At 37.2% G+C, this 481,875-nt stretch overlaps 5 protein-coding genes and 1 pseudogene across 11 annotated transcripts; 2 read left to right on the plus strand and 4 right to left on the minus strand.

Moving 5' to 3' along the window:
• Positions 1–51,637: 51,637 nt before the first annotated feature.
• Positions 51,638–53,260, minus strand: LOC105087997 (sprouty-related, EVH1 domain-containing protein 2-like; annotated as a pseudogene).
• A 46,332-nt stretch (positions 53,261–99,592) lies between these two features.
• On the plus strand, positions 99,593–104,862 carry SLC7A3 (solute carrier family 7 member 3). 2 transcript variants are annotated; one of them, XM_010978750.3, is made up of 12 exons: positions 99,593–99,712; positions 100,714–101,117; positions 101,449–101,607; positions 101,798–101,975; positions 102,169–102,281; positions 102,406–102,628; positions 102,803–102,942; positions 103,035–103,137; positions 103,387–103,553; positions 103,724–103,890; positions 104,234–104,342; positions 104,479–104,862. In XM_010978750.3, exons 2-12 carry the CDS (start codon positions 100,748–100,750, stop codon positions 104,607–104,609), a joined length of 1,860 nt encoding a protein of 619 aa, XP_010977052.1. In that variant the 5' UTR covers positions 99,593–99,712; positions 100,714–100,747; the 3' UTR covers positions 104,610–104,862. The 2 variants fall into 2 exon arrangements, with proteins under 2 accessions (XP_010977052.1, XP_064339143.1); XM_064483073.1 differs by lacking the exon at positions 99,593–99,712 and having other exon boundaries at positions 100,603–101,117.
• Positions 104,863–112,893: 8,031 nt separating this feature from the next.
• On the plus strand, positions 112,894–396,821 carry TEX11 (testis expressed 11). Its single transcript, XM_064483187.1, has 31 exons — positions 112,894–112,989; positions 113,371–113,502; positions 114,204–114,261; positions 126,037–126,185; positions 140,692–140,776; positions 145,587–145,666; positions 152,272–152,352; positions 152,680–152,799; positions 163,301–163,381; positions 193,696–193,781; positions 215,459–215,513; positions 218,765–218,860; positions 239,623–239,704; positions 242,353–242,431; positions 280,162–280,313; positions 282,482–282,567; positions 286,634–286,771; positions 306,495–306,597; positions 312,610–312,734; positions 317,983–318,068; positions 320,714–320,770; positions 323,395–323,435; positions 324,733–324,819; positions 326,241–326,311; positions 329,698–329,819; positions 341,415–341,482; positions 363,332–363,481; positions 364,601–364,709; positions 365,655–365,775; positions 395,794–395,958; positions 396,628–396,821. Exons 1-31 carry the CDS (start codon positions 112,894–112,896, stop codon positions 396,697–396,699), a joined length of 3,033 nt encoding a protein of 1,010 aa, XP_064339257.1. The 3' UTR covers positions 396,700–396,821.
• Positions 396,822–409,382: 12,561 nt separating this feature from the next.
• DLG3 (discs large MAGUK scaffold protein 3) lies at positions 409,383–460,938 on the minus strand. 6 transcript variants are annotated; one of them, XM_064483075.1, is made up of 20 exons: positions 460,539–460,930; positions 457,150–457,200; positions 456,609–456,733; positions 456,242–456,411; positions 455,824–455,960; positions 455,335–455,479; positions 454,523–454,682; positions 452,770–452,926; positions 452,233–452,335; positions 433,614–433,728; positions 421,407–421,583; positions 421,085–421,160; positions 418,254–418,299; positions 416,489–416,530; positions 415,107–415,157; positions 414,420–414,521; positions 413,659–413,831; positions 413,160–413,269; positions 412,728–412,819; positions 409,383–411,656 (listed from the first exon to the last, which is right to left on the minus strand). In XM_064483075.1, exons 1-20 carry the CDS (start codon positions 460,893–460,895, stop codon positions 411,550–411,552), a joined length of 2,496 nt encoding a protein of 831 aa, XP_064339145.1. In that variant the 5' UTR covers positions 460,896–460,930; the 3' UTR covers positions 409,383–411,549. The 6 variants fall into 6 exon arrangements, with proteins under 6 accessions (XP_064339145.1, XP_031302304.2, XP_064339146.1 ...); XM_031446444.2 differs by lacking the exon at positions 418,254–418,299 and adding an exon at positions 420,159–420,258; XM_064483076.1 differs by lacking the exon at positions 416,489–416,530 and having other exon boundaries at positions 460,539–460,938.
• A 2,921-nt stretch (positions 460,939–463,859) lies between these two features.
• Positions 463,860–470,727, minus strand: LOC116151000 (uncharacterized). The gene is made up of 5 exons (XM_031446621.2): positions 470,602–470,727; positions 469,669–470,133; positions 469,254–469,364; positions 468,531–468,613; positions 463,860–467,416 (listed from the first exon to the last, which is right to left on the minus strand). The coding sequence occupies exons 1-5, from the start codon at positions 470,725–470,727 to the stop codon at positions 467,413–467,415; spliced, it is 789 nt and encodes a 262-aa protein (XP_031302481.1). The 3' UTR covers positions 463,860–467,412.
• Positions 470,728–470,873: 146 nt separating this feature from the next.
• GDPD2 (glycerophosphodiester phosphodiesterase domain containing 2) lies at positions 470,874–478,536 on the minus strand. The gene is made up of 15 exons (XM_010978748.3): positions 478,378–478,536; positions 478,009–478,112; positions 477,634–477,727; positions 477,400–477,459; positions 477,059–477,157; positions 476,788–476,881; positions 476,497–476,642; positions 476,297–476,379; positions 476,030–476,180; positions 474,185–474,406; positions 473,829–473,977; positions 472,171–472,318; positions 471,921–472,003; positions 471,653–471,681; positions 470,874–471,564 (listed from the first exon to the last, which is right to left on the minus strand). The coding sequence occupies exons 1-15, from the start codon at positions 478,480–478,482 to the stop codon at positions 471,512–471,514; spliced, it is 1,620 nt and encodes a 539-aa protein (XP_010977050.1). The 5' UTR covers positions 478,483–478,536; the 3' UTR covers positions 470,874–471,511.
• Between the last annotated feature and the right edge of the window lie 3,339 nt (positions 478,537–481,875).

Consider the following 481,875-nt stretch of genomic DNA (forward strand, 5'->3'; position numbering starts at 1 on the left):
CCAATTAGGAACTTTTCAAGAAAAAAGAACTTTGCAAGGCAAACAGAATTTGGGAAACTTGAGTTAAGGAGAGGAGACAGAGGCTGAATGGATGAGCAAGACCAAAAGCAAGAAGATTTTTAAAAATGGTGGATAGTTCATGTTTTTGGTTAAGCATAGGTGTAATTAGGAGTGTGTTAGAAGATAGCATTGGAATCTGTGCAGTCAGTTTGAATCTAGAATATAACTAGAGTTTTTGTTAAAATATTATTAGATGGTACACTAAGGAAATTTTTGAAATTATTTTGTTTAGATCTTAGGGAAATTTTGGAACTAGTCTTGGTAGCTGGGAAGCAATTTGACAGCTTTGGAATACTTTAACTATGACAAATGTGAAATTGGTGTATGTTTGATAACTTATTAATGCCACATTGAAATTGAAGGTGACTATAAATCATGATTTTGATAGGAATGCATCCAGTAGACTAATGAATTTTGGTCTTTTTATGATTAGAAAATTGGAGCTTTAAAAATGTAATGACCCACAGGGAACTATATTCAATACCTTGTAATAGCCTATAATGAAAAAGAATATGAAAAGGAATATCTCTATCTATATACAACTGAATCACTATTTTATACACCATAAATTACCACAACATTGTAAATCGACTATACTTCAGTTAAAAAAATGTAATGAGTTTTTGGAATAATCTTCTATTCTTCTCCAGAATCATCTGCAATCCACTATATATTGAGTACTGTGTAGGATCTGCTTTTGTGTGAGGGTTTTGATCTCAATTACCCTGACTGACTCTATTTGATATGATTGTGTCTATGTATAAGTAAGAAACATAGAATTGTATGAGAATAGAAAATGTAAGGCAAAAATGAAACTGAATTGAAGATGTAGAGCTCCAGTTATGAAAACCTTAAGAAGATTAACTGCTATGACGGTAATCTGGCACATTTTCAATTCTAGCTACCATTTGTTAAGAACTGAAAGAACATTGAAATAATTGGATACTGAGGTGCATAATTGCTGGCAATGAGATGGAGGAGAGGAGTTGGTTAGCTGGCAAGAAGCCTTATAGCTGTTTTTATATTAATACAGTATATTTGGTATTGGTTGATAATAGCAGAAAATTTATTTATGATTATGCTGGGGACTTATTACATTGACTTCTACAGTATAATAATATGAAAAAGTTTAATGGTTACTCTTATAGATGCAATATTTCTCTTTTTTGTCATTCTAGCAGCCATCAGAAAAGAGATCACAAAAAAGCGATTGCCTGTACAGTCCTCTTCATCATTTGTGACCTGGGATGTTGAGCTCTTGGGCTGTCAAAATTCCAGTTCATGAGGCAATCTGTGTTATTCTGGTTGAGCCAGGTGAGTAGTCCCTATGGACTAATTTCTTGTTCTCTAGAAAAGAACAAGAAAAAAAAAGTAAAGAGGGGAGTATGGAAAAATATAGATATGAATCTTAGGCCCTAGAGGAGAAGTTAAGGCTTGGGCCATAAGCAGCCAAACAGGTGGAGATGACCGTGGGGGTTATGTACAAGTTCACTAGAGTGGTATTCATGGAAAAAACACTGGGAGAACTGAGTCTGTTTTGAGACCTGGCTTGACTTCAAGAATGAAGAAACTTAGATTGAACTGCAATAAAAATACCTATGAAGGCAAGGTTAGATAGGAAGGAAGTATGCTTTGAAGTTAAAATGGATAGAAGTTTAATTGCAATGAAGTGTCTTTTTCTAAAGAAATAGGAGCTATATAGAGATGATAATCATATTTTAAAGATTTCTTTAATATTTAATAGTTAAGAGAATGAATCCCAGCTCTTTCACTTACTAGCTGTGTGATCATGGGAAAATTAGTTACCTTCTCCAAAGTTCAGTTTCTTTACCTATCAAATAAACTAATGATACTTATACGGTTATTGTAAGAATTAAATGAAAAAAATGAAGTGTATAACATGGCGCCAAACACATACCTAGAGCTGAATATACAGTCATTAATATTAGGCATTGGAAGGGAGAGCTAATGAGATGGAAGTTCAATAATGTGATGAATTATTCTTCACAGATAGGTATGCAGTTAGTTATTTCTTGTCAGAACAGTTTGCAGCAAGAAGTTTCAGGGTCAGAACCTCTTGGAGATCAGGCTACAATGGGTGCTAATTAGGCCATTTTGAAGGATGGTAGCTTCCTTTGTTTCCTGAGTTTGTAACAAATTAGGTCTTCTATACACTTTCTTTCCAGAATAGTACTTTTAAAATTAGCATTTTTAGTTAGATTTATCATTACTGTTTTTAATATTTTTGTTTGTTTGACTTGGCTCTTGAATTTTGGGGAAGATGGCAAAATGATGGACAGATCAGGTAGAAAGACCATGCTAGTTGAAAACAGAGATAGTAAGAGTATAAAAGGTAAAGATTTCTTCATAGTTAGTGCAGATCACCTTTTGGATTTAATTCATTAGGTCACTTGTCGGGGTAGATTCTGAAGCAGAATACCTGGAGTTGAAGTGTCACAGGGACTGTGAAACAGAGGTCCTAATGAGGCTCTGTCCAGCCTATTCAAGTTAAGGAGAAGGTAGGCTTCTCAGTCTGGATAGGAAAGGACGACATTAACTGTGCTGTTTTTGGACCTAGTTTTGCTAGGTTTAAAAAGAAGCCATGGAAGAGAAAATATAAAGGTACAGGGTTTTTAAAAATTGAAGTATAGTTGATTTACAGTGTTGTGTTAGTTTTGGGTGTACAGCAAAGTGATTCAGATATAGACACATACACACACACACACACACACATGCACTCACACACAATTTTTCAGATTCTTTTCCATCATAGATTATTACAAGGTACTGAATATAATTTCCTGTGCTATAGAGTAGGTCCTTGTTTGTCTGTTTTACATATAGTAATGTGTATATGTTAATCCCAAACTCCTAATTTATCCTTCTCCCAACCCCTTTCTCCTTTGGTAACCATGGTTTGTTTTCTATGTCAGGGTACAGGATTTTTTGTTGTTATTTCACATTCTATTTGAAGAGTCCCTGATTTAAAATTTTTTCTCTTTTTAAATAGACTATTTTTTAGAGCAGTTTTATGTTCACAACAAAATTGAGCTCAAAGTACAGAGAGTTGCTATATATGCCCTGACGCCACACATGCACAGCCTCCCCCACAGTCAACATCCTGCACTAGGATGGTGCATTTCTTATAATCAATGAATCTACATTGGTACATCATTATCATCCAAAGTCTGTAGTTTATATTAGGGTTCATTCTTGGTGTTGTATATTCAATAGCTTTTGACAAATACATGATGACATACAGCCACCATTATAGTGTCATACAGAATTTTTCAGCACCCTAAAAATCTTGTGTGTTCTGTCTATTTATCCCTTTCTCCTCCCTAAGCCCTGGCAACCACTAATCTTTTTACTGGTTCTATAGTTTTGACCTGATTTTTAAAAATAGCTTTATTGAAGTAATTCACACACTACATAATTTACCCATTTAAAGTGTACAGTCCAATCGTATAACTCAATATATTGATCTTTTCAAAGAACCAGCTTTTGGTTTCATTGATTTTTCTCTATTGATTCCTATTTTCAGCTTCATTGATTTCTGCTCTAATTCATACTACTTCTTTTCTTCTGCTTACATAAAATTTAATTTGCTCTTCTTTTTCTAGTTTCCTAAGGTGGAAACTTAGATTATTGATTTTTAGATCTTTCTTCCTTTCTAATACATGCATTCAATGCTATGAATTTCCCTCTAAATACTGCTTTTTGAGGTATCCCACACATTTTGATAAGTTATGTTTTCATTTTCATCTAGTCAAATATTTTAAAATTTCTCTTGAGATTTCTCCTTTGACCTATGTGTTGTTTAATCTTCATATATTTTGGGATTTTCCAATTATCTTTCTGTTATTGATTTCTGATTTAATTCCATTGTGCCTTGACAGTAGAAATTGTATGATATCTATTCTTTTAAATTCTGTTCTTTAAATTGTCATGGTATGTTTTATGGCCTAGAATGTGATCTATTCTGATTAGTGTCCCATGTGAGCTTGAGAAGAATGTGTATTCTGCTGTTGTTGAATGAAGTCGTCTATAGAAGTCAATTATATGTAGTTGATCAATGGTATTGTTAAGTTCAACTATATCCTTACTGACTTTGTGACTGTCAGATATGTCCATTTCTGATAGAAGGATCTTGAAGTCTCCAGCCAAGATACTGGATTCATCTATTTCTCTTTGCAATGCTGTTAGTTTTTGCCTCACATAATTTGATGCTCTGTTGCTAGGCGTATACACACTAAGGATTGTTACGTCTTCCTGGAGAAGTGACCCTTTTATCTTTTATCACTATGTAATACTCTTCTTTAAAACTTTTTTGGGGAGGAGGTCATTATGCCTATTTATTTATTATTGGGATTTTAACTTTTTTTTTGGCAGAAGTACTGGGGATCCAACCCAGGACCTCATGCATGCTAAGCACGTGCTCTACCATTTTACCTATACCCTCCCCGCCTATAATGCTCTTCTTTATCCCTGAAAGCATTCCTTGCTTCAAAGTCTGCTCTGTATGAAATTAATATAGCTAATCCTGCTTTTTTGGGGTTGTGGTTAGTGTTAGCATATAGAATATTTTCTTCCATTCATTTTCTTTTAATCTGTATGTGTCTTTATATTTAAAGTGGGCTTATTGCAGACAACATATAGCTGAGTCTTGACTTTTGATCCACTATGACAATGTCTATCTTTTAATTGGTACATTTAGACCACCAACATTCAAGTGATAATATTTGTTATATTCATTAATGTTTTGTATTTGTTGCTTTGTTCTTTGTTCCTAGTTTTGTCTTCCATTCTTTTTCTGTCTTTTATGTTTTTTCCCACCCTTTTGTGCTTTTAAATGAACATTTATATCATTCTATTTTATCTCCCTTCTTAGTGTATCAATCATATTTTTAATTTTTTTCTTTTTTTAGTGGTTGCCCTAGAGTTTTCAAGACACATTTATAGCTAATCCAAGTCCACTTTTCAAATAACACTACAGTTGACCTTTGAACAACATGGTTTGAGCTGCATGGGTCTACTTATACATGGATTTTTAAACAATAAATATACAGTTGACCCTCCATTTTGTGGGTTTCACATCTATGAATTCAACCAACTGCATATTGAAATTTCCATCTATGGTTGATTGAATCCATGCATGTGAATCCCACAGATGTGGAGAGGCAACTGTACTATGCCATTTTATATAAGGTGCTGGAGCATCCGCAGACTGGGGGCTCCTGGAACCAATCCCCTGTGGTTACCTAGGGACAACTGTATACTACTTCACAGATAGCGTGAGTGCCTTATAATAACAAAATAATCATAATTCCTCCCTCCCATACTCTGTATCATTGCTGTCATTCATTTCACTTGTTAAAAACACACACACACAAGCATATATAATTGAATACACTATTGGTATTTGAGCAAAATGATGTCTGTTAGATCAGTTTAGATAAGAAAAATTTCTTCTGTTCCTTTTTCTATTTCTTCTCTTTCCAGTATTCCCATTATGCATATATTACACTTTTTTTTATTTATTCGCAGTTCTTAAATATTCTATTCTCTCTTTTTTAAAAGTCTTTTTCACTTTGTTTATTTCTGGAAGGTTCTATTGATATATCAAGGTCAGAAATTCCTGCCTCAGCTATGTCCAATCTACTAATGAGCCTGTCAAAGGCATCTTAATGTCTGTTACAGTGTTTTTGATCTCTAGCAGTCCTTTTTGATTCTGTCTTAGAATTTCTATCTCTCTGCTTAAATTACTCATCTGTTCTTGCATGTTATCTCCTTTTCCCATTAGAGCCCGTAGCATATTTATCATAGTTGTTTTAAATTCATGGTCTGATAATTCTAGCATCTGGCATGTCTGCGTCTGGTTCTGATGTTTGCTATGTCACTTCAAACTGTATTTTTCCTTTTGGTATGCCGTGTACTTTTTCGCTGGAATCCAGACATAGTGTATGAGGTAAAAGGAACTCTGGTAAATAGGACTGTAGTAATGTACTGGTGAGATGTGACGGGAAGGGAAATGTTTTATAATCCTGTGATTAAGTGTCATCTTTTAGTGAGACTTACCCCTGAGCTGTGAACTTTATGTGCCTCTCGGTTTTTTCCTGCCCCTCTTAAGTGGTACAGTGTATCTAGATGGGGCAAGAGTTGGGTTTTTCCCTTCCCCCAGGTTGGTTAGGTTCTGATAAGACCCCAATAGATTAGGCTCTGGTAAAATAGTTTCTCTTATGGGTAGACAGAAAGGCCTAGCATATTTCAAAATGATTATTTTCCCCTCTTCCTCCTAGAATCCTGAGATTTTTCATCAGTCTTCCCTGTGAAAACCTGGAGGTAAAACTCACAAAAGAGTAGGGGCTCTCTATGACAGGGTCTCCCTGGATTTTTTAATCTCTCAGGCTGTCCACTCTGAGACCCCAGCATTTTATCAATTACAGTTCAGGATTTTCAACCCCAGTACTGTTTCCCACAGAGGTTTCTGCTCATGGGTTTCTGCTCTGGCAAGTTGTGATTCTCTGTATCTGCCTGTTTGTCCCTCTAATTTTGGGGGCAATGTTCTCCTTGTTACCTCACTGACAGATCTAGAAGAGTTGTTGATTTTTCAGTTTGTTCAGCTTTTTACTTGTTAGGATGGAGTAGTGACTTCTCCTTATATGCCAGACTAGAAACTGGAAGTCTCCTTTACCAATTATTAATTGGATTATTTGTTTCGGTATTAAGTTGAAAGAATTTCTATATTTTAGATACAAGTCCCTTAACATACATATGATTTGCAAATATTTTCTTCCATTCTATGAATTGTCTTTCCTCTTTCTTTCTTTCTTTCTTTCTTTTGTTTCTTTCTTTCTCTCTCTTTCTTTCTTTTTCTTTCTCTTTCTTTCTCTCTCTTTCTTTTTCTTTCTTTCTCTCTTTCTTTCTTTCTCTCTCTTTCTTTCTCTCTCGCTTTCTTTTTCTTCCTCTTTCTTTCTGTCTTCCTCTCTTTCTTTCTTTCTCTCTTTCTTTCTTTCTTCCTCTCTCTTTCTCTCTCTCTTTCTTTTTCTTTCTTTCTTTCTCTCTCTTTCTCTCTCTCTCGCTCTTTCTCTTTCTTCCTCTTTCTTTCTGTCTTCCTCTCTCTTTCTTTCTCTCCTTCTTTCTTTCTCTCTCTTTCTTTCTCTTTTTCTTTCTTTCTTTCTTTCTCTTTTTCTTTCTTTCTTTCTTTCTTTCTTTCTTTCTTTCTTTCTTTCTTTCTTTCCCTCTTTCTCTCTCTTTCTTCCTCTCTCTCTTTCTTTCTTCCTCTCTTTCTTTCTTCCTCTCTTTCTTTCTCTCTCTCTTTCTTCCTCTCTCTCTTTCTTTCTCTCTCTCTTTCTTTCTCTCTCTCTCTTTCTTTCTTTCTCTCTTTCTTTCTTTCTTTCTTTTTCTTTTCTTTTCTTTTCTTTTCTTTCTTTTCTTTTCTTTTCTTTTCTTTTCTTTTCTTTTCTTTTCTTTTCTTTTCTTTTCTTTTCTTTTCTTTTCTTTTCTTTTCTTTTCTTTTCTTTTCTTTTCTTTTCTTTTCCCATTACTCCCTGGAAATCTTGTATCTTCTTTCCTCATTGTCCTGGAGAACCTCAATCCTCTCCTTCAAATCTGAGTCATTTCCCTCCCAGATATTTTAACCACTTTCTATTCCAATACATTTTTATGAGCCACTATCTCTTAAACAAGATCTGAGGGCAGGAACTGGGGATTTTTGTCTCTCATGTGTTTGTAAACTTCTTATTTCAGGTTCTGTCACATAACGAGTCATTAAGGTCCTTGGCTTAGGGAGCCTAGATTCTGGACACAGTAGTGTGGCCACTGATTTAGAATGGGTAGGTCTAATACCTCTCATTTTTAATGTTTTACATCATGAAGAATAAAATGCAAATTATTGTCTAAATAAATCATCCTCTGAATTCTCTTCCCCAAGTAAATTTTTGTACTTTAAAAATAGTTTCCCCCCAGTGTTGTCTTTTTATAAGTGTACTTCTGCATCTCAGGTATCTGTGCATCTGCTTTCTCTAAGCAGTTATTCTCATAAGTGTATCTCAGATATGTTTTATATTATCTCTGAGCATTCTAAAATTTGGGTATGTGAGATTACCTTCAAGAATGAAGTTAAATAAGTTGATAGCGTTTGGAGAGATCTTCATAATCCTGGATGTCTTATACTTTAAAACTATAAGAAAATTAATTTAGATGCAGTTTATAGCTATGACCTCTTTATTTCCCTTGTCCAAGCTCTTCAGCCCCTGGTTATATTTGGGCATCTCATTTCTTATCCTTCTGGGATCTGACATGGACTATCATGGATCCTTTTATTGATGGAGAGTCTTTTTACTTTTTTGATATGCCCTTTGAAATACCAAAGTTTAAAATTTGGTTAGTCTGGTATATGTATTTTTTTCTTTGATTACTTGTGTCTTTGGTGTCATACCTAAGAATCCATTGCCCAATTCAAAGTAACAAAGATTTACATTTGTGTTACATTTAGGTCTTTTTTTTTTTTTTTTTTTTTTACATTTAGGTCTGATCAATTTGAGTTCATTTAGTATATAATGTGAGATAAGGGTCTAACTTCATCTTTTAAATGTAGCTATCCAGTGTTCCCAGCACCATTCATTGAAAAGACAGTTTTTTTCCCTATTGAATGTACTTGGCACCCTTTTCAGAAGTCAATTGACCACAGATACATGGGTTATTTCTGGACTCTAAATTCTATTCCAGTGATCTACATGTCTGTCTTTATTCCAGACCACACTGTCTTGATTACTGTAGCTATGTTTAGTAAGTTTTGAAATTAGGAAATTTGATTCCTCTAGCTTTGTTTTTGTTTTTTCAACACTGTTTTGACTATTCTGGGTACCTTGAATGTCCATATGAATTTTAGATTCAACTTATAAATTTCTGTGAAGAAAAAAGCTGGAGATTTGATGGGGATTGAATTGAATCTATAGATCAATTTAGGAGTATTGACATTTTAACAATATTATTATGTCTAATATTGTTAAAATATCTAACAATATTATGTCTAATATTGTTAAAATGTCATCCATGAAATGGGATGTCTTTCTATTTATTTAGGTCTTATTCAAGTTCTTTTAATAATGTTTTATAGTTTTCAGAGTATACATTTTACACTTCTTTTGATAAATTTATTCATAATTCTTTTATTCTTTTTAATGCTGTTGTAAATGATATTGTTTCATTAATTTCAGTTTTAGATTGTTCTTTGCAAGTGTATAAAACACCACCAATTTTTGTGTATTTATCACATATTTGGAACCCTGCTGAATTCATTTATTAATTCTAATTATTTTCTAGTGGGTTTCTTAGGATTTTCTATATACAAGACTATGTCATCTACAAATAGAGATGGTTTTACTTCATTTTTTTATAGTCTGGAAGCTTTGTATTTCATTTTTTGCCTAATTGCCCTGGCTATATTCTCCAATACAGTGTTGATTACAAGTGGCAAGAGTAGACACACTTGTCTTGCTGCTGAACTTAGGGAAAAACATTCAGTCTTTCACCATTAACTATTATGTTAACTGTGGGTTTTTCATACACGCCCTTTACCAGGTTGAAGAAGTTCCCTATTTTCCTACTTTATTGAATGTTTTTTTTTTAATCATGAAGTGTTTTTGAAGTTTGTTGGTTTTCTGTGTCTACTGAGATGATAATGTGGTTTTTGTCCCTTGTTCTATTAATATGGTGTTTTACACTAATTGATTTTTGAGTATTAAACCAACCTTACATTCTTGGGATAAATCCTACTTGGGCATGGTTAATAATCATTTTTATGTATTGCTGGATTCTTGTTGCTTGTGTGTGTGTGTGTGTGTGTGTGTGTGTGTGTGTGTGTGTGTGTGTCTATAGTCGTAAGAGATACTGTAATTTTCTTTTGTTTCTGGTTTTGGTATCAGGGTAATACTGACCTTATAGAATGAGTTGGGAAGTGGTCACCTCTCTTTTATTTTGGGGGGGAGGAGTTTGTGAAGAATTGGTATTAACTCTTCCTTAAATGTTTGGTAGAATTCACTAGTGGAGCCATCTGTTGTCTGGGCTTTACCTTGTGGGAATTGTTTTGATTACCATTTCAACCTTTTTACTTATTTAGATCTATTCAGATTTTCTATTTCTTCTTGAGTAATTTTAGTTATTTTGTGTCTTTCAAGGAATTTGTCTATTTCATCTAGGTTATCTAATTAGTTACCATAGAAGTTTTCATAGTATTCCCTAATAATCTTTTTTATATTTCTAATGTGAGTAATAAAGTCTTCACTTTCATTTCTTTTTTTTAAATTGAAGTACAGTCAGTTTACAATGTTGTGTCAATTTCTGGTGTACAGTATGTTTCAGTCATAAATGTACATACATATATTCCTTTTTATATTTTTTTCATTATAGGTTACTACAAGATATTGAATGTGGTTCCCTATGCTATACAGTATAAACTTGGTAGAGCACATGCTTAGCCAGTATGAGGTCCTGGGTTCAATCCCCAGTACTTCCATTAAAAAAAAGAAAGAAAGAAAGAAAAAAGATTCACTTTCATTTCTGATTTTAGTAATTTGAGTCTTTTTTCTTCATCAGTCTAGCTAAATATTTGGCAGTTTTGTTGATCTTTTCAAAGAATCAACCTTTTAATTTCATTGATTTTTTCTGTTATTTTTCTAGTCTCTATTTAATTAGTTTATATTCTAATACATATTATTTCCTTTCTTCTGTTTCCTTTAGGATTAGTTTGCTATTTTTTCAGTATATCTACATGTGGGGCAGTTCTCACTGAAGACAAACTGGAGACTGGCAGAAAGGTTCTTCTACAACCAAGGCTGTAAAGAAAGATCTACAGAGAGCCAGTTAGGAAGGGAGGACCTGTGCCCCTAGGAGAGGACGCAGAAAAGGAGGGGGATATCACATCTCGGAGGTCCTCCCTGGGGAGTGAGAGGGTCGAACCACATATTGGGCACCCCAACCTTGGGGTTCGACACTAGGAAGGCAAGTCCCCTTAGCTGGTTTGAAAACCAGTGGGACTTACAGGAGGGCTATAAGAAACCCAGATTCCACTTGTGAAGAGTGGGGACATGATCTCTTACTCCTGGGAACAAGGTAGAGGAAGCAGATTGAAACTGCCTGGGGCTTTGGCAGGTTTCCTGTGACCGTCCCAGGGCACTCCCTAACCCCTCTAGCTCAGGTGCAGCTCCCAGCTAGGATGAAGGCTGCTGCTGCTGAGGAGAGTGCACACTTAGTAGGGAGAGAGCCAGCTCAGAATCAGCACTGCTTCTAAATGGGGCAAGGGCAGCTATTACTGTTTATTCGTGGAGTTGACAGATCAGAAGTGGTCTGGAGCTCTGACTGATGTGCCAGGACTATCCCGCTGTGCACTGGCTCCTGCCGAGTACTCACTCTGGCTTCACCAGCTCCTCCGGCACTACATCTGAATGGGGCAAGGGCAGCCTGACTGGCGCTCACAGAGGCAGCAGTCGGGAGCAGTCTGTAACTCTGACTGATGTGCGAGGACAATCACAGTGTATGCCATGGCCCTCACTGCGGGGAGCCTGGTTTGGCACCTCTTTCTCCAGCACTATTCCTCCCTGGGGTGAAGGTACTCTTGCCAGGAGAAGGGAAAGCACACACTTAGAGGGAAGAGAACCAGCTTGGAACCGGCCCTCAGGACTTCTACTCCAGTTCCTGGGACCCAACCCTGCCCCTGATAGAGCAATGATGGCCACTGAGCATAGGAGAAGCCCTGGCTCTGGCTCTAGCCTCTCCATCTCTAGTCCCACCTCCTACCAAGGTGATAACTGCCAGTACACCCTGGGGGAAGACATGACCCGAGCTCACTTCAGATCTAGCTCTGTAGGAGGGTTCACCCTCTCTAGCATTTATCATTTGTGGACTTTTTAGTGATGGCCATTCTGATTGGTGTGTCTTCTACTTCAAAGAACATACTGGTTATCAAGTGAGGACTTTTCTCTCTGTACTTCCAAGCTGACTAGTGGTGACACCCATCTTTACCTTCTTCAGACTCAGGCTTTCTCATGTAATGCTAACTCTTTCACCTATTTTTTTTCTTTTTTAAAGTAATGAATTTGCTGGTTTCCCCTAAATGATACATGTTTATTTTAAAAAGTTAAACAGTGAGAGAAGTAGAGAAAAGCATTCTCTATTTTTGTTCTTTTTAAAAAAATTGAAGTAAAGTCGATTAACAATTGTGTTAATTTCTGGGGTACAGCATAGTGATTCATTTATACACACACACATATATATGTTCCTTTTCATATTCTTTTTCATTATAGGTTACTATAAGATATTGAATATAGTTCCCTGTGCTATACAGTAGGACTTTGTTTTTATCTATTTTATATATAGTAGAGAATATCTACAAATCCCAAACTCCCAATTTATCCCTCTCTACCCCCTTCCCTCCCTTGTAACCATAAGTTTGTTTTCTATGTCTGTGATCCAGTCTCTGTTTTGTAAATAAGTTCATTTTTGTCCTTTTTTATTTTTATTTTTAAATAATCCACATATAAGTGATAGCATATAGTATTTTTCTTTCTCTTTCTGGCTTGCTTCACTTAGTATGACTTCATTTAGTATTTTTTGCTCTTGATGATCCCCTCCCTGCTTCTCCATGACCTTGCTCAATCAGCTAGCCTCCTCTCTCTTGCATCTTCATTCTCTTCCTCTCCATTCTTCTTCTGCTTCCTTCCTCCTTATCTACAAATATACTCAAAACCCTCAATCCAGGAAGAAATAGTCTGCCTCTTCTCAATGGATTATTTCCTTCTTTCTTTTCACTTTCATTTTTGGGATAAATTTGTCAAGGCACTGGCACCAGGTATCTGCGTTTGTCCTTCCTCATTTCCCATTCTCAGTCTCTTCTCAACAACTGCAAGGTATCGTCTACCTCTCTTACTCTAACAAGGGAGACTTAAAGTAGGTTAATATTGCTGGTTAATTCTCTACTTTGATGAACTTTGGACAACACTGAGAAGTAGCAAGTGGTCAGTGGCTGAAGATGAGGATAAACAGAGGCTAGGACTGCTGGGGACTGCTAACCCTATCGGTGCTGTAGTTTTTTTTTTTAAATTTCTGTTGAAGTGCACTTGATTCACAATGTTAGTTTCAGATGTACAGTAAAGTGATTCAGTTATACATATACATACATATATTTTTTTCTTTTCATATTCTTTTCCATTATGTTATTATAAAAAATTAAATATATGTAGTTCTCTATGCTATACAGTAGGTCTTTGTTGTTTATCTATTTTATATATAATAATGTGTGTCTGTTAATCCCCAACCCCTAATTTATCTCTCCCTTCCCTCTCCCCTTTAGTCACCATAGTTTGTTTTCTATGTCTGTGAGTCTGTTTTTGGTTTGTAAATAGAATTTGTAACATTTTTAAAGAGTCCATATGTAAATGATATCATATGATATTTGTCTTTCACTGTTTGACTTACTTCACTCAATATGATAATCTCTAGATCCATCCATGTTGCTGAAATGGCATTATTTCATTTTTATAGCTGAGTAATATTCCAGTGTGTGTGTGTGTGTGTGTGTGTGTACAACAACTTCTTTATCCAGTCATCTGTTGATGGACATTTAGGTTGTTTCCATGTCTTGGCTATTGTAAATAGTGCTGCTATGAACATTGGGGTGCATGTATCTTTTTGAATTATCATTTCCTCCAGGTACATGCCTGGCAGTGGGATTGCAGGATCATATGGTAAGTCTAGTTTTAGTTTTTTTTTCTTTTTAAACGTTTTTTTTTATTGAGTTATAGTCATTTTACAATGTTGTGTCAAATTCCAGTGTAGAGCACAATTTTTCATTTATACATGAACATACATGTATTCATTGTCACATTCTTTCTCGCTGTGAGCTACCACAAGATCTTGTATATATTTCCCTGGGCTATACAGTATAATCTTGTTTATCTATTCTACATATGCCTGTCAGTATCTACAAATTTTGAAATCCCAGTCTATCCCTTCCCACCCCTCTCCCCCTTGGCAACCACAAATTTGTATTCTATGTCTTTGAGTCTGTTTCTGTTTTGTATTTATGTTCTTTTTTTTTTTTTTAGATTCCACATATGAGCGATCTCATATGGTATTTTTCTTTCTCTTTCTGGCTTACTTCACTTAGAATGACATTCTCCAGGAACATCCATGTTGCTGCAAATGGCATTGTGTTGTCGGTTTTTATGACTGAATAGTATTCCATTGTATAAATATACCACCACTTCTTTATCCAGTGATGTTGATGGACATTTAGGCTATTTCCATGTCTTGGCTATTGTAAATAGTGCTGCTATGATTATTGGGGTGCATGTGTCTTTTTGAATTATGATTTCCTCCAGGTACATGCCTGGGAGTGGGATTGCAGGATCATACGGTAAGTCTAGTTTTAGTTTTTAAAGGAACCTCCATACTATCCTTCATAGTGATTGCAGTACTGTCGATTTTGGGAAAGAGCTCTGTAGGGCTCCAAGTAGTTTTTAAGAAAATATAACAGAGTTGAATTTTAAATGGATAATTATGATGGCTGTGTGGTGGATGGGAATGAAATAGTTAATGATCAAGATCCAAAGCTTGGAGAACAGTGAGGATACAATTGTTATACCATGTACAAGATGTTGAGGGCCTGAACTAGGGCAATTGCAGAGTTGGAAAGGATGGATACTAGAGATCTTTAGAAGAATAGAGTACAACCTTAGTGAGAACTAAGATGTGCATATGTTGGTGGTGGCACTGTTGAATAAGAGAATGACTTCTAGGTTTCTGGCTTGACTTAAGGAGGAAAATGGTACAACCAATTGAGACAAGGAATATAGGAGGAACAAGTTTGGTTGTCAGGGTGACAATATGTTCAGTTTTAAACATATTTAGGGCATTCAAGAAGAAGCAATAATCAGGCAATGGGATAAAAGAATTTGAAGTTCAGGGGAGAGATGAAGACAGGAAGCAGAGATTTAAGAACTATCCACACTTAGCTAATGGGTAAAAGCATAGGAATATATGAAATTGCTTAGGGAGATTATAACAAAAGGAGTGGGCTGAGGTTAGTACCCAAGGGCATGTTTAGAGAATAGATTAAGGAGTAGCCCAGAAAGAAGATTTCTCCCTTTCTTTCTTCCTTCTTTTCTTTTCCTTTCTTTTCTTTTCTATTCTTTTCTTTTCTTCTTTTCTTCCTTTCTTCCTGCCTTCCTTTCTTCCTTTCTTCCTTCCTTTCTTCCTTCCTTCCTTTCTTTCTTCATTTCTTCCTTTTCTTTTCTTTTCTTTTCTTTTCTTTTTTCTTTCTTCCTTCCTTCCTTCCTTTCTTCCTTCCTTCCTTTCTTCCTTTCTTCCTTCCTTTCTTCCTTCCTTCCTTTCTTTCTTCATTTCTTCCTTTTCTTTTCTTTTCTTTTCTTTTCTTTTCTTTTCTTTTCTTTTCTTTTCTTTTCTTTCTTCCTTCCTTCCTTCCTTCCTTCCTTCCTTCCTTCCTTCCTTCCTTCCTTCCTTCCTTCCTTCCTCCCTTCCCTCCCTCCCTCCCTCCTTCCTTCCTTCCTTCCTTCCTTCCTTCCTTCCTTCCTTCCTTCCTGTCTGTCTATCTTTCTTTGTCTTTCTTACACATTCTCTGTGAGAAATCTTATCTGCACCAATGGCTTTAAATACTTTTTTTCAAAATTCAGTTTAGTATTTCTAACTGTGTACGGGACTCTTCTTCCCTGAATATTTCAGACTTAGCATCTAAGACTTAGATTTTTCTCCTCAAATAACATCATCATCATCAACAATAACAGGCCATCCTTTCTGGAGGGGTAGGCATAACTGGAGATGTCATCTCACTATGTATTCTCACTGAGCATCTCTGCACACTTACCCTGTTACATTCTGGGTACTCCTGAGTGGAATACATAGAAATCAAGAGATGGAGATGAACAAAAGGCTGCAAGCTACTCAAAAACCCTCCCACAGAAGGATGGATAAAAGACTAAGGGGTGACTGAACTACATTGTCAGGGCAGTGGAACAGGGACCACAGCCCTGACATCACCATGGAATCTTCTCAAACAGTGTGGCATAAATACAAGGTTTGGAAGTTCTTGCAATATGATGCCATTTTTATAAAGCTCTACCCTGACTATATATTCGGTGGGATTCATACATATGTGCTATAATTATGAAGGAAAGCAAGGGAATCAACACAATGGCCACAATGCTTCCCTGTGGGGATGGCAAAGGAGTGTGTTTTGGGGAGAGTGAAAAGTGTTGGTGACATTCTCATCCTCAAGGGGAATGGTGGCTTCATGGGTTTTCACCTTATGCTTTATATGTTATATATTCTTATGTATGTACCAAATATTATGCAATTTAAGAAACAAAAAGCCAGCTAGACTTAACAGCCATGTACAGAACACTCCACCCAACAACAGTAGAGTACACATTCTTTTCCAGTGTGTGTGGGGCATTCTCCAGGAGAGATCACATGTTTGGTCACAAAATAAGTCTTAATAAATTAAAAAGATCGAAATCATTAAAAAATAACAAATAATAGTAGGTGATATTTATTGAACACTTACCTCATACCCAGTACTATTCTAAGTGCTTTATGTATTTTAACTTATTTTATTTCTCACCACACCTTGATGAAGTGACATATTATCTCCATTTTTCAGATGAGGAAATTGACACGTGGAAAGGTAAGTAAACTGTCCAAGGTCATGTAGCTAGTAAGTGGCTATGCCTGAATTTAAACCTAAGCTGTCTGGTTCCAGAGCCAATAATTTTTAAAAATTTTTATTGAAGTATAATTGATTTATAATGTTATGTTAGTTTCTGGTGTACAGCATCATGATTTGGTTATACATATATGTGTATATATATATTCTTCAGATTCTTTTCCATTATAAATTATTATAAGAAATTGAATATAGTTTCCTGTGCTATATAGTAGGTCTTTGTTGTTTATCTATTTTAAATATATTAGTGTGTATCTGTTAATCCCAAACTCCCAATTTATCTCTCCCCTCTCCCTTTCCCCTTTGGTAACCGTAAGATTGTTTTCTATGTCTATGAGTCTGTTTCTGTTTCGTAAATGGGTTCATTTGTATAATTTTTTTTCATTCCACAAATAAGTGATATCATATGGTATTTGTTTTTCTGTGTCTGACTTACTTCACTTAGTATGATGATCACTAGTTCCATCCATGTTGCTGCAAGTGGCATTATTTTATCATTTTTTTAAATTATTGAGTAGTGTTCCATTGTATAAATATACCACACCTTCTTTATCTAGTCATCTGTCAATGGACATTTAGGTTGCTTGCATGTCTTGGCTATTGTAAATAGTGCTGCTATGAACACTGACGTACCAGAGACAATAATCTTAGCTACTGTGCTCTACTACCTTTCTTAAATTTCTTCCCCATCCTGTGTTCTCAGTTTTAGTTAATATCATCATCCTGGTTTTTTAAGCTAGCAAATTCATTGTCATCCTCTTGACTTATCCCTGTTCCTTATCCTGAACATTATACACACTGTTATTTTGCCTTTTCTCTAGCTTCTTTTAAATTTAAACCCTTACCTACTCTTATCAGACTATTACAGTAGTCACACCTTTGGTCTTCCTGCTTCCCATCTTTTTCCCATTCCAGCTTTCTTCTACACTTTGTGATAGTTAGTATCCTCCTGATCATTTCTTTGCTTAAAAGTCTCTGTTAGGACTCCTCAAAAAGTTAAACATAGAATTACCGTATGACTTGGCAGTTCTATCCCTAGGTATATACCAAAGAGAATTGAAAACAGGTTTTTAAATGCAAACTTGTACATGAATGTTCATAACAGCAATATTCATCATAGACAAAAAGTGAAAACAACTCAAATGTACATCAGCTGGTGAATAGATAACCAAAATGTGGTATATCCATACAATGCAATACTATTGAGCAAAAAAAAAAAAAAAAAGGAAAAAATGAATGAAGTACTGATACATGCTACAACTTGGATGAACTGACTATAATCCTAAGTGAAAGAAGCCAAACTGGAAAAACCTCATATTGTATGATTCCATTTATATGAAATATCTAAAATAGGCAAATTCTTAGGGACAGAAAGCAGATTAGTGATTGCCAGGGGCTTGGTGGGTAAGGGGACAATGGGGAGTGATTGCTGAATAGGCACATGGTTTTTTTTTTTTTGAGTGATGATGGGTTCTGGAATTAGATAGTGGTGATGGTTGCACAACAATGTGAATGTGTTGGAAGCCACTGAATTGTACACCTTAATGGTCAAACTGGTGACTTCTATGTTAGGAGAATTTTACCTCGATTAAAAAAAATTGTTATTTCTCTACTTACAGGATAAAGTTCAAATTCTTTAACTTGGCACACAACATCTCTGGTTTAATAATACATATGCACTTCCCTCACAAATATTCTAAACATACTGAATGTAAAACTTCCCTTTTGTGCCTGTGTCTTTACATATTCTGTTCCCTCTGCTTAGAATATTAATATTTTTCTATTCCACCTGGCAAACTTATACTCATTTTAGAAGATCCTGCTAAAATGTTACCTTCATGTGAAGCTTTTCCTAGCTACCGTAGGCACACTTAGTTGCTCTCTGGTCTATATTCCCACAGCACTTTATTTGTATTTCTCCTAGCACTTAGCTTAATTGTTTTGTAACTTGTCAGTTAACATGTGTTTCACATTTAATCAGTGAGTTTTAAACTTTTGGGGAGGTCATAGATGATATAAACTATGAATTCTTTCTAGAAAAATGCACACACATGTATATATTTACACAGTTTTCATATAATTTCATGGACTTCATGAACCTCCCAAAGGGCATGTACAGACCCACTCATCTGCATTAGAATCACTGAGAATGCTTGTTTAAAAAGCCAATTCCCAGGTCCCACTCCCAGTTACTGAATCAGGATCTTTGGAGGTGGGCCCCAAAGATTTTGAACAATCCCCCTAGGTGATACTTTTATTCACTAGACTTTGAGAACCACTGTCCTAGGTTAAGGACCCTCACAGTAGACACAGAGTTCTTAAGGGCAAAGAGTAGATCTCATTGATCTTTGAATCTTCTTGATTCTAAAATCTCACAATATAACAGAGAACAGGACAAGGAAGGGATAATTTCCAGCCATGGTGATCAGAAAAGGTAACATTAGGTGATGAGAGGATGATCTGGCCCTTGGCAAATAGGTAGATTTTCAGTAGGCTGAGATGAGGTGGTGGAAAACATTGCAGGCACAGAGATTGGTGGAAGCATGGGAGAGAGGCTAGAAAGTGCAATGTGTATTCATAGAATTGGTAGGATAGTAGGAAATATGGCTGAAGAAGAGGTTTATTTAGTCATTAAATAGGTTTTGCCCTCTTACTATGCACTAGACACTATGTGACACATTGAGAATAAAAATACACATAAGATGTGGCTTTTGCTCTTAAGGAATGAAGACACACTAGTCGTAGGGAGAACATAAATAGAAAGTTAACAACGTAACAGTGGAAAGTGAGATTAGATAATCTTCACAGAGAAGATGATTAAATAGAGATAGAATGAATTACCATTTACTAAGTGCGCAAAGTAAGGAAGGGCATTTCAGGAAGAAATTAAATTGCCCAGGCATGATATGATAAAACAGCATGGCCCATTCTTGTAACATATAATAAACTGGTATAGCAGAGCTATAGGTATAGAATAAGGAATTGACAGAAGATAAAGTTGGATAGGTGAACAAGGGTCAGAGCACAAAAGGGCCTGTATACCAAACTGTGTTGTATAATTGGTAGCCATTGGAGAATTGTGAAGGGGAAAATGAACTGTATTTTAGACAGCTGGTTACAGTGTGAAGAATAGACTGGGAAAGGCCAGAGGGAGAGAGATTAGTTTAGAAGGCTATTGGAATTGTCTCCAGGGAGAAATAAGGTCCTGAACAAAAGAGAGGAAGTGATTGATTTAAAGAGGTATTTCTGAAAAAGAACCAATAGGCCTTTGCTGACTAAGTGAATATGGGGAGAAAGAGAGGAGTTAAGAAGGGCTTAACACCTTTAAATGGCATTAAAATGGCTTAAAGCCTTAACGGGCCCTGGTTTAGGAGCCTAGGTCATTGGTGAGACCTTTAACTAAGAATGGAACTGTTTGCCAAAGCAATGCTGAAGAAAAAGGAAGAGGCTGGAGGAATAACTCTCCCAGACTTCAGACAATACTATAGAGCTACAGTCATCAAGACAGTATGGTATTGGTTCAAAAACAGACATATAGACCAATGGAACAGAATAGAGAGCCCAGAAATGAACCCACAAACTTTTGGTCAGCTCATCTTCGACAAAGAGAGGCAAGAATATACAATGGAATAAAGACAGTCTCTTCAGCAAATGGTGTTGGGAAAACTGGACAGCAGCATGTCAATCAATGAAGCTAGAACACTCCCTTACACCATACACAAAAATAAACTCAAAATGGATCAAAGACTTAAACATAGGACAAGATACAATAAACCTCCTAGAAGAAAATATAGGCAAAACATTATTTATCTCACATACATCTCAAAAATGTTCTCTTAAGGCAGTCTACCTAAGCAATAGAAATAGAAGCAAGAATAAACAAATGGGACCTAATTAAACTTACAAGCTTCTGCACTGCAAAGGAAACCATAAGTAAAACAAAATGACAACCTACGGAACGGGAGAAAATTTTTGCAAAAGATGAAACCGACAAAGGCTTGATCTCCAGAATATATAAGCAGCTCATACAACTTAATAAGAAAAAAACAAACAACTCAATCCGAAAATGGGCAGAAGACATAAACAAGCAATTTTCCAAGGAAGAAATACAAATGATCAATAGGCACATGAAAAAATGCTCAATATCACTAATTACCAGAGAAATGCAAATCAAAACTACTATGAGGTATAACCTCACACCAGTCAGAATGTCCATCATTCAAAAGTCCACAAATGACAAATGCTGGAGAGGCTGTGGAGAAAAGGGAACCCTTCTACACTGCTGGTGGGAATGCAGTTTGGTGCAGCCACTGTGGAAAACAGTATGGAGATTCCTCAAAAGACTAGGAATAGACTTACCATTTGACCCAGGAATCCCGCTCCTGGGCATATATCCAGAAGGAACCCTACTTCAAAAAGACACCTGCACCTCAATGTTCATAGCAGCACTATTTACAATAGCCAAGACATGGAAATAGCCTAAATGTCCATCGACAGATGACTGGATAAAGAAGAAGTGGTATATTTATACAATGGAATACTATTCAGTCATAAAAAAACAACATAATGCCATTTGCAGCAACATGGATGTCCCTGGAGAATGTCATTCTAAGTGAAGTAAGCCAGAAAGAGAAAGAAAAATACCATATGAGATTGCTCATATGTGGAATCTAAAAAAAGAAAGAAAGAAAGAAAAAAGAACATAAATACAAAACAGAAACAGACTCATAGACATAGAATACAAACTTGTGGTTGCCAAGGGGGAGGTGGGTGGAAAGGGGCAGACTGAGAGTTCGAAATTTGTAGATATTGACAGGTATATGTAGAATAGATAAGCAAGATTATACTGTATAGCCCAGGGAAATATATACAAGATCTTGTGGTAGCTCACAGTGAGAAAGAATGTGACAATGAATATATGTATGTTCATGTATAAATGAAAAATTGTGCTCTACACTGGAAATTGACACAACATTGTAAACTGATTATCACTCAATAAAAAATGTTAAAAAAAGTGCATTTCAATAAAGAAACACAAACATAAAAGATTTCTATAGACACACACACACAAAAGAATGGAACTGTTGTCAGTAAAACAAGTTTGGAGAGTTGGGACTGTGATATAATAATTGCTAGCACTTACTGAGAGCCCTTTATGTGGTAGACACTGTACTAAGTGCTTTATATGTACTTATTCATTTATTTCTCACAACCTTAAATGAGGTATTACTGTAATCCCCATTATTTAATGGAAATTTTTCTATTATCTATTAAAAAAGAATTTTAATTATTTTTTGCTGTTGTTTTCTTTTTTTTAATTGAAGTATAGCTGATTTACAATGTTGTGTTCATTTCTGGTGTACAGCATAATTATTCAGTTATATATGTATACATATATTCCTTTTCAGATTCTTTTCCACTATAGGTTATGACAAGATATTGAATATAGTTCCCTGTGCTATACAGTAAGACCTTGTTGTTTATCTATTTTGTATACAGTAGTTTGTATCTGCTAATCCCAAACTCCTAATTTATCCCTCCCCACTTTCCCCTTTGGTAACCATAAGTTGGTTTTCTATGTCTGTGAGTCTGTTTCTATAAATAAGTTCATTTGTGTCTATTTTAGATTCCATATATAAATGATATCATATGATATTTGTCTTTCTCTGTCTGACTTAACTTAGTATGATAACCTCTAGGTCCACTCTAATCCCCACTTTTATAATATTATTTAAGAAGTGCAAAGAGAATGAGGAGCCAGTAAAGGAGTTTGAGATTATGTTCATTCAATATTATGAATTTAGTTCTTGTTAATTTATATGCTCATCAGTTTGGGAAGGTGTTTATTTGGGTTCCTTATGCCCAGTGCTTTGCTAAGTGCTTTGGAAGCTATCTATAGTCTGAGATACCTTGTGTTCTCAAGGTTATAGTAATTGAAAAAATTATCACTGAAAAGATGGGACTAGGGTTGTTCATTAAACAAGAGGAGAATTTAGACACAGACAGAGGTAATGGGAAGACGTTCTAAGAAGAGGCAACAGTATGAAGAAAAGGTATGGAGATGGGAATGTACCTGGTGTGATCTAGGAAGAGTGAGGAAGAAATCGGCATAACTGTAGTGGCAGTTACGAATGTGAGAGTAACAGGAAATAAGATAATGTATTGGTAGAAGGAGAGCAAATAATGGAAGACTGAAAACCAAGCTGAAGAGTTTTTGACTTGATGCAGCTTAGAGAGCTGTTGAGGTCCCTGAGCAAGAGAGTGGCATGATAAAATCTGTGCTTTAGGAAGATTTTCCCAAGACCTGTGTGTAAGATATACTGGGACACAGTACAGGGAGACCAGCTAGGAATCTGTCATCATAATCTGGGTGTGAAGCAATGACATCCTGAATGGTAGTGGTCCCAAAAGCATTCAAAAAGGATGTGTAAATGAGACACATTGTAATGGAATAAATGAGAGATCTGTTTTTGAACTCTATATCGAAAGATGAGGCTGAGACTTTTACCTAAAAAACTGGAAGAATTGTGATACCACTAACAGAAATTGGATATTTGAGAAGGGGAGCCAAGTGTTTGGGTAAATAATCTATTCTAGATTATTAAAAATTCAAAATAGCTGTGGCTTGATATAAGATGCTTATTTTCTGAACTTATTATCTTCCTGAGCTACAATCAGGAACTAGAAAATGTTAGAACTGTATATATATTTTTGTATAACATTTTTTGTATAAATAACATCATTTATTTGTTTACCCAACACCTATTTATTTGTAGTCTGGTGAGATTAGAGTATGAGAGTTTGTCAGGGTAGAGGTCCAGTTGTAGACAGGCTAGAAATAAAGAAATTCATTAAAGAGGGCCTTGCATGATGTACTAAGGAGTTTTGGCTTTATATTGTAAGTAACAGGGAGCCATCAAAAAGCTTTTGAGCCAATAGGGTAACATAATCAGATGTTTTTTCAGCACTAGATTATTAGTTTCTTATCGACAGTGACTCTGTACTATTTATCTTTGAGATAGTCACTGGAGGTTAACATATTGCCTTTTGTTTATTAAACATCTACAGTGGGCCAGGTACTATGTTAAAGGTTTATGGGTAAGCAATAAACCAACTTACTACTCTCAAACAACAAACAGAAATGCACACAGGATCTATTTTTCTCCATCTCCACCACTACCCACCTAGATGATCATAGTATCACCTGGATTATTGTGATAGCTTAGTCTTCCTGCTTCCACTTTTGCCCTCTATAATTCACTTTTTCAGAGTAGATACAGTGATCTTTTCAAAAGGGTAAAGACTTATGCTTCTGGTCATGATGCAGTAACAAGAACTGGATTTACCCTTTGGCCATAAATAACTAGACAACTAGACAAAATATATGAAACAACAGTTTGGAGAGAGGGAGCCTGGCTGGAGTCTAGCTGTCTCTCCGAGTTTAGAGGCAGAGTTGAGAATTCAGGGAGGCTGAAGTGGCTACAATTTGTAGAGCACACTACCAAAGAGGAGAGACCTGTGCAGAGAGAGAGATAAAGAGAAAGATACAAAGACACAAAGGGAGAAAGAGAAAGAAAGGGAAGAGTATTGCCTCAGTAGTGAGGACCAATTAGCTCTAGACCAAATGTTGCTCTGCTTCTGCCTAACAAAATTTAACAGTAAGCCTTGAAGGGGATTAAACTGTTTCTGAGTAACAAAATATTTAAAGGAGAAGTAAAGAAAAAAATCCAGCACCCAAGAACATAAAATCCACAATGCCTTGTACCCAGTAACAAATAATGAGGTATACAAAGCAGAAAAATATGAGCAAAATCAATCAACAGGGACATTAAAATGGTTAATATGAATATACTCTCTTTGTTCAGTAAGATAAAGGGAAACATCATGTGATCATGTTGAGGAGAGATATGGAGGATATAAAAAGACTAAACTTCTAGAGATGATAAATAAAATGTCTGAGAAAAAGATACTTAATTGGATTAGCAGGTTAGACACTACCAAAGAAAAATTAGTGAACTTGAAGACATAGCAATAGAAACTATCCAAAATGAAACGCACAGAGAAAAAAAATGACTAGAAGAAAAGATTAACAGAGCGTCAGTGTGTTGTGGGACAACTTCCAGTGGTCTGAACTTGGGAGAGATATTAAAAGCAGAGACAGAGATATGCTAGTCTCAATTATAATAGGTGGTATTTGAAGCCATAAGACTGGATGCCATTGCAGAGGGAAAAAATAGAGGGAAAACAGAAGAGGACCAATGACAGAATGTTGGGAGAATGGCTTGTGTCAGTAAGGGATCCCTTTCTAGCAGTGCTTGTTAGAAAGCAGACTCCAGAATCTCTGATTTCAAAATTTGTAGCTGACAAAATTGATGCAATCATTTGGCGAGATTTTGGATAATGAGACAAGAAGAGAATTGAGGATAAGACCTAGAAGAACACAGACATTTAAGAGGGGCAGGGGTGAGGCAGAGAAAATAGAGAAGGAAAACTAAAAGAAGGGTTGGCCAGAGAATTAAGAGAAAGGCTAGGGCTAGCACAAGATGACCACCCAGTCCTTCAGGACAGTACTTCTCAGAGTCTTTTGTCCCACACATCACCATAAAAAAACCTCTGTATATTAGAAGCAGAGACTTCTTTTCTCTTTGAAAGACAAGTATATGTTTACAGCATTCTGTTACATTTCATTTTTCCATTAAAGATATTTATTTATTTATTCATTTTTACTTTTCAAATTGTGAAATATAGAGAATGTTCATATAACATGTATTTACAATTTAACAAATAATTATAAATAAAATAAATTACTGTATAACCACTACTGAGATCAAGAAATAAAATATTAGTGACACTCATATGATATCACTTATATGTGGAATCTTAAAAAAAGGACACAAATGTACTTATCTACAAAACAGAAACAAACTCACAGACATAGAACAAACTTATGGTTACCAGGAGTTAAAGGGGGTGGGAAGGGGTAAATTGGGAATTTGAAAATTGTACCTCTTGGGGAATGATGGAAATGTTAGTTATCTTGATTGTAGTAGTGGTTTCATTTGTGTATACATCTATCAAAATTCGTCAAATTTTGCATCTGAATATGTGTAGTTTACTGTACAGGAACCATACCACAATGAAGGTGTTAAAAATAAAAGTAAAAAAATTTTACTGGCGCTTCAGAAGCTCACTCTATGCTCTCCCCCTCCCCCATCTAATAACTTACAGTAAGTTTTTTTTTAAGTTTTATTTTTTCCCCTAACTTTATTGAGATAGAATTGACATAAAGCACTGTATGGGTTTAAGGTATACAGCATAATGATTTGAATTACATATATTGTGAAATGATTACTACAGTAAGTTCAGTTAATACCTATGCTCTCATACAGATACAAAAAAAAAAAGGAAAAAAACTTTTTTTACTTGTGATGAGAACTCTTAGGGTTTACTCTCTTAACTTTCAGATATAACATACAGCAGTGTTAACTACAGTCATCATATGGTACATTTATAACTGGAGGTCTGTATCTTTTGACCACTTTCATCCAATTCCCCCGTCCCCCACCCCCTGCTTCTGGTAACCACAAATCTGGTCTCTTTCTATGAATTTAGTTTTTTGTTTTCTTTAGTTAGATTCAACATATAAGTGATATCATCTGTGTTGCCACGTATAGCAGGATTTTCTTCTTTTTATGGCTGAATGATACTCATATATGGCTGAATTTTATGTGTATATATATATATGTATATATATACATATATATAAGTTTCATATATATATGTCTCTCACAATTTTTTTATCCATTAATTCGTCGGTAAACACTTAGGTTGTTTCCATATCTTGGCTATTGTAAATAATGGTGCAATGAATATGGGGATGCACATATCTTTTGTTTTTTCAGATATCTTTTTGCGTTAGAATTTTTGTTTTCTTTGGGTATATTCCCAGAAGTGGAATTGCTGGATGATATGGTAGTTCTATTTTTAATTTTTTGAGGAAACTCCATATTGTTTTTCATAGTGGCTGTACCAATTTACATTGACACCAACAGTGCACAAGTGTTCCCTTTTCTCTACATCCTCATCAATACTTGTTATCTCTTGTCTTTTTTGATGATGGCCATTCTAACAGGTGTGAGGTGATATTTCATTGTGGTTTTTTTAATTTGCATTTCCTTAATGCAAAGATGTTGAGCATCTTTTCATGTACCTGTTATCCAGTTGTAGATGTTCTTTGGAAAAATATCTATTTGCCATTTTGAAATTGGATTATTTGGGGTTTTGCTATTGAGTTGTAGGAGTTCTTTATACATTTTTGGCATTAACCCTTTATCGGAAATGTGATTTCAAATATTTTTGCCCATTCCACAGGTTGTCTTTTCACTTTGTTGATGGTTTCTTTTGCTGTACAGAAGCACTTTTTAGTTTGATGAGGTCCCAGTTTATTTTTTATTTTGTTGCTTATACTTTAGGTGTAATTTCCAAAAATTCATTACCAAGACCCATGTCAGGGAGCTTTTTTCCTTGTTTTCGTCTAGGAATTTTATTGTTTCAGGTCTTATATTTAAGTCTTTAATCCATTTCGAGTTAATTTTTGTGAGTGATGTAAGATAGGGGTCCAGTGCTGTTTGAACATGCAGGTGTAGATATCTCTTTGACATAGTGAACACTTTTTTATTTTGAAATATTTCAGACTTACAGAAAAGTTGTAAAGGTAGTATATGTAATTACTTTATATTTTCACCTGATTCCCTAATGTAAGTATTTTACCACATATTTTTTTTGCGAGTGTAGATAATTAGGTTTACTTACTTACTTATTTATTTTCGATGGAGGTACTGGGGATTAAACCCAGGACCTTGTGCAGGCAAGGCATTTGCTCTACCACTAAGCTATACCCTCTCCCAATACCATGTTTTCTTTGTCATTTCCCCTTGCTCCCTTCTCCTTCTCCACTTTCTCCTCTTCTCTCCTCCCCTTCTCTCTATTTGTTTCTGAATCACACAAATTGTAGACATAGTGCCCCTCAACCCCTAAATATTTCAAAGTGTTTTCCCTAAAAGTAAGAACATTGTCTTATATAATGATCAAAATAAGTAAATTAACATCAGGGCAATACTACTATCTAATCTACAGACTTTGTTCAGATTTTACCAATTATCCCACTAATGTCCTTTATTGCAAAAGAAAAAAAAAAGGTTAATTCAAGATATAATCCAGGATAACTGGTGGCATTGAGTTATCATGTCTCTTTTAGTTTCTGTTCTTTAAACTGAGGTGAAATTCACATAACACTGTTTTAAAGTGAACAATCTAGTGGCATTCAGTAAATCCACAGTGCCGTGTAACCACCTCCTCTATCAAATTCCAAAACACTTTCATTACTCCTCAGTAAAACCCTATGTATGTAAAGCAGTGTTTTCCCATTTGTCTTTCTTCCCCCAACCAACACCCAGCCGCTGGCAACCAACAGTCTGCTTTCTGTCTCTGTGGATTTACTTATTCTGGACATTTCATACAAATGGAATCATACAATATGTGACCTTTTGTGTCTAGCTTCTTTCACTCAGCATGATGTTTTTCAGTTCATCCACATTGTAGCATGTTTCAGTACTTTGTTCCTTTTTATGGCTGAATAATAATCCATTGTTTGGATATACCACATTTTGTTTCTCCGTTCATCTGTTGATGGACATTTAGATTATTTTCACCTTCTAGCAATTGTGAATAGTGCTGCTATGAACATGTATGTTCAAGGCTTTATTTGAGCACCTGTTTTTAGTTCTTTTGAATATGTACTTGGGAGTGGAGTTGCTGGATCAGGTGGTAATTCTATGTTAAACTTTTTGAGGATCCACTAAATTGAGTTTCTTTTAATCTGGCACAGCTATTAGACTTTGTTTTTCATTCATGACATTGGTATTTTTTTTAGTACAGAATGATTTTGTAGAGTGCCCCTCATTTTGGATTTTTCTGAAATTTCCAATAATTAGATTCAACTATGCATTTTGGATGGGAATACCACAGAATTTGTATTCTTCTCAGTGCATAATATCAGAAGATACATGATACCTCCTTGTTCCATTACTGGTGAATTGAGGTGAAATAAAGTCTGCCAGTTTTCTCCATTGTAAAGTTACTGTTCTTCCCTTTGTAACTAATAAGTGATTTATAGAGGGGTATTTTAAAATGTTTTGTTTCTCATCAGGCTTTTACCCATAGTTTTAGCATTCATTGATGATTTTTGTCTAAAATAATTATTACTATGGTGTCTGCAAAATATTGCACAATAAGGGTTTTGTCCCTTCAGTCTCTGACTTTTATTTCATGCATTATGAATACTATGACTGAGTTTACCTTCTTAAGGAGATACACCTCAATCAGTAGCTAACTATATGCTATCCTAAGGGACACATAGGGATGTAGAGAGGAAAAAAAAGTAACAATTAGCATAGGGGGAAACAGATACATAATATATCTACTAAATGCTTTGGCATTAATGTCACATCACTGTTGTATAGAATCCATTTGGAAATTGCTCAACATTTTTGTACAGTAAGTTTTTAATGATATATCGCACTTACTACACATAAGACGATTACACAGTTGGACATAAGGGAGCATGGTTCTTGGTAATTTTTACTAAAACTCTGAATCCCACTGCATACTGCCGTATGCCACTAATGGTGTATAGCCTACTAGTTGAGAGGGAGATTCAGAGTGATAAGAAGGAGATAATGGTGTCAAAGAAGCTAAGGGACATGAAATTTCTAAGGCAGGAAAGATCAATAATATCAAATGCTGCAGAGGTCAAATACTTAGATTTGGCTTTTCAGAGATAGTTGGTGATCTTATTGAGCATTTTTTTAGAGTGGTATGGTTCAGAAGCCAATTTACAGTGGGTTGAATAGTAAGGTAAAGCACAAGCATAAATGAAATGATGTATATCCTTGTCTACATTAAAATAATAAAAAACTTAAATAATGGAAAAATACCAAAATACAACAAACAAAGTGAAAAATGCCAAACATGAAAAATACTTCTGGTTTTCAGAGATTTCTAGATTTCAAAATTGTAGATAGGGGATTAAGGACCTGTACAACCTCTTTGGAAAGTAATTTGGCACTATATGGTAAAGCTGAAGATGTCTTCAACTTTCAATCAAGTAATTTTACTCCTAGTGCAAAAAGGCTCATATAAGAAAGCTCATTGCAATATTGCTTATAGTAGTGAGAAACTGGAAACACAAATGTCCATTAGTAAGTGAATGGATAAATAAATTGTAGTCTACTTACATGAAGGAATTCTTTACTAAATTAGTTAAAATGAATAAACTACAACTATATATATAAACATGGAAAAATTTTGATATGAAGAAGCAAAAAGGCAATTGTGATATGTGCTTGTGATATGCCATGTATAATATGATACCACTAATATAAAGCTAAACCACCTCAAAACTTAGTCACTTAAAACAACATTTATTTTATTTGCTCAAAATTCTGTGGACAGTTTGGACTGGACTTAGCTGGGCATTTCGTCTGCAGGTCTTGCCTGGGCTCACTCGTGCTGTGGCAGTCAGCTGACCACTAGGTAGGTAGTAGGTACAGCAAACCTACTCCTGGGTATATATCCAAAGGAAATGAAATCAGGATCTGAAAGAGATATCTATACTCTTATGTTACTTGTAGGATTATTCACAGTAGCCAATATATGGAAATAACGTAAGTGTCCATCAACAGATGAATGGATAATGGAGATGGGGTATGTGTATACACACACACACACACACACACACACACACACACACACACAATGAAATATTATTCAGTCATGATAAAGGTGATCCTGACACCATTTGTAACATTAGGCTAACTGAAATAATCCAGACAAGGAATGACCAATACTGCATGATCTCACTTATATGTGGAATCAAAACAAACAAACAAACAAACAAACAAACAAACAAACAAACAAACAAACAAAAAGGTTGAACTCATAGAAACAGAGAGTAGAATGGTAGTTACTGGGGATTGGGAGGTGAGGAAGATGGAGAGATGTTGGTCAAAGAGTACAAGCCTTCATTTATAAGATGGATAATGCCTGAGAATCCAACATATGGCATGGTGACTATATTAATAATAACATAGTGTATACTTGAAATTTGGTAGGAGAGTAGATCTTAAACATTCTCACCACATAGAAAAAATATAATTATATGAAGTAATGGATGTGTTAATTAACCTGATTGTGGTAATTATTTCACAAAGTATACATTTATCAAATCATCACGTTGTATACTTTAACTATATACAATTTTCTTTGTCAGTCATGTTTCAATAAAGCTAGATAAAAAAGAATAATTTAGTAAGAATATAAAAATGAATATATGTATATTCATGTATGACTGAAGAATTGTGCTGTACACCAGAAATTCACACATTGTAAACTAACTATAACTCAATAAAAAAAGTTTTTTTAAAGAATAATTTAGTAAGATTTCACCTTAAAATAAAAAATCTAAACTGTTCAAACATTTCAAATTAGTTACAAAGCTGTCATTCTACCAAAACAAATCCACCCTCTGGTGACAAATATATAAAACATCAAAGATGCAAAGCCATCTTTTTTAACACAAAAATATTCATATAATGGGTCTCTGAAATATTTCTGTGCTTTATTCTGAAGCTTCCCAAGTTAAAAGACATTTACTCATCTAAGAAGGCAGTTACCATGCCAGTTAAGTGGAGCTATTTACTAGCAGATACTGTTGCTGGAAGGCCGAGAATCTTGTTTGAGATCCTAATAGGGAACACTGAACTCTATATATGATTATGTTAATGATTCCGTAACTTCAAGATGGGAGGATAACTGGGTGAAGTGATATGATGTCTGAGATTTGCTTTAAAATTCTCCAGACAAAAAAGTTTATGCCTAAATACTATAGTTTGAATACATAAATAGGATGTGATCACCTAGATGACTTCCCTGAGTTCACTTTTTGTGTTACCTTTTTTTCCCTCCCTAAAGTCTGCAGTTCCTACCTAAGTTGATCAATTTATTGAGTTTTGAAAATTTAAGATTATATAAATGTATACATGTTGAGATATGTAAATATCTTTGAATAAAATAAATATATGTAGAGTGCTCTGGAGACAAACTTGATGTTCCATAGTAATGTCTTTTGCATTTAAGTTTAAGACATAATACCTGATGGAATTAAGCATTTTTTATATTCATAGGAATAAATAGCTCTTAAGGACCCTTAAAATTAGATCCAATTGGATTTTGGATATTTCATATGGCTTCTTCTGACTCAAGGTCAGAACTTAAAAGGTTCATTCTACTAATATTCCCCTTGAGTCAGAAAATGTCTCCTAACTGCTATCTTGAACACTTTCTATATTCTTCATGATACCAATAAGAGAGTTAATATCAACATGATTAACAAGCTCAACAGTAATGATTAACAGTGCCTAAATTCTTAATTCTGTGATTGTATTTCCTTTTCTTTTATACTGAAAAACTTGATTCTTGAAATAGAACACATCATCGCTACTACATTTATTTGCATCAAATACAAGAAGGTGTTTTAAAAACACACTGTTACCATGATCAATAATGCTACAGAATCAAGTCCAAAAATAAATGAAGAAACATTCCTGATCCTTTCCTCTGTTGATCATTTCAGACAAATTCACTTGGTATATGAAAGGTGATCTTTATTAAACACTACCAAGTTGTTGGCATCCAATGCTTGTAGTTGAATGAATATTGAAAGGATACAGCAAGAAGGAAAGCAAGGCAGCAACCAGAAGGCTGCTGCCAGGGAGAGGTTTTGGAATTCATTTATACAGTGCACATTTATTGAGCACTTATAATGTGCTAAACACACTGGGGACACAAAGATTAGTGGGACTTTGTTGCTATCACTATGTCTCTTACAGTCTAATGAAGATGATACTGTGTAAACAGAAATATTACATTCTAGTGTAGTAACCGCCATTACAGAGAGGTGAGCAGAGTGCTACGGGAACATAGAGGGCAGTGCAATCTTTTGTGTGTAATACACATTGTCTGAAACACACTGGTTAAAGATTCAGCTTTTGAAGACCTGTATTTAAATCCCACAATTTACAAGATGAAAACTTATTTAACTCCTCTAAATCTCAGGGGTTTTTTTCTGTAAAATGATGATAATAATACTTACCTCACAGTATTGACTGAGGATTAAAATAAGCTAATGAACATAAATTTCTTAGCAAAACTGCTCAATAAATGATAGCTAGTTTGTATTTCCTGAGAAGACACATACACATTTTTTCCCCTGAGAGTTAGAAGGTTACAGCATGTATAAATACATAGAGGTAAGAGCAGGTATGCGGAGACTGAAATTCTACGTGGCTGAAGATGAAGTGTTAGGTTGAGGCATCAAATCTGTCATTCAGTCATGCTATCAGTATTTATTGTGGACCATCTACATGTCAGACCTATGGAGGATGCTGTAGGGAAGAAAGCAAATTCCCCTTCTCAGACATTCAGGATTTTGTCAGGTGAGAAAGAAACAGAAGGACATTCTAAGAGAGAATACAATTTGTAAAGACATGGAAACATAAAATGGCCTGGTGTGTTTGTGGGATGGTGAGACGCTTCATAGCAGGAGTTGGTAGTGGGGTAGAAAGTGAGGCTTGTAAGGTAGACTGGATCCTAATGTACTAGACCAAGGCATTTGGATTTTATCCTGTAGGCACAGGGAAGTCGAAAGAGTGGGTTTGGTTTGGTTTTGTAAAGATCATTTTGAAAGCAGTGTGGAAGCTGAACTGGTCTGGAGTGGGGAGGGAAAAGGTGAGAGGACTAGTTAGCAGGTATTGTACTAAGTAGTCCAATCTGATATTATAAGGGTGTGAACCCAGATTGTGGCAGTGCAGGCCAGGTTTGACAGAATGATGTTTATGAGGTAGAATCAATAGAGTTGTGTGCTGACTGGTTAAATATGCACAGTTAGAGAGAAGAGGTGGTTAGGGCAAAAGCAAAAGTTTGTAGCTTGGGAACCTGGTTTGTGACTGAGAATGAGACTATAATTAAGGAATCCAATATATTGTGGCAAATTGGGGCAGCAGAGAACAGAAGTCTAATTTTAGACCAGTGGAGCTTAAGGTACCCTTATAGTCTATAGGTAGAGATGTTTGAAAGTAATTTGGAAAGCTCAAGCAGAAATTTGGGGCTAGTATTAACAATTTGGGGATCTATCGCTGTATATAGATGATAGTTTAAGCTGTGTAAGTAGATGAACTTTTTCCCATGTGGTATGAGAATATAAGAGAGGCAGTATGAATACAAGCCAGTGAATTCAGCAACCAGGAAGCCTTCCTTTATAGTTTCATGGAATCATAGCAGAAGCCAGACTGTAGTGAATTGAGTGAATGGAGAAGAGGAAAGTGGATATAGACTAATCCTTCCAGAAATCTGGCTGTGAATGGAGGGAGGGAGAAAGGATGGGGTTTTGTTATGAGATAAGGTGGATATAGGTGTTTTTAGTTTGTTAAGAGTGGAGAAAGTTAAATATGTCTGTAGGTAGACAAGAGAATAGAGGTGAAAGGGAATAATTGGTAGAGCTGGAGTCTAGAGAGACAGTCTTCCTTATAGAATCTCCTGGTGACCACCACATATAAGTTGGCTTAGATGCTCAGAGTGTGGAACAAAACCAGAGAAGAGGAGGGTGGAGGGTATAGCTCAGTGGTAGAGCCCATGCTTAGCATGCACAAGGACCTGGGTTCAATCCCCAGTACCTCCATTAAATAAATGGATAAATAAACCTAATTACCCCTCAAAACAAAACAAAGCAAAAAACCAGAGAAGAGGAGAGGGGGAGAAAGATGAGAACAAAAACTTGGACTCCTGTTCACAACTTCCTTTTATATTCTAGAGAATACTTATCATAGAGTACAATCAGTCTCTCTCTAAGTCTGATCTATCCTGTTACGTTGTCCTAGAAGATTTTGTTCACTTCCGTGGTTGAAAAGACTACTAGAAAATGCAACTCAGCTCAATTACTATTAAATGAACCACCTCTCTGATAACTTTTTTCTCCAGCTTTATTGAGATATAATTGACATATAACATTATGTAAGTTTAATGTGTAAAATGCATTGATTATATACACATATATTGCAAAACAATTACCAGCCACATAATTACCATTTTTTCTTGTGGTGAGAATATTTAAGATCTACTCTTAGCAACTCTCAAGTATATAATACAGTATTATTAATTATAATCAAAGTGTTGTTCATTAAATACCCAGAAGTTATTGATTTTATAACTGGAAGTATGTACCCTTTGGACACCTCTCCATTTCCTCCACTCCCCAACTGGAAACCACCACTCTGTCCTTTGTTTCTATGAGCTCAGCTTTTTTTTTTTTTTTTGTATATCTATATATTTATTGAAGTATAGTCAGTTTACAGTGTTGTGTCATTTTCTGGTGTACAGCATAAGGCTTCAGTCATACATGAACATACATATATTTGTTTTCATATTCTTTTTCACCATAAATTACTACAAGATATTGACTAGAGTTCCCTGTGCTATACAGTATAAACTTATTGTTTATCTATTATATATATATATATAAGTTAGTATCTGCAAATCTCAAACTCCCAATTTATCTCTTCCCATCTCCTTTCCCCACTGGTAACCATAAATTTGTTTTCTATGACTGTGAGTCTGCTTCTGTTTTGTAAATAAGTTCATTTGTCTTTTTTTAGATTCCACATATAAGTGATATCATATGGTATTTTTCTTCCTCTTTCTGGCTTACTTCACCTAGAATGACATTATCCAGGAACATCCATGTTGCTGCAAATGGCATTATTTTATTCTTTTTATGGCTGAGTAGTATTCCATTGTATAATTATACCACTTCTTCATCCAGTCATCTGTCGATGGACTTTAAGTTGCTTCCATGTCTTGGCTATTGTATATAGTGCTGCTGTGAACATTGGAGTGCCTGTATCTTTTTGAATTAGAGTTCCCTCCAGATATATACCCAGAAGTGGTTTTGCTCGATTATACAGTAAGTTTATTTTTAGTTCTTTGAGGAATCTCCATACTGTGTTCCATAATGGCTGCACCAAACTACTTTCCCACCAGCAGTGTAGAACAGTTCCCTTTTCTCCACACCCTCTCCAGCATTTATTGTTCATGGATTTTGAATGATGGCCATTCTGACTGGTGTGAGGTGATACCTCATTTTAGCTTTGGTTTGCAATTCTCTGATAATTAGCAATATGGAGCATTTTTTCTTTTCTTTTCATTTTACATTTTTATTGAGTAATAGTCATTTTACAATGTTGTGTCAAATTCCAGTGTAGAGCACAATTTTTCAGTTATACATGAACATATATATATTCATTGTCACATTTTTTTTTCGCTATGAGCTACCACAAGATCTTGTATATATTTCCCTGTGCTATACAGTATAATCTTGTTTATCTATTTTGCATTTTAAAATCCCAGTCTGTCCCTTCCCACCCCCTACTCCCTTGGCAACCACAAGTTTGTATTCTATGTCTATGAGTCTGTTTCTGTTTTGTATTTCTGTTTTTTTTTTTTTTAGATTCCTCATATGAGCAATCTCATATGGTATTTTTCTTTCTCTTTCTGACTCACTTCACTTAGAATATGGAGCATTTTTTCATGTGCCTATTGGGCATTTGTATGGAGAATTGCTTGTTTAGGTCTTCTGCCCATTTTTGGATTGGGTTGTTTATTTATTTTTTTGTTATTAAGTTATTGAGGTATTTATATATTCTGGAAATTAAGCCCTTGTCAGTCTCATTTCTTGCAAGTATTTTCTCCCATTCCATAGGTTGTCTATTTGTTTTCCTTATGGTTTTCTTTGCTGTGCAAAAGCTTATGAGTTTAATTAGGTCCCATTTGTTTATTTTTGCTCTCATTTCTATTGCCTGGGTAGACTGCCTGGGAGAACATTGCTAAGATTTATGTCAGAGAATGTTTTGCTTAAGTTTTCTTCTAGGAGGTTTATAGTGTCTTATCTTATGTTTAAGTCTTTAAGCCATTTTGAGTTGATTTTTGTATATGGTGTAAGGGAGTGTTCTAGCTTCATTGTTTTACATGCTGCTGTCCAGTTTTCCCAACACCATTTGCTGAAGAGACTGTCTTTACTCCACTGTATATTCTTGCCTCCTTTGTCGAGTATTAATTGACCATATGTCTGTGGGTTTATTTCTGGGTTCTCTATTCTGTTCCATGGATCCATATGTCTGTTTTTGTACTAATACCATGCTGTTTTGATTACTTTAGCTCTGTAGTATTGCCTGAAGTCTGGGAGGGTTACTCCTCCAGCTTCATTCTTTTTCTTCAGTATTGCTTTGGAAATTCTGGGTCTTTTGTAATTCTGTATAAATTTTAGGATTATTTGTTCTAGTTTGCTGAAAAATGTCCTGGGTAATTTGATAAGAATCACATTAAATCTGTAGATTGCTTTGGTAGTATGGCCATTTTAACAATATTAATTCTTCTAATCCAAGGGCATGGAATATTTTTCCATTTGTTTAATTCATCTTTAATTTCCTTAGTCAATGTTTTGTAGTTCTTCACGTATAAGTCTTTCACTTCTTTGGTCAGATTTATTCCTAAGTATTTTTTAATGCAATTTAAAAAAGGGATTGTTTCTTTACTTTCCTTTTCTGATATTTCATTGTTAGTGTAAAGAAATATAACTGATTTCTGCATGTTAATCTTGTATCCTGCTACCTTGCCTAATCCCTTTATCAGCTCTAATAGTTTTTGTGTGGTGCTTTTCGGATTTTCTATATATGGTATCATGTCATCCGCATATAGTGACAATTTTACCTCTTCTCTTCCAATGTGGATCCCTTTTATTTCTTTTTCTTGTTTGATTGCTATGGCTAGGACTTCTAAGACTATATTGAATAGAAGTGGTGAGAGTGGGCATCCTTGTCTTGTTCTGGATTTTAGTGGGAAGGCTTTCAACTTTTCACCATTGAGAATTATGATGGCTGTAGGTTTGTCATAAATAGGTTTTATAATGTTGAGATATGTTCCCTCTATACCCACTTTGGCGAGAGTTTTTATCATAAATGGGTGTTGAATTTTATCAAATGCTTTTTCTGCATCTATTGAGATGATCATGTGGTTTTTGTCCTTTCTCTTGTTAATGTGGTGTATCACGTTGATTGATTTGCATATGTTGAACCAGCCTTTTGTCCTTGGAATAAACCCAACATGATCATGGTATATAATCTTTTTAATGTGTTGTTGGATTCTGTTTGCTAATATTTTGTTGAGGATTTTTTCATCTATGTTCAGCAATGATACTGGCCTATAGTTTTCTTTTTTGGTAGTGTCTTTGTCTGGCTTTGGTATCACAGTGATGGTGGCTTCACAGAATGAGTTTGGGAGTAGTCCCTAGAACAATTATTTTTAATTCTTTATCAGAATTTATTTTTAATTCTTGGATCTCCATTTCTTTGGGGCTAGTTACTGGAGGCTTACTGTATTCCTTTGGTAGAATTGTGGTTCCTTGATTCTTTGTGATCCCTGTAGACTTTGTATAGGTGCCTGGGCATTTGAAGAAGCAGTTACCTCTTCCAGACTTTATGTACTGTCTTTGGTAAGGGAAGCCTTTCAGCTGGTGGTGGGGACTCTTTGGTCATGCTGTCACCCCAAGTCTAGTGGCATAGGATGCCATGTGTGGGGAATGTAATAGCACTGGGTCCATGAGGGGTGTGAGGTCTCTTTAGCTCAGGCTTCTAGGTTCCACAGCATTGACAATTCTGTGGTCCTTGGTTATCACTGCAGGGGTTCCACTGTGGCTGCAAGGGCTGTTAAGGTCCTCAGCACACCTTCTGGTACTGTAGCTAGGGACCCAGGGCAGGTTGTGGTGGTGACTGGAGCTAGTGGTATGCACACTTTTAGCTACAGGGGTCAGCTGCAGGTGCCTTTGTAGTTATAGGGGCCAGATACAGACACATATGTAATGGTGGGGGCCAGGGCATGCAACAAAGGCTGGGGCCAACTATGGACTCACTGGCAACTGCAGGGTCCCTGGCTATTGGCATGCTCTCCCATGGCTGAATGGTTCCCCCTCCCCCATCTCCAGGTGTGTGCACTGTAGTGGAAGCCAGTGGTGGACATCAGGCCAGCAGCAGTCATGTACACAGGTGGAGGGGCTAGCCCCAAGTGCACACGTAGTAGCTGAGGTCAGCTATGGAGGTCTAAGCTGACCTCTTGCATTGGTGTAGCCACAGAGGCCTGGGCTGGCTTCCAGTGAGTTTTCCAGGCTCTGGTGTTTATGGAGAGAGACTCAGGTGGCTAGCGTCAGCAAATGCGAATACCTGCAAGACAAAGATGGTGAAATCTTTATGGGGTCTGCAGTGGCTGGGTTGGCCATTAGTTTCTTCAGTGGTGCAACCTGAGTTTGTCTACAGAGAAGGTCACAGTTCACAGTGCAGTGCAATGCAATGACTGCATTGGTAGCCCTTGTTTTTCTTCCTTATTCCTAGCCATCTCTGTATGTCTTAGTTTTGCTGGTCTGGGTGGAGTAAAACTGAAGTGGGACCTTCATGTGATGCCCCAAAGGCTGAAAGCTAGTCACTCATTCCACTTTTCCTTTCCTGTTGAGGAGACCTCTCTAGATGGGAGGTTCCCTCTTGGTGCTGAGCAATGCTTGCCTGGGGGATGTGATGATGTAGGCAAAATGAAGCTGTCTTTTTTTTTTCTCTCTCTCTTTTTGTGCAGATATGCTCAGGTTTTGTTCTTCTACCGTGTTGCCAAAGTTTCTTAAGTGGACTCCAGAGCTGTTTCTGTTCATGGATAGCTGTTTGATTGTTAATCTTTGTTAGGGGATGGAGGCCAAGGTCTCCTATATTACCATTTTAGTGACGTCCTTGATAAACTTTATTGTTTGGATTTTTCCTATTATAGTAGTTAACATATTTAGTTTAGCAACTTCAAGAAATACAGATAAACAAAAAAGAAAAGAGAACTGGTAACCCTATTCCCCAGAGATAATCAATATTAAGATTTTGGTATATGCTCTTCTGGTCTTTTTTTTTTTTTTTCCTGTGTGTAGTAGCTGTGCATATAGCCAACCTCCATCTAATCACTTCCACAAGTCTTTCATCTGTCAGATTCCAAATGGTCCCAGTACAGTTTCTAAGTACTTATTTGATAAGCCACACGATGCATTATGTTAATGTTATTTCCTCTGGGAATCACCAAGGAGTCCCATTTTCATTTTCCATACATCCTAGATTTGAAAACATATCACTAACCATCTGTTTCAGGGATTCTTTTTTTTTCTTTCTTTCTTGCTCCTGGACATGAATGTCTTATAATTCTCACTGTGAATTGATTAGCATATGGATATTTTCAGGTAAAATGATTAGTGTTATAATGAGTATGGTGGAAGCTAAAAGCTTAGAAAAAGAATTACTCACTGAAATTTTAATAAGAATTGTCATCTAAGAGGTGAGATTAACCATCTGTGGAAGTGATTTACAAGTGTGTTAGTGATAGAAACATAGGAAACAATCTAATTAGTCAAGATGTAACTTTAGAACTGGGAGGTAACTAAAGAAAGCATCTCTGAATGTCACCAGGGAAAATTAATGTGGCCTCATAACAACAGTTTGACATTTTTCTTCTTTTGCTATTTTTTGGTTCAATTTGTATAAACTAGGGATTAGCACTGTTCCTTGAAGATTTGGTAGGAATTACCTATGTACTTTTCCTTGCTAAGACTTTTAAGAGAGAAAATTTTCAATTAATAATATGGTATATTTAGTGGCTATACAAGCTGCTTTTTAAAAACAACCTGTCACTACATTTTTACACTGTCCATTTAATTCAGCTTTCTAATGTACTGTTAAATTATTATTTACAAGATAATTTGTTAAATTATTATTTACAACATAATTATGATTTACAACATATTATTTTCAAAAAACGAAAGCATTTCTGCATTTTTATAGGCTTTTAAGATTACTACAGTATTTCTACGTCTTTTAGGTTTTTTTTTACAATAGAAAGTGTGTAGAGATATTTCCATGTCCATATGACAGATACGTCTCATTTTTTCTTTTTTTATTATGGTAAAATGTACATAGCCTAAAATTTACTCTTTTAATCATTTTTTCAGTGTATAGTTCAGTGGCATTAAGTACATTCACATTTTTGTATAGCCGTCATCTCTATTCATCTCCAAAACTTTTTTATCATCCCAAACTGAAACTCTGTACCCATTAAACCATAACTCCCTATTCCTCCCTCGACCCCTGGAAACCACCACTAGTCTACTTTCTGTCTCTATCAATTTAACAACCTCACGTAAGTGGAATCATACAACATTCGTCCTTTTGCATCTGGCTTATTTTACTTAGCATAATGTCTTCAAGGTTCACCCATGTTGTAGCATGTATCAGAATTTCCTTCCTTTTTAAGTCTAAATGATAGTCCATTGTATGTATGTACTACATTTTGTCTATCCATTCACCTGTTGATGGTTATTTGTGTTGTTTTCACCTTTTGGCTATTGTAAATAGTGCTGCTATGAACATGGGTATACAAATGTGTGTTCAAACTCCTGTTTTCAGTTCTTTGGGGTATATATCTTGATGTGGGATTGGTGGTTCATATGGTAATTCTATGTTTAATTTTTTGTGAAATCTCCATACTGCATCATTTTACATTTCCACCAGCAATATACAAGTGTTCCAGTTTCTCCACATCCTCACTAACACTTGTTATTATCTTTTGATTTTTTAAAATAATAGCCATACTAATATCCTAACGGGTGTGAAGTGGTATCTCACTGTGGTTTTGATTTGCATTTCCCTGATGATTAGTGACATTGAGCATTCTTTTCATGTGCTTGTTGGCCATTTGTATGTCTTCTTTGGAGAAATGTCTATTCAAGTCTTTTGCCCATCTTTAAATTATTTTGTTTTTGTTGTTGATCTCCTTCATTTTTGAAGGATACTTTTACTGAACACATAATTGTAGGCTGGGTTTTTTTTCTTTCAACACTAAATATTTCACTGCACTCTCTTCTTGCTTGCATGGTTTTTGAAGAGAAGTCTAATGTAATTCTTATCCTTGTACCTCTCTAGGTAAGGTGTTTTTAAACACTGACTTCTTTAAAGATCTTGTCGTTGTCTTTGATTTTCTGTAATTTGAATATCATATGCCTATGTGTAGATTTTTTTTTAAAATCCTGCTTGATGTTCTCTGAGGTTCCTGGATCTGTGGTTTGTTATCTGTCACTAATTTTGGAAAATTCTTGGCCATTATTAGTTCAAATATATCCTCTGTTCCTTTCTTTCTTTCTTCTCTTTCTGGTATTCCCATTATGCATTTTTACACTGTTTGCAATTGTCTCACAATTATTGGATATTATGTTCTATCTTTTCCATTTTTTTGTATTCCATTTTTAGAAGTTTTTATTTATATATCTTCAGACTCACTGATTCTTTCCTCTTTTATGGGCTTATCTACTGATATTCTCCATTTCTGTTGTAGTGTTTTTTATTTCTATCATTTTCTTTTGGTTCGTTCTTAGTGTTTCCATCTCTGCTTACATATCCATCTATTCTTGTAGGTTGTCCAGTTTTTCCCATAGAGCCCTTAGCATATAGTTATTTTACATTCCTCTTCTGGTAATTCTAAAGTCTCTGCCATATCTTAGTCTGGTTCTGATGCTTGCTTGCTCTGCCTCTTTATACTGTGTTTTTTGCCTTTTAGTATGCATAGTAATATGTTGTTGAAAGCTAGACATATGATGTGCTGAGTAGAAGGAATGCATAAAAATTGACATTTAGTGTGAGATTGTATGTTTATTTGGCTAGGAGTTTAAGCTGGGTTTACTACCTACTATAGCTGTGTCAGAGGTAAAATTTCCTCTGGTGTCTGGTTTTGTTTTTTTTGTTTGTTTGTTTTTTTGTTTTTTTGGGGTTTTTTTTTGGTCTCTCCTGTTATCTTTGAGTTTCCCTGGAGAGTTCTTATTCAATAAGGTCTGAGATGTGCAGTTCTTTCCATTGTAATTCCCTGTTTTTATACCAGAGTCTCACTGATGTGGTGCTATGGTGTCAGAAAATGGAAAGGATTCTATATTCATATTTCCTGGGCTGTGATCTTTGTAAGTGCTTTTAATTCCACAACCCTCCTCCCCTTCTTAGGTGAAACAGAAAGGCTAGAGGGGGCTGGAGTTAAATATTTCTCTTCCTCTATATCAGCTAGGCTCTGGTAAAACCCAAGGTTGAATCTGATCATCTGCAGTGATGGACTCCAACTTTAGGAATAATGAATACTCAATTTAGAAATGAGATTCCCTATCTTTTTTCACTTTGTTACCTTCCTGAATGAATTTCAGAGTTGGAAGAAGCATTAGAAGTCAATAAGTATAATCCTTGGAGTTTAATCTCTGGAACATAAGCAGCATTTAGTAAATGTTAGCTGTTGTTACTTGTATCTACTAACCAGGTTCCCCTCTCCATGGCTAGCATTAGACACACCCTGACATAGTCTTTTCCTGCTCCATTTCTGCCTAGATGTCATACAGAACTTCCTTTCTATTAATATATCATTTTCCTGCAGGTAGATTACAATATACTTCATTAGGTCATAGCATTCTTTAGTTACATCATACTAACTCATTGTAAATTTAGTACAAATTGATGTAAAAATATTAAGTTCCCAATAGCTAAATGGTCAAAGGACATATTTTGTGAATATATCATCTACTCATTTCTCTAGCAGTCGGGGAATTCAGGGAAGTGTTTTCTACAATATCTTCCCTTAGTGTAGACCCCCTACCACCATATCCTTACCTCCTGGGCAGAGCGCTGACATATGTATCCCTATAGTACTGTATACATACTTCTAGTAAGCATGTATTCTATTTTATTACAGTGTATAGCCTGTGAGTTTCTCAAAAACAAAGACTATATTTTAATTCATCTTTCTATCCCAGATCTTTAGCATGGTTTCAGTTCACAGTAAGAAGGCATTGTTTCCTGAATTACTAACAACTTAAGTTTTGAACATGTTGAGTTTGAGGTGCTGGCAAGGCACACAGTATCTTGCCAAGTAGTTATAAACTTGGCTCTGAAACACAGAGAGGTTCAGGGTAGAAATAAATATTCAGGAGTTATTCATATGAAACTGTGATATTAGTGGGTAAGATTGCTAAAGGAAGAAAAGGCAGAATAAGAAGAAATTCAGAATCACTAGTCCATATACTAAGAAAGACGTCTTACCCTTAGACCCAAGTTCTCAAAGTGTGGACCCTTTGCATAACCTGGTATGCTTATTTAAAATACAGATTCCCAGACCTACGTAATCCATTTCTTGGGTTGGAATCTAGGAATATGCATGATTACAATTCTGTTTTTGTTCATTAAAACTTCCCATGAGTTTATGTGCATTAATGTTTGAGGGAGCCTGCTGTAGAGACTGAATGTAAACAGAATCACCTGGAGGACTCCATTTTCCATATTTTCTATAATAAATGTGTATCTTTTAAAATGATAAACATCTATTAAAATATTAGCTATTAATACGTAGTGAGCTCTTAGGTTCATAGTTTGTATGATGCCAAATACCTTCATTTTTGCCTTTTCTATAGTGAGCCATTCTCTACACTCCAAGCCTTGTCCACACATCTGCCTTATTCTGTCTGGCATTCAGAATCAAGTGGCTAAAGGAAGAAAAGCTTAGTAAGGGGACTTAGGGTCCCTTTTTATCTACTGCTTCTTTATTGGCACCATTTTCCACTCCCCAAACAATAACTAAAACAACAAAAACTAATTGTTAATATAAACCCTTTTATATTAACAGTTTCATGGTAGGTCAATGCTATATTGCCTATTCTTGGATTGTAGGGACAGTATCTATGGGGTTTCCCAAGACAAAGAGCCCCTAGAAAGCTGGAAACATCAACCCTTATGCACTTATTCCTTTGTCAAGGTGCTATAACCAAAGACCACACAGAAGTAGTAAAAATAAAGGTTGTATTTAAGAAGAAGGGAAGAACGGGCATATAGCTCCAAGTCTGTTACTTCAGGAACCTGCAACCTTTTTCCAATTCTCTCTGCCTGCTCAGTCAGTATTCCTGTAGGAAGTGGAGCTATAGTCAGGGCTGACCTTAAGTGAGATTGCTTAAGTGTTTTCTGTGTGAGGTTTGTATGATGATAGTCAGTCTTAGTTCTCTCTCTCTTTTCTCACGTATATCTCTGTTACCCACCACCACTAACAAATTTTAGAACTACTGCGCTTTATCTAGAAATGAAATACCAATCCAGAGAGCTCCAAATGCCAATATGGAAATGAAACCTCAGCAGAGCAAAGTCCATTCTGTTACTTCCTGCCCAGGGCACTTTTTGCCGATCCCCAAGTTGACTGAGGCTGTAATTCTTGGTGGGTTTAACTCACTGAAGATAGTCAGAAACCAGGTAACAGGGAGGATGTGAAGGAAGGCTTGGTCCACAGAGACTGAAATGACGTGACAGAACACTCAACTTAGTGCCAATTGAGGGCAGGTTGGCCTCACCTTTAACCCTTGTAAACTCTTCTGTTCCCATCCCTGAAACTTTTATGACTCTGGCCTTTGTGTCTTTTTCCAGGTGACCGCAGTGATGTCTAAAAGAAGACAGGAAGCTGTAGTAACATGCAGAGCAGATTTGCTTTTAGGGGATGTTCTCCTTGGCTCCAGATTCCAGACTTCAATCTTTTCATTCAACTTACATTTTATGAGTACTTATTTATGCCAGGTATTTGTTGAGACTTTGAGATAAAAAGTTGGGGAAGATTTAGTCTTTGCCCAGGAAGAGTTCATAGTTTGATTGGGAACACAAAAGCAGGAACAAATAGTTAGCATATTATAAAGCGCAAGAACTAGAATAGATGTGCTATGGGGAACGCTGTCAGAAAAAAGGCCTCAGCCCAACTGGCTTCTGGGCCGGTCCCGGTTGACTCCTACCAGTTTCTGGACCCAATCAGGAAAAAGAAACAGGTGGAGTCTGACAGTTCATACTGCAAAGGCGGCGGAGCTGGAATGGGATAGTGACTTGCCCACCGCCTCCGCAGGCAGCAAGGAAGGCGGAGGCTCGAGGGGCTCAGCGGATGCCTTCACTGCTCCCAGGAGCCATCAGGGGTCTCCTTCATTTCCCTCTCCTGACACCAGAGCTGTTGGAAGATAAGCCAAAGCATATTAAAATTTGGGGAAAATTGAGTAAAAATCAGTTTGAGTTGGGCAGCAGCAAAGTGGAGGTACTTGGGGGCGCTCCACCTACAGGAGCTCTGAGGAGAGACTTTGGTGGAGAAAAGGCAGAGGCAAGGTAAGGAAAATACTGCGTGGCTATCACTGAGAGCCCAGTTGGCTGTTTGTGATTGGTTGTTCCTATTGTTGTGATTTTTGAACCCTCAAGGCATTTGCAGGCTTAGATTGCTTCTATAGGCCACCATGGCATTAGAGCCACCTCAGTCTATGGGCCCCCTTGTTTAATTAATTTACCAACATATATATAAATATTTATAAATGTATCTGTATTAAGCTAAACATGAGTTCATACTAGTGTCTGCAGTTCATGTCCATTACCCTGTGGATTATTTTAGCTTCTTGCCATTGCTGATCTGCACCGTTTCTACACCAACAGTGGGGAAAGTGACTCCCACAGGCCACCACGCAGTTCCTTAATTGTTCAGCTGCAGTACACGCGTATAGTGGTTTCAGAGTTGCTAGCCCATACCCTCAGGAGAAACAACTTTATCAACTAGAAAGGCGTGCTTATGTATGGCCCTTTATGCCTCTAATCTTAGACATCACTCAATTACAAAGTTACTTAAGTTTGCGCATTTGCCCCCACCCACTTCAGTAAGGTTCTTTCACATATTTGTAATACAGTTAGATTCTTAGTTCACATTTGGCATTCTGACCTTGTAGCTCTTGACCTCCTAAATGATTTTTTGTTTTGGTCGCACACATTAGGTTTCACTCTTTGTGCTATAAAGTTCTATGGGTTTTGAAAGCCGTGTAAATGTCCACCATTATGGTATCATAGAGAATAATTTCACTGTCCTGAAATATTCCCTCGTGCTTCACCTGTTCAATCCTCCTCCTCTTCCCCCAATTCCTGGAAACCTGTGATATTTTTACTGTCACTATAGTTTGGCCTCTTCTAGAATGTCACATAAATGAAAATATACAGTATGTAATCTTTTCAGACTGATGCCTTTCACATGGAAATACATGTTTATGACTCATCCATGTTTTTGCATAGGTTAGTAACCCATTCCCTTTCATCACTCAATAGTATCCCATTGTTTGGATGTAACGTGGTCTTTTTATCTATTCAGTTACTGGAGGACATCTTCGTTGCCTCCGGTTTTTAGTAATTATGAATAAAGCTTCTGTAAACATTCACATCCAAAAAAAAAAAAAAAAAAGGATCCTCACAGAATAAATATTTGAGCTGAATATTGAAGGAAAAGGAGGAGTTTACTAGGTCGAATGAGTGAGCACAGCATGAAGAAGGGCAGAGAGGGATGAAAGAACATGGCATGTTTGAGGGCCATCAGAAAGTTTTCTCTAATTGCAATGGTACACTTATGATGACAAGGATGGAAAGAAAGGATGGGACTAGATCATAAAGACTCATGGAGTTTGGCTTTATCCTTGTAGATCAATGTTTTCCGACTTCACTTACTCATATTCTACCATCTTCATTTTAATTTCTTAAATTTAGGCAATAATATCTTTGAAATCATGAGTTTAATAGATTTTTCTTATGAATAGTAAAATAAAAGTATGCTTAATAAAATAAAAATATATTCAGTTGTTTCCCAAAAGTGGTACACTATAAATGTTTAAAAAGATAATTCTGTGAGTGTTGTATGAGAGAGATTGGGTGGGGGAGTAGAACAGGGGATTATTTTAAGAGCTATTGAAATACTGAGAAATGATGAAGTCCTGACTAAAAAAAGCCTTATTGGCAGGGATGGTAAAGAGGGGAAGGGATTTAAAAGAGATTTAGGAACTAGAATAGACAGGACTAATTAATTAGAGGAAGGTAGGGATATTTATGAACTAAAACCTGGATTTGGTGACTAATTAAGTGGAAGGGTGGAAGATTACAGAAAAGGAAGAATCTAAGTTAGTTGCAGGTCTCTTGTCTTTCCCTCAAAAATATAATTTGATGAAATTTTCTTTTAAATTATAAATACAATATGTTCTTACTGTAACAAGTGAAATAATTTAAAAAGTACAAGATAATTAAAAATCTCTCCCCTTTCATATCCCCCTCCCCTCCCCTTATAACATTGAGGGTAGCAATTTGTGTAGCTTTTCACATGTTCTTCATGTGTATGTGTTTATGCACACACATGCATAATTTTGATGAGTATTTTTTATACAATGAGGTCATACTGCATATATATATGCATAAATATATATATATATATATATATATATATATATTTATATTTACATTTCCCTGCAACTTGGTTTGCTCAATAATATTTCAGCAGATATGCAGATATACACCTAGGTCAATATATATCAATCTAACTCATGCTTTTAAAATTTATGTTTTGTGGTTTATCTTCTTATATCCTTTTACTTAATCTACCTCTGTCCTTGTGTTTCAAGTGACTTTCTTGTAGACAGCATATACTCAGATTATATTTTTTTAACCCACTCTACCAATCCCTGTCTTTCAATTTGGTATTTTTAGACGATTTTCATTGGAGGTAATCATGCTGTAACAAACTAACATAAGGTGGGTAGCTTAAAGCAATAGAAAATTAATCCCTCACAGTTCTGAAGGCTAGAAGTCTGAAATCAAGATGTTAGCAGGGCTCTGATCCCTCTGAAGCCTCTAGAGGAGGATCCTTCTTTACCTCTTCCAATCTCATTGCCTCACGCATTCCTTGGCTTGTAGCAACGCCACTTCAGTCTCTTCCTTTGTCTTCAAATGGCCCTCTTCCTCTGTGTCTGTGTATATGTGTCATGTGATGACATGTGTTCTCCTTTCTCTGTGTGTCTGTGTCCATATTTCCCTTTTCTTTTTCTTTTTCTTTTTTTTGAGAGAATATGTTTATATTTACATGGTACATTTTAAAGCAATAGCTACATTGGTCATACCTACTAGAAACCATAAAAAAGTTAAGAACTAAAATGTACATCATACACTTGTGTCTGTCTGTCTGTCTGTCTATCTATCTATCTATCTATCTATCCACACATGGATAGATAGATATTTTACACAGAGATTTTAAAAAGGCTTATTATTAAAGAATCAGTACAACAGGGTTTTCAGTGTACAGGTAAAGAATGAATTATGCTTCAAGTACTTTAATTTGTTAATGTGAGCAGTTTGGAGAGAGGGTCAAGGGACACTTCCAAACAGAAAATCCTTTGATTAATGTTTTGTTAACACAGATACAAAAATAAAATCTAAATAATTTCCCTCAGATGGTTGACTTCAGTATGGCAAAGGTGACTGGAAATATACTTACACACTGTTGAGCTGCAGTGTGGCAAGTAGAGAGAGACATATCTACATCAATGTCCCCATGGCTGTCCTTGTGCCCTCAACCTTCACAAAACAAAAAGTACGTGCAGAGTAAAATTCACTAGCATAACTCTTCAAAGGGGTAGAAAAGGAGAAGAGGTAAAGGAAGATAGAAACAGATAATGACCAAGTAGAGAAGACAAACAAAAAGTGGCCAGGGGCCAGGGGAGGGTATAGCTCAAGTGGTAGAGTGTATGCTTAGCATACGTGAGGTTCTGGATTCAATCGCCAGTATGTCCTCTAGAAACAAATAAACCTAATTACCTCCCTCCCCCCTGCCAAAAAAACCCCAAAAAACAAAGACAAAACATAAGCAGCCAGGATATATGTATTCTGACTAAGATAAATAGGAGCACTTGAACTGCGGGTTGTGCTTTATAGAGACTGAAGGCTGGCTGAAAGTTTTCTAGATGTTCTTCAGGCAGGGAAGTGACTCTGTTTTCTTGTATCACTGGATTGACAGCTCTCTGCTCCTTCCCCAAACTAGAAAGCCCGATCCAGTCACTCTATCAAATGAGAATGTCTTCCAAGGAACACATAGGCACACTGGGTATTTACAGTGATGAGCTGATAGAGGAATGCAATGGGCTCCCAGAGGAGCTGAAAAGATTCCCATGAAGGTAAGTGTGCTAGCACTTTCGCAGTGGCAGACTGGAGAAAAGTCCCTTTCCTCAAAGACTGATGTCCTGTGTGCAGTAGAGAAGGGATGGGGGAAGTGGGAAGAGAGGGATCAGGCCATGCCCTCAGCTGGCAATTACCACAAGAAGATCCTGATGGGAAGAACAGCCAATGTTGACAAGCCTGTCCCCTGTGGTATCCACAACATTCTGATTGTACTATGCCAGGTACAGGTAATCACTCTTCACTTTTCTTTCTGTGTTAAGATTTGGCTGTTCCTTACAATATATTAGAAAAATACTCTTTTCCAGCTAATTAGGAGCCTCCTACAATATAGCAATGCAACAAGTGGACCCAGCCTATTGGGTCCCATCTCTGCACCCGAAGCGGCAAGTCTGAGTTTGGAGTTGCAGGAGAAAGATGCTTAGGCGTTGGAAGGGTTTTACGTATGGCCTTGTTTCTTCCCAAGCACAAATGAAGAATTTGATGACATGAAATTGAGTCCAAAATGAACACAAAAACACAAACCCATGAACAAAATGCAACCCACCACTCTTCAAATTGATGACATTTAAAATTTCCCACAATTAATAGAAAATAGCCAATGAGGGGGAAAAAGTTCCTATAGTTTTATTTACCACAACTTTAGTGTTTCTCAACTGGAACACTGCTTTGTGGTTAAATGCACTATTTGGTTTGCAGAACAATGAGCAAAATTTCTTACTTCATTAGCATTTTCTTCTCATATTGCTACGTTTTTAAAAGTGGTGGTGACACAACTTTAAAAAGTTCTACTTGAGGGGTAACTGAGGAGGCTCAAAGAAACCTGAAATCCCCTTTCTAGCCCTGGTCCCAGAAGTGGCGATGCAGTTTAAAGAATTGTCCTGATTCTCACAAATTAACCTGAAGTAAAGGCTCAATTCTTAGTCATTTTACAAGTGAATGTTTTGCATCAGTGAATAACTGATAGATTTTTTTTTTTTTGGTAGAGGTGACAGAAGATAATGATGGATTCAAGAGACAAACTGCAGCTTACATGGGATTTGGCTTTATAAAAATTAAAGCGATGTTATTTTATGGTAGAAGCTTGTTTGTTAACTAGCTCACCTCCTATACATAATAACTGACTTTGAAATAATAGGTTAAAATACTTCCGGTCGAGTTTCATCATTCTGACATCCCATTTCCACAGGAATCCGAGGAAGCTCGTTGTCAACAGGCAAGCCAAACCAAGAGAAAGGTAGTCTTTGGTGTTCTTGGAAAAACCAGCGACAAAAATCACCAAAAATCAGCAGTTCCAACTGCAGGCAGCTTTGAACTGGAAGAGGTGGGCAGGAAGGGCATGCAATCAACACATGTGTAAGATAGCTTGATTACAGAGTATTCATAGTACATGAGCATTCATGCAGAGGTTCCTTTCCTTAGAAAACTGCATGCGTGCGTGTTTCCAGTGGGGGTGGCACGGGGTGCAGAGTCCACCAGGCAGCTTCCTCAGGCCGGAATGGCACCTCAGGTACCCAGGAGCAGGGGAGAAGATGAGAGCATGTAGGAGACACGTTCCCTTGGGGCTGTGGATGGAGGAGGGGGAGGGAGGGAAACTGAGTCACACAGCTGCTTTGTGCTTCCTTTAGCAGCACCTGCATATCACTCTGCAGTGGTATCAGGCCCAAAGGGGCAGGTAATAGCAAATACAGGGGACCAAGAAAGACAAGTCAATAAGCCATCTACTGGAGGCAAAACTTCTCATCGCCAGTACGGCATGAGCACAGGTCTGTGCAGTCTCCCTCCGGGTCTGACATACAGTGATGGAGTATGCTGTCCGCACCACAAACAGCTCACAAGTTGGATCCAAGTTCTCACGGAGTCAGGCGCATCCTGAAGGTGGCCCCTCTGGTTTTCCTCGTGGTTGAACATGTCCTAGCAATACACACACTGGGAATGCTCTCTGTCCTCCTTCCACTACCAAGATTTGCCCTGGAAGGGCTATGTCCTGATCACACTGCCCTCCCTGCCCCCACCCCCTGCACAGATGCCAAAGTCTGGGTCCACAAAGGGGTAATTGTAGTCATGCTTAGGGATCTCGCCCTTGGCGAAGGGCATGTAGTAGTCTGCGTCCTCCAAGGAATCCAGGTATTTGCTCCTTGCCCGTGCTGGTGGGTAATCCTCGTAGCGTGCCATCCAGATCTTCTCCCTGGGATTGATACACACAGTCTCCTCCTTGTCATCCTCCCAGGAGCTTACCTGGCAGTATGGCCTTGGCATTAGGCTGTTCAAGGTGATACTGGCCTGCGGGGTGTGGGTCATGGAGGTGGCCCAGGGTGTAAATCCTCTGGTACTCAGAGGATAGGGGGAAGGAGATTGTCCAAAGAGTTTGTTCCCTCTTCTGAGACAAAGTAGAAGAACTGACTGCAGCTGTTGTAAAAACATCGTCATCACCATCACTTCATTATGGATGGTGGGAGATGCTGCTGCTGAGCTTTCTGTAAGGTCTTTGATTGCTTTCCTCACTCAAGGCTTTGGACATTAAATCCAAACTTCCTGTTGCCGACCTTCCAATGATGCAAGGTTGGGTTGGCTTTGGTGTAGACCAAGTTCTTTCTTCAATAGCATTCCAATACTACCAGTTTGTCTTTCTGTCATTCACTGTGGATGAGAAAGCCGCTTTGTCCATTGCCATCAGGGTTCATGACCTTACAGATTCCGCTCTCCTTCCTGTGGGAACGATCCCCTACTGGAGTCATATCAGGTCATAACCGCAGCCTTAACATGCACAATATAGCTGTCCTCCTCCTGGTGTTTCTTCAGTCATTTTCCTTTTCAGCTACATGCCTGTCCCGCAGCAGTGGACAGCTTTGCTCCCTTGTCTTCCTGTCTGCTCACCCCCTCCTTCTTCATATCTTTGGAGACCACTTGATTTGGTTGGGGGGGGGGGGGAGGGTGGCTAGAGACAAAGGGGCTGCCCCATAAGGCAGAAGGGGAAGAGGGCTACCAGAGTGTGGAGTGCGGGGGCAGGGGCATAGACAAGCTCGGGGTAGAGGTTGGGGGCAATATAATCGCCTGCCCAGGGGTGAAGCACACTGGGGCTGGGGAGTGGGCAGAAGGGAGAAGGGAGAGATTTGGACAGAACAAGTGTGGTGCTGAGCAGCAGGGACTGTGAGAGCAGGAGAGGAGGCCTGGCTGCTGGAAGGGTCTCAGTCTCCAGTTGCCCCAGGGCCAGGCCAGTCATGGTTTTGAGGAAGCAAAGGGAGTCTTACCTATCTAGACTCCACCGATTTACTCCATTTTGGATTCTTACTGCCAACAAGAGGAGCTGCCCTCTTCTTATAAGGACACCAGTCATATTATATTAGGGTCCACCCTAATGACCTCAACTTAACTTGAGTACAACTGCAAAGACACTTGCTGTAGATTGAATGTTCCTGTTCCCCCCAATTTCATATTTGAAACCTAATTTCTAATATGATGGTATTTGGAGGTGAGAGCTTTGGGAGGTGATTAAATCATGCGGGTGGAGCCTTCATGAATGAGGATTAGTGCCCTTTCAAAAGAGGCCCCAGAGAACTCCCTTTGCCTTTTCTGCCATGTGAGAATGCAAGAAAGCAACAGCCTGCAGACTGAAAGAGGGCTCTCACCAGAATTCAACCATGCTGGCACCCTGATCCAAAACTCCCAGCAGCTAGAACTGTAAGAAATAAATTTCTGTTGTTTATAAGCCACCCACTCTGTAGTGCTTTGTTACAGTAGCCTGAACTTAAGACCGCTCTATTTCCAAGTGTCACATTCACAAGTAAGTTGTGTTAGGACTCCAATATATCTTTAGTTTTGTTTTTTGTCTTTTTTTGGGGGGGGAGATAATTAGGTTTTATTGGTTTACTAATTATTTAATGGAGTTACCGCAGATTGAACCCAGGACATCCAGCATGCTAATAAGCATGGGCTCTACCATTGAGCTATACCCTCCCCCCAATATATCTTTTTATGGGATACCTTTCAACCTATGATAGTAATTATTGATGTGTTAAGGCCTGAGTCTGCCATTTTATTATTTCTTCTATGTTTGTTTCCTCTGTGTCCTGCTTTTCTGTTTCTCTTTTCCTGCTTTCCTGTGCTTGCTGGAACATTTTTTTTTTATGTATGTATGTATTTATGTATTTATTTATGTATTTATTATTGAAGTACAGTCAATTACAGTGTGTCTTTCTCTGGTGTACAGCACAATGTCCCAGTCATGCATATACATACATATATTTATTTTCATTTTTTTCCATTAAAGGTTATTACAAGATGCTGAATATAGTTCCCTGTGTTATACAAAAGAAACTTTTTAAAAATCTATTTGTAGACATTCTAGAGAACGTGATGAAAGAGGAACTCTGTGTGAACACATTTTGATTTTGCTGTTTTTTCAAACATCATAAAATCATTCATTTATTTTCTTATATATTGGCTATCTTCTTTATCTAGAATGTAAGCTATATAAGTGCAGAGAACATGGTGTCCAGTTTATTGTAATATTGAACAGTGTCTAGCATATAGTTATCACTCAGCAAAATTCGTTGAATAAACTAAAGTCATATATTTAAAAAATCTATTTTTATATATAGTAGCTAACATTTGTAAATCTCAAACTTCCAAGGTTATCCCCTTCCACCCCCTTTCCCTGGTATCCATAAGATTGTTTACTAAATCTGTGAGTCTGTTTTTGTTTTGTAGATGAGTTCATAGTGTCCCCCTTTTTTTTTCATAGATACCACATAGGGGTGATATCGTATGATGTTTTTCTTTCTCTTTTTGGCTTACTTCGCTTAGAATGACAATCTCCAGGTCCATCTATGTTGCTGCAAATGGCATTATTTTATTCTTTTTTATGGTAGAGTAGTATGCCATTGTATAAATATATCACAACTTCTTTATCCAGTTATCTGTCGATGGACATTTAGGTTGCTTCCATGTCTTGGCTATTGTATATAGTGCTGCTATGAACACTGGGGTGCATGTATCCTTTTGCTTTAGAGTTCCCTCAGGATATATACCCAGAAGTGGGATTGTTGGATAATTTGGTAAGTCAATTTTTAGTTTTTTGAGAGATCTCCATGTTTTCCATAATGGCTGCACCAATCTACACTCTTACCAACAGTATAGGAGGGTTCCCTTTTCTCTACACCCTCTCCAGAATTTATCGTTCTTGAACTTTTGGATGATGTCCATTCTGACTGGTGTGAGGTGATACCTCACTGTAGTTTTGATTTGCATTTCTCTGATAATTAGTGATATTGAGCATTTTTTCATATGTCTAGTGACCTTTTGTATGTCTTCATTAGAGAAATACTTTTTTAGGTCTTCTGCCCATTTTTGGATTGGGTTGTTTGTTTTTTTATTATTAAGTTGTGTGAGCTGTTTATATATTCTGGAATTAAGTCTTTGTCAGTCACATCATTTGCAAATATTTTCTCCCATTCTGTTGGTTGTCATTTTGTTTTTCTTATGTTTTCCTTTGCTATGAAAAAGCTTATGAGTTTAATTAAGTCCCATTTGTTTATTTTTACTCTCATTTCATTGCCTGGGTAGACTGCTCTAGGAGAACATTGCTAAGGTTTCTGTCAGAAAATGTTTTGCCTATGTTTTCTTCTATGAGATTTATTGTGTCTTGTCTTATATCTAAGTCTTTAAGCCATTTTGAGTTTATTTTTGTGTATGGTGTGAGGGAGTGTTCTAACTTCATTGATTTACATGCTGCTATCCAGTTTACCCAACACCACTTGCTGAAGAGACTGTCCGTTGTATATTCTTGCCTCCTTTGTTGAAGATTAATTTACCATAGGTCTGTGGATTTATTTCTGGGTTCTTTATGCTGTTCCATTGATCTGTATGTCTGTTTTTATGCCAATACCATGCTGTTTTGATTACTGTAGATCTGTAGTATTGTCTGAAGCCTGGGAGGGTTATTCCTCCAGCTTCGTTCTTTTTCTTCAATATTGCTTTGGCAATTTGGGGTCTTTTGTGATTCCATATAAATCTTAGGATCATTTGTTCAGTTCTGTAAAAAATGTTCTGAGTAATTTGATAGGGATCCCATTAAATCTGTAGATTGCCTTGGGCAGTATAGCCATTTTAACGATATTGGTTCTTCCAATCCAAGAGCATGGGATATCTTTCCATTGAACATTTTATTTTATTTATTTATTTTAACATTTTTTATTGAGTAATAGTCATTTTACAATGTTGTGTCAAATTCCAGTGTAGAGCACAATTTTTCAGTTATACACGAATGTACATATATTCATTGTCACATTTTTTTTTTCACTGTGAGGTACCACGAGATCTTGTATATATTTCCCTGGGCTATACAGTATAATCTTGTTTATCTATTCTACATTTTGAAATCCCAGTCTGTCCCTTCCCACCCCCCACCCCCCTGGCAACCGCAAGTTTGTATTCTATGTCTATGAATCTGTTTCTGTTTTGTATTTATGTTTTGTTTCTTTTTTTTTTTTTAGATTCCACATATGAGTGATCTCATATGGTATTTTTGTTTCTCTTTCTGGCTTACTTTACTTAGAATGACATTCTCCAGGAACATCCATGTTGCTGCAAATGGCGTTATGTTGTCGGTTTTTATGGATGAATAGTATTCCATTGTATAAATATACCATCACTTCTTTATCCAGACGTCTGTCGATGGACATTTAGGCTATTTCCATGTCTTGGCTATTGTAAATAATGCTGCTATGAACATTGGGGTGCAGGTGTCTTTTTGAAGTAGGCTTCCTTCTGGATATATGCCCAGGAGCGGGATTCCTGGGTCACATGGTAAGTCTATTCCTAGTCTTTTGAGAAATCTCCATACTGTTCTCCACAGTGGCTGCACCAAACTGCATTCCCACCAGCAGTGTAGGAGGATTCCCTTTTCTCCACAGTCTCTCCAGCATCTGTCCATTGAACATTTTAAATGATTCTATCTTGATTTATTTATAGTGTTTTTGAGCACACTGGTTTATATAGTTTTTTTAGTTGTTGCTCTAGATATTACAAGGTAAATATGTAACTTATTGCAGTTCACTGATATCGGTGTGTGACTATGTCAAGTGAAGTACAGAGACCTAACTTTCATGTAGATCCCTTTACCATCCCCACTTTAAAAGTATATAATTGTCTTAAGTATTTCCTCTACGTATATTGAGCCACCACATCAAAGCTGTTATAATTTTAGTTATATAATTTAATCTATAATTTAACCATCAAACATGATTTAAGAAACTCATGAGGAGGATAGCATACCACTATTTTTGCCCATTCTGATGTTCTTTTCTAAAGTTTCAGGCCTTCTTTTATCATTTCCTTTCTGTTTAGAGACCTTCCTCTAGCCGTTCTTTAAGGGCAGCTTTGCTAGAAACAAATTCTCTCTGTTTTCCTTTCTGTGAAGGATAGTTTTCCCAGATATGCAATTTGTTGTTGACAGTTTTTTTAAGCTAATCTTTATTTTTTAGAACAGTTTTAGGTTTACAGAAAAATTGAGAAGGTAGTACAAAGAGTTCCCATATACCCCACGTTCAGTTTTCCCTATTGTTAACATCTTACATTAGTACATCAGTATGGTACATTTGTTATAATTAATGAAGCAATATTGATACCTTATTATTGAAGTCCATACTTTATTCAAATTTCCTTAGTTTTTACCTAATGTCCTTTGTCTGTTCCAGAACCAGCCAGGATACCACATTACGTTTAGTCATCATGTCTTCTTAGGCTTCTCTTGGCTGTGATAGTTTCTCAGATTTGTGTTCCTTTGATGACCTTGATCATTTGGGGGAGCACTGGACAGCTATTTTATAGCATATCCTCTACTTGAATTTGTCTGATGCATGATAAAACTGGGGTTATGGCTTTGGGAGAGAAAGACCACAGAGGTAAAGTACCATTTTCATTGCATCATATCGAGGGTACAGACTATCAAAATGACATCACATTTGATGTTCACCTTGAACACCTGGCCGAGGTAGTGTTTGCCATGTTTCTCCACAGTAAATTTCCTCTTCTATCCCCCTTCCCATATTGTACTCTTGGAAGTCACTGCTTTGACCATTGGGAGCTCTTTTAGTTGACTCCTGGGTCCCTTTGACATACCCCTATCATTGGGGTTTTTTTTCTTCCTTTTGAGCACTTTCTTACCTTCTGGCATTACAAGATGTTTTAGGCTCATCTTATGTATTTCCTGCCTTAATCTGACAGTTCTTTTCTTTCTACACTTGAAAAATGTTGTGCCACTATCTTCTGGCCTGCATGGTTTCAGATGAGGAATCTGTTATCATTCAAATTGATGTTCTCTTATAAGTAAAGCATCTTTTCTTTTCAGCTGACTTCAAGATTTTCAGAAGTTTATGATGTGTCTTGGCATGGATTTCTCTGAAACTCATCCTTTCCAATAACTGCATACTATTCTATATGTGGAGATATAATTAAAATATGTGATACAGACGTAGAATTACTAATACAAAAACATACATAAAAAGAATATTTATTGCAGCATTATTGTTGATGGCAAAAAAATTGGGACTAGACTGTAGGGTCAAAGAGAATGTGTCATTAATTGGGGGGAAGTCCTCAGTGCTATGGGTTGAGTGAATCATATTCCTCACTTTATAGCATATTATTATCACTGGCCCATGCAAGATTCCTCCCTTGTTTGTTTGTATATTTTCTTTTAGCCCCATTCCCCAATCCCATGCCCTCTTCACCCTACAGGCAGCCATTCCTTAATGTATATCCTTTTCTTTGAATGTATTCTTATAAAATGCAGTTTGTTATTTTATGTGTGTATTATTTTAATTTACATAAAGCATATTGTGTTAGATAATCCAATGTGTTTTTCTAAATTGAAGTGCAGTCAGTTTACACTGTTGTGTCACTTTCTGGTGTACAGCTTAATCTCTCAGTCATACAGATACATACATATATTCGTTTCAATGGTTTTTTTTTCCACTCAGCATTCTGTTATAAGAGCCACTTCTGTTGCTACCTACATACATCTAAGGTATTCCTTCTAACTTCTGTGTAGTGCTCCAAGGCACTGTCTACCAAATTTTCCCGATCGCTTCTCCAGTGATGGGCAAGCAGATTACATCCAACTTCCTGTTAACACAAACAACAATGTGATAAGTACACTCGTACCTGCACCCTGTGTACCTGTGTGGCAATTTCTTTGGCATATAAGGGGCATCTACATGTTTGATACTTTAATAGATATTGCCAGATTACTTTCCTGAAAGGTTATAGTAAGCCACACTTCTAAGAGCAGTGTATGAGAGTCCCTCCCTGTCTTTCCTAATCTTTACCAAGACTGCGTGTTATCATGCTCATTAATTTTTGCCAGCCTTTGTGAGAAATATTGCACTTATTGCTTTAATTTGCATTTTCCTGGTTACTAGGTAAGATTGGAGATCTTCTCATATGTTTTTGGCAACTTGAATTTCTTCTGTAAACTGCCTTGTTTAGAATTGAATCCTAAATGTGTTGAATTTGAGACATCTAGGAACATCTAGATGACCTGTCTAGAAGGCAATGCAAAATGTGAGCCTGTAGTTCCAAAGAGAATTAAGAGTTGGGAGACAGCAAATTGGGAGCTGACAGTATTATAGCCCAAATCATCTCAATGGGATCTGAATGATTGGATCATCCTTGAACACAGTATACAGTGAGAAAAGAGCTGAACAGAGCCCCTGCACAGTCAACATTTAAGCAGCTGATAGAGGAGGAGTCAGGAGGAATGCAAGAAGGAAAAGTCACAGAGGAGGAAGAGAAGCAGGAGAGAATGATGCCAGGGAAGTGAAGGGAAGAGAGATTTTTCAAAGAGGAGGCTGTGATCAGCCATATCAAAGGCGACAGAGAGGTCCAGTGAAGTTAGGACTGAAAAGTATCTGTTAAATTTGGCAATTAAGGCACCATTTGTCACCTTAGTGAGTGTAGGTCCAATAATTACACTGAGGGCAGAAACCAGATTAGAGGGGGTCAAGAAGAGACTCACAGCAGTAGGATATAGCTCAAGTGGTAGAGCGCATGCTTAGCATGCATCAGGTCCTGGGTTCAATCCCCAGTACTTCCTGTAAAAAACAAATAAACTTAAATACACACCACTCCCCCACCCCCAAAAAAGAAGAGACTCGCAGGTAAGGAAGCAGATATAGTGAGAAATAGAAGATCCTTTAGAGCAGTTTGGACCCAAAGGGAAGGAGAGAGGGCAACAGTTAGAAGGGTTATAAGGTTTGGGAAGGATTTCATTTGTTTTGAGAAAAGAGACTTGATCATTTGTACAAGCTGAGAGAAGTAAACGTTAGAGAGAAGAGGAAGAGAGTTTATTTTTTTAAATCTCCAAAGTGGAATTTCTGATTTCCGTTCCAAACTTGCTTCCCAAAACTTTCCAATCTCACTCAGTGGCACGAATGTCACTTAGTTGCTCAACCTCCAAACATGGATATGACCCTTGGGTCCTCCCTTTCATCCCTTTCTCTCATTCCACTTCATGAACAAGTGGGAATGCTGGGAGAGCACCTAAATTTTCTAATATTCCAGTCACCTTACCTTGCTCAGTGAAGCCCTTCCAGAGCAGGATGTAGGAGCCGTGCAGGTCAGGGTCAGGAAGAGGGTGAGCTTGCTTTTTCTTTCCTGACCATGTTCAAGGATAGCAGTCAATTTTCAGAACAGAGCAGATGCTAGCCTTAAATAGTTAACTGAGCCTCTTTTTGATTATTAAGAACAAAACATTCGTTTCAATGCTGTGTTTAGAATTAATGATGAGAATATCAGCAAAATAGCACAAGCCGGTGATGTACCTCCTCTTCATAACAGGCATTAATTCTGCTCTTCCTTCCAGTTCTCTGGTAAGGAAGAGAGGATTAGGCCCCTGTCTAATAATGAAAAGGAAGGACATGGATCAGGGCTGAGTGTGAAGGAAATTAGCCTTTTTGAAAATCTACTCTGGGCATTAAAACTCACTAGAGTTAAATCCTTAACAGCAAGGACTGTGTCTGTACCCTCCACACCTGGCACATAGTGCAGGTGCGCAATAAATGTTTGAAGTCAAACTTTTAAGTGACCTCATTTAATCCCCGCAATAACCCTGTGAGGGCAATAATTTTACCCACATTGTATAGATTAGGATACCAAAGCTTAGAGAATTTGATAGCTTGCTGAAATTCAGACTCACCGTAATGTGCATGTATAAAATGTCTGTGGTGCAGTGCAAATGCAGGTTGATGGTTTGGGGTATGGGGTGAGGCTGTGGCAAAGAGGGTAGCTCTTCTTCTGCACTGACCTGCTTTGGAGCAGGATTTCTCAACCTTGAAATTTGATACCCACAGCTGAGTAAGTACATCTGGAGCAGGGTAAGTACAGCTGGGTAAGATACAGCTGGTGCAGTTGTGGGGGCTGTCCTGTGCACGTAAGATGTTTACCAGTATTTCTGGCCTCTACCCACTAGATGTCAGTAACAGCCTCCCACCCCACCACACAGTGACCATCACAAAGATTCTCCAGATATTGCCCAGGGTTCCAGTCACCCCTGCGTGAGAACCACTGCTTTAAAGGCCCACAGAATAGGGCTGGTGCAGCCCAGGAGCCTCTTTATACTCAAAGAGAGGGACTCTTCCCCAGTCTTTTCTCCTTCCAAAGTCAGTGGTAGAGAACCTAATATGAACACAAATTGACCGTAGCCAATTCTAAGTCATAGCCCTTTTCTGTGCCCTTTATTCCCCTTCTTCTATGTTGTAGATTTCTGTTTTTCCCTTCCTTGGATCCCCACCCCCACCCCAGCCCTTTCTCCCATTTAGGCTAAAGTTATACTTTGTATGAGAACCGTACCCCATGGGCACTAGACTAGCAGTCGCTCAGAGCGTTTTTGATATTTCTGGTAAAATCCAGGCCCTTTCTGCTACCAAACTTTACTCTAGGCTGATTGGCTGTCTCCTCCGTGGTCTCCTTTGTCACATCAAGATGCCAGTCATATTTGTGAGATTCCATCCATTATTAACAAAATGATAGAGGCAGATCCATCTGAATCCAAGGCCCATGCTCTTCCCTTTACCCCAGTGGTTTTCAAACTTTGCCATGGATCAGAATCACTTGGTAGTGAAAATTCCAGATTTTGAAAAAATAAAAACCAACCAAGCGAACAAAAACAAGCTGCCCAGTTACATTTCAACTTGAATATAAGTATGTACTTTTAAAATTTTTTTAATTTATTTTTTTATTTTTTGAACAGTGACAGTTATTTATTTAGGTTTCTTTGTGGAGGGAAGTAATTAGGTTAATTTCTTTATTCTTGAGGTACTGGGGATTGAACCTAGGACCTTGTGCATGCTAAGCATGTGCTCTACCACTGAGCTATACCCTCTCCCCTTAAGTATGTACATTTTAATTTGAATATTGCTAATATTTATAGTAAAAAATTATGTGTTGTTTATTTGAAATTCAAAATTAACTGGACCATTTTGTATTTTATCTGGCAACTTTGCCTAGAGGGCTTATTAAGACACAAATTGCTGGGTCCCACTTCCCAGAGATTCTGATTCTGTAGGTCTGGATGGGGCCTGAGAATTTGCTCATGCTGGTTTGGAGATCACCTTTGGCATATAGGTTAAATGTTGAAGGATAAGAATGTTTCTGTGAAGTTTTCCCTTCTGATCCTCACATCCCACTGAAGAAGGGAGGAAAATGACTAAAACTTAAAGCAGGAATCTACTTCTTTTTAAAGTACTGAACCACTTCGTCAGAAATCCATTTGTGAGATTATATGAATTTTTATTGATATAATAGCCTGCTATGCATTTAAAACTATGAATTTTGAACAGTAATATAAAAAAGCATTGAAAAGTAAGTTTCGGGAATTTTATTCATACCATTTACCAAAGCCTGGTGTTAGTCATTGCTCAATTTTGATGACGTCAATGAGAATGTTTCGTTTTATAAACTGATTCTTGAGAACTATGTGATTATCACAGTTTAAATTTTTTCTTTAATCACTGTTTTCACTAATCGCAAAAGTAATACATGCTCATTAAACTTTAAACAAACAACCTGGAAACTTGTGACTTGGCAAGAAAAATTCTCTATAATCCTAATCCTAAGAGATAAACTGTTAACTATTTGCTGTACATTTATAGAGGTTCTTTGCATAGTGCTGATATGCATAGTTTTATTTTTTAACAAAAATTAAATAATTATGAACTCATGGATTTGAATATTTTTGATATCTCAGACTCACCTTGTTCATTTCCTGCCCCAAACCTGGAATCAGCCACTTCTGCAAAAAGCCCTGGTTTCTTTTTTGCGGGAAATGGTATTTCAAGGCCACAGTCTAGATTGTTTCTAAGCCTTTTAAGAGAAAAATGCCTCATGAGTCCACACTGATACTTTATTTCAAAGTCAGGCCTACAGGGTTTTACTGAACTCTTACGTTATATCTGAATCTCCTTTCTTTCAAACTTGAAAATCTCGATTCCCAAAAGTGGAGGGAATAATAGATTATCACATAATTATTCATTTGCTTTATCCCACTAGCATGCACAATTGTCTCAGAACAGCGATAGCAATACCACCACCACCAATATGATTACAATTAAACATGTTTTTTTCTGCATATCACCTTTCCATTTTCCCCCCTTTTGTAGCAATTATATACTATACTCTCTTACTTAGAACCTTCACTGAACCTTAGTTCTACAAGTATGTGTGTGTTTATTATATTTAACGCTTACTACCAGTCCCTATGCCAATGCCTTTCTAGTTACTTTGGTTAAAGTTGATTCTCTAGTAGCTTCCTCAGGTAGGGGTCACGAGACCAATCTTTTCTGAATGATTGCATGTTGATAATAGTTTGCAGCCTCTGATCTAGAAAGTCAGTGTATTTGTTTGTTAGGGCTGCCATTAATAAAATATCAGAGACTGGGTGACTTAAACAACAGAAATTTATTTTCTCACAGTTCTGGAGGCCAGAAGTCCCAAATCAAGGTGTTGGCAGGTTTGGTTCCTTCTCAGGCCTCTCTCTTTGGCTTGCAGATGGCCAAATTCTCACTATGTCCTTGCACAGTCTTTTCATCGTGTGTGCACATCCCTGGTATCTCTCTGTGTGTCCAAATTTCCTTTTATAAGAACAGTTAGATTGGATTAGGGCCCACCCTTATGGTCCCATTTTACCTTAATCACCTTTGAAAGTCCTGTCTTCAAATATGGGTCACATTCTGAGGTACTGGGCTTCAACATAAGAATACTGGGGGGACACAGATCAGCCTACATCAGTCAGTTTGGCTGGATATAAAATCTTTGGCTCACATTTTCTTTCCATGTATGTCTTGAATATGTAAATTTCTTTTCTTCTGGCATAAGCCATTGCTGTCATTACATCTGATGACTAGTTGCTTTCCTTTCCCTTGTTCTCTTTACCTGGATACATGATTTTTTTCCTTTAAAGTCCAGTAACTTTACTATGATATGATCATTTTGGGTTAATTTTCCGTTACACAAATTCCCTTCTTAAATGTTGTTTCAAATCTGTTAAAAGTTATTTCAGGAAAACTTTCTTATAGTTTTCATTATTCATTCTGTTCCATTGCTTTGGTTTTCTTCTATGTATGTTGGATTTTCTTTAACTGTCTTCTAAATATTTTACTTTTTCTCAAATCTTCTTATCTCTTTCTTTTTTCTTTTTGGTTTCAAAAAATTGCCTTCTCTTCATTTTCGTTTTCTCTTATGGTGTTAAGTGTTGAGTTGATTCATTCTTGGGGGCCTTCTAGTTTAGAATTTATTTCTGATCTTTTATTTTATTTCCAATTCTCTCCTTAGTTCTATTACCTAACTTTTGAGTTTTTCTAATGCTGATTTATGTTGGTCTTTTGTATCTTGTGTCATTTTCTTAATGTCTTTTTACTCGTTTTAAAATAGTAAGTTACAGTTTTCATGTTTTGTAGTGTTATATATCTGCCATGTTTTGTTGTCAAGGGATGTCATTAGCCTTTATTATTTTTTATTATAATAAATGTAACCTTGATCCTTTTCTGTTGCTCATTTTTACATGAAATGTCTTTTTAAAAAAATTTTACAGGAAGGCTTGATTTAGAGTACGTCTTCTAATTTCATGGCTTTTGAGCTCCCTCTTCTGTTACTTTTGTGTAATATTAAAGAGTGCTATCCTGGTGCTGCTCCCCTCACCTCTTTTCATCTGGACCTTCTCTTGCTGCACTGCCTAGTCTTTTTTTTTTTAATTGAAGTAGAGCTGATTTACAATGTTGGGTTAATTTCTGGTGTACAGCATAGTGATTCAGTTATATATATATGTATCTATTCCTTTTCAGATTCTTTTTTATTATAGGTTATTACAAGCTATTGAATACAGTTCCCTGTGCTATACAGTAGGACCCTGTTGTTTATCTATTATATATATAATATATATAATATTAATATAATATAATATATATTATATAATAATATAATAATAATATATAATATATATATCATATATATATATATTATATATATATATGAACTGCCTAGTTTTGATTCCCTTCCCAGAAGTTTCTCCTCAGTGTGGGCTTTGTCCTAGAATGGAGCTTTAGCTGGTTAGTTTTGAGAGTTCAAGGGGCTCACACTACTCCAGGCCCAGACTGTTTCAGCCTCCTTAGGTCTTATAACTGCCCTGATATCCGCTTGAGCAAACCCTCTCCCAGTTTTAGCTGCTGTCCTTAAATTGGCCCTCTGAGCTTTTTAATGCATAACTTTGGGTATTTGGGGATTCCCTGGTCTGTTATATGCCCCAACGCTTCCCTCTGCTTTCTTTTGCGGAAACCCATACATGTCTTAAAGCTGCTGATAATTTGTTCCCTTTCCTCATATTTTGGGGGTCATGGGATATCTTGTTATCTAGTATTGTTGCAGCTATTGTCCATGGGTGTTGATCTCCTGGGTTCTCTGTTTTTATACAGGAACTTGGGGCAACTGAAAAACTATGCAACCTCACCCCCTTCCAAGAATCATCCTGTCCATTAAGTTTTAATTGCAATTATTACATTTCTCATTTTTATAAGTTTTTAAAAGTTTTAAATAAACTTGAACTATTATTTTCATATAATAAAATACAATAAGATGTACCTATTTTATATGTACAATTTAATGAGTTTTGGCAAATGACTACACCTGTGCAGCCACCACCACCATCAAAAGAGAACATTTTTATCAACCCAGAAGTTTCCCTTGTACTCCTTTCCAGTCAGTCCTCCCCAGGTATGACACCAGGCATAATTTCTTTGCTTCCTGTTATAGTTTTGTCTTTTCCGGAATGGCATATAAATGGAATCAACAGTATGTACTTTTTTTGTGTCTGGCTTCTTTTGCTCAATGTAATGTTTTTGAGATTAGTTCATGTTGTTATCTGTATCAGTAGTTTATTCCTTGTTTTTTTCTGGGGGGGGGGGTAATTAGGTATTTATTCTTAATGGAAGTACTGGGGATTGAGCCAGGACCTTGGCACATCCTAAGCATGCTCTCTACCACTGAGCTATACCTGCCCCCCAAGTTCCTTGTTAATGCTAAGTGTATTCCTTTGTATGGGCATGCTACCATTTATTCATTTATTCTCCTGTTGATGGATTTTTTACTGTTTGACTGTTATAGATAAACCTGCTACAAATATTCCTATACTTGTCTTCTGGTGGATATATGCATGAATTTCTGTTGAATGTTCACCTAGGAAGTAGAATTGCTGAGTCACAGAGGAAATGTATGTTTAGCTTTATTAGACACTGCCAAATACTTTTCCAAAGTGGTTATACCAATTTATGCTGCCATTTGTAGTTACCAGTGTTCAGATGGATCCACACTCTTGTCAAAATTGTTGTTTTCAATATTAAAAAAACAATCTTTCTGGTTAGAGAGAAGTATGCTTTACTAATTTTTGACAGTGAGCTGCTCATTTTCCTTAGGAAGTTATTGGTGGGAATTTTTTGAGGCGTAAGGTAAAAGAACATTCTTTCAGAAAGTTTTTGTGTTTACTTCTGGTAAGCCCTTAGGGGCAATGATCTGGGACTGTGTAAACTAAATCAAGTTTTCTGACCACCAGGTGGTGTGAATTTGAACTATAAAGCTGAGCAAGGACCAGCTTATTGTTCAGTTTCTCGAGGACATGATTCTCCCCTCTATTAAGTTCAGAGCCAAGGCAACCTTTTTTTCAGTCCCCTGGAGCTGGGGAAGGAGAGCTTGGTGAAGTTACTTTCTAGTTTGTCCTTCCTTAAGGTTGTAGCCCCTTCAGGACCCAGCTAAAAACCCAGGGGTATTGGAGGAGGTTCTTTAGACTCCCCACCTTGGAGTCTAAGAGTTCACAAATATTTTAGCTGACGTTCACCAGGTTTTGCAAATGCTCCCAGGGCAAAAGCAACTTCAGTGCATCACATATCTAAACGGGTTCCCTTTTATTTTATCTTATTAATTTCTTTTTATTTTACCAGTTCTTTGATGCTTATTATAAGGTGCTTTCTGTTTATCCAGTCTCTTAAGTAGTTTTCTGTGGCAGGGTTAGTTCATATACCTAGTCCACCATATAAACAGGAATGGAAATTTTGCTTCATATTTCTGTCATTATTTTCTTGTATAGTTTTTGTTTGTTTTCCCTGGAGTTTCTAATTGCCTTTTATATTTTCTTTTTGAGGAAAGAGGTATCACTTTTTCAAAATATTTTCCAGCTTATTAACCTATCCATCACTTGGAATAGATTTCATTCTTAAAAGATATTCTTTCGGTAGTACCCTGGTTTTTTATTCTAAATTGGACTGATTGCTTTCTAGGCCTACTTCACAGTTGTCATGGAGGGGTTTTGTCACTGGATTCATGAGTTAAGTCTACTATTTTTATTTCCCATGTCTTTTTCTTTCTGGGATTTACCCTGGTTTTGTTGAAGTGTATCTTTAAGTAACACGCTAAGAAAGGCTGTGCAGGAGGTATTCTTTTTTTTTTTTTAACATTTTTTATTGAGTTATAGTCAATTTACAATGTTGTGTCAGTTTCCAGTGTAGAGCACAATTTTTCAGTTATACATGAACATACCTATATTCATTGTCACATTTTTTTTTTTGCTGTGAGCTACCACAAGATCTTGTATATATTTCCCTGTGCTATACAGTATAATCTCGTTTATCTATTCTGCATATGCCTGTCAGTATCTAACAAATTTTGAACTCCCAGTCTATCCCTTCCCGCCCACCTCCCCCTTAGCAACCACAAGTTTGTATTCTATGTCTGAGCCTGTTTCTGTTTTGTATTTATGTTATTTTTTCTTTCTTTCTTTCTTTTTTTAGATTCCACATATGGGTGATCTTGTATGGTATTTTTCTTTCTCTCTCTGGCTTACTTCACTTAGAATGACATTCTCCAGGGACATCCATGTTGCTGCAAATGGTATTATGTTGTTTTTTATGACTGAATAGTATTCCATTGTATAAATATACCACTTCTTCTTTATCCAGTCTTCTGTTGCTGGACATTTAGGCTGTTTCCATGTCTTAGCTATTGTAAATAGTGCTGCTATGAACATTGGTATGCAGATGTGTTTTTGAAGTAGGGGTCCTTCTGGATATATGCCCAGGAGTGGGATTCCTGGGTCCTATGGTAAGTCTATTCCTAGTCTTTTGAGGAATCTCCATACTGTTTTCCACAGTGGCTGCACCAAACTGCATTCCCACCAGCACTATAGGAGGGTTCCCTTTCTCCACAGCCTCTCCAGCATTTGTCATTTGTGGACTTTTGAATAAAGGCCATTCTGACTGGTATGAGGTGATACCTCATTGTAGTTTTGATTTGCATTTCTCTGGGAATTAGTAATATTGAGCATTTTTTCATGTGCCTATTGATCATTTGTATTTCTTCCTTGGAAAATTGCTTGTTTATGTCTTCTGCCCATTTTCGGATTGAGTTGTTTGTTTTTTTCTTACTAAGTTGTGTGAGCTGCTTATATATTCTGGAGATAAAGCCTTTGTCGGTTTCATCTTTTGTAAAAATTTTCTCCCATTCCGTAGGTTGTCATTTTGTTTTACTTATAGCAGGAGGTATTCTTTTGAGTGTTTACATTTCTGAAAATATCTTTGTACTCATACTTTACTGATGATTTGGCTAGGTTTTAAATTTTAGGTTCAGAATAATTTACCCTCAGAATTTTAGAGTGTTATTCTAGCATCCAGTGTTGTTGATGAGAAACCTGATTTTTGTTTCTTTATGGGTAATCTGCTTTTTCTTTCTGGAAGCATTTACAATTTTTCTGTTTCTTATAGTGTAAAATTATATAGTATCTAAGTATGGCTTTTTTTCCCTTTCGTCTTAGTAGGCCCTTAAAATAACTCTCTTCTCTGAATTATCTGTTTCCTATGGGGTTTATTTTGCTTGCTCAGCTTGGCCTTTATTTTCATAATGCTGTTTTTCTTCATATTTCTGATGATCTTTGATTGCCTCTTCATATTTAAAAAGAAAAGAATAGGTAGTTGATATACTTTACTTCTACTTTATGTATATAGAACCATTTTCTCACTAGCTCTCTCCTCTGAAAATGGATTGAACTAGACGTCTCTATAACTGGTCAGGGCTTGTGCCTAGCAGCCTTCTCTTTAGACTTGGGTCTTAGAGTGGCCTTTAGGCTGGAGGACCCCAAATGCTAGATTAAGAAGAGTTTTCATCTGCTCTGGGGCATCAGCACCTATCCTACTCTTTAGTTTTCTCCAGGTGTTCATTCTATTTCTATTGAGTCCGCATCTTCTTTTCTTTTTTTTTAAAATTAAAGTATAGTCAGTTACAATGTGTCAATTTCTGGTGCACAGCATAATGTTTCAGTCATACATACACATCCATGTATTCATTTTCATATTCTTTTTCATTATAGGTTACTACAAGATAATGAATGTAGTTCCCTGTGTCTTTTTTTCTTTACATTTCTTTTTTTCTTTCTTTTTTTGCTGGGAGGCAAAGATTGGGTTAACTATGCTGAGTGGAAGGATGATGGGTGGGGAGATCATGGGGAGCCAATGGGGACATTTGTTTCATAGACAGGCTTTCAATTCACCCCCTAGTTTTCAGACTCCCTTCTTATTTTGACCTTGAATACTTGCCAGCTCTGAAATGGGAGCCTTTCTGGGATTCTGCCAGGTACATTGGCTTGTTCTATTCTGTTTCATCAGTTGACACATTTCCAATCTTCCAGAAATTTGTTAAGCCTGTTGTTTTTTTTTTTTTGTTTTGTTTTGTTTTTTTGTTTTTTTTACTGTCAGGGACTTATTCTTTTATTACCGTTTTAATGGATGTCAAAAGGGAAGAGATAAGCACATATCTTTAGTCAGACATCTTCAATTAGAACTCTCTTATCTTTATAATGGCTTCATGGTAGACCTTTGTGTGGATGTTAATATAGTTTATTAAATGTCCAATTGATGGACATTTGGGTTCTTTCCAGTTTTTCACTATTCAGACAATGCTGCAGTAGACATCCTTTGTATGTATATCTTTGGGCACCTGTGCAAGTATTTCTGTACAATAAATTCATAGAAGTAAATTTGGTAGATAGTGCCAAATTGTGCTCTTAAAATATTGACATCATGCTCCAACTAGCATTGAATGAAAGTGTCTCCTCCTCACATTCTCAAAACATTATTTAAACACTATTTGTCATTAATCTTTTTCCATCTTTGCCACTCAAATGGGCAGAGGTCTGCTCTCTCATTGCTTTAATTTGTATTTCTTAAATATGAGTGAGGTTGAACTTTTTTTCAGATGCATTAGTCATTAACCAATTTCTTCTGTGAATTGCCTGTTGATGTCCTTTGCTCATGTTATTTGTCTTGTTCAAAATTTTCAAGTTGATTTGTAGGAGTTCTTTTTATATTATGCATCACAATTCTGAGTCTAGGTTTACAAAATTAGTAAGTTTGGGATGTGCAGGGTGAAACAAAATTAATGAAGTTTCTTTTTCTCAGGATTTTAAAAAGACTTTAGTGTGATAATGTACATTGTAAAGAAGTGAATTTACTATGCAACATTTCTTAAACTAATCTGATAACAGAACTATTTTTTTTTCTTAGAGTACCTTGAGGAACTAATTTTGAGGGACCAGTTTGGGAAGTGCTGTCTTATATAGTAACTAAGCTCACCGTCTGTCTTATTCACCATTGTATATCCAACATCTGGTGCCTGGCATGCGCTAAGCTCTAAGTAAATATTTCTTGACTAAATGAATGAATTCATTTGTTAATGCCCTATAAATGAGCATTTTGAGCAGGGAGGTAATTCGGTTATTTATTTATTTATTTTTAATGAAGTTATGGAAATTGAACCCAAGATCTCGTGCATGCTAAGCATGCACTTTACTACTGAGCTATACCCTACCCCTGAAAATGAGCATTTTTTTGCGCCTACTAGTATGGTACTCTGATAGGTACTGTTCTTTTTGGGGGGGAGGTTATTTAGGTTTATTTTAATGGAGGTACCAGGGATTGAACCCAGGACCTTGTACATGCTAAGCATGCACTCTACCACTGAACTATACCCTCCCCGCTGATAGGTTCTGTTCAAGATATAGAATTACTGTATTACATCTAATCTGAAACATCATTCACTATAAAATATACCTTTGTTTTATGTACCACTAAGAAAGAAAAAAAATACTGCCAATTAAAATGCAATACTATTTTAGCTTTTATAATTTATATTTTATAATTAATGAGAATGTTCTTTTAAGACTTATTTAGAAATGGAATTTCATTAGATATAACTCGTGTATGTATGTTACAAAGAACACTGAAATGAAATAAATTGGCTAAGGTATTTCTGAAACATCTTCACACTTGGAATCTGACTCTTCTGAACTACTTTTTGGCTCAGTCAACATGTTCTGAATGTTCCACACAATATTGTTCTCTTTGTCATTAAGAACACTGGTGATGCAATATTTCTGGGGGGTGAAAAAAGTGTTCTGCTTTTGTCCCAAGTTTTCTTCCAAGTTGCTGACAACCATTCTGCAAGTTTTGATGCTGGTGCTTTCCTGGTCTTACCAGAAGGTGTCAGGCAATGACAGTTACATCACAACTGCTGCCTGGCCAGCAGCAGTTGTAAGATTCCATTCATTATAAACTGCATCCTAATTTTAGAAATGTTAAAAACATGAAGAAATGTGTGGTTTTGAATCAATGAAATGCTATTAGAGATTATCACTGTGCCCTTCCTGAATTATGCCTTTCTCTTTAGCTAAATTCATTCTTCTCTTTTCCTTCATATCCCGCCTTTTAAAAGAGCAGCCTGTATTTACTGTCTCCATTTCCTCTCCCTTTCATTCAGTCCTTAATCCGCTGCATTCTAACCCCCATCACTCCAGTAGTGGTCTGTTTTCAGTCTTTGTACAGATTCGTCCACCAGCCAGACAATAGCTTATTTCCTATTTGGAAGGATAACAATAAGAAGGAGTAAATCACAGAATCTTAGAGCTAGAATCTCTTAATTCTGCCCTTTTTTATGTGGCAAACCATCACATATTTGACTATTGTCTGTGGCTCCTTTCCCATCCGCCCATTTTAGGTTCAGTTTATATAAATTCAGTAGTTCTAGCTTCTTCAGCCAGTCCTCATGTGACAAGATTTCCAGAAAACTTCCTATCTGGGTTGCCTTGACCCAAACTTACACTGTAGTTGGCAGTGGCCCTCTCCCGATGTGGAGCCCCAGGTGAAATGTACAATGTCCCCAGTGGACCCACAATGACCCAACGGTCCTTTTACTAGCTAGCTTTTGCTCCCATCCCTGGAGATGCTGTTTCAATCCCTCCCTCACCTTTCTTCTCAGGTTGCCTGCTGCATCCCTGTTCCCTCCCATTCTGAAGATGTTCTTGCCTCCCCTTTTTAAAGAAAATTGATACCAGTTCCTCTACTTCAAAATTTAGTGCTCAGCCTTTCCTGTTTACCTCCTTTTGTGAAAACTAATCTGCCTGTGCTCAGAGTCCTCTATCTTCCCAGCTCTACATGGTCCTGGCTTGGCCAATGTTATTCCTTCTCTTTCTTTAAAACCTTTTTATCTTCACAGATTCTTGCCCTCAGCTAGTAAACATGCTTTAGAATCTACTGTATTGTGAGAAATACGCACACTTCATTAATTCTAGACCCAGCTTTAGTTAAATTTATTTTCTTCCTTTTTTCATAGATAAACTTTATTGAGCATTTTTATTAATATTTCTTCTTTGGTTCAAAATTCAAAAGTTATAAAAGGCCATACCAGAGGGGGAAGGGTATAGCTCAGTGGTAGAGTGCATGCCTAGCATGCACGAGGTCTTGGGTTCAAATCCCAGTACCACGATTAAAAAAAAATAAACCTAATTACAACCCCCCAAAAACATAAAAATAAAAAATAAAAGGAAAAAATTTCCCTCCCATTCCTAACCCTGTGGGAACCAGGGTTTTCAGTTTCTGTGTATCCATTTGCAGCCGAGCCCTAATGCCTTAAGACATCCATTGTGTGTAAGGAATAAACTTATCACCGGTGCATATAGAATGGCATTAATTAAGTACAGTTTTTGGACAAATTAACAAAGTAGTCATACAAGTAATTTTCTATCCGGCTTTAATCTTTGAACCCTGATTAAGAAAAGCTGTAGAGATGAACTATGTATATACAAGCATTTATGCGCATATATATATTATTTGTCTTCTTTTTTGGAGATGTGGCGCAATCTTGCATATTGTATTGCATCTTTATCCACTTAATCATATGTAATGGAGATCTATATATGTATCTATATCTATTCTTTCAATCTATCTCATATATATAGATATAGATGTTTGCATACATTCACAAACCTAAAGTACTCCCTCATTTAAAAAAAAATTCACCTGTATCTTTAAAAATTAAAAAAAGCTTACACAATGTTGTAACCTGACTATTCTTCAATAAAAAAGCACAAAAAAGCACCAAAACCCAGCTTTATTGAGGTATAATTCACATACTATACAATTCACCTATTTAAATGGGTTTTAGTTTATTCAGAGTTGTACAACCATCACAAGCATCAGTTTTAGAACATTTTTGTCACCTCAAAAAGAAAGCCTCTACCCGTTAGCAGTCATTCCGGATTTCCTCTCAACCTGCCCAGCCCCTGGCAGCCGCTAGTCTACTTTCTGAAGCTATAGGTGTGTCTGTTCTAGGTATTTCATATAAATGGAATCATACAGTGTGGTCTTTTGCGACTGGCTTTTTTCACTTAGCATAGCTTTCAAGGTTCATGTTATGGCATGTATCCGTACTTCATTTCTTTATATTGATGAATAATATTCGATTGTATGGACATACTACATTTTATTTTTCCACTCACCAATTGATGGATATTTGTCGGGGTTTTTTTGGCTATTATAAATAATGCTGCTATCAATATTTGTGTACAAATTTTTTTGTGGACATATGTTTTCATTTCTCTTGGGTATATATCTAGGTGTAGATTTGCTGCATCATATAGGAATTCAATGTTTAACCTTTGGAGGAATTGCCAGACTGTTTTCCACAAAGGCTGCACCATTTTACATTCCCACCAGCAGTGCGTGAGGGTCCCAATTAATCTACATCTTCACCAATACTTGTTATTATCTGTCTGTTTGATCATAGCCTAGTGGGTATGAAGTAGTATCTTACTATGGTTTTGACTTGCATTTTCCTAATGGCTAGTGATGTTGAACATCCTTTCATGTTCTTTTTGACTGTTTGCTTATCTTCATTGGAGAAACGTCTACTCAGATCCTTTGCCGATTTTAAAATTGAGTTATTTATCTTATTTTTTACTGTGGGAAAATATACATAACATAAAATTTACCATTTTTGCCATTTTAAAGTGTACAGTTTTGAGGCAGTAAGTACATTCATGTTGTTGTGCAACCATCACCACCATCCGTTTCCAGAACTTTTTCATCTTCCCCAGGTGAAACTCTGTACCTAATAATACTAACTCTCCATTCCCACCTCTCCCCGGCCCCTAGAAACCACCATGACTTTCTGTCTCTATGCATTTTACAACTTTAAGAACCTCATATAAATGGAATCACATAATATTTGTTCTTTTGAGATTGACATTTCCTCCAGCATAATGTCTTCAAGGTTCATCTATGTTGTAGCATATGTCAATATTTCCTTCTTTTTTAATTTTTTGTGTGTGCATAATTCAGATTTTATTGCTTATTAATTATGTCATTCCATATAACTTGAAGTAAATAGGCTTTGAGAAAATATACTGGGAGTATTAAACAGATGATGAAATATTGATGAAAACATTCAGATGTTTGACAGAAAGTAGTAAGAGGCACCACTGCCACCCTCACTCCCCAAAATTCATACATTTCCTATAAAAGGGTAAAAATAGTTTATTTGCCTTCTTTTTAACGGCTGAATAATATTCCATTATATGTATATACCACATTCTATTTATCCATTCATCTGTTAATGGGCACTTGAATTGTTTCACCTTTTGGCTATTGTGAATAATACTGCTATGAACATACATTGTAAGAATAACTGTTCAAGTCCCTATTTTCAGTTCTTTTGGGTATATACTCAGAAGTGGAATTGCTGGATCATATAATAATTCTATGTTTAATTTTTTTTAGGAATCACCAGTTTTCCACAGCAGTTGCACCATTTTACATTCCCACCAGCAATACACAAGGTTTCCAATTTCTCCATATTCTTACTAACACTTGTTATTTTCTGGGTTTTTTAAAATAATAGTTGCCCTAGTGGATGTGAAGTGGTTATCTTTTTATTATTGAATTGTAAGACTTCCTTATGTATTAGATACAAGTCTTCTATCGAATAAATGATTTGCAAATATTTCCCCCTATTTTATGGGTTGTTTTTTCACTTTCTTGATGGTGTCATTTGAAGAGTAAAAGTTTGTTTTTGTTGATGGGTGGGGGGAGGTAATTGTTTCTTTGTTTATTTATTTATTTATTAATGGCAGTACTAAGGATTGAACCCAGGACCTCATACATGCTAAGCACACACTCTACCATAGAACTATACCCTCCCCTCAAAAGTTTTTAATTTTAATGAAATCCAATTTATCTATTATTAATTCTGTTGTTTGTGCTTTTGGTGCCATATCTAAAATCCATTGCTAACTCCAAGATCATAAAGATTTACACCTATGTTTTCTTTTTTTAAACAGTTTTATTAAGATATAATTCACATATGTATCATATAACTCACCCTCTTTAACTGTACAATTCAGTAGTCTCTTTATTCACTGAGATGTACATCTATGTTTTCTTATGAGAATTTTATATTTTTGGCTTCAACATTTGGGTCTTTGATCCATTCCAAGTTAATTTCTGTATAAGGTGTGAGATAGGAGTCCAAAGTCATTCTTTTGCATGTGGCTACTTAGTTGTCCCAGCACAATTTATTGGAAAGATTATTCTGTCTCCCATTGATTTATCTGTGCAAATCAATTGACCATAAATGTGAAGGTATATTTCTGGACTCTCAATTCTATTCCATTGTGCTGTCTGTCCTTGTGCTGTTATCACACTGTCTTGATTACTGTGGCTTTATAGTAAGTTTTGAAATGGGGAAGTGTGAATCTACTAACTTTGTTCTTTTTTCAAGATTACTTTTACTGTTCTGGGCCTCTTGAGTTTCCATATGAGTTTTAGAATCAGCTTGTCAATTTCTGCAAAGAAGCCCACTGGAATTTTGATGAGTATTGCCTTATATCCATAGATCGAGTTGGAGAATATTGCCATCTTAATGTTAAATTTTCTGATCCACGAGCATAGGATGCCTTTCCATTTTTAAAGGTCTACTTCAATGTCTGTAGTATTTTGTAGATTTCTGAGTGTAAGTTTTGTGCTTCCTTTGATTTTTTTTTTTAGCAAAGGTAGATTTATTTAGAGAGATACATACTACATAGAGTGTAGGCTGTTCCAAAAGGCAAGAGAAAGGCCACAAGCTGTGGGGGTTGCGTACTCAGGTTAGAGTAGAAGTAGGTACACACTCCATAGACGGAGTGCAGGCCGTCTCCAAAGATGAGAGAGTGAGAAAGGCAACCACGAGGTATGGTGTTGCCAGTTTTTATGGGCTCGGTAGCTTCACATGCCAACAAGTGGGAGGACCATTCCAACTACCCTGGGGAAGGGGCTAGGATTCCCAGGAATTGGGCCACTGCCCACTCTTTGACCTTTTATGGTCAGCTCGAAGCTGTCATGGCATCTGTGACAGTATCATTTACCATGTTAATACTACAGTGAGTGTATAATGAAGCTCAAGATCTACTAGAAGTCAAATCTCCCCAGATCTTGATCCTCAAGGCCTACTGGGAATTGAATCTTCCACCATTTTTGTGTTAAATTGCTGTCATTCCTTGAATGGCTGTGCCCTGCTCCCTTCCCTCCTGTCTCATTCCCCTCTCAGAGATTTTACTCCCATAATTTTATGGGGGTGCAGAGGGGTGACGGCCTGTCTTCCAAAACTACTTCCAGGCTGAGTAGGGGAATTGACCCTGCCTATCAGGGAGTAAAAATCTGTGAATGACTAATCTAGGGGCCCCAGGGGCAGGACAGCCCTTTGTTTTTGTGTCAGAGAGCTGTATGGGCTGGAATCCTCGCATAGCCATCGTCTGATGTGGGACTGTTGTAACTCACTGTTTTCATAACAATAAATCGTTTTAAAGATGAAGCACCTTTGTAACAGCATTCAATTGTCTATGATGACAAAAGACTTAAAAGGCATGGTTAAATACCTATAATTGATAAAGAGAGACTTGTTTACAATTACTAGAATTATGACTGATTATGTTTAACTTAACATACTAAAAAATCCTAGTTAATTTAATACCTAAATGCCTCAGTGTTCCTTTAAAGCATCTCAAAGTTATCTGGAGCTACAAAGAACTTTTAGAATTTGTTAAATACTTAAAATCCTGATTATGCATGAAACTCTTTTCTCAGTATTCCTTCTTCACAAACCTTTTACTGAAAACACACATCTTATTTTCCCACTGTATACGGAGATGTTTCCCTTATTATTTTAGTAGCTTTATTTACATATATTATAATTTTAACCCTTAAAAGCCTTAAATCTCTGGCAAAAAAAGAAACAAACAAAACAAGAAGCAAGGAATTGTGAATTGGTTGTCATATCAGCATTTCCTGATTGGAAATGTATGCTGTAGTTTTTTTCCTAAGAAGGCAAAGGTAGGTAAACTTAGACCTGCCCAGCAATTAATGTGTTAACATTTTATAAATGAAATAATAAGTGAGTTTTCTTTATTTAACTTAATTTCAAGTTTTAAGTTTCAAGCACCAAAATTTGAAGAGACAATTTGGATAGACATTTCCAAAACATGATTATTCTTACAGAGTTTATCCAAAAGCTCTTATTTTGTTTACATTTACTTTTCTTGAAAGTGTTCCTACATGAGTTAGTTTTCTTGTTGACAAATTTGTAACAGATATAATAAAGTCTTATTTGCCCTCTAGTAAGCCTAGATACAACAGAAGTATTATACTTAACATTGATGACTCTAAAGACATGTTTATATTAATTAAACCAAAAAGCTTAAGCTAACTTCAATACCAATACCAGGACTGAATACTTTTTAGATAACATGAACCTGAAATTAATTTTGACTAGTTTTCCTTGTATTTTTGATTATTTATATAAGCACTTAATTTCCTCTAAGCCAATTAAATAGAGCTCTTTCACCGTTTAATTTTGCCAATATCATACATCTATGACATACATACATACAAAACAGAGACCTTATAATTTTCATTTCAAAATTTTAGCCCTAAGTCAGATATAACAATGTAAAACCCATTTGTTACAAAAGAGGTTGGATTTAAATTGGGTTTCTGGCAGATAGAACAAATCAAAATTGCCCATCTTGATGGCTAAACTGTTTTACTAATATTTATGAAAAAGATACAAAATTTCTATTTGTCCTTAAGAAGTTAAGTTCCAAATTATTTATTCTCCCCTTTTTTGAAATTTGCATTTTAAAAAGTTGGTGAGATCAGAGTTCCTGGAGAAGACAAGGTAGAATATTTGTATCTCAAATGCATAGGAAAGCAAGTTTCTCCTAGAAAGACTTTGTTCCCTTAAGGCTAGCACCAAAAATCTTTCCTCAATACTTGTAAGTTTCTTAAGATAAGTAGGAGAGGTTTTGGGAGTGATAAAACGATTGATGGCCTTTGTATAATTTCTGGAGCCACACCTCTGGTCCTGTAAAGACTACATTTGTAAAACAAAGACAGTTTTGTTTTTCCTCACTTAGCTTAGGGGAGAAGGCTTCCCCCCAAAATTTCTATCAGGTTCTGAATATCAGCTATGGTCAGTTTAGTCTGACCACTGGCCTCCCATTTGGCAATCTATTTACAAACACTTTTGAGAATCCTTTTTGGGTTTGAGAAGTTTTTAAATTATGGCTCTTGGTTCGGCTTTTGATCTGAAGAGGCTTTCCTATAGCCTCACGTGTTCCCATTTCTAATGATAGCCTGACAATAGCAGCTCTATCAGGGACCTCAATTTCCCAGACAGAAGGGTTCAGTTGAGAAACAATATGGAGTGGAAGGGAGCCCTCCTCTGGCCTGGGACTGAGGCAGGCTCCTATAGCCAAGAGTATTCATCTTTCTTCGTGAGTGTCTTTCATGTAAGGGTCTCTGAATTGGATTATTGCCTGGAATTTAGTGAGCAAGTCCCTTCCCAACCAAGGGGATGGGGCATTCAGGCACCAGCAGGAACTGATGTGCAAAAGTAAATTTCCTAATAAGTACTTGGTTTGGGGCCTTCTATTGATCCCCATTATTATACAGAATTAGGAGGACAAGGATCCAAGGAAATCGGGCAACACAGAGTAAGTGGCCCCTGTATTTACTAAGAAAATAACTTTTTTGTCTGCCATGTCAAGGGTCGCCCCAGGCTCCTTTGGAAAAGTGACTGGGTGTCTTTGGGAGTACAATTGATTTTTATATATTGATTTTGTACCCTGCAACCCAGGTGAACTCACTTATTAGTTCTATTGGTTTTTAGTAGATTTCCTGGGATTTTTTTATACACAAGATCATGTCATCTGCAAATACAGATTGTTTACTTCTTCCTTTCCAATCTGGATGTATCTTATTTATTTTCTTTGCCCAATTGCTCTGGCTCGAGCTTCCAATGTTGAATATAAGTGGTGAAAATAGACAGTCTTGTCTTGTTCCTGATTATAGGGAGAAAACATTCAGTTTTTCACCATTAAGTATGATGTTACCTGTGGATTTTTTTTTTTTTTTATAGCTCTTGAGAACTGCCTCTCCTATGCTAAATCTCTTAGCGTCTACTCTGGAGATCAGGTCAGGGACAGTGGCCTCTTGGAGTGACACTCCTGTTTTATGAACAGGGCACTGGAAAGGGCTGGTGGGCTCTGGTCTTCTTGGCTTGCCAGTGTGGAACCTCTGCCCACAAGCTAGCTGGGCAAGGGATGCAGTAATTTTGTCCTGCTCCACCTGCGTAAAGCCTCTGTTCTGTGACTGGAGGCTGGATGGAGGAAGGGAGCCCTTGAACTCTTGGCCTCAATCACCAGGAATTTTGCCTCTGCCACTGTAGCTAGAGGTGGTTGAGAAATCCTGGAGGGCTGCTCCTCCTGGGGAGATTCTATAATCCTTAACTGGGACCTGGGAGGAGAGGACATCCTGTTTTCTTGGCCACATCTGCTGGAAGTGGAGCTTCAGGCGTGCTGAACTGGGAGGTTGTGGATGATTGCTCAAGTGTCACAGACTCTTATTCTTTTCATTGAGATTTAGATTTTCTTGAATAAATTTTTTTATTTGCTCTATGCCCTTAGGAAAATTTCCAGAGAGTTGAAATCATTGTGAGTGTGTTTTAAAAAATAATTTTCACTGGTTATGGGTGTTTCATTTGGGAGTAGATCTGCAGAGCTCCTCACATTGCCATTGGGAAGTAGAACCTCCTTCATCTTTAAAATAACTACATTGTATTCCATTGAAGAGACCATACTTTATTTAACCAGTCCCATACTGATTGACATTTAGATTATTTAAAATAAAACCAATAAAAATAATGCTGCAATTAATAACCCCTTATATATGCTAATAATGTTCATAAGATAAATTTCAATTGCTGAGTCAAATAGTATGAATATAAACAGCTTTGATAGATGTTGCCAAGTTGTCCTCTGTTAAGGGCTTATACCAGTAATACGAGGGACTATCTATTTCTTCATAGTACTCTGGTCATCATAGTATATTAACAAATTTTTAGTCTTTGCTAGCCTTATTATGTAAAAAATGATTTTAGATATAGTTTTAATTAATATTTTTCCTGTTATGCATGGAGTTAAGAATCTTTTCAAATGCTTATGAGCCATGCATTTCCATTTCTGTGCTCTATATCTTTTGTTCATTTTAGAATTGGAATGATGGTCTTTTTCTTATTGATTTGTAGGAGTTTTTTATATAGTAGGAAAATTAGCCCTTTGCCATATGAATTGCAAATTGTTTCCTTCGGTATGTCCTGTGTTTAAATTTGGTTCTTTTGGGTTTTGTTATTTAGAGTTTCTTTTATTTTGATGTGGTCAAATTTATCAATCTTTTCTTTTTTTATTTTTTGGGGGGGTAATTAGGTTTGTTTGTTTGTTTATTTAAATAGAGGTACCGGGGATTGAACCCAGTACCTTGTCCATGCTAAGCAGGCACTCTACCACCCTTCCTCCTCCCTAGTCAATCTTTTCTTATGTAATTTCTAAGTTTGAGTCATACTTAGAAGGGCATCTCCCCTCCCTGCTCCGAGGAAAAAACTTTTTTTTCTATGGTTCTTCCTAGAACTGTTATGGTTAGTTACGGTTTCATTTTTATATTTAAGGTTTTTTTTTTTTAACCTATATGGAATTTATTTTGGTGTATTTTGGTGTAAGATGTATCTATGAATCCAACTTATTTATTTCTAGATAGCTACCTATTTGTCTTCAAGGATAAGAATGATGTTTTCTTCATCTCTGATCCTCTAGTGCATAACATAGTTCCCTGCCCATTGTAGGTTGTCTGTAAATGTTGTTTGAACAAACAATATGGATACCCTGCTTCTCTTATAATATTTAGTACCTGCTTTACTGCAGTGGGCATACACTTAAAATAACCTCCAATTTGTCACACCCTGTTTAATCCTGTCCCCTTGAGTGCAGGTAGAACCTGTGACTTGCTTCTAATCCATAGATTATGGCAAAGGTGATGGTAGATGGCTCTCGTGATTACATTAGGTTACTATCATAAGACTCTATCTCAGTAAACTAGAATGAAAGAAAGTCTCCTGCTAGCTTTGAAGAAACAAAGTGCTAGGAAATAAACTGCTCATGGAGAGGGCCATGTAGCAGGGACCTGCCTGTGGCCTCTAGGAGCCGAGAGACTCACTCCCATAACCACAAGCAACTGAATTCTGCCAACAACTACGTGAATTTGGAAGAGCATCTTAAGCTCCAAATGAGAGCCCTACCTTGGCTTATACCTTGATTTTAGTATGCTGGGATCCTAAGCGGAGACCTAGCCAATCTGTGCTAGGACTCTTGACCCACAGAAACTATGAGATAGTAAATGGGATTATTTTAAGCTGCTCAATTTGTGGTGATTTGTTACACAGCAGTAGAAAATGAATATACTCAAATTGTTGACCCATTTAGAGCTTCCAAGTTTTCTTCGTATCATTTGAAGTCAGTTCACTCCACCTTATTCCTTTGAAGTCAAGATTTAAAATTGAATATATGACTTTTAAGTATTTATTACCACTAAATCCCACCTTCTTGGTTTGGAATCAGTGTTCTAGCATGTAGATTATTTGATAGGTTTTATCTCTTCCACAAGTTCTTCCTGGATGGCTTTTCCCTGCCCTCTCCTCTAATACTGTGGCTTGATCTTTCTTTTGAAATTTAACAGCATTATCACACTGCATTGTAATTATCTGCTCACATGCTCATCTTCCCCACTAGACTGTGAACCCCTCAAAGACAGGGACCTTGACTTTTCACATCTTCGTGCAGTGCCTGACATGCAATCAAAGCTCAGTAATTCTTTTTGTTGTATGAATAAAATGAAAGAAGAGGCGATCAATAACAGGAAATGCTTCATAGGACTTAAACAAAAGAGGTCAAAGGAAAATATAATTTGAGGTCTCCATGAAAAATTCAAGCCCCCTCTAAGGTGAATTCTCCCCTTGTTCTCTCACTTAGTGATAGTTGTGATCAAAGGCCTCCCTGTGTCATTGCAGCTTGCGGTGGCCCCTTTCCTGGCCTAGCTGTGCTTGGCAGGTACATTTAGTTCAAGACTAAATTCTGGAAGGTGCCAAGATGGCAAAGTAGAGAGACTCATAGCTTGCCCTCTCTGACAAATACACTAAGAATTACATCTACACACCCACTGAATCACACAGAACACCTACTGAACTCTGGCAGAGTGTCTATCACTTTGAAATACAGGAGGATTCTCACAAAATCCAATAAACAAGTTCATACTGTATAGCACAGGGAACTATACTCAATATCTTGTAGTAACCCATGGTGAAAAAGAATATGAAAATGAATACATGTATGTTCATGTATGACTGAAGCTGTATTATTATGCTGTACACCAGAAATTGATACAACATTGTAAACTGATTATACTTCAATTATATATGTATGTATATAATATATATACACCAAAAAAAAAAACTATAATTCTGTACCCAATTACAACATGTGTGAGATTTTTCCCCACAACACCAAGCAGTTCTCAGACACCTGATGGGTTATCATTTAACACAATTTTTTTTTTCTGAGAGTTTTTTTTTAATTAATAGACTTAATTTTTTTAGAGCAGTTTCAGGTTCACAGCAGAATTGAGCAGAAAATACACAGAGTTCACACATAGCCCTCCCCACCCGCACACATATACTCCCCTACTCTCAGCATCCCTCACCAGTGTAGCATATTTGGTACAACTGATGAACCAACATGGACACATTATTATCAACCAAAGTCCATAGTTTACATTAGGGTTTACTCTTGATGTACCTTCTAGGGGTTTTGACAAATGCATAATGACATGTAGCCACCACTATAGTATCATACAGAGTAATTTCACTGCCCTAAAAATCCCTTGTGCTCCATCTATTCATTCCTCTCTCCCTCCTTCTCCCCAAACCCCTGGAAACCATGATCTTTTTATTGTTTCTGTAGCTGTGCCTTTTCCAGAATGTCATTTGGTTGGAATCGTACAGTTTGTAGCCTTTTCAGACTGGCTTCTTTCATTTAGTAATATGTCTTTTAAGTTTCTTCCATGTCTTTCATGGCTTGATAGCTCATTTCTTTTTTTTTTTTTACTGCACCTATATTTTTAAATTTACATATATGTACTTTTCATTGTTTCTAAGAACATTTAGAGCTTTAGCTTTTTAAACTTACATAGTTATCAAAGGAGTAAAGCCAACCACAAAATAAGAATTAATTCAAAAAGATACATACACCCTGCTATTAACAGCAACGTTATTTATAATTGCCAAGATATGGAAGCATCCTAAGTGCACATCAACAGTTGTCATTCAACACAATTCTGACACTGCATACCTCGAGACAGCATCAGATCCCACAGGTTCAGTCCTGCAAGACTGCCCCTGCTCCAACTTCAGACATCAATTCCTAGTCTCGGTTGTCACCTGTGCTTCTGACCTGCCAGCTATAGAGTGGAAGTTCCAAGAAACCCCTCCTTGGGTTTAATTACTTGCTAGAGTAGTTCACAGAACTCAGAGAAATATTTTACTTACTAGATTACCAGTTTGTTATAAAAGGCTATAACTCAGGAACAGCCAGATGAGATGCATAAGGTAGGAGAAAAAGGCATAGAGATTCCATGACCTCTCTGAGTGAACCACTTTCTCCAAATCTCCCTGTGTTCATCAACACAGAAGCTCTCAGAACCCTGTCTTTTCTGGTTTTTATGGCAGGTTCAGTACATAGACATGGTCGATTCAATCACTGACCACGGGTGATTGATTCACCCTCCAGACCCTTCTCCCCCCAACCCCAGGTCAGAAGGTGGGGGTGGGACTGAAAGTTCCAACCCTCTAATCACATGGTTGGTTCTCCTGGCAACCAGCCCCCATTCTTAGGCGCAGTCTAAAAGTCACTCATTAACGTAACAAAAGACGTTATGTTGATTACTCTCCTCTTTTAGGAAATTCCAAGGATTTTAGGATCTCTGTGCCAGAAAGGAGGTGAAGACCAAATCACAGTATCACAAAGACTCTCCCATGGCAGAAACTAATGGAGCCTGAGTACCTGAGTCACAGGTATAATAGGCTAAATACACTTCGTGGGGTAGGGAATTGTTGCCAGCTCCTCCTCTTTCTCATATGTATACCAGTACTTATTTCCTGCTTTGTGATAGTGAACCCCGAAGATTTGGTTGGGTACAGAATCAAGAAATGACACCCTCTGAGCCTAGTGTATTATTTATGAGACAAGGACATTCTGTGTGTGTGTGTGTGTGTGTGTGTGTTTTATTAAAGTGTAGTTGGTTTACAATGTCAGTTTCAGGTGTACAGCAAAGCGATTCAGTTATACATATACATACATTTTTTTTTCAGATTCTTTTCCATTATATGTTATTACAGGAAATTGCATATAGTTTACTGTGCTATACAGTAGGTCCTTGTTATTTATGTATTTTATAAATAGCAATGTGTATCTGTTAATCCCAAACTCCTAATTTATCTCTCCGCTGCCTTTTGCCTTTTCCCAGGTTCTTATCAAGGAAACCCGAATATCTTCTCTAATCCAAGGAAGAGCTCAGAGTAATTCTCAGATTTAACAGAGGGGACCAGGGCTAATCCTTACATGTGAAATGTTACTGATGTAAAGAAAACAAATTCACTTAATCGTATTATAATCTGTTTGAAGTTACCAGAAAGTTAGTGTTCTATGAGAAAAATAAAAATAATGGAATCTAAAGTGAGAATTTGTAAGTATATCGCCAGTCTTGATGTTGAGAGCAGATATAAATTTCTTCAGCATATAGTAGAGGAGTTAATCCAACTATTCTTATTTGATGAAAAATATATATAAGAATATCCAATTTCCTATTCATTGAAGCATTATTTATAACTGAAAATTTGAGAACAACATAAATTTACTGTAATAGTTATTTTAGAATACTTCAGAGGGATATTACAGTAGATTTTGAAGAATGTTCTATGGTAAGTGTAATGGTTTACTAGAGCTGCCATAACAAAATATCACAGATTGGGCAGCTTAAGCAATAAAAATTTATTTTCTCATAGTTCTGGAGCCTAGAAGTCCAAAATCAAGATGTTGGCAGGTTTGGTTTCTTCTGAGGCCTCTCTCCTTGGCTTGCAGATGACTACCTTCTCTCTGTGTCCTCTATTGATTTTTTTTTTCAGTGTGCGTCCATCCCTGGTGTCTCTCTGGTCATCCAAATTTCGGTTTTTTTTTCTCTTTGTTTGTGGGGTTGAGGGGTAGGTAATTAAATTTATTTATTTAATGGAAGTACTGAGAATTGAACCCAGGACTTCGTGCATGCTAAGCACCCACTCTACCACTGAGCCATACCCTCCCCTCCCCAAATTTCCTTTTATAAAGCCACCAGTGAGATTGGATTAGGACCCACCTTGATGCCTCATTTTAACTTCATCTCCCCTTTGAAGGCCCTATCTCTAAATAAAGTCACATTCTGAGGTCCTGGGAGTTAGGGCTTCAACATATGAATTTTGGAGGAACTCAGTTCCATACAAGAAGGGGAGTATTTTACAGCATGAATAAGAAAATCAGGATATAGTGTTTAGTGTGACTCTAATTGTATAAATATATGCAGAAAAAGACTGGAAGGAAATACTCAAAAATATTAATAATGGTTTTCTTAAGGCTTGGGAGTTACGAATAATTAAAAATTATTTTCCCTACACATTTCTTTATTTTCCAATTTTTTTTCACAATGAACTTGTATTCTATAATGAAAAAAATGCAAAAAAAATTACATTGAAAATTCAATTTTTCCCTTAATTCTGTGACTAAATCAGCTTGCCTTCAAGAACGGAAGATAAGAAGAGATAAGTGTGGCAGAATAATTGGTATCAATTGTTAAATTATAAGTGGCGTTCTGTTATAAGTCAAGTACTACTGAGGCTGATTATGTTGATTAAATCTCCTTTGAGTAGAATGATTAAAAATAAGTTATTTTGAGGGGAGGGCATAGCTCAGTGGTACAGTGCATGCTTAGCATGCCTGAGGTACTGGGTTCAATCCCAGTAACTCCATTAAAACAAACAAACAAACAAATAAACCTAATTACCAACCCCAGCCAAAAAAAAAAAAAGAAAGTTAATGTGAGATTGAGACTGGTAAAAGGTACTTAATAAAAAAATTTTTAAATGACTTATTTTAGCACAACATTGCAGATCAGCTACACTTCAATTGAAAAATTTTTTTTAAAAAACTGAGTTTGTTTTTATGTGTGAAAGGGGTCAAAAGGTACAAACTTCCAGTTATAAAATGAGTAAGTCATGAGGATGTAATATACAGCATGGTGACTATAGTTAATAATAATGTATTGCATATTTGAAAGTAGGAGAGTGGATTTTGAAAGTTCTCATCACAAGAAAAAAAATTTTGTAACTATTATAGTTACAGATGTTACCTGGACTTATTGGGGTGATCATTTTGTAATACATACAAATATTGTATCATTACGTTGTATACCTGAAACTAATGTAATGTCAATTATATACCTCAATTAAAAATTTTTTTAAACTTGTTTTTTTTTTAACCCAAAAACCTAGGGATTCATTTCTGGACTGCAATAACACCACCATCCACTACCCTACAGTGAAGCCCTTCTAGAACCTTTCATCTGGTCCCTCCTTTGTCATCTAACTATAAATTTCCATCCTGAGAAGACGTTTAAATTAAAGCATCCATATCATGTACTTTAGACTACATTTTTGTCTTTCTATGGGACCAGGCTATAAGGGATGATAAAGTAGGAAACTTGAATTGCTGTGATCCTCCCTGTTTGCCCAACTATGACATTGTATCTTAACATTTGAGCACACAGCTACCAAGCAACTGTTTCCAGATACCTTTATGACTTCCAGTTTTATGTTTTAGTATATTTATGCCTCCTTATTGCTTCCTTTCTGGGCTCTTCCCACACAGATCACAGCTCAGAAACTTGCATACTTTTCCCCCTTCTCCTGAAGAGCTGGTTCATCCAACTCTAGTATCCACCCTTGGGTGCATTTTCTCTTATCTAGTTCAAAGTTCCTTAGATCATACTGGTCCGTTCCATGAGGCAAACTTGCAGAACCTGTAATTAGGGAGACATAATCTAGATGAAGGGCAACACAGTTCTCATTAGAGAGTTAGCATTCCTAATATTAAGAGTTTATTAAAAAGCTAATAAGTAGGCATATAGATGAGCTACTAGTGGATGGAATCTAATTAAACTTTGAAAAACTTTTTGAGGAGCATTTATTTCAAAGGTAATTAAAAATGAAATATCCTTGTTTTCCTTATAAAGGCCAGCAACTTAGCAAGATACTAGATGCTGGGATTAGAAGAGGAATAAAATGATCTCTGCGTTTGAGAAGGTCTACCTGGTGGTAGGGTAAAAAAATATGAACACAATTTTTTTTTTATGTCAGAAGTGTTATGTGAGCTATATAAACTGAAGAACAAGAGATGAGCATTACCTGAGGAGTAGGAGGAATGACTTCAAAGTGATGTTTGAGATGGGACTTTGTAGTGGATGTTAAGGTTTTAAGGCGTCAACACATAATGCTTCCTTTTCCCCCTTCGTAATTTCTAACCAACTGAGAAATAAAAGCACAAGAGATAAGTAAACGGAGATCAAAATGTCAGCATTCTTACCGATGAAACTGTTGAGCGGACATAGCTTTAGATCTGTAGCCAAGTGGGCCTTTTAATTCTCTTTAATTCTCTGCCCTGAATTAGAGAGACTTACTCACCTGGTTGGGCAACCTAGGCCACCCTCACAGAGAGCAAATCAGAATACACCCTCTCTGCAGGCAGGATGGCTTCAAAAGTAGGGACTCAGGAAGAGCTGAGCCGTACATACCCAGTATCTTCTCTCAAAGTCATTAGTCCCTTCATCAGTTTTCTTCCTAGAGAGGAGTAGTGAGGAAGTGGAAAGAGAAAAGAGGTTCGCTCTCTGCAACAGCAGACATCTGCCTCCCCTGACCTGTGGAGACCCGCCCCTCTGTCACATATAGTTAGTTCTCTTGGGACTGTGTAGAAGAGTTTCACTCGGCTCCTGAGTGCAGAGGTGGCCACATGACCCAGGCTTGACCGTTCATGGTAGCCCATAAGCCTGGGGTGGGCCCAGGTCTCAAGTAGGGTCAGCCGGAGTCCTCAGAGGAGACTGGTATGTGGACAAAGACACTGGGTCTTGAGACTCTTCCTTGGATCAGAAGTTGTAAAGATATACTCTACCTCCAACTCCACCTCCACCTCTAGCTCTAGCTCTCTGTATATCTCACAAGCTGCCACACGCGGGAACCTGCGGCGAGAGACAAACAGAACAACAGGGCCTAGGGAGAGGAAACCTGATGGCATTCTTTGAACCCTGTTCCTAAAAGTGAGACCCGTTCTTGCACTTCCCAGTTGTGTGAGTCAATATATTCCCTTTTTTGTTTAAACTAGTTTAAGTTGAATTTCTGTGTTAAAAAAAAGGCCTGTGTAATACAGCCTTGAAACATGAGTAGGCATTTTTAAGTTAAGGAGGGGAGGCATTTCAGATAAGAGACACAGCAAAGGCAAAAGCCTAGAGGTTTGAAATGCTCAGTTGTGGCTAACATAATGCAAAACTTTTGAAATAATTGAAAATGAAAGGAAACGTCTTATGTAGAACAATGTTGGAAATATCTCTTCCTTATAAAAAAAGTTTAAAGATAAAATGCCATATGAGATCGCTCATATGTGGAATCTAAAAAAAAAAAAAAGCATAAATACAAAACAGAAACAGACTCATAGACATAGAATATAAACTTGTGGTTGCCAAGGGGGCGGGGGGTGGGAAGGGACAGACTGGGATTTCAAAATTGTAGGCTAGATAAACAAGATTATACTGTATAGCACAGGGAAATATATACAAGATCTTATGGTAGCTCACAGAGAAAAAAATGTGAAAATGAATGTATATATGTTCATGTATAACTGAAAAATTGTGCTCTACACTGGAATTTGACACAACATTGTAAAATGATTATAAATCAATAAAAAATGTGAAAAAAAAAGAAATAGAAGAACATTTTGGGTGGGGGAGGTAATTAGGTTTTTATTTATTTATTTTAATTAACGTACTGGGGATTGAACCCAGGACCTCATGCATGCTAGGCACGCAGCTCTACCACCGAGCTATACCCTCCCCCTAGAACATTTTCTTAATGTGGTAAAGGAAATTCCAAACCAACAGTCACCATACTTACTCCCTTGTAAATTGAAAATAAAACAAGGATGCCTGTTATTGCCATAATTATTTAATATTGTCTTGAGTGTTCTGGCTAGTGCAATAAGATCTGAAACAGAAATAAGAGGAATCAATATTTGAAAAGAAGAGACAAAAATATTACTTGCAGATGATGTGGTTACATGCCTAAGTATTCCCCAGATAAGAGAAATATACAAAAATCAGTAGCAATCTTGTACATCATAAATAACCAGTTAGAAAATACAATGAAAGAGATCTCATGCATGATAGTAAGAAGTATACATATAATATTTTAAAATAAACTCAATGAAAGATATGTATGACCCAAGAAAAACTACAAAACTTAATTGAGAAATATAAAATGACTTGAATATAAAGAGACATCTTTTGTTTCTGGATGCAAAAATTAAATATATAAGAATATTCCCTTAAAATGGATTTATGAATTTACTATGATTCCATTCAGAACCTCAATAAATTTTTTTTTGAAACTCAATGCAGTCAGTTCCGCTATAGGCAACCTACACTTTTCTAAAAATCATCCAACTATGAGAAATTGTGCAATAAAAGCCACATGGCTTATGAGTAAGATGGGGTTAGAAGCACAACACTACAGATCTTTGCCAGTGACATAAAAAAGATAGGAAATCAATAAATGTGGTGTCACAGTTTTACACGTGTTAAATGATAAGAAATAAGTGAATACTACAATAAATAATGGCACTTTACCTCGAAAAAGACCTACAGTTTGCTTGTGGAAGTGGGCATTGAATGGCTTTACCCTGTGAATTACTGTGAAGTGGTAGAACGAGAGTTACCTGCAATTTGAAAGTTGTTAACACCCGATGAGGGTGGGTGGGACTCACACACGTGGTGAACTGAGGTAGCTGACTGCAGAGTATGCACGTGAGGTAGCTGTCTGCAGAGTACGCATGTGTCCTTTATGTGTATTCCTGCCTGGCTTGGTTTATCTGGGTGCAGTTTTCTGCATTCATTTACTGTTTCCCACGACAAAATTGCACATAAGTAAAGGTGAAATTCACATTCTGCTCAAATTGTTGCCTGATCTATCAATCGCTTTGGAACAAATTCTCATTTTCCAAACAAGCAAGATAGCAGAAATGACTGTGAAATGACTGTTTCGCTTTGAAAAATAAACTGCTTGGAGTACTTTGTAAAAGGAGCAAGTCTTGCCTTAACAAATGTTAAAATATGGTAAAGCACCCATTATTTAAAATGTGCTGGGAAAAGAAACTAGAAACCACATAAATGTGCATAAATAGGGGGCTGGTTAAATAAATTATGGACCACCCATACTGTGGAACACTAGACAGCCATTTTAAAAAGTGAGGGGGGGCCATGAATACTGATCTGGAAAGCAGTCTGAAATATATTTTTAATAAAAACAAATAAAGAGCAGAAGAACATGTATACTATTTGTGTTTTAAAAGGCTGTATGTGTTTAAATTAAGCATATATTTTCTTGTATAGGCATGGAGTCTAGAAGAAAGCGAAAGAAACTTAACAGTGGGGATATTGCAGTGGGAGGAAATGGATTTTTACTTTCTCTCTCTCTCTCTAACATGTTTTGCTTTTGCAATTTTTTTAAGCTTTTTTTTTTTTATTGAGCTATAGTCAGTTTACAATGTTGTGTCAATTTCCAGTGTAGAGCACAATTTTTCAGTTACACATGAACATACATATATTCATTGTTGCATTCTTTTTTGTTGTGAGCTACCACAGGATCTTGTATATATTTCCCTGGGCTATACAGTATAATTTTGTTTATCTATTCTACATATGCCTGTCAGTATCTACAAACTTCGAACTCCCAGTCTGTCCCTTCCCACCCCGCTCCCCGCTGGCATCTCAGAAAAAAACAAAAACAAAAACACAGATGCTTTTGCAACTTTTAAATTAAAAACTAAATTTAATATACTGGCATAAAAGTAGACATAGACCAATGAAAATAGAAAATCCAAACTATGTGATAATATAATACTACATGATAAAGTAGGCATAATCAGTTAAGAAAAAAATGACTAATGAATTATATTAGGCTGACTGACTTGTATTTGGAGAAAAATTCAAATTATTTATATACATAATATATAACTAGTATTATATCTAATATATATCACATTTCATACACCAAAGTAAATTCCCAATGGATTATAGGGTTAAGTAGAAAAAGTGAGATTTCATGTATAAGAGGATCATTTTAAACTTAAAAAAATTATTATTTTATTTATTTATCTTTTTAAATAAAACCAATTTTATGGCTGGAAGTGACAAATGGGTTAGGAAACTTAGAGACAGTGTTTTTTTTTGATGGAGGAACTGGGGACTGAATCCAGGACCTCCTGTATGCTAAGCACGTGCTCTACCACTGAGCCATTACCCTCCTCCTTAAAGTTTTAATTAAAAAAAATTCAAACCTATGCATAATTTTAGTAGTATAATGAATACCTATATACTGTTCACCCGGATTCACCAGTTGTCAATATGTGCCAGATTTGTTTTCTCTTTCTCCCTCTACACACACTACTCTCATGTGCATGCACGTGCATACACACATATGCACATAATCTTTGCTGAACTGTTTCTAACACTTCACCTCTAAATACTCAGTGTACATCTCCTAAGAACAAGGACATTCACCTACATAACCTCAATACCATTATCATGCACAAGAAATTAGTACTGATATGCTATCATCATCTAACACATACTCCACATTCAATTTCCCCAATAGCTCCAATAATGTCCTTAATAGCTATTTTTTAAAAAAATATCAAAGTTCCAATTGAGAAATACGTACTTATAATGTCATGTCTTCCCCCCTACCCAGGCACTACACTCCTTGTCCCAATTCTTTTTTAAAATTGAAGTAGTGTTGATTTACAATGTTGTGTTAGTTTCTGGTATACAGTGCAGCGATTCAGTTATACATATATATATTCTTTTCATTTTCTTTTTCATTATAGAGTATTACAACCTATTGAATTTAGTTTCCAGTGCCATACAGTAGAACCTTGTTGTTTGTCTATAATGTCATGTCTCTTTAATCTAAAAGTATCCCCCTGCTTTTTTTTTTTTTTCTTTTGTAGACGATCTCACAATCTGGATTGTCTGATTATTTCCTCATGACTAGATTCAGGTGCAAAATTTTTGGCAAAAATATGTCACAGATGATATGTACTTCTCATTACATCACATCTAGAGGATCATAATGTCAATTTGTCCCATTATTTGTGATGCTAAGTTTGATTATTTGGTTATGGTAGTTCCCCCAGATCTCTCCACTGTAAAGGTTCTGTTGTAGGCAGAATTTTAGCCCCCATGACCTTCTCTCCCTGTGAATGCATTACATTACAAGGCAGAATGACTTTGTAAATATAATTAAGGTTACTAATCCTTAATCCAAATTAAAGTTATCAATCCAAAAGGAGGGAGATTGTTTTGGATTACCTCAGTGAGCCCAGTGTAATGACAGGAGCCCTTAAAAGTAGAAGAGGGGAAGTCAGAGAGATTCAAAGCAGAAGGATTTGATGCATTGGGCTTGGAAATGGAGAAGATCACATATTAAGGAAATGGGGACCTCAGTCCTACAACTGTATGGAATGAAATTCTGCCAACGGCTTGAATGAGCTTGGAAGTGAATTATTCCCCGGAGTATCTAAAAAGAAATGCAGATCATTTGATTTTATCCCTGTGAGACCCTCAGCAAAGACTCTAGCCATGCAGTGCTGGACTTCTGACCTATATAAAGTGTGGAATAATAAATTTATGTTGTTGTAAGCCAATAAATTTGCAGTAATTTGTTATAGCAGAAATAGAAAACGAATATAGTTACCTTTCCCTTTGTCTGAGTCAGTTATTACTTTGGTGTGTACAAAATGGTGAGTTTTGAATTCTAGCATTTCTTATAGATTTATTAGCTGGTACTCTTCTATAAAGAAGAGCTCCCCATTTTAACATATCACTATGAACTTCTGAATTCTCTTAAAATTCAGTGTATTATCTAATACTATTAATGTTCTTTTGAAATCAAGTTTGATAACTTCGAACATAAAATTTCAAAAATTGAACATTCTATGAGTCAGCAAATCCACTGCTAGGTTTATACCCAGTAGGAACATGCATGTGTGTTCAGCAAATGATATGTATTAGAATGTTCATAGCAGCACTACTTGTAGTAGCTAAAACCTGGAAACTAACCAAAAGTTGATTAAAAAGGTAGAAGGAATAAATTGTGATATATTCCCACAAAGGAAAACTATACAGCCGAGAATGAATGATCTACACTGATGCACAACAGTATGGATGAATCTCAAAAAGTTAATGTTGAATGAACTTCCCTCAGTCTGGTAAAGGGCATATACAAAACCCCCACAGCTAATATCATAATAAATGGTAAAAACCTTAATGCTTTCATGCTATGATTAGGAATAAGGCAAGGATGTCTATTCTTATCACTTTTACTCAACATCATACTCGAAGTCTGAACTAGAGCAATTAGGCAAGGAAAAGAAATAAAGGGCAGCCAGGTGGGAAATGAAGAAGTGAAATTATCTCTGTTTGCAGATGACATGATCTTGTATATAGAAAGTCCTAAGGAATCCATTAAAACACTATTAGAACTTCAAAGTTCAACCAGATTGCAAGGTACAAGACCAATATGCAGATATGAATTATATTTATTTATTTTCTTTTTTAAAAATTGAAGTATAGTCATTTTTTATTGAAGTATAGTCACTTTTTAGATTGAAGTATAGTGAACAATTACATTTCTATAGGAGCAATGAACAAACTGAAAACAAAATTAAGGAAAAAATTTCATTTACAATAACATCAAAAAGAATAATATATTTTAGAATATATTTATCAAAAGAAGTACAAAACGTACACTCTAAAAACTACAAAATATTGTTGACAGAAATTAAAGAAGACCTTAAAAAATAGAAAGCATCCCATATTCACAGTTCAGGAGACTTGATATTGTTAAGATGGCAATAATTTCCAAATCGATCTATGGATATAAGGCAATATCCATCAAAATTCCAGCTGTCCTCTTCACAGAAATTGGCAAGCAGGTCCTAAATTTCATATGGAAATTCAGGGTAACAAGAATGGTCAAAAGAATCTTGAAAAAGAAGAACAAAATTAAAGGACTCATATTTCCAATTTCAAAACTTATTACAAAGCTACACTAATCAAGACAGAGTGGGACTGGCATAAGGACATACATATAGATCAATGGAATAGAATTGAGAGTCCAGAAACAAACCTTTACCTTTGTGGTCAATTGATTTCTGACAAGGGTGCCAAAACAATTCAGAGGGGGAAAGAATAGTCTTTGCAACAAATGATATTGAGATACTTGATATCCACAAGCAAAAGAATGAATTTGGACCTCTATCTCACCTTGTACAAAAATTAACTCAAAAATGGGTCAAAGACCTAAATATGAAGTTAAACCGTGAAACTCTTAGAAAAAAACATAGGTCTAAATCTTTGTGACCATGAATTAGGCAGTACTTTCTGACATACAGCATTTAAAGCAGAAGCAATTGAAGAAAAAATAGATAAATCGGACTTTGTCAAAGCTGAAAACTTTTGTGTATCAAAAGACACTATGAAGAAAGTGAAAAGACACCCCATAGATGGGCAAAAGTATTAGCAAATCTCATATCTGATAAGGTCTATTGTCTAGACTGTAGAAAGAATTCTTAAAACTCAACAATAAAAAGACAACCCAATTAAAAATGGACAAAGGATTTGAATAGATTTTTTCCCCCAAAGGAGACAGCCAAATGGCCAATAAGCACATGAGAAGATGCTCAGTATCATTAGTCATTAGGGAAATGCAAATCAAATCCACAATAAAACACCTCTTCACACTTACTAGGATAGCTATGATAAAAAAAGATGGATTACAACAAGTGTTGATAAGAATGTGAAGTAAATGGAACACTTACACGCTGCTGGTGGGAATATAAAGTGGTGCAGCCTTTGTGGAAAACAGTCTGGCAGTTCCTCAAGGGGTTAAACATAGAGTTACCATGTGACCCAGCAATTCCACTCCTAGTTAAGTACTCAAAAGAATATAGCACATATATCCACAGAAAAACTTGTATACAAATGTCCATAGCAGCATTGTTCATAATAGCAAAAAAAAAAAGAAAGAAAGAAAAAAGAGAGTACTCAAATGTCCATTGGCTGATTAATGGATAAATAAAATGTGGTATTTCCATATAATAGAACATTACTTGGCAATAAAAAGGAATGAGGTCCATACTTATACATGGTATAAGATGGAAGAACCTTAAAAAATAATATGCTAAATGAAAGAAGCTGAGTCACCAAAGACTGTGTACTATCTTCTTCCATTTTTGTGAAATGTCCAGAATAGGCAAATGGATCGTGGTAAAGTTGGTTTACTATAACATGCCTGATAGCACTATAAATTGATAAAAATCCTTTGGGAAAGCACTGTAACAAGTATCAAAGTTTATAAATATGTTCATTATCTTTGATTCAATAATCCCACTCCTGGGAATGAAGCCTAAGAAAGTAACTCAACTAAATAGAGACGCTGAATTAATGAAGGTGTTTCTTAGAATAAAGGAAAACTGGAAACAACCTGAATAGATATTTAAATGGTTAAATAATGATACATCAGTGCTATGGAATATTATGCAACCACTAACAATGATTATTTTGAATATTAGTAGTAATTTGAAAAATATTTGATCATGGAAAAAAAGAGAATGCAAAATTATATGACAATATAATTTATATATGGACAAAGACCATCACAGAGCTTGCACAGACACAAATAGATGGTTTGTTACAGATTATGGGTCATTGTTTTTGCAGTTTTCCTCAAACTGTTTTCTAATAAAGGCAAACAAAAATTCAATGTTTTGCACCTGGCCATTATACAACAAAGAAGAGATAATGAGGTTGGAGAAAGTTCATAATGTTGGAGGACACCATGCAACTTCTGGAAAAATAAAAGCTGAGGAAAATGTGATTGAATTCGACAAATTCATGAAAGGGATAGATAGGTATATAAGAATAGTTGCACAAAATCTTGGAATGCTAGAATTGGAGCAACTCCTGATGCTTCTAATTAATTAGCTGACCAAGTTTTTATTGAATAAGTGAGTGCCTTTTAAGTCCACTGTTAGTGTTAAGTCCATTATTAGCCTGCATGTACTAGGCTGGTCTCTACATGGGCACCTGACTTACTTCATGTCCCAACCCCTTACAAACTAAGAGGCCTTCTTCATATATTCTAGTCTGTACCAATAACTTCTTTCCCTGAATATTTACAACCCCAACTTGTCAGTTGAGCTCATAGTTGAATCAATTACCTAATCTAAGTAACCAAATAAGTATCATACACACTAAAATATTATTCTGAATATGTATCAAGTTTTTATTGAATACTTCCCATGTGCCAGGCAGAAAGAGTTGACTTCATAATCTCATCTAAGCAGCACAATAACCCTGTGAAATGTGTGTATTATATCTAGAAACTGAGGCTCAGATATTACATGATTTGCTCAAGGCCACAGTGTCTGAGATGAGAATTTAACCTAGGTCTAACTTCAAAGACTGCACTCCTAACCCCTGTGTAATACTGTTTCAGTTGTATTGTGGGTGTTTTCTTCCCTAACTAGATTTTTAAGAATAGGAGGGCAAGGATTTCTTTTTTTTGTTTGTTTCTGTTTCCTTTGTAGTCTCTTCATTTCTATGCTAGTTGCTATACGCATAGTCAGTGCTCGATGAATACTTAAGGAAAGCCAAAACAGAGCTGTAGTAGCTGAAAATACCAGTTACTTCAGAAAAGATTTATATTTTGGACAGATTAATGGGTGACCTATTCATAATGGATTCTTTAAAGGAAACACGGATATTTAGGCCCATCCTTAATCCCCAAGACGTCTTGACGGAAGAAAGCCACACCTTCACAACCCTTGTTGCTCCGTTCTCATTAAGAACTAATCAGGCTGGATGGGGTTATGGGTCTGACACTCACTGTGGTCTTTCTTTGATTGTCCTGCTCCTTTTATGTTTCCCAGAAACTCCTAGCTTAAAAGGGCCTGTCTCCCTGTTTGGCTTTGCTTGCTGCCACACCTCCTTTTCTTGTGCATTTAAATGAGGGATGGTACCTATGGAGGCAGGCATTGAAGTTCAATATGCCAGGTTTATTAGTAAGGTGGTCAACCAGTAATTATGGTGTGATCTCAGGCAAGTTATGCCTCTGAGCCTCAGCTTACCCATCAGTAAAATGGAGTTCAATAATCTCCCTCCTTTAATATTTCAATATTGTCAAAATTTCATATTTACTATTTAGTTTAACATTTATAGGCAGCTGGAGATACCCTATGGAGAAACAGGGGCCTAGAAACCTAGACGGGATTAACTATCTGTGTACAGGTGGTAGTTGAGATCATCTGATTCTCTTGCAGACTGCCTTAGGAAAACGCCCAGTTGAGGGTGAAGGCTGTCCGTAACCGGTATGGTCCTTGGGAAAGATTTCAGGGATGAGGTAACCTCATGTATTAAAGAAAGCTAAGGAAGGATGAGGGTTGAGTTGGAGACTGCCTTGTGCTGTTTTCTCCTCCACCTCTCACTCCTCCCCCACCCCTGCCAATCACTGATTCTGACTATCAAGGCACAAAGGTAGAAAATCCCCTGGGGTCTCAGGACAGGAAGCTTCTTATTGTCCTGCTCTGACGCTAAACGACAAGAATGGGAGAAGGATGCCCTCCCCCTTTCTCGCTCCCTGCCACGCTGGTCTTGCTATTGCAAGTGGGACGCAACCTCAGGCCCCACGCAATCCCTTTTGCAAAGCTGGGGAGAGAGAGAGAAAGAGAAGCAGGGAGGGAGGGAGAGAGAGAAAGGGGTGTGTGTGTGTGTGTGTGTTGTGTAGGGAGGAGGATTGGGGGTGGGATTCCATGACGTTACCGGCTCCGCCTCCCGGTGTATATAAGGGGCGCTTGGCGCGCAACGACCCCAAGCAGCAGCTTTGAAGCCTGAGCCACCGAACTCGGCAGCCCCAACCCAACTCGGCTTAACTCAGCCTCACCGAACCCTATCCGAGACTCTTCGTGCCCTGGGCTTGCAAGAGCTCCCCGGTAAGCCTCGGGGGCCGACACGTGTGTCGGAGGGGGCCAGCGAGGGTCTGGGCATACCTAGGATTCTCTGGCAACCATGGCATGCAGTTGCATCAATGCAGCCGTGACCTGTTGCTGGCGAGACCCCAGCCCTGGGAGCCAAGACTCCCATCTCCACCTCAGCCCGAGACCGTTTCTAGATGGGGGCATAAGAAACTGGGTGCTGAGTCGGGGGGCATAAAGCGAAACCCTTCCTCTTGGGTGCGAGCAATTTCGGGCTGCTCAGGGGCCCCTCTCGGGGCGCGTCTCCAAATCTTTAGATGTCGAAGCCCCGCCTCACTGTTGATGCTAGCAGGTCAGCCTAGCGGGGCGGGAGGAAGTGGGGGAACATTTGCTTACTCCCCAGGGCGACAGCAGCGCCAGTTACACTGTGTGGGCTTGGTGGGGAGGGATGGAATTGAGTCGGTGCTCACTTTTGATCTGTAGCCGAGATCGGTTCCCCCTCCCTCCGGGCGATCTAGGAACCTTGCTTATTCGAAGCCCTGGGGGCGAGCGCCGAAAAGGAATGTGGCTGTGGAGTGTGAGAAGGGGGTTCTCCCTGGAGTTGCTGGCCCCTCCTGGGTTGAGTTCCGTTTAATTCCCAAAGAGCCACAAGCCAGGGAACGGACTCAAATGAGCTTCCCTGGCTCCTGGGCTGGGGTCTAGGATAAACCCCACGGTATCCCCGGCAAAGAAAAGACTAATATTGATTGAGCACCTACTAGGTTCCAGGCCCTGAACTATAGGGAGCTTTCACATGTGTTTCTGAAATTAATCATTTCACAAACCTGTGAGGTATGGTTATTCTTACTTGCATAGGAAGAAACTGAGGTTAGAGAAAAAGTGACTTGCCTTTGTCCCTTCAACATCCTCCTCCCATCCCCCAACAGCTCCTTTACTTGGTGGAGTGGGTATTGTAATTCACTTTTCGAGCTTAGGGATAATGAGCCCTATTGAAGGTCTTTTGTCTTGTTTTTCACCAGATCCTTCCTAGCATCCTCTTCAATTCCAGCTAGAATGCTGTGGCAGGCGCTTTGCAGATTTGGTCAAAAGCTGGTACGCAGACGTACACTGGAGCCAGGCATGGCTGAGACCCGCTTTGCCAGATGCCTGAGCACTCTGGATTTAGTGGCCCTAGGTGTGGGCAGCACATTGGGTGCAGGCGTGTATGTCCTGGCTGGCGAGGTGGCCAAAGATAAAGCAGGACCATCCATTGTGATCTGCTTTTTGGTGGCCGCCCTATCTTCTATGTTGGCTGGGCTGTGCTATGCGGAGTTTGGTGCCCGGGTTCCCCGTTCTGGTTCTGCATATCTCTACAGCTATGTCACTGTGGGTGAACTCTGGGCCTTCACCACTGGCTGGAACCTCATCCTCTCCTATGTCATCGGTGAGATGGTGGGGCATGGGGGAACGACACTGCCCAATGAAGGGGCTTTGAGTCAGGAAATCTGGGTGGAATGGTGAAATGAGGTATTCATCATTCGCAGGACTTAAATATCCGGAAATGCGTGTGTTTGTTGGGGGGGTTGGGAGGGTTGAAGGCGTGGAGAAATTGTTCATTCTACTTATCTCGGTCCTGGTTTCCTTAAATGACTGGTTTTGTTGCTTAAAAGGTAAGAATAGGTGAAAATCCACAGGGGTTCTTGTGAGAGCGGTATGGGGGAGGGAGGAGAGGAGAGAGGAAGTTTGACCCCATGTTTCTCCCTCTACTCCACCAGGTACAGCCAGTGTGGCCCGGGCCTGGAGCTCAGCTTTTGACAACCTGATTGGGAACCACATCTCTCAGACCCTGCAGGGGAGCATCTCGCTGCATGTTCCCCACGTCCTTGCAGAATATCCAGACTTTTTTGCTATGGGCCTTGTGTTGTTGCTCACTGGTGAGGCAAGGGACAGGGACAGTCATGGGGGTGGGGCGAGGAGGCACTAGGCCTGAGAGAGCTTGGTAGAGGTGATAGCGGTGAGAAAGAAAAGAAGGGAAGGAAAGGTCTGCACCTAGAGGAGGGAAACAAAGCTTGGACTGAGGCCTTTTGTTCTTTCTCAAGAGTCCTGATTGCCTCTTTCCCACAGGATTGCTGGCCCTGGGGGCTAGTGAGTCAGCCCTGGTTACCAAAGTGTTCACGGTGGTGAACCTTTTGGTTCTCGGTTTTGTCATCATCTCTGGCTTCATTAAGGGAGATCTGCACAACTGGAAGCTCACAGAAGAGGACTACAAACTGGCCGTGGCCGGACTCAATGACACCTATAGGTTAGGAGATTCAGGAGATGCCGAGTTGGGCACATGATGGGGGGAGCCGCGCTGAGGGATTCTGGACTGGGAGTGGGGAAGAATGGGAGCCTTGGCCTTGAAGACCCAGCTAAGTAGTTAAGCATTAGAGAAAAGGAACAGAGTTGGCTGCACACACCCTTACCTACCTTTTCTATCCCTTCTTTCACTCTAGCTTGGGCCCTCTGGGCTCTGGAGGATTTGTGCCTTTTGGCTTCGAGGGGATTCTTCGAGGAGCTGCTACCTGTTTCTATGCATTTGTTGGTTTCGATTGTATTGCTACCACTGGTAACACAGTCATTTCCTTCACTCCGGGGCTTGGGCACGTGTGTGCCCAGGGTGCGTGTAGGCTGGGGGTGGTAGAGGAGCAAGGTGGCTTCTCTGACTCAGAACCTTGTGCCTCTTCCTGCAGGGGAAGAAGCCCAGAATCCCCAGCGTTCCATCCCCACGGGCATTGTGATTTCACTGTTCGTCTGCTTTTTGGCCTATTTTGGCGTCTCTTCGGCACTCACGCTCATGATGCCTTACTACCAGCTTCAGCCCGAGAGCCCCTTGCCTGAGGCCTTTCTCTATACAGGATGGGCCCCTGCCCGCTACGTTGTAGCTGTTGGATCCCTCTGTGCTCTTTCTACCAGGTCAGTGTCAAATGCCTGTTCTCCTCCGCTGTCAGAGTCTCATGTTATAGCATTCCACACCAGGGAATATCCCTTCGAAGGGTGGTGAAGAGAAGGTGAAGACTCCTTAACCTCAGAGCCTTGAGGAGAGAGATCACGGTCAACTCATGCCAGTCTGGGCACTCTTCTCTCCAGCCTCTTGGGCTCTATGTTCCCCATGCCTCGGGTAATCTACGCAATGGCAGAGGATGGTCTCCTGTTTCGTGTCCTTGCCCGGATCCACACTGGCACACACACCCCCATTGTGGCCACTGTGTTCTCTGGCATCATCGCAGGTGAAAAATCATCTTTGCCCTTCCCCTGTTTTCACCAAACTCCCTTAACTTTATTCTTGCCTTTGCTCACGTTTTCTGCCCATCCATTTCAGCATTCATGGCATTCCTCTTTGAACTCACTGATCTTGTGGACCTCATGTCAATTGGGACCCTGCTTGCTTACTCCCTGGTGGCTATTTGTGTTCTCATCCTCAGGTGAGATTCCCTTCTTCCACAGATTGTGGTTTGGGTTTTTATTCTTAGATGAGGAACAGTGGGGCTCTGCTTCACCTTCCCCCTTTGCCTTCATCATCCCTACTCTCCTGGAGGAATGTGGATCTCCCTCTCTGCCAAAGAGAGCTAGCTGTTCCCCTTAATAGTGACAAGGAAGATGGCGCTGCCTGGGCGAAGATGGTACAGTGGTTCAGGGTTGTTCTTAATACTACCTTCTTACTCTTGCCTCAGGTATCAGCCTGACCAGGAGATGAGGAATGTGGAAGGTGAAGTGGAGTTGCAGGAGGAGAAGATCCCTGAAGCAGAGAAGCTGACCCTTCAGGGACTCTTTTGTCCACTCAACTCCATCCCCACTCCACTCTCTGGCCAAGTTGTCTATGTTTGTTCCTCACTGCTTGGTGAGCAGTGGAATTTTTCTCTTGGGTCAGCATGATGGGGGCAGGGGCAGTGTGTGGCATTTGGAGGAGGAACTAGAGAGGGGCTGACGTTCCTTGGCATGGGATGCCTCGTGTCTTAACGGGTCGGTCTCAAGAGTTGGTTTTGGTGTTTGTCCACTTGACTCTTGAAGCTCTGCTGCTGAGTGTCCTTTGCCTGGTGCTGGCCCAGTGGTCCACTCCACTGCTTTCTGGAGACCCAGTGTGGCTCACAGTGGTCGTGCTGCTCCTGATGCTCATTACTGGGATCACTGGTGTCATCTGGAGACAGCCACAGAGTTCCACTCCCCTTCACTTTAAGGTAATTGACCTCTCTCTTTCCTCCCCCGACCAACCCATCTTGGAAGAATAGGCTCCAGATACCATGCAATCTCGTCCAGATTCTTTAATTGTACAAGAAGGGAAGGATACAGGAGACACTCAGGCCAAAGACATCTTCTCTGACCCTTCTTAGTTCCTTTCCTGTTCCATTTCCCCAAACTGCATATTCCAGGAGTGCCATGTGAGGTGCACGAAATGAGTGGGCAGTGAAATACACAGCCCGAGTAAGAGTCAGACTCTCCCTTTCCTGGCCTGAGTCGGTTCAGTATCTCCTTCTATGTCACCTTGTGGTCTATACAAAGGAGATTTTGCTTTGTTCCCAGGTACCTGCTTTGCCTCTCCTCCCACTAATGAGCATCTTTGTGAATGTTTACCTTATGATGCAGATGACAGCTGGCACCTGGGCCCGATTTGGGGTCTGGATGCTCATTGGTAGGTATCCACTTGGGAAGAGTAGCCCTCTTGTGTGTCCTATCCCAACTGTTTTCCCTCTGGGTCTCGAGTAGGAGACCTGTTAAGCCTTTACAGGTCACTGTCTCCCCACCTGACGACTACCTTTCCCCACCAGGGTTTGCCATCTACTTCGGCTATGGGATGCAGCACAGCCTGGAAGAGGTTAAGAGTGACCAACCCTCACTCAAGTCTAGGGCCAAAACTGTAGACTTTGATCTCAGCAGTGCCTGTACACATTCAATTTGACACCATCACATCTGAATGCTGTCTGGTCTCACTGCACAATAGTGGAGAGTACTCCTGACCACACGGAGAGCTAGGCTTCCCATGGGATGATGGTAGCTGAACACTAACAGAGCTCTGTATTTATTGTGGAATTAAGGGTGTGTCTTTGCTGTTTCTTACCTTTTTTTTTTTTCACTTGTCTACTTTTTAATTGTATCTCTAGCTGCTTACTGGCTTTTAAAAAATTATTATTAAAAGAAACTAGAAAAAGAAACTATGTCTTGTTCCTTGCTTGCTAGAGATGATATGGTACCTGACTTTTAGTGTGGAGAGCTTCAGAGAATTGTCCTTTGTTTGCTCTGGTCACCACAGAAGTATCTGTTATGCCTGTGTGTGCTTCTTGTTGGCAGGGTGTTTGAGTAGGGTGGGGTAAGTAGCCATCAAATCTAGTCACACTTCAGGGAATGATCTTGAGATATGCTTTCCCCTTGCTACACTGAAAGTTAGGTTCTGAATAAGTAGACAGCAACACTCGTCTCTGGGATTTGGGGATGGACTCTGATCTCAACACTGGCATTGGTCAGGGCCTACACTGAGACCATTGTCTTCTGTCCCACCCCTACTAATTGGACCAGTCTGAGACTCCTGTGACTGCCTGGACAAAAGAAGTTTTGGCTGGGGTATTTGGTACTGCTAGGAGGAGGGGTGGACAATAGGCGAGGTTTGGTAAAGGACTGTCTAGGTACTGATTGCTACAGAAGTAGTGAGGGAACAGTGGTTAGGGCTCTGCTCAGACCAAAACTTCATTCATCCATTTATTTGACAAAACAGATGGGCTCCTATAAAATGTTAGGCCCTGTGCTGGGTGCTGGGGGTTTAAGCATAAAACATAGTCCCCAAAGGGGGGAGGGATAAATCAGACATTTGGGATTAGCAGATACAAACTACTATATATAACATAGATAAACAACAAGGTCCTACTGTATAGCACAGGGAACTATGTTCAATCTTGTAATTGGCTATAATGAAAAAGAATATGAAAAAAAATGTGTGTACATATATATATGACTAAATCACTATGCTATACACCAGAAACTAACAATACTGTAAATTTACTATGCTTCAAAAAAAAAATAGTCCCTGCCCTCAAGGAACTCACAATCTAGTTGGGGGACAGGCAGTTAAACATGAAACAATGTGATTTGTACCAGGGCAGGGGTAAGTGCTGAGTGCTACAAAAGGACGAAGAACATGCTTGACCTGAGTCTTGGGTAGATGTTTTTTGAAGTGGACTGAGGGGAGGGCTTGCCTGTCAGTGAACAGTGTGCACAAAGCCATAGAAGTGTGAATAAGCATATTGTATTTGGGGGTATGACATAGTTTTATGTGGCTGGAGGGTAGCATATATGGGGTTGTGGTAAAAGATAACAGACCACACAAATGGTCTTGTATGCCCTAAAACGGAATTCAGATATGCTGTCTTCAAATGCTCTGTGTATGTGGAGGGGACGGTGGGGAGGCAGGTTTGTCTCTGAGTAATTCCAAGCAAAACAGATGCTTGGATATGTTGGTCTAGCAGCAAGGAGGAAGGCTTGGAAGAGGGTAGGGGAAGTTAGAACGTGAGATACTAGCTGCCATTTATTGAGTATTATATGCCAGACACTGCATACAATCTTTTAGTTCTTGCAGTAACCCAATGAAGTGGATGTTATGATAATTAGTTTTTACAGATGAGGGAACAGGTTTTGGGTAAGAAATATGCTCTAGGTCACATAACTTGGTTCTGTTTTTATGTTTTTTTTTTCTTTTCTCTTTTTCCCTTCTTAAAGTTTTTTTTTGGAGGGAGTGTAATTTGTTTTATTTATTTAATTTTTTTGGTAGGGGGAGGTAATTAGGTCTATTCACTCTTAGAGAAGGTACTGGGGATTTAACCCAGAACCTCATGCATGCTAAGCATGCACTCTACCATTTGAGCTATATACCCTCCCACCTCTAAATTTTTTTTAATGGAGTACTGGTGATTGAATCCAGGATCTTGTGCATGCTAAGCACACACTGTACCACTGAGCTATACCTTCCCCGCAAGGTCACATAACTTAGAATGGTCAGGGCTGGGCTACAAATACAGTTCTGTTTGACACTGCAGCTTGTGCTTTTTAACCACTGTGCAACATTGCTAGTAGTAATTAGTTAGGAGAGCACTGTAGTCATTTGGGCAAAATATGTCAGGGTTTTTGGTCATTTGGATGTAGGAGGTAAGAAAGAAGTGGACGACTTAGATTTCTGAGTGAAAGATCAAATTATTGGCCAAGATGGAGAGCACAAGAAGAGCATATTGGGGAAAAGATGAATTCAGTTCCAGATATACTGAGTATATAAACATATGTGAGATTAGCTTCATATATGTGAAGCTATATGATCATCAATTGGAACTTGGAGCTAGGTTAGAGGTCTAGGCTAGAGTTATAGATTTAGGAATGATCAACTCAGAGGGCAAATGAGTATGTAATAGAAGCTGTGTGTGGGGCTAAAGATTGCAAAATACAAGAAAAAAATTTTGCAGCACAAATTATATAATTTTCTTTATATATAAAGAGCTCTTGCAAATCAAGAGATAAGAGAAAAATGAGTAGAGGATATAGTTTTCACAAAATACAAATACCAGTAAATATAGAAAGAGATACTCAAAGTCATTTATCAAAGAAATGCAAATTAAAACCATGAGCATTCAGTTCTTACTTACAGACTGCTGAAACAAATCTCAATGATGAGGCATTGGCAAAAGTGAGGGTATGAGGGGAGGGTATAGCTCAATGATAGAGTGCGTGCCTAGCATGCACAATGTCCCAGGTTCAATCGCTGGTACCTCCACTAAAAGTAATAAACATAAACCTAATCACCTCCATCCCCCCCAAAATTAAAAAAAAATAGTGAAGGTAAGCAGTCAGTCTTATGTATAATGGGGATATACATTCCTGTAAATTTTGTGGAGGGTAATTTGATAATACAAGAATTAAAAATATATTCCTTTTGATCTGACAATTCCACTTATATGAATTAATTTTCCATATATAAGGATATTTACTGTGACATAATTCATAATAGCATAAAACTTGTAAGCTACTGAATGTGCATCAGCCGGGAACTAAAGTTACAATACATTAATTCAGTGGAATACTTACACAGCCATTAAAAAAATGAGATAGAATTATATGTGCCAAGAGGCATTAAGGAAGGATCTCCAAGATACACTTTAAGTAGAGACAAAATAAAATGGAACAAAAGCCCTACAGAGACTATTTATGTGAAAGTACAAAAGAGGATGCATTTACACATACTTTTTTTTTTCTGGAAAAATTAACCAGAAACCCCTGGTTTCTCTTCTGTGCTTTTTCAGTTTTTTTTTTTTTAACCAGGTACAGACACTACTTTGAAAATTCCTTTTATAATCATCATAATGGTAGAAGATTAGGGGAACGCTAACATTTAAGGGATAGCAGAGGAGGACACAGTGCAGGAGACGGAGAATGGATGGCTGAAGAGACAGGAGATTGATGTGGAAGTCTAGGGAGGAAGGAACTTTTTAGGAGCAGTCAACAATGCCAAATGCTACCTAGAGAGCAGAGTTAAATAAGATAAAGACAGAAAGGGTTCATTGGTTTTGTCAGTTAGTAGGTAATTGATCATTTCAAGAGCAGTTTCTGTCAAATGGTTGGGTGGATTGCAGTGGACTGAGTGGAGGGTGAGGAAGTGGACATGGGCTATTGGCAAGCATTTCAGGGCAACAGCTGAAAGGAGTTGAGGAAGATTTTTTTTTTTTTAAGACAAGCGATTCTTGTATTTATATGCTTAAAGGAGATTGTCAATGGAGAGAGCAATAAATCCTGGTACTGTTTAAATAAACTGTGAAGGAGGGAGTAGCTCTGTGATTTGATTCCCTAGTCTTTTTTTCATCCAGGGCAATGTTTCTCAGACCTCGGTCAGGTAAATATGACCTTCATGAAGTTTCTCTATTTGTGTAATTCCTGTACTATTGTTCTAAAAATCCTTTTATTAAGCTTAAACATATTTATTTAAAAAAGGAAACATTTTACCACTATCATAAGTGCAAAAGTATTTTCCTAATACACATTAAAACATCCAACTCATTCACTAATTCAAACATCAAGTTCTCTGTCTACATCTTCCCAAAGTTCTCCAGCTCATTTGCTTAAGTAACCACACTGCAACAATTCTTTGACCTCATGAATCCTCCAATTCACTACCCTCCCTCCACCCCCTGCTCCCAGATACACTTTCTTTTTATCTGTTTCCTCCAATCTTTACTTGCCCCTTTTCCACTTAAATTTCTGAATTTATTAGCATTGTCACTCTTGCAAATATCTTCACCTCATTAGGCAATACTCCAGCAGACTCCCCACTCCCCCCAGAGGAATCCAAACATCTTCGCCATACTTTCACCGGTGTAGTTCAGGATTGTTGGCAATCACAGAACTGGGCAGGTTAACAGATCATCAACTTCAGCTAGGCCCTCAAACCTGCTGGAAATCCTCCTTCTCTCTCTGATTCCCCTGCTCTCTGAAACAACCGTTTCTTACCTTATTCACACTCTTCAGATCTCTCCCGCCTACTCTCTGCTGTTGACTTTGCCGCATACTTGATTGCAAAAACACATGCCCATCAGATAAAAGCTCCCTCATCTTCCTGTGGATTTTTTTTTTATGAAAATAGCTTCTCTTTTTTCCCCTAATGATAAAGATGTGTTCATTGTAGGACATTGAAAAACTGAAAAGTATAAAGAAGAAAGTACATGTTTTCCCAAATCCCACTACTCAAAGATAAAACATTGTTAACATTTTGGTAAATACTCTTCCAGACATTTTTGTTCAAATATACATACATAATTGTATACCTTTTCTGTAAACTCTTTTCCTTTTCTCCCCCCCCCTTTCTTTTCTTTTCGATTTATATATTAGTAGGATTGGTTGGTCCTGTAGCCACTGATGTCTCTTTCCATTCATACCCAGGTGGAAACCATCCCAATATTTTTTTTAATTGAAATATAGTTGATTTACAATATTTAGTTGTATTAGTTTCAGGTGTACAGCATAGTGATTCAGTTTTGTTGCAGATTATATTCCATTAAAGATAGGGTACAGGTTAGATGGATGGTTTCTAACTAGCAAGATGTGGCCATTGAGTCAACACCTTGTACCGTGGCCCTGAGGCAGTGATTTTGAACTGTGGAGCTGAGTCTCTGGTGAAGGAAAATGGGCAAAGGCACGGTTTTAGGACTTGGATGAAATAGGGGGAGTGGTGTGAGGCCACTGAAAGCAGGAAGTAGTAGTTACTGTAGTTGGGATGTGAAGGACCTAAATTCTGTTGAAACCAGATGGTTGGTGACCATTGAGGTGGAGTGGGGGGGAGCTGAGGTGCTAGCTGGGTCTGCATGAGCATACCAAATGCTGTGAGAGCACTTCCAGATAGGATATAATATACATAGATTACATTCCATATAAGATATTGGGTGTAATTCCCTCTGCTGTATGGTAAATCCTTGTAGCTTATCTATTTCATGTATAGTAGTTTTTTAGTCACTCAAATCTGTATAATTACACCTTTTTGAGCAGTTGGTAACTTTATTGTTTTTTTTAAACTCAACGATAATATGTAGGGATTTCCCTACTTTTATACCTTTAGGTTGTTTTCACGGCAATGTTTTTAAAGGCTGTGTAAGTATTCCACAATATGGTACTAATGTACACTAGGTTGTATAACTAGTCCACATTTAACTATTTAAGAAGTTTACAATGCATCAGTGAACATTTCTGTTAATCTATCTTAACAAAATTTCCCATTTCTTCTTTAGGAATATTCCTAGAAGAGGAATTGTTGGGGAACAGGGTACACACATTTAAGATTTTGATACACATTGCCAAACTGCCCTCCAGATTATTTGCAGTAATTTGTACTCCTACCAACAGTGCACAATAGTGCCTGTTTTGTACATCTTGCCAGTTTGAGGTTTTTGTTATTCTTTTTAACCTTTGCCAATCTGATAAATGAAAAAAAATTTACCTTGCTTTATTTGCATCTCTTTGATTACTGGTGAGGTTGAATATCTTTTCATGTGTTTATTGGCTATTTATATTTCTCCCTGTGTAAATTGTCTGATCATGTCCTTTGCTGATTTGTTTGCTAGAGTATTTGTCTTTAATTTTAATGTTAGATATGCCTTTTATGTTAGATATGCTAACTCTTTATCTGTTACATATGTTGAAAAAATCTTTTTCTAATCTGTGGTTTGTCTTTCAACCTTGCTTATAGTGCCATTCAGAAGGTTTTAATTTTTATGTGGTAAAACTTATCATTATTTTTCCTTTTTGATTCTGGTTTTCAGACCATGTTTAGATCTTGTCTTTGTGTTTACAAAATACTCACCCAAATTTCCTTTAGAAATTTTATGATTCAATTTAATCTCTGATTAATCCAGAATTTATTCTGGTATATGAATTAAGGCAGGGATCCGGTTTTCTTTTTTAAAATGGCTATCCAGTTGTTTCAATACATTTTCCTGATTAACTCTTTCCCCTACTGATTTGAAACATTTCTATATGTATTTGCATCTGTTTCTGGACTCAATTTTGTTTCATTTTTCTGTCTGCATCAGTACCATACAATTTTATTTACGGTAGTTTTAATATCTGGTAGAACAAGCCCCTCTTCCTTACTTCGTTATTACTTTTGTTTTTAGAATTTTCCTGACTATAATTGCATATTTATTCTGAAAGTGTTTTTCTTCTTTTAATAAGGTGCAATGCTACTTTATTAACTGATCTGCATTCTCAGTTGCTTACTCTCTTTTAATCCACTCTATTAATGAGAGTCTTAATAAGCTCTCATTAGAGTCCAAGCTGTTCACCTGCCTATGTACTGCCTATTTCACCATTTCTGCACCAGTTTGTTAAAGGGTAGGAGTGGAAAATCTGGAGTCTATGCTAAGGTAAGGGAAAATAATTTACAGCATGTTGAGTGCCACTTAATGGTATTTTACTACTCACTCTGGCATGTCCTCCTCAATATGCACCTGCTTCTTTTATTATCTCCTTTCCTCTTCTTTCTTTAACTTTTTTTCCGTCTCTTAATTCACACTTGTAACATCTAGGGATGCCATCTAGATCAAACACAAAAACATGGGAGACACCTATACAGCATCCTTTCTGCATATTTTCCTTTATTCACTGGCCCTTTCAATGCAGTGGTGTCAGCTCAGTATGTAGTCCTGACTTTGGAGTCATATTTACAGTCAGTTTTAATCAACAGAGTCATTTGATTCCTGTATGCCTTATATAATCGTGAATAATATAATATCCATTCTACTGAAGACATTATTAATCACTAAGAGTTCTAAGATGCTTGTGAAAAGACTGCTAGAGGCTTGAAAGCTGAGGTCTAATTATCGCCCTGTCTGTTCATCTGTTCATCCACGAACAAAGAAGATATGGTAGAGCCAAGAGCCTGGGTGGGATGATGGAAGTTGGGAGCCCTTAATTGCCAACCACGAAATAGGTAGTGATAATGGGAGCTAACATTTGTTGTGTCTACTATATGCCAACCACTGTTCTAGATGCTTTATGTACATGATTCCATTGAACCAGAAGCCTAGAATTACTTGTATTCCCATCTTACAGATGAGGAAATTGAGGTGCTGAGATTCTAAGAAGCTAGCACCATGTCACACAGTATATAGTGCATGGGGATTTGGTCAGTTAAGGGATATTCTACTGCCCTTTTCCACCAGAATTCTTCCTCTAATTTAGCAATCTCGTGCTGTGAAATGAATACCAAATTGCAGTATTTGAGGAGGAGCCAAAAGAAAAGGATTTAATAGCAATACTTTGTTTCCCCTTTTATTCTTCACTGTCCTATATGGTCTAGATGCAGAAAATTTTGAAGAGGGAAAGAAATTATTTTTAGAAATCTCATCTTTTCCATGATAAATGACAACTGACTCTGAGACTTTCAGGTCAGCAAGGAACTCTGCTAGTGTTCCCAGATCTGAAGGCACAATCTCTTCTTTTCATTCTGTTAGCCAGCTCCCTCCACATCTGGCTTGAGTGAGGTGCACAAGGCTTAAAAGAGGGGTATGTGAGGGAGGAAGTGGGAGGCTTGTTCATGTTTTGATTTGAGGCATCTCCAAATTTTGAGGCATTATGCCTTAACACTGCTGTCTCTGAGTGGAGATTTCAGTAGAGGCCAGCTCCTTGGTTGCAAGCATCACCCATAGATTTAGCTGGATTCAAACATGTCCACTTATACATTCCACACCATCCCTAAAACCGTTTGTTTAGAGTTGAGTGGGACCCCTGTCCTTGCTGCGAGCCTGCAGGGGAGTCACTGGGTAAGTTTTCTTCTGATTTGACAAAGGCATGGCAGCAGAAATATGTCCTGTAACTACAGGGTCTTTCAGTCTCCTCAACTTCTGATATTTCTGACCTTTGCCACTCTTGAATAATCAGTGGGCAACAATGTTGACTTTCTTTTCCTTCCTTCCTTCCGTCCTCCCTTCCTCCCTCACTTTTCTTTCCTTCAAAGCCCTGCTCTCCTCTTTCCTGAAACCCTCTCCATCTAAACTCTTCCCGCAATAATTGTAGTGTGTTCCAGTATTGCACCGTACTCCCTCACACTCAGTGAGTGATTCTCACCCCAGCCCTCGAACCGCATCCCCAGCATTACCCGCCTAGACAGATAGTCAGCACCCCCAGCAAAGGCTCGGCGATAGAGAGTAAAAGCCAGTTGGGCGGGGCTTCTGATCGACGTCATTGTGGGGGAGGAACTTTCCAAGCGTCGTCGACTGGCATTGCGGGCGCGCTTCGCGGAGAGGGTACTGTGCAAGTCGGCGGTGCTGGCTGAGGTGAGTGATTTTCTAAGTAGCAAGGGCTAGAGGAGGTCAGGTACAGGCTAGTTGGGTGGTTTCTAATTAGCAAGAAGATGCGGCCATTAGGTTAACACCTTGTAGAGTGGCCCTGAGGCAATGATTTTGAACTACGGTGCTGACTCTCAGGTGAAGGAAAATGGGCAAAAGCAGGCTTTTGGGACTTGGATGAAGTATGGGGAGCGGAGTGGGGCCTCTGAAAGTGGGGAATAGTAGTTATTGTAGTTCTGATGCTAAGGACCTAAATTTGATTGAAGCCAGATGGTTGGTGACCGTTGGGGGAGGGGAGCTGAGGCTCTAGCTGGGTCTGCGAGAGTGGGAAAAAGGGCTGTAAGTGATTGGATGCTTTGAAGGTATCGGGGTGGGGGAGGGGTATTTTGAACCAATTAGGGGGAGGCAGCGAGTACCAGGCAGACCAATCACAGTGTATCCTTGGGCCCTGGTTGCGTGTTGCGGGGCGGATTGTCGGAAGAAAAGAAGGCCTGAAAATTTTCTCCAGGTTCGGTTTGCGTCGCAGGACAGCAGGGCCCTACCCCTCTTTTAAGTACTTTTTCTCGGTTTTAAAATGTTCTCATCATTTTTTCTTTTGAATAAGAAGTAATAGGAAAAATTTGAAAAGAAGTTTATTGAGTAACTGGAGGATAAAGAGCAGAATATTAAAATATTTTCTTGTTTCATAGGCCCGAGCCAGAGACTTAAAAATGGGCGATGTTGGTTTTCGTTTCATGGACTTCAAAGGTATATAACTTTACATGGTAGTAAGGAAAATGTCAAACTGTTTGCTGGCTTATCTAAGATCTTCTAAATGTATTTTGTTTCCTAATTTTATCTCTTCAGATTATCTGTAGCTCCAAGTTCTCTCATTTAGGTACCAGAAAAACAACGTTGATGTTTAAGACTGAAACCCTTTTATAAGCTAGTGTAGGGAAATAGAGTTATTTTCTCAGGATTTTTATGGTGTGCAAAATAACACTGGTTTAATCTGAAATAGAAATCTACTGCTTTAAAAGTACATTTACTGTTTTCCACAGTGGCTAAAAAATTACTGCAAGATCCTGAAGTGCCTTTCCAAAATCATCAGTGAAAAATAAATTATATCCTGTGTAGCTTTAGGTTTGAGTGCATTTTATCGTGTCTTAATTCTTTTGAAATTTGATAATCCGTGTATGATATTTGTGGGAATTCTTGGTAAACAAAAGAAGTTTGACTGAATAGAACACCAGATTCCTCAATTATGCCAGATATGGGAGAGTTTACCATATTTTTTTCTGGGAACATGATTAGACTTGTGGTACGTTCACATTCATATAATAATGAAATATGTTGTAACCAGAGTAGTTACTGATCTATGATTTTTAAAAAGTTTAGATCAATATTTTGTTAATGCTTGTTATTTTAAAACAACAACAACAAAGCCGACTACCACCTACCTTAAGTTTTAATTTAGGATATAGTATCTTAAAGATATAAACAAAGATACAAACTTTCAAGTATTTGGTATTTGAGACCTTGTATTTACATAAATACTTGAAGCACACAGAAAAGGAGAATAATGTAATGAACACCTGTGTAACTACTTACCACTATCTTTTGTTGAATCTGAAGTTTGCCATATGCTTCAGATATTTCATTGTTTCAAAGAACTAAAAGGTTAATGTGCTTGTTTTTCATCTTATAAATTTTTGCATAAATTGTATCATTTTGTATGATTTTTTTCTTGCAACTTGTGTTTTTTTTGCTCAGTATTATGCTTTGGATACTTACTCATATGGATGTTTTAGCTCTAGTTTATTTATTTACATTGCTGATTAGTACCATTATATTGAATATAGGTGTACCACAATTTATTTGTCCAATCTCCTTTGTGTATGAGTGTTTCAAATATTTGCTACTGCAAACAACAGCATTACAACGAACATTGTGTTTTGGAGAGTTTATCAGGAGCTTTCAAACATTTTTGACCATCACCTATGTCAAAGAAATATATTTTATATCACCTCCCAAGATATGCACACTGTATCAAAAGTTTACTGAAATTGTTTTCCTCTTATTACATGCAATACACTGATATTTTCTATTCTATGCTTTTTCATTTAAAAAATGTTGTTTATGACTCACTAAATTAATTTCTTTCTTCAGCACTAGAGGGTAAGGCTCTAGGGCAGTGCTGTTCAGTTGAAACAGTGCAAACATAAATAATTTAATATTTTCTAGTAGCCATATTAAAAAAAAGTTAAACAGATTAAATTAATTTTAACAATACAAATTATTTAGCTTAGTATATTAAAAATGTTATCATTTCAACATGTAATCAATATAAAAATTATTAATGAGATATTTTATATTCTTTTTTTTCCACACAAGGTCTTTGAAGTTGGTATGTATTTTATACTTAAAGCATATCTCATTTTGGACTTCCCACATTTCAAGTACTCAATAGTCACATGTGATTAGTGGCTACCCCATAGTGGCAGTGCTGTTCTGGGCTATACATAGAAGTTGAACTGCTTGGTCAAAGCTATAAGCATCTTTAACTTAACAAATACTGCCACATTGTTGTCCAAAGTAGTTTTTAACAATTTATACTCCCTCTTCCTTTCTCTTTTTCCCATATTCTTGATAGTGTTTGGTATCATGAGACTTAAAACATTTTGGCAGGTCTGAAGGGTGGTGTTGTTTTTAATTAGCATTTTATTTTGGGATAATTTTAGATTTACAGAAAAGATACAAAGATAGTGCAGAGAGTTCCCATATACAACCTCAGCCAGTTTCATTTTCCTTAATGTTATCATCTTACATGGGTATTTTAATTTGCATTTCCCTGATAACTAGTGAAGTTAGGTATATATATATATATATATGTATATTTAGAATAGAAACGGAGTTTATCGGATTATGCTGCCATAGACAACAGCAGGCCACACAGAGGAGAGGTGCCTCTGTGAGCTGGTATATTTTTTAATAGATTTATTGGCCATTTGAATTTTCTCGTCTGTGTACATAACCTTTTTAGTCAAGTTTTGTAAAAATGAACCACAAAAAGGCATATGATGACTTAGCTTATTTTCTTCTCAGGGAGAATTGACATACCATCTATCTTTTTGAAACAACAATTCCAATCAATTTCAAGGCCAAGAAGGAATAGAAATTGGTCTAAGTTATACCCACTGGGGCTCAATAAGTGTAACTCCTTTTCTGCATGTCAGCTCTTCAAATATTTGAAGATACTTATGTCCTCTGGGAAGTCTTTTCAGTTCTTTTAGTCATTCTTCATATTACATGGTTTCTAGTCCTCTCATCATGTTGTGTGCTGTCCTCTGAACATGCTTGTTCTTTTCGTGTTATTCCTTAAAGTATGATACCCAGAATAGAACACAATTCTCTACGTTCGATATAATCAGCTCAGAATAATCTTTCTCTTTAGATTTAAGAGTGATCATCATTCTCTTTAGATACTTATGTAGCTAAGATTGATTTTTTTTCTTTTTTGAGTAGTGGCAGTCACACCACACTAATGAATCATTTTGAGCTTTTGGTCCCTTGTAAGACCCTCAGTCTTTTTTAATAAATGCTTCTATTAAGCTGCATCTTGCTGTCATATATTGGTGTGTTTTGTTTTGAGGCTTAAATGCAGGACTTTAGTTCTTTTATGTTAATTTCATTGCTATAACTGGAGATTTAATTTTTGTTCCTGGATATATCTTCTATCTTATTTGTTATCTGCTTTTCTCTCAGCTTCTTTATTCACATCATTGATAAAATTGTTAAATAGGATAGAGCCAAGGACAGAATGTTATGCCATTAAAAATTTCACTTCAGATTGATACCAGTTCATTAAGCAGCATGCTTTGACTATGCTTCTTCAACCTGCCTGATTGCTCTTGTCACCAAAGTCTGGCAACTGTCTTGTTCTATATTTGGCTTTATCCTTAGATTTAGAATTTTGGTTCATCTCTTTGAAGTGCTCTCTGTGTATGTACTTCTGTTACCGACTCCTGTTCTCCTTTTTTCTCTATCTTTGTTGTGATACAACTGATCTATAATATTGTGTAAGCTTAAGGTGTACAGCGATAGTGATTTTATATATGTATATATTGCAAAATGATTACCACAATAAGGTTAGTTAAGACATCCATCACCTCACATAGTTAGCAGGTTTTTAGGAGGAGAATAGGGAAAGTGGGTGAGGGTGGTCAAACGGGACAAACTTCCTGTTCACCTTTGAGGCTGCCTTCTTGATATTGAACAAAGTTTCATGCCACACTATGCTATCCTGTTTCTGAGCTACAGCCTCCAGGGATTTCGGCTCTGTAGTACTTTTTTCTTTCTTTCTCTCTCCTCTCCTTCCTTCCTTTTTCTTTTCTTATTTTTCTTTCTTAGAAATTAACTTTATTGAGGTATAATTTACATACAGTAAAATTCACACATTTTAAGTGTATGGGTTGATGCCTTTTTTGGGACAAACGTAGCACGTATAACCACAATTCCAATCAAGAAATAGAGCATTTTTTCATACCAGAGAATTCTGTCATACCCCTTTGCTGTCAGTCTACTCCCCACCCTCTACCCCAGGCAACCACTGTTCTGATTTCTATCACTGCAGATTAGTTTATAAACGAAATCATTCAGTATGTACTTTCCTTTCCTATAGTGTCTTTCACTAAGCATAATCATTTTGAAAGTCATCCATATTGTTGTATATGTGAGTAGTTAATTCCTTTTTATTGCTTAGTTGCATTCCACTGACTGGATATATCACAGTTTGTTTATTCATTCATCAGTTGATGAACATTTTTGGCTATCATGAATAAAGTTGCTATGAATATTCATGTAAAAGTTTTAAGTAATTTAGGTTTTTATTTCTCTTGGAGGAAAATATCTAGGAGTGGATTTGCTGAGATGTGAAGTGCTTTTGTAATCAGTTTCAACATATTTTCTAGAGTATTTCCTTTCTGGAAGACAGGTTTTGTAAGGCCCAAATTCTTAATTTAAGAAACAATGGCAGCTGGGCTGAGGGGTTTCCTTAAACTGTTCTGCTTGATTCAGAAAGAAAAAATCCCTCATCTTGACAAGTACCCAGGACCATACAAAATAGAAGGCAACTTAACATGGGTATAGCAAAAAGTTGAGTGTTGCTGAAAGAATATCCGTACCAAGATAATAATGTAGCCCAGTTGTCCTTGTCAACATTAAGGTTATTTCTTCTTAAAGAATAGCAACTGTTTATTAAGGTTTGGAACTCCCTTTCCTATGTTTAATTTGGAGACAATTCTCCTTTTTCTGGATTTCTAATGTCTTTGTATTTGCTGTTATAAACATTCTTATAGTCTATTAAAATATCCAAGTTTTACTTTATTTTTTCCGTTAAATCTATGATGACTGTTAGGGCAGTAGATATTAACTAATTTGTATCATCAAATCTTCAGAAGTCGATGACAATATATACTCTAGACCTGCCCTGTTCAATAGAAATATAATGTGAGCTACAAATATAGTTTTAAAATTTCTAGTTGCCACATTTAAAAAGCAGAGAGAAACAGGTACAATTTTTAAATAATAATGATAATTTTGATACTATATTTTTAGCCCTACATACCCAAAATAATATTTCAACATGTAATCAGTATACAAAATTACTGAGATATTTTACATTCTTTTTTCTTACTAAATCTTTGAAATCTGGTGTATTTTTTTTTACAATTATACTCCATCTCAGTTTGGACTAACTACATTTCAAGTGCTCAATAGTCTCATGTGGCTGCCATATTAGACTACAGATCTAGACTAAAACTTTTAGTAGGAAAACTCACTTAAGATAATTAACTTTCATTGAATCTCAAATGCCTTCATTTGAAAGCCTCCCTGAACTTTTCCCCCATTCCTTTAAATGCCACAATAGGATCCCCGGATTAGGAATGGCAGAATTATCAAGAAATGTCCCAAGAGAGGGTCACATAGTTCAGAGTCATGAGCACAGCTTGTATATGGCCAGGGCAGAAATCTCGTTGATGTATTTGTTGGAGCCACCTGGTAAGCACATATTAAGTAGAAGTAATGTAGTTTATGAAATAAAGAGATGGTATAACCAACAGAATTGAACTTTGTTAGTATACCATACAATGTTTCAAGCTCTGACCCCTATGTACCTTTCTAATGGTGTTTCCTGTAACCTTCCTTTACCCTTTTCTCCAGCCATACATAACTGCTTATGGTTATTTGAACCCATTGTGCTTTTCACACCGGTATACTTCTTCGTCTGTTTGGTATGTTGCCTGGCAATCTCTAAGTGATTCCTCAAGACCCACCTCAAGTAGCACCTTAGTGAAGCCTGTCCTTCTATCCCTTAATCTCAACTTTCAAATGGGCAGTTATTCAGTTCTTCCTTTGTGTTCATGTAGCATCTTTCACTCACAGCACTTATTACATTATATTATAAGTTTTTTTCATTTTAATTTATCTTAATAGTGTGATCCACTTGATGACATAGACTGCCTCACTCATCTTTGTATTCCTAGCAAGATGCTTAATATCTGCCTAGTATCAAGCATTCAATAAATGTTTATTGTGTTAAATTTTACAAGGAGAACTGTAGATGTGAGCTGAGCAGAATACTTAATTATCATTAAATGTTTATTGAATGAATGAAGTAACTCTTGTTTATTTCATTCATATTTCCCACAAGGAAAGCAACACTGTCACCAGGGGTGACCCTATATATTTCTGATGATGAGTTGGAAATGCACATGGGCACAGATCAAGTTTTCCTGTGTTATTCCATTCACCATCAAAAGCAATTCATAGGAGTATAGCACAGGGAAATATATGCAAGATCTTGTGGTAGCTCACAGCGAAAAAAAAAGTGACAATGAATATATGTATGTTCATGTATAACTGAAAAAATTGTGCTCTACCCTGGAATTTGACACAACATTGTAAAGTGACTATAACTCAATAAAAAAAATGTAAAAAAAATAAATAAAATAGTTGGTAAAAGAAAAAAAAAAGAAGGGAATTTAGTAGAAGTGAAGCAATGAGAAGTTTGCACTTTGGGGTCATAAAACATCAACCCCCATGTTCCACCAGAAATTCCATTTCATCTCACTACTCCAACCATAGTAAAACTCTATCCATAATAATAATAAAAAAGCAATTCATAGGATAGTTGTTTATGACATTTTGCTTAGCAGTCCTCTAAATAACTAGTGCATTCTGTTAAGAATGGAAAGGCTAAAGATATCTTGTGCGGAAAATTAGCCAGCATTCTTTCGATTTTTATTAAATGTTTGACCTCTTTGCAAGCAAGTTTTATTTTATATGTATTATGTGTAGTTTACAATAGTATAGAGATAAGAAACCACAAAGACAGTTGAATCAACTTAGACTTCTTTCTTCCTTCAAAGACCTCTTTGGTAAGAGTTTCCATAATGTACTCAGCCTAGCAAATCTACTTTAGCCTTCCAAGTTGTTATAGTTTACTGCATTCCCAGCCTTTCCACGTGTTGTTTCTAGTCTGATTTAGATGTGAATCTACTGGGCAGGTGTCTTGAATAAGTCTGTCTTCAGTGCCTAGTGCATTGTTAACACTCTATAAACTGAAGTCATAATTAAGTTGTTTAAATAGAAATAGCATTTGGTAACAACAACAAACTATAAGCTGAATAGAAGATTCTCAGTCAAGAACAGCAAGACTCAGCTACAATGGGTAACAGCATGTAATAAGAATAAAAGAGTAATATATACAGATACTTTGTAAAAATATACAGATGCTTAGGGGTAGGATTGGATGAATTGGCAAGTTGAGTTTGGTTATTGACCTTGCATTTATAGGAGTGTGAAAGAAATAAGATACCAAATTCACTGCAACATTTACACAATGTACATTTGGTTGAGAGGACTGAGTTATGGCTCTTTTGAGATATTCCTTCTAATGGTATAGTTTGTTCAGTGTAAGTATAATTCTACCCTTTAGTCTTTAAAGTTTAGTGCTCTGTATGTGACTGGATGTGCTTCCTTACCGGAATCAGGCTGGAAATTCCTTTTTGGTTAGCATGATATAGTCAGTTCTTGCCTTTTTACCGCTGCACCCCCCCACCCCAGCCCTTAACTCAGGTATTTGCCCTCCAAAATTTTACAGAGCTTTATCTCTTGATGAGCCCAGGCTTAGTTTTGCTCCAGTCCCTAAGCCAGTTCTGTCCAGGGCAAGAAAGAATTGTGCAGTAGGGAAGAGGTTGGTTTGGAATGAAGTCATACTGGCCATCAGATTTGAGATTTAATATGCTAGTGACATACTCTAGGCACCTGTTGAGCTTTGGAACTGTATCATTTCTGATTGTCATGATTTTCATGGCATTAGCCTGCCCTGTATCCTTTCCTAGTTGCTCTCTAGGATCAAGATGCTGCTCAGAACTACAGTACACTGTTGTGAATAATTTTTTTGGAACTATGGTGCATGTAGTTCCATCTGACTTCTGCATTATGATTTGCTGCTTGGATTCTCTTGTGCCATACCCAGTTTGTCAGTTGGATTCTCCTGGAACATTGTATAAGAAAAATGATTATCTCTCTGATCATGGATAGAAAGTATGATTTACAGTGTGATTTTGTCTATCACTAAACCTGTTTGTCTTGAGTTTGCTTGAGTATTTTGCTTTGCCCTTTGACACTGTTTTGGACATTTTGGCTGTCTTCATTCAGACTAACTTCTGCTGGAATAGTTTTTCTTAGCCCACAATCAAAATTTTAGTGTAGCACTCTGAATGATGTTGGCTCATCTCTTCTCTCCCTGCTGTTTTTTAGTTGTCTCAGAGTCTTGGCAAGTCACTTCTTTGAGGCCCTTCCTAGTAGAAATAGTATAGCGCAAAGTACAGGATTTCAAATTAGAAAGCCTGATTTCAAGTCCTAGTTTGCTACTTTCTCTTTGTGTCACCTTTGAGAAGTCACTACACTTTGTTAAATCTTTGTTCCCACATCTTAGAAAATAAAAATATCTCCTTTACAGAGTAGATAGATTAATGAGAGTAGAGTAGGTTAATTAGGGTAGATTAAATGAGAATGCATATGAAAACACATTGAGAGTGTAAAGCCCTATGCAAATGTTAATTTTATTGTCATTTTTGGTTCTTTTCTCACTAAAGAAGTTTCAGATAATTGTGATTTGGAGTAAAATCTTGAAATGACCCTGGCAGGTCTTTGAGCTGCTTTTGCCTTTGAATGACTGGTTGAGTTGATAGAGGTCACAGGAAGAGACTTGGCAGGACTGTTGATAGATTTTTTTCCATGTTGTAACATAAGCTCCCTTCCTCAAGGACAGGGAAGAAGTTTATTTTCTATTATACTGTACCTAGAATGCTGTCTACCTAATCAGAATTAATTGGTACTGATTAACGTGGCTGCCTCAATAGAGTGACTCCCGAGTTTTAACTAGGATGAATCTCATTTAAATTAAATTGACTGAAATCATGTTGTAAATCATAGTTTATTTCAGTAGCCAGGAAGATAATTTAATCATTTCTTTCAAAATGTACAATCTTGCTTGATATAACCTTAATACAGTATATTGTCTTCACATCTCAGGAATAGGCTGTGTTTACAAAAGTTCTTTGCTGAGCTTCTCCCAGAAGCAAGTCTTCTTCTTCATAGAGTAACTCTCAACCATTCAGCTATGTGATCGCTACTACTTACCAGCTTTGCTGACTGCATTTTATCCTAAAGAAGTACAGTGCTGTCATTGCCTCAGCTGGTGTCAATCAAGTTGCTCAACTGAGTGGCACTGAAAATATGTTTTGAAAGGACCAGAATTATTTTGACAGAGTGAATTATATAAAACATTAAGGGAACATTCACAAATCAAAATTAATGTCTTCACAGTCTCGTATAATATGTAACCAAAAGTTATAATTGATGTTCTACTAAAATATGTTTGTATTTTTTAAAAAAGAAATTCAAATAAAAAGAATTATATTTGGTTTTTGTTTTCTTTTCAAAAACATTTCAAGAAATCTGTTTTTAAACAATATTTGGATTTTTAAAAATATCATTTAAAAACTTTCCTAATTATTTTTATTGAGGTATAATTGACATACATTATATTAGTTTCAGGTATAAAACATAATGATTCAATATTTGTGTATATTGCAGAATGATCACAATAAGTCTAGTTAACATCCATCACCAAACATAGTTACAAAAATTTTTTTCTTGTAATGAGAACCTTTAAAATTTATTCTCTTAGCAATTTTCAAATATGCAATATAGTATTAACTGTAGTTGCCATGCTGTACATTAACGTCCCTATGACTTACTTATTTTATAACTGGAAGTTTGTACCTTTTGACTTCCTTTACCCATTTTGTCCATCTTCCATGCCCTGCTTGTGGCAACCACCAACCTGCTCTCTGTATCTATGAACTTGCTTTTCTTTTTTTATTGATTCCACGTATAGTGAGATTATACGGTCAGTGTTTGTCTTTCTCTGGCTGACTTATTTCACTTAGCATAATGCCTTCAAGGTCCATCCATGTTGCAAATGGCAAGATTGCACTCTTTTTTACAGCTGAATAACATTCCATTGTATATATTTACCACATTTTCTTTATGCATTCATCCATCGATGGACACTTAGACTCTTTCCATGTCTTGGTTATTGTAAATAAGGCTGTAATGAACATGGGGGTGCATATGTCTTTTCAAGATAGTCTTTGCATTTTCTTCAGATAAGTACCCAGAGTTGGCATTGCTGGATCATATGGTAGTTCTGTTTTTAATTTTTTGAGGAACCTCCTTACAGTTTCCCATTGTGGTTGCACCAATTTACATTGCCACCAGCAGTGCTCTAGTGTTCCCCTTTCTTCACATCCTAGCCAACACTTGTTATCACTTGTCTTTTTTTTAAGGGGGGAGGGGGAAGATAATGAAGTTTATTTATGTATTTGTTTTAATGGAGGTACTGGGGATTGAATCTAGGACTTCATGCATGCTAAGCATGCACTCTACCACTGAGCTATATACTCTCCCCCATCACTTGTCTTTTTGATGATGGCCTTTGTAACGGGTGTGAGGTGATATGTCATTGTGGTTTTGATTTTCATTTCTGTGATGATTAGTGATGTTGAGCATCTTTTCATCTACCTGTTGGCCTTCACTATGTTTTCTTTGGAAAAATGTCTATTCAGATCCCCTGCCCATTTTTAAATTGGATTTTTTTGGCTATTGAGTTATATGATTTCTTTATATATTTTGGATATTAAACCCTTATCAGATATATGATTTGCAAATGTTTTCTTCCATTCTGAACTTTCCTAATTCTGTTATCAATATTATGAGCAAGGCCTGTTTTATACACACACACACACACACAAATACATATTTATATATACACACACACATACACCTCTTAGCCTAATACTTACCTAATCTTAGAAGAATCAAGATATTTAATATTAGTCTTTCCATTAACTAATTTATGGGAGTAAGGAAGCTAGAGGTTTTTCTTTTCATATATATCTTATAACCTGAGGTGTATGAAATATGTATGGTATATTTTCCCTAATACCTCTGATTATGCCATGGGTACTAAAGATTCCATGAACTTTAAAAATATATTTGAATATATTTGAAAATAATTTGTTTTGTAAAGTCTTTATGTGAATCTGTTTTCTGACATTTAACTGAAATTTTTTCATTTAGCAGATTTATTGCTTATTGTAGCAGGTTAAAAATCTGTTTATTGTAGCAGTTTAAAAATTTTTCTGTAAGTGCTCTGATAGTATTGTTATGAATATTAACAATACTCTTGCTAGTTAGTGCTCAGAAACGTTGCAAGAAATTAGAGACATGTGCGTTACAGAGACCTCTATTATATGAGTTTGGAAAAACCTCAATTTTGATAATATGAAAGGCATCAATTTTGGTTCTATATCATGTAAAACCTTTGAGTTTTAAGGAATTCTATGGCCTAGTATGATTCAGCTATATTGAGTCTGGAGCTCAGACTGTTTAGAAAATGGTGACATCATTTGTACAGATTCAATAACTGGTTAATGTTGTCACTAATTAGGCATGTCATTTTTTTCTCACAAAGTAAGATCAGGACTTCAGAGGCAGCATAAGTTAGCTACGTCTGTCCAATGCTTGAAAGTATTAATAGACATTTTAGTTTTATAGTGCACATATCTGTCTCTCTTCAGAATTTCTACATTTTCTGGTTTTGAAGACATTGTTAATTTCAATTTTTATAGTTTTAAGGTGACCTACAATAATATTACTATTTGTGAAATCAATACATTTCACTTTGAGAATGAGTGTTGATGATTGAGATGTAAACAAATGACTCCTAGGGAATACAAATTTTATTTTAAAATTGTTCTTTGCTTTTAACTAAAGGAAACTTTATCTCCAGTTTGGTTTTACTCTAAGGATCATTCAGGTTTCTTCATGCTGTATTCATTTGATGAAAGCTCCAGGAACAGATTTCAAAATGATTTGCTACTTTCAGCCAATGGTGTTAGTTCACAGCACTTTTATCATTTATTGTTATTTCAGAAATTATTGAAAATCTGATTGTAAAAGATAATTCACCTGACATACCTGAGGTGATTGATAGACTCTTCACGGACATAGTAAATATCAACAGGGAGTCTATGGCTGACATACAGGATGCTCAGGTTGGTATAAAAATAATTTTGTTTATGGTAAGTTTGATTATTCACCATTTTAATTAATGTGTAAGTAAAATAATGTTCTTCATGATTAACATGAAATCTAAATACATACAAATCAACTTTAATGGCACATTTAGGGAAAATAGTGTTTTAGAAAGCAATGGAAAAATATGTCCTTAAATTTGGTATTTAATATTTAACCTTTCTAGGTTTCAGTTTTCTCTCACCTGTTAAAAGAGGATAATAAAACCCACCTCCCAGTGTTGGTGTGAATAGTAACAAAATAACATATTTAAGTCCTGGGTACATAGTAGTTGACTAAATAAATAATAGTTCTCTTTTTCCTTCCTTTTGCAGCAGAATAAGAAACTACCTGGTAGTGGGGAACTCAATTGAATATATGACATTGAAGATCTGTTACTTAATTTGGAAATTGCCTTGAGGTTCTGAAATACTTTTGGGAATGTTTACCTTGGGCAAATCCTTCCATTTTGGTGACTGCACATATGGAAAGATGAGAAGAAAGATTATTGTAAATATCTCATATGTATGTATATATATATGTATATATGTATGTATATATATATATAAAACTTTATATATAATCCACATGCCATAAAATTCACCCATCTCAAGTGTATAATTAAATGATTTTTATTATTTCACAGAGTTGTGCACCCATCACCAGATTTAATTTTAGAACATTCTCATCACCCCAGGAAGAAACCTTGCACCCTTTCACAGACACTCCATTTCCTCCTCTCTCCCCCAGCTCTAGATAACCTCTAAAATGCTTTCTGTCTCTATGGATTTGTCTATTTTGGACATTTTATATAAATGGAACCATACAATATGTGGTCTTTTGGGACTGAATTCTTTCACTTAGCATAATGTTTTCAAGGTTCTTCCATGTTGTAGTGTGTATCTGTACTGCATTACTTTTTATGATTGAATACTTCCATTCTTTGAATATACCACATTTTGTATATCCATTCATCTGTTGTTGAACATTTGGGTTGTTTACACCTTTTGGCTATTATGAGTAATGCTGCTATGAACATTCATGTACACATTATTGTGTTTTTATTTCTTTTAGGTGTATACCCAGGAGTGAAATTGCTGGGTCATATGGTAACTCTGTTTAACCTTTGAGGAACTCCCAGATTGTTTTCCAAAGTGATTACCATTTTACATTCCTACCAGCAGTGTATAGAGGGGTCCATTTTTTCCACTCATCACCAATACTTATTATTACCTGCCTTTTTTATTACAGCCATCCTAGTGAATATGAAGTAGTATCTCATGGTGTTTGTTTTAGTTTTAATTGTGGTAAAGTATATATAGCATAAAGTTAACTATTTTTAAATGTTAAATTCAGAGTGTTAAGTGTATTCACATTGTTGTGCAACCAATCTCTAGAACTCTTTTCATCTTACAAAACTGAAGTTCTATACTCATTAAACAACAGCTCCACATTTTCCCTTTCCCCAGACCCTAGCAACCGCCATTCTACTTCTGTCTCTATAAATTTGACTGCTCTTGGTACCTCATATAAGTAGAATCATACAGTATTTGTCTTTATGTGATTGGCATATTTTATTCAGTATAATGTCCTTGGATTCATCCATGTTGTAGCATGTGTCAAAATTCTGTCTTTTTTAAGTCTTCATAATATTCCATTATGTGGTGTATATACATACCACATTTGTTTATTCATCATTCCATAGTAACTTGAGTTGCTTCTGCCTTTTGGCTTTTGTGAATAATGTAGCTGTGACCTTGGGTATAAAAATATCTGTTCAAGTCCCTGCTTTCAATTATTTCGGTTATGTACACAAAAGTGGAATTACTGGATCATATGGTAATTCTATTTTTTATTTTTTTGAGGAACCACCATACTGTTTTCATAGTGGATGTACCATTTTATATTCCCATCAACAGTGTACAAGAGTTCCAACTTTTCCACATCCTTACCAACACTCATTATTTCTGTTCGTTTGGTGGTAGTTATTCTAATGAGTGTGAGGTGGGATCTCATTGTGGTTTGATTTGTGTTTCCCTGATGGCTAATGATGTTGAGCATCTTCTCATGTGCTTATTGGTCACTTGCATATTTTCTTTGGAGAAATGTCTATTAAGATCCTTTGCCAATTTTTTAAAACATTTTTTATTGAGTTATAGTCATTTTATAATGTTGTATCAGTTTCCAGTGTAGAGCACAATTTTTCAGTTATACATGAACATACCTATATGCATTGTCACATTTTTTTTTCCACTGTGAGCTACCACAAGATCTTGTATATATTTCCCTGTGCTATACCGTATAATCTTGTTTATCTATTCTATATATGCCTGTCAATATCTACAAATTTTGAACTCCCAGTCTATCCCTTCCTACCCCCACCCTTGGCAACCACAAGTTTGTATTCTAGGTCTATGAGTCTGTTTCTGTTTTGTATTTATGTTCTTTTTTATTTTCATTCCACATAGGCGCGATCTCATATGGTATTTTTCTTTCTCTTTCTGGCTTACCTCACTTAGAATGACACTCTCCAGGAACATCCATGTTGCTGCAAATGGCGTTATGTTGTCAGTTTTTATGGCTGAATAGTATTCCATTGTATAAATATACCAGTTCTTCTTTATCCAGTCATCTGTCGATGGCCATTTAGGCTGTTTCCATGTCTTGGCTATTGTAAATAGTGTTGCTATGAACACTGGGCTGCAGGTGTCTTTTTGAAGTAGGGTTCCTTCTGGATATATGCCCAGGAGCGGGATTCCTGGGTCAAATGGTAAGTCTATTCCTAGTCTCTTGAGGAATCTCCATACTGTTTTCCACAGTGGCTGCACCAAACTGCATTCCCACCAGCAGTGTAGGAGGGTTCCCCTTTCTCCACAGCCTCTCCAGCATTTGTCATTTGTGGATTTTTGAATGACGGCCATTCTGACTGGTGTGAGGTGATACCTCATTGTAGTTTTGATTTGCATTTCTCTGGTAATTAGTGATATTGAGCATTTTTTCATGTCCCTATCGATCATTTGTATTTCTTCCTTGGAGAATTGTTTGTTTAGGTCTTCTGCCCATGTTTGGATTAGGTTGTTAATTTTTTTCTTATTAAGTCATATGAGCTACTTATATATTCTGGAGATCAAGCCTTAGTCAGTTTCATCATTAGCAAAAATTTTCTCCCATTCCGTAAGTTGTCGTTTTGTTTTACTTATGGTTTCCTTTGCCATGCAGAAGCTTGTAAGTTTCATTAGGTCCCATTTGTTTCTTCTTGCTTTTATTTCTGTTGCTTAGGTAGACTGCCCTAAGAGCACAGTTTTGAGATGTATGTGAGATAATGTTATACCTATATTTTCTTCTAGGTGGTTTATTGTATCTTGTCTTATGTTTAAGTCTTTGATCCATTTTGAGTTGATTTTTGTGTATGGTGTAAGGGAGTGTTCTAGCTTCACTGATTTACATGTTGCTGTCCAGTTTTCCCAACACCATTTGCTGAAGAGACTGTCTTTATTTCATTGTATATTTTTGCCTCCTTTGTTGAAGATTAGTTGACCAAAATTTTTTGGGTTCATTTCTGGGCTCTCTATTCTGTTCCATGGGTCCATATGTCTGTTTTTGTACCGATACCATGCTGTCTTGATGACTGTAGCTCTATAGTATTGTCTGAAGTCTGGGAGAGTTATTCCTGCAGCCTCTTTCTTTTTCTTGAGTAATGTTTTGGCAATTCTAGGTCTTTTGTGGTTCCATATAAATTTTATTATGATTTGTTCTAGTTCTGTGAAATATGTCCTGGGTAACTTGATAGGGATTGCATTAAATCTGTAGATTGCCTTGGGCAGTCTGATCATTTTAACAATATTGATTCTTCCAATCCAGGAGCATGGGATAGCTTTCCATTTTTTAAAGTTTTCTTTAATTTCCTTAGTCAATGTTTTGTAGTTCTCCATGTTTAAGTCTTTCACTTCCTTGGTCAGATTTATTCCTAGGTATTTTATTACTTTGGGTGCTATTTTAAAGGGGATTGTTTCTTTACTTTCTTTTCCTGTTGATTCATTGTTAGTGTAAAGAAATACAACTGATTTTTGTACGTTAATGTGGTAACCTGCTACCTTGCTGAATTCTTCAATTAGTTCTAGTAGTTTTTGTGTGGACCTTTCAGGGTTTTCTATATATAGTATCATGTCATCTGCAAATAGTGACACTTTTACCTCTTCTTTTCCAATTTGGATCCCTTTTATTTCTCTCTCTTGCCTGATTGCTGTGGCTAGGACACCTAAGACTATGTTGAATAGGAGTGGTGATAGTGGGCAGCCTTGTCTTGTCCCAGATTTTAGTGGGAAGGTTTTGAGGTTTTCATCATTGAGTACTATACTGGCTGTAGGTTTGTCATGTATAGCTTTTATTATGTTGAGAGATGTTCCATCTATGCCCACTTTGGTGAGAGTTTTGATCATAAATGGGTGTTGAATTTTATCAAATGCTTTTTCTGCATCTATTGAGATGATCATGTGGTTTTTGTCCTTTCTCTTGCTGATGTGATGTATTACATTGATTGATTTGCATATGTGAACCACCCTTGTGTCCCTGGGATGAACCCCACTTGATCATAAATGTATAATCTTTTTTATGTGCTGTTGGATTCAATTTGCTAATATTTTGGTAAGGATTTTTGCATCTATGTTCAGCAGTAATATTGGTCTGTAATTCTCTTTTTTGGTGGTGTCTTTGCCTGGTTTTGGTATCAGGGTGATGATGTCTTCATAGAATGAGTTTGGGAGTATTCCCTCCTTTTCAATCGTCTGAAAGAGTTTGAGAAGGGCTGGTATGAGTTCTTTGTATGTTTGGTAGAATTCCCCAGTGAAGCCTTCTGGTCCTGGACTTTTATTTGCAGGGAGATTTTTTTTTTTTATCACTTATTCGATTTCATTTCTAGTGATTGGTTTGTTCAAGTGGTCAGTTTCTTCTTGATTCAGTCTTGGTGGACTGTATGTTTCCAGAAACCTGTCCATCTCCTCTAGGTTATCCATTTTGCTTCCATATAGTTTTTCATAATATTCTGATATGATATTATGTATTTCTATGTTATTCATTGTAATTTCTCCGTTTTCCTTTCTTATTTTGCTTATTTGTGCTCTCTCTTTTTTTCTTCTTTGTGAGTTTGGCCAGAGGATTGTCGATTTTATTTACTCTTTCAGAAAACCAGCTTTTGCTTTGATTTATTTTTTTCTGTTGTTTTTTAAATCTCTATTTTATTTATTTCTTCCCTCCCTGATGTTTATTATTTTCTTCCTTCTGCTGCCTCTTAGGGTTTTTTGCTCTTCTTTTTCGAATTGTTTTAGCTGGTGGGTTAGATTGTTTATTTGAGATTGTTCTTCTTTTTTGAGGAAGGCCTGTATTGCTGTAAACTTCCCTCTTAGCACTGCTGTTGCTGCATCCCATAAATTTTGTGTGGCTGTATTTTCATTTTCATTTGTCTCAAGGTATTTTTTAATTTCAGCTTTGATTTCATCATTGGACCATTGGTTATTTTAGTAGTATGTTGATTAATCTCCATGCTTTCCTTTTTTTTTTCTCCTTTGTTTTTCTGTAGTTGATTTCTAGTTTCATGGCACTGTGGTCAGTAAAGATACTTAAGATAATTTGTTTTCTTAGAATTGTTGAGGCTTCTTTTGTGCCCAAGTACATGATCAGTCCTAGAAAATGTTCCATGTGCACTTGAAAAGAATGTATATTCTACTTCTTGAGAGTGTATGCTCTGAAAATATCTACCATGTCTAATATTTCTTTTATATTGTTTAATTTCTCTGTTGCCTTATTTATTTTCTGTCTAGAAGATCTGTCTAGTGATGTTAATGTGGTGTTAAAATCTCCTACAATGATTGTATTCCCATCAGTATCCCCTTTTATATCTGTTACTAATTGTTTTATGTATTTAGGTGCTCCTCTATTGGGTGCATTTATATTAAGGAGTGTAATATTCTCATCTTTTATTTCTCCTTTAATCATTATAAAATGTCCTTCTTTATCTTTCTTTATGGCCTTTGTTTTAAAGTCTATTTTGTCTGAAATCAGTACTGCTACACCTGCTTTTTTTGCTTTTCCATTTGCATGGACTATCCTTTTCCATCCTTTCACTTTCAATCTATATGTGTCTTTCTCATTAAAGTGGGTCTCTTGTATGCAGCATATTGGAGTTTCTTGCTTTATTATCCAGTCTGACACTCTGTGTCTTTTGATTGGAGCATTTAGTCCATTAACATTTACAGTAATTAATGATAGATGTGTGTTTTACCATTTTAAACTTATTTTTGCAGTTGATTCGGTATTTCCTCTTTGTTCCTTTCTTCTTCCTTTTGTGGCTTAGTAATTTTCCTTTGTATTAACCTGGATTTTATTTAGTTTTTGTGACTCACTTGTAAATTTTTGGCTTGTGGTTACCCTTTTTTGTAAGTCTATTAACCCATTACTATAACTGTTTATATTAAATAGATAGCAATATAAGCTCAAACCCATCCTACTGAGAACAAAAAATTTAAAAAGGAAAAAAATACTCTAATTTTCTTGCTTCCCTCTCCCACTCTTAATGATTTAGATGTCTTGTTTTACAGTCTGTGTTTATTCTATTTGTAATTCATGGTAGTTATCACCTTTCCAGTTACGAGTTTCTCATTTCTATAGCATCCTGCTTCTTTTCTATTTAGAGTAGACCTGTCAATATTTCTTTTAGCATGGGTTTAGTGTTGCTACACTCTTCTAGTTTTTGCTTGTCTGTGAAATTCTTTATCTCTCCTTCTATTCTAGAGGATAGCCTTGCTGGATAAAGTATCCTAGGCTACATGTTTTTTTTCATTCAGGACTTTGAATATATCTTGCCACTCCCTTCAGGCCTGTAGTGTTTGTGTAGAGAAATCAGCTGAGAGCCTTATGAGGGTTCCCTTGTAACTCACGCTTTGTTTTTCTCTTGCTGCCTTTAGGATCATTTCTTTATCCTTGACTCTGGCCATCTTGATTAGGATATGCTTGGTGTGTGTCTGTTTGGGTTCTTCCTGGTTGGGGCCGTCTGAGCCTCCTGTACTTGGATATCTGATTCCTTTTTAGGTTTGGGAAGTTTTCAGGCATGATTTCTTCCAATACCTTTTCAATCCCCTTTGATCTTTCTTCCCCTTCTAGGATCCATATTATGTGAAGATTGGGACGCTTTATATTATCCCATAGGTCCCTTATGCTATTTTCACTTGTTTTTATTTGTTTATCTTGTAGCTGTTCTGATTGGGTGCTTTCTGTTGTCTTGTCTTTTAGGTCACTAATTCGTTCCTCTACATTATCTAGTCTGTTTTGCACAGCCTTTAGATCATTTCTCATCTTAGCCAATGAGTTTACCAATTCTACTTGGCTCTTCTTTATAGCTTCCATTTCATTTTTGACATATTTTATATCTCTAAACACTGTCTCTTTTAGTTACTTCAGTACTTTGATCACTCCTTTTTTGAAATCTTGATCTAGTAGGCCGTCAATGTCTATTTCATTGATTGTTCTTTCAGGGGATTTCTCTTGCTCTTTTAATTGGGAGTGGTTCCTCTGCTTCTTCATCTTGCTCATATCTCTCTGGCACTGTGGCTTATGGAGTAGCAGGTATCTATTGTGGTCCTTAAGGAATTTATTTATTTATCTATCTAAAGCCTATGCAGGAATAAAACTTAACAAAAAAAGAGAGAATTTTAAAAGAAGGGAGAAAACAAAGGTTTGAAAATAGTGTATAATCAATAATAGAACAGCAAGTTGATTCAGAATAGCAATCGAGTTGAGACGTCTTTTAAAAACCTTAAAAAAAGGAGAAAAGATCAAAAAACAATATTTGAAACCTGTGTATAATCAATGACAGGAAATCAAAACCAAGAGAAATAAAAATGAAATGAAGTGGATTTTTAAAAATAATAATAATAAAAATATTTTAAAAGAAAAATTTAAAAGTGATTAAAACTGTAGACATACAATTGTTTACAAAGTAAAAATTAAAAATGTAATAGAAAATAGAACATATAATAAAAGATAAAGAGAATTTTAAAAGAAGGGAGAAAAAAAGGTTTGAAAACAGTGTATAGTCAATAATAGAAGAGCATGTTGAAGCAGAATAGCAATCGAGTTGAGACATCTTTTAAAAATCTTTAAAAAAAAAGGAGAAAAGGACAAAAAAGATATTTGAAACCTGTGTATAATCAATAATAGGACATCAAAACCAAGAGAAGTAAAAATGAAATGAGGTGGATTTTTGAAAATAATAAAGATATTTTAAAAGAAAAATTTAAAGGGATTAAAACTGGAAGCATATGCAATTGTTTAAAAAGTAAAAATTAAAAAGTTAGTAGAAAATACAACAGATTAAAAAAAGATGAAAAAAAGGGATGTGTTCTCATGGAGACTGTGCACTCTTAATGATTTTATTGAGAGGTCTTTCTGTCTTCACCGTGTTTCACAAACTCAGCTTGCTGCTTCTAGAGACCCTCTGTTGGTGCCCCTGACTGTGCTGCTCCCAGTGCCTGTCAGCAAGAAGATTGTGCCCCCTCCCCACACTGGGTCAGTTGCCGCGCTCTTGCCAGGAAGGCCGGTGGTCCCCAGCCCTCTCCCGGCGCTGGTCGCTCCGCTGCTCTGTGCAGCTGCCCGCTCCGCCCCGGGTGGGCGCTCCATAGGCGGGCTCGGGGAAGACTGCGGGACAGCCCCATCCCCGCTCCGCGCCAAAACTCAGCTCCTTGTTTGTCTTGGCCAGGCAAGTTCTCTGAGGTACCAAGGCAGAAAGATCCTATCTGCCTCCGGCTGTAAACAAGTCTTAATCCTGCGTAGGAGGTTGCGGAGCCCCGGGGTGCGGATTCAGGTCTCGGCCTAGCCCCCGCCCAGGCGCTGCGCACAGGAGGAGATGGTGGCTGTGGCTGCGCCCCGCCTCTCTTCTCACAAGAAGCGCCAGTAATGGCGCCGTGGGTCTGAGGAGACAAAGGCTACGGCGCCCCTCCCCCCAGGGCACACCAGCAGTGTTGCTTTGCTTTTTTTTTTTCATAATTTATGGGGGACCCAGGTTGTTGTGCTCTGTATCCCCTCCCAGCCACGGCGCGCAGCCCCCTGCAGTCTCCCGGGGCTGCCTTAGTGCAGCCGCCCCAGTTCTCCGCCCGGCTCGGGCCGCCTGCCCTGGCCCCAGCTGCCGGCTTGCATCTCGGGCTGGGTGTCGCAGGGACCCTTTGTGCCCGTTTAACTTAGTTCTGTTGGTCAACGGCTGCTCGGTACAGATCCGAGCCTTGGAGGCTCCCCCTCTGTCCCGCTGGCCTCTCCGTTGGAGAGGGGGAGATTCAGCAAAGGAGCGCTATTCCTCCTTTGCTGCTCCCTCCCCGCGGGACTAGTCCCGCACTGTTTTGCTTTTTCTTCTTTCTTTTTTCCTTTTCTCCTACCAGATTCATGGAGTCTTTGTCTTTTGAAGAGGGAGATGTTTGTCTGAGTTCAGCAGGTGCTCTGGTTGGCTGGGTGAGTCCGTGAATGGGAGTTTTGGTGTATTTGTGGGAGAGGGTGAGCTACCAGCCTCCTTCTACTCTGCCATCTTGGCCCCTATCCTTTTGCCAATTTTTAAATTGAGTTGTGTTTTTATTATGAGTAGTAGTTCTTTATATAGTCTAGATATAAGTCACTTATCAGATACATGACTTGCAAAGTATTTTCTCCTTTTCTATGGGTTGTCTTTTCACTTGATTGTATCTTCTGAAGCAAAAAACGTTTAAAAGTTTGATGATGTTCAATTTATAAATTCTTTCTTTTATTGCTTGTGCTTTTGGTGTGATATCTAAGGAGGTTTTTTCTAACCCAAGGTCATGAAAGCTTATTCTTATATTTTCTTTTGAGAGTTTTATAATTTTAGTTCTTACCTTTAGGTGTATGATCTATTTTGAGTTTATTTTTGCATATGGTATGAGGAAGGGATTCCATTGCATTCTTCAGCTTGTAGGTATCAAGTTGTCCCAGTATGTGTTTTGAAAAGACTGCTCTTTCTCCATTAAATTTGTGTTAGTGTACTTGTCAAAAATCAGTTGACCTTAAACATGAAAGTTTGTTTCTCGACTCTCATTTCTGTTCTATTAATCTATACATCTGTCCTTATGCCAGTACCACACTCATGATTATTGTAGCTTTGTAGTAAGTTTTGAAATTGGGAAGTGTGAATCCTCCAAGTTTATTCTTGTTTTTCAAGGTTTTTTGGACTAGTCTGGGTCCCTTGAATTTCCACTTGAGTTTTAGAGTCAGCTTTTTATTTTTTGCAAAAAAGCTAGCTGGAATTTTGATGAGTATTACCCAAATCTGTAGATCAGTTTAAAGAGTATTGCCATCTTAACAATATTAAGTCTTATAACCATAAAATAGTATGTCTTTCCATTTATTAAGTTTTCTTTAATTTTTTTCAATGATATTTCTAGTTTTTGGAGTGTAAGTTTTGCGCTTTTTTGTTAAATTTATTACTATGTATTTTATTTCTTTTGATGTTATTGTAGATGGAATTGTTTTCTTAATTTAATTTTCAGATTAGTCATTGCTAATGTATAGAAATACAGTTGACTTTTGTGTATTGATTTTGTATCCTGCAGCCTTGTTGATCTTGTTAATTAGTTCTAAAGTTGTTAGTGTATTTTTTTATATGTAAGTCCCTTTTTAGATTATAACCTCTTTTATTGTGTATAGTTATCACTGAAAAGAGATAATGAAGTTCAGGGCAAGAGTCTGGTCTTATTTTGCAAGAAGGTCTGTTTGGTTTTGAAAGTGCCTTGACTTGGTTTTCTTTGTGGAAAGCCTAATCTTCATATTATTTACTTCTATTTGCTGCATATATTTATTATGTTTGTCATTACACATTTATATAAACCTAGCACAAATCTTGCCACATATCAGGTGCTCATTACATATTTGCTGAATAAATCTGCCTTTTGTGAATATAAGATATTTATAGTCAGAGTTAATCTTATCCTTTTCTTTCTAACACAGTATGGAAAGTACAAAAATTATTTATAACATATGTAATATAACTTTACATAAAGTTTGAAAATGGAGGGAAAAAATTACCCATAATCACATCACTCCAGTACTCCTACACTCATTTTACTATATTTTCTTTAACAATTTCCATATTTAAAATTTATATAGCTATAATTGTAGTATATGTGTAATATTTTTGGCATAATAAAAAGCAATTTCTTCTCTTTTCTTAACATTTTTATTGTACACATTTTCAAACAGGAAAAAACCAAAGAATTTTGTATTGGACACCAATATGAAAGTTACTTAGATTCTACAATTGTTAACATTTTACTATATTTGCTTTATCACATATCCATCACTCTGTCAACCAATCCTATTTTTTGGGTGCATTTCAAAGTGAGTTGCAGAAATCAGTACACTTGACCCCTAAATGCTGTAGCATGCATATCATTAACTAAAATCCAATATTTTATTATAGCTCTTTTTTGAGGTAAAATTTATGTATGTAAAACTTTTTGTACATACAATTTTGTATCTTTTTTTACCCTACACATAATAAATATTTTCCTATGCAAAATAGTTTCTGTGACCACTATTTATTTGTATTATTTTTTAGATTCCACATATAAGTGGTATCATATAGTATTTGTCTTTCTCTGAGTTACTTCACTAAATATAATATTCTTTAGGTACATCTAAGTTGCTGCAAATGGCAATTTTCATTCTTTTATGGCTCAATAATATTCCATTTTATATATATGTACCACATCTTCTTTAGCCAATCATCCGTTGATGGGCATTAGGTTTATTTCCATGTCTAAATAGTGCTGCTATGAACATTGGGGTGCAGCTATCTTTTTGAGTTAGTTTTCTTTTTTTTCTGGTTATAAACCCAGGAGCGGGATTGGTGGATCATATGGTAGTTCTATTTTCAGTTTTTAAAGGAACCTTCTTACTGTTTTCCACAGTGGCTGTACCAATTTACATTCCCACCAATAGTGTAGGAGGGTTCCCCTTTTCCACACCATGTCCAGCATTTATTATTTGTAAACTTTTTCATAATAGCCATTCTGACCAGTGATACCTTACTGTGGTTTTGATTTATATTTCTCTAATAATTAGCAATGTTGAGCATCTTTTCATGTGCTTGTTGTCCATCTGTATGCCTTCTTTGGAAAAATGTCTGTTTAGGTCTCTGCCCATTTTTTGATTGGGTTGTTTGTTTTTTCAATATTGAGTTGCATGAGTAGTTTGTAGATTTTGGAAATTAAGCACTTGTTGATTGCATTATTTGCAAATATTTTCTCCCATTCCATAGGCTGTATTTTCGTTTTGTTGATGGTTTCCTTTGCTGTGCAAAAGCTTTTTAAGTTTGATAAGGTCCCATTTGTTTATTTTTGCTTTTGTTTCTTTTGCCTTGGGAGACTTATCTAAGAAAGTATTGCAATGATTTATGTCTGAGAATGTTTTTCCTACGTTCTCTTCTAGGAGTTTTATGGTGTCATGTTTTATATTTAGGTCTATAAACCATTTTGAGTTTATTTTTGTATATAGTATGAAGGAGTGTTCTAACTTCATTGATTTACATGTAGCTGTCCAGCTTTCCCAACACTGCTTGCTGAAGAGACTGTCTTTTCTCCATTGTATATTCTTTCCTCCTTTGTCATAGAGTAACTGACCGTAGGTGTATGGATTTATTTCTGAGCTTTCTTCTGTTCTCTTGAACTATATGTCTGTTTTTGTGCCAATGTGACCACTATTTTAAATGAGTGAATAATATTCCATCTAGTGAATTTATCATAATTTATCTATGTATTTTTAAAATTGAATTTGATTTGCAATGTTGTATTAGTTTCTGGTGTATATGTTTCTTTATTATTGAATATTTATATTGTTCCTAATTTTTCACTATTGTAAATAATGACATGAAGAACACTATTATTAAGTGCGGAGATTATCCCCTCCACATTTTGGATTGTTTCCAAAGGATAGAGTCTCAGAAAAGCAATTAGTGTGTCAAAAGATATGAACGTTTTTGGCTCTTTTTACATATTCTCAAATTGCTTTCCAAAATACCAAAAATGGCAGCTTCTTTAAGCTGTTTTACTCTGAATGTTTATTTTTTACCCTAAATACCATTTGTTCCTCTGGGAAATTTGGAGTCAAATATTAACTCCATGTGCTTTTGATGAAACAAATCAAATAATACATCATGTGAAAGTCATCACTAGGTCAACTGTGGCATAGGGGTACTATATAAGAGAGATGGAGATGAACATGAGAATTAGCTGCAGATTAGTGAAATGACAGCCATGCTAAATAAACAATCTGTTTAAAGGGAAGCTCATCAGAGAAATGTGGAATTGTAGATGAAATAGTACTGGAGAAAATAGTTAAAACTAAAACATAATTGTGCAGCATTACTGTACATAAACTGAGTTTTCTTAATATTTATCTAGTTAGTATTCCTCCTAGTCATATTGCTACCAATATGTTTATTATAAGATCATAGTCACCATAGTATCCTGGGAGATTTAAGCTGGAACTGTGTCATATTGGTCTCAGGCAATAGTACCACCCAGGAACAATTATTGCCTTCAGAGTTCTTGCCAGAAACCAACTTATCCCAAATTACACATTTTATTCTTGAGACCCTATGAGCTCTATTTATTTTTCCATCTAGTTGACTAGTTGCCACTTGATAGGAAGATAAAACCCAAAACAAACAACTAGAATCTTTGCCCCTAGTCCATAGGACAAAGCATAATAAAACAATAGATCTTATTATTTGAATATGTATTCTTTTATTTTTTAAAATTTATTTATTTATTTTTATTTTTTGGGGGAGAGGTACTTTTTTTTACTTACTTATTTTTAATGGAGGTGCTGGGGTTTAAACCTAGGACCTTGTGCATGCTAGGCACGCACTCTACCCCTGAGCTATACCCTTGAATATGTCCCTCCTTGAATATGTATTCTTTATTTAGCACTTTGGTGGACACTATCAGTGCTATATAAATTGAGTAAGATATGATCTTTGATATCAAGGAGCCTAGTTGGAAAATAAGAATAACAGCTAAAACAAAGAAAATACTATATGAAGTAGCATAATTAATTGCTCAGTTATGTGAAACTTAGTGAATATAGGAACTCAAAGAAGAGATCATACTATACTATAGTGCTTGCTGAAAACTTCATGGATGTTCTTGGTGAGGCTGAACTGGATTTGAGTTACATAAAGACAGTGGGAGGAGGTATATCAGGTGAAGCCAACAGGAAGAATAAAGGTACACAGGAATGAACAAGTTGTGTTCATGGGATGGTGGGACAATCATTCTAACGGTAAGTTTTTGGGAGGAAAGGTAAAATGGAACTAGATTTTGGAGTACCTGTAAATGACCCACAGTTGTCACATAAACATGAAACATGGAAGAAAGAAAAATATCATTGGAGATGGACAGTATTTTAACTGGCTAAGAAAATGTTTCTCTTGTCCAGATTGAAGAAATGGCAGTAAACCTGTGGAACTGGGCAGTTACCAAGAGAGTAGATTTCGTTATAACTGAAGAGCAGAAAGCTAAATGTACGTATACATTTTGTGACTCATATTATGAGGAATATACTTATTACATATTAGGTTTTGTTCCTGCAGTTTAAATAATATTTGACAAGTTCTTAGATGGAGATTTGTTAAAAGAAAGCTAAACAAAACAGCCTGTAAGCAGTGGTTTCTCAAGCAAACAGTCTGCCTGTTTTATGATTTTTCAGAGGTTAGCTCCTTATTAATAAAAGTTGAAAACACGACTGCAAGAAATACTCTGGTGGTGAACAACAAATATAATTAAAGGATGGGAAAATGAGAACTTTAAGAAATGTTAAAGGACATGGATTATTTCCCTGGAGAAGAGACGATTAGAATCTTCAGGATTCTGAAGGACCATCAAATAGTAGCTTCCCCTCTCCATTAATAAAATACTGAAAAATATTGCCATGTGAGGAATTTAAATTTAAAAATCTATAAAGAATAGTTTCCTCATAAAGTGGGTTGATGACCATTGAACTGAATTATTGAGAACATGATAGAAGTTTTTTTGTTTTGTTTTGTTTTGTTTTGTTTTTTTGTGAGAGCAAACAACAAGAATAACAATAGCACAAGAAAGACCCAAAACTAAACTTACCTGCTTGGATGCATTAAATGTGATCCACTGGCTGGCAGCGTTCTAGTGCTTTAGCTAAATGGACAGGGTCTAGCAAGCTGATAGTTACTGATTTCCAACAAGGATAGTGACAGTTAATGTGTTCATGGAAAGTATATTGCCCCATTATAAAGGATACATTCAGGCAACAAACCAAAAGTGAATCTCTGGAGTGCTTGGTTTTGTAAAGACAAATGTACTTTGTATGCGACAAATAGAATTTATTACTAAATGTTCATTTTTATGAATATAAACCGAACTGTATACAACTGTATACTGTAGGTATAAGGTAATTAATGGTTAATATAGTCAATAATATACTTGCTTATTAGCACGCTCCTCTGTTAGGCTGTTTAGAGAACAGTTCTGTCTCTTTAACTCTCAGATAAATGTTGATATCATTGCTCCTAGGAGCCTTAGATCCTATAGTAGTGAGGTGGGAAGAGTTAGAAATTCATCTGTGGGAGAAACTCAGAAGATAGATGAACTGTACAATGTTAAAATGCGTTAATTTTAAACTCCTCCCATCCTGCATATCAGGGAACATCGCTCTGGGTGTTTCTCACTGCTTGTCAGATAGTGGGAATTTGGTAGATGAAGTGGGAGCTGCAGCCCTAGGATCTTTCCTAATGTACTGACTCTGGATGTAGCTGTTCTTAATCAGATATTTGGGTGCTTATTATGTGCCTAGTACTTTTAAGATACAGTGGAAAACAGGATGTAGTGCAGGAACCTCTGATATAAAAGAGTTTTATCCCCCAAATCTGCTGATTGGAAGATGTTTTGTCTCAAAAACAAATTCAGTGTTTCTAGATTATGTTATGTGATGAAAAAAAGTCTTTAAGATTTATTTGCTACAATTTTTTATTTTAGGGAAGAATTATGGAACAATGAACAGAAATAGGAAAGCCAGAAATAGAAGAATGACTTATAAATTTTAGTGTTAGACCTACTGTATTTGAGGTGACAGTAAGGTTGGAGATGTGAGACTGGGGCTTCTGAGAAAGGTCAGGCTGCCTTTAGATTTGATAGTTATTCACTTGGAGGTGATTGTTGAAGCCACAAGAGTTGTTAAGTTCTCTGAGGGAGAAATTAAAGAGCAGTGGTTCTTAAATATTGGTATAAATGAGAATCACCTGTGGAGCCTTAAAAAATACAGATCCCCAGGCTTCATCATTGGAGATTTTGATTTTCTGAGTTTAGGATGAAACCTGGGTATGTCTATAATTTGAAAAAATTCCTCAGGAATTCTCATGTGCACCAGATTTTAAGAACCAATGGTGTTGAGGGAACAAAGTAGTGAGATTTTTACCTTGACTCTTCTAATTAAAGACTGGGAAGAAAAAGAGCAAGGATGGGAGACCGAAAGGAGCAGTTAAAATATTTTAGAGGAGACTCATTACCCACTTATTGAGTACAACTCCTTTATAGGGCTGTCATACCATGTTATGGCAGGCAGTAGGTGAAAGGGACAAGGTAAGACTCCAGAACAAAAATACCAGGCATACGTTATGCTTAAGGATTTAGGAAGGAATGAGTTAAAGCTAAATAAACAATAAAAATAAAGAATTCACAAATGCCAGAGGATGCATATCTATGTGTTGTCTAAAGTCAATTCAAATATCAAGCTGTGGGCACTGATGGAGCAGAGTAAGGCAGATGCAAAGAGTCAGTTAGCAAGCACCTAACCAAGATGTTTATAGTATGGAGGGGCCAAGGACAAGCTGATGAGAAGACAAGGGCAGAGCAATAGCAACAAAGAAAACATCTTTATACTGAAGTAGCATTCTGTCTTGACTTCAGCTGCCTTTGGTGGAAGGGCTTATTGGTGGTAACTATAAATAGGATCAAGAATGCGGGAATAGAGCAAAGTTCTTAGACTAAGACATTTCCCACAGAGGGACACTGCTCAATGCTGAACCAGGGTAGTGTGAGGCCTAGGAAGTAATGTTTTTCAGAAAAGTTATGATCATTGTGAAATGTTGCTGTGAAGTCGGGAAAGGTAATCTTTGGGAGTGCAGCTTTAGTAAATGGTAAGGATGCAAGACAGATTTCAAGGCCATAAGGAGATGAGGGTAGTAGCAAGAAAATAGGGATAGTACATCATTCAGTTCAAGAAATTTGGCAATGAAAGGAAGAAGAGAAACGAGATGGACGCTAGAAGCATAGTGGGGTTAATTGATTTTTTCAAGAAAGGAAGATGGATATATTTGAAGGTAGAGGGGAAGGAGTAAATTGAGAAGGAGGTACTGAAGATATCTTTGGAGAAGGGAAATAACTGAGAAATCAGGGTCCCTGAGAATACTGAAGAATTAGTAATCTTTGGGAAAAAAGGAAACAGTTTCAAAACTAGAAATGCAAGACAATGTAAATATATGTTCAGAAATTATTTTACTGACAGTTTTTTTCCAGAAACAAATTAACTTTGTTGAGAGATGAATAAATTTTACATTTCATGATGGGTAATGAAAATATGACTACTTCCATTTCTCTGTAATTTAAGCTGGGCACATCTCTTTTTCACTGGACTATTAATAAAAATGGTATTAGCATAGGTAGAATGGCTGCTAAGATAACATTAAGGCAACTAGTTCAGTTATATGTGAAATCATCTTAAAAAATCAGATATGTTTGATAAACATATGTTTTATAGAAGAAACCACATAATTAGAGGTTTCAGTTATTTAAACTTTCTTATTTTCAGGGTAAATGAATTGTATAATTAAGATATCTGTATTTTCTAAGTTATACTTCAAGACCTTTTACCTCATCTACAGAAAATAATATAATTAAGGAGGGAAGGGATAGCTTAAGTGGTAGAGTGCATGCATAGCATGCACAAAGTCCTGGGTTCAATCCCTAAATCTTTTGAAAATAAATAAACAAACAATATCACTAATTGTCAGAGAAATGCAAATCAAAACTACAATGTGGTATCACCTCACACCAGTCAGAATGGCTGTCATTCAAAAATCCACAAATGACAAATGCTGGAGAGGCTGTGGAGAAAGGGGAACCCTCCTACACTGCTGGTGGGAATGCAGTTTGGTGCAGCCACTATGGAAAACAGTATGGAGATTCCTCAAGAGACTAGGAATAGACTTACCATATGACCCAGGAATCCTGCTCCTGGGCATATATCCAGAAGGAACCCTACTTCAGGATGACACCTGCACCCCAATGTTCATAGCAGGACTATTTACAATAGCCAAAACATGGAAACAGCCTAAATGTCCATCAACAGGTGACTGGATAAAGAAGAGGTGGTATATTTATACAATGGAATACTATTCAGCCATAAAAATCGACAACATAACACCATTTGCAGCAACATGGATGCTCCTGGAGAATGTCATTCTAAGTGAAGTAAGCCAGAAAGAGAAAGAAAAATGCTATATGAGATTGCTCATATGTGGAATCTAAAAAACAACAACAACAAAAAAAGCATAAATACAAAACAGAAATAGACTCACAGACATAAAATACAAACTTGTGGTTGCCAAGGGGGTGGAGGGTGGGAAGGGATAGATGGGATTTTAAAATTGTAGAATAGATAAACAAGATTATACTGTAAAGCACAGGGAAATATTCACAAGATCTTATGGTAGCTCACAGAGAAAAAAATGTGACAATGAATATATGTATGTTCATGTATAACTGAAAAATTGTGCTCTACACTGGAATTTGACAAAACACTGTAAAATGATTATAAATCAATAAAAATGTTTAAAAAAACCAAACAAACCTAATTACTGCCCCTCAAAAATATTTAAAAAAAAATATATTTAGAAAGTTTCACATTTTCGGAGAATAATCTAAAACTATTCTGATCAGAAATTTTGTCAGATGTTGAATAGCTTTTGATTACAATTCTACTTAGAATTATTTTGCTGCCAGCATGATACATACAAGAATATCATGTGGAATTATATATCTTCAGTGAGTCTTTATGATTTAAGACCTGCAGAAATGAAAATTTGAAAATCAGATATCTGTCTGACTGGAGCATTAAGCAAATGATTCATTTGATAATTTTCAGGTCATTTATTTTTGATAATTGATTTTTTAAAAAAGGCTTTACAATTTTTATTTTTAACAACAAACTGGTTTTACTTCACTCCTCTTTTCTCTTTATTGGTGTATATGAAAGGAGAATGAATGTTTTGTGTTTATGGGTGTCTAATTACTGTTTTGCAGTACGGCACGTTGCTTGCAAGTTGGTGCATATGTGTGAAGGCTCAGCTGCTTCAGAAGAAGCTATTCGAAGACAGATTTTTGTAAGTCCTAATTAAATCTAGAGAAAGTGCAGATGCAATGAGATAGTCATTACTACTCTGAAGATGGTTAAAATTAGTGTAAACATGTAAGGGGGTTATATCCTTTAGTGCTGTCCATGTTACCTTTATAATAATTATATCTATTACAATTAAGTTCTCAGAAGTACTATAGTTGTTATTACAGTGATTCAGTGGACTAAATACTGAACTTAAAATTCAGGATTTATGAAAAGTAATGAAAGTACTAAAAAGTAACAGTTTCCTGTTCCATCCTTTCCTACCCCCATCTTACTCCATAGAGGCAAGTTATTTTTTTTTAGTGGAAAATATTTTTCCCAGCGTTTTAAAACAATATTTATTGAAAGCTCAAATGTACACACAAAATAGAAAAAATAGCATGATGCCCCTATTTACCTGTTACTCAGCTAGAGTAATCATCAACTTATGACCGCTCTTGTTTCTTCTAGATTTCCTCCAACAGCAAATGCCCGGCCCCATGGATTATTTTGAAACAAATCCAAAATATATTATTTTGCCCATAAATAATGTCTCTAATAAATGTGTCTCTAAAAGATCTTTTTTATTCAATCAAACCCAATACCGATTATCACATCTGATAAAATTTAATAAAGATTTTCTAAAATCATCAAATATCCAGTCTTTCCTCCCCCCAACCCCTCCTGCTTACCCTCCTCACTGTTTTCTCTCTCTAGTTCATTTCTTAGAATCAGGATTAAACAAAGTCCACACCTTGTATTTTGTTAATATGTTCTATAGTTTCCTAAATTCTGGATTCTAACTGCATCCTCATGGTGTCATTTAATATAGTACTCTGTCCTTAGTTTTTCCTGTAAACTGGTAGTTAGATTTGGGAGCTTGATCTAATTCAGGTTCAATTCTGTGAAAAATAATTCGTAAGCAGTCTGGTGTACTTCCATCAGGAGGCACTAATGTCTGCTTATCTCTTTTCTGCTGTGTTAGTGCCCTTTGATGACTATTGTCCCCAGATCCATTATTTCTGTAAGGGTTTGCATATTTTAATTCTTTATTCCTTGTTTATTGGAATAGAGAGAAACTTTCCCTCATCAACTATTTGGTTACCCTGAAGTATATTTTGTATAAGCAAGTCTTGACTCTTCCTTTAACAGTTTTCAGAATAATGAGTTGGCCCTCTAACATCCTTTAATGACGACCAAATAGGTTTTTTAAAAAGGAAAGTATCATTGTGAACTCATGGATTGTAACATATTTAATGACTTTCAATCCATTGTAGTTACTATTTTTATTGAAGCACAGTATCCTATTTTTGGCCAGTAAGAACCTCTTTCAGTGATTCTGAATCCTTTTGGTATGACCCAAGCAGTCTTTAATAGTTTTATTTGATTTCTGATATAAGATATCCAGGCTTATCTTACATAGTTCCTGCCCTAGACCTGAATTCAGCCATTCTTCCAATGAGCCCTGTGGAGAATGTTATTTAGATACTGCAGTCTGAAAGTTACAAGTGCTCATCGCTATTGCAATGGTCATTATTTCTAGACCTTTTTAGTGGACAGAGCTATGAAATTCATATTTTAAAGAGAAAATATCAATATTCATATTGATATTTAGGATTATAGGGTTTTACTTAGCTTCTTGATTTTATATTTGTGTCTTTGGTGCTAAAAATCTTTTTTTGGGGGGAGTAATTTGGTTTATCTGGTTATATATATATACATATGTATTTTTAATGGAGGTGCTGGGGATTGAACCCAGGATCTCGTGCATGCTAAGCATGCACTCTACCACGGAGCTATATGCTCCTCTGGTGCTAAAAATCTTGGTGCCTAACATTAATGTAATGAACAACTTGTTTTATCCTAGAAAATATATATTTATAACAGTTTCAGAATATAGCAATATCAATATTATTACTAAGAATTATTTCTAAAAATAGTTTAGGAATTTTTTGTACCTTTTTTCTTAGGCTGTATCCTACTAGAGATGTACAGTCAAAATATTGTTTTAATATTATTAAAATATTGTTTTAAAATTACTTGAAATAATTCCTTTCATAGAGAGTAAATATTTGACTTGATACATAGTTAGGTTTATTAATTACTATTTGCTTTTTTATGTTTTAGTGATTGCTTCTCCCCATTTCGATTGAATTTTGTTTTATAATTGTGTAAGATATTGACATGGTTCTGAAGTAAAATCTACTAAAGGAAGTATATTCAGATAAGTCTAGCTTCTTTTTTTTAACATTTTTTATTGATTTATAATCATTTTACAATGTTGTGTTAAATTCCAGTGTTCAGCACAATTTTTCAGTCATTCAGGGACATATACCCACTCATTGTCACATTTTTTTCTCTGTGAGTTATCATAACATTGTGTATATTTCCCTGTGCTATACAGTATAATCTTGTTTATCTATTCTACAATTTTGAAATCCCAGTCTATCCCTTCCCACCCTCCAACCCCCTGGTAACCACAAGTCTGTATTCTCTGTCTGTGAGTCTATTTCTGTCCTGTATTTATGCTTTGTTTTTGTTTGTTTGTTTGTTTGTTTTTGTTTTTTTTAGATTCCACATATGAGCCATCTCATGTGGTATTTTTCTTTCTCTTTCTGGCTTACTTCACTTAGAATGACATTCTCCAGGAGCATCCATGTTGCTGCAAATGGCATTATGTTGTTGGTTTTTATGGCTGAGTAGTATTCCATTGTATAAATATACCACTTCTTTATCCAGTCACCTTTTGATGGACATTTAGGCTGTTTCCATGTTTTGGCTATTGTAAATAGTCCTGCTATGAACATTGGGGTGCAGGTGTCATCCTGAAGTAGGGTTCCTTCTGGATACAAGCCCAGGAGTGGGATTCCTGGGTCATATGGTAAGTCTATTCCTAGTCTTTTGAGGAATCTCCATACTGTTTTCCATAGTGGCTGCACCAAACTGCATTCCCACCAGCAGTGTAGGAGGGTTCCCCTTTCTCCACAGCCTCTCCAGCATTTGTCATTTGTGGATTTTTGAATGATGGCCATTCTGACTGGTGTGAGGTGATACCTCATTGTAGTTTTGATTTGCATTTCTCTGATAATTAGTGATATTGAGCATTTTTTCATGTGCCTTTTGATCATTTGTATGTCTTCCTTGGAGAACTGCTTGTTTAGGTCTTCTGCCCATTTTTGGATTGGGTTGTTTATTTTTTTCTTATTGAGTGGTATGAGCTGCTTATATATTCTGGAGATCAAGCCTTTGTCGGTTTCATTTGCAAAAATTTTCTCCCATTCCGTAGGTTGTCTTCTTGTTTTACTTCTGGTTTCCTTTGCTGTGCAGAAGCTTGTAAGTTTCATTAGGTCCCATTTGTTTATTCTTGCTTTTATTTCTTCTAGGCGAAAATTTTTGAAATGTATGTCAGATAATGTTTTGCCTATGTTTTCTTCTAGGAGGTTTATTGTATCTTGTCTTATGTTTAAGTCTTTAATCCATTTTGAGTTGATTTTTGTGTATGGTGTAAGGGAGTGTTCTAGCTTCATTGTTTTACATGCTGCTGTCCAGTTTTCCCAACACCACTTGCTGAAGAGACTGTCTTTATTCCATTGTATATTCTTGCTTCCTTTGTCGAAGATTAGTTAACCAACAGATAAGTCTAGCTTCTATCTCTGTCATCTTCACCCTGTTTCCTCCCTTCCCTTGTAGATAACTATTTTGCTTATTTCATTGTTTTTCCTTTTGGTATGCATGTATGTATGCATTTATTTTATTGAAGTATAGTTAATTTATAATATTATGTTAGTTTCATGTGTACAACATAGTGATTCAATGCTTTTGTAGATTATACTCCATTTAAAGTTATTATAAAATAATGGCTATGTTTCCCTGTGCTGTACATCATATCCTTGTTGCTTATTTATTTTATACATAGTAGTTTGTATCTGTTAATCCCCTTCTCCTATCTTGTCCTTCCTTCCTTCTCTCTCCCCACTGGTAACCACTAGTTTGTTCTCTATATCTGTGAGTCTGTCTCTGTTTTATTATATACTTTTGTTTGTTTTATTTTTTAGATTCCATATATAAATGATAACATAGAGTGTCTTTCTCTCCTTTTGGTTTTTAAACATAAGCAATCACGTATGTATTTGTATCTTCCCCACTCCCAGGGTTCTTAAATAATTGGTAGCATTCCATATAGATACTTCATCTTGGTTTTTTTTTACCCCATTTAACATTATATCCTAGAGATCACTCCATAGCAGTATATAGAGATATTCCTCATTTTTTATAGCTACACAGTCTTCAGTTGGTACATGTACCTTATTGTACTCAACCAGCCCTCTTTGATGGACATTTGGGTGCTGCAATGAACTGCCTTGTGTGTATGTCTTTTCCTTTTTTAAGGCTATTACTTGTAACCATTTTTGTTTTTATTTCTCAGGTTTATTTCCATGTATCTTAATCATGTGCTTATATCACTATATTAGTTTGCTAGGGTTTCCATAACAAAATACCTTAGTTTGGGTGGTCTAAACAGTAGAAATTTATTCTCACAATTCTGTCCAAGATCAAGATCCAAGATCAAGGTGTTGGCAGGTTTGTTTACTTCTGAGGCCTCTCTCCTTGGCTTGCAGATGGCTGCCTTCTTGCTATGTTCTAATATGGCATTTCCTCTATGTGTGCACATCCCTGGTGTCCTTTTATGTATCCAGATTTCCTCTTATAAGGACACTAGTCAGATTGGATTAGAGCCCACCCTAATGATTTAATTTTAACTTCATCATCTTGTTAAAGGCCCTATCTCCAAATATAGTCACATTCTGATGTACTGGTAGTTAGGGCTTCAACATATGAATTTGGGGGATAGAGGCAACACAATTCAGCCTATAATTATATCTTGATGTATCAGCTTTATATATGATCGATTTCTTTTTGCTATGATAGGTGAAGATTTATCTCATGCTATCTATCATTTGTTACCTCCCACTACTCCTTTCAGTTTTTGTTAGTTATACTGTTTTCAGTTTATCTGATGGTTATCTTTTAAAACTTTAAATAATAAATTTAAATTTTTATTTCTTTCTCCATCAGTTTTGGAGAGTGTATCTTTACTTTCAACTCTGTGAGTGTATTAGTATCTTTACCATTCTCTCTCCCTTTCATCACCTTTGACCTTCCAACTTCTGTCACCTCTAATATTTGCATTTTTGGCTTTATTGATTTCAAAGAATGAAAACTAAGAGGAGCATTTTATTGATTGTGACCATAATTCTGTGGATAAAAGTGGTATTTCTCTTTATTTTTCCATCTACTAGCTGTCTTAATTCTGTTTCCTCAGGTATTCTGTTTAAGTGTGATGTCCCTACATAGTATTGGTTTCCCTCAAACGTTTGGTGATTCTTGCTCATATTTGATTTCAGATTCCTTGATAGTCTTATGTGAATACTGTGTCGCACTATTTACTATAATCTGAATCCAGTGACAGATGGAGAGGTAGGACCAGAGGTTTTGCATTGACCTTTGCTGTCAGCTGTCTGGAACTCTACTTTCCTCTAGTCTAAGTGACTATATTCTTTGTTCCTTCCTGGGGAGGAGGGGAAAAGTTACCTCTTGAGGGGGAAGCCTATTGCCTGTTACTCCTACTGTTCACATCCAGAATGTTTCCACATTTTGCATTTTTGTGCTTTTTAGGTTGTGGGTTTTTGCCTCATTCTATTTGATGTCTATTTTTCAGAGGTTCCTTATAATTTTAGATCAACTGAAAAATGTACCTTATTTTCTAGGACTATTGTTAATGTGAAAATATGTATATATTTTCTTTTATTTCTAGAAAATATATATAAAATCCCAAGAAATAATGTATATATAATATGATATGTATCATAATATTTATTTATATGATATTGCATGTATCATTTCTAGGAATTTATAGTATAAAAAATTCATAGTATATTTATATACTATATATAAACTTATAGTATAAAATTTATAGTATATTATAATATATTATATATATATACATAATTTCTAGGAATTTATAATAGAAGGAGTGGCTGTAGTGTGTGCTTAGTCCTCCATCTTGATTCAGTCCTTGTTTGCTTCCACAGCATTTGTGCATATTACATATCAACTATTTATTTAGATGTCTGTCAGTTATTATATTGTGAGCTTCTTCATGGTTCCTGGTATGTAAAGGATACGTGATAAGCATTTGCTAGATTAATAAAAATTTATTAGAAATATAATTAAATAGAGCCCAGGTGTGTTGGCTTACAGTCTAATGCTTATCATATAACTTTCTTCAAATATGTGAAGCATTAATTTTTTAGAACTTACTCTTCCTATCTAAATTATCCCAAGGTTTTCTTTTAATATTTCCTTATAAGATGTGTTTTCAAGGCTATTAATTTTTTACCATTGCTTTTCTTAAGAACATTTCTCTTAATTTTGGAGTTCCATGTAGAACACAGAACTCTAATAAATGCTGACTATTATGTTTTTGTTTTCTGTGGATTATGCTACTGAATATGGACAGAGGATTATATATTTTCCCCAGTACCATCCTCAACCAGTTTGGAGGAGGGATGAATTTTTAAAAATTATTTTCTAATTTCTTTCTTCCAGATGAATATGAGAACTGGAAAAGGGTGGGTAGATGTTGGAAATGCTATTGTCGCTGATGAATTTTTTCAAGCTGCCATGGCTGTAAGTTACCATTGATTTTTTTTTAGTGGGTGAAACACAGTCATTTTATTTTGCATTTCTTTGATCTCTAATTAGGTTACACTTTTTCATGTTTATTTGTTGCTTTCATTTCTCTTATTTTTGCCTCATTTTGTGATTTACTTATTTTTCTTGAGTTGTACAATAATTTTTTATTATTAAAAACTTTAATCATTTGTCTGTCATAAACATTGCAAATATTTACTCAAATTCACTAATACCTTTTTAAGTGACTACTGATTTTTACTTGTGGCAATTAATAGTTGTGGTTATTCTCATCATTCCATTGTATTATGGTTTATTTTCTAGGGTCTGGAGCAATTATATGTCAAATTAATGCAGAGAAGCTCCACTGAGGCCCATGCAACTATGCCGAAGATTGCTGTGGAAAGGGACCTTTTTAAAGTGCTTTCTTACCAGGCAGAGTCAGTAGGTATCACACAATGGGGCATTTTTTATATGTAAATGCAAAAGTGATGAGATGTGACCTATTAGAATAAACTGTCATTAGCCTTTTATAGGATATTATATTTAACCTTTTTAATCTTTTATATCTGAAAGTAACATTACTAATGGTGATTGGTATCTGTTGGGGTGAATGAGATTGAAAAGATTGATAACTAATCATAATTAGTCATCATTTTCAGCCATTGCATGTAATATCTATCATTTATTTATGGCATTGTCCCTACTTGAAACACCTGTCTCTGTTTGTGACTCTCTTACATTCAAACAGTTTACCTAAAATATTTGCCCGAAAAGAGCTTTCACATTTGCAATTATTCTCAGTGGTTTCCTGATGTTTTTAAAAAGTCTGCTGATGTGACTGTTCAAAGTTGTACTTTACCTCTGTTTGACTTGTGGGTTTCCTCCTTTTGTCACCATGCAGTTAGATGTGCATTTTCAGTTGACAAAATGTAAGCTGTGATGACTTTACTGTATATAATTATATAATTCTAAAAATGAAAGAGACGTGAAAAATCTATTTTTATTTTTTAATATCTTCATTGAGATACAATTTATATACTATAAAATTCACACACTTAACATGTACAATTCAGTGGTTTTGGTATATTCACAGACTTGTACAACCTTCACCACAATCTTAAGTTTAAAACATTTTCATTACCCAAAAAGAACCCCTCCCATCCATGAGCAGTCACTCCCTATTCCTCCTGATCCCAGCCCTAGCAACCCTAATCTACTTTCTGTCTTTATAGATTTACCTATTCAGGCCATTTTACATAAATGAAATCATACAACAATTGGTCTTTTGTGATTTGCTTCTTTCACTTAGCATGTTTTCAAGGTTTATCCATGTTGTAGCATATATCAATATTTTTATTACCAAATAATGTTTCACTGTATGGATATACCATGTTTTGTTTATCCATTCATCTGTTGATGAATGTTTGGATTGTTTCCAATTTGGGGCCATTATGAATAATTCTGCTGTGAACATTCATGTACAGATCTTTGTATGCACATGGTTTTATTTCTCTTGGATGTATACCTAGGAATAGAATTGCTGAATAACATGATAACTATGTTTAGCCTTTTGTGAAACATCAGATGGTTTTTCACAATGGATGTACCATTTTACACTCCCACCACTGGTGTATGAGGGTTCCAATTTCTACATATCTAAGAATTTTATAGATTTATAGCGTTTACCTTTAGATCTGTGATCTATTTCAAGGTATGGCATGAAGTGGGGGTCAAACTTCATTCTTTTGCATGTAGCTATCCAGTTGTCCCAGTACCATTTGTTGAAAAGACTATTCTTTTCCCACTGAATGCTTGGAACCATTGTCAAAAATTAATTGATCATAAATGTGAGGGTCTATTTCTGGACTCTTGATTCTATTCCATTGATCTATATGTTTATCCTTATGCCAATGCCACGGTAGCTATTTAATCAGTTTTTAAATCAGGAAATGTGAGTCTTCCAGCTTTGTTGTTTTTCAAGATCATTGAGTACGGTAGCTATTTAATCAGTTTTTAAATCAGGAAATATGAGTCTTCCAGCTTTGTTGTTTTTCAAGATCATTTGAGTATTCTGGGTCTCTTGCATTTCCATATGAATTTTAGGAAAAGTTTGTCAATTTATGCAGCAAAACCAGCTGGGATTTTGATGGGGATAGCATTGAATCTGTAGATCAGTTTGAGGAGTATTGCTATCTTAAAAATGTTAAGTGTCTGATCCATGAATATGGGATGTCTTCACATTTTTTTTAGGTTTTGTTTAATTCCTTCTTATTTTTTAAATAATGAAATTGAGGTTCAGAGAGAGGATGTGAGTTAGTTGAAGATCTATGACCAGAACCAAGATTTTGACTTTTAGCCTAATGCTCCCTACCCTACAAATTAGATTAACTATATAAAAGAGAACACCTTGTGATAATTTTGTCTTGCCTTTTAATGTTAATATCCTTTGTTGGTTACATTAATGCAACTACTGAAAAACTGATATGAAGTCCAGCAGGTCTTGGTCTTATATCTTAACTCTTCTACCAGCTTGCTCTGTGACCTTGGGCTTTCACTTAGCCTCCTTGAACCTATAAAAATCCAAAATTTAAGAGATCAACTCTCTATATAATACATTGTGGAGGGGTATATTTGACTTGATAGTAGTTCATGTGAAAAAGACCTATGTGTTTTATTTATTTTATTTTTTAATTGGAGTATAGTTGATGTACAATATTATATATTTCAGGTGTACAATATAGTGATTCAAAATTTTTAAAGATTATACTCCATTTATAGTTATTAAAATGTTGGCTATATCCCCTGTGTTGTACAATATATTCTTGTAGCTTATTTTATGCATAATAGTTTGTACTTCTTAATCCCTTACCCCTATATTGCCCCTACCACCTTCCTTCTCCCAACTGGTGACTGCTGGTTTGTTCTGTATATCTGTGAGTTTGTTTCCTTTTTGTTATATTCATTAGTTTGTTCTATATTTTAGATTCCACATATAAATGATAACATAGAGTATCTTTCTCTTTCTGTTTCACTTAGCATAATACCCTCCAGGTCCATCCATGCTGTTGCAAATGGCAAAATTTCATTCCTTTTTATGTCTGAGTAGTATTCCATTGTATATATACATACCACATCTTTACCCATTCATCTGTTGATGGACACTTAGGTTGCTCCCATACTTTAGCTATTGTAAATAATTCTGTTACAAACATTGGAGTGCATGTATCTTTTTGAATTAGTGGGTTTCTTTTCTTTTTTTTTTTTTGGATATATACCCAGGAGTAGAATTGCTGGGTCATATGGTAGTTCTATTTTTAGTTTTTTGAGAAACCTCCATACTGTTTTCCACAATGATTGCACCAATTTACATTCCTAACCAACAGTGTGCAAGGGTTTCCTTTTCTCCACACCCTTGCCAGCATTTGTTATTTGTGTTCTTTTTTGATAGCCATTCTGACAGGTGTGATACCTCAGTGTGGTTTTAATTTGCATTTCCCTGATGATTAGCAGTGTTGAGCATCTTATTATGTGCCTGTTGGCCATCTACATGTCCTCCTTGGAAAAAATGTCTATTGAGGTCTTCTGCCCATTTTAAATCGGGTTGTTTGTATTTTTGATGTTAAGTTGTATGAGCTTTTTATATATTTTGGATTATTAACCCCTTATTGATCATATCATTTGCAAATACTTTTTAGCATTCTGTATGCTGTATTTTCATTTTGTCAGTGGGTTCCTTTGCTGTGCAAGAGTTTAATCAGGTCCCATTTGTTTATTTTTGCTTCTGTTTCCTTTTGCTTCAAAAAAATATTGCTGTGATTTATGTCAAAGAGTGTTCTTCCCAAAGGAAACCATAAGTAAAACAAAACAACAACCTACGAAATGGGAGAAAATTTTTGCAAATGAAACTGACAAAGGCTTGATCTCCAGAATATATAAGCAGCTCATACGACTCAATAAGAAAAAAATAAACAAACAACCCAATCCAAAAATGGGCAGAAGACCTAAACAAGCAGTTCTCCAAGGAAGACATACAAATGATCAAAAGGCACATGAAAAAATGCTCAATAAAACTAATTATCAGAGAAACGCAAATCAAAACTACAATGAGGTATCACCTCACACCAGTCAGAATGGCCATCATTCAAAAATCCACAAATGACAAATGCTGGAGAGGCTGTGGAGAAAGGGGAACCCTCCTACACTGCTGGTGGGAATGCAGTTTGGTGCAGCCACTATGGAAAACAGTATGGAGACTCCTCAAAAGACTAGGAATAGACTTACCATATGACCCAGGAATCCCACTCCTGGGCTTGTATCCAGAAGGAACCCTACTTCAGGATGACACCTGCACCCCAATGTTCATAGCAGGACTATTTACAATAGCCAAAACATGGAAACAGCCTAAATGTCCATCAAAAGGTGACTGGATAAAGAAGTGGTATATTTATACAATGGAATACTACTCAGCCATAAAAACCGACAACATAATGCCATTTGCAGCAACATGGATGCCCCTGGAGAATGTCATTCTAAGTGAAGTAAGCCAGAAAGAGAAAGAAAAATACCATATGAGATTGCTCATACATGGAATCTAAAACAAAACAAAACAACACTTAAATACAAAACAGAAACAGATTCATAGACATAGAATACAAACTTGTGGTTGCCAAGGGGACGGGGGTGGGAAGGTACAGACTGGGATTTCAAAATGTAGAATAGATAAACAAGATTATACTGTATAGCCCAGGAAAATATATACAAGATCTTATGATAGCTCACAGCAAAAAAAAATGTGACAATACATATTTGTATGTTCATGTATAACTGAAAAATTGTGCTGAACACTGGAATTTGACACAACATTGTAAAATGACTATAACTCAATTTAAAAATGTTTAAAAAAAGAGTGTTCTGCCTATGCTTTCCTCTAGGAGTTTTATAGTATCTGGTCTTACATTTAGGTTTTTAATCCATTTTGAGTTTATTTTTGTATATGGTATTAGAGAATGTTCTAATTTCATTCTTTTACATGTAGCTGTTAAGTTTTCCCAGCACCACTTATTGAAGAGACTGTGTTTTCTCTGTTGTATATTCTTGCCCCCTTTGTTGTAGATTAATTGATCATAAGTGTGTGGGTTTTTTCCTGGGCTCTCTATTCTGTTGCATTGATCTATGTGTCTGTTTTGATGTCTATAGCTTTGTAGTACAGACTGAAGTCAGGTAGCATGATTCTTGAGCTTTGTTCTTCTTTCTCAAGCCTGTTTGGCCATTTTGGGTCTTTTGTGTTCCCATACAAATTTTAAAATTATTTGTCCTAGTTCTGTGAAAAATGTCATTGGTATTTTGATAGGGATTGCATTGAATCTGTAGATTACTTTGGGTAGTATGGTTATTTTAACAATATTAATTCTTCCAATCCAAGAACATGGTATATCTTTCCATCTGTTTGTTTCATCTTCATTTTATTTCATCAGTGTCTTGTTGTTTTCTGAGTACAGGTCTTTTACCTCTTTAGGTAGGTTTATTGCTGAGACCTATGTGCTTTAATTGTCCACAGTTTGGTGAAATAAGTTGGACCAAGTTGAGAAGGCCCAAATATATGTCTTTGAAAAATATTTTGATATTTTCCTAAAGGCAATGGAGTGGTTGAAGGTTTTTGGGAATAGTTAAGGTGGCACCAAATGAAAAGTAACCTGGCAGTAGTGCTTAGGGTGGATTGAAAAAGTGAAAAGAATGGAGGCATAATGTAAGCATAAAGTGACTAGAGCCTGGAGTATAGTAGTAGCAATGAGAATGGGAAGAAAGGAGGCAGATAAAGGAAGCAATCATTTGTGCTCAACGAGAAGGACTGAACCACTCAGTCTTTGAAGGCAGGAAAAAGGGGATAATAATTTCACAAACATTTACATTTTGGAGGGGGAATGTAGCAAAAAGTAGTGGAAACAGAAAAGTTGGATGACATGCCAGAGATGAGGAGGACTAGAACAGTGAGTCATATATGAGAAGAAAAGAAAATTTCAGGGAAAAGAGGATGATTAGCAGTGGCTAGTGCTTCAGAAAATGAGATTGGAGAAAAGGCTATTGGACCTAGCATTTAGGAAGATGACAGAGATCCTAGAAAGCAGTTTTAGTAGCAAGGTAAAAGTGGAAGACAAATGGTAGGAGTTTAATGGCTGGGTGGATGATGAGGCAATGGAAGAAGTTAGTATAGTGGGAGGGTCTGTAGGTCAGAAGTATTTTCATAATAATTCTAAGACATTATTGCTTTTTTTAAAACTGTGTTGGCATTTATACTTGTGGTGCAAAAAGAATGGTGGGAAAAACTGCTGACCCTTTAACAGGAATCAAGACAGTGGTATAACGTTTATTTGTAGTCATTGTATTCTTCACTGCTACACACTTGGAGTTAAAAGAATGTCGGTTTTACTTAAAAATGCACTTGGTGAAACAATGAAACTGATTAATTTTTTATTAAATCTTGACCTTTGAGTATCTGGTGTTTTAATATTCTATGTAATGAAAAGGGAAGTACCCATAGAGTACTTCTGCTGTATATCGAAGTGTGATGATTGTCTTGAGGAAAGGCCCTGATGTGATTGGTTTGTGAGCTGAATTAGCTACTTCTGTTTTCACAGAACATCATTTTTACTGGAAAGAATGACTCATAGATAAATTTTGTTAATTTGGACTTGGGTATTTAGCAGACATTTTCATAAAAATGAATGAAGTGAGAATGCAACTTCTAGGAAAGCAACTGACAATATTTGTTGCCAGGGATAAAATTTAAATGTTTAAGTAAAAATTAGAATCTTAGAAAAATTGTACCTCCACCATGAGCTTGACAGCTTCTGGATACTTAGACTTTTCTGATCAAATTACTGGTGATATTAACTAATGTGATAAAAAAAACTTTTATTTGAAATAATTATAGATTCATAGGAAGTTGCAAAAATAGTAGAGAGTTCTAGCATACATTTCACCTAATTTTCCTCCTGGGTAACATCTTGCATAAATATAGTACATAGTACTTTATAAAACCAGGAAGCTGGTGTTGGTACAATCCATAAACCTTATTCATATTTTACAGGTTTTACATGAGCTTGTGTGTGTCTACTATTCTATACAGTTTTATCACATGGGTAGATTTGGGTAACCACTATCACCACCCAGAAAAGTTCCATCACCACAAAGGTCCCTTGTGCTTCCCTTTGTGGTCATACTCATTCCCCCATCCCCAGTCCCAGGCAACCAATAACCTATTCTCTACCTCTATAATTTTGTCATTTGGGAGTGGTATATAAATGGAATCATATAATATGTAACTTTTTGATAATTGCTTTTTCCACTTAGCCTAATTCCGTTGACATCCATCCGAGTTTTGTGTATCAATAGTTTGTTCTTTATTTGCAAGTAGTATTCTGTGATATGGGTGTACCACAGTTTGTTTAGCCATTCACTATTGAAGGAATTTGGGTTGTTTACAATTTTTGGCTGTTGCAAGTAAAGTTGGCATGAATAGTTGTGTATAAGTTTTTGTGTGGACGTAAAATTTTATTTCTATCAGATAAATACCCAGGAGTGCAATTGCTGGGTCAAATGGTTAGTGTATGTTTAGTTGTTTATTTTAAAGAAACTGCAAAACTGTTTTCTAGGGTGGCTGTGTCATTTTAATTCCCACCAGCAATATATTAGAGATCCCATTCTCTGCATCCTTGCCAGCGTTTAGTATTGTGACTAATTTATTTTAGCTGTTCTAGTAGATGTGTAGTGATATCTCATTGGTTTTAATTTGCTATGGCTATGATGTTGAACTTTTTTTCATGTACTTATTTGCCATTTGTATATTCTGTTAAGTGAAGTGTCTATTCATGTCTCTTGGCCATTTTCTATTTGGATTGTTTGATTTTTTTTTAATGTTGAATTTTGAGAATTATATATTCTAGATTTGAGTCCTTTGTCAAAAATGTTTTGCAGGTATTTTCTCCTAATCTGTAGCTTGTCTGTTCATCCTTTTAATAGAGTCAGAGAGCAAAAGTAATTTCAATGAAGTCCAATTTTTTTTTCTATTGTAGATTATTCTTTTGGTGTCATGTCTCAAAACTCTTCAGCAAGCCCTAGATCTGAAAGATTTTCTCTTAAAAGTTTTATGGATTTACCTTTTACATTTAAATCTATGATTGATTTTGAGTTAATTTTTGTGTAAGGTGTGAGGTTTAGGTTGAGGTTCCTTCTTTGTTTATGAATATCCAGTTGCTCTAGCACCTTTAGTTGGAAAGACTATCCCTCTACCATTGAATTGCTTTCACACATTTGTCAAATATCAGTTGGCTATACTTATGTGAGTAGATCTATTTCTGGAGTCTCTGTGCTTTCCTTTTTTTTAAATTAAAAAAAATTTTTTTGTGGGAGAGTAATTAGGTTTATTTATTTATTATAATGGAGGTACTGGGGATTGAATCCAGCACCTCCTGCATGCTAAGCACTCACTCTACCACTGAGCTATACCTCTCCCCCCCATGCTTTCCTTTTGATCTATGGGTCTGTCCTTCTTTTAGTACCACACTGTCTTGATTGCTGTAGCTATAAAGTCTTGAAATTGGGTAGAGTGATTCTCTCCATTTTATTATTGTTTCAGAATTGCTTTAGCTATTCTAATTCTTTTTTCTTTACATATAAATTTTAGAATAATATTGTCTACATTTACAAGAAATTTTAACTGGAATTTTGATTGGAATTGTGTTCAGCCTATATATCAATTTGAAGAAGATTGACGTCTATTATTTTCATTTGTTGTTTGTGCTTAGTTGTCATATTTGAGAAACCATTGCCTAACCCAAGATCATGAAGATTTACTCCTATATTTTAGTGTAAGAATTTAATAGCTTTTAGCTTTTACATTTGTGCCTTTGATCCACTTTGAGTCAGTTTTTCATATGGCATGAGGTAGGTATCCAACTTCATTGTTTTGCATTGGATATCCAGTCCTAGCACCAATTTTTAAAAAAGACTTTTTTACTCATTGAATTGTCTTTGCACCCTTATCAAAAACCAGTTGGCCCTAAATGTAAAGATTTATTTCTGGACTCTTAGTTTTATTAAATTAATTTATATGTGTATTCTTATGTCAATACCATACCCTGGACTACTGTAGCTTTGTAGTAATTTTTGAAATAGGAAAGTGTGAGCCCTGTGACTTTGTTTTTCTTTTTCAAAATGATTTTTCCTATTTTGAGTCCCTTAAATTTTTATGAGTCTTAGGATCAGTGTCTCAGTGTCTGCAAAAAAGCCAACTAGAATTTTGATGGGAATTGCATTGAATCTGTAGTTCAATTTGGGGAGCATTACCGTCTTAAAGGTTATTAAGTCTTCTGATCTGTGAACATGGGATATCTTTCCATTTATTTGGAACTTCTTTAACTTCTTCAACAATGTTGTATAATTTTAGTGTATAAGTCTTGCAGTTCTTTTGTTGAATTTTTTCCTAATTTGTAATTTTTTGTTGTCAATTTAATGGAATTGATTTCTTAATTTCATTTTTGGTTTACTCATTGTTAGTGAATAGAAATACAATAGATTTTTGTGTGTTGCACTCTGTAACCTGGCTGAACTTGTTTATTAGTTCTAATAGTTTGTGTGTGTGTGTGTGTGTGTGTGTGTGTATTTCTAGGGATATTCTACATACAGGATCATGCCATTTGAGAATAGAGATAATTTTCTTTAGGAATTATACTTAGGAATAAATTTAACAAAAGAAGTGAAATACTGGTACACTGAAAACTATAAAATATTGTTGAAAGAAATTAAGAAAATCAGAATAATTGGAAAGATATTCTATATTCATGGATTGAAAGACTTAATGTTGTTAAGATGGCAATATTACCTGAAATTGATCTACACATTCAGTTTAATCCCTATCAAAATTCCAACTTCCTTGTTTTTTGCAGATATTAATAAGCTGATCCTAAAATTCATATCGGCATTCATAAGACCCAAAATAGGCAAAAGGATCTTGAAAAAGAACAAAGTTGGAAGACTCACATTTCTTAATTTCAAAACTTACTACAAAATTATAGTATCAAGACAGTGTGCTGCTGGCATGAGACAAACATAGATCAATTGAAAAGAATTGAGAGTCCAGAAAAATACCCCATATTTATGGTCAAATGCCGAAAAGTAAGAACTAAGAATATAAAACTCTTAGAATAAAACATAATCCAAGGTTACAAAGATTTATACCTATATGCCCATTTTTAAATAGGCCTTATCAGCTAAATTCTCAAACAAGCCTCTTCTACAAGTGTCTAAGTAACGTATGATAGATGTTTTCATTCACTTGAGTGTCAGTCATAGAATAGTATAGCTGAAAGGAATCTTAGAGATAATCTAGTACAGTATCATTTTATAGATGAGGAAGTTAAAGCCACAAGAGCATAAGGTTCAGGGTTATAGTAATAAATAATCAAAGTAGCTCTTCTAGCTCTAAGATGGAATTGCACTAAACTGCCTTTTATAGCAGATGTTCACACCAGTTCAGACAATAAGGTTATTGTGAGCCTGTTTTAAGACTTTAAGGCAAAAGACTGCTGTTTAACATAAAAATTCTTTTAGTGTGGAGATAAATATGAGAGCTATTCAAGCTGGGGAAGCATCTATCAGACATGGCATTACATCATAATATAATAAGATTGTACACCAGTTTGGGCATTTCCAGAAAAACTAAATGACTCCCAGTCATTCAGTGTCAACTCTGTGTGTACCCAAGATTCTCTGTATTTTGAGCTGGCTATTATGTTTAGCTGGACCAGCTAGTGTTGCTAATAAAATTAGAAAACAAATTAAGACTTTTTGATGCCAGTTAAAATATATTAAAATTGATTTATATATAAATAGCTTGTTATTTCACTTTAAACAATTGTTGACATATTTTTTTTTGCTTTCCCAGGCAATTGCTCAAGAGGATTTTCAAAGAGCATCTACATGTGTACTGCGCTGTAAAGATATGTTGATGAGAGTCCCCAGAATGGTGAGTGAAATCTCTGCATTTATTCTCCAAGAGTTTGAAAATATGCTATATCAAGTTCTAGGAAGAATCATTACTACTTCATGTCCTCCTTTAGAGATTATATTTGAGATCAGTTCTACTTACTTACTGAGTCTTGAAATACTTTACTTCCTTTGTTTTTTTATTAGAAAAGTTGTTTAAAAAAGTGATATGGGTTGTTTCTTAACATTTCTTTGCTTTCCCTTTTACTGTCAAACCATTTTGATAATATTTCCCCTATATTTCATGCTATGTGATGAAAGAAAGAAAAAATGAGTTTATTTCCCTGCCGACAAAGTCGACAGCAGTTAATCATATCATTGCCATAGTAATTTTCTATATTGGAATTTGGAGGTATGAATGATTTGATAGGATAAATAAAGCCAATTTCACAGACTGCATCTCATCAGGATTCCAGAGTAGATTTTTAATTTTTCCACTTTACCTCCCTTTTCATTCTTTCATCCCTGTTTCAGTGCCTATGCCTACTTCAGCCTTTATATCACAGGGAATTGATAACAAAGATACATTTGGATGTTATGGAGAATGTTCCCAGGACTCCATCAATTGTACCTACTTGTGAGATTGGTCTTACTTTTCTAATTCTGTGTTGTAATGTAGAACTTAATTTGGTAAATATTTATATATTGTCAGTATTCCAGTATTATGTGAGGTACTCTTCTAGGCTTTAAAAAAATTTAAAGCAATTTCATATTTACAGAAATGTTGTAAGAATAGTACAAAGAACTTCTGTATACTCTTTGCCCAGAGACCCCATTCAAGTTCCCTAATTCTATTCTTTACAAAGAATGAATTCAATCTAGGATTTCACGTAGTATCTAGTCTCTTTTCTCAGGAATACTTCCTCACTCTTACCTTGAATTTCATGACTTTGACAGTTTTATAGATTACAGAACAGTCACAGTGGTAGAATGTGGCTTAATTTGTTTTTTAAAAGTTGAAAAAATTTTATTCAGATATAATTGACATATAACATAGTGTAAGTTTGAGGTATATGACATGTTGATTTGATACATTTACATATTACAATATTATTACTGTAGTAGCATTAGCAAACACCTTTATTATGTCACATAAGTATCATTTTTTGTGTTGAGAACAGTTAAGACCTAGTCTTTTAGCGGTTTTAAAATTTATAATACAGTATTGTTGACCGTAATCATGCTGTTGTACATTAGATCTCCAGAATTTATCTATTAGTTGCAAGTTTGTACCCTTAAACAACATCTCCCCAATTTCCCCACCCTAACCAAATTAGGGTTTGTTCCGAGTTTTCTCATGATTAGACAAGGTTATGAAATTGGGGCCAGAAAGATCAAGGAAGTGATTCTATGCTTTCCTCATGGCTTCCTATTGGGTGGCATACAGAATCAATTTATTCTATTGCTGGTGGTGCTAACTTTGATTAAAATTGTGTCTTCCATGTTTCTCCATTGTAAATTTATGTTTTTCCCTTTGTTATTCATAAGTGTTTTGTGGGGTGATGCTTTGGGACTATGTAAAATCCAGTTTCTCATCCCACTTTCACCATCCAATTGAGATTTCTTGCCTAAATTAGTGCTATGATGGTTGACAACTGGCTATTTTTCTAATTCTGTCCTTCTGTATTTACTAGCTGGCATTCTACTGTAATAAATTTTTTATTGTGGTAAAAATAAATATCATAACATTTGCCATTTTAACCATTTTAAAATGTAAAATTCAGTGGCATTAAGTACACTCAGTGTTCAACCATCACCACTATCAATTTTCAAAATTTTTTTGTCACTCTAAATAGAAACTCTACCCATTACACAATAACTCCTCATTACCACCTCCCCACAGCACCTGGTAACCTCTAATCTACTTTTTGTCCCTATGAATTTGCTTGCTCTAGATATTTCAGGAAAGTGGAATCATACAATATTTATCCTTTTTTGTTTGGCTTATTTCATTTAGCATTAATATTTTCAAGGCTTATCCGCGTTGTAGCATGTATCAGAGCTATATTTCTTTCTATGGCTGAATAATATTTCATTGTATGTATATACCATATACCACATTTTGTTTACCCATTCATCAATTGATGGGTACTTGAGTTATTTCCACCTTTTGGTTATTGTAAACAATGCTGCTGTGAACATTGATGAACAAGTATCTGTTTGAATCCCTGTTTTTAATTCTTTTAGATATACATCTAGGACTAGAATTGGTTGGTAATATGGTAATTTTATTTTTAACTTTCTGAAGAACCACCAAGCTGCTTTCCATAGTGGCTGCACCATTTTACATTCGCATCAGCAATAAATGAAAATTCTAATTTCTCCATATTTTCACCAACACTTGTTACTTTCTGGGCTTTAAAAAAATTATTGTTATCCTAGTAGGTGTGAAGTGGTTTCTCATTGTGCCTTTGATTTACATTTCCCTAATAACTAATGACACTGAGCATCTTTTCATATGCTTATTTTCCATTTGCATATATTTTTTGGAGAAATGTCTATTCAAATCCTTTGCCTCTTTATTTAAACGAGGTTGTTTTTCTTTTGGTTATTGATTTGGAAAAGTTCTTTATATAGTCTGGATATTAAATCTTTATATGATTTGCAAATATTTTTGCCCATTCTGCCATTCTGTGGGTTTTCTTTTTACTCTCTTGATAGTGTCCTTCGATGCACAAAAATTTTTCATTTTGATGAAGTCCCATTTATCTGTTTTTTTCATTCCCTATGCTTTTGGTGTCATGTTTAAGAAACTATGCCCAAATCCAAGGTCATGAAGATTTTCCATTATTGTAGCTTTGTTTTACTGTACATTTGAAATAGGGAACTGTGAGACCTCCAACTTTGTTCTTCTTTTCCAAGATTAATTTGGCTCTTCTTGGTCCCTTGGGAATCTATATGAATTTTAGGATGGGTATTTTTCATTTCCTCAAAAAAGGCTGTTGGGATTTTGATAGGTATGACATTGAATCTATATATCTCTTTGGGTAGTGTTGTCATTTTAACAATACTGTCTTCCAATCCATGAACATGGGATGACTTCCCATTTATTTAAGTCTTTAATTTCTTTAAGCAGTGTTTTATAGTTTTTAGTATACAAGTCTATACCTCATTGATTAAGTTTATTCCTAAGTATTTTATTCTTTTTGATGATATTGTAAATGGAATTGTTTTCTTAATTTCCTTAGTTGATTGTTCATTTCATAGTGTATAGAAATGCAACTGAGTTTTGTGTATTGGTTTTGTAACCTGTAACTTTGCTGAATTCACTTATTAGCTCTACATTTTTTTTAAGGTTCTTTAGGATTCTCTACATATAAGATCATGCCACCTGTGAATAGAGATAGTTTTACTTCTTCCTTTCCAATGTGGATGCCTTTTATTTCTTTTTCTTGTTTAATTACTCTGACTAGAACTTCCAGTACTGTGCTGAATAGAGGTGATGAAAACTGGCATTCATGTCTTGTTCTTGATTTTAGAGGGTAAGCTTTCAGTCTTTCAACATGAAGTATGATGTCAACTATGGGTTTTTCATATACAGCTTTTTATCATGTTGAGGAAGTTACCTTCTATTTCTAGTTTGAGTGTTTTTATTGTGAAATGTTGGATTTTGTAAAATGCTTTTTATAGTCAGTTGATATTTTCATGTGTTTTTTGTATAATTTTTGATACAACATATTATTTTATTTTTTGAGAGAAGATTGCATTCATCATGAAGCTTTACTGCTTAATACTTCAGTGTATATTTCTTAAGTATAGAATATTCTCTCCTTTATAAATATGGTACAGTGATCAAATTAAAGGAATTTAACATTCACAAGTTCTTTAATTTACAATCCATATTCTAATTTTGTTAATTGTACTTTATAGCATTTGCTTTTCCCCTCCAGTCCACGATCCAGTTCAGGATTATGCTTTGCATTTAGTTATCCTGTCTATTTAGTATCCTTAGTAATCTGCCTTTTTCTTTCATGAAATTGGCATTTTCAAAACAGCTTTATTGAGATATAGTAAATCACATACATTTAAATTGTACAGTTTGACAAGTTTTGGCATATGTATGCACCGATGTAACCGTCATCACAATCAAGATTATGAACTTTTCACAGTCAAGTTGTAACAATTCTAATAAAACTGAAAAATGAAAAAATTATGACTCTTTCCAGAACCCCCCAAAATTTCCTTTTGTTTTTCCTCTTCCTCATTGTCTGCCCCCTCCATACACAGGCAACACTCACTAGTTTTCTGACTTCATAAAGTTATTTGCATTTTCTTGAATTTTTATGTAAATAGAATCATATCTTACATACTTTTTAAAAACTCTGGCTTCTTTTACTCAGTATACTGATTTTGAGATTCATCCATGTGTTTTTTCATATTAATAATTCTTTTTTAATTGCAGAGTAAGATTCCATTATATGGATATATCACAATTTGTTTATCCATTCACCCCTTGATGGATAATTCAGATTACTTCCAGTTTTTAGCTGTTTTTTAATCTAATACAAATAAAACTGCTCTAAATATTCATGTACAAATTTTTGTGTGGATCTGTTTTTATTTCTCTTGGGTACTCTAGAATAGAATGACTAAGTCATGTGCTAGATGTATGTTTAATTTTGTAAGAAACTACTACAGTGTTTTCCAGAGAGACTGAACCATTTTATACTCCCACCAGCAGCATATGGGAGTGCTGGTTGCTTTGCATCCTTGCCAACACTTGGCATGGTCATTCCTTTTAATTTTAGCCATAAGAGTTGGGATATAGTGGTATCATTGTCCTCTTGTAAGAATTGCATTGTTTTTCTATTTGCTTTCATGATTATCCTTTTGTCTTTAGTTTTTAGCAGTTTGATTATGATGTGTCTGGACATGATTTTTTTTTGGACTTATCCTCCTAGGGATTTGCTGAGCTTCATTTTTTAAAAACAACTTTATTGAGGTATGATTGACAAACCAAAAACTGTACATAATTAATGTATACAATTTGGTGAGCTTAGAGATAAGTATACACCTGAGAATCCACCATAATCTGTGCCATAAACATATTCATCACCTCCAAAAGTTTCTTACCACCATCTTATAAGAACACAACATAAGATATACACATTTAGAAAAATTTTAAGTATACACTACAGTATTGTTAATTACAGGTAATATGCCATTGGGTGCTCTAGGACTTACTCATCTTGCATAACTGAAACTTTGTACTTTTTGACTAATACCTCCCCCTTTTCTCCTTCTTCTGTCTCTGGAAACCACCATTTTACTTTGTGTCTGTGAGTTGAACTATTTTAGATTACTCCTACAATTTGGATCATGTAATATTTGTCCTTTTTCATCTGACTTTTTTTGTGTAGCATGATGTCCTCCAGGTTCATCCATGTTGTCACAAATGGCAGTTTTTCCTTCCTTTTTATGGCTGAATGATATTCCACTGTATGCATATACCTTATTTTATTTATCCATTCTTCCATCAATGGATAATTAAGTTGCTTCTGTGTCTTAGCCATTGTGAATAACGCTGCAGTGAACGTGAGAGTGCAAATACTAATTTGAGATTACGATTTCAGTTCCTTTGGCTATATATCCAGAAGTAGAATTGCTGGATCATATGGTCGTTATGTTTTTAATTTTTTTGAAGATCCCACAGTGTTTTCTGTAAAGGCTGTACCAATTTACATTACATTATAAGGATTCCCTTTTCTCCACATCCTTGGTAGCATTTGTTATCTCTTGTCTTTTTCATAGTAGCCATTCTAACAGATGTGAGGTAATATCTCACTGTAATTGTGATTAGCATTTTCCTGATGATTAGTAATGTTGAGTACCTTTTCATGTACCTATTGGCCTAAGTGTCTGAAATACCAATGATTTGAAATTTAGGGGTTTTGTTTATAGTCCCATAGATACTTGATGCTCTGTTCTTTTATTCTCAATCTTCTTTCCTCTCTGTTATTCAGACTGGATATTTTATACTGATCTATTCTCAAGTTTACTGTCTCTTTCCTTTTTCATTTCCATTCTGCTCTAGAGTCCATCCAGTGAGGTGTTGTTTTTTTTTTTTTTAATTTTACTTATTGTACTTTTCAGTTCAAACATTTCCATTTGGTTCTTTTTATCTTCTATTATAGTGATTAGCAAATTTAGCAAACTTTCTGTAAAGGACAAGATACATTTTTGATTTCATGGATCACATACAGCCTATGTTGCATAATCTTTTTTTCCCCCAATAATCCTTTAAAAATGTAAAAACAATTTTTAGCTCACAGTCTGTGTTGGCCTGCAGGTTATAGTTTGCTGATCTCATTCTGTTTCTTTGCTGAGACTTTCTATTTTTCTGTTTGTTTTGAGAGAGTTCATAATTGCATGTTAAAACACTTTTATAATGGCTGCTTTAAAGTCCTTATTAGGCAATTTCAAATTCTGTCATCTTATTGTCAACTTCTGTTGTTTGTCTTTTTTCATGTAATTGGGATTTTTAAGGGTCTTCATAGATTAATTTTTTATTGTGTCTAGACATTTTTAGTATTATGTTAGGAGCCTCTGGGTCTTATTTAAATTTTATGGAAATGTTGATTTTTTATTTTAGCTGGCAATCAACATGGTTAAATTCACATCATAGTTTTCAAATTGTCTTCTGGAGGCTGTGGTTCCAATATCAGTTTAGTTTTCAAAGCCTTTGCAGTGTTATTCAGATTTGTCCTGCATGTGTAACACTCATTGGTCAGTCTGGTACCTGGTGGATGTCTAAGTCTTTGTCATGCTAATTAGGATCAGATCCATGCTTGCTAAAGTTGTGAGATGAACCCAGGTTTATAAACAACTTGATGGTGTTGCTTTTCTGGACTCCTTTCTCCATCATCTTTCTAGTAGTTTCTGGTTCCCTTGAGCTACCCTTTTCAGTCCTCCAGACAGTAATTGTCCATTTCTATAGTTGAACTGCATCTGGGGTAAACTAATGGGAAGGCAGAGACAGAAAAAAGCAATGGGGATTTTCCCCATTCTCTCAGACTGCAGCCCCCTGAATGGAGAGAAAGGTTTCCCTCCTCAAGGTTTCAATTCTTGTGGTTTCCCCTAGCTGCAGTGCTGTTGACACCATGGAGTTGCCTAGGGACTGAGTCACAAGAGAACGGAGGAAAGAAAAAATAAAAACCAAAACAGAATTTCTGCATTCTCTTTGAGTAACTCAAGCCAGAACTAGAGATGCTTTCTCAGTCTAAAGCACAATGCTCACTGTTTAGTTTCTGGCTGTGCATTAATTTAGGCAAGGATATACCAGAGGAAAAAAATGATAATTTCACTACCAGCTTGATGTTACTTTGAATTCTAGTATTCTTCCCCTATCTGCCTTCTGCTCTTTTCAGAGACCTCGAATAGCTCCATGCAGTCAATTCAGGTTTTATAGTTAACATTCAGTGGGAGAGAAAGGGTGGCATGTACTTATTACATCTTACCCAGAACTGGAACTCTATTTATTTTGATGCTCAACTTTTCCCAGATTTGTCCACTTGGAATTCCTTTAAGCTGACTTCTGTGTCTTTTTAACATATTGCCATCACTTGTGAACACTTCTTTCCTTTCTGGCCCCAGTAAAATGTCCCAGGTTCACCCTGTACTCTCCTGCACAAGCTATGGAATTAGCTCTTTTTCTCTTAGGAGTCTTGATTCCTATCGTTGGAAAATGTTCTTCAGAAGCCATAATCTGGGTACTAGGTGTGCTTACTGCTTTTGGGGTGTCACTGCTCTCAGACTCTCTGAGTAAACACAGCCTACACACACACACACACACACACACACACACACACTCTTACACATTTGTTTATATACATATATTTATATATAATGTATTTATAATATATACATATATGTTCACATTAATTTCCATCCATTTTTATCTCTATCTATCTAATCAACTGAAAACCATGATACCTTCAATTCTAGTCTAACACTAAAGTATTCATCTTAGTGTTTTCCCTTTCCCTTTCCATATTTCTAATTCTCTTCTCCTGTAGTGAGGAACATAGCTTCTATTATCCTTAATATGTTTGCTTATTTAATCAATACCCTTGCATGTAACCAATCTTCCATCTCCTCTGCCACCTTCTCCCCTCCCTGTTTATTTTCTGATTCTTTATTCTGGGCCTGTTTCTTAGCTGCACACCCTCCTGACCCTGCCGCAACTCCTTATGCTTGGCCATTACTCCATGTAGATGCTGTGTTACCCTACTTGGGCTCTGACTCCCTATGCTCATCCCCTAGGTGGATGAACAATACATTCTTGGATAGTACTAGAATTGTATCTAGGAAACAACTCAATCCTCATAGTCTCTGTACCACTGGAAAATTATAGAACTATACAAATAAATTTCTAAAATCCCTGTAATTCAAGTGGCTACTGTTACAGAGATAAGAAAGTACACAAACACTGGATACTAGGCATGGCTGACTTGATATCAAGATGTCTCTAGTGCTTAGAGAAGGATTTTATGAAATTCTAAAAAACCAAAACCCAAAACACCTACTCTAAAGCAAGTTAAACTTAATTAGCTTCTATTTTAAACTAAATGGTGGGGGCAGAGGGTATAGCTCAGTGGTAGAATGCATGCTTATAAGCATACACAAGGTCCTGGCTTTAATCCCCAGTACCGCCATTAAAAAATGTAAAAAACAAACAAGTAAATAAATAAGCCTAATCAACCCCCCCCCCAAAAAAAAAACCTTAAAAAATAAAGTAAATGTATGCCATACAACACTTCTAGGAGTGTGACGGAAGTATTGTGAGATCAAATAATGAAATGATTGGAAACAATTGGTTTGGTGTCAAGCTTCTATAGGTACATAGTGAAACACCAACTAACTGGAATATTTGGGACATGATGATATGTTGTTTAACTGAACTTTGTTTTGTTAGACTTAGAAAATTCTATGAATTTAAGCATTTTTAAATAAATGTATATTCTAACCTATCTTGGTAAGTAGAACATAGAGATACTTTCTTTGATATTTGAGACCCTTGTAATTACTCAAAACAAGGTTCATTATGTACAGCATTATAGAAGAAGCTACTTATTAGGGTGAAAATTATTGTCCTCATCTGTAAAATGAGTGCATGACAACAAGGTTTCAGATGTCCCTTCAGTACAAAAATTCCTACGTTTCACTTCTTGATTTAGAGAAGTCTGGGGACAGAGCCCAGAGTGTATGTATCTATGTGTGCATTGTTTTGTAGCAAAAATCTCTCTTACCAGATTGTTTACTTATTTCTTTAACTACTTATCCTCAAAATTTGAAACTTTAATCAGAATTTTATTTTTATTAGTTGATTTGTGTGTTTGGCTTGCTTTTATCTTTCATTTCTATTTTTAGCTTGCTCTAGAATTTATTTTCAGTGTAGAGTTTTATTTCATTGTGAAACTTTCATTTATACAAGGAACATGGCCAATGGGTCTCAAACCCTTTGAAGAAATTAACTCAAGATTCAGCTAGATTTCGTTCCTGCTCTGTAGGGGCACAAAACTTCTAAATGAAGTCTAGGCTGCCTGGACTTTATTACCATGATTTTATTATCTTTTTTTTTTTAAGCTCCTTCCTTTGAAAAACATAAGGTATAGTTTTTTTCTTAAATAGACTTTATTTTTTTAGAGCAGTTTCAGGTTTACAGCAGAATTGAGCAGAAAATACAGAGTTCCCACATAGCCCTCCCCACCCACACATATATACACCCCTATTCCCTACATCCCTCATCAGTGTGGCATATTTGGTAAAATCGATGAACCAACATGGGCACATTACTATCAACCAAAGTGCATAGTTTACACTAGGGTTCACTCTTGATGTTGTACATTCTATGGGCTTTGACAAATGCATGATATGTAGCCATCAATATAATACATACAGAATAATTTCATCACCCTAAAAAATCCCTTGTGCTCCATCTATTCATCCCTCCCTCTCTCCCTCTTCCCAAACCTCTGGAAACCACGATCTTTTTATTGTTTCCATAGCTGTGCCTTTTCCAGAATGTCATTTGGTTGAAATCGTGCCATTTGCAGCCTTTTCAGACTGGCTTCTTTCATTTAGTAATATGTCTTTTAAGTTTCTTCCATGTCTTTCATGGCTTGATAGCTCATTTTTTTTTCACTACTCATATATTTTTAAATTTACATATATGTACTCTTCATTATTTATAAGAACGTTTAGAGCTTCAGCTTTTTAAACTTACATAGTTATCAAAGGAATAAAGCCAATCACAAAATAAAAATTAATTCAAAAAGATACATACACCTTGCTATTAACAGCAATCTTATTTATAATTGCCAAGATATGGAAGCATCCTAAGTGCACATCAATAGTTGAATAGATAGACTGGGATTTCAAAATTGTAGAATAGATAAACAAGATTATACTGTATAGCACAGGGAAATATACACAAAATCTTATGGTAGCTCACAGAGAAAAAAATGTGACAATGAATATGTGTATGTTCATGTATAACTGAAAAATTGTGCTCTACACTGGAATTTGACACAACATTGTAAAATGATTATAAATCAATAAAAAATGTTAAAATTAAAAAAAGATAGTTGAATAGATAATGAAGATGCAGCATACATATATGTAATGGAATACAACTCACCCATAAGAGAGAAGGATACTTTGCCATTTGAGGCCCTTCATTCACTTTTTTTTCACTTCAAAAGCCAGAATTTTATAACCAGCATAAACATTTCCATTACATCAAAAAACAACAAAATACCTAAAAATAAACTTAACCAAGGAGGTTACTTATACTCTGAAAACTGAAATGACACAAAGAAATGGAAAGATTTCTTGTGCTCTTGAGTTGGAAGAAATCAACACTATCAAAATGGCCACACTACCCAAAGCATAGATGTAACGCACCCCCCGTCAAAATACTCATGACATTCCTCACAGAACTAGAACAAACAATCCCAAAACTTACAGGGAACCACAAAAGACCCTGAACAACCAAAAGAGTCTTTTGTAGGTCTCTTTTTTTTTCCTTTCTTTTTGTTCTCTTTTCTTATGATTTGATGACTAGAGAAGGTCCTTTATCATTTGTTATAAATCTAGTTTGGTGGTGCTGAATTCTTTTAGCTTTTGTTTATCTGTGAACGTTTTGAGTTCTCCATCAAGTCTGAATGAGAGCCTTGCTGGATAAAGTATTCTTGGTTGTAAGTTTCCCCCTTGCATCACTATAGATATATTATGCCACTCCCTTCTGGCCTGTAGAGTTTCTGCTGAAAAATCAGCTGATAACCTTATGGGAGTTCCCTTGTATGTTATTCGTTGCTTTTCTTTCGCTAATTTTAATATTTTCTCCTTATTCTTAATTGTTGTCAATTTGATGACTGTGTGCCTTGGTGTGTTCCTCTTTGGGTTGATCCTGTGTGGTACTCTCTGTGCTCCCTGGACTTGGGTGACTGTTTCCTTTCCCAATTTGGGGAAGTTTTCAGTGATTATCTCTCCAAAAATTTTCTCAGGTCTTTTCTCTCTCTCTTCTCTTTCTGGGACCCCTATAATGCGATATTAGAGCACTTCATGTTGTCCCAGAGTTCTCTTAAACGGTCCTCATTCCTTTTTATTCTTTTTTCTGTTTTCTGTTCTGCAGTAGTGATTTCCACTAATCTGTCTTCTAGCTCACTGATCCGTTCTTCTGCCTCATTTAGTCTATTCTTGGTTCCTTCTAGTGTGCTATTCACTTCAGTGATTTTGTTCTTCAACTCTGGGTTTTCTTTATATTTTCCAATTCTTTGCTAAAAACTTCATTTTGTCCATCTATACTCCTCTTGAGTTCTCTGAACATCTTCACCATCATTACTTTAAACTCTTTCTCAGATAAATTAACTATCTCCTCATCACTTATTTCTTCTTCTGGGATTTTATCTTGTGCCTTGGCCTGGGAGATATTCCTTTGCCGCCTCATATCGTCTATCTTTCTATGTGTTTGTGGATTCCTTCCACAGGCTTTGGGATTGTTGTTTTCTTATTTCTAGTATCTGCCCCTGGTGGATGAGGCTGGACTAGAGGCTTATGCAGGGTTCCTGGCAGGAGGAGCTGGTGCCTGCCCACTGCTGGGTGAAGCTTGGTCCTGGACCTCTGGTGAGTAGGGCTGTGTCTAGAGTCCTTTGTGGCTTAGGAAGTCTGCTGATGGGTGGGGCTGTGTTCCCACCCAGTATGTTACTTGGCCTGAGGCTTCCTTATATAGGCTGTTCGGTGGAGCTAGGTCTTGGTGCTAATGATCCAATCAAGACGTCAGCCTCCAGGAAAGCCCATGTAGGTGAACACTCCCAGAGTGTCCACCATCAGCTTTTATGTCCCCTGGGTAAGCTGTAGCCATCCCCCAAATCCCCTGAAGACACTCCAAATCCAGCAGGCAAGCCAGGCCCAGGTTGCTATGAAATCACTGCCTCTGCCCTTGGACCTAGCGCACATGAGATTCTGTGTATGCTGCCCAAGCGAATGGAGTCTTTGTTTCCCCCAGTTCTGTGAGGCTCTAGGCACCAAGCCCCATGGCCTTTGAAACGAGATGTCCTGGGGTCTCCTTCACTTCCCAATGCCGGAACCGGTGCTAGGGAGCCTGACGTGGGGCTTAGAGCTCTCACTCCTGTGGGAGGGCCTCTGCAACTTTATTCTTCAGCTTGTGGGTCGCCCACCCAGGGGATATGGGGCCCAATTATATCACGAGCACACCTCTCCTACTGTCTTGCTGTGGTTCTCTCTTTATGCTTTCAGTTTCAGAAGATCTTTTTTGCTAGGTTCCATTCTTTTTTTCCTGATGGTTGTTTAGAGTTCAGTTGTGGAATTTTTGTAATCATGAGAAGAGGTGAGCTCGTGGTCCTACTGCTCCGTCATCTTGACCCCATGATTTTATTATCTTTTGCCTATTTAAACTTACCATTTTGTAGCCAAGTATTTGAAACATATATGTTAAGATTTTGTACATCTCTCCTATAATAAAATCTAATCTCATAGCATACAAATGAATTACACCTCTGGAAGTAAGACTGAGTTTTCTTCCTGTTGTGGCTAGTGGGATATGACCCTTTCCACACACTGCTTTGTATGTCTGGGAGAGTGTTAACTCACTTGAGGTTGTCAACTTTGATTCCAAACTCAGAATCATTTGAGACTTAAAAATGACTCATTAAATTTTAAATGAGTTATCTATGCATAGCATATGGAAAGCCTGGTCAGACTTGTTTGTGTTCTTGGCTGCAGTGAGGCTCTTTATGTAGCCATTAGAACATTAATGTTTCTGATAAATAGCAACATTTATTTTTAGTTCAGGCTATCATTGTTATTTTTAAATGTATGTAGTTTACTTTTTAAAAAAATTTTTATTGGTGGGGGAGGTAATTAGGTTTATGTATTTACTATTTTAGTGGAAGTAGTGGAGATTGAACCCAGGACCTTGTGCATGCTAGGCATGCACTCTACCACTGAGCTATACCCTCCTCTCCTGTAGTTTGCTTTTTATGCTTACCTTTTATAGGCACATAGTTTAAGGAGAAAAATATTTCTACAATTCTTGTTACAAAATCACAAGTCCCACACCCTTCCTCTTTTAGTATATTAAAGACTTTAGCTACCATCACTTCTAATTCTAAAACATTTTCATTACCCCAAAGTAAAACCTCATACCATTAGAAACACCAATCTACTTTCTATATCTATGGGTTTAACTTTTTTTTTTTGGATTTAACTTTTTGTGACTGAATGATATTCCATTGTATGGATGGAATATACCACAATTCTTTATTCATCATTGGTTGATGGACATTTGGATTGTTTCTACCTTTTAACCATTGTGAATATTGCAGTTATGAACATTTGAGTACAAGTATTTGAGTGCCTGTTTTCAATTCTTTAAAAAATTTTAAAAAACTTTTTATACAATTTTAAAGGTTACTTTCCATTTATAGTTATTACAGAACGTTGGTTGTATTCACTGTGTTGTACAATACATCCTTGAATCTATCTTATACCCAATAGTTTGTTCTTCCCACTCCCCTACCTCTATATTGCTCCTCCTTCCCTCCTCACTGGTAACCACTAGTTCCTTCTCTATATCTGTGAGTCTGCTTCTTTTATGTTATGTTTACTAGTTTGCTGTACTTTTCAGATTTCACATAAAAGTGATGGCATGAGTATTTGTCTTTCTCTATCTGACTTATTTCACTTAGCATAATGCCCTCCAAGTCCATCTATGCTGCTAAAAATGGTAAAATTTCATTCTTTTTTATGGCCAAGTAGTATTCCAATGTGTATATATGTATATACATATATACACACCAAATCTTCTTCATCCATTCATCTGTTGATGGACACTTAGGTTGTTTCCATATCTTGGCAATTGTAAACAATGCTGGTGAACATTGGGTTGAGTGTATCTTTTTGAATTAGTGGTCTTTTTTTTTTTTTTTTTTTTTTTTTTGGATTTTTACCCAGGAGTGGAATTGCTGGGTCATAGGATAGTTCTTGTTTTTAGTTTTTTGAGAGACCTCCATACTGTTTTGCATAATGGCTGTACCAATTTACATCCTCACCAGCATTTGTTATTTGTGTTCTTTTTGATGATAGCCATTCTGACAGGTGTAAGGTGATATCTTATTGTGGTTTTGATTTGCATTTCCCTGATTAGTGACGTTGAGCATCTTTTTATGTGCCTGTTGGTTATCTGCATGTCCTCTTTGGAAAACTATCTGTTCAGGTGTTCTGTCCATTTTTAAACCGGGTTTTTTTTTTTTGATATTACATTGTATGTGCTGGTTTTTTTATGTTGGATATTAATCCCTTATTGGTCATATCATTTGCAAATATTTTCTCCCATTCAGTAAGTTGTCTTTTCATTTTACTTATGGTTTCCTTTGCTGTAAAAAAGCTTATAACTTTAATTTGGTCCCATTTGTTAATTTTGGCTTCTGTTTCCTTAACTTTAGGAGATGGATCCAAAAAATACTGCTGCAATTTATGTCAAAGAGTGTTATGCCTATGTTTCCCACTAGGAGTTTTATAGTATCTAGTTTTACATTTAGGATTTTTTAGGGGGGTGGATGGGGGAGGACAATTAGTTTTTTAATTTATTTTTAGAGATAGTACCTGGGGATTGAACCCACGACCCTGTGCATGCTGAGTATGTGCTCTACCACTTGAGCTATATCCTCCATCCTGTTTTCAATTATTTTAAATATATACCTAAGACTGGAATTGCTGGGTCATATGATAATTCTATGTTCAACTTTTTGATGAAATGTCAAATTGTTTTCTACATTGGCTGTATCACTATACATTACTATTGGCAATGTGTGAGGGTTCCAGTTTCTCCATATCCTCACCAATGCTTCTTATTTTCCAATTTTAAAAAATTAAAGCAATCCTAGCGGGTGTTAAGTTATATCTTCTGGTTTTGATTTACATTTCCTTAATGACTGATGATGTTGAACATCTTTTCAGGTACTTGTTCACCATTTGTATGGCCAATTTCTGTTCTTAGGACAAACGTGTGTTCAGGAGTCTTTTGCCCATTTTTAAGTTGGATTGCCTTTTGGTGATTGAGTTCTAGTATTTTGGATACTACACCCATATCAGATATGTGCATATGATTTGCAAATATTTTCTTCATTCTCTATGTTTTATATTCACTACCTTGATAGTATACTTTCATGTATAAGTCTTAAATTCTTGTGAAGTCCAATATATTTACTTTTTCTTCTGTTCCTTGTGCTTTAAGTGTCAGATCTAAGAATCCACTGCCAAATCCAAGGTTACGATAATTTACCCATGTATTTTCCTCTAAGGGTTTTATAACTTTAGCAGTTAAAATGACAAAAATCTTTGACTATTTTTGACTTAATTTTTATCGTGTTAGATAGTGGTACAAATTTATGTAGAAACCCAGTTTATCATTGGTTAAAGAGAGTATTCTTTCTCTGTTGAATGGTTTTGGCACTTTTGTCAAAATAGGTATCACACTTTATTTCTGTGTTCTCAGTTCTATTCCACTGGTCTGTATGTCTGTCTGTATGTCAGTCCTATAATATTTTCATTATTCTAGCTTTGTTGTACAGTATATCTGAAATATGGATGTTTGAGACTTCCAATTTCCTTTTCAAGATTATTTTGGCTATTCAGGGCCCCTTGCAATTCCATCTAGAGGATTGGCCTTTCCATTTCTGCAAAAAAGGCTGTTGCCTTTTAGAAGGAGATTGCATTGAATCTATAGATCACTTTGGGGAATATTACCATCTTAACGATGTTAATTTTCCCATTCCGTGAATATGAGATGTCCTTACCTTTATTTATGTTTTCTTTAATTTCTTTCAGCAACATTTTATAGTTTTCAGGGTAAAAGTCATATACCTTCTTGATTAAATTTATTCCTAAGTATTTTATTCTTTTTGATGATGGTGTAAATGGAATTTTTTAAAACATTCCTTTTCAGGTTTTTCATTACTAATATATAGAAACATAACTGATTTTTCTATGTTGATTTTGTATCCTGCAACTTTGCTAAATTCATTTATTGGTTCTAGTAACTGTGTGTGTGTGTATTCCTTAGGTTTTCTATATTTTAACTCATGTCACCTGTGACTAGAAATAGTTTTATGTCTTCCTTTCCAATCTGGATGCTTTTTATTTCTTTTTCTTGTCCAGTACCTCCAGCTAAAACTTCTAGTACAATGTTGAATGAAATTGTAAAGGCAGGCATCCTTGTCTTGATCTTAGGGGGACATTTTTCAGTGTTTTATCATTGATTATGATGTTAGGTGAAGGTTTTTCATAAATATCTTTTATCAGGTTGATAAAGTTCTCTTTTATTTCTAGTTTATTGAGAACTTTTCTCATGAAAGAGTGTTGAGTTATTGTTAAATGCATTTTTTTCAAATCAGTTGAGCTATCACTTTTTTTTTCTTTCATCCTGTTAATGTACTGTGGTACATTGATTTATTTTCTTATGTTGGGCCACCCTTGTATTCCTGGGATAACTTCCAATTAAACATAATATATAAATTAATCCTTTTTGTATATTCGTGGATTCTTTTAGCTAGTATTTTGTTGAGGATTTTACATCTATATTCATAAAGGACATTGTATTTTTCTTATTTTGTGATATTTTTGTCTGTCTTTGTCTGGCTTCGGGGTAATGTTGGCTCCACAGCATGAGTCAGGAAGTGTTTCCTCATACTCTATTTTTCGCAAGAGTTTTAGAAAGATTGGTGTTAAATCTTCTTTAATTGATTGGTAGAATTTACCAGTGAATCCATTTGGTCCTGGACTTTTTTCAGAGGAATTTTTTGATTCCCGATTCAATCTCTTGTTATAAATCTGTTCAGATTTTTTATTTCTTCTTGAGTTAGTTTTAGTAGGTTATGTATTTCTGGGAGTTGTCCATCTAGATTATCTTACTTGTTGGCATAGTGTGTTCACAGTAATTTCTTATAATTCTTTTTATTTCTGTATGGTCCATAGAAATGTTTCCACTTTTATTTATGATTTTAGTAATTTGAAACTTCTTTTTTCTCTTAGTTTAGCTCTGTCAATTTTATTGATCTTTCTAATAACAAATGTTTGGTTTCTGTATTTCTATTGGATTTTCTTTTCTCTACTTCATTTATCTCTAATTTTTATTATTTCCTTCCTTCTGCAAACTTTTGGTTTAGTTTGCTCTTCCTTTTCTAGGTTATTGATTTGAGATATTTTTAAATGTAAGTATGTATGGCTATAAGTTTCTTTCTGAGCGTTGCCTTTGCTGAATCCCATAAGTTTTAGTATGCTGTGTTTTTATTTGCATTCATCGATAAGCATTTTCTGGTTTCTTTTGTGATTTCTTCTTTGACCCATTGATTGTTTAAAAATGTGTTGTTTAATTGCCACATACTTGTGAATTTCTCAGTTTTCAAGTTTCATTCCGTTGTGATAGGAAAATATGCTTTGTATGATTTCAGTGTTTTAAAATTTGAGACTTATTCTGTGCCATAGCATATGGCCTACCCTGGAAACTGTTTCATGTGTACCTGAGAAGAGTGTGTATTGTGCTGGTTTTGGATAGAGTGTTCTATATATGTTTATTAAGTCTAGGTTGTTTATAGTATTGTTCAAGTCTTCTATTTCCTTTTTGGTTTTTTGGCTGCTTGTTATACCCATGATAGAAAGTGGGGTGTTGATATCTCCAACTGGAATTGTAGAATTATTTGTCTTTTCAATTGTGTCAATTTTAGTTGCACATGTTTTTGGAGTCTGTTGTTAGCTGTATATGTTTATAATTGTTATATTTTCTTGATAAATTTACTGTTTTATCAATATAACATTCTTCTTTGTCTCTTGTAACATTTTTGACTCAAAGTATGTTTTGTTTGATATATATATAGGTACTCAGCTCTCTTTTGGTTCCTTATTTGCTTAGAATATATTTTTTTTATTTTTTTTTTACTTTCAATTTATTTTTGCCTTTGGATATAAACTGAGATTTTGTAACCAGAATATAGTTGGATTATGGTTGTTTTCTTAAAAAATTTATCCAGTCTGCCATTCTCTGCCTTTTAATTGGAGAGTTAAATTGCACGTAAAGTAATTACTGATAAGAAAGGACTTCTGCCATTTTCCTGTTTGTTTTCTATATATGTATATGCCATATTGTTTGTTACTCATTCCCTCCATTACTATCCTTTTTTGTTTAATTGGCTATTATCTTGTGTCCCATTTTGATTTCCTTCTCATATCCTTTTTTATTTATTATTTTTATTTTATTTTATTTTATTGAAGTACTGTCAGTTACAATGTGTCAATTTCTGGTGCACAACACAATGTCCCAATTGTGCATGTACATACATATATTCATTTTCATATTATTTTTCATTAAAGGTTATTACAAGATATTGAACATAGTTCCCAGTGCTATACAGCAGAAACATTTTTAAAAATCTATTTTTATATATAGTGTCTAACATTTGTAAATCTCAAACTCCCAAATTTATCCCTTCCCACACCATTTCCCCAGTAACCATAAGATTGTTTACTGTGTCTACAAGTCTGTTTCTGTTTTGTAGATGAGTTCATAGTGTCCTTTTTTTCTTTCCTTTTTTTTAGACTCCACATATGAGTGATATCATATGGTATTTTTCTTTCTCTTTCTGGCATACTTCACTTAGAATTATGATCTCTAGGTCCATCCATGTTGCTGCAAATGGCATTATTTTAGTCTTTTTTATGGCTGAGTAGTATTCCATTGTATAAATATACCACACCTTCTTTATCCAGTCATCTGTCGATGGAGTTTTAGGTTTCTTCCAAGTCTTAGCTATTGTATATAGTGCTATGAACATTGGGGTGCATGTATCTTTTCGAATTAGAGTTCTCTCCAGATATATACCCAGAAGTAGGATTGCTGGATCATATGGTAAGTCTATTTTTAGTTTTTTGAGAAATCTCCATACTATTTTCCATAATGGCTGTACCAAACTACATTTCCACCAACAGTGTAGGAGGGTTCCCTTTTTCTCCATAGCCTCTCCAGAATTTATCATTCATGGACTTTTGAATGATGGCCATTCTGACTGGTGTGAGGTAATACCTTATTGTAGTTTTGATTTGCATTTCTCTGGTAATTAGTGATACTGAACATTTTTTCACGTGCCTGTTGGGCATTCATATGTCTTCATTGGAGAATTGCTTGTTTAGGTCTTCTGCCCTTTTTTGGATTAGGTTGTTTTTTTTTTTTCTTATCAAGTTGTATGAGCTGTTTATGTATTCTGGAAATTAAGCTTTTGACAGTCACATCATTTGCAAAAATTTTCTCCCATTCCATAGGTTGTCCTTTTGTTTTGCTTATGGTTTCTTTTGCTGTGCATAAGCTTATACATTTAATTAGGTCCCATTTGTTTATTTTTGCTTTTATTTCTATTGCCTGGGTAGACTGCCCTAGGAGAAATTGCTAAGATTTATGTCAGAGAATGTTTTGCCTATGTTTTCTTCTAGGAAATTTATCATGTCTTATGTTATATTTAAGTCCTTAAGCCATTTGAGTTTACTTTTGTGTATGGTGTGAGGGAGTGTTCTAACTTCATTGCTATCCAGTTTTCCCAACACCACTTGCTGAAGAGACTGTCTTTTCTCCCTTGTATATTCTTGCCTCCTTTGTTGAAGATTAATTGACCAAAAATGTGTGGGTTTATTTCTGGGTTCTCTATTCTGTTCCATTGATCCATATGTCTGTTTTTGTACCAATACCATGCTGTTTTGATTACTGTAGCTTTGTATTATAGCCTGAAGTCTGGGAGGGTTATTCCTCCAGCTTAGTTCTTTTTCTGCAGTATTGATTTGGCAATTCTGGGTCTTTTGTAATTCCATATAAATTTTAGGATTGTTTGTTCCAGTTCTGTGAAAAATGTCCTGGGTAATTTGATAGGGATTGCATTAAATCTGTAGATTGCCTTAGGCACTATGTCCATTTTAATGATATTGATTCTTCCAATCCAAGAGCATAGGATATCTTTCCATTTCTTTGAGCCATCTTTAATTTCCTTAATCAGTGTTTTGTAGTTCTCCATGTCTAAGTCTTTCACCTCCTTGGTCAGATTTATTCCTAAGTATTTATTGTTTTGGGTGTGATTTTAAAAGGGATTGTTTCTTTACTTTCTTTTCCTGCTAATTCATTGTTAGTGTAAATAAATGCAACTGTTTTTGTATGTTAATCTTGTATCCCACTATCTTGCCAAATTTTTATCAGCCCTAGTAGTTTTTGTGTGGAGCTTTTAAGAGTTTCTACATATAGTATCATGTCATCCACATATGGTGACAATTTTACCTCTTCTCTTCCTATTTAGATCCCTTTTATATCTTATTCTTGTCTGATTGATGTGGCTAGAACTTCCAAGACTGTGTTGAGTAGAAGTGGTGAGAGTGGGCATCCTTGTCTTGTTCCAGATTTTAGTGGGAAGGCTTACAGTTTTTCACTGTTGAGTATTATGCTGGCTGTAGGTTTGTCATAAATAGCTTTTATTATGTTGAGATATGTCTATGCCCACTTTGATGAGTTTTTATCATAAATGGGTGTTGAATTTTATCAAATGCTTTTTCTGCATCTATTGAGATGATCATGTGGTTTTTCTCCTTTCTTTTGTTGATGTGGTGTATCACATTGATTGATCTGCATATGTTGAACCATCCTTGTGTCCCTGGGATGAATCCAGCTTGATCATGGTGTATGATCTTTTTATGTGCTGTTGGATTCTGTTTGCTAATATTTTGTTGAGGGTTTTTGCATCTATGTTCATCAGTGATATTGGCCTATAATTTTCTTTTTTGGTAATGTCTTTGTCTGATTTTGGTATCAGGGTGATGGTGGCTTCATAGAATGAGTTTGGGAGTATTCCCTCCTTTTCAGTCTTCTTGAAGAGCTTCAGAAGGACTGGTATGAGTCCTTCTTTGCATGTTTGGTAGAATTCCCCAGTGAAGCCATATGGTCCTTGACTTTTGTTTCAAGGGTTTTTTTTTTTTTAATTGCTAATTCTATTTCATTTCCAGTGATTGATCTGTTCAAGTGGTCAATTTCTTCTTGATTCAGTCTTGGTGGACTGTATGTTTCCAGAAACTTGTCCATTTCTTTTAGGTTGTCCAGTCTGTTTTCATATAGTTATTCACAGTATTCTCTTATGATATTTTGTATTTCTGTGGTATTGGTTGTAATTTCTCCATTTTCCTTTCTTATTTTGTTTATTTTGTTCTCTCTCTTTTATTCTTGGTGAGCTTGACCAGAGGTTTGTCAATTTTTTTACTCTTTCAAGAAACCAGCTCTTGGTTTGATTGATTTTTGTCTATTTTTTTTAGCTCTATTTTATTTATTTCTTCACTAATCTTTATTATTTCCTTCCTTCTGCTGACTTTTTTTTTGTCTTGTTTTTCCAATTCTTTTAGGTGATAGGTTAGGTTGTTTATTTGAGATCGATCTTCTTTTTTGAGGAGGCTGTATCACTGTGAACTCTCCTCTTAGGACTGCTTTTGCTGCATTCCATAGATTTTGTGTGGTTGTGTTATCATTTTTTTAATTGAAGTGTAGGTGATTTACAATGTCGTGTTAGTTTCTGGTGTACTTATATCATTTTCTACACATGTTTCAGTTACTTTCTTTGTGGTTCCCCTGAAAAATATGTTAACATCATAAGCTTATAAGAATCCAGTTTGAATCAATACCTATTAGCTTCAGTATTATACAAAGTCTGTTTCCTCAGGGACAAGACACTCATAGCAGGAATGCAAGTTGCCATCTTCAAGACTGCCACTGTGCCAGTGAATGGAGTGTGGCAAGGCTAAAATTAAAATTCCACAAAACTCTCCTATTGTATTTGTCATCTTTTCCTTGTTTTGGATTGGTTTTTGTAAACTGCTGACTGTTTTCCAAAGTTCCATCAATTTTTTTCTAACAGTTTTAATATTATTTTTGACAGTATTCCTTTGGAAGGCCAGGCCTTTGTGACAACCTTGTGAGGTAAACATTATTTTCCCCACTTTCCAGATAAGGACTGAGGTAAAAAGGGCTTTAGCAGCTTTTCCAAGGATATGCAGGAAATGATGAAAACTGGATTCAAACTTAGTGTGGCTCCAAAGTCCCTGCTTTTAACCACTATACTATTTTTTCCTCTTGATTAGAAATGAATATTTTCTTGTCTCTAGTGATTTTAAATTTCATGATGATGTGTCTTAGTGTGGATCTTTTTGCATTAATTTTGCTAGACACTTGGAAATCCATTTCAATCTGATAATTCTGTTTTGTTACTTACTCATTTTGTTGATGATTTACTCTTCTATGTTTTCTCCTAGAGTGCCTATTTTTCAGATGTTAGATTTTCTAGATTGATTTCCTAATATTCTTATATTTTCTTACTTATTTTCCATCTCTTTTTAATTTTATTTTACTATTGAGGTGATTTTCTCAATATTATTTTCCGATCATTCTCATGAATTTTTCATTTTGATACCATGCTTTTAATTTCTAGGAGCTCTTTTTATTTTTCAGCATATTCTGTTTTCATATTATTGTGCTCTTATTTCAGGTTTGCAATATCTTTATTTTTCTCTCTCAGAAGATACTGACAGATTTCTCTCCCCCATTTTTTTTCTCTGCATAATGTCTGTTTTTTCCACAGTTTCTGATGTTTTTTCCTGTGTGTGCATATGTTTGTGTTTGTATATGTTTGTTCTCTGCCTTTCTATTAGATGCTTTCATCAAATGTTTGATTATCACTGAATGCTTATATTTAATAACAAAACACCAAAAATCTCATTGGAAGTTCTTTGTTCCTGGGTCCTCTCTGTAAGGTGATCTGGATGAGATGATTTGTAAGGTTAGCTGTTTGCCGATTTCAGTGTCCTGGATCTTTTCTCTTGGGCTGGTCGAATTTCCCATGGGAGTCTCTTCCAATCTACTGCTTAGAGATTCAGTACCAGGCCTCCTGGTTTCTGGGCGTCAAGGAGGAAGAAGTTGACCTGGGTCTTGATAGTCAGTATGTAAATTTTTATTTAATCATTCTCTTTTCAGTATATCATTCATACCCTCCACTGTGTCTCATTTCCCCAAGTTCAGAGACCCTCTGTTTTGCACCCTGCAGTCTGTTCCTAGGATCATGGAAAGACAGTTGCTTGTCTGATGGAGTGAGGAAGGAAACTTGAGGGTCTAACTCCTTTTCAAACAGACTTGCAACCAGTCCTCCTGTTTTCAGCCCCACCTCTAAGATGTACTTGGATTGCCAACTGCTGAGTTTGGGAGTAGGATTTGGCAATATAAATTGGGTTGCTTTTCAGATTTCCCCACTGCTAGCATAGCATTCTGCTTTCTCATATCTACGAAGTCAGCTACTAATTTACCCGTCTCTTTTCTATTTTCCAAAATTTTGTTGCTCTTGGTCTGCTGTCATATTGTCCTTATCCTAGTGGGTTTGTGCCTTTAAATTTTTTTCACTTAGTAGCATCAAATATAATAAAATTCTAAGGAGTAAATTTACCCAAGGAGGTGAAAGACTTGTACACTGAAAACTATAAAAAGCTGATGAAAGAAATTAAAGTGGACAGAAATAAATGGAAAGAAATCCCATGTTTATGGATTGGAAGACTCAATATTGTTAAAATATCCATACTACTCAAAGCTATCTACAGACTCAATGCCACCTCTATCAAAATTCCAATGCATTTTTTTTTTTGCAGAACGGGAAAAGCATCCTAAAATTCATATGGAATCTCGAGGGACCTTGAATAGCCAAAACAATCTTGAAAATGAAGAGTAAATGTGGAGGCCTCACACTTTCTCATTTTAAGGCATATTATGAAGCTACAGTAATCAAAACCTTGTGGTACTGGCATAAAGACAGATACATAGACCAATAAAACAGAATAGAAAGCCCAGAAATAAACCCTTGCATATACGATTAAATCATCTTCAACAAGGGTGCCAAGGCCACTCAGTGGGGAAGCAGCAGTCTCTTCAACAAATGGCGGTGGGAAAACTAGATACCTATATGCAAAAGAGTGAATTTGTGGTCATAACTTAAACCATATACAAAAATTAACTCCAAATGGATCAAAGAACCTAAATGTAAGACCTAAAACTATGACATTCCAAGAAGAAAACCTAGGGGAAAAACTTTATGACATTGGATTTAGCAGTGATAACTTAGATACACACCAAAAACACAGGTAACAAAAGCAAAAATAGACAAAAGGGACTACATAAAACTTAATTCTGTGCATCAAAGGGAACAATCAACAGAGTGAAAAAGCTACCTATAGAATGGGAGAAACTATTTGCAAATCATATAGCTGACAAGGGTTTAATATCCAGAATATCCAAGGAACTTCAACAACAAAAACAACAAAGAACCTGATTTTAAAATGGTCAAAGGACCTGAACAGACATTTTTCAAAAGAAGGTCTACAAATAGCCAGCAAGCCTATGAAAAGATGCAAATATCACTAATCATTGGGTAAATGCAAATCAAAGTCACAATGAAATATTGCTTCATACTCATTAGGATGGCCACTATCCAAACAAAACAGAACAAGAACAGCAGAAAACAACAGATGTTGACAAGGATATGGAGAAATTGGAACCCTTTTATACTGTTGCTGAGAATGTAAAATGATACAGACATTATGGAAAACAATATGATATTTCCTCAGAAAATTAAAAATAGGTTTACCATATAATCCAGTAACCCCATTCTGGGTATATGTCCAGAAGAACTGAAAGCAGATTCTTGAAGAAATATTTGCCCACCTCTGTTCACTATAGCATCTTTCACTATAGCCACGAGACGGAAACAACATAAATGTCCATTGACAGGTGAATGGAAAAAAAAGGTGGTATACACACACGATGGAATATTATTTAGCCTTAAAAAGGAAGGAAATCCTGTCATGCTATAACATGGCTAAGCCTTAAGGGTGCTATGCTAAGTGAAATAAGTCAGTCACAAAAAGCCAAATACTTTATGATTTCACTTATATGAGGTATGTAAAATAGCCAAACTCATAGAAACAAAGTATAATGGTGATTGCCAGGGGTTGGAGGGAGGGACAAATGAAGGGTTATTCTTCAGTGGGTAAAGAGTTTCAGTTTTGCAAGATGAAAAAGTTTTGGAGATCTGTTATACAACAATATGAATATAGTTAACACTACTAAACTGTACACTTACAATGATTATTTTTAAAATTTTAAATTTTGTTATGTACTTTTCACCACAGTTACAAACTTTTTCCCCTTTACTATCATTTTCCTGGGGTGTTAGGAGAGAGCAGAGGTGATTGTGTGTGCTCAATCCGACATCTTTAAGATGAATGTGATGCTGCCTTTTTTGTTTGTTTCCTGTGCTTTTTGTTTCCTGTTTATTTTTCCCCACCTTCTTGTGGGTTAGATGAGCATTTTTAGAATCACATTTTATCTATTTTATTTTTGAGTGCTGTTCTTATAAGGATACCAGTTATATTGGATTTAGGACTCACCCTAATCCAGTATTACCTTATTTTGATTACACTGCAAGGACCATATTTCCAAATAAGGTAATGCTAACTGGTTCTGGGTGGACATGAATTCTGGAGGGTGGGCATTATTCAAATCAATATAGTCTTTTTTTTAATTAAAAATTTTTTTAATTTATTGAAGCACAGTCAGTTACAATGTGTCAATTTCTTTTGTACAGCACAATGTCTCAGTCATGCATATACATACATTTATTTGGTTTTATATTCTTTTTCATTAAAGGTTATTACAAATATTGAATATAGTTCCCTGTGTTATAGAGAATAAACTTAAAAAAATCTATTTTTATATATAATGGCTAACATTTTCAAATCTCAAACTCCCTAATTTATCCCTTCCCACCCCCTTTCCCCAGTAACCATAAAATTGTTTTCTCTGTCTGCGAGTCTGTTCCTGTTTTGTAGATGAATTCATAGTGTCCTTTTTTTTTTTTTTTTTTTTTTTTAGATTCCACATAGGAGTGATATCATATGGTATTTTTCTTTCTCTTTCTGGCTTACTTCAGGTCCATCCATGTTTCTGCAAATGGCGTCATTTTCTTCTCTTTAATGGCTGAGCAGTCTTCCATTGCATGAATATACCACACAACTCAGTATTGTCTTGTTAGCACAAGTCCTTTTACTTTGTTCCTCTTCAACATTGTTTTAGCTGTTTTGGGCCTTTTACTCTTCCATATTCCTTGTAGGGTCAGCTTGTCAAGTTTGGTGAAAAACTGTTGGGCTTTTGATTGAAATGGCATTGGATTTATAATTAATTTGGAGAGCATCACTATCTTTATAATGTTGATTCTTATTCATGGATGTGCTATATCCTAATTTATGTAATCTTCTTTAATATTTTCAATATGATTTTATAATTTTCTATGTAAAGATATTTCATATTCAATTGCTATCATATATGATACCTTAAAGTTTATGTTTTTAGTTGTTTGTCATAGGTGTATAAGAATGCAGTTGCTTCTAAATCTTTATTAATTCTAATAATTTTATCTGTTGTTTCTTGGATTATTTGCATTGGCATATTTTTACCATTTCTTTCTTTTGGCTCTGGCTCTGTTGCTATCTGTTTCACATTATAAATTACTAAAGGACAGAGACTTTTCTTTAATATACTTTGTAGAGTAAGTGGACATTGAATTGCATATTGAAACATATGAAAGGAGTCTCTTAGGTGGTATTTAGGGAAGGAAAGCTTTTGGTATCTTGCACAGAGTTTGAGCTGATAAAGGAAAAAGCAAATGTAGAGAGAGGGGAAAGGACTGAATTAGAGGATCAAGGATATGTAACACAAGAGTAATTATTAGTTATGCCTTCATCAGAATGGCGCTACCAATAAAGGACTTTTAAGTTCAGGGATAAGAGTTTGTATTATTTGGAAGGTAGTTGATAGAACTATACTGTTAGGAAACTCATGATTTTGATTCTAAAGGTGAATAAAATTATTTAGTGTGTTTTTGATGGGCTTACGGTTTAAAGAAGACCTGAAAATCTAGGGCAGGAAATGTTATAATGAGGGGAAATGATCAGATAAAGGTTGGAGAAGAGCTAACTGTAGTGTATTCATTCAAAAGGAATTAATGAATTAAATAAACCAGCTCTTTTTTTTTTTCCGAGACATCCTTCCTATATTCTAAAACTCGATTAGGAATTACTTAAGGCGTTGACTTGAAGGCAGGAGGTAATGCTGTATTGTTGTTTAGAGGCAGCGAAATAAAGTGTTTGGAAAATTGTATCTTAGAGCACAACAAAAAATAACTAATGACCTATTGTTGATTATTACTGAGCTATCTGAGGATTAGAGAAAGCTGAGTAAGGGAGGGATTGGAAGGTAAATGTCTTAAAGCCGTTAAGGAAGAAAGCCAGGCAATTATCATTCAATTATTGCTACACTATTATAATTGAACAAAATGTAAAAAAAAAATGATCTTTAAATGTTTAAAAGACAACAAAATCACAGAGAAAAATAACTTGAAACTTGGGACTGAAAAGATAATAGGTTTACTTTTTTTGAATTTTAAGAACCTAATTTACAAAATAATTTGCAGAAAATGAAATTATCTAGTTAATTAAAAATAAAAAGCCTCATATTGAACTCAAAAGTTAGTGATCAGACTCATTTTAGCAGCAGTATTTAATTGAGTTTTTAAAATCATCTATATAGTAGTCTTGGCATTGTAAAGTAGGTATTTGGTTGGATCTGTCATTTCTGGGTCAGTAGATGTAGCAGTGGCTGGAAGTTCTAGAGATACCTTGGATCCTGGAGCTCCCGTAAGCCCTTTTCTGTATGACCAATATACAGTGGATTTTACAGATTCTACCTTCTTTGTGTTGTCTTTTGCCATTGTGTATTGCTTACAGAATGAGATGCTGGCACTCCATGGAAGGTGAGGAACATATTTTTAAAAGATATATTTGTATAAATCTTAGTACTTAATACCCCATTAGAAATGTTTCATGAGGACAGGGATTTTTGTCTGTTTTGTTCACTGATGTATTTCTAATGCTTAAAGTAGTGTTAATAGATAGGACATGCTTAGTAAATATTTATTATTCAATGTAGAAATGAATGAGTAAATGGATCAGTACTGGTAGTTAAAAGATTTTTTTTTCTGTCATTACAGTGAAGATATACTGCAGGTCTCTTAAAAGATATTTACTATTTTGCAGCTTAGTTGTCATAAGTTTGTTATTATTTTGTATTTTCTCCCTTAAGAAGAGACATTTAATGTAAGTATACTTGAAGGGATTGTGAGGGCAGAGACAAATACTGAGGAAACTGAATAAGGACTCAGTACATTTAAATGTTCATCAAACGTTTTATTTTCTACTTTTCTCTATACAAGTTAGTTGCAAGTCTCTCTGCAATAAGTGGATGTAAGCTGCATTATTCCAATATAGCTAGATAATTGGTGCGGCCCTGTGTGAACCTATGGGATCTGGGGCATGTAATGAGTTAAGCTTTTTCTGCTGAAATGTCAAGAATGCATTTAAATACTTCTGGATTCTTGCCAGGCCCACATTACCAAGACTATTCTTTATTTTAGATTCAAATATACAGTAGGTCTGATGTGCTCAGGCATGCATATTGAACTTCTACTTTCTGAATGTACTCTAATTCAAAGGGAAACTTTTTTGAAGCAAGACAGATCTTTACACATTACTTATGAGTAACTTGCCTCAGATCTTGGGTTCTTAACTGAGGATCTGCTTCTTTAGTATTACTCAGGTAAAACTTATAAAGGACTCCTTTATGTGGGTATAATCAGAATCTGGATAGATGGTTTCTATAAATACTGAGAGAATATTTGAGCAAATTATTAGAATTAAAATTTTTTCTCTTATGCCGTTTCCCAGTATTTTGATGGATGAAAATTAAAACAACCACAAGAATTCAGTTCTTACCTTACGGACTGGAGAAACAAATTTCAATGACAAGGCATTGGCAAAAGTGAGGGTAAGGTGGGAGGGTATAGCTCAAGTGACAGAGCCAATGCTTAGCATATACCAGATCCTAGGTTCAACCCCCAGTACCTCCTCTAAAATTAAATAAATAAGTAAACCTAATTACCACACCCCCCAAAAGAACTGAAAATTCTGTAAGATATGGCATTGATGCTGGGACTGTATCATTGATTAAGTTAATCCATAAGACTATTTTTCTATGGTACCATTCACATACTTGTTTCTACATTCATTTCAGTGGTAATTTATGTAAAGAAAATTTTTATTGTTAAAGAGATCCATTAAATTAATTATTTCTAAGTAAGTCTTATGACTAGATAGTGCTTTGAAATTTAGAATTTTTTAAAATTGTCTTAATTTTTAAAAAATAATTTTTTGCTCCCCTTAGTGGTGATTTTTTTTTTTCTTTGAATGTACTCTCTTTTCTAATGTGATTTACTGGATCTGGCAATGCACAGAGGCATTTTAGCCTGTTCTTTGCTGGGCAATGGTTAGGTTTCCCATTTCTTGTTACAAAAGACCTTTCAAGTTCTATTAGTATGTATTCTGTTACTTTTCCACATGTAACAAATGCCACACCCTGAATATTTTATAACTCCTCTTTATATAAATTGAGAGGTTTTGATAAGGAAAGGTAGGTTATTTTGATGTGCAGAACACTTTAAATATGTCTTAAAGTCTCTGAAATGCTGTAGTTTTTGTTTTTTAATGTTAAGGGAATCATGAATCTGACACACACACACACACACACATATATATATGTATTTTTTAACCTTGTAGGCCGGATCTCTTCACAGTCTCTGTTACAACTTTGGAGTAGAAACCTACCAGAAGAATAAATATGAAGAAAGTTCTTTCTGGCTTAGGTAATGTAAACAAAAATAATGAATATAAATTCAGGATTATTATATAGTTCATTTAATACTTACTGTAGGGTACTTTGGCAATTTAAACATTTCCTGACTTCAAAAGCCAACATGCTAAATTTATTTACTTCTTTAACATGTATTGTGTATTATTCTTACATGTTTCCAGTTGATAGTAAAATGCATTCTCTTCTTAATATACCATAAGAGCATGTTCTCCCTCCATTCCTTGTTTGTATCTCCATCAAGAATATAGAAATTTTTATTTTTTGCTTTGGTATATATTGCTATATGCCAATCCCAGAGTGTAAGGACAAGTGGATAAATAGTAGGATCAGCTAAAATTATTTAGTCTTAAATGAATTTTGGTATTTTAATATCAGTCAAGTAAGTATATATTTAGCACTTACTATATGCTTAGTGCCATACTAAGATTTGTACTGCTCTGTTGTGTCTGGAAATATCAAGGGAATAGTGCAAAAATATAGCAACTATAGGCAAGAACCCTGTCTTTCTGAATACCTAGACTTAACACAGGTTCTGACATACAGTAGATACTCATTACTGTTTGTTAAATGAATTTGTGAAAATGTATTTTCCTGGAGATGCCACATAAAGTGCTTTGAATATCAAGGGATTATGGAGTAAAATCTATCAAATCAATTCAGTAAATATTTCCCCTCTTTGAATACAGGGTTAATTTTAGTTATTTGGAGATACTCCCAAGGATTGTGTAACTATTGTGAAAATTACATTTGCCATTAGTGAAATGAATACAAATATGATCATTAAGTTTATTGTATTCACAGGCATATATATCTCTAATAAAATATTTATACAAATAACTTTTTTATGGAAAAGACTTTTTAGAGCCCAAAGATTGATCACACTCTATAAAGAACTATGCCTAGGTGGGAGGGTATAGCTCACGTGGTAGCGTGCATGCTTAGCATACACAGGGTCCTGGGTTCAATCGCCAGTACCCCCTCTAAAAATAAGTAAGTAAACCTAATTACCTCCCCCCCCCAAAAAATTTAAATTAAAAAAAAGAACTGTGCCTGACAGAACAGGCTTATGCAGTTATAAGAAATATACTTATCTCAATTTAGGATGCTTCACATAAGTGGGATATACCTGAATTTTTATTATAAATCACATTTTAATGAATTGAATTATTAAAAATATACCAAAGGAGCTAGCTAGTTTAGCATAGGTTTACAACAGGCTCCCTTTAAATGAACAGACTTTTTATATAGAGTGAATGATGAGTGAGTTCTATTCCAGAATTTGGCAGTATTTAGGGGTAAAGTACTCACAAAGGTTATAGAATCAGCCTATCAAAATATTTGTATGCCAAGAAGACAGGAATGGGAAGGACAAAAATAAAAGGAAAGAAAAAGGATGCTGTGGTGCCATGGGTGGCTTCTGGAAGCTTAAGACTATGGAGGTGAGCCTGAGGTTTATGCCAAGAGTGAACGTGAATGTCCTGTAGGAATTGGTTATAAGATAAGGCTGAGGCTTGAAGTGGCATGACATGTAGGTTATTTTCATATCTGCCATGGATTGTTGACCTCTTATCCATCATCAACAATTTTTACAAAAGCTTACAGAGGGAAAATATGATGGTGATGGAACATGACTGACATTTATATCATAAGCTAACAATATCAGATTTTTACTGTGTGGTTAGTGGTTATATTTTTAGGACTATAATTTGACCCACAGTCATATTTTTATCAAAGTTTATAGAACAAAAAATGTATAGAGCACTACTATATTTTGACTCTTGTGTTCTTGTTACTAGAATGAGACTGGGACTTCAATTCTGGCCCTAGTTATTATATATTATTTTAATATTTCTGCCAGATTATTTTCCCCTTCTTTTGGGGATATAAAAACAGCTTGGTGAAGTATATTCAAATGCCTTGAAAAAGATTATATTGTAGTGTGTTTATAAAGAGCCAAATAATTATCAATATTATTAACAATAGGAATTTTAATGCAATGGATAGTTTCTCTAGTATTAGATCAACTCTCTAAAAATTTGAGTCATCTATGACAGTGCGAAATTGTTAATATTGTGATACCTACCTTTTAGAACTATTCTACAGCTTAAATACGATGATACATAAATTGTAGAGTGTTCAGTGACTGCTTGGGAAATAGAAACAGCTCAATAAATAGCAGCAGCTGCTGCTCTTGCTAGGCGTTGTGTTTGCTATTTACTGCAAATGGACACTAATTTGGCCACTTCACTAGTTTATTCTAAAATTTATCACAGTGAAATCAAAGGCAGATTACTTGTTGACTTCCCAGGTTAAACTATTATAAAGACAAACACATCTTCTATCATATACTGCCAATCTTTGGGACAATTTTTCTCTGTGCTTTCATTATCCATATGTTGAGAAAACTGTTGGGAGCAGTTGGTGATACAAGCAGGAACGAATAGCTGCTAATTAAGCACCTTTCTCTGTAACTTTCATATTTTTGTGGAGGCCATAGAAAATGAGTCCATAGAAAGTGAGTATACTTTCTGCAGGCTTAATTCTTTTGAGAACAGTGAGTATCTTAAGCTGGAGGTTATATACAATCTGGAAGTACCCATTCAGTCTAAAAAGAAAACCTCCCATTTTTACACAAATGATAAGATATCAAAATTGCTGTAGTGTATTGAAATTTTGTTGAAGTAGAAGCCTGGAACTTAAAGGGTGGCCATGGGTATTGTTTATAAAGCTCCTTAGTTCTTGTTAACAGATCTCAGTTTAGAACCTTTCTCAGTTTTTGTCTCCCCCCTGCATTTTCTTTTGCTAAGAAGAATTCATAAACAGCTTCTGCTCTCCTTGCTTTCTGCCACCCTCTTTTGATCATGTCCCCTTATTAGAGATTCCACAGATTAAGAAAGGCCACTGTAATTATGAATGAAATTGGGAATCCTTCAGCTTACTTTACTGTGGGCGTCAAGGTGCCTGCCTTAATGTATTCACATGACAGATTCAGTTAGGACTCCATAGAATATAAAATTTCAGATCTTTGGAATAAAAATGCCAGCTTTGGAAATATGTTTAAGAGGTTTGTTGTTGAATAAAATACACTTTTTTCTTCTCTTTTTCTTATGTAATTCCTGCTATATTGAGCTCCTCTGTCTGCTTCTCTGGCAGAGGTAAGAATACATAGGTGGGAAGAGACTGTTGATATGGAACTTTCTTCTGCACTCTAGGGGATTGTTAGTGGCCTTTCAGTTGCCCAGGTGGAATTTTAATTTACTGTTTAATCTTTTAAAGTCCTGTCTAATAATTTGGACATATATTATACTGAACTTGGCTTTTTAAAAAAAGGTGTATAGAAATTGCACTGTAACTAATTAGTATTCTACAAGAAGCACTGTAAACCAAATAGAAACAAATCCAACTCAAAAGGCTTTGGATTTACTGCAAAGACTTTACACATTTTTTTTCCTCTGGGAGGAAAATGACCTAATCCCAAAACCTTAGTGATGTTCTTAATTATGGATGATTTTTCCTTGATTTCTAGTAGTTATTTATAATTTACTCAACTGGGTTCCTTGGAGCTACTGGCTGATAAATACTTGGGAGGCTTACTTTTTTCCTTTTGCTCTAAGACTTATTTTCTGATTATGGCAAATTAATTTTAGGGGAGAACAATCAAAATGAAAGGATAATACCCACGGATATAGTAAAAATGATGTTTAAAATTTCTTTACTGATTAAAGAAGTTATATGTGCTAATTATAAAAATTTAGATATCTCAAAAATATGTAATATGAAAAGGAAAAGTCCCCTGTAACCCCACACTCATAGATGCTCAGTATTAACATTTTACTTTGTTCTTTGAAAATTTTTTTCAAAAATAGTTTTTAAAAGCTCTTTTAGTATATTAAATGACAAGAAAAAATATGAGAATCATTGAAATGCATTTGGAAGATTGAAAGAGTTGAGTTTTTTCAAAATGGACTTCAAATAAAGAAGATTAGTGGAATGAAACCAAGCCAAAAACTGTACATAGGAAAATTTCTAATTGGTGATCTCTTTTATGTTAGAGACAGATAAATTGGGAAAATGACAGAAAGCATTTGAATTGGACAGAATCCTGAAGAATTAGATAAAACCCTGAAAGTATTTTGTAAAAAATAATCTAATATTTATCTTAATAAATGAAAATTAAATGACCCTACTTCCTTAATCTACAGGTCAGAGACTAAGTGCTTATAAATTCCTGAAGAGGAGAGTCCTTTGTAGGTTAACAAAAATGAGAATGTTTTTCAACTCTTTGTGTGAGAGCTCTGTGTTGCTTTTCTCCCTTCAGGATTCAAAGAAAACATAATTTCTTCAGCATCCTTCTGAGACCTAAGTTCTCAGTTTATATTTTCTTAAAGAAAACACTCACAGCCTAAACTTACTATTGCTAGATTATTTGGATGTGAATAAATAATTGGGTAGGCAGTATGTTAGAGGAGTAATTTCTGAGCTCCTTTTCTAACACCATTTTTAATTTCTCTGAAACCTGTCTTAGTAGGTAGCTAATAATAGTTGCTTCCTATTAGTTGGGAATAGGTTTTATAGTATCCTCAAGTGCTAAGAGAATTGTGTCTTCCTGTTCTATAAAACTTTTTGTATCTCATGGAATCCAGAGGAGGATTTAGCAAAAATCATAGTGTTGTTTTTCTAAATTCATAGTGTTAAGAGTTAGTGAACACAAATTATGTAATTTCCATGATAGGTTAAAAATATATGTTTACAATAAGGGCAGTATTAATGAGATATTTTAATTTATTAATCTTTAGCCTTTACTATGGTTATATAGGAATATGTATCACCAGAGGTCTTCTAATAAGAACTAAAGGACAATATATAAAATAAACAACAAGGACCTACTGTATAACACAGGAAATTATATTAAATTTCTTGTAATAACATATAATGGAAAAGAATCTGAAAAGAAAAAACATATATGTATGTATATGTATAACTGAATCACTTTGCTGTATTCCTGAAACTAACATTGTAAATCAACTACACTTCAATAAAGTTTTTTTAAAAAAGAAGTAAGGGAAGTAACAAAGGAAATATTCATATATGTATTTACATGCATAAATATTAATGGTTTAGGAAAAGAGCCCAAGGAAAGTTTGTGTCAGTTTTAATGCTACTTAGTATTCATTGCTTTGTTTTCCCTTCTGCTCTCAGCCTGACACCTTGAGAATTTGACAGTAATATCTATAGTCAGGCAGTGTGATCTAGGGAAAGATCACAGAGCTAGCATTAGAAAATCTATTACTAATCAATTATGTGACCTTGGGTCCCTCACTTAAAACTACTATGTGCTGCAATATCCTCAATTGAAAAATTAGTGCACTATTACTTATGTAGGTGACTTGTAATGAAGATAACATAAATAACATAATAGTAGTTTGAAAACTTAAGGTATTATATAATCATAGACTATGATACAATTATTAACTATAAAGATGATCATGTATAAGACATGTTTTAATGGAAAATGGAATGTATTAGCACCATCTTGTGGAAATAGAACAGATTGTATGATAGCAATTTTAATTAGAAGGTAATTTACTACAGATAACTCTTTGGAGCTCTAAGAACTCTTACAGATCATCTAGTTCAGTAATTAAGGAACTGTCTTCTGTGGTACCCTTGAGTTCTATCAGAAGAACTTCAGAATCTCCGTAAAGAGAAGGAGAAGACTTACATTGCTTTAAGATCTCCATCTTGCTTCAAAGAAGTTAGGCTTTAATGAATTTCCTATGTAATATGTTCTTGTAAGATTTTGTTTAAAAAATGATTTGTCTGCTTATGGCTTAAAAATGACTGATATAGATCCTTCATTTTGTATAGTTAAGGAAATGGAAATTTAAAGAGATTAAGAGATTTATACAAGGGAACATAGCTGAAGCACTAGATCTCCAGTCTTAGGAATAGTCTTTCTCTGAAGGTAAATAGTGATGCCCCCCCTCTTTGATTCTTGATTTTAGTAATTTGAGTTTTCTCCTTTTCTTGGTCAGTCTAGTGAAAAATTTGTCAATTTGTTGGATCTTTTCAAAGCACCAATTTTTGGTTTTCTTGATTTTCTCTTTTATTTTTTCAATTATCTATTCATTTATTTCCATTGTAATCCTTATGACTTTTCCCCTCTCTGCTTGCTTTTGGTTTGGTTTGCTCTTTCTTTTTTATTTTCCTAGGTGGAAGGTTGACAACTTTTCATACTGTTGTTTCTATCTATAAAATTTCTTCTAACCATTGCTTTAGTTCCATCCCATAAGTTTTGGTATGTTTTGTTTTCCTTTTCATTCATCTAAAGGTATTTTCTAGTTTCCCTTGTGGTTTATTCTTTGACATATTGGTTATTTAGGTGTGTGTTGTTTAATTTCTACATAACTTCTTTTAGTTCTTAATTTCTAATTCCATGTAGGTGAAAAACTTACTTTGTATGAATTCAATCCTATTACATTACCTGAGGCTTTTTAAGGCCTAAAATATGTTCCATTCTGGAGAATGTTCTATGTACACTTGAGAAGAATGTGTAGTCTGCTGTTATTGGGTGAAGGGTGATATAGATGTCTATTAGGTTAGTAGGTTTGTAGTGTTAAGTCTTCTGTATCCTTTTTGATGCTCTGCCTAGTTGTACTATCCATTATTGAAAGTGGGATATTGAAGTCCTCAATTATCATTGTTGAATTATGTACCTCTCCATTCAATTTTGTCAACTTTTGCCTCATGTATTTTGGGGCTCTATTGTTAGGCCCATGTATGTTTATAATTGTTACATCTTCCTGATGAATTAGCCCTTTTATCATTATAAAATATCCTTTATCTCTAGTAACATTTTTTTGTTTGTTTTGAAGTCTATTTTGTCTGATATGAGTATGGCCACTCTAGCATACTTATGGTTCTTATTTACATAATATATCTTTTTCCATCCCTTAACTTTCATCCTCTTTGTATCTTCGTTGTTATTGTTGTTGTTTTAATGGAGGTACTGGGGACTGAGCCCAGGACCTCATACATGCTAAGCATATGCTCTACCAGTGAGTTATTATCCTCTTTGTGTATTTGAATTTAAAGTGTGTCTCTTGTCAACAGCATGTAATTGGATCTTGCTTTTTTAATTTAGTCTGAAAATCTCTGCCATTTGATTGCATTGTTTAATCCATTATACTTAATAATATTATTGAATTTATACCTGACATTTTGCTTTTTGTTTTCTATATATCTAATGACTACTTTTTCCCTCTTTTACTCCTTTACCACCCCCTTTTGTCTCTTTGAAAATTAATGAATTTATTTTTTATTGTGGTAATATATAACATAAAATTTGCTATTTTAATGATTTTAAGTATATAATTCAGTGGCATTAATTACATTCACTTTACTGTGCAACCATCACCACTATTACTTTCTTATCATCCCAAACAGAAACTCTGTAACTTTTAAACATTAGCTCCACCTCTTTCCCTCCCCTCTAGCTCCAGAAAGCTAATCTACTTTCTTTCTCTATGAATTTACCTATTTTAGATATTTCACATAAATGGAATCACACAAAATTGTCTTTTTGTGTCTGGCTTATTTTACTGAGTATATTTTCCAGGTTCATCCATGTTGTAGAATGTATGAATACTTCATTTTTTTAACCAATAATTTATTTTATTGTGGTAAAATATATATAACAAAGTTTACCATTTTAACCATTTTAAGTGTACAATTCAGTGGCATTAAGTACATTCACAGTGTTGTGTAACCATTACCACTCTCCATTTCCAGAATGTTTTCATCATCCCAAACCAATTCTTATGCATTAAACAATACCTCACCACCTCCCACTCCCCTCAGGCCCTGGTAACTTCTATTCTACTTTCTGTCTCTGTGATTTTGCATATTTTAGGTTCCTCATATAGAGTCATATAATATTTGCCCCTTTGTGTTTGGCTTATTTTACTTAACGTAATGTTTTCAAGGTTTACCCACATTATAGCATGTATCAGTATTTCATTGCCTTTTATGGATAAATAATATTCCATTTTATGGATTTACCACATTTTGTTTATCCATCCATCAAGTTACGAACACTTAGGTTTTTCCATCTTTTTTGCTATTGTGAATAATGCTACTATGAATACTGGTATGTAAAAGTATCTGCTTTAGTCCCGGCTTTCAGTTCTTTTGTTTATATACCTAGAAGTGAAATTGCTGAGTTGTAAATGGATATTTTATAGTATACCATTTAAATTTGTTTAACAATTTAAAGATTATATATTCTTTGATTTATTTTCTTTCTGGTTGTTGTAGGACTTACAATATATACCTTAATTTATTGGATGTTACTTCAGATTTATACTAATTTTATTACAGTAAAATATAAAAACTTAACTTCTATATATCTCCATTTCCTTCTCTCTATTCTTGCTTTTATTATTATACATAGTATGTCTAGATATATTTAAAACTCAACAATACATGGTTACATTTTAAAGACTAGAGATAAAAGAACATAAATATATTTATAGAATTTTAATATATATTAACCTTCTTATTATCAGTTTTGGTTTTTTTTTCATTTATCCCTATAAACTTGAATTACCATTTGGTGTCATTTCCTTACTCTAATTATAACTTCATCCCAACCTGCTTCTTTGTGTTGTTATTGTCAAATATATACATATGTAATGGCCCAACAATAAAATTTTATGGACTTTTGTGTATATGATTTTTAAATAAGAAAAGAAAGGAGAAGAAATATGTAATCTTACTGTCTTTTATAATTATCTACCTAATTATTTTACTAACTCTTTTTTTTTCATAATGAATTCAAATTATTATCTAGTGCCACTTGCTTTCAGCCTGGAGACTGTCCTTTTGTATTTCTTGTAAGGCAGATTGGCTAGCAAGAAATTCTCTTTTTCTTTCACTGGGAATGTATTTATTTAGTTTTCATTTTGAAAAGTAATTTTCCTGGATATAGGATTCTTAGTTGACGGGTTTTTTTTTCTCTATAAGCACTTTGAATATGTCATCCCTGCCTTCTGAACCCGAGTCAGCTGTTAATCTTAGTGGCATTCCTTTTTACATGTTGAAACTCTTACTGCTTTCACGACTTTCTATCTTTGACTTTCAATAATTTGGCTGTACTGTGTCTGGGTGTGGATTTTTTTGTGTGTGTTACCTTACTTGTAGACTATTAAACTCCTTGGATATGTAGATTATTGCTTTTTACCAAATTTGGGACATTTTCAACCATTATTTCTTTGAATGTATTTTTATCCCTTTCTCTCACTTCTTTCCTTCTGATATTCCAATTATGCATGTGTTGCTGTGCTTAATGATGTCCCACATTTCTCTGAGGCACTGTTCTTTTTTCCTCACTCTTTTTTGTTTGTTCTTTAGATTTGTATAATCACTATCAATCTATCTTCAAGTTTTATTCTCTTTGCACACTCAGATCTACTGTTGAGTCTCTTCTAGTGAATTTTTCATTTCAGTTATTGTACTTTTCAACTCAAGAATTTCCACTTTTTAAATGATTTCTATCATTTAACTGATATGTTGTTATTCTCTATTTGATGAATCGTTGTCAACATACCTTACTTTAATTCTTTAAATATGGTTTCATATAGTTCTTTGAACATATTTCTAATAGCTGCTTTGAAATATTTTTCTACTAAGGGTAACTAACATGTGGGACCTCTCAAAGGCAGTTTGTATTTCCTGCTCCTTTTCTTCTGTATGAGTCACATTTTGCTGTTTTATTGAATGTCATGTAATACTTTGTTGAAAACTAGACATTTTGGATAGTATATTGTAGCAAGTTTGGATACCATCCCCCCCTTCTGGAACTTATTGTTCTTTTTATTGTTTGGTCATCTGTTTGGTCACTTGACTGGACTAATACAGTGAAGTCTATGTTTCCCACAGTATGTGACCTCTAATGTCACTGCTAAGAGTTTTTTCTCCTGTTTTTGTCTTTTCATGGCTTTCTTGGGTTCACCCCTGCATCTGGATACATAAGTGCTTTATTGGTCAAAGGTTGCTTTAAGCTCACTTAGCTAGTTAGATTTCCACCCTTTCCTGTAGGATGTGTATTTGTCTTAGAGACTATTTCCCCAGTGCAGTGAATTTATTATTTTGCCCTGTATTCAGCCAGAGGCTAGTAGCTGGTAGATTCTCTCTCTGGTCATGTCTGAGAGGGCAGTCTTGGGGATGTGCACAATCTCCAAGACCCCCCCAGTTTTGAGTGCAATTTGATTTTTTTAAGACATAAATTTCTTTAGAGCAGTTTTAGGTTTACAACAAAATTGAGAGGAAGATACAGAAATTTTGCACATCCCCTTCCCCGACTCATGCATAGCCTTCCTTATAGTCAGTATAACTCACCAGAATGGTACATTTTTTTTTTACTAGGGATGAACCTACATTGACACATCATAATCACCTAAGTCCATAGTTTACCTTAGGGTTCACTGTTGCTGTTGTACATTCTACAGGTTTGGACAAATGTATAATTACTGTATCCATCACTACTGCATTTTAGTATCATACAAAATAATTTCACTGCCGTGGAAGTCCTCTAGCTCTGCCCATTCATCTCTCATTCATCTCTCCCTCCCCGCAGTCTCTGTCAACCACTGATCTTTTTAGTCTCCAAAAGTTTGCCTTTTCTGGAATGTCATATATTTGGAATCATACAGTACGTAGATTTTTCAGATTGACTTCTTTCACTTAGTAATATGCATTTAAGGTTTCTCCATGTCTTTTCTTGGCTTAATAGGTCCTTTCTTTTTAGTTCTGAATAATCCATTATCTGGATGTGTCAGTTTATCCATTCACTTATTGAAGGACATCTTGGATGCTTCCAAGTTATGGCAGTTATGAATAAAACTATAAACATCAACGTGCAAGTTTTTCTGTGGACATAAGTTTTCAGTATCTTTAGATAAATACCAAGGAGTATGATTGCTGGATCATATGGTAAGAATATGTTTAGTTTTTATAAAGGAACCACCAAACTGTCTTGCAGAGTGGCTGTGCCATTTTGCATTCCCACCAGCAATGTACAAGAGTTATGATCTCCCACATTCTCACCTAGCATTTGATGTCAGTGTTTTGGATTTTGGCCATTCTAATAGGTGTGTAGTGATATTTCATGATTGTTTTAATTTGCATTCCCCTGGTGACATATGATGTGGAGCATCTTTTCATAGGCTTATTTTTACCATCTGTATTACATTTTTGGTGAGGTATCTGTTAAGAACTTTGGCCTATATTTTTTTATTGAGTTGCAGTCAGTTTACAATGTTGTGTCAATTTCTGGTGTACAGCACAGTTTTTCAGTCATATGTGAATATACATATATTTGTTTTCATATTCTTTTTCACTGTGAGCTACTATAAGATCTTGAATATATTTCCCTGTGCTATACAGTGTAAACTTGTTTATCTATTCTATATATACCTGTCAGTATCTATAAATCTCGAACTCCCTGTCTGTCCCTACCCACCCGCCTCCCCCCTGGCAACCACAAGTTTGTATTCTATGTCTGTGAGTCTGTTTCTGTTTTATATTTAAGTTCATTTGTCTTATTTTTTTTTTTTTTTGATTCCTCATATGAGTGATATCATATGGTATTTTTCTTTCTCTTTCTGGCTTACTTCACTCAGAATGACACTTTCCAGGGACATCCATGTTGCTGCAAATGGTGTTTTGTTGTCATTATTATGGCTGAATAGTATTCCATTGTATAAATATACCACTTCTTTATCCAGTCATCTGTTGATGGACATTTAGTTTGTTTCCATGTCTTGGCTATTGTAAATAGTGCTGCTATGAACATTGGGGTGCAGGTGTCTTTTTGAAGTAGGGTTCCTTCTGGATATATGCCCAGGAGCGGGATTATTGGGTCATATGGTAGGTCTATTCCTAGTCTTTTGAGGAATCTCTATACTGTTTTCCTCAATGGCTGCACCAAACTGCATTCCCACCAACAGTGAAAGAGGGTTCCCTTTTCTCCACAGCCTCTCCAGCATTTGTCACTTGTGGATTTTTGAATGATGGCCATTCTGACTGGTGTGAGGTGATACCTCATTGTAGTTTTGATTTGCATTTCTCTGATAATTAGTAATATTGAGCATTTTTTTTCATATTCCTATTGGTCATTCGTATGTGTTCATTGGTCCTGGACTTTTATTTGTAGGGAGTTTTTTTAATTGCTAATTCAATTTCATTTCTAGTGATCAATTTGTTCAAGTGGTCAATTTCTTCTTGATTCAGTCTTGGTGGACTGTATGTTTCCAGAAACTTGTCCATTTTTTCTAGGTTATCCATTTTGTTTCCATATAGTTGTTTATAGTATTCTCATATGCTATTTTATATTTCTGTGGTATTGGTTGTAATTTCTCCATTTTTCCTTTCGTATTTTGTTTATTTGTGCTCTCTCTTTTCTATTCTTCGTGAACTTGGCCAGAGGTTTGTCAATTTTGTTTACTCTTTCAAAAAAAATCAGCTCTTGGTTTGATTGATTTTTCTACTTTGTCCCATTGTAAAGTTGGGTTGTTTGTTTCCTTATTGTTGAATTTTAAGAGTCTTTGTATGTTTTTGCTATCAGTCTTTTATCAGATATGTCCTTTGCAAATATTTTCTCCAAGTCTGTAACTTGCCTTCTAAATCCTTTGATGTTGTCTTTCATAAAGCAGAAATTTTTAATTTTTAGTGAAGTTGAGCTTATCAGTGATTTCTTTCACGGATTGTGTCTTTGGTGTTGTATTTAAAGAGGCATCACCATACCCATGGTAATGTATGTTTTCTCTTGTTATCTTCTAGTAGTTTTATAGTTTTGCACTTTACATTTAGGTTTGTGATGCATTTTGAGTTAATTTTTTAATATTTGTGAAAGATGTAAGATCTGTATCTATTCATTTTTTTGGTATGTGTGGATGTCCATTTGTTCCAGCACCACTTGTTGAATAGAATAACTTCTTTGTTGTATCACCTATGCTCCTTTGTCAAAGATCAGGTGACTGTATTTATGGTGGGCTCTCTATTCTGTTCCACTAATTTATTTGTCTTTTCTTTTGACAATGTTTTGATTTCTGTAATAAGGCACTGTCTTGATAATTGTAGCTTTATAGTAAGTCTTCAAGTCAATTAGCAGCAGCCCTCCATCTTTTCCTTCAATATTGTGTTTGCTCTTTGGTCTTTTGCCTCTTCATAGAAACTTTAGAATCATTTTGTCATTATCTATAATGTAACTTGTTGGGATTTTATTAGATCTATAGATCAAGCTGGGAAGAACTGACATTTTGAAAATATTTTTTCCTACCCATGAACATGGAATATTTCTCAATTTATTTAGTTTTCCTTTGATTTCATTCATTAGAGTTTTATAGTTTTCCTCACACATATTTTATACATAGTTTCCTCACTCATAGTTTTCCTTATACATATTTTGTTAGAGTCATATCTAAGTATTTCAGTTTTGGGATGCTAATGTACATAGTATTTTCATTTTAACTTCAAATTCCATGGGTTCATTACTGGTATATAGGATAGCTATTGACTTTTGAATACTGTGTCCTGAAATCTTTGCTATAATCAGTTATTACTTCCAGGAGCTTTTTTGTTGATTCTTTCTGTTGTTTGTTGATTTTCTATGTAGATGATCATGTAATTTGTGAACAAAGATAGTTTTGTATCTTCTTTCTCTGTGTGCATACCTTGATTTCCCATTTTTGCCTTACTGCATTAGCAAAGACTTCCAACATGATGTTGCAAAGGAGTTGTGAGAGGGGACATCATTCTGCTCTTATTCCTGAATTACTGGAAAATATTTGGGTTTCTCACCGTTAAGTATGATGTTAGCTGAATGTTATTTGTAGATAGTCTTTGTTAATTTGAGAGAGTTCCTCTCTGTTACTAGTTTAATGAAAGTTTTTTTTTTTTTTTTTTTTGGTGGGGAAAGTTTTTTATTTTTTAATCATGAGCAGGTGTTGGAATTTTTCAAATGCTTTTTCTACATTTATTGATATGACCATGAGATTTTTCTTTTTCAGTCTATTAATGTGATGGATTATATTAATTGACTTTTGAATGTTGAACCCTCCTTGCATGTCTGGGATAAATAAATCCCACTTTGTCGTGATATATAATTTTTTGAAATTCCTTTTTGGATTCAGTTTGCTAATATTTTATTTAGGAATTTGTATCTATGTTCATGAAAGATATTGGTCCATACATTTTCTTTTAATGTCTGTCTTATTTGGGTATTAGGGTAATGCTGGCCTCGTAGAATGAGTTAGGAGGTTTTCCTTATGTGTCTGTCCTCTAAAAGAGATTATAGGGAATTTATATAATTTCATCCATAAATGTTTACCAAACATTCCAAAAAACTACTAGAACCCATTAATGAATTCAGAAAAGTTGTAAGATACAAAACTAACATACAGAAGTCTGTTGAATTTTTATACACTGACAATGAACTCTCAGAAGGAGAAATTAAGAAAATAATCCCATTTACAATAACATCAAAAAGAATAAGATATCTAGGAATAAATCTAAGGAAGTAAAAGATATATATATATTTCTAAACTTCTTTTGTTATTTAGAAATATGATTCTTTTACTAATACAAATATATTGTATTATTTCTGAACTTCTAAATTTGTTATATGAGGGAATATTACTCAGCCTTAAAAAAGAATGAAATATTGCCATTTGCAACAACATGGATGGATCTAGAGTATTATGCTAAGTGAAATAAGAAATTTTTTTCTGTTTCTTTCATTTTGTATCCATACGAGATGATGGATGCTCCCTAAATTTATTGTGATAATCATTTCATGATGTATGTAGTGAAATAATTATGCTGTGTACCTTAAACTTATACAGTGCTATATGTCAGATATATCTCAACAAAGCTTAAAGAAAAAATGGTTGATAGAATTTAGCAGTGAACCCATCTGTGCCTGGTACTTTCTATTTTGGAAGGTTATTAATTTTTTATTCAATTTCTTTAATAGATATAGGTCTGTTCAGACTATTTCTTTTCACATGACTTTTGTCTGCTTGTGTCTTTCAAGGAATTGGTTCATTTAATCTAGGTTATCAAATTTGTTAGCATGGAGTTGTTCATAATATTCCTTTTATTACTTTTTAAATTTTTGTGGGGTCTATAGTGATAACCCCTGTTTCATTTCCAGTACTAATATTTTGTGTCCTCTCTCTTTTTTTCTTAGCCTGGTTAACAGGCTTATTAATTTTATGAGTTGTTTCAAATAACAGATTTTGGCTTCATTTATTTTCTCTATTGATTTCCTATTTTTAATTTCATTGATTTCTGCTTGCTTTGGATTTAATTTCCTCTTTTTTCTAGTTACTTAAGTTAGAAACTTAGATTATTGATTTTAGATGTGTGCTCTTTTCTAATATATGCATTGAATGCTACAAATTTCCCTCTAAGTGCTGCTTTTGCTGCATCCCACACATTTAGATAAGTTGTGTTTTCATTTTCATTTAGTTTAAAGTATTCAAAAATTTATGCTGAATTTCTCCTTTGACCCATGTGTTATTTAGAGTAGTGTTTAATCTCTACATATTTTTGAATTTTCCAGTTATCTTTTCATTATTGTAGTCTGACAGCAGATATTATATAATTTTCAAACTTCTAAATTTGTTGAAGTATATTTTTGTGGCTCAGAATGTGGTCTGTGTTGGTGAACATTCCATATGAATTTGATAAGAATGGATCTAGCAGTCTATATATTTCAATTATATCCAGTTGATTGATGGTATTATTGAATTCAACTATGTTCTTACTGATTTTGTGCCTACTCTATCTATCCATTTCTGAAAGAGGGATGTTGGGGTCTTCAGTAATAATAGTAGATTCATTTATTTCTCCTTGCTATTCTGTCAGTTTTTGCCTCACATGGTTTGATGCTGTGTTGTTATGCTTATACATGTTAAGATTTGTTGTAGGTTCTTGGAGAATTGACCCCTTTATCATTATGCAATACCCTTCTTTATCCCTGAAAATCTTCCTTGCATTGAAATGTGCTCTATCTGAAATTCATATATCTACTCTTTCTTTCCTGGGATTGTGTTAGCATGGTTTATTTTTCTCCATCCATTTACTTTTAATCTCTCTATGTGTCTTTATATTTAAAGTGGGTTTCTTGTATGCAGTATATAGTTCAGGCATTAAAAAAATCTATTCTGACAATCTCTGTCTTTTAATTGATACACTTAGACGATTGAAATTCAAAATGATGATAGATATGGTGAGATTAATGGCTACCGTATTTATTGCTGCTTTCTAGTTGTTCTTGTTATTTTTTCCCATTGTTGTCTTCTACTTTTCTTCTGCCTTTTGTGGTTTTAGTTGAGTATTTTGTATAATTCCATTTTCTCTCCTTTCTTAGCATATAGGTTATGCTTCGTTTTTAAACTTTTTGAAAATCACTGCCCTAGAGTTTGCAGTATGCAATTATAGCTAATCCAAGTCCACTTTCAAATAACACTATACCACTTCATGAGTAGTTTGAGTACCTTATAATGTGAAAATTCCTCCCTCCACCCCTTGTATCATTGCTGTCTTTTATTTCACTTTACTCTAAACATATATATGTAATATATGTGATATACAGAAAGTATGTAAATATCCGCACATTACTGAATACATTGTTGCTGTTATTATTTTGAACAAACTGTTACCTGTTAGATCAGTTAAGAGCAAGAAAAGTAAGTTTTTATTTACTTTCACTTATTCCTTCTTCAGTGCTCTTACCTTGTGTACATCCAAGTTTATGACCTATATTATTTTTCTTCTCTCTAAAGAACTTTTACCATTTCTTGCAAGACTAGTCTGTTGGCAACAAATTTCCTCAATTTTTGCTTGTCTGAGAAAGTCTTTATTTCAGTTTTACTTTTGAATGATATTTTCACAGGGTACAGAATTCTAGGTTGGTACTGTTTTTCTCTTAATACTTAAAATATTTCACTCCACTCTCTTCTTGCTTGGATGGCTTCTGAGAAGTTGGATATAATTCCTATCTGTACATCTTTTTAGATAAGGTGGTTTTTTTTTCCCTCTGGCTTTTTTTAGGGTTTTTCCTTTATCTTTGATTTTCTGTGATTTGGAAATTATATGCCTAGATGTACGGTTTTCTTTTTTTTTAATTTGTATTTAACCTGCTTGGTGTTCTCTGAGCTTCCTGGGTCTGTGGTTTGATATTGGACATTAATTTGGGGGAAATTCTCAGTCATTATTTTTGCAAATATGTCCTCTGTTCCTTTCTTTTTTCTTCTGGTATTCCCATTACACTTACATTACACCTTTCGCTGATGTCCCACAGTCCTTTGACAATTCTGTCTTGTTTTTTTTTTAATCTTTGTTCTCATTGCTTTTTCTGTTTACAAGGATTCTCTAGCTCATAGATTCTTTCTTCAGCCATGTTAAGTTTATTAAAAAGTCTATTAAAGTCAATCTACATGTTTGTTATAGTGTTTTTTTTATCTCTAGCATTTCTTTTTGGTTCTTTCATAGGCTTTCCAGCTCTCTGCTTACATTGCCCATCTGTCTACTTCATCCATTAGAGTCCTTAGCATATTAATTATAGTTATTTTAAATTCCTGGCCTGATAATTCTAACATCACTGCCATGTCTAGTTCTGACGCTTACTCTGTCTCTTCAAATTGTGTTTTTTACTTTTTGGTATACCTTGTAATTTTTTCTTGGTAACTGGACATGATATACTTGGTAAAAGGAACTGCTATAAATAGGCCTTTAGTAATGTGATGGCTAGGTGTGGGGAGAGGGAAAGAATTCTATAGTCCTATGATTAGTTTTCAGTCTTTTGATGAGCCTATGCCTCTGAACTGTGAACTTCACACATGATTCTCAGATTTTTCCTCCACTCTTTGGAGGGTACAGAATGGCTCGAGTAGGCTAGGGTTGAGTATTTCTCTTCCCCAGGTTGGTTAGGCTCCGATAATTCCCCAGGAGGTTAGACTCTGTTTCACTAGTTTCCCCTGAGAGCAGGCCTTGTTAAGAAGAGCAGAGTGCTCTGGGCTATTTCAAAATGGTTCCTTTTCACCTCCTCCTGCCAAAGCCTAAGGGGATTTTTCTCTAATATTGTTACCTGAAAACTGGGTTCACCTCTTGTTGTTGTTGAGCCAAAAGACATAGCCAAGCCAAAGATCAGGAGAAGGAAGGATTCATTATTACTTGTAGCAAGTGAAGAGAACATTGGGATCTTTCTCAAAGCAGTGTCTCCTCGAACAGCAAAATTGAGGAAGTTTTAAATTAAGCGTATCTGCATATTCATTTTTAAATTTTTTATTGAAGTATAGTCAGTTACAATGTGTCAGTTTCTGGTGTACAGCATAATGTCCCAGTCATGCATATATAGACATATATTTGTTTTCATATTTGTTTTCATTAAAGGTTATTACAAGATACTGAGTATAGTTCCCTGTGCTATACAGAAGAAATTTGTTTTTTGCATATTCATGAAGGGGCTTGAGCAGAGGAGATTTCAGGGTAGAATTGGGGCAAAGGTGTACAGAGTCTAGGCTTTAGTTGATTGAAGTCAGGAGGGTCAGCATCATCATTCTATCTTCCACCTGGGTAGGGGCCTTAATTCTTGCAGAGCTCAAAGATACATTATTATGTATATCTCTTGCAGAACTAGGACTCTGCTTTATCACTGCACTATTAGTTGACTGCCTTTTCTCTGTTCCTGCATTCCTTTGTTCCTGTTAGATCGTGGATTATTGAGACCTGTTCAAAGGCAAGCTTTCTAGCGAGGCTTAGATCACAAAATGCCTTAGACCAAGCTGGCTTCTCTCATGTCAAGAAAGTCATTCCTGGTTCTCTTTCTCTGGAGAACCCCTAACCTGTCTGTTTATAATATTTACTGTGGGAATCTAGTTGAGCTCGTGGAGACAAATCTGACAGTCTTATGGGTAGCCTCCCATAACTGTTTCTCCTTGCAGTTTTAACTTTCAGACTTGTCCACACTGAGCCTCCAGCAGTCTGTCAACTGCAGTTCTCAATTTCCTGCCCTGGCGCTGGTTTCCTCGGCAGGTTTTACTTGTGAGTCTCTTTTGTGATAAGCCACAACTCCGTGTATTTGCCTGTCTCTCCAATCTTGGGGGCAGTGATTTGCCTTGTGTCCTCCCCTCGCTTGTGGATCCAAGAGGAGTTGTTTATTTGTAAAAGTCTTTTCGGTTTCTCACTTGTTAGGACGAAGTAGTGACTTCCAAGCTCCTTATATGTGGAACCAAAAACTGGAAGTGTGATTTGATTTTTAAGCTTGGGTTCCTTACCATCACCCCTTTATCAGAGTTGCTTAATTTTCAGTCAGTGTTTGGTTAGAGGTCCTGCTTAAGCCCCTTGAGCCATTCAAGCTCAAGGCTCTTTGCTGATGGATCTGTGTATGCCTTGAGGAATGCTTTCTAGCTGCATATTTACCTCTGATTGTTCCTGAGTGGTTGTAGCCTAGATACATGCATAGCCCTCTGTATCCTCAGGGATGAGTGTGACCCTAGGATTGTTCTTCTTGACTGTCTCTTTTCCTGGTTCTCTGTGTTAAACTTCTGGCTGGTTGGCTATTTCACTTGTTGTTACTGTTATCTGTTGTTAAGTTTACCTTGGAGCTACCAGCCCCCTCTTAATTGTTCAGCACCAAGATCTCCATTGTTAATGACTGTGTCCTTAGGCAGGAACCTCTCCTTGCTCTGTTCCAAATAAAGTTAATTCCCTTAGGCAGAAATGCTGAGCTCTTCCTCTTTATTGCCTGCTTCTCCCCTTGGGCAGAAGCTCTGTGCCACACTGCTGGAGTTGAGGCAGGAGCAAGGCAGCTACTCTTGCAGTGATACCCCTACTATATGAGTGGATGATGTGGAGATGGTAGCTCCTAAGCCCCACCATGCTCTTCTGGCTTGGAACCTCTCTGCTCAATGAGCCAGCCTGGGTGAAGGCCATCAAGGTCCCAATATTCTTAAGCTGTTACACCTAGGGTAGAGCCCTTACCCTGGGAGTGAAAACTGAGTGCCTACCCAGAATAGTACTTCTGCAACACAGACTTGGGCAGGATGAGAGGCTGGCAGCCTGCCTCTTCCAGGGTGCAACCATAGCCTAGGAGTCTGGGACCTGGAGGGAGAGGGCATCCCATTTTTTTTTAATTGAAGTATAATTGACTTACATTATTATATCAGTTTCAGGTGTATAGCATGGTGATTTGATGTTTTTGTACATTACAAAACGATCACCATGATAAGTGTAGTTACCATTTGTCACCATACAAAGTTAATATAATATTGTGGACTATATTTCCTTTGCTGTACATTACATCTCTTATTTGTTTTATAACTGGAAGTTTATACCTCTTGATTTCCATCACCTATTTCACTCATCTCCCCACTCAACTCTCGAATTCCCATTTTCTTGACAGCACTCATCTGGAGTAGCTTCTATCACATGGAGCTAATATGAATAGGAGTGGGTCATGGCTCAAATGCCACAGACTCTCACTGTTCTTACTGAGATTCACTTTTTTAAATAGATTTTTTTCCATTTGCTGTACGCCCTTAGGACAATTTCCAGAGATCTTAAATGGTTGTTTGTTTTAATGATTTTTCCAGGCAAGTGCTTCTTTCACTGGGGAGAGAGGATCCAAGTCTCCTTAATACCACCACTGCAGAAGTTCCATTTTCATTGATTATTTAAAAAACTGGAAGTAGAAAGTTTAATGTACCAATGGAGACCTCTATGAGATAGGGCTTACAATGAGGCCATTAGAATTTAGGCGAGCATTATATCCTTGTTAGCAAGCTGAAAATTCAGTTTGGTGGTTCTGGGTCATTTAGATTTTTTTTAAAGGAGTATTTCAAAGTGATGCCTTCAATTTAGTCCAGCTTACCAAAATTTTACTGACATCCTTCCTTGGAATACCAATTTTATGGTGAGTGATCTTTGTTTTGCTTTTTAAGTTTTAGGTTTTGAAACCCTGAGGCTCATATTAATACGTTATTTGTGGTTATCAGAATGTCCCATAGATAATATGGTTTGGTAATTAAAGCAGAAAACTGAAAGTGAATTTTCTCTTCTCCCCAAATCCTTGCTCTCATTTTCAATACCAATCTAGGAAATATTAGAAATCACTTAACTGCTAAATTGGTTCATTCAGCTGCAAAATTGAACTAATACTGTGCATCACGAGGGTGTTGTGAAGCTTAATAAATATGCAAAGCATTTATTTCCATGAAAACTCCTGTATTTGTTTTATGTAAAAATATATATTTATATTTCTTACACTTAAAAATGTGCCCATTAAGTAAGAGCTTATACACACATGTAAAATATTTTAATATAGTATATATATACCCAATTGGAAAAGAGCAATAAAATAATTACAATGTTGATTTATTGGATATATATCCTGAGGAATTGTGGTTTTCTAAAGTTAGAAAGTATTTTTTATGCAATTGATTTTTGTGTATTAATTGGCTAATAATCTCATAGTGCAAAATAGAAAAGTTGTAATAAAGTATAATTATTCCATGTCTTCTTAGTAATATGTAATTTTGAAAATATATATAATTTGAAATGAATATGTATACATGTAATTTTTTTCCCCTTTTTTAATGATAGCCAAAGCTATGATATTGGGAAGATGGATGAGAGTTCTGTTGAGCCAGAAATGCTGGTAAGGATCACGTTAAATATTATAGAAGTAGGTTGAAGAAACACAGTTCATGTTATTGTAATTAAAATTATAATAGTCTATCCCACCATTTGTGACCAGATTATTTATTAGACACATCATTTCATATCTCAGTGTGTTAGTCTCTATAAAATTGATATACTAATAGAATCTACCCTACAGGTAGATTCTTATACCCATGAGGTAATATATGTAAAGTGCTTAGAATTGTGTTTGGCTATGTAAGTTTTAACTTTTATTACTGCATGTTCAAAAACTCTAGGTTTCCCCTAACCATCCAGTTAGAACATGCTTGGAATGGAAGTTAATTTTAATATTTAATCAAGTAAAATATGATTGAGTAAACAAATCTGATGTAAAACTAATTTAATACATGCCATAGCAAAAAAAATTTTGAATATCTCTGCTTCTTACCATTATTACAGTATATCAATCAATATATCTCCTTAATACCACCATTGCAGAAGTTCCATTTTCATTGATTATTTTAAAAACTAAAAGTAGAAAGTACATATATATTATATATATATAGTACATATATATTATATATATATATATAGAGAGATAGAGAGAGAGAGAGAGAGAAGGAGAGAGAGAAATCTGGCATGATAGATGGGGAATAAAAAAGAAGTATAAAATGTGGTCTCTACCCTTAAAAAGCTTATGTTTAAAGGATAAAACTAACACAAGTGAATACAATGGAATATTATTCAGCCATGAAAAGGAAAGAAATTCTGACATATGCTATAACATAGATGAACCTTAAGGACGTTATGTTAAGTGAAGTAAGCCATTCACAAAAAGACAAATACTGTATGATTCCACTTCAGTGAGGTATCTTAGGTGGTCAGATTCATAGAGATGGAAAATAGAACAGTGGTTACAGAGGTTTGGAGGGAGGGGAACATGAGGAGTTATTGTTCAATGGGTATAGGGTTTCAATTTTGTCAGATTAAAACAGTTCTGGAGATGTATGGTGGTGATGGTTGCACAACAATGTGAGTGTAATTAATGCTACTGAACCATACACTTAAAAATGGTTAAAATGGTCAATTTTAGATGTATTTTATCACAATTATAAATAATAAAAAATATATTATGATAGTGCCACATAATGGAATATTATATAGCAATGAGAATAAATAAACTACAATAATCATAACAATATGGATGTTCTCTCATATAATGTTGAATAAACAAAGCAAAATACAAAGTAGTACATACTGTATGATTCTGTAAATGTAAATGCCAAAAGTAGGTAGAACTAATATACAGTGTTAGAAGTCAGAATATTGGTTACCCCGATTTTGAATAGTGTCTGAAAAGAGAAATTAGATGAGAATGATGCTGTTAATATTCTATTCCTCGATTTCTGTGTTGTTAACATACATGTGTTAACTTTGTGAAAATTCAGAATTGTACCACTGAGATTTTTGAACTTTTAAAATGTATTTTAATACTTCAATTAAAATTTCAAAAGTGGCTTACATCACTTAACATAATGTCCTTAAAGAATTTGGGAGAAATAAGTGATGAACTGTGTGGTAGTGACCTGAAGTATGTAGAAAGGCATGCAGAAAAGGGGAATATTAATGTTGACTAGAACAGTTGAAGAAGCCTTCTGGTAGGCGATAGGCCTTGAAAAGCAGATGAGGTTCATACAGGTAAAAGGGAGGGAGAAGAGGATACCAGGCAAGGGATCTAGATGAGAAGATGTCTGGAGGAGGAAATGAGGATGGAAGATAGAATTTACACATGATTGAAATCTAATATTCATATTTCAGTGTATGGAGAAGTAAGATCATGAAGTAGTTTTTCTTTCATGCTAGCAATACTTTATTATGATGTGACATATATACATACATATATATACATATATTAGTAATATGTAATTGAAAAAATATATAATTTGAAATGAATATGTATACATGTAATATGTATACATGTATGTATATATATACTAAATAGCATGAATTGTAAATGTTTACAGCCTGATGAATTTTAATATATCTGTATAGTCTTGTAACTACCACACAGATCAAGATACAGATATTTCCATTACCTGCGAAAGTTCTTTGACCCCTTTCCAGTTAATAGGCATCCCTACCCCCATGATAAAACCACTATTCTGACTTTTATTGCTGTAGATTATTTTTGACTTTTCTTGAACTTTGTATAAATGGAATCATACAATATGTACTGTTTTATGTCTAGCTTCCTTTGCTTAACATTAATAGTTTTGAGATTCATCCATTTTGTTATATCTTTCTGATTATTTGACCCTTTTACTATTATGAAATAGTTACAGTCTTTCTCAGAGATGCCATATTACTCCATCAGAGTCCTCTCGGGGAGTTTATAAGTTGAGAGTTGCTCCACAATAAAAATAATGACATTAAGTACATTATCTCCGTCTTAGTTTTTAAATTAAGGAACTCAAAGGTATGACACACTTAATGTCATTTCTATAGATTCACAGGGCTGTAATGTGCTTAACTTTTTTTTTTAAGTTAGAAGGCCACCTTTGCGTGGTCCTACTGTCGTCAATATACTTAGAGGCAGAATCTTTATTGAAACAGGCCTTTTTTCCCCAAAATATGAATGTGTAGTTAAATATGTCTGTTCTGACTAGAATTACTCCCCTTATCAATGTAGACCTGGCTGGAGAAACTGACTTAATTCAGTAATATTTACTAATTTTAAAAATTGGTTGAGTTGGGAGAAATCTCTATAGGAAAGTATATCTATTACTACTGAAATGGTGGTGTATGTGCCCTTGATACAATTGATTAGTCTCAACAAGCCTATAAAGCCTTTGAGAGAGGGATTATGTCTTTCTATTTCTTTCTTTTAATGGAAACCTAATACAATGCTACCTGTACAGTAGGTGGCAAGATGATTATATTAAATATTGCTGTGCCTTAATTTCCTTATTTTTAAAGTGGAGATGATAAAGTACTTTAACACTAAAACACTGTTAAGAAAATAATTATATTAACAGAATTATATTAAAGTTAAATAAGCTATTACTATAAAGTTCTTAGACTGTATTTGATGTGGGTAACATAATGATGAGGCATATCCCAAGACTACGTGGTTGCTTAAGGAAATGTTATTTTATAATGATGACTTATGTTTGAGAAATGCCTGTCACTGTGTGAGTGCTAGTCAGCTGTTGTATTGCAGTTTAACCCTCAGCTGTGTTTTTTTTTTTTCTCTATTTTTAATTATAGGCTAAAGTTCTACGGTTACTAGCCACTACTTATTTGGATTGGGACGACAGAGAATATTATGATAAGGCTATCAGTGCTGTAAACCTAGCAAACAAGGTATAAGAAGGTTTTACTTTTGAATATTAGCTTAATGAATTTTTAAAGCTTTGATTCACATTTTGAAGTGCAGTTTAGACATTTGCTCCAGTACTCCTATTTTTTTAAATAACGGATTATTACAATCTCTTCTGCAGTGCAGAAAGGAAAAATGAAGTATACATCTTTGACAATAGATATTTTTGAAAAAAATTTTGTTCTGCACAAAACAGAAAGAGTTCTCTGCTGTGAGTTTTTAGGATAAAGAAGGAAATGATATTTGGCAGATAATGGGATTTAGTTTAAAAAACAACATCAGTGGTTCACTTTCAGATAATGCTCATACATACATACCTACATACCTATATACCTACATATGTACATACAAACTTCTATACTGCTGGACAAGAAACATTGAGAAGCTAATGACTTTTAAAAAGAGATTCAGTTAGAATCACTGTGTTTTACTCAATAAGGCAATTAAATAGACTGATATATCGTTAAAAGATTTTTTTCAACAAGGTGGGAAGCATGGACATGAACAGTTCAATTAATCAGAATATTAAATTGCCCAAAGAGACTATTTTCTTGAATTATATTTTCCTGAAATTTATATCATATGGATGGGGTTATTTAATGCAAAAACTTCTTTAATATAAAATTTTTAAATTAAAAATATTAATATACATGAACATTTTAAAAAGTTGCAACCTTTTTTTTTTTGCATTTGCCAAAATGCCAGTCCAAATGAAAAACAGGGTCCAAGACAACTGAGGAGGTTGCATATTAGCTGTGTGGCTTCTTGTCAGCATGTCTCTTTGTTCACTGGATGCAGAAGTTGCAGTTTTTATAACAATAATTGCTCATTTGCATTGCTCTTGACATATGACATTTAATAGCCTAATTATTGATCCTGGATGGAGCTGAATTGGGTTCATTAGGATTTCAGTGGCAATACATACTTTAAAAAGTTTTATTTGTAAATCATTTCAAACTTAGAGAAAAATCGCAAGAATAGGAATAGTTCAGATATTATATATCTGTGTATGTACTTTACCCAGATTCATGGGTTATTACATTTTGTGCATTCTCTCTTGGTCTATATTATTGATGGAATATTATCTATGACATTCATATTATTGAAGGTAATATATGTTGATATATCCTCAATGTAATAATATATATTATATACCCTCAGTAATGAATTTTATAGCATTTTTTTCTCTCCAATATAAGATTAGTCTAGGATCAGGTATTACATTTATGTGACGTCTCTTTGTCTCCTGTAATCTGGAACATTTCTGTAGCCTTTCTTTGACTTTTGTGTCATTGATATTTTGGAAGAATACAGTAGTTCCTCACCTTGTTCTAAATGAAAATTCCTCACTTGAAGCTTATCTGATGCTTCCTCATGATGAGACTCAAGTTATGCATTTGTGACTGGAATAAAAGTGATATTGTGTCCCTTCTAAGGGCATCATATTTGTAGGCCCATGATGTCCATCTGCTTAACATTGGTAATGTTAATATTGATCACCTGTTCAAAAGTGTTAACCTAACATCTTCACTGCATGTTAACCATTTTTCCCTTGCAACAAATAAACACTTTAAAATTATGCATATACTCTGCTTCTCATTAAAATTTTCCTTAAGAATTAGTGTTCTTGCCTGAACCAATATTAATTATAATGGCTGCCAAATGATCATTTTCTAACTTTAGCACTCCCTTTGCATTTACCACTTGGCACTCAGCATTCTACTGTAAGCAAGAACTCTCCCTTCACCCATTTATTTAATATTTATTTATTTATTGACTTATCAGTATGGATTTGTATATTCCTATTTTTCCATTGAGATAATTCATTACTCTTAATTACCTTTAAACAGTTTTATTGAGGTATAATTAACATACAATAAACTGCCCCTATTAATGGGTTTTGACATATGTATATGTCTATGAAACAGTCACCACAATCAGGATAGTGAATATATACATCATTCCTTGAAGTTTCTTCATGCCATTTTTTCACCCCTCTTTCCCTGTCTTTCCTAGGTAACAACTGATCTGCTTTCATAGACTAGTTTGCATTTTCTAGAGGTTTATACAAATAGAATCATAGAGAATGTACTCTAGTTTTGTATGGCTTCTTGCATTTAGCATTCAGCATAATTATTCTGAGATTCATTCATACTGTATGTGTGAATAGTTTATTCCCATTGTTGAGTAATATGTTATTGTCTGGATATACCACATTTGCTTTTAAATCTACCTTATCTTTAATTAATATAGTTACTTTAACTTTCTTTTGAATAGTGTTAACGTGGTGTATCCCATTCTATGTTTTTCCTATTTCTGTCTTTATGTTTAAAGCGCATCTCTCGTAAGCTGCACATAGTTGGGTCTTGATTTTTAAATCCAATCTGACAGTCTCTGCTTTTTAATTAGGGTGTTTAGAATATTTACATTTGATAGGATTATTGATACAGTTAAGTTTGAGTCTATTACCTTGTTATTTTCTGTTTTTCCAGAATGTTCTTTATTCCCCTTTTCTTCTTTTTTTTCCTGCCTTCTTTTGGATTATTTGTTTTTTCAAAATAATTTGGGTCCAATGTAATTTTTATTCCACCCTCTTGAAGAAGTTATACTGAAATATTATGAAAATGTTTGAAAGATTATCTGGAGGAATAAATAGTGAAACTAGCCAGGGAAGTATTGAAAAGGAAGAGTAATCAGAGAGACTTTATCACTTATTATTTGAATAATTTTAAAGATTAAGTTTTATTTCTTTTGTTGGCTTATTAGTTATAACTCTTTGTTTTGTTATTCTTGTGATTTGTTTAGGGCTTATACTATGTATCTTATCTTGGTCTACCTTCACATGTCATAATAGTATACTTCCATATCTCCCAGCCTGACTTTTTTATGCTGTTGTTGTCATGAATTTTCTTTTATGTGTGTTATAAAATCCACAATACCATCTTAATATTTTTGTTTAAATTGTCAATTTTCTTTCAAAAGAGAATAAATAATTAAAAAAACGTATTTATATGTGTGGTTATCATTTCAAGTAATTTTTATTTCTTTGTATACATCCAAATTTCCTTCTGTTATTTTTATTCTGCTTGAAGAACATTGTGTTGCGGTTCTCCAGAGAAACAGAATCAATAAGATATAGATAGATAGATAGATAGACAGAAAGACAGATAGATAGATAGATAGACACGGAGAAGAGGGGAAAAGGAAAGAGAAAAGAGAGATAAAGAGGCTTATAAGGAATTGGCTCATGTAATTATGGAGGCTGCTGAGTCTCAAGATCTGCAGGGTGTGTTGGCAAGATGGAGACTCAGGAGGGCTAATGGTGTGGTTCCAGTCTGAGTCCAAAGTCCTGAGAACCAGGAGAGCCAATCATGTAGTTTCAGTCCAAAGGCTGGCAGGCTTGATACACAAGAAGAGTGAATATCTCAGTTCCAGACTGAAGATGGGGAAAAAGCTGATGTCTAGCTCAACAGCAGTTAGCCAGGAAGAGTTCTCTCTTACTCAGGGGAGGGTTAGCCTTTTTGTTCTGTTCAGGCCTTCAACTCATTGGATGAGGCCTACCCATATTAGTGTAGGCAATCTGCTTAATTCAATCTACTGATTTAAATGTTAATCTCATCCAGAAACACTCTCACAGAAAGACCAGAATGATGTTTGACAAAATATCTGGGTACCCTGTGGAGTCAGGTTGACATATAAAATTAACCATGATAGACATCTTTTAATATTTCTTGTAGTGCTAGTCTATTTGTGATGCCTTATTTCAGCATTTGTTTTTAAATTTTTTTTTAATTGAGTTATAGTCGGTTTACAGTGCTGTGTCAGTTTCTGGCATACAGCACAATTTTTCAGTCATACATGAATACACATATATTCATTATCATATTCTTTTTCCCTGTGAGCTACCGCAAGATCTTGTATATATTTCCCTGTGCTATAGTGTATAAACTTGTTTATCTATTCTATATATACCTGTCAGTATCTACCAATCTCCCAGTCTGTCCTTTCCCACCCCTTTCCCCTCCGGGTAACCATAAGTTTGTTTTCTATGTCTGTGAGTCTGTTTCTGTTTTATGTTTAAGTTCATTTGTCTTCTTCTTCTTTTCTGATTCCACATATGAGTGATATCATATGGTATTTTTCTTTCTCTTTCTGGCTGGCTTCACTCATAATGACATTTCTGCAGGGACATCCATGTTGCTGCAAATGGCATTATGTTGTTGTTTTTTATGGCAGAGTAGTATTCCATTGTATAAATATACCACAACTTCTTTATGCAGTCATCTGTTGATGGACGTCTAGGCTGTTTCCATGTCTTGGCTATTGTAAATAGTGCTGAAATGAACACTGGGGTGCAGGTGTCTTTTTGCAGGGTTCTTTTTGGATATATGCACAGGAGTGGTATTACTGGGTCATATGGTAAGTCTATTCCTAGTCTTTTGAGGAATCTCTATACTGTTTTCCTCAATGGCTGCACCAAACTGCATTCTCACCAACAGTGAAGGAGGGTTCCCTTTTCTCCACACCCTCTCCAGCATTTGTCATTTGTGGACTTTTGAATGATGGCCATTCTGACTGGTGTGAGGTGATACCTCATTGTAGTTTTGATTTGCATTTCTCTGATAACTAGTGATATTGAGCATTTTTTTTCATATTCCTATTGGTCATTCATATGTCTTCTTTGGAGAATTGCTTGTTTAGGTCTTCTGCCCATTTTTGGATTGGATTGTTTGTTTTTTTCTTATTAAGTCATATGAGCTGTTTATATATTCTGGAGATTAAGCCTTTGTCAGTTTCATCTTTTGCAAATATTTTCTCCCATTCCGTAGGTTGTCATTTTGTTTTGCTTATGGTTTCCTTTGCTGTGCAAAAGCTTGTAAGTTTAATGAGGTCCCGTTTGTTTATTTTTGCTTTTATTTCTATTACTTGGGTAGACTGACCTAGGAGAACATTGCTGAGATGTATCTGAGATAATATTTTGCCTATATTTTCTTCTAGGAGGTTTATTGTGTCTTGTCTTATGTTTAGGTCTTTAATCCATTTTGAGTTTATTTTTGTGTATGGTATAAGGGAGTGTTCTAGCTTCATTGATTTACATGCTGCTGTCCAGTTTTCCCAACACCATTTGCTGAAGAGACTGTCTTTATTCCATTGTATGTTCTTGCCTCCTTTGTCAAAGATGAGTTGACCAAAAGTTTGTGGGTTCATTTCTGGGCTCTCTGTTCTGTTTCATTGATCTGTATGTTTTTGTACCAGTACCATGCTGTTTTGAATAGTGTAGCTCTGTAGTATAGTCTGAAGTCTGGGAGGGTTATTCCTCTAGCATCATTCTTTGACTTCAGTAATGCTTTGGCAATTCTGGATCTTTTGTAATTCTTTATAAATTTTATTATGATTTGTTCTAGTTCTGTGAAATATGTCCTGGCCAATTTGATAGGGATTGCATTCAATCTGTAGATTGCATTGGGCAGTATGACCATTTTAACAATATTGATTCTTCCAATCCTGGAGCATGGGATATCTTTCTATTTTTTTAAGTCTTCTTTAATTTCCTTAATCAATGTTTTGTAGTTCTCCATGTATAAGTCTTTCACCTCCTTGGTTAGGTTATTCCTAGGTATTTTATTACTTTGGGTGCTGTTGTAAAAGGAATTGTTTCTTTACCTTTTCCTGTTGGTTCCTCATTAGTGTAAAGAAATGCAACTGATTTTTGCACATTAATCTTGTATCCTGCTACCTTGCTGAATTCTTTTATTAGTTCTAGTAGTTTTTGTGTGGGACTTCTTTTAAGATTTTCTATATATAGTATCATGTCATTTGCATATAGTGACAGTTTTTCCTCTTCTTTTCCAATTTGGATCCGTTTTATTTCTCTCTCTTACCTTATTCCTGTGGCTAGGACTTCCAAGACTATGTTGAATAGGAGTGGTGAGAATGGACAACCTAGTCTTGTCCCAGAATTTAGTGGGAAGGTTTTGAGTTTTTCACCATTGAGGACTATGCTGGCTGTAGGTTTGTCATAAATAGCTTTTATTATGTTGAGATATGTTCCCTCTATATTTTTTTTGGTGAGAGTTTTTATCATAAATGTGTGTTGAATTTTATCAGATGCTTTTTCTGCATCTATTGAGATGATCATGTGGTTTTTGTCCTTTCTTTTGTTGATGTCATGTATTACGTTGATTGATTTGCATATGTTGAACCACCGTTGTGTCCCTGAGATGAACCCAACTTGATCATGGTGTATCATCTTTTTTATGTGCTGTTCGATTCTGTTTGCTAATATTTTGTTGAGGATTTTTGCATCTATGTTCATCCGTGATGTTGGTTTGTAATTTAGTTTTTCGGTAGTGTCTGCCTGGTTTTGGTATGAGGGTGATGGTGTCTTCATAGAATGAGTTTGGGAGTACTCCCTCCTTTTCAGTCTTCTAGAAGAGTTTGAGAGGGACTGGTATGAGTTCTTCTTTTTATGTTTGGTAGAATCCCTCAGTGAAACCATCTGGCCCTGGACTTTTGTTTGTAGGGAGGTTTTTAAATGCTAATTCGATTTCATTTCTAGTGATTGGCTTGTTCAAGTATTCAATTTCTTCTTGATTCAGTCTTGTTGGGCTGTATGTTTCCAGAAACTTGTCCATTTCTTCTAGGTTGCCCATTTTGTTTCCATATAGTTATTCATAGTATTCTCATGTGGTATTTTGTATTTCTGTGATATTGGGTGTAATTTCTCCATTTTCCTTTCTTATTTTGTTTATCTGTGCTCCCTCTTTTCTCTTCTTTGTGAGTTTGGCCAGAGGTTTGTCAATGTTGTTTACTCTTTCAAAAAACCTGCTTTTGGTTTGATTGATTTTTTTCTATTTTTTTAATCTCTATTTTATTTATTTCCTCCCTGATCTTTATTATTTCCTTCTTTCTGCTGACTTTTGGGGTTTTTTTGCTCTTCTTTTTCTAATTCTTTTAGCTGGTAGGTTAGATTCTTTGAGATTGTTCTCGTTTTTTTAGGAGGGCCTGTGTCACTATAAACTTCCTTCTTAGCAGTGCCTTTGCTGCATCCCATAGATTCTATGTGGTTGTTTATTTCAGCATTTATATTTTTGAAAATGTCTTTATTTCACATTATTATTTTTTTAATTATTACTATTTTATTTAGATATAATTGATGTTAGTTTCAGGTTTACAACATAATGATTTGATATTTGTATATATTGTGAAATGATCAGCACAAGTCTAGTTAACATTTATCACCATACATTGTTATAAAATTTTTTCCTGTGATGAAAACTTTTTTTTTCCTTTCTTTTTCTTTGTTTTTAATTGAAGTATAATCAGTTTACAATGTTGCATCAATTTCTGGTGTACAGTCTAATGTTTCAGTCATATATATATATATAATACACACACACACACACATTCTTTTTCATAGTCTTTTTCATTATAGGTTACAAGATATTGAATATAGTTCCCCGTGCTATACAGTAGAATCTTATTGTTTATCTATTTTATATATAGTAGCTAGTATCTAGAAATCTCGAACTCCCAGTTTATCCCTTCCCACCCCCTTTCCCATCCCTGGTAACCATAAGTTTATTTTTTATGTCTGTGAGTCTGTATCTGTTTTGTAAATAAGTTTGTCTTTTTTTTTAGATTCCACATATAAATGATATCATATGGTATTTTTCTTTCTCTTTCTGGCTTACTTCACTTAGAATAACAATCTCCGGTCCATCCATGTTGCTGCAAATGGCATTATTTTATCCTTTTCTATGGATGAGTAGTATTCCATTGTATAAATATACCACAACTTTTTTATCCAGTCCTCTGTTGATGGATATTTAGCTTGTTTCCATGTCTTGGCTATTGTAAATAGTGCTGTTATGAACATTGAGGTGCAGGTGTCTTTTTGAATTAGAATTTCCTCCAGATAGATGCCCAGGAGTGGGATTGCTGAATCATATGGTAAGTCTATTTTTAATTTTTTAGAGAATCTCCATACTGTTTTTTATAATGGTTGCACCAAACTACATTTCCGCCCACAGTGTAGAAGAGTTCCCTGTTCTCCACACCCTCTTTGGCATTTGTGGACTTTTGAATGATGGCCATTCTGACTGGTATGAGGTGATACCTTATTGTAGTTTTGATTTGCATTTCTCTGGTAATTAGTAATATTGAGCAATTTTTTCATGTGCCTATTGGCCATTTATTTCACATTTTTAAAAAGAAAACTTTTTATTTATAGCATCGATTAATAGGAAGCATTAATGGTTAGGATTCACAAGAAAATTTTTAACACCCCCTCCTCCCCGAAAATAGTACAAAGATGTCCCATGTGTCCTTCAACAAGTTTCCTCTAATACCTGCTACAGTATATATCAAAGACAGCAAATTGTCATTGGTACATTGTATGTATATAGTTTTATGTAATTTTATCCTATATGTAGATTCATGTAACTACCACTGTAGTAAGATGTGGAACTATCCCATCACCCCAAAGATTTCCCTTCTGCTGCCCCTTTATATTCACATCCATGCCTGCTCCTCCTCCAGCATCCCTTAGCCCTTGCAAACACTGTTCTCTTCTTCATCTATATAATTTTGTCATTCCAAGAATATTATAAATGGAATCATACAGTTTTTGACCTTCAGGAGATTAGCTTTTTTCACTTATAATGCTCTTGAAATCTATCCAAGTTTTTGTGTGTATGAATAGTTGGTTTCTTTCATTGATGAGTGGTGCATAGTATGGATGGTATCACAGTTTGTTTAACTATTCACCTATTAAAGGAAATATTTTTGGTCATTTTCAGGGTTTGGCTATTACAAATAAAGCTGCTATGAATATTTATGTATAGGGTTTTTGTGTAGATGTAAGTTTTCATTTTCCTGAGATAAATGCCTAGGTGTACAATTGTTGGACTATTTAGTTTTTAGGAAATTTGCCAAACTGTTTACCAGAGTGGCTGTACCATTTTGCATTCCCACTGACAATGTATGAGAGTTCTAGTTTCTTTGCATTCTTGCTGATGTTTATTATTATCCCTGTTTTTATATTTTAGCTGTTCTAATAAGTATGTAGTGGTTTTAATTCATACTTTCCTAGTGGCTAATGATGTTGAACACCTTTGCATGTGCTTCTCTTTGGTGAAATGTCTCTTCATAATTCTTGTCCATTTCATGATTGGATTGTTGACCTTTTACTGTTGGGTTTGAGTTCTTTGTACATTCTAAATAAGTGTTGTTTGTCACATATGTGGATTGCAAATATTTTCTCCCTGTCTGTAGGCTGACTTTTCATCTCCCTAACAGGGTTTGTTTTATGGCCCATGATATAGTATATCTTGGTAAATGTTCTGTGGACACTTGAAATGTGTATTCAGCTCTTTTTGGGTGGAGTGTTGTATAAGTGACAATTACTGTTGACACTGGGGGTTAGGGTTGATGACACCCTGCACAATTGATAATACACGTATAACTTTATAGTGGACCCCTCATATCCATGGTTCCATATCCACAGATCATGTAGTACTGTAGTATTTATTGAAAAAAATCTGTGTTTAAGTGGACCTGCACAATTCAAACCCGTGTTGTTCAAGGGTCAACTATAGATACTGTTAATTGATGACATTTACTTCTTTTGTATCTTTGCTGAGTTTTTGTCTAATTTTTCTATTAATTTTTGAGTAGGGATGTTGATGTCCCCAACTCTACTTGTTGATATGCTTGTTTCCCCTTTTATTTCTATAAATTTTTACTTCAGATACTTACAGCTCTTTTGTTTATTGCAGATGTATTTAGAGTTACTATTTCTTCATGGTAGATTGAGCCTTTCATCATTCTATAATGTCCTCTGTTCCTGGTAGTTTTTTTCCTCTATAGTCTATTTTATCTGATGTTAGTATAGCCATTCCTCTTTTCTTATTGTTAAATTTTTTGTAACAATAAGAAATTCATTATTTCATAGGATTTACTATCATAACTATTTTAAGTATACAGTTTAGTGGCATTGAGTATGTTCATACTGTGCAACCATCACCACCATCCTTCTCCAGGATTCTTCATCTTGCAAAATGTAAACTTTGTGCCCATTAAATAATAACCCCCTATTCCTCTCTCCTCCAGTTCTTGGAAATCATCATTCGACTTTTAGTATCTATGAATTTGACTAATCTAGATATCTTATAGAAATGAAATAAAATAGTATTTGTTTTTTTGTGACTGGCATATTTCACATAGCATAATGTCCTCAAGGTTCATCTGTGTTATAACTTGTGTCAGAATTTCTTTCTTTTTAAGACTGAATAATATTCCAATGTATGTATATACTGCATTTTGTTTATCTGTTCACTTTTTGATGCACATATGGGTTGTTTTCACGTTTGGCTATTGTGAATAATGCTGCTGTGAATGTGGGTTTATAAATAGCTATTTGTTTTCCTGATTTCATTTTTTGGGGGATATAAATTCAGAAGTAGAACTGCTGAATCATATGATAATTCTATTTTTAATTTTTTTGAGGACCCACCATACTGTTTTCCACAGCAATTGCATTATTTTACATTTCCTCCAACAGTACACAAGGGTTTCAGTTTCTCCACATCCTTGCAAACACTTGTTATTACTATTATTTTTTGATAGTAGACATCCTAATGGGTGTAAGGTATACCATTTGTTTTTGAATGATATTTTTCATGGGTGTAGAATTTGAAATGGAGAGCTTTTTTTCTCTGAGAATTTAAAGATGTTCTCTACAGTTTTCCTGTTGCATTGTTTCTGATGAGAAATATGATGCAATCCTTATTTTTGTTCTTCTTTATGTAACATGTCCTTTTTTCTCTGGCTAAGTTTATTTTCTGCTTATCATTGGTTTTGAGCAATTTGTTGATGATGTACTTTGAAGTAATTTTCTTTGTTTCTTGTGCCTGGGGCTCTTTGAGCTTCTTGGATCTCTGGGATCTTTATGTTTGGAAAGTTCCAGTATTTTTTCAAATTTTTTATTCTGCTTGACCTCCAGGACTCTAATTACTTACGTATTAGGCAGTTTGAAGTTGCCTCACAGTTCATTCATGCTATTTACATTTAAAAAGATTTTCTCTTTTGTGTTTCATTTTGGACTGTTTTGTATTGCTATGACTCTAAGTTCATTAATTTTTATTCTGCAATGTCTAATCTTCTGTTAATCTCTTCTGCAATAAGCTGAATATTTATGTCTACCCCTAATTCATACATTTAAATCTTAATCACCAAGGTGATGATATTAGGAGGTAGAGCCTTTGGGGTGATTACATCATGAAGGCAGAGTCCTGATGATTGGGATTAGTGCCCTTGCATAGGATGCCTGAGAGAGAGAGCTCCCTCATGCCTTTTGCCATGTGAGGTTACAGTGAGAGTCAGCCATTTATGAGGAAGTGGACTCTTACTGAATCTGCTCATGCCATGATTTTGGACCTCCCAGCCTCCAGAACTGTGAGAAATAAATGTTTGTTGTTTATAAGCCACTCAGTTTATACAATTTTTGCTATAGCAGTATGAGTGGACTGATATCATCTCATATAATTTTTCTCTCAGGTTTTGTAATTTTTGTTTCTAGAAGTTTGATTTGGATTATTTTTACATCTTTCAGGTCTCCTCTGTTTAATTTTTTGAACATATGAAATAAAGTTATACTTACTCTTTTAATATCCTTCTTTGCTACTTCTAATGTCTGTGTCATTTTTTGGTCAGTCACAATGGATTATCTCCTCATTATGGATCATGTTTTCCTGCCTCTTTGCAGTCCTCATAGTCTTCCATTGGATGCCAGATGTGAGTTTTACGTTTTTGGGGGCTAGATATTTTTATAAAACATAGATGTTGTAGAGCTTTATTATGGGATGCAGACAAGTTATAGGCATACCTCAGAGATAGTGCAAGTTAGTTCCAGACCACCACAATAAAGTGAGTATCACAATAATGTGAGTCACGTGAATTTTTTGGTTTCCCAGTGCGTATGAAAGTTATGTTTACACTATACTGTAACCTATTAAGTGTATTATAGTGTTATGTCTAAAAAATATAAATACCTTAATTTAAAATTCTTTGTTGCTAAAAAATGCTAACCATTGTCTGAGACTTCAGTGAGTTGTAATCTTTTTGCTTGTGGAATGTCTTACTTTGATGTTGATGGCTGCTGATCAGGGTGGTGGTTGCTGAAGGTTGGGGTGGCTGTGGTCATTTCTTAAAACAGACAAATAAGAAATTTGTCACATCAGTTGACTCTTCCTTTCATGAATGACTTCTTTTTAGTATGCAGTGCTATTTTGATAGCATTTTACCCATAGTAAAACTTCCTTCGAAACTAGAGGCAAACCTTTCAAACCCTGCTGCTGCTTTATTAACTACGTTTAATATTCTAAATCCTTTGTTGTCGTTTCAGCAGTCTTCACAGCATCTTCACCATCTTAGGAAACCACTTTGTTTGCTCATCATTAAGAAGAAACTCCTCATTCATTAAAGTTTCAACATGAGATTGCAGCCATTCAGTTCCATCTTCAGGCTCTACTTCTAACTAGTTTTCTTGCTATTTCCACCACATCTTCAGTTACTTCCTCCACTGAAGTCTTGAACCCGTTAAAGTCATCCATGAAGGTTGGAATCAACTTCTTTCAAACCCCTGTTAATGTTGATATTTTGACCTTTCCCCATGAATTACAAGTGTTCATAATGGCATCTAGAATGGTGAATCCTTTCCAAAAGATTTTCAATTTACTTTGCCCAGATCCATCAGAGGAATCACTATCTGTGGCAGCTATAGTGTTAATGAAACAAAATATGTTTCTTAAATAGTAAGACTTAGGAGTTGAAATTGTTCCTTGATCCATAGGCTGCAGAATGGCTATTGTGTTAGCAGGCATGAAAACAATATTAATCTTGTACATCTCCATCAGAGTTCTTGGGTGACCAGACGCCTTGTCAATGAGCAGTAATGTTTTGACTCTTTTTTTCTGAGTAGTAGGCCTCAACAGTGGGTTTAAAATATACAGTAGACCATGTTATAAACAGATGTGCTGTTATCCAGGCTTTGTTGTTCCATTTATAGAGCATAGGAAGAGTAGATTTAGCATAATTCTTAACGGCCTTAGGATTTTATGAATGGTAAATGAACCTTGGCATCAATTTAAAATCACCAGGTATATTAGCCCTTTACCTGGAGAGTCAGCCTGTCCTTTGAAGCTTTGAAGCTAGGCATCTCTCTAGCTGTGAAAGTCCTAGATGGCATCTTATTCCATTAGAAGGCTGTTTTGTCTACATTTAAAATCTGTTGTTTACTATAGTCACCTTGATTAATTATCTTGGCTAGATCTTCTGGAAAACTTGCTGCAGCTGTTACATCAGCACTGGCTGCTTCACCTTGCACTCTTATGTTAAAGAGATGGCTTCTCTCCTTAAACCTCATGAACCAACCTCTGTTAGCTTTGAACTTTTCTTCTGCAGCTTCCTCACCTCTTTCAGCCTTCACAGAGTCGAAGAGAGTTGGGGCCTTGCTCTGGATTAGGCTTTGGCTTAAGGGAATCTTGTGCTGGTTTCATCTTCTATCCAGACCACTAAAACTTTCTGTATCAATAATAAGGCTGTTTTGCTTTCTTATCATTCATGTGTTCACTGGAGTAGCACTTTTAATTTCCTTTAAGAACTTCTTTGCATTTACAACTTGGCTGTTTGGCACTGGAGGCCTAGCCTTTAGCTTATCTTGGCTTTTGGCATGCCTTCCTCATTAAGATTAATCATTTCTTGATTTTGATTAAAAGTGAGAGACATGCAACTCTTCTTTTGAAAGAAGTTTTGAAACTCTTTTTGAACACTTTTGAAAGTGTTCTTCATTTGAACACTTAGAGGCCATTGTAGAGTTATTAATTGGCCTAATATCAATATTATTGTGTCTCAGGGAATAGGGAGGCCCAAGAAAAGGGAGAGAGATGGGTTGGGGGGATGGCTAGTTGGTGGAGCAGTTAGAACACATACAACATTTATTGTTTAAGTTCACTGTCTAATATGGGTGCAGTTCATGGCACTCCAAAACAATTACAATAGTAACATCAAAGATCACTGATCACAGACCATAACAAATATAATAACAATGATAATAAATTGAGCTATTGGGAGAATTACCAAAATGTGACACAGAGACACAAACTGAGCAAATGCTCTTGGAAAAATGGCACCAATAAAGTTGCTCAACTCAGAGTTACCACAAACCTTCAATTTGTATAAAACACAATGTCTGAAGCACAATAAAGTGAAGCACAATACAATAAGGTATTCTTATACTTGGAAACAGTTTGATCCTGATGTTAATAGTACCCCTAACTCTTGCTCAGTATGAAATATTTCCTCCAGTGCTTTGTAATTTGAGATTGCTAATTTATCTTTAGTGAGTGTTAATATTTTAGAATCCTCTCCAACCTGGATTGAGGGCATGGCATTACATCTATTTGCTTTATCCAGATGTCTAAGAGATATCACTCTTTTGGCTACTTTTATTTTGATTTTTCAGCTTTACAGTTCTTGGACAACATGAGTAGTATAAATTTGAACTCCATATCTGTGAAGGCAGAGCCTGTTAAAAAAAATTCTCCAGACCAAAAAAAAGAAAAATCATCCAGACAGACATTTCTTTTTGGCCTTATTTGGGGATTTGCCAGAAGACAAACAAACTTCCTATAGCACTAGATAAAAGATTAAAAAAAAAAACCCAAGCTACTCACCACTCCCAGACAATTTGCTGCTGCTTGTTCTGATGACTCTTTCTGCTTTTGTTTACTTTTCAGAGTCCTCAGGTTGTTGCTTTGTAGATCTTTTTCAGGGTTTTTAGTTGTAATTAGTGGAGGATATAGGTTATAGTTGTCATGCTCCATCTTGGATGGAACTGGAACTGATAGTAGTATTTTAAAAAATCTTTTTTTGAAGGGAAATTAAAATTTGGTAGCCTTATGTTGTTCCACAAAGTTGTTTTTGAAAATTTATTGGTACAGTGAAATTGAAAAAGTCTTGGTTGCTTAAATGGGATACAAGCGAAAAAGGAAAATTAGATGCTATTGGGCTTCATTAAAATTAAAAATTTTGCTTCAAATGAAACCATCAAGAAGTGAAAATACAACCCATGAGATCCTCCCAAAAGAGTGGGAGAAAATATTTGCAAATTTTATATTTGATAAGTGTCTGGTATCTAGGATATATTTTTTAAAAATCTTTACTACTCAATAGTAAGAAGACAAATAACCCAATTAAAAATGATCACAGGATTTAAATAGACATTTCTCCAAAGAAGATATACCATTGGCTGATAATAAGCACATGGAAAGATGCTCAACATCATTAATTATCAGATAAATGCAAATCAGAAGCACAATGAGGAACTACTACACACCCACTAAGATGACTATAATTTCTTAAATGGACTGAATAATTTATTGATGTGAAGTTGGAGTAATTAGAACCTTTATACACTGTTGGCGGGAATGTTAAATGGTACAACCACTTTAGAAAACAGTTTGGCTGTTCCTCAAAAGTTACATGTAAAGTTACCATGAGACCCAGCAATTCCACTCCTATTATACTTAAGAGATTGAAAACATGTGTCCACATAAAAACTCATGCATGATATTTATAACACCACTGTTTGCAATAGCCAAAAGATGGAAACAGCCAAAATGTTCAACTGATGAACAGCTAAGCAAAATGTGGTATATCCACTGAATAGAATATTATTCAGCTGTAAAAATGAAGTACTGATACATACTACAACATTAATGAACCTTGAAAACATGCCAGTGAAGTAAACCAGCCACAAAAGAACACATATTGTATCATTCCACTTATATGAAATGTCCAAATATATAGGCAAATATATAGAGACATAAAGTAGAATAGTGTTTGCTTTGGGGTCTAGGGCAAGGTGACAGTGGTTGGGGGAATACAGAATGACTCCTAAAGGGTACAAAGTTTCTCTTTGTGGTGATGAGAATGTTCTAAAACTGATAAATAACTTTGTGTATATCCTAAAAACCACTGAGTTGTGTACTTTAAGTGGGTGAACTGTATGGTATGTGAATTATAGCTACTTAAGCTGCTACCCAAAGAAATGTCTTGCAATAGATTTTTTTACCTAAGAAATGATTTTTTTTATGCTGTGCAAAATTTTTTTCACACTTCCACATTTTTTTTGTTGAAGTATAGTTGATTTACAGTGTTTCAGGTCTATAGCAAAGTGATTCAGTTATGTGTGTATGTGTATATATTCTTTTTCAGATTCTTTTCTATTATAGGTTATTATAAGATATTGAATATAATTCCCTGTGCTATACAGTAGATCCTTGTTGTTTATCTGTATTATATGTAGTAGTGTGTGTCTGTTAATCCCAAATTCCAAATTTATCCCTCCCGACCCCTTTCCCCTTTAGTAACTAATTTTGTTTTCTATGTCTGTGAGTCTGTTTCTGTTTTGTAAATAAGTTAATTTGTATCATTTTTTTTAAATTCCACATATAAGTGATGTCATATGACATTTGTCTTTCTGTGACTTACTTCACTCAATATGATAATCTCTAAATCCATCCATGTTGCTGCAAATGGCATTATTTCATTCTTTTTTATGGCTGAGTAATATTCCACTGTGTTTATATGTGTACACACACACACACCCCATATCTTCTTTATCCATTCATCTGTCAGTGGACATTTAGGTTGCTTCCATGTCTTGGCTATTGTAAATAGTACTGCTGTGAACATTGGGATGCATATATATGTTTTCAAATTAGAGTTTTTGTGTTTTCCAGATATATGTCCAGGGGTGGGATTGCTGAATCGTATGGTAGGTATATTTTTAGTTTTTTAAATAAGGCTCCATGCTGTTCTCCATAGTGGCTGCACCAGTTTACATTCTCACCAGTACATTCCCCCACTACACCATCCTAGTATAGAAGGATTCCCTTTTCTCCACACCTTCTCCAGCATTTATTATTTGTAGACTTTTTGATGATGGCAGATCTGACTGGTGTGAGGTGATACATCATTGTAGTTTTGATCTGCATTTCCCTAATAATTAGTGATGTTGAATAACTTTTCATATGCCTGTTGGCCATTTGTATGTCTTCTTTGGAGAAATGTCTATTTAGGTCTTCTGCCCATTTTTTACTGGGTTGTTTGTTTTTTGATATTGAGCTATATGAGCTGTTTGTATATTTTGGAAATTAAGCCCTTGTTGGTTGCATTATTTGCAAATATGTTTTCCCATTCCATAGGCTGTCTTTTTGTTTTGTTTATGGTTTCCTTTGCTGTTAAGAGATGATATTTGAAACCTGGAATATGGGGACAATTCCTGAAGGACAGAGTGTAGGAAAAGGAGTATTTAGTTTTAGAGGAGCTGAACCTTAGGAAAAACTCACAGTAAAGGGCTGGGAGGATAAAAGGAACACCTTAAAGCAAGTAAAATACCTACCAGATTGGCAAAAACTTACAAGCCTGGTAATTCCAAGTATTGACAGGGGTGTGCAACACTGGGAATTCTCATCCACAACTGATGTCAGCGTAAAGTGGTATACCACTTTGGAATTGGAAGTATGAGTCCTATTTTTCTATTTTAAGATTTGTTCTTTTTCAAGATTGTTTTGGCATTCCTTGCACTTTCATATGAATTATGGGATCTGCTTGTCAATTTCTGCAAAGAAGACAGCTAGGAATTTGATTGCATTGAATCTATAGATCAGTTGAGGGGGGTATTGCTGTCTTAACAATATTAAGTCTTCCAATCCAGGAACATAGGATGCATTTTTATTTATTTAGACCTTCTTTAATTTCTTTCAACAGTGTTTTATAGTTTTCAGTATAGAAGTCTTGCCCTTATTTTGTTAAATTTATTATTATGTATTTTATTCTTTTTGATGCTATTACAAATGGAATTATTTTCTTAACTTCACTTTTGGATTATTAATTGCTAGTATATAGAAATACAGTTGATTTTTAAAAAGTTGATACTGCAACCTTGCTGAACTTATTTTTTGGCTTTAGTAGGTTTTTACTGGATTCTTTAGGATTTTCTATGTACAATATCATGTCCTCTGCAAATAGAGGTAGTTTTACTTCTTCCTTCCAATCTGGTTGTCTTTTATCTCTTTTCCTTTTCTAATTGCTCTACCAAGAATGTCCACTATAAATGTTGAATAGAAGGGGCAAAGCAGACATCCTTGTCTTGTTCCTGATCATAGAGGGAAAGAATTAAGTATTTTACCATTAAGTATGGTGTTAACTGTCACGTTTTTTTTATAGATGCCCTTTGTCAGGTTCAGGAAGTTCCCTTCTATTCCTAATTTTTGAGTGTTTGATATAGCTACTATGGATTATAGTTTGATACTACTCGATAAAGTTGAACTTAACCATATTCAGATACCCAACAACTTCATTCCTAGGTATATACTGTAGAAAAAAGTTCTTGCATTTGTATTCTAGGAAGAGTATACAGAAGGCTGATGCCAGGAATTTTCATAATAGCAATTGTGTTGACTCAGATATCCAAAATAGAATGAGTAAGTAAATAGTGATATAGCCATATAATTGCATACTATACAGTTGTTATTCTCAAACTTTAGTATGCCTAAGTATTAACTAGAGTGATTATTAAAACAGTTTTCTTATTTATTACCTTACTAAACATGTACTAGAATTTATGTTGAAATGAAAATTTTTAATATGCAAATCAATAATAATGATTTTACATAGTTTCCCAAAACAAAACACACACACACTTTTTTTTTTTTTTGCCTTATCCCCAGAGTTTCTGATTTAGTAGGTTTGGAGTGCAGTCTGCATTTCTAACAACTTTCCAGGTGATGTTGATGCAGGTAATACCCTCTGAGGACCATACTATACAGCAGTGAAAACAAATAAATTAGTTTCACATATCAACATAAGTGATCTTGAAATCATGATATTGAATGAAAGAAGCAAGTCATGGAAGAATTCATACACATTATGATTCTGTTAAAATTATGTTCAAAGGCAGGCAAAATGGAACAGTATATTGAGTATCTATAAGGAAGAGTAAAGGAATTACTGTGCAAAAGTCACAGTGGTGTTTACCTCCGTGGGGATGTGAGGAGGGTGCAAATGGTTGAGGGTACATAGGAAGCCTCTAATGTGGTAGTGTTCTGTTTCTTAACCCAGGTGTTGAGGACATGGGGGTTTGTTTTATCATTCTGTAAAATATACATAGATGTTTTATATAATTGTGTATGTGTATGATATACTTCACATTGAAAAAAATGGAGTAGTTATCTTTAGAGCTTGCAAGAGAACTGAACAGTGTAATAATAGACAGGCCAAGGGTAGAAAGAGATTTAAGGGAGGCAGGCTGTTACACTGGAAAAATTATGGCCTTTAAAGTCAGATCTGAATTCAAATTTCAACTCTACCAGTTACCAGTTGTGTGACTATGGTTACTACATCTAGGCCTCAATTTCCTCATATGCAAAATAGGATTCACAGTACGTGCCCTGAAAATTTGTTGTACCTGAATCCTGTTTTCCAATAACTGGTAAAAAGAAAAATAAAACAAAAATCTGACAGAGAAGAGTGAGAAACAACAGTGAGAAAAGTTACAGAGAAGACAAGGATACTGATGACAGGGAGAAAGCTGATGAATTTAACTGTCATGACTTCTGAAAGTGTAGTTTCAAGAGACAGTAAGGATGGACACTATCGTGCAATGTTTACAGAAGTGAATAGATGATACAATGAAAGCAAAGTGTCCATTATCTGGAGTTGTTTGCTAATAAAATCAAAGAGAAAAACAGAATGTTAATTTGTGTGAGTATAGTAGACCCAAGGAAAACATCCTGTCAAGATCTGGAAGACTTGTACATCTCTGAAGGTAAAAAGAGAATTGAGCCCAAGATATATTCCAACTTGCCTGTTAGGAAGGGTGGTAATGCAGTAAATTAAAATTTGCAATCTTAGTTTATTCTTTGTATTGATATCATCCTTATTTGCAAACTCTTTTAATACCAGTGCTTACTTTCCCTAACTTTTCATCCTTAAGACATCTTACACATGAATAGCTAATAATTATTTGCAGAATTTGGAGCTAATGAGTACAATGATCATGTAGAGACTATTTGATGTTGTAGAGAGAAAAGTTCTGTTTTATGGACATAGACTGCACTGTCCACCATAACCAGCTGTTTAAAGATGTACCCTGTCAGGCAAAAGTGGAAGCAGGCAAGAGATCATAGATGCTTTAGGGCTAGCTAACAAGGACTTGGGAAAACCATTCAGAATACATTGTTATTAATAATATATATGATAGGCATATTCTTTAGGAAAGACAATATGTGTTTTATTTCATTAAGCCATTGTTTGAAAGGACCTTAGTTGTTATTAAACTCTCAAAAGAAAACAAGTCTAATTGATATTTGAAGGTTTGCTTACCAAGACAAGAATATGGCCTTACATTCATGCAGTTTAAGTATTGACCTTGCCGTTAAATGCTTGCCACTCAGTGGAAATGTTTACATGTTCTTTTTCTTGTACTGTTTCATTTAGATTGAATAAAATACCAGAAAATATCCTCAGGGTTATACCGGATGTTATGATTTGATCTTTTATAATTTTGATTTCCTTTGATCATGAGTCATCTTACTGTGGTTGAATAAAACAATTACTTGAAAATTGTCTTTAACATTCCACAGTTTTAATATCATTGTGATTTCTTTGTTTAAAATAGGAACATTTAAATCCAGCTGGGCTTTTCTTAAAGGTGAAAATCCTTTTGAAGGGTAGAACAGCTGATGAAGAACTTCTTGAAGGTAAGTAACATCTCTGTGTGTGAAGAGTACACCATTTTGACATTACCATCAATTTGTTGAATACAAGATCTTTCGTAGTATACTAACAATAGGTATAATTTGATGGTGACTGAGAAGGAAATTGATCACATAGGAAAGGGAGAAGATTGTCAGCCAGGAAGAAAAAGAGAAAGAAGAGAGAATAGTAGCAAACAGGTAGTAAAAAAGAGCTGAATAAAAAGCTATCAGTTTTCTGTTATTCTAGCAGAGAATTACAGCTGCCCAACCATTCTGAAGTTGTCTGCCACAACAAAGAAAGATAACCTAATGATAGAAAAAGCCTTTGTAATGCTGTGCTTTTTTGTATAAACATTGCTGTTTATTTTTTCAAAATTCTCAAGGGTCTAGAATGTACAAATCACAACATAAACATCCTGATGTACAGCTGTGGGTTATTTGGCAAGTTACTCAAGTTTTCTGTGTTTCAGTTTCTTCATCTTTAAAGGAAATATAATAATAATGTCTACCTCATTGTGTTGTTTTGAGATTTCTATGAGAAAAAGTATTGTAAAGTATTTAGCTCCATGCCTGATGCATATAGTTAGTGTGCAATAAGTGTTACCTATTATTGTTGTTATTTCTACTATATAGATGAATTAAGTGAGACAAATATCTCTCTTTGCACACTGGCCCCTTAATAGTATATCACTTATGTTTAGTCATAAAAATAATTTACTCTAAATTTTTAAATGTGTACATGCTTTGCTTTTTTTTTTTACTGTATAGAGATATAATTACATTATAAAGCTGCATTATTTTTGTTATATAAAATTATGTTACTATAATAACTGATTATCCAATACATGATAACAATTTATAATGTAGGATAATAATCAAATTTGGAAATTACTCTAAATTTAGTGCCAATGTAGTACTGCTGAAGCTTTCTGTGACTAGAATCTTAAGCAGTAACTAAAAGACCTCTGAAGTTGAAATGTATAGAGGATTCTGCATCTCTTGGTAACAGTATCAGCTCAGTATACACAGGCTGAAAAATAATAGGAACCAGAAAGACAACTCCACTTTTTTTGCACTAGAGGAATAAACAAACCAAATAACCAATTAAAGGAACATCAACCTACTCAAAGTAATATAATATGGGGAGACCAGGGAGATTATTGGAATCACCTAGTTTGAAGTTGATTAATTTTGGACTAGAATTCCCCATTACAGTTTTTTTAATCAAAATATAGATAAGAAGCAGAGTTTAAAGTGAAATTATTCTTTATTTTCAGGTTGTTTTTACTTTACTCAATCTAGATACTCATGATAGAGTAATGAAGCTGTAATGTCAGATTACAAATTAGGAGACTTCCATGAATTTAAGTTTTCTGTAGTTTAAAATAATAAAATTATCTTATTTTTCATTGTATTAAGAATATGATGAAACTTACTTTTTTATAATCTGTTCATTTCTTTGCTAGGGAAAATACATCACTTTTAGAATGGTCAACCTAACTGCTGGCATTAGAACTTCACTGGTATTTTTTTATAGTAGAAAAAGTAGAAATTAAAAAATATATGATTTTTTATGAAAGAGTAGCACATACTCATTAAGGTAATTTTTGGAAAATACTAAAAATGTCCATAGCCTACCGTTCACTGGAATACCAGCTCCTTGACAACAGGGATTTGTGTGTGTTTTTGTCCACTGTTAGATTCCCTGCCCCAAGTACAGTTCCTGGCACAGAGAATTACACTCGTTACTTATTTATTGAATAAATAATTAATCTAAACAGAATCACTTTTAGAAATGTGATTATTTATTTTCAGTTTTTTTCTATCTTAATTTGCTTGTTTTACAGAATTGTGACCATATAGTACAGAGAGCCTTGTTTTCTAATTTTTTACTTACTAATCTTATAACCATTTTTCGTATTAGTGCATATTCATTTTTTCTGTGTTTTATTTCATACTTAACAATTTTAATGGTTACATAGTAGTTTATCACTGCCCTATAGTGGATGCTCAGAGTATATTTCCTTTTTATTGTTATTATAATCTACATTACTTTTAATATCTTTGTTCATAAACATTTACCCACATTTATGTCAGGCGGCTCTTCAGAAGAACAATTACTGAAGTAAAGGGAATAATAATAATAACAACTGTCATTTATTGAATGCTTACTAAGTGCTAGGTGCTTTGCTATGTAATTTGCACATGTTATCTCATGTAGCTCAATAACCCTGAGACTAGTGATTTATTCCCCATTTTACAGATGCCAAAACTAAGGTGCACAAAAACTGAGTAACTTGCCTATGGCCATACAAGTTGCAAGTGGTTTCAAATACAGATCTGTCTGACTTCAGATCCCAGGCTTTTAACCACTGTGTTCTTAGCATATGCTAAGCATGTAGTATTGCCAAATTGCTTTTCAAAAGGATTGTAGCAGGTTACTTTGTCATCCATAGAAGTGTTCCTGTTTCATTGTATTCTCTCTAGCATTGGTTATTATTACTATGTAAAAAGACTGGTAAATTGTTAGGCAAGACATGGTATATGGCGAACATTTAGAACATAGATTTTGAACAGAGAGATTGCTAAACATATCTAAGCTTCCTCAAAAATGAAACTCATATGATTATTTCATTTTTTCTTTTTGTTAGCTGCCATGGAAATACTATATCTTGACATGTCTTTAGACTTCTGTCTGAACATTGCTAAACTGCTGGTGGATCATGAAAGGTACAGGAGAATTGATTTTCTTTTCTCTAAAGACTGATACTTTTCTAAGGTTTTCATTAATATACATTGAATTTTGTATATATATAAAATGTATCTCCATCTATATTCACAGAGCACAATATTTGCCAATGTGCTGGTCTAATTAGAAGATGAAACTGCTTGCTTAATGATTTAAACATTCCATAGTCAAGTCAGTTATAAAGTTTATCTTGAAAGTTTAAAAAAGAAATAAAATGAAAAAGGAATAAGATAGGGTTTTATAAAGCAGGAATTGACTAGGTTAATCTGCAGTCAAGTGTCATGTGGAACAGGAAGATATGTGCTAGTGTACTTCTGCAAGTGTCATACCTCTCTGGCTCTATCTTCATGGGATCATTAATGTGAAAAAGGACTTTAAAGTACTTACAGACCTCTTAGTGATTCTCAAACTTCAGTGTTCATCAAAATTACTGCAGAATAAGCACTTGAAAATATGTTCAACATCATTACCCATCAGGGAAATGCAAATCAACCACAATGAGAAACCGCTTCATGCCCACTAGGATGGCTATAATCAAAATGATAGATAATAACAGATGTTGACAAAGATGTGGAGAAATTGTAACCCATACACTGCTGGTGGGAATGTAAAATGATGAAGCCACTTTGGAAACAGCCTGTTAGTTCCTCAATACATTAAATAGAGTTACCATACGATCCAGCAGTTCCACTCCTGAGTTAAAGAGGAAACATATGTCCTTATAAACACATATATGTGAATGTTCATAGCAGCATTATTTTTAATACTCAAATGTGGAAACAATCAAAATGTCTGTCAACTGATGAATAAATAGATAAAAAAATGTATTATTCTTCTATCATGAAATATTATTTGGCAATAAAAAGAAACAGAGTACTGATACGTATTATAACATGGGTAAACCTTAAAAACATTATGCTAAGTGAAAGAAGTCAGTCACAAAGACCACATATTGTATCATTTCACTTATATATTTCCAGAATAGGTGCATTTATAGAGACAGAAAGTAAATTAGTGATTGCCTAGGGCTTCGAGAGCTTGGGAGAAATGGGGAGTGATTGCTAATGGGTATGGGGTCTCTTTTCGGCATGATGAAAATGTTCTAAAATTGATTGTGTGATGGTTTCACAACTCTGTGAATAAAATAAAAATCATTGAATTGTATACTCTAAATGGATGAATTGTATGCTATGTGAATTATACCTCAGTAGAGCTGTTACAAAAAAATAATCACTATGGAATGTGGTAAAAATAAGAGAGGTCAGGCCCTGCCTTACTGCAATAAGTCTGGACCTCTGTAGTTCATATTAGTTCTCCAGGCAGTTCTGAGAACCACTATTTTATTTAATTTTTAAATTTTTAACTTGAAATATAGTTGATTTATAATATTAGTATCAGATGTACAATATAGTAATTCACAATTTTTAAAGGTTGTACTTCATTTATAGTTACTATAAAATATTGACTGTATTCCCCATGTTGTGGTTATCCTTGTAGCTTATTTATTTTATATAGTTGATTGTACCTCTTAATTCTCTACCCCTATTTGCCCTTCCCCCCTTACCTCTCCTCACTGGTAACCACTACTTAGTTCTCTGTATCTGTGAGTCTGTTTCTGTTTTATTATATTCATTCATTTGTTTTAGTTTTTAGATTCCATGTATAAATGATAACATAAAGTGTTTGGCTTTCTTTGTCTCACCTGTTTCACTACACATAATACCCTCTAGGTCCATCCATATTGTTGCAAATGGCAAGAGTTCATTCTTTTTTATGGCCGAGTAATAGTCCATTATCTCTCTCTGTATATATATTATCTATCTATCTATCTGTACACACCACATCTTCTTTACCCATTCATATGTTGATGGGCATTTGGGTTGCTTCCATATCCTGACAATTGTAAATAATGCTGCTATGAACATTGGAGTGCATGTATCTTTTCAAATTAGTGTTTTTATTTTCTTTGGATATGTACCTAGGAGTGGAATTGCTGGATCATATGGTAGTTCTCATGTTAGTTTTCTGAGAAACCTCCATACTGTTTTCCATAGTGGTTGTACCAATTTACATTCTCTCCAACGTTCGTTATTTGTGTTCTTTTTGATGATCGCCATTGTATCAGGTGTGAGATGATAGCTCATTCTGGTTTGATTTGCATTTCTCTGATGATTAGTGATGTTGAGCATCTTTTGGTGTGCCCATTGGCCATCTGAACATCTTCTTTGGAAAAATGTCTATTCTAGATTTTCTGCCCTTTAAAAAATTGGGTCCTTGTTTTGTTGATACTGGGTTGGATGAGCTGTTTATATATTTTGGATATTCACCTCTTATTGGTCATTCCATTTGCAAATATTTTCTCCTATTCAGTAGGCTGTCTTTTTGTTTTGTCTGTGGTTTCCTTTGGTATGCAAAAATGTTTACTTAATTGGGTCCCATTTGTTTATTTTTGCTTTGTTTCCTTTGCCTTAGGAGACAGGTTGAAAAAAAGTATTACTATGATTTATGTTAGAGTGTTCTGCCTATGTTTTCTTCTAGGAGTTTTATGGTTTCCAGTCTTACATTTAGGTCTTTAATCCATTTTGAGTTTATTTTTGTATAGTGTGTGAAAAATGTTCTAATTTCATCCTTTTACATGTAGCTGTCCAGTTTTCCTAGCACCAATTGTTGAATAGACTGTCTTTTCTCCATTGTATAGTCTTGCCTCATTTGTTGTAGGTTAATTGACCATAGATGCGTGTGTTTATTTCTGGGCTCTCTATTCTATGGCATAGATCTATGTGTCTGTGTTTGTGCCAGTACCATACTGTTTTGATTACTGTAGCTTTGTAAAATAGGCTAAAGTCAGGGAGCATGATACCTCCAGATTTGCTCTTTTCTCTCAAGATTGCTTTGGCTGTTTGTGGTCTTTTGTGTTTCCATATAAATTTTAGGATTTTTTTTTTTTGTTCTAGTTCTGTGAGAAATGTTATAGGTATTTTGATAGGAATTGCACTAAATCTGTAGATTTCTTTGGGTAGTATGGATATTTTAAGAATGCTCCCAGTATTTCAATCACTTAGGAAATTACAAGGATTTTAGGAGCTCTGTTCTGAGGACCGGGGCAGAGACCAACATATATTTTCTATTATCTCACACATACTTTATAAGCTATTATGTTTCAACCTGATTGTTACAGCCTATTTTTTCAGTTCTGATTTTTGTGAACTTTGATTCTATCATACAGTATATTAACTACTCCAGTTTATGTCATCTTCAGATTTCATAGGCATACCACCTGTCTTCATCTAATTCAGACTGGCAAACTTTTTCTTAAGGACAAGATAGTATATATTTTAGATTTGTGGAACACATAGTTCCTGTCACAACTCCTCAACTTGGTTGTTATAGTGCAAAAGCAGCCATAAACAATACATAAATCAATGTGATGGCTGTGTTCCAATAAAACTTTTTTCAAGTTTTTTTTAAATTGTGATAAAATATATATAGCATAAAGTTTGCTGTCTTAACCATTAAGTATATACTTCAGTGTGGTATTAAGTTCATTCATATTCTGCAAACATCACCACAATCCATCTCCAGAACTCTTTTCATCTTGCAAAACAGAAACTCTTTACCCATTAAAGAATAACTTCCTGTTCCCCGCAACCCCATCTCCCAGTCCTTGGCAACCACCATTCTACTTTCTGCCTCTATGAATTTTACTACTCTGGGTACATCATTTAAGTGGAATCACACAGTATTTGTCTTTTTGTGACTTGACTTATTTCACTTAGCATAATGTCCTCAAGCTTCATCCACGTTATAGCATATGTAAGAATTTTGTTCCTTTTTAAGGCTTAAGAGTATTCCCCTGTATGTATATACCATATTTTGCTTATCCATTCATCCACTGATGGAAGATAAAACTTCCACATTTTAGCTATTGTGAATAATGTGGCTATGAACATGGGTGCAAAAATATTTATTTATTTTGAGTTCTTTTGAGTATATGCCCAGAAATAGAACTGCTGGATAATATGGTAATTCTGTTTTTAATTTTTTGAGGAACTTTTTTACTGTTTTCACAGTGGATGTATTATTTTGCATTCCCACCAACAGTACACAAGAGTTCCAGTTTCTCCACATCTTCACTCACTCTTGTTGTTTTGTTTGTTTGTTTTTTAAATAGTAACCACCCTAATGAGTGTGTGGTGGTATCATGTAGTTTTGATTTGCATTTCCCTAATGACTAGTCACATTAACTATCTTTTATGTCATTTTTGGCCATTTGTATATCTTCTTTGGAGAAATGTCTATTCAAGTCCTCTGCCCATTTCTTAATCAGGATTTTTTGTTTTGTTTTGTTTTTGTTGTTGTTGAGTTTTAGGAGTTCTCTATATATTCTGGATAGTAATCCCTTATCATATATATCATCTGCAAATATTTCTCCCATTCTATGGATTGTCTTTTTCTCTATTGACAATGCCTTCTGATATATAATATTTAAAAATTTTCATAAAATTCAACTTGTGTGTTTTTTCTTTTAGTTCCTGTTCTTTTGGTCTCATATCTAAGAAATTATTAACAAATCCAATGTCATGAAGATTTTCCCCTATGTTTTCTTCTAGGGTTTTTATAGTTTTAGGTCATGGATCTATTTGAATTAATTTTTGTACATGATGTAAGGTAAAGGTCCAACATCTTTCTTTTGCATGTAATATCCAGTTTTCCCAGCATCATTTGTTGAGAAGACTGTCTTTTCCCTCATTGAATGGTCTTGGCACCCTTGTCAATAATCATTTGACCATACATGCGAGAATTTATTTCTGGGTTCTCTATTCTGTTCCATTGCTCTGTATGTCTGTCTTTATGCCAGTCCCACACTGTTCTTCTTATCAATTTTGAAATCAGGTAATGTGAGTCCTCCAGCATTGTTCTTGTTCAGAATTGTTTTGCCTATTTAGAGTCCCTTGAGACCTTGAGATTGCATATGACTTTTAAGATGAATTTTTCTTTTTTTTTTTTAACACTTTTAATCTTTATTTTATTGAAGGACCCAGAGGTATCTCTAGTGAAAGAAAAATGTATTTTCTAATTTTTTTTGATTAATTTTTAACACCTTTATTGTGGTATATAGTTCCTGTATAGTAAACTACACATATTTCAGATGTATAGTTTGATGAATTTTGATAGATGTATACAGTCATGAAACCAAGATGAATTTTTCTATTTCTGCAAAAAACATCTTTGAGGTTTTGATAAGGATTGCATTAAATCTGTAGATCACTTTGGGTAATGTTGGCATTTTAACAATTTTGTTTTCCAGTCCATGAACATGGAATGTCTTTCTATTTATTTATGTCTTCTCTAATTTTGTTTTGAAATATCTTGTGGATTTTATTGTACAAGTCCTTCACCTCCTTGGTTAAGTTAATTCCTAAGCATTTTTTATACTATTATATATGCGATTGTTTTCTTAATTTCCTTTTCAGATTGTTTATTGTCCACGTATAGAAATGCAACTGATTTTTGCATGTTGACTTTGTATCCTGCTGATTTGCTGAATTCATTTATTAGTTTTAAAAGGTTTTTTGTGGAATCTTCAGGGTTTTCTGCATATAAAATCATAATCATCTATGAACAAAGATAATTTTATTTCTTTCCTTCCAATTTCGATGCCTTTTTTTTTCTTTTCCTTGCCTAATTTCTCTGGCTAGGACTTCCAATACTGTGTTTAACAGAAGTGGCTAAAGCAGGCATCCTTGCCTTGTTCCTGATCTTAGAGAAAAAACTTTCAGTCTTTCACCATTGAATATGAGGTTTGCTGTGGATTTTTCACATATGGCTTTTATTATGTTGAGGTCATTTCCTTCTTTTCTTAGCTGGTTGAGTGTTTTTATTATGAAGGGTGTTGAATTTTTCAAAGGATTTTTCTGCATTTGTTGAAATGATCATGTGATTTTTATCCTTCTTTCTGTTAATGTGGTATGTAATATTTACTGATTTTTATATTTTAAACCATTCTTGCATCCTAGGAATAAATCCCACTTGGTCTTGGTGTATGATCTTTTTAATATACTCTTAAATTTGGTTTGCTAGTATTTTGTCATGTATTTTTGCATCTATATTCATCAGTGATATTGGCCTATAGTTTTCTTTTCTTGTAGTGTCTTTCTGTTTTTGTATCATGTATCATGTTTTTGTATCGCTGACCTCATAAAATAAGTATAGAAGTGTTCCTTCCTCTTCAGTTTTTTACAAGAGTTAAAGAAGAATTGGCATTAATTCTTTTTTTTTACATTTTTTGTTGAGTTATAGTCATTTTACAATGTTGTGTCAAATTCCAGTGTAGAGCACAAATTTTCAGTTATACAGGAACATACATATATTCGTTGTCACATTTTTTTTCACTGTGAGCTACCACAAGATCTTGTATACATTTCCCTGGGCTATACAGTATAATCTTGTTTATCTATTCTACATATGCCTTTCAGTATCTACAAATTTTGAATTCCCAGTCTATCCCTTCCCACCCTCCGCCCCACTGGCAACCACAGGTTTGTATTCTATGTCTATGAGTCTGCTTCTGTTTTGTATTTATGTTCTTTTTGTTTTCTTTAAGATTCCACATATGAGCGTTCTCATATTGTATTTTTCTTTCTCTTTCTGGCTTGTTTAAGTATTTGGTAAGATTTTTGAATGAAGCCATCTGATCCTGGGTTTTTCAGTGTTGGGAGGTTTTTTTGGTGGGGGGGATTGATTACTGCTTCAATCTCTTTACTAGTTATAGGACTGTCAGGTTTTCTATTTAGTTATAGGACTGTCAGGTTTTCTATTTCTTCATGATTCAGATTAGTACACGATATATTTCTAGGAATTCATGCATTTCTTCTAAGTTATCCAATTTGTTAATGTATACATTTTTGTAGTAGTCTCTTATCCTTTTAACATCTGTAGCATCATTTGTAATATCTCCTCTTTCATTTATGGTTTTATTTATTTGAGTCTTCTCTCTTTTTTCCTTAGTTAATCTAGCTAAAAATTTGTCAGTTTTGTTTGTCATTTCAAAAAATCGACTCTTAGTTTCATTGAGTATTTCCTGTTGTTTTTTCTACTCCTATTTCATTTATTTCTCCTCTAATTTTATTATTCCTTCCTTCTGCTAGCACTGAGTTTAGTTCTTCTCTTTCTAATTCCCTAAGTTGTAAAATTAGTTGTTGATTTGAGACTTTTCTTGTTGTAATGTAAACTTTTTTAGCTGTAAATTTCCCCCTTAGCCTGGTTTTTCTGTATCCCATGAGTTTTGGTATGTTGTGTTTTCATTTCTATTCATTCCTGAGTATTTTTCAATTTCTCTTGTGATTTTTCCTTGATTCGTTGGTTGCTTAAATGTCTTGTTTAATTTCTACAAATTCTGAATTTTCCAGAATTCAAGACTGACAAACTTTTTCCCCCACTACTACATTCTAAAGGAATTTGTCACATAGAAAAGAGTTTGCAAATGAGTGGACCATAGGCTGAGTATGACCAGAGATGTGTTGCATCAATTAGTTGGCAACGTTTAGCAATTTCACATAAAAATTTGGATTTTTGACTTCTGAAAAATTGAAAGAAAAATCTGGAAACAGTTGGTCAATATTCCCACTAAGCAATAATCAGTTGGAGCAACCAGCAGTTGTCACCCTGAGATATGGGGCATGTATTCTCCAGTTTGACATATTCCCCACAGTGCCTTATTTTCTCCCATATCCTCTGTGTCAAGTTGTCATTTATCATCTTCTTTGTGTCATTATTCTTATAGAAAATGTAAGAGGAAAATAAATGTTTATAGCAGCCACAACTTTATCAAAAGTGAGAGAATGAAAGCTAGAGTGCAATTCTTTTTCTCAAGAAAATGAGAAAGAATTTCTTTGTGATGGAAATTAAAAAAGAGAGGACTCTGTGTTTAATATGCAAACAAAGTGTGTCTGTGTCAAATGAATACAACTTAATAGTAGATTATGAAATGAAATAAAGTAGAAACTATGGCCAGTATACAAAAAAGCAATGTGGTGAAAACTTACTGAATTCAAGAAAAGAATTGTAACTTCAACCGCATTTATTTTGGAAAGTGAGTAAAACAAGCTATCCTGTTGTGAAATGCAGTTGTATAATTAATATATTAAGGGAAACGATGGCCCAGGCATCAAATCGTTTTGCAGATGACAGGTTTACAAAGCATAGCTATTGAGTGAGGTATAAAATGTATTCTTTTTTTTTTTAACATTTTTTATTGATTTATAATCATTTTACAATGTTGTGTCAAATTCCAGTGTTCAGCACAATTTTTCAGTCATTCATGGACATATACACACTCATTGGCACATTTTTTTCTCTGTGAGTTATCATAACATTTTGTGTATATTTCCCTGTGCTATACAGTGTAATCTTGTTTATCTATTCTACAATTTTGAAATCCCAGTCTATCCCTTCCCACCCTCCACCCCCCTGGTAACCACAAGTCTGTATTCTCTGTCTGTGAGTCTATTTCTGTCCTGTATTTATGCTTTGTTTTTGTTTGTTTGTTTGTTTTTGTTTTTGTTTTTTAGATTCCACATATGAGCGATCTCATATGGTATTTTTCTTTCTCTTTCTGGCTTACTTCACTTCTTTAGAATGACATTCTCCAGGAGCATCCATGTTGCTGCAAATGGCATTATGTTGTCGGTTTTTATGGCTGAGTAGTATTCCATTGTATAAATATACCACTTCTTCTTTATCCAGTCACCTGTTGATGGACATTTAGGCTGTTTCCATGTCTTGGCTATTGTAAATAATGCTGCTATGAACATTGGGGTGCGGGTGTCATCCTGAAGTAGATTTCCTTCTGGATACAAGCCCAGGAGTGGGATTCCTGGGTCATATGGTAAGTCTATTCCTAGTCTTTTGAGGAATCTCCACACTGTTTTCCATAGTGGCTGCACCAAACTTCATTCCCACCAGCAGTGTAGGAGGGTTCCCCTTTCCCCACAGCCTCTCCAGCATTTGTTATTTGTGGATTTTTGAATGACGGCCATTCTGACTGGTGTGAGGTGATACCTCATTGTAGTTTTGATTTGCATTTCTCTGATAATTAGTGATATTGAGCATTTTTTCATGTGCTTTTTGATCATTTGTATGTCTTCCTTGGAGAATTGCTTGTTTAGGTCTTCTGCCCATTTTTGGATTGGGCTGTTTATTTTTTTCTTATTAAGTCGTATGAGCTGCTTATATATTCTGCAGATCAAGCCTTTGTCGGTTTCACTTGCAAAAATTTTCTCCCATTCCGTAGGTTGTCTTCTTGTTTTACTTCTGGTTTCCTTTGCTGTGCAGAAGCTTGTAAGTTTCATTAGGTCCCATTTGTTTATTCTTCCTTTTATTTCTTCTAGGAGAAAATTTTTGAAATGTATGTCAGATAATGTTTTGCCTATGTTTTCCTCTAGGAGGTTTATTGTATCTTGTCTTATGTTTAAGTCTTTGATCCATTTTGAGTTGATATTTGTATATGGTGTAAGGGAGTGTTCTAGCTTCATTGATTTACATGCTGCTGTCCAGTTTTCCCAATGCCATTTTCTGAAGAGACTGTCTTTATTCCATTGTATATTCTTGCCTCCTTTGTCAAAGATGAGTTGACCAAAAGTTTGTGAGTTCATTTCTGGGCTCTCTATTCTGTTACATTGGTCTATATGTCTGTTTTTGTGCCAATACCATGCTGTCTTGATGACTGTAGCTCTTTAGTATTGTCTGAAGTCTGGGAGAGTTATTCCTCCAGCCTCTTTCTCTTCAGTAATGCTTTGGCAATTCTAGGTCTTTGACGGTTCCATATGAATTTTATTATGATTTTTTCTAGTTCTGTGAAATATGTCCTGGGTAATTGGATAGGGATTGCATTAAATCTGTAGATTGACTTGGGTAGTGTGACCACTTTAACAATATTGATTCTTCCAATCCAAGAGCATGGGATATCTTTCCATTTTTGGAAGTCTTCTTTAATTTCCTTCATCAGTGGTTTATAGTTTTCTGTGTATAATTCTTTCACCTCCTTGGTTAGATTTATTCCCAGATATTTTATTACTTTGGGTGCTATTTTAAAGGGGATTTTTTCTTTACTTTCTTTTTCTGTTGATTTATCGTTAGTGTAGAGAAATGCAACTGATTTTTGAACGTTAATTTTGTAACCTGCTACCTTGCTGAATTTTTCAATCAGATCTAGTAGTTTTTGTGTGGACCTTTTAGGGTTTTCTATATATAGTAACATGTCGTCGGCATATAGTGACACTTTTACCTCTTTTTTTCCAATTTGGATCCCTTTTATTTCTCTCTCTTGCCTGATTGCTGTGGCTAGGACTTCCAGGACTATGTTGAATAGGAGTGGTGATAGTGGGCATCCTTGTCTTGTCCCAGATTTTAGTGGGAAGCTTTTGAGTTTTTCACCGTTGAGTACTATGCTGGCTGTAGGTTTGTCATATATAGCTTTTATTATGTTGAGATATGTTCCCTCTATACCCACTTTGGCGAGAGTTTTTATCATAAATGGGTGTTGAATTTTATCAAATGCTTTTTCCTGCATCTATTGAGATGATCATGTGGTTTTTGTCCTTTCTCTTGTTGATGTAATGTATTACATTGATTGATTTGCGTATGTTGAACCAGCCTTGTGTCCCTGGGATGAACCCCACTTGGTCATTATAAAATGTATTCTTAAGTTTCAAATGCAAACTAACCAGAAATGTTGTGTGCCATGTTGAAAATATGGATGATAATTTATTGGGCAGGTTGCTTTAAAAGGGTTATTTGTGGTGTTTCTGTTGTAGAGACATATATGTAATAGTGCACAGTAAAGCATATTTATTTGTAATGTCAATGATAATTTTGATAAGACAGAACTTTTGAACATAGTGCAATTTACCAGGAAACACTTTGTACTAAATAGCTGAAAATGAAACATGGACGTAGTAATAATTCATGTATACCAGGTAGTCTTTTGTGGCTTCAACAGAGTTTATTGCTTTGTTGGGCGAATTTGATGCACAATACAGTAACTGCCTCTACTTCTGGGAGCTTAGGGGGCTTAGTTGGATGTGATGCTGTCACAGATTGGGTTGCCCTGGAAACAGACTTTAAAGATAGAGGTTAGTGTGCAGATAATTTATTAAGGGATGCTCTCAGAATCAACACCTATGAGGGAAAGGAAAGGAGGCAGGACTCGGTAAAGGGAAGCTGGGCTGATATAAAGTCACCACAAGGCCTCAACCTTACCCCATTCGATGCTCTGAAACTGGGATAGCCCTTCAGAATTGTCCTCAGAGTGAGACAGTCAGGTCTTACAGCCCAGTATTTACTAGTTATTGGATGCCAGCAGTCCTGAGATGGAGGCATAACTTTGGATGAGGTAGCTCTCTTCAGCCTAGATTATTCCTAAAGAACAACCTGGAAATAAATATTTCAGTCCTGAAGAGGAAATCTGGGCGATGCAGTACAGCATTCATGACAGGTGCTAAAGAGATATTTTTGAACTGCTGAAAGAATTCAACTTGTTCATGTCATCCAAGGGAAAAAAAATCCCTGCCTCAGCTCAAAGACTTGACCTCTTTGGTGAATATGACAACCCATATAAATACTCTGTATCTGTCTCTCTACAACTGCAATAAGTAATTACATGAATGTAAATTTTAATTCACATGTTCTTAGTGAAGTCATTTATTTGGTAAACTCATTTGGCAAGAACTAATCTGACTTACTTTTTTATGCTGAAATTGATTTTGGGAGATGGAAGTGATTACTTAAACTACACACTCAAAATTTTAAATATTGAATTTTTAAAAATATGTTATCTGATTTCCAACATTATAATAATGAAAAAAGATTATTTTGTCTTTCTCAATTAATATTACTAATGTGAATAAAGAAATACAAATTGAACTGCAGTATAGTGTGGTACTAAATTCTAATTAGACAACTTTGGAGTATCAGGTGTAATGGGCATTTACTGCTTTTGATTAGTCATCACTCATTCATCCCACTTACTTATTGATAACAATACCCAAATTTCCATTTAAATATCTACTTCTTCCCTGTCAGTATGTGTGGACATTGACATATTGGTGTAGGAGAAAGAGTTTCAGTTTTTTGGTTCCAAATCAAGAGAATTATCAATTTCAAAAGGCAAATTTGATAAGTGTTTATATTTTTAGATTTAAAATATACTTCTATTTTTTACCTGTTTGTATTATGTTAGCATATTTGTATCATCATTCAGTTAATAGTAACATTTGATTACATATCTAGCAGTTGCTTTTTTCATATAGTCTTTCACTCATTTATGTTACACACTTCCATCTATAGACAATTATAAGAAGTTGTATTATGTAATGGACAATGAGTTTGATACTAATTCTATAGCAAAAGCAAAAATTATTTTATGTAGAGAAGGTTCCTTTAGTGATAAAAAGCTAAGTATGCAGAACATTAACTGTTAGAAAATAAGTGCAGTTCTCCTAGTGACTGAGTAAGGTAATGTAGTCCAAATGTAGTCTTCTGATGATCCATCTTGATGCAAGAATAACATTTTGAATACACTGATGAGTGAATGGAAATACTGTGTCTCTTAAATGATTTTTTAAAAAAAAATTTACCTTTTACAGTCAAGCTTCATTAGGAGTAAGGGTGCCGACAGTTCAAGGTTATGCACTTATGAGATCCTGTCACATGGTGTTATACAAGGGAGGAACATCTACTTTGGATTTTAGGAAAGCAAAGTAGTTAAATTGTTTCATATTTTGTTACTGTGAATCATTTTCCTGAAATTGTTATATTATATCTGCTCACTCTCTGACTTTATCATTTAAGTAAACTTACCAAAAGACAAAATAAGATTAATTTGACATGCCTTTTCCTCATCAAATCCTTGCTGGTTTACATTAGTTAATCTCAAACTTTAATGTGTATATGATCAGCACATCTTGTTAAAATAGAGATTTTAATTCAGTTGTTCTGGGACGGGGACTGAGATCTGCATTTCTAACAAGCTTCCAAGTGATGCTAATGCTAATGCTGTAGGTCTGTGAACTACACTTCTATTAGCCAGGTTTTGGAATCTACTGCCCCCTTTGTTAAAAAAAACAAGCAAACAAAAAGAATTTTTCCTGTCTCCAGTCTTCATCACCCCTCCAGTTTTCCATAATTTCTTAGAGACTTCTATGAATCCCATCTACAAAATCTCTTAGTCCCTTAAAATTCAAATTCATTTGACCTAGGAGTCCTAAACTCTTTTATAAAACTTTTATAAAAGTTATTATTACTATTGCCTTGCACTGGGTTTTAATTTCTTCTTTTCAAAAATTTTATCGATTTTTTTCCTACAAATGTTCCATGACTATGATGAAAAATTTAAAAGATATAAGATCAAATCTAATCTTATTATCCTAACAAGTAATCTGTTTTTAGTTTTTTTCTTTCCTTCAACTTTGTTCCCAGCCTTCTTGTTACATAAGACCTGATGTTGTTTGATTAATATAATAGTTTTTGAGCTCTGTTGAATGTTACAATAAAATGTTTGAGCTCTCTCAATTCTACACATTAAAAGAATTCCTGAAAAGTTCTGTTCAGAGAAAATTTGATATAGTAAATATTATTTTCCCATAGACTTACATTATAAAAAGAAAAATGACTTACCTCCAAAAAATATTTGGCCCCAAGTTATAATAATACTTAGTAATGCAGCAAAATTTAAAAATCATATGTTTAAATGAAATTCGTTCTTCTGATGATATAATAAGTACTTGAGTGGGTTGTAGAAATGGCATGCTAGCTGAGATGAGAGATAATTTCCTAAAAATATAGAAAAAGAGGCAGATAGAATATTGAGGACTTCATATTCTCAATACTAATTTCTTCTTGGGACAGATCTAAAATGTATTGTGAGACACTAGGTGGTAAAAGCAATCATCAGCTGGCCCCTGGAATTTAATTTAATCACGCCCACCTGGTTATTCCCATGTACTAGCCACTATTAAAGCTGACTATTGGTAAGATTTTCACCATAGATCTTTCTTCTCCCCTCATGTTTCAGGTCAAACATCCATATAACATACTTTGTAGGGCATCCATTAGAATTTTTTGTTTTAATAAATACTCTTAATGAGTTTATTGTTAGAAATTATAGTTACAGTCTGTGGGAAATGAAGATGGCACAGAATATATACTCATTTCGTGAATCTGCAGTGTATTTTGTTTGGACAGATTACTTGTGTTTTTTTCCCCCTGGGGGCATTGGTTTTAGGGTGTTTGAGGTAGGAAGAGGAGTTGAAGGGGTTTTTTAAGGTGGATTGCTTCTTGGAGACAAGAGTTTGATTTTCCGTACCACATTGGATGCATTGCAGTTCATTTTATCAACAAAAATTGTGTCTACTGCAACATGTTGTCTGGGGTCTGGTTGGAGATAAAAAGAAATATAAGAAACAGACATTCCTCTAATGAATTTACAGTCTGCTGCAGTGAGTTAAGCATATATATGCTTAATCAGTCAACTGACAATAAAATGCAAGATATGAGAAATGTATAGTATAGGTGATGTATGTGAATAACACATGAATTTAGAGGAGAGAGTGAAAGATCATTGTGGGTTCTGTTGGTTAGAAAATGCTAAATGGAGGAGATAGAGACTTAGAAATAGGTAAGATTTTCATAGGTGAATGAATAGTAATTCCTGGCAGGAAGAGTAGAGTGATCCAAAATGTTGTGAGCACAAGGCAGGTTTGGGGACTGTAATTTAGTCCAACTTAACATCTTTTATGTAAAGGGCAATATATGCAAGATATAGGGACTTCTTTCAGGGAACTTAGAAGTCTTATTGGAAAGAGGGTATGTGTAAAGATAATAATACAAGACAGCACGTGGAAAAAGGATAACTGATTAATTAGTATAGGAATTCAGAAGAGGCTTAGATCATTGTATACTGGGAACATCAGAAAGTCTTCTTTGAAGGTGAGACTTGAGCTAGGCTTTGAAGAGAGGAGAGGATTTAGGAAAGTGGAAAGGAGAGATAAGGACATATGTAGCAAGTAGATATGGGGACAACATGATCTATTTAGAATATGATGATTAATGAATCAGAGAGTCTGCAGCATGTTTTATATAAAGGGTGTAATGAGATATAAAATTGGAGAAGTAAATTGGAGTCATTTGTGAAAATCCTTGAAAATCAGGTTAAAGGCCTTTTGATATAGGCAAATGGGGTCCCATTCAAGGTTTTCAAATATGGTGCTAACATGCTAATGACAATAATATGTAAGAATTTTGAAGGGTGAGCTTAGAGGTAAGAAAATCAATTAAGAATCATTGCAAGTAGCTCAAATATGAAATGATAAGAACCTGAACAAGGTTGATAGCAGTGGCAATTAATTCTTTCACATCTGAGTTCCTGTAATGTATGAGTTATTTTATTGCTGGGCATTGAAGATACAGAAATTAAATAATATACAGTCCTTGGTCTCAAAGAGATCATTGCCTAATAGGGAAGAGTAGTTCATAATTATGAAATAAATACAATCCCAGATGATTTTGGTGTTACCAAAGAGGAGCTACTGAATGGATGATTTATAAAGATAAAACTATTACTGTGTACATATTTGGCATTAGAATTATATTGTTTTGAGTTAGTTCACTGTTTCTTGCAGTTTTTGCTTTTTTTAACCATATTAGTAACTAATTTGCCAGTCCCACACTATCTTTAAGACTTATTATTTATGTACATTTTCATATTAAATCCATGAACTATCCCATTAGGTTCTTGCCATAAACTCTACAAATAAGGAATCTTGCTTTCAGAGATTCCAATATAGGAAATGGAAGTGATGGAAGTGAAAGTATGAAAAACAAGAGTTAGGGACTTCAATACCCCACTTTCAGGAATAGAGAGATCATCTACATGAAAAATAACAAGGAAACATTGGACTTGAACTATATTCTAGACCAAGTGGACCTAATAGACATTTATAGAATATTCTGTCCAATAGCAGCAGAACTCACACTTTTCTCAAGTGCACATAGAACATTCTCCAGGATAGATTTTATGAGAGTACACAAAACTAGTCTTAGCAAATTTAAGATTGAAATCATATCAGGTATCTTTTTTAGCCACAATGGTATGAAACTAGAAATCAACAACAATAGGAAAGCAGGAAAATCTACAAGTATGTGGAAATTAACAACACACTGCTGAACAACCAGTGGGTCAAAGAAGAAATCAAAAGGGAAATTAAAAATATTTCGAAACAAATGAAAATGGAAACACAACATCCAAAAACCAATGGGATGCTGCAAAAGCAGTTCTCAGAGGGAAGTTTATACCAATAATGTATATATTAAGAAAACAGATCTCAAATAAACAACCTAACTTTTCACCTCAAGGAACTAGAAAAAGAAGAACAAACTAAACCCAGAAGTGGCAGGATGAAAGAAATAACAAAGATCAGAGTGAAAATAAATGAAACAGAGACCAGAAAGACAATAGAAAAGATCAACGAAACTAAGGAGTGGTTTTTTGAAAAGATAAGCTAAATTGACAAAGTTTTAGCTAGACTGAATAAGAAATAAAAGAGAGAAGACCCAAATAAAATTGGAAATGGAAGAGGAGACTTTACACTGAGACTATGATACATAGGACAATAAGACATTACTACAAATAATTACATAAAGCAAGCTACAGGATTCACTTTAATGCCTATCAAAAATCCAGTGACAATTATCACAGAAATAGAACAAATAATTCTGAAATTTGCATAGAGCTACAAAAAACCCCAAATAGCCAAAGCAATCCTAAGAAAAAAGAACAAAGCTGTAGTGTAATCTCAAATTATACTACCAAGCTCTAGTAATCAAAACAGCAGGGTATTGGCAGAAAAACAGGCACACAGATCAGTGGGACAGAATTGAAAGCCCAGAAATAAACATGCTCATATTTGGACAACTAATTTACAGCAAAAGTGCCAAGAATATAAAATGGAGAAAGTCTCTTCAATAAATGCTGTTGGGAAACCTGGACAGGTACATACAAAAGAATGAAACTAGATTACTATTTTAGACCATACACACAACTTAACTTAAAATGGATTAGACTTGAATGCAAGACCTGAAACCATAAAACTCCTAGAAGAAAACATAGGCAGAAGATTCTTTGACATAGCTCTTGGCAATATCTTTTTGGATATGTCTCCTCAGGCAAGGGAAATAAAAGCAAAAATAAACAAATGGGACTACATGAAACTAAAAAGCTTCTACACAGCAAAGGCAACCATCAACAAAATGAAAAGACAGCCCACTGAATGGGAGAAGATATTTGCAAATCATATATATGATAAGGGATTAATACTCAAAATATGTAAAGAACTCATACAACTCAACAACAACAAAAAACAATCAGGTTTTTTAAATGGGAGGAGGAGCTTAATAGATGTTTTCCCAAAGAACACATACAGATGGTCCATGGGCACATGAAAAGACGTTCAGTATCACTAATATTAGGGAAATGCAAATCAAAACCACATTGAGATATCATTTCATGTCTGTTAGAATAGCCATTATAAAAAATACAAGACATATCAAGTGTTGGAGAGGATACAGAGAAAAAGGAACACTCGTTCACTCTTGGTGGGAATATAATTGGTGCAACCTCTATGGAAAAAGTATGGAGATTCCTCAAAAAATTAAGAATAGAACTACCATATGATTCAGCTATTCCACTTTTGGTAATTTTTCTGAAGAACACAAAAACACTAATTTAAAAAGATATATGCACACCTGTGTTCATTGCAGCATTATTTACAATAGCCCCAACATGGAAACAACATAGGTGTCCATTGATGGCTAAATGGATAAAGAAGATGTAGTATATATGTACAATGAGATACTACTCAGCTATAAAAAAGATGAAATCTTGCCATGTGTGACAACATAGATGGACTTTGAGGGTATTATGCTAAGTAAAATAAATCAGATGGAGAAAGGCAAATACTGTATGATTTCACTCAGATGCAGTATTAAACAAAATAAAGGAAGAAACAAAACAAAACAAAAGCAAATACATAGATACATAGAACAGATTGGTGGTTACCAGAGGGGAAGGGAGTAGAGTATGGTAAAAAGGGTAAAGAGGGTCAATTATTATATGGTTATAAATGGAAACCAGACTTTTGGTGGTGCGCACACTGTAGTGTATACAGAGGTTGAGTTATAATTTGTACACATGAAGCATATAATGTTATGAACCAATGTTACCTCATTTTTAAATAAAACAATAAAATAATTAGGAATAAATTTTACCAAAAAGTGAAAGATATGTACAATGAAAGATACAAGACTTTGATGAAAGAAATTGAAGATAAAAATTAATGTTAAAAAAAATAATAAAAATGATTGTAAAGATATCTCATGTTCATGGAGCAGAAGAATTAATATTGTTAAGATGTCCAACTACCCAAAGTAATCTATAGATTCAATGTAGTCCCTATCAAGATTCCAGGGGCATTTAAAAAATAGAAATAGAGAAAAAAATTGTAACATTTGTATGGAACCACAAAAGACCCCAAATAGCCAAAGCAATCCTTAAAAAGAGGTACAAAGCTGGAGGCACCACACTTCCTGAATTCAAACTCTATTACAAAGCTGTAGTAATCAAGATGATATGGTGCTGGCATAAAAAAGGACACATAGTCCAATGGAACAAAATAGAGAGCCCAGACATAAACCTCTGCATGTACAGTTAACTAATATTTGAAAAGAGAGCCAGGAAAACTCAATGGGGAAAGGATAGTCTTTTCAAGAAATGGTGTTTGGAAAACTGGATAATCCCATGCATAAAAGTGAAATTGGATCCCTGTCTTACACCACTCAAAAATATTAACTTGAAATGGGTTAAAGACTTTAACAGAAGACCTGATATTGTGAAACTCCTAGAATAAAACATAGGAAAGAACCTCCTTGACATTGTTCTTGGCAATGATTTTTTTAATATGACACCCAAAAGACAAGAAACAAAAGCAAAAATCCACAAGTGGGACTACATCAAACAAAATAGCCTCTGCATGGCAAAAGAACAATCAACAAAATGAAAAGGGAGTCTATGGAATGGGGGGAATATTTGTAAATCATATATCTGATAAGGGGTTAATAACCAAAATATATAAAGAACTCATACAATTCAATAGGAAAAAAAAACCAATTTGATTTAAAAATAGGTAAACACCCTGAGTATACATTTTTTCCAAATAAGACATGCAAATAACCAACAGGTACATAAAAAGATGTTCAACATCACTAATTATCAGAGGAATGAAAATCAGATCCACAAGGTGACATTACCTCACACTGGTTAGAATGGCTATTATCAAGAAGACAAGAGATAACAAATGTTGGTGAGGATGTGGCGAAAAGGGAACCCTTGTTCACTGTTAATGCGGGTGTAAATTGGTTCAGTCTCCACAGAAAACAGTATGGGGGTTCCTCAAAAATTAAAAATTTAACTTCCAAATTCCACTTCTGGATATATATTCAGAGGAAATGAAAATAGCATATCAAAGCAATATCTGCACTTTCATGTTCATTGCAGCATTATTCACTATAGCCAAGACAAAGAAACAACCTAAGTGTCCATCAATGGATGAATAAAGATGTGAGATTATATTTGTGTATCTACACACATATATGGTGGAATAGTGTTCAGCCACAAGAAAGAAGAAAATCCTGCCATTTGTGACAATAAGGGCATTATGCTAAGTGAGATAAGGATAAGGGAGACAGAGAAAGACAAATATTGTATGAAGTCACTTATATGTGGATTCTAAACAAACTATACTTGTTAAAACAGAGAGTAGAATGTTGGTTACCAGGGGCTATGGGGGTCAAGGAATTGGGGCACTGTTGTTTAATAGTATAAACTTGCAGCTAGTAGGTAAGTAATTCCTGGAGATCTAAATGCACAGTATAGTGATTATAGTCAACGATACTGTATTATAAACTCCAGTGTTGCTGAAAGACTGTACCTTAATTGTTCTCACTACAAAAAGAAATGATAATTATGTGACATGATAGAGGTGTTAGCTAATGCTATGGTGGTAATCATGTTGCAATATATAAATGTATTGAATCAACTCATTATATGCCCTAAGCTTACACAATGTTATAAGTCAATTGTATCTCAATAAAAAAAGACATTATGATTGGTGTGTACATCAAATTGTACATCTGAAATATGTGTAGTTTGCTGAACAGGAATCATACCACAATAAAGGTGTTAAAAAAAGACATTATGAAAGAAGAATTAAGAGGATTTGTAACTGGTTACAGGAGATAGGGCACAGTGAGGCAAAAAAGGGTAGATGATAACAGATGCAAGATGGTACATTGTCCTGGAGGTGGTGTTAGTAAATAATACAGAATGTAAGTATGATAGTATTTGAGCAGTAAAAGAGAATGAAAACTAAGGAAAAAATGGTGATTTTGAATATTGGACTCAGTAGTAACTTTCATCATCTTAATAATAGTTATCATTAACTGAAAACTTACTTTGTGCCAGTTACTTTTCTAAGGGCTTTCAATTAATATAATATTTAACCATTCACAAAGACACTGTGAGGTCGGTACCATTAACATCTTCCACATTATAAAGATGGAGAGGTTAAGAAACTTGCCCAAAGTTATAGAGCTATTCAGTAGTGAAGCGAGGATCTGAACCTAGGTAGGCAAGCTTTAGATTCCTTAATCTTAATTGCAATGTTGTATTGCCTTTCTAGAACAGTGTGAAATAAAAAATAGGAGAAATGCAAGGGATAGTGGGATGTTAGGAAGTAGAGATAGCCATTGTAGATCACCTACCCACTTGAAATATTTGGGAAGTGAATTGGAAAGGAAGAATGAAAATGGCAGAGAGGACAATTGGGAAAATCACTCCCCACTACCACTAGTATAAGAAGAGCTCTGTATGGAGGGAAAGATTCAGAAGGCTAAAGACAGAGGGTAAAATTGAGAAAGTTCAAGCATATGCTTTAAAGTAATATAGAGTCGAAATAGTATAATGGTCAGGAGAAAGAACCAGCTCTAGGATCAGAAGGCCTGGCTTCAAATTCCACCATTCTCCTTACTAGCTCGCAGTTTACTTGTGCCTCAGTTTCCTCATTTCTAGTTTTCTTCTCTGTAACATGAGAGTTATCAGGTTTGCTGTTAGGATTACACAAGATCAAGTATGGAAAGCATGTAGATGATATGCTCTTTAAATGTGAGTTCTTGTGATTATTGAGAGGCAGTATTGCGCCAAGTGGTTATGATTATGACGTTTGGATGTGAAGCCTTATGCCACCATTAAATAGCTGTTTGACCTTGGACAAGTTTTAAATTTCTCTATGCCTCTGTTTCCTCATTTTAAAAATGAAAATATGAATAGTGCCTACTTCAGAAAGTTGCTTTGAACACTAAGTGTAAAGTGCTAGAATAATGCCTGATACATTGTGTTATATAAAGTTTGCTTTTATTGTTTTGGGAGCCTTTTAAATATAATAGACAATTGTCTGTTATATGTATTGTAAATATTCTCCCCAGTAGTTGTAGTCATAGTCGTAGTCGTAGTCGTAGTCATAGTCGTAGTAGTAAAAACAGATCCAATGCATAGTAACAAACATTTAAAATATTTGTTTTGTTTTCCACACTTTCTTCCTGGGTCACTTTGTTCATTTTGATGCTTCTCTTTAAGATTGTTTGCTTTCTTCAGATGATTGGTCTCTTCACATGTTCTTGATTCTCTGTATTTTTTGAAGAAAAATCTATTTCCAGTAATTGTGTGGCTTCATGCTTTGATATCCCTTGGCAGACTTCCCCCTTGAGTATTATGACTAGCTGCTTGGTTTATTCACTCTATCATGATTGCATGTGTGGACAGATAAGTTTTCTTTCAGAATGTATGGGTGTTTTAGTTATCTATTGCTGTGGTTTGAATCAGCAGTTGATTATTATCCCACAGTTCTGTGGATTGATTGTGCTCAGCTTGGGTGTTGCTTAGGGTCTCATATGGTTACAATCAGACAGTGGCTGGTGCTAGAGTCATCTAAACTTTAGATTTTAAACCTTTAGATTCTGCAGGCTTGGCTGGACTGAACATTCACTATGTCTTTTTTTTTTTTTTTTTCCTGTTACATGCTTGTTGCCTAGTTTGAGAATGGCTGGAACAACAAGCCTGGCCAGGTATCTCTCTCTTACTCTATTTGGCCCCTTTATGTGGCTAACTTGGAATTCCTCAAATAATGGTATTCTCAGGGTGGTTGGGCTTCTTACATGATGGTTAGCTTCATCCAAAGAACATGTTCTAAGAACCCAGACAGAAGCTGCAAGGCTCCTTCTTACACTCAGAAGTAAATACGCTGTTAAAGTGAGTCACAAAGGGAGAGAACTACACAAAGGCATGAATACCAGGAAACATAACTCATTGGGAGGCCAACTTTAGAAACTATAATTACAGTGGGCTAGGGACTCTAGCCTCCACCCCCACCTTGATTTGGCAGGTAGACAATGCATTCTCTTGCCAGATGACAATTTTCACTACTGTGCTGATTGATTTTCCTCATCCAGATCATTTTCCTCATGTCTGCAATCTTTTTGTGTCTTATTCTTAAGCTGAGAGGTCCCCACAGATGCCCTTACATCATTTAGAAAGTTGTTTGACAGCAGTAGCCTGGAGTCAAACATCAATGACCTCTACTCCTTGTGCACACAGCAGGGGATTGGATTAATTTCTAAAGTTCCTCTATTACCATCACCAATTGTTTTTATCCACTACTAAATTCTGATTTGGGGGTTTTCCTAGGCATTTTTTGACAGGAGCACCTAGCTACTTACTTCTCTAACAGCCTCCTTTTGTGCTTCTGTTGGGTTTCAGGATTCTCATGCTTTGATTTTCCATCAGTCCGATTGTATTTGCTTTAAATTACAGAAATTCTCCAAAGCTTTTGACCACTGACAGTGTATTTTCCTAGTACTCAGGGTCCATTCAGTATAGAATAATGGTTAATAATGTGGATTCCAGAGTCAGATTATGTGGATTCAAGTCATTGTTACTACACTTTACACATAAGGCTTAACCTTATGCAAGTTGTTTTAATTCTCTATGTTTCTCTTTACTATCCATTAGTAGTATTTAGCTCTCAGGGTTGTCTGAGGAGTAAATGAAATTAATTCATGTAAAATTCCTGGCACATAATAAGCATTCAATATATTTTGGTTATTCTGAAAAAGTATTAGAACTAATATAGTTTGTCATTATAAGTTGAGCCATGTGTCTACAGAGTAAAATGCATGCTCACTATTTTATGTAAGGCTAGTACTCCTAGACATGATTAAGATGCTACATTTAGCTTCTTAAGCAGTTTTATGAGCCTCACTTGTGAACTATGCCTAAGAGTAAATTGCAGGACAATTTTACTAACACTGAGCCCATTTATAGGTGTTGAAGTGATGATTGCTGAAATGCAATTTTCCATGAGCAGTGTGTATATGTCAGCAAGAGGCAACATATGGTATATTGGAATGAGTCCCTGCTGCTAACTGAATGACATCAGACAAGTCATTTCACTTCTCAGGGCCTGTGAAAAGCAGAATAATGGCCTCTAAAGAATGCCCACACCCTAATCCCTGGGACTGTGAATATGTTACATTACATGGTGAAAGGGACTGTGCATGTGTAATTAACGTTATTAATCCATTGAATTTAAAATAGATTATCCTGGATTATCTAGGTGGGCCCGATATAATCACATGATCCATTAAAGACAGAAGAGGTATGCAGAAGGTGAAGTCAGCTAGATTGAAAGCACAAGAGTATTCAACACACCATTACTGATTCTGAAGAAAGAGTGAACCATGAGCCAAGAAATGCAGGTGGCCTCTAGGAACTAAGAACAAATCCCAGTCGAAGGCCAGCAAGGAAATGGGACCTCAGTCCTATTACCTTACAGAACTGAATTCTGCCAATAATCTGAATAAGCCTAGAAGCAGATTCTCCTCTAGAGCCTTCATGTAAGAGTCCAGGCCTGCTAGTACCTTGACTTTGGCCTTGTGAGACCCTGAGTACAATTCCCAAACAAGCCTGTCTGGATTTCTGACCTAAAGAATTGTGAAATAATAAATTTGTGGTAATTTGTTACAGCAGCAATATAAAACTAAGATATCCCCATTGCTTCTGTAAATGAGGGGGTAGTAGGAGGCAGGGTGGAAAAAGTTGGAATAAATAAACTTTAAGGTTCCTTCTAGCTCTGAATTCTATGATTGCAGGATTCTCATTCAACTGCTAGGTTTTAAGCTAAAGTCTAACAATCATAAATGGCATGGACACATAACACACACAAAAAACACTTTAAAGGATACATATCAATTTGGCAAAGCTACAGGTTTGGGGGACTCCATAATGACAGATCAACCAGCTTGATATTGAAATTGATTTTATAACTGCAAAGCACATAGTTGCAACCAAAACCAGATTCTTCAGATGTAGTCTAAAATTAGGGTTCAATGAAAACCAGAGTATTCGCACCCTTAAATGGAAAATGATTGTTATTATCAAACCAGAAGATGAGTGGTCTATATGCCTACTAGCATTATACTCATTTATAGTTCTTAGTCCTTTAAGGAATCAATTATATACTCTATATTTCTAACATATAGCAAATGATATTTTTAGCAAACATACCCTTTGTTTTCTATGAAACTGACTCCAAGAGGAGAAATTCTGATACAACCTGTAAATGAGTACTAAGTACTTCCTTAGGGATCTAACACTGCTTTAGAGCAATCTCCAGGGTTCTCTATGCAAGGTGGCACTGGGTTCATAATGACAATTCTAGCTGGCCTTCTTACTCACCTCTAGCAATTATGCAATACATATATTTAAAATAAGTGTACAATTCAATAAGTTTTGACATACAAATTATATATGTCACACACATACATATATGTACACATGTACATAAACAATATGTTCATACATGTGTTCTGAACATATGTATTCATAAGGGTTTATATACATATACACACAGGTATGGGTATATGCATATACATATATATATGTGTGTGTATACATGCATGCAGCAAGTTATGACCCCTAAGTCAGGATAATGAACATAGTTATCACCCCCAAAAAGTTCATCATGACCTTTTATAATCCCCCCACCTTCTCCTTCACCAGGCAGCCATAAATCATTTATTAATCACTTAATGTTACTGTAGATTAGGTTGAATTTTCTAGAATTTTTATATGCATGGAATCAGAGTATTTATTCTTTTCAGTCTGGCTTCTTTAACTCAGCATCGTTACCTGAGGTCCAGTCTTATTTTTATGTCTTTCAGTAGTTCATTCCTTTTTTTTCCTGAATAGTCTTCTGTTGTATGGATATGCTACAAATTGTTTAAACATTATTTTGTTGATGGACATTTTGGTTATTTCCAGTGTGGGGCTATAAAGTTGTTATGAACATTCATGTACATGTCTTTACATGGACATATGTTTTCATTTTTCTTAGTAAATATCTAGAAGTGAAATGGCTGGTTTGGATGTTAGATATATGTTTAACTTTTTAACAAATTGCCAGGATGTTTTCCAAAGTAGTTGTAGCATTTTACATTCCCACCAGCAATGTGTGAAAGTTCCACTTTCTCTATATCCTGGCCCAACTTAGAATGATCAGCCTTTTAAATTGTAATAGGTGTGGAGTTACATCTCATTGTGGCTTTAATTTGCATTTTTATAATGACTAATAATGTTGAACATATTTTCATGTTTATCATCTATGTATCCTTTCTTGTGAGGTGTCTATTTAAATCTTTTGCCCATTAAAAAAATGGGGTTGTTTTCTTAATACTGAGTTAGAAAGTTCTTTATTTGTAAACAAGATCTCTATCAAATAGATAATTTGCAAATATTTTCTGTCAGTCTGTGGCTTGGATTTGCATTCTCTTAACAGAGTTTTTGGAAGAACAGAAGTTTTTAATTTGATGAAGTCTCACTTATCAATTTTATCTCTTATGGATCACATTTTTGGTATCATATCAAGGAAATCTTTGCCTAACCTAGGTCGCAAGTAATTTCCCTAATGTTTTCTATTAGAAATGTTTTTGGTTCTAGGTTTTACATTTAGGTCTGTGATCCATTTGACTTAATTTTTGTACCTCTGTGCATTCTTGGGATAAATCCCAGTTGGTCATGATGTATTATACTTTTTATATATTGTTAAATTTGATTTGGTAAAATTTTATTTAGAATTTTTGCACGTATGTTTATGAGGGACATTGGTTAGTGGTTTTATTTTCTTGTAATTTCTGTATCTGGGTTTTATATTAGAGGAAAATGCTGGCCTTATAGAGTAAGTAGAGAAATAGAATCTCCCTTTCAATTTTCTGAAAGAGTTTATACTAAATTAGTATTATTTCTTCTTCAAGATTTGGTGGAATTAAACAGTGAAACTATCGGGCCTGGAAATTTCTTTGGTGATAAGATTTTAAACTACATACTTAGTTTCTTTAATGGATATAGCACTATTCAGGTTATCTATTTCTTCTTAAGTGAGCTTTGGTAATTTCTGTCTTTTAAGGAATTTGTTTAATTGAAGATGTCAAATATATTGGCAGAAGTTTGTTTATAATATTCCCTAATTAACCTTTTAAGATTTGTAAAAGTCTATAGTGATGTAAGCTCTCTTGTTTTTGATACTGGTAATTTGAGTCTTCTCTCATTTTTACCCTGATCACTCTGAATAGAGGTTTATAAATTATACTGATCTTCCCGAGGAACCAGATTTTGGTTTCCTTGATTACTGCTTTGATATTTATTATTTCTTTATTGTGCTTACTTTGGGTTATATTTACTCTTGTTCCTTAAGGTAGAAGGTGATATCATTGATTTGAGACCTTTCTTTTTTTCTGTAAGAACTTACTGCTATTAATCTTCCATGAAGTATCACTTTAGTAGCATCCCACAAATTTTAAATGTTATTTTCATTTTTATTCATTTCAAAATACATTCAAATTTCCCTTTTTGATTTTCTTATTTAGCCCATGGGTTATTTAGAAATGTGTTATTTATTTTCTAAATATTTGGGCATTTTTCCAAAGCTCTTTCTGTTATTGATTTCTAATTTAATTCCATGTGCTCAGAGAATGTACTTCATATAATTTGAGTTTTTTTTAATTTGTGTTATAAGACTTGTGTTATAGCCCAGAATATAATCTATTTTAGTGAATGTTCAATGTGCACTTGAGTAGGTGTATTCTGCTGTTGTTGGGTAGATTTTTAAGTATAAGCATAGCTGTAGATTTGTTGTAGATGTTCTTCATCAAGTTGAGAAGGTGGTCCTCTAATCTCACCTTTGTGAGGTTTTTTTTTTTAAATTATGAATTGGTGTTGAGTTTTGTCAAATACTGTTTCTGTATCAGTTGATATAATCACATGACCTTTCTTCTTTAGTCTGTTAATATTGGTGAATTGCAATGATTATTTTTCAAATATTGAATCTTCCGTGAACCCCTGAAATAAATCTCACTTGGTCATGATGTTACTTTGAATATATTGAGTGAACACTTCCCAACTAATGTTACCAAGACAGTAACAAAATCAGACAAAACCAGTACAAAATAAGAAAACTAAAGACCAATATCCCTCATGAATACAGATGCAAAGATCCTTAACAAAATATTAACAAATAGAAATAAACTGTGGTATCAGTTGTAATGTTTATTATCTCTTTCATGCATAATTTTACTTGGTTCCTCTCTTTTTCTTGGTTAGTCTAGCTAAAGGTTTGTTTATTTTTTCCCATTCTCTAGTTCATCTATTTCTAGTCTAATCTTCATTATTTCCTTTCTTCTGCTAACTTTGAGCTTAGTATTTTTTTTTATTTTTTAGTTCCTTATCATGTAAGGTTAGGTTGCTTATTTGAGATCATTTCTTTTTTCTTGATGTATATGCTTCCCTCTTATCTGCTTTTGTGCATTCCATATGTTGTGCTAAATTGTGTTTGAAAATAGTTGTGGTATATCGTGTTTGTCTCAAGATGTATATTTTTATTTCCTTTTCGATTTCTTCTTTGATCCTTTGGTTTTTAGGAATGTGTTATTTAATTTCCACGTATTTGTTAGTTTGATTTTAGCATCAGGGTTATGGTGGCTTCATAGAATGAATGTGGGAATCTTCCCTCCTCTTCAGTCTTTTGGAATAATTTGAAAAGGATTTGTATAATTCTTCTTTATGTGTTTGGTAGAATTCTCCAGTGAAGCCATCTAGTCCTGGACTTTTGTTTTCAGGGAGTTTTTAAATTGCAGATTATATTTTGCTTCTACTGATTGGCCTGCTCAAATTATGTTTCTTCTTGACTCAGCTTTGGCAAGCTGTATGTTTCTAGGAATGTGTTTATTTCTTCTAGATTGTCCAATTTGTTGGCATATAACTTCATAGTATTTTCTTAGGGTTTTCTTTTTTGTGTATTTCTGAGATAAGGATTGTTATTTCTCCTCTTTCATTTCATATTTTGCTTATTTTCATCCTCTCTCGTTTCTTCTGGGTGATCCTGGCTAGAGGTTTGTCTATTTTGTTTATCTTTTCAAAATATCAGCTCTTGGTTTTATTGATCTTTTCTATTATTTCTTTCATCTCTATTTTATTTATTTCCTCTCTGATCTTTACTATTTCCTTCCTTCTGCTGACTTTGTATTTTGTTTGTTCTTTTTCTAGTTCTTTTAGGTGTTAGGTTAGATTGTTTATTTGAGATTTTTCTTGTTTCTTGAGGAAGACCGGTATCACTATGAAATTCCTTCTTAGAATTGCTTTTGCTACATCCCATAGGTTTTGTAAGGTTATGTTTTTATTACTGTTTGTCTCAAGGTATTTTCTGATATCCTCTTTGATTTCATCATTTGGCGCATTGGTTTCTTTTTCATTTTTCAGTTTTATTAGGTAGGATTGTTACAATTGCACTACATATACACAATATACTGCATGTAAACACATATATTCAATATACTGCAAATTTTTTTTAGCTTACATGTATGTACTGGTCATTGTTTCTAAGAACAGTTTAGAGCTCTAGCTTTTTAAACTTACATAATTATCAAAGGAGTAAAGCCAACCACAAAATAAGAATCAACAGAGTACAGTACTCCAATCATAAAGGACAGTCAAACTTGCTTACACATACTCAAGAAATCATTTATCTAAGTTATAAATAATAAGTAGTTCATTTGTGTCCTTTTTTTTTAGATTCCACATATAAGTGATACCATATGGCATTCTTCTTTCTCATTCCAGCCCACTTCACTGAGAATGACTATTTCCAGTTCCATCCATGTTGCTGCAAATGACATTATTTTATTCTTTTTTATGGCTGAGTAGTATTCCATTGTACATATATACCACATCTTCTTTATCCAGTCATCTGTTGATAGACATTTGTGTTGTTTCCATGTCTTGGCTATTGTAAATAGTGCTGCTATGAACATTGGGGTGCATGTGTCTTTTTGAATTATATTTTTCTCTGGGTATATGCCCAGGAGTGGGATTGCTGGATCACATGGTAAGTTTATTTTTTGTTTTTTAAGGAACCTCCATACTGTCCTCCATAGTGGCCACACCAAAGTGCACTCCCACCAACAGTGTAGGAAGATTCCCTTTTCTCCACACCCAATCCAGCGTTTATCGTTTGTAGACTTTTTAATGATGGCCATTCTGGCTGGTGTGAGTTTTGATCTGCATTTCTCTGACAGTTAGTGATGCTGAGCATTTTTTCATGTGCCTGTTGGCCATTTGTATGTCTTCGTTGGCAAATTGCTTGTTTAAGTCTTCTGCCCATTTTTGTATTGAGTTGCTTATTTTTTGATATTAAGGTATATGAGCTGTTTGTATATTTTGAAAATTAGTCCTTTGTTGGTCACATCATTTGCAAATATTTTCTCCCATTCTGTAGGTTCTCTTTTTGTTTTGTTGATGGTATCCTTAGCTGTGCAAAGGCTTTTAACATTAATTAGATCCCATTTGTTTATTTTTGCTTTTATTTCCATTACTCCAGGAGCTGGTTCAAAAAATATATTGCTGTAATTTATGTCCAAGAGTGTTCTGCCTGTGTTTTCCTATAGGAGTTTTATAGTATCTGGTGTTATATTTAAGTCTTTAATCCATTTTGAGTTTATTTTTGTATATGGTATTAGAGAATGTTCTAATTTCAGTCTTTTACAGGTAGCTGTCCAGTTTTCCCAGGACCACTTATTGAAGAGACTGTCTTTTCTCCATTGTATATTCTTGCATCCTTTGTTGTAGATTAATTGACCATAAGTACATGGGTTTATTTCTGGACTTTCTGTCTTGTTCCATTGATCTGTGTCTGTTTTTGTGCCAGTACCATACTGTTTTGATTACTTTAGCTTTGTAGCATAGTCTGGAGTCAGGGTGCATGATTCTCCCAGCTCTGTTCTTTTTCAAGATTGTTTTCACTATACGGGGTCTTTTGTGTTTCCATACAAATTTTAACTTTTTTTGTTCTAGCTCTGTGAAGAATGTCATTGGTAATTTGATAGGGACTGCATTCAATCTGTATTTTGCCTTGACAGTATGGCCATTTTAACAATATTAATTCTTCCAATCCAAGAACACTCATTGGTTTTTTTAGTAGCATGTTGTTTATTCTGCATGTGGTCAGTTTTTCCCCCTTTTTCCCCCCTCTGTGGTTTATTTCTAATTTCATACCATTGTAGTCAGAAAAGATGCTTGAAATAATTTCTATCTTCTTAAATTTGTTGAGACATGTTTTGTGTCCTAGTTTGTGGTCTGTCCTTGAGAATGTTCTGTGCACATTTGAAAAGAACATGTATTCTGTTTATATATATATATATAAAGTCACACTGTTCTATTGTTTAATTTAGGATCTCTGTTGCCTTACTGATTTTCTGTCTGGAAGATCTATTTGTTGATGTCAGAGATGATGTATTAAAATCTCCTACTATAATTGTATTTCTGTCAGTTTCTCCTTTCATGTCTGTTAATAATTGTTTTCTATATTTAGGTACCTATATATTGGGTGCATGTAAGTTAAGAATGTAATACTCTCCTCTTGTCTTGATCCCTTTATCATTATATAGTGTCCTTCTTTTTCTTTCTTTATGGGCTTTGTTGATCTCTTTTTTTTTTTTAATTCCATTCAGTCATTCTGTGTCTTTTAATTGGAGAATTTAATTCATTTACATTTAAAATAATTATTTATGGATAAGGACTTCCTATTGCCATTTAAAAAATTGTTTTCTGAGAGTTCTGTATATCCTTTTTTTCCATTCTTCCTCTCTTGCTAACAGTGTATCTCCAAATATGAAAGTATAGGGAAAGGAAAGATAGTGGCATATTCCTGGTGGCAATTCATATAATTGTATTAGATCCTAGTTATCAGTATTTATTTTGTCCATTTCTTTTTAGCATTTGTATAGAGCTCTCATAGATGGAAGAGGAATTGATTAGAAATAATTTTATAGTAACTTGAATTAATGAAAACAATGTGGGAGTTAAACCATTTCCCTTTGAATCACATCTGTCACCATTGTTATTGTTGTGACCCTGAATATTATTTTCAAAAGAAGTCAGTGGAGTACAATGGGAAAATCTCTGAGGTCAACTGAGACAGACCTGGGTTCAAATACTGAGTCAGAATTTTGATTATATAACCTTGAGTCTGTTTTATGTGTTTTATGGCATTTCTAAGCCTTAACTACATTAAGTATAATGTAACATACTTTGTGGTGTTATTATAAAAATTAAATAGATAATATGTATAAGTTGCTTGGCATAGTAGCTGCAACAGAACATAGACTCAATTAATATTTATATTTTCATTACTGACTCTTCTTATGCTGGTATGAAAATGTCTCCTGAAAGCAGAGAAAACATTGTCTTCTTTGCCATAGCAGTGTCTCATATGCCACTAAATATTTCACCTCTGTAATATTAGAAGAAAATTTGGGCTCCACATAGGCAGAATAGTTTTGTTATTTTTTTATTATTTTTTTCCCAGAATCAATAACAGAAAAGGCCATTTCAAACTTGATAGTTGTGTTTTCAGTCTTATAGATTTCTGCATGATAAATTATTAAATTATTTTATGTCTATCTAGTGTTCTTCTGATATTTGGGTCAGGGTTTTTTTTCATCTTTTTTTAAGTGATGAAAGAGAATACTAGGAGAGAAGGGATGGTAAACATCTAAAAATTAAGCAGAACATCATGCAAAGGCTTCTGATTCAAGATGGTTGACTAGGCATTAAATTGGTAAAAACTGAAGTTTCATTATATCATTTGATAAAATTCAACACCCATTTATGATAAAAACTCTCACCAAAGTGGGTATAGAGGGAACATATCTCAACATAATAAAAGCTATATATGACAAACCTACAGCCAGCATAGTACTCAACGGTGAAAAACTCAAAAGCTTCCCACTAAAATCTGGGACAAGACAAGGATGCCCACTATCACCACTCCTATTCAACATAGTCCTGGAAGTCCTAGCCACAGCAATCAGGCAAGAGAGAGAAATAAAAGGGATCCAAATTGGAAAAAAAGAGGTAAAAGTGTCACTATATGCCGACGACATGTTACTATATATAGAAAACCCTAAAAGGTCCACACAAAAACTACTAGATCTGATTGAAAAATTCAGCAAGGTAGCAGGTTACAAAATTAACGTTCAAAAATCAGTTGCATTTCTCTACACTAACGATAAATCAACAGAAAAAGAAAGTAAAGAAAAAATCCCCTTTAAAATAGCACCCAAAGTAATAAAATATCTGGGAATAAATCTAACCAAGGAGGTGAAAGAATTATACACAGAAAACTATAAACCACTGATGAAGGAAATTAAAGAAGACTTCCAAAAATGGAAAGATATCCCATGCTCTTGGATTGGAAGAATCAATATTGTTAAAGTGGTCACACTACCCAAGTCAATCTACAGATTTAATGCAATCCCTATCCAATTACCCAGGACATATTTCACAGAACTAGAAAAAATCATAATAAAATTCATATGGAACCGTCAAAGACCTAGAATTGCCAAAGCATTACTGAAGAGAAAGAGGCTGGAGGAATAACTCTCCCAGACTTCAGACAATACTAAAGAGCTACAGTCATCAAGACAGCATGGTATTGGCACAAAAACAGACATATAGACCAATGTAACAGAATAGAGAGCCCAGAAATGAACTCACAAACTTTTGGTCAACTCATCTTTGACAAAGGAGGCAAGAATATACAATGGAATAAAGACAGTCTCTTCAGAAAATGGCATTGGGAAAACTGGACAGCAGCATGTAAATCAATGAAGCTAGAACACTCCCTTACACCATATACAAATATCAACTCAAAATGGATCAAAGACTTAAACATAAGACAAGATACAATAAACCTCCTAGAGGAAAACATAGGCAAAACATTATCTGACATACATTTCAAAAATTTTCTCCTAGAAGAAATAAAAGCAAGAATAAACAAATGGGACCTAATGAAACTTACAAGCTTCTGCACAGCAAAGGAAACCATAAGTAAAACAAAAAGACAACCTTCGGAATGGGAGAAAATTTTTGCAAATGAAACCAACAAAGGCTTGATCTCCAGAATATATAAGCAGCTCATACGACTCAATAAGAAAAAAATAAACAAACAACCCAATCCAAAAATGGGCAGAAGACCTAAACAAGCAATTCTCGAAGGAAGAAATACAAATGATCAAAAGGCACATGAAAAAATGCTCCATAAAACTAATTATCAGAGAAACGCAAATCAAAACTACAATGAGGTATCACCTCACACCAGTCAGAATGGCCATCATTCAAAAATCCACAAATGACAAATGCTGGAGAGGCTGTGGGGAAAGGGGAACCCTCCTACACTGCTGGTGGGAATGCAGTTTGGTGCAGCCATGTGGAAAACAGTATGGAGATTCCTCAAAAGACTAGGAATAGACTTACCATATGACCCAGGAATCCCGCTCCTGGGCTTATATCCAGAAGGAACCCTACTTCAGGATGACACCTGCACCCCAATGTTCATAGCAGGACTATTTACAATAGCCAAAACATGGAAACAGCCTAAATGTCCATCAACAGGTGACTGGATAAAGAAGTGGTATATTTATACAATGGAATACTACTCAGCCATAAAAACCGACAACATAACGCCATTTGCAGCAACATGGATGCCCCTGGAGAATGTCATTCTAAGTGAAGTAAGCCAGAAGGAGAAAGAAAAATACTATATGAGATCGCTCATATGTGGAATCTAAAAAACAAAAACAAAAACAAACAAACAAACAAACAAAAAAACAAAGTGTAAATACAGGACAGAAATAGACTCATAGACATAGAATACAGACTTGTGGTTGCCAGGGGGGTAGAGGGTGCGAAGGGATAGACTGGGATTTCAAAATTGTAGAATAGATAAACAAGATTTATACTGTATAGCACAGGGAATCACAGAGGAAAAAATGTGATAATGAGTGTGTATATGTCCATGTATGACTAAAAAACTGTGCTGAACACTAGAATTTGATGCAACATTGCAAAATGATTATAAATCAATAAAAAAATGTTTAAAGAAAGTGTTGCTGATGGGAATTTAAATTTTTATATGCACCCATTGGTTTTTCCAGGTTGCCAGCTTCTCCAGCACCCACTCTTTTGGGGGACAAATTGACAGGATCAAGTATAAAGTGCTCATACTCAGCAGTTTTACTCCTTGGTATTTATATGTGGTACTTCACATGATTACAAAGATATTTGCTGGAATATTGTTTGTGATAATAAAACTCTGAAAGCATCCTGAATATTATTAATAGAGGAATACATAAGAAAAGTAAAGTATCTCTATATTATAAAATAACTATGTAGCAGTTTAAAAGAATAGGGTAAATCTGTATATAATGATCTCTATGACATATTATTGAGATATAAAGAAGCAAAGTATACATAATATGTCAGTTATATATTTTAAAACTATGTTCCTATAGGTATATACATGTATATAAATGCATCAAGAAAAGAATGAAAAGGATACTTACCATACATAGAAGTGTTTACCTGTGAGAAGGTGACTGGGAAAAGGTAGAAGTCCAAGGCAATGTCAGCTTTATGTTTATTATTTTCATTTTTTACTTTAAAAAATTTTAAGTTTTTAATTGTGGTAAAATACACATAGCATAAAATATATCATTTTAACCATTTTAAAGTATAAGTTCATTAGTGTTAAGTACATTCACATTGTTAAGTGTGTTAACAGTTAACGTTCATAGTGTTAAGTATATTCATCAGTCTCTAGAGCTCTTTTCATCTTGCAAAACTGAAGCTCTGTAACCATTAAGCAGCACATCCCTATCCCCCTCTTTCCCAGTCCCTGGCTTACACCATTCTACTTTCTGTCTCCATGAATCTGATTACTCTAGGTACCTCATATTAGTGGAATCATGTCCTCAAGGTTCATCCATGTTGTAGTTTATGTCAGAATTTCCTCCGTTTAAAGCTGAATAATATTCCACTCTATATATGTACTATATTTTGTTTATCCATTCATTCATTGGTGAAGACTTGCATTGCTTCCACCTTTTGGCTATTGTGAATAATGCTGCTATGAACATGGGTATGCAGATATCTCTTTAAGACTCTGCTTTCAATTCTTTGGCTATATATCCAGCAGTAGAATTAGTGGATCATAAGGAAATTTTATGGGTTTTTTTTTTTGACAATTGTAGCCATTTATTTGAATGGACTCACCTGTGCCTATCCCCCCAAAATATTTGATTTTTTATGAGACTTTGTGGATTTCACAGTTTTTTCTTTTCTTTTTCTTTTTTTCTTATAAAGGGATTTAGACTCTTGTAACAGCCTCAACCAAGGTTTCTTCTGTGGAGGAAATTCTGTTTTTAATTTTTTAAAGGAATCTCCATACTGTTTTCCATAGTGGCTACACCATTTTACATTCCCACCAACAGTGCACAAGATTTCTAATTTTTCCGCATCCCCATCAACACTTGTTATTTTTTTTTTATAGTAGCCATCCTAATGGGTATGAGATAGTATGTCATTATGGTGTTGTTTTGCATTTCCCTAATGATTAGTGATGTCAGGTATCTTTTCATGTGACTGTTGTCATTTGTATATCTTCTTTGGAGAATTGTCTGTTCAAGTCCTGTGCCCATTTTTAAGTCAAGTTTGATTTTTTTGTTGTTGAGTTTTATGTGCATTCTGGATATTAACCTTGTATCAGATACATGATTTGCAAATATTTTCTCCCATTACATAGTTTGCCTTTTTACTCTTTTGATTGTTTTCTTTGATACACAAAATTTTAAAAAGGTTGATGTAGTCCAATTTATTTTTACTTTTGTTACATGTGCTTTTGCTGATTATCAAAGAAATAATTGCCAAGTACAGTGTTGTCAAGATTTTACCCTGTATTTTCTTCAAAGAGCTTTATATTTTAGATCTTCCATTAGGTCTTTGATCCATTTTGAGTTCATTTTTGTGTATGGTCTAAGGTAAAGTTCCAATTTTATTCTTTTGCATGCGGATATCCAGTTGTCTTAGCACCATTTGTTGAAAAGATGGTTTTCCCCCCATTGAATGATCTGGGAACCCTTCTTGAAAATCATTTGACCATATATGTGAGAATTTATTTCTGGGCTCTCTATTCTATTCCATTGGTGGTGTATATGTCTGTCTTTATACCAGTACAACAGTTTTGACTACTGTACCTTTGCAATAAAATAGGAAATTAGGAAGTATGAGTCCTCTAGCTTTGTTCTTCTGTTTCAGGATTGTTTTGGCTCTTCAGGGTGCCTTTAGATTCCATATGAATTTTAGAATAGAGTTTTCCATTTCTGAAAAAAAATATCATTGGTATATTTATAAGGATTATATTGAATCTGTAGATTACTTTGGGAACATTGACATCTTAACAATATTAAGTTCCGATTCGTGAACTGTTTGTATTTGCAATAGTCATAATCTACTGGTGTATTATTTATATACTGAAGGATAAATAAATTTTTAAAAGGAGTTGTTGGCAGAGGGAACTGGTAAATTTCTTTTTATTATTTCCGTTCCACTGAGATGTAATTGACATTCAGCACTGTATACGTTTGAGCTGTACAGGATAATGACTTGAGAAGGTGATCAAAAATACAAACTTCCAGTTACAAAATAAATAAATACTGGGAATGTAATGTACAACATGATGACTATAGTAAACAGTGCTGTATGGTATATTTGAAAGTTGCTAAGAGAGTAGATCGTAAAAGTTCTCATGACAAGGGACTGGTAAATTTCTAATGTCAGTTCGTGTATCTTCACTGGATTTCATGTTCTGATTTTTATAAATTGGCAACTGTTTTGGAAAAAAAGAATAAATTAGTTATTAGTAGAGAGATGATTGTCTGACTGTAGGTGTTCATAGAAAGAAAATGTTTGTGGCTGAATAAATTAAACAGAAATTGAATTAAATTATTTATTGTTTACAAATAGACTTATTTAGACATGTATTGATATTACCTAAGCTCAGATACAGTTTTATCTTGCCTGTTTTGCTCATACTCAAACTTCTCATTAATTAAAAAAAAACAGCTATTCTATTCACACCACTTTAAATTTTGTCTCATTGAACAGAGAATCTGTTGGGTTTCGTTTCCTGAAGATTATCTGTGAACATTTTAAGTCATCTGAAAATATTGGAAAAGCTCAATTGCTCCACATTCACATGCTTTTACAGAAGAAGGAAGAATTGCTTGCCAAGGAGAAGATTGAAAAAATCATTATAGGTTAGTAGGATTTCTACAAGTATTTTAGAAAGATGTTAATATGCATGTAATTCTCAGATAGATGTCAGAACAGTAGTAGATCCTCAGGCCAACAGATTTTTCCTTTTTCTTACTTCCTTTTTTTCTCCTAATACCCTTTAGCTGTAATACTTCACCTGTCCAGATTCCACGTAATTGGCAAGCTAGAATGAAAACTAAGCAAAAATAAAAATAGAGCAACAAAAACAGACAAACTTCTGAGCTAAAAGCTTATGTGTAATGGAAAATTGTGAGGTTAGAAACATAATTTCATGTTTCAGTTTGATCTCAAATTAACTGTATACATTCAGGCAAGTTAATAATATATCTGGATCTTTATTTTTTCCAACTATAAAATGAAGGTTGAGAGCTACATTCCTAGTTTTTAACTTCTTAACTTCAAAAGCAGCAGCATCCTTTTTGATGCGATCTTACATGAACCCTGACCCAAATAAAATAGACTAGAATGGCTCTGGTTGAAGCAGAGATGTAAAGCCAAATCTCAGCATTCCACTAACCCCCCACCTCTCTGTAGAACCCTATACCCTGAAGAACACAGATAGTATAGTCCCTTTCTTAGAAAATACTCGCCCCCATCTGTCCTTCCAATTCTACACATATATAAAAGTATAATTGAAATGATAGTCACCAAATGTTAACAATGGAATTTGTTCTGGTGGCAGTTTAGGTGATTTGTTGCTTTCTTTGTATTTTTCTAGATTGCTTGAATTTTTATAATTATGTATCATGTTTTTATAAAAAACAAATTCATTGATTTTTTAAAAAGGAAATCTTTTGACTAGATAATCTCTAAGAGTCTTTTGAACTTCAGATTGTATGAACTGTGTTTTAGTGATGACACCCTTCCTCCATATCCTAAGAATCCAGTTATTTTTAGACCCAATGTTGATAAGCTTGATTATCTGATTTTCCAACCCTCAGCATTTTAATAGTAGCATATTATAAAGGGAAGAAGGGTCTACAGGGAAATATACAGATAACCTGTTCACGTGGGAGGGAAAAAACCTTACAAATTGTATACAACAGTTCCAAATATGTAAAAAAATATAATAATCTGTACTATTTAATAATTACTGAAGGCATCACTGTGATGTATTAACAGTAAAATAGAGTACAGTAGTTGTTAGCGTTGACATTGAATAGTCAAACAAAAGTTAAATTGTGCTTCAGAAAGCTAGAAAGTATGTTTAGAAAAATATAATTCATAAAACATAATTTTTAGAAAAATTAAGAACTTTAAATGATTTAGACTTTTTAAAATAAAAAACAATATTTTATGTTTAATGAAAATAAACTACCAAGTAACTTAAAAATTTGGTTATGCAGAATAACTAATTTTCTAAGATTACCATTAGCCAAAGTTTTATTATGATATCTAATTATACACTTATGCCTTCAAATTGTTATAATATTTTAAGTAGATACTTTATGTACTACTTACTCTCATGTATTTTTAACTAAGTCATGGAACAAACTATGTCTGCTGACTGGGCTGAGGGGTCAGAGACTCTCAGGGTTCTAATCAAGACTTTTGTGGAAATAGATAGAGCCAAAGTGATGGAAGTGAAGGGGGTATAGAATTCTATTGTAGTTTAAACTTTACCTTAGTGTGTGCTAATGCATTTAAACCCTGTAAATGTCTAGACCAGAAACAATCAGACACAAGTTACAATTAAAGTAACAGAGTTTATGTGTAAACGTGGTCTTAAAGTGTTTTACAAAGGCTTTAAGGTATAATTGGCCTTTCTTGTGAACTTGATCTGATCTAGTTAGTACATAATAGTGTAAACATTTCTTATTAATGATTTCTAACATTGCTGTCTGTTCATTCACAATGACATTAAGACACCAGATGATGATCAAATTTGGAACATGGAAAATACATTGAAAAGAGACTAGGCTGTAAAACTATTACAGATGATGGGCGAATTACAGTGACTCTAGCAAACTCTAATTGTATTATATAATCACTTTTGCTAGTAACTCTAAAATTGATGATGAAAACCTGTCTGAATGTGATTGTATTTGTAGCCGTTACTTAAAGATTATAGGTTCTGAATATATTTAGCACTGTTTATTTAATGTAATAGGTCTTGATTCTTGTTTTTTGCACTTAATTTTTTTTCCAGATCACCAAACAGGAAGTCAACTGACAACAGAATTAGTACCCTGTTTACACAACATTCTGTGGAAAAAAGCTGCTGAAAGTTTTGAGGTTTGAGAATAATCTGTTTACATTCTTTATGTTCTTTCTTTACCCCAACAAATGAAGCAGTATGTTCACTATAAAAACCATAGAGCATCAAGTATTTTAATGATCTCTTTCTGCTTAGGAACTATCTATTTATAAAATATTCATAATGTACATTGGACAAAAATTATTTTAAAATACTAAGGTGTGATTCATCCCCATTGGGAGCTTTCAGTGTAGGAAAATGACATCACTGATCTTAAGATATAGGGAAGTAATTTATTTTAACATGAGGAAAGAGAAAGTCAGAGGGGTTTTGTTTCCTTAAAAAACTGTCATATGAAACACAGAGGATTTTTAGGGCAGTGAAAAAACTTTGAATGATACTGTAATGATGGATACATATCATTATACATTTGTATAAATCCATAGAATATACAACACCAAGAGTGAACCCTAATGTAAGTTGATCAGTTGTAACAAATGTACCACTCTGGTGGAGGATATTGATAATGGGGGATGTGTTGGGCAGGGGGTACATAGCAAATCTCTGTACATTACTCTCAATTTTGCTGTGAACTTAACATTGCTCTTTAAAAAAAGCTTTTTAAAAAAGTTGTCATGCAGTAAAAAATGCAAAAATGTGTAATACTTTTTTCTCTTTACAAAACAATCCAGATTTACTGTAGAAAGATTTGAAACTATAGATAAGTTTTTTTTAAGTAAGAATAGTCTTTCATAATCCAATCACTTCAAATGTACTGTTTAAAAAAAAAAAAAGTTGTAATGGATTTCCACTTCCAACAAAGGTGTAACAGAGACTAGGTTTATGTCTTTGCCTGAACAACACCTTGCTCCCCCCCCAAAAAAAAACAAGACAAAATACTTGAAAAAATGGTTTCAAAGACACTGGACGTCAGGCAATGAAGAGTGATCTCTGAGAGACAGGAAATAAACAAGGTGAGCACTGCAGTTTCTATTCCTATGCTACTGCCTTGAATTTCCAGGCTGTAGCATAGGAATAGAAACTGCAGTAGATCCTAGCAGTCTTCCTAATTTGAAGAGATGGAGATGAGAGTCCGGGAAGACTTAGGTAGCTAGAGTCCATAGGGCAGAGTATCAGAGAGAACACAGCACAGAAAGAGAACCCAAGCAATCAGAGAGTCCTCCAGTGTTTAGCAGAGTACTAATCAGGACAATATGAGAAGAAAATACCTAAAGCCAGGGGAATAACTATATAAAAATACTAGAGGAAACACTGTCTGGTACTCACACTGGTCTAGAAATAGAGCCTGTTCATACCAGCCAGACGGGAAAACTTCTAATTCATGGGGCATTAAGTAGAGAACTCAAAAGTGTCTTGTCTCAGTGGTGTGGAATAATTAGCCCTAAACTGAGCACTGTTCCAGACCTACCTGAAAAATCATAAAAGTATGACCTGAAAGGGTCAAATTGATTTTAGGGAATTTAATTGCTTGCCAAGGTAGAGATCAAGAATATTCATCAGAATGCAAAACTATCCAGCCCCCAACAAAGTAGAGTTCACAATATCTGGCATCCAGTAATAAATTACCAAGCATACAAAGAGGCAGGAAAACACAACCTGTAATGAAGAGAAGACGCAACAATTGACACTGACATAGGAGTTAACATTAACAGAGGACATTAAAATAGCTCTTATAATTGTATTCCATATGTTCAAAAAGTTAGAGGCATGGAAGATATAAAAGACCCAAATCAAACTTCTAGAGATGAAAAGTATATCTAGGATGAAAAAGATATTAGGTAGTATATACTACATATTAGAAAAATATATTAGATAATATCAGATTAGACATTGCAGAAGGATGGGATATGTTAATTGATTGTGGTTGTCATTTCACAGTGTGTACGTATATCAAAACACCTTGTTTTACTTATTTTTTTTTAATGGAGGTACTGGGGATTGAACTCAGGACCTTGTGCATACTAAACATGTGCTCTGCCACTGAGCTATATACCTAATCCCTCTGGAATATCTTGTTTTATACCTTAAGGTGCTGCAAAATAGAGTGGTATTCTTATTTTATTTTAGAGGGTCTTTATTTATTTATTTACTGACAAGCAGGTGAAAAATTACTTCAGAATTCCCTTCTCCTATTGAATCTTTTCTTTTCTCTCATTTTCTAGTCCTATAAAATGATATTTTTAACTCCCACTTCCAGCACTGGAGAAGAATGTAATCTTAATTCTAAATAGTCAAAGGCAGTGTTATACCTACTCACGACAGTTGTTTCTAGTTGGAGTGAACTTTACTCCTTTTCGGTACTAATTACTCCTGTTTTTCATTGAAAAATGTGAAGTTTCTTGATAGGGTACAAGGGACTCATCTACCTTACCTTGGTGTGCATGAGCAATCTGAATTTTCTTATTTCAAAAAAAGTTATCCAGGTTATTCCTGTCAGATTTTTTCTAATAGCTTCTTCGCTGAAAAATTTAGCATAAAGTAAAATACAAAAGGGTAAAGTTAAAATGGGACATACAAAAATGAAAATAGCTGTATTAGCGTGGTAAATTATGGAAGTTCTCTTTTAAATTTTTTATCATTGTTGTTTTAATAACTTTTAAATTGTATTTTGAGTTTTCTGGGGTGGTTCACCACTCTCTCAGACTCTTCACCCAACATGTGAAATTTTTTTTCAGTTTTATTGAAGTATAATTGACAAAATTATAATTAAAACTGTACAATGTGATGATTTGATTTGATATACATATACATTGTGAAAACATTCTAACAATAGATTTATTTATTAGCACATCCATTACCTCACATATTTACCTTTTTTTTTTGGTGAGAACATTTAAGTTCTGCTGTCTTATCAATTCAATTATACAATCCAGTGTTATCAACCCTAGTCACCACATATACACTGTATATCAAATGTATACATTAGATCCTCAGACCTTTTTCATCTTATAACTGAAAATTTTACCCTTTTACCAAACACTCCTCATTTCCCTACCCTCAAGCCCCTGGCAACCACCATTCTACTCTGTTTCTATGAGTCTGACTTTTCTTTTCTTTCTTTACTTCAGATTCTACATATAAATGATACCATGCAGTATTTGTCTTTCTGTCTGCCTTATTTTCATTTGGCTTAATGTTTTCTATGTTCATCTATGTTGTTGCAAATGGCAGGATTTCTTTTTTTATGGCTAATATTCCATTGTATAAATATACCATGTTTTCTTCATCTGTTTATTAGTCGACAATACTTAGGTTATTTCCATACCTTGGCTATTGTGACTAATGCTGCAATGAACATGGGAGTACAGATATCTCTTTGACATATGATTTCATTTTCTTAGTATATATACTCAAAAGTGGGATTGCTAGACTGTATGATAGTTCTGTTTTTAATTTATTGAGAAACCTCCATGCTGTTTTCCATAGTGGCACTACCAGTTTACATTCCCACCAGCTATGTACAGTTTCCCTTTTCTTCACATCCTCACTAGCATTTATTTGTTATTTCTTGTCTTTTTGATGATAGTCATTATAATAGATATGAGGTTATATTTCATTGTGGTTTTGATTTGCATTTCCCTGATAATTAGTGATGTTGAGTACCTTTTCATGTACCTGTTAGCTATTTGTTTGTCTTCTTTGGAAAAATCTGTCCAGACCCTTTGCCCATTTTTTTAATCAGGCTTTGTTTTTTGTTTTGTTGTTTTGTTTTGTTTTGTTTTTGCTATTGAGTTGTAGGAGTTACTTGTATATTTTGGTTATTAACCCCCTATTGAATATGTGGTTTGTAAATATTTTCTCGGATTTCATAGACTGCCTTTAATTTTGTTGATGGTTTCCATGAAACTTCTAATGTGAGGGAAGAAGAGAGAATATTGATTGCTACTTTATCTATATCTTCTATTGGTCAAAACTGATAATAAAATGCACTTAGCACTCAACTAGAGAGAATGTTGTGTTTTGGTTGCCTAAAAATGCCTAAACAATGCCATTTTTTTTGTTTGGTACTAGAGGTGACTTGGAAACATTAGGATCAAATGTAGAGATATCTCTGTGATTTTGTTATTTCTTTTTAAACTTCAGGTACAAGATTATGCTGATGCCCTACACTGGTACTACTGTTCTCTGAGATTTTATGCATTTGATCAAATGGATCTGGACTTGGCCAAGCTGCAGAGGAACATGGCTTCTTGTTACCTGCTTTTGGAACAAGTTGAGAAGGTTCTTTGATTTATCTGTTTTTCAAAAGCAGCAAATGTTCTCACATGCAGTGGCAGAGAAATGGTTACAGTCGTGTGACTTCTTGGCTGGTAGATTAGGATGTCTGAGAGTTCCTTCATACAGGACAAAGTCAAATTGATATTTTCCCGATTTGCACAGTGTAAACATTAATGAGTGGGACTTCCCAAAAGAAGAGTGAATTTGGGAGCCTATTCATTCCATTACTTACTGTTTATTTTTAGCACCCTGTTCTGAAAGGTAATATATCATTGAAATTCCTGAACAAGGTTATCTGCTACTAACCATCTGCAACATTGTCCTTTGAAGCAGACTACATTTTAAGGTACACATTTTTTTGTTAGACATTCAGTGAGAGCAAATACTTGGATGAAGTGATCAGTCTTTTATTTCATGGGTTATTTCGTGCCTTTTTAACCACTCTAGAAAATGTTCAGCAATTGATTTCTTATGGAGCAAAATTCTAGAATGTAAAAAGATAAAACTTGTTTAAGGATAGAGCCATTTATACTTCCCAAATCAATTGGGGCATTTCTTCCTTTGGGTATCGTATAGTATGCACATAATGGGGGGTGTATTGGCTTGTGGAAAGACAAAAAACAGGAAGGACAAGTATGGACCCAGATAAAATATAGAGGTTTTTTTATTGCTTTTCAAGTTTTAATGACAAGTTTAGAGGGAAATAAGTGATTAAAGGCTATAATTCTAGACATTTTCTTTGAGGATTTGTTTACTTTGAAAGGTTGTTTATTTGCCCGATACTTCAGATTTTCCTTCAAAAGAATATTTACCATTTAGTTTGTATGTTATAAATCTACAGTCCTGGAAGAGAGGTTGAAATGTTACTTAATTCATCATATTTCTACACAGGCTAGCATTTAAGTGTTTCTGCAAGATAGTTGACTGTTATTTGCTTAAAGACCTGAAAATAAGATTATCACATAGCTTTTTTTACCTAATTCATTGTATTTCTGCACAGGATACCATTAACTACTTCAGAAAGATAGTTGCCTGCTGCTTACTTAAGGTTCTGTAAAGAAGGTGATCACAAAGCTTTTGTAACTTCCTTAATTTATATTAATCTGGGAGGTTGGGAAGGACCTGGACCTGGAGCTAGACATGCCAGTTGGGAGGATGGGTGCATCCACAGGTCAGGGAAGGATATCTAATCAGCTAGTCAAGATAGAAAGAACACAGTACAAGATACCGTAGTAGTCTCTGAAGCTACAGTGATGAATAAGTTGCCCTCAACTCATCCAAGATGCTGGCATCAGGGTATCCTAATGGGCAGATTAAGATCATGGCAGTGAAGGAAATATTCCATAAGTGAGGCACACAAGTAATTGGCATCACATAAACATATCAGCAGAGAACAGGTCTTCAATCACAGAGATTTGGACTGTTGCACAAATCTTTGTGTCACTGGGGGTATGTGTGGATAGACTAGAAAGAGCAAGGTAGAACTCCAAACCTAAAGTGACGGGGACATGAGGCTGTTTTTAAGAGTAGGGCTCAGGCATAGGGAGCCGGACTGGAATGAGATTACTGGAAGAATACAAAGTGAATAGATGATACAGTCTTTCAAGACTTGAAGTAGTACTTCTTGAATCTCCTCTAACTACCGTCAAGTTTGGTCCCAGAGCCTAGTATAGAAGTAAGCCTATAACTGGGAGTTCAAATGGTATTAGTAGTGAAGAGGGGAAGAAGAGAGCAGGAAACCAGATAGGTCCTACTATGTATCCTCAGGGTGTGATTATATCATCTGAGGCCAGATTGCCGTTTGATTACTGTTAGTGTATTTCTCCATTCCATCCTTCTGTCTTAAACTTAGCAGACATTGATTTGATACCCTCCATATGTACGGAATACTCTACAATGCACTAAGACAGAAAGGTGAAAAAAATTAACAATTCATCGTATTTTACTATTTTGCTATTCCCACCTAGCCTTGTTAATTTTCATTGTCTGCTTTTTTCACTCTTTCCTTTGAGCTACTTTAGCACTGTTCAGAAAATTTATGAAGCTCTGTTTATTGAATCTACTAAAATTTCATGGTTTTCAGATAGGCAGTCAATAAAACTGACTCTTGTTGACTTTCTGTCATACTCCTCACCCATCACCAATCCTTGGTGATTCTAAAATGTTTTCTTATCCTTAAGCCCCTATGCCTTACCCTTCCTTATAGCAGAAAACCTTATCTTGTAATTTTCTGAGCTGTAGCCACTGACATGAACTTCATCAGCTTCCTTCTTCTTTACCCATTCCTTCTTCTCCTTTAGCTCTGAGAAAGAAGTAACTTTCTCTGAGGACCTTTTCTACAAATCTCAACCTTAGCTCTTTAATCTGTCTTTCTCTACTGTTTCTTTCCCTTGTCACTACAATTATTTTTAGGTCTTCTTTATCCAAAAACCTTCCTTCAACCTTGTCACCCTCCCCAAATTACAGTTTGTCCTTCCTTTTATCACCAAACTTTCTAACCTAAAATTACTCCCTATATTTTTTTTAGTATTCTTTCATACAAAAATATTTATTGACTGCATGTCTACTGCATGTTAAGTACTGTCCAAGGCATTGGGAATATAGTAGTGAACAAAATAGACAAAACCCCCTACCCCATGGAGTTTATAGTCTACTAAGAGAGACAGACAATAAAAAGGTAAATTTTATAGTATATTACAGAGGTCAGCAAATTTCCTGTAAAGAACCAGATAGTAAATATTATAGGTTTTCTAGACCATACAGTCTCTGTTACAACTACTCAATTCTGCTGTTGTACCATGAAAGCTGCCATAGACCTTATGTAAACAAATTGGCATGGCTTTGTTCCAATGAAACTTTATATTTAGGAACACTGAAATTTGAATTTCATATAAATTTCTTGTGTCATAAAATATTATTATTTTTTTCAACCTTTCAAAAAACTAAAACCATTCTTAGCTTGATAGATGGTGGGCTGGATATAGCCCAAAGGAAATAGTTTGCTGACTCCTGTTATATTAGATACTGGTAAGTGCTAAGGAGAAAACTAAGCAGGAAAGGGTGGTATTAAGTGTTTTAGAAGAGGAATGAAGTGTTGAAATTTTAGATAGAGTGGCCAGAGAAGGCCTCAGTGAGAAGATAGATTTTTAGTAGAGACCTGAGGAAATGACAGATCTGACTATGTGGATATCTGAAAAAAGAGCATTCCAACAGAGCAAAGTACAAAGGCTTTGAAGGTAGACACATACATGGGGTATTTGAGGAACAGCAAAGAGACTAGTGTGGCTGGAACAGAGGGACTTTTAGGGAAAACAGGAGATGTGATCAGGGAAGTAGTGGGGAAACAGATCATGGAAGAAAGACATTGTAGTTCATTGTAAATATTTATGTCATTAACTCTAAGTGAGATAGGGAGTCAGTTGACGAGGGTTTTGGGCAGAGGCGTGAGAAATCTGACTTGCATTTTAATAAAACTAGTCGGCCACTGTGTCGAATAGACTGGGCTGGATGCAAGGGTGGAAGCAGGGAGACCAGTTAGGAGGCCACTGAAATAATCTAGAGAAGTGATAGTGCCATGGATGAGGGTGGAGGAAGTGTGGATGGTTAAGAAGTGGTCAGATTCTAGATAGAATGTAAAAGTAAAGCTGACAGAATTCTCTGACATACCAGATGTAGGACAGGAGAGAAAAAAGAGAAAAGAATGACTCCAAGTTTTTGGCTTCACCACCTGCTCCTCTCTTGATATTTATATCTATGATTCTATAAGCTGATCTTTTGAATATCACTAATGACCTTTTAATCATCAACTCTAATGATTTTTTTCTCAGTCTTTCTTGTCCTCTGGTCTCTCTATCACAAAGGAATATAATACTGTTAACCACTTTTTCCTTCTGAAAACTTTCTCTTTGGCTTCTATGACATACTCTCTAATCCTATTGCTCTGACTATTCCTTTTCTATTTATGTTACTGGCTAGTCTCTTTTCACCAAATAAATGTTTAGTGAAGGTAGGTACTATGTTTATTTCATTCTCCATTTTATCCCATGAATATGCTTGGTACATGATAAGTTTTCAATAAAAATTTGTTGAATGAATTTATTCTTTGGTCTCTTATTTCTACTGTACACTATCCCCTAGGTAATCCACCAACTGTTTTCTTAGCTTCAGCTCTCCATTCCCAAATATATATCTCTAGCTATGATCTCCCTCATAACCCACATCCACTTTTCTACTGTCTTTGGGTATATCAGCTGAAAGACTGATATCTTAGATTCATGGATTCTTTCTTCTTCCCCTATACTCAGTAATGTGCCACATCTGGTCAATTCTACCTCAGCAATACTTTTACCAGCTGTCTCCTCTTCCATTTTTACCTCACCCAGTCCAAGCCCTTGTTACTTCTAAGGCTATTGGAATAACCTTCCAACTGATTATTATATCTTGCTCAGTAATCTTCATTGGCTCCCTGTAAATAAAAACCAAATTCTTTAGACTTAAGGTCCTCCATAGTCTGTAAATAAAACAATCCTATTTTATTTCCTCTACTTGTTTACTGTTTGTCCTCAACTGGAATACCTGCTCTTCTTAACTATGACCTGTATAACTTTTTCTATGCTTCTCCATTGTGAATTACCTCTGCCCTGTATCCCTACCTTTTTCAAAGCCTAGATCCTAATGACCGTCTTAGCTCCCTAAGGAAATTTTTGAGTCTTGGTCTTCCTCTAAGATTTTGTAATACTTCTGTTTATACCTAGGTACTTATGTATTCTAATTGTATTCTAGTTATTTATATACCTGTCTTAGCTCCCTATTAAATTGTCATCTCCTTGAGGATAGGACCATATCTTATCTTTATTTTGTCTGATATCTAGCATAGAGCCTAATGCATAGTAAGTGATGCTCAGTGAGTTAAAAAATAGTCTTAGAGATTCCATAAATACCTGTCAGTCAGTTTCCCTCATATAGGAATTCTATTTGTTCATGCTATTTCTGTCCTTTCTACTATTGAATAATTGGAAATTAAACGTGATCAAAGATCTGTGAGTGCCCTTGATTATCAGAACTGAATAATATTATGGTATTTTAAAAAAATCACCCCGTTATTCATTTCTCTACCTCAGTTCCTTTCACTTTAATAAGAAATACTGAGTCATAGGTCAGAAGTTAATTTGGGTGGGTCAAAGAAGTTGGAGAATATATTCCTCAGAATTATTAGTAGGTTGTGTTACAGATTCATCAGTTCATGCATTTGGCAGCATCGTTTTGAGATAACAATGCTAAATATAGGTAATGTCTTTAGTTTATTTTCTAAGTTGTATAAATGTAAATTTTAAATTGCCAGTATCTATTGAGTATCTCTAGTATATTTTTACAACACAGTATTAAACTATGTAGTTTCATAGACATCAACTCTGCCTTTGGGGAGTTTATAGCACCTTAAGCCCAATACCCTAATTTTATTCTATTATTTTTGAAGACTTTTAAGTGTTTGGTTTGTGAAAGTCACAGGCTTGAATAGACAGACTTGGTATGGGGATAATGAACCTGGGTTACAAAGTAACCAATTTATCACAACTTGATATAATGTGATTTTGCTACAAATTATAATAAAATTTTAATTTTTGTTAAGAGATGGATAATGGATTATTTTGGTGATAGTCTGTAAGTTAATGGTAATACACAACTGAGTACTCTTCAACTCAGTACAGAAATTCCATCCTCAGCTTGCAACTGCAGTTTAGGTATTAGTGTCATTAGTATTACCATAAAGCATAATCTCAAAGCACAGTATAGCAATAAGACTTACAACAGACATAAGATGATACTATTTATAGAATATTTATATGAACTAAAGTGAAGACAGCCATATCTCATGTGCTGGTTTTATATTGGTTCTGTTTATGATATGAAGTTTAAAAAATCATGCCTTTGCATTAAAGGAGTGAAAATGAGCTTGTGATCAGCAGAACTAAACTAATAATGTTCACTAGATGGCACTATGGCCTCTGTTTGTACTATAATAGCTTGTCAATGATTTTGAATTAATTTTGTGATGCTTTGGCAAGTATAGCCTTTCCCACAAATGTATCTGTATGGATGAAAAATAAAGTTAGCACTTCAGTAAACATCAGATGTAGATCAATTGTGGCTCATTCTTGATGCAGCCATACAATAAAAATACTGTAATTGAGGTTTTGAATCAACAAAGATTTATGGAATACCTAATCTGTGCCTGGTACTATAGAATAAGTAGAAGGCATGACCCTTTCTATAAATAAGCTTAAAATATTATTGTGGAAACAAGATTTTCACATATGAAATGATTAGAAAGTAAAAAGTATGCAGCTGAATATCAAATTGTGTGGTGTACATAGCACATGAATTTAGAATAAGAATATGTCAGTGAGGACCTTTGTGAATATTGATTGAATGCATATATGATCTGAAGCTGAAAAAATGACTAATATATTAGAAGATAGTGTCAAATCTGAAGGTACCTCAATAGGCTGAAATGATGAGCCCATTCTAACAAGATGAAGGCAAATAGGGAATAAGAAAACATCCTGTACTTGGATCCCCAAAGCCAACTGTACAAGAACAGAATAGATGACATGTGGCTTCACAGCAGCACACATGGAACATCTGAGGTTGTTAGTTGACTGTAAGCTCAACATAAGCCAATAATTCTAAGAAAATTCATTGAAATTAAGTTGCATCAATAAAAATATAATATATAGAAGAATGGTAATCACCCTGTATTCTGCTCTGGTTGCAGAATACCTGAAGTATTTTGTTGGACTAGGGGGCAACACTTTTGAAGGAGGAGGTTGACAAACCCTGAAGTGTCAAGGGGAAGGCACTCAGGATGGTGAGAGTACTCAAAACCATCTTATTTGAAGAATAGTTAAAGGAAATTTGGATGTTAAACTAGGAAAATGGAAGATTTAGGAAGAACATAATAGCTCCCTCCTAATATTTGAATGGCTGTCAGGGAGAAAAGAATTAAATTTATTCCATGCATGTTTCCATAGGTAAGACCTACAAGGAGTGAGATTTCAGGTAATCATAAGGAAACTCTGTCCAATGATTAGACATGTCCAAAAACTGAAGTGAATTTTCTTAAGATACCCTCTCCCTGAAGGTATTTAAGTAGAGGCTGAATGACTTGGTGTGAATGTTATAGAGAAGGTTCAAGCATAAGACTTTTTTGATTAAGAGAACTTTGAAGTCTCTTTCAGCCATATTGTTCTAAGTATCAGTATAATATAAAATCTATAGTAGTCAAAGATTTTGTGGAGTTCATAGATTATTAAATTTTTGAACTAAAGAGACCTTTATAAATCATTATTAATTTCTTTAAAAAGTCAAACTTATTGAAGTATAATTTACATTAAAAACACTAATTTTAAACATATCATTAGATAATTTTGACAAACATATACCCCTGTGTATCCAGTATTCCAGTCTAGATATAGAATACTTTCATTACCCTAAAAGAATTCCCTGTGCTCCTTCCCAGTCAATCCACATCTCCACTCCCAGCCCCAGGCAATGACTGATGCACTTTCACACACCCTATGTTTTTCCTAGACTTATAATTTTAGCTTTTGATCCATTTTGAATTAATTTCTATGTATGCTGGAAGGTAAGGGTCTGACTTCATTCTTTTGCATTCGGATATCCTGTTTTCCCATCATCATTTGTTGAAAAGACTGTCCTTTTTCCATTGAATGTTCTTGGCACCCTAGTCAGAATATTTGGCCATACATATGAGGGTATGTTTGTAGATTCCTGTTCTATCTCATGGGACTATATGTCTGTCCTCATACCAGTACCACACTGTTTTGATTAATGTAGCTTTGTAGTAAGTTTTGAAATTAGAAAGTGTGAGTATTCCAACTTTGTTCTTCTTTTTCAGGATTTTGGCTACTCAGAGTCCCTTGAGATTACATATGAATTTTAGGATGGATTTTTCTATTTCTGAAAACACCATTGGAATTTTAATAGGGATTGCATTAAATCTATAGATCACTTTAGTTATCTTCATTTCTTTTTTTAATGTTTATCTTGTGGTAAAATATACATAATCTTCATTTCTTCTTAACTTTAAAGTTTTTATTCTTTTTGCCTTCTCTTCTCTTTTGTCATTATTAGCTTTATTTATTTACTCTTCTGTTCTTTTGTTATTCATTTCTGAAATGATTTATTTCATTTCTAATTTTTTCCTGAGCTTGAGTACTTCATTTCTGAGTTTTTCTGTTTTATGCTATTTCTTCTTATCTTGTATGATTCTCTTAATGTCTTTTAGCTCATTTTGAAATAGTTGGCTACAGTTTTGACTTGTTTTATGTACACATGTTTCTGGCATGCTTTCATTTTCTGTGGGGTTTTTTAATGCTGTTTATTTTTTTAAAACAACTTTTTAGGGTATTTATCTTGAAACTTCACTATTTCTCATTTTAATGTGAAATTAAACTTTTACAATGAGTTGGGTTTTGGAAAGTGTTACTAACTTTACAGAGTTCCTTTTTCTCAGTGTGTAGTTGTTGGTGATGGTTTTGTTTGTTTGAAGTGCTTAAAAATAAAGCAGTTTGTCGTCCCCCCCCCGCCTCCTTTTTTTTTTTTGGTGTAGGCTTGCACTATCCAGTATGATAACCACTAGCCACATGTGGCTATGCACATTTAAATTTAAATAAGAGTTCAAAAAATTTAGTTCTTCAGTTGAATGAGTCACATTTCAAATTCTGGATAACCACTGTGGCTAGAGGTTACTGTATTAAATAGCACAGGTATAGAATATTTCTATCATCACAGAAGTGCTATTGGACAGCACTGGTCTATACCTTTTCTTTCTTTCATCTCTGTTGTCTCAGTCCTATTCAGTTCTGATTGTACTCTCATGTTTCTCCTCATTGTGGAGCCTGTCTTAGAAGAGAGCTTTAGTGGGTCAAGTTTGAGGGTTCATAGGTGCTAGACTGTTCCAACTTCTTTAGTCCATTTATGCTATGAGGCCTTTGTACTCACTCAATAATGGAGAAGGCAAATTCTTCCCCAGTTTGTACTGCTGTTCTTAAATTTCCCCATTCAAGCTTCTCTGTGAATTTCTGTTAGCTATTTGGGAGTTCTCCTTTTCTATAGTCCATTAGACACTTAAGCTCCTTTTCTTCTTCATTCTGTACAGATGCTGATATAATATAGATCTAGCAGTTGTTGGTGTTTTGTCACCACCTGTTTGTATTTAGTAATTCATGGTGATACATGCCATCCAGTTTTGTTTGAATGTTGTCTATTGGGATTTGGTTTGCCATCTATAAGCTCAGTCTGTTTTCATGTGAGGTTTCAGAGAAATTGGAAAACTATGCTACCACCACCACCACCATATTTCCAGAACCCTTCCATACAGTTTATTTTTGTATTTTATATAGTTACCTTTCTAAACTCTTTTAATAATTAACAATAATTCACTTATGAATTATTTTGTGTTTTATACATATCCACTTATATCAACCGTGAGTAGTGACAGTTTTATTTCTTCCTTTTCATTCTTTATGCCTTGTACATTTCTTGCCTCATTGTGTTGGCTAATGCTTCCAGTATCATGTGGAATAAAACTAGTGTACATGACCTAAAAGGGAAAGTTGCCCCATAAACTGCCATTAAGTATGATATTTGCTTTAGGGTGTTTTTTTGTTGCTTGGTTTTTAAAATATAAATTTAGGTATTGTATTAGTTTCCTAGGACTGCTGTAACAAAGAGTCACAAACTGGATGGCTTAAAACAACAGAAATTTATTCTTTCAACAGGAATTTATTCCTCTGGGGGTTAGAAGTCCAAAATCAAGATGTCAGCAAGGCCATGTGCTCTCTGAGGTCTTTGATGGAAGATCATTCTTTGTCTCATTTGCTGAGAGGTTTTCTGTTTTATCAGAATGGTCAAAGGATTTTTTTTCTCCTCTATGTCTTTAGTGTACTGATTAGTGGATTTTTCTAGTGTTAAACAAACCTTGCATCCCAGGACAAACACAACTCTGCCATGACATTACTGTTTTTCTATTTTACTACTTTTTGTTCATCCATATTTGTTCAGGATATTTGCATCAGTCTTTTTTTTTTTAATTGAGTTATAGTCAGTTTACAATGTTGTGTCAGTTTCTGGTGTACAGCACAATGCTTCAGTCCATACATGGATATACATATATTCATTTTCATGTTCTTTTCCACCATAAGCTACTACAAGGTATTGAAAATATTTCCCTGTGCTATACAGTATAAACTTGTTTATCTAGTTTATATATACTAGTCAGTATGTGCAAATTTCGAACTCCCAGTTTATTCCTTCCCACCCCACTTCCCCCTGGCAACCACAAGTCTGTATTCTATGTCTGTAAGTCTGTTTCTGTTATATAAGCGTATCAGTCTTAATGAGTGAAATTGAGGTCTAATTTTTCTTTCTCATCATGTGTTTGTTATGTTTTGATATAAAGGTTATGCTAGCTTCAAAAAATAAGTTGCAGAGTATTCCTTTTTTTCCCTATTCTCTAGAAAAGTTTATAGGACTTGAATTATTTGTCTCCTAAAATTTGGTGCTATCTGGAATTTGAGTTTTTGTGGGAAAGTTTTAGACTTGATGAATTAATTAAGTTATAGGACTATTCAGCTATTTCTAGTTCTTGTTTAATCATTTGGTTTTAGTAAATTATATTTTTCTAGAAATGCATTTATGCTGTCTGAATTCTCCACTTTATTGGCATAAAGTTGTTCAAATTCCCTCTGAGTAACTTTTACCCTCCTTCTCTCTTTTTGTTTGTTGTTTGTCTTACCAGTGCTTGGCTCATTTTATTAGTATTTTGAAAGAAGATGTTTTGGCTGTGTATGTCCTTTCTATTTTATGTTTGCTTTATATTTCAGCAATTTCTGCTAGTATCTTTATTGTTCTCTTATTTATACTTTCTTTGGATTTATCTTGCAGTCTTTTTCTAACTTCTCAAGATGAATCCTTAGCTTATTAATTTATTATCCTTCTTAAAATATATTTATTATATAATGTAGTTAATGCATTTCCTCTAAGTGTTCCTTTAGCTGTAGCCCATGATATTTTAAGTAAATTTTTATTGATGAATAACATATAGAGAGAAAAATAACAAAATTGTAAGTGTGTGGCCTAATGAACGATCACAAAGTGAACAAAGTCATGTAGCTAATACCCAGAGAATAATTAGAACATTAACAGCATCCCTGAATTTCACTCATACCCAGTCCACAAGTTTTGATATGTACTATATTTGTTATACCATTGAAAGTATTTTTCAGTTTTCCTATGGTTTTGTCTTTACCCCATGAATTATATAAAATGTTATATCTAAATTTTGAAAAACATGGGAATTTTGTTGACATCTATTTAGTAGTTGATTTCTACTTTAGTTACATTGTAATTGATTTTGGACCTTTGAAGTAGGTTGAGATTTGCTTTATGCCTAGGTGTATGTTCTGTTTAAAAAAAAATTCTGTGTATTCTTGATAGAAATGTGTTCTCTGCAGTTATGGGGAGATAGATTCAGTTGTTTATTTTATTTGAAACTTCTATATCCAAAATCAAATTTTGTGTGATTATCAGTTACTGAGGTGAGATGTTAAAATGTCCTGTTGTAATTATGAATTTGCCCATTTCTCTATCTAATTTTGTCATTTTTGTGTTATATGTCTAAGGCTATGCTTTTCATGCATACAGATTTAGCACTGTAATATATTCTTGTTAATTGCAGTTTTTATTGGTATAAAGTAATCCTCTTTATTTCCAGTATTACTTTTTGCCCTAATGTCATTTCTCTCTGATATTAATATATTCACACTAGCTTTCTTTGGTTAGTATTTTCCAGAAATATCTTCTGTAAAACTTTTACTTTTAACCTTTCTGTTTCCTTATGTTTTAGGTATGTTTTTGTAAACAGCATATAGTTCAATATTTTTAATCCAGTCTGACTGTTTTTGTTTTTTAACTGGAGCACTTCTTACATGTTTAATGTGATGTTGATATATTTGAGTTTAAACCTACATCTTTACTTTGTGCTTTATATTTGTCACTTCCATCCTATTTCTTTTTCTCTCCTTTCTTGTCTTCTTTAGGAATATTTTTTTAATTAATAGACTTTACTTTTAGATTTAGAGAAAAATTGAGTAGAAAGTAGAGAGAGTTCCCATATAACCCTTAAACACTCCCCACATACTAAGTTTCCCCTATTATTAACATCCTGCATTAGTGTGATATATTTGTTAAAACATTGAGCCAATATTGATACTTTATTTTGAACTAAAGTCCATAGATTACATTAGGGTTCACTCTTTGTATTGTACATCCTATGGGTCTTAACAAATGTGTAATGACATCTGTGTACCATTAAGTATCTTACAGAATAGTTTCAGTTCCCCGTGCTTCCCTATTCATCCCTTGCTCCCTCCCACTGAACTCCTGGCAACCACAAATCTTTTTACTGTTGCCATAGTTTTGCTTTTTCCAGAATGTCATATAATTGGAATCATACAGGATGTAGTCTTTTTGTATTTGTTTCTTTCCCCTAGCAATAACCATTTAAGATTTCTCTGTGTCTTTTCATCGCTTGATAGCTCATTTCTTTTATCACCAAATAATATTCATTGTATGGAAGCACTACAGTTTATTTACCCATTCACTTATTGAAGATTTATTGTGATATTGTTTGCATATAATTTTGTATATGTTTAAGGTGTAAGGCCAATTTGATACACATACACGTTGTGAAGTGATTACCACAATAGGGTTAGATACACATCCATCACTTCATATAATTGCCTTTTTATTGTGGTGAAAAACATTTAAGACCTACTTTCTTAGCAGTATTAGAATATATAATACAGTATGGTTAACTGTATTCACCATGCTATATATTAGATCTCCAGGACCTATTTATAACTGGAAGTTTATGTATTTTGATCATCTGTTCATTTCCTCTATCCCTCAGCCTGTGGCAACCACCATTCTACTCTCTATTTCTATGAGTTTGGCTTTTTTTACATTCCCTGTATAAGTGAGATTGTATAGTATTTGTCTTTCCCTGTCTGACTTATTTCACTTAGCATAACGCCCTCAAGATCCATCCATGTTGCCACAAATGGCAGGGTTTCCTTCTTTTTTATGGAGGAATATTTCATTGTATGTATACCACATTTTCTTTACCCATTCATCTATTGTTTCCATGTCTTGACTTTTGTGAATAGTGCTGCCATGAACATGGGGGTGCAGATATCTCTTCAAGACAGTGATTTCATTTCCTTTGTATATACGCCCAGAAGTGGAATTGCTGAATCATATGGTAGTTCTATTTTTAATTTTTTGAAGAAGCTTCATATTGTTTTCATAGTGGCTGTACCAGTTTACATTCCCACCAACAGTGCGCTAGAGTTCTTTTTTTCTCCACATCCTTCCTAACACTTGTGGTCTCTTGTCCTTTTGATAATAGCTGTGTAAGGTGATATCTCATTGTGGTTTTGATTTGTATTTCCATGATGATTAATGATGTTGAACATCTTTTCATGTATTTGTTGGCCATTTTGATATCTTCTTTGGAAAAATGTCTATCAGGTCCTCTGCCCATTTATTAATCAGATTATTTGTTTTTATGCTATTGAGTTGTGCAAGTTCCTTATGTATTTTGGATAGTAATCCTTTATCAGATTTATGGTTTGCAAATATTTTCTCCCATTCCATAGGTTGCTTCTTCATTTTGTTAATTTTATTGTTGTGCAGAAGCTTTTTAGTTTGATAGAGTCCTACTTGTTTACTTTTGCTTTTGTTGCTTCTGCTTTCAATGTCATATCACAAAGTTATTGTTCCCACCAGCAGTGTAGGAGGGTTCCCCTTTCTCCACAGCCTCTCCAGCATTTGTCATGTGTGGATTTTTGAATGCAGTTTGGTGCAGCCACTGTGGAAAACAGTATGGAGAGTCCTCAAAAGACTAGGAATAGACTTACCGTATGACCCAGGAATCCTGCTTCTGGGCATATATCCAGAAGGAACCCTACTTCAAAAAGACACCTGCACCCCAATGTTCATAGCAGCACTGTTTACAATAGCCAAGACATGGAAACAGCCTAAATGTCCATCAACGGATGACTGGATAAAGAAGATGTGGTATATTTATACAATGGAATACTACTCAGCCATAAGAACTGACAACATAACACCATTTAAAGCAACATGGATTTTCCTGGAGAATGTCATTCTAAGTGAAGTAAGCCAGAAAGAGAAAGAAAAATACCATATGAGATAGCTCATGTGGAATCTTAAAAAAAAAAAACACACAAACAGAGCATAAATACAAAACAGAAATAGACTCATAGACATAGAATACAAACTTGTGGTTGCCAAGGGGGCGGAGGGTGGGAAGGGATAGACTGGGATTTCAAAATTGTAGAATAGATAAACAAGATTATACTGTATAGCACAGGGAAATATATACAAGATCTTATGGTAGCTCACAGAGAAAAAATGTGACAATGAATATATATATGTTCATGTATAAATGAAAAATTGTGCTCTACACTAGAATTTGACACAACATTGTAAAATGATTATAAATCAATAAAAATGTTTAAAAAAAAAGTTAACGTTAAGACCAATGTCAAGGAGCTTTATCCCTATGTTTTCTTCTAGGAGTTTTTCAGTTTGAGGTCTTACATTTAAGTCTTTAATCTATTTTGAGTTAATTTTTGTGAATGATGTAAGAGAATTTGCATATGAATATCCAGTTTTCCCAATACTATTTATTAAGAAGAATATTTTTTCCCACTGAACTTGGCTCCCTTATCAAATAATTGACCGTATATGCATGGGTTTATTTCTGGGCTCTTGATTCTGTTCCTTTGGTCTATGTGTCTGCTTTTATGCCAGTACCATATTATTTTGATTGCTATAGCTTTGTAATATAGCTTGAAATCAGGAATCATGATGCCTCTGTCTTTCTTCTTTCTCAAGCTCGGCTATTTGGGTCATTTGTAGTTCCACAGAAATTTCAAGATGGTTTTTATATTTCTGTAAAATATGTCATTGGAATTCTGGTAGGTTTTGAATTGAATCTGTAGATATCTTTGGAGAGATGGACATTTTAACAATATTAATTCTTCTGATCTATGATGGGTATTTTTCCATGTATAGATGTCTTCTTCAGTTTATTTTATCGATGTCTTATAGTTTTAAGTGTACAGAAATTTCACCTCCTTGGTTAAATTTGTTTCTTTAAATTAATTGTTTTCAAGGCTATTATAAATGGGATTATTTTCTGTATTTCTCTCTCAGATATTTCATTGTTAGTATATTGAAACATAACTGATTTTTGTATGTTGATTTTCTGTCCTGCAACTTTACTGAATTTATTTGTTCTAACAGTATTTTTGGTGGAGTCTTTAGGGTTTTCTATATATAATATTATACCATCTGAAAACAGAGTCAGTTTTCCTTTTTCCTTTCCAATTTGGGTGCCTTTTATTTCTTTTTCTTGCCTAATTGCTGTGGTTAGGACTTTCAGTACTATATTGAATAGAAGTGTTGAGAATGAGTATCCATGTCTTGTTCCTGAGTTTAGAGGAAAACCTTTCAGCATTTCACTGTTGAGTATGTTGTTAGTTGTAGATTTGTCATTCTGCCTTTATTACATTCAAGTATAGTCCTGTTATACCCAATTTTTGGAGATCTTTTATTATGAAAGAGTGTTGAATTTTGTCAATGCTTTTTCTACATCTGTTCAAAATCATAGGACTTTTTTATCTTTCATTATATTAAGGTGGTATATTATATTTATTAATTTGTGTATATTGAATCATCTTTGCATCCCAGAAATAAATCCCACTTAATCATGGTGTATGATCCTTTTAATGAGCTGTTGAATTCTGTTTGCTCATATTTTATTGAGAATTTTTACATCTATATTCATCAGGGATATTGGTCTGTTGCTTTTTTTTTTCTTGTGGTATCCTTATCTGGCTTTGGTATCAGGGTACTGCTGACCTCATAATATGAGTTTTGGAGTGTTCCCTCTTCAATTGGAAAAGTTTAAGAAGGATTGGCATTAATTCTTCTTCAAATGTTTATATAATTCACCACTGAAACCGTCTGATCCTTGGCTTTTCTCTATTGGAGAGGTTTTGATTATTGAGCCAATCTTCTTACTCGTTATTTGCTCAGATTTTCTGTCTTAGTAGATTGTCTGTTTAACTCTTGGTTTCATTGATTTTTTTTCTATTATCTTTCTAGTCTTTTATTTCATTGATTTCTGCTCTAATCTTTATTATTTCCCTCTTTGGCTAAATTTGGGTTTAGTTTTTCCTTCATTTTCTAATTCCTTGAGGAGTAAAATTAGGTTGTTTATTTGAGATCTTTTCTTAATGTAGGCATTTATTGCTGTAAACCTTCTTCTTTTAGAACTATTTTGGCTGCATTCCATAAGTTTTTATCTGTTATATTATCATTTGGGGTGAGGTCTCAAAATACTTTCCAATTTCCTTTTGCTTTCTTCTTTGATCTGTTGGTAATTCAGGAGTGTGCTGTTTAACTTCTGTACATTTATGAAGTTTTCATTTTTCTTTCTGTTTTTTTTCTAGTTTCATGCCATTGTGGTTGGAAAAAAATACTTGATATGATTTCAGACTTCTTAAATTTGTTGACTTCCTTTCTGGCACAACATAATGATTTATCCTAGAATATATTCTGTGTCTGTGAGAGGAATATATATTCTGGTGCTGTTGGATGGAATGTTCTGTATGTATCTGTTAGGTCAATTTTGTCTATAGTGTTATTTAGGTCCACTGTTTATTAATTTTCTTTCTGGATGATCTATTCATTGTTGAAAGTGGGGTATTGAAGTCCTCTATTGTTATTTATTTCTATTACTCCCTTCAGTTTGGTTAATACTTGCTTTAAATATTTAGGTGCTCTAATGTTGAATATGTATATATTTACAATTGTTATATCCTCTTGATGAATTGGCTGCTTTATCACTATATAGTTACCTTCTTTGTCTCCTGTGACCAATTTTGACTAACGTCTATTTTATCTGATAAGTATAGCCACTCTTGCTCTTTTGGTTACCATTTGCATAGGCTATCTTTTTTCATCCCTTTACTTTCAGCCTATGTGTCTCCTTAAAGCTAGTCTCTTGTAAGTAGCACATTTGTTGGATCTTGTTTTGTTTTTGTTTTTTAGCCATTCAGCCACTCTGTGTCTTTGATTTGGTAGTTTAGTTCATTTCTTTTTAAAGTAATATTGATAGAGAAGGACTTACTATTCCCTTTTTAACTGTCTGAGTTTTTAGTTCTTTTGTTCCTTTCTTCCTGTCTTGCTGTCTTCCTTTTTAATTTATTTTTTGTAATGCTATGTCTTAATTCATTTATCATATATATGTCTTGTAAATACTATTGTGTGACTTGCCTTTTTATTCTCTTAACAGTGTCTTTCACAGAGCAGAATTTTCTAATTTTAATGAAGTCCAGTTTGTTTCTTTCATGGATGTTGCTTTCAGTGTTATGTTTAACAAGTTATCACTAAACCAAAGGTAACATAGATTTTGTCTTATGTTACCTGTAAGAGTTCTATAGTTTGGGGTTTTACATCTAGGTTTGTGATAATTTTGGAGTTAATTTTCGTGAAATGTTTAAAATGTGTGCCCAGATTTTTTTTTTTTTTTTTTTTTTTTGCGCGTGGATGTCCAGTTGTTCCAGTGCCATTTGTTAAAAAGACTCTCCTAATTTCTTTTACTTCCTGGTTTCCCCTGTCTACTAGTGTGGAAATTATTTACTGTTTATATTCTTTTAGAGGTTGTCGTAAAAAAAAGTCTGCCATGTTTGTAATCTGTCTGTGCTGAACTTTTGCTGATTTATTCTGTCTTATCTTTCAGTTCACTAATTTTCCCTTCACCTGCTTATAATTTGCTATTAAGTCTATCATTTCCCCCAAAAAAGTCTATCCATTATGTTTCCATTTGGATTATTGTATTTTTCATTTCAAGCATTTCCTTTGTTTCAAATCAGCAAAGTCACATTTTACAGTTTCTATTTCTTACAAGCTTCTGTGATATTAAAAGAATTTAACAACTGATATGGCTTGGGCAATAGTCAATCAGAATGGATACTGTTAGAATTGGAGAGAAAGAAGGGAGAGAGAGACAGTTCAATGGGAAACACAGGTTTGTTTTGAGAAACCTGCAGAGTGGTCTCCAGTTAGGCTAGAGCCCGCGCTCGTGTACAGATTTTGAGAGAAACCTGCAGACGGGATCTCTGGTTGGACTGGAGCCTACTCTCTGTGTACAGACTTTGTTATTTTACGCGTGGGGTTTGGAGCCGATTGGTGGGTTCTTAGCAAATGAGAAGTACTGAGAGGTAAGTTTTGATTGGTGGGTATACTGAAAGTGAAAGGGGCTGTCTGAAAGAGAGAGGGGCATGGATGAACTTTTCCGCCATAGTTCTCACTCAGGTCCGGGGAGGCAGAAGTTGTTATGCAGATAAGGTATGATGAAGGGTAAATGCTGATTTGTGGGTTTTGCAGAAGGCAGAAGTTGTTACTTGTGGTCAGCTTGGCTTGTCTAAAATAGCCGTGGATCAGTGAAATGGAGTTTGGTCGTGTCTATCAGACTAGCTAGAAACAACTACTTTAACTGTATCAATATGTTCTATTGAATATCAACATATATATATATATATAGTGTATATATATGTATATATATATACATATATATACACACACATACACACACACAGTTTTTGAGCATATCTTTTATTTCTCTAAACTTTGAAAACATAGATTTTTTTAGGCAGTTTTTGATAATTTTCATATTTGCATCCTGAGAATCTGTTTCTGCTATTTGTTGTTTCTGCTGATTCTCACTTAAGGTGCCTTGTTCCTATTGTGCTTGATTTTTTTATGTTTCTACTGAAGATTCTTGAAAAATTATTTAGGGAGTATTTTGAAGCCTAAGATGAAGGTGCCTTCCCCCAGAGAGGATTTACATTTGCTTCTTCAGTTTGGGACCAATGAAAACTAAATTCATAACTTGACATATTTTGGCTTCCCATATAATATAATTTGGGGCTGTAAATACATGAGAAAGTCTGTTTGTGTTATGCCTCAGGGATTGGTTCTCCCTACCCCATTTTGCTGCATTCTTCTCAGAACCGAGGTAACTTTCTTTGCAGTCCCCTGGGGATGTGGGTAAAAGTGAGTTTACTTCTGGTTTGCCGTTAGCTAAGAATATGATCCATTGAGTCTTGATATCTGTTTTCCTGACTTAGTAAGGTACATTAAAACTGTAGTTAACATTTGCCTAGATTTACACATACCCACCAGAAAAAAATGACTTGAATTCTCTACTTACTTCTCTGGGACCTCACTTTTCCTTAGATATTGCTTGGTAATTGCTTTGCTAATCAGTTGCTTTTGGAATTAAAAAAAATAATAATTATCCAACATTTTTGGTTGTTTTTAGTAAGAGGGTTGGTTTGACATATATAATGTGCCCTATTTTCAGAAGCAGAACTCACTGTTCCTGTAGCATTTTAAGAGAGCAGTTCTTTAAAGATTTTTCTTAGATTCATATCCTTTCATTATGAGTATCCCTCAGCCATTGTGACTATCTTATTAGTATTAGTAAAATATGATAAGGTCTTCTTTGTATCTATTATAAAAGGGATCCAATATTTTTTTTCAGGCTAAAGAGGCAGTGAAAGAAGCTGAACGATATGATCCTACAAATATTTTCACTCAATTTTATATATTCAAGATTGCAATCCTAGAGAGAAACTCTGAGAAAGGTAGAAATGTTATTTATGAGTTAAATTTGACTGTTAACACAAAGAATAAATAATCCTCTTTGACCATAATAGAAAAAATTGTTTTTAAGACAATGGAGTTGAATATATATTCTAGCCTTCCTGTGTAAGATGGTACAACCATGCAAAAAGAAACTATGGAAAGTTGCATCAAGAATAAAAGAACAGGGGCTAACTACTGAAGGAGTAGGAACTAGGCAGATGTGGGACAAGAACTGAGGGAATGTCTTGTCAGTGTATACTTTTTCGTATTTTCTGTAATTTGAACCAACCTGTTAAAAATTAAGTTTAAAAAGCTTTGGGGACAAGAGGAAATTATACTGCAATCAGTTAAGAATTATCTTTAGAGAATGGAAGTCTCCAGGATACCTTTTGATTGTTTTCACTTATGTGGGAGGTCATTGGTGAGAGATTTGGCCCTGAAACGGAATTTATCTCCACAAAGTTAACAGTGTTGCAGTTGCTTACATGAACCTTATTCCATTAGTGCTGTGTCCTTTCCATTAAGTTAAGCATGGTTTCCTAGCTAGTGTGTCTGCACACACATATATCTTAACTTGGTTACAGATATGCCTATTGTGTGTTATTATTCCTGTTCAGCCTTCTGGGTAGGTGAGCAAATCAGGGTTGCCCTTTGTGAAGGGCACAAGTTGAGAAATTGAGAAGCTTGGGTTAATAAGATTCAAAGAGAATTTATACTAATACAATTAAGCAACTATTTATAAATATCTACTGTATGTGCAGTGGACTCTGTTATTCACTTCATAACAAAAAGAAAGAGGATTTATTCTGTTTTGAGAAAGAAATGTTCCAGGGTAGTAAAGTATGCCTGTATGTTAATTAAGAAGTATTAAATTGGAATCAGCTCTTTATCAAGGTTAATATTGCTGTCATGTCCATCATCAATGTTTTCATTATAGATATCTAGGCATTTGTTTTACTTGACATATTATGCTGAAGGATAAAAGAACCTGAACCACAACTTTTGCCAGCAAAATGGCAAAAGCCCCTCACACAACGAGATTTCCTATTAAACCTTTTCTTTTAACACTATTAGAATAAAATGATTTTACTTTTTAAACATAGCATGAGCTCAATCTTTTTATTTCTTCCCCAGTTATCTGTGACCATTTTTAGTCATGTTTATTGAAGATACATACAATAAAATTTACTGTTGCCTAGTGTTACCCTTCCCCCCAGTAACCGTAAGTTTGTTTTCTATGTCTGTATGTCTGTTTCTGTTTTGTAAATAAGTTTGTTTCTCTTTTTTTTTTTAGATTCCGGATATAAGTGATATCATATGGTTATTTTTCTTTCTCTTTCTGGCTTACTTCACTTAGAATGACAGTCTCTAGTTCCATCCATGCTGCTGCAGATGGCATTATTTTATTCTTTTTATGGCTGAGTAGTAGTCCATTGTACAAATATACCGCAACTTCCTTATCTAGTCATCTGGGGGGTTTTTTGTTTTTTGTTTTTTGTTTTCTGGTCATCTGTTGATGGACATTTAGGTTGTTTCCATGTCTTGGCTATTGTAAATAGTGCTGCTATGAACATTGGAGTGCATGTATTTTTTTGAATTAAGGTTCCCTCTAGATATATGCCCACAAGTGGGATTGCTGGATCTTTATCTTTTCTGTTCTCCTACTTACTTTGAATTTGATTTGCTCTTCTTTTTTTTAGTTTCCAAAGGTGAAAGCTGAGGTCATTAATTTAAGACCTATATTCTAGTCTCATAAACAGATAATGCTGTAAATTAGCTTCTAAGTACTGCTTTAGTGACAATTGACAAATTTTGATATATTGTGTTTTCATTTTAATTCAGTTCAAAATACTTTGTAATATGACTTTTGAGTCCAGTTTAAATAAACCTGTGGGTTATTTAGAAATATGCTATGTATTTTCCAAATATGTGCAGATTTCCAGAGAACTTTTTTATTAATTTAATTTAGTTCTATTTTAGTCAAAGATCATAACTTTGTATAACTTAGATCTTTCAAAATATGTTGGGGCTTGTTATGTTGCCCATAATAGTGTCTTTCTTGGTAAATGTTCCATGTGCACATGAGAAGAATGTGTGTCTTGCTGGTGTAGGGTCAAATGTTCTATTAATGTCAGGTCAAGTTGATTAATGGTGTTAAACATCCTAGCTGATTTTCTGTCTACTTATTCTGTCAACTATTGAGAGAAGTTGAAATCTTTGACTATAATTGTGGATTTGTTCATTTCTCCTTGCAGTTTTATCAGTTTTTGCTTCTTGTATTTTCTAATTTTGTTATTGGATGCATAAACATTTAGGATTGTTGTGTCCTCATAATGAATCGAATCCTATACTGTGATGAAATAATCTTCTGTCACTGGTAATGTTCTTTGCTCTGAAATCTATTTTGTCTGATATTAATATAGCCACTCCAGCTTTCTTAGTATATATCATCCCATCCATTTTCTTTTAGCCAATTTTGGCTTTATATTTAAAGTATGTTTCTTGTAGGTATCTTACAGTTGGAAGTTGCTTTCTTTAATCCAGTCTATCTCTGCCTTTTAACTAGATCATCTAGACCATTTATATTTTAACGTGATTATTGATATAGCTAGATTTAAATTTAGTATCTTGTTATTTGTCTTCTATTTGTCCTATATTTTTTTCTTCAATTTTATTAGGTAGAATTGTTACAGTTTGACTGCACATATACAATGTTTTGCATGTAAATACATGTACACAATATACTGCATATACTTTTAAATTTTACATATATGTGCTTTTCATTGTTTCTAAGACTGTTTAGAGCTTTAGCTTTTTAAACTTGCATAGTTATCAAAGGAATAAAGCCAACCACAAAATAATAAATAACTCAAAAAGATACATACACCCCGCTATTAACAGCAACATTGTTTATAATTGCCAAGATATGGAAGCATCATAAGTGCACATCAATAGATGAATGGATAAAGAAGATGCAGCATATATATGTAAGGGAATACAACGCACCTATAAGAAAGAGGGATATTTTGCAATTTACAGCCCTTCATTCACTTTTTTTTTCACTTAAAAAACTAGAATTGTATAATTGGCATAAACGTTTCCATTGCATCAAAAAGAACAAAACACCTAGAAATAAACTTAACCAAGGAGGTTACCTATACTCTGAAAACTGATAAACACTGATGAAGGAAACCAAAGATGATACAAAGAAATGGAAAGATATCTTGTGCTCTTGGATTAGAAGAATCAACATTATCACAATGGCTGTACTACCCAAAGCAATCTACAGATCCAGTGTAACCCCTGTACTCACAACATTTTTCACAGAACTAGAACAAACGGTTCCAAAATTCATATGGAACCATAAAAGACCCCAAACTGCCAAAGCAATCTTTTCTAGATCTTTTTTTCTCTTTCTTCTTTTTGTTCTCTTTTCTTATGGTTTGATGACTAGAGAAATTCTTTTAACATTTGTTGTAAAGCTAGTTTGATGGTGCAGAATTCTTTTAGCTTTTGTTTATCTGTGAAGTTTTTGATTTCTCCATCAAGTCTGAATGAGAGCCTTGCTGGATAGAATATTCTTGGTTGTAAGTTCCCCCTTGCATCACTTTAAATTTGTCGTGCCACTCCCTCCTGGCCTGTAGAGTTTCTGCTGAAAAATCAGCTGATAACCTTATGAAAGTTCCCTTGTATGTTATTTGTTGCTTTTCTCTTGCTAATTTTAATATTTTCTCCTTATCCTCAATTGTTGTCAATTTGATGACTATGTGCCTTGGTGTGTTCCTATTTGGGTTGATCCTTTGTGAAACTCCCTGCACTTCCTGGACTTGGGTGACTGTTTCCTTTCCCAAGTTGGGTAAGTTTTTGGTTATTATCTTTTCAAAAATTTTGTCAAGTCTTTTCTCTCTTCTCTTTCTGAGACCCCTATAATGCAAATATTAGTGTGCTTCATGTTGTCCCAGAGTTCTCTTAAAGTATCCTCATTTCTTTTCATTCTTTTTCTTTTTTCTGTTCTGCACTAATGATTTCCACTAATCTGTCTTCTAGTTCATTGGTCCATTCTTCTGCCTCATTTAGTCTATTCTTGGTTCTTTCTAGTGTGTTATTCATTTCAGTGATTTTATTCTTCAACTCTGTTTGGGTATTCTTTATATTTTCGAACTCTTTGCTAAAAATTTCTCTCTGTGCGTCTATACTCCTCTTGAGTTCTCTGAACATCTTGGCCACCATTACTTTAAACTCTTTCTCAGATATATTGCCTATCTCCTCATCACTTATTTCTTCTGGGATTTTATCTTGTGCCTTGGCCTGGGAGATATTCCTCTGCCGCCTCATATTGTTTATCTTTCTATTTGTATTTTTAGGTTGCTTTAGTTACATTTCTCAACCTTGGAGAGGTGGCCCTCTGTGGGAGATGTCCTATGCGTCCCAGCAGTACACACCTCTCTTGTCATCCAAGGGCTAGAGTCCAGCCTGTCCTAATGTAGAGTCTGGCCTGTGTTTGTGGATTCCTTCCACAAGCTTTGGGATTGTTGTTTTCTTATTTCTGGTATCGGTCTCCTGGTGGATGAGACTGGACTAGAGGCTTATGCAGGTTTCCCGGCAGGAGGAGCCAGTGCCTGCCCACTGCTGGTTGAAACTTGGTCCTGGACCTCTGGTGGGTAGGGCCTTGTCTAGAGGCCTTTGTGGCTTAGGAAGTCTGCTGATGGGTGGGGCTGTGTTCCCACCCAGTATGTTGTCTGGTCTGAGGCTTCCCAGCCCTTAAGCCTATAGGCTGTAGGGTGGGGCCAGGTCTTGGTGCTGATAATCCAATTAAGATGTCAGCCTACAGGAAAGCTCTTGTAGATTAACACTCCAGAAATGTCCACGACCAGCTTTTATGTCCCCTAGGTGAGCTGCAGCCATCTCTTACATCCCCAGGAGACTCTCCAAAACCAGGTGCCTATTAAATCACTGCCTCTGTTTTTGGACCTGGCACACTCAAGATTCTATGTAGGGTTCCAAAGAGAGTGAATCTGTTTCCCTAAGTCCCATGGGGCTCCTGGAGTTAAGCCCCACTGGCCTTCAAAACCAGATTTCCTGGGTCTCCTCCCCTCCCAGTGCCACAACCCCAGGCTGGGGAAACTGACATGGGGCTTAGAGCTCTCACTCCTGTGGGTGGGCCTCTGCAACTTAATTATCCTTGAGCTTGTGGGTCGCCAACCTGGGGGGTATGGGGCCCAATTATATCATGAGCACTTCCCTCCTACCATCCTGCTGTGGTTCCTCTTTATGTTTCCAGTTGAAGATGATCTTCTTTGCTAAGTTCTAGTCTTTTTTCATTGGTTGTCTAGCAGTCAGTTGTGGTTTCATTATAGTCATGAGGAGAGCTCGTGGTCCTACCACTCCACCATCTTGACTGGACTATTTTTCCTATCTTTGTTCTTTGTTGCCGTTTTTCTTTTTTCTGCTTTCTTTTGGATTAATTGGATTTTTATGATTAAATTTATCTCATTCTTTGGCTTATTAGCTGTAGCTTTTTGTTTTATTTTAATTGTTACTGAAGGTCTGAATACATATATTTAACTTATCATGGTCTACCTTTAAGACATTTAGTGGAATATAATACCACCATTTATTTTTTTAACTTTTTTTGTATTATATTCCATTTTATGGATGTACCAAATTGTATTTAGTCCATCCATTATTGATAGAATTTAACTTTATTCCATATTTGACTCTTATAAAAATTGCTTCATGAGCATATTTGTCTGTTTTTATTCACTTTTGCAGATACATCCATGGAATAAATTCAGAGGTGAAATGTTCTGTTAGGCATTTTTCTGAGGTTCAATTCCTCCTTGACAGTCTAGCAATTTAGATGACTTCATGAAAATTAATTAATATTAGTACTCTTGAAATGAATTCCAAAGTATTGTGATATAATTAACTATGGGTAAAATTAACTATAATTAACTATAGATTGCTATTATCTTTGATAACATTTTTTAAATTGTTTCCTTGTTTTTCAGCTTTGCAAGCAATTACTGCTTTAGAGAATTTATTAACAGCTAAAGAACAAGAAGAGAATGACATACTTACAGATAGAGGTTCAACTGTCATGCTCCTCAGTTTAGCTGCCCAGTTTGCTCTAGAGGTAATCCTTATGTACCTTTCTATGAGATTTTTATCTCTTTTCTATTTTCAGAGACAATGGGATCATCATCAGTTAGGCACAGGAGAGGGCATTTTTACCCTCTATTTTGCCTCAGAGTTTCACACCAAGCTTTGTTGCAGAATTGCCTTATTTCTCTTCATTTCTTTATGATGTAGAGTAAATAAAAACAAAATGAAGTAATATATTTGTGCTTAAAATTGTAAAAAATAAACATAGCAAAACATTAATTTTTAAAAGAAACTCAAGATTTAAAATGCTACATCATAAAAAAATTTTTTTAATTAAAAAAATCTAAAAAATTTTTTAAAATGCTGCACCATGCCCCACAAAATAGTTATCTATTTGGAAACTTATCTTTCTCATCAGTTTGCAAAAAACAGTTTAAATCTTTATGGACCTTTTTAGTTCATAACCACAAAACAACTTTAGAAGTAATAAATACATGTACCTCCTTCTTTTCCTTGCAGAATTCTGGTCTTAGTAATATATAGGATTAGGAAAAGCATGTGGCAACTGTGGAGCTCTTGGACTGCATGATAGAATGGGTTTGAGAACTCTGCCACTTAAGTGCTTAACTTCTTTGACTCTTAATTTCACCGTCTGTAAAATAAAGATAATACCTACCTACAGGATTGTTGTAAAAATTAACTGAGAAGACGGCTGAAAATGTGATTTGTAATCTATGAAACTTGGTCTACAAGTATAGTGTTTCTGTTCTTATTAACAATATGCACTCTAACCACAGCTATCTCTTCTACTTTATTTCATATTACTCCCCTGTATCATCATCATAGTGGTATAAGCCGCCATTACATTAGGCACAGGATCTAGAATTGTGGAGACATAAACCTTTTATCACTCCAACCAAACACAGTGTCTCTCAAATGGGACAGTCACATTCCTTTTTCCATGTCTTGTTTATACCACCCCATCTTTTAACAAATGTTCTTATTTAAATGCTGCTTTTTCAAAGTTCAACCTAAGGTTTCCCTCCACTGTAGAGACTTCCCAAATGAATTCTAATCCTCAGTGCTCTCTTCCTACTCTGAATTGCAGTAACTTTTAATTTGTATGCTACTTATTTGGTCTTTATCATGTATACTGCCTTGTATTGCTAATGCATAGCTTGTCTGTCCAACTTGACTTATAAAATCCTTGAGGGCCGAATTTCTAGTACCTAGCCCAATATCTTGCCCAAAGTAGTTGCTGAATAGAGTTTGAGTGATGTGTGTTTTGATGTTAATAAGTAGGGTAATAGAACTCCTTGAGGAGGAAGTATATTTGGCACATAAGATACAAGGTGTGCAGAATGATAAGGAAGAGGAAATGAGAGAAATTTGGTAGTGGATAACCCAAAGGCAAATATCTTTTTAAAGGAAAGTTCGCAAATTTATGTTTGATAAGGAAAGCAGAAAAAAGCCAGTGGAAGAATTATGGAACTATATTTCTGAAATATTTCTGAGAAGGAAAGTGGTTTTAAAAGAGAGGAAAGAGTCAAGAAAAAAAATCCTCAGGTAGTTTGGATTAGAAGATGGAAAGAAGGATGGATGAACCAAACTCAGAAATATGTCTACAAAAGAAGAAGTTTTCACTAACTACAATTGCTTTACAAAAGGCATTGCAAGTGCTAGTGAGAATATTTCATTCAGCAAATATTTATTGAGCACCTACTATGTGCCAGGCACTGTTCTAGGCTCTTTTAAACAGTGATATGCCTTCCTGGAGCTTATATTCAAGTAGTAGGAGGAAAGATAATAAAAGCATAATAAAAATAAGAAATTACATAATATTTTAGAAGTTGATAGGTAATACAGGAAAAAATGGAGCAGCATAAAAAGGATCAGGTGTGGGAGTGGGCTGGGATTGGTGTGAGTTATTGTTTTAAATAGGATGGTTAGGATAAGTCTCATCAAGGAGATGACATGTTTGCAAAGACTTGAAGTTGGTGAAGGAGCTAGTCCTGTAGATATATGGGGGAAGTGAAGAAGAGTATTCCAGGCCCTGAGGTTGGTCCCACAAGTAGCAAGGAAGCTGGTATGGCTAAAGTAGAGTAAATAAAGGGTGGGATTAGTGAGAGATGAAGTCAGAGAGGTAATGGAGAGTCTGGATTATGTAGATCCTTACAGGCCAGTGAAAGGACTTTGACTTTCACTTTTGAAATGAGCAACCATTAGAGGGTTTTTAGCAGAGCAGTGACATGATTTGATTTTCATTTTAACAGAAATAACTCTGGGTATTGTATTGAGAATGGACCATAAGAGAGCCAAGGTGGAAGCAATGAGACCTGTTAAGAAATTTTTGAAGTAATACAGGGAAAGGATTATGGTGACTCAGATAAGGGAGATAACAATGGAGGTGAATGATAACGGAATTTACTGCCAGATTGGATGAAGGGTATAAGAGAAAAATATTGGGTCATTAAGTGGAGTTTCCAAAAACTGAACTAGGAAAGGTTGCAAATAGAGCAGGTTTAGGGGGAAAATCAGGAGTTCAGTTTGGACATGATGCATTGATAAATAGGGATCTGAGTAGTAATTTGGATATATGACTCTGGAGTTGGGAAAGTCTGGGCTGAAGAGAAAAGTTTAATAAGAGTCATTAATAAATAGATGGTATATAAAGCTATGAGACTTGATTGCCATTAGCAAGGGATTGAGTATATATGGAGTAGAGAAAAGGATCAGAGACTGAGCCTGGAACCTTCAAACATTAATGGTTTGGAGAAAGGAAGAGGAACTAGCAAAGGAGATTGAAAGGGAGCAACCCATGAGGTAGGAGAAAACAAGGGTGATGTGGTAACTTGGAAGCCAAATGTATTTCAAGGAAGAAAATTTAATCAACTATGTTGAATGTTGCTGATAGATCAGAAAAAATGAGGACTAAGAATTGACCATTGGCATTTATAATATGGAGGTCATTGGTGAGCTTGACTGGAGCAGTTTTTGTAGAGATAGGACAAACGCCTGATTAGAGTAGGCTCAAGAAAGAACTGAAGGAAAGGAATTAGATACAATAAGTATAGACAGTTCTTTAGAAGAATTTGCTACAAAGGGGAGAAAAGAAATTGGGCAGTAGTTGGTGAGAGAAGATTAAGAGGTTTGTTTACTTGAGATGGGATTAATGAGAATGTTTATATACCGATCAGAATGATCCAGCAGGACAACAAAAGTTGACAATGTGAGAGAGAAAAAAAGAATTGTTAGAATAATATCATTAAACAGGCAAGAGGTGGTGAATGCAAGTGTATAAGTTTAGGGATTGGCTTTAGGAAGGAATGTGGATAGTTCATTTATGAGAGCAGTTGAGAAGACAGAGTATGTGGTGTGGTCCCCGGTGTGTGAGTAGATGTGGTAGTAGAAATCTGTAGAAGTTCTCTTCCTGAGTGCTTCAATTTTCTCAGTGAAGTAGGAAACAAGGTCATCACCTGACTGTGAGAATAGGAGAGGAGGTGCTGTAAGGTTGAGAAAAGAAGGTGTCAGTTAAGCATCCAGAAAATCAAGAAAGTGAATAACAAGGGTAATGTGATATGCTTGCCTTGTAGCATTAAAGTCCATTTGAAGAAGTTTTAAAATAAAGCAAATAGTTGTATGGGTTTTTATCCTGCCACTTTCAGCTACATGGATGAAGGCAGGAAAGTCACTGGAAAGTTGAATTAACCAGACTTGTGGTTTTTCCAGATGAATACAATGAAGTAGAAGAGGGTCCGGAAAATCAAGGAACAAGGAAATGGTTATAATTAATCCCCATGGGATTTAAATTGACTACAGAGTAAAGGCAAGACATCACAGGGATGAGGGCTAGTGAAAAATTAGTAGTCTCAATGCATAGAAGATCTTAATGCAGTTGAAGGGTTACTGGAGTGATAGAGGGAGTGAAATAGAAAGGCAGGAAATGGTGGTCAGAAAGTAGAATACATGAAACAGAACAGGGTGCAGGACTAGGGTAAGGGAGTGAGGCACCTGGAACTGGCCCTTGTACAACCCTGAGAATGAGTGCCTCCTTAAATTTTGTACCCTAGGAGACTCACTTGCATCACCTGACTCACCCAGTCCCAGCCCTGACTGAGAGTATGGAAGAGCTGTAATTATTAGTAATGGCAGTGTCCAGTGAATGACTGTGCTAGTGAATGGCTAAGGTAACTGGGAGCATGGAATTTAAGGAAATAAAAGACTAGGCTATTAGGAGGATCATCTGTCTGTATACTGAAAATGCCAAAACTTAACACTGGAGTAGCATTTGGAAAAAATAACTGTGAACAGTAGATAAATCATCAAGAAATAAGAAGAAATGGTCTGAAGGGGAAAGGGTATACCTCAAGCGGTAGAGCGCATACTTAGCATGCACAAGGTCCTGAGTTCAATCCCCAGTACCTCCTCTAAAATCAAACAAACAAACAAACAAACAAACAAACCTAATTACCACCCTCATCCTGAGGGAAAAAAAGAAAAAAGAAAAGAAAAGAAAAGAAAAGAAATGGCCTGAGAGCTGGTAGTTCACCATAACAATGAGGGATAGTGGGCAATATAGTCTGATAACAGGAAATTCAAAGCTGGTGATTTTAGGGAAGAAGAAGAGAGAATAATTTTTAAAACAGCAATGAAGAGCAAAAATGAGGCCTACTTCATCTCTAGGTCTAGGGGTAGAAGGGAGATGAGAGAAAAACAGCCACTACTTGAGAGGGCTTCGATAGAAGCAGTATCCTTGGAGAAACGTAGATTTCCATTAGATGAAGAATGTGGAGGGAACTTTCCAGGAAGAGGCTGCTCATAGAGGAGATTTTGCTGATAATGGACTGAATTTCAGAAAGCATAGTGGAAGGGTTGGAGGAGTTGGGGAGAAATGATAAAAGAGGACAAAAGGGATTTACAGAGCCTTATGTGAATTAGGGTGCTAGAAATGAGAGTGACCTCAGAGTCTGGGGTTCTTTTGGTTACTACTGATAAACAGGCACAATAAGATTAATCCTAGTGAATTCAAGGTAATGTTGGCAAGTATGTGAGTGTTTATGGATTTCTGAGAGGAATGGGTTTCTGAGGTCAACATGAACCTGTTCTGTTTTTGTCAATGAGGTGTATTTTCATTCTACCATCTTGTGGTTAACTCCTTTGAGAGCACAAAATGAACAAGTTTAGATTTTTTTCTTGCCCTTAATGGACAGGAATATAGACAACATTTTGTAAGTATCACTTTGAGGTATAACTTAACATATTATATTTGTCCTTTTTAGAATGAACAGCAAATTGTGGCAGGAAAAGCTTTGGAATATTTAGCTCAATATTCAGAAGACCCACAACAAGTTCTTACAGCTTTAAAGTAAGTAATCCACATCCCATGAATGTGAAAGGATTTCATTTATTCATCTTACTCTTGGTTTGTAAACTTTGCGAAAATAGTGCTGATGGGATCAGGCTGAGTCAATGTCTACAATATTATCAGGGGTTTTTTCCACCTTTATTGAGATACAATTGACAAATGATGTTGTGTAAGTTAAGGAATACAACCTGGTGATCTGACACACATTTATATTGTGACATGGTTAGCACGATAAGACATCCACACTTTACAAAATTATACATTGTGCGTGATGAGGACATTTAAGATTTACTCTCTTAGCAACTTTCAAGTATATCATACAGTATTATTAACTATAGTCACCATGCTGTACATTAGATCTCCATCTTATAACTGGAAGTTTATCCCATTCGACCAACATCTCCCTGTTTTTTCCACCCACAGGCCCTGGCGATCACCAGTCTACCGTATGCAAATGGCTTTCTTTTTTCTTTTTTAAAGATATTCCATATATAAGTGAGATATTACAGTATTTGTCCTTGTCTGTCTGACTTATTTCACTTAGCACAGTGCCTTCAATCCATGTTGTCACAAAAGGTAGGATTAGTTTCTTTTGTATGGTTGAATAATATGCTAGTGTGTGTGTGTGTGTGTGTGTGTGTGTGTGTATGTGTACACATACTACATTTTCTTTATTCATTCCTCTACTGATGGACACTTAGGTTGTTTCCATGTCTTGGCTATTGTGAATAATGCTGCAATGAACCTGGGGGGTGCAGGTATCTCTTCAAGATAGTGACCTCCTTTTCTTTATATATATACCCAGAAGTGGGATTTCTGGGTTGTATGGAAGTTCTGTTTTAAATTTTTGAGGTACCTCCATGCTGTTTTCCACAGTGGCCGTACCAATGTGCATTCCTATGAGCAGTGCACTAAGGCTCCCTTTTCTCTGTATCTTTGCCAACACTTATTATCTCTTGTCTTTTTGATAATAGCCACTGTAACATGTGTGAGGTGATATCTCACTGTGGTTTTGATTTGCATTTCCCTGATGATTAGTGATATTGAGCACCTTTTCATGTATCTGTTGGCCATTTGGATATCTTCTTTAGAAAAATGTCTACTCAGGTCCTCTGCCTATTTTTTAATCAGATTATTTGTTTTTTTGCTTTTGAGTTGTAGGAGTTCCTTAAATATTATGGATATTAACCCCTTATAAGATATATTGTTTACAAGTATTTTTCCCCATTCCATAGGTTGCCTTTTTTTTGTTTTTGATAGTTCCCTTTGCTGTGAAGAATCTTTTTACTTTGATGTAGCCCCACTTGTTTATTTTTGCTTTTATTGCTTGTGTATTGGATGTTGTATCCAAAAAAATCATTGTCAAGGAGCTATTCCCCTGTGCTTTCTTCTAAGAGTTTTATGGTTTCAGGTTTTATACTTAAGTCTTTAATCCATTTTGAGTTAGTTTTTCTGAGTAAGTATAAGACAGAGGTCCAGTTTCATTATTTTGTATATGGATATCCAGTTTTCCCAGCACCACTTATTGAAAAGACTGTCTTTCCCCCAGATATTCTTGGCTCCCTTATCAAATATAAATTGAAGGTGTATATGGGTTTATTTCTGGGCCCTATTCTAGTTCATTGGTCTGTTTTTATGCCAGTACCATGCTGTTTTGATTGCTATAGCTTTGTAGTATAGTTTGAAATCAAGAAATGTGATGGCTCTAGCTTTGTTCTTCTTTCTCAAGTTTGCTTTGGCTGTTTGAGGTCTGTGGTGGTTCCATATAAATTTTAAGATTTTTTTCCTATTTCTGTGGAAAATGTCATTGGAAATTTGGTAGGGATGCTTAAAGTAAAAAAAAGATATCAATTGAACCTAATCTTTCCCTTTTGCTCTTTCTATGAAGGAAAATCGTTTATTGAAGGGGAACTTTTACACACAATAGTGAGATATAGAGGAGGGTGAGGTTACAATATAACTCCTAATGATATGGCTGAGAATATGCCAGTGGGAAAAATTGGAAACCAGAAGCGTTCTTTGTTAATTCTTCTGTTGGTCAACGACACTTGAGGTCACACTTCTGAAGGGAAATGGAGTCAAAGAAGGAGTCTTGAGTATAAGAAGGAGTCTTGAGATACTTACATACCTTTCAGTGAGATAAATATCTAAAATCATTCAGGATAGATGATTTTTTAAAAAAGATTTTTAGGATTTGAAACTTTACAAATTACCTTATTTTGTCAGTTTGTTATTATGCTGCCAGATCCCTTCAAAAAATACTCATCCTAGTTTATGTGGAACACAAAAGTCAGTTCCGGGTTCCCTTATAGAAAGAAAAATATACAAACTTGTATACTATACTTGATGTTCCAGCAGGTGACTTGGGCAATGATATAAACTGCGGAACTATTTCAGAATTTGTCATAAGCAACTCTTTTGTTTTAAAATTATTTATTAAATAATTCTTCCAAAGTTACAAAATTGGTATGTTTTCATTGCAATCATTAAGACATACAAAGATCTATAAATAAAATAATTAACCTCCTCCTTACCCTCTCTTTTCTGACTTCTGCCTCCTGGGGTAATCAAGATTAATAACTTGGTATATATTCTTTCACATATTTCTTCCTAAGTATCACTTTTTATATTACTTTATCATACAGGTATCTATTTCGTCTTGTTCTTCCAAACATTCCTCAAATACCAGAATCTGAAAATAAGTAAGTTATAATTCAACATAAATGATGTATTCGCCATTAGAAAAAAATATTAACAACTTTCGCTAGAAACCTTTTATTGAGAGATGTATAGTATAGTGGGTAAGGTCAGTATAGGCTCTGGGGCCAGTCTTCCTGAGTTCATATTTTGGCTCTGCCACTTATTACATGTGTAACTGGGGCTTCTGTTTCCCCATCTGTAAAATAGGAATAATAATAGTACCTACCTTATGCGGTTGCTGTGATGACTCAATGAATAAATACATATAAAGCACTTAGAAGAGTGTCAGGCACTTACCACACCCTCAATAATGTTAGCTATGATTTCATTATGATATTGCTTCTGTTTCCCCTTTCCTAACAGGAGACTTAAATATAGACATATCTCCTACTTTCTCACAGAAACACATAACCTGGTTGGCTTCTTGATTTTGATTCTGTATCAGCTCAGCTGGGAGTATTCAGATATGTTTCTGCTCACAGATTCTATGGCTTAAGATAACAAGAACTTAATTTGTGGAAGAATTGGGTCACCAATTTTTCATTCACAAAATTCACTTGCTCCTAATGATTTGAAAGAAAACTCTATTCAAAGTCTTGATTAGGGATAACTTTTAGAGAAATATCACCATCTCTATTTTCTCTGCTTGGACAAAAACTCTGTAATCGTGTATCATTACTTTGTATTTGCTTTGTATATTTGTACCTGGAGGCAATATATTTTTTAGTTAAATCTTTGGAAACTATCTCAGACTGAGATAATATTGGATTAATGACATAACTTTTTTTCATAATACAAATTTTCCCCAAACACATATGATAAGTTTTGCCCCTTCTGTACAGGTGCTATGAATCCATTATGAAGATTCACTAACTTCTGGTTTACCTTAAGCAATAACAACTTATTTAACTTCTCTAAGCTTTATTTTCTTTATCTATTAAATAAAAGAAGCTCAACTGGATAATATCTAAAGTTCTGTTCTGTTTTAAAACTCTCATGGTTTTCAGTTAGCAGGATCTACCTAAGTATTAAAACTTGTATGCTAAAATTTTTGAAAGCAATTTGTCTCTTAAATAGACTGTACATCCCTTTTCATGTCCTCAATCTTATTTATACTATTTATTTGCATTAATGGACCCTTCCTAGACTATTTTATATAGTCACTGAATTAAATAGTGAAGAAGTCAACTTTAGCTCAGCTTTAAATTCAGATTAATAAAATTTACTGTGAACAATTACTTTATATAAAGCAATGTTTAATATTTATCCCTAAGAAAGCTGCTACTTTTCCCGAAGCACAGTCTTTATTATATAATACTAGACATTCTCATGATAAGGCCAGTCTTATGGTATGCTCTACCCTACTTCCTATAAACTTCCTTAGTTGAGATTGCCAATATTTCCGTATTCATTCCTTTGTTTATGCATAATGGGATGTTTTTCTCTGTTAAAATTTATATACCCCCTAAAGAAGCTTGACAAAGGGTCAAGAAACCTGGGTAGTAGAATTGGTATTGTCATTTATTTTGTGGCCTTAGACAAATCATTCCCTGTTTCCAGATCTGTTTCCTCATCTGTAAAATGAAGGGTCTGGTCAAGTGGTTTTAAAACTATTCCTTAAGACTCTGGAAATTCTGGGCACTTCCTCAGGGACTTCTAGGAAACTGAGGCTCTAGGCCTCTACCCACCACTGGTTCAACCAGAGCAGCTGCACTTTTATCTCTTCTTGTATATTAGGCTTTTATAACATTTTATTTGAAACACAGGTTCCAGTTACCCCTTTTGAAAAAAAAGCTTTAGAATCACAAAGATCACTACCTGGTCTCAGATTCTGTGACCCTGTATTATAAAACCTTATCAGTCATCTGTTGATGGACTAGATAAAGAAGATGTGGTATAATTTATACAATGGAATACTATTCAGCCACAAAAATGCCTTTTGCAGCAACATGTATGTTCCTGGAGAATGCCATTCTAAATGAAGTAAGCCAGAAAGAGAAAGAAAAATACCATATGAGATCGCTCATATGTGGAATTTAAAAAAAAAGAAACAAAAACAAAACAAAACATAAATACGAAACAGAAACAGACTCACAGACACGGAATACAAACTTGTGGTTGCCAAGGTGGCGGAGGGGTGGGAAGGGACAGACTGGGATTTCAAAATGTAGAATAGATAAACAAGATTATACTGTATAGCACAGGGAAATATATACAAGATCTTATGGTAGCTCTCAGTGAAAAAAAATGTGACAATGAATATATATATGTTCATGTATAACTGAAAAATTATGTTCTACACTGGAATTTGACACAACATTGTAAAATGACTTTAACTCAATAAAAAAAAATGTTAAAAAAATGTATCAGTCATTGAAATCCTTTGCTCAAGAGTAGGTGTAGAAGGGGAAGAGAGAAATAATATGAGGACACTGGGGATGAGAAACAGTATCCTATAGTGGGGATAAACAGTGTTGAAATGATAGTTTGGAGCTTTGAATGACAAACTTCACAATTTTGCATTCTCCTTGAGCTGCTCTCAGGCACAAATAAAAGTCTCTTTTTAGTACTTTTCTGTAGTAAAGCTTTGGAACAGTAGGAAAACACTCTTTTCTTTATTTTTTAGAAAGAAAGAAATGAATAGACTTTTGACTTGCTTGAATACAGGTAAATATCTCCTTTGTTATTTTTATCCCTTCATCTTGCCTCTTCTATTAAATTCTGCAAGTACACTGAGCACACTGGCTCAGGCTTCATGCTTTTTTATTAACGTTTGCCACTGCAGTCTACCTGGTTTCTTTATTTACAATCAGAGAAAAGTTTGTCTTCACGGTCTCAGTTTTTAATTTAATTTAAAAAACTGATTTCAGTTTATAATTTAATTTAAAAAACTGATTTCAGTTTTTAATTCCAATTTGTTTTAAAGACATTTCCTTCCTTCCTTCCTTCCTTCCTTCCTTCCTTCCTTCCTTCCTTCCTTCCCTCCTTCCTTCCTTCCCTCCTCCCCTCCCTCCCTCCTTTCCACCTTTATTGCCACTTGGTCCTAACCTAGGAATTGAAAGGTGAAAAAGGATCAAGTCAAATAAAAATATTCTGAACCCTGCTAATTTTCATATTATCTGAATCAAATTCAGATTGTTTATTCTGTTATTTTGAATCTGTCATCTATCCATCCAGGTCTGTGTCATCTCCTCTATCTACTAAAATTCTTCCTTGTCTAACCTCCTAGCTATATCGCATTCCTTTTTCCAACTCCATGCTTTCTTTTGTAGTGTGCCTTTTGCCTAGTAGGTCTTCCTATTTCTACTGCCCACGTACCTATTTTCTTATGCATAAAACACACCAAAAAGCCCATGTCTTAGAAATTCTATTCCATTTATTGCAGTAGTTCAATTTTATACATCAAATACCTGTCAACAGGGTGTTAAATGTAGTAAAGTGGTTTAGAAACCAAAGCTTTTCAAGAGAAAAGTTTTTCTGGTTGGCATTCTTATCTCTCAGAAGGGCACATGGGTATGTAATAAATGCTTTCTGATAATGACAACACATTCTGGTTCTGTGCTGTGCTTTGCTTTGCTGTGGGAGTTCAGTAAATATTATGCCAACCTATTAATACTCTTCCAATTCTCAGTCTCCATTACAGTTTTTCAAATGATTATTCCTATTCTTTATTTCGTTACACGTAAATCATATCTTTCTACCTCAGGTGGTGAATGATTGCTCTAATTAAAATTATAAACCTCTCCAAAGATGTGTTTGTTCCCCAAAGTTTGTGTTAACAGCTCCTTGGAGGTTGGTAATGCTTTTTGTCATTTTAATTACTTTTGGTATGCACCCATGCACACACATAAAAAAGAACTTTCTAAATTCAGACTCATGTTTGACTGTTTTTAAAGCAGGATTAACAACTTTGCTACAGTATAAAATAAAAGACCTCAATATCAAATTTTCCTATTTGATACAGCACTCCTGAAACTTGCTCAGTATTTTGATGGAGAACTCCTGACTTCAGATTCAAGGACTAATGAAGCTCATTGGTTTCGAAAAATAGGTAAAAGGAAATTCTGTGGCTATGGGAACATAGTGAGGTGGTAGAATCAGACAGATGTGGGTTCAAATTCTGTCTCTTTCATTTGTATCTCTGGGTACAAGGATAACGTGCTTAATCTCATTTTCATTATTTCTAAAACAGGAACAATTATACATACTTCATAGGGCTATTAAGGGTTTTAAATGAAACAGTATATGTACCTGAGACATAGTAGGTACTTACTAAATATTAATTTTCTTCCTTTTCTATAGAAATGGATCTAAGAATAAAATGATGAATTAAACTGCGAATTCCCAAGGTTATGCTCCTAAACTTGGTGTAGAATGCCCAGTTTACCTCTAAATGTGATTCACCAAAAATAAACTACATGCAACAATATGAATGAATCTCACAAAAATAATGGACAAAAGAAGCCAGACATTTGAGTATATACGGCATGGTTTCATTTATATATAGTAAAACAAAAACAAAAACAGGCAAAACTAATTTATGGTGTTAGAACTCAGGATAGTAGTTACCATTGAAAAGAGTTGTACTTTAAGAGGGTTGGTGGGGTTACTTCTGTGTTTCTGTTAACAATCAAATTCTTTCTTGATCTGGATTGGTTACGTGGATATATATACTTTGGGAAAATTCAAGCTGTACAATTATGAGTTGGGTAATTTATATAGGTTCTATTTCAATAAAAATGTTTACGAAAATGTGGAAGCAGTTTGTTACTACAGTAATAAGAAGCAAGAGCTTTATTAAGCAGCAATGTCACAAAGTAAACTGGTTCTAATGGACCTTTTTCTGCTTTATGGGGTTTACTGGGGCTCTAATCTAGGAGTATAGGGGGTAGATATTAGCAGTCTGCTTCTAGGAAACTTATGCAAATAATGGAAAATAAACATTTAAACTATAGAGTTAATGATTTTGACATTTTGGAAGTTTGAAAAGTTATTTTCCAATTTTGATTTTGATTTTCCAAGGTAAAGATCATGCTGAAAATGTTGCCTAATGGGGGCTTCCACTGCTCTATGAAAGATGTGACTCTTCCCATCAGTTTTCCTCAAACTTTGATTCTAGTGTATCTGTTCTTTCCTGAATTTTAACTTTCTTTCACCAGTTGAAATTGGTGAACTCCTCGATGTGATCATTTTTTAGATGGATTTTTGCCAACTAAGATTTATTGTATGTCCTCAATTTAAAAAAATTCATCACTGCCTTCATTGGTCATTGTCCTAGAATTGAAGATTAGAAGTGATACAAGTCTCTAAGTTTACCTGGAAAAAATTTCTTTGAAAACCTAATGTTAGCTTTTTTAACCCCTGAGAAACCCTTCATTAGTATGTTAATTAATGACGTAGGTAGTAGAGATTATAATGATACAGATTAAATAGTAGATTTTAATAATTCTATTATTTCATGTTAACTTTCAGCTTGGAACCTAGCTGTGCAATGTGACAAAGACCCAGTGACAATGAGAGAGTTTTTCATACTTTCTTATAAGGTAAGTCTCTTCTAACAAGTATCTCATATATGGACCACAACAAGGATAAGGCCACTATGGCTATAGTCAAGGGGTTAGTATAAAGTGAGGTTGGCTTTTAATCTAGGAACTTTTAATATATATTTAAGCAGGAATGGCCTAAGGAGAACTTGATACCCATAGGGTATAATATGAGAACATGAGGCAGTTCTACTCATACCAAAATACCACACACAACCATTATGGAGCCTAAAGTTCTACCATAAGAGACTTATTCCTTTGCTTTGAAGGAATTTCAGTCTCCCAGAGTCTTATATCAAAATATAACTATCTTTAGGAGAGAATACTCTAAGAAATTGTCAATTACCAAAACATTAGGAAGGGTTATCGTTGTAAGGCTGTAGGAATATAGAATAGGTATCCAGGGACAACTGGAGGTTAAAAGGATGCTAAGAAGCTTGGACCTACTTTATAATTTTTCCAAGAGCAAGTTCTGTGTGTAAGGATTTGTGAGCTTATTTTGCAATTATAAGCATTTTAAAATAGTTGTTAGCCTCAAAGGTAGAGGTTAAATGCCAGAAAGAAAAGCAAGTATTGATGAGAGAATGAAGGAGAAGGGGTAAAGAATATCCCTCATACACATTCAAGAGTACACAGTCTGATATGGTGAGATAGATTAAATGTCAAGAGTTTTAGAACTGGAAAAAACTACAGAGATAATCTAGCATAACTCTCATCTTATGTATGAATTACCTGAGATATAGAGAGAATGCTATTACTTAAATGATGCTGATGATTATTATCATTAAATATTTGGGGAGATTAAGATATAATCTTTGAAAGTTTGGGTATAGTGAAAAAATGCTCAGTATTACTAATTATCAGAGAAATGCAAATCAAAACTACAGTGAGGTATCACCTCTCCACCAGTCAGGGACATCATTCAAAAGTCCACAACCGATAAATGCTGGAGAGGGTGTGGAGAAAAGGGAACCTTCCTACTCTGTTGGTGAGAATGTAGTTTGGTGCAGCCATTATGGAAAACAATGTGGAGATTAGACTTACCATATGATCCAGCAATCCCACTCTTAGGCATATATCTAGAGGAAACTCTAATTAGAAAAGATACATGCACCCCAAAGTTCATAGCAGTACTATTTACCATAGCCAAGACATGGAAACAATCTAAATGTGCATCGACAGATGACTGGATAAAGAAATTGTGATATGGTTATACAATGGAATACTACTCAGCCATAAAAAAGAATAAAATAATGCCATTTGCAGCAACGTGGATGGACCTGGAGATCGTCATTCTAAATGAAGTAAGCCAGAAAGAGAAAGAAAAATATCATATAACATCACTCGTATGTGGAATCTAAAAAAATGAATTTATTTACAAAACAGAAACAGACTCACAGACATAGTAAATAAACTTATATTTACCAGAGAGGATAGGGGGTGGGAAGGGATAAATTGGGAGTTCCAGATTTACAGATACTAGCTACCATATATAAAATAGATAAACAACAAGTTTCTTCTGTATAGCACAGGAAACTATATTCAATATCTTGTAGTAACCTATAATGAAAAAGAATATGAAAAGGAATATATGTATATATATGTATGACTGAAACATTATGCTGTGCACCAGAAATTGACACAACATTGTAATCTGACTATACTTCAATCAATCAATCAGTATCAGTTCAGCTAAAATATTTTTGTTTTAATTAATATGAAACATTTGTTCAAATATTAAATGTTAAAGTTACATGCACTTTTAATGTTTGCTGGGATGATTCATCTGTGAAACCATATGTGCCTGATGAATTGGGAGAGTGGGTAGGAAGCTTTTTAACTTTCTTTCCCCATGGTAACTGGCCTCCTTAAATTTTCTATCTTGTTTGGGGTAATTTTTGGTATTTATTATTTCTTGAAAATTATCAATTTTATCCACATATATGGATATTGGTAGAGAACTAAGCAAATTTTAATAACTACTGTGTGTGTAATTATGTCCCCATTCTCTTATTTTGTACACTTTTTCTTTCTTTCTTTAAAAAATTATGGAATAAAAGAATTAGACCACTGTGTAATAATAGGAATGTTTACTAGCTATTTCTTTTTAAATTTTTTTTTAAATTTTTTGTTATTTTTTATTTCTTTTTATTTTGGCAGTGGAGGGGGTAGGTAATTAGATTTATTTATTTTTTGAGGAGGTACTGGGGATTGAACCACTTAAGCCATAATCGCCCCACCTTATTTTTTCTTTTTAGATAATTAAATTTATTTATTTTTTGTTTTTTTATAACATTTTTTATTGATTTATAATCATTTTACAATGTTGTGTCAAATTCCAGTGTTCAGCACAATTTTTCAGTCATTCATGGACATATACACACTCATTGTCACATTTTTTTCTCTCTGAGTTATCATAACATTTTGTGTATATTTCCCTGTGCTATACAGTGTAACCTTGTTTATTCTACAATTTTGAAATCCCAGTCTATCCCTTCCCACCCTCCACCCCCCTGGCAACCACAAGTCTGTATTCTCTGTCTATTTATTTTTTGTTTTAATGGAGGTACTGGAGATTGAACCCAGGACCTCATGCATGCTAGGTGTGCGCTCTACCACTGAGCTATACCTTCCCCGCTAGCTATTGAGTTGAACTAAAAACTACCTGAAGCATAATTCCTTTGACTTATAAGATAATAGTTACATTTACATATAATGTAATTGCTTACCAACATCTTTTAATAAAAATGCTCTTTTTGATCAGAAAAGAGAGAAAGTTTAGATATAATTGCCAGTTTAATTCGGTGAAATAAATTAGTGTTAGTTTTGACATTTGTGATTGCACTAGTAGGATTCCATGTTAGAATTCTAAGTAGCCCAGAGTTTTATTGTAGTAGAAAGCTGGGAGTTTTTTCTAAAGCTGAAGGAAAAGGTTTAATGATGAGGTTATACCTAATGTCTGTCAAGATTTGACACTGTCTTTTTCACCATGACAATATATGTACTGATTTTGGCTCTTTTCAGTGCAAAGGGGAAATCTATTTGCCAGGGAGAAAATCACTTAGAAATTACCACGTAAGCCAAGAGGTAAATCACTAGATAGAAATACAGAGCCAAATGACAGGACTTGTCACTGGGAAAGATAGGGAAATTGTGAAGAAATGAAGCTTCTTAATCTCTAGAAATGTGCTAAAAAACAATGGAAAGTAATATAAAATTAAAACCATAAATCAGTTTGATAGTCCGTATCATTTTTAAGGAGAGATGTGCTTTTCCAGCTGAATTTTCTCATTCAGACAGGATGTTGCTGATTTTCATTCTGATTGTTTTGTGTTCACCTGGCAGAATTCTTACTATTCATTGATGTTCTGGTTATTTCTTATCAGCTGTCCCAGTTTTGTCCTTCTGATCAAGTAATTCTGATTGCACAGAAAACGTGTTTACTTATGGCAGCTGCAGTTGATCTAGAGCAAGGGAGAAAAGCTTCAACAACTTTTGAACAGGTAATGTGCAACCTTCAATGAAAACATAAGTGTTCAGTGTGCTGTTTGTTATGCTTGCCTTCCCTGATGCAGTAGTTTTTGATTATCTTTAGAGAATCCTTTCTTCCACTCTAGCAGCATCTTGATTTCAAAGATGTGTGATGGCTAATTCCTTCCTAAGGAAAAGTCACATTTGGCTTGGCTTCTTCTTTTAAATATTCATTATCTCTTCTTTGAAAATGCCCCATTCCCATTGACCACTCTTTCCAAATCTGTTTTTAAATATTCTTTATCTTCATCATCTCCCTGTGATCATATGTAGTCTATAGGAATGTTTTCTCTATTTCTGTTTCCTTTCACACATTCTCTAAGGAATAACTCATCTGCTTCCACAGCTCTGATAGCCATCTGAAATTATTTAGTTGGCTTGTTTTTCTTCACTCAATTGCCTTTGCTTTCTTTGGCCCACATCCTTAAATATTTTATCATTAAGTCAGTTTTATCAACAAGAAGACAGAATTCCTACCTTTGCCTGAATTCCACTCTCAGTTTAAACCTTCCCCCTTTTAGGAGATACCAACATCAACATCTCACTCTCCGGTATACCAGAATATTGGTTTTTCTTTAGTTCTTTACCTTCCTTCTTTCAAGCTGAGAAAATTGCCACCAAGTTGCACCACTAGCATTTTTGTGTGATTTTAAGATATATATCTCTCTGATTTTCCCTCTTACCCAAAGAAAACTTCCCAATTTCCCACACTTACCAGCTTCTTTTCTTTCTAATTGGTATAAAATCTTTCATGCTGCTTATTCTCTTCCTATTGTTAATCTCTTCTTTCATATGATTCTTCAAATCTGGAACAAACTCTCACCAGATTTTTGCCAACATAATTTCCTTCCTTTTTCTTCCCTTTCTGAGTTCAACTCAAAAAACATTCGAGTATCAAGCACTCTGTTAGGTACTGGGGATAAAGAAGACATTCCTTGTCCTGAGGAGTAAAGGGGACTCTTTTTAGAAACCTTTCCATGTAAAAGAAGATGGAAAAACAAGAATCTATGTGCCTCAGAGCAAAACCAAAACCAACCAGTTTGCTTCTTAACAAGTAAGGGTAATATAATTTTATTCTCAATAAAGCCTTTTGCTTTACTAAAAAATAGTAATAACATATTGTTTTTGCATAATGCTTTTAACTTTTTTAAAGTTCCCTTTTAAGTTGGTAGTCCTGACTTTGTTAAAGTGAACAGAGATCAAATTGATATGAGGGAAATTTTACAAACTCTTAAGTACAGTCCTTAATTATTTTGTTCATTTCTAACACTGTTCTTTTTTTTTTTAAATGTGTTCTGTCTCTTGCACACCCTTATGTTTCCTAAGAACTCTCTAAACTAGTAACCCTTTTATAATCTTCTTTGCTTTTGAAAGGATATATATTTAGATAATTGGAAATGCACTTTTGCCTTTCTCCATCTTAGTCTGGTCCCTATGAATTAGGCTGTGGTGCTCTGTCTCTCTAATGAAGACTTGTTGGATTCTATTATTTACATCTGTTCCTTTTTCTCTAAATCCTCATCAGTTGGAGTATTTCCAAATATGTGTATGATGAAGCAGTATAGACAGACTTCATAGTCCTATCAACATTGTCTCTAGTCTTCAGAGTATAAGTTAGGGGAAGTAAGGAGTGCTTTAAAATATATGTAGTAATCACATCTTATCAAGGAACCACATCTTTTTCCTAGTGGAGGATTGGATAAAATACTACTAACTGGGCAAATCAGGCCCAAGCCTATTTTTCTAAGCCTGAAAGAAAGTTAAGAGTAGTTTTTATATTTGTACAGGACTGTATATGAAAATAAAGAAAAATATGTGAAAGACTTCGTGTAGCTAGCAAAACCTAAAATATTTGTTGTCTGGCCTTTTACAAAAACATACTCTGACCCCTGTCCAAGATTATTTTTTAACAGACTTATGAGGTATAATTTACATAGCTTATAGTTCACCCATTTTAAATTATACATTTTAATGATTTTTAGAATATTCACAGTTGTACAACTATCAACACAATCTAATTTTAGAACATTTTCATCATTCTAGAAAGAACCCCCATATCCATTAGCAGTCATTCCCCATCCATACCACCAGCCCTAGGCAACCACTAATCTACTTTCTCTCTCAATAGATGTGTCTATTCTGGATATTTCATATAAATGTCATCATACAATTTATAGTCTTTTCTGATGGGGTCCTTTTTTTGTAATTTTTCAATAATATTTTGAAGGTCCATCCATATTACAAAATGTGTCAGTAATTCATTCCTTTTTATGGCTGAATAATACTACATTGTATGAATATACCACATTTTGTTTATTTATTCATCCATTGATAGATACTGGTTTTTTTCCAGTTTTCAGCTATTATGAATAATGCTGTGACAAAATTTCATGTACAAATTTTGTATGGATGTGTTTTCATTTCTGTTGAATATATACCTAGGAGGGGAACTACTGGGTCATGTGGTAACTCTGTGTTTAATCATTTGAGGAATTGCCAGACTATTTTCCAAAGCAGCTGTATCATTTTACATTTCCACCAGTACTGGATGAGGGTTCCACTTTCTTCACTTCCTTGCCACCACTGGCTATTATGTCCTTTGGATTATGGCCATCCTAGTTGAATATGAAATACTGTCTCATTTCCCTGATTACTAATGATATCATGACTGATGGCTAATGACAAAAGATGTTGAGCATCTTTTCATGTGCTCATTTGCCATTTATGTATCTTCTTTGGAAAATGTCTATTCAGATTTTTTCCGATTTTAATAGGGTTATTTGCCTTTTTATTACTGAGTTCTATTAGTTCTTTATATAGTCTTGATATACATGAACTGTTATCAGATACAATTTGCAGTTATTCTCTCCCATTATGTAGTTTGCCTTTTCCCTTTCTTGCTAGTGCCCTTTGACTCACAAACATTTTTAATTTTGATGCTGCCCATTTTATTTATTTATGTTGTTATTTGTGCTTTTGGTGTCATGTCTAAGGCCACTGCCTAATCCAAGGTCATGAAGTTTCACCCCTGTGTTTTCTTCTAAGAGTTTTTATATTTTTAGTTCTTACATTTAGGTCTATGATCCATTTTGAGTTAAATTTTGTGTATGGTATGAGATAGTGGTCCTTCTTTATTTGTTTGCATTTAAATATCCAGTTGTCCTAAGACCATTTCTTGTGCTGTTTTTTTTTTACTGTGTTTTCAGTGGAGAAGTACATCATCTGTTTAAAGTTACAAGGAGTACAGATACTATAAAACAAAGCAAACTCCAGTCATGAGACACTATGTACATCATGTGAAAACAACAATCTGATCTCCAGGTTATGAAAACTAGAATTAAAAAGTCACTACACAGAAAAGGTCCAAGTTTCCAGCTTGGCAAAACTTGAGTACAGTTACATGAGATGTTTAATAAACTGAATCCTTTCCCCAGTGTATAAACAAAATGACAAGACTAAATCTGTGCCTGGCAATTTCAATCTAACTCTGAAGCTACACAAAACACACAGACACCTTGTATGCTTCACCTGTTAGTTTGACCATCTTTTTTTCTTAGGTGGTGAGAAGAGGGCAAGGTGACTGTGTGGAGCAAAGGTGTGGGAAGTAGAAACAGTGTGAACTAAACATTCTAAAGTATGGTGAAAAGAAAGCTTCAATTAATGCATCGCCTAAGGGGGAAAAGACTATGCTCCAAATTTGGAAAATTAATTTAGAAGGATAGGGGAAGTCTTTAAGTAACCTCACTTTAACATGAATAATGTATGTGTGACAGAAGGGAGCACAATGGAGGATTCATAAAGCATGCTCATCAGGAAAAAATGTTGGGTCTGCTTTGTCCAGATTAAGAAAAAATAGCTAAGTTTATCAACATCGGCATCCCTTATATTTTGTAAAGATGAATGCTCTGTTGCTTAATTATGAGGAATTATTTCTTTAAAGAAAGGAGTTCTTAAGCTATTGACAGATAAAATGAAAAAGGAGTAGGGAGCTAACTAGATGTCAAGTGCTTGCTAGAAATGATTTTAAAATGTTTCTACATGTAAAATTTACTGACAAATTTTGGTCAACCGTTTAAAAATAAAATTTAGTTTAAAATTCTTGGAGAAAATGCCTTTTGCCCACATATTTAAAATTGAAAATCAACTTTACTATAGACAAGATTACTGTGGAGTGTACAAAATTCTGCATATTTAGAGATCAACTGGCCATTCAAGATAGATATCATGTTTCACAGGCATTATTTTAGTCACCATACAGTTTCAGCCATGGGACCAAAATTTAGTGTTCTGTGCCATGTGGCCACAGGGTCACTGGTTTCACATCATGGCTTATGAAAATACTGGCATTTTGTTTTTTGTGAAGTAAGTCCTACTTTATGCAAGCAAAAAGGGAGAAAGGAAAAGAAGGGGGAGGGAGCAAAAAGCTTTGTTTCAAAGAAAATAGATTGAAGGCTAAAGAATATGGAGCTTTAATAAGCTCAAAGGAAAATATTTGCTGGCTGATCTCTGATTTGTATGCACTCTAAACAATTCTATAAATAAAACCAATATCATTTCTTAATCATGACCCCATCAAAAAAAAAAAAAGTATCTCCTAATTATCCTTTCAATGTCAAATATATATGCTAGAGTTGAAGTTTCGTTTTTAAGGGTACAGCTACCTCATAGAGACTGAACTAGATGTACTCTTATCCTTTCTCTGAAGTATAACAGTACACCACTGCACAATAGCATCCAATTTTTTTAAATAATGCATCCAATTTGAAGACTAATGGTAAAGGAAATTCTTCAGGAGAAAATGAAAATCCATCAAGCTGAAAATCTAAAACTAGTTCTACTTTCTAATAAAAATATATAAAAGTGCATCATCAGAATAAGGAATTCTTATGCCAGTTTGTGTTGCAAATTTTCCAAACAATGTATCAAGCATAAACCCACTCCAGATATCAATTATGGATACAAATAGAACTTGAGGGGTTTTTTTAAGGCACTAATTTTTTTAAATAGTTAATGCAACTGTTGCTAACACGATAATAGTACTCTTGGCTTCACATACTAACCTGGACTTCCGATCAAGTGCTGCTTAGCTCAGTAAGGGAGGTCACAAAAAAAACCTAAATCCATTTTCAGTCATGTCTAGTCTTGTACCCTCCATTCTCCTTTTTTAGCATTTGAAGACAACAGGTTGAGTTGGCAGATGCTGTTTATGGACCCCTGAGGTTGTTTTTACTGATTCAATCTCAGTTTTATTGAATTCTTGATAACAGGAATAGGATTTGCAGGGAGAGCAGGGGTATCAGAAAGGTCTGTACTGGATGTTTTCTGAGAGGCCAACAGAGAAGTCGTCTGAATGGTTTCTGATTGAGTTGTATTTGTCTCTGTATCAAGTTGTTCCTTTGTTTCTGTTTTATCATGTCCACTCAAAGCAAGACAGTTAGCATCTTCACTTGTTTCATCCTCTTCTGTTTTGGTTTTCTTGGGACTCTCTTCTTTATGAGGTGAGAATGTTCTCTTGACTACTACTGTAGAATTACGTATCTTTGCTGCTGCATTTCCTGAAGATCTTGGTGGTGGGTTTACCAGACATGTTGAAGAAACCCAACACCATTTTTTGAAGACTCTTTTTTCCCCTTTGAATTATTTTGGCACCCTTACTGAAAATCAATTGACTATAAATGAGAAGGTTTATTTCTAGCACCTCAATTTTATTCCATTGATGTCTATATCTGTCCTTGTGACAATACTATTGATTACTGTAGCTTTGTAGTAAGTTTTGAAATAGAGATATGTTAGTCCTCTAACTTTGTTCTTCTTTTTCAAGAATGTTTTGACTATTCTGGGTCCCTTGAATTTCCATATGAATGTTAGCAGCAACTTGTCAACTTCTGCAAAAGAAGCCATCTGGGATTTTGATAGGGATAGCACTGAATGTGTAGATCAGTTTGGAGAGTATTGCAATCTTAATAATATTGTCTTTTAACCCATGAACATGGGCTATCTTTCCATCTATTTAGGGCTTTAATTTTTTTCAAAAATATTTTGTACTTTTCAGAGTATAAATTTTTTACTTCTTTCTTTTTATAGTCTATTCACATTTTCTATTTCTCTTTGAGTCAGTTTCAGTAGTTTATGTTTCTAGAAATGTTGCCTTTACAATCTAAGTTATCTAATTTGTTGGTTTACATTGTTCATAGTATTCCCTTATAATCATCCTTCTTATTTCTGTAAGATTGGTAATGATGCCTCCTCTTTCACTCCCAATTTTATTTATTTGTGTCTTCTCTTTTTTCTGCTTGGTCAGTGTATGCAAAGGTTTATCGATTTTGTTGATCTTTTTCAAGAACCAACTTTTGTTTTTATTTTTTTCTACTATATTTCTAGTCTCTATCTTATTCATTCTCATTCTAATCTTTATTATTTTCTCCCTTCTGATTGCTTAGGGTTTAGTTTGCTGTTCTTTTTCCAGTTTCTTGAGGTTAAGTTTAGGTTATTGATTTGAGAGATCTCTTTTTGTAATATCAGCTTTTACAGCTATAAATTTTCCTCTAAGCACCGTGTCTTAGCCTGTTTGAGACACTGTAACTAAAATATCACAAACTGGGTAGCTTATAAAGAACAGGAATTTATTTCTCACAGTTATGGATGCTGCATGTCCAAGATCAAGGTGTTAGCATGGTCATATCTGGTAAGGGCCCTCTTCCTGATTCATAGCTGACACCCTCTCACTGTGTCCTCACATGGTGGAATGGGCTAGGGATCTCCCTGGAGCCTCTTTTACAAGACATGAATCCCATTCACAAGGGCTCCAACTTCATGACTTTGGTACATCCCAAAGGCTTCGCCTACTAATACCTTCACTTTTGGGGCTTAAGATTTCAATATATGAATCTGGGGGGCACACATTCAAGCTACATCATTCCATCCCTGGACCCCAAAAATTCATGCCCTTCTCTCATATAAAATGCATTCATTCTACCCCAATAGCCCCCAAAATCTTAACTCATTCCAGCATCGACTCAGAAGTCTAAGTCTAAAGTCTCACCTAAATATCTTCTAAACCAGATATGGGTAAGACTCAAGGCAGATTGCTCTCCAGCAGTGAACCTATGAAATCAAACAAGTTATATGTTTCCAAATTACAATGGTGCAACAGGTATAGGATAGACATTCCTATTCCAAAAGGAAGAAATAGAAGGGGAAAAAAAGGAGTAACAGGGCCCAGGTAAGCCTAAAATCTAATGGAGAAAACAACATTAAACCGCAAGGCTTGAAAACAATCCTCCTTGTCTTGGTGCCTCACATTTTGAACCCACTGGGGCTGAGGTTGGGCCTTCAAGCCTCTAGACTCCATCTGCATGGCTCTGCTAAGTGCAGTCTATGCTGTAGCTCTCAAGGTTAGGTTCAGGCTGGAATCCCACAAGATGGCTCTATGGGTCTGCGGTGGAAGGCTCTGCTGGGCATTGCCCTACTGGGGCTTTTCTGCAGTGGCCTCTCCCCTACAGAGGTTCTTTGCCCAGGCCCTGAGGGACTCTGAGGCATCTTTTGAAATCAAGGAGGGGCAGCAACACCTCCAGTTACTGTACTCTGCATACTAGGGAGAAGGCACCAAGCTGATGCCTTCAAGGGGTTTGCAACCTGTGCCTTCTGGAGGGGCAACCACAACCACTCATGCTGCACTTGGGACAGCTGAGGAGCGTGGTGCCAGAATTTGAAGAGCAGAGCCTAGGAGGTGAGAGCGCTGGGCAGCAGTGGGCCCCTCTTTTGAAATTCTTCTGCCCTCCAGGCCCTTGCACACTAGGCCTGTGGTGGGAGATCCAGCCCCAAAGATCTCTCATCTGCTTTTGGGGGTCATTTCATTCTTCCTTTGCCTTGGACAGTAGGTCCTGGCTTCTGTTTAGATGGCTGACTACTCCCTGTTGTCTTAATGAATAGCTCTTAGTTTCTGTTGAGATAATCCATCCACAGCAACCTACTTATCAAATTCAGCCACACCTTTGGGGTTCTCTCCCTATCAGGCTTTCTAATTTCTTTAAATATTGATGGGCTGAGAATTTTCCAGATTTTGAAATTCTGCTTAATTTTTGATTAACAATTCCACCTCTAAATCATTTCTCTCTTCTCACATTTTATTATAAGCATTCGAGAGAAACCAAGTCACTTCTTCAGCACTTTGCTTAGAAATTTCTTAAACCAAATATCAATTTCATCACTCATAAAGTGTTTACCTTCTATAATACACTGGGTGGGAGAAGGCAGAGCTCAGTGGTAGAGTGCATACACATGTGTGAGGTCCTGGATTCAATCCCCAGTACCTCCATTAAACAAACAAACCTAATTACCTACCCCCCACCAAAATAATAAAATACTAGGAACATAAACACAATTCACCCAAGCTCTTTGCCACTTTTTAACATGGTTGACCTTTCCTCTAGTTTCCAATGTTCCTCATTCCATCCAAGACCTCATCAGAATGACCATTGCTGTCCATGTTTCTACCAACATTCTGTTCACAGCCACTTAGATATTCTCTAAGAAGATTGAGGCTTTCTCTACAGCTCTCCTCTCCTCTTTCTTGGTCTTCAAGAGAATTTCCCTTAACAGTACATTCACAGCAATGTAGACTTTCTAGCATGCACCTCCAAACTCTTCTAGACTCTATCCATTATTCAGTTCCAAAGCTGCTTCCATATTTTGGGGTATTTGTTATAGCAGCACCCCACTCTCAGTACCAATTTTCTGTCTTAGTCTGTTCAAGCTGCAATAACAAAACATAATAGACTAGGTAGCTTATAAAGAACAGAAATTTATTTCTCACAGTTCTGGAGACTAGAAGTCCAAGATCAAGGTGCCAGCATGGTTGGATTTTCTGGTGAGGGCTCTCTTCCTTGTTCACAGCTACCTTCTTGCTGTATCCTCACATGGTTGGAAAGGGCTAGGGATCTCTTTGAAACTTCTTATAAAGGGTGCAAATCTCACATATGAGGGCTCCACCCTTATGACTTTAGTATCTATCAAAGGCCTCACCTACTAATACCTTCACCTTTGGGGCTTTGATTTTAACATATGAATTTGGGGCACACATTAAAATCATAGCACACAGCTTGAGCAGCATCCCATAAGGTTTCTTTTCCTTTTTGTTCATCTCAAAATATTTTCTAATTTTCATTGTGATTTCTTCTTTGAATCATTTATATAGGAATCTGTTGTTTAATATCCACATGTTTGTTTCTCAAATTCTATTCTCTTATTGATTTCTAATCTTATCCCACTGTGGACAGAATACATACTTTGTGTGACTTCACGTTATTTTAAATTTATTTGAAGCTTGTGTTGTGTCCTAACATATGGTGTGTCCTGGATAAAGTACCATGTATGCTTGAGAAGAATGTATTTTTTTCCTTGGGTTGATGAAATGGTCTATGGATATCTGTTAGGTATTAGAAAAAACTATGTATAGTTTTATACAGTTTTTTTTAGAACAGTTAAGAGGAGAAAGAAGAAATACATATTTATACTCTTTTATAGTTACATAGTTACTTTTGCGTAGTGTACTCTGTGTTTTCATTTGGATTCAAATTACTGTCTGTTATCACTTTCTTTCAGCCTGAAAGCATTTTTTACAAAATGGTTCTGCTAGCACAAAGATTCTCTCAGCTTTTGTTTTTCTTGGAATTGTTTTTATTTCTTTTTTTGCTTTCAGTTCTGAAAGATTATTTTGCTGGATATTAGATCCTTGGTTGATCAGTATTTTCTTTTATCACATTAAATATGTTATCCCACTGCCTTTTTTAAAATCAAGAGTCTATTTCCTGACATTGTCATTGTAACTTCCTTCATTAAGCATGATTTCCTTTAGTTGTTTGAACATATTTAAAATAGCTGCTTTGAAATCTGTGTCTTCTAAGTTTCAACATTGGACCTTTTAAAAGTCACTTCCTATTGCCTACTTTGTTCTTGCATGTGTCATAGTTTACTGTTTCTTTGCATGTCTTATAATTTTTTGTTGAAAACTGGACATTTTGCACAATATATTGGCACGTCTTTGGATACCAATTGCCCCCTCTGGGATTTGTTGTTAATATTTGCTTAATTATTTGTTTAGTGACTTGGCTGGGCTAGTTAAATGAAATCTATTTCCCCCAGCTGTGTAGTAGGATACAGCTTCTAATATCACTCCTCAGAGATCACAGTCTTCTCCTTTGCAATCACTCTGACCCTTCCCCCCAAAGAAGAGGAAAGTAGTTTTAGCAGAGTTATTTTTGATTCTCTCTTTCTGTGATCTCCTGGTTATTTCTGATTGGTCTTCTTCTACTGGTATCACACACAGATGTAAGTCTTGACTAATTGCTAGGTGAGTGCTCCATGTATGTGTGTGTGTTTGAAAATGCTCTTTGGCATAAATTACTCCACTGTCTGATCCAATTAAAGTAAGACCCCTTTAAAGGGGTAGGGATCCTAGCTTTCTCTTCCCCTGGTTTTCTCTGTAAACAACTAGCCAGTCTACTGTTTTGCTTGTCAATATTGAGTTACCAACCTCCTCTCAATTGCTCACACCAAAATCTTCATTTTTCAATAGTGCCATAAAATTCCCCATGCCCTGTTCCAGTTAGTCTGTCCCCTTAGGGTGAGCTACAGAGCTCACACTTCTAATGACCTACCTCTCCTCCTAAGCAGAAACTCTATACCACTGTTTTGGAGCTAGAGGCAGGGACAGTGGCCCATTTGTATCAGAGTGACAACTCAGCTTTCTGAGTCAGGGTCTGGGCAGAAGTTGTAGTTCCTAGCATTCTTAGTTTACCTCCCCCAGCATGGAAACTCTATCCTATAAACAAGCTAAGGTAAATGCAATTGAGACTCAGTATTCTCAATTTGCTATGCCTGGTATAGCACTGGGTAGAAGAGCAGTCCAGGCTTCTCAGGTGTACTTGTTTATAATAGAGCTTCTGCAATACAGATCTTGGAGAGGAGGGTGAGAAGTGCTGGCAGCTTGCCTCTTCTGGCCATACCTAGCCTGGAAGCTGAGAGTAGAGTGAGCCCCATCTTCTTCTGGCCACACCCACCTAAAAGTACACTTACATCACAGTGAGCTAGGGGCAGGTGGTGAGCAGATCACGGCTTACCTGCCACAAGTACTCACTGTTCTTACTGAGACTTAGTAGTTTCCTGGAATAGATGTTTCCCCATTTGCTATATACTCTAGGGCAATTCTCTGATGTTACGTGATTATGTTTGTAATTTTCACCAATTATGGTAGTTTTGCTGGGGAGAGGATTTGTGGATGTCCTCACTCCATTGTTCTGGAAGTGCTTTTTCTTCTGTCCTAGATTATTAAAGAAATTGATAATACTTAAGATTTTCTATTTAATCTTCAATTTCCTGGAACATTAAGGAAAAGTAAAAATAAAGGCCAGTATTTATATATAAATTCTAAAATACTTAGTTTATGCTGTTGTTTTTCTGTTATTTATTTTTAACTGTTTTTAATGAAAATGATATAAAATTATTTTTATTTGCTTTAAGTTTTGTTTGGTTGAGACTAATTTTCTCATTTCATTGTTACCAAATAGACCAGGTTACTGAATCGTGCACTTCAGCAGATCCATAAATGTAGAGACATCTGGAATCTCCTGAAAGAAACAGGTATGGTGAAACTGGGAGTTTGGTAACACAGTTATAAAGGGGGTTTCAAATCTTAATAACCTAGTCTTTTATCACCAGAAATTTGTACCACTGCAATACTTGATAACCAGTTGAATGGTTCTTTAGAACTGATTTTTCCCTACTGTATGTCTGTATTTTAACTCTTTGGCACACTACTTGGAATAGGAATATTTTTTACCTTGCTTTTTATGGAAGTATAGTATTGAGTATAAAAATAGGATCATCATTGTTTAATGTGACATTATTGCTCTTAGGTCACTAGATTTAATATCTAATTTAATCAAGTTTTAACTCTGACTAAATATAAGGTACAAAGTCTTCCAAACCACAATATAAGATTCTATTAACATTTTATTATGAAATAATCAAAATAGTAGGAAACCTTTTGAAGTTATATAGTAGCTTGCTTCTGTTTTCTCATTGAGGATGGTATTGGCTTTTAGCTTTAAATAGACTTTTTTAGATTGTATCCATCTGTTTTCTGTTTTAGTTAGAAGTTTTTTTAAAAAAAATCAGTAAATATTGAATTGAATTACATGCTTTTTCAGCTTCTAGAGACAATCATATGGTTTTTCTGTATTGAATTATAATAATCATAAATTTCTCAAAATTAAGTCATTGTTGCATTTCTGGAGTAAACCCTATTTGGTCATGGTGTATTATTATTTTTAAAATGTTGATGAATTTGGTTTCCTAATATTTAGAAATTATTGGTTTATCATTTTGTGTGTTACATGTGTGATATCTTTGGTGGATTCTGATATCAAACTATAAGAATTATAAGAACATAAACATATAAATTTTAATTTACCTCTCTCAATCTGTGGCAGGCATTTAAAGGAATAAAAACAACAAAAAGAAAGGACAGAGAATACCTAAATAACATCACTAGTATGGAAGATTTAATAGAACTATACTCTATAGCCTGAAAATAGAAAACTCATTTTCTTTTCATGTGCCCTTTGAACATTTACAAATTTGACCACAAGAGAAATCTGAATAAATTCCAAGACACAGAAATAAAACAGACATTATTTGATTGTAATGCAATAAAACCAGAAATTAATAATGTAATCAGGAAACAAAACCCTTGACCACTTGGACATTAAAAAAAAAAACAGTAACTACAGAGTATCTGGAGAATAATGATAATGATAATACTTTATAACAGAATCTAAAGTGCTAAAGCAATACTGAGTAAAATTTATATCTTCAATGGTTTTTATTTAAAAAGTATGTCAGACAGATGACTGGGTAAAGTTGTTTATATATATATATATATATATGTATATATATAATGGAATACTACTCAGCCATTAAAAAAGAATAAACTAATGCCATTTCCAGCATAGATGGACTTAAAGATTTTCATACTAAATGAAGTAAGCCAGAAAAAGAAAAATACCATGTGATATCACTCATATGTGGAATCTGAAAAAATGACACAAATTAACTTATTAAAATGACACAAATGAACGTATTTACAAAACAGAAACAGACTCAAACATAGAAAACAAACTTGTGGTTCGGGGGGAAAGGGTGGGGTGGAGGGATAAATTGGGAGTTCAGGATTTGCAGATACACACTACTGTATATAAAATAGATAACCAACAAGGGATAAAAGATAAACAAATTCTACTGAATAGCACAGGGAACTATATTCAATATTTTGTAATAATGTATAATGAAAACAAATATGAAAAGGAATATGTATATGTGTGTATAACTGAAACACTATGCTTTACACTACAAATTAAGACAACATTATAAACCAACTATACTTCAATTAAAAAAAGGATAGAAATCAAGGATTTTCAACATAAATAAGCTGCAAGGATATTTTGTACAACACAGGGAATATAGCCAATATTTTATAATAACTATAAGTGGAGCTTAACCTTTAAAAATTGTCAATCACTATATACACCTGTAACATATAACATTGTATATCAACTATACTTCAGTATAAAAAAGACATTAAAAAATGAAAAGTATGTCAGAATGCTAGCTGACAAATCCATTTATTCTTTCTAGGAACACAGCTAGACTCTCTTTTATAGATATATCTATATCTATCTATCTGTCTATCTATCTATCTACATCATTAGTGACTTGCAAATTAAAATGAGATATCACTACACACCTATTAAAATAGCAAAAATCCAAAACAGTAACAAGACCAAATGATGGTGAGTATGTGGAGCAATGGGAATTCTTATTCATTGCTGACAGGAATGCAAAGTGGTACAGACGCTTTGGAATACAGCTTGACAGTTTCTTACAAAACTAAACATACTCTTGCTATACAATCCTGCAAATTGTGCTCCCTGATATTTATCCAAATAAATTGAAGCCTTATGTCTATGCAGAGACCTGCATATGAATATTTATAGCAGCTTTATTCACAATTGCTAAAACTTGGATAGAACCAAGATGTCTTTCAGTAGGTGATTGTATAAATAAACATGACATGTCCAAACAATGAAATACTACTCAGATAAGAAGAATGAGCTATTAAGCCATGAAAAGACATGAAGGAAACTAAATGCATATTACTAAGTGAAAGAAGCCAATTCGAAAAGGCTACATACTATATGTTTCCAACTATATGATATTCCAGAAAAGACAAAACTATGGAGACAATAAAAGGATCATCAGTTGCCAGGGTTGAGTTGTGGAGGGAGGGATGGATAGAAGACAGAAAATTTTTAGGGCAGTGAAACTCTTCTGTATGGTACTACATTGGTTATTATACATCTGTCAAAATCCATGAAATGTACACCACCAAGAGTGAACCCCAATGTAAACTATGGAATTTGGGTGAAAATGATGTCTCAGTAGATTCATTGATTGTAACATATATACCACTATGGTACAGAATGTCTGTAGTGGGAAGATGTGTACCATGGGGAATAGGGTGTATGTGGGAACACTCTGCACTTTCCACTCAGTTTTGCTGTGAACCTAAAACTGCTTTAAAAGAATGGCTATTATCAAAAAGACAACAGATAAGCGCTGGGGAGGATGTGGAGAAAAGGGAACCCTGTGTACTGTTGATGGGAGTGTAAATTGGTACAGCCACTGTGGAAAATGGTGTGGAGTTTCCTCAAAAATTTTAAAATAGAACCCAACGTAAGATCTAGAAATTCCATTTCTCTGTATATAGCTGAAAGAAATGAAATCATTATTGTGAAGAGATATCTGCAGTCCCATGTTCATCACAGCATTATTCACAATAGTCAAGACATGGAAATAATCTAAGTATTGAGTGAAGGATGAATGGATAAAGAAAATGTGGTACACACACACCCACACACACACACACACACACAATGGAATATTCAGCTTTAGAAAAGAAGGAAATTCTGTCATTTACATCAGCATGGATAACCTGGAAGATATTATGCTAAGTGAAATAAGACAGACAGAGAACAAATATACTGTATGATCTAACTTATATATGGAATCTAAAAATAACCAATCTCACCAAAACAGAGAGTAGATTGTTGGTTGCCAGGGGTAGGGTTGGGGAAGAATGGGTGATGGTGGTGAAAGGGTACAAACTTCTGGTTATAAGATGAATAAGTTTTGGAGGACCTAAAATAAACCATGGTGACTATAGTTAACAATACTGGATTGTATACTGCAAAGTTGCCAAGAGAGTCAGTCTTTTTTTGTAAATTATTTTTTCACTTTTTATTACAATTCTACATTCATTTTATAAATAATATTATGCACTGATTTTTTTCCAGCAAGTAGCCTTTTTCTTTCCTACTTTGATATGGCATTGGCATTAACTAGGTAACTTCATCAAATGGAAATGAGTAGCTTCATAATTCCTATATTCCTGAACAGATTATATATCTGGGAAGTTATTTTTTCTGAAGTATTTTTGAATGATTCATATAACTCTTTTTACCAAAAAATATTGAATTATCTGGCTTCATTTTGCTCTTATTTTTAATATCATCACTCCTGATACCTTTAAGTCAGTATTTGCTTGATCATTATTATTAAATGAATTTTGTATTTTATGTTTTATGTTTGTTGTAAAGAGCATATTTTTAAATTTTGTGTGCATATGTACATTTGTCTGTTTTAATGTGGATTTTAATTCTCAGTCTTTTCAGGATAACTCCAAGAGAGTAAATCTTAAAAGTTCTCACCACACACACACACACACAAATACAATGTGAAGTGATGGATGTGTTAACTAACCTTATTGTGGTAATCATTTCATAATACATACATGTATCAAATCATGACACTATACACCTAAAACTTACATAATGTTATATGTCAAACATATCTCAAAGAAGCTGGAGAAAAATCCAGCAATATATAAGAAGAATTATATGTCAAAAAAAAGACCATTGGGTACACCTCCAAGAACGATGGATTATAAAATGTTATTAAAATGGATTTTACTTTAAAGTAAAAAAAAATATTAATTAAAGGCAAATGTAGCAGAAAAGACTAAAATTTCTTAGTGTTGACAATTCTGTGTCAGTTTTTCTGGAACATAGTATGCTTTTTTCAATTTGTAAATTCAAGTATTTCTTTAATAGACTTTATTCTTTTAGAGCAGTTTCAGGTTCACAACAGAATTGAGCAGAAAATACAGAGTTCGCACATAGCCCTCCCCACCCACACATATATACTCCCCTACCCTCAACATCCCTCATCAGTGTGGCATATTTGGTACAACCAATGAACCAACATGAGTACATTATTATCAACCAAAGTCCATAGTTTACATTAGGGTTCACTCTTGATGTTGTACATTCTGTGGGTTTTGACAAATGCGTAACGACATGTAGCCAACACTATAATATCATATAGGGTAATTTCATTGCTCTAAAAATCCCTTGTACTCCATCTATTCACCCCTCCCTGCCTCCCTCTCCCGAAACTCCTGGAAACCATGATCTTTTAATTGTTTCTGTAGCTGTGCCTTTTCCAGAATGTCATTTGGTTGGAATTGTACAGTTTGTAGCCTTTTTAGACTGACTTCTTTTGTTCAGTAATATGTCTTTTAAATTTCTTCCATGTCTTTCATGGCTTGATAGGTAATTTTTTTACCATACATATATTTTCTAATTTACATATATGTGCTGTTCATTGTTTCTAAGAATGTTTAGAGCTTTAGCTTTTATTTTATTTTTATTGAAGTATAGTTGTTTTACCAGAGAGCTTTAGCTTTTTAAACTTACATAGTTATCGAAGGAATAAAGCCAACCACAAAATAAGAATTAATTCAAAATGATACATACACCCCACTATTAACAGTAACATTATTTATAATTGCCAAGATACGGAAGCATCCTAAGTGCACATCAATAATTGAATAGATAATGGAAGATGCAATATATATATATATGGAATGGAATGCAACTCACCCATAACAAAGAAGGATATTTTGCCATTTGTGGCCCTTCATTCACTTTTTTTTCACTTCAAAAACCAGAATTTTATAACTGGCAGAGACATTTCCATTACATCAAAAACAACAAAATACCTAGAAATAAACTTAGCCAAGGAGGTTACTTATACTCTGAAAACTGAAATGACACAAAGAAATGTAAAGATTTCTTGTGCTCTTGGATTGGAAGAACTGTCAACACTATCAAAATGGCCACAATACCCAAAGCAATCCACAGATCCAATGCAACCCCCATCAAAATACTCACGACATTCCTCACAGAACTAGAACAAACAATTCCAAAATTTATAAGGAACCACAAAAGACCCTGAACAGCCAAAGCAATCTTTCGTAGGTCTCTTTTTTTTTCCCCTCTCTTCTTTTTGTTCTCTTTTCTTATGGTTTCATGACTAGAGAAAGTCCTTTAACATTTGTTGTAAAGCTGGTTTGTTGGTGCCAAAACCTTTTTAGTTTTTATTTATCTGTGAAGCTTTTGATTTCTCCATCAAGTCTGAACGAGAGCCTTGCTGTATAAAATATTCTTGGTTGTAAGTTTCCCCCTTGCATCTCTTTAAATACATTGTGCCACTCCCTTCTGGCCTGTAGTGTTTCTGCTGAAAAATCAGCTGATAACCTTATGGGAGTTCCCTTGTATGTTATTCATTGCTTTTCTCTTGCTGATTTTAATGTTTTCTCCTTATCTTTAATTGTTGTCAGTTTGATGACTATATGCCTTGGTTTGTTCCTCTTTGGGTTGATTCTGTGTGGTACTCTCTGTGCATCCAGGACTTGAGTGACTGTTTCCTTTCCCAAGGTGGGTAAGTTTTCAGTTATTATCTCTCCAAAATTTTTCTCAGGTCCTTTCTCTCTTCTCTTTCTGGGACCCCTATAATGCGAATATTAGAACGCTTCATGTTGTCCCATAGTTCTCTTAAACTATCCTCATTTCTTTTTATTCTTTTTTTCTGTGCTGAAGTAGTGATTTCCACTAATCGATCTTCTAGCTCACTGATCCATTCTTCTGCCTCATTTAATCTACCCTTGATTCCTTCTAATGTATTGTTCTTTTTAGTGATTTTATTCTTCAACTCTGTTTGGGTATTCTTTATATTTTCCAACTCTTTGCTAAAAACTTCACTCTGTGTATCTGTACTCCTCTTGAGTTCTCTGAACATCTTGGCCATCATTACTTTAACCTCTTTCTCAGATAAATTAGCTATCTCCTCATCACTTATTTCATCTTCTAGGATTTTATCTTGTGCCTTGGCCTGGGAGATATTCCTTTGCCGCTTCATATTGTCTGTCTGTCTATGCGTTTGTGGATTCCGTCCACAGGCTTTGGGATTATTGTTTTCTTATTTCTAGTATCTGCCCCTGGTGGATGAGGCTGGACTAGAGGCTTATGCAGGTTTCCTGGCAGGAGGAGACAGTGCCTGGCCACTGCTGGGTGAAGCTTTTTCCTGGAACTCTGGTGAGTAGGGCTGTGTCTAGAGGCCTTTGTGGCTTAGGAAGTCTGCTGATGGATGTGGCTGTGTTCCCACCCAGTATGTTATTTGGCCTAAGGCTTCCCTACAGGCTGTTGGGTGGGGCTAGGTCTTGGTGCTAATGATCCAATCAAGATGTCAGCCTCCAGGAAAGCTCATGTAGATGAACACTCCTGGAATGTCCATCACCAGCTTTTATGTCCCCTGAGTGAACCACAGCTATCTCCCACGTCCCCAGGAGACCCTCCAAATCCAGCAGGCAGGTCTGGCCCAGGTTTCTATGAAATCACTGCCTCTGCCTTTGGACCTAGCACACGTGAGTTTCCATGTACACTTCTCAAGTGAATGGAGTCTCCGTTTCCCCCAGTCCCATGAGGCTCTCAGAGCCAAGCACCCCTGGCCTTCAGAACCAGATGTCCTAGGGTCTCCTTCTCTTCCCAGTGCTGGGACCCCAGCTGGGGATCCTGATATGAGGCTTAGAGCTCTCACTCCTGTGGAAGGGCCTCTGTGATTTAACAAATCTTCAGCTTATGGGTCGCCCACGCAGGGGGTATAGGGCCCAATTATATCATGAGCACGCCCCTCCTACCATCCTGCTGTGGTTCCCTCTTTATGTTTCCAGTTGCAGAAGATCTTTTTTGCTAGGTTCTAGTCTTTCTTTGATTTTTTTTTTAGCATTCAGTTGTGATTTTGTTATAGACGCGAGGAGAGGCAAGCTTGTTGTCCTACCACTCCACCATCTTGACTAGAACTCCCTTTGTTGACCAATTTTTAATTAACATTAATTCACAGTGGATTCATCTCAAATTAATTCAATCAGTAAATATATCTATGTTTTCCATTTAATTTCTAATATGGTAAATATCAATAGTTATAACCCACATATGAAAAATCTCTTTGGACATCCTTGATCATTTTTTCAGAGTACAAAGTGGTCCTGAGAACAAAGTTTGAGAACCAATGCTTTAGGAGTAAACTACCTTTTCCTTTAAAAACAAAGGCACATATCCATTTGACACTATTGCTCAGAACGTAATCTCAACTTCTTGTTTTAATTCTAACTTTTAACCAAAATAATTTTTTATTTCAAAGAGAATACAGAGGGGTATAATTAAGAACAGTCTCACCCACAAGCAATAGAGCAGGCTAGCAGAGTTCAGGAACACATATAGCACAGCTTTCTGTGGCCATACCCATCCCAATAAAGAAGAAAAATGAGCACACTGATTAACATTACCCAAAGATATTGCCTCTATAGCATATAAAGATAAGAAGCAATAGTATATAAACTTAAAACTGTGTTTAGTAATCAATGTTTAAATATTCAATTTTACTTAAAAGTTATCTTGGTATCTAATGATTATCCATTTATCAACTCAATATCAGTCCAACATTTTAGGTTCACTAAATACCTTGGAAATTATCTTAAATCTAACATACCACAAAACATAGTTACTGATGAAATAAAAAGTTTGTCAGAACAATAATTCAATTTTAGTTGAACATAATTTATATTTTTCATAATCTTGAATGTCATGTATGAGTAATATATAATATTATCTAATCAGTAAACTTGTATACATTTAGGAAAAGCAGACCCAGGTTAAATAAAATGTATGCTAGTTTTTTACTTTCACAAATAAATCACCAGAAAGATCTTTCTTTTCAGCCAAAATTATTAAGCTAATCTCATTGGCCAAAGATTTACCTTAACTTTGGATTATTAAAATATTTATGCACAACATTGTAAACTGACTAAACCTCAATAAAAAAATGTTTTTAATTGAAAGCAAAAAAAAAAAGAAAATGAGAAAAAGTTTATGAATTAGCTGAATTTCCTTATAAATATACTTTTAGTTTAGCACATGTGAAATATTAGAAGTTCAGTTTCCTTTTTTGGAAATTTGAAGAATATTTGTATATAAGTGCTTATTTATGTCTATAAACCAATTAGAACACAGATCTTTTAATATAGAAGATTTTATAATCTAATTTATGAATTCCTGCCAGAGATAGGAAAACATTTCCCACTCATTCAATGTGAGGTCAAAGCCTTTTTCAATTATTGACACAGATGCAGACATATAGAGATCTCCTGGATCCAAATCTAGAATTTCATCTACAGGTCAAGAGTAAACACAAAAACTCACCAGTCCAGATATCATAGTGTTGTTCATCCCAGCAGGCATGAAATAATTGATTAATTTGAGCTTAAAAACAACAAAAAAGACTAACAAATTAAATTGTCTGTTGTTTCTTACCCAGAGACTACATAATCCATTAATCCATTTACAGAGATCACCAAATGGTCAGATCATAAAGCCACATTTCCAGTCATTGCTGCCACCAAGTGGGAATAACTTATTGGCTATACACAAACCAGAAGCAAAAAAATAAAGTCAATAGAAAAGAAAAAAGGGATTCATCAAAGTTTTATTGGTACTTGGGGTTCAAGGGATCCAGAAAAGATGAGGTTAAGTAGTCTATGAGTTGCACTTCTCTGGCAACACAATTTACCTTGTTCTCTCAAGTGTATTCATTGGGCATTTTGGAGGATAATTTTTTAAAGATATAGCCACGACTTTTGTATAAATATAGAATGGACATGTGTTAAAGATTTTCCTTAACTCGTTAACTGATAAGAAAACATGATGTTAGAACCAATTTCAATTTCCATTTCACTTTGCTTGCTTATCTCTTATTTTCTGTATCCCTTACTGTTTATTCAGTGCTGTCTCTTTTTTGCTGCTTCCATTTATACCTTTATTTCTGTGATGGTTTTATTTTTAATTCCCATTTCCTTCTTTATCTCTAAAATGGCTCATATTTTGTTTCCTTTTGTCCACCAGCTCTTCCCTGTCCACTTTATATTTTTATTTTATAGTGATGATTACTTAATTAATATTATAAAATTCATGCTGACATGTTTGTTCAGTTTTCATCTGCTTTATGGCAGCATTTCTCTGGTGAGAATTCTCCACCTACCATTCTTTTTTCTCATTCTTCTCATCCCATTTTCATGTATCATCTTATACTGTGCTATATTTTGGAGAACTTGTCTTTTTTTAAATTTTGTTTTATTGTGGTAAGAACGCTTAACATGAGGTCCACTCTCTTAACAAAGTTTTAAGTGTAACATATAGTATTGTTTACTATAAGTACAGTGTTGTACAGTATATCTCTAGAATTTGTTCTTGTTTAACTGTAATTTTATGCCTGTTGATTAGCAACTCTCCATTTCCCCTCCTGGCAACTACCATTCCACTTTTTGAGTCTGTGAATTTTAGACTATTTTAGATACCTCGTATAATGCAGTATTTCTCCTTCTGTGACTGACTTATTTTACTTAGGGTAATGTTTTCAGGGTTCATCCATGTTGTCACATGTTGCAGAATATCCTTTTTTAAGACTGAATAGTATTCCCATCATATGTATAAATTACATTTTCTTTATCTATTCATCCCTCAGTGGACCTTTAGTTTGTTTCTATCATTTGGTTATTGTGAATAGGACTACAATAAAACAAAATGGCTTAGTATTTGCATATAATCTACACATATCTGCCTATATACTTTAATCATCTAGATTACTTATAATACCTAATACAAAGTAAATACTATGTAAATAGCTGTAAATACAACATAAATGCTATGGAAATAGTTGCCACCACATGGCAAATTCAAGTTTTGCTTTTTGGAACTTTTTGGAATTCTTTTTTGTTTGTTTTTAATATTTTCAATCCATGGTTAGTTGAATCTGCAGATGTGGAACCTGCCAGTACGGAGGGCTGACTGTAAGCATGCATACATATGGATGCATGTATCATATATAAAGCCTTGGAATGATACAGACCAAACTCAACATTTGCTACCTCTTTGGACAGGATTTAGTGAGTTTGGGAGACTTTTATTTTTTTATTTTAATTTTGTATTGTTTGAATTTTTCAATGAACATGTAATACTTTAATAATAGAATGAAAATACATTTAGAAAAAAATGAATCTAACTTGTTAAAGGTTTATATTTCTTTTTTTTCTGTTTTTTTTTTTATATATTTCTTAAGATTGGGTATTTCCAATGAAATAATGCCTAAAATTATGAGCCCAGCCCGTGAGTAATATAAACAAATCATTAAGCTACTAGCTGTAAATAGACAAATTGAGGAAAAGTGCAAAGCTGGTGAATCATAAATTCCTGGGGGGAAATGGGAAAACACCAACCTTTAAAAAAAATCTATTCCAAATCAAAGTTAATTAAGAATTGTACAAACAGTGACTGAAATCTTAGTGCTATGGGAATTGGCTTTTATAAAAGGATTAACCTTGATGTGCCATTATGTTAGTAACCTAAAGGAAAGCAGCTTTACCACATTCATTCTACAAAGTCCTTATTAAAATCCTAGAGGATACTAGGTATGGTGGGAACATAAAGAAATAACTATTTCTGTCCTTAAGAAATTTGCAGTGAAGAAAGGAGATCAGAAACATAATCTATTACACATATACAAGGCTAAATGAAATAACTTCACTAGTAGAAATATAGAGAAATCATTTTTCTTCACAGGGAAGAAAAATGATCCATTCCATAAAGTAATATTTGAACTTACTCTTGAAGAATGAGTACATTTTAATGGTTAGAAAGGAAGTAAAAGGCATTAAAAATGGTGGGACCTGAATAAACAAAAGCCAGGAGTACAAGAGACATTGTCGGTTTTGGATTGTCTCTTATTCAGGGGTTATATAGTGGGAGGTCAGGCTGAAAGTAACGTGATTTGTGGTGTACGCCTTTTCAACAGTAAATCAGGCCTTAATCCAGGCTCACCTAGAACACTGTAATCACTTCCCAGATATTTTCTCTGCTTTCACTATTGCCCCTCTATAAATCCAATACCCACACAGCAACCAAAGTATCCTAAGCCAGATCATGTCAGTCTTCTTGTACTTCTCATTTACTTGTACTTAAAATAAAATCCAAAGTTCTTACCATGATCTACAAGGCCATAGATTATCTGTCCCTTGTTTCCTCTCTGACCTAATCTCCCATCACTCTGCCTCAGCTCACCATAATCTAGTTCTACTATATTTTAACCATACCTTATACTTTCTTGCTTCTGGGCCTTTGTATTTGCGTTCCTTTTGCCTAGAACACTTCTCCTGGATATTCATGTGGCTTATTCCTCAATATCCTCTGCTCAAATGTCACCCCTTCAGAGAAGTCTTTCATGACCATACCCTTCCTAAAATGACAGCTTTTGTCACTATCTACCCCCTTAATCTGTAGTTTTTCTTTACAACACATATCACTACTTGGTATTATATATTGTATTTCAGTTTTATTCCCAACTAGAATCTAATTTCCCTGCAGGCAGAGAAGTTGTCTGTCTTGCTCATTCTTTATTCCTACCTCCTAAAACTCTATTTGGCATATACTAGGGCTTAATTAATATTTACTAAATGAAATGCTGCTATGGCGCCAGAAATTCTATTATTAGAGAGTCATTCATTAGAGTATTAGAGCATTTTGGTCTTTGAGAGCCCTCTTTGCAAAGATCCCTGGGAGAGCTTACAATTTGTCATTATCAGCTTATACTTTGGGAGAGAAACACTTAGAAAAATCCCTTAATAAAGATTCAACTTGGGATAGAGGTACAGGGCAGAGAAAGGCAGGTTAGGTTTTTAGAAAAAGAAAAAGGAGATTTAAAGGGAAGTAGGGATTTACCAAAGATGATTATGATTTTATTTTATGATGCTTATAATTTTGAAGACATTCCAAACCTTTCTAACACAAAGCAACTCCACAGCTTCTGAATCTATCTTTCTGGGTCCTTTGAGGATCTCCATTTAAGAATGTAACTTTTGGATGTTGTTAGGAAGTTACTCTCTATGTGATGAGTCATTAAATGTTAGCGCTAAAAGTGAAGCTATTTATTTTGTAATTTGAGTAAATTTTTATCTCAAAAACATGAAAATGGAGAAAACGCTTTAGTTGTTTTTATAAGTCATTGTAAGGAAGAATTTCACTTACCTCCAGTGCTATAATTTTGACTCTGGTATAAAGTATTCATCAGGTGTCATTATCAAAAGTGTTAGTGGTTATAGCAAACAAGGCACACCTACAGAGATCTTTAAAACAAGACCTAGCAAGGGTCCCCTACAAGCAAAGAGGCAGTTCAGCTGGCAGGGCAGAGAATTGTCTATATTTTTATATATTACATATTTATATATTATGGTCTCCTATGTCCAGAACTGGAAGGGTCATTCTAATTTATCCAAATGCAGTAGATAAAATCTACCATTTCTCAAGGTTCATGTTGGAATTAGAAATAATTTTTATCTATTAAGTTGTACATACCAAAACTAGGATTAAATGTTTGTTCCTTCAACAGGCAGTCTTTGCTTGATCCATCCATGGGCTTAATAACTAGCAGTCAGTCATGGGTTGCTTTTGGCTCAGAGATTAGTTCTCAATGGATAAGAATTTTCAGAGATGAGTTTTGAGATTTGCCAAGACAAAAGACAACTGGAGCTGATCTTCAGGCACATTAAACAAAATGACAAAGCTTAAGTTGGTTTTCTGGTGTACATTTTGGGCCAGGATGTAGGCCACCAAAATAGGAGAAACTCACTGTAGTGTTTTTCCCCCAAAGGAAATAATCAGTTATCTGGAGATACCCAAGTATCTCTGATAGAAGTTGCTCCTAAAAATCTTCACTTTTGGCAGCATTTCACTTGAATTATGTCTCACAGGCAGCATAAGCTTACCTTAATAATACAAAGCAAAGCCCTAATGGCAGTGAGTAGGGACTTTGATTACAGGGCTGTGGAGCCAGTGAAGAAATTTAGTAGGGGGTCACAGGTTCAGGAGATAGGTTTGGTATAGTTCCCAGATACTTATGGTGGTATATACTATTTCTCTTCTAAGGTACCTGACCTAATTAAGAATGTCATCTAAGTCTCCCTGTTCCTAACATGTTTCCTTTTGTACACTGTGGTTTTCTTTTATAAAAATACAGATGTGAGTCCAGAAATTTTTCTGTACAATTATCTTGACGCTGTGACTTATGATCAGAGGAAGGTGTGTACCATAGTTCACCTACAAGCATTCATTATTGATTTATACAAAACTTCCCAAACTTTAAACTTTACTTCACCTGTAATTTATATGTGTGTGTGTGTGTGTGTGTATAAAATGATAACACCTATAAACTATAGACTGCACGTTTTTTTTTCAGGTGCACTTGTAACATTTACCAATATACATCATATACTGAGCCAAAAAGCAAGTCTTGACAAATTTCAAAGGATTGAAATCATACAAAGAATGTTCTCTGGACAAAGTAGAATTAAATTAGAAATTAACAACAGAAAGATGATTAGAATACCCCCATTTTTGAAAATCTAAAAGAAACACTTGAAATAACCCATTGGCCAAAGAAGAAATCAAAATGAACATTATGGAATATATTGAATTTAACAAAAATGGAAAATATGACATGAAAACTGGTGAGATAGAATTAAAATAAGTGAAAATATATAGCTTTAAATGTGCATATATTAGAAAAGATGAAGGGTTCAAAATCAATGATCTAAGCTTCCAAATCGAATTTAAAGAAAGCACAGCAAATTAAACCCAAATAAAGTAGATGGAAGAACATTACAAAGATAGCAGAAAACAATGAAATAGAAAACAGAAAATCAAGATTACCACAATTGCTACATTCCAAACAAAATGGATTTTAAAAAAACCACAAATTAATAATACCAATAATTTAAAACTAGATATTACTACAAAATTTTCAGACATTAGTAAGACAATAAAATGACATTGTGAATAACCTTATGCCAATAAATTTGACAATTTTGACAAAATGGACAAACTTTTAAAAAGATATACCTGTGAAAATTAGCACAAAGAGAATCTAAATAGTCCTCTTTAGACTATTTTAATAGCCCTATACCTCTTAAAGAAATTTAACTTTAATACCTTCCCACAAGTGATTTTACTGGTATAAATTGTTCTGAACATATAAGGAAGAAATAATAGCAACACTGTAAAAATACATCTTATAGAAAATAAAGAGGTAACACATTGATTTTATGAGGCCAGCATGACTCTGGTGACAAAACTTGACAAGGACATTTCAAGAAAAGAAAAATACAGGTCAGTATCTTAAATGATAGGTGCAAAAATCTTAAACAAAATTTTAGAAAATTGAACTTGGCAGTCTATGAAAAGGATAATACATGATAATCAAGTAAAGAATTCAACATTTTAAAAAATTATACACACACACGAAATGGTTTTCTATATCTGTGTTTTCTTAAAGTTTTAAAGATAAATGAATTTGGCTTTGCAATCATGTATTACCTATTCAAACATTAAAATAGCATTTTAAAAATAAAAAAAAGATAAATATATTGGTATGGGTGCTGGATACAGGTCAGTACACAAAAATTAATTGTATTTCTGTGTACTAGCAAGAAATAATTGGAAAATGAACTCTTATTTGGAAAATGAACTTTTAAACAATAATTTTTAATAGCATCAAAATCCATCAAATGCCTGGTAATCAATCTAATGCAAAATGCAGAAGACCCATACACTGAAAACTACAAAACACTGAAACATTGCTGAGAGAACTTTTAAAGACCTAAATAAATGAAGCTGTAAACCATGTTCTTGGACTGGAAAACTCAATATTGTTAACATGTCAATTTTCCCAATTTGATCTGTAGATCCAAGACAATCCTAATCAAAATCCCAGCTGATTTATTTCTGGAAATTGTCAAGATGATATTGAAATTTCTATAAAGATGCAAAGGATGATCTTCAAAAAGATGAACAGAGGTTGAGGACTTACACCACAGAATACAGAGTCTAAAATAGAGTCCAGAAATAAACTCACACATGTTCATTTTGTTTATGGCAAAAGTGTGTGCCCAGTGCTATTCAGTGGTGGAAAGTGGTTTTTTTCCCCCACAATAAATGGTTCTGTTACAGAACCTTGATCCCTCCCTCACACTATACAGAAATACTGATTTGAGATGGATTGTAGTGAAAGGTACAACAATAAGGTTTCTAAAAAGAAACATAGGATAAAATCTTCATGACCTTGGAGACACAAAAAATTACCAACTATAAAAGACAATATTGATAAAGTGGTTTTCATTACAATTGAGAACTTCAGTTTGTCAGAATATACCATTGAGATAAGACAAGCCATAGACAGGGGAAGAAGATACGTCATTACATAAGCTTGATTAATTCCAGAATATATAAAGAACTCTTAAAACTCAACAATAAAAGACAACCCAATAAAAAATGGGCAAAAGAATTGACCAGGTACTTCACAAAACATGATATACAAATGGTCAATAAGCAAAGGAAAAGATGTTCAGTATCACTACTCATCAGAGAATGTAAATTAAGAGCACAATGAGAGATGACTGCACACCCATGGAAATGGCTAAAATTAAGATACCAAGTATGAGTGAAGATGGGAAGTAACTGGAGCTCTGATACATTGCTGGTAGAAATGTAAATTGGCACAATCACTTTGGAAAACTGTTTGGTAGTATCTGCTAAAACCAAACATTCTATCCTAGCAATGACCCAGCAATCCCACTCCTATATATATATATATTTTTTATAAATATATATACAAAAATTATATATGTGTGTGTGTATATATATATATATATATATTTTAGTAAAGGTAGATTTATTTAGAGAGATACGTACTGCATAGAGTGTAAGGCAAGAGAAAGGCAAGGAAAGAGTTGTGGGAGTTGGGTGCTCAGGTTAAAGTAAAATTAGGTATACATTCCATAGAGTGTGGGCTGTCTCCAAAGCGGAGGGAGCAAAAAAGGGCCCCACTCCTAGATATATACTCAGGTGAAATGAGTATGTCTGTTTACCATAGTATGTACAAAAGGTTCGAGATAGCTCTATATAAGAGCTAAAGATTTGAAACAACCCGAGTGACCATCAACAGAAGGATGGATTAAATAAATCGTGATGTATTCCTATAGTGGAATACTACAAAGCAATAAAAGGAATGTACTTATGACACACAAAAACATAGATGAATACCACAGACATTATCATGAGCAAGAGAAGTCAGGCACAAAGGAATGTTACAGAGTATAAAAATCATTTTTGAAAACAACTTTTATTGAGATATAATTCACATGCCATAAAATTCACACATTGAAGTATATCACTCAGTGGATTTTAGTATATTCATAGATATGTGCAACCACAATCAATAGCCAATTTTAGAATATTTTACCACCTCAAAAATAAACTCTGTATCCATTAGCTATCATACCCTCATCCTCACATTGCCCCCCACCTCCCAGGAGCCTAAGCAACCACTAGTATACTTTGTGTCTCTATTAATTTTCGTATTTTGGACATTTCAGATAAATGGAATCATATAATACATGGACTTTTGTGACTGGCTTCTTTCACTAATTTTCTTTACTTCAGATGTCTTTGTCTGGTTTTGGTATCATAGTAATACTGGCCTCATAGCATTGGTGTCACAGAACATACTTTGTATTATTTTATACTTTGCAATTTATCGAGGTTTGTTTATGACCTAGCATGTGGTCTATCCTGGAGAAACTTCTGTGTGCACTTGAGAATAATGTATATTCTGCTGCTATTGAGTGTTCTGTAGAGGTCCAGGAGGTCTAGTTGGTTTACAGTGTTTTCAAGACTTATATTTCCTTCTTGATCATCTGTCTAGTTGTTCTAAGTATAATTCGTTTTAATGAAGTTAAAGAATATCCAACTATATAAATAATTGTATTAAATATAAATATTCTAAATCAGAGATCAGGAGACTTTTCTCAAAGAGTCAATAGTAAATATTTTAGGCTAGCAGGCCATATGACCTCAGGTACAATGGCTCAGCTCTGCCATTGTAGCAGGAAAACAGACATAGGTAATATTTAAACAGATGGACATGATTATATTCCCATAAAACTTTATTTGCCAAATAAGCAGCCAGCCCATAGATTGTAGTTTACTCACCCTTGTTCTAAACACATCAACCAAAAGATCAAGAATGTCAGACTAGATTAAAAAAAATCAAGACTCAGCTACATGCTGTCTATAAGAAACCCACTTAAATAAGAAGACATAGATAGGTTAAAAATAAAAGGAACTGGAAAAGGTACACTATGCAAATGCTAATCAAAGGAAAGCTGGAATGTCTATGTTAATATCAGATAAAACACTTTAAAGCAGGGAATATTACTAAGGATAAAGAGGGACATAATGAAAAAGCAGTCAATTAAACATGACAACATAACTATACTAAATCTGTAATGTACCTAACAACAGAGCTTCAAAATACATGAAGCAAAAACTGTTAGAACTGAAAGGAGGAGTAGACAAATCCATACTACAATTGGAGACTTCAATACTCCTCTCTCAGTAATCAACAGAATGTAAGTCAACAGATACTCAATAGGGATATAGAAGACATAAATAAAACTATCAATCAACTAGATCTAATTGACATTTATAGAATGCTCTACCCAACAACACCAAAATACATATTTTTTTCAAATGCATATGAAACATTCACCATAGACCATATTCTGAACTATAAAACAAACCTGAACATTTTTTAAAGTATTAAAATCATACAAAGTATTTTCTCTTACCATAATGGACTTAAATGATAAATCTATAATACAAACTATCTGTAAAATCCCCAAATCTTTAGAAATTAAGCAACATACTTCTAGTTGGTATAGAGGGAACATATCTCAACATAATAAAGGCCATTTATGACAAACTCTCAGCTAACATCATACTCAATGGTGAAGAACTAAAAGCCTTTCTTCTAAGATCAGGAACAAGAAAAGGATGCCCTCTCTTGCCACTTCTATTTAACATAGTATTGGAAGTTCTAGCCACAGCAATCAAGCAAGAAAAAGAAATAAAATGCAACCACATTGGAAGAGAAGAAGTGAAACGCACTATTTGCAGATGACATGATACTATATATCATGATTCTAAAGTCTCCACAAAAAATACTATTACAACTAATAAATGAATTTAGTAAAGCTACAGGATACAAGATTAATATGCAGAAATCTGTTGCTTTTCTATACACTAATAATGAACTATCAGAGGAAGCAAGAAAACAATCCCATTTAAAATCACATCAAAAAGAATAAAATACCCAGGAATAAGCTTAACCAAGGAGGTGAAAGACCTATACTATGAAAACTATAAAACATTGATGAAGGAATTTGAAAATGATAAAAGAAATGGAAAGATACCCCCATTCTTGGATTGGAAGAATTATTGTTAAAATGTCCACACTACCCAAAGCAAGCTACAGATTTAAGACCTAAATGTCCATCAACAAATAGATAAAGAAGATGTGGTATACACACACACACACACACACACACACACATAATTGGATATTACTCAGCCATAAAAAAAGAATGAAATAATGCCATTTGCAGCAATGTGGATGGACCTAGAGAATATTATGTTTAGTGAAGTAAGTCAGACTGAGAAAGAGGAATACTATGTTATCACATATATGTGGAATCTAAAAAATGAAACAAACCAATATATATAACAAAACAGAAACAGATTTACAGATATAAAGAACAAACTGGTGGCTACCAATAGAGATAGTGAAGAGGAAGGGACAAGACAGGCATATAGAATTAAGAGGTACAAGCTACTGTGTATAAAATAGATAAGCAACAAGGATATATTATACAGCACAGGGAAATATAGCCATTGTTTTGTAATAACTTTAAGTTGAGTATAATCTATAAAAATACTAAGTCACTATGTTGTACACCTGAAACTAATATAATATTGTAAATCAACTATACTTCAATTAAAAAAAAATACTTGAATGGGTCAAAGAGAAATTCACAAGGGAAATTAGGAATAGTTAGAATGTAATTAAAATGAAACACAGCATATAAGAATTTGGAGGATACAGCTAAACCAGTGTTTAGACAAAAATTTGTAGAATCAAATGCTTCTGTTAGAAAAAGAAATCTTAAATAAGCCCCCACCTTAAGAAACTAGGGAAAAAATAGCAAATTGAGCCAACTCAAATAGAACAAAGGGAATAATGTAAGAGCAGAAGTCAATAAGATTTAAAACAGAAAACAGTAGATAAAATCAGTGAAACCAAAAGCTGTGTTCTTGTTTGAAAAGACCAATGCAACTGAGAAACCTCTAGCTAGGCAGATCAAGACACAAATTAACAATGTCAGGAATGAAAGAGGCAACATCACTATAGACCCTACAGACATTAAGAAGAGATAATAAGGGAATATTATAAACAACTTTATGCCCATGAATTTGAAGACTTAGAAGAGATGGACAAACTCCTTGAAAGTCAAACTAGCAAACTTCCCACAAGAAGAAACAGGTAACCTGAACTGTCCTATGTCCATTGAATTCATAGTTAGAAATCTCCTAGTAAATCTCCACTGGGGAATTCTACCAAATATTTAAAGAAGATGTAATACAAATTCTATATAAACTCTTTCAGAAAGAAGAGGAGGACAAACTTCCCAGCTCATTTTACGAGATCAGTATTACCCTAAAACCAATACTATATAAAATATAAGAAAACTATGGACCAATATTCCTCATGAAAATAGATGCAGAAATACTCAATAAAATATTAGCAATTTTAAGTAAATAAAATATGAAAAAAAGATAATAGATTATAACCAAGTGAGGTTTTAGCCTAGGTTCAGCATTGTAAACTCAATTAATTCACCATATCAACAGATTCACTATTCAACATCCATTTGTGATAGAAGCTGTCAGCAAACCAGGAATAGTAGGGAAGTTCTTCAACCTTATAAAGGGAATCTACAAAAATAAAACCTACAGCTAATGTCATTTTTAATGATGAAAGGATTCCCCCTCTAAGGGCAGGAACAAGTCAAGGATGTCTACTCTCACTACTCCTGGTCATCATCATCCTGGAGTTCCTAGCCAAAGCAATAAGGGAAGGAAAAGAATGGAAAAAGACATATAGGGTGAAAAAGATGAAATAAAACTATCTGTTTGCAGATGACATGATTCTTTATATAGGAAGTCCCAAAGAATCAACAAAATGTTACTGGGACTAATAAATGAATTTAGCAAGTTGCAGGATACAAGGTTAATATTCATAAGCTGATTATAGTCCTGTGTGCTAGCACTGAAGTTCAATAACAGACAGGGACAATCAATAGTGATAGAAGTCAAAATAACTGTTAACTCTGCAAATGTGGCATTGACTGGAAAGGAGCACAAATGTTGAAAGTGTTCTATATCGTGATCTGGGTAGTAGTTAACATGGGTTTAAACATATATAAAATTAATTAAGGTGTTTTCAGATTAATGCACTTCACTTAGTTTATTGTATGTATGCTCCACCTCCAAACTTTTTAAAAAGTTGGGTCTAACAGGGGTGAATGGAAACCATCTCACATAGTATGGTATATGCCACCTGACAGAAGATTCTGCCTATAGTGATAACCAAGAAATATTGTTGACTAATTGAAACAAAAACCACAGTTGGTTTATACTGCACTGTATCTTCTGGTTAACTCAGTCATTAAAGTAAGGCAGGTAAAAATTGGATTTGAATTAGATAGCAGCAAGACTTTTTCGGCCATTTAGGAACATGGCAATAATTTCAGGAAATGTTGGCAATGCTAGTGAGTGCATTTCAGGGTGTAAAAGTATTGGTGAGTTCATAGATTTTAAAATATAAATGATCTACCTACAGGAACTGGGATATCCTTCAAATTATAAGTAAAATTAATTTTATTCAATAAGAAAATCTTCCCAGGAGAGAAATTAGAATAGGAGAGAATAATGAAGTGCAATCACAAAAGATGTTGCATTTTTGCCTCTTTCTTAGGGGACTTCTCAGATGATCCATGTGAGACATTGCTTCTGCTGTATGAGTTTGAAGTCAAAGCCAAATTGAATGATCCATTACTGGACAGCTTCCTGGAATCAGTGTGGGGACTGCCTCATTTAGAAAGTAAAACATTGGAAACAATCGCATGTAAGAGCTATATTTATGTTTTTGGAAAGCTGGTACCCATTTAAATCACACTACTTTTTTCTTTCTTCTTTCTCTTCTCTCTTTCCTCTGGGTGGGAAGCAATGTTTCCTCATAACACTTTGTTTCTCCTTCCCTAGTGGCATTCTTGAACTATTTTGTATTATAATCATTTGTGCATTTATCTTTTCCTTTATATGAGATTATAAGCTCCTAGGGTCATGAACAATAATTACTTATATTTGTTGTACTTACAAACCCTAGTGAAATGCATTGCTCATAATAGGTGCTCAAAGTTATTCTATGTGTGGAATTGAATAATATAGCTACATAATAGGAGTAGCTCAAGCTTCAGAAGTAGATAATCAATTCCTTCACTAATCAAAGGTGATGCAATCTTAGCCATTTATTAACATGTATAGAGAAATATTGGTGATTTTTTTAAACACAATTGCCACCTTCAAATTTTTCATTGGGCTATATAAAGGTATTAGGTAGCCCAGGTGCACAAGAGTCACATTTGCCTTTCCTTGTCTTGCCAAGACAGACTTCCTAGGGAAATGGAGCTGGTGGTGTATACCTTATAGACATGTGATGGCGACCACTGTTCCTTGTATAATGGAACTCCAATTATAGAGGCCTGGTAAATGCATTTAGGAGTTTTTATCTCAGATACTCTCATGTCAAGTGTTTCCTGTTTTTAGTATTAGACAAAAACAATGTATTGTAATATAAATCTGTTTTTGAATAGTAACCTTTTACTGATCTGCTTTCTGTTTCCTTCTTAGTGTGCCCCTCCTTGACTCTGGTTCATAAGATTATTGCTTCACCTGTATGACTATGCACAGGGTCACAGAAACAGTAGGTTCTCTGTTGATGTTTGCTGACAAAAAGGTATAACCTAGTGATCCTACCATGTTACTCTGCCCAGAATGTAGAAGCTATCTCTGAAAACCACCACTGATTCATCATTTTATAAAATTCATTTTTGTTTTTTTCTGCTTGTTTTTGTGTAAACTGTTTCAGGTCAGTTTCATTAGAGAAAGCAAGTTGTAGCCTGGGATCAAAACTGTGATGGATGAGATTATGGTGTTCACAGTCTTTTTGCTTCCCTTTCTATAGCATTAGCAATGGAAATGCCTGCATACTATCCTTCTATTGCTCTAAAGGCCTTGAAAAAAGCTTTATTGCTCCACAAAAAGAAAGAATCAATTGATGTTTTGAAATACAGGTTAGTAAATATAATTCAACACTGAACCCCAGCTTTTGGAAAGCCAAAAGTGCTTTAGTCAATGTCCCATAATCATACTCAACTGGCTCAACTTAAAAGATGATTGGGACACTCCTGTAATTCCTAGACTAAAACGCCCTCAGAACAGCTCCATATTTAGAGTTGTATTAAAGGCAAGGTCAAGGAGTTTGGTTTTCCTGAAGGAGAAAAAGATGGGGAAGGTTGCTTCTTTGTGTGAGTCTATCTATATAATAAAATTACTAATTACCTTTCTTCATTTCATTACTAAATACACCAAATGTACAGAAAAGCACAGAGATTAATATAACAAACACCAATGTATCCACCACTCAAATTTAACAAATGTTAACATTTTGCTAAATTTGCCTCATATTTTTTTTCTAAGCATTTTTCTTTGAGGACCAGTAAGTGCTGTACATAATATAAAATAGTATTTATTGGAGATTTTATGTTCTATATGCCTAGACATGGGGGAAAATAGATATTGTGTGATTTTTCTCTGGAAAACTTCATTACAGTCTTCTTTTTCTGAGACATAAGAGACAGTTCTCCTGGAATTATTCCCAATTTAAATCCCAGTTCCCTTCCCCATTTAAGGATATAACAAGATGCTTTAAAGTGCCTGTAGATTAAACCAGCTCATAAAATATAGTAAATAGCCACAACTCCTTAGTGCATGCAACTAAAAAAAAAAGAAAAAACAAGTGAAAGACAACCATAGGCATAATAAAAGGAAAGATTGGTCAACCCCTTTTATATCTTCAAAAATCTGTCTTCTGAGCTTGGAGGCCAGATAAAATTGAAAGGAGAACAGAAGTGTTTTGAAGCTCTTTGTCTGGGATATGATCCAGATTTTACTTATCTTAGCCATGAAGTCAATGATTTCTTTCCTTATGGGATGAGTTTTCTCTTTTTAATTTTCAGCAAGTGTGTGCGCAGCTTGGTTAACCTCTTAGTGCCAGATGGAGCGCCAAGTGCAGTATTCCATCCCCTGGAAGAAGTTTGGGGCTATTTTGAAGATGCTCTGGGCCTTATTAGCCGCACAGTAAGTCAAACAGTGATACTTAACTTCAAGCCAATTTTAGAGAACTGCATTGTCTTATGTATTAGAAATTACATAGAATAATGCTTTTTGATATGAGTTTTAGGGTAAATAAATGCATATTAAAATGTAGTTACACACTGTAAAATTCCCTGGGTTTCTGAAATGTAAATAGTTAAAAGTAAAAAATTTCTAATACAGATATACTGCAGATTAGGTCAAAAGAGCAGTACCACCTGGCATTTTGAATTATTTTGTATTTTCAAAACCTGGTAAAATTATTATTTCCCTGTGATGATACTAACCCTTTGAAAAAGTTTATTGTTATTCCTGTCATTTCTCAGAGGCAGGTGATAGAGTAGAAGAATCACTGAAAGATCTGTATTTTAGTCTTTCTGCTGATTTTTTAAATTTTCAGTGCAAGTTTATTCAGTAATTTTAAAATTAACTTTATTAAGATGTAATTTGCATACTATAAAATTCATTAATTGTGTATAACTCTGATTTTTAGTAAATTTATAGTTATGCAACTGTCACCATAATCTAGTTTTAGAATATTTCCATTACCTACAAATGTTTCTAGCCATTTGCAGTCAATTCCTGCTCCCATTTTCAGACCCAAGCAACCACTGATCTTCTTTCTATCTCTATAGATTTTCTCTTTCTAGACACTTCATATAAGTAGCATCATATACTATGTGACCTCTTGTGTCTGGCTTCTTTCTATTTAGCTGACTATTTGTGAGGTTCACCCATGCTGTAGCATGTATCAGTATTTCGTTCCTTTCTATTGCTGAATAAATGAATATTATTATATTCTAATGAATGGATATATCACATTTTGTTTATCCACTCACTAGTTGGTAAACATTTGAATTGTTTCCACTTTTTGGCTACTACAAATAATGCTGCTATGAACAATTATGTACAAGTCTTTGTGTGGACATGTTTTTCAATTCTCTTGAGTACATGAACCAATGGGTCATGTGGTAATCTATATTTAACTTTTTGAGGAACTGTGATCTGTTTTCCAAAGTGGCTGCACCATTTTACATTCCTACCAGCAGTGTATCAGGGTCCCAATTTCTCCACATCTTCATCAGCACTTGTTATTGTCCATCTGTTGTATTATAGCCATCCTAGTGGGTATGTAATGGTAGCTCATTGTGGTTTTGATTTGAATTCCCTTGATAGCGAACACTTGATCATTTTTTCATGTATTTATTGACCATTTGTATATCTTCTTTGGAAAGATTTAATTCTTTTCCCAATTTTTAACTTGGATTCTCAGTGAGTTACATGAGTTCCTTATATATTCTAGATACAAATTCTTTATCAAATATATGATTTGTAAATACTTTCTTCCAGTCTCTGGCTTGTCTTTTCATTTTCTTAATGGCATCATTTAGAAAGCAAAAGTTCTGAATTTTGATGAAGTCCAACTTATCATTTTTTTCTTTTATGGGTCATGTTTTTAATCTTGATAAGAAATCTTTGCCTATTCCAAATTTGCAAAAGATTTTCTTCTGTGTATTCTTGTAGCTTTTATACTTTTATCTCTTATATATAGGTTTGTGATTCATTGTGAGTTAATTTTTGTTTATGGTGTGTGAGATGAGAGTCTGAATGGTTTCTTATTTGTTTTTGCATATGGATATTTCTCCTTTGCTGTTTGACTTCAGTTTTCTCATTTGTAAAATGGAAATAATACCTACTCTGACTTCCAAGCTGAGGTTTTAAGGATCAGTTGAAATAATAATATGTGTTGTAAGCTTTTAACAGCTCATACACATGTAAGGTAGTATTGTTATTATAAGGGAGCTATAAAATATTAAGAAGGTTAAATGGCTTGTTTAAAGTAGTACAAAAAATCATTATTTGAGTACATCTTAATATCCAAGGATTCTAACTTTGCTCAACTGTTTCTTTATATACAAATATCTGCAAACCACAACAGATGGTAGAACAATATAGCAGGGTGACAACCTGGTACAAACTAGCATCAACTTACAGAAACCTAGAATTCTGGAGCTATGTAATTATGGCCTGTGTGAATTTAAGTTTAAAAAAATTTTTTTAAATTGAACATTTTGGAGATATATATATATATTTCTTAACTTTCTTTTGGGAAGAAGAGAAAATTCAATTTCTAAGCCATGAGCCTCATCTGGACCTTCAGATGTGTTTGCCATAGTAACGAATACAAACTAAAATTAAATTGTACTATAAATTCAAATTGATCAATTTCCATAGTCTCCATATAAGGCCAAAACTGCTCTGAGCATTTTGGTTTTGCCACTTTTATTCTGTCTAATATATTACTGTTCCATCTCTCTGGCTCTTGCATTGCCTGTTAAATAGGTTAATGTTTTTCTAATTTTTCACGAGCCTCTCATCCATTATTGTTCATCCCCTTAAACATGATGGAATAGTTAGCTTTTTTATGCAGAGATTAATTTAATAACCCTCTTGGCTCTTTATTTAGCGTTCTGTTGCTTTTTCCTGTTTGATTGAATGTGCTATGTATCCCTTTTGTTTTAAATGCTGGGGGAGAAATTCTGCCCTTGTTTGACTTTTTTAATGACCAGTTTCTCATTCATTATTTATTAAGCAGGTAACCTTTATTAAATGCCTCCATACACTGGCAAAGTGGCTACTGCACAAATGTAAAACCTCAAACTTTACAGTATCATGCTTTACATTTTAGAAAGCATTCTTACACCCATTATTTCATTCAGCAACCCCCTCCAGCAATTCTATGAGGTAGACAATGTTGGTATTATCCTTGATTTAAAATAAGGAAATTTTTAGGATTCAGAAAGTCAAGTTTCCAATTTGCCGAAGTTCACATGACTAATGAATGAGAGTCAGAACTAGAACTTCTGACCTCAATTCCAGGGCTCTTTCCACCATCTTCTTTACCTGCACTTGCTAGGAATTTTTGTTCAAACAAGAGGCTCAAATTGGTATTTAGTTTTTAAATAAATTACCAAATTGTTTTCCAAAGTGGCTGTAACATTTTACATTCTTGCCAACAATCTATTAGTTATACAGTATCTTTGTGTCCTTGTCAGCATTTGGTGATACTAATTTTTTAGCAGCCATTCTGATAGGTAAGTTCACGATACATCATTGTGGTTTTAATTTGCATTTCCCTACTGGCTAATGGTGCTGACTGACTATCTTTTCATGTGCTTATTTGCCATCTGCATATCCTCTCTGGTGACGTGTGTGTTCATCTTCTTCTCCATTTTGCAATTGAATTGTTTTGTTTTGTGTACTGTTCAGTTTTGGGAGTTCTTTATATATTCTAGATACTAGTCAGATATGTGGTTAGAAAATATTTTCTTTAGTCTGTAGCTTGTCCCTTCATCAGCTTAACAAGGTCTTTCCCAGAAGAGAAGTTTTTAATTTTGTCCAGTTTATCAGTTTCCTCTTATGGATCATTCTCTTGGTGTGTCAAGTCTATTGTAGAACTTTTTGCCTAGTCCTATATGCCACAGATTTTCTCCTTTTCTTTTTTTAAAGTTTTACACATTTTTTCTTTATTTAAGTACAGTTAATTTACAATGTTGTGTTTGTTTCTGGTATACAACATAGTGATTCAGTCAGATGTATATTCTTTTTCATATTCTTTTTCATTATAGGCAATTACAAGATATTGAATATAGTTCCCTGTGCTATACAGTAGGACTTTGTTGTTCATCTATTTTCTATATAGTAGCTTGTATCTGCTAAACCTAAACTTCTAATTTATCCCTCCTCCTTTCCCCTTTGGTGACCATAAGTTTGTTTTCTATGTCTGTGAGTCTGTTCTTCTTTTGTAAATAAATTCATTTGTCTCATATTTTTAGATTCCACATATAAATCATATCATGTGATATTTGTCTTTCTCTGCCTGACTTACTTCACTTAGTATGATAATTTCTAGGTCCATCTATGTTGTGGCAAGTGGCATTCTTTCATTCTTTTTTTATGGCTGAGTAGTATTCCATAGCATATATATACCACAGCTTCTTTATCCAATCACGTGCCAATTTAGGTAGCTTTTATGTCTTGGCTATTATAAATAGTGCTGCTATGAACATTGGGGTGCATGTATCTTTTCAAATTGGCATTTCCTCTGGATATATGCCCAGCAGTGGGATTGCTAGGTAATATGGTATCTCTATTTTTAGTTTTTTAAGGAATCTCCATACTGTTCTCCATAGTGGCTGTGCAAAATTACATTCCCATCAACAGTGTAGGAGGGTTCCCTTTTCTCCACACCCTCTCCAGCATTTGTTACTTGTAGACTTTTTAATGATGGCCATTCTGACCAATGTGAGGTAATACCTCATTGTAGTTTTAATTTGCATTTCTCTGATAATTAGCGTTATTAAGCATCTTTTCATGTACCTGTTGGCCATCTGGATGTCTTTTTTGGAGAAATGTCTGTTTAGGTCTTCTGCCCATTTTTTGATTTGATTGTTTTTTTGTTACTGGGTTCTGTGAACTGTTTGTATATTCTGGAAGTTTAGCCCTTGTCAGTTGCATTGCTTGCAAATATCTTCTTCCAGTCTGTAGGTTGTCTTTTGATTTTGTATATAGTTTCCTTTGCTGAGCAAAAGCTTATAAGTTTAATTAGGTCCCATTTGTTTATTTTTGCTTTTATTTATATTGCCTTGGTAGACTGACCTAGAAAAACACTGCTACAATTTCTGTCAGAGAATATTTTGCCTGTGTTCTCTTCTAGAAGATTTTTGCTGTCCTATCTTATATTTACATCTTTAAGCCATTTTGAGTTTATTTCTGTGTACGGTTTGAGGGAATATTCTAACTTCATTGATTTACATGCAGCTGTCCAGTTTTCTTTACTTTCTTTTCCTGTTGATTTATCGTTAGTGTAAAGAAATGCAACTGATAACGTTAAGCTTGTAACCTGCTACCTTGCTGAATTCTTCGATTAGTTCTAGTAGTTTTTGTGTGGACCTTTTAGGGTTTTCTATATATAGTATCATGTCGTTGGCATATAGTGACACTTTTACCTCTTCTTTTCCAGTTTGGATCCCTTTTATTTCTCTCTCTTGCCTGATTGCTGTGGCTAGGACTTCCAAGACTATGTTGAATAGGAGTGGTGATAGTGGGCAGCCTTGTCTTGTCCCAGATTTTAGTGGGAAGCTTTTGAGTTTTTCACCGTTGAGTACTATGCTGGCTGTAGGTTTGCCATATATAGCTTTTATAATGTTGAGAGATGTTCCCTCTATACCTACTTTGGTGAGAGTTTTTATCATAAATGGGTGTTGAATTTTATCAAATGCTTTTTTTGCATCTATTGAGATGATCATGTGGTTTTTGTCCTTTCTCTTGCTGATGTGATGTATTACATTGATTGATTTGCATATGTTGAACCACCCTTGTGTCCCTGGGATGAACCCCCCTTGATCATGATGTATAATCTTTTTTATGTGCTGTTGGCTTCTATTTGCTAATATTTTGGTAAGGATTTTTGCATCTATGTTCAGCAGTGATATTGGTCTGTAATTCTCCTTTTTGGTGGTGTCTTTGCCTGGTTTTGGTATCAGGATGATGGTGGCTTCACAGAATGAGTTTGGGAGTAGTCTCTCCTTTTCAGTCTTCTGGAAGAGTTTGAGAAGGACTGGTATGAGTTCTTCTTTGTATGTTTGGTAGAATTCCCCGGTGAAGCTGTCTGGTCCTGGACTTTTATTTGTAGGGAGTTTTTTTTTTATTGCTAATTCAATTTCATTTCTAGTGATCAGTTTGTTCAAGTGGTCAGTTTCTTCTTGATTCAGTCTTGGTGGACTGTATGTTTCCAGAAATTTGTCCATCTCCTCTAGGTTATCCACTTTGGTTCCATATAGTTTTTCATAATATTCTCATATGATATTCTGTATTTCTATGTTATTTGTTGTAATTTCTACATTTTCCTTTCTTATTTTGCTTATTTGTGCTCTCTCTTTTTTCTTCTTTGTGAGTTTGGCCAGAGGTTTGTCAATTGTATTTACTTTTTCAAAAAAAACAGCTTTTGGTTTGATTGATTTCTCTCTTTTTTTAAAAAAAAAAAAATCTCTATTTTATTTATTTCCTCCCTGATCTTTATTATTTCCTTTCTTCTGCTGACTTTTGGGGTTGTTTTTGCTCTTCTTTTTCTAGTTCTTTTAGCTGGTGGGTTAGATTATTTATTTGAGCTGTTCTTTTTTGAGGAAGGCCTGTATTGCTATAAACTTCCCTCTTAGCACTGCCTTTGCTGCATCCCATAAATTTTGTGTGGTTGTGTTTTCATTTTCATTTGTCTCAAGGTATTTTTTAATTTTGACTTTGATTTCATCATTGACCCATTGGTTTTTTAATAGTGTGTTGTTTAATCTCCATGCTTTCATTTTTTTTTCTCCTTTATTTCTCTGTAGTTGATCTCTAGTTTCATGGCACTGTGGTCAGTAAAGATGCTTGAGATAATTTCTATCTCCTTAAAATTGTTGAGGCCTCTTTTGTGCCCAAGTACATGATCAATCCTAGAAAATGTTCCATGTGCACTTGAGAAGAATGTATATCCTATTTTGGAGAGGGGTGTAATGCTCTGAAAATATCCACCAAATCTAATTTTTCTATTGTATCATTTAATTTCTCTGTTGCCTTATTTATTTTCTGTCTGGAAGATCTGTCCAGTGATGTTAATGCGGTGTTAAAATCTCTGACAATGATTGTATTCCCATCAGTTTCCCCCTTTATCTCTGTTAGTAACTGTTTTATGTACTTAGGTATTCCTATATTTGGTGTATATATATTAATGAGTGTAATATCCTCATCTTGTATTACTCCTTCAATCATTATAAAATGTCCTTTATCTTTCTTTATGGCCTTTGTTTTAAAGTCTATTTTGTATGAAATCAGTATTGCTACACCTGCTTTTTTGGCTTTTCCATTTGCGTGGAATATCCTTTTCTATCCTTTCACTCTCAATGTATATGTGTACTTCTCCCTAAAGTGGGTCTCTTGTATGCAGCATATTGAAGGTTCTTGCCTTATTATCCAGTCTGACACTCTATGTCTTTTGATTGGAGCATTTAGTCCATTAACATTTACAGTAATTAATGATAGATGTGTGTTTATTGCCATTTTGAACTTATTTTTGCAGTTGATTTGGTATTTCCTCTTTGTTCCTTTCTTCTTCCTTTTGTGGTTTGGTAATTTTCCTTTGTATTATCTTGGATTTTATTTAGTTTTTGTGACTCACTTGCAAATTTTTGGCTTGTGGTTACCCTTTTTTGTAAGTCTATTAACCCATTACTATAACTGTTTGTATTAAACAGATAGTAATATAAGCTCAAACCCATCCTACTGAGAACAAAAAATTTAAAAAAGAAAAAAAAAATCTGTATTTTCTTGCTTCCCTCTCCCACTCTTAATGATTTAGATGTGTTCTTTTACAATTTCATGGTTATTCTATTTGTATTTCATGGTAGTTATCACCTTTCCGGGTATGAGTTTCTCATTTCTATAGCATCCTGCTTCTTTTCTTTTTAGAGTAGATCTGTCAGTATTTCTTTTAGCATGGGTTTAGTGTTGCTAAACTCTTCTAGTTTTTGCTTGCCTGTGAAGTTCTTTATCTCTCCTTCTATTCTAAAGAGTAACCTTGCTGGGTAAAGTATCCTAGGCTGCATTTTTTTTTCATGCAGGACTTTGAATATATCTTGCTACTCCCTTCTGGCCTGTCGTGTTTGTGTAGAGAAATCAGCTGAAAGCCTTATGGGGGTTCCCTTGTAACTTACTCTTTGTTTTTCTCTTGCTGCCTTTAGGATTATTTCTTTATCCTTGACTTGGCCATCTTGATTAGGATATATCTTGGTGTGAGTCTGTTTGGGTTCTTCCTGTTTGGACCCTCTGAGCTTCCTGTACTTGGATATCTGATTCCTTCTTTAGGTTTGGGAAGTTTTCAGTCATGATTTCTTCAAACACCTTTTCAATCCCCTTGGTTCTTTCTTCCCCTTCTGGAACCCCTATTATGCATAGATTGGCACACTTTATATTATCACATAGGTCCCTTATATTGTTTTCATTGGTTTTTATTTGGTTTTTTCTCAGCTGTTCTGATTGGGTGTTTTCTGTTGTCCAGGCTTCTAGGTCACTTATTCGTTCCTCTGCGTTATCTAGCCTGCTTTGTACAGCCTTTAGATCGGCTCTCATCTCAGCAAATGAATTTACCATTTCTACTTGGCTCTTCTTTATAGCTTCAGTTTCATTTTTGACACATTTTATATCTCTAAACACTATTTCTTTTAATTCCTTCAGTACTTTGGTCACTCCTTGTTTGAAATCTTGATCTACTAGGCCATCAATGTCTATTTCATTGATGGTTCTTTCAGGGGATTTCTCTTGCTCTTTTAACTGGGAGTGGCTCCTCTGCTTCTTCATCTTGCTCATGTCTCTCTGGCACTGTGGCTTATGGAGTATCAGTTATCTATTGTGGTCCTTAAGGAGTTTATTTGTCTATTTAAAGCCTATGCAGGAATAAAACTTTAAAAAAAGAATTTTAAAAGAAGGGAGAAAAAAAAGGTCTGAAAACAGTGTATAATCAATAATAGAAGAGCAAATTGAAGCAGAATAACAATTGAGTTGAGACATTTCTTAAAAACCTTTTTAAAAAAAAAAGGAGAAAAGAACCAAAACAATTTGAAACCTGTGTATAATCAATAACAGGAGATCAAAACCAAGAGAAATAAAAATGAAATGAGGTGGATTTTTTTGAAAAAATAATAATAATATTTTAAATAAAAAATTAAGGGATTAAACTATAGACATATACAATTGTTTAAAAAGTAAAAATTAAAAAGGTAATAGAAAATAGAACAGATTAAAAAAAAAGATTTTAAAAAAGGACGGGGGGGTGTTCTCATGGAGACTGTGCACTCTTAATGATTTTATGAAGTGGTCTGTCTGTCTTCGCCCTGATTCAGTTTGCTGCTTCCAGAGGCCATCCGTTGGCATCCCTGGTCTGTGCTGCTCTCAGTGCCTGTAGGCAAGCAGATTGTGCCCCCTCCCAACACTGTGGTCAGGTTCTGTGCTAAAAAATACAATTGATTTTTGTATGTTTATCTTGTATCCCACAACCTTGCTGAACTCACTCACTTCAGGGATTTTTTTGAAGATTTGTTAAGATTTTCTATGTAAACTACCATGTCATTTGCAAATAGGGACAGTTTTATTTCTTCCATTCCAATCTATATGCCTTCTCTTTTCTTTTCTTGCCTTATTACCCAGACTAGAACTTTCAGCACCATGTTAAATAAGAGGGATGAGAGTGGATAATGTTTCCTTGTTCACTATCCCGGGGGAATACTTTCATTCTTTTACCATTAAGTATAATGTTAGCCATAAGATTTTTGTAAAGGCTCTTTATCAAGTTGAGGAAGTGTTCACCCATTCCTTTTTTTTTTCCTGAGAGTTTCTATTATGAATGAGTATTGAATTTCCTCATATACTTTTCCTATGTCAATTCATATAATCGATTTCTTTTCTTTAACCTGTTAATATAGTGGATTATATTGACTAATTTCAAATACTGAACTAGCATTGCTTTCTTGGAATAAACCCCACATGGTCATGGTGTATAATTCTTTTCATATATTGCTAAATTCTCTTTTCTAGTATATTGTAAATGTTTTTAATCTATATTCATGAGGGATATTGGGTGGTAGTTTTTTTTTCCCTTACAGTCTGGTTTTGATATCATGGTAATACTAGCTTCATAAAATAAAATGGGATGTGTTCTCCTCGTCTATATTGTTGGAAAATATTGTGCAGAACTTGTCAGTTCTTTTCTTAATGTTTAGTAGAATTCTGCAGTGAAACTAACTGGGCCTGAAGATTTTTTTTCAAGAGTTTTAAATTACAAATTCCATTTCCTTAACAGTTATAGAGCTATTTAAATCATCTTTTTTATATTAAGTGAGTTGTGTTAATTTGTGTTTTTCAATGAAGTGATCCATTTCATCTCAGTTGTCACATTTATGTATATAGAGTTCTTTGTATTATTATTCCCTTATTAGTCTTTTGATTTGTGCAGGGTCTGTAGTGATATCCACTGTTTCATTTGTGATGTTGATAATTTACATCTTCCCTTTTTTCTCCTGGTCATTCTTGGCAGGAGTTAGTAAATTCCATCTTTTCAAAGAACCAGCTTCTCCATTGATTTTCTCTGTTGCCTTTGTGCTTTCAGTTTCACTGATTTCTGCTCTTATCTTTATTATTTACTCCATTCTGCTTGCTTTGCATTTAGTTTACTCTTATTTTTTTAGGTTCTTGAGATGGTAACTTAGATTATCAATTTGATACTTTTCCTCTTTTCTAACGTATTCGTTTAGTGCTGTAAATTTCCCTCACGGTACTGCTTAAGCTCTAGCCCACAAACATGGCTATGTCGTATGTTTATTTTTCCATACTTCAATGCATTTTTTATTTCCCTTGAGACTTCTTCTTTGACTCATAGTTTACGTAGAAGTTGTTGTTTAGTTTCTAAGTTTTTACAGATTTTCCTATTATCTTTCTGTTATCAAATTAGTTTTATTCCATTATGGTCAGAGAACACAGCTTCTATAATTTCAGTTATTTAAATTTATTGAGATTTATTTTATGGCCTGGGATATGATCTATCTTATTAATTGTTCCATGGGTACTTGAAAAGAATATATATTCTGCTGTCATTGGGAGGAGCATTGTATAAATGTTGATTAGATCTCATTGGTTGATGGTGTTGCCGAGTTCTTGTATATTCGTGTAGGAAAACGATTTTCTGACTAGTTGTTCTACTACTGGTTGAGCAGGCATGTTTAAGTCTTTATAACTGTGGAATTATCTAGCTCTCTTTTTACTCCTATTGGTTTTGTTTCATGTATTTTGTGACTGTTATTGGATACATACACTTTTATGACTGCTATGTCTTCTTTGTGGATTGACCCTTTTATCATTATATAATGTCCGTCTGTGTCTTGAGTAATTTTCTTTGCTCTTAAGTCTAAAATTACTAATATTAATATTGCCACTCCTGCTATCCTTTGATTAATGTTTACAAAATATATCTATTTCCATCCTTTTACTTTCAAGCTGCCTATAATGTTATATTTGAAGTGAATTTCTTGTAGACAGCATATAGACAAAACACTTTTAATCCACTTTGCCAATCTCTCTTTTTAAAAAAAAATTTATTTTTATTATATTAAAAGTTTCAGGTGTACATTATAATTAAACATTGGTATACACTACAAAGTGATCACCCTAAAATGTCTAATTACCATCTGTCACCATACAAATGTCCCCCTTCACCCTTTTTGCCTACTTCCCAGCTCCCTTCCCCTTGGGTAACCACCAAATCTAGTCTCTGTATCTATGTGTTTGTTTTCAGTTTGTTTTGTTGTTAATTTGTTTTGTTTTTGTTTTTTAGATTCTTTATATGAGTAAAATCATAGCATATTTGTCTTTTTTCTTCTGACTTATTTCACTTAGCATAATATCCTCAGTCTACGTTATCACAAATGGCAAGATTTCATTCTTTCTTATGGCCAAGTAGCATTCTGTTGTATATATATATATATATATATATATATATACCACAGCTTCTTTTTCTATTCATCCATTGAGGAACACTTTGGTTTTCCCATATTTTTGGTATTGTAAATAATGCTGCAATGAACCCAGAGGTGCATATATCTTTTTGAATTAGTGTTTCATATTCTTCAGATAAATACCCAAAAGTGGAATAGCTGGATCATATGGTAATTCTATTCTATATTTTTTAGGACTCTCCATACTGTTCTCCATATGGCTGCACAGTTTACACTCCAACCAACAGTACATGAGTTCCCTTTTCTCTAAGTGCTCTCCAACATTTGTTACTTCTTATCTTTTTGATAATGGCCACTCTAACAGGTGTGAAGTGATATCTCATTGTAATTTTGATTTCCATTTCCCTACTAATTAATGATGTTAAGCATCTTTTCATATGCCTCTTGGGCATCTGTATGTATTCTTTGGAAAAATGTCTACTCAGGTCCTCTGCCCATTTTTTAATCAATTGTTCATTTTTTTGTTGTTGAGTTGTATGGGTACTTTATATATTTTGGACATTAACCCCTTATCAGACATGTGGTTTGAAAATATCTTGTCCAATTTAGTAGGTTGCCTTTTTGTTTTCATGATGATCCCCTTCACTATGCAGAAGCTTTTTAGTTTGTTGTAGTCCCAATTGTTTATCTTTCCTTTTGTTTTCATTGCCTTTGGAGAATGATCCACAAAATCATCACTAAGACTGATGTCAGTGAGATTACTGCCTATGTCTTCTTCTAGGACTTTTGTGGTTTGGGGTCTTACATTCAAGTCTTTAATGCATTTTAAGTTAATTTTTGTGTATAGTGTATAGTGGTCTAGTTTCATTCTTTTGCATGTGATTGTCCAGGTTTCCCAACACCATTTATTGAAAAAAACTGTCCTTTCGCCATTGTATGTTCTTTGTTCCTTTGTTGTAAATTAATTGTCCATGTGTGACATTATTACCGGGCTCACAAATCTGTTCCATTGATCTGTCTGTCTTTTTGTGCCAGTACCATAACATTTTAATTACTATCAGCTTCATAGTATAGTTTGAAATCAAGGAGTGTGATACCTCCAGCTTTGTTCTACTTCCTCAAGGATGTTTTGCTATTCAGGATCTTTTATGGTTCCATAAAATTTTTAGAGTTTTTTGTTCTAGTTCTGTCAAATATGCCATTGGGATTTTGATTGGGATAGCATTGAATCTGATGATTGCTTTGGGTTCTATGGACATTTAACAATATTAATTCTTCCAGTATATGAGCATGGAATAGCTTTCCATTTATGTCTTCAATTTCTTTCATCAGTATCTTATTCTTTTTGATACAAATGTAAATGTGATTGTTTTCTTAATTTCTCAGTATATTTATGTTGTATCTTGTGAATTTACTGAGTGCATTTATTCCAACAGTTTTTTGATGCAGTCTTTAGAGTTTTATATATATATATCTGATATATGTAGTATCATGTCATCTGAAAATAGTGTCAGTTTTATTTCTTTCTTTCTGATTTGAATGAGGATGCCTTTTATTTCTTTTTCTTGCCTAATTTCTCTGGTTAGAACTTCCAATATTATGTTCAATAAAAGTGGTGACAGTGGGCATTTTTGCCTTAATCCTGATCTTAGAGGAAAAGCTTTTAGCTTTTCACCATTGAGTATGATATTAGATATGGGTTTGTCGATATATGGCCTTTATTAGGTTTAGGTACATTCCCTCTATACCCACTTTCTTGAGAGTTTTCATCATAAGTAGATGTTGAATGTTATCAAATACTTTTTCTGCATCTATTGAGATGATAATATGATTTTTATCCTTCATTTTGTTAATGTGATATGTCACATTGATTGGATAAGTTCCACTTGATCTTGGTATATGATTTTTTAATGAATTGTTGACTTTGGTTTGCTACTGTTTTGCTGAGGATTTTTGCATCTAAGTTCATCAAAGACATTGGCTTGTAATTTTGTTTTCTTGTGGTGTCCTCATCTAGTTATACTGTTAGGGTAATGCTGGCCTTGTAAAATGTGTTTGAAAGTGTTCCCTCCTCTTCAGTTTTTTGGTAGAGTTTGACAAGATACATATGAAATCTTATATAAATTTTTTGAATTTTTGAAAGAATTCACCAGGGAAGCCATATAAAGCCATATCATCCTGGACTTTTGCTTACTAGGAGGTGTTAGATTACTGATTCAATCTCCATACTAATAATTGGTCTATTCAGATTTTCTGTTTCTTCATATTTCAGTCTTAGGAGACTGTATGCGTCTAGGAATTTGTCCATTTCTTCTAGGCTGTCCAGTTTGTTGGTGTATAATGGCTCATAATTTTCTCTAATGATCCTTTGTTTTTCAGTCATATTAATTGTAACTTTTCCTTTCATTTCTTATTTTATCTATTTAAGCCCTCTTTCTCTTAACTTTGTTAATCTAGCTAAAGGTTTATCCATTTTGTTTATCTACTCAAAGAACCAGCTCTTAGTTTCATTGATCTATTCCATTGTCTTCTTCAATTATGTTGCATTTAATTCTGCTCTGATCTTTATTATTTCCTTTTTTCTGCTAATGTTAGGCTTTGTTTGCTCTTCTTTTTCTATTTCCTCTAGGTGTAAATTCAGTTTGCTTATTTGAGATTTCTCTTGTTTCTTGAGATGGACCTTTATTGCTATGAACTTTCCTCTTAGAACAGCTTTTCATGCATCCTATAGGTTTCATATGTCATATTTCTGTTTTAATTTGTCTCTTGGTACATATTGACTTCCCCCTTTGATTCTTTTTTTTAATTGAAGTGTAGTCAGTTTACAATGTTGTGTCAATTTCTGGTGTACAGCATAATACTTCAGTCATACATATAAGTACATATATTCATTCTCATATTCTTTTTCATTATAGGTTACTACAAAATGCTGAATATAGTTCCCTGTGCTATACAGTATAAACTTGTTGTTTATCTATTTTATATATAGTAGTTAGTACCTAAAAATCTTGAACTCCCAATTTATCCCATCCCACCTCACTGTAGTAACGATAAGATTGTTTTCTGTGTCTGTGAATCTATTTCTGTTTTGTAAATAAGTTCATTTGTGTTTTTTAGTTCCATATAGAAGAGATATTAGATGGTATTTTTCCTTCTCTTTCTGGATTACTTCACTTAGAATGACAATCTCCATCCATGTTGCTGCAAATGATATTATTTTATTCTTTATTATGGCTGAGTAGTATTCCATGGTATAAATATACCACAACTTCTTTATCCAGTCATCTATTGGTGGACATTTAGGTTGTTTCCATGTCTTGGCTATTGTAAGTAGTGCTGCTGTGAACATTGGGGTGCAGGTGTCTTTTCAAATTGGCATTTCCTCTGGATATGTGCCCAGGAGTAGGATTGCTGGAGCCTATGATAAGTCTATTTTTAGTTTTTTGAGGAATCTCTACATTGTTTTCCATAACAGCTGCACCAAACTACATTCTCACCAAAAGTGTAGGAGGGCTCCCTTTTCTCCACACCCTCTCCAGCATTTATCGTTTGTGGAATTTTTAATGATGGTCATTCTGACTGGTGAGAGGTGATAACCTCATTGTAGTTTTGATTTGCATTTCTCTGATAATTAGCGATATTGAGCATTTTTCCATGTGCCTATTGGTCATTTGTATGTCTTCACTGGAGAATTGCTTGTTTAGGTCTTCTGCCCAATTTTGGATTTGGTTTTTTTTATTATTAAGTTATTTTATTATTGAGCTACTTATATATTTTGAAAATTAAGCCCTTGTCAGTCCCATATTTTGCCAATATTTGTCCCATTCTGTAGGTTGTCTTTATGTTTTATTTATGGTTTACTTTGCTGTGCAAAAGCTTATAAGTTTAATTAGGTCCCATTTGTTTATTTTTGCACTTATTTCTATTGCCTGGGTAGACTGCCCTAGGAGAACATTGCTAAGATTTATGTCAGAGAATGTTTTGCCTATGTTTTCTTCTAAGAGGTTTATAGTGTCTTGTCTTATGTTTAAGTCTTTAAGCCATTTTGAGTTTATTTTTGTGTATGGTGTGAGGGAGTGTTCTAGCTTCATTGATTTACATGCTACTGTCCAGTTTTCCCAACACCATTTGCTGAAGAGATTGTCTTTACTCCATTGTATGTTCTTGCCTTCTTTGTCAAAGATTAATTGGCCAGAAGTCTGTGGGTTATTTATGGGCTCTCTATTCTGTTCCATTGATCCATATGTCTGTTTTTGTACCAATACCATGCTGTTTTGATTACTGTAGCTCTTTAGTATTGTCTAAAGTCTGGGAGAGTGATTCCTGCAGCTACATTCTTTGTCTTCAGTATTGCTTTGGCAATTCAGGGTCTTTTGTAATTCCATATAAATTTTAGGATTATTTGTTCTAGTACTGTGGAAAATGTCCTGGGTCATTTGATAGGGATTGCATTAAATCTGTAGATTGCCTTGGGCAGTGTGACCATTTTAACAATATTGATTCTTCCAATCCAGGAGCATGGATGGGATATCTTTCCATTTTTTTTAAGTCTTCTTTAATTTCCTTAATCATTGTTTTATAGTTCTCCGTGTATAAGTCTTTCACCTCCTTGGTTAGATTCATTCCTAGGTATTTTATTACTTTGGGTGCTATTTTAAAGGGATTGTTTCTTTACTTTCTTTTCCTGTTGATTCATCATTAGTGTAAAGAAATGCAACTGATTTTTGAACGTTAATGTGGTAACCTGCTACCTTGCTGAATTCTTCGATTAGTTCTAGTAGTTTTTGTGTGGACCTTTTTAGGGTTTTCTATATATAGTATCATGTCATCTGCATATAGTGACACTTTTACCTCTTCTTTTCCAGTTTGGATCCCTTTTATTTCTCTCTCTTGCCTGATTGCTGTGGCTAGGACTTCCAAGACTATGTTGAATAGGAGTGGTGATAGTGGGCAGCCTTGTCTTGTCCCAGATTTTAGTGGGAAGCTTTTGAGTTTTTCACCGTTGAGTACTATGCTGGCTGTAGGTTTGTTATATATAGCTTTTATTATGTTGAGAGATGTTCCCTCTATACCTACTTTGGTGAGAGCTTTGATCGTAAATGGGTGTTGAATTTTATCAAATGCTTTTTCTGCATCTATTGAGATGATCATGTGGTTTTTGTCCTTTCTCTTGTTGATGCAATGTATTACATTGATTGATTTGCATGTGTTGAACCACCCTTGTGTCCCTGGGATGAACCCCCCTTGATCATGATGTATAATCTTTTTTATGTGCTGTTGGATTCTATTTGCTAATATTTTGGTAAGGATTTTTGCATCTATGTTCAGCAGTGATATTGGTCTGTAATTTTCTTTTTTGGCAGTGTCTTTGCCTGGTTTTGATATCAGGGTGATGGTGGCTTCACAGAATGAGTTTGGGAGTATTACCTCCTTTTCAATCTTCTGGAAGAGTTTGAGAAGGACTGGTATGAGTTCTTTGTATGTTTGGTAGAATTCCCCAGTGAAGCTGCCTAGTCCTGGACTTTTATTTGTAGGGAGGTTTTTTTATTATTGCTAATTCAATTTCATTTCTAGTGATCAGTTTGTTCAAGTGGTCAGTTTCTTCTTGATTCAGTCTTGGTGGACTGTATGTTTCCAGAAACTTGTCCATCTCCTCTAGGTTATCCACTTTGGTTCCATATAGTTTTTCATAATATTCTCATATGATATTCTGTATTTCTATGTTATTTGTTGTAATTTCTCCATTTTCCATTCTTATTTTGCATTTGTGCTCTCTCTTTTTTCTTCTTTGTGAGTTTGGCCAGAGGTTTGTCGATTGTATTTACTTTTTCAAAAAAAACAGCTTTTGGTTTGATTGATTTCTTTCTTTTTTAAAAAGATCTCTATTTTATTTCCTCCCTGATCTTTTATTATTTCCTTCCTTCTGCTGACTTTTCGTATTTTTCACTCTTCTTTTTGTAATTCTTTTAATTGGTGGGTTAGGTTGTTTATTTGAGATTGTTCTTTTTTGAGGAAGGCCTGTATCACTATAAACTTCCCTCTTAGCACTGCCTTTGCTATGCTGTTCTAGGTTTTTATGATGTCATGCTTATATTTAGGTCCTTAAACCATTTTAAGTTTATTTTTGTATATGGTGTGAGAGGGTTCTAATTTCATTGATTCCCATGTGGCTGTCCTGCTTTCCCAACACCACTTGCTAAAGAGACTGTCTTTTCTCCATTGGATATCCTTGCTTCCTTTGTCATAGATATATTGACCGTAGGTTTGTGGGTTTATTTCTGGGATCTCTGTTCTGTTCCATTAATCCATATGTCTATTTTTGTACCAATACCATATGCTGTTTTGATTACTGTTACTTTGTAGTATTGTCTGAAGTCTTGGAAGATTATGACTCTACCTTTGTTCTTTTTCCTTAGGATTGCTTTTGCAGCTCTGGGTCTTTTGTGGTTCCATATAAATTTAGAATTATTTGTTCTGGTTCTGAAAAATGTCTGGGTATTTTGAGAGGGATTGCATTTAATATACTGCTTTTGGTAGTGTGGCCATTTTAACAATATTAAGTCTTCCAGTCCAAGAGCATGGGATATCTTTCCATTTATTTAAATCATCTTGAAGTTCCCTTTATCAGTGTTTTATAGTTTTCAGCATATAGGTCTTTCACCTCCTTGGTTAAGTTTATTCCTAAGTATTTTATTTTTCTGATGTGATTTTAAATGGCATTCTTTTTTTAATTTCTGTTTCTGATATTTCATTGTTAGTGTAAAGAAATGCAACAGACTTCTGTATATTGATCTTGTATCCTGCTACATTGCTAAATTCATTTATTAGTTCTAATAATTTTGGGGTAGAGTCTTTAGGGTTCTCTATATAGAGTATCATGTCATCTGCAAACAGTGACAGTTTTACCTCTTCTCCTCCAATTTGATCCCTTTTATTTCTTTTTCTTATCTGATTGCTGTGGCTAAGACTGCCAATACTATGTTGAATAGAAGCGATGAGTCCTTGTCTTGTTCCTGAATTTAGTAGGAAGGCTTTCAGCTTTTCACTGTTGAGTATTATGTTGGCTGTGGGTTTTTCATAAATGGCTTTTATTATGTTAAGATATGTTCCCTCTATACTCATTTTTGTGAGAGTTTTTTTATCATGAATGGATGTTGAATTTTATCAAATGCTATTTTTACATCTATTGAGATGATCATGTGGTTTCTTGTTAATGTGGTTTATCATACTGATTGATTTGCGTATGTTGAACCACCCTTGTGACCTTGGAATGAAGCCAACTTGATCATGGTGTATGATCCTTTTTATGTATTACTGAATTTCGTTTGCTAATATTTTGTTGAGGATTTTTGCATCTTTATTCATCAGAGATATTGGCCTCTCATTTTCTTTTTTCATAGTGTCTTGGTCTAGCTTTGGTATCAGGGTGATGGTGGCTTCATAGAATGAATTTGGGAGTATTCCCTCCTTTTCAATCTTTTGAAATAGTTTGAAAAGGATAGGTATAAGTAGGATAGGTATAAATTCTTTGTATGTTTGGTAGAATTCCCCAGTGAAGCCATCCAGTTCTGGACTTTGTTTGCAGGGAATTTTTTTTTTTATTACAGATTCTATACCACTTCTAGTGATCAGTCTTAAACAGAAAATTATCTGTTTCTTCTTGACTCAGTTTTGGCAGGCTGTATGTTTCTAGAAACTTGTCCATTTCTAGATTCTCCAATTTGTTGGCATATAACTGTCTATAATATTCTCTTATGATTTTTTGTATTTCTGTGGTATTGGTTGTTATTTCTCCTCTTTCATTCCTTATTTTGTTTGTTTGGGTCCTCTCTCTTTTCTTCCTGGTGAGCCTGGCTAGAGGTTTGTTGATTTTATCTTTTCAAAAAACCAGCTCTTGGTTTTATTGATCTTTTCTATTTATTTTTTAATCTCTATTTTATTTATTTCATCTCTGACCTTTATTATTTCCATCTTTCTGATGACATTGGGTTTTGTTCTTCTTTCTTGTAATTCTTTTATGTGGTAAGTTAGGTTGTTTGTTTCATTTTTTTTCCCTAAATCTAGTGACCTACCACCTTTAGTTCTTCTCCTGATCTTAAGTACCAGAATTACTAAAGAAAGCACAGAACTATCCAGATTTGGGGCAGTACAAATTCATGCTATTAAGCTTCAAATGGGTTCTTGTCACTGCTCAGAAATCTTTTCATTACTGTCAACATTTTTGCAAATTCAAGTAAGATGACTGTTTCAAGTGTTTTCTACTCTAATATTAAAGCCCTTTCTACTCATAAAAACTTAGACCTACTACTTCATGATGACCACATTAGATGATCTTATCATATTTTTAAAATTTTATTATTTTTATTTATTTGGGGGCTTGGTAATTAGCTTTACTTATTTATTTATTTTAATGGAGGTACTGGGGATTGAACCCAGGACCTTGTGATGATAAGCACACACTCTATGACTGATCATACCCTCCTCCTTATCGTTTATTTTTAATTGAGAAGATTAAGGGCATCAAAAGTATGAGATTCCTCATTGGTCCATGTCTCAGTCATAACATTCTTCCATTGTACCTATTTACTCATCTCAACTTTTTTCTCAGAAGAAGAAGTATTTCCTCAACATTATACTGTCAGTTCAATCTCCTTCTACCTCCTGGAGCACCTTACTACCTCTCCATAATTTTCAGTCTCTGTCTTTCCTTCACATATCTTTCCTTTTTATTCTCAAATAGACGTAGGTCTCTAATAATTAGAAAAATATACCATGTTACTGAATGAGAAGGCTTAATAATATAAAGGAGTCACGTTCCCTATAAATTCAATCACAATAAGTCTCATTAGGATTTTTAAAGTGAAACTTGACATGGTAATTCTAAAATTCTTCCTCTAAAGAAAATAAGCCATAACAGCCAATACATCTTTGAAAAAGAACAAGCTAGGACTTGCCCTATCAAACATAAAAACTATAAAGTGTTAATAATTTTTAAAGTGTGATATCAGTTCAAACAAAAACACAAATAGTAATAGAAGAGGATAAGGTTCAGAAAGACTCACATATTTAAGAATTTAGTATGCAATGAAGGATGTACATCCAGTCACTAAGGGGAAGCGTGGTCTATTTTAAATGGCATTAGGGCAATTTAAAAAGTAAAATGCTTACCTTTAAATTGAACAGCATTATAATACAGTGGTCAAGAGCACAGGCTTTGGAACCAGACTGGCACTTCAAATTCTAACTAGACCACTTATTAGTTCTATGACCTTTGTCATATTACTTAACTCTTTATGCCTCTATCTACTCATCTGCAAAATAAAGGTAATGATAGTACCTACTGTATAGTATTATTGGTGGTATTAAATAAGTTAATATATGTAAAGTACTTAGAGCAGTGTCCAGCATATAGTAAGTAGTAAGTAGTAGTAGTATTTTTTACCTCATGCATGCATAAAAATAAAGTCAGAAAGAAAGAGAGAAAGACAGAAAGAGGAAAGAAAGAAAGAAAGAAAGAAAGAAAGAAAGAAAGAAAGAAAGAAAGAAAGAAAGAAAGAAAGAAAGAAAGAAAGAAAGAAAAGAAAGAAATCCATCAATCAATCAATCAATCAATCTAGATGGATAAAAGAGCCAAACATATAAACCAAATCTATAAAAGTATTAGGAGAAAGTATAGGAAAACAATTTGTTTAATTACAGGGTGGAAAGGACCCATCCAGAAGCAGTTACAAGGAAAAAAATAGATTTAGTTACATAAATTAATAACTGACCCAAGAAAGCACAGAAAATTTTAAAATAAACCACCGACTTGGATAAATATTTTAACATATTTAAATTAAAAATCAATAAGAAAAATATTACCAGCATTGGGGAAAATAGGCAAAAGTTATGACTAGGCAAGCTGCAAGAGACATACAGTTGGCTAATAAACAGGTACTAAAGTTGTTTAACCACACAGTCAAGGAAATCTATGTAAACAAAAAAATATATATTTTCTGTCAAAACATCAGGTGAAAACATCTAGAGAGATTTTCACCAAATCAGAGGGTATGCTTGGGATGATATTAAAAATATACAGTGTAACCAGTCAAAGGAGCAATCAACCAAAAGTGAGTGTCCTGGCTTCTAGTCTTATCTGTGCCACAAACATATTGTGTGACTCTAGGCAGACTGTCCCGCCTCTCTTGGCCTCAGTTTTCTTATCAATAAAATGAGGTTTCTAGAGACTTTCACTTCTGGAATGGCAGCATCAGAGACTGGTAAGACCTGCTGCCCAGCAGAACAGCCGCAACTGAGGGAAATTGTTTAAAAAAACAACCATTTAAAGTCTCTGGAAATTGTCCTAAGAGCATACAGAAAATGAAGAAAGATCTATTCAAAAATCTACTCAGTCTTGGTAAGAAACTTGAGCATCTGTAGTACCTGAGCCTTGACCCACTCCCTCCCTGTTCCTCCCCAAGATTAGCATAATGGAAGCTCCATTCCAGATAACTATGTCCAAGAAAACAATGCTCCCACTCTCCTCAGCTCCCAGCAAGGGATATGGTATCCCACAAAGAATAGCAGGCTGCCAACACCTTAAGCCACAAGTTACAAAGCCTAAATTCCTGGCAAGTATGGTCAAGAGAATGAGCCTCCCTTCCTTCACAGAGTCTCTGCTCCTAGGGCAGGTTATCGACCTCAGGCAAGCAGACCAAGAATATTGGAGCCCTGGTTTCCTTTGCCCCAGCTAACTCTTAGGGCAGAGGTTCCACACCCAATGAGGCAAGCCAAGAAGACCAGAGACTACTACTCTTCCCAGTACTCAAAAGAAAAGGGGGTCCACTGTCCCCTCCCCACAAAGCTCTGGAGCAGAGGCTCAGGGATTTTTCCCAAGGGGAAAGGCAATCCATAAGAACAGAGCACTTGAACCCTCTCTCCAAAGGCATTGATGCGTGGGAGAAGTTCAAGCCAAAGAGTGCTCTTGAAAACAATGGAGATTTTAGTGGTAAGAAGTTAAGAGGAGGATAGTAGCTCTAACAAGTAACTCACAGACCAGCTGTATTACCATAGAGAGCCATGGAAAGAGACAGCTCAGAAGAGCCTTATTGGGATCAGAGCAAACCTCAAAGACTCGCATCAAAGACCGCCCCTGTAAAGTGGTCTGAATGTAATTGGTTCAGACTGTAGAGCAATTACACCCCCAGGCATTGTTGAAAACAATAGAGCAATCATCATGTGGAGCCTAACAGCTGGATGTGATACAAGCAGTCAGCCAGCTTAATAGAGACATCAGACAAAGTCCAAGAGAGCCCTACTAAACACTCATCCCAGGGTGACTATTACACATAACCAAGTCTGTGTCCTTTGAGAAACAGCATAAGAAGCTTCACATGTGACAGAAATAGACTTTACTAAAATAGTCCAGTTGCATTACTAAACAAATAAATATACAAACAACAGCAAAAACAAGTTGGAGAGAATCAGATTCTAGAGTTGCTACCTAAAATGTTCCTAATATATTACCTAAAATGTTCAGTTTTCAACAACAACAAAAACTATGAGACATGCAAAGAAACAAGAAAGTGTGACCCATACACAGGGGAAAAAAAAGCAAGCAACACAAACTCTGTGACAGGATCCAGATGTCAGATGTCAAAGTAACCACTACAAATATGTTCAAAAAACTAAAGGAAGCCATACTAAAAGAAGTAAAGGAAGGTGACAATGTCTCATCAAATAGAGAATATCAACAGAGAAATAGAATTTTTTTAAGAACCATATGAAAAAATCTGGAGGTGAAAAGTACAATCAGTGAAATTAAAAATTCACTAGAGGGGCTCAACAGTAGTTCTGCTTAACTGGCAGAACCCAACTGTTTCAGATCAGCAGATTTGAAGATACATTGATAGATTATGCAACCTGAAAATAAGGGAGAAAAAAGAGTAAAAAAAAAAAAAAAACAGTGCCTTAAAGAAAAGTAGAACTTCACTAAATACACCAACACATAATGGGAATATCAAGGATGGGAGAGAAAAGAATAGGAAAAATAATTTGAAGAAATAATGGCTGAAAACTCCCAAATTTGATGAAAAATATTAATCTATACATCCAAGGTCGTCACCGAATTCCAAGTAAACTACACAAAGTGGTCCACACACAGAAACATAATACTAAAAGTGCTGAAAGCCAGCTACAGACTTACCAGTTACAAAGGAACACAAATAAGATTAATAGCTGATTTCTCACCCAGAAACAATGGAGGCCAGAAAGCAGTGGCATACTCAAAATTATGGGGGAAAAACAACAGCCAAGAATCCTATAACCAGCAAAATTATCTTTCAAAAATGAAGTCAATACCAGGTAAAGAAAAACAGAGAATTTGTTTCTAGCTGACCTGCCTACAAAAAAATACTGAAGGAAATTCTTTAGGTTGAAAGCAAGTCACCCCAGATAATAATTTAAATCCAAACTAACAAACAAAAAGCACCAGTAATTATGTAATTATATAAGACAGTATAAATGCATATTTATTTTCCTTCCTTCTCTATATCCTTTAAAGTGCAAATGTACAAAACACATTATAAAATTGTTTCATTGGGCTTTTATCATATAAAAATGTAATATAAAAACAATAGCACAAAGAAGGCAGGTGGGAACTGGTTTTGGAGTAATGAATGACACTAGCGAATAACTCTAAGCCATGGGAAGAAATGAAGAGAATCAGAAATGGTACATAAGAAAGTTATAACAAGCTATAAATATATACTATCATTCTTTACTTCTGTTAGCTTCTTTGAAACATATAAAATTATATAAAGTAATTATAACTATTATTGTTGACTTGTCTATTTCAAAACTTACCATGAACAGTAGCAATCAAGACAGTGTGGTACTGACATAAGTATAGACAAATAGATCAATGAACTAGAATTAAGAGTCCAGAAACAAACCCTCACATGTATGGTCAATTGATTTTTGACATGGTTGTGAAGACTATTCAGTGTGAAAAAAAAAAATACTCTTTGTAACAATGGTTCTGGTACAAGTGGGTAGCCACATGGAAAAGAATGAAGTTTGGACTGCTACCTCCTACTATATACAAAAATTACCTCAAAATGGATCAAAGACCTAAAATGAAAGAGCCAAAATTATAAAACTATAATCATATATAAACAAAAATGATAAAACTCTTAGAAGCATAGTCTTAAGTCTTTGTAACGCTGGATTAGGTGGTGTTTTCTTAGATGTGACACCAAGAGCACAAGCAATAAAATAAAAAGTGAATAAACTAGATATCAGCAAAATTAAAACTTTTCTACAAAGGACACCATCAAGGAAGTGAAAAGACAACCCACAGAATGGCAATAAATGTTGGAAATTATGTATCTGTTAAGGAACTTGTACTTAGAATATTTAAGGAGCTCTTACAACTTAATAATATAAAGACAACTAAAATTTTTTAATGGGCAAAGGATCTGAATAGACATTTCTCCAAAGAAGATATTCAAATGACCAAGCATATGGAAAGATTCTTGACATCATTAGTCATCAGATAGGCAAATCAAAGCACAATGATCTACCACTTGACACCCACTGAGATGGCTATAATCAAAAAGACAGATAATAACAACTATTGGAAGAGATATAGAGGAATTGGTACCATTATACACTATGTTACTATAAAATGGTACAGCTGCTCTGGAAAAGTCTGGCAGTTCCTTAGAAGGTTAATCATAGAGTGACTTAGCAGTTTCACTTCTAAGTATATACCCATAAGAAATGAAGATAAATGCCAAACAAAGGCTTATACACAAATGTTCATAGCAGCATTATTCGTAATAGTCAGAAATGGGAACAACCCAAATGCATATCATCTGATGAATGGATAAACAAAACGTGGTATTTCCATACAATGGAATATTAATTGGCCATAAAAAGGAATGAAGTATTGACACTTGCCACCACATGGGTGGTCTTTGAAAACATAATGCTAAGTGAAAGATGCCAATCATAAAAGACTATATCCTGTGTGACTCTAGGTGTTTATCTGAAATGTCCAGAATAGGCCAATATATAAAAAACAGAAATTAGATGACTGGTTGCCCAGGGTTCGGGGCACGACTTGGGGGAAATGGGGACTGACTGCTAATGGGCATGGGGCTTCCTTTTAGGGGGATGAAAATTTTCCAATATTGATTGTGGTGATGGTGGCAGAACTCTGTGAATATACTAAAAAATATTGAATTTTACATTTTAAGTAAGTAAATTGTGTGATATGTGAATTATATCTCAATAAAGCTGATGTACACAATTGTCACTTAAGGAACCCTGAGGAGAGTCTAAAAAGACAGGCTTTTGTTTCCCAAAACACCTACAGTTTTCTTAGAGATATGTATGACTGCTGTATATATTAAGATGTTGAGGACAGAGAAGACTGGATTCAAATATGAGCCCCAGAAAGTCGTAAGAGCAAACACTCCTATTTGCCGGTGTTGATTTGTATTTTATGTGGGCAAGCCTGTGTGTCACTTTGGGGTGAGTAGCTGCACGGATGCATTTCTGTATTGAAGATTAGTGATTCTCCTGAGCAGCTCTGGACATGAGGGCAGCAAATGCAAATGAAAATAAAACTCCTCCAGTGTTCACCAACTCATTGAATGGCTCCATCATCCTTCCAGTTGCCCAAGCCAGACATCTAGGAGTCACCCTCAACTCCTCCCTCACCCCCATTTCTAACATATCACTAAGTCCTCTAGTTGTACCTCCTCCATATCACATACTCGTGTACTTCTTCCCATCTTCCACCATCACCAACCTAGGTCAAGTTGTCATCTCTTACCTCAGCTACTGCAGGGACCTTTTAGCTGGTCTCCTTGCATCTCATGCTTTCTTCATCTTTCTCCATCCAGCAACCAGAGTGATCTTTTAAATTTTTAGATATGTGTGATCTTGTTTAATCTTCTTTAGTCTCCCATTGCTCTTAAAGAACAAAATCCTGAATGTGGCCTACAAGGCCCTCCTTACCTGTCTGTCCTCATCTTGAGCCACTCTTCCCCTCACTCTCTGCACTGCTAGCCCCACTGTACTCTGCAAGGCCACTAATTACCACCTCCTAGACAAATCTGATGGCCTTTCTTTACCCCGGACTTCATTATTGACCACTGCCTCCTTATTGAAATTCTCCTTTCTTTTGTCCTTTATTTTGTCACCACTCCTCTGTATTGTCTTTTCCCTCTTACCACCCAGTTATGAACATTTCCAATATTCTCTCATCTTTCCTTCTCTGTATTCTATACTGTGTCCTTTAAGTGGGTTGGTATAGTTTAGCTACTACCTGAGTTCCAGTCCGTATCTGCAACAGCCTACATGATATCTTCAAAGTTACCTCAATTGCAACAAGATTAAAATAGAACTTATCATTTATCTTGATCCCTTGTCGCCAGGAATATTTCCTTGCAATTTTTTCTTTCAGTGGTATCAGCAATCTCTAGGCCACTCAAACTATGTACTCTAGAGCCATTTTTAATTGACCTATTTTCCATTCCCCTATCAAGTCAGTTACCAAGTTATACTGATTCTTCCTTTAGAATGTTTCTTCCATCTTTCCATTTCCATCACCGCTATTCTAGTTCTGACCCTCATCACTTCATTGGCAGACTCTCACAACTCCACTTAAACAGGTCTCATTGTGTGTGTTTTCTCACACTCAGGTCTGTTCTAAACACCACTGGCATTTCAATCTTACTAAAACTCCAATTCATCATATCACTTTCCTTCTCAAAAAGTTTCAGTGACTTCTCATTGCCAACAGAATCAATTCCAAAACCTGTGGCCTATTATGTAAAACCCTTAACACCCCAGCCTCATATTTCACAAATTATATTCCACAAGCTATTAGCAAACAATCTATGTACGATGTATTAAACAAAGTTACATGGTTCCTTTGCTGTAAAATGTTCTAAAACTTTCAGTGAACTAATGTGCATTATAACACTCCATGAGGGTGTATATAGAATGCAGCATTTCCAAAATGTATTTGACTAAAGAACCCTATTTTTATATACCATCTGTTAACATTTTTCATGACACTAATGTTCTGAGGAAAAGCATCTAGGAAGCGCTTAGATCGCCCCATCCTACATTTCCAGTCCTATTTCCCTACATAAATTGTCTGCTTAGGCCAAATGACTATTATCATCTCCCTGAGACATGCTCGGGATCAGGCACAATCCAAGCCTTTATTGATTCTGTTCTGCCCACATGGAATGCCCTTCTCTTTCTCTGTATATATTTTTATTTTTCATTGAGATACAATTCATATCTTAAAATTCACAATTTTAAAATATACAATTCAGTGATTTTTAGTATATTCACAGAATTCTGCAACCACCACCAGTATCCAATTCCAGAACTTTTTCATCACTCCAAAGAGAAACCCCCATGACCATTAGCAGTCATTCCCCACCTCCCTCTCCCCCCGCCCCTGGCAACCACCAGTCCGCTCTCTGTCTCTGTGGATTTGTCTATTCTGGACATTTCATATAACCTCTCTATAGCTCGATCCTGCTTATCTACCCTAAGGCCATGTCTGTTTGTTCAGTCATTTGTTCATTCATTCAGTTAGAATCACAACGTGGTCAAGTACCGTGTCAGGCTGTGAATATGCAAAGGTAGAGGACATTCTGCCTTCAAGGAACTCCCAGCCTCCCAGCCTAGTGGAGGAGACAGACAGTATAGTGTTGTTAGTGCTGTTGTGGTGCTGTGAACAAACTGCCATGGCAACAAAGCGATGCCGATAATAAAGTGTGGAGAGTCAGGGAACTCCTGACTGAGGAGGTCGCCTTTGACTGGATATTGATTCACTTGTTCATTCATTCATTCATTCATTCAGCAAATAGCTATTGTGCCCTTATTACATGCCAGGCACAGTGTTGGACTCTGAGGCTACAAAGATGAACAAGAAGAATTCCCTGCACCTCAAGGAGCTCAGCCTGGAGGAGGAGATAAATATATACTGTTTGAAAACAATGTGATATAAGTTGTATTAGAGTAATGTAAAGCTTGCTATAGGAACAGAGGGAAAGGAATAACTAACTCTGCTTGTGAATTGGAAGAAAAAGCAGTTTACCAAGTGGACAAGGATTGGGGGAGTGGGCCAGGTGGCATTTCAAGCAGGGACTAGACCTGTGACTGTGCCAGCCTAATGCTCGTTTCTTTGACTCAGCTAGAGCATCTAATGCCTGTGTCACTCTGACCAGCCCTTAACCACATATGTGGTGTGGTCTTCTATATATGAGGATGCCTTGCCTCCCCAGAGGCATTGTGTGTCATTTAGGATAAGGGCTTTGTCTTGTCCCTCTTAGTGCCCTCATTCTCATAGTGTTTTATGAATAGTAATTTTTCATAGAACCAAATGAGTACAAGTACAGCTGGAACAACAGCATCGATGCCCTCAAGAACATGCTGCCCAGGTCTTCTGTCACATTTCCCCCTTCAAGGGCGGAGGCCTCCTGTGCAGATGAAGGGCTTTAACATGGAATGAACACATGAGTGCTCCCTTTGTGGTCCATCTCCAATACAAGAACTGCAGAAGTAGCTAATTAGACTAATCCTTTTTGCTATTGCAAAATCTTGTGATCAGCTATGTTAAAAGACAAAGGGACCATCTTAGAAATGTGCCCTTTGTTCATAGCAAGTAGATACTGTCAACACTAAAGATTAATATTTTTTTAAATTACAATCAGTTGACTTCAAGTAAAACAGATTACCCTCCATAATCAGCTTTTGCCTTTAAAGCAAAACTGGGGTTTCCTGGAGAATGGAGTCTGCCGCAAGACTGTAATATAGAAATTCTGCCTGAGTTTCCAGCCTGCTGGCCTGCCCTATAGACTTGAGACTCAAGATTACATCAAGTCTACCTGAATTTACAGCCTGCTTGCCTGCCCTACAGATCTCAAACTTGCCAGCCCCCACACTGAGTCAGCCAGTTCCTTAAAATAGATCTCTCTCTGTGTATGCAAAAAATAAAGATTAATATAATTTCTATCCCAAACACAGACTGATATGGGTCAAGGAACTTAAGAGACTCAGTAAAACTGCTTCTTGACAAACTTCTCTGAAAATTAGAGGTAGGTATTGGAGAGATAATTGACTGAGGATAGCACGAGGGGAAGCCCCACAGGATACAGGTTTTTCTTCTGCTTCAGAGAGACCAGGACTTGGTCCAAGAGGCCTCACTGCTTTTTCAGTTGATTTGTCGCTTCATGAGGTTTTGCTGTATAGAGAATTCTACAGCTGTCAGACCTTCAAGGTGCTCCCCTCCTACTCTCCAGGAGCAGAATTGCTTGTGGAGGCTGTGTCTCCTTGCTTGGTGTTGGCAAAACGCCCACTGTTTAAGAATAATGGGATGCAGCCCTGATACAGGCCGCACTACGCTGATTGTGACGGTAATAACTATAAACCCACTGTTCTTGGATTTCAGGAAGGCTACCCAGAAACAGAGATTCTCTGGCTGATGATCAAGTCCTGGAATACTGGAATATTTATGTACAACAGGAGCAAGTATGTATCTGCTGAAAGATGGTGTGAACTAGCACTGCGTTTCCTTGACCACCTTGGCTCCCTCAAGACAATCTATGAAACTCAGGTGAGGAAGGAGACGGCTAGGGATGGACGGCCTGACTCAGGGGGCAGAGAGGTTCTATCTGGCGCTTAGTCAGAACACAACCCTACCTTCCTTGGCTGGGAAAGGAGCTTGACCATTGTTCCTCTCGGTGGTCCCAGAGAACTGCAAGAGGAAGGGGACTGTAAACGGTAATTTCTTTAGAGTGAAAACCAGGAAGGATGGAGAACAAGGGCGAACTTAGGAATAGCAAATGGAATCTAATTAAGAGGAATGCCAAGAGTGAGCTCTGGAAAGATGCATCACTGTCAATGCCAGTGCAGGAGGGACTGGCCCCTGTGCAAACAATGACTGTTTAAAAAGTATTTTCTCCAGGAACTTATTCTGAGTTGCAGGCTTCTGGGCCATTAGCTAACCAGGAGAGGCTTGATGGAGAAAAAGTCTTCTTATCAAATAAGAGCAAAGGATTGTTTATGTTTTAAGTACCCCTTATAATAGCTGCCTGTCTCCTGTCAGTGGACCCAGTGGGAAGGGGTCCCTTTTCCCCAACAGAGTAGTGCGCTTTCACCCCACAGTGGCGCCTCAGGTCGCAGAAGGTAAAGGTGAGGCTCTCATGCCGTCACCCGTGGGTCTGGGAAGCTTTCCTGCATTTCCTTTTCTCTCAGGAAATTGATTTGCTATTCTCTTTCCCAGATGAATGTTCTGTATAGTGAGCTTGCAGAAGCAGTAGATAAAAAAAAGGGCTCACTTCTTCATGAAGAGTGAGATCTGCTGGAACAAAGGATGTTAACCCGGCAAGCTACGGCAACTTGAAGATGCATGGTTCTGAGATGTTGAATATTTAAATTCTTCTCAAACTTGATCTTGAGCTTTTGTTTCTGTTTTCTCCTGCCCCATTTTCACTTTGTTAAATGAAATTTTCTAAAATAAAAACATTTTGACCTTTACTACTGTGACCAGCTCATTTCTGGGGGATAGATGATTTTTCCAAAATGCTAAGGAATATATATATATATATATATATAGTCCACATGAGAGCAAGATGATTCATGCCCATGTGAACAAAAGGGACTGTTCATCCCAGTCCAACACAGGTTGTATCTAATTCGAGAAGTGCTCAAATTCCCAATACACGAAGATAACAGCACCACAGACACTTCCTCAGAAGGACCTCAGCATTGATCAGTCTCGAACTCCTTCTCTGACGTCCTCAAGAACTGACTGTCCTGTCTCTGTCAGAACATGTCCTATGACAGGCAACATCCGAGGCAACGCAGTCCGCCTTTTTGGCTCTCTAATGGGTAAAAAGCCCTTCCTCGTACTGAACAGAAGTTTGTTTGCCTCTAACAAGTCTGCTTTCTCTGTACCCCCATCCCCCTGGCTTTTTCATTTCCCCGTTAAACAGCCTCAGACCCCTCAGCTGCTCCGCATGTGATGTAATCACCCACCTTCTCAGAGCCAAAGCCCATGTTCCAGTGAGATCTGACCCACACAGAGTCCAGCAGCCTCATTCAGATTATATTGGTTTTTTTTCCCCGGATGATTTGTATTAGCATTTTTAAACTTTTGATTATGAAAGTTTCATACTTACATAAAAGGTGCAAGTAAGCACAAAGAATTGTCACACACCCTTTACCCAGATTCCCGATTTGTTAACATTTTACCAAATTGCCTTATCATTCTCATTGTTTCTTTCTGAATCATTTGAGATTAATTTGCAGACTTCTTGCTCCATTACCCCTTAATACCTCAGTATGTATTTTCTAAAAACAAGGATACTACTCTCCTACATGACCACAGTACAACCATCAAAATTAGAAAATTAACAGTGATACAATTCTTCCATCTAATCCACAGACCCCCCCATCTGAATTTCATTGATTGTCCTAATAAAGGCCTTCATAAGTTCAAGAGCATAAGTTGCATTTAGTTGTCATATCTCTTTCATCTCCTGCAAACCAAAACAGTTGCTCAGTCTTGCCTGATCTTTCATAACCTTGACATTTCTGAAGAGTACACGCTACTTTGCAGCATGAACCTCAACTTGGGTGTGTCTAGTGTTTCTTAATGATTAGATTCAATTTATGTGTTTTGGGTTGGCACACCGCGAAAGGGATGTATTCTTCTCAGTGCATCATACCAACAGACACACAATGTTAGTTTGTCCTATTGATGGCTAAAGTTAAGACAGTGATTAGTCATCGATAAGAATTATGAAGTATTTTGTGGAAGATACTTTGAGAACAAATATCCTGTTCCTCATTAAACTTCCACTCACAAGATTTAACATCCATTGATGATTCTTGCCTGAATCCATTTCTACTGTGATGGTTGCTAAATGTTGGGTTTTTTTTCCTATTTCCATCATTTCCTCTTCATTTATTAGTTGGTGTTTGTTAGGTAGACCATGTTCTTCTCCCCTACTTAATTTATTCATGTTTTTAAAGTATGCTTTAGTATAGACTAATGGGTTTCTATCTCAGTTAATGAATTATCAGCCACTATTTGGGGGGGTTTAGGTTTATTTATTTATTTTAATGGAGGTACTGGGGATTGAACCCATGACCTCATGCATGCTAAGCATGCACTCTACAACTTGAGCTATACTCATCCCCATGAGTTATCATCCACTATTATCACTATTTTGCTGCTCAAAGCTGGCTCCTGTGTCCTTTTGACATGTCCCCATCATTCTTTGAACACTTCCTTACTTTGAGACACAAAATGATGCTCCAGGCTCACCTTGCAATTCCCTTGCCCCTGCACTGGAATCAGTAATTTCTCCGAGGATCCCTCATTCCTTTTAATGGAGGACAGTAGTTAAGGCCCAAAATCTGGGTGCTGGGTGTCCTTGTTATTACTGGGGTGCCATTTTCTCTAGGTCCTCTCAGTGGACAAAGCGAGGAAATAAATGTATGGATATGTATATACATATATGTACATCTGTGTATATATAAAACCAAGTTCATACTGATACCTCCATTTTCAATCCAACACTAGTTTATTCTAGCCTTCCACCCTTTTCATATTTGCAAATATCTCTTACAACACTGAGAAATCTGGCTCCTATTAACCTCAGATATTAACTCATCTGTTCGATCTCCCTGTTTAAGAACCATCTCACAGCCATGCCTCAGTCCTACCCCACCATCCTGATCATGAGGGCTGACCCTTCGGCCCAAGCCCTGGCAAACACTCTGGCCAAGTCATCAGACAAGCTTCCAGCCCAGGAAGTGAGCAAGCTGAGCCCCCACCAAGGGGAAGGACAAGGGACCACATTCACATTTAAGCAGGCATCTCATATTGTTGACTCACTGAACCTATTGTTTACTCTCCCCTTGGTTTTGCCTTGTTTTGTTTTTTTTTTTTTCCTATTTAGCTTTAAGAAGTCAGCTCAAGTGTCAGTTCCTCAGAGAAATCTTCCCTGACCCGGTCAGGTTCTGTCACATGCTCTCTTAGTATTCTGTTTTATTCTTCATAGTTTGTAGATATGTATTTGCTTGTGGACTAAGTTGATTAATGTCTGTCTCCCTCAATAGTCTTTAAGCTCCATAAGGGCAGACAGCATGTTCTCCTCACCACCATATATCCCCAGTGTCTAACACAGTGCCTGGTACTGTCAATAAATATTTGTTGAAAGAATGAATGAAAACTTCTCTTTTTTTTTTTCACACATACTGCTGTTAACTGATGTCTCAGCTTGTACTTCCAGTCTGGTAAAGTGCATGTATCACTATTAAATTGCTCTCACCAGTTGTTCATTTTGGATAGAGTTTCTATCTTTATAACATTGTTATCCCTCTCAGATCCACAGTAGCTGCCTATTTGGTCAGCATGCCACCTAACGTTATTATCCAAATAGACGATCAGAAGGACTGAATAGGGGAGGGCTGAGACAAAGCTTGGCGACATGCCTTGTAGTCCTACCTACAAGTTCATTCATTCATGCAACACATACTTCCTAAGCACTTTCTACTGTGTACTGGGCACAGTTATAGGTACTGGGGATAAAGCCATGAGCAAAATAGAGGACAAAGCCTCTCCGAGGAGCTTACATCCAAGTGGGGGTGACCGATAATAAATTAGTATGTAAATAAATCAAAGTCTGATCTTTTAATTAGCAGACTTTGGGATGATCATTTACCCATCCAATAACTGTACTATCTACCTTTTCCCAACTTTTTCACAAAGAAAGTCACACGTGAGCGACTTTGTCAGTGCCTTGCTGGGATCCAGAGACACTACGTCTACAACATTCCCCTGCTTTACCCATTTACATGTACTTACCCCATTTCAGGAAAGAAAATGAGCTTAGTCTGTCTTGGGCTATTCTTAGGTAAAGGCTTTTATAAACCCTTTCTGATCGCTAGTTCCCTTCTAGGTCTCATGCAAACCGTCCTTTCCCATAATGTATTCCAGAGTTTTGCCAATGATTAAGATGAAATCTACCCATCTAAAGCTGCTGAAACCATTCAACCTCCCTTTAAAAAGGAGCTTATATCCTTCCCTAGGATTCCAGCATCTTTCTTATTCCCCATGTTTCCCCAAAGGTCACAAACACCGGCGTAGTGATATCAACATCCTGAAATATAATTTGTCTGGGTCAGGAGACTCAGTCACGTAAAGCACCCTGATGCTTTCCTACAACTTTCATACTTATTATGATCCTCAGTTCCCTCACCAATGTCTGCTTGGCCCTTTCCAGTTTAAATGGACAGAGCAGGTACAGCAGAGAAGACCAGAGCAAAGGAGGAATTAAAGAGGTCCTCTTTATCTTTCTTGTCTGGCAACATTACACCATTTCATTTTTCATTATATACCCTGTGATACTATTGGAGTTCTTTTTACATGTGCTTATATTATGTTTATAATTTAAAAAACTAATTCTAATTAAAATGAAATGCACTATCTGCCCTTACTTGCAGACTTTAAGGCCTCCTGATGCAAACAAAACTGAAAACAGTCTCTCTTACTCCTAGCATTAGCTCATTTTGGGTCAGGCCTTCCTGATATGATTTTGACAGTTCCCTGTTAATATTTTATATTCATCTTTGGTCAGATGCCCTCTTCCTACCTTTTTAATATCTCATCATCAAAGAATTCCCTCATTTACATCATTTTCTTTTGATACCTTTCCTTTTACTTCTTCATTAAAATATTTCACAATTATGTGGTCAGCATTTCGTTTCCAAGAGCCTTTCGGCCCTTCTAGGAGGGTGGCCAAGTCAAAAGTACAAGAAAACTAACAGCTACTGCATCCCTATTCAGTGCTAAGCCCGTCACGTGTGCCATCTCATCTCACCATCATCTGGGAAGTAGGTGGTTTCATTCTACTGTTGTTCCTTCCTTCTTTCCTTCTCCCTCCCTCCTCATTCCTGTGGGAAACTGAGGCTCAGAGAGTCAGTCACTTAATCAAGGTCGCACAGTTGCTAAATGGCAGAGCCATGATTTAAAGCTCAATCTATTGGACCCCTACTCTTTCTTTACCCTCATGCTACCTTTCTTTTCTTGGAGCCATCTGGAGTCTGCCTTCTTAAATTCTAGGGCAAAATACCTTCTATGTCCATCCAGCCTTCCGCTCTCACAAACCCTGAGCTAATATGGTCGCTCTTCCAGTTTCCACTTCACCAATCGGTTCTTCCTTATTGGTCACGATTAGGTCACGGAGAACAAACAGTTCTCTTGTTGATTTCTTCCCTTTCTGAGGGGTAATGTTGTCAGCAAGACAAGTAAAACATTTCCAAATGTTCTGCTTTTAGGCAAATGACACTTATAGCAATCCTGGACAGAAGTCCCTCACTGCTGCTAGGTCTTGCCCCATGCCATTTTGTGATCTGCATCAGGAATACATCATCCATTTCTCCCATTTTATCAAGTGCCGTGTGATGTACTTACACCGTATCACTCCCGGGCCTTTCTCCTTTCAACTTCACCAAAATTCTGTAGAGGACTCTGTCCTCGAGTTTGTGGATTTCTATGCCTACAGCACAATGTCACCTCCCATTCTCAAGGGCACCTTTCTTCCTAACAATATGCTCCTCCTGATGCCAAATTCCAGTTGTAAGTTTCATTCCTCCAAGTCTTAATGAGAACTCTTAGCTGACATTTATTAGCTTGAGTTAAAATTTCAAGTTTCCTTCAAAATATTAGGTTGAACCATATAAAGTTGCCATTTTTGAAGGTCAAAAAGGTTGAATCCTGCAATTTCCTATGGTTCAGCCCCATGCATGTGCTGTGCATTGATACAGAAACAGCTTAAGCTGTAAGTTCTATTTATTTCTTTTCCCGGATGTGTTGCTCTGACTGAACGGACACCTCTTCCAGTGCTGTGCATGTTGTCATACCTGACATCACCCGTGGTAATTGATTTCATAATATTATCAGGTCCTTTTTCTCCTTCCCCCTCCATTTTCAATTTAAAGGTCTCTTTATCAGATCAGCAAGGCTCTGGGTAAACAAGTTTTCCCCAGTTATCAACATAGAGAATCATGTCCCCAGCCAAGAGCCCAGCAATCCAGTATTTGAAACTATGGTCCAGACAAAATAAATCCTGTTCTGAAATTCCATCTGTACAGGCAACTATTTCATCTTCCATATAGCCTTTTCTAAAATACCAATTCTCTTTTGGAAGAAAAGAAAATGCCACCTGGTCTCGCAAGTCCTTCAAGATGGTTTGTATGTCTCCTTTGGTGTGGCCCCCCATCCTATAGGATGAGGGCCGCCACCTGTTAGGACAAGAGGTGGCGGAAGGTGGAAATGAGCAGCATTTGTTCAATTTGATAGCTTTCCCACTGGCTCTCTGTTAAACTGCAATGAAAATACATGATCAAAGAAAATATTCATATTATGTCTGCATACTTATGCCCCCCTCCATACTGTCAATCAGGAAGCCATCACCTCTTCATTCACTCATTTGTCCATCCAGCCAATGAGTAATTGTGGTTTAGACCCAGGTCCTACCCTCAGTGAGCTTATAGTCTAATAAAGGAACTGGTTAGGCTTATAGTTAACTGTTGTTACATTAAATTACAATATTAAAGATGGAACATGAATGCTATAAAAGTAGGGGGAAAGTGCTGAGATTCCAAAGGAGGGGATCAGGAAATGCTTTTGTGGAGAAGGTTGAACTGGACTTGAAAGGTATATAGGATTTGGACACAAGGAACAAGAGGAAGGGTATTCTAGGAAAAAAAAAAAACCAGCATAATGGCAAAGGTATGTCATCTTTCTGTACAAGGAACAGTGAATGGTTCTGTAGCACAGAGTGCTTGAAGGGGCGTGGTGGGGGAAAGCTTACAAAGGTAAGTTAGAACCAGATTATGGAGGCTCTGTAATACCTGGTTCAGGAGTTTGAACTTTATTCTGTGAGCCACTGAAGGAATCTGAGCTGGGGAACACTGATCAGGGCAACAGTGGGGGAATTGGATTGGAGAAGGAAGAGTCGAGAGGAAGACTAATTTGGAGGTCATTATAAGTTCTCTATTTCACCCTTTTATAAAGCCCCATACTTTTCATTAACTGCACTTAGTAAATTTACTTGTGTGATTGTCTCTTTACTGCCTGTCTCCTCAACAGTGAGCTCTAAGAGCAGAGACTTACCTGTTTTGCTCACTGTTGTGTCCCCAGGGCCTGACACATGGAATTATGTGTGTGTGTGTGCTGAATGAATGAAAATAATGAAGAACTGAATTGGGATAATAGCAGTGAAAGTGGTGATGGCAGATGTGAGGACTATTAGACATAATCAGGTCTGGGTGGAGAGAATGTTTCAGCAGCACCAAATATGGCAGAGAGATTTCTACACCTCTGTGAAGGCATAAAAGCTGGTGACCTGGAAGCCATACTGACTTCTGAGAGCAGTTTCAATGGAGAGCTGACGGCAAAAGCCAACCCGCAAAGAAACACCGAGGTGGGACGTGGTAAGAAACCGACGAGGCAGCACAGCGCAGCAGTGTAGCCAGAACCAAGCTGCCTGGGTCCGAGTCCTTGCTCTCCCGCTTGCTAGCTGTCCTATGTTTCCTTGCACCCACAAACTCCTGACACCCTCTTGTCATTCTTTCTCCAGGAGAGCTGTATTTACCAGCCCTGGGAAAGGCTTCCTACCTTTACGGGGCAGCCAGAGAGAGGTGGGGTTTTTACCTTCTTTCCTGTTGTTTTGCAGTCTTCTGTTCATCAGTCTTAACTCTGGTGTTTGTTCCCCTTTCCCTTCTCTGTAACTTGTTATTTCTTCTCTAGAATGACCCCCATTCACCCCTAGTGGGGTGAACTCTAGCAGATCCGGCAAAGTGCCCTTTTTTGGTCTCTTCTACTTAACAGCGGCGGGGGTGGGGGATTCCCATTGACTTTTTAAGCATTTTTTACCTTTACCTCCTGAGGTTTGTTTTTTGTTTTTTGCATTTCCTCCCTCATTCAGCCTACAAAATTTCAACCTCTTTGATAAGCCGAAGGCCTGGGAACCTTTTTAATTCCTCAAGAAAAGTTGAAAGTGGAAAAGCTTCCATTTAATCTCACCAACGCAAATCCAGAATTACTCTAATAGCCAAACCTGGTGCATCAGTGCCTGCAGGGGGCTCGGAACCAGGGAACACTCCCTGCTCTGGGCTCCTACCACAGACTGCTCCTCCGTGCAGCCCTCACGCTCACGTGTGCTCTCGTGGGATCTACCACAGGACCTCCGATTTGCCACCATAAGGCACCTACACTCTACTTGAGAGGGGCATGGGGCACCTCCATTCCCATATTTACCTCGTACCATTTCTTTGTCTAATGGCAAGTAATCAGAATCAGCACCCTCTTCTATCACAAAGTTCTCTATTTTTTTTAAGCTGTCTTGGAATCTCACACCTCTACCCAACTGGCAAAGGGGATTTCCTGTGTCCTAATCCACACATCTCCTGCAGATCCTTTTGCTCCTTCATAGCAGGCACCCAGGCTCTGTCTGTGGGTAACATATGATCGTGTATGAACCTAATGTGCTCATGGGCCATGTTCTTTGGCAGCTGTATTTGAGCTTGCCACGTCATCTGCATCACTGTTCACTTGTCTTCTGGAAGTGAAAATCCACAAAAGGCATGGACTGTCTTTTTGTGAGGGATTCCACATAGTACAGGTCCATGTCCTTTAGAATTCTATTACCGTCAACAGGTATTAGAGCTCGGAGAGGCCATAGAGATCATCTGTGCAACTTCCTCCTGTTTTAGATTAAGACAGTGAGGTCCAGAAGAGGGGAGCTCATTCAACAATCATTTATTGGCCGTCTGGCATGTATTAGCTGCTGCAAGGGATGCAAAAATATACCAGATGCAAGCCCAGCCTTCTAGAAGCTTTCTGTCTAGTTGAAGAAGTAAATTCTGCACAAAGACGTACCATGCAAGAACAGAGTAAGTTCGCATCAACTGCTAGTGTGATGCAAAAGAAGGGAAGGGGCAGCTCTTCTGGAGATACCAGTGCCATCATCATGGAAAATGCCATTTGAGCTGGAACTTGAAGGGTTTCCGAGAGTTGGGGACTGGAAACATTCCACACAGAGCCTTTGCTCAGATAGAAAGGCAAGTAGTTTAGATTGGTTTGCAAAGAATCAGGAGATAATGCTGGAAAAGCAGATTGAGGCCCACGGAGGGTGTTAAATGCCTCCTGTCCCCACATCCCACACATCCCCCTCCTCCAGGCTGGTCCTACTGAGCTTATTGACCTCAACCTGAACATCAGCTCCTCAGAGAAGCCTTCCCTGGGCACTGTCTCTAAGCAGGTCCCCTCACTATATTAACCTCAGTCACCGCATCCCATTTCTTCTTTCACAGCATTTAGTATAACGTGTAAGTACATACTTAGTTACTTGTTTGCTGCCCTCCCACCATGACTATAAGCTCCTTGAGGGCAGGGACTGTCTTCATTTGATTTGCCATTGTATTTCCAGCACCAGGCACAATGCCGGTCGTGACGTGCTCACTGAGTCATGACCCTTGTTACTGTGAGGGTGGGGTCAGTGAGAATGAAAACCAAGGACTAAATTGAACAGATGCTGTGAAGAATGTAGTTTTGGTAGGAGATTGGATGTGATGACCAAAGGAGAGAAATCAGGTTTCAAGCCTGGGTGACTAGGAGAATGGTGGCACTTAAGAGGGGGGAGAAGAGTGAGCAAAGGAGTCTTCCTTGAAGCCGAAGCACTCAAGAGAGAAACAGAGTCACCATGATGAGCGGGGATGCGACACGTTCATCTTTCTCCGATGCTAAGGCTGAGAGAGGCGGCTTTCAACGTCCTGCTTGGGAGGTCATGGCCGACCCTGAGAGCCTTTGAGCTCTCAATAAACCCAGGTTGAGTGAACAACTGGTCAGTAAGTGGGAGCAGAGCAGGGAGAGTGTTCAGTTCTGGCGAGAAGGCAGCAGAGTGAAAAGAAGGGGAAAGAGCTGAAGGAGAGGAGGCGGTTGGAGATGAAAAGGAATCATAACTGATGGAGCAAGATCCCAGAGGAAGTCGCAGGGACTCCAGAACGGAAGTTCTCCATAAAACAGAAAAGACAATTCACATTCACCCCAGGTCTGGGCCGAGTCCAATCTCTTTCCTCCAAGCTTAAGCCAAAGACTAGCACTTCTCTTCTCTTTTCCTGAGCATGTGCCGTGTGACAGATACTGTGCTAAGTGCTGGGGATACAAAGACAACTAAGACAGTCCCTGCTCTCAAGAGGGGTCAAGGAGAGGAAGACAGATGTCAAGAGATAAGGGCCAGGAACCGTTCCGCGAGTGGCAGAGTGCAAGGCGGTGCAGCGCAGCCGGCCTGTGCCGGACTCAGAGCTCTGTCGCTTGTGAGCCATGTGACCTCCCAGGGCCTCAGTTTCAAGTGGAAAATGAGGTTAACAGCACTTCCCTACCTTGTAGGGCTGTTTCCGGCAATAAGTGAATTAAACTGCATCAAGCACTTAACACAGGGCCTGTCACATAGTAAGCATGAAATAAATGTTGGCTGTTACAATGATGGCAGAAGTTCTGACTGGGCCTAATAGGGCACAAAGGAAGGAGTGATCAACTTGACCCATGGCGTTGGGGGCGGGAGGGAGAGGTGTTTCAGGAAAGGCAGCAGAGGAGGAGGAGAATTCTTGAATCAAGTCTTAAAATGTGAAGAGGAGTCTTCCAGGTTAGCAAGATGGGGTAGCAGCAAGGGCCTTTACGGACAGAAAAAAAAAAGTGAGCAAAGAGGGTTGCGGTGCATTCAGGGAATTCATGGCTGGAGCAGGCAGGGGAGAAAGGCCAAGGCCTGATGGTAGAAGGATCACGCTAAGGAGCTTGGACTTCTCCTTGTAGGGGACAGGGCCCCAGGGGCGGGATGGGTGCTTTAGACAGCCAGTTCTGTCAGCTATGGGGAGGATGACTGTGGTGACAGGAAGGCCAGTCAGGACAGCCTCTTGCACATGCTCTTCACTGCTAGCAGGCAGGTCTGAATCCTTCCTCTCAAACCACCCACTCTCCAGCCCTTCGATGGATGCTAGATGCTTCTGATGAGTGCCACTGCCCGGGAGGGACAGGACACGGAGGGAGCTCATTAGGCGTAATGTGGAAACCACTCGTGGGTATCACACTGTGACAACAAGCACATCACTGCAGAGAGAATCTAGGTAGGGCGTCACTGCTGAAGCAGCTCTTCTACCCCCCAACCCGCTCCAGGAAAGCGCTACCAAGACCCCATTGGCTGGGGAGGAACCAAGGTGTGCAGGGGCCATTCCGCTGTTTCTTGGAAGTGATGATGGAAGAGAGGCTTTTGAGGAAATTGAAATTTGAGCTTCGGAAGGTTATTTGCAGTAACAGAATGTCCTAGAGGTGCCAAGAGACTGACTTAACAGAGAAGAGGATTAGTGGAATCGAGGCCATGAAATCCTAGGTGGGGACAGAGATGAAGGATAAAACTTGGGATCTCGGAGATAAGCGAGCACCATGCCAACCTGGGCAAAGCGCACCAGGCACCCAGGCAAGCGTCTACCGTGGGTGCTCTGATAAAGCTCAGGCTCTCAGCACCACTTGTGTCTACAAGGTTTTCTGACACCGTGGCCTTCCGGTGTTTGGCACCAGGCAAGCACCGTCCCTGTGGAAAGGGCTCCATTGTCTTTTAGTCCTGACCTTTCTGCTCAAGCCCAGTGTCCCTTTTCAGTCCCATCCTTTTCTGCTTAACCTTGACCCACTCAGGGCACTTCCTCTCTAGTCTCGTCCCAGTCCTGCTTCTCAACCCCCACTTCCTTCTGTGTCCACATTAGCTTCATCCTTAAGCACAACATCCATATTTGCTTTTGGTAAAGATTTTCCTTTCATTAGCTAATTTCTAGAAGTACTTTCACCTTGAGATCAAGTTGGTCATTTGGATCTGAATAAATATATTATGTAGTCATGAGTATCATCCTATGAATGTTTTCATGTAAGGTCTGTTAGAGATGAAGAAACTGAGGCGTGATCAGCTGCGTCGTTAGCAGTGGAGCCAGGGAGAGGTCACAGTGTTGACTCCCTGTGGGGACAGGCGACAGCAGGGTTTTGGGTCGGTGCATCCACCTCCACTGTTTCCAGGTTGCTCAGTATGTTCCAACTGAGGCTGCGTTTGCTCCAGCTGTGCCTCCTCTAGGAGGGACAGCAGCTGTGAGCCAGGGTCTCAGCACAGCAGGATTAGAGGCCAGCTCTTCGGTCCCTTTGCACTTAGGAGCAGGGTTTCCTTAAAACCCCACAGAGCACTCTGGGGGCTCCTTTTTGTCGGGCTGCCTCCTAGCAAGTGGGAGGATGCGGGAAACTGTAAAGCCCCCCAAATGGGTAAGGACTGTTGTCCCTGCTAGGGCTCGGCCCACACACACCAGGGTTGCTCATCCAGTCATAAGTCTGGACCTGAACTACGACAGGACTTGCTCAGGCTTCTCCACACAAGCTGTGGTGACATCGGCCATGTCATAAATACTGCTCTCATCACCCCTCCTCTCTTTAGAGGACTGCCGGGGTGACTACCACCCTGCTCTGTACTCTGGGCCCGTCTTACCCTCCTTTTCCCCTGAGTGCTAATGCTTCCTGGTAGCTGGGAGACCAGCTTTTACCACATTTATTACTCAGTTCTCTGCCACTTCCTCGGCTCCCACTTTCTCTAACAAACGTCTTTGCTGCAGTAGGCATCTCCCATCTCGTTTACCTTTTAGGAAAATGTCAGCATTTCACCACCAGGGACATGGGTGCCCTCCACACACACCTGACCAGAGCTATCTGGGACAGACTTTGGGGGCAAGGGTAGAAGACCGAGCACACAGCCTTCACAAAGGACCTGATATGACCACAGGAGCCTAGAACCACCCAGAGGAATGCCTAACTTCAGCTGATGGTCACCAAGTAGAGAGCTTTCTGGCCCCCAAAGAAAGGTTTGGGACATTGTTCCCACTCCTGGGCCCCCACCCTCCCCTCTCAACTACTTCAAGAAGGTCTCTGAGCCACAGTTCATTGCAACTATCATTTATTAAAAAATATATGTCTCCTTGGAAGGAACACTGGTAAACCAACTAGTGTCATGCTTACTTTGAATCTTTGCTTTTCTTTCCTGGGAGGGGTAGAGGGTTGAGCATCATTCAGACCACATCGCTTAACATCACAGAAATCAACACTCTCTGCTCACTCCCTCCTCACCAGAGGCATGGTTGGCCACCACTTTACCCCTCTTTCTTCCAATCCAGTGTACTGCCCAGGTAAAGCTGCTGCCCTTTCTTTACCCACATTCTGGGCCCCACACTTTACAGTTAGCCCCATCCTGCTGGTAGAAGAACTGTTAACAGATGTCCTAAATTTGGCCAGTAGCGCTCAAAGCATCTTCAACATGTGTCATTTGCACTGGTGGTCACATAGTGGGCTAGGAAACAACAGACTCAAACCTGGGGCCAAGCATGTCCGCGCTCTTCTCCCCTGCGTCATGCCTCCTGTGTGGAGCTGAGGGAGGCACGGGGGCTTCAAAGGAGCACGGTGGGGTGGGGTGGGGTGGGGCCTGAGCCACAGCTGCCGCCTGCATCTGGGGTCAGAAGAAAACTCCCTTGATCACAATCACTGCCAGTCTGACTCTGGGAAAAAGCAACAAGGTTTCACATGTCAACAGTAAGTGAATCTTAGCTCTACAGCTCAAAATTGACAGCATTAAAATCTACTTTCTTCTTGAAGAAACAGTAAGCTACCAGCTGTTGGTGAGGGGCCTGGGGTAGGTAGGGCATATGAAGCAGCTGCGGAAAAAAACCCAAATCAAACTTTTCATTACGCGGCTGGCCAAGCCCAGTGCCGTCCCACTGTCCCAGCAGAGACTGGGAAGGCAAGTGACTCCCTGTCCCCACCTGTGGGCCCAAAGACAGGGCCTCAACTAAGTCCAGCGTGGCTCTGGCAGGTGCGTGAAGGGACATGTTATGATACGGGGCCACAGCTCCTGTCAGTTCACACCCGCCCCCACTTCCCCTTCCGCTAACGGGACGGCCAAGCCTGGGTCACCTACTCTAGCACGAGGCCCATCTCTTCCTGAACGTCACGAGCCTTTAGAACACGATCAAATTGGATTCTACGCATTCACTTAAATAGTAAAAGTAAAATTTGGAAGAATGAAAAGGCTGACACAGTAGCACAACATGGTTTTGGTTTAACAGCAGCTTAAAAATGAACAAAAAGGAAACCTCTCATGCAGACACATCAGGTGGCATAAAACAATCGGCAATTTAACACGGAGCACCATTAGCCATTCTCTCTCTTCCCGCGCACAGGCCTGACTGCGCCCCAAGGGCGGCAGCTGCTTTAGGGTGCCGTCTCCAAGCCTCTCACCCCCAGGCAGAAGCCCTTTCTTGCCTGGCCTCCGGCTGACCCCCTCCTAGAGAAAAGCCCAGCTCTCAAGAGAATGACCAAATGAGGGTGCCCTCGGCACAGCGCTTACTACCACTTTCACTCCCTCCCCAACCAGTTGGGATATAAGATGCCATCTGATTGGAATATGAAAATTAAAGCATTTCTCTAATAACACAGTACCAATGATGAAGTCTCCATAGATTTTCTAGTCCAAATGTGTGTGAATATATATATATATTATATGAGAGTGTATAATATATATATATAATAATTTCTATATATTTTATATAAATTACATATATATATCTATATATAAATAAGATACTTTCTGTCGCCGTGACGCCACACCATTCCAAGCCGCGAGGCAGCGGTACAGATTGGAGAAATGCCCGGGAGCATCTCCTCACGCGGTGCGCTGGGCTCGTTCACAAGCCGCGCAGCTGTCCAGAGTCTGTCTTTCCACCAGTCCTCCTCTCTTCTCTTCACTTCTGCTTGGTTTTATGAAAACAATGACTCTGATGGATATGCACCTGTGCTAGTGCGTGGGAAAGGTCCATGCAGGAATGGGCACAGTCACATGATGAGTGAGATGGCATCATCCCAAAAAATAAACTAAAACAAACAAAAATTTAAAAAAACAGAACAGGACTAGAAAACTCAATTTTTTGGACATATCTAAAAAAGGGGATAAGAACAGTAGTCATTTGTTCTCCCCGTGGGGACAGGAATGAAGAGGGAGGAGGGAAGAGGGACTTGATTTCTTCTGTTCACAAGAGAATGGTTGGAAGGGATTCTTCAGAGTTTTTCAGGGGATGGGACCCAAATGTAGTGCCCAGACTGGTCCTCAATGATTTGTTTGATTTTGTTATAAATCTCTTCCAGTGAGTCACCCTGTACAATGGCTGAAGTGAAGAGGAAAACAGAATTATTACTGTGGTCCACAGCACCCCCCAAACCCCGGTAGTCTGGCCCATCCCAACAGTCCCACAGCTCAGCCCCACACGCGGCGCTCGAGGATATGGGCTTCAGTTTCACTAGTCAGCCACCTGGGAGCCCAGGGCTCAGGGGAAATTGGTGGGCACTCCAGGCCCCAAGCTCGATGTCAACTTGTTGAGAAAGTGAGATTGAGCAGCAATAAGTGGGAAAATGTGTTGTTCAAAAAATGTTTATTGAGCACCTATTAGATGTCAGACCTTGCAGCTTATGCTACTCTTGGCTGCCACGAGGCCAGCAGCTGGTAATTGTAACACTGCCTTGCCAGAAGATTTGGAAAATCCCAGTTATCCAGAGAAGGAGCTAAAAGCCACAATTTCTGGCAAGAGGCAGTGCTCCTGGGGCCATCACATCTGCATTATTTCAGAGGTCACCCAGCAAACAAGGATACGGATGTTAACAATAAAGGGAGCTCCAAAACCCAAGGTACGCGAAGACAGTTATGAATTCTGTCCCGGGTTAACCTAGCAGCACCGCCAGCTAGTTTACTCAGCACCAACCTGCACACACATGTCACTGTACTCTAAAAGGTGAGCAACACATTACACAGAAACCTTCCCAACCTTTTAGGAACTAACCTTCTAAAGTAGGTACCAAATAAGCACACGCACATATGGACAGCCCGAACACCATGCCAGGGAATCGTCATCGTCAACAAACATTTATCCAGCACATAAAACATGCAAGGCCAAGTGCTGAATGGGGGGATGGGTGTGGGAGAGAGGGAGACAAAACAGGGCACCTACAATTTTAGTAGGAACAGGAAGACAAAATGAACATAAGGCAGCACGTGCTGATGGTGGTTGATACCATAAACTGGCTAAACTCCTCTGGCTGGAGGGCACTTGAGTACTTTGGAAAGGTTTGAGCTCAAAAGCATCCAGAAACTCTATGCAAGGTGTCTAGGCCTATTGGAAACACTCACAGAACAGGCAGCCATTGCTCCCACGTTACCCTGGCTGCGCAGCGGGGATTCTTACCTGTGAAGTATTCTCCAAACTCCTGCTCCAGTTTCATGGCTTTGTCATAGATCTTATTTGCTTGTTCGTATGTCTGCCGTCGGTTCATTTCCCTGACAAACACATGAAAGAAAATAGTACCAGATTAGATTCTGCATTTCAATTAACATGAAAGATTGCTCCAGGCTCCCTGAAAAGCTGCTCTGCTGCCCTGACAGCAGCACTGGCCCATGGCTCAACATCTTCCTCAAACCTTTCAGGTTTAAAAGCTCAACTGGGAACACACGCATGGGCACGCGAATCTAAAGAAGCCCCCAGGGAGCAGAGCTCGGTGCAGATTTTCCTCTGGGTGCCCACTGGGTCTTACCACTGCCCAGCAACCCACTTAATTTTCTATTTCCTCTCCAGGGCCCTTTCCTAGCTGGGAGAGTCGAAGTCTCAGGAAATACTTACATAAGTGCTTCAATGGACTTGGGCTTGATGAAAATGGCAATGGGGTAAAGTTGTGCTTGCTGCAGCCTCTTGATAGCATTGCCGGAAACATCTAAGATGCAGTGCTTCCCCTGAAAAAGCAAAGACTGGCATCAGCCCACTCAGTCCCTATCTACCTACTGTGCCAACCAAACGTCCACCTGGGGGAACATGGGGCTGCCCAGAGACCTGGAAGATTCCACCTCTGAGGTATCCAGGCTTCACATTTTGCTTCTACTACCTAGAAGAGGCCACATCTGCAGCTACAGGTGGGTGATGCTCTGGGGTGAGTTGCATGGATGAGGCAGATAGACACCTCCCTCTAGGGGCTGGGAACACACAGAGGAGGCAAGGCCCTGGTCAGCACTGCCACTCAGTAGGCCCTGTGCTGGAAGGCTGAGGATCCACGGGGAACTTCGGCAGGAGCATTTCTGTGCTCCCTTTGAGAATAATTTTACAGGAACATCGCCTCTCTCCTTACCCTCTCCGCAACTGCCCGCACTGACTGGATGCTGGTCCCATAGAGGTTATCGTTGAATTGGCCTGCCTCAATGAACTTGTTGTCCTGAATATCCTTCTCCATTTGTTCTCGGGAGACCACAAAGTGGTAGTCCTGCCCATCCACCTCATTATCACGCCGAGGCCGGGTAGTATCTGCAGGAAGAAAGGAAATGCTTTGTAGCACAAGGACAACAACCAGCCCCAAGCCACGAGTTGACTTGTACCTCCATCACCCGGGCCTGGAGCCACTCCAGCGCTTTTCAGATGAGTGAGGGGAAAAGTAACTGGGAAGAAGTCTGTTTGCCCATGTCTCTTTGAACCGCCAGGTCGCACAAACAGGGACTATCTACTTTAGCTTAAACTGGACCAGAAAGGTGGGGTTTCCAGGGCCAAGGCCTGGCAGAGAGGATGCCAAACGTGGTACGGGAGCCAGCAAGCCTAACAAGCCATCCAGTGAGCCACGCCTGCACATGGGCTGGGCGCCCCCCCCCCCACAGGCATCCAATCATTCCAAACCATCACCAGACTTCTCTCTAAGGGAGCGAGCAGGCTGGCCTGATGTCTTCGTCCTCCCAAGCCCATCAGCCTTGAGGAAATGGATCACTGCTTAACATCTTCCAGGGTGTTAGATACACCCTGCTCCAGAGAACCGCAGAACCCGGCCACGGGCTCCATGAAACACCAGAGCAACAGTTCCCAGGGCACCGACACCTCCCTCACAAAGACCTCCTGGGCTCTTACGTGGCACACAGGATCCAAATTTATGCGGGAACTCTGAGATCAGGTCATCGTTGACTCTGTCCTTCATTGGGCCCAGGATGATCACAGGCCTTGCATAGTGAACTGGAGAGCAAGCACAGAGACAGTCAGCGAGGCCTGTCCTAGCTCCCTGCCTGCCTAGAGCACTGAGGCTCTGAGCTGCCGTTCAGACAGGGCAGTGCATCCTCAGCCGTCCTCTGCCTTCTAACTACAAAGATATCAAAGAACCTTTAATTTGAGAATACCTAAGTCCAAGGCAAGTCTGAAATCAGAAGCATCTCCCTTTCCAACAGATTCAGGAGAAATATCTGCATGAGCACCAGCAGCTGAGCATGGTTTTTCAGAGCAACCACTGAAAAGAGGGACCAGGACCTCTGTTTAAGCAGCAGCCACGCCAACTGAAATCGACCTTTGCCGTGCTTGTCAATCTGTCCTATCCTTCAGAAGGCATCCCAGCAGCAAGCAGAGGTATAGTGAGTGATGCACACTGGGGGGGGGGGGGCTTCCCCCTTCTCTCTAACGCTAGGGAGAAGTAGAAGAGAAGGTGGCGCCCAGGGGCTGGAGGCTCAACGAGCCACGTTCCTCCCTCCACCGCCACAGCCAACCGCTCGGTTGGGCCCCATGACCACCAGACTAGCCTGAAGGCAAGACTCTCAGAAAGGGGCTTACTTTCTTGCCGTGTCACTGGCTCATATGACAAAATAGCATCCTCTTGTCCTTCTGCAACAAAAAAGGGAGACATGTTAGCACTTTATAATCAGCCTCCCTGTGCCCTCATCTCCCGACAACATTCACGTCACCCCCACTTGTGCCAGAAAACAGCCTTGTCAAGTGGTACTTGCTAACACCTGCCCTGTGGGCCTATCTACTTCCTGTTGGCAAAAAAGCACAGGAAGCCCTTCACCACCCCTAGAACAAGAGTCGGGAGTCCTCTCGTTCAGCAAAATATGGCTTAGCAAAGGGACATGACTCAGAAGCCATGAAGCCTCTACCAAAAACCACCCCAACTTCTAAGAACTGTTCTTAGAGGTAACAGTCAACTGTACTCAGTTGCCTTCTTCCTTCAGTACAAATCATAAGGAAGCTTCTACTGGTTGAGACATACCATCTGTGTCCCCTCATCTGTGGACAAGGGAGTCAGGGCACTCATGCAGGTCCCCAAAGCTGCAGCCTAACTCTGCCCTTTCAAGGGTCTGCCTATCCCCCCTTCACTGGAAGCAGCAAACAGAAAAGTGGCACAAGGCTGGGCTAAGGTCCCCAGTGCCCTTTAAGGGCAGTGCTGAGCCCTGCTCTCCCCTCATGGTAGAGCTCCATATATCCTAGCAATGATGAGCCCTTCCTAAAACAGTTGCCAAGCCACTTGGTGCTGGGCGCTAGGAAGTCCCAAAGTGGCTGACGACAGCACTGAGGAAGGCAGTCATATCTGCATTAAGCCCCATGATGCCAGCTTACTAGCTTCCTCTGAGCCTAAGACTCCTGGGCAGATTCTACAGGGCCTCCAGCCACAAATCCTGAGAGACCAGTGCTCCCAAACTTCATGGGGTTCGAACTGTGGCTTCTCTGGCCTGTTCACAGGATCTCTGAAGGAAAACTTCGCAGTTATCTGATCACTTAGCCCAGCTAAAAGGCAAGGACACCAAGCCTTAACCCAAGAGGTACTAGTAACCTGGAAAGGCACTTCAGGACAATATCCAGCAGGTGCCATTTGTCTTTCGGTCTTTGAGCACATCTGTAAAACTGGCAGCACCTATAGCCCATGGTGCCCATGGCAGGGATTTACTCACTGGCAGCTCACCCTTCCCAGGGTCCCAGGGATGCTTTTAAGTCAGGTCCTGGCCAGAACTGTGGGGCTTACACTCTCCTTTAATCCATGGCCTAAACCCCATCCTATAAGGACAAAATGGCCACAGCATTTCCAGGATCTCCAAGTGTACATGGCTAAAAGAAGCACTAGCCTCTGAACAGAAATGGCAGCCGTGCAACGCTGGAATGAGGATGGCTGGGACACATGGTGGAACTACACAACATGGGGGAGAATGACACACACTTACTGGAACTGCTTTCGCTGTCACTGGTGTTGGATGTCACTCCCTCTGCAAGCCAACAAGAAAGAGACTCCGATTCAGAACACACCACTGAGAGGTCACACGCGGCACAAAACTCAAGTGCCCCAGGAGCCAGACACTGAGCTGCCGACCAAGGCAGGCCACAGGAGGCTTGTCACATCAGGCTACTAGCTGGGAGGCACAGCTCCAATCCTGAGCCCCTGGTTACCTCACACTTGTCCCCAGGACCCTCTTGGTCTGCTAAGGCCCTCCCTATAGACTACCCGCTTCCATTCTTTGGCAGCAACCTCTTCATCTGAATCAAAAGAACTAACGTGGATGATTTCCAAATTCTATCCCCAAATGCCCCTCCCAAGGCTGACAAGAGGAAGGCAACAGCAGTGACAGTAGCAAAGAGAAGCCCAGCGACCAGGCTGCTCTTGAATTTCCTCCCCAGATAGAGCCCCCAAAATATGAAATTGTGTGGTTCTCTAGGATTAAGAGGGTAAGCACTGGGTCGTTTGAGCAGTCACCAGGGAATGATGCTTTGGCCATTCAGAAGGACCAACAGCTCTCCTGCCACTGCCACCTGGAAGCAGGGCTTGGCCTCAGCGGTGAGGGGGAGTGCTCCTCCATCCACGAGAAGACAGACATGTCAAAACACAGAGACAACAAGCAAAGAACACTTGGAGGACAAAACAGCTCTCCTATCTCAGACTGTTGGGACCTGCCCACATCTGAGTGCGGGCAGAGCAGCTGCACTCACAGGAGGCATGAAGCATAGTTTGGCCCAAACAAAGCCCACTGCTCCCAAGACAAAAGGCGAATGAGGATGAAACATGGACACAACAAACTATGGAGAGAGACACTGCTCGTTTCAGCCAAGATGACACTGTTCCAGACCGTGATATGCTGTGGCCCCCAGGAAGGACTGGCTCAGTCGCCACTCATGGCTAGTTCTTGAGCAACTCCACAAGGAAGCTCCTTTACCTTCACACCTTTATTACTTATGGAAGGAGAGTATATGCTGACAGAACCCGCCCGGCATGGCCATGTGTGTGTGTGCCTGTGTGGACGGCATGGACGCTAAGGCTCTGCCATCTAGGTCCCTTCATTTTCTACTCTAGGATTATTTTCCAGAGGGGAGAGGTCAGTCAGAGTTTTCCCAAGCTAAAGCACTAGATATACATGGTCCACAAAATGCTGCTCAGGCCCCCACCCGTTCAGCACCCCCTCACAGACACTCTGTGGGAAGCCAGCCTGCAGCCATCTACTGAGGCCTCTGGACCTGCTGGGACATCCCAGATGCATGTTGGGAAAAGAGCTTCACAGTACTCTTACCTCTACTTAGAAAGACTGAAACAGCTAATTCTCAAGCCCAATTCTTTAGTGCTATATCACGGGGAGAAGAATCCAATCAGCGGGCACCCCACATCTCAAAAATAGGCTAGACCCAAGCTGGGTGGTCACCGCTGGGAAGCGCTTCTTGCCCATCTCACTTGGAAGGTGGGATGCCAAGATGGCTCCACACCATTTCAAGGTACAAAAGGAAAAGCACAGACATGAATGATAGGCTTTTATTAGGGTACCAGGGAACCAGAGCAAAAGTGTGACATTCAGAGCCACTTCTACTTCCTCCTGCTGTGGTATCAGTTCTCATGAACATTGCCCTCCCCTCACCCTTTGCCCTCACCCATGTCCCCTGTTCCCCCAACCCCAGAATCTCCACTCATGCCAGAAATACAGTTAACAGTGTGTAAGTTTGACTTACTCAGGTTCTTTGCTCCATAATAATCGTCACTTAACCCAGGGAAGTCCTGATTTCACAGACAGCAAGGACAAAGAGGGAGGGAGGGAGGGAGGGAGGGAAAGAATTGGGGAGAAGAGAGAAAAGAGAGAAAAAGACAAGGGGAAGGAAGAATACAGAGCCAGGTGAGCATTAGTGACAGAAGTATGAAATACTATGAAGACCTATAACTACTGTGAAACCTTTGCCACAGAAAGAACGTCCCAGGTCAGATACGGATTTATGCTGCCCAATCTGCTGCCAGAATGCCTCGGAGTGGACGACCTTTTTGAGGTGGTCTACAGCATACAGGCCGACAGGACAGACAGGTGACTTACCAAGGCTCGGAGTATCTGTTTTAACTAAATCTGTAGTTAGAGCCCAACTCTCTGTTTTGTCCCTGAAATCACCATTTCCCTCTGACGGTGCATAAAAGAGCAAACATCTATGTATGGCAGATCCGCAGGCAGAATTACCATCATCCCAAGGAGCTTTAGTCCAATACTGACTCACTCTGTCCAAACCCTTCAGGGTAAGCTTCATGCAGTCTGAGGCGTGGCCTTCAATGCTGGCCTGAGTTGTGTATACCACAGGGGATGAGCTCAGCTTCTGGAGAATAAGCACTAGGCAGTTTCAACTCTTATCCAGCAGCCAATCCCCTTCCCCGTTCAGCGGGGTCACCCAAGAGCAAACCGTCCCCAGGCTGGGCTCAGCGCAGAGGTTCTGGAACTCGTCCGGAGAACTGTGCTGACCTCGCCTTGGGCCTGTCTCAGATTGTCTCCTACTGCTCACAAGCAGAACCAACTGTACCTAGTGCTTCTTACTGAGCCACCCAGGACTGAGCCCTAACCTTCATTTGGATGAGGGCACCCTTGTAACCTACTAGCTACCACCCCAGATGCCAATGACCTATGTATCCATGGATCAGGCTGACCTAGAGAAAGGACATTCCTTATCGGAACTAGTCAGTCTCCTGCCATCCCAACAGCCCAGGACCCAAAGACCCTTCTTTGTGAGGCAGAAGATTGAGGTTCATAATTCACCATGAGCTACATGACAAATATTTAACCAGCCTGACCTGGTGTTAAAGACTGGGGTGAGAATAGCTAATTTCTGAGGCATATGGTAGAATAAGAATATTTCTCAGGATTGAAAGTTGATTTAGCTCAGCTTTATGCCCTTTTCTACCAAACGAGCTTTGTAGTTCTCAATACATCTTTATTTGGACAATGTTGAGTAATCCCCCTTCTGTGTCAATTCTTTTAAGCAAGGAAGATTGCATTTTGAAGGCTGGCTCTGTAGTCACTCTGGGAAGAACAGTGAGTCTGTTAGAGCCATTTGGACATCCAGTGTACATACACACATTCGTGTAATTCAAGAAGTAGGCCCGACTCCAGGTGTCCATGGAAGAAAAGGGTCTTCTCTTGACATAGATAAGTGAAGATAAGGGAAAGAAAACAACAGGAAGAAGCCAGGAGAGCAACACTGAGTCTCTAGATCTGGTTTTCTTGAAAAACCATTTTTCTAAACCTGACACTGTGGCTGAAAACTGCTCATCACCACCACAGCAGAGCTCAGTCTGGCACTTCCAACGCCAGCCCTGGAACCAGTTCTACCTCAGAGCCTCCAACAGTCTTCCAGAGTGAGGAACTGGACACAAAAGATCCAAGGTCTCCCTGTGCAGATCAACTTCTACCCTGACTCCACAAGTTAGCAGGTACACACACTCACACATGCACACATGGACAGATGGACGGACACACGGACACACACACACACACACACACACACACACACACACTTTCCCGTCTTCTCATAAGGGGAGGTGCAAATGAGGAAGAGAGGGCGGGGCTGTGGGTGGTCTGCTCTCTGTTCCCTGCTGCTACTTACGTTCCTGTACGCTGCTCTCCTGGGCCATGTTTTCTTTGCTCTTGTAAAATGGAAACTTTCGAGAGAGGCGGAAACTCTTTTTACGTTTCGTTTTGATCGACTGTGAAAGAACATGAAGATGGAGGGGAAGGACAGAAGAAAAAAAAAACAGAACAATGGATTTTAAAGCATGCAAGAAAAACTAAAATGGTGACAATGGTGAGCTAAATAAAAGAACATCTCTCACAAATGGAGTCTATGAGATTAAATGAAAGTTGATGTAAGAGGAAAATTATGTTTACAGGAAAATGTTGTAGGGATGTTAGAGGTTTCTACCTAATCCAGACTCACAGCACTCACTGGTACTTCCTAAAGGACAGAGGTCACTGTAGCCTCCTGGACACATGACCTAAGGTGCCATTGATATACACAGAGTCACCTACTCTGTGTCTTTCTTCCCTCTACCGCTCCGGAAGTTCTTTGGCCTGCGAAGCTCACACAAGAAAAGGGGTGAATGGAAAGAGCCCTCATGCCTCGTTTGGTATGAAGGACAATCAAAGCTCTGGGCATGGCCTTCCTGGCTGGATGACGAGGCCAGGAATTGTTCAGGGTCCCCACAGCTCTGAAAAGGGTCTGCAGCCAGGGAGACGCCCACAGGCAGTTTTATGTGCCCAAGCAAGTCAGCCTTCCAGACAGTCCACCTCTGACACGTCTTCAAGAGTCAGTTACCTGGGGGGAAGGGGGTGGGGGGAGTATACACTGGCCATAGAGTTTCAGTGCCCTCTCTCTGCTTTCTGAAAAGCAGGCAGTATTCTGATAGAACAGAGACAACCCCCTGAAAAGGAGATATTCTTTTGTGCTCCCCAATTCTTTTATCCACCAGGCAGACTCCAAGCTTCTTACTCCTCTTCACATACTGGCTGACTTCCTTGGGGATCCCCACTTACCCTGTTAGACTCAATCATCCCTGTCCGGGCATGGAACTTCACGGTTTTCAATCGAGCCCTTTCTTTCTTTTCCACCCTGTTTCGGAGTCAGAAAGAAGTCCTGTTACTGCCAGTGCATGGTCTCAGCAGTGGGTTGCAGTGGGCACAGCAGCCATTTTGGGCTCACTGAATCATAACCATGCCCTGAGCACCAACTCTCTACCAAAACGAAGTAACAAAGCACATCCACTGCTCTCAAGCAACTCATAGTTTAATAGGTGAAAAAGAAATCAGTATCAAGAAAAGGGCAAGAAAAGCCTCTCTCATGATCATGACAACTCACCTCTTCTTACTGGGGATCACACCGATTTGCTCACTTTCTCCATGTGGGGTCACCAGTCTTGCCTGCCACCACTCATCATCAGAGGCATTAATGACATGCAGAATGTCACCATAGGAGAAGCTGAGTCCCTGGCTTGGCAGGCAGCTGTCCCGAGTCCGGTCATAATCAAACAAAGCCCTGAAAATGCAGAGTGAAAGATGAAGTGGTCGTCCCAACCCTAAATGGATGGAAGGATGGCAGAAAAAGGCCCACCCAATGAGACAGCACAGAGCCAGCAGCCTCTCTGCAGAACTGAAGGAATTCTTCAGGAAGCTGCATCCTTTTCTCTGTCTTGACATTGTAAATACGTGCCCCCTTCTCAAAGAAACATCCCATTCTCCCAACAAAGCGCATAAGGGAAAATCTTTCACAAGTCCCATCTCCTCCTGGATTCTGGACACAAAGTGGAAGTCCAAAGCAGAACACCCCACTGCCAGTCCTCTCTCTGATCCACATCCTAGGGAAGTAAGTAAATTAGGGCTTTCTCAGTTTACAAACAAATCCAAGAAGTAGTTGAAGACAGGACATAAAAATGTTAACTATAATGAATGGTAAATGCTATAGAAACACAAAAGAGAAAAAAGAGCCTTGTGTTCTGGTGCAGCCAAGGAAAAAGGCGAAGGCTGATGTCGACCCAAACAATAATGAAGTTGAAGGGGCCCCAATAAAGAAGTCTCCCAGTTCAGTCTCTCTCTCTCATATACGGGGAAACAGACGCTGGAGGAGGAAGAAAAACTTGACCAAGGTCACACACCTAACTAACCTGGGACAGAACCCAGGTCCTCTGACAAGACATTGAGAGTAAAGATTAAAGGGAAAGTTAGGAGAAGGTGGGGTGAGAGCTATGCCATCTACGACCGAGAAAAAGGAGGAGGCCAGCTTGGTTGCAGTGGGGAATCATAGAAAATGAGGTTGAAAATAAAAGTCTAGGGCAAATTTTGTAAGGCCTTGAAAAAAAACCTCATCCAGTGACCCCTGAAGATGTGGAAGTAAGGAAGTGACACATCAGAAGAGCCTTAGGAATATTAATCTGCCCTCATGTATAATGGAATAGCACAGGAAGTGGGCAGATGTGAAGGTAAATTTAAACTAAAGCTACAAGCTCAATATTTCAGGATGCACCACTGACTTCGGCTCTGGTGAAGCTGGTACTTTACAGCAGAGCCCCCTGCTCAGGGAACAAACTAACCTGCATCAAAGTGTCTACTTTTCTCATCCACTGGATCTTTCCTCATGGGGAGTCACCACAAATGGGTGATTTCCATGATTACTTTGTATTTTTCTACTTGCAATCTAATTCTTCATATTCTCTGTTAACACCTTTGCACACACAGCCCAGATTTCCCAAAATTAGTTCCAAGACTTAGCCTACTACCTGCAATAAATAGAGTGGTCTGTGGCTCATCTGGAAGCTGCAAAGTAAAACATACTATTTCCCCATGTGCAGGTAGGCCCAAATGAAATACAGAAGGTAGGAAAATGGTGGAGAGTGAAATACACATCTACTTCTGAAACTTCTTAAAACAGAATCCTTGAGAAATCAGTGTCAGATTCGTTGAAAATGAAAATATCCAAACTGACAAAAAGTCCTTTATCTCCCTCAATTTACACACTCAAAACAGTAAGGAGAGAGGCCAAGGCCAGCAGATTAAGGAAGCCCTCTGCCCACAAGGATCTTTCTGGGCTCTACGTGACAGAATCAAGTCTGAATGCATCTGCACTGCATTTGAAACTGAGTGTGCTAAAGCAAGGAAGGCATTCTGTCAGACATTCCCAGAAAGACATGCAGAGTGAAGACCTTGTCCTAAGTGACAATGAAAAACACTAAATGTCATTAAAAATGAGCTTCAAAGGTTAAAACCAACGTAGCAAGGAAAAGAACAGAGCTTGAATTCAGCACAAATTAGTTTGGGGAAGGAAGGAAGCAAGGAAGACATTTAAATGAGTCAGGAGAGATTAAGATGAGGTACTAGAAGATTAGAAGGGAGAGTTTACTGGTTACAAGTTTAAAACATAACAGGGACAATCCAATATATATTTTAGCACTTCACAGAACCATGCTGACCTTTGGCAACAGCAGTAAGAAGCCAGAGGACATATAGTAAAGTTAATAAACATATTTTCTGGATGAAGGAATCCGATTATTGATAATTTATTAAACATAATGAGATTTAAATAAAACCAATATGCCAGTTTACTTCCAGGATGAATTTCGGATACCTTTCAATATTAAAACACATAACACAAATGAAGTAAAAACAAAATAAGCACAGATCCAAGGCAACGAGAATGCCAGCAGTTCCCACTGCGTGTCAGGAATGGAACTGTTTGGTTTGTTTTTTAACCACAGGCATGTGTTCCTTTTACGACTCTTAAAAAATGTAAGTCAATTTAAAAAGGAACTGCTTTCAAATATTTTAGCTGTTTCTTTTTCTTTTCTAACATATTTCTAAACAACTGCTTCCTCTTGGTCCTTCTTGTTTTCTGCTTTTGTTTTCTTACGTTTTAGACATTATGCACTGGTCTTCTATAGCACTCACCCATTCTTTCTCCCCTGCCATCCCAATTTAGTTATATCACACTTTTTGGTTAGACAATATTTCATTTTACATCATTATCTAAGTGGTATCCACAGATGACTACCCACCTTTCCTATAAACTTTTTCTATTTTTTTTTCCTGGTGGAAATACATGCCTAATTTTTCATTTGACTATATTTCTATATCCCTATTATTTTGTAGCTCCATTATTTAACACATAGAGGGCTATTTAGGTTTACCACTTCTTTCTGTTACAGTTAAAATATTTGAAAGCAGTTGCCTTTGTGGAGCAAGAAAAGGGGCAAATAGGCAAGGGATTAAATTTTCTTGCATCTGCTATTGTAATATTTGAGATTTTTAACTACCCATATGCATTAATTTCATTAAATTTAAATTAAAATAATATAAGCTCACTATAGAACATTTGAAAAATATAAAGCCTAAAAAAAGAAAAATCACATTTTATGTAATTTTAAGTAACTCTTCATACTGTTGTGGTATTATATAATAAACACACAAACAAAAAAAATACATACTTTACTAAGTTGGCAACATGGTATGTATATACAGTTTTGCAACCTTAAGTTGTCACTTGAAATTATATCATATTTCCCATATCATTGACTAGTCTTTAAAACTAATATTTTCAATGGTGATACAACAGTCTATTCTTAAGGATATTCATTAATTAAGGAAATGTTTATCAGCATCTAATATGACCAGGTACTCTTCTAAGCATTTTAAAAGAGAGAAAAAAAAAAGTGGAGAAACATACCCGGCACCTGACCTGAGTCATTTACTTCATATGAGGAACATGTTCAGCTCTAAATTCCCTGGCAAACAAGGAGAAAAAGGCAATTTCCAAATAAAAAGTGGTAACCAAGTCTACCTGGATTCTGTCTGATTAATTCTGAGTGAGCAATACTGAACAACAGAATGGACAATGCTTTTTTTAAACTATGATTTTGTTAAAGACATAGCAGCATGGTATTTGAATTTGCAATTCTGAACTACTCAACTGATCATTCTCTGTTGAGAACGTAAAAGGTGAATTAACAAGAATTTCCTTTTCTATCAATTGGAACTGCAAATGTGAAAAGAGCTTCAAACATTGGAGCCTCAAAGGTCATTTCATCCCATTTCCTATCTAATAAAGGAAACTCCTTTGATATTCTCTAAGTTTCTTTCCAGCACAAGCATTTAATGAGTCCGAGTCTTTCCCAGGTCTTCTCTACCAGGCTAAACATTCCTAATTCCTCCAACAGCCCTTTCATCGTCATGATCTTGATTTGTTTTCCAAATCCGTGATGTGGATTTTCTCTAAATCTACTTTGTCTCTCTTCCTGCTGAAATTTTGTTTGACTAAGAGCTGGAAAACTTCCTCACAGAAAACGAAAACCAGTCCCAGATACACACAGGGCCTTATCTAGAGTTGTATGGTGGGCAACTCAGACCAGGGCTCTTAAATCTCAGAAAAATTTCGTGAGGTTTAAGTCACAATCACATTAAAAAAAAAAAGGTAACTCTCCACTTGGTTACATCTGAAAAATACCTTTCTTCTGTTATTTAAACATTCACTAAGTCTACTTAGGGGCATTGTGTTTGCTAGATGGGAGATACGGAAGCAAAATCAGTCTTGGTCTTGTGAAGCATGCTACCTGACAGAGCGTGTTATACGGAGGCACAAAGGCAGGACAAGCCTAAAAGCCTTCAGAGGGAGCACAGGTCATATCTAGGTTGGGGAAGCTATGAGGAGGTGTTGACTTTTCAACTGGGCCTCAACGAAGGTTCAGGATTTCAAATGATAGAGATGGGGAGAGGCACTTCCCGCTAGAGGGAACAGCGTGAGCAGAGGCTTAGAGGCAAGCAGCACAGGGTGTGTGCCAGGGTCAGTAGCACCTGTATTTGGCCACACCACGGGGGACTGGGGAGAGCGGCAGGCCAGGGCCTGCCTGCGGGCAGCCTGGAGTCTAGCTAAGGGGTCTGGCATTCACATAGGAGGCCCTATGTGACCAACTTCATCGCCTCAGCTTTTTTTTTTTTTTTAATCATTACCAGGTTAAACTTTCAGGTGGAAAGTAATCCAGTAAAAAAGAACAGGCCTGAGCAGTAAAATCAAACCACCTTTCAAATGACATTATATTTCATGTAATCAGAAAAAGTAAGTAAACTAGGCCTTAATAAATTTTGAAAAAATACTGACTACCTACCCAAGATCTTTAAGGAGCATGCTAAACTGGGGTCATCCAGCAGTAACAGTTATCTCTTAGGAACAGGCTGGAAACCTAAGGAAGTGACTGGGATTGGTACCTTGTTACAAATGCCTCAGGTCAGGCTTGGTAGGAGGATCAAAGAGCACCTTTGTCCACAACATGGATATTTCTCCCGCTGGCCCCTTTTTATCCTTAGGGCAAGTAGTAGTGAAAGTCAAGGCAGTAACATACCACCCCTCTTAAATCAGACTGAACCACTGTCCTGGAAATCAAAAATCCTACACATGTAAGGCCCAACCTTTCAACCTGTGACTCAAACTGAGAGTAAGCAGGAAAAACAAAAGCAACACCTATTTGTCTCCAAGATACCTAAAGAGAGACTATAATTAACCACTCTGTCACCTTGGTCCCATTGTGTGTGTGAGCTTACTGACAAGATGGCATGTTGGGAGACTAGAAGCCTCAGAAACTCCTTATCCTTTCTGGATCTAGATAAAAAGAATTTCATGGAGACCTCCAAGTTAAGGACTGGTCAGGCCAGAGGGAACCACAATGTCAGGAGAGAACAAAGCTTACGGAAATATTACAATCCGCAGCCCAAGATCATAGTGAGTGGTCTACATAAAAGATTATTCTTCAACCCTGAATATATTCCTCCTTGGTTATGGCCATGTACCTCTGTGAAGCAAGGGAGAGCCAGATCTTAGGTTTTCCTGTAGTTTCTCAAACATCATGGCCAGACCAGAAAATACTGATTTATCTTAAGAGCAGGGTAAAGAGCATGGCCCAGGGAAAATGTGGCACATAAAAATAGAAAGTGGGCAATGAAGCCACCTTCCGGAGCCAAGTCACACCAGCACGGAACGCAGATGCTCAGTTCGCAGGGTCTGCAGGTTGGAGTTCCTGAGCGAAGCTTCAGCACGGCAGCTTTAAATGCCACTGCCTCTCTTCCTAAGGAGAAAGAATTGCCAAAGGTCTTGAAAGATATGTTGCTTAAGTGGTGACCTTTCAAACGGTATCTCCTAAGAGCTGCCCACAGGGATGATGCATGTGCTCTGAGGGACTTTGCCTAATCTTCCTTTCAGCCAAAGCAGAAATATAATCAGCTCAAAGTAAACAGATTACCAGGCCAAAGTCTCTGCAGTTCAGGTCCTAAATTTTAAAGTTTGGGTCTGAAAGATCCAGAGAAATCGTAAGCACCTGGCTGGGCTACGCTGGTGTCTTAGTGAACAGGAGTGCAAAGAAAATGGCAACTTCCAAGGAAACTGGTCAGACAGGTTTCTCAAAGCCAAGTAAACAACACCACTTCAGCACTATAGCCTCAGAGGCAAGGCGCTGCTTCCATTCGCTCCCCTACTAGCATGCCCACCTCTCTGCCTGTGGCTCCAGCCATCTGTCTGGCCTGGGAGGCCCTGGCTGTCCCCTTGTGCCCTCAGCGGCTCCTCTGAAGCCCAACCCTTCAAGTCCCACCCTTCTCCGTGAACCTGCCCACTCCAAATTTCCTCCTTCCAAATTCATACTAGGTATTTAGCAGTGACTTTCCTTTATATTTTCTATTTATTACTATTTAACACTTGCAGGTTTTTTAATCATTCATCTTGTATACCTTTCGGGGAAGCCCTCTGAGGACTGAGGTCATGTCTGATGCTCGTGAATGCTGGATGAGACCAGGCGGCGGCAAGGAACACAGAACACCCTCCCAGTTACTATCCCTCAGACTGGTCTTCCCTCCCATATCAGCTGGAGTCTAAGACATAACTTTCTTCCTTTGGTCAGTATTATGCACTGAATGTCTGTGTGCCTCCCACCCCCAAAATCCGTATGTTGAAGCCCTAACCCACGATGTGATGGTAACTGGAGGTGGGGCCTTTGGGAGATAATTAGGTTTAGATGAGGTCACGAGGGAGAGGCCCTCATCATAGCATTAGTGCCTTTATGAGAAGAGAAAGAAACAGGAGACACTGCTCTCTCTCCTCACAACACATGCAAGAAAAGGCCACGTGAGGACACAGCAATGAGGTAGTCATCTACAAGCCAGGAGTGGGGGGGGGGGGGCTCACTAGTTACCTGAATTTGCTGGCACCTAGAACTTGGATTTCCCAGCCTCCAGAACTGCAAGAAATAAATCTCTGTTGTTCAAGCCGCTCAGCCTGTGGTATCTGTTATAGCAGACTGAGCTGCCTGAAATAGAAAATACTGGATAAAGGGCACATATTACTTGAAAACTGAGCAGCCCTTCCCTTGCCTGGTCCATCTAAAGCATGTATGGAGAGCTATAAAGCAGCAGTCATTCAGCGGCCCTTGACCTTAGTGCGAGAGTTAAAATTTCTAGCATCTTCTAAAGAGCAATTCAAAAGCCCAAACTTGAGTACTCAGGTAGACACAAGATGGGTCATTGCACAAGAGGAACAAATGCACCTGGCAGCAAGTCGGTCTCCGTGGCACACCTTGAATAAGGAACATGGAGAGCGGGGAGGGCACCTTTCTCCTTTAGTCTTCCTCAAAGTAGTCTGGCCTTCGAGGACAATTATGAAGTCAGAGGGGCATTCACAGACCTACAATGTGTGAATGTTTGGGGTTCACAGCACCTGTTGGATCAGCTGAGGGGATTATGAGCACAGGTCCAGGACTGGTGTTTGGGGTATAAGATGTAGCAACAGGCACTTTCTGAATCACTGATACAGGAAAACTCTGCCCCACCCTCTGGTAGCCCCAAATACTACATAAATTGTTGTTGCTTTTTAAGATGCAGATTATCACCACTCCCAAATTCTGTCAGATAGTGAAGCCTGCCACTATTACCTCACTGGCATCTTAATCAATTATTGAAACTCATTAAAGAACAAGAGAAAGTATGGCTCCTCCAAGCACCACCCTCAGCTAAGCACACGGTAGCTGCACAATTAATGTCTACAGCTTGTTGGCAAGAAGGAGCATCTTCCAGCCTTCTTTGATGACCAAGCCAATATTTCTGACACTGTTTCTTGAATCAGGACTGCAGATGCCCCAACATGATTTCCTTCCTAGAGCGGGAAGAAGACGGGAATGGCAGATGGCCAGTCGGAAGGCCAGGACTCCCAAAACGCCTGATGCTGTCCTGTGGCTGCAAAGAAGGCAGCCAGGCTAGCTGGAACAGACTTTCAAAAGCTATTTCTACAAATGTACTATCAAGCCTCTTAGCAACCTTTGGAGTATAAGGTCTTTTGTTCATTCATTCAATAAACAGATAAACAAAATGAAATAAAACATGAGTGTAGAACGTGGTGGTCTCTGGAACTCTAACCTACCCTGTGTCTTTTTACTACCTTCACATCAGTCTGAATGGCCTGAATTAAATATCTAGCCGCCTTGACCCTGAGCAAAAGGCTCAACCAAGGCATACTCTGTGGACTTTTCCAATGTGGAAGGCAAATTAACCAGCAGAGCAAAGGCCCTAGACTGGGCAGAAAGAGGGGCTCTGCTCACCCTGCCTATACTGTTTAAGAAATGATTCTAGTACTGTGAAGGGTGGGGAAAGCCTTCCCATTAAGTCACTAGTGACTTTAAAACTCAGTTTTGCTTTCCAAACACTGTTCTCTTTCCTTCTTCCTCCTGTTCCCCACCCCACAAACCCCATCTCCCCTGTGGTTAGTGCAGCTGCAGCTCCCTGGGGCTTCACCTGCTATACAGCCTCAGTGCAGCTGCAAGAGGGTGTTATTTGCTTCAAATAGCTTTGCCGCCCTGTGCACACCAGAGGAGGACAGAGACTCAGGGGAAGGGAAGGGAAGAGAAGCATGTCACAAGGGGAAACAACGGCAAACAGAATTATAGGTGAAAGCCCACTGAAAAGGGTTCCTTCATGTAAACCACCTGCTGCTCAGTATCTTCTGCGTAGATAGCAAGCTGCTGGAGGGCAGGAACCACACCTACTGACTCCATGAATCTACCGCCACAACCATGCCCAAGTTCTCAGACCTGTGCTTTACTGCTTTCCATGCGGCAGGAGCTAAATTACGTGTAATGTTCAACTGTTCGAGTGAAACAGAAATAAATGTCTATTGTGATACACAAGTGGTCATTCCTGAGTTTTCTGATTATTGTTAAAAACATACATTTTCCCAAACCTGGTGAATCCAAATCGATAGGAGACTGGGAATCTGCATTTTCACTAGCACGCCAGCGGATGCCTATCAGTCAGCAAGTTTGGGAAATGCTGAAAGAACCACATTCTACAGTCAGAGCAACCAGGTTCAAATTCTAGTTTTGGAACTTCTTAGATGTCAAACTGGAGTCTCAGTTCTCTCACCTGCAAAATGAGAAGAATAATGTCTACTTTGTAGCATTATTAAAAGGATTTTAAAAGCAGTTTAAAGAGAATAACAAAGGTCCTAACGCAGAGCAAGTGTTCCCTAAACGTTTGTTTCCCTTCATTATGAAGACACTGGGGACTACTGAAAGCCTCTTGAGCAGATGTGTCCAGGTTGTTGTTCTAGCTTCAACCGGCTCTACAACACCCAGACAAATGGCTGCCCAGGCTCTTTTGTAACACGTCCAGTGACAAAAGATCACATTTACTATCTCCGGAAGCAGTCCATTCCATTTTCAGATAATTTTAATCATTAGCTCTTTTTTCGTTATGTTGACCTGAGATCTGCCTTGGGTGACAGAACAAATCTAATCCCTTTTCCACATGATAAGGTGATGCAATTAACTTTGATAAGGAAAGTGAGGAGTAGGTGTGGAGGGGGGCTTCCATTTGGAACACACTGCTTGTCTATGGGCACTGGGAGGACAGCTGCAGGCATGTGTCCAGCAAGTCGTTGATATGCAGATCTGAAGTTCAGTAAAGAGGTCAGAGATGTCATTTACTCGATGACAGGATTTGAAGCTGTGAAAATAAATGAACTTGCCATTTATGGGGCAAAGCTAATGAAAGGTATTGAGAAATGATCAGCAACGTAGAAAGAGAGCCTTTAAAGAAGAAAGCAGGTAATTCATGGGAACAAATGTGGTGAAGAGGTCAGACCAATGGCAGAGAATCAGCAAACCAGTCACTGAATTTGACGACTAAGTGGTCACTGCTGATCCCTAACAGAGCCTTCTGGAGTTGCTTGGAACCACACCACCATGCTGAAAAGCAGATACACACCTCCTTTCCTACTGAAAGAGAGTCAATTTGAAGAAACAGCTGCAGCAAATACAGACGACTGCAACATTTCCCAACCTTGGATGCTAAGGCGGGTTTCTCTAAATATCCTATCTTTTGGGGAAACATTGCCTAGTACAATCTCTCTTGGAGATTAATCACAGTAAAGAACCCTATTTTCCTGTTTAATCCTGCATTTGCCCAACTTACTGAGCCGATTTTTCACACAATACTTAACATTTTGAGGAACTAGCGTTCCCTGGCACATAAGTTGACAAATGTAAGCAGAATAAGAGAGACAACAGTTTAAGGGACTATTGGTATAAGGGAATTTTTTCTTTTCCTTTAAGAATGGAATAAACTTGAATATTTTAAAATGCTGAGCAAAAGGAAGCCAGTGTAAAGTTAAAAGAAAAAGTCCAAAAAGAGGCACAAAAGGGAATAGAGCGAGCCAGGCTCCAGAAGAGGGTAAGCTTAGTGAAGGACTTTAGCTCACTGCTTTAGCCATAAAACATTATTTCCCTTGATTAAGTCTAGTGATAACAAATGCCCACTATTCTAAACCATATTTACTTGGATGTTATCTACGTAAGGTTAAGGGCAGATGATATAAACTGTATAAACTGATTCACTAGAAACAGAGTGCAGTCTCCACCCTCCTCCCCAGAATTAGACAGAATGTATCCCTTGCAAGGACCAGAGAAGGGTGTTCCAGGTCTTCCAGGTTGGGAGCTAATGCCCCACTCCCCTGCCCAAGCAGGGAGAGCTCTAGCACAGGATAGGCGGAGAGGGGAAATCTAAAAATAAAGCTCTCCAAAGAAACTGTCTTGCCTAAAGAGCAGCTTCCCACGCACACTGGAGTGCCACATCTGCGGGGGCTGGAAGCACAGGAACGGAACAATCCTGACCAAATCACGTAAGTATTACCCTTTTGCGGGCAGCATATTTCTGATTCCCTGCATTGGCACCCCAGTGTCTAGGCTGCAGACCCAGAGCAAGGGCTTAGTGACAGAAAACAGGAAACTGAGAAGATCACTAGTGACTAGTCCAGCCTTCCTCCCGCTCTCCTCTCTTTACAGCAAATGTGAAGAAAGCTGCTCTCAACACACAGGGAGTCGAGCAGAGGGTTCATCTTAGAAAATAACCATGAAGGGTTCTAGTGGGCTTCAGGCTCGAAGCTGGGCTCCCTTGGCTCCTCTCCCTGCAGGAGGCTCAGGGACTAGCAACTGAGGAAAAAGAAAATCAAGCACTGAAAGAAGAACTGCAGTTAGCACGTACATGGGTTGGTTCTCATCATCTCAAACCCCAAGGACAGAGCAGATGTCACGTTGCCAGGTAACTGGCAAATGTAGCCTCCCCTCCCAACCTCTCAGCAGGTATCAACCTCCCCACCCAAGCATTAAACACACACACACACACACACACACGGCTCAGTGGAGTAATCCCACCACCTCTTTCTCAGAGGATTTTAACCTTTACAATGTACTCGCCCTGACTGTTGGAGTTTTGCCAAGAAGCTCAGGCAGGAAGAAGGAAACTACCTCTATTTCTAGGAGGAGTCCATAGTGTTCATTTAGCAGTCCAACTCCCCAAGAGGTTTGTACCTTGACCTGAGAAAGTATTATAATGTGTCTCAAAGGTCAGAAGCTCAACCTTGGACAGTATCAGGATAGCTTTCAGCAGCAATACATTCAATGCTATATAGCCGTTCCCTCCACCCACCCTTCCTGAGGAAGGTCCACCATCCCATCCCATGTCCCATGATTCAGATACAGCAGACCAGTGCAGCAGGGAGCGAGGAAACAAAATTGAAAACAAACAAAAAAACCAGAATGCAACAACCTGTAAGTTCTTTGGTCTTTTAAAAGAGACCCTGTACCAGAACACAATGATAGCTGATGTGCTTGGATACAAATTCTGATGTCTATTATGCATATGTGGAAGGGGGAATGCCAAGTTTCCCCTCAAATCACAGATTGCAAGCAAAGTACTTTGAACATTTGAGTGCTATTTGAATGCTGACTAGCAACAATCACCCAACAGTCTTTTACAATTAGAGCAAACTGAAATTTTCCCGTACTGAGTCATTCATGAACGAAAAGGAAGAAGCCAGCTCACAAAAGGGAGGAGATACTGACCATAAAGTACACAACCTGAGCATACAGTGCAAAGTGTTGTTTTAGTACTGGGAGTACACCCTCCCTACCCCACTAATTAAACAAAAAGGGCTGGGTTGGCACGAAGCTCCCCTAGTGCAGCACAAGGCCTGGTGCTCCAAAGTGAGACTTACCTGACATACAAGGACCTCTTCTCGCTCGTCCGGAGGGACCCAGACCCAGAGCTCATGCTGCTGTTCATCATTTGTTCTCGCAAGTCATGTATCTTCGATTCAAAGCGACTGTACTCTGTCAGGGAGACAAGGGAAAGGACAGGGAAGAATGAACCCAAGAAGCTGCACTGGGCCTGCATGCCAGAGGCCAAAGAGCCGGGAGCACCCCTGGCTTCAAAGCAGCCAGAGCCAGCCCAGTCAATCTTTGCTTTGATAAGCAGAGTCCCTCCTCCAAGCACAGAAAGACAGATTCCTCTCCACCTCCACGGTAATAGAAGGAAAAGGAAAGAATACACCTGAAAAAGGAGTAACATTTGGACATATCAAATGGAAAAAGCTTTTTATCTGCCTTGAAATCTCACTGACCCTTAAAAAAAGTAACAACTGGAAAAAGGTTCCAGTGCAGCCTTCATAAATCTTTAGAGCAGGCACTAAGGCCCAGGGAGAGCAGATGGGAAAGGAGACTTTCCCAAAAAGTGGATTGCAGAGAACAGATGGCCCTGAGATGCAGGGTGGAGGGGCAGGAAAAGACCTGAGGCCATTATATCATTGTTAGGAAAAGAAGATGATTTGTTTCTAGATAATTTTTTTTGAGGGGGAAGACTGGAACACAGTACAAAGGTAAAAACAAACCTCACAATCAGATGAGAAGATCACAAAACTCTCCTGAATTATTTCCCTTTTAACAAACAGGGTCTTTGGCTTCAGTAACAATTAAACATTAAAACAGAAATTCTCCCAAACCTAGAAGCCTGCTGACACCTCTATGCTCCAAAATATCTAGTCAGTGGGGTCATAAGTCCACGCCTAAATCTATAACCCACTAACACCATCATAACAGCCTGAAAAAGCCTCATCACTCTGGAAAGGTGACTATGGGTTTATATCCAATTTAAGAAAACCTGACATAGGAAAATTAACTCTATCCATGTAATTACTATAAAAGGCTTTTTTAGGGCTACTTGGCTGTGACATTCTCCTAGTACACGTAAAATATGATATTCTCATTTACCACACACACACACACACACACACTCACACATTTTTCAAGTCTATAATTGCCACATAAAATAGGATATATCGAAGGCACAGGCTGTGAAAATGGTAGAAAACAGGCACACTTCATTATGACAAGCTGATTTTAAAGGAAGTCAAAATTTATACTAGGGGTTGAAGGCTGGGGAACTGCTTTACAAAACAAACAGATTTCTTGGGAAAAAGAATTCCACAAAAGCATTTTCATGCACCACAGAGGGCTGGCAAGAAGCATCCCCACCTAGTCTGTATGACTCTACAGGCAGAAAACAAAACACCTGTTCCAACACCTGACACTCCCCTTCCCTCAGCAAAGCAACCTGACCTTCAGCTGGGTATAAAGGGAAATACTAAGAAACCTAAAGGGGAGGGAATGGAGTTCTAATTCACACAAACATTCTCTTCTCAACAAAGTTTCTTTTTGTTCTCTGTGGTACCAATGAAACCAACTGGTTAAATTCATGTGCTCTTTCATTCATCATGCACTGGTGTTATGGTGATTTGTCCTCATTACCTACTCCCGTCCCTGAAATCCTGCAGAGAGCAGTTCAGTCACTGACTCACCCACTAAATGTTAGGGGAAAAAAAAGACACCAGCTGGACAATGTCCCTGTTCTGAGGGTTATAAGGCAACACATCAATATCAATAAGGCATCCCAATCTAAAGGTAGAGGGTGGTGATAGATCTGTCATAGAGCCCTGGCCTGCTCAAGAGCACAGCAGCAGGGCTGTCTACCTCTAGAGCCCGCCAAAGCGCGGGTCCCCTCCCAGGGCTTGGCCCCCCACCCTAGCCCTCTCTAGTTGGCTCTTTTCTGGCCCTCCTCCCCACTCACCCGCTATGAGTAGAACCGGGTGAGACAAAGAGATTTCTGACCAGGCAGCCCTTTCTTGCGCAAGCTAAGTAAAACACAGAAATATGCACTGAGCCCAGAAAAAAAATACACCAATCTATCCTTAAGCCATTTTCCCCCTCTCCCAACTTGTTTATATATTCCCTTCTTTGGAATTGACTTGCCTACTGAACTCCAACTTAGCAGTAGGTCATGGCAGTTGCTTAGTAACTACATTTCTTTAAAAACCCTTTAAAAAACAACCACCAAACCACCATTTCCTCAAAGCTCCTAATCCAAGGTTGATAAGGCTGGGCCAGAGGGCCCACTTAAAATAGACTACTGAAAGAGAATAAGGCTATTGCTTTAAGGAATCTACTTTCTGTTTTCTATTTGCTACTAAGCCTTCAAGTCTATTAAATTGTGTTTTATTCACTTTTCCCTCATTCAGATGATCCCCTTAGAGTTCAAGCTGCTCATCAGTCTCTTGCTATTATTTGTGGAGTTGCCTAGTGTTCCGTAGGCACAGAGTAGCCTCTGAATAAATGATTGTGTGGTAAACAAGGAGCAAATTAGAATAGTGTGCCCAAGTTGACCCTTCTGTTCTCAAACTAATAAACCTAATGGTTTATTTAACTGATGGCTGCCAGCTTCACTGAAGATTTGGAAAGGTAGTTAAAAAGTATTCCCATTTACTTTTGTTTCCAAGGTTAATTGTTGGGAGGAACTGGGGTATATATTTTTTAAATACCTTTTTGGAATGTTAATAATCCACACTGAGCATCTGATTAACAGACTTTGTTTATAACAAAAAAAAATAATTCTAACAAAAAACTGTTTAGAATAGTCTTTAGATAGTACCTCATCTTAATATTAGAGGCATGGCGATTTTCCAAGGACAAAAGTTTCACTTAGAAAGCATCTGAATTCTAAGACCTCACAATTTGCCAATGCCTCTCTACCCCTTCCACTCATAACTAACAAAGCCATTGTTGGAAGGCATCTCCTAAACCTGCATCATAGACTAGGAAACCCACCAGATCAACCTCTAATCCAAAGAGCTCACTTCAACATATTACTAAAATCTCAAGTATACTAAACTGTGCTTTATATTCATTTTTTCCCATTCAGATGAACCCAACCATTTGTGATCCACAAAGATATCCACAGTGAGTCATTGCTCCCTCCTTGTCTTTACTAATCATAGAGAAACAAGAAGCCAGGGGAACAATCAGACGTCATTCCCTAAAACAGGGTTTCCTCACTGACCACCTGGGGTGCCTCTGAAAGATCAGGATTTTGGCCCCTACCCATACACACTCAGAACCTACTGAGTGGGCCCAGGAATCTGTATTTTTTAACAAGCATCAAGGTGATTCTGATGCCCAATAAAGTTTGAAACTGCTGGTCTTGATTACAAAATTGGGTTTTGTTTTGTTTTGTTAGTTCATGGGGGCGGGGGGGGGGGGGGGAGGCAAGTATCCTGCAATCTGTCTCAAAAGGAAGGTAGGGCAAGAGGGCTGGAAAGCTCTCAAATAATCTTGTTTTGGCAAATCCCATGGGAAAAGAAAGTGCTAAAGAGGCCTCTGTCCAATATGCCTGCAAAGAAAGCTGATGAGTTTACGTTTTTTTAAATTATAAAAGTGGTATATGATTTTTTTAAATCTTTTAACTTTTTTTTGGACATTCCTGTATCATTTACCCATCCCACTACCCAGAAATAACCAGTTAGTATTTTTAGTATGTTATCTTTCCAGACTTACTTCCATGTATACATTGTTTATATACATACACTCACAACTCATATAGATTCACATGCATCTATTTTTTTCATTCTCTGATATATCATGGAAACCTATCCATGTCAGTAGAGATCTATCTCATTCTTTATAATAGCTGCATAGTATTCCTTATTATGGGATAGACCATAATTATTCAGTCATACCCCAACTGATATATTTAAATTGTTCATAATTTTTTAATACTGCAATCAATGCTGCACTGTATATTTGTATAAGTGCTTCTATAGCATAGATTCCTAGAAGTAAAAATGCAGGGTCAAATTATATGCACATTAAAAAATTTCATTGGCAGTACCAAACTGAACTTCAACATTCTGAAACCTTTATGATTGAAAGTGAGGACAAACTGCTATTCTAAAGCTTCCAGCAACTTTTCTGTTCCTGAAGAAGAGGCAGAATTTACCATTGAGGACAGATTGATCTTTTGTTTGGGGAGAAAGACTTTAACAAGCCTTTTGGTTATGCAAAAGCAAAGCCAAGATTGTATCCTGGAATAGACAAAGACAAAGAGGAAGCTCAAATGTTCTCTCTGCATAACCACAGGAAAAGTTGTCCTCCTATGGGCAGAGCTGCTGGTTCAGAGGGCTTGTCCTACCACCTATGTGACATTCTATCTACCTCTAGAAATGTCTACCTCTAGACTTGACCACTCTGCTTCCCCGTAATTGATAATTTCATGCCAAGCCTCCCTGGTACTGTAAACAACACCCTCCTTTCCCCTGTGCACAACTAGTGTTTCCTCAAGCTTTGCTGATGTTCTTCCTAATTGCTTCCTCAATCTATCTCCTTCTTTCTAACTTCCACTGTCATTGCCTCTTCATTTTTCTCATGACTATTTTATCTCTTGCCTTGATTTAGGTCACATCATGCCACCTTTTCTCTGGACCACTGCTGCCTTGCTCTAGCTGGTAGTCTGCCCCCGGACTCTCCAAACTCCATGCCAGCTTAAGATTCTTATTTGAAAAGCCTTCTTAAACTCCAACTTGTAGAGCCCTCCACCCCCACCCAAGTATCTATAATAACAGCAACTAAAGAATTTTAATATCTCAACTAAAATTTCAAAGACTGCTAAAGCCATTGTCCTGTCACTCCCCAGCCTATCTATCCCATCTCTCATTATACAGATCCTCTTTTGAGCTAGCCTGTCTGGAACCATTGAAAACAATTTGTTCATTCCTACGTGTTCTTCTCTTGTCCTGGAATTTCTTCCCCTGCCTGATACTGAACATCCTTTATGTCCTTCACCACCTTTCTTTCCTCACACCAGAAGTCTTACTCATTCATTTATTTATTCAAATGTTTACTGAATGTCTACTGTGTGCCCGGCATATGAGAGCTGCTGGGGATATAATGGTAATCAAACAGTTCTAGAAATTACAATAATGAAAGAAACAACTATTTAATTATAATTTTAATTAACTGCTATGAAGAAAATGCTAAGAGAGACTAACAGGCTGACCTAACCTATTGGAGGGTGAGGCATGGGAGGTGCCAACAAAGGCTTCCCTGAGGAAGTGGCATTTAAGCTGAGCCTTTAAAGATGAAGAGTTAGCCAGGGGTAGAGGGGTGGAAAAAGAAAGCATTTCAGGCAGAAGGAACAGCATATGTGAGGGTACAAAATGCCTGTATCACAAGGAAGTAAGGGGATACTGGCAGGAGATCAAACTAGGAAGGTAGAACAGGAGTCAAATTATACATGACTTTGTGGGCTATGGTAAGGATTTTTGCTTTTATCCTAAGAGTAACGGGAAGAAGTCTCTGAAAGATTTTAAGTAGAGGAATGACATGATGTGTATGTGTGCATGTATCACTTTGGCTATTTTGGACACAATAAGTGCAGTGCCTCACATGTAGATTTAGGTTTATTGACAGCAGAGGACCATGCTTGCTCTTTTTGCTAGCTTGTACAGCCCCTAGGGACCTCTGCTTTCACAGCACCCAAACTACCTAGCCCCCTAGCCTCTGCTAAAATATATTCAATGTTGGGAAGCTCTCTATTCCTTAATTGTTAGACAACACTATTCAAGAGAAAATTATTGGGTTAAGGTACATCTCTTTTGCTGGCTGGCTCTAACTTTAGTGTCTAAAATGGCATGAAACATGATGGATTCTCTTCTGCATAATTGTATGAAGGAACAGTTTAAAGAAAATCAAAGAGCTGGGAGATCCTGGAGCAGGTTCCAAGACTACTGAACAAGACTGAATAGAAGGTAGACTGTGAACAGGGGAAAGGCAAGTGATAGAAAGTTGGGGGCCAGATTATGCGTTGAGATAAAACTTTTCTTACTAGGCTTTGGGAACCACTACTTAAGTGTTTAAATAGGAAAGTGATACAATTAGAACTAGGTTTGGGGGGAGATTATTCTGAGAACATAATATAGAAAGGAGGACAGAGCAAAGCTAACAGAGACCATGAACCTATTCTACTAGTATAGACAGTGTCTTCAAAGGCCTGACATAGTACGGGGGCAACTGAGGACAGAAAAAAGAGGCAAGAATCAAGAAATATGCTAGAGCTAGAAGAGGGAAAAGTTGACATCTGATTGCATGTAGGGTGAGAAAGGATCAGAGGCAACCTCTTGAGTTTTTTCCTCAAAGACCAGGGAAAAGGTGGGATAATATCAGCCATAATAGAGAATGGTCATCATGTCCTCAAAATAAGTTCTCTCTTCTTTAAGCTAAATATTGTTACTTCCTTAACCATTTTTCATCTAACATGGTTTCCAGGCCCTCCACTACCTCTCCCTTTTTAAAATCTAGTGCCTAGAACTTGTGGTGATGTCATTTCCTTTACAAAACTATAAGCTCCTTGATGTGGTTTTTGTTTCCTTCTCAAAGTTTAGCATAGCAATCTGCACCCTTGTTGAGTCAACGATCTTTATTGAATGTGTTAACTCACTATAAAGATCCAAAACGACAAACCTGGACACTGTAATTCTCAAGTTCTGGCTTCTTGAGAACAAACGTAAGAAAAAAGAACACAAAGCCTTTCCCTTCCATCCACCCTAAAATGCTAAAAATTGAACAACAAAACCACAAACCACTTCTGCAAAACACTAACATATCAGAGGTTTCAAGAACTATTTAATAGCCTAATAAAGCATCAAAGCGGACTGAAACTACAATGCTCATTAACATGAAATGGACACATATCGAAGCCTCCAAATCCATCTCCCCTCTAAGACTTTGATCTCAAGTGTATCTACCTTGTTAATGACAGAAAAATTGTCTTCTCAAAATAAAAAAATGACATCTGTCATTAATTTGGAAAGCTGAAAGGGGCTCAGTTTCTCACCCATAGAAAGCTTATTTGATCCTATATGATTGTGCGTAGGAAAATGTTGTAAAGACACGAAACAAATGAAAACTACAAAGGGTACTTACTCTGCATGCAGGACAGAACTTATGGTTTGAATGAAGATATAAAAGGTAAATGCTCAAAAATAAAATAAAAGCCATGCCTACCAAATTTGGAAATGACAACAAAGCTGGGGAGATAACTGAAGGACATACTTCAGACACACAGATTCTGACAGGTAGGAACATTGGGAAGACACAAATAAAAATAGAGTAAAAGAGAGACATGTAACTTCCTGACCTTGAGTCCCCACACAAATACTGAGTAGGGAAGATAGTGCTGAATAATAGCACATGTCTTGGTTAGCTATCAACACAAAATAAATCAATAGCTGCCCAAAGGCTCATTTGTTCCTATGGAAGTGCAGGTGTTCAAATCTCACACTCATTCAGCCCTCATTTGCCATTGCTGAGCTGCCCTGAGCTCAGAGGAATCACACCATTGTGCAAATGTACAGAACTCATGAGAGAATCACAGATTTTGATGAGTATGAATTGTGTTTTAGGTTTCTATAGTTGCCTTTGGAGTGCAAATCCTCAGGACATGTGGATTACAAGCATCTGACCCAACAATATAGCTCATGTTTTTTTTTTTTAAAAAAATAGATGGAGCCAGAAGTAAAATAAGCCCATCAAGAAGATACCTGTCAGTGTGGAGGTTTAAGTATGTGAATCGCCAAATAACACATTTCTTGGAATCACAAACTTGTCTCTATAAAATAAAATGAAGCCTATTACTTGGGTTAGTTTCTAATTATGGGATCTACTATTTAAAGAATTTAACACCTCTAAAACTAGATAATTTCTCAGATCCCTTCTAATTTTGACATCATTATGATTTTAGGACCAAATCAACGAGGTCCATAAGGAATCAAACCTAAGACTAGTCTAATTTAAATTTTTAATACGATCTAGAAGGAAATCTTCACATCTGCAAGTAGTCTTAAACTCTTTGGCTAAAAAAAAATACCTATTTAAAGGCTGTAAATTGCAGGAAAAAATTAAGGCTATAGGAGAGGACAGAAAAGTGGCAAATAGGCCTCCATGTGGGCAAACATTGCCTGAAGAAAATTAATTTCAGCTCTACTTTTAGAACAATAGGCTTGGAACTATGACTAACCCAGAACAGAAACCTCGGAGTCATCATACTCTGGTACCTACACTATCACAATGTGCTTCCTCAGCCATACACACACATAGCCAGGGTTCCGGATAGCATCCTGATACTGAGAATAAAACAGAAAATAAGACATGCCATATCAGCACACCATAAAAGATTCCAGTTTATCCCTACTGACTGGATGTCTCTGTATCCCAAAAAGCTTAGTGAGGATGCAGGAAGGGTATTGAATGAAAGTGATATACTATATAAAAGTGCCATTACATTGAGCCAAGCCACCTGGTCTGAAACGAGTACAGTGAAAAATGATTTGATCTCAATATCAAGTTAAAAAAAACAGTTTTTCACAGAACCTTGCCATTGGTTCTTCTCACCTATTCCAGATCAGGAAAAAGCTTCAAATAGTGCCTTTTCTCTATTTCAAAAGATTCATATAGCATATTCAAATGCAAGATTAACAACAAAGCCTTTAGCTCTTTTAACCCATAAGCCAAAGTATATGTACGAACCACCCCAAGACAAAACACCTCATCCAGAAAACATGAGAATAAAGACAGAATTATACACTTCCTTGCTCTGAAGGTAGCAGTGACTCTTGTTTACAACAATCTTTTTCACTTAACAGAGATGCTGCAACACAGTGACTGAAAGACAACATTTTATGACTAAGCTTCTTAACTTGAATTAATGTAACGGATTTCTATGTTTTACTATGTCAATTGAGAGTCTAGATTCAAATGCTTTTCACAGTAGTCACTTAGACAGGATCACAAATTCTCTGACAATCTTTATTTGGGGTATCAACTGAATCTCTTTTGTGTCAAGTTGCTGTGGAAGGAATCCAGAAAATGGGATCTAGAGACTCTTCTCTGGTTATTTGTCAAAACATCTGTGGTTATTTTTCTGTAACTGGTACTTCCAGAGTAAAATATTATAAAGAACAGAATTAAGAAACCCAAAAATCCAAATCATGAGAGTGTGTGTGTGTGTGTGTGTGTGTAATAAAGGTGGCACTTCAAAACAGCATGGAAAAGATGGATTATCTACTAAATGGTACTGCAGTAATTCCTTCAACATTTGGAGCAAAAAATAAGGTAGTATCCTGCCTTGTATCATAAATAAGGTCCAGGCAGGTTAAGGTTTTAAACACAAAAAGAAAAACATTACATAACTAGAATAAAACTTAGGTGGATATTTATTTTTCTCTTGGGGTAGGAAAGACCCTCCAAAAGCTATGGGCAGAGGCAAGATATACAAAAGAAAGTATTGACAGACTGGACTACATAAAAACATAAAACATCTTGTACATCAAAATAAAATAGCAAACTACAAAATAGGAAAAAAAACCTTACAATGTATATGACAAAGAACTAATATTCTAACTACTTTAAAGGTTTTACATATCAGTAAGAACTGATGAACACACCTCAACAGGGAAATGGGGAAAGGGTATGAACAAGCAATTGGCCAAAAAAAAAAAAAAAAGATCAATGAGCACACATACACACACACACACACACAAATGTTCACTCTTATTCTTAAAAAGAAATACAAATTAAAATATAAATTACATAACATTTTACCTAACAAATTTGCAGAGATTTTTTAAAAAATACTCCATGTTAGCAAGGATTATCAAATATGCACCCATATTGTTGGTGGAGGTGGAGAATTTAGCAAATATATCAAAAGCCTTAAACATGTTCATACCGTTGGGCCCAATAATTCCACTCCAAGGAATTCATTCTGAAGACACAATCACAGATTCACAAAAAGCCTCATATAAGGATATCCATCAAAGTGTTATTTATAAGATCAAAAAATTGCAAACAATCTAAACATCCTCCAATAAGGGAATGGTTACATGAATTGTGGCACATATGTGATGGATATTATTTATTAAAAACTATTTTAATAAGATATTCATGACATAAGTTAAAAGAATGGACATAAAACTTTTTAAATACAATGATCCCAGACTTGAAAGAGATACATACATACTACACATTATATAAAACTTTCAAGGGAAATACACACAAACAACAGTTATTTCTGGAGGTAGTATAACAGTTGATTTTAATTTTTTTTTTTTGCTTTGTACTTTTTGTTACTTTCTAATTTTCTACAAATCTAAATATAACACTTATATATCTAGGAAAATAAAATTTTTAAAAGTATATATGTATATTTCAATTATATATAATATAAAATACAATTTGAGGGAGGTGGGGAGACAGACTTAACACGACAAGCCCAAGGAAAAGCCAGGATACACATACACTAGAAATTCCTCTCCACACTGCTCCTGGCTTACTCATCATTTTCCTCTGAGACTGACCCATTCAACCAGTTGCAGACAAATCCAGTTAAACGTATTATCACTATTAACACCTTGCCATCTTATCCAAGAGTGGACCAAAGAAGGCTTGCCAATGCCTTGCTGAAATCTAAATATACTGCATCTACCATATTTCCCTGATCTATCAATCCAGTAACCCTGTCTATTAAGGTAGTTTGGCAGTCTGACATGATTGTTTGACCTTGGTGAACCAATACTGGTTCCAGTGCTCACCATTTCTTTTTGTGAGAGTTTAACTGAAGATCTGCAAAATTCTCTTTCTCTTTTTTGAAAATCTGAAGAACATGCATGTATCCAGATCCCTAAAGTACATATTTATACAAAATATGTTAATTTCATCAAGGGAAAAAAATCCCCCAAATCTCTAGGGTCTTTGCTTTTTTAAGACATCTAAATTCAGTGAAAAGTAAACAAAGGTCCATCTCAAGAGGATGAAAGCCTTATTACAGGAAAAAAGAGAAGACAAGACCTTTATTAAAGCAAGACTGTTATAAGCTCAAGACTGTGATTAAATAACAGTCTAGGTACAAATAGCAACTTGTAAACTGAATTTATGACACACTTCTACTTATCTAACACAGAGCTTGAGTTAGAAGAAACATGTTGAGATCGTTCTGCACAGTGCCTTCATTTTACAGACCAGAAAACTGAGGTCCAAACAGGTTGACTAGTACAAGATCATTTAGCTACTTAAGGTCAGAACTAGAAGCCAGGGCCTTGGCTACTCCTCCATGATGATCCCCTTTCTTAACATTAAGGGAGCAAAACAGTATTTTCTAAATTTCAGTGACAATGATAGGCCCAAATTATTCTACTTCTCCTATTTCTCTATTTAAAACAATAAAACAAGTACCCTATTTTGGAATATAAGTCGAAAGCTTGAAACAAAGCAACAGTGTAAATATCAGGGTCAAGATTTCAACAAGCAACATGTTAATTTAAAAATAAATCCTAAAAAGCTATAAATAAATAAGAAATAATTCATTCTCATTACTATATATTATTCTAATCATTCTAACCTATCAGGAGAACTGATGTTCTACAGACACCAAAGCTCCTAGGATTTTGCCTCAAGACATCTAACAAGGACAAGAAAGCACCTGTCTAGGTTCAGAATGCTTTGTCAACTCCAGCTCCCATTTCCTTGGGCTACATGGAAGTCAGATAAGGCCAGTGCATGCATGTATATGAAGTTCAGCCCCAGGAGGCAAAACTGAAAAGAAAGCTAACATTTTTTTCTCCTCTAAGTTTTCAAAACAGGGTAGGCCTGAGCGCAGCCACTTTGGGAAAAAGTCTGGCAGTTCCTCAAAAAATGTTAAATGTTGTTACCTTATGACCCAGCAATTCCACTCTTAGGTATACATACCCAAGAGAATTGAAAACATATGACCACACAAAAACTTGCCCATGAAGGTTCAGAGCAGCAGTATTCACAATAGTCAAAAGGTGGAAACAACCCAAAAGTCTATCAACTGAAGAATGGATAAACAAAATGTGGTATAACCAAAGGATGGAATATTATTCAGCCTTAAAAAGGAATGAACTGCAACATGCTACAACATGGATGAACCCTGAAAACACTATGCTAAAAGAAAGAAGCCAGACACAAAAGACTATATTCTATGATTTCATTTACATGAACCAGTCAGAAAAGAAAACTTTATAGAAACAGAAAGTAGATTAGTGGTTGCCTAGGACTAGGGAAGGGGAGGAGTTTGGGGGAAATGGGGAGTGACTGCTTATGGGACAGCATTTCTTTTTGGAGTGAGGAAAATGTTCTAAAATTGATCGTGGTGACAGTTGTGCCACTCTAAACACTCTAAACATTCTTGTACACTTTAAATGGGTAAATTGTATGGTATGTGAATAAGCTATTTTTTGTTGTTGTTGTTTAAAGGTGGGCCCTATCATTTTTATCAGGTCAGCATTCCTGGCTAAAATTATCTACATCCAAGCCTTAAACCCCCTCCAGCCCACAGTGATAAGAGTGAAAGGTAGTCCCTTATCCTCCCGGTTCCCTCTAGTCACCTGAGTAATAACCTAGTTGGCTTGCTCTGGCCTCAAGTCAGTTTGCACACAGCAGAAGCAAATCAGGGGACCAAGCAAAACAAAACCAAATAGCAACAATAAGCACATAAAAAGATGCTCAACATCATTAGCCAGCAGGGAAATGTAAATGAAAACCACAAGGAGAGACCACTTAACTCACCAGAACGGCTAGAATCAAAAAGACTGAATGAAAGAGGGTTGGCGAGGACTCAGAGAAAATTGTAACCCTCACACTGCTGGTTGGAATGTGAAACAGCACAGCCACTATGGAAAACAGCCTGATCACTCCTCAAAAGGTTAAATATACAGTTGCCATATGACCCAGTAGGTATATATAACCAAGAGAAATAAAAACACATGCCCATGCAGAAAACTGCATACAGATGTCCAAAGAGCAGTATTCATAACAGCCAAAATGGTGGAAACAACCCAACTGTCCATCAACTGAGGAGTGGATAAACAAAATGTGGTATCTCCATAATAGAATATTATTCAGCCATAAAAAGAAATGAAGTATTAATACATGGTACAACATGGATGAACCTTGAAAACACTATGTAAAGTGAAGTAGCCAGTCATAAAAGACCATATATTACATGAATCCATATTTATGAAATGTCCAGAACAGGCAAATCTACAGAAGCAGGAAGTAGCTTAGCAGTACTGAGGGGCATGGGAAGGTGGGGAGGCAGTGACAACTAAAGGACTCAGTTTTTTTTTTTTTTTTGAGGTGATGAAAATATTCTAAAATTGGTTGTAGCAACGGTTGCACAACTCTGTGAATATTCTAAACACCACTGAATTGTACCCTTAAATAAGTGAATGGCAAGGATATAAAAAAAGGAACAACAAATACAACTCCATTTCACTTGAAGAAATGGGAAGTGCCTGTTTACTTCATTAACATTCTTAAGCCTACTTAACATTTCTAAGAAGTCAAGCAAACCAACTCTCGTCTTTTGGCTCCTCCTGGGGTTCCCCCCACAATATCATTCCATGGTAGTCTTCCTAAGTCCACTTTCCTTTTGTAGGAGAGGGGGTCTCCCTCAGGCTTCCAGCAGGCCCTCTACCCACAGGTTCCCTTCTTCTTTGGTGCAGGAGTTTATGGTCATCAAGGCTAAAATGCTGGCATTTGGGAGTTGGTTTTACTCCATTTGTTAACACCTGAAGGAAGAGTCTCAGAGCAGTATCTTCCGAGTAGGGAGAGAGGGCTCTCAGCTTCTCTGCTGTGGTGGGAGGTCGTTGTGGTCTATCGGCAAAAGCCCTGGACACGAAGTTCTCAAGAAATCTGACTTCAAATTTTGATTCTGCCCCTACTGGCTGTGTGACCTTGAGGAAGTCACTTAACCTCTCTGATCCTCACTTTCCTCGTCTGTAAAATGGGGCTAACATCACCTATCCTACAGGGATATCATGAAGATTAATGCTTACAAAGACATCTAGAACATAGAGATAATCAATAACTCAATTCAACAAACCATGAGCCAGGCTCTGGACTAGGTGCTGGGGACACAAAGATAAATGCAATATTAGTCGCCTTTAAATTGTTCAGTGTAGAAATGCTGTTAACAGGAATTCATTTTCTTCCTTCTCTACTTTAGCCTTCTTTTAGGATGGCAATAGGAGTTTCATGACTTTTATTCTTTGCCTTGATAAACTTTCACCTCCGCACTCTCAAGAGAGATCTTGCTGATAGGGGGGCAGCTATGTTTACATCCCTCATTCTCAAACAGGGGAGATGGGGTGGTTACTTAAATGCTATGGTGAAAGTATCCCTTTTACGCTTTCAAGTTATTATCAACACTTATCCTTAACTCTTCCAGGCCTTACTTAAAGGTGTTTCCATGGTGAAAAGTGTCCTTATTCAGCACTTTAAAATGAGTATGGAAAACTCTCATTCCTTCTCATTCCCTGTATCCCTAGCCTGTCTGGATTTACATTCCAGTTGAAAAGACTGGTCACAAAGGATCAGTTCCCAGTTTAGCTACCTTAGTGACCAATGTCTGGCTCACCTCCTGATTTGGGGTTCAAATTCTATGCTAAAAACAAAAGCACTTTCCAGAAAAAAAAATACTAGCTCAGTTTATAAAGAGAAGCTGACACAAAGTAACCAGGGGAGAAAAATATAAGAGATAGTTTCTAAATCAAAATGTTATAACATGAAACCTATCCTTTCCTTGGTGGAGCAATTCTACAAGTCACAGAAAAATATTTCTCATTTTAGAATAGATTGGAAAAGAGACTCTGCCAAGAGCCAGTTGTTTAAATTTTCAATTTGAATTTTAAGCAGGATTATACATGACTAAGAACATCATGCTATTTTAGCTAAATAGGTGGGATTGCTGTGTCCCCAACAGTTTGGAGCAATCAGGAGTGAAACCATGAAACAGCATCTCTCACTGTGGTACCTTATCATTTAGCACTCCTATTTCTATTTTAATATTTTCCAAAGCTTCATCATACAAATATTTGCAAAGTACCCGTGCTAGGTACAATACAAAATTTAAATAGACACAGTTGCTATCTTCATTATGGGTTCAACCCATTAAGCAAACCTTGAAAGAATCTTAGAGCTGCCATCTAGCCCCTAAGTGCCCAGGGGAGATACATTAGGAAGCAATTGTCCTACACCTATCACCCTTCCAATATTGTACCCTCTCTATTCATTAAAAAGAGAGGGGTAATGAAAATGTTCTAAAATTGACTGTGATGATGGATGCACAATTCTGTGAACACACTAAAAGCCACTGAATTGTACACCTAAATGGGTGCATTATATGGTATATGAATCATATCTCAATGAAGCCTTTTTAAAAAGGAGAAAAATTGTTCTTATTCTGTTCTAATTAGTCAAAGCTATTTTTTTTAAGCTCTCACACCAAAGGATATCTAGCTAAAGGCTGCACTGGATTGGCAATGGTGCCTCAAGGGCCACCATGGAGATCACTCCAATCTTCCCCTGCAGTTATATCTTTCTTTCCTTCACTCTCTTTCCCTAGTCTCTCTTCTATTATTTCCCCAGTTCCTTTCCTCTTGTTCCTCCACTCCAACTAGATCTCAGGTCTCTCAGGTATTCCCAAGCATGGTTTGTCCCAACTGGTGGACTTCAGGATTCAACTGATTGCTGACCCGCAGCAACTTTCCCTTCATGACCTTAGGCAAATCATGTCCTTGCTCTCCTGTTGCTGTTCTGGTTTGCACAATGAGGGGTTGAACTAAGTGATCCTTTCCAGCTCCCACATTCCATGTTAAAAAAAACAAAAATAATGAACCCCTACTTGGCCAATAACATGCAAAGTCTCCGCCATTTTAGCCAACAGACATATATTTGGATTATTCATTTTGTAAATGCCTATGTGATGCAATCTTCCAAAGAACAGTATTTAACATAATTATAAAATGACCAACATGGAGTCTTTATTTTTAAAAACCATCACTTTATCAAAGAAAATTCAGAGCCCAACACGGAATGCTTTAATAGTCCCTCTGAACCTGTCTCCAAGGGTCAATGTTCAAATGAAAAAAAAAAAGTTTTTGCATGTTGGGGCCCTGTTGGATTTATCAAACCAAAGAAAGAAATGAGACTGGGGTGGCAGAGCCTTAACAACAGTGGTTCAACTAAATCCTAAGAGAAGAAAGGCTTTGTTTGGCAAATGGTAGAGAAACCTAAGACAGCACCTCAACAAACATCATAAACACTCAGAAGTATGCTCAGAGAGCAATGAACACTGCAGGAATCCCTTTACCGTGGACACCTTGCAGCTTTTTATGCAAACCAATTACATTCTCCCAACAAAACTCATAGAAATATGTAGTCACCAGTTTCCAACATACTACCACCAGACAAACTCACACTATTGTTTCCATGTGCCCAACATCAGAGAGCAAAACCGAAAGAAATACATCAATTTCTCCTACACACACACACACACACACACACACACACACACACACAAATATGCAAGAGAAACCATTTTCTTTGCAGAACCTATGTTGTCTAAGTTGTGGCCATAAAACGGATAAATATTGGTTGCTAATAAAAATCAGATGGTTAGCTCTACACTGAAAAGCAAAAAGCACACGCAGGCATCATAAAAACAGTAACCCTAATGGGTGTTTCTTGTCATTAAGCTGGACACCAAACATAGTGAGAAATGACTCCAAGTGTTTGCATCCCTCTTTCCCATGACCTCAGACCAACAAGCTCTCCCGTTTGTCACCTCCTTACACTTGTCCCCATCAAAAGAGCCTAGTGCAGAAGAAGGTAGCAAGCCCCTCTCTTCTTGGCTGGAGGCGCTGAACAAGAGTTTTGGGGGGAGGGCGGAAAGGACAAAGGTAGGCGCTTTCTGCCTCTCACAGCTTTGCAGCAGGGATCCCAGCTTCTCCGCATTCTCATCACGGAACCAGGGCACCTGCCCGGGAGAGGGCCTTTCCGCCACCTGAGTAACCAGCCAGCAGGGCCTAAGTGTCCAAGGAGCCCAGGCGCTGCAGCCCTCGGGGACAAAGGCTGGCCTCACAAAGTGGAGGGGGACGCGAAAGTAGTCGGCAACCGTCGGAAAACTCTTGCAAACAAAAGCGGTGCTGGAGGGGATTGGGGGCTGATAGCCCACCTTGGGGGTACTCAGAGGTCGCTAGGTTCGGGGGATTCAGGCGTGGGGGTGGAGGGGAAGACGTCGAAAATTCCTCCCAGGACTGGGATTAGGGAGCTGCTGGGAGCGTAGCCGCCAGCAGGAAGGAGGCTGAGGGGCGGGCGGAGGCCCGGGGCGAGGAGGGGCAGAGTTCGTGAATGGGGAGAAGTGATGGCAAGAAGGTGAAGGCCCGACGGAGCCCGCGGCGGGAGGGCTCTAGCCCTGCGCGGTGTTCCGGAGGGGCCCTCAAGGAGGGGCTGAGAAGCCGCGCGCCGCCCGGGGCTGGGGACACGCGGCCGAGGGATTCCGGGGAGAGCGCAGAGTTGGGGGCACAGTGGGGGAAAAGAGAGAGTATGAGAACAGAACCGTAGAGAGGCTAGGGGGAACTATGAGGGGGCCTGACCCCCGTCCGCCCCACCTCACCTGGCGCCGGGTCGGAGTCCAGATCTAGGGCTGAGAAAGCGCCAGCTCCAGCCGGCCCCTCCGTCCCGCGCGGGAGACCACGGACACAAAGCGGGGCGCGCGGGAGGAGGGGAGGAGGAGGGGGGAGGAGGAGGGGAGGAGGGGAGGGGGAGGGGAGGGGAGGGAGGAGGAGGAGACGCCTGAGGCGCGCGAGGGGGGAAGGAGGGGCGCCTGCCTCCCTCCGCCTGGGTCAGGGGGCGGGGCGTGCGGCTGGAGGCCGCGCTCGGCCGACCAATAGCCACCCCGCCGGCCGGCTGGCTTGGGCGCGCCATTCCGCAGCTCACCTCGGCACCTGGGCCTTGGCTGGCGTCAGCCAACCAAGTGCTTTCATTTGCATAACCAGCTCCGCCCACACGCCCCAGCCGGGGAACAGCTCCCAGAGAACACAAAGAAGGCCCCCCGTAGGGGGAGGGGGTCCACTTCCGAGTCCCTACCACGAGAGCCGAGCATCACGTTTTCAGCACGTTTATGGGTGTTTCACGGTCACCCTGATGAGTGGAGGGTGGGGGTCACAGCGGTTTGGCCCAAGATCTCCTAAAGAGGTCAGTACTCTTCTCTTTCAGGTCTTTCTAACCGAGAGCTACCCTCCGGCTCCAGGATACACAGTTACGTTTTTCGCCTCTGAGCCCTCGGCCTCCACCCCCCTCCCCCTTTTCCAGTCGCCCCAATCTCTCTCCTTCCTCTCGTGGGCTGCTGCCCACTACTGGCCTAGAGCTGCACTGCAGCCCTGATCACCAGGCTTTGAGCACAGCCTTAACTGATGCTCTCAAGCTGCCCCAACCCGCCCCTGTCCAGTGGAAGACGAGAGAGGAAGAGGTTACTGCACTAAGGTCGAAGGGACCTGGTAAAGTGGCTTTGTTACCCAGGATGGCAAAAAGCCAACAACTAGTATAAGTCTGAACTCCCCACATCATATCGTTCCACCTTTCTTCTCCTACCTTCAGGTCTGTACTGGGCCACAATGGTGACTGACTGGCCAGCCCGTTTCAGAGCAGCTGCAGCCTGCTCATGAGTTGCATTCCTCAGGTTCACACCATTCACCTGTCCAAAGAGAGGAGTTATGAGCCACCCCCAAAGCAAGAAAAGAGTCCTCTGTCATAGCAGTTAGGAGAGGGAGATGGGTTGTCCATCCCTAAATCTACTCCGATGCTTTTCTCAATATCTCATCCTTGCCCCTAAGATGAGACAACATCTATGTATCCAGGTAAAGGATACAACATCTCTAGTGTAATAATTATCTTTGTGGGGCTCAAATGCCAACCACAGTTAAAATTCCAAGAGACATTCATTTCCTCTTTAAGGATAAGTCTCGTCCCTGTCCCTCACTAAGGATATCTGTATAGAGAATATAAGTTTTCTCCAGCTCTTAGCCTTCCCCCATTTCAACAAGCATTCCTTGGAGAAAGCGAGGTCTTCCCTCCTCCCTTTTAAACTGGCACAACTCCCATCCTCCCATCTCGCCTTTGTCTCCTCACCGATAAGATCCGGTCTCCCCTGCGCAGCTCCCCACTCAGGTCAGCTGGGCCTCCTGCCAGGATGAAGGAGACAAAAATGCCTTCTCCATCCTCTCCTCCCACGATGTTGAAGCCCAGGCCTGTGGAGCCCTTGTGCAGGATGATCTTGCGGGGCTCTCTGATAGGAAAGGAGTGGAGAAAGGTCAGGACAAGGTAGGTATAAACTGTGGTCCATGTAAAGTCCAGTGAAGGCCCACATTGCTGTAGGGGGATTTGGGTGCCTAGGTATGATACCCTGTTCCCTTTCTCTCCTGAAACTTGCTTGGCTGCTGTTTTCTGCCAGGTGCCAAGTTTCAGTTCTTCTTCCCTCCCTTCTTCCGGAGGGCTTGGCATCAACTTCCCAGGACAGTCCCCAACTCTCTCAGGTCAACAAACCCCTACCCTGGGCTCTAGAGACCGTATCTCAGAGCCCACTCACTGGTCCTCTTCCTCCCCAGATTCTCCCATCCTACCAACCGGTGTGATGGACCCTGAGCCACAAGAAGGGGAACCAGTTAGGGGCCATGGAATGGCCCTGGGATTGATTGCACTCGCCACCCACAAACTGCGCCTACTTACTTTACACATGCTCCTCTGCAGTCTCAAAATTCCACTCACCAACTATGACCCCTCCTACTTTCCCCAACAACAGATTTAGTCACCAGCTACCACTATGTTCCCTTGCTAGGTGATGTGGGAGACAGAGATAAAGAAATCCCAGGTCCCCAAAAGGAGCTTAGAAGCCTAACCTGAAAGAGGAGACAAGAACAGGAAAACCCCCACCGCCTCTGTAAATGGTCACAGTGCCACCAGGTAAGAGCAGCAGAGGTCCCCGTATATCCATACGACCCGACTCCCAGCACGCACTTGCCCAACCCACTCCCTTTACTTTAAGCATCTTTCATCAGAGGAGCCCCAAGTCCGAGAGACTCTTCCTTTCATGCTCCCAGTCTCGGGTGTGAGGCTCCCTCCCTGAATCCCGGATGCTTCTGCTGAAGCCCTCCTCTCCTCCTACCTGGCATCCCCTCCAGGCCTCAGCGAGCGGAGAGGCCGGGCCCACCTCTGCGAAGCCCTCCTCCAGGCCGAGGCTGAGGCGGAGCCCAAGCCCAGGGCCAAGCCGGAGCCTGAGAACTTGCGTGCCCTCTCCATGGCTCCTCCAGCTCTCCCCCCACAACCGTCCGCCTACCCTTCCGGCTCTACTGCAGCCAGCCCAGCTGCCTCCAGGCCCCACCCCACAGCAAACCTGTCCCCCGGAACCCGGGCCGGCCCGACCAGTTCCACCGCGGGAGCAGCCGCCAGAGTGAGGTGGGGCCATTCCCTGCGAGGCCACCGGCCCGCAGGCCTCCCAGCATCCCGCCAACCCCACCCGCTGAACTGCTTTCTTCTCTAACGTGGCATGATTGCAGCCGCGGGGGCTGCAACTGTTTCCGGGCAGGAAACCCCGACACCTCCACCTCCTCAGATCCCTAAAGGCCCCATCCCACCCTTTCTCTGCACTCTCGGATGGGGGCCACGCACTTGGCACGCCCCCTGATGGTAGAACTTGTCCCTGCAGCCACCTCTGTCCCTCCCTTGGGCCCCAAGGGCTTCAGAGAGGGCCTCAGACCACAGGACAGGAGCGATGAGGGCCTTATCCTCTCCCTTGCCACACTGAGAGGAGGCCTGTGGCCAGCCGGAAACGATTCCTCTCCTCCCCATCCCTAGGTAGGATGAAGGGGAGCAAGGAGGGTCTTACCTGGTGAAGTCCTCCTCAGCCAGCATGTGCCTGGGGATAGGAGAGTAGCGGGCGGGTGGAGCCTGAGGGGGAGCAGGGTAGCTGACCTTGCTCTCCACAGCCCCAAGATAACCCAGGCTGGAATTATGGCTTATGTGGTTGTCAGCCAAGGCAGTAAAAGCTAGAATCAAGAAAGGGAGAGAAAAGTTCCGAGACCACTCCACATTGGTACCCTACCCTACCCCACCCTCACCAAGGACTGTCCCCCACACCCCATCTCACATGCAAAGAGACCAAGGTCTGCTGATTCCTCAGGCCTCTCCTCCCCACTTCCCCCACACCCTGGGTTCCTCCTCCACAGTCCCTTTCTGAATCCTGGGCTCACTCCTGTGAGTCTTAGAAGGAGCTAAAGTCAAGGCAGTCTACAAAGAAAGGCATGACTAGAGGTGTGACTAATAATAATCCCTCACATCTCTATAGCCTAATACAGTTTTCCAAGGGCTTTCTCGTCCATGATCTCATTTGATCCTTGCAGCCGTCCTATGAGGAAGGCAGCACATATATCATTAGCTCCTTTTTGCCAAAGAGGGAACTAAAGACAGGTGAAAGGGACTTGTCCAAGGGCACCCAGCTGTAAGGGACAGAGCTGGGATTTGGACTTAGCTCTCCTGAGCACTAGTCTCTTGTTCTCTCTCTATCTCAATCTCTCTCTCTTTCTCTCTCTCTCTCCCTCCCTCCATCCCTCCCTCTCTCAACAAAGAGTATGAACTTCTTCCCCTCCAGAAACCAGGAAGCAGGGCTTCAGGCCAGGGGCAGGGCAGATGGGTACGTACTGCTGGCGTAGTCAGGGGGTGCATACATGTCGTTGAGGTGGAGGCTGCCTGGCTTGGCCACCTTCAGATAGACCATATCAGATGTGTTCTTCAGTGAGGCCACAGCTTCCTCATGCCTCACATCCTGCAGATTGGTGTTGTTCACCTGGAAGAGAAGAGGCCTTAGGGCTAACACTGGGGTGGAGGGAGAGCCTCTGCAGGGAACACTGAGGGGCACCCTTTCAGTGAAATTCAACAGTGCTCTATCTAACAGAGGCCTAGTGCAGTGCTGTGAGGAGCAGAGACGCAGGAGAGAGGAGTGGGCAGGTGAGGGAGTTCCAGCCATGAACAGAACTAGGGCCTTGCTATCCAGGGACACTCAAGTCAAGTGATGCTCTCGAATCTCCCCATGATGCCTAGTCCCTGAGTGAAGTTTAGGTGGAGGGGGAGGCTGCTAGAGCTCCACCTCCCCATCCAGCCATTCGGGCATCCCCAGGAAGGCTGTCTCACCGCCAGCAACCGGTCCCCAATCTGTAGGCGTCCATCCTTCTGAGCAGCACCTCCCTCAATGATCTTGGTGATGTAGATGCTGTTGTCTCCTGGGATGTGCTGGTTGCCAATGCCCCCAGCGATGCTGAAACCCAGGCCTGGGAGGGGGCCAGCAGGGCGTGGGAGAGGGACACAAGGAGGAGTGAGAGTGCTCAGTCAATCCCAAATGCAACCCCCTAAGCCCAGCCACCCCACTGGCCACACAGGAGCTCCCCCCAGGGATCCCAAACACTTGGCTGCCATCCTGAGGTCAGTCAGGGTGAGACTCGAGGTCAAGAAAGAAGGCTGTGAGTTGGAAGAGGGAGCCAGGCAAGGTATTCCTTTCCAGTGCCCACGGAGCCAACCTCTGGCCAGAGCACAGGAACCCAGAGGGCCGCACCTTTGGGCCCTTTAAGCAAGTTGACCTCCATGATGGTCTCTGGTGGGGGCTGTCGCCTCCGGACCACCAACCGCACCACTGGGCCTGCCTCCTTCAGTGCCTCCACTGCTCGGCTGTGCACCACCTCCGACACGTCCACCTCATTCACCCGCAGCACACAGTCGTTCACCCTTCGGGGGAGACCCAAGAGGCATGACACTGCGCCACCACCCTTCCACCCCCTCTCCCACCTCCCCTTTTCCCCTCTCCCCTTCCCTACTCTCCCCCTCCCCCTCTCAGATCTAATGGAAGGGTCATCCTGGCAGGCAGTCCTCCTCCCCTCCATCCTGCCCCTACCGCCCCCACGCCTGCTTCCAGGCCACCTCACCCCAGCCTCCCGTCCATGGCAGCTGCTCCACCAGGGATGATCTTGGTAATAAAGATGCCAGGGTCATCGGGGACATGGGGATTGTCGATACCACCTGCAATGCTGAAGCCCAGGCCAGAGTTGCCCTGCAGAGAGGAGTGGAGGGGCACAGTCTGCTCGCTCAGAGGGCATGAGGGCCCCACCTACCTCTGTCCCCCAGGGAAGGTTCTCCAGGCCTCAGAAGGGGCCATGCTCGGCAGGCCAGGCCAGGGCACATTCATCAGAAATTTGGCAGATTCCCAGCCTGGGCTAGCCATTCTGGCATGGAGGCCTCAGCGAAGCCATCCCCTCCTCAATTCCCAGGCCTTGGCGAGCAAGGTCAGTTAATATCTGTTAGTCAGTTGATTGATTGATGCAGCAATGCAGCCTCTGAGGGACGCTGTTTCCCCATCCTTTCAGTGCGGGTCCCCCATGAGTCTTGAGACTGAGGTTCAGGGCCCTCCCCTCTTCTGGTTCTAACCCTCCCCTCCCACTTCATCCCCCCCTCCACCGGCAGACTCACCCGCTCAAGGACTATCTCCTCATACTTGAACATGCCATCACTGCCATTCACCTAGGGGAAGACACAGGCAGTTCCTAAAGTGCCTCCCGTCCCCCAAGTCATCTGCCTCCCCGGTCAACCTGCTTGTCCCCTGCTCCTCACAGAGTAGGAGAGCCCAAATTGACCTCTTGGCCACAGATGGGGACAGGCTAACCCCGAGGAGGCCCCCCTCCCCTCACTTCCAGCTGGATCAGGCCAAACACAGCTGCTCATTTCGCCCGGATCAATTGACTGGGACTGAGCCAGCCAGCGGTGCACTCAACAAGAGGCTGGGCTCCGGGGCCTTAGGAGGGCTGCAGGGCTGGCCTCAGGGGGGTGGCAGAAATTGAACATGGCAGGCAAACCATGCGGCATCCATGGGGGCACCCAGAGGGGCCTGCTCCCTTTCTGAACCCCAGCTATCCCTGACTTGGGTCACAGACTTCTACCATGGCAGGGCTGGAAGAACAGAAGCCACCATCTTGTTCAACCTCCCTCATGTGACAGATGGTGCCACTGAAGTCCAGAGAGGACATGGGTTGTGCCTAAGGGCACACTGGGAGTTAGTAGCAAAGCAGGGACTGGAACCTGGATCTCCAGGTGCTCTTTTGATTAAAGCAAGCTGCCAAGGCCACTGATGTTCTGACCACCCATCCCCTCTTCCCCAGCAGAGCTCATGGGAAGAAGGAAGGTTAAACTCCTTCAGAGTACCTCATGAACCTTCATCTTACATCTTCTGTATCCCCAAGACCCCAGTTCCTCAAATGGGCAGAAGGAGTCAAAGTCTGAATCCATTTTCTACACAGGGGTTCTTGATCCCAAACCCTTTGTGTTTCTCAGCAGAAAAGGAACTTGTTGGGAGTCAGAGGCAAAGCCAGGGGTGAAACAGGACCAGAGTGGCAAAGATTCCCCATGAGGGAGAAGCTGATGACCCATGGACTGATTGGCAGCAGAGTCCATAGCCTTCAACATGCAGTAGCTGTGGGAGGAGAAGCCAGGGAAGGGGATGGAAAAAACAGGGTTGGTCTAACCAACCCACAGAGGTGGCCTGCCAGACAGGACATACTTGTGGCCACTGTCAAGTGAAAATGTGATTCTGGGCAGACAAGTAGCACCCGCTTCCTGGCTCTCGCTCTCGTCCCCAGGAATGGAGGCATCCTTTGGCCTCTTTCACCAGATAGCCTGGTGCCCCTCCTCCATTTTTCTCTGGCTGTGTTGCCCCTTTCCTGACCCCTGATCCCCTCCTCTGAAGAGGAAAGCTGGGAAGTCAGGGTGATGGCTCCTCAGCATGCCCTGCTCTCTGCTTCCCCCACTCCCACCTCCACCACACACAGCTTTGGCTTCAAAAAGCAGAGAGGAGGAGAGGAAAGGAGGGCTGGCTAGTCATGCCTCCACCTTTTCTGGGCCTGGCCCCAGGACTTTATGCCCTGCAGCCCTTGGAGTTGGTGGGAGCACTCCAGCTGCAGCCCCACTCTGGTCCCTGATCCCAGGAGAAAGAATCAATGGCTCTTCAGAGCCCCAAAACCAACACAGTTGCCCGAAGTACCATGCAACAGACACACAGGCAAAAGACTCCCATGCAGCTCATGTATGCATCTGGTACACTGTGTGTGCCCAAATGTGCTAGCTGTGCTTCAAGCCCAGCTTCAGCAAGACCCAGTGGCTCCCGGCTCTCACTGGTCCACCCTCCAGCATCCTGCTGCCCCTCGCAGAGAACCTGCTCCCAGAGCCAGGAGCCATCCAGGGATCAGTCCTGGCAAGGAAACCTTGACCAACTTGCCGAGCCTTGGGACTGGCACCCATCTCTCAATTGAGCAGGACAAGCATGAGGGAGTGTTTACAAAGGTAGGGCCCCAGGAAAGAGGAGAAAAGGAGAGAGGGGGATTTGCAGGAGAGGGCAAGGGGCCAAGGCAAGGGACACAGGGAATGGTCAGCATGGATAGACAGAAGGCCAGAACCGAGGACTCCTCTCCCCAGGAAGTCTCCACCTTTTCTTCTGAGTGAGAGCACATCTGATCCCCAGAGGGGGACAGAGGCGGCCAGAACAGTCACCAGCTTGGGGCAGCCAGCACCTGCCCTCCACAGCAAAGCCTCCTCCTCATCTCTCCCTACCCTGGGGGCTGCAGAGCCGAATAACCGGCCCTCCGCCATGCATGCCAGGGACCTGGCTCTGCCGGCCCAGCCTCCATTTTGCTGCTTCTCCCACAGATGCTCCTTCCATTTTCTAAGCTGGCAGTTTAGGCTGGAAGTGGAAGCCGGAGTTGTGCCCAGCACCCAGGGGTTCCCAAGTGGTGCCAAGTCAGGGCTAGGGGGCCAAGTTCTCCCACATCTGGGGGTATCCAAGGGGGACATGCCCCAATGGGGCCAGTCCCTGCACCAGAGCAGCTGCCCCTTGCCTGGCTCCAGGCACCATGCCTGCTTTGAAGCAAAGAAGCTTGCTTCAGTCCCCCCCCACACACACACAGCACACACACACTTCGGAGCTGCTTGGACAAAAGAGTCTGTCCTTCTCAGCAGCCTCGCAGCCTTGCTTGGGACGTGTCTCTCGCCTCCTCCCCCTCCCCTCCCTTGCCTGTCAAGCGCCTCTCACCAGGGACACCACACACACACACATGCACACACACACGCGTGCACACACTTGCAGCCACATACTCACACATATACATGTAGCCACACACACACACAGGCAAACACAGCCCTCCCTGCAGCTTCATCTACAGAGACACCTCCACATTCAGAGAGACATCCCCACATGTCCATGTGCACATTCACACACAAAGGGACTAGGACGGAGAGGGACTCATGGCATCAAGGGATGAAGCTCAGCGAGCTGGGCACATGGGCTCCTCCATATAGATTCACAGGAGCTCCACAGCCTTCCTCCACACACCTCAACATACATACACACACACACACACACACACACACACACACACACACACACACACACACACACACACATATGTCCCCCCTACGCAGAGCACGATGCCCCCTCCTCCCCTCCTGTGGAGACACACACCACACACAGCCCCCGCAGAACCTCCCGCCCCCTGCCAGACACAGAGACACTGCTAAATCCCCCACACTGAGACAAACCCAATCCCCCTACACAGGAAAATGTGCCCCTCCGCCATACCTTCACCTCCTGACACACAGCTCCTCCCAATCCCCTCCAGATGGAGACCCTCCGACAGACACACACAGGGAAGCACAGATTTCCAACAGCCTCTCCTGGCCCAGCTGCAATGCTAGGGCTCAGGGTCTGCTGGCTTGGAACCCCAGGAACCCCTGCTGCACCCCAGGCCTCTAGGCCCCCACTCTCCAGCCCCACTGGGTTGCCCCACTGCCCTCCCCCATCTGCTGGTCCATACCTGCTCATACCAGTCCCGGTTGGTACAGGTGCACTCGGGCCACCAGCTGGGGCCGCTGCCGTTGAGTTTGGGGGTGCTCTTGCCCGGGACTGGCTTAGGGGGCACCGGTCCCACATCCCGGCCGGTGGGGATGAGCTTGGCCTTGGTGCGGGGGGTGGGGGTGGCCCCCGCCTGCGAAGGCAGGGTCTGCGAGCTGTAGCCCCCATAACCGGCGCTGGCTCCATTGCCCCCACCTGGCCCGTAGGGGTCGGGTACCTGCCAGTCCCCGTAGCCCGGAGGCTCGAGGCGCCGCAGGGCGGCCAGGCGGGTCACCTCGTAGCACTCGGGGCACTTACAGCAGTGCTGGTGCTTGTGCATGGCACTGCCCCCCGCGGCCCGGACCCCCCAGCCCACGCCGGTTTCCACGCCGCCGCCGCCGCCGCCGCCGCCGCCGCCGCCGCCGCCGCCGCCGCCGGGCTCCCGGGCACACTCACACTGCTCGGACCAGGAAGGGGGGGGCACCCGTGGGGGCGCCCGGGCAGAGCGGGGCCTGGGGCCGGGCGGGCGTCCCGGGGCCTCTGCCCCCACGCTGCCCCGCACCCACGGCTCCCCCTCCAGCACTGGCGGCTCCGTGTCGCCCGTCGTGGCTCCTGGGCCGAGGCCCAGCGGCAAAGAAGAAGCGGGAGCTTGGGCAGAAGCTAGGAGCTGCGAGGACCGCTCCTGCACTGGTCCCCAGGATGGATCTGAGTGGAGTCAAGAGCATCTCTCCCTGGCTCCCTTCTCAGTTGATTCCAGCCAATCAGCGTGCAGAGTCAGGCAGCGGCAGCGGCAGCGGCAGGAATGCTAAACAGCGGCTCCTTAAAGGAACAGAAGCAGTGGCGCCCCCAGGCTCAGCACCAGCTCCCCAGATATCTGGGCTACCGCCGACCCTAAGGCGGGGGCAGGGGACTTGGGCCATGGGTGAGCTCAGCCCCCAATCTCGTGCCCCCTTATCCCCAATTTCAGCCCGTTCTCCGCCCACTCCACCCCACCCCACTACCAAGAGGGAGTTGCAGGGAGATGCTCAATGGGTCTCCCGGCTTGCTCTGAGCTGGGGCCACCAGAAGTAAAGACTTGAGGCGGCAGAACAGATCGGAGGGACGTTAGAGCAGGGTGAGGGAGGTGATCTCTCCTAACAGGGTACCAAGGAAGAAGGCAGCTTATGAGGTCACACTCTTGTCAGTGCCTCTTCCTCAGAACTATTGTTCTCTCAACCTCTAGGCCCTGGAATGACTGCAACCTCACACTTGACCTGCTTCCATCACTAGTGAGGAATGTCAAACCTAGAACAGGAGGAAAAGAAAGCTCTAAGCTCTTGCCCTGGTGCACAGACTCCTATCTCCTCCACCCGACTACTGCATAGTTATGATGAGGGAAAGAGCTTCAGGATGCCAGGAGAGTAAAGAAAGTCCAGGGCAGGAGGAAAGTTAAGAAGAGATCTGGATAAACAACAAATTTCTACTGTATAGCACAGGAAACTATATCCAATATCTTGTAGTAAGCTATAATGTAAAAGAATATGAAAAAGAATATATGTATGCATATGTATGCCTGAAACATTGTGCTAGACACCAGAAATTGACACAACATTGTAAACTGACTATACTTCAGTTAAAAAAAAAAAGTGGAAGGAGAAGAAGAAGAAGAAAGAAGCAGAAGCGAAAGAAAGAAAGAAAGAAAGAGAAATCTGAAGTGAAGGAAACCTAAGGGTATGGAGAATAAGTTGGAAATACTTGTCCAAGGACAAGGACATACTTGTCCTTAGCCTCTCCTGGCTCAGCCTGTTGGGGGATGACATGCCAGGAAAACTCTTGCTGTTCTTGCTGTTCTTGTTTTGTCATTAGCTACCAATTATTGAGTCTTTACAAAATCCTAAGTGTTTTACATGTAAACAAAAAGCCTACCAAGGTGCCACTACTATTACCTGAATTTTACCAATGAGAAATTGAGGCTCAGTGATGTTAATACAGCTAGGTAACACAGCTGGAAGTAACAGAAGCGGGATGCCCAACCTGGCTGTTTGACTCCAGAATCCATGCTCTGAACCACTCATGTACAACAGGTCTATTCTCAGTTCTCCTGCAGAACTCAGTTCAACAAACATTCATTGCACACCTACTCTGAGCAAGACCTTGACCCAGGCCCTAGGGCTACAGAAATTCATTCTTAATTCAACAAATGTTCATTGAGCATTCATCTGCTATGTGCCAGGCTCTGTTCCAGGATTTGAGGATAGAGCAGCAAACAAAATGAAACACAACAAGTCCTTGCCCTTGGGGAGCTTACATTCTAGTGAGAGGACACAGACAAAAATTAGCAAAATAAATAAGTGAATTCTATACTACTATGTATGATGATAAGGGCTGTGGAAAAAAAGAAAAAGAGCAGAGAATGAGGGATAGGAAGTACTAGGGGAGGACATGGGGTTGTGATCATTTTTCTTCAAGTTTTTTACCGCCACATTTTAAGGTGAAAATTTTCAAACATACGGAAAAATTCAAAGAATTTTACAGGGAACAAACACCCAATTGCCATCTAGATTCTCATTCTATTTTACTATACTAGCTTTCTCACATAATCTATCCTCCACATAGCCACTCCAACTTTTTAAAAAATGAAACTTTGCAAACATATAGAAATTGAAAGAATAGTACAATGAACATATATATATGTATGTATGTGTGTGTATCTATATCTATATATCTTCCTCATAGAGTCAACAGCTGGTAATGTCTTGTTATATTTGCTCTATCGATCTAGCTACATTTTTGTTCTGAACCATTCAAATGTAAGTTACAGATTTCATTACATTCCTCCCGTAAATACTTCAGCATTCATCTTGTAGGAATAAAAACATTCTCCCACATAACCACAATATTATTATGACATCTAAGAAAATTAACAATAGTTTCATATCATCTCATGTCCAGTCTACATTCAAATTTCTCCAAACTTGCCTTTAAAAAACTTTAACATCAGGCCGCCTTTTTGCTCCCTCCTCTTCGGAGACAGTCCGCACTCTGTCTATGGAGTGTGTACCTACTTTTACTCTAATCTGAGCACTGAAACCCCACACCACGTGGCCTTTCTCTTGCCTTTTGAAACAGCCTACACTCTATGTAGTATGTATCTCTCTAAATAAATCTACCTTTACTCAAAAAAAATTTTTTTAACATCAGAGTCTAATCAAGTCTGTCACGTTGCATTTGTGTGTTTGGTCACATTTAATCTAGAACAGCCCCAATCTTAAAAAAAAAAACTTTTTATTTTGAAATAAGTATAGATTTACAAGGAAGTTGCATAAATAGTATAGAGAGGGCCAGTGTACCCTTCATCCAGTTATCTACAATAATTTCATCTTACATAATTATAGTACAGTATCAAAACCAGGAAATTGACATTGGTACAATGTGTATATATCTCTATACCATTTAACCACATGTGGAGATTCCTGTAACAACCACTGCAATCAAGATACAGAACTATTTCCTCACCACAAAGATCTACTGGTGTCATCATTCTATCATGTTGAGGAAATTGTAGAAAACTTACCTCCATTTAAGTCTCTTTACCCTGTCCCATATATAGTACGGTTTTCTTAAATATTTCCTCTACACATATCAAGCTCCAAATCAGATAATGTTATACTTATTGCTTCAACCATCAAACACTATTTAGACAACTCAAGAGGAGAAAAGTCTGTTGTATGTACTTACACTTTTACTCATTCTATTCTTTCTTCCTTCCTGATGTTCCAAGATTTCTCCTTTTATCATTTCCTTTGTTTTGAGAACTGCCTTTAATCAGTCTTTTAGGGTGGGTCTGCTGGTGTCACAGTCTCTTAGCCTTCCTTTGTCTGAGGATACCTTGATTTCTCCCTCATTTCTGAAGGATATTTTCACCAGATATAGCATCCAGGCTTGGAAGTTCTTTTCTTTCAACACTTGGAATATGTTGCGCCACTTCCTTCTGGCCACCACAGTTTCTGATGAGAAACTGCTGATATTTAAATTGTTTTTCCCCTGTTGGTAAATGGTCTTTCTCTCTTACTGCTTTCAAGATTTTTTTCTTTGTCTTGCTTTTAAAAGTTTGATTGTAATGAGAATTGGCATGGCATTTCTTTGACTTTATCCTGTTTGGGGTTTATTTGGCTTCTTGAATCTGTAGGTTTGTCTTATGCCAAATTTTGGGAATTTTCAGCCATTATTTCTTGAAGACTTTTTCAGCTTCACCCTTTTTCTCTTGTCTTTTTGGGACTCTGATGATACAAATATTAGGGCTTTTGTTATAGTCCCACATGTCTCTGAGGCTCTGCTCATTTTTTTAAAGTCTATTTTCCAACTAATGTTCAGATTGGGTAATTTCTAATACTCTATTTCAAGTTCATTGATTCTTTCCTCATCCTGATGAGCCCATCCACTGAGTTTTTTGGTTGTGTTATTGTATTCTTCTGTTCTAAACTTTCTATTTGATTCTTCATCATACCTCCTATTTCTTTGCTAAGATTTTCTATTTTTTTTTTCATTTGTTTCAAACTTGTTTGTAATTGCTCACTGAAGCATTTTTTTAAATGTTGGCCACTTTAGAATCCTTCTCAGATCATTGATAGCTTGCTGTCATCTTGGTGTTGGCAACTGTTTATTATTTCTCATTCAAGTTGAGGGCCTCTGGGTTCCTAATATGATGACTGAATTTTCATTGCACCCTAGACATTTTTGGATATTACCTTATAAGACAAAATCTTACTTAAATCTTTTGTTTGGGTAGGCTTCTTCTGACACTGTTGCCATCAGTGGAGGGGGCCACTGCCTGGTTCCTGCCAGGTATGAGTAGAAGTTCAAGGTCCCCCCTTGGCATTGGTTGATATCCAAGGTGGGGCTCTTCCTTACTGTTAGGCAGGGGTGGGAGTTTCAGCTCCCCACTAGGGCTTCACTGACACCTCCCTGGCTGGGAGTGGTTGAAGGGCCTCCTTCCAGCTCCCCAGGTGGCTTCCACTGACCACAAGTAGGGGTGCTGGTGGGGGTGAAGGTGGTAGAGGAGTGTGGTGGGGAGGGAAGATGGGAGAGAGCACTGGCAAAAGTTCTGACTCTTCACTTGGCCTCCTGACACTCTGATAGCCCCCAGCAGGGAGGGAAAGTCTTGTTACCTTGTGGAGAATGGAAGTCCAGACTCTCTACTTAGCCTTCTCTGACATCACCCCAGAGAGCAGGGGGTGGGGAGGAGCCTGGTATAAGGGAAAGTCTTGGTTTCTACTTGGTCTTTGCCAGCTGGCATGGGTGGGGCTGCAGTTTTTTCTGTGATGCCTGGGTGCAGTAGAGTGTTTACTGTCAAGTGTTTTCTGCTGTATGGCTAAGTTGCCCATTTGCTAGTCCTTGGATTAGAGAGAGTGGGTTTTTATTGAGGCTTTTTGTGTGCGTGCCCATTGGCATTTCCGGGTTGGCTTCTCTAGTACCCAGCCTGGAATATATGAGGAAACAAGAAAACCCAGGGAACTCACGTAGTCAGGTCTGCCCTTTTCTCCTTTTAGAGTCTTCTTATGTTTGTTTTATGGATCACGTGCAGAGTTTTAGCTGTCCTTAGTGGGAGAAATAGGGAGAAGTGTGTCTACTCCAACTGGGTCCAGAACTAGAAGTCTCCTTAATCTTTTTTTTAAATTAATGACATTGGCTTTTTGAAAAGTACAAGTCAGTTGTTTCATAGAATATCCTACTTTGGGATTTGTCTGTTTTTTTTTTTTCCCTCATGGTGTCATTTACCTTGTTCCTCTATACCCTGTATTTACCCTGTAAAACTGGAAGTTAGAATAGAGGCAATCTTAAATAGGTTGGTCAAGGTAGGCCTCACTGAGAAGGTGACATTTGAACAAGGACTTGAAGGAGATGAGGAAGTGACCCATGCAGAAGAATATACCTAGCAAGGGAACAGCCAGTGCAAAGGTCCTGGGTAAGGAGTGCACTTGGCTTGTTCAAGGAGTAGATGGAGCAGAGTGGAAGGAGGGGAAGTACTATGAGATGAGATCAGAAATTTAGTAGGAGACCAGATTATATGGGGCCATTGAAAGGATTTTGGCTTTATTCTGAGAGAGATGGGGAGCCCTTGGAGGGTTCTGTACAGAGAACTGTCATGATCTGACTTGTGTTTACCAGGATTGCTCTGGCTTCTGTGTGGAGACTAGGCCACAGGGGACAAGAATGAAGCAGTGAGACTAATCAGAAGACTGCACTGATCCAGGTAAAAGGTGATGGCAGGTGGTAGCACTGGAGGTGATGAGTGATTGGATTCTCACGGATGAATTTTGAAGGGAAAGTCAACAGGATTTGTTAACAGATTGAATATGAGGTACGGTTCCAAGGTTTTTTGGCCAGAGCAATTGGAAAGGTGAGATTGCCACTGACTGAGATGAGGACAGCTTTAGGGAAGGGGTCATTTAGAGGGGAAAGATGAGGTGTCCAGATTTGGACATGTTGAGATTGAGACGTCTATCAGACATCCAAGTGGAGATGAATAGTAAACAGGTCCTGTTGCCAAGGTGCTCAAAGTTAGAGAAATGGAAATACAGAAGCAGATTATTACAATATTTGTGAAAAGTGCTGTTTCAGAGGGGTATACCAAAAAGCAAGTTATCAACTCTCCTTGTTGGGGGCAGGAGGGGCTTATGAAAAATTTTACAAAAGAGATGACATTTTAAATTTGGTCCTGATGGGTTACAAGGTGCTCATTAGGTAGAGAAAAGAGAGAAGTGTCTTGTTTTCTTTATTCTTAGACCCTGGCACACAGTGGTTTCTCAGTCAGATGCAGTCCAGTCACTAGCTGCGTGACCTTGGCAGTTACTTTACTTCTCTGAGCTTCAGTTTCTTTATCTATGAAATAGAAATAATCATAGGGTTTTGTGAGGATTAAATGTAAAACACTTAGCATATTACCTAGTATACAGTGGGTTAGGGTCAATTATTATTGCTGAATGAACAAATGAATGAATATCCTTCCTAACCAAGTCTAGGCTAGGCTGGTAACCCAGGACCTTAAAGTCTTTTATATGCTCAGCAGTTTGTCAATACCATAGAGTGCTAGACTCTTTTCCTACATCCTAAAAGTAGGTCAGGAAAAAAGCCCCCTATAGCCTGGGCCTTGGTTGAGGAATAAGCATTGCTAAGCTGGAAGTGAATGGAGAGAGTCAAACTGTCTTCCGCACATCCCATCCCCATTGACTCTCATTTTTCAGTTTTAATGAATTTGAGTAAAATCCGTTTACATTCATAGTGAGCTTCCCCCCACGCCACAGTCTCTGAGACTCAGACTGGACTTGGTGAGCAAACCTGGGAAGAGGTGGGCAACCCTGAGTGCCTTAACACTTGCAACCCCTTCCCAACTGCTAGAGCTCCTGCCTGAGGTCTCAGGGAGACAGGTGCCCCCTACAGGTCGAAAACAGCCCCACGCCCCTGCAGGCGGCTGTGGTTGCTAGGCAACCAGGCGGCCTGCATAGAGACTGAAGCAACCCAGGAGCAAAGAGCGTGAGAAGGGATTTGGGAGGAGATAGACCATTTCTCACTCCCATCTACCATCTCTCCGGCGCCCTCAGCAAATTGACGGGGTTGGGGCAGTGCGGCCTGCTGCTCTCTGATAATCTGGGTTCATTTCTTGAAAGTACAGCTTTATTGGGGGACCCAATCTTTGTGTGTGGAGAAACAATCACCCTTGCTCTGCAGCTGTTGGGTTACAACTGGGAGCCGGAGACAGATTGCTTAAGGCAGAAGTTTCTGGTTTGCAAGTAGGGAGCATTGCTGTCGGTGTGCATCCTTGATGAATGGGAATTCTAACACATAGGGCGTAGGTGGGAATAATTTTGGTGATTAGTTCAATAAGGTATCAAGACTTCTCCATCATTCCCAATGTATGGATTAGGGAACGCCTACTTTAGCCCATTAAAATTAAAAGGGCCCATAGAAATGACAATATATAAAGGATCATTCATACCTTGTTGGAGACAAGTTTCTCAGTGGCTTTCCTGAATTAGATTTCTCTATGGAGTAGGAAGAGATCCTGAGGTCTGGTGACCCCTGTGAGTAGGGGCAGAGCCCAACAAGAAGAAAAGAAATAAAAGAAGAATGGGAGGGTGGTAACAGAATTCAGCAGCTTCCTAGTGCTGTGTCTGGTTTGGGGCTAGCAAATTCTCTTGGCTCTGTGCCCCCTCCATCAGGACCATGCTGAAGCACCCCACCCTTATGAGGGCCTTTGGGGACCAGAAATCTGAAGCTTTTCCTCCTAGTAACCTAGCATTCTGGCCCGGAGTAGGTACAGGCAGGCCAAGGCTGTGGCCACAATAATCCCTCCATTTGGGATTTGCCTCAGCTAGTACAGCAGGAGCTTCATGGTGGCAGAGCCCCAAGCCATGGCAAGCTTAGGGGAGAGCTGTGCCCGGAGTCTCGTCGTGGGCTTTCCCTCAAGAGTTCCAAGGTAGAGATAGAAGCTGAGGTATTGGCAGTCAGAGAGGTCCTGATCCAGCTCTGCCCCCATCCACAACATTTCCACAGGGCACGATGGCAGGGGGAGGCTCCTGGCTCCGAGTGCTTCTAAACTGAACTGGGTCGGGGCTGTGCCTCAGCTCTATTAATAGCCCCCTAGCCCAGCCTGCTAGCCCCAAACCCGGATGCCAGAAGCTGTGAGTCAGCAGCTAAAAATAACAGAGAGCAACTGCACCCGAACCCCAATGAGCAGCTCCCCTTGGCTCTTCGCCCTCAAGTTTTTGTCAGTCTCAGTCTCCAGTCCAGGGCCCACAGAGGTTAAGTGCGCCATAGCTGTCCAGTCCTCCTGGGAAGGGAAGAAGGATGTGTGGTGGCAGGCTCAGGGCTGAGTACTCAAGGCTAGGGGGTAGGGGCAAGGGTTTGGGACACTCCGGCCAGGAGTCTGGACTCTGAGGTTAGAGGACTGCGGCTGAGAACCTGGGAGCTGAGAGGTTGAGGTTGCGGGGGTTGGAGACCCTGGAGGTGGTCAAGGTTAGGTCGGAAGGGGAGGAGAGGAAGAGGTTGCAGGGCTGTGAGGCTGGGCGACTGGGAGAGGACAGAAAAGCAGGGATGAGGGGATACATGCTGAAGAGGTGGGAGCCCGGCAGTACCTGACAGGCTGGGCGCCCCAGAGCTGGGGCCGGCAGTCGGTCTGAGGGGCGGGATCGGGAACGGGGGAAACTAAGGAAATTCAGCTTGAAAAGGCAGTGTGCAGAGGAGACCTGTTGGGTCCAAGGCGCCGTGGACCCCGGCGAAGACCGGGACCAGGCAGCGGCCGCGGCGTCGGCTCTCGGCGCGCCTCCTGCTTCCCCGCCCGTCGCACGCGGGTGCCCCCGCCTACCACGCCAGCTGCAGGCCAGGTATGTTGGCGTGGACGGCGGCCTGTGTATGTATGTGCATGTGTGTGCATGGCGGGGGCGGGGCGGCGAGAGAAGGGAAGGGGCGGGGTTTGGGAGGAGGAGGGGGCGGGAACACAAATTCAAACTCAATTCGGTCCATCCAGAGACCGGAAGTGGCCTGGGGCGTTCTGGGAATTGTAGTTCCCGGGGCTTCCCCAACCGAGGAGGGTCTCGTCCCTAAGGTGCCAGTGCTGCCCCAGGTCCCAGTCTGGCGAGAGAGGAGGAATTGAGAACCGAACCTCCTGATCTCGTTAGACCCTTAAATCGATTTCCCTTCATGTGAAGACACGAACCCAGGCGAATGTGGGTGCGGTGGGGGACTGAAGAGTCAGCCACAGAGCCCCCTCCTGTCCCGGTGCTTGCCTTAGCCCCTCCCCCACTTCTACCAGACTCCACATCCTAGGCCAGCTCCGCGTTGGTCACCTTAACTGTTTAGCCCGAGGACTCACGAGCAGCAAACACACCGGGGAACTTGCTCCTTGAGGGAAAGTCGCGCCCGGCAACCAGACCCTGCGTGCAGCCCAAAGAAGCGAAAACTTGTGGAAATCGGACCACGCCCTGAGGGTCCGGAGTCAAGGACACAGATCCCCTACCGGCACGAAAAACAGGTGGCATTCGGCAAATACGTCACGGGTGACGACCGACGCAGCCCTCCTCTTGGGGCAGCTGACCACAAGGTGGAGCTACAGCGCAACTCTGCACCATGCGCCTGGGCCACCGGAACGCCCGACGTGGCGGCTGCTCTCCTGCTTCCCACTGGCAGCACTTCATTGCCCTAGGTGGTCCTTTTGCCACTTCCAATCTACGAATCTCCCCGTGATGACCACTCCATGTCATGTCACATACAACCCTAGATGGAAGGCGCATCTTCCACCCAGCCCCAGCGCTGAAAAGATTAGACTGTGCCAAGTGGGCATTAAATTCATTAGATGACAGATAAACAGACAAGATTCAGGAACCAGTATGTCTTGAAGAAAAGACTGTGCACAGCAAAAAGCCCCCTGTAGGTACACAATTACATGGCTAGATGGGCTCTTTAGCTGCCTGGCCGCTAGACAGGAAAGCAGCTTAATTGCAGGGGAGACGGTGAATGGAAACTGGTCGATGTCTCCATCATCTTATAGTTCTCTGGGAAAGGTGTTTTAGTCATCTCCTTCATCACTGTTCCGAGCTGTCCCATCCCTGACACCCTGTGCCTTCTACACAACTCGTGCACACAGGTCTGAAACATGATCTTTGCACACAGGTCTGAAACATGATCTTGGTGATCTCCTTGTCCCTTCCTCTGTTCTAGTTTCACTTGGGGAGAAACTTCTCATGACTCAGTGTCTTCCTAACCACCTCAGGTCAAACCCCAAGGGGAACAGATTCCATGGAAGCTTGGGGCATGCCCACCATCTGGGCAGAGGACCCTCATAGTTCAAAACTTCCTGTTGGCAAAGTTCACCCCATCCCAACCCCACCAACATTCCACCTCTGCCATTCTCGTTTCCTTGCCGTTGGCCAATGCAGACAGGCCTCAGACTCTGGCTGGTGGGGGCCCAGGGCAGGGCATTCACTCCATTCTGAAATTGTTGATCCTGGTCAGCAGCACTGCTGTCTCTAAGCCTGGGGAGGGAAGGGAGGTGCACAGAGGGCGTGAACAAGAGGAAGTCTAGAAGAGGAGAAAAATGAGGTGAGGGGAGCAAGTTCTTACCAGTTCGGTCTCTCGCCTCAGCACATCTCCTATAGGGAGAAAAGCTTCCTATTGTGAGTTCAGCCAGCTTTTAACCCTGTGTTCCCCCAAACTGCCTCGCAGAGGTTCAAACCCATTTGGTGTATAAGGAACGGGTTGAGAATCACCAAGGTACCAAACAGACCAAACCCAAGCCACAGGTGGCAGCATATATTGAGTCTGAATCAGCCCCACCACCAGGACCCTAGGGAGCATAAACATCCGGAAAGCTGAGGCACAAAACACTCACCCTTGGAGGAAGAAGGTCCACAAAAGCAGCAGGGTGGAGACACAATTGGTAGTGACCCACATCACTAGGTAGGTTCCAGGGGGCTATGGGAATAGAAAAATGTTCCTATCTGTGGCCAGAGCCACACATGTAGGTATTCAGGTAGTGTATAGTGATAGGGGGAGGGGAGGAGTAAGGAAGAGAAGAACAGGGTTAAGGAGAAGCAGGGATGGGAAAAGAGGAGGAGGGGTGGCAGTCCCAGAGCCCTTACGATAAGCCAGATGGGGTAACTCATCTGCTGCAGCAGCTGGCAGTCGTTGGTGGTGACCGAATCCACCCCTGCACACCAGAGGAGGGAGAAGAGCCAGGGCTTGTTCACCACATATAGGTTCACTGAGACATTATCTTGGTGCAGTGCCCTGTGGAGGGTGGAGAAGAAATAGGGAACATCCAGAATCATGGGGCCTGAGGCATGGGAGGCAGCCCCTGTCTGTGCTTGAATCCACAGAGTCACTGCCATGGAGCTAATAGTTCTATCTTTGCATCGCAGCCTGTGACCAGCTCTGTCTCCTGGTGGATTCCACCTCTGGGTCCTAGCTTTGCTGTCTGGGGCCACTGACATCCCTTCAGAGGTCCAGGGAACAGTGGCCACGTTCCCCTGAGTCTTCTCTCCTCCAGGTCAACAGCCCCAGTTGCTTCAGCCAGGGCTGGGGACCTGGCTTATCACTCCCTTCACCATTCAAACCTCTCTCATTTGACCTGACAGCAGTTTATCCATGTTCCTTTTGAAGTGTGGGTCCTGCATCTGAACATGATATCTCAGGTGGTCCCAGGTGGGACCAGCTTCGAGGAGAGCAAAACTCTTCCTGCTTTCTGGGCACTCTGTCCGTGCAAAGGCAATCCCGGGTCAGGTTAGTTTTCTGCAGTGTTAGTGCCGCTGATGACTCAGTCATGATGCATACTGTTCAACCAAAACCCTGTTTTTTTTCACACATGTTCCTGCCAATGCCCGTGTCTCCCTGTCTTGCTTTTGCGCAATCGAGCTTCTTTTGGACCCCGCATATAGGTCTTTACATGTATCTCTGTTGCATTTCATCATGGTACATTTAGCCCCACATCTTAGAGTGCTTAGACCTTTCGGGGCCTCTGTTTCCCCATCAGTGTATTCATTCCCAACTCACACCTTTGGGAACATGATTGGCAGTCGATATTGACCAGGACAACACTAATGGGAGGGCCAAACTTGATGTCATGTCTTCTTCTGTGGTGAATATGCAGGGAGAGGTCCTTGAAATACAATAACTGGGCTATCCTTCTGTCCACATTTTTTTTTCTATCTGACCACAAGGGTATAAGGCAACCATCATGTTTACTGGCTGAGTCAGCTTCTGGGGCCCAGCTCACATCTAGGACTTTCTCACTTCTGTCCCCTGGAGCCATGCTCTCTTGCACTTAGCTTTCTGGTGTAGAATGGAAGTTAAAATCCTTCTTGTGGCCAACATGGTTCTACCTGATTTGGCCTCTGCGTACCTTGCCAGCCTTGCCTTCCCCTCGCTCATGAGGCTGCTGTTCCTGCCCTTCTCATCGTTACCTCTTTGTGACCCATCAGGTCTCTGCCCACTCTTCCTCCTGTGGCCCCTCACTCCCACCCCCAGTCTCTACTATATCTCCCGATTTTATTGTCTCCATATCACTTATCCCTATCCAGTATCCAATATGCCTATGTTTTGTTCAGTGGTTGATTGTCTACCTCTTGCACGAGTACGCCCAAAGCCTGCAATTAATAGTGCCTCCCACGTACCATGTGTTCAGTAACTATGTGTTGTAGGAATGAATGAATGAGTGAGTGGCCTTTGCTCTCCCAGCATTAGCTCTTCCCCACCATTAAGCCTCACGTGATCTCCTCGGTACCTTTCCTCTGGCACTCACTTCATATCCAATAGTGGCAGGTCTTGATAGCGGAGGTTGAGAAACTGGGGCCTTTCAGTTATGTTGCTTCCCTGATATCCATATATCTGGCGCATTCCAGGGGCCCGTTGTCGGACATGAGCCCGATCTTCATCTGGTAGCCAAAGGACCTGTGGTTCGGGATGGATGGGCATGAAGCTGGGGAGGCCTGGGGATTCCATGGAGGGGGGAGCAGGGCAGAGAGGTTTGACCACAGATGAGGTGTATGAGTTGGGGTGGGGCCCTGGGGCACAGGGAAGCCTCAAAATCATCCCCATGGCCTAAAGAAGGCAGGGGAGAGGGGCAAAAAGGGGCACTTGGCATCCTGGCAACATCACCATGGCTTGGGGCACCCCTGAACTCAGCACAGCCTCCACTGTCTGGTTCACAAAATCTTCATAGAACCGGTGGTTTTGTGGGGGGCGGCGCAAGTCAAACATGATGGAAAGGTTGTGTTCAGCAGCTTCCTTCAGTATCTCTTCCAGTGCTGGCACTCTCTGATTCTCAGCCTCTTTCCGATCGGGGCCTGACAGCGGCTTAGCTTCCCAGAAGGGTTGCCTCTGTAAGAATAGGATAATTATTTCAAGACCAGAAGGAGCCTCCAGACCATCCCCCCATCCTCACTATCTTCACTCCTGACCCCAGCTTGGGATCCAGCTTCTGCCCACTGCTGAGCCAGGGTTTTCGCTTTCTCCAAACTGTGGCCTTTTCTAGGCTCACTGACACTTGACTCTAACCCTAACCTCCTACCCTCCTGGTTTCCTAACTGCCTCGCTCTCACTCCACTTTCTCTTTGGTCTTGGGGAGACCTCTGGGATCTTGATTCCTTGGTTTCCTCCCCATCCAAAAGCCCTCTCTGGCCACACCGACATCCCCTACCCATGATCTATCCAGAGCTTGAACTACTTTTCCACAGCACCCTCAACTCCCTTCTTGCCTGACCTGCCCTATAAATTCCCAACTCTGATTCAGTTCTGCCTTTTCAACCCTCTAGAATTGGGGGGCAGAGCACACCACATGGACAGGTGGAGCTGTAGGCCTATTTTTGGCACTCAGTGCCACCTAGCAACCCCTTCAATTGTTGTTGATTTGCTTCCTCTCCCATTCCTCCTGGTGGCTCTTCCAAACATCTGCCACTCTCCTCTCCTCCCTTGTAATCAACCAATGACCTTACCTCTTACGGACATGGAAGAAATGAGCTACCTAACACTCATTAAGTATTTACTATGTGCCAGGCAGTACTAGAAGCGCTTTATGTGCGTTAATTTATGTAATCCTCCCAGTAATCTTACAAGGTAGGTATTGTTATTATTCCCATGTTATTGATAAGAAAAATGAAGCACAGAGACCCTAAAGAATGTTGCCTAGGCTCACATAGCTACGAAGTGGTGAAGCCAAGATTCAAGCCCAGACATCCCTTGTTCTTAATCACTCAGATATGTCATTTTATTTATATATATATATATATAATATATAATGTTATATTATACATATAATGTTATAATGTGTGTGTGTGTGTATATGTGTGTTATGTACCCAAATGAGGGGCTGGATTACGGGAGGACTTCAATTTTAGATTATTTCTCTGATGTTTTAATTTTGTGCATGACTTTTTCACTTTTTTGTATGACTTTGGTAATCAGGAAAAGAGGAACTAAACAAATGAAGTATCCTTTTAAATAGTTTCCATCACCTGCAGGATTGAAGCCCACACTTCTGCGCCTGGCATTCAAAGCCCTTCGAGACCAAGCCTCTGCTCCCCTGGCCAGACTCATCTCCCATGACTCCCCCGAATTCTATCTCCCAGTTCCACTGAGCCACTTTCTGTTCCCTGGAAACACTTCTTCATTTTTCTGGGCTTTACACGCGACTCTGCCTTCAGACCGGAATTCCCGTTCCCCACCTTGCCCATCTTAAAAACCACTCGAGTTTCATCTGCTGCTCAGCCGTCCTCTCTGTTGAAACCACTCCTAATCCCCTCTGACACCCACCCTGCCCGACAGTGACTTCTACCAAGCAAACACCTTGTTTTCGCTCAAGGTTTCATATTCTGAGCTTGTTACCTAGGTATCGCAACTGTATACCTACTGCCCAGCACTGGGCTCAGCAGATGCTTATCAATAAGTGAACTCTGCCCTGAGTGCCCTTGCACGTGGCTGCCTCGTCCGGAAGGCTGTCCTCACCTCCAAGAACCAGGTCCCGGCATTGAGTCTTTCCAGTTCAGCCCAGGAGAAGTCACTGCTGTGCGTGGTGACTCGGTCTGGGAACACAGAAGCCACATCTGTGGTCCTCCTAAGGCGCTCATCGTGCATAAGGAAGGGGATTCCGTCGGAGCTGAAGGCACAAGGGATATCAGAGGGCCAAGCTCTGGGGCTGGTGGGTCATCATTTCCGGAGCCCCCTTGCTGTGTCCCTTGAGTGGGTGAGGGGCCCCTCCCCCGCTTCCCTCACCTGATCATCACGTCAGTCTCAAACACGACAGCTCCACATTCGGCTGTCTTCCGCAGGGACATGAGAGTGTTCTCGGGAGCCAACTGGGAAAGGGAATTGGTGAGGAGGTAGCAGGGAAGAGTGGGAACCCCCAGGCCTGGCCTCAGCAGCCTGGAGGAGCAGACCCTCCCTGCCCGGCCAGCATTCTGCCCAGCACTCACCATGGGGGCCCCTCGGTGTCCCACCAGCTCGGGCTTGGGGGGTAAGTCTCTCAGTTCCTTGATACAGGGTGAGGAGATGCTTAGGGGAGCCAGGTAGATGGCCAAGGTAACTCCAAAAAATAGGAGCAGTAGCAGAATCTTGGGACCTGTGGGGAGCGGGGGACAGGCTCTAGAGGAAGGACAGTGGTGGGTGCTGGGGGCAGAAAGCAGAGTGCAGGTGCAGGAGCCTGGACAGCAGGAGGCAGAAACATTGATGGCCAGGGAGGGTATATGGGGGGGTGGAGTTGGCACCTCTTTGGTGGATACGGTAGAAGGAATCAGCCACAGGCCAGCCCAGGAGGGTGATGCCGGCAACTGCTCCAATATGAAGGAATGGGGCTGTGGCCTGTGGACAAGAGCTGGTGAGGAGGGCTCTTTTCTCCAGCACCTCCCCCCTTTCCTCTTAGGACCTGAACTTTGGAGTTGAGAGCTACCTTAGTCTTGGGCACCAGGGAGCAGGATGTGTCCTGGGGTTCGCCACAGGCTAAGGGCCTCCCCTAGGCACCCGATATTGGCTACTCACCTGCAGTGACAGACGTAAGCTGTGCCACTCCTCTTGCCATTGGATGTCCAGTCCCACAAGGCCAGCGGCCACAATAAGTACAATGAGGAGCAGCATCACCTGGGGGACCAGGGATAAGTGGGGTGTTCATGACCTGGGCTCATGGCTATCTTGGCTGCCCCTCCCTCTATGAAAACAGGACTGTTCCCTTCCCTCGACTCATCCACTTTCTTTCTCTCACTCAACAAATATTTACTGGGCTTCATTCAGGTCCTGAGCTCATGCCCGGGGAGGGAATCACCAGTCAGCTAAGCCCTGTGCCCACTGTGCTCCCCTCCTGCTTGCTACCATCCCCACTCTACCTTGTGGATGTGGTGCAGATGCAGAGGTTGGCCACAGAGCCGCAGAAGCAGGGCCAGGAGCTGGGGGCAGAAGTGGTGAGAGCTATGAGGTGCCAAGAGGGGTCACTGAGTGGGCTTCCCAGGCTGGCACCTCCCACTGACTCTCCCCTCAGTAGCCAGGGTGAGAATGACAGGGTAGAGCTAACAGGAGGGAAGGGCTGAGGTGAGGGTCAGGCCAGCTCCCCCTGGACCCACCAAGAGCAGGGATGCATAGGTGACCAGTAGAGAGATGACCAGCAGAAATGTCAGGGACCAGTCCATCCAGTGTCCCCAGTGCCGGAACAGGAATCTGTGGGAGGCGAGGAGGAGGTGTCTGAATGGGGGAAAGGCTTCCTACTGACCTGAGGAGGGTAGGGGAGAGTTGACCCAGGAGGAGGACTGGAAGAGGGGAAGGGGAAGCCCTTTATGGGGCCAAGGTCTCCAAGGACTGGGAGAGACTTCATGGAGGCATTTTCTCAGGAGGCCAGGCAGGGGGAGGGCCAGGCAGGGCTGGGGAGGACTGAGCATGTGGGGGTCCCAGGGTGAGGAACAGGTTGACATGTCTGCTGAGGAAGCGGGGCCGGGACCCACTCATTGAAGTTGTGCAGGTCATTGAGGAGGATGAGCACGATGTACAGCCAGCCCAGGGACAGGAGGAAGGTGAGGAAGAGCAGGCCGCACCAGACGTAGTCACACTGCAAAGGAGCAGGAGAGACGTTCACAGCCCAGCTCCACTTCAACTCAGAGTCCCCAATGAATGGAAGCTCAAGGGGGCTTCCTGCCAGGTGTGGGGCTTCTCTGCTCTGCAAGCAGCTCTTTCCCTATTTGAGGGGATTTTTTTTTTGCTGGGGAGACAAGGCCCCTTCCCCTCAGCCGCCTCTGAGCACACTTGGCCTTCTTATGTCTTCCAGTTGGCTTCTGTCTTGCACTTCCACCCACCAACCCCCATCCTTCCTTCACCTTGCTGTTTTGCATCCTCTCCTTGGGGCTTTTCTTCCAGTGGCAGCTATACAGGCAGTGGAGGCCATGGGCCCAGACAGAGCAGCAGCCGGCGGACTCGGCCATGGTGAGGGCCTGGGGGATGGGACACTTAGCTTCTAGGGACCCTGGTAGGCAGAAGGCAGATTCCCAGCCTCCCTCCCAGTATATCTGAGGAGCCCTGGGGGAGGAGCAGAGGCCTGGGCGGCTGCTCAGCAACGGAGGTCACGGGGCAGTGCCAGATTGGATGAGGAGGTGAGGGAAGGGGTCTGTCTTTCCTTTTTATCCGCATACCTGGAAAGTCAATGGGATACCCGGGAGGTCCAGCCTCTGGGCTGGGTACACACCCAGTCTCTCAAATTCCTCCCTTTTTAACAGCATCCCTATCTGGGGATGGAGCACTTGCCTGGGGTGGGGACTCAGGAGAAACTTTCTTGGGGTGGGGCAAACACGGTTTAGCAAGTTGAGGCAGATCTGGCCAAACTTCAGGCAGCCCCGTATTGAGGAGAATTCCACCCCAGGAACTGGGAGTAACCTGAAGCAGAGGCACCAGTTCTGACCTGGGGCTGAGGGAGGCCCGGCTAGTTGGCCAGTTGCTATGGATACAGAGCTTGCAGACACCACAAAGCCCAGGACTGAAAGATTCTCTGTCTCCACCTCCCAGGGGGAAGGGGGCAATATCAATAAGGGGAAGTCTTGAGGGGGAACAGCTGGCCTGGGTCACTCCCTGCTTTATGAAGGAATCCTTCTCCTGCCCAGGCACATCTGGAAAATCTAAGCCCTCTTGCCCCAGTCTTGTCCCTTCCTGATCAGTCAGGAACCCAGTCCCCACCTTTCCCCTTTCAGGGGCCCCACCCTCTGAGGTCACTTTAGTGAAAGTACAACAAATACTGGGCAAAGGTATGTGTGTGGGGGTGTGGTTGTCTTGGGGCAGGGGATCCCTCTACCTGGCGCTTTGGGGTCCAGCTGAGACAGAGCTGGCTTATTGATCCCCAAACTAGGCTGGGTGTGTGACTGTGATTTTACATGAGAGGATGTGCGATTCATGTCAGCGTTTGTATGTGTGTGCACACCAGTGGCTGTCAGTAAAACGGGTTTCTAGGTGACTTTGAATATGTAAAAGAGCTCCTGGATACCCCCAAAGAGTGTGTGGTCTAAGGAACACGACCCCTTGCCTTGTCACCTGGGATCCCCACTAGGCTGTGGTCTTAGGGGTGCACAGAGGCTGAGCCCCTGAAAGGAGAGAGGGTGTAGCTGCTCCTGAAACTGCCCTTCTTACCCTGTGCTTGCCTTGGGAAAGGAGGGTTGGGGTAGGGCATGGAAGTTAGGGGGCCAGAGCCGGGGGGAATTCTGGAGGAAGGAAACCTCTCGCCTCTCAGGAAAAAGCCAGCCCAAAGAGAGGCCCCCTGCCTGTTCCCATACCAGGACTGGGTTGTAGTCGCCTGCCCTGGACTCCAGCTGGACTTCAAGTCCTGCCCCTGCACCCCAGACCCTGCCTTCCAGGGTCCCCCCTCCCTCCAGGAGCTCCCAGTAGGATGGGGTCAGGATGTGAGCAGCCAGGAAACCCCAGTCAGGGGAGCTGACTAGGGGTGCTGCTCAGTCCCTGGGCCCAATCTCTGCCGGTCTGAGCCAATCTCCGCCCCACCACTCCCGCCTGTAGCCCCCAGCCTTCCCGAGCCCTCACACCTTTTCTCAGCGGCAGCTCTGCTCTGCTCTCTGCTCTGCACTGCACTGCTGCCCAGCTCTTCTCCAAGTTGTCTGCCTCCTCCCTCTTCCAGTCCTTGGCTCAGCCCTACTGGTCAAACAGGTGGCACTGTTGCCACCTACAGGAGGCTGTGCAGGTCCTCTCCCGAGGCCTGCCGCTGGCTGCTGCTCCGTGGCCTGTGCCCAGCCCGGGTGGGAAGATGGGAGGGAGGAAGAGGGAGGGCGAGCAGATCTGCTTCTTTACTCGCTGCCGGTCAGGGGGCTTGGGGTGAGGAATTTCTTTGTGCAGCCTTCCCCATCCCTCTGTCCCTCCTCCTCCTGTTCCCCTCTCCGTCACTGCTGGGGCTTTGTCCTGGCTCAGGGAGGCGAGGGCTGAGGGCACAGGCGGGCGGGAAGCTGGGGGGAGGTGACCATACAACTTTGCAACTTGGCAGTGAGTAGAGGGGGCCTAGCCAGCCCCTGGAAAGGGGTGTGTGTGTGTGTGTGTGTGTGTGTGTGTGTGTTTGCGTGTGTGAGGAAGCCTAGCATCTAGTCTCAAGCTCTCTGGGAGGACAGCCTTGATTCATCAGCCTCCCTTCCCTCTTGGGATCCTGCTTCTTCTCCAAGGTACATCTAGAGGAGACAGTTGCAAGCCACTTCCTGTTTCACCTTGTTTCTGGACCAGGGGTCTCCATGGTGACACTAGCAGCCCTCCCCTTCCCATCACCCCAGAAAGGATATGCTCATTCAAGATGTGCTGAGATTTGCATCATTCCTGCTGCCTTGACCCCAAGGCATCTAAAGTCTCTTTCCAAGAATCATTTGAGGAGTGTATAGTGTTAGGGTCACTGGCTTTTGGCAGATGAACACACAAAAGACACTGTCACACCATCAGCAGGAGAGGGATGGCCAGGACGTTGCACAGTCAGCTTAGCCCTGAAGCACAGGGCTCTGGGTAGGCTGGGGACTGGAGGTTGGCTTGACTGACTTGCCCTCTCTGCCTTTCCGCTGAGGCAGGGGCTCGAAGTCCAGGGGCTATCACAGTGTTGATGGGAAGGATGTCTTCTCAGGGATAAGCTCATTTAACCCCCCCATGCATTGGATTTGGAACAGTGAGAAGGAAGACTGGCTCTCTTATGCCAAGAGCTGGGCCCCCCTCCTTCTCTGCCTTCCCATTGTATCCGGGGGCTCGAGTTGGCAATGGTAAAGGCTCCCGTGCTCCCTCTGCATTAAAATGCAGAGAAGCAGGGCTGCTTGCTGGCAAGAGGCCAGTGAGGGCTGCTGGGTCACCTAGTCCTGCAGGCTTTGCTCCAGGCAGGTTGTCCTTCGGTTTTGTTTGCTTGGACTCTATTGGATTCTGGAGGAGTTTTGGCTTTCATGTGCTGAACTCGAGGGGGGTGCTTTGGGAGCTTTTTTTGGTGGGGGGTGGTGGCTGGGATTCAGAATGCATGGAGATGAAGCTCGGGACTTGTGAGCTTCTCAGAAGAATGCATGGCCAGGGTTGGCTCCCTTTTTGCCTTAAGCAGAGGTGGAGAACCCTGACGCAGAGTGAGGAGTAAGCCACACCCTTCCCCTCCCTTTCAAAGGAAAAAGCAGGCAGCTGGGGCTGTGCTGCCCAGGGACCAGGCAGCAGTGTGGTCCCATGCCCAGGTGACACCAAACCAGGCCGCAGGGCATTAGGAATGACCTCTAGAGGAATGGTCACACATTAGGAACTGCCGCTCTGGAGTCACAGAAGCAGCTCTGGTGTCAGATCTGGGTTCAAATCCTAGCTCTACGACGCACTAACTTTGTGAC

Source organism: Camelus dromedarius, chromosome X, assembly GCF_036321535.1.
Source record: "Camelus dromedarius isolate mCamDro1 chromosome X, mCamDro1.pat, whole genome shotgun sequence".
Classification (NCBI taxonomy): Eukaryota; Metazoa; Chordata; class Mammalia; order Artiodactyla; family Camelidae; genus Camelus; species Camelus dromedarius.

Excerpts from the sequence above, each read along its gene's own strand:
- SLC7A3 (XM_010978750.3), top strand. The coding sequence starts at position 100,748 with ATGCTGTGGCAGGCGCTTTGCAGATTTGGTCAAAAGCTGGTACGCAGA. Across the intron at positions 101,118-101,448 it reads CATCCTCTCCTATGTCATCG|GTACAGCCAGTGTGGCCCGG; the intron begins GTGAGATGGTGG and ends CTACTCCACCAG. Across the intron at positions 102,282-102,405 it reads CGATTGTATTGCTACCACTG|GGGAAGAAGCCCAGAATCCC; the intron begins GTAACACAGTCA and ends CTCTTCCTGCAG.
- TEX11 (XM_064483187.1), top strand. The coding sequence starts at position 112,894 with ATGTCCACTTATACATTCCACACCATCCCTAAAACCGTTTGTTTAGAG. Across the intron at positions 140,777-145,586 it reads TGAAGAGCAGAAAGCTAAAT|TACGGCACGTTGCTTGCAAG; the intron begins GTACGTATACAT and ends ACTGTTTTGCAG. Across the intron at positions 239,705-242,352 it reads TGATGAAGAACTTCTTGAAG|CTGCCATGGAAATACTATAT; the intron begins GTAAGTAACATC and ends TCTTTTTGTTAG.
- DLG3 (XM_031446444.2), bottom strand. The coding sequence starts at position 460,895 with ATGCACAAGCACCAGCACTGCTGTAAGTGCCCCGAGTGCTACGAGGTG. Across the intron at positions 455,961-456,241 it reads CTTGCTTAAAGGGCCCAAAG|GCCTGGGTTTCAGCATCGCT; the intron begins GTGCGGCCCTCT and ends GCCCCCTCCCAG. Across the intron at positions 411,657-412,727 it reads GTTTGGAGAATACTTCACAG|CCATTGTACAGGGTGACTCA; the intron begins GTAAGAATCCCC and ends TCTTCACTTCAG.
- LOC116151000 (XM_031446621.2), bottom strand. The coding sequence starts at position 470,727 with ATGAAGTGCTGCCAGTGGGAAGCAGGAGAGCAGCCGCCACGTCGGGCG. Across the intron at positions 470,134-470,601 it reads TGCCCCAAGAGGAGGGCTGC|GGACGAGACCCTCCTCGGTT; the intron begins GTCGGTCGTCAC and ends CTGGCACCTTAG. Across the intron at positions 469,365-469,668 it reads TGGGGCGCCCAGCCTGTCAG|GAGGACTGGACAGCTATGGC; the intron begins GTACTGCCGGGC and ends TTCCCTTCCCAG.
- GDPD2 (XM_010978748.3), bottom strand. The coding sequence starts at position 478,482 with ATGGCCGAGTCCGCCGGCTGCTGCTCTGTCTGGGCCCATGGCCTCCAC. Across the intron at positions 472,319-473,828 it reads CTGCCACTATTGGATATGAA|GGCACTGCACCAAGATAATG; the intron begins GTGAGTGCCAGA and ends CACCCTCCACAG. Across the intron at positions 471,565-471,652 it reads TGAGGCGAGAGACCGAACTG|GCTTAGAGACAGCAGTGCTG; the intron begins GTAAGAACTTGC and ends TTCCCTCCCCAG.